At 39.5% G+C, this 576,716-nt stretch overlaps 12 protein-coding genes and 2 long non-coding RNA genes across 24 annotated transcripts; 7 read left to right on the top strand and 7 right to left on the bottom strand.

Moving 5' to 3' along the window:
- Nucleotides 1-102,870: 102,870 nt before the first annotated feature.
- On the bottom strand, nucleotides 102,871-198,447 carry tafa3a (TAFA chemokine like family member 3a). Its single transcript, XM_030729721.1, has 5 exons — nucleotides 198,010-198,447; nucleotides 141,376-141,488; nucleotides 112,857-113,006; nucleotides 111,858-111,982; nucleotides 102,871-103,579 (listed from the first exon to the last, which is right to left on the bottom strand). The coding sequence occupies exons 2-5, from the start codon at nucleotides 141,485-141,487 to the stop codon at nucleotides 103,568-103,570; spliced, it is 399 nt and encodes a 132-aa protein (XP_030585581.1). The 5' UTR covers nucleotide 141,488; nucleotides 198,010-198,447; the 3' UTR covers nucleotides 102,871-103,567.
- A 14,291-nt stretch (nucleotides 198,448-212,738) lies between these two features.
- On the top strand, nucleotides 212,739-230,412 carry ppm1j (protein phosphatase, Mg2+/Mn2+ dependent, 1J). Of its 2 annotated transcripts, none has more exons than XM_030730237.1 (10): nucleotides 212,739-213,322; nucleotides 220,897-220,931; nucleotides 223,027-223,268; nucleotides 224,597-224,709; nucleotides 224,853-224,937; nucleotides 225,419-225,537; nucleotides 226,450-226,513; nucleotides 226,825-226,932; nucleotides 227,916-228,067; nucleotides 228,997-230,412. In XM_030730237.1, the coding sequence occupies exons 1-10, from the start codon at nucleotides 213,063-213,065 to the stop codon at nucleotides 229,142-229,144; spliced, it is 1,326 nt and encodes a 441-aa protein (XP_030586097.1). In that variant the 5' UTR covers nucleotides 212,739-213,062; the 3' UTR covers nucleotides 229,145-230,412. The 2 variants fall into 2 exon arrangements, with proteins under 2 accessions (XP_030586097.1, XP_030586096.1); XM_030730236.1 differs by having other exon boundaries at nucleotides 212,749-213,322; nucleotides 220,897-221,011; nucleotides 222,939-223,268.
- A 3,080-nt stretch (nucleotides 230,413-233,492) lies between these two features.
- Nucleotides 233,493-251,333, top strand: LOC115780505 (rho-related GTP-binding protein RhoA-D-like). Its single transcript, XM_030729726.1, has 5 exons — nucleotides 233,493-233,681; nucleotides 243,891-244,048; nucleotides 248,814-248,934; nucleotides 249,281-249,411; nucleotides 250,508-251,333. Exons 2-5 carry the CDS (start codon nucleotides 243,893-243,895, stop codon nucleotides 250,679-250,681), a joined length of 582 nt encoding a protein of 193 aa, XP_030585586.1. The 5' UTR covers nucleotides 233,493-233,681; nucleotides 243,891-243,892; the 3' UTR covers nucleotides 250,682-251,333.
- A 2,204-nt stretch (nucleotides 251,334-253,537) lies between these two features.
- On the bottom strand, nucleotides 253,538-267,514 carry mov10a (Mov10 RNA helicase a). The gene is made up of 22 exons (XM_030729725.1): nucleotides 267,220-267,514; nucleotides 267,036-267,141; nucleotides 266,768-266,943; nucleotides 263,256-263,497; nucleotides 262,901-263,147; nucleotides 262,666-262,803; nucleotides 262,392-262,554; nucleotides 261,881-262,032; nucleotides 261,645-261,815; nucleotides 260,520-260,667; nucleotides 259,602-259,763; nucleotides 259,095-259,198; nucleotides 258,866-258,963; nucleotides 257,148-257,246; nucleotides 256,855-256,960; nucleotides 256,602-256,719; nucleotides 255,200-255,391; nucleotides 255,038-255,109; nucleotides 254,809-254,934; nucleotides 254,590-254,678; nucleotides 254,187-254,305; nucleotides 253,538-253,904 (listed from the first exon to the last, which is right to left on the bottom strand). The coding sequence occupies exons 1-22, from the start codon at nucleotides 267,339-267,341 to the stop codon at nucleotides 253,840-253,842; spliced, it is 3,015 nt and encodes a 1,004-aa protein (XP_030585585.1). The 5' UTR covers nucleotides 267,342-267,514; the 3' UTR covers nucleotides 253,538-253,839.
- Nucleotides 267,515-270,408: 2,894 nt separating this feature from the next.
- On the bottom strand, nucleotides 270,409-276,752 carry capza1a (capping actin protein of muscle Z-line subunit alpha 1a). Of its 2 annotated transcripts, none has more exons than XM_030728723.1 (10): nucleotides 276,657-276,752; nucleotides 273,534-273,597; nucleotides 273,391-273,442; nucleotides 272,891-272,954; nucleotides 272,572-272,778; nucleotides 272,407-272,486; nucleotides 272,190-272,268; nucleotides 272,017-272,088; nucleotides 271,821-271,883; nucleotides 270,409-271,022 (listed from the first exon to the last, which is right to left on the bottom strand). In XM_030728723.1, the coding sequence occupies exons 2-10, from the start codon at nucleotides 273,571-273,573 to the stop codon at nucleotides 270,882-270,884; spliced, it is 798 nt and encodes a 265-aa protein (XP_030584583.1). In that variant the 5' UTR covers nucleotides 273,574-273,597; nucleotides 276,657-276,752; the 3' UTR covers nucleotides 270,409-270,881. The 2 variants fall into 2 exon arrangements, with proteins under 2 accessions (XP_030584583.1, XP_030584582.1); XM_030728722.1 differs by lacking the exon at nucleotides 276,657-276,752 and adding an exon at nucleotides 275,192-275,338.
- ncoa5 (nuclear receptor coactivator 5) lies at nucleotides 276,127-288,137 on the top strand. 7 transcript variants are annotated; one of them, XM_030728716.1, is made up of 12 exons: nucleotides 276,127-276,394; nucleotides 277,969-278,028; nucleotides 280,094-280,349; nucleotides 281,648-281,755; nucleotides 282,532-282,595; nucleotides 284,925-285,143; nucleotides 285,227-285,348; nucleotides 285,845-285,974; nucleotides 286,149-286,348; nucleotides 286,450-286,654; nucleotides 286,791-286,882; nucleotides 287,005-288,137. In XM_030728716.1, the coding sequence occupies exons 3-12, from the start codon at nucleotides 280,181-280,183 to the stop codon at nucleotides 287,565-287,567; spliced, it is 1,872 nt and encodes a 623-aa protein (XP_030584576.1). In that variant the 5' UTR covers nucleotides 276,127-276,394; nucleotides 277,969-278,028; nucleotides 280,094-280,180; the 3' UTR covers nucleotides 287,568-288,137. The 7 variants fall into 7 exon arrangements, with proteins under 7 accessions (XP_030584576.1, XP_030584574.1, XP_030584579.1 ...); XM_030728714.1 differs by having other exon boundaries at nucleotides 276,131-276,394; nucleotides 286,146-286,348; nucleotides 287,005-288,135; XM_030728715.1 differs by having other exon boundaries at nucleotides 276,138-276,394; nucleotides 285,230-285,348; nucleotides 286,146-286,348; nucleotides 287,005-288,132.
- Nucleotides 288,138-293,213: 5,076 nt separating this feature from the next.
- On the bottom strand, nucleotides 293,214-496,474 carry slc12a5a (solute carrier family 12 member 5a). Of its 2 annotated transcripts, none has more exons than XM_030728712.1 (26): nucleotides 496,288-496,474; nucleotides 343,516-343,616; nucleotides 342,851-342,988; nucleotides 326,361-326,507; nucleotides 315,412-315,466; nucleotides 314,383-314,513; nucleotides 310,375-310,622; nucleotides 309,754-309,965; nucleotides 308,038-308,205; nucleotides 307,702-307,800; nucleotides 306,758-306,815; nucleotides 306,499-306,673; nucleotides 305,888-306,006; nucleotides 305,463-305,561; nucleotides 305,243-305,362; nucleotides 304,099-304,203; nucleotides 303,590-303,758; nucleotides 302,963-303,158; nucleotides 302,370-302,539; nucleotides 301,901-302,032; nucleotides 300,625-300,732; nucleotides 298,821-298,946; nucleotides 297,704-297,936; nucleotides 297,458-297,472; nucleotides 297,091-297,224; nucleotides 293,214-294,250 (listed from the first exon to the last, which is right to left on the bottom strand). In XM_030728712.1, the coding sequence occupies exons 1-26, from the start codon at nucleotides 496,454-496,456 to the stop codon at nucleotides 294,159-294,161; spliced, it is 3,519 nt and encodes a 1,172-aa protein (XP_030584572.1). In that variant the 5' UTR covers nucleotides 496,457-496,474; the 3' UTR covers nucleotides 293,214-294,158. The 2 variants fall into 2 exon arrangements, with proteins under 2 accessions (XP_030584572.1, XP_030584573.1); XM_030728713.1 differs by having other exon boundaries at nucleotides 293,215-294,250; nucleotides 297,704-297,897; nucleotides 496,288-496,471.
- LOC115779852 (uncharacterized) lies at nucleotides 451,829-453,995 on the bottom strand. Its single transcript, XR_004019952.1, has 4 exons — nucleotides 453,858-453,995; nucleotides 453,240-453,361; nucleotides 452,558-452,701; nucleotides 451,829-451,894 (listed from the first exon to the last, which is right to left on the bottom strand). It is a non-coding gene; the product is annotated as an uncharacterized LOC115779852 (long non-coding RNA).
- On the top strand, nucleotides 454,280-455,927 carry LOC115779851 (uncharacterized). Its single transcript, XR_004019951.1, has 4 exons — nucleotides 454,280-454,555; nucleotides 454,810-454,914; nucleotides 455,324-455,531; nucleotides 455,674-455,927. It is a non-coding gene; the product is annotated as an uncharacterized LOC115779851 (long non-coding RNA).
- Nucleotides 496,475-510,302: 13,828 nt separating the features above from the next.
- On the top strand, nucleotides 510,303-511,813 carry LOC115780831 (adenosine receptor A3-like). The gene is made up of 2 exons (XM_030730248.1): nucleotides 510,303-510,723; nucleotides 510,982-511,813. Exons 1-2 carry the CDS (start codon nucleotides 510,395-510,397, stop codon nucleotides 511,628-511,630), a joined length of 978 nt encoding a protein of 325 aa, XP_030586108.1. The 5' UTR covers nucleotides 510,303-510,394; the 3' UTR covers nucleotides 511,631-511,813.
- Nucleotides 511,814-512,788: 975 nt separating this feature from the next.
- On the bottom strand, nucleotides 512,789-514,591 carry LOC115780895 (uncharacterized). The gene is made up of 6 exons (XM_030730316.1): nucleotides 514,433-514,591; nucleotides 514,144-514,292; nucleotides 513,952-514,025; nucleotides 513,757-513,849; nucleotides 513,328-513,426; nucleotides 512,789-513,083 (listed from the first exon to the last, which is right to left on the bottom strand). The coding sequence occupies exons 1-6, from the start codon at nucleotides 514,538-514,540 to the stop codon at nucleotides 512,932-512,934; spliced, it is 675 nt and encodes a 224-aa protein (XP_030586176.1). The 5' UTR covers nucleotides 514,541-514,591; the 3' UTR covers nucleotides 512,789-512,931.
- Nucleotides 514,592-518,821: 4,230 nt separating this feature from the next.
- On the bottom strand, nucleotides 518,822-525,495 carry LOC115780953 (N-acetyltransferase 8-like). 2 transcript variants are annotated; one of them, XM_030730413.1, is made up of 2 exons: nucleotides 525,443-525,495; nucleotides 518,822-521,044 (listed from the first exon to the last, which is right to left on the bottom strand). In XM_030730413.1, the coding sequence occupies exons 1-2, from the start codon at nucleotides 525,444-525,446 to the stop codon at nucleotides 520,362-520,364; spliced, it is 687 nt and encodes a 228-aa protein (XP_030586273.1). In that variant the 5' UTR covers nucleotides 525,447-525,495; the 3' UTR covers nucleotides 518,822-520,361. The 2 variants fall into 2 exon arrangements, with proteins under 2 accessions (XP_030586273.1, XP_030586274.1); XM_030730414.1 differs by lacking the exon at nucleotides 525,443-525,495 and adding an exon at nucleotides 523,481-523,600.
- Nucleotides 524,240-533,954, top strand: LOC115780952 (uncharacterized). The gene is made up of 7 exons (XM_030730412.1): nucleotides 524,240-524,347; nucleotides 526,193-526,226; nucleotides 527,586-527,662; nucleotides 529,030-530,003; nucleotides 530,685-530,837; nucleotides 531,601-531,693; nucleotides 532,955-533,954. The coding sequence occupies exons 4-7, from the start codon at nucleotides 529,860-529,862 to the stop codon at nucleotides 533,273-533,275; spliced, it is 711 nt and encodes a 236-aa protein (XP_030586272.1). The 5' UTR covers nucleotides 524,240-524,347; nucleotides 526,193-526,226; nucleotides 527,586-527,662; nucleotides 529,030-529,859; the 3' UTR covers nucleotides 533,276-533,954.
- A 6,194-nt stretch (nucleotides 533,955-540,148) lies between these two features.
- nat8l2 (N-acetyltransferase 8-like 2) lies at nucleotides 540,149-540,823 on the top strand. The gene has a single exon (XM_030730302.1). The coding sequence runs from the start codon at nucleotides 540,152-540,154 to the stop codon at nucleotides 540,821-540,823; it is 672 nt and encodes a 223-aa protein (XP_030586162.1). The 5' UTR covers nucleotides 540,149-540,151.
- The last annotated feature ends 35,893 nt before the right edge of the window (nucleotides 540,824-576,716 follow it).

The raw sequence follows: 576,716 nt of genomic DNA, 5'->3' as shown, positions 1-576,716 counted from the left end.
AAACCACCAACCTTCTGATTAGTAGGTGACCTGCTTTACCTCCTGAGCTACAGCCACATTACACACTAACATGACCGACATGACATGAAGCCACACGCAGGAGTGTGTGTAAACGCTTATATAGGTTATTTTAGAAAAAACGACTGATATTGTCATACAGATTTGTGGACATGTTAGTCTGTTTTATGGCTTGGTTTAAGTATCTACAATACCACATACTATATATTTGAAAAGGTATCAAAGACCCATGTTCAAAAATACCCCAGCCACAGCAAGTACCAAAACATAAGACTGTAGCCAAAGGGCTTTTGCTGGCTAACCAAACATGGGACTCTCATATCCCAATGTCTCATCCACAAGCCCACCTCCCAGCAATTTCTAGAAATCAGTCATACACATTATAGCCAAGGCAGAAGTTTCAAGACAGAGTTTTGAGGAGACTGAGTTATAAAATCTTGTACACTGCAAAAGAATCTACAATACTACACCTTTATGTGGCTTAAACTACAAACTGATGTCAGGGCTTTTTCTATGATTCCCTTTGGATTTAAAATTCATTTGATTGTTGGGTTATGGACATGAGAGGGCATGTTTCTTGTTCTCTGGTCTCTCCTGAGAAATAGATCTTGAGGAAATGCTAAAATAAGGACTCTTCTGTGTTTTCACAAATGAAATGTGAAGACACAGAAGAGGAAAAAATAAAAAGCAAAAGTCAAAAAGAAAACATTACGTCCTTTTCCATCCTGAGCCTAAAAGAACATCTTTTTTCTGTGACAACCCAACAAGACAATCTTAAAAATGAATGCCCCCCCTCACCATTAATCCTGTGCAAATTTCTTTAAAATCTAACCCCGAGTGGTCTCTAGAATCTAGGATTACATCGGGTAGAAAAGGAAAAAAGAGGCAATCAATCTTCTTTAAAGGTTTTAATCCTTTATGAAATAGACTGGATTATTTCCTTGGGTTAGGCTTTATGGCCAGGATTTAATTCCCTTGAGTTTCAGTGCCAGCTCTATGCATTTCCCCTCTCTCCACAGCTCCCTCCAGCTCTCCACCAGGGGATCCTTGATTTATAGATATCATTTGACCTGTTAAGGCAACAGTCTGCCAAAAGTCCAAGATTAAGTGCCAATGTCTGGGCTGACAGGGGTTCCTGCTGCTAATTTTACATGATCTATGGGGCTAATACCTGTTCTCCATCCGCCCCTCTATGTTCTGTAGGGGGTCAGTAAAAAACTGCCTTCACTTCGAAACATCAAGCAATTATTAGAGCCAGTTTTGGCACTCAAGAACCTAGAAAGAGTATTTCAGTAAATGTTACAAATGCCCTCCAAGAACGACTTTGCTGAGGAATAGAGCAGGTGTACCTCCTCCACAGTTTCAAAGTGTCTCCTAGCTGCAGATTCTTCAAACTGTCCTCATACATTTCTGTGCACTGCCAAAGTGTATCCACTGAAATACAGTGCGAGTGTTTGGGGGTACAGAGAAGAATAACTGTGTCCCACTTAAATAGGTTTCTCCTTCTAAATCTAAAAATTAATACAGAATGCACTGTAATGAGTCAACAGAATTATTTCATTTTTAAGTGCTTCCTAAATGCAGATGAGAAATGCAGCCAAACTCAGTGAACATTATCATCTGTGACCCTCACTATTGCAAAAAACTCACAATTTGAAGTTTTAAGAAGCTTCTAATCAACAACTGACATTGCAATTGAAGCATTACAAGGTAGCTGGTGGTAATTAGTTCACTTGGTGTGAAAGCTAAATAAACAAATGAATGTGCAGAATCTCTAGGTAAGTGAAACGATTTTTGGTAATGAAGTCTCCTGATTTTCATTTGCAGTCTGCGTGTAGTCAAAGCACTATTGACGTATCCCATATGAGCAGGGTTATGTGGCGTGCAGGTAAAATGTTCTACAGTATGTCTGCAGGCTAAGTGTACAGTTTCCTTGAATGGCTTTAATAGCAGTAATCTTACTAGGAATGCTCAAACACCAGACTTGTTCTGATCTCTTGAAAAATAAAAACACAAACAATCAGTGAATTCTCTGAATGCTAACTGAAGTTTTTATTATTCAAAAAAATGTGACTGATGAGTTTATACACGCTCTTTTTAGTCAGCCTAGTATTATACAAGCATAAGCTGCATTGATAATGACCGTGAAGTTTGGATGTGCAGTGTTCAAGTGGAAGCTCGGATGAGGTTGCTCTAAGAACTCACCAGGAACTCCAGTTTCTTCTGTTATTCCTCTGTTCTCTCTTCTCCTCTCTGCAGATTAATTAAGCACGTCATGCAGCCTCAGGATAAGAGTACTTTTTTATCTCAAGTTTTTTTTTTAACTTGGGTGCAGTTACATCTTTGCCACAATTTTCCAACCCTGGGCAAATTTGCAATGATTTGCATGCATTTGTTTTTGCACTGACATTTTTGCCTGTAAAATTGGTTCTATGTTCAGTTTGAACACACATTTAGTCCTCCGGGCTACGCCTTCCTATCTTGCATCCTTCGAAGAAAAAGACAACCGCATAAAGGATGAGAAATGAGGATGTATATGATTGACAAATTATAAGCCGGTACGCAGCATGCATTGAATTGCATGCGTAAATGACTGGTCTACTGTCCCCTCCATATTATCCACTGTTCTCTGATCTCCTTATAATAATTCAACAAGCAGCATCACAACAAAGTCTCCTTGCTCTAAATAACATTGTTTTGTCATAAATGAAAAGAATGGAATAACAGAGAGAAACTCTGAGCCAGAACAAAGTTGAGCAAAACACTGTTGAGACCTTGTGGCAAAATTTGATAATTTGCACAGCTGACAAATTAACAGAAATAAATTGCTTCCAGCTGGTTTAAATGAGACTATATTTAAATTCCCTCTGTGGGAAGTCTAAGAGTATTTTCACACCTGGTTCATTTCACACCATTTAGGTCGACGAACTTTAACAGCACAGATCTTCAAAGAAATGAATGAAATAATAAAATGATAATGTGGATGTTTTTTAAAGGCTGTTATCATAATTAACAAAAATAACCACCTGTATCACTCATTAACAATGGAGACTATATTAAAAAAAATATACAAACTGAAAAAAAAAAAAATAGGCTCACAGAGACCCTGAAGTCCTGTGGACATTCATGGTTCCAATAAGATGACAGAAAACCATGGAACATGACAGCAGCAAGCAGTGCAGATGTTAAGATGATAGTAAAGAGAAATATCAGAAATATTATTAGTAATAGATTAGTAATAATCACTAAGACACAAAAAGATCACTGATTTTTTTCAGCAGTTGAAAATAATGTATTAAAATCATAATTTTACCCCCATTTGGGGGGTCATGGGGGCCCTATAGAGAATCAAACTCAGTGAATCTATTTTTACAGAATATATTAACACTCATGAGAAAGTTCATACAAGGTCACAGAAAAAGATGTCATACAGTTTACTTGTAATAAATGTATTTGTACAAAAAAAAAAAATCAACACAGTTGTTGTTTGCATTAAAAATGCATCAGTGGTGACAAAAATTTCTCTAAGGGTTGATGCTGAATCTCTCGACATTTCACAATCACTACCAGAACAAAATTACTGAAATAATATTAATAATATTAATAAACAATTTTCACATTGATCTAATGCACGCTGATCAGTGATTCAAGCTGCATCAAGTTACATTCATATTCAAGATATTAATATTATTATCAATAATCACGGGAACTAGACAGTTTTTTTGCAATTAAGAAAAATGCGTGAAAATTCACTATTTTTAGCACATTCCCAGAGTAGGGGATACCCTCAGAGTGATTCAAGCAGAATCAAACACAGATAACCATCGACTACCATCTGACGATGAACTAGCCTTTAAAAAAAGAAGAAAACGACTTACGTGTATTTGTAAACAATGACCAGAGAATGAAACTAAAATCTTTGTCCTGATATTGGCTGGCTAAAGTGGAAATCCTGAAATATCTGCAGTTGCCTCCAGAGGCTAAGTCACCTGATGGCTTCACAGACTCACTTTACCGAGCCAGAACTACTGATTATCCATGAAGTGCAGACCATACGAGAGTTTTAGATTGTAACAAACTTTTGCAGCTACTTTTACAAAGTGAGAGATAGTGAGAACCACCTACACTCAATGCAGAACCAGAATAGCTGTACTAGTTCCACGAGTACCAACACATTTACACCTCACCAAAATAAAATTTGTCTCCAAAAAGGGTTTTAAAGAAGAAGCATTGAGGGGATTTTGTACACTGATAGACTTCTTAAATGTATTACACGGAGAGGTGATTCACATTTCCACTCATTATACATACATTTAGGGATCACTGGAAACCTCTGCATTAAACATACTGCAGTATTGAGGAAAAAAAATAAAATGTAATCTTTCCCCTTTGTCTCATCTTCAGAGATATTACTCACACCTAAAACTAAAATTGTGCTATAAAAATGACCAAACAAATTGCCCTGGTTACACATTAATAGAAACTTGGATGAATCATTTACATAATATTTTTGCTTGATAACAACTTCCTCTGTTCCTGTGGGCTGCTATGTAGGCTTTCTGAAATATGTGGTCAGGCCAGTGTGAGGAAATATAATCAAAACTGCTATTTTATAAACAGTGAAAATACTTTATTCGACTCATCTCTGATTTCCACAAGTCTTAGAGGCATATCCACATGTCTACAAAAGGCTTTGTAAAATCTAATTCTGAGTGATGTTTGTAATTATTTTTTAAAATTCTGACAACAAAGTATTAATTTGGAACTCAGGCCAAGAAGCTTTCTATCAAAACATCAGGGACAGCAACAGTTATACATCTTGAATCACCACTTAACTGTCAAATCCCATCACAAAAGCATGTTTTTTTTAATATATCAGAAGGCTTTGAATAAATGAAATATTTTATTTAAAGATTACAGGAGGTAATATTCTACATTTATTTTTACTGTAACCAGACCAAAACTAACACTGAATAAACAGTATTTCCTGTTTAGCCAAAGTTTAACATATAGTTGTTTAATCCTCTGCCAAAAAATGTTTTAGGCCTCAGTCACAAAGGCCTAGAGACTGATTGGTGACCCTCACTGGTTTCTAACAAAAAATGCGTATTCTCCAACCTGTTGGCAAGTGCTTGCTGGAAGCTGTTGGCAGTAGCAAGGTGAAATAAGTTGTAAAGAGATGTACGGTGCTGCACTGAAAATCTCCATGTTGTTGCTTCAGTCACTATCAGATTGCTGCAGTCACCTGTAGTTTCCATGTAAGAAGCCGACTTGTCTGCAAAAACCTATTTTAACTACCACTCAACTTCACTGATGGCTTCCAAGTGCAGTAAGGCGTAACTTTTACTTTGAAAGTAAATCATCTCCGTCTCTGGTTTGCATCACACTTTTCAAGTTTTAGTACTACTTGGCAAGTAGTTTTCAAGTGTTTGCAGACAAATCAGCATCATCTGTGCAAGTGGGTGACCGCAGCAATCTGCTGTCCTTCGGTGCAGCACCCTTTGTGACCTAGCGACAGGCAGCAACCTCCAGCAACCACTTGCCAATCAGTTGGGTCACTTCTCTAGACCTGTGTGACTGAGGCCTTATGTGCCTGAAGAAATGTTTCTATGAGGTTATGTTTTTCAGCTTCAAGAGCACCTTATGGTTTCTGTCATTCAGTAAGTGTAACAAAATGAATTTGCTCTTTAATCAAAAAATAGTCTTTGACAAAAAGTATTCTCCAATAAATTAATAGTTTATTGATGTTTGGATAACATTATCAAAAACACAGAACCTCTTCATATTTAGAGTGATTTAGCAGATTATTGCATTTTTACTTTGTTCAAACGACCCTTTTCTTGTTGTTTAAGGCCAAAGGAAAGGGTTAAATGGAAGGGGCTTTTGTGTTACTGTAAGTTGGTTTTTTTGTTTGTTTTTTTTAACATTCTTTTTATTGAATATTTTTGAAATTATAACAGTCCAGTACAATACATTTACAAATTATTTAAAATATGTAGCAAGTCCAAAATACAACCACAGCAGTGTCCTTATTACATATAATGTTTCAGGCATTTGCCTTCTGATTTCTCAGGTACTCCAACACTCTTGGTGTTACTCTAAGTTTAAGTGAACTACAAACTTACCACCCAAATAAATTCATCTCTACAATATATAGCACACATTTTAGTTAAATGCTCATTTCATTGCTGCCTGAGGATTACAGAAATATAGCCTACAGCAAATTAATGAAGAATTCAGTCTGATTGAGCACCAGTCTTACGCAAATAATCTGTCACTGTGGTACATTCATGAGCAATCACAATTTACTTAAACTGTCACAAAAGAGCCAATGCATATGAAGCATAAAATAGTAATACACATTTTAGTGTGTTTTACAGCATTTCACAAGGCACCAAGCGGAAAGATAGATAAGAAAGACATTATTTATTCTGTGGCCATCCCATGATAATAGGACGTTAGACAAACACTGAGGCCTTATGTTAATGACTTGCTGTAAATCCATTAAAATCTTTTCATAACAACTAGGCTCGCTTTTCTGAAAATCCAGTAGGACTATCTCTAAAGAGCATATTGGAGAAAAGCTGTCACACAGTGGGACCACAGGGAGTGCCTGCGAACTGTTTAAGTAGGTCCGTATTATGCTGCCGTATCCAATTTATAAAGATGGCTATAGAGCAGCTGATCCATCTCTGCCACAACAATTCCCATCAGTCTTCACACACAGAAACACATATACTTTCCTTTAGAACAGCCCACACCCACACACAGAGGACCTCAAACGCACTGTCAAATGTGTGCTGGGAGGTTAAAGTTCTGTCTTTCAGCCTTAATTTAAATGAAGTTTAGATCAGTATTGGCAACATTGATCTAAACACTGTTGGAACTGTAACCCTATTTATTCCAAACTAATTGGATGATTGGCTGCTCAAATGCTTCCATGTCATCATTACTTTGTGTATAAAGGAGCTAAGCAATAGGTTTAGAGTTGATTTTAGGTGTGACATTTGTATTTGTGAGTAATTTGCCACTGTCTGTCACCATGACGACTGCGAAGAAAGAGGGTTTAAAATCCGAAAACACATTAGAGCCAGTTTCTAGCTACTTCTACAGCAAATGATCTGAAATCAAGTGTTTTAAGGATATACTTGTTAGCTAGACCAGGGTCAGATAACCAGGGTAGTGGATGGTAGAAAATTGTGAAGAAAAAACTACTCTCCAACTATTCTGCCATTAAGAGCAATTTACTGCAGCGTGAACAGAGGGCTAGCCACAAGGTGTTTAATCCCGGCAACTTCAAGAATGGAAACAAAAAGTTTTTTAAAGTACTAAAAGAAACTTTTGGAACAAAATGATTGAGTACATGTTCAAGTGCAATGAAAAAGATGGCAGAGTGATACACAAAAGGTAAAGCTCCCGTTTCGAGCTCTTTCTTCTGTCAAACTTTGGGGCTTTTCTGGTCTTGGCTGTTCCATTACTTTACTTATGCAAGCAACAACAGAATGAATAAAGAAGAATCTTTATAGAAGAGCAAACTTGTACACACAAATATGAACTACTGTTTACCAAAAAAAAATCTAATTTTATTATTTATTCTGCCTATAAAGTCAAACAAGCTTCTGAAGAGTGTTTTTAGTGTGGTATGGTACTCCAAATATGCCTCCAGGACAGAAAAAAACTGCATTATATTGCTAATACATCTTGAGCTCTTTGCAAGCATCTGCACTGACAGCATGCTAACAGAAAAACCCAGAGTGATGTTAAAACTGAGTCTATGCCAACTTCAGCCCAGCAGGGAGCCTGATCTTCAACAAGTAACAACGGCAGTGATGAGCAGCCAGGCTTGCAGCATTGTACCTTCCATTTCTACCTGTACATGTTTTAACAGTAGTACCACTGTGGCATTTGCTTTGAAGTCTCTTTGGGCTGGTTTTCAACTTTGCTTTGTGTTGTCAGATTTGTGTTCAAGTGTAAACACTATAGGAAAGACTGTCCTCATTAGTATTCTTTGTTTGATTTGGTTCATGTTATATTTCATCCTAATATATATATATATATATATATATATATATATATATATATATATATATATATATATATATATATATATATATATATATATATATATATATATATGTTTAATATTTAAATCTTTAGTTATCAGTCCAGTCCTTGTTTGTATTAAGAGTTATTTTGTTCACTTATTGTTTTCTGTTTCCATCTCCAGTGTCACTTCCCATATATTAAATGTATTGTGTCTGTTTTCCCCTGTTTATTGATTTTACTTCCTGCTTTATTTATTTTATTTACAGTTGTCTTCTATAGCTGTGTCCAAAGTATGTGTGTCCATTTACTAATCGGAAGGTTGGTGGTTCGATTCCTGGCTGCTCGAGTCTGCATGCCAAAGTATCCTTGGGCAAGATACCAAACCCCAAGATGCAACTGTCGGAGTATCAATGTGTGTGAATGATGTTAGATAGAAAGCACTTAGCTATAGAAGGAAGTGCTTGTATGAATGGGTGTGTATGGGTAAAGCTTTGAGTGCTCAGCTAGAGTAGAAAATATAAGAAGTAGTCCATTTACCATCCTTCGAAGGACCTGGTCTGCGAAGCAGCTGGTCTGTGAGCGGCTGTGAAGTTGGATGGTCTAGCCTTCAAATCTGCATCACCTGCCCTTACCTCAGCATTGCTACTGCCACCTAGCAACCAATATAGCTGTGGAAAAGCTGTTAAAATGGAGCCGGAGCTTTTGGTTAATTTAATGCCAGCTTTAATTTTTAAAAAAGCTGATGTAACAAGTATAACATATTTCTACATCAAGGAATAAAGATGAGCAAATGACTTATTTCCAAATATACTGACAACTCTCTAATAAGACATTAAAGTTAGATAAAACTATCCAGTCGTGAAACTTAACTTCAATCTCTTGTTTCAGAAACAAGTGAAACACTGAATTATATCTGTGTTTAACTTACACTCAGCGGCAAAAGTCAGTGGGACTTTGAAAATGATGTGCCGGGAGTCAGGCGTTCTCTCCAGGTATAGTGAGCCTCGACCACCGGGTCAGCTGACAGCTGGTGAGGTGAGCTGCTGTTAGAGCAGCAGGAGCGGAAATGTCTGAAAACATTGGAGCATTTTTGCAATTAAGCAAAATCTTGATAAATTGAGGAGATATTTGAGGTTTACACATCTACATTCTTTTTTTTTTTTTTTTTTTTTTTTTTTTTAGCCTGTCATGTCTGGTAGATCTTGCAAGCAGAACTGTGATCTGAATGCGTTGTTGTGCCAAACATATTTGCTATTTCAAGATGAGCTCTATAGGTTCTCAATAGGCTCTTCTTGTTGATGTTTTAACCCTTTATTTTATTTATCTGAGTTATTTTTCCACATACTATGTAACAGCCAGAGCTGACAGGCTGAAGAAGAGGAAAATAAAGAGAAGAAAAAGGGAGAGAGAAAGGGAGCAAAAAAAAAAAGGGGGAAAGAGCACAAGTCTATTAATCAGATACTTCATCACTTTAACATATAAAAAAATAATATCAATACTTGCAAAAATAAATTTGTGTGTGAAAAACAAAACTAACAAAGCATGTTACGCACACCAACAATTTTGTTGAGTTGTGATTGAGTGGGCGTTTGTGTCTGTGTCATGTTTGTGTCTGTGTCATGGAACGTACTTACCAATGAGGGCAAAACGCTGCAGCTCCACCCATCAGAAGCCAGAGGCAGGTACGGAAAGCCCCCGGAACCCCAGGCCACCAGCAGCCCACCAAGGGCCAGGAAGACCCCCGGCCACTCAGTCCAAAGACAACCGCACACCTACCCCAGCAGACGGGAGAGGGTGGTCTCAGACGGAGCCCCCCCAGTCGAGGAGCGAGGGCTCCAGGGAACCCAAGGCATTCTTGCCTTACCTTGATTGTATGCACCTGTGTGTTTTCCCCAATGGTGTTGACTTCCCCTAATTAGCCATCTTAGTGGAATATAGTTTACATTCTTTTATCTTTTAATTAGTCTCTGCACTGTATATTTTGTAATTTTGTAATATTGTGTTATAGTTATAGCTCTAATATCTCTGTATATTTGCAATTTGTATACTTGTATATTGTCTTATAGTTTTTATACTTATTTGTTTCTTTCTGTAAGCACGAAGTACCGCAGCAATTTCCTAATGCTGTGAACCTGTTCACCCATATGGCAATAAAAACCTTCTGATTCTGATTCTGATTCTGATTCTGATCTGTGTATTTATAGTGCCGTCTTCCTTTTGTTCCTTGTCCGAGTGCCTGTGATCCTCCCCTGTGTATTTTTGCCTTGCTTTTTGGACAGTAAATAGTCTCAATAAACAGGTTCACTTTTTGTTAAATCCAATCTGCCTCCTGAGTCTGGATTTGGGTCCTCAATCCCTGGCACATACCATGTGTGGTGTTTTCTAGGTAAAGGCATTCCAGTTTTGGGGAATTTGCACTTTTTGTTGCTCCGATGGACTGCACAGCCCACTTGTATCATCCCCTGATTTGAAAGCTTCACACCTTTGCCTGATTTTTATGCATACATCAGCATTAAACCGGGACTTTTGATTTGGGAAGACACAAACAGTTCTGGTGGGGACACAAATAGAAGTATTCACAATTATCATATAGTCTCTGTATAATAATGAATACTGTCTGGTGCCTCTCTAAAGATGTGCATGTCTGTTATATGCAAGCAGCTCTGCAGATTTGCCAGTTCACTTTCAGTGCAGGTGTTATTGGTTCTCACTGTGACTTGGATGGCCTTCAGCTGTTTGGTGCAAGTGGGTTTTAGCAGGATTTCCATGTGGTCAGATTTACCATAATGGGATTTGGGTTCACCGGTGTATGCCTTCCTGATATTACTGTATTAGTGATACCATGTATTGTTTCCCCTGGTGGTAAAATTCACAAACTGATACAGCTGCGGCATGCTTTTTCAGAGATTTCAGTGCTTAAAATCTCCAGGGATGATGAGAGCACAACCCGGATATGTGTTTACTGATCATGTGGTGCATTTCGTTCAGTGTGGCCTCCTCCTTAGCAGAGGGGGGAATGTAAACAACACTAACAATGATGCACTGCAGTTCTCTGGGTAAATAAAACGACCTGCACTTTAACATCAAGTATTCCACATCCAGGGATCCCGAATGTGAAACAACCTTACAGTCAGTGCACCAGGACTGCTTCACATGGATGGCTGTCCCTGCTCCTTCACTCTTGCCGCTCTCCTCCGCGCTGTGGTCAGCTCTGTGTACAGTACACTAAAAGTAGTGTATTGCTTTTGCTGCACTGAAATTGGATCTTGTGAAAAAAATACAGCAAGTATTATGATATGCAGAAATGTGTATTAAAAACAGTTAAAATATTGTGGGTTTTTTTTTCTAGTTTAGAGAGATATTTCTGAAGCTGCTAAAGCTGCTGTTGTGTAACTGAAGGGTTTGTACTGCATTACATGTTTGTACACCAGAACTCATAACTGGAGAAATCACTATTTAGAGTCAAAGTTTGTCTGCAGCCTGTTGGCTTATAGTGTTAACAGTGATGGCTTAAGTATGAATGAGAGTGGAGGGTGTGAGAGAAAATGAGGAGCCCAGCTAGTTACTCTTGGACCTGATATCTCAGCGATGGAGACAGATTTCCACACAAAATCCACATTGAGCCTTGCTGGCTTGGGATCCCTTTGATATGAGAATAGGGCTAATCCCTCTAGTTCTAGCTGCTGCCATGTCTTCATCTTCCAAACCAGGTGCCCTTTCATTAACCTTTGACTCGTACTGGCACTGCGTTTGAAGAGGCTGGTATTAAATGAGCTTATCCTAGATTGCTGCTTCTGCAGCAGTAAGAGGACTTGCTTTGTTTCTCACAGGTCTGTTAAGGTGCTGAATAGTACAACAGTACCATTATGTAACACTCAGTTGCCAGCTGGTCCAGGCTGCACTCCATTGCAACCTCTGCAGCAGGGCAACATGCTGTGAAACTCCAATAACATGTAAGAAAAATCAGAGGAATACAACTCTTTTAACAACTGTCATGACCCTAGCTAAATTCCTGATGTTTTATTTCCTGCTAACTATGACAAAAGCACCAGCCCCTTGTAGAAGAATTTCTGCTTTAAATTATGTTTCTGTTCTTTTCTTTTACTGTTTTCAGTTTCAAAAACATTTATAGAATTCATTTTCTTTACAGCTTAATTAAGGCATTGTTAATACGTGTTGAAAAGATTCAACAGGACTGTATGTTACTGTCTCCACAAAAGAGCCACATAATGAAATTTATGCAGTATTAAATTGAACAAGACAGAAAATATTTTTGCCAGCTGTCTGTTTAGGCACTAAAAACAAACTAAAAAATGTCGGGACTGAAAGGTATTATAAATATTGGTTCTGGTGACACCCCTAAGCTGCATCCATAAACTGACACTGACACAGATACTTGCTAATTAAAGCCAGGTAACAGAAATAAAAACAAAAGAATACTTTCCAAAACTAGGGCACAGAACTGTGGCTGTTAGTCGAGTTAACTGCACAGAAAGCCTTGTTATCAGTGTCAGATAAATCCATTAAAAATGTATTACACCTTACAGCAACAGGCGTGTCCGTATCCACCTGCCAGTCAAAGCCCCTCCTAACTTTAAAATGTAAGAGTTGTCATGAATAGACAAATAACCTATCTGGACCAAAACTATTCTTGGTATGAATTTGTGCTGTAAAGTTGGGCGTTTTAGGAGCATGTGGGGACTGATTCACTTTTGGAGTAAGCTTCAAGCGGCCTCTTGTGGAACTGCATGTTTGGCACTTTCACTTTGGCTTCATTGGCATTTGAATATTATATATGGTGAAAGGAATAAACCCTCTTATGGTCAGAAACTGTATCATATTCAATACATAGAGCTTAATTATCGCTTAAATTATTAGACCAATGTTTTACACCAGTGATTCTCAAAGTATGGGGCACACCCCCTAATTGAACCTAATGGGACGATTTACCATATGACCCCATGCTGTACAGGATGGATAACTGAATACAGTGCATTTAAAGTTCAGACTGAAATATTTCACGATGTCATCTGTAGCATTTGCAGCAGCATTGCCCGCTGTGTAACCCCAGACACTCAAAATGCATGCAGGCTTTTTTTCTTCTCTTCATCTTAGGTCAATGTTATCCCAACAATGTATTTATTGTTATGACAGGCAGTAGATTTAGTACTTTTACTATATGGTTAAAACACAGAGTCTGTCTGTTTGAATCTTTCTTGCCTTCTGATGGACACAAATTTGTGATGACATTTATTACAATCACTGCAGTCATGCAGGAGATAATAAAAAAATTTCAACAATTTTTTTTTTTTTTTTGCTTGAATAATCTAAAAAAACAAACAAAAAAAAAACACTGAATAACATTTTTTCACATGATTTTTATGGAATGCTTTTTGAATTATTTCAAAAATGCCCAAAAACTGTAATTTATTTTACATGATACACATGACCATTAGGCTTGCATTAAGTACAAAACAGATTTCCTTCATGTCACTTTTGCTGTAAGACAAAGTAGCAGAGGATGTATTTGCAATAAAATAATCATGCATTACAGGAAAATTATTACCTCAAGTCTTTTATTTTGTCCAGTCATTTGTTTTTATTCCTGTTTTTAAACTCAACAATAAGTCAGCAAACTGAAACTACAGCAGATGTGTATAATCAGCTATTTGCTTTGAAAAGGCAACAGGGTGGACATTGAGCACTGGTCCCTGAAATTACAATTTTGTTGTTCAATTATCCATGATACCACAGAGAGATATATCTTGGCCACAGTGGTCAGCAGCCTCCTGTGAGTGCTGCCTCTCTTTTGTATTTCTGCCGTTGGGAAGCATCTAATTGAGTGTAAGTGCTTTGTGAACGACACACATCAGAGAATATTTATACAGATACAGAGTGATGACTGGTTTTGCATGAACTTCCTGCATGGTCAAGTGATTTATAACAGAGGGAATCGCCAGCTCAGCAATACAACAAACATCAGAATTAGTAACCAGCTGTGCGTGAAATTATGCTATTAAGATAATAAGATCATTCATTTCATTCCACTGTGGCAAACAGGACAAGGCCTGACTGCTGGATGGCATTTCTGATACAAGCCCGAGGACTTCAAGAGCATTTTTTTTTCAGCAATTTTCCAGCTACAGAAAAAAAAAAAAAAAATCCATCCAGATGTCTTTGATCTGCACAAGAGGATAAACCATTATTGTCACGAAAAGAACCAATTACATGACTGTATCCATAATGTTTCAAAGCTAAGAGAGGTAGAGTGTTGCTATTGATATTACACCTTTGTAAAAGAGGAAATGCTGTATGTGTGACAGTTATACCTCAGATGAGTCCAGGAGGTACCAGTCAGACTCAAGCTTGTACATTTGATGTGAGTGTACCATTTAAGGTTTCCATTGGGTTTTAGGACACCTATTTTCAGGTGAGGATTTTTTTAAAAGAGAAAAAAAAAAAGATACATATCAAAATGAAAAAGAGTCTCTTGTGATATCACATATTTGCGGTAGGGTCAACTTGTGAAATGTTAAATTAAAGTAAATACAATAAGTCCTGTTTCATGCACTAATCTGATTTCAAAATGATTGCCACCACCAGAAAAGTATAGACTCGTGTTGTGCCTCACTTTCAAACTAAATGCTAACCGAGCATACTTGTATCAGCAAATTAGTACTGTAAAGTCTGCAACACTTGTAACACGATCACAATCGCTTCAGCTACAAGTAATAGCACTCAGTCTTTCTCAGAGACAGATGAGCTCCTTTTTTCACAGCAGAATTCAATAAGAGAAGCCTGATCTACCCAGAGGCAATGCTGTACTCAACTTAACACAGTCTCAGTGTCACTGTGTCAGTCTCTGAAAAACATGTTTATGAAAGTGTTTTACCAAGATTGGTGATGCATTATATTTTTGTAATCACACGGATTACGGATGAGGAAAATAATGTCCCAAGTAAACTGATCAATGACCAAAGTGCTCAAATATGTTTTTATACTTACAAAGCACTTGTCATAGATTCCACAGCATTTTAAAAAATTTGCTGTGAGGTTCCTCTACATGCTGGCATGACAATATTACATTAATTTGTGCATAATTTGTTTGCTGTAAGTCTGTGCTAACAATCCTACACTAAAGGTGTTCACGCCGGACACAGATGTGAGGTTCCATTTATTAAAATGTGATTATGTACATTAGCTTCTACTCTCATGGTTATTACTTTGCAGCTTTTTAAATCATAATAATAAGCTGAACCTAAGAAACCCTGATCAAGCAAGAATTCCACTTGTAACCTGTAATCTCAAATCAACTTAATATGATGATGCCTGCTTTCTGATTTCCCCCTTTTATGATGCCAGCATAGGTGAAGGTTTAGCCAAGAACAGCCATGAATCAAAGAAAGAAAGTAAACCTTTTGGAAGACAAGGTCAAAGTAAACATAGAGGTGATCATCACAAATTATTTAGTAGACTAAACTGTGGGTTAACAAAGAAAACCTCGATTGATTGGTTTTCAAAGGTCTAAGTGTGACAGAAAATATTCCCCACATCATTCTTCCAAAACCACAAACCTTGATTGCTTGCACAAGTCATGCTGGATCTATGGATTCACACTGATGCCAAATTTTGAGCCCATCTGCATCCTCAGCAGAAATCAATATTCCTCAGTCCAGGCTACATTTTTCCAGTTCTCAACTATCTAGTTTTGGTGAGCCTGTGCTCACTGCAGCCTCATATTTCTGTGCTCTTTATCCACTGTAACACATCCACCTTAAGCAAGATGCATACATCTGGAAAAGAGACAAATGGTGCTCTCTCTTTTTTTCTTTTTACCATTTCACTGTCTCTGTCGCTCCTCTCATGTCTCTTGTGGCACCAACAGATACAGCACTGTAGCAGCTTGTAACTGACACCTGCACCCGTCCATCACTACTCCATTGCTTGGACTCAGCTTCAAGCTTCTGCCCAAAGGCTGGATCCACCCATCATCTTCTGGCAAGAGGGAACTAAAGGTTTTTTCTTTATTTGTTTATTATGCTGTTTGTTTTTAAATATATATATTTAACTTGAAAAATATGTGTTTTTTAATGTATTATGATGTCCGTGTTGAACATCTCACAGCTACAGTGGAAAATCAGCTGTTTGGCTAATTGATGATTTATTCACGTCACTCTCAACGTGAAAGGAGCCAGTAAAATAGCACATACTAAACTCACTGTGTGGCAAAATAAAGCAAATAGCAAATGAAAACACAGAAGTCACTTTAGTCTTAGATAATAACATGTAACCAAGACGTGGAGTAGATGTATTTCATTGTCCATGAAAGATATTCCTGGAATAACAGCATCTTCACTGTGTCTTCCATCTGCTCGTTCATCCCTGCCAAAAACCTTCTTGAATACTTGGGCTAGATGTTGTTTCAACACAGCGTCATCATCAAGATGAGTGACAATTTGGGGGCATACATTTGTCCAAGTGGATGAAGGTGGGACTGCTTCTCTGACTCAAGTCAAAATATTGCATTATAACTTCAAGTTAATGACTAATGCATCAACAGTAATGTCCTTTGGGTATACATTATAAAGTACGATGGTGTGCTTTCAGTGCAGTTCATTTTGCTTTTGGCATTTCTTTTTCTTTTTTCATACCTGTTTTCTTTTATAGCATCTCTTCAAGTTTCTCGGGGGGGAAAGCAATATTATGATTTGTGATATGTATGTGTGTGTCTGTGTGTGTGTGCTGCAGTCAAAAGAAAATCTCATAACATCCAAACACAATACAGATATTATGATACAGCAACGTGCCTGAAAATATGTTGAAAGTATAAAATAATATAAAATATTTTACACAATTAAATTTCTAGGTGCAAAAGGATAGCTTTAAGCTGTTAATATAAAAGCTGAACATTTAGCTAAAAACTCCAACAACTATATTTATTTTTCTTTCTTTTTTTTTTTGAACAGCTTACTTCCCTCCTCAGATTTACAGCTGCACTGACACTTGGTAGTATAGCTGTTTTAAGGAGAACTGATAACCTTGGAAGTTTCTTCCTGAGCAAATAAAATGAAAAACGCCCCCTCCTGCAAGCTCCGCCCACCCACAAATGGAATAAAATATCACATAGCTTTTCAAGACTTCACAAATGGCTCAATCGATCAATCATTCATTGTCATTCTTGGCGAGGGGTCCAAAAGCCTGCTGTGCAGTTTGGTTTTGATAGGTCAAAGCACTGCCGAGATATAAGCTCACTTCCTTTTTGACAGCTTTGCCATCAAATTCAATTAATTGTTGTGGGCAAATGCTTCAGCAAACCAAAATGATATGTGATAACTTTTGTGACGCTTCCTCTGATGATCATATATACCAAGTTTTGTAAAAATTTGCTACCTGTGAAAAATCTATTTCACTTTGTATAAAATCCAATATGGTGGCTCAATCAATTTAGTCAACATCAAAACTTGCCACTTATCAGGCTCAAGACCTCTTACAGTATTAGCAAGAACTCAAATTTCATTGCAAATCTGACCACATGAGCAGTTAATGGTCAAAACACATTTTTACTAATTATAGTGCACAAAATTAGTGTGCTTCCTTCTGAAGGGGTCCCAAGTTTGGTTTCAGTAGGTTAAAATGGTGCTGACATACGAGCTCAGTTTCTGTTTGGTGACTTTGCCACTGATTTTGAATCCATCAGATAACTTCTGTGAGGCTTGGCCTGAAGATGATCTGAGTCAATTTCGGTGAACACTAGACAAACTTTGTGACCTGTGAAAACTTTTGAAGCATTTCCATAAAATTCATTATGGAAGAAAATCCAATATGCCAGAAAATGACATGATCGGGTACACTGAACTTGGATAGATCCAAGGACTCCAGCTGTACCTTGATTTCCAAAATCAGTCACACGGGTCACAAGTCGCAAACGCAAGTCCAACTTTGCCCCAATGGTGGTGCTAGAGTGCTAGCATGAGACTGTCCTAAGGAAGTGTCCAGAATTTCACAACTTTTGGCCAAACTGTTATAGGGGCTGCCATAGACTCCCATTGGAGAGAAAAAAAGTTGATGATGATATAATAATAAATAAGAAAAAAATTAAATTACTGTGCAACCAATATCTGTAGTATAACTGTAATATGCTCTGCCCCCAGTTATACCACAAATTAATCCAGGAGGTACCAGTCAGAGTCAAGCTTTGTGATGTTCAGAATATATTTATGTTTTCCACTCCTCCTCTAGTTGCTATGTACACACAAGGATAAAGGATACTGTGTGTCACAGTATGATACCACAAGCTGAAATAGTAAGTGCAGCAGCTATGTTGTCTTAAGCCACTCATGTCGGTTTGGTTCAAATGACTCTGAAACAGCATCATGGTAATGAAATACAGCAACCTAGATAAAAAAATAACTGCACATCTCAAATATAAACCTGTTGCAAATTATGACAGGAGCTTGTTCAAGTTGAAATCAGGTGTTACTTTTACGTACCCACTGTTAATGTTACTCTATAATAGCATCAGATTGTGCAAAACAACAAGAGCAAACTATAAGTCTGGCTCTTCAGGCTCTTAAAAAGTCAGTGAGCTGTATAGGAGGTGATCAATGTATTTTTTTGATGAAGTATGCCCGGTACCTTGACATTTGATGGGAAAAAGAAAAAAAAACCTTAATGTCTCAGGGGATTGGGAAACAGTATTCATGCTCCATGGGAACGACATTTCTCCATTGCATCTACAGTAACAGTACTGTGCCTGAACGTGCTAGAAGGAGTATGTTCATCTTGTCAATAAACAGTGAAATCAAAGTATGTGTTTGCAATTAAAGTTTTTTAAAAAATCTACATCATCAGTTTAATGTTTTTCCCCCCAAAATTGCACAATACATTTTTAAGCAAAAAAAAAAAAAGTTGCATGCAGCAAATCTGATCCAAATTAAAACTTGTACATGCAAATTAATATTTACATTTTTTTGTTTGTTTCTTTTGTCAGAAGGTTAAAAAATTGGCATCTTCTGGCAATTTTTTTCATGGTTTAGGATTTACAGGGTTAAGCTAAAGATAAAAAGGTAATTATTAGGCTGAAAACCAAAATAAAATTATCTGAGGGATAGCAAAAAATTCCCAAATCAAGAAAACACAGACCACAGAAGATAACTGAAATGGATGATTGTTTCTTTGGATTAAGAAAAACACAATCATTGTTAAAGTCTACAATCAAGAAACACCTTATCCATTTATGAGGTACTGATTGAAATTCTTTGAAATTCAAAATTTAAACTTGAAGGACATAAGATTTGATTACTTTCGTGACATTTTTCAAAATGTTTCATTTTCATATAGAAAATCAAGATCAGTGAAGTTACCATATTTGTTTCTTTGTCCATACATGGTTAAAAAAAAAAAAAAAAAAAAAAAAACTTCAATAAGTAAATACATAAAAAATACCAGAAAAACACACATACAGTATGGTGAAAGGAACATGTACTGTACTTTAGAACACTGTAACAGATTCATTACAACATTACTTTTTCAGAACATTACAACATACACATTATAAATTTGTATAACATTAGGCCATTTCTTCATGACCACATGCTTCTTCACTTCACTGAGATGTGGGATGGGCATCATATAAAGGATTAATGAATGGAAATATAGAGGGTTTACAACAGGGTGCAAAACAGTGGTTATTTTTTAAAAACGAGACCAAATTAGACAGAAAACATCTCATAGAACCCGAACAAAGATTTCTGGGAAAAAAGAAATCTTTGGACAAATGAAGCCAAGTTTAACTTTATGGAGCAGGAGAGAAACGGCTCACTATCTGACGCATACTACATTATTTGTCAAACACAGGTTTGTATGGCTGGATCATTAATGTTAATTGATGATGTGCCTGCTGATAGAAATAGTAGGGTGATTTCTGAAGTGTGCACTCTGCTCAGAATTGGCCAAATGCTGTAAAAGTGACTGGACAGCACTTCACAGTGCAAATGAAGAATGACCAAAGCAAACTGCAAATGCCAGCCAAGAGTTTCACAAGAACCAGGATATTCTTCAATGGCTAAGTAAGTCTGATCTCAACCTAACAGAGCATGCTTTTTAATTATTAAATAGAAAACTGAAGTCAGAAAGATCTGGCAGAGCATTTCAAGGGAGGAAGCACAGTATTTGGTGAAGTGCATGGCTTACAGAATTCAGACAGTCAATGACTGCAAAGGATTTTTTTATAAAATAATATTTGAAATTACGTTATCTTTCCAATTACTTTTGAGCTTCTGGAAACAGAGGAATATCTGTAAACATGGATGTAATTCCTAAAGAGTGGATGTAATTTTTTTTTTTTTTTTTAATTAAAACCCTTGAATTAAAGCCAGAAGTCTGCACTTCAATCACATCTGAATTGTTGTATTTAAAACACTGTGTACAGAGGCACAAATCACTAAAAGCATCTCATTGTCCAAATAGTTTTGCACCTGACTGTAGCTGAGAGCAACTCATTAAAAAGTAAATGTACTAGTCTAAATTTAGTTAAAACTTCTAAATTTTGAAGGATGATCATGAACTAGTTTATTTCAGTCTGTGTAACCAAAACCTGAAACTAGCTCTCCCGAAGCGCGAACAGTTCCATCTGACTTTAAGTGAGGCATAAACCCTAATCAAGACAAGCTTCAAGACAGTGGCTGAGAAGTAAGGGATGCAATTAAACATGAAACCAACATTTAAACCTTCCAGTGTTTGTGGCCATTGGCAATATGACGAGGATGATTTATCAGACTAATTCAGGAATGATGCAATAAAGCAGCATCCATGTCTTTCAGTGGAGACATTCACAGCTGTATCCAGTGGGGTGTATACTCGGAAGAAGAGGGAGTCTTTAAAAAGTGAATTGTATTTTAATCTCTTTTGAAAATCTTTCCCTCTGGCAAAGAAATCCTCTCTGTGCTCTTCCCGATCATCTCTGCTTCACTGGGGCATATGATGGGAGAGGTTTCAGCAATGTCCCAAGGTACCCGATCTCTGAGAGATGACAGGCCACAAGTTCCATTTTTATTATGATTTATTCGAGCCAGCCAGTTTTCTGTAATGGAAATTCATTTGAATCAACACCTCTTTGCAGAGCCAGTCGGGAACCATACTGGCCATCTGTGAGCCGGGAGATGCTGAGAAGGGCCCTATTTGGCAAAATGAAAGAAACCGTTCTTAATGCAAACATTCACCAAGCATGAAGAAGAGAAAAAGGTCTGCTTTCCCATTTCAGTTTTGTGTGCTACTGTGTTTCCTTACCACCATGTAGTAAGAAGTAGTACTGGAGTATATGTATGCATATATTTATGGTTTTCTTTTAGGTTTTTTATATTTCTGATCAATTTGAATAGTAATAGAAATCTAAGCATAACTATTTCTTTCACTTTCATATATATATATATATATATATATTATATATATATATATATATATATTAGGGGTGGGACTCGATTAAAAAAATTAATCGAATTAATTACAAGCTTTGTAATTAATTAATCGAAATTAATCGCATTTTAATCACATTTCAATATTTGACATGAGAAATATTAATTTAAGTTTAGTTGATGAATGAATCAATATACATAAGCTTAAACTTCAAAATTTAGTTTATTTTCCCACCAGTCTACTACACAGACCAATGAAGGGTGGAAGTGCTCCTGTGATAAACTCCTGAAATTAAAGTTAAGCATCACAACTGGATAGTTTTATTCAACATTAATGTCTCACTTGTTATAGTTGGAAATTAATCATTCGCTCAGCTGTATTCCTTGATGTTGAAATGTGTTATGCTTGTTTTAACAGCTTATTTTGAATTAAAGACTTAAAATTAAACCACAAAAAGGAGAAAAAGTTCGTTCTCCGTTTAACCAGCTGCTTTTACACAGCTGTGCTTCGCACTCACGGTTGCTAGGCGACATGAGCTAGGCAGAGGTGACGGCAGCTGATATGAAGGCTAGCTGCTCACTTCCGGCCTTTGTGGGCTGCGAAAGACGTGGGCGGGTCCTTCGCAGGATGCGGCCCCTAATTTGGACATTGTGCGTCGATATAATCTGTATGCCGGGAACTCGCGCACTGAGAAACGTTCCACGGTGCAAAGTGCGATTAAAATGCGTTAAAATTTTTAACGCGTTAATTTCCCCTAATTAATTAATCGAAATTAATGCGTTAAAGTCCCACCCCTAATATATATATATATATATATATATATATATATATATATATATATATATATATATAATATATATATATAATATATAATATATAATATATATATATGTATATATATATATAATATATATAATATATATATATAATATATATATATATATTATATATATATATATATATATATATTTTTTTTTTTTTTTTTTTTTTTTAAGTCTTTATTTCCTTTATTTTTCCCTTTTAACAGAATGACATATTAGTTACACTACATTTCAAGAGAAAAAGCCACTGACAGAGATTTGTGCAGTCAAATCATGGCTTTCTTGGTTTTAAGACTAGCAAAAGGCTTGAAAGATCCCACTGACATAGAAGAAAATTATACCATTGGCACAACAATTTGCAACTAAAATACATCCTAAAGTGAATTAAAATATCATTTTAGATATGTTTGAGTCTTAAAAAATTTTCCAATACTAATACTGAAAGTTAATGTCATGGCAGATTGCAGTGAACGTCACAAAGTTGCAAACCATTCAACCTATTATTTTCATCACCAGCAAGTTTATCCAAAATGTGGTTGTTTAAAAAAAATTGTTTATGAAAGGCATATAATTAAAAATAGTCGTGAAATTAAACTCAACTTAATTAAAGTAATTGATATAAATTCATATAAAGGGCATGCGAGTGGTTACACGGAGAGTTGGCTGGATCCAATTATTGGCATGTTTAAAAAAATGAGTTTACTTGCTTGCGCTGTAAATGGTAGCTACAGTAATCAATTCTTTACCCTCCCAAAATTTGGGGAGTTGTACATAGTGATTCCACTGCGGGAGGTCACCAAATTAAGCAGGACTGAAACTATTAAGGCTTATGACTTAAAATATACCATTATTCAATGTGAAATCACTTGGAAGTTTTAACTTTTTGAGTTGTAACAACAGTTTCAGTTTCTGAGGAAGCATTTTTAGGAAGAATTACATTGATTTTCTAGTCAGATCAAGGACATTCTTTATGCTCAACTAAAATGAAGCTGATGATGCCACAGATGTGTAGACATTTTGCAGCTGTGCCCTGCAAAGAACATGTGCAGCAAGTAAAATTTATGTGCCAGAAAAACCCACACAATGACTTATGCTCGATGCTGGTCTGAACTAAAAAGGATGGATGTTTGAAAATGTGATTACTTTAAATTTAACCACTCTGTCATGGCGACAGCTGCTTCATCCTCCTCTGCCTCCAGTTCTCCTACTCACCTACTGTAGTGTTTGCATCAGTCTGTGCTTTGCGTGTTTTAGTGAGGTGACTGTTACTGTGGGTCCCGTCACATCTCAACTGTCCACAAGTAACCCCCCCTTTTACATTCGCTCTTCTTCACATTTATATAAAATAATATAAAAGGTGCAAAATCTATAAGGTTGCTCTTGTTAAAAGACACAGACAGACAGACAGACAGACAGACACTACATACATTCATTACATACATTAGGCTAATTAGTGATTCTAAATTGCCCATAGGTGTGACTGTGAGTGTGAATGGTTGTCAGGGTGTACCCTGCCTCTCGCCCATTGTGCACATGAATAAACCTCTGGTCTTTGTTGGAAAACTGATGTGAGACTAGTACGCTAGTCAAGCTGCCACTGGCTCTACTTGCACTGGTCTGAGATCAGTAACTGTCTGCTCATTGTATGGAAACTGAGCTAGCGTTAGCTGTGATTTAGCACCACCTTGGCCAACATGTGTGATGCAACAAGAAATGTTTGATAACTCCTTTAGCATGTTGTCAAGGAAAACCTTAAAGATGGAGAGTGGATGTCAGCTCCCACCATATGTAGTTTAATAAAACAGGTTGTTCACATATATTAAATTGAACCAGGTGTTTTGTTAACACACCACCTTAATTTTTCATTAACTGTCAATATCTACCTCTGTAGAAGGTGACAGTTAAACCATGTCACACATTGCGCAATCTTTTAGTTCAACTGTGTTTCCTTTAAATATATGTAAATATATTTTGATAAAAATTTTTATATCAAGATGTGGGACTGTTTTTCTGAGCTGATTTAAAGCTGTTTTTTAGAGATGCATGGCCCTCCCAAGACAGCTGCTACAAACACATGAAGTATGTATAATGAGCTCAAACTTAAACATCTGCAGCAGTAATATTGATCTATATAACACTGATGGGGAACACTGATCTCCAGAATAATTACTTTTACTTTTGATACTTTATGTACAATTTGCCAGTGATGTGTAGTTTTATGTGTAGTGAGATGCTTACTACTTAAAGGAATAGTTGTTAACATTCTTCTATAACTCATCATGGTCATGGTAAAAAATTCTGACGATAACTGCTCTATAGAAGTAAAAATATTGTGATTCTTCAGCCAGGAAGGAGTGCAGAAAAGTGAAGGTATCCGGGAATCTGGAGTGCGGCATATTTAAAAGAATAAAAGACACGCAGTGCAAAAATCATGATAAGGTACATATCTGCTCCAATTTAGAGTCAATAACTACATTCTGTGCTAAATGCCACACCAAGGGGAAAAAAAAAAAAAAAAATTGTCTTGGTATTTTTTATTCATTTGGGGCAACAACAATAACCTTTGTATATTAAAAAAAAAAAAAAATCAAACAACTCCATTGTTTTTTTTTTCTTTTTTTAAATACAGGCCTCTACCAAATGGTTGAGATTTCACTTTATGGTAAAAGTCAGAATACATAACCAGATTAGTGAAAATTGAATAAAATTCTTGGACTCTCTTAAACTTCTCAGCAAAAGCCATAAACTTTACTCAAATGTGTGTTAGTGCAACAGAACCACCTGTAACAGCAAGTTTTGGGTCATTAGATCCTCTTTATTTCTGGCGGTATTTTGCAGAGCACTGTTGTTGTGCATTCAAGCCAAGGAACATATTGTATTTCTGGGAATTACGCATTTACAAACCCATTGGACAGAGGACAGGATGTACCGTTCCTTCTGAACTGCATATCATTGAGAGGAGGATGATAGTCAGCTTTAGATGCTGGCACGTTGACTTGCTTCAAAATTGTGGGAAACTGCAGTCAAAACCTTTTAAGAGATATTGGTTTCTTGTTCAAAAGGGCACAGTCTCTCCTACAGACAGGCCAGCAGTCTGAGATGCATAGGTCAAAGATGTTTCCAAACAAAGTAAAGTGCCATTGCCTTGACCTTGCTGGGGTCTTGTACATGTGTACCAGCATGCCAGAAAGAGACAGAAAGAAAAACCTAAAAATGACAAATGCACTGTTACAATGCTTGTAATATGTCAGTATACTAATATATGCCATTTAGTAGAATTACCTATAATAGTAATACTGCACAGCCTCATTATAGTATAGGATAACATACGATCAAATTCAATGTTAACAACACAGAATGTTCATAAGAATTTTTTTTAATCTTATCAAAATTGTAAATTGATAATCTTGTCAGCTTTTACCCCCTAAATGATCATTCAACCATTTGGTTGAGCACAGTTTTAGATGGCAAAAATATCATTCTTATAATCATACTTATGAAATTATTTGAGCATTAATTTCACATTATAGAATTTAATGTATTACATAAACACCAATAAATGATGAGCAGAGTTTTTATTTCTTTGTAAATAGATAGTTTCACTTCCACTATCTTCAGCTCACAACCTTTACCATGAAGAGACAAATCAACCTTTTGGTATGTTGCTAGAAAATGTTCTGATGAAATTAAAAAAAAATTCATTAAAAAAAAGAAATTTATAAAAAAATTATTTATTTATTTTTTTTACCCTTCTAAAACTTTTTTTTTAACTTATCATGTTACTTAATTCTGTTCACAGTATGCCATGTCAAAAAATATATAAGTAATCCTGAAATTTTCACTAAACAGTTCACATTTCTAGTGTTCCTTTCTTGTTGCTAGCTTCCTGTGAGGAAACTAATTGAAAATTTCTACTACAAAAAGACAAATTGATATCCAGTGGATTTTTTTTGAGAATAACAGATCAAAACCAAATGGTAGTGATGGATCAAACATTAAAGGGTTAATGTTAACACATTGACTTTCTATGTTACCTTGCTGCAGTAATCTTTTACTCAGGCCTATTTTTTTACTCATTGTAAATAAGATTATTGTTTTTTCTGCTCAAGTTCATACTAAATGCGCCTGTTTTAAAAAACTCTGTAAAAAAAAATTGCTCAGCTGGACCTAAAAACGCAGCCCAAATGTGGAGCCTACGTTGTGCAGTATTTCAGGCCCTCAGGTGCTGTCTCTGTCTGTGTCCATGGAGTCTAGATTCAGTGTCAGCAGCAGTGAGACATCAGTGCTTAGGGCCGTCATAAGCTTCTCTGTAAATGTCAAGTGACAAAATGTGAACTCTAGGCAGCATAAAGAGGGACAAGCCTTTAAAGGATGACTTTGTGTAGATGTGACAAATGTATCATCACAGTGTCACTGAGTTCATCCATAATTCAGTGCTTGTGCTCTTGTTTGTGTGTGTATGTGTAAAGATCAGGAGTGTATGATACGCCAAGGAGAGGAGACGTATGGAGGGAAACAAAGTGAGGCAGTGAGTAGAGTACAACCTGGACATCTTCCAGCCATTATGGAGGACATATTTTATACTTGGACTTTGGACACGTCACACACTGACATTCTTCAGCAGTTGATGTAAGACTACTCCAAGGTGTGCGTGCATGCATTTGTGCACTTTCTATCTGCTTGTCCAAAGAAAGATGAATATTAAGGACGATTTCTGCTCGCAAACTGATGATCTCCTGAGCGAGAGTCTGGCAGCATGGCACGCTATCATGTGCTCAACTGGGATGTCAATCACCCTGGCTGTGTAAGTTCACTGTGCTCGCCGGCTGTCAGTGCGATTCATTTTTGGGTTCTATTGCTGCCAAAGACGGTACAGTACATTACAACAGACAGCGGCATTAGATTATTACAGAATATTGTGTTATTAATTACAGCAATTTTAACCTGTGATTCTTCTAAGCAGAGACAAAGAAAACAGGGCTTCTGAAAAAGCACAGAGCAAAGTATTTTTCAATAACTTCTCTTCAAAGAATATCAATTATAATTGCTCTATTTGATTGAGAGTCTGTGTATTCAGGCGTATAAGCTTTCGCCCACATAAGCTCCAAACTAAATTATATGTTCAATACACCAATAATAGATATCACTCTTTTTGACAGTTTATGCGGTTTAAGTGGCAGAGGATATGAAAAGCAAATGATAGAGAAATTTATGAATAAAACATTGGCATTTGGAAAACATATAGATAGGGTAGATATGTCCTATGTAAATATGCAAAACAAATATCATTCCAGGGTATATACATAAATGGAATCTTCTTTAAGACTAGGGAGCGAGTGGATATGCTTTGAGAATGGAAATCTCATTAGTTTGATATCAAATAAAAGCAGTCATCTGGAGGGAATGGCACCGACACTGCAGTGAGGGAACACAACACACAGAGGGAGAGTGGAATTTGTCTTTGAAGTCAATGATATTTACAGAGGAAATTTTGGGCTATTTCAAGCCATGTTCATTCTGAAAAGCCAGTATGTGTACTCTTGCAAAATTTCCTTCTGAGGTGCTGGATAAGGTGGTAACATCATGCTTTTTATAAAATCTTGGAATATCCAGGCATCATATTTTATTGTTTCTCTCTCTCAAATTAGTTTGTTTGTTATGAACTGTTCACTCCACGTTTCAGTCGTCATACGCTCATTTTCTACATCAGCAACCGTGTAAAACACACTAGCGGGGAGGTGATTTACTCTACATCGTCCTACATGAAATATTATTGTAAAAGCATGATTCCAAATGAGTGGTTGACTAATGACAACTCATGTATCAGCTGTCAGATTTTTGTTTACCGCTGCAGGATCAGTCATCCCAACTCAGCAACGGTCCAGTCTGCTGGGGATACGATCAAATAACATGCTATTTTTTTTTTTCTTTTTGACACACAATCATAATTAGGAATTGCATTTGCATGATGTTGATTTATATTTAATTGTCTCACAAACTACTTTACAACACGTCCCCACTGATGACAAAGCCATCTGACACCACGGTTTAATGAGGTAAACCGTGGCGGTTAATCTCAACAAAAACATTTACGCATTCACGCACGTTCATGCAAATGAGCAGATCAATAATTACATCAAACAAAACAAGCAATCATGAAAGAAGTAACATTTTGAGTCATCTGCCTTTGACCCATTTTAGACCACTAAGCAGCAATTAGGAGGAAGTAAACACTTTTTTGTTTTTACATTAATATCTTACTTTCCTATATATAAACGTCTTTATTAGTTACAGACTAAAGACTGGATAGTTTTAGCCATTTTGTTTCTATCATAATTTTCATAGCTTATCATATGCCTAATCCATTTTGTTTCTATAAAATGTATCACATGGTTCTCAGCAGAACACAGGAAAAACTTGAGCCATCAGTTACATTGATTATTCCTCAGCACTGTAAATTTAACAGTTACAGCCTGCTGCTGTGGTTGCTTCAGAACATGTATAGATGTATAACATATTACTCACTTATCCAGCTACAAACCTGACATGGATCTAAATGATGAGAGTATCTATTTATTTATTAATCACAATGACTGTATACATTGAATTTCAATAAATGGTTCTCTATCCATTTTTGAGACCACCACTACATCATAATCACAGTCATCACCACAACCAGCAGCCACCAGCGGCAGCCACATCATCCACCATGATATAATAAGCCCAAAATGGGGCATGTTGTCACGGCCCATGATAGATTCAGGGGGCAACGCTGAATGTTGATCAAGGTGACGCATGAAGGAGGCCCTGCTTGTCAGGGACCCGCCAGCATCCCCAAGCAATCTCTGCAGTCAGGAGATGGAAAGAGCACCACTCTGAAATCCATCATGTGCCACCTACAAACGGAGCATTGATAGAGAGGAGCTGGTGTCCCCCAAGTAACAACACGTGACTGATTTGGGATTTTGGAGCTTGTGGCAGAATTTCAGGTGGAATAATTAATAGTGCATATTTGCAGATACACAATAGCTTCCTTTTTTTTTTTGCCCCACAAATAGAAAAAAAAGCAATGCACACAAATGTGTGAATCTACTTAAGGTTTGAGATATAGCATATAGCATATGCTATATAGTATTTGACATTTTAGGGAAATGAACTCTGAAGCTTTTATAAACCTGTAAAACACTTTTATAACCTGAAACAAATGTGTTTTTAGGGAAACAACATCTATCTCCTTTTCTATTTTAACTAACACACACACACACACACACACACACACACACACACACACACACACACACACACACACATTACATTACATTACATACATTACATTATATTATTTTATATATATATATATATATATATATATATATATATATATATATATATATATATATATATATATATATATATATATATATATAGTACTGCATGCTCAGGGTATTTGAAAAGTTGTATTTCCCTCATGTGTCCAGTAAATATGTGTAGGGAGAAGTTTAACTTACGGATTTTGCAACAGTCGGTTTGATTTTGTGCAAGTCTGTGGAGGGGTTTCTCTCATCCTGTTTCTAGCTCTGCTATCTAAACACTGTTTGGTGCACTGCTTTTCTTAGCATTCAGTATCTCCTGATGCAATTTAAATTCAAAACACTTAAATTAAATTCAGACAGACTGTATACCTAAATGGAAACACCCAGTGTGGGTCAGCGGTGCTAGGAGGAGACGGCAGATGACAGGCCTTGTGAATATTCAGCACAATTACAGTACATGAAATATCATGCAGATGGAACAAACCCAGATCAAAGCATGTAATTAACTATCAGAGGACAGTTTCCAGTGAGGGAGGAGAGGCAGCGATTAAGGGAATTGGTGAGGATTGTGTCGATCATGACTGCGAGAAAATCAAGAAACTCTGCTCCGGAGCAGCTGTTCCACTAGTCGGTTTGTGTGCAAGTTATGTGTATATCTAAAGGCATCCAATCTTTTACAAATAAAAACTTTGCCTGCTTTTCTGCAGGTAATCTTTTTTTTCCCCCCAAACTATCAAATGCCATGTGGCCAAATCCCCCAATTGGCCTAAGAAAAAACTTATTTCAATTCATTAGAAAGTACAAATGACACTGCTATGCTTGCTTGATTTGAAACTATAAGCCAAGAGAGGTAGAACGAGGGGGAGAAAAACATGTCACATTTGGGACCGGTGCTCAAGGTTGAGGTTGTCAATAGAGTCACAGTATTGTTAGGCAGAGGAGGGAGAGGAGCTGGCTAGAAATAGCATGGAGTCCAAACCATTGTCATGAAAGTCGTCTCCATTTCCCATGGGTCACAGAGGAAGATAGAGATCTGAGAGGCAGCGCCTTGATAAAGATCACAGATTGACTGGGAAGCCTCCCCCAGGATTTAATTGAAGTCAAACCAAGTCACAACATCTTAGATCTAAAAGATGACCCAAGCAACACTCAATTTTTCATTCTCTATTTTTATCAGTATGCCTCTCCACCTTCCTATACATCTATTTGTTTATTTACTGAAATACACAATGTCCATGAAATTACTTTGAATGTCAACCAGGACTCCCTGTTTGCTGCAATCCACTGATCATCCTCCTCACTAGAAACTAAAGACATTTCATGACAAATTTCCACTGTGTAATTTAAGTTGATTTTCATAATTGTGAAATGACATACATAATTTAGTGATGCAGAATTTAATATCCAAAGGTGTTACCTTTGGATAAAAATGATTTAGTGTTAAACTTGCTAGAGTAAAGACTGGGGATTAAAAAAAAGAATAGCCTAAGTCAATGCTGGTAAAAAAGACATCTTGACTTCTAGGCAATAAAACCTCCAAATGAATTGTAAAAATAGATATAATATGCAGCTAGAATAATAATTTTCTCATATAACAACCCCAGAAAATACAGAAAATAAAATCACTTTTATGAACTGAATAAACTGGTTAAGGATAGACAACTCTGTTAGGTTTATGGACAGACTGCTCCTTTGCCGTCGTCATAATTACTACAGGTCCTCAAGGGTTATGCAATTCATCGGTAACATATGTTCTTCTGGGGTACTTGTTAAAATGATTAATGATGTAGTTTGTCTTAGAAGGACAGATGAGGAAGACAAATCCTGGATCCTAAAATTTTCCAAATGCAGTACTCAAAAATGAACCAATCGATCAAATCACATCATCTTTCACGATCATTTAACCTGAATTCACAGCAAAATAACCACAAAAAAATAATGCAGAAAATGATAAATGACAGATAGTGTTGCAGAACAAGAAAACATGAGCCATAGTCTCCAAATTGCCCCAGTGATGCCTGATGCACTGCAATAACAACCTTTTCCCAAAGCTTTTCAAACCACAGCTCCCATATGTAGTGATTTTCTTTTCCTTATGTTGCTTAGCTTTGCCTTCAAGGAGCAAGCCAAGGGTTTTGTTTTGGTTGCATATCAACCAAACACCTTAATGTTTTGAGCTGAGCATGGATGCATTTATTGCTTATGAATAAAAAATTGATGTTAGTTGTTTTATAAAAGCAGAAAATATCATTACTTGTTTAAAAAAAAAAATACATAGCATTCAAACAGTATGGTGCTATTATATCAGTGTTATTTTTACCCCTCAACCAATCAATTCAGTAACATATAAATCTTTCAAGCTGTCAGTTGATGTGACTGTTGGCATGTTGTTGATATCCATCTTTGCCATCTCTCGCACATAATGTGGACAGGGCATTTTTTATCTTGTAAACAGACTTATTCATCCATTACTGCAATGTTTTTCTCTCCCATTGTGGGTTCCTAACACCTGTCTCTGCTCAGGCTTTACTCTGACAGTTATTCCTACTTCATCTGTCGACATTGTCAGACAAAGTAAAGCCTAAAAGCCATTCAGGCATGTATTACTGATGCCACGTGTTCAGTCCCTAATCTTAATTACCTACTCCAACACCGCCTGAGCCTGCATGGCCTGATCCAGCACAGGTTTGAGTGGGTGCTTATGGTGGGACACAGCTCCTGTTGTCTCCAAGCTGAGCTGTCAGGGTTGGACAAGGAGTCAGTGATTGATGCATTTCCCAGAGTGGCGGATTGTTCCACTGAGTTGCCTCATGCACCAATAATGACACATGATGGAAACCCCTGTCAGTGAGCCATGATAGGAAATGAAGATGGATGGCATCTTGGATGGGAAGTGATTTTGTTGAGCAGGAAGTTAAGAACATTTTTGTTGTGATTATCTTGCAAAATAACCACCTGCAGTGCAGCCCTCTCAGATACTAAGGACAAATTATAGTTAACTTTTTTTTTTGGTTTTAGATTTTTTTTTTCTTTTAAATAAACTCAATGACCATTTCTGTTTTTGTCCTTGCTCAAAAACTTTGATTTATGCTCAGATTGCAGTTCCTAGTGAGAGGAGAGCGTTATATTTAATAATATTTACAGTCAAATAAATCAGAAAAAATAAGTACATAATAAAACTATGATGAGAAAACAGTGGTCTGAAATTTGATAAACCTTCTGTAATATGCCTGTCACAAAGAAACATTTTTATTCTCTTGATTAATCATGTTCTTCATCTTTAACGGATTACTTTTACAGATGCGTAACATGCTTGTCACCGTCACACACATTTCTATCCATTATGAAAGCCCTGGAGCCTGAGGTGCTAATCATCATACATGAAACTATATAACAAGCCACAGCACACAGCAAAAGGATGATATTCATTAATACAATTCCATATTTTTAACACTGCTATGTTTACGTTCATAGATGACACATTTGAGTGGGCAGCTGTCTTAGCTTTAAACTGGAGAAATGAAACCCTGTGTATCCACAGCTCGCTGAGTAAAGCTGTGTGAGCACAGCCAGTGAGTACATGGTGTGTACTTGAGCTGGCCTTGTCATCGGAAAACAGACCTAGTGCTCTCCTTCTTCTCCTGGTTTACAGCTTTAGTCTCTTCACTTGAGCTGGTGATTTTAATTTGTCAAAACTGTTTACTAGCATGCCTCCAAGGCTATTACCGCTATGTCATGAGGGAGCAGATAGGTAATGAAAAGCATACAAATGGCAGATAAAAAAGCATTGCTTAGAAGCAAGAGGGGTTGGGCGGATAATGTAGGGGGATCTTTCATGTAAAAGGAGACCGTCAGTGATTTATTATTCCATCTTTTCTTGAGAATCAATTATGCTAAAATGCTAATAGGGGGACATTATGAATTTCTCCATTTGTTATGAATAATTCAAATATTTATTGGGTGTGGGGAGACATCGCAAATGACTTTGTCCTTAGTACAATGCATAACCTATGCAACCTAATGAGGTGCTGTCTGATTGGTTCTCGCTCGCTCACTCACACACACACACACACACACACACACACACACACACACACACACACACACACACACACACGCACACACGCACACACACACACACACACACACACACCTTTCTTCTCTGGGCTGTGATTCACCTTTACATAGTACAATACCAATAAAAAGGCTGAACAATCTGTGCTTAGACATTTCAAACTAAATCCAGCTCTGACACACGACTCTTCAAATAAACCCACATCCTGTGGAACAGCATGACATTGCTATGAGAGTGGCACTGTGAGCCAGGGAAGACGAAAAGGAGTGCAGCAGAGGAGGAGGAGAAGTGTCACTGGCCAGAGTAATGAGGCCACACAGACACAAGGATGACAAGGACGCGTCTGGCTGGCTGTCGTTGTTTAAGTCCCACAGAGCAAACCACCACACAGTCAACCCGCATTAATGTCACACTGGCCTATCATGGGGAATTAATTACACACCTGTTAATGACAGACCACTGGAACGTATCCCCCTAATTTCCATCTGGATGTGACATCTGATCACATGATGTTGTGGTAGTTGCTACTTCTCATAATCAAAACACACCAAAGTGTTTGTGATCACACTAACTACAGCATATGCCATTACTGCATTACATACAGCCATTTTTATCTGAAAGGCCTCAATAGCACAACTGCATATATTTTCAGCATGGATGCTCCGGCATGGTATTAGACCCCTTACTGAGCTATACGCACCAGCCACTTTATTAGGCGCACCTGTTCAACTGTTTGTTAATACAAATGTCTAATAAACCAATCACATGGCAGCAAGTTAATGCATTTAAATATGCAAGATGACCTGCCAAAGTTCAAACTGAATATCAGATTGGGGCAGAAAAGGTGGTTTAAGTAACTTTGAAGATGGCATGGCTGTGGGTGCCAGACAGGCTGATCTAAGTATTTCAGAAACTGTTGATCTACTGAGATTTTCCCACACAACCATCAGAAAAAGCTCAGGTCAGAAAAAAAAAATATCCAGTTAGCAGGAGTTTTCTGGGAGAAAATGCCTTGTTGATGTCAGAGGTCAGAAGAGAATGAAGAGATTGCTTCAAGCTGATAGGAAGGCAACAACTCAAATAACTACTCGTTACAATCAAGGTTTGCAGAAGAGCATCAATAAATGTACAGCATGTCAAACTTTGACGCAGATGGACTGCAGCAACCACATCAAGTGTCATTTCTGTCAGCTAAGAACACAAAACTGAGGCTATAATTCACATGACTCACCAAAACTGGACAACAAAAAATTGGATAAACAATGCCTAGTTTAATGAGCCTTGATTTATGCTGCAACATTCAAATGGCAGGGTCGCAATTTGGTGTGAACAACATAAAAGCACAGATCAATCATGCCTTGTATCAATGGTTCAGGTTACTTCTTCTGGTGTAATGGTGTGAGGGATATTTTCTTGGCACACTTTTGGGCCCCTTAGTACCAACTGAGCATTCTTTAAATGCTACAGCTTAAGTATTGTTGCAGACCCTGTCCATCCCTTTGGTGCACCCATTTTCTGATGCCTGCTTCCTGCAGGATAATAGACCATGTCAAAAAGTTCACTGTACTCAAATGGCCTCCACAATCACCAGATCTCAATTCAATAGAGCACCTTTGAGGCATGATGGAACAGGAGATTCACATCATGGATGCACAGCCAACAGATTTGCAGCAAATATGTGATACTATCGTGTAAATAAGGACCAAAACCTCTGATTGGCATGGCATATATTCAACCTTGTTGAATATATGCCATGAAGAATTAAGGCAGCTCTGAAGGCAAAAGAGGAGTCCAATAAAGTGAGTAAGTAGCTAACAATTACTTGACTTATGCCACAAACAATCACACAAATAAATGCACTTGCAACTGACAACTGTTTCTACTATTAACTGATAATAAATAATAGAAAATGATTCTGCAAGTTAGACACTCATACGTTTCAAGAAAAATAAAGCAAAATTAGTTTTCACTGAGTTAATAAGATATTTTCATGTAAATGAAAGTGAAATGAATGCAAGACTTGTTTTGCTGTGGTTAGAAGGACCACGCCATTGCTAAGTGAGAATAAGTATTCCTTTTAACTGCTAGACCTTAATATGTATACTATTCAAAAAAATTCTAAAATTTAATCAGACTATAGCATCAAGTCAATTACACTTCCGAGATATTGATCTAGTCAGTTAAGTAGCAGAGGAGGTTGTTAATTAGTTTCAGTTGCTTTGGTGTTAATGAAATTAACAACAGCTGCACTTGAGACTGACATCTTTTCTGGTTTGCTCTGTCTCCCAGCACAGTCTCAAGAGCATGGAAGAGATTCCAGGAGACAGGCTCTGTGAGAACCAAACAGGGCCGTAGAAGGTCCCATCAGCAGGACCGGTGAATGTCTGTGACCAAACAATCAGAAACAGACTTCATGAGGGTGGCTTGGGGGCCCAGCCTCCTCTAGGGGGCCCGGTGCTCACTGACCAGCACCATGGAGCCGGATTGGCATTTGCCATAAAATAACAGAAATGGCAAGGCCCTAACCCTAACCCTAACCCCTAACCCTAACCTGTTCTTTTCAGAGATCAAAGCAGGTTCACCCTGAGCAAGTGTGACAGATGTGAAAGGGTCTGGAGGAGCAGTGAAGAGCATTATGCTACCTGTAACATCATTTAGCATGGCCAGTTTGATGGTGGGTCAGTGATCTTCTGGGGAGGCATCTCCATGGAGGGGCGCACAGACCTCTACAGGCTAGGCAACCGCACCCTGATTGCCATTAGGTATCAGAATGAACTCTTTGGACCCAGTGTCAAACCCTATGCTGTCACGAAGGCTGATAACCCAGAGTCTGAATTCAGATCCAGCACACAGTTAAAGGTTTATTAGAAAACAACAGAAAATTCAATAGTGTGGAGGAAAGCTGTTTCTGGTTTGCAGCTGAGAGCTCTGTGAATGCAAAGATAAAAAGAGTTAAACACTTCTTGGATGAACTGCTGAATATTGATAAGGAGGGGTTTGAGTACAGAATAGTTTTACTTGGTGGGTAAGAAAGTCCGGGTCCTGGAGAGGGGTTTTCCAAGTGTGAGCAAGTCAGCGGACGGTAGCAGTGGAGAGTGGGCAGGCAGATGTGTTTCCTTCCAAGAGAGATTTCCGAGTGTTGAATGAAACAGGACAGCAGGCAGTTGAGTTTCTTCCACAATTGTTTCCACACATGTTCCCAATGCATCTCGTTACTTGTGACAACTGGAAGTACTGAGGTTTCCTCAGAAAGACAGGTGAGTACTGGAATGGATTCATTACAACAAACGAACATAAAAAGCCTAGTTAAGACAATCTGGCAACGATCTGCTGCCTATCCAGCCCTCAAATACTGCCATGGCATGAGGAGCTCAAGGACAGATATGGAAGATGCCCGAGCCCAAACTCTACCCCAAAGGCAGAACCTGCTGCTGGACTCAGAGGTGAGTAAAAGAAAACAAACAAGAATAACAGAAGATGGACCGGCTATGACATACACTGATGTGTGTGCTGGGTTCTTCCTGGGTTGCGACAATGTGGCAAGAGGATGCAGGGAGTTCCCAGAGGATGAAGGAATTGATGCCATTGACTGGCCACCATGCTTGCCTGACCTAAATCCAATAGAACACCTCTGGGACATTACGTTTCAGTCCATCCAAAGGCACCAGGTTGCACCTCAGACTGTCCAGGAGCTCAGTGACACACTGGTCCAGAACTGGGAGGAAAGCTCCCAGGACACCATCCGTCATCTCATTAGAAGCACGCCCCAATTTTGTCAGGTATGTATAAAAGCACGTGGAGGCCAAAGAAACTGATGAGTACCATTTTGAAGTTGCTGAAATTTCATTGCAGCAAAACGGCCCAGCCTGTCAAATCATTTTTTTTTTCACTTTGATTTTCAGGGTGTCTTTGAATTCTTTAAAAATTGCCTATAAAAATGGTAAAAATGTTCAATTAACAGAAAAAAATAACAATATACCCTAACCGTTTGTGCAAATCAAGAAAAACTGTCCAATTTTTATTTTAAAATTTTGTTTCAGAAGTTTCAAAAATAGGTCTTTGTGTCTTTTGAATTTATGTTTGCTGTTTTGTGTCCAAAAATAGTAAAAAAAAATAAATAAATGGTGAAATCTGGCTATTTTGGGGCAAAAAAATCATATAAGCAAAGTTTGACAGGAATAATGGACATTTTCTATTGTTTTACAATAAAAACACTTGCTTGGGAAAGACAAACATTGTGTTACATTGTGTTACAGATTTGACCAACTTTACCAGAGCAGGAAAGAGTTTAAAGAAATAGGATTAATAACACTCAACAAATATAACCATGTTTTTTTTACTACATCTTCAGCAGTTAAGGTGAGTAGAGGACAGTTATTGTAAAAGGTAGCCATATAAATGAAGGAGGAGCAGCAATCTTTATGTTAAGTTGTTGGCAGTGTTAGTGTAAACTGGCTTTTACCATTTTATATGAATGGGTAAGTGTGTCCAAACTTTTGACTGGTACTGTACATGTAAAGCCTTCCTTTTTTCATTCTGTTGATCCAGAGAGTATGAGGGTATTTCTGTATTTGTTACATGTAGGTTTTTTATGAAACATTATGGATCAATGTAGCTTATACTTTATGAGTGTTATGCAAATTAGTGTATTCTGTATCATCCCATTTACCTGCTCACAAATGCTGGTAACTCTGCTTTTAAAATTGGGGACTTTGAACCTATGTGTCTGCTTGCTACTCAGAACCTGATGGTCCTGATAGCGATTAAGTCTTGAATAAATCTGGCAAAGCAACATCTGAAGCATGTAGTTCACTCCATTTGAGTTCTTTTTTTTTTGTTTTTTTTATATAATATATGAATTTGTGTGTTTTGGCCTTCACCAGCAACCAGGAGAGAAGAATTGCTGTGCTTGGGGTATTTTTTTAAAAAGTTAATTTATTTGTTGTTACTGTAATTTTATGTAAATCAACAAATCATTTCAACTTTGTTATGTAGCCGCACATAGAGCATTGTTACTACGCTGTATTTTGAATCCTGTGATCACTGACTTTTCAGAACTACCCCAGATGAGTCGGGAATACCTGACAAACTATATTTTGAGAAGAATTTAGTGACAAAGTGAAGCAATGAAATCTAGTGTTAATTAGACAGCAGAAATGGAGGGATCGCTTGATCCAGTGCTCTGGCAGCCAACCGCAGCCTAGTAATCAGGTCACGCAGATTGATATGATAATCCCAGGGGCACAGCATGAAAGAAAAGGCTAACTCTGCATTGGCAGGGTGCGAGCCACGGATGTGAGGAGGAGATATCCTTCTGAAGTCAGAATGATTCTCAGGCCTTAGAAGGCAAGTTCAGTAGGCTGCTGAGGAGAGAGCAGCTGAGGGAGAACAGTAAAGAAAAACTATTCCTCCTATACAGATAATAATCTCAGCAGCTATGGAATTTCAATCAGCTGCAGGAAAAAAAAAAAGGCGAGGACTGAAATGCACAAAAACCTCAAAACATATTACATTACAACATCCTATATTGGGCAGAGTAAATGTGGAGGAGGTTAGGAACCAAGAGTAAAAGTCAGATGGTGACAAAATCTTCATTCAACCATAAACACGATGTTATCGAAACAGTTACACTAATAAGTCTACAAATAACTTCCCTCGTTAGATCGTATGAGGTAGTGGCTGAGCCATAGGAGGTAAGGATATAGGCACATATAAATGTGGGATAACTTTTTTTTTCATTAAATGTAATGTTTAAAAATAAATGCAAAATGAATGTTTCGCATATGTGCTTTTTTTCAAGTGTTTTGGAGGTTTTGCCAGCGATCTCAACTGAAAGAGCCCTGTAAGTAAAGCTATAAAACTCATTAGCCTTCATTTACTGAAATGTGCATGAAACATTTCCTAAAATAGTCAGATCAGAGGGACTTTAAAATTTTCCCATAAAGTACAAATAAATTCAAGCACGTGCGTGAAACATTCGTATGCATGATTTATGCAGATATTTGTATGCATTATTAGTAAATAAGGGCCACTGCCCTCTCAAATATCATTTTGGTTTCAATAGTTAATAAACATCTAAGGTAATTTATACTTGTAAATTTGTCTCTGCGTTTGGGAGACAACACTTTACTGAATGGTGTGACATTTATAAAAATTTACAGAAGTCTGATGAATGCAAGAAAAGCACATTAACTGTTCAATTTCATATGAAGATTTTTCTGAAAGCATAAGCATCTGTCCTTCAGTCTATCGTTAAACCATTTCAAAGAGAAAAATTGAAGCTGCATATGTGTGAAACACCTGCCTACAAATATGATGAAGAGCACATATCAGATCTTGTCCAGCTTTGATCTTGATATGCATCCAGTTCACATGAGGGAACCGCTATTTTTCCCATATCAAAGACACGATATGTGGCCGCTTCAGAGCATAGGTTGCCAGACAACAGTCACTCATCAGCCATGCACTTTTCTTGACATTTGCAACCACATGCCATTACCAAAAAGGCCTTGACTTCCCTGGAGTGACATTTAGATACTGAGTGAGATATACTGTATCAACATTACACGGCACAAATGGGGACCAATATCTACTCTGCCTTCATGAAAATGTTAAGAAAACAGAGCTGAGATCAGGTATGTGGAAATGTAAAATCGACAATTCATTTTAGATTTTTCCTCTATACTATGAAGAATTTATTAAAATTATAATAAATGTTTGGAAACTGTATGTGACACAAATGAGACGATTACATCCGTATTATGTGACTTTTTTTTGCTTCTTAGAAACAGAGTAATTCCTAAATAAGCTTAAAAACACATCACTGATATAATATCACCTGGTCAGGTATTCTTGCACTAAGCTATTCCACTGCAGAACACTTCACTCCGGTGTGGAGCAGGTCGGTCTATGCCAGCAAGATCAACCCAGAGTTGAATAGTGCATGCTGAGTCATCAGAGGCACACTTTGTGCAATGTCCCTTTCTGCTTTGCAGAAGCTTTGTGGTATTGCACCTCCCAACCTGCATCCACCAGCATCCATTGTTCAACTGCCATCAAGTGGTGCCTCGATTGCAAAACAATTTCCGGACAAATCTAAGACATACAGAGTGTAGAGGTTGACAGAAAGCAACAAGAGCCCACCCAATGATGTCCTTCTAGCCCACCAAGAACAACTACCAAGTGCAACATCACTGTCTACGTAGACAGTTTAATTGGGCTCCTCAATAGAGACCAATTAAAAGACCAATTAAAAGGCTCCACTTGTAATATGTACAAGTGGAGCCTAACAACAAGCACTAAATGCTCTTGTGGCAAACAAACTCAAACTATAGAACATATTCCTCATGGTTGTCCAACACAATGACACAAAACATACAAGTGTTCAATAAAATGAGAAGCAGAAGCAGGTTTGACGTATGACCCAGGGGTGGAACAATCCTTTCAAGAACCAAAGCCGCATGGGCAGCAGTTTCAGCTACTACTAAGATTACTATACATGTTTTTATACATGTTTAAATTAATATGTATTTTATTTATTTACTAAACTAAATACATTTTTTTGTACATGTTTAAATTGCTTCTTTTAGGTGCTTTCCTGCAACAGCACACTTAATTCAGATGATCATCGTATCATCAGCACCCTGCTGTGTACCCTGCTTCTTGCCATACAATACCTACAGGCTCCAGCCCCTCCGTAACCCTGAATTGGAAAAGCAGAAAAAAATGCATGGATGGATGGATGGATGGATCTTATCATCAGACAGCTGCAGCATGTAATGCCCAGTTGATCATTTGAATCAGGTGTGCTGGAGCAGGAACTGGGGTAAACCTGTCATGCCTCTGGGTCTAGGTCCCAGTGTTTTCTGTTTTTGGATTTTCAGGTTCTGTTTTGTCTCTGTGTTATTCTTAGATAGATATTGGAGTTCTGTCCTGGGTTATGGTTATTTGTATTTAATTCCTTTTTCAACTTGTATCATGTGCCTGATATTCAGTTTTGCTTCTCTGTCTACTTAGTGTGTGATTCTGTTCAGCTGTGTTCCCTGGTGTGTCCTATTACCCTGATTGCCCTGATGTGTGTGTTTATTTAAGTTCATATATAGTACCTAAACTTGTATCAAGATACCAACTCTACATACATGTAACTAAAAGATGAGATGAGATGAGATTTTAAAAAATCTGGTTGCTATCTTTACTGAATCAAAATTCGAAGCAAACACTCACAGGGCACAGCACATTCTCTGTTTCCTAAATATCATTTCCGAGGCTAATGAGCAGTCACTAGTGGTAAAGGATACAAAGCTGTAGCTAAAACACAACATTCAACAGACAAACAGAATGAATCTCACACACACACACACACACACACACACACACACACACACACACACACACACACACACACACACACACACACACACACACACACACACACACACAAGAAGAGCCATTATCAGATATATTTTAGACAGCATGTAACCCAGCAAAACAGCTTTGCTTTAGAGAGACTGCCTTGACCTTTTCAGTATTCATCACCAGACTGCATCTCCAGCTCCTAACCCAATCAGCACTGTGGAATTTCCAGGTCAGCGTAACGACCTTAAAGCAAAAGGTCACTATAAAGGATCTAGGTTCTGTGATTACTTGGAGACAGTGCATGGCAAAGAGGTTTATCTACCTGGCAAATGACATATTACTTCGCCTCACTTTTGTCAGCTGCAAGACTAGTTTGGCTTTCTACAGAAAATGGCTTTTCATCTTAAAAAAATTGCTGCTTCAAAAGATTTCAACCTCAATTTGTGCCGATACATAATACACAGACTGCAGGGAAAAGAACGCTGCTATTCACTGGATCAAGTCCATATGTCTACGTAAATAGTGTGACTCCAGAAAGATGTGGATTTAGAAAAAGATTGTAGGACAGTAAACTATCCAGTCTTCTTTTACAAGTTCCACTAAAACAGTTCATTGTTCCTATGTTGGCTGTTGACTGGTTGAAGAAAGACTCCTATCAAATGTGGTTAGCTTGTGGGATTCTAGAGCCAACTGACAGATACAGTCTTGGCAGTTGCAGAAGCACAAAATCAATTGTGGGAGCAGTTTGGTGAAGGTATGGAACATCCCTTTTGCTTAGCTTTGAAGAGAGTAAACTGTTAGACAACTCAGAATTAAGAAGCAGTGCCTTGCCAACATTGTATACAGTGAAGAAGATCTCATTTGGGGACATGGTCAGGTGGTAGGAGGAATGATTAGATGAAATCCCACTGACAGGGTTGCTAAAGTTGTTTCAGTGAATAAGACTCACTGTAAGTAGCTCAAAATGTTGGTGGGCTGTCTTGTTGACATATATTCACATGGAGGTAAGACAGGATGCCCCTGGTTTGAAAAGTTTACCTTGGTAAGTCTATTCCAGAGTGCTGGAGAGGACAGCACTGCCCATTAGCTTAACTTTATTTTCATGAAAAAACAATACATAGACCACTTCTTTATCCTCTCGAGAATACTGGAGAGCGTGTGGGAGCATACCCAACCAGTGTGCATATGCTTAGTGTACTTGAAGAAGGCATATGACAATATCCCTTGGGTCTGTTGGGTGTAATATCTCTTGGGTGAACAGGACTCCTCACAAGAGTTCTTTGGGAATACTGGCATAAAGCCTGCTGCTGGAGGCCATTCAGTCCCAGTACAGAGTGCAAGCTTGGTTCGCATTACCAGCAATCTGTTGGTCCCAGTTCAGGTGGGCAGTGGACTGCCATTTGCCCTAAATTCTGTTCACAACTTTCATACACAAAATTCCTAGATGCAGTCAAGTGGTGAAGCATGTCTAGTTTGGTGGTCTCAGGGACTACATATTCTGTCCTGTTTTCACCAAATTTGCTTGCAATGGAGAGTTTCCAGGGAACTGGAAATTAGATTCTCATAGGAAGGAAGGAAGGAAGGAAGGAAGGAAGGAAGGAAGGAAGGAAGGAAGGAAGGAAGGAAGGAAGGATGGATGGATGGATGGATGGATGGATGGATGGAGAGCTAGCAGATCTTGATCAGATTATTGTTGTTGTTGTTGTTATTGTTCTTCATCAATTGCTTGGTATGTGGAGTCTCTGAATCCATCTCAGTGACATAGAGAAATGAAAGCAATAATAACAAAGGGCAAACTTATGAGGAAACAAAGCAGACAGTTAGTCCAAATGTATTTTTTTTAACAGTGTATGAATGCGCATCGTGTTCTGCGTCCTGATTGGCTGTCAATCAATCTCCTCCGTCCCTCGTCTCTGTCCAGCACAGAATGTGTTCGGCTTGAAAACAGGTTTTGATCTTTGGTTTCCTTCTATAGTACTGTATAATAATTGTAAAAAAAAAAGCTGACTACTTCGCGGATTTCGCCTATCGCGGGTTATTTTTGGAACGTAACCCCCGCGATAAACGAGGGTTCACTGTAATCTAAACGAGAGGAAATAAAAGCGTGAATAATCATCTCTAGGTCAGACTTCAACTTAGAAATATTCCTCAAATGATAGAAGCAACTTTTTACCAGATGTCTTGAATGTCTGTCCAGAGATACTGACTGGTCAAACAGAACCCCAAGGTTTCTGAGGCTGGGCTGGGAGGAGGAGCCCAGAGAACTGAGGTGTTGTTTGATCCAAGAAACTTTCTGTTCTGGCGCAATGATCAGGGTTTCAGTCTTACTAGAATTTAACTGAAGGCAGTAGTTAGCTAGCCAGTCCTTAATACAAGAGACACAGTTACGTAATCACATATGCTTCTATAAACAGCAGGCTAGTCCATTTTGCTGAAATTTAATTGCAGCCACTCAAAATGGTCCTCAATAGTTTGTATGGCCCCCACGTGCTTGTATGTATCCCAGACAATGTCAAGGCATGCTCCTAATGAGACAATGGATGGTGTCCTGGGGAATCTCCACCCAGTTATGGACCAAGGCATCACTGAGTTCCTGGACAGTCTGAGGTGCAACCTGGCAGCGTTGGACTGAAACATAATGTTCCAGAGGTATTCTATTAGATTTAGGTCAGGAGAGTGTTGGGGCCAGTCAATGGTTCTTTCATCCTCCAGGAACTGCCTGCATACTCTCACCACGTTCGGAGATCATAGGACCCACTGTACCAGCATAGGGTCTTACAATGGGTGCAAGGATTTCCCAGTATCTAATGGCAAATCAGGGTGCCATTGCCTGTAGAGCATCCCTCCATGGAGATGCCTCCCCAGACTATCACTGACCCACTACCAAAACAGTCAGGCAGCATAACATTCTCCACAGCTTCTCCAGACCCTTTCACATCAGGGTGCTCAGGGTAAACCTGCTCTCATCTCTGAAAACCACAGGGTGCCATTGGTGGACCTACCAATTCTTCTATGGCAAATGCCAGTCTAGCTCCACGGTGCCAGGCAATGAGGACAGGGCCCACTAGAGGATGGTTGGGCCCTCAGGCTACCCTCATGAAGTCTGTTTCTGATTGGAGTCATTGAAGTCTGGTGGTCATTCTGTAGGGCTCTGGCAGTGCTCATCCTGTTCCTCCTTGCACAAAGGAGCAGATACCATCTCTGCTGATCTGATAAGGACCTTCTACAGCCCTGCTTAGCTCTCCTAGAGTAACTGCCTGTCTCCTGGAATCTTCTCCATGCTCTTGAGACTGTGCTGGGAAACAGAGCAAAACCTTCTGGCAATGGCATGTATTGATATGCCATCCTGGAGGAGTTGGACTACCTGTGCAACCTCTGTAGGGTCCAGTTATCGCCTCATACTACCAGTAGTGACACTGACCCTAGCCAAATGAAAAATAATGAAAAAAAGCCATCAGAAAAGATGAGGAGGGAAAAGATATCATTGGCCTCCACCTGTAAAGCCATTCCTGTTTTGGGGGTTGTCTCATTGTTGCCCCTCTAGTGCAACTGCTGTTAATTTCATTAACACCAAATCAACTGAAACTAATTAATAACCCCCTCTGCTACTTAACTAACCAGATCAATATCCCAGAAGTTTAACTGACTTGATGCTATACTCTGATTGAAAAGTGTTCCTTAAATGTTTTTGAGCAGCATAGCTCTAAATGAAAGTTATACCAGCTGCACATGGTGCTGACTGTAGAACACTATATAGGCATTATATATTGTGGTTTACAGTATTTTTGTTGCATGTGCTGGAGGTCAGTAGTTTTTTGCACAGATAGCCTTGGTGTATGGACCTTCCGTTTTTTTTTTTGTTTTTTTTTTATCTTGATGTATCGATTTTGCTGCTATGTTAAAGTAAACTCCTACATGATGCCATGAAAGATTTGATAACTTGGAGCAGAGGTTCTGCCTTTGCCACAGACAATTTCTTAATGCATCTCTTCTGCTGCCTGGCACTAATGGTCAAGAGTGGCTACTAATACTCTACTGCTGGATATTTAATCACCCTATCAATCTTACCTGTGACAAAGGATTCTTAGCTACACTTCGCAAGAACATCTCTGCCTGCAATCTCCACCACATTTCCCCTGTCAAAGAAACCGGAGAATAGGTGGAGAGGAGAAAAGAGGGGAGGTGAGGGGAGAGTGAGGAGAGGAGAAGAAATGGGAAAAAAGAGGAGGGGGAGGAGGGGGTGTTTAATCTACTGATTCAATTCCTGCCAATGCCCGTCACTCTCCCTCTCTGTCAGGGAGGGCAAATGGAGCATGCAGCCCAAAACACCCAGACCAAATCACATTTTCTCTCAACTTCTCAGTTTCTCTCTGTTGCTGTCTTTCTTGCATCTCTATGTCTATCTCTCACTCCATCTCTCGGCCTTTCTGTCTCGCCACCGCATTTTTCCTCCTTTTTTGTCACTCACTCATGGACTGTTTCCTACTCCACACATCCTTCAGCCCTGTGAAAACAAAGCCTTTGAATCCAGCACTTCTCTGAAAGAATTTGTAACCCACAGACTTTGTGTTTGTTGGTTGAGATCACTGTTTAACCACCCAGACCTCTAAAGCAAACCAGAAAATGCAACATCAAAACTCTGCAAACACACACCATTTTTACATTAATAATAAATTCTATACAGTAGGTGACTGAGCTCACCCAGTCAGACATATTCTTTAAAAGTCAAGTGGGGGCATTATTCCTCCATCATCACCAAGAGAAAATTGAACCAAATGATTGCCGTACTTATTTATCAAACAATGTGATATATGTGGTAAAGACTTCACATGTCCCATACCAAAATATTGAGCATTTAAAAAATGTGTATCTGTGTAAAACAATCATTAGAAAAAAGAACTGCATCTGCTCAACAAATTTGTGAGTTTATCATTCTCACCACATGATTATGTTGTAATTCAGTGGATCAAATATAGTTAAAAGACACTACACTCTTTCTGATGATGGGATGCAGTGGGAGTTTTATGATACATTGCCACTTATGTGATGTTTAAATAGGCCTACAAGGGTATGTCTGTGTTGGGAAATGATACTCTTATTATGCCGCCATGTAGTTTTTCCATTTGCCTTACTGAGCCCAATCGTTCACTGAAGCCACATTGCTTTTACTGCGGTTCTGCACCTTGCACAACAAGATAGGTAGATAGAGAAAGGTAGATACGCAGCAAGGCTGGATAACTCCCATAAGGCTCTTAGTGTCAGATGAACCATACGTTTTCTCATATGTCCCTTCATATTGTACTATATGTAAAATGACCAGTGTTCCATATCAGAGGCATCATATAAATCTAAAAGCATACATACAGTATGTAATTACTAAAATATGTTTCTCACTGTATCAGCTTTGCTTTGCAGTGCTAGAGATGAAGCAGCTTTATTCATCGTCTTGCCAGCTTACCGAGTTGACACATTAGCATACATGCCTTATGTTCTGTCTTTTTCTCTGTCCTCTTTTCATCTGTGCAGAGCCTTAGGCTGAGAGCGCCACTGTGCCTCTATAAGCTTTGTCACCCTCACATGGGGCCCTTGGCTAGCCACACCAGCTCTCTCTTCAGTCCTCTCATTTACACCCAGCATAATTAAGAGCTTCGACCCTAAAAGCTGGTGACTCTTGTAGAGACAACTCCCTGAGGATTTCACACCAAAGCTTGCAAAGCAGCTGAGGAAGGGAAGTCAGAAATAACCGTGCAAACTTTCAGTGAGTCAGAGTTCCTGTTCAGTGGAATTACAGTATATAAGAGATCTAATAAGCATTAAGGGTCAGCCAAGGACATTGAAATTAGACCTTCTTTTCCTCAAACTCATACTCAGCATTAGTGGAACCTTTCTGGCCACTTAGCTGATGGTCAATTTAAGCTACCTTCAAAACTTTACCACCATGAAACAGAAAAATAAAAAATAACACTCTTCAAGGAGAAATTATGTTGATGGAATTTAGATATCCACTGGGGCACAGACAAACCGGCAGCTTTTTTCTTCCACATTTAAGTAAAACAGCCAAACCACGCTAATTATGGACCCTGAAAGGTAAATGAACAAAGTGAGTTAGGTGTGGCAAGTGCACCTTTTCAGTCAAAGATTATGATTTCAAAGGTTAGGATTTATTTTTCTAGATCTTTCGTTTTAATACAACACTCAGATTCCATATATAATTTGCAACCAGACAAGAATGAGACCATTAGAAAAAAAATATTCAGTTCCATTCGGTTCAAGTCAGAGTTTTTATGAGCTGCTATCATGAACAGTTGTTATGAACTGCTGCTGTTTAAGGGCAGTCTCTACAAAACACCAGGTGGAATAAAATGATCAAAAGGCAGTTTTATAAAGTGCCTGTTCATTTGTGTCAGTTATTAGTTATTATTTTTTGTTAAATCACACTTGAGTTAATACTTTGGTACAACCCAAGCAAATGTCTCATTCATGTGTACAGATAAAGTCAGGAAAAATTCAATATCAGCAGGAGGTTGCCTGTTTCCTTCCTTAAGTGAACATGCCATGTTGTAGCCAGTAATCCAGAGGATAATTAACAAGTCTTGTGTTGCACACAACAATCTGTGGCCTCTTATCATTCCATCAACATGAGTACCATATTACCAGTATGATTAACAACACACATGCAATGTGTATAGTTAACAATTGGCAGGTGGGCTATACAATGTGCAGAATAATAACATACATCCTGTACACAGGCTGCAGAGATCCCCCACATCTGAGATTAAAGAGGTGACCCTTATTTCCCGTAGGAGCACTTACATCCCATCTCCCTCCACCCCCCAAATCCCCACTGAATACATGATCACTGCTGAGACGGCGACCTGGAGGATTGGATGTAAACATCCCAGAGAGAGAGGAAGAGAAGCTCACTCCTCTGAGCTCCTCTATCCACTTGATGGTAGGTGTTATTTCTTAAGCAGGCAGCCAATATCCATGTGATCTATCAAGGACAGGCAGAGGTAAGACAGGAAACAGTCTCAGACAGCATAACGTCCTTTGCCGCCACATGCAAACACATTTACATATATACCTACACCAGTTTTAAAGTTCTTGCATAATTCAACAATAGGAGCAAATTAAATACCTCTGCCCTGGAAGCTGCACGTCAATATATGAGTGGGATTTTTCTCTGGATTTTGAATGCAACATCAAATTGATATTACAGCATAAAGTAACAACAGAAAATCTACCAATTACTGATATGTAACTTTAGACTGCTTCTTTTCTGTGCAGGTATTCCAGAGAGCAGAAATAAGAAATGAGTCATTACACTCCCACACTTCCTGGTTTGTCTTATACAGCAAGCACATTTATTTGATGTCAATTTGAACTGCTAATAACAACAGCATATCACAGAGTAGGATTACAAAGGAAAAAAGGTGAGTTTTTTTTGTTATGATGACAATTATTAACAAGCTCTGAGCACATCATAAGAGTTCGTGGCCTGGAGCTGTGTTTCTAGCACAGTTACATTTACTGTAATGGCTGAAAGAACCTGTCCACCACCTGCCCCAATCAGTTCAAACTTTCTTTTATTTACTTGTCTGTTAAGTTCTTAAAATTACTGCAACAATTTTTACGTTAAAATCTTTTATTCTTCCTCCTTATTAAAACATGCCACAAATGACAGAAGCTGGACTAATTATCATATAGTGTCATGTTGATGTAGGTTCTCAGTTATACAAGGCATAGTAGTCTCTGGAGCTTGAAAAAGGCGACTGGATTTTAAACTGAAGAAAAGAACTGATAAAGCCTTTTGGGTGAGAGGTGAAACATCTTCAAGAAATTTAAAGAAGTCCAGTCACCTTTTTCAAGCTCCAGAGACATGCATGGTCATACTGAAAAGGCTTTCATGTTTAAAAGTTTCATGTGATCTTCAGGAATTCTGAAAATATTAGATTTGTATCAAATGTCAAGTTTTGCCCTGAATTGTGCATGTTGTAATTGAGTTAATATACACTCACCGGCCACTTTGCTAGTACCTGGGTGAACCCACTTTTGCCTTCAGAGATGCTTTGGTTCTTTGTGGCACAGATTCAACATTTCCAAGAGATTTTGATCCATATCAAAATGATACCATCATGCAGTGGCTGCAGATCCGTGATGTGACTCTCCTGTTCCACCACATCTCAAAGGTGCTCCTCTGGATTGAGATCATGTGACTGTGGAGGCCATTTGAGTAAACTCATTGCCATGTTCAAGAAACCAGTATGAAATGATTTGAGCTGTGTGGTCATAAGGAGAGTCAGCAACAGTACTCAGACAGGCTGTGGCATTTCAACAATGCTCAGTTGGTACTGTACTGCAGGGCCAAAGGTGCACCAAGAAAATATCTTCCACATCATTACACCACCAGCAGCAGCCTGAATGGTTGAGGCTCTTTTTCAGATCATTGTCTATAGAGATGGCTTGTGCAGGAAAATCCCAGTAGATCAGCAGTTTCTGAAATACCCTGACCAGGATGTATGGCACCAACAACTATGTTTAAAGTCACAAATCACCTTTCTTCCCCATTCTGACACTCAGTTTGAACTACAGCAGGTTGTCTTCGCCATGAGTCTCTGCAGTGTGATGCTGCAGGCTGATTAAATAATTGTGTTACCAAATGGTTTAACAGGTGTACCTAAGAAAGTGGCCAGTGAGCATATGTGTGCTTAGCTATTCGCCGTGTTGACCATTAACCTGATGAAGCCCCTGTGTGGTCAAAATGTAGTGCTGTTCAATGCAGTTTTGGAAATTGTATTTAAGTAAACTTTCTTTTTCACCCTAGTTGCACTTTTAAATCAATGTGCATTTCATTTAAGAAAAAAAAGGAAAAGGGGGAAAGTAAAATTTGGTTTTGCTCAGAGGAATAGCCTTCTTTCCAGTGACTGTATTTGGAAATGTGTACAACAATATTAAGAACTAATGCATTTTAATATACCTGTAAACATGATTTAAGATAAAGAGCAAACTCCAAGAGGAACACATTTCTTAAATATACACCCAGGTCATCTAAAGTCTTTATCAATCAGATCTACTGTGAAGGGTGTGTTCAGAATTAGTACGAGATCATGTTATTTATGTAAAATAACCAAACCAATCATTTGAGAAATTTTAATTTGTGGCTGGTTTGTTGGAGCCAGAGTTGTAGGACAGACAAGTGTCATTTTTCTTTATAAGTTGTCCCAGGTACCCCTTGGTCCAAGAGTAGCTGGTTTATAACCAGGGCCAGAGGGGGATGTCAGGGGCCAGGAGAACTGTTGAGCCAGTAGTCTCCCCTTCACAGCTTGTTGCTCCCACCTCTGCAACCCCCAACACGGGTCGCATGGCTTTCGGCAAGGACACCAGATAGAGCTACGCGTGTGTAGGCTTGGGGTCTGTGCTTGTGTTTCATTAATAGACAGTGTCTTTGTACAGGCTAGGCAACATATGCATGCAGTGCATATGTCCTCTCTAATTAATCTCTTTTTAGCATAATGAATTAAATACCCCAAAGGTGGATTGCATAACTAGTAACAAAAAAAGCATGCCATGTTTCTCAAAAACAGCCACTACATTATATTCTTTTGTGTTGGGTTCACTGACCAAACCTAAGGTAGTTTGTGACTGCAAACATAAGTAAGCACAAGACAATCTGAAATGCATTCATCTGAAGTATGGTGGCATTTCTCTAGATGTATAATTCATGGCACACACCTGTTTTCTCGACAGCTTCCCCATCCCACACTCCCTCTTTGTTTTGTATTCTGCCATGTTCCTTCCCCATGCTATAATTATTCATTACAAGGGCCTTCAATCCACTGTGACAGAGCTCCATTATGATGAAATGGGCTTTGTTTGAGTTTGCACAGCTGGACAATCTGAATGCAGAGCAAATCCACGCCTGCAGGTGTAATGCTGCCGCACTTTTGCACATTTTTTTTGTTAGAATAGATCTGCAAAAAAATACTGTTACTGTTAACACCATTCAAACAATAAGTAGCTGGAGTCAAACAGTGTTCTATAATGTTATGTCTTTGTAAATTTTGACACAACAACATCAATAGACCAGTCACTTATGACCTTAACACCATGACTTATGACACTTGTTAGTGAGCAACAAACACAAGCAGCGCCTGAGGCCATATCCTGGCAAAACTATGACTTCTTGGAGCATACTGAGTATAATGGGAAACAACAGAAAAAGGTAGTATCAAGCAAGGCTGGTTTGAGATACTGTTTTTGTTTCCTTGCAATGTCATCTTGTTAAGTTGCAACAAAGTGTATCTGGCATGAATTCAAAATGGCAATGGTGGTCAAAGAGTGGTTAAAGAAGAAAAGTGACAGCATTTTAATATTTTTCATACCTATAAAAGTGTGACTTTAGATTAGGAGGTAGAGCTATTGGTGATTCAACCCCAGACTCTTCCAGTCTGCATGTCATGTGCTAGAATACAGTGCCATGCAGGTGAATGTGGTTTGCAGTGTAAAAGCCCTTTGATTGGTCAACAAGACCAGGAAGGTGTTATATAAATGGTAGTCTGTTTACCATTTAAGTGCCAAGACTTAGGGTTTAACTTGCAATTTGTAAAGCTATAATTTTGTTGCACTTGTTCTTATGTTGTAACTGCTAAATACACATCTGTAGAACTTTCCATAACCTCACGATGAAACCAAATGACTAAAGCAATGAACCCTGAAGGTAAAATCAAATAAACAGCTTTCATTTTTATTTATTGTTACTCATTAATTGTTAACACTGGACTTCAGCAAGGTACCTGGAGCCAGTTTTTAACAGGTCCGTGCACTATATCTCTCAAATGATGAAAATAAACCATCAATTTGATTGACTATGGAATTAGGTCTCCTGTAGGTCATTACAGCACCTTGAACGTTGGAGAGTTGTTTATTAACTCTTACATTAAAAGGCTACAACAGATAAAACCTCCACCCTCAAGCAGCTGTATAATACAAAAATACACTTGTGTAAAATTACATTGCATCAAAGTGTTCTATTTTCCTCACTGTGCATCAGCAACCATGCACAGTCTCACTAAATATGTGGAATGGGAGGTTTAATAGGCATCACTACCACCTCCTGTTAAGTGAATGTGAGCGGTAATGAGTGGAGGGGACAGGGTTCAGGACATGTAGGAGGCTGATCTGTATTCTCCACAGGCAGCCAGGACCATAGACCCCTCTCTGGGGGTCACACAGATTAGAGGCAGCCTACTTCTGCAGCTGCTGCATTGCAAACCAGGGCTCTGGCACCTCCAGTGGGAAAACAGCAGCAATAGGGCTCAATATAAAGTTTTCTTCTTTTTTTTTTTTTTTTCTTTTTTAAACAGCCTGCCTGTTCATCAGTACCTTGGATTTCTCATCTGGGTAGTTTGCTTAGGAGGAAATAGCAGGGGAGGGCAAAGACGGCTGAAATCATACCAGCTGCGTGAGCATAATGTTACACTAAATGGGTCAAACGAGACAGCGCTGATTACTGGAAGGAACTGAAATGAGTGTGGGTGGTTTGCCCCTAAACCCACTGTGGGGCAACCTGAGAATGTATTTATGTTAGCACTGCCTCCGTCCCAGCAATAAGAACTCTAAATACTTCACCTAAAAGAACCACAGGGATTTTCTTTTGGCACTTTATATTAAATAAGATATTTAGATTAGTCCATTTGATACTCCGTATTTACTCTTCTTAGTGTCATTTATAGAGAGTCAATTTGCTGCCAGTATATGCTTCATCCTCAAGCCAGCCTGTCATCAAGACAGCTAGGTTAGATGTTGTTTGCGTCCGTCTGAGCACAGGCTCTGTCATTTCATCCCTACCTTGTCCTCTCACTGTTTTCTAGCTGTTTGCATTTTCATTGGTACCGCTCTGCCCCTCTCTTTTGCCTTTACTCTATAAGGGAAGACAGTTTCTTTTGACTTTGACCTTATGAGCCAATGAACCACACAGGCATTGCATTCACTTACTTTAAGAAAACATAATCTTCTCAGGGTGAGAGACTATTTAATCAGTGTGATCTTGTTCTGTGAATCCTTTTTCATCAAATAATTGATGCTTCACACACATGTACCCTTGATTAAAAAAATTAAATAGAATGTTTCTGCATTCAAACTACTGGGAGATAAAAGGAAATTGATTAAAAAGGGATAGCTGAAATTAAACAGAAAGGGAGGGACCCTCAGGAACATGGTTAGCATATAAATGGTATAGAGAGAGAGGGGGAAACTTCAGCAAAAGTTATTGGTCCAATTATTTAACTCCATTCCTTGGGCTTCAGAGGTTTCTATTTATTGAAGCAATCACACCTTTTATCACAGACACCAACAAGTCTGTCACATCTTAAACAAGACAACTCCAGTCATTAAAAGCTTGGCAACATATTCCTTTTATGTTCTTCAGTGAAATAATGATCTTGTGCTAGAGGACAGAGAAGAAACCCTTTAGGGTTACTAAAGAGCAGAATCAGTCCCTTGTCACACCCTGCGTAAATCCCAACAGCTAATACTGTGCGTTATGACACTCTTAAAGGTCCACTGCCAGCTTATGTTAACGACGATTTAGCCTCTAGTGCATGATGTACTACAGAATTTACTGTTTTTGTGACTTCCTGTGTTTGCTAATTTTTATTTTTATTTTTCTCTACAGGATGAAACACAGGCTGTTCAACCCACTCAGAATTCCTCTTTCACCACCTGTTTTATTCAGGACTTTTTTCTTTTTTTTAATACAGTGAAACACTTTCATATCTGCTGTCATTTTTCTCATCTCATGGCTCAAAGCAGCCCTCTGAGCTCACTCTTGATATAGTACATCACAGCACTTCCCAGTTTTCTCACCTTACCCACAGCACACTGTGAAAGCCTGCATATCACATCAGGGTGCGATGATGAACACTCAGTCACACAAGGGCATCTCAGACTCCAGTGGTTTAGCATGCATAAACTGGATGCACTTTACATCACTGCACAAAAAGGGGGGGGAAACTACATATCCTTCAGTTTTCTAGCTGTATAAGCCAAAATGTTGCTTAGAAAATACTGACAATAACCTGCAACAGAAACAGAAAAAGGGAAAAGTTTGATTTATTCCTGAGTCTTATCTTCTTTGATTCACAAATGAGCAGTGTAACTGTATAATGGGTTGGGGGGCAGTCTGGTTGAGGGAGACTCAGACCTAGGTCACAAATACTCAAGTACAGTAAAGTGTGAACTCTGCAGCTGACTAGATATTGCATGTCTGTCTGTCACTGATCAATCATTACTAGTCTAGAAGCACTTTCACTCTCATTTTTCTTTCTAAATAATTTTGCTCTAATAGTTCCCATTTTTCACTTTGAACAGCTTTTCTCCATGGTTTATTTTGCAGTAAAGACATCAGCGGATGTTGTAAACTTGTTTTCAGTCATTATGAATTTCTTTCTACTTTGGCAGCAAAAGACATTACAGCAGCCATTAGAAACTCCTGAATCTTCAAGCTTTTTAAGTCTGAGAGGCTCAGATGAAACGCACTTGAAAACACTTTCAAGCCTAGCAACACTGAGGCTTCAAACACCCCACAATGCAACACTCTGTAGAAGAAATTATTCTTATCTCTTCATTTAAAAATAAATTATAAATATGTAATTGTCTAGTCACCAAATATACTAGCCTTTACTAATATTTGACCTCAACATTGTGTGTGTGTGTGTGTGTGTGTGTGTGTGTGTGTGTGTGTGTGGGGGGGGGGGGGGGGGGGGGGGGGGGGTCTTTTGCTTGTTTGTGTTTGTTTCTCTATTAATTTGGTTTATGCATTGAGCAAAAAATGCTCAAGAGCCCAAGCCTATGTTTTAAAATACAGGAAAAAAAAAACCTTTGTATCACACGTATAATACAATCAGAATACAACTTGCCTGTGCCCATGCTACATTACTGTTTGGCCTGTTGGTGCTCTCTTCAAATGGATATACTTAATCACACAAAGCTGGCCATTTTAGTCTGTCATTTTAGTACAGTGATGTCAGTAACGCGTTACTCGAATCTGACTACTTTTTTCGGTAAAGAGTAATCTAACACGTTACTATTTACAGTCCAGTAATCAGAGTAAAGCAGTGCTTCTTAAATAGTGGGGCGCGCCCCCGGGGGGGGGCACGGTGCCCTACCGGGGGGGCACGTCTGACCCCAGGGAACATGCTTTTTTTGCCATACTACAATGAAGTGTAATTGCACATCCACAACAGTAGGTGGCAGTGGCGCTGTCATTGTCAGAATGTGCACTGTAAATAATAGCTCTATGGTGCACGTTTTTTTTGCCTACTCACAGCGTAGAGCAGGCTCAGCAGTGACTATAGTCGTGCCAGAGAGTAGGGGGGGACAAAAGGTTTTCTTCTTCCTGGGGGGGGGGCATAACAGAAAATAACTGAGAAGCACTGGATTAAAGTAACTTATCCAAGTCACTGTGCGTGAACTCCAGCTAATGCAGGAGACCCCCAGCACCCAAACAACAAAAGCTGGACTTCAGTGCAAAACCATTAAATGGGGGAGAGCTGAAGAAGTTGGTCGGACAGTATGTGGTAGAAGAAATGCTGCCCTTAAACATGGTTGACTCGTTCTCGTTTCCTGGTTGTCATTTTTAGGTTGAGGCAGCGGGGAGTGCTATTGGTGTTGTGCCAAAAAGCGATTTTCGGTATTTGCCAGAAAATTATTGCCAGTAACAATGACTTGTTGACCTATAATCTGTGAAACATGTGTCAAACATATCTCTCATGAATGATATTGGGTCATTTTGAGCGAGAAACAGAATTTCTATCACAAGGTAGAAGCTGCAATCAGTTTTTGGCAAAGTGACTTTCATATATTTGTGAAAAGAGGTAAAAACTGTCACTGACATTAAAAAATGTTTTCTTAAACAGAAATCTGGCTCAGAAGACTGCAGAAATCTCAACAAATTTAACCCTATATCGCCATTTGTATCATATTTGCTACGCAAGATTCTGTGACCTCTATTTTATCAATGTGATCAATATTTACCACAAAAACCTGTTGTATATCATTTGAGACATGTGATCTGCCCTCTAGTGGATTAACAATGCACTGCATGCAGTGGAACAGCTTTTTTTTGCCTTTTCAAAATGTCTGCTGACAGGAGGTCATCCACACATGTTTTTCTGAAAAACCTTTGCTAATTTTTGAGAAGTTATGGTAAGAATAACATCAATATTGTTAGTAATTTTTAAAAATAAATACTTCCTTTGTTGAAGCAATGCATAATTACTTAAAAAATATTTTACAATATTACAGTTAAACCGTGTTAAAAATGTGTGTATCAAATTTGATACTGCAGGTATTTAAGGTGTTCCAGTCCTGAACTGTCATGTGACATTTTAGTAATTTAATCTACAGAATTCCTGCCACAATACAACCACACACTATTTTTGATGATTGATATAAACTGGTTAATCACTGAAATGCCATTTGAAAATACATTTTGGGTATTTTCCAATGGGTTCCTTTGAAATTATCATCTCTATGCTGTGCTGACGAATTATTTACGTGTGTATTTTTAGATGTCAAAGAGACTTGAGGAAGAAGAGAGAAAAAGAAAGTACATTGAAAATGTCATCAATATGATAATAGATGGAAATTCAAGTGACATAGAACAGTTAGGAGAAGATGAGGAAGAGGAAGAGGAGGAGGAATGGACTCCTCAGGCCATGCATGATGAAGATGATGGAAGTTCAGCTAGCAGTGATGAGGAAGGCTATCAGGATGAAAGTATAGCCCAGACAAGTATGGAGGTTGAGGTCTCAAGAACAACTCTGGACACAATCAGTAATGAGTCAGTGAAGGGCAAGGCAAAACACAAAAAATACAGATGGAGAAAAATACAATATCAAGCTCCATCTGTCGATTTCATTCCAAGTGTTGAGGAAGACACAGAGCAAAGGTGTGACATGACACCATACATGTACTTCAAACAGTTTGTTACTGATGAAATGCTACAGGAAATTGCTGAACAAACAAACATGTACAGTGTACAGAAGCAGGGCAAGTCAATAAACACAAATGCCAAAGAGATTGAGCAGGTTCTAGGCATGTACATGCATATGGGGCTAGTACAAATGCCCAGTGTGAGAGCCTACTGGGAGATGGAAACAAAGCTCCCCGCAGTTTGTGATGTGATATCTCAAGATCGGTTTCTGAAATTGCTGACACTGATTCACTTTCAGGACAACCTCAGTGCATCTGATGATGCAAAGAAAGACAAATTGTGGAAGCTCAGGCCATGGTTACAAAAACTGCAAAAACAGTTTCTCTGCATTCCTCCTGAAGAATGCCATGCAGTTGATAAAATTATGGTACCATTTAAGGGAAAGTCTCATCTACGTGTCTACATGCCTGCAAACCCTCACAAATGGGGTTTCAAAATGTGGGGACGAGCTGGACAGAGTGGCTTTCTTTATGACTTTGATATTTGTCAAGGTGCAGAAAACCCAAACAGAGAGAAGTCTGAAGTTGGTGTTACTGGAGAAATTGTGCTGAAAATGACATCAACACTTCCTGCAGGAAGAAATCACAAAGTCTTTGCGGACTACTTTACATCAGTTCCTCTGGTCCAACATCTAAAAGACAGAGGAATCCACTACATCGGCACAATCCGCATGAACAGGATGAAAGACTGCGTCATGAAAGATGAAAAAGAAATGAAGAAAAGTGGAAGAGGGTCAATGGACTTCAGAGTGAATCAAGACAACAACATCATTGTGAGATGGTATGACAACAAAGCAGTGAACCTGATTTCCTCTTATGTCGGCATTGAACCTGTGGGAAACGTGAAACGCTGGGATCGCAAGTCCAAAACTCATGTGATGGTTCCCAGACCAGCCATTGTTGAAACATATAACAAGTTCATGGGAGGTGTTGATCTCCTTGACATGCTGTCTGCACTTTACAAGTTCAGCTTCAGATCCCGCAGATGGTACATGTACATCTGGTGGCACACTGTTACTGTAGCAGTCATCAACGCTTGGAACCTCTACAGAAGAGATCAAAAGAAGCTACAACCTAAAATGAAACCAATGGCTTTGCGAAGATTTCAGGCTTTGGTTGGCACTTCTCTCACAACCGCAGGAAAGGTCAAAATCAGGTGTGGCAGACCACTGTCCTTTTCAGAAGCAACTCCAACACCACCCCGTAAAAGGCCAAGCTGCAGTGTCCCTCTTGATGTGAGAAAGGATGGCACTGATCATTTTCCAACATGGGAAACCCGGCAGAGATCCAAGCACTGCACTGGAAATCACTTTTCACATGTGTACTGTGCAAAGTGTAAGGAACATCTGTGCCTGAACAAGGACAGAAACTGTTTTTGTGCCTACCACCAAGTGAAATAAATGGCTGTAAAAGGTTCAATGTAAAAAAAAAAACAAAAGAAGTAAACTGCCTAGAGTGTTCTAAACTTGTTAAATGTTATGGGCAAAACAGTCTTTTGTTCCTTAAATTAACATTGTTGTGAGCAAAATGTTACCAAAAAAACCTAGTGTATCAGATGTGATACATTAAAAATATCATAAACAAAGTGATGTGGCAACAAATTTTTTTTGGATTTTGTTTAAAGGCCTAATAAACATGTCAATTCTAAAAAATTAGAATTTTCTGACTATTTTTTGATGGGTCAGGCTTTAAAGGGATAACATCACAGTTCTATAAAGTTATTTTAAGTGGCCAAATATTATTGGAAAACAGGTTATTTCTTCATTTTATATATAAGCCCTTCATAAATCATGCTGACTGCACTCTATTTACCAATATAAACAAAGACATTACACATAAAAGCACACAGAAACATCGGAATCACTTTATGGAGGATGATCACTTTTTTGGCACAATACTGGCAGCTGTTGAATGTAACTAATAAAGTAACTTGTAATCTAACTTAGTTACTTCTTAAATTAAATAATCAGTAAAGTAACTAAGCTACTTTTTAAAGGAGTAATCGGATTACTTTTTCAAGGTAACTATACCATCACTGGTCGCCACATGGTCGCTAGGCAAGATGATGCTACCATCATATCTCATATAGATGAAGACCTTCAGGGGCTGAAGGTGTACCTGTATGCCAAGTTTGTTTGTTCAACTCCTGATGGTCCAGGAGGAGTTCATGGACAAAGAAATGAACAACCACACAGATTTCATGTATTACTGTGTGAGCATATAAGCTTCGTATAAGCCAGTATATAAGCTGCAGTTAATTCTCTGAATTCATTCCAGCAAACATTTTATTTTTTTTTTTGTATCTGACATCAACACTAACCCTACAAAAAAGGATGGCACACCATGCTACCACTTCAGATGAATTGCCTCTTATCCTATTCCAGATGGCAAATCTGGAATAGAAAAAAACCCCATCTAGCTTATGTAAAGGGAGCACTAAACCTTTTGAGGATAAATGGTAAATGCCCTGAGCACTGTAATCAGTATGGCAGGTATAGTAGCAGCAAGAAGCAAACAAGAAGCACATAAAAAACAATTAAAACACTGAATACTTTTAGATGCAAATTGAAGATACCACTTGCTTGTATGTCATTGTAATGCAGCAGCCAGAGTCATTACAGGTATGCTGAAAATTTACTATATAACTCCAGTACTGAAGACACTTCATTGGCTCCCAGTGCAATATAGAAAATCCTTTAAAATTCTTCTATTTACAAACTCTCAATGGTCCCCACCCCCAGTACATCTCTGACATGCTCACTGTCTACAACCCAGTCAGACATCTTAGGTCATCAGGCGCAGATCTGTTCCCAGAATTAGATCTAAGTGTGATGAGGGTACTTTCAGTTATTGTGGGCCTATTCTTTGGAACAAGCTGCCTGTTAACCTGAGATCAGTTACATCTGTACATGCATTCAAAAACAGACTCAAAATCTTTTTATTCACCCTTTCACCCTTCTACGACTACTTCTACTCTTCCTACTTCTTTGAGCTGTAGCTACACCTGTACACCTTTCAGGTTTCATTACATCCACAGCTTTAATATTTGCTCCTCCAAACACTGAGATAAAGGCCTTTAAATGCAGAGCTGAGGCCCTACATCAACCAAAATGCTGGAACAGAGTAACACTTTGGCAAATACACTTGTTTACCGTCATACCCCATAAGACCAGAAGCTCAATACCTACATGATCCATATTTAGCCTAGCTTGGAACAGAGATGCAAGGGAACACAGCTCGACCTCTGAGTCAAAAATAAAACAAAACAGAGACTCATCTTTAAGAGTAGCATTCATTGTTCTTTAAAAACTAGCGCAAAACACTCAAGAAAACGTCAGTGTTAACAATTCCAGTAAGGATGGCATTTCATTCATCTGTAGCCTCTTGTGAAAAAATATAAAATACCTAAGGACCTAACAACATAATACATTTGATATATTATATCAAAGAGCTGTGCCAAGCTCTGTCATTCGCCCTATTTAAACAAACAGCAACAATTCAAAAGTGAAGTAACCATTAAAAAAAAGTGTGGTGTTAAGTATTATAACCATCGCATATGATTTAGGCATTTTAATACATGTCAATATTAAAACTGGAGAGATTAAAACTGCACTAACTTCATTTTTCAACTTTCATTTTTATATACATACTAGATACACTGACCAATGGAGTCATCAGGGGCATAGAAATATGTTCTCTTTCATTAACTGATCTCTAAATAACTACAAAAATAGGCTTTTTTTGTTTATACTTTTTTAACAATAACAGCCATCCCTCCAACAAAGGCTTCCATGTTAAGTTCAAAGCCTTTTTTAGTTATACAGGATCATCCATAGTCCAGCTTTGGCTGTTGCTGTTTCTTCTTACTTTTTGAAGAGGTGCTGCAGGGTTAGGGCTTTTTCTGACCAATTGGTCCTTGGAATCACTAAGATCTTGCAGACTGTTTGTGTTGCAATGTGTGCAACAGGCAGTAGAACCAGCTCCCTAAAGGTTGAAACACAAGGCTTTTAATCAGATTTGATCTTGCATTCTTTTTCAGCCCTTTTTTCTCATTGGTTCTTCTCATCTTTGACCAGTATGTGTGTGTTTGAGTCACTCATCATCACAAGACGTGAGAAACATGCCCCTGCAAACAGCAAGGGACCACTGAAACATCTTGCAAATAAATCTGAGTAATCCAAAACATCTGCAAACTACAAAATATTATTCCCCCCATTCTATCAGATGCTTGAACTTTGTATGTTGTTGTTTTTATTAAATTATTTTTGTCTTGGTTCATCTTTTTGAGAGCTTCTCATTTGATGATTGGGTTGTATGCCTACAGTTAATGCTTTGTGATCGCAGTACTAATTTATTCCGAAAATCTAATACCTTACCTGACAGCTTGAGAGAGTGTACGGTGACAAATATGTCAAAAATGTGTTTTTGGTACTCAGAGGGTTCTTGCCAGCAGTTGTTTGCCTGGCACTGTGCCGGGCTGAGAATTTCACCGGATCGCCATCAGAACTATTCGCTATTACCACAATTAGCAAGTGGATACGGCTATTAGCACTAGCAAGCAGTCGTCCGATACCCAGGGGGACCCCTGTGGCTGTGAATTTTTTCTTGCTAGAACCTTTACTCATATTTTTTTAAAATTCTTTATGCATGATCTTTGCTGATGCATGTACAGTACAGTACAGTGGAAAAGGTCTTAACTCACCCCTCATTTCTTTAGATTTTGCTACCAAGGAACCAGACTTTGTTGTAAGTTTTTAAAGTGGTCTTGAGCAATAGTTCCCCAGGCTTTCTGAAGATCTTTCAAAGTTTTTCTTTGGACATTAGCTACTTTTTCACTTGTTTTCAGTCCAGTCCTCCTTATACGTGACCATTTTCAGAGGAATAACAGTCTGACAGGCATAAGATAAGATAAGATAAGATAAGATAAGATAAGATAAGATAAGATAAGATAAGATAAGATAAGATAAGATAAGATAAGATAAGATAAAACTTTAATGATCCCACGACGGGGAAATTTGCGCATTACAGCAGCTCAGTACAGAAAACTAAAAATAGAATAGAATAAAATAAAATAAAATAGAAAAACACTATACACATATACATAAGCACTATATACAGAAAATATATAGTCAATACACACATGTACATATACACACATATACACACACATCAAAGAAGAGAGGAGGTGAGTGTAATAAATAAAATGTATCTGGACTGTATGGATAAAGTGATGGCAGAGGAGGTAAAGTGTCCAAGTGACTCAAGACATTATGATGTGTTGTACAGTCTAACTGCTGTTGGGATGAATGACCTGCGAAAGCGCTCCTTCCTGCAGCAAGGATGTTTCAGTCTCTGACTGAAGGAGCTGCTCAGCTCACCCACGGTCTCATGCAGAGGATGATGGGGGTTGTTCATGATGGATGTCAGCTTTGCCAACATCCTCCTCTCACCCATCACCATCACAGACTCCAGAGGACATCCCAACACAGAGCTAGACCTCCGCACCAGTTTGTCGATCCTGCTCCTGTCCCTTTCGGTGCATCCACCCCCCCAGCAGGCCACTGCATAGAAAAGGGCAGATGCTACCACTGAGTCATAAAAAGTCTTTAACAGAGTCCTGCAGACACCAAAGGACCTCAGTCTCCTCAACAGGTGGAGTCGACTCTGGCCCTTCTTATACAGGACGTCTGTGTTTGTAGTCCAGTCCAACTTGTTATTGAGATGAACACCCAGGTATTTGTAGGAGACCACTGTCTCAATATCAACAATATACTTATATTGTTAAAATACTATTTTAACAATATAAAATAGTATTTTTACATCAACAAGGTGATTCCCAAAGAGCTATTAGCCAGAAACTTATCTTGGCATTGTGTGCAGTGTGTCCTTAAAAAAACCTGAGAAAACTGAACAAATGGAGGACAAAAATAATTCCATCCATCCATTCTCTTCCGCTTATCCGGGGCCAGGTCCCGGGGGCAGGAGCCTAAGCAGAGAAGCCCAGGCTTCCCTCTCCCCAGCCACCTCCTCCAGCTCATCCGGAGGGACCCCAAGGCATTCCCAGGCCAGCCAAGAGATATAATCTCCCCAGCGTGTCCTGGGTCTACCACGGGGCCTCCTCCCGGTGGGACATGCCCGGAACACCTCACCCAAGAGGTGGCCAGGAGGCATCCTAATCAGATGCCCGAGCCACCTCAACTGGCTCCTTTCGATGTGGAGGAGCAGCGGCTCTACTCTGAGCCCCTCCCGGCTGGCCGCACTCCTCACCTTATCTCTAAGGGAGAGGCCAGCCACCCTTCGAAGGAAACTCATTTCTGCCGCTTGTATTCGCGATCTTATTCTTTCGGTCACTACCTAAAGCTCGTGACCATAGGTGAGGGTAGGAACGTAGATCAACCGGTAAATCAAGAGCTTCGCTTTTACACTAAGCTCCCTCTTCACCACGACAGACCGGTGCACCGTCCGCATCACTGCAGAAGCAGCCCCGATCCGTCTGTCGATCTCCCGCTCCCTTCTCCCGTCACTCGTGAACAAGACCCCGAGATACTTGAACTCCTCCACTTGGGGCAAGAACTCGTTCCTGAGCCAGAGAGGGCACTCCACCCTTTTCCGGCTGAGGACCATGGCCTCAGACTTAGAGGTGCTGATTCTCATGCCGGCCGCTTCACACTCGGCTGCGAATCGTTCCACTGCAAGCTGGAGGCCACCCCCTGATGAAGCCAACAGGACTGCATCATCTGCAAAGAGCAGAGATGAGACTCTGAGGCCACCAAGGAAGAAGCCTTCCGCCACCTGGCTACGCCTAGAAATTCTGTCCATAAAAATTATGAACAGAATTGGTGACAAAGGGCAGCCCTGACGGAGTCCAACACCCACAGGAAACGAATCCGACTTATTACCGGCTATATGGACCAAGCTCTCACTGCGGTTGTACAAAGACTGAATGGCCCACAACAACGGGCCAGACACCCCATACTACCGCAGGACCTCCCAAAGGATACCCCGAGGGACACGGCCGAATGCCTTCTCCAAGTCCACAAAACACATGTAGACTGGTTGGGCAAACTCCCACGCACACTCAAATATCCTTGAGAGGATAAAGAGCTGGTCCAGCGTTCCGTGACCAGGACGAAAACTGCATTGTTCCTCCTGAAACCGATGTTCGACTAACGGATGGACCCTCCTTTCCAGCACCCTGGCATAGACCTTATGGGGGAGGCTGAGGAGTGTGATCCCCCGAAAGCTGGAGCGCACCCTCCGGTCTTCCTTCTTAAAGATGGGGACCACCACCCCGGTCTGCCAATCCAATGGCACTGCCCCAGATCTCCACGCAATGTTGCAGAGGCGTGTCAACCAAGACAGCCCTACAACATCCAGAGCCTTCAGGAACTCAGGGCAAATCTCGTCCACCCCAGGGGCCCTGCCACCAAAGAGTTGTTTAACTGCCTCAGTGACCTCACCCCCAGTGATGGTTAAGTCATCTCCCTCGTCCCCAGACTCTGCTTCCACTACAGAAGGCGTGCCAGTGGGATTCAGGAGGTCCTCGAAGTATTCCTTCCACTGTCTGACTATAGCCTCAGTTGAAGTCAGCAGCACCCCACCTGCACTATAAACCGTGCAAGTGGAGCACTGCTTTCCCCTCCTGAGTCGCCTGACGGTTTGCCAGAATCGCTTCGATGCCATCCGAAAGTCTTTTTCCATGGCCTCAACGAACTCCTCCCACACCCGAGTTTTTGCTTCGGCCACTGCCCGAGCTGCATTCCGCTTGGCCTGCCGATACCTGTCAGCTGCCTCCGGAGTCCTACAGGCTAACCAAGCCCGATAGGACTCTTTCTTCAGCTTGATGGGTCCCTTCATCTCCGGTGACCACCATCTGGTTCGGGGGTTACCACCACGACAGGCACCAACCACCTTGCAGCCACAGCTCTGAGCAGCAGCCTCAACAATGGAGGTGCGGAACATGGTCCATTCGAACTCAATGTCCTCAGCCTCCCTCGGAATGCTGTCGAAGTTCTGCCAGAGGTGGGAGTTGAAGATCTCCCGGACTGGGGCTTCTGCCAGGTGTTCCCAGCGCACCCTCACAATACGTTTAGATGCGCCAGGTCTGTCCAGCATCTTCCCCAGCCACCTGATCCAACTCACCACCAGGTGGTGATCAGTTGACAGCTCAGCTCCTCTCTTCACCCGAGTTTCCAGAACATACGGCCGCAGATCTGATGATACGATTACAAAATCGATCATCAACCTGTGACCTACAGTGTCCTGGTGCCATGTGCGCTTATGGATATCCTTATGTTCAAACATGGTGTTTGTTATGGACAAACTGTGGTTTGCACAGAAGTCCAATAACAAAACACCATTCGGGTTCAGATTGGGCAGGCCGTTCCTCCCAATCACGCCCCTCCAGGTCTCACTGTCATTGCCCACGTGAGCGTTAAAGTCTCCCACCTAGACTATGGAGTCACCAGATGGAGCACTCTCCAGCACCTCGCCCTGGGGTGGGTACTCTGAACGGTCATTCGGCGCATAAGCGCAAACAACAGTCAGGACCCGTTCCCCGGCCCGAAGGTGCAGGGAAATAACCCTCTTGTCCACCGGTGAAAACTCCGACGTACAGGCAGCAAGCCGGGGAGATACAAGAATACCCACCCCAGCTCGCCGCCTCTCACCAAGGGCAACTCCAGACTGGAACAGAGTCCAGCCCTTCTCCAGGAGACTGGTTCTACAGCCCAGGCCATGCGTTGAGGTGAGCCCAACTATATCTAGCTGGTATCTCTCAAACTCACGCACTAGCTCAGGCTCCTTCCCCACCAGAGAGGTGACATTCCATGTCCCAATAGCCAGTCTCGATAGCCGGGGATCGGTCCGCCAGGGCCTCCGCCAGGGCCTCCGCCCTTGGCCACCGCCCAACACACACTGCACCCGACCCCTACGACACCTCCTGCGGGTGGTGGGCCTACAGGAGGGCGGGCCCATGTAACCTCTTCGGGTTGCGCCTGGCCGAGCACAACGGGCTAATGCCCAGCCACCAGACGCTCTCCCTTGAGCTCCCTCCCCAGGCCTGGCAGGGTAAACTGTTCCCTTGCTGTTACAAACACAGGGGTCTTCTTATTTTTGTCTGTCAGAAGACAAAAATAAGTGTCAGGCCAAAAACTACCCGCAGCAGATGAACAGTATCTGACTCATCACCAATGGGGATATCCTTAAGTGATTAATGAAAATATAAATACATTTAGAAGTCAGGATAACATTACAGTCCCATTTCATAATAGAAAACCCTTCAGAGACATCTTATTACCTTGCCCTAATTTGGAGACCTTGACCTAAACTTTAATAAAAATACTTTTAGTCACCCCTGGGTGATATCAAATCAGATCAGATCAGAAGGTTTTTATTGCCATATGGGTGAACAGGTTCACAGCATTAGGAAATTGCTGCGGTACTTCGTGCTTACAGAAAAAAAACAAATAAGTATAAAAACTATAAGACAATATACAAGTATACAAATTGCAAATATACAGAGATATTAGAGCTATAACTATAGCACAATATTACAAAATTACAAAATATACAGTAATATATAATACATATTCCAGCAAAAATGTGTTTTCAGTATTAGCAAAACTCAATTAAATCAAAACAATTTTAAGCATGCTGTAAGAGACTGATATTCTGTGATTATCTTTAACATTTCTACAAATACTTTTTGGTAACCGCATTCTAGAACAGACAATAAATTTCCATGGCAGACAAATTAGAGAAAGTACACACTGCACTCCTGTACAAGGTTGTATACTACTGTCATAAAGTACTGTAAAGCAGGCACCCAAAATGAAGAATTCAGGAGTCAGGACGTAAACAGAAAATACAGTAATCCCTCACTTATCCGCGAAGTAGGGACGCTATATTTATTTTAATACTTATACATTACTTATACATTTGTAGTTATACACTATTTTAAGTTTTTATAAACCCTCCCCACACACTTTTACACCAAATATATACACTACTCTACAACACATACTACGCATGTGAAGAACGACCACAAAAACCCGCGAAACAGCAAAAATATCGCGATAAATATTTTACACTAATACTAATTGAAAACCCGTGAAACAGGTAGTCCGCGAAAAGCTAACCGCGAAGTAGCAAGGGATTACTGTACAGCTTTGTGGTAGGGGTCAGACGAGGAAGGGGAACAGAACACAGCACAGTGTATGAGGAATGATGTGAAAAAGAACAACTGGAAACACAAACACTTTATACACAAGCTAACAAGGAGCAAGTAAACAGGTGAGAAACACAGTGGGAACCAATCAGGAATAATGAGGCAGGGGAAGCAGAACTAAATACAAAGAGGGGAGACATGAGGCTAGCAAAATAAGACTGGAAGTGCTAATACTAAGGCCAAAACCAAGACATACAAATTTGACACAGACAGAAGATAAACAATACAGAGAAGAGATAGGAGGACAGAACGGAATACGAAAGGAGATAGACTAACCAACTGGAGCACGGAGAGGAAAGGCACAGAAAACAGGAAGAGAGGCATAACCAAGTGAGGAGACAAGATGAACCTGATAGGGAGCCATACAACTATGGGACAGGACACAGAGGGACAAGACACAGGGACACTAAGGATAGAGATGAGACTAGAATAGACTAGACATGAAAAGGAACTAACATTAACTAATGGGAACACAGGGGAAGCATGATAACTAAACGAGGGATAGAAAGCCACAACTATTATCCAAGAACAAAACCCACATTATTAAACTAAGACGACCCAAGATTCTATATACAAAATATACCAAATTTTATGGCTCAACTCCTTGTGGTCAATAGACCAGATTGGTAAAATCTCACAGACAGACGCCCAGATGGATGGATGGATGGATGGATGGATGGATGGACTGATGGACGGACAGACAGGCGGTATGACAACAATATCCTCCCACTTTATATTGAATGGGAGGAGAAAAAGGAAAAAAAATCCAACAAAGACCTGACAGACAACCTGAGATGCATCTGGCCCTTCAGTTGATACATTTACTTTTCGCTGAAGTCTCATCAGAAGTGGTCTCAATGGAAGGGAGATGTCAAGAAGCCATTGTTTGTATATATTAGGTTTAGCTTTAATTCTTGACTTTATAATTCCGCCTGCTCTGTGTCATATCACGTATGACAGACAGACTCTTTTTAATATCAGAATACAGCACTCTGGCTGTATTCTGACACCTTTTTCTCCCGACCCGGCTTGGCCCCAGGAGATCCTGCGCCAGTGGGCCAGCTCAAACAAAGGAGGGCGCGGAGCACCCAGGTCACGGACAAGGCCCCGAGGGAAAAGAGCCGGCGTAAGAGAGAGGCTGAGGCGTAGAGCGTACCAAACGCCACTGCCGAGCATCCTGTTGGCTAATGTCCAGTCACTGGATAACAAGCTGGACGAACTCAGGGCCAGGATACAGTTTCAGAGGGACATAAGGGACTGCAACATCATCTGTCTCACGGAGACATGGCTGACCCCCCTCACACCGGACCACGCCGTACAGCCGGCGGAGTTCTTCAGTGTTCATTGCACGGACAGAACGTGTGAGTCTGGAAAATCAAGAGGAGGAGGTGTGTGCCTAATGATTAATAACAACTGGTGTGACAGTACAAATGTCGTCCCTCTGAAACAATCATGTTCGCCTAACCTGGAGCTCCTAACCCTGAAATGCCGCCCCCACTACCTGCCCCGCGAGTTCACTTCGGTCATCTTCAGCGCCGTCTATATTCCACCTCAGGCGGACACAAACACTGCACTATCCGAGATACATGAGGCTCTTTCCACCTATCAGGCTAACCAGCGTGATGCGGCTCTCATCGTAGCCGGGGACTTTAACAGTGCAAACTTGAAAAAGGTGATACCGGAGTTTACTCAACACATAGACTGCCCCACCACTGCTACTCTCCATTCAAAGAGGGCTACAAAGCAAAGCCTCTTCCGCCTTTTGGGAAGTCCGATCACACCTCTGTCCTTCTCATGCCGAAATACAAACAAAGGCTCAGGCCGGAACCCCCTGCTGTGAGAGAAGTGACACGGTGGTCTGATCAAACAGAGACCGCTCTGCAGGGTGCGCTGGATTCAACCGACTGGGACATGTTTCGCAGCAGCGCGGGCAGAGACATCAAGGAGTTTACAGAAACGGTTGTGAGATTTATTGGGAAAGTTGTTGATGACACTTCACTTAGGAGAACCATCAGGACTTTTCCCAACCAGAAGCCGTGGGTGGATAAATCTGTCCGCGACGCTCTGAGGTCCTGCACCGCCGCCTACAACTCCGGCCTCGCCTCTGGGAACATGGAGGACTACAAGGTTGCATCATACAACGTCCGCAGAGCGGTGAAAGAGGCTAAACATCGCTACAACAGTCTGACTCCAGGGGACTGTGGCAGGGACTACGCACCATCACGGACTACAAAGCACCACACACACCCCCGGTGAGTGCCGATGCTTCTCTGGCTGATGAACTCAACAACTTCTTTGCGCGCTTTGAGTCAGGAAGCCGACAGCCCGCTGCGCTCCCGGCCGGAGGGGCGGAGACACTCACTGTGACGGAGCATAACGTGAGGAGGGTGTTTAGAAGTGTAAACACCAGGAATGCGGCTGGACCAGATGGTATTATTGGACGTATCCTTAAGACCTGCGCTGACCAGCTGGCACCTGTGTTTACAGTGATATTCAACCTCTCACTGAAACTGTGTCCTGGACTCATCACATAAACATCACTGTGAAGAAGGCCAGACAGCGTCTCTACCTCCTCAGGCGGCTGAGAGACTTCAAGCTCCCACTCAAGGTGCTCAGGAACTTTTACATCTGCACCATCGAGAGCATCATGCATGGGAGCATCACCACCTGGATGGGAAACTGCACCAAGCAGGACTTCATGGTCCTAAAAAGGGTGGTTCGTTCAGCTGAACACACCATCAGAACCACCCTCCCCAACCTGCAGGACATTTACACCAAGCAGTGCAGGCTGAGGGCCATGAAGATCCTAAAACAACCCAGCCACCCCGGACACTCTCTCTTTTCCCTGCTCCCATCAGGCCGGCGTTACCACTGCCTGAGGGCTAAGACTGAAAGGTTGAAGAAGAGTTTTTACCCACAAGCCATCTGTCTGCTCAACTCTGAGCCCTAACTGGACCATTATTGCACTATGTAAATATTTAATATTCTATAATTCCATGTAAAAGTGTGTATAGTGTATAGTATATAGTGTATAGTGTGAATTACTTATTTTTATTTTTATTCTTCTTATTTATATGTGTGTGTATATATGGTTGCAGGTGCAAAATACATTTCACTGTGCATTGTACTGTGTATAACTGCGCATGTGACAAATAAACACTATCCTATCCTATCCTTCTTAAAGAAGAGAAACATGGGGAAAAATACTGAGGTATGCCAAATTCCACAAGAACCAGACTAAAAATCAGTGGCAACAGGTCTTATGGAGTGATGAATTGGAACATTTTTGGTTCAAATCATTATCAATTTGTAAGGAGGCAGTCAGGAGAGAGGTACAACAGTGAGTGTCTACAGCTATCTGTAAAAGATGCTGGAGGTTCTGTCATAGTTTAGGGCAGCATTTCAGCCAGCGGTGTTGGAGATTTTATCAAAATTGATGGAATTATGAATCATCAGAGATTGATCCACCATGAAGTACTATCTGGATAGCATCTCATTGGCAGTGACTTCATTTTCTGCATCACAATGACCACAAGCACACTGCCAATGCAGGAAAAGCATACCTGGACAGAAAAACACACAATGGAAAACTATAAGTCATGAACTTGCCTGAAAATGTTGAGGTTTGGGCTTATGTAGGGCCATCTTCAAAGCAAGAAGAACTTTAAATGTCTTTCAAGAAGCCTGGAGAACTATTCCTGAAGACTACTTAAAGAATTACAACAAATTTTTGCCGAAAAGAGTTCAGTTAAAACTGTACACACGAAATCACCGCAATTGTTTTCCATTTTCCTAGCAAAATAGAAAGAAATGAGGGATGGCTCGAGACTTTTACACAATATTTTATATGTATTTACATTATATGCTTTCCCATTTTTATTGGACTTCTTTTTCCAATATTTATTTTTTTATTCTCACTTCCAACATGAAGTTAGGTTAGAGGAGAGCCAGTACCCCACCCTTCACCCTCACTTTAAAGCTGCAATGTGTTATTGAGGACACACAAAGGACAAACATGAACACTAAGGTCCCAACTTGTCAGCAGTAGCTGCGATGCATCTGGTACTGCATCATTAAAAGCAAGGGACATAGTGACAGAGACAGGAACATTAGGGTACATAGGTTACTGCAAACACATATAAAGGAAAACTTCCATCACCTCTAATTGAATAGGTGAGTGTTTCCTCCTTGAATGATTGAAGATCTGCTTAATAAAGACACAAAGCTAAATAGACATACTGAGAATGATTAATATTTTAAACAAAAGACATATTTTACCTGTAGAATCACACTGAATGACTCCATACAGTATTCACACTTCTGAAAAGATTATCAAATGCTGTTAGATACTATATATTCAAGTTTGCAGGTGTTGTATTTATAATTTTTTCTTCTCATTTCATCTTTATAAGAACTGGATGTGGTGTGTAATTGTTATCTAGAATAGTCAAATATACAAAACTTATCAGCAGTTTAAGTTTGGTCTAACATCCAAACTTCAATAAAATGTGGACAACCAAAATATTCCTGTAATTATATATTTAGATTTAAAAAGGTAAAAAAAAAAAAAGAAATGGCTAAATTACATTGAAAATGTATTTTCTGTTAATCAACCATTTATGAAATAGGCTTTTTTTTGCATTTTTTAATCTTTTTTTTTTTTTTGCATTTTTGGCCACAGTGGCTTTTATCAGCGGTGGAGGGAGACAGGAAATGGGGAAGGATAGAGGAAGACACGCGAGCAAGTTGGTGACGGGCTGGGACTCGAGCCCGCGCCGCCCACGCCGCAATGCGGCATATATACATGGTTGCTGGCTTCGCCACTAAGCCACCCGGATGCCCCATTTATGAAATAGTTTAACCAACTTTTGTTGGTTCTAAATCTCAGAGCAAAAAAAGTATGTATTAAGTTACCCTAATAATGTCACCCTTTGATATATCCCTCTGCTTTACCATAATTCAGCTGCTTGATTTTTACTGACTGGACATGGAGCAATGTCAAGCAAAACACCACCACCAACATCACCAACAACAACCACTGGCTGATGAATGACTGCTGAGATGGAGACGGGGATCGAAGGGATTGATCTGCACCCTGCTATCTCATCCCTGTTTTTACCCTCTGTCAAACAGGTGCCAAGGGGAGATGGATTCTGTCTGCCGAAGGAGTGGATTAATAGCAGTAGCAGAAGAGGGTCTGGCTGCACCCTGGACCCAGCTGAGTGGTGCTCTCCTCTGGGCAGAATAGAGGCAACAGCGGTGGTATTGACAAAGCTCCAGGAGAAGAGGTAGTGCCAATGCCCCAGGTAGAGTGGGGAGAGGGTTGGGAGAGGAGAAGCTCTCTCCAGCCTTATTTAGACACTAATGCACACACATAAACACTGTAAAATGCTCGTGTAGAAACACACCCCTGCAGCCACCCCATTAGAATACCTCTTTAGGGCATAATAATGGATGGTAAAAAGTTCATCCTCTTATTCACCTTTACTCAGTCTTCCCGCTCTGTGAATTTACTAGCCAAGGTAATGAATATGCATGTATGCGTAGATTATGTTCACAAGCTCAGCATAAAGAATATGAATTGCCAATTGAACAGAGCTAATGACACAAACATAACCCTTTGTTCAATTTCCATTGACTTATTGGGTGCTTAATTAATTGTCTGGCTTGAAATTACAATGGATATTTTTAGTGCATGGAGATGTATTCTGTAAACATAGATTACATTACTCTAATTGAGGGAATAGAAAATATGTGTAAATCACTCCTAATATCACATCAGCGCTAATGGCAAAACAAATGGAGCAAGCTCATTCATCTTTGCCAACAATAACTCAATTAACTGTAATATGATACATTTAATGTTCAAGTGGTCACACTTGATTATTAAACTTCGAAGGTCACAGTCCAGGAACTCGGCTTGTGTGAAAAAAGTGTTATGAATTCACTCGCCGGCTAGAAGGCCCCAAGTGTTGTGATGAGAGAGAACGGAGAAGTTCAGTATGCTACCGGCATCCACCCTCTCTCACTTTCAGCACATCTCTCCTGTGAAACATCACTGACAATTTCTCAATGCAGCAGAAGTGCTAATGCTCTTTTTTATATATATATATATATATAATATATATATATATATATATATATATTTATAAAAGATGCTCAGCAAGACAACAGGGTGTGCCCTGTCTCAGATTAATGAGTACTCAAATGCAAGCAGACAGCAGTTGAATTAACAACCTCATCTCCCTCCATCTCTACCTCCTGTCCTCTGTCTGGTTTTTTTTGTGTGTGTGTGTTTTCTCAAGACTCTACTGACTAATTAAAAGAATTGCATCATGAAATGTATGCTTCCTTTTTATCAACCCTTAGTCCTTCATCACTGAGAGTGATTGCCAATCCCTCTCACTGCTCATCTTATGACAAGACGTCCTTGTTGGTGTTTGCTGTGTTAAGACCTTTGCAGGGCTTTTCACACGTCAGACATATTAAAATTACGAATGTGTGAAAAACTTTTATCTCTCACTGCGATTCACAGATGGAAATGAGAGAAAACAGCTATAGGTAGACATCAGTGTCACAGCAAACTCTTATTACACGTTGAGCATAGTGTAAAAGGTGAGATAACACCTCTATAGTTCAATAAATCAAATGAAATCTTGTCTGCAGCATGTATGTAACTTTAAAAGCTCTCGATGAGGCAGCAGTAGACATCAACAAGAGGATGGGTGATGTGATTCTTGTTAAATGACAGTTAAGTGATATGTGACAGTTTCTGATTCACAGATACAGAAATAGGCCAGAAGCAGAGATTTTACAAGTACATGAGGTGCGAAGAGCACCTTATCTGTGACTTTAACCTTGGGCTTTTGTAACTGCACCATCTACAGTATGCAAATACAAAAAAATCTAATAGCAGTCTTGTGAAAGGATTAGGCTGGGTTTTTTTTAGTTTTAATGTAAAAAAACAAAAACACAAAAGGACAAAAGATAACAATGTACTCAGTCTACCTTACAATATATATTTGACAACCTACTAAACATGCGTGTAGCTCTCAACCACATTTTCATCCCTTCCACATAAACTAGATATACTGTATACTGTAGAAGTATTTTTTAGAAAGGCTTAACAACAAACCAAAACTGCTAAAAACTGCAGGCTCCAACTAAAATCACTCAAACAAGACTAAAAAATATATGTATAGAGAAATATTTCCTCAAAATGAAGGAGCATGTCACACATTGTAATAACATGGCATATAAGGGTGCATGACCATGTTTTTGAACTGTTCTTTTCATAAAATACTGCTCAAAAAAATTAAAGGAACACTTTGAAAACACATCAGATCTCAATGGGAAAAAGAAATCATGCTGGATATCTACACTGATTTGGACTTGGTAATGTGTTAGTAATGAAAGGACGACATACCATTTGATGGAAATGAAAATTATGAACTTACAGAGGGCTGAAGTCAAAGACACCCTGAAAAAAAAAAATGATGCAGCAGGCTAGTCCATTTTGCCAAAATTTCCTTGCAGCAACTCAAAATGGTACTTAGTAGTTTATACAGCCCCTGTGTGCTTGTATGCATCCCTGACAACATCGGGGCATGCGTCTAATGAGACAATGGATGGTGTCCTGGGGGATTTCCTCCCAGATCTGGACCAGGGCATCACTGAGCTGCAGTCTGAGGTGCAACCTTGCGACATCGAATGGACTATAACAATGTTCCAGAGGGGTGTCAGGGTGTCAATGGTATCAATTATGTCATCTTCCAGGAACTGACTGCATACTCTTGCCACATGAGGCTAGGCATTGTCGTGCACCAGGAGGAGCCCAGGACCCACAACAACAGCAGAGGGTCTGACATTGGTTTCAAGGATTTCATCTCAATACCTAATGGCAAGTCAGGGTGCCATTGCCTTACTCGTAGAGGTCTGTGGGTCGCTCCACGGATATGCCTCCCCAGATCATCTCTGACCCAACAGCAAACTGGTCACGCTGAATGATGTTACAGGGAGCTTCTCCATACCCTTTTACGTCTGTCACATGGGGTGAATCTGTTCTCACCTCTGAAAATTACAGGGTGCTTTTAGTAGACTTGCCAATTCTGGTATTCTATGGTAAATGCCATTAGGCTCCAGAGTGCCAGTACACACAGAGCCCACTAGAGGATGTTGGGCCTTCAAGCCACCCTCATGAAGTCTGTTTCTGATTGTTTGGTCTTTTACATTATGCTCATTCACACTAGTGACTGAAATTAACAAGGAGGTGATTATGTAGGGCTCTAGCAGTGCTCATCCTGTTCCTCCTTGCACAAAGGAGCAGATACCAGTCCTGCTGATGGGATAAGGACATTTTACAGCCCTGTCCAGCTCTCCTAGAATAGCTGCGTGTGTCCTGGAATCTCCTCCATGCTCTTGAGACTGTGCTGGGAGACACAGCAAACCTTCTGGCAATGGCATATTTATCCGCCATCCAGGAGGAGTTGAACTACCTGTGCAGCCTCTGTAGGGACCAGGTATCACCTCATACTGATTAAAAAGTGTTCCTTGATTATTATTTTTTTGAGCGGTGTATTTGTAAGAAACATTTAACTATTGTCCCCCTTTTACTTTAACCTAAAGCTAACATTTTTGACAGCTGGTTTACCCAGTGAGATACACTACATTTTCCAGTGCTACAAGAAATTAATTGCTCTCATTTGTGCCCAAACAGTAGGGAGAGTCAACATAAAGCACTGCAAAATGATACTGCTTTTGTTTTACTGCAAAGCCTTTAAACTCTTGACAACATATGGCAGACACATCTGTGCTAGCAGTCACAGAAAGTAACTAGTACACTTGGGTGGTATCCATTTTTCATACTTCATACAATCCTGACATTTCACTGGGGATATACGGTGTGACGATGGATGTTGTAAACCAACAAGGTAGAAAGCGGGACAGATGATATCTTGTAAAATCAATGCAGTCCGGCAGCATTTTCATCTAGAAAATGAACGGTTGCATGTAGGTTGTGTCAGGATAAATTGGGCCTATAACCTGGGACCAAAGAAATGTATTCAGTGTAGTGATAGAGTCTAACCTACAAAGAAAGTAGACTGCTAGTGTTAGCACTTCTAATGATAGCCACACTGAGAATTTTTTTTACTTTTAGAGTGGCTGGTTGACATTTAAATTTCACATCACTGCATATTTTCCAAATTAGTTACTACAGTTGCACATAGATAGGACTCAATGGCCATTTTAAGTGCTACCCTCTTTAGCTTCAGCCACAGCTATTTTTTTTGAAGGGGCTTAAGGAAAGTATTGACAAGTGTCCCAATACTGTACGTGAAAGAAGTAGCAAACTGAAATGTCATATGTGCCACCAGTTACAGGTTGAGACATCCATCACCTTGTACTGTATTCTTCTGATACATCACTACCCACCCCGTGAATATGTGTTTGTGGTCCTCCCAAACATTCCACCCCCAGTACCCGCAACAACCATCTACCTCCAAAGAGGACAATGAAATACAGACAATAAATACTCAAGGAAAGACAGAGAAACAAGCAGAAATAACAACAGGCCGTGTGGTGGTTCACGCTGTCAAGGTGCTGATTTCTATATACACTGGTATACAGTAACAGCAATATACCTCTAAAACCTAGTAATCAAAAATTATATCACCACCACAGAAAGTAGTTGGGGAGTTAAAAATAATGATTGACAGAATGCAACCTAATGCTGCTTCTTAAAATTTTAAGGGCCAGGGACCCCAAACAAACCAATTTTGTAGCTGTGTTTGAAATAAAAAATTATTATTACAATTAGTATTATTATTACAAGGCCACACACAAGTTATGAAAAAAAATGTCTTTGTATTTTTCATTCAATTGGAACAACAATAATAATCTTAATTTTTTTTTGTTAAAACATCCTCATAGTTTTTTAAATAAAGGCCTCTATGAAACAATCAAGATTGCCCTTTATAGTAAAAGTCATAAACACATAACCAGATTAATGAAAATCATTAGATCCCCCTAGATCCTCCCCGATATTTTGCAAAGCACTGTTGGTGCACATTCAAGTCAAGGGACATATTGTATTCATTGGATTTGCACCTTTACAAAGCCTTTGTACAGAGGTAGCACCATTTCAGCCTGTCACACTGAAGTGGCAGATGTTTCTGTGAACACACATCTGGTAGTGGTTGTGAAGGTCTTGGAATGTATCGCTGCTTCTGAAACAACATGTCATTGAGAGGAGGATGATGGTCAGTCAACTTTAGATGCTGGCATGTTGACTTGCTTCAAATTGTGGGCAACTGCAATCAGACCGATTTAAGAGATATTGGTTTCTTGTTCAACAGGGCAAAGTCTCTTACAAACAGCCCAGCAATCTGAGATGCATAGGTCAAAGATATAGCCAAACAGTGTAAAATGCCATCGCCTTGACCTTGCTGGGGTCTTGTACATGTGTACCAGCATGCCAGAAACCTCCTATATGTTGACTGTAGGCATGAATGAGTGATGGGCAAAGTGAATCTATCTTTGTGTGAGGCTCTTTTCTCCACCATTTGATAGTAAAAAGACACATGCTCCCACAGGCGTCAGATTGCATGGCCCGGCCCCACAACAAGTCCATCTACAGTGGTGTGAAAAAGTGTTTGCCCCCTGCCTCATTTCCTGTTTTTTTGCATGTTTGTCACACTTAAGTGTTTCGGAACATCAAACCAATTTAAACAACAGTCAAGGACAACACAAGTAAACACAAAATGCAAGTTGTAAATGAAGGTGTTTATTAGTAAAGGTGAAAAAAAATCCAAACCATCATGGCCCTGTGTGAAAAAGTGATTGCCCCCCTTGTTAAAACACACTATAACTGTGGTTTTTCACACCTGAGTTCAATTTCCCTAGCCACACCTAGGCCTGATTATTGCCACACCTGTTCCCAATCAAGACATCACTTAAATAGGAGCTGCCTGACACAGTAAGGTCCACCAGAAGATCCTTGAAAGCTACACATCATGCCGAGATACAAAGAAATTCAGGAGCAATTGAGAAAGAAAGTAATTGAGATCTATCAGTCTGGAAAGGGTTATAAAGCCATTTCCAAAGCTTTGGGAATCCAGCGAACCACAGTGAGAGCCATTATCCACAAATGGCGAAGACATGGAACAGTGGTGAACCTTCCCAGGAGTGGCCGGCCGCCCAAAATTACCCCAAGGATGCAGCAACGACTCATCCAAGACGTCACAAAAGACCCCACAACAACGTCCAAAGAACTGCAGGCCTCACTTGCCTCAGTTAAGGTCAGCGTTCATGCCTCCACCATCAGAAAAAGACTGAGCAAAAATGGCCTGCATGGCAGAGTTCCAAGAAGAAAACCACTGCTGAGCAAAAAGAACATTAAAGCTCGTCTCAATTTTTCCAAAACGCATCTTGATGATCCCCAAGACTTTTGGGACAACATTCTGTGGACCGATGAGACAAAAGTGGAACTCTTTGGAAGGTGTGTGTCCCATTACATCTGGCGTAAAAGGAACACTGCATTTCAGAAAAAGAACATTATACCAACAGTAAAATATGGTGGTGGTAGTGTCATGGTCTGGGGCTGTTTTGCTGCGCCAGGACCTGGAAGACTTGCTGTGATAAATGGAACTATGAATTCTGCTGTCTACCAAGAGATCCTGAAGGAGAATGTCAGACCATCTGTTCGTGTACTCAAGCTTAAACGTACTCGGGTTCTGCAGCAGGACAATGATCCTAAACACACCAGCAAGTCCACCACTGAATGGTTGAAGAAAAACAAAATGAAGACTTTGGAGTGGTCTAGCCAAAGTCCTGACCTGAATCCTATTTAGATGTTGTGGTATGACCTTAAAAAGGCCGTTCATGCTCGAAAACCCTCTAATGTAACTGAATTAGGACAATTCTGCAAAGATGAGTGGGCCAAAATTCCTCCAGAATGCTGTAAAAGCCTCATTGCAAGTTATCGCAGACGCTTGGTTGCAGTTGTTGCTGCTAAGGGTGGCCCAACCAATTATTAGGTTTAGGGGGCAATCACTTTTTCACACAGGACCATGATGGTTTGGATTTTTTTTCACCTTTACTAATAAACACCTTGATTTACAACTTGCATTTTGTGTTTACTTGTGTTGTCCTTGACTATTGTTTAAATTGGTTTGATGTTCCGAAACACTTAAGTGTGACAAACATGCAAAAAAACAGGAAATGAGGCAGGGGGCAAACACTTTTTCACACCACTGTATATGTTATACAGAAAAACAAAAAACAAAATGACAAACCATGCACTGTTACAATGCTCGTAATATGTCAGTATACTAACATATGCCAGTTAGTAGAATTACCCATAATGGTAATACATTACATATTTTTTTCTAGACATAGAAAATATATTTACAGCTTTTTGGTTCTTTGAAAGATCTCGTTTTTTCTCAAGTATAAGATCAGTCTTTCCTACAGTACTAGTCAAAGGTTTGGGCACGCCTTCTAATTCAGTGGTTTTTCATTGTTCAAAAATTGTCTGCATTGTAGATTAATACTAACGTCATCCAAACTATGAAGAAATACATATGGAATGATTTAGTAAACAGTGTGTTAAACAAATGAAAATATGTTTTAGATTTTAGATTCTTCTACTCCATATTATGGCAAGAACTACTAAGAAAAGGTGAGCGGATGGCTCCTACTAGGGTTTAATCCCGGGATCCGGGATTCCCGGGAAATGCGATCAGAACCATTTCCCGTTTCCCGGGAAACGTTAGACGGGAAACCGGGAAAAAAGTCGCGCGCGTCGATTTGACTTTCAGAAAGAAAAGAAAGCTTCAGAAAGTTAAATTTAAGGAAATATTGAGAGAAGGGTTCGTTTAATGCGAAAAGCATTACTCTTCATTTCAGGCACGTTCAGCCTCCGTTTAAGGCTTCAGCCTTCATCTCAAGCGTTTTAATAGAGGTATTACACAGTTGTACTTTTTTCCTCTTTAATTTGTTGAAATCGTAGGCAATGTGTTTACCCTAAGGTATTTTGTATTATATAATTTTATATTATTATATATTGTTATATTGCATTATATAGCCTATAAAATATGCCTGCCCTGAACAATAAAGAAATATCTGTTTAACTTCGAGTGTTTCTTTTCCTCGTTTGCAGCCGCTTACTAACAATCATGAATTAGGATACGGGCCTAATGTGTGAAGAAATTATCATGAAATAGATTGCTTTAACATATTTCGCTTTTAAAATGGAGTTGAGTAAAATGTATATTTTTTAGGCTATAAGGATTGGCCAGTTTTTCAAAAGACGATTCACAGCGAACCTACTTTAACCCTCAGACACGGTGTTATAAATTTGCTGTTGCCAGAATGGCAATGACCAAGTCGTAGTGCATTACTCAAGGCCCTGTGTTATGCCATATTATAGTGTAGTACGGTAGTTAACTTTTCAATGACTATTACAGCGTTCCACTGGTGGAGATATAGCGCAACAGATGTCGCCACGACAGCGTTGCTGAGCCTTTATCAATGCTGTGGAGATGAACCGTATTGTTTTGCAACAGCAGTTGTAAAATAGCTTGGTATAATTCCATGGAGGAATATTCGAATTATATTTGTTAAGGGAGTGTTGAGGAACGATACAACACCGCATAGCTCGAGCACTCGAATGTCGAGATGTAGGTTTTATTGCGTTAATCAAGCCGACGTTACCCCCTACTGGGCATAACAGGACATAGCTGGAACGCTACCTCTACAATATCACAATAGTTTAAGCCCGACACAGGCTACAGAAGGCCTAATTAAAATAAATAAATAAATAAACTTTTTCCCGGGATTTAATTCATGTCATTTTCGGGAAAAATATTAAACCCTAGCTCCTACATGTGTAGTTCCCACCGTAAAGTATGGAGGAGGAAGTGTGATGGTATGGGGGTGCTTTGCTGGTGACACTATTGGCAACTGTGACATGCCATCCCATCTGGTTTGTGCTTAGTGGGACCATCATTTGTTTTTCAACAGGACTATGACCCCAAATGCACCGCCAGCATATGTAAGGGCTATTTGACCAAGAAAGAGGGTGATGGAGTGTTGCGTCAGATGATCTGTCCTCCACAATCAGCTGATCTAAACCCAACTGAGATGGTTGGGATGAGTTGGACCGCAGGGTGAAGGCAAAGCAGCCAACAAGGGCTCAGCCCCTGTGGGAACTCCTTCAAGACTGCTGGAAAACCATCTCAGGTGATAACCTCATGAAGCTGATTGAGAGAATGCCAAGAGTGAGCAAAGCTGTAATCAAAGCAAAAGTTGCATAATTTGATGAATCTAAAATCTAAAACATATTTTGGTTTGTTTTTAAGTTTACTACATGATTCCTTATGTGTTCCTTCATAGCCTGGATGATTTCAGTATTAATTTACAAGGTAGGAGAAAAAAGAAAAACATTAAATGAGGTGTGTCCAAACTTTTGACTGGTACTGCAAATGTTGACTGTAGGCATTAATGAGTGATGGGCACAGTGCATCTATCTCTGTGTGGGGCTATTAGCTCCACCATTTGGTAGTCAAAAGAGACGTGATCCCACAGGAATCAGACTGCATGGTCATGCCCCATAAAAAGTAAATTGGTAATACACCTGAATATTTATTTCTAGACATTTATAATATGTACAGTGTTTTTAAAAGATCTTGCATTTTTTTTTCCTCAAAAACTAACACCAGATAAAATTTGATGTTAACAACATTGAATGTTCATGAGATTTTTTTTTTTTATTTCATCAAAATTGTAAATTGATTATCTTGGCATCACAACTTTCCCCCTAAACAACAATTCAACCATGTGGTTAAGCATGTTTTTAGATGCTCTGTCGAATGATTGACCAGAACATTAAAAGGTTAAACACCGTACGCTCACACCCACACACACACACACACACACACACACAATCTCAATTTCACTATATTTATCTGTTAGGTGTAGATTAACCTTTTGCCAATCAACTTGTACATTACCAGTTAGCCTTAACTTAGTATCTGCAAGCTCCTCCTGTAAAAGGATTATAGGGTTCTTGTGCCCAAGATACGCCATTCAGACATGAGAGAGAGCAGTAATAAAGGGAGGATGGATGTGTGGGTGGAACTGGGATTGGGATTTAAGCGATTTGCAGACAAGGCAGAGGCACGGGCAGAGGGGTCGGGGGTGCCTGATGGATCGCTTTCTGTGAAGAAGCAAGAGGACTTGGAGTACTTTTTCTACTGTCCCCAATTGTCCCATTTGTCTGTGTCAGAGCAAAATACAGATGTGTGAGTGTAAGACAGGAGTTCATTTTGAAGAGCATTTTGCTGAAAAGCACAAGTGATGATCACTTCAATCTCCTACTCCATCTAAACCTGAAATTCATGTACAAGTCCACAAGGAAAGCTCTGTTTATATGATAAACATTTTACCTTTGATTAAAGGTACTACATGTGGCATTTTACCATCAATAAATCATTACTACATTAATTTGGAGATACCAGTATAATGTCTAGAGGAAGCCCTAAGGAAAGATTTCCAACATGTTAGTCTCTTCAGGGAAGTAAAAGAGAAATGAAAAACATGGTGCAATGCCTGGAAGAGGAATGTGGGGGGGACTCAAACTTCTTCTACGTGACAGTTGTATTAAATTTAGAAGCAAACAAGCAACTATGTGAGACTGTGTGGCCTGGTAACTGAACAAAAACAGCAAGCTAACCAAGGCACACATATAGTCATTAATACTTGACTAATAAACAGACTTTCAGCATGAGAAACAAGAATTATCATGAATACAGAGTACCCAAATAGATACACCAATCAGGCAGAACATGAAACAAATTAATCACTTATCCTGGGTGTTTCTGCTATCACAACCTTACATCCTGCATACAAACAACCAGCTGGTATCCACAGAATGATACCAGAAAAGCGTAATAGAAATGATGAAACCAGATACCAGAGATGCCAAAATTCTTGTACTTGTACTGTTATTTTAAATTCTTATCAGGACCATTATTAAGCAGTTTTACACCAATAGTTAATTTTTCACCATTATTGAGTTTGGGGTCTTTTTTTGGCCTTTTTGCCTTTATTAGATAGTGCACAATGAAGAAGAACAGAAAAGTGGGGAGAGAGACACAGGGGAAGACACGAAGGAAAGGGCCACAGGTCAGGCACAAACTGGGCCACCTGCACCAGGCATGGTACATGGTCAGGCATGGTACACACAAGTACATCACCTACTCATCCACTGAGCCACTACTCCGTCATGTTTCTTGTCAAACAAAAAAATTCAAGTAAAGCAAAATCCATCACAGCAAACCTATGTTGACAGGGTTCTGCTCCATTTATATTATGTGTCAGTGTCTAGCACAGAAGCAGCAAGAAAGAAAGCACAGGACTAGTTAAGACTAGTTCATAGTTTAAGAGAAAGTATGAGAGAAACATTGCTATGCAATTCTTCGGCTAGCTGCTATTACTCCCATTCATGTTGTACCACTTTATGTCTACTGCTGCACCTGAGACTGAAAAGTACACCTGGCTACAAGGATGCATTTAGTTCAAACTTTCCGAGCACAGAGGTCCAACTGACATAATTTCACGCCCATGTCAAAAATGAACTACTCTGGAGTTTGAGTTCTTAATTTACATAAACTTACATAATTCAGATCAATTTAAAAGCTCAATTGTACAGACTCTGGTTTATACCGATTCACAATATATCCTGAAATTTATGAACAAAATAATTACTAATATCTTAATTAATGGCTTTAGGTAAAAATTATACTGAAATATGGCATTTTATTTTACTGTTAATTATAGTGGTTTAGCCCCAGTTTGTGCCATTCCAGCCTCTAGCATCCACTGAAGTAACTTTTAGATTCTCTAAAATATGATTAACCGTCATCTGTGAAAACCCAGAAGGCTGTTTTTTAAGCCTTGCTGTACATAATGACTGTATTGTTCCAACAATGATCAATCTACAACACAAGAGAAAGCCAATGTGAAACCAGAACCTCATACATTTTCTTTCAAACATAATACATATACAGTCATTTTCAATATTTATGTTTTATTTGCAGCAGCAGCATTTATTGAACCCGCATTTCCCTTGAGCTTTGTGGGCTAAACATACACCTTATTCTGTGATAGCAGGACACAGTACTGAATGTTTTGGAAGTTTTTAGGCAGCAGCATTTACACATGTATGAGAGCACTGCTTAGTCTTATGGATATACTGTGCTTAATAAATAAATTAATAAATTTATAAGACAACCTGTCATTAAAAAAAAGAAAACACAAATATTTTAAAAAGCTGTCAAAAAACTTGTTTAAAACTTGTTTAAAAATTATCTGGTTATTTATTAGGGAAATAAACTAAATTCACGTTTCTATACCCAAATTTGAGCTGGCATGCTGGACTTTTTTTGAGAAGTCATAAATCAATCTAGCATAACATTATGCCACTAGAATTAATTTCTCTGTTCAGGAATGCAAGTAAATAACTCCAATTTGGCATCTTAATCAAAACTAATAATTTATTAAAAAATTTGTTAAACAGTAAATTTAAAAAATCATGGATAACAACAATAATTTGATTTAGTATTAGAAATATCATTTCAGTTAAAAAAAAGCTTATGTACACTGGTGGATTCACCTTTACAGAAACAGGAGTTTTTGTAATTACAATACTGTTAATTTAGACCAGCTTTGGCATAAATCTTACATCAGGTGGTGGTTTAATAAATCTGTTAAACACTGTAAAGAAAGTAAAGTCACGGTAATTTTTGTAGAGGATGATGATTTGTCATAGTGTAATGTATGTATGTATATTTTAATGACCTGTGTAGAGAAAGTAACAGATTTTGTTCTTTTTTTTATTTGACAAAAATTTATGCTGTTATATAAGAAGTACAAACTGGGGCTACAGAAGACCATTAGTACACAAATGTTAGCTAAAGAGAGGCAGTGCGTCCGTGTCAGAGCAGCATAAAGAGTAGAAGAGCAGCAGTTTAGAAGCAACACTACAGGCGTGTTTCAAAATAAGATAAACTCCCCATCAAGGTCACCAGTGAAGAAAATATGCGAATTGACTATGAGCACACGTTTGCATGTCCAAAATGCTAACATTACAAAGTCTTAAGTGAGCCAATATTAAATTTCTAAAACAGAGGCAACAATAGCAGAAACAATGATGCAAAACTAATTCAGTACAAAACTATAATAAAGGCCCAAAAGCGAAATATTCAAAACTATGTTATTTCTCTTCTACACAAAAGAAAATCAGGGAATATATAAATTAGAAAGCAAAGCCACATCAGAAAATTAATTCTTACTTAATTCTGAAGAAAACACTGCAGGCAGATCAACATAAGCTTAAGAGCAGAAATTAGCAGCCAGCAGATGCAGAGACATTAACCACAAGCAGATCTGGGGGCAGTAATCTCCATAAACAGTTATCTGCTAAGTCAGGCAATAGCTGAAGGGTTCCCTGGTTGAGGGGGCAAAGGAGAGCAATATGATCAACACAAGCAGCTACAGCACAGATATTCCATCTCCCAAATCAACAATACATACAACGCAATATGTACTAATTTTGATAGTGTTTTAGCAATAGGCCCATCCATGCCTGAAGTCAGCATACAGTACATTCCCCCACCCCTCCTGAGCTGTTCATTTCCCTACCATTTGGGGCTTTTGTAACATAACATGCATGCTAATGCAACAAATTTAATAACAAAAGTTGCTGTTATATTGTGGGTCTGTAGTGTACAATACTGCCCTATAAACCCACGCGTTTACATTTTAGTGTAGTATTTCATATTGTCACTTTTCCAGAATAAACACTCTAATCAAGACCTGCTCACATGTAGCATAATATAAAGTATGGACGATACAATGATGGACACCTATAGTACAGCACATACCTGATGAAGAGCCTCAGCTTCTCTGAAGACCTCTGGAGATCCACCAAGGTCTTTGGCTGCCAGCAGGGACATGAAGACGCTTCTTCGGACTTGAAGTGTTTCGACGCGCTTGGCTGAGTAGCCAGGTGACTAGCTAAGGACAACTTAAATTATGATGCAACAACGCAGTGAATAAGCTTTGGAATTTCTTTTTTCTACTTTACACACAGAAGACACATAAATTCGTAGATTAAAGACATGAAATTACAGGTACGTGGCAGAAAAACGCAAAGCAATGCCAGATTATGGCCGGACATCCACCTTGAGCCGTACTGCCATGCTATGGACATACTTCCACCCATCCTTTTTGTTTGTTTGTTGTTGGGGTTTTTTTTTTTTTTGATTATCCAGTTCACGGTCGCGGGTTGTATGGAAGCTTGTTTTTGCCACTATAAAAACATTTTGGAAAACGTTTTTTTGCCAATCGGAAGTTAAAATTGTGGGTTATTATGTCAAAAAAAAAACCTGCTCAGTTTTGAGTTATTGTCTGAGGTTTAAGTGGGTAACTTGAAATTCTAAGAGTCTAACCTGAAATTCTGACTTAAGGATTGTAAATAAATAAATAAAAATAATAATTTAGTGGCAGAAACAAGCTTCCATACTTGTTTCTACCTTAAATACCAAAGTGACAGTAGCATTGAAAATATGACCATTTAAAATTTAATTTGTTTGTCAGAAAATCAAATTGATGATGTAATGTTTCAACAAAATTTCCACAGCAATAGTATCAGCCACACTGAATATAGGAGACAAAAGCCTGATCTGACCAAAATTAATTTCATTCAGATGTTTTGATGGATCTGTTTACTGTTACAATCCCATCATATTTAGATTACTTTATTTAGATTACACTAATGGGAAAGTGTTAAAGATACTGTCATACTCCTTAATGAACTCTCATCACTATTACTATATTTGATTAGCCTGCGTTTAAATACACTCAGTGTAGAGAAAATAGTTATAATACTCTCTCTACACTCAGGAGTCTTGTGAAAATGCAAACAGATGATTACAGTAATTTACATCAACTCTGCAGATGATCAAAAGAGAAGCTGAATACTTTGTAAAAGAGGCCAGTGTACAAAGTAATGACCTTCCTCGGATTCTCTTCTCTGTCTTTCCGGCTGAGAACTCTCCTCTGCCTGATCTCTGGCACACATCAGCTGAGTTGTCCCTTGCAAGCCTCCTGTCACACAAAATAAATTGCCTTCGCTGTGAATGGGTCAAAACAACACAGAGATGTCATTATTTCACTGCAATTGATCATACCTTGGGAAACACAAGTCAATAGTTTCTATAATTGCAATGTCTCCAGCCCCTCAGAGGTTCTTCCATGAGGGCTCCTTTGCTTCTTTTCATCTTCACACTGATTACGGCTTTCATGTTTGATGTGTTTACCACCTTTGAAAATTATGACAAACATAACACCACGATCTGCACCCTTGAAAATATGTGTTTTATGACTGGGACGGGGGTGGGGGTTGCATGTTAGACTGAAACCAAATGCTTCACTTTAGATAAGTTTCAGTTTTGGATCCCTATTAATATTTTAGGTAGGCTGCCATTTTCAAACTGCCACAACAGAACAGAACAGCTAAAGAATGTTAGCTGTACATTCAGGCTAACATATTAATTTGAATAAGCTTTGGAAACTGGCAAGCTATTGCTATTGTCAAATGTATTCATCTTGCAATGGACTTATGGATTTTTAAAATTTTTTTTTTTTTTTTTACCTGACCCTGTACAAAAGGCCCATGAACTGAGAGGACTTCATTGTGACATTTTGGTACTCTGATTAATTTTTATGGCAATTAAATAAATGAGGATAAAGTCTGTCAATAAACCACTCAGTCACTTATTTGATTCTTTGCTTTGTGTGCTGATCCATCTAGCTACATATGCATTCATTACGGTGACATTCTTGTTCAAAGACCCCTGTGTTGCGCCAATAATTTCTGTCTTTTGCAGTCTTATTTAAAAACTATTGACATCAGAGATCAATGCGCTGCGTCAATCAAACTCTAATCTAACTCTTGCTCCCACCGAAAACAACCCACATCCATGTAGATACTTTAATGATCATTAGCAGAAATTTAATTTGCCAAAATTGTGATATGTGAGAAATTGTTTCAGTTGCTGGTATCTATAGAAAATATGGTCTTAAGAGTAAAATTTGTCAACAACAAAAATAATCTTTAATTGCAACCCTAAATCCATGTGAAATAAACAGTTAAGATTTATTATTAGTGATTAGGCCTGTTTTATTTGCCCCTCGCTGTGAAACTATATCACATAATTAAATCCACAAACTTATGTTACAGCACATTCATAAGCCCAGAGTCATGCTGTGGTAAACCAACAATATATAGCAAAATGAAAAACGTTGGCCCTGTGCAGGCAACAAAGGAAAAGTGTGCTGAGACTCACGTGGAGTTTAATGAAAGTGAAGTCCTGCGGCGTGGAGTCAGCCAAGCCTTCTGTCAGGCCTCACTTGTTCAGACACCACAGGCAAAAATGTTATGTCTCCATGAGCAAGCATTCCCTATCTTTGCAGATCAAAACACTGATGGATTGTAATGCATTGCCCAGTGTTTGATTTTACTGTTCATTTTCAACACTTGTGCATTCTTAAACAGATGAGACGGTGGCAGGCTGCTAATAGTATCGTATACAAAGATACACATGAAATACAGGATCTATGCACATCATCACTTTCTAATATCCTAATAAAAACAAACACCGTAAATATGCCATTTTGTCACACCTGCACACACACAGACACATTCACACACTGCATTGTGTCAGTATCATCAGTCCCTAATGTAACCATCTGCTCCACTCTGTATTTCTTTTATGCATAAAATGCTAACCAACTCTTGGCAAAGAGCCCTTACTCACCATCTCACATGCATCACAGTAAATTAATGGGTTACCTTAGAGAAACATGAATAGAATTTTGTGGGTCTAATGGGAAATTAAAAAATGGCTAACACCCCTGAATCAGCCAAACTAATAGAGAGGGCTGCTGAGGTATTCTGGACCATGCCAAAACCACACCTAAACTGCCAAATTCGGCAGTTGGTTCCATAACAGCAGACGTAATAAGCACTAAAGTGGAGTATGAATCAGACAAAAGGCATTCCCTTAAGCAAAAAAATATTGGTCCAGTATCTGAAATATTCTTTCTTTTAACAAATCTGCATCCATCTATCCATTCTCTTCCACTTATCCTGTTCCAGGTCATGGTAGCAGCTATCCCAGCTGTCAGAGGGTGAGAGGCAGGGTGCACCCTGTATAGATGTGTTTTGAAATTTGATTCAAAAGTCTTTTTTCCCACAAAGCAGTGCACAAAGATCTTTAAGCTGAGTCTAGCCAAAAGACAACAACACTCATTCTTTCGATCTCCCCTATTAGGAGCTAGTTAAATGAAAAAAGTCAAATCAACAATAAACAGATCCAACTGAAAGTGTTTTATTCTGTGTAGCCAGTGTCTTATGTGGCTTATAGACATCCATAAATGACAAGCACACTACAGGCATGTTTTTTTAAAAATTATTATTATTATTATTATCAAGAGACTATTAATCTGTGGATGAAAATAGTGTTTTACAAATATTTATTATTTAATCCAGGTTCAGTCTCATTCTCATTGTACATCCTGTATAATGACAATAAAGGCATTCTATTCTATTCTATTCTAAAATGTATTTATACCTATGATACCCAGCTGTTTAGGTAAATTATTAAGCTATATATAAAAAAAAAATCTAGTCCAATCTAGTCCAGATATTAGAAGAAAATAAATAATCCTTGAACACTTATACTTCATAATTCTTATGAAAACTGATTTGAAGGGGAGCGCTGCTAATTCAAAGGTGGCAACATCAACACCTTCAATTCCCTCTTTTACACCTCCTTTGACTTCACCTCTTCTATCAGCCAACATGGTTTAATCTAAAACACAAGCCTCGGGTTGCAAAAGTCACTCTACATCTTGTCAGGACAATATTTTCACTGCCTTCTTTCCCCAGCGGCGATGACCTTCCTGTGTCTCTCTGATCTGTGTAGCAAAGACACCCAGCCCACATTGACAGGACTGCGAAAGGCAGCCAGGCATATCTTAATCCATTCTAGCTCTGTTCTGCTTCAGCCTGGGCTGTCTGAGGTGCTGCTGGAGTTCTCTCTGCATATCAGAAGGGTTTTCTCAACCAGCTGGTCCATTAGTCCGAATGGAAGATGCTAGTATAGACTGGGGAGTTTTAGACAGCTGACAGAAACAGAAGTATTCTGCCATTTCATGTTAGGCGGCTAAACCCAGTGATTTTCTTAGACCTTTCCCTCCTGAAATATTCAGGCTGTATTTGTGGAAGTATGTGCACTTTTTCATTTTCTCTCCATGTTAATGCTCTTTTGTTAAATTATTCATTGGATAAAAATGTGCCAACATGCTCATTGTAGGCAACGGTGTTAAGAGCAGAAAACTCAGACTCTCAGATGCTAAACACTTTTGAAAAGGGATTCACAACACATTAACTCTGCACACTGCTGTTAAGGTAACTTTGAGTCTATCGGCTTGCAGGGGGTAAAAGCGACAGAATTTTATAAATCTACCTGTTGAATTTAAGTGCATAAATTGAATCTGAATTGCTTTAAATCATTTTAAATGCCTAACTCCCAAAGGTGTGTTTCCATAAATAGCCACATGGCTTCATCACAGCCTACCACCACCACCACAGTGTTTTGCAAAGCGCACTTCAGCATAACAGCTCTAGTCTGTTGCGCTTTAAATAACTCCTCTTCCATTGAGCTTAAACAGGAGAATAGAGAGGTGTTTTCACTTGAAAGTGACAGTTAAATGTTTGTGAAATGCTGTATGCTGCTGGTGGGCTGGTCTGTGTGTCTCTCTGGTTGCCTTCACAGATGGAGAGGAGTGCCCCGGGTAAGTGGAGACCAAGCCAAGGATATGAAGCAGGGATGACCAGGCTCCCACCGGAAGACAGCGGAGGAACTGAGGGATTGTGGGATTTCTGCAACAATAGATAATTAGTCAGGAACATCTGCTGGAGGAAGTTCCCCTGTACCTCATGGGCAGCAGATCTTAAATCACTCATTGGCGTAGAGTCAAGAATGAGCAGTTCCAGCTATTTACTTTGATAAATCGTTTTTATTAATCATCAAGGTCACCTGTACACTTCCATATGGCTGTGAGGAGGTGGTACATGAACGTCCATTCCCAGTGTGGTAAATCACTAATCTGCTATAAAACTGAATTGTATACCTATTTTTTCCTATTTTTCTCAACTCTCATTGATTTCAATTTTTTTTTCCTCGCACATCTCAGCTCTAAGAATCTGACAACAACCTAATCATACAGTGTACTAGGTTATTTGGCAACAGGTCATTATGATTGGGTATAAAAAGAGCATCTCAGGTTTTCTCAGAAGTAAAGATGGACAGAAGTTCACCAATCTGCAAATTGCAGCTACAAATTGTGGAAAAAGTTCAGAGTGTCTCACCAGCTACAGTACCTAATATCATTAAGATCCCCATAATCTGAAAAAATCTCTGTGTCCAAAAAACAAAGCTGAAAATCAATATTTGATGCTCGTGATCTTTGGGCCCTCAAAAAGCACTGTTGATTCTGTCATGGAAATCACTGCACACGTCCAGAAATCACTGTCTGTGAACACAGTTCACTTTGCCATCCACAAATGCAGATTTAAGCTCTTTCATGTAAATAAGAAACCATATCTGAAGCCAAATATGATCCAGAAATACTGCCATGTTCTCTGGTCCAAAGCTCATTTAATATGGACTGAGGCAAAGTGGAAAACTGCTTTTTGGAAACTGCATCTTCCGGACTAAAGGGGAGATGGACCATCTAGATCAGGGGTCCTCACAAGGCCTCAAGGGCCGGTGTCCTGCAGGTTTTAGATGTGTCCCTGATCCAACACACCTGAATCAAATGGCTGAATTACCTTCTCAGTATGCAGTCAAGTTCTCCAGAGTCCTGCTAATGACTTCTATATTTGACTCAGGTGTGTTGAAGCAGAGACACATCTAAAAGTTGCAGGACACCGGCCCTCGAGGCCTGGACTTGAGGATCCCTGATCTAGATTGTTATCAGCGCTCAGTTCAAAAGTCTGCATCTCTGAGATATGAGGGTGCATTAGTGCCATGGAATTGGTAGTTTTGCACATCAGAGCTGAAAGGTATATACATATTTTAGAGCAACATATGCTCCCATCTAGATGTTATTTTCAGGAAAGCCCTTGCATATTTCAGCAATACAATGCTAAACTGCATACTGCATCTATGACAGCAGCATGGCTTTTTAGTAGAAGAGTCCAGGTGCTAAACTGGCTTGTGTGCAGTCCAGACCTTTCACCTACCGAAAAACATTTGGAGCATCAAAAAATTATTTAATGGTGTCCAACCAGATATTTACTCTGGATGGCATTACTTTGGCCTCCAGTAACACTGAGGAATCTTGGAGTTATTTTTGACCAAGATCCTTTCATGGACATATTAAACAAATATACATGACTGCTTTCTTACATTTGCACAATTTCTCTAAAATTAGAAATAGGGGTTCATGCATTTATTTCTTACGCCTTCAGTTGATCCAAAATGCTGCAGTGAGAGTACTGACAGGGACTAGAAAGAGAGAGCGTATTTCTCCCATATCGGCTTCTATTCTTTGGATCCCTGTTAAATACAAAATCAAATTTAAATTCCTTCTCCTCGCATACAAGATCTTAAATAATCAGGCCCCATCTTATCTTACTTTTGGTTCCTAGGGTATTTAAAAGTAGAACGGGAGGCAGAGCCTTCAGCTTTCAGGCCCCTCTTCTGTGGAACCAGCTCCCAGTTTGGATTCTAGATACAGACACCCTCTCTATTTTTAGGATTAGGCTTAAAACTTTCCTTTTTGATCAAGTTTATAGTCAAGGCTGGATCAGGCTTTGCTACAATAGGCCTAAGCTGCTGGGGTGTTTCTTCTTTATTCACCTCTTGACTCACTACATATTTATACCCCACTCTGCAGTTAGTCATTTGTTACTATTAATGTCTGACTCTCTTCCCCAGTATGTCTTTTGTCCTGTCTCTCTCTCCTCAACTCCAACTGGTCGGGGCAGATGGCTGCAGAACCCTGAGCCTGGTTCTGCTGGAGGTTTCTTCCTGTTAAAAGGGTTTTTTTCCTTCCCACTGTTGCCAAGTGCTTGCTCATAGGGGGTTGTTTGATTGTTAGGGCTTTCTCTGTATTATTGTAGGGTCTTTATCTTACAATATAATGCACCTTGAGGTGACTGTTGTTGTGATTTGGTGCTATATAAATAAAACTGAATTGAATTGAATCTTAGAGACAACACAGTGGTCCACTGACCCCACTAAGTTAAAGATACTTTAATATCATTAACATCATCTTCTGGTCCCCTCAATCAACAAATGCCACATTGGGGCTGCACCTGCTCCTGCAGTGTAACCTGACCATTAGCAAAGAAATGGATTCTATTTAGAGCATCAAGAAATGAGGTAAATAAATAAATAAATGAGCAGGTACATATCACAAAATGGGGCCAAGGAGAAAAAAGGCTGTTACAAATCCATCAGAATGTCATTTTGTGTGTCTCTGCTTCTCCCTCTCTGCCCGTCCAGACAGGTATCAGCTCATTGCAGGCCTCACTCCCATTAACCCTTTCACAGGCTACTGGCGAAGTTGAATGTTTCTCCTTTCTATCAACACCCCCCCCCCCCCCCCCCGCCCCCCTGCCTGTTTACAACCAACAACCCTCCCTCTTCTTCTCCCCCTACTTTTGGTCCGTCTGAGTAAGTTGCACAAAAGATAATTTCCTTTTCAAATTACAGCAGGCCTTCTCGCTGACCCGAGGGCATTGTGATAATGCAGTGTGGGAGCTGAGAGTGTCTCTGATGAGAGGCAAGAGCAAATGCACTGGCCAGCACTAATGTCTTGTCAACACCATACTTGGAAACAGCACCTATAGGACACAGTACAGCTTCAGACTTGCTGAGCATAGTGGTTCAGTCAGAATTCTCTACAGCATTTGGGGTAACAGAAAAACTACGTATGATTAGCTGACACTTGGCTTGCCCAGAAACCTGCTTGTGTTGCATGTGAAAGTACAGTATGTGCTGCTGTAAATAACCAGAAAAAGAAAAAAAAAATTGGATAGGAAGCCTCAGCAGAATGTGTGAATGACTTGCTGAAACAGCTCATGGGCTGTGTTGTGATTCATGCGCTAATCGCATCTCAGTCCACTCAGGCATGAGAAACACAGAGAGAAGGACGTGTCAGGTACAGCAAGGAATACTTTGATATTAGAATTCAAGGCATCTACGTCTTGCCTTGAGCAGGATAATCCCATTATGCCTCAGGTCACAGCAGTGCACACACAGAGAGAGGCGCAACTCACTTCAAAATAAACTGCTTACAGTTGACAAGAATAACACAAAACAGCCGTCAGAAATAACATCAAACTCCGACCCAAAGTGGATTAGAACATCCAATTTAGGGAAGAGAAATACCCCTGATATTGAAAACAAGGACTAGTACAATTAGATTTCCAAAAAAAAAAAAAAAACAGCAAAGTTTTTCCAGGCAGACTTTTACAGTTCATCTTGGCCGTTTTCAAGATCGAGCACTTTTTCATTACAGTCTGTCAGCTTTCATTATGAAATGAGAAAATCTAATTTTGCTGGGTGTATCTGACAGTTTTTCAAACTAATTCATCCTGTCAAGATAAAGCCTGGGCAAACCCAACAGATGGTGTTTGTGTAACTGAGAGCTTTGTTTTCAGAGTGCACATTTTGCATAGTGCAAGACCCTGCTTGATTTGGATCTAAATATGCACTTTCTTTTGTTTCTCTTTTCTTTTTTTGTGAGAAGGAAAATTAGATTGGTATATTTTGTTTGTTTATTTGATTTAGATAAGCCTAAAATACAAGCAAATTGGGTTTGTGCTCTTCAAACATTTAGATTTATTATTTTTATTAAAATTAAATCTTACCAAAAAAAAAAACAAATAGAAAGCTGCAACTCTGAGATAAGGTTTACCTGAAATTTAGGTCTAATAATGGTCTGCCAATAAAAATAGGATTGTTGAGTCAGTCTCATCCACTGCCAATAAGACGTGTGCATATCCCTGACCACAGCTAGAAATGCCATTTTAGTGACATTATTTTCTACTTCAGATGGCTGACCAGGGAATTTATTCCTGGTAGGAGTTATGGGAGGATTTTAATCAACAGTTTCAGAGGCATAAGTCTGTAAAAATTGCAATGAAACTAGCTATAAGCTAATAACCTGCACACTATAACACACCTCAAAGAATTCCATTAGAAGGAGATACACTGGAGAAGTTTAATGTGCAGGATGATTTAAATGCAATTTCTGGCCTATTTTTCTTCCTGATAAGAAAAAAAATAGGGGTGAGGCTTAATAATTTGACAGGAAAATTGCAGCATTTAAAGACAATGCAGCACAAAATTGAAACATTATTGGCTGTAGCAACATATTTACCCAACAGCCATGAGAGTGGCAACAGAGGTGTTCAGTCCATTTTCAAACAAATCTTCTAAATTAACTGGTTACCAGTGTCACTGAGTGATGTGAACTGGTTCTGAATATAATGCTGTGAATAATGCATCTCAGCTGTGATTCACAGTAACTATACACTCAATTAAAATATTTAAGTGCATAAACCAAAGCTAGGGACTTTAGCTAGTGACAAGTTAAAGCAGCTTAAGTTTTGTTCAGACCAATATCATCCCTATGCCCGAAAAAAGAGCTTGTCAATAAGATCTGTCTCAGTGCACAGCAGGGGCGTCAGGACACTTATGATCACTGGGCAAAAAAAAAAGCTTAATGTGATTTGTGGTTTCTCAAGTTCCAGTAAAATGCAATGTCACCTAGCAATTGTACTACGTTGACTACTCAACCACCCATGCAGTCATTCTAGATTACACCAGATTTCTACTATTAGCCAATTTGCAGTTGTCGTTAAAAATATCCAATGATTTGTAGTGTGATAATTTGCCAGAATCACAAAATCACTTTTACTGTTGTGATTCAGAAAAAAAGTGGATGCAAACACAGCAAACAGACTCACAGAAACTTTTAAAAGGTTTATTGCCAAAACTTGGGTTTAAAGGTGAGTGATGGCACAGGGAGCTGTAGAGCACTGACTGCTGGAGGCAGAGAGCACTTTTGGGAAGAGAGGGGTGAGTAAGTGAACCACTTTCTGGCCTGGCTTTGGAATGAAGCTTGGAATGGTGGTGGAATGAGGCGGTAGGCTAAAGGCTTGTGAGAAAGCAGCTGATAGGATGGTTTACTTAAGCTAATGGTTCAGACCAGCGGGCAAGGGTGAATCTGATTAGAATGAACTGTTTCATGAAGAACAGAGCATAAAACTTGAATCAAAGAACTTTAAACATCTGATCACCTCTGGTTGACGAAATGATGTGACGAAGACTTTGTGATAAGATGTGGAAGGAGACACCAAGACAAATGGGACTACAGGGGACAGAAGCAAAGGGGGGAAATAGAAACACTGGAGACAAAACACAGGAGACATTGCAGAGGCCATGCCATTCTTCAAAATTTCCTATAAACTGCTATACTGCTTTGGGTGTCTGTAAAGTTTTCAGTATATTACTTTGTCTGTATATATAACTTAGTGTTTATTTTGTCTATAGTGATTATGTGAAGCAATCATGTGCTGCAATTTTCCTTTATTTTATCCTGGTGTTTTTCCCATCTCTCTCTCTCTCTCTTTCTCTCACTCTCTCTCTCTCTCTCTCCCTGCTTCTGGCTGTGCATCCAGGGAAACTCCTAGATTATCATTTCATGTCTATTTCCACCATGAATAATTCTATAAAGTGGACTGTAAATTCCCCACTCGCCCTGTCAGCGGTCTTTGTCCTTCAAGCTCAGGTCCTCCAGCAGAGGCTAGTTCTTCTCTCAGCCCTTGGTATTTATCAAGCTTCTTGAGTTCCTTCTCCCTGATGCTGCTATCGCTTGGTATTGCTACATCTATCACTATGACCCTCTTCCTCTGCTTGTCCACTCTGATGTCTGGTTGGTTAGCCATCACCAGTTTGTCCGTCTGTATCTGGAAGTCCCACAGGATCTTAGCTCAGTCATTCTCAACCACCCTTGCGGGTGTATCCTATTTCAACCTCAGGACTTCTAGGTCATACTTGGCACAGATGTTCCTGTATACTATGCCAACTACTTGGTTACTCAGTTCTGTGTATGTCCTGCCTGCTAGCATCTTGCATCCTGCTGTTATGTGCTGGATTGTCTCAGGGGCATCTCTACACAGCCTGCACCTGGGGTCTTGCCTGGTGTAGTGGACCCCAGCCTCTATAGATCTTGTGCTCAGAGCTTGTTCCTGTGCTGCCATGATTAGTGCCTCTGCCTCCTTTTCATCCCAGCCTTGTCCAGCAATTAGTAGGAATTTTTGATATCAGCCACTTCTTCTATCTGCTGGTGGTACATGCCGTGCAGAGGCCTGTCCTTCCATGATGGTTCCAGTTCTTTCTCCTCTTCTTTCTCGGGTTTCACCGAGCACACGATCAATCATGGACATCTTTTTGATGTAGTAGAAAAAGACAGTCCGCACACCGGAACGCTCCTGGGAAAAAAAATTTTTTTAAATTGCCTTCAAAGTGTAGTAACGTTTCAGGCATCCATGCCCTTCTTCAGACTTGGATTTTTCCCAGGAGCGTTCTGGTGTGTGGTGTCTTTTTCTATTGCTACCATCCTTGTTCCTGCACCCCTTTAACTGCTGCATGTGCGTGTTTGGCTTGTAAAGTCCCACATCTTTTTGATGTACTCATGGACCTTTGTTGTTTCATCCTGGATAGTGGTTCTGACACTCACTAGTCCTTGGCTTCCTTCCTTCCAATTTGTGTACAGTGTCAGGGTGCTGGACGTGGGGTGAAACTCTCCATACAAGATAAGGCGCTTTCTTGTCTTGATGTCAGTGGCTTCTATCCCCTTCTCTGGCCAGCTCTTTATCTCAGCAGGGTATCTGATGACCAACAGGGTGTAGGTGTTGATTCCCCAGATCTTATTCTTCCCATTCAGCTGACTCCTCAGGCCTTGCCTTACTGTCTGCAGATATTTGGTGATTGCTGCTCTCCTAGTGGCCTCTTAATGGTTCCCAATTGCCTATGGGGGTTCCAAGGTACTTGTAGCATTCCTCAATGTCTGCAATGTTTCCTTCTGGTAGTGCAATCCCCTCGGTTCTGACAACCTTCCCTCGCTTTCTTACCATCTACGCTTCTCCAGTCTGAAAGACATTCCGTTGCTGTAGATCCTACCGGTGTGACTATGACTGTGCAAAACAGAGCAAAAGAAATCAAAGTCTAACTGCAAACAAAACTAAAAATGGTTGTTACACAAACTGATCTGAGTGTTTCAGAAACTGCTGAGCTACTGTGATTTTCCAGCACACCCATCTCCTGGGTTTACAGAGAATGGCATGAAAAAGAGAAGATATCCAGTGAGCAGCAGTTCTCTGAGCAAAAGAATGGTCAGATAAGAAGGCTGCAATTGCTCAAATAACCACTTGTTACCACCAATGTAGAGCATCCCTGAATACACATCAAACCTTGAAGTAGAGGGCTACAGCAACAGAATACCACACTGGGTGCCACTCCTGTCAGTTAAGTACAGGAAACTGAGGCTACAATTCACACAGACTCACAAAAATTGGATAACAGAAGACTGAAAAAATGCTGCCTGGTCTGATGAGTCTTGATTTCTGTTGCCACGTTCACATAAATGTGAATCAGGGTAAGAATTTGATGTAAACATCCTGCCTTGGTTTAGGCTGGTGGTGGTCTGATGATGTGAGGACTATTTTCTTGGCTCACTTTTGGTTCCTTAGTACCAACTGAGCATTGTTTAAACAGCACAGCCTACATGAGTATTGTTGCTGACCACGTCCATCCCTTTATGACCACAGTGTACACAGTGTCCCATCTTCTGATGGTTGCTTCCTGCAGGATAATGTGCCATGTCACAATGCTCACTTAATTTCATGCTGGTTTCTTGATACTGGCAGTGTGTTCACTGGCCTCAAATGGCTTCAACAGTGACCAGCTCTCAATCCAATAGAGCACCCTTGGGATGTGGTGGAATGAGTAGCTGCTAAACTGTGTGATGCTATTTTGTCAGCGTCTCAGTATCACACCAAAATGTCTTTCCAGCACCTTGTTGTGTCTATGCCACAAAGAATTAAGGTACTGTAGTTCTGAAGCAAAAGGGCTCCAATCTGGTGCTAGGAAGGTGTAACTAATTAAGTGGCCAGTGAGTGCAGTGCCTGTGTTTTCTAGTTTCTAGTGACTTTTGGGACTTTGGATTTCTTTGGATTTGGCAATAATTCTCACTTTGTGTTTGCACCTGGGTCCCTCAAATAGAAAAATAGTCTAGTCTAGTCTGTGATATAAGAACCATTCAAAATTGTAAAGCAATATAAATTTTGGATATGTATGAATTTTCTGATACAAAGCTCCTTCAGAAATTGTATGCTAAGGATCCCAAAGTGTCCAACCATTCCTCTAAACACATGTCAGCTACACCTGAGCCGATTAAGATGGCCAACATGACTGGAGCGAGAGACCACAGCAGGTTCAATCTCTGCCCATGATCTGTAACCTCTGCCAAACTCGTCCCATACATCCCGCCCAACTTATTTTACTGCTCAGAAAGAAACACGGAAGTCGATAACAAAATTGTCAAAGAGCCAGACCTCAGCTTTGCACTGTGGTTTCCAAACACGCAAACTGCATTGCCATTCAACTTCTTTTATGGCAGACCAGCAAAACCCAGAGGAGCTATGGTATGAAAAGATCTTTCATTATTAATAGAATATTAGCCCACATAAAGGTGAATGACTCAAGGATTGTGTTTCAGCACTGCAGGGGCTGTAAGTGCACAGAGGTTAATTCTCTGATCCAAGGGTAGATTTGTATCATTGTTTGTAGATAGAAAGGGTTTTTCCAGGGGAACGGATTCATGTCTTCTCTCTCTGTTCCTTGGAGCACTGTGGTAGATTGCCTGGTCTGATTAATCTTAATGAATTATGCAAATAGCCTTTATCTCAAATGATTTAGCAATGTTTCTGTATTGTTTTATTAATGCACTTATGAATTACTCTGTATAATCACGTAGCCTTTCCTCAGCCATTCACTGTTTGTAATTCATCGCCAGCTCTTTATTAAATCCATGGTGGTCTCTGGCGAATTGCATGCAGGAATGAGAAATTAGTCATTACTGTAATTTAATGATTTCTAACCAAACAAGAGGCAACCTGGATCGCTTAACCATAGCAAACCTTCTCATTGTCTCCCTTTAGCGTCAGTCCCTGGGGTCTGGTCTTTGGGAGTGAGCTTTTTACATTTTTGTTTAATTAATTGTGTTTAGTACAAGATACATTCTGTGGTGAATGTACCATTTCACTTACAGATGGAAACTGACTTATAAACTATGAAATTCCCCATAAAGTGAGGGTTTGTTTTGAGTCTAGACTGAAGCGTTCTCTTTTTTCTTGTTCTTCTTCTTCTTCTTCTTTCTTTTGCTATGTATTTATGGTAGTACAAACTGACTTTTCTTAACAGGAAGAATTCAGTAAAATATAATTTTAGCACAGATTCTACGATAATATTTTCTTAGAGTCATAAACATTACACCTATAGAGGAAATCTACATTTCAAAAATGTATTTTATTATCATATCAGTGGAGGGGACCCACTTTATATACTGAGATTTCCTATGCCTAAGGTATATGATACATGTTATAACTGTCTTCTGGCTCCTCACAGGAACCTGTCTCTAACTGACTTCTACAGATAAGATAACAGAAAGTCATGTCCATCAGTTATTATAATAACTGCATTATGTTTTAAAAAAGGATGGACATTTTATTTGCCCTTGGATCCCACTGATTCAAATGGCTAAGCCACTTGAGCTAATGCTGCACACTCCTCAGCCTAATTTCCTCAGAAGTTTTACTTTATGGCACGTAGTAACAAGGCTTTTTGGATTTATAACAGAAAAAGCCTTATGGGATCTCAGAAAGTAAGTAAGCAAGTAGTATAATTTGGCTGGTGATGGGTTGCATTAATTTAATGCAATAAACAAAGGATGACACTGGCATCTACTTTGGGAAATGAGTCAAATAGGATTAAGGTTGTTTTAGGGTAAGAGATAATTATCTCCCTGGACCAGATTTCAGATACTTTTTTTTGTGAAGAACAGTGTAGTGAGATTTCACCCTTTTATATTTTTGAACATGGCCTACTTTTGCATTTGCTGATTTTCGCATTTCAAATCCACCATGAACACAACCTTGATTAGCTGTGAGCTCCCCCCTCCTTCCTGCTTTTTTTTTTTTCTTAGATTATTTGCTTGACCTGCTAATTTTAAATCCCAGCAGCGCCTGCCTATACAGCACTATGGCCTGGTATGCAAATTGCCTTAACAAAGATTGTTTAAAAAAAAAAAAAAAAAATCAAACTTTTTTTTAACAGCAATATCCATTAAGTTAGATTTATTGAGATAATACTGACATTTGTAATGAATAGTAGTCACCAGGCTTTGAAAACAACAGATATCATTAAAACATTTTGGCAGAACTGAGCCATGTTGACCCTTGGTGAGCTGTAGCTAAACATCTTACATTTTTTCTTGGTTTCACTGTTGTGGCATTGTCTTTTGTCTTTGAAAAGAAGACTTGACATCCTAACAAACTTAAAAAAGCCAGACACTTGAAAATAACAAGAAGAAACAGAAGAGATATCTGCTCCATAAGGCTAAAAGGAACGCAAATGCTTATGATCTCACGAGATCTTCAACACAGATATGCATCAAGAGTCCTGGAGCTCTTTGTGGCAAGAAAATAACACAAAAGTTTCACATCACATGGTTTTGTTTCAAGGATGATCTTTTTTTTTCTGGTGCCATCCAGAGTCCTTTAGTCAATATATATCTTCATTGGTGAGTCTTCTAGTCCAAAGGAATAAAACTATAATACAAAGAAAGATTTGGTGGGCAGTAGAGTTCAGAGACAGCTACTGTTGATGCTAGATCAAAAGTCAGGAATCTGTTTGGATATGTAGTCTTATATGATGCTCCCTGGTCCTCCATTCATTCACTGGAATGTCTGTGATTATTGTCCTTGTTGGTCCCTGGTTTCCACCAATCCTCAAATCACATGATATCCAAATGTCCAATGGTGCTGATCAAAGAAACAGTGTCTGGTTTCAAATCTGGTTATCCTTGGAACAGACAACTATCGGGTGACCTAGAGACAGGGAAAGGATAAGAAGTTAGGAAACAGAAAGGAACTCTGTGACTATATTTTCTATATCTTGGTTAAGATATAGAAAAATAATCCTCTTCTCTTTAATTGTTTCAACTTTACTAAAGAGAAGTGTAGCCAGAACAAGAATGAAAAACTTAGTCAGAAAAATTAATAAAATGCTATTTTCTTTCAACTTTCATGCTGGATTCAGCGAATATGACTGGTTGTATCACAACCAAAAATATCACTAGACAGCCTACTTCAAATACAGCAAAACTCTGGAGTTTCCAGATGGTACTCTAATTATAACTCAGACATGTTCTAAAATGTTCTAAAAGAATAAAAATTGACTAATGCTGATTATTTTAGCAGCAGAGCTTTATCACAGTGCTGGTCTTTTGATCCACTACTTTAGTCTAGACAAAAATATTTAAATAATTATGAAAAAAAAAAAAATATTCCCTTCACATTTTGTACAGATGTTCACAGCACAGATGTTCACAACACCACCACCAGATCATGTTCCTCGCAGGATGAATTGTAGTAATTACGGTGATTTCTTACACTTCCAACCAGCACCACCATCAGCTTAAATTTTCAATCTGTTATATAACTTAGGTTATGACGAAATACCTTCAGAAGTAATGGCCCTCCTGTCAGCCTCAGCTGTGCATGTCTGGTGCTACTTAGTAACACCAAATATCAAACTAACTAACATTTTGTTATGATTCTTTTTTTGTTATAACTATACCTGAAAAAAATCACATTTTTTTTCTTGATAATAGTAGCCATTAACATTGCTGTAGAGTTTTAATCATGTGTTTGTCCTGCAACTCAGTGACTCTCCTTTAAATAATAGCTTTCCCATTAAAACAAATTCTTGTTTTGATGCTGCATCTCCGCTGCTATTGTGTATCTGTCGAAAGTGTGACAGGTTCAAGGTGCTCGTTTTCCCAGCGTGGCATGTTTATAATTCAAAAGCCTGTGCTGTTACATAGCAAAAGACGACAGCAGTTAGAAGTCAGATGTGATGCAGTGTACATCATGGTCAATGATTTCCATGCAGACAGAGGGAATATTATTATTCATGATGCCATACAGCTGGAATAAGTATCCTCAGATGTTTTCATGAATATTAATCTAATGGTTTGAAAGATGCAGTTTGTACTACTCTCACTTTAAGCAAATCTCTAAAAATACTCTGGGACAGGAATGTTGTTCTTTGTTGATTTGCCCTTTAAAAAGTAGAACACAAGTAACTCTGTGACTTGGTCTGTAATGTTAGAGACACTTTAATATAGATGTGCACGCACAGGCAAACACACACACACACACACACACACACACACACACACACACACACACACACACACACACACACACACACACACACACACACACGCACAGACGGTAAGAGAGACTGATATGAGAGCAGGTGTTCCTGTGTGAATATTTGCACATCACTGTTATTCAGTTAGAAGTTAGTGGGGTCTCACCAGTTGAATCAACAAGGACTTTACCACACGCAATCCGTGTTCTAAGCAAAACAATCCCAAAAAAAATGTGTTGAAGTGTGATTTTTTTTTTGTTTTTTCCTGCTGCTTAGAGCTGCAGCTGATAACACAGGGCTTGCTGTTTGGGGAGCCACAATTTAATTTTCACTTCCATGTGGCAATCCTCAGGAATCACGGGTGTGAGCGAGAATATGAAAATTAGCTGGTCTCGCACTACATTTACAGGAAGCTGTAGACGGAGAGCATTCGTGGTGCAGCTTAACATGAAATTAATCCTTGTGATTTTGTCCACATTAGAAAAGGCAAACTCTGGCATATTACTGCGTATTACATATTACTGCTACAGTGGCCCTACTGTGAGATACTGTGAGATGCACAAATATTTTTGTTTTGTATGAGATGAGATGCACTTCACCTCATTAAAGTGGTCGAAACATTCTCTAATGATATCCATCAACATTTTGGGGTAAAAAAAATGCTATTAGTCAAATTTATGTATAACTTTGCACATTGTGTGTTGCCTTTTTTTTTTGGCAATTTTTTAAATTACTTTTTAATAAGCGCATGGTGGTGGGGAGAGAATTTCTAACCATAACTTTGGAAAAGCATACAAAAAGAACAACTGCTGTCATGGTCCATCAGTTCTGAGTTTCTGAAAGATTGAGTCTTGTTTATTTTTTTGATATGTGTTATGGGTTCTTCAAGGTTTGTCTTCTAGCCTGGTTGTTCAAGTCTATATCCATTTCTTTAATTTATTTATACGTTTTCTGTCATTTTCATTTCTTATGAGTTTGAGGTTTGCTTTTAGTTAGTTCCCTTTGTGTTTCCATTCTGTTCTTCTGTCTCATTCTGTGTCAAGTTCATCTAATTTCCCAGTTTAGTTGTGCCTTATTCCTGTTTTATTTTGTCCTCTGTGTCTGGTATCGAGTTTAACTTTCCTTGTCTCATTATGTTGATCATATTCAGCTGTGCTAGTTCCCCACCTGTTACCTCTCCCCTCGTTATCTTGTGTATATATTGTTTCAGACTTCCTTCGTCGTTTGTTGTGTTGTCTGCATAGCTGTGTGTCCTTGTAGTACAGTATTCACTGTATTGGTATTCTGTGTTCATTGTGCTTCTTGTACATTTCAAGTGACTTTTGGATTCCCTGGTTTTGCCCTCTGTTTATCCCTGGACTTCAGACTTAGATCTAAGATTTATCAGCATTAAAAGCTCATTAATGTTTCCCTCCTGCATCCTGCATTTGGGTCTGCAAATAAATCTACCGTCCACCCAGCCTTTTTCTTTTATGACGAATTACATCCTTATTTATAATATTATCTCATACATTACTGACACAATATTTAAAATTGAATTATGGCAGTTAACTTCATTACACAGTAACTGTGAAAGCACTGCAACTTATTTTATATATTTAAGATGTCTATTGTAAAAGAAAAATAAAAGTATGAACACATTTGTGACTGCAGAAGCTGCTTTTGAGGGGCATTTCACCTCTTAAGGGACAAGTAAAAGAGAGAAAAATCATAGAAGGAAACCAAAGCAAAATGTCTGCAGCCACAAAAACTTGAAGCCTGGCATAAGCTTATCAAGGCAATTAGCATTCAGTGGTTTTCTGGGTGTCACTGTGATGGTTACTGGGGAATAAACACAAAGGGGAATCAGCAGAAGGCAGCTCCTCAGGGTTTAATGCTTAAGTTGCTTCAGAATGAAAGACCACACTTGACTGGTCAGCCACAGGTTCAAAGTCCCATTGACAAACTAAGACTCCACCTTTGATGGGGAGCTACTGAAGCACGTGTGTGTGTGTGTGTGCATGTGCACATTTGTGTGTCTGCCATTGTCATACTCGTAAGCATCTTAACAGACTTTTTACTCCCCTTGAAAAATATTGGACCATTCTTGAGTTTTCATTGTGCTCTAAGATCACAAATTACAGACTTGATGTCAGCCTCCAGCAATGCTTTTAAAAGTAAATCAATCGTAATTAGAATTATTTAGCTCATCTTTCTGAGCTATCTATTGATTAAACATTCTTAGAGCATTTTCCTGCCTTTTAACTCTAAATACCAGTTTTATTAACATGCTATTCTGACTGACAATATAGTTAACAAACAATTTGATTCCATTTAAATAAAAAAAAAAAGAAAGTTTAGCACTTCTTTGTGTGAAGGCTGCATTGCACATATGCACCTTCAATCAACTAAATACTACAAGCACTTTCATATGTCAGTTAGTTGTTTGAAGAAAAGGTTCAAAGTGCATTTTAAACATAAGGAGACAGTATGGAGCGCCTAGATAGCAGAGAGGTAAAAGATCAGAGTTAAGTTCAAGGCTGGTCTGTGGAAAGGAAGCCCGCTTGACTAGCATTACCTCAGTGTTTAGGTATAAACCATCTATTTAAAATATTTTTTTTCATGCTTGTTTGTTTTCTGTTGTTCTAAAAATACTTTTTTTTTTCTTTAGATTAGAATGTTTTGGCCAGAAACAAACTTATGCTCTCATGTGGATATCATCCGGGATCTCAGAAATCATTGAATTCAACCTAAGGTCATTAATCATTTTCTGCACCTATAATTTGCCTGAAACATTAAAGCTAGAGTGCATACACTCAACACAGTAGTAGCAGTAGAGCTTATAAGCCATATATTCATATTTTTGTTGTGAAAAGAAATCTCTCTTGGACAGCCATCCATCAACACGTTTCAGCACATTCTCTACAAGCGGCACCTGTCAAGTGGAAAGGATCTGTGTCTTTTCTTTCTTTCTTTTTTTTGCCTTCTGTCTTCTGATTGATGAGAAGTGAAAAGCGGGAGCAGCCGAGGTTATAATTCCTGACATTACGAGCAGGACTATAACACTAGCTGCTTCTGGACATGCAGAGAAAGAGGGAACGACTGGAGCTGTCCTGAGAGGTGTTAAGACATCTACTTTACTGATATGACTTCATCATAAGGTGAAATGACACCAATTTATTTTTTTCTAATCGAAATGCCTCTGCTGGGAACAAACTACTGTAGGAGGTATAAGATAAGATAAGATAAAACTTTAATGATCCCACGACGGGGAAATTTGTGCATTACAGCAGCTCAATAGAGAGAAAAAATGAAAAGGATGATATGTACTGCTAAGTCTGTTTTGGACCCTTAACACGCTAAATATAAAATATAACTCAGACTGCAGAGTTTACACTAAGCTCAGTCTTAAAGGAGTTTTGTAGACAACAGTTGGGTTACCTGCATTTTTTTGCTAAAAAATTCCTGCCTGCTGGTTTTGGAAAAACACTGATAAAAGCAGCAAAATTGCAAGTCTTAAAAAAAACAAACAATAAGCTAAAAGACACCAAAATACAGTGTACGTAAAACCAGGTAACTTCTAACCTTTCACTTTCTGTGCATGGAGTTAAATGCCAAAATACATAAATGGGTATCCGAATGTTTTTGGACTTAATTTTACACACACTAGCTTTTAGCCCAGTGTACTGAAAGGACATGAACTCATTTATGTAAAAATGTTCATACTGTATGCTGTCACTAGTTAGCTTACACAGACCTAAAACAGATTGCTTAAGAAATCACGTGACATGCTTGAACAATCTTCAATTCACATAGCTTCCATACTGTATATTGTATAAAAAGGGGATGTAGAATGTATTTTTCACTAAGGTTTATGTCTTTTAACCTAAGTTGGAACCAAGACATAAACGGTTTGATTTTTGTATCTTTGAAATACTACTTTAAGATTCATTTGCTGGAATTTCTATCAGAGAGTAATAGACGTCACAGATTTACTGCACCAACGCCACACTTAAGAACCTGAGCTCAGTCCTCAGGAAACCCTCCCCTCATTCCTCAGAATGATGTTAATTGTCAAGACACTCGGGTACAGAGCCCTCTAGCAAACACAAGCCATCGCTGGCTGTCTCTCTGTGGGAGGCAGCAAGGCCATGAGCGTGGCGTGACCCCCGCTGACTCCCTAATCAAAAAAGGAGTCGAGGTTCTGACGGGTTCTACTAGCCACCTGGACCCCTGCTCGTCTGTGCCTCTGTTTCTGCTTTCCCGTGGCTGTGTGAGAGGGCATGAATTATTAACCCGGCTAAAATAAAAAGCTCTGCTTCATCCAGGCCTCCTGTAGGCATGAATAATGGAAGAAGCAGCTCAACTACAGGCGTTTGGTGAGTCAAACAGTGGACCGTGATGGATGGCAAAGGGCCTACTCTGTGCCCCCCCTCCACCCTCACCTACCATCCACTTCAGGTCCACCACACCCTCAAACCCAAAACACACTTCCAGATAACCTCTATTAATCTCTAGAAGTGCTACAGCCTGAGCCCTCCTGGCTGCTTCAGCACATCCCACTCGACAATTTTGCTTCCTGGGGGGATATTTGTTTGTTTGTTTGTCTTTCTCCTGCCTTTGCTCGCCTTTGTTTTGCTTTTCTCTTGCACTTTTGAAGTCATATGCAAGGCTATTCAAAGGCAGCGTGTGACTCGAGCCTGCTTTCACTTAACCTTAATGCTAAAACCTTGAGGATGAGATGGATACACGGTAGATGGATGTGATCAGTCATCTGAAACATTTTGTAACTCATCAGAGGCTGCAATTTCCATCTTGTACCAAGGAACTCAGTAGTGTACAATCACACTGTCTATTACAGATGTGATAATTGTCATGTGCTGTATGTTTGCATATTTCATTTCTCACCTAAAATACTGTACCAACTGACAGTACAGAGTTTTATGATGACTGTATTTGTTTATTCTATTCATATAAAAGAATATCTGAATCACTCTTTCACCCTGTAATTACACAATTTACACAAATTACACAAAAAAGACAAATGTATTATTGCATATATTAATACAACACATCATTAATATTTAGGAAGAATTTTGTCACAAAATATTTCGCAGTCTGGCCGCCCTAAAATAAGCTCAGATGTCATTTTGCGATCAAAACCCTGAGTTAATTTCATGATTAACAGTGGATATGTGTCACGTGCACTAATTTTTAATTTAAAATTTAATTTAAAATAAGTCAAATGATCACTTAAATCCCTAAAAAATGACATTCTATTTAACAGAAAATTTGAAGGAACCAATTCTGAATGTCACAAAGGGGAAAAAAATGATACAATTACTTCTGATTAAATCCACATTACTTTTTAATGTTGCTTAACAGGACCTAAAATGACACCAAAATTTACTGTATTTATCTCAGGTCATTTAATAATACAATGAAGGCCTTTCAATGAATGCTTGATTTTTCTATATAAATTTGTTATGACTGATAAATGTAGATCAGGGTATATATTTCTATACATGTTGACATACCTATCATCAATATATGAATGTGATCTATTCTTCATTTCTTAATTTGATATCTGATGTAATGTTATTAGTTACACCTGTTCAACTTCCTCTTAATACAAATATCTAATCAGCCAATCACATGGCAGCTAGGCAGAAGATGAAGTTGGTTTACTTAAGTTCAAACCAAGAATAAAAAGGGTCATTTAAACACTTTGGATCCTTCAGTACCAACTGCATATTACTTAAATGCCACAGCCTACCTGAGTATTCTTGCTGACCATGGCCATCCTTTTATGACCACAGTGTACCCATCTTCTGATGGCTGCTTCCAACAGAATAACATGCCATGTCACAAAGCTCAAATCATTTCATGCTGGATTCTGGAAAGTAACAATGATTTAACTCTACTCAAAGGGTTTCCACAGTTATCATATCTCAGTCCAGTAGAGAAGATGTGGTGGAATGGAGTCATGTGCAGCCAACAAATCTGCAGCCACTGCATGATGTTATTATGTTACAGACCAAAATCTCTGAGGAATGTTTCCAGCAGCTTGTTGAATCTATGCCACAAAGAAGTAAGGCAGTTGTGAAGGCAAACGGGAGTCCAAACTGGCGCTGGCAAGGTGTATCTAATAAAATGTCCAGTGAGCGTACAATACCATGTTTTTTATTGCCCTCTTTATTTGGAAGCAGGCCTTTCCAGATGGCCTGATTGAGTGATTCAGTCCAAAACAGCATTAAACTGGCAGCTTTCACTCCAACGCTGACACAGTTGGATGAAACATTAAACACACCTGAACTTGACATCTCCCTACAATGTTTGAATGATATCTGATTGTGCCTAGGTGGGAAAAGAGCAGGTAATTTCTGGTGTATTCACACTGAGCGAGTGGTCCTCTGGTTTCCTGCTTCCTGCATACAATTGCATTGGAGTTCAGATATGCCCAAATAAACTGTACTGAGACCAACAAGTACCAGAATTCTTTGGCTTTAACTATACTGCATGGGAGAGTACATTCACTTCACTAGAACATCCTGCTCTCTGCTAAACACCTCAACCAAATTAGTAGCTTAAGTAAAATATAATAAACTGACTGTAGTTAGACAACAAAATGGGGCTGCAGGTAAATAGACAGCTGAACTTAACTCACCCCTTCTAGTGTGGAAGGTGATCGCTTCAAGATACACTTCACTGATTCTCCCCTGTGAGTCACATCTTCCTCTCCTGCTGCCTTCTACTCTGCCTACTCTGATCTCACTCATCTGAAGTTAATAAAAAAAAACTTTCAGTGTTTTCTCTACCTTTTTTTCTTATTCACTTAGCACTTCTCTGTTTTTCTAGGGTCAAATTATTTTAGGTTGTGACTTTCTTGTCATTGTGTGGGTTTAAGAAATTTTATGAAGGAGTGAACACATTTTTTTTTTTAACTCTCAAACACAGAATTTAACACACCTTAGTTGTCTTAACTTTGTTTCCTGTACTGCAGCTCCATCCTTTGAGATCTGGCAGCACTTTACACTCTTCTCCATCCATGCAGGGATGCATCTGGCACCACCACTTCTGTGCAACTATGGATGCTGTGAGGAAAATAAAAGCCAAAGTACAGTAAAAGAAAAGAAATAGCAATCCCCGGCCCCCCAAAAAACAAAAAAAAAACAAAAAAACAATTATCAACATGCTGTTTAAATATGTAGCTCAGTTCGGCCCTTACTGAAGTAACAGCAAGTGCCTTTGACTTCTATATACAGCACAGTGATTAACGGGAGCATTTTGATCTCTCTCTAGCTGGCAGTGGAGAACTGTCAGTCCTGCCCTGGAGTGTTTTCAGGCCTGAATTACAGGGCATGGGTCAATGTCAAGCCAGTGAGAGTTGTGAACAGGTGTGTTCAGGTGTGTGGAGGATGGATGTTTGTGTGTAGGAGGAGAACGAAAACCATGCAGAAGGCTGATGTGTCAAGATTTTTTTGTTGCTTCAAGGAAGCCTATAGGGTAGAACCAGCTTTCCCTGACATTTCTAAAGCGAGGGGAGAGCTGTCAAAATAAGGAAGCCTTGTCAGAGATATTACAGTGAAAAGAGGAGATAGCGATCGATTCACCTGTAACTGAGGCCACTTTTGACATGGTTTTAAATGACCTGGCCTTCTGTCTGCTCTACTGAACATCTCTGATATAACTTCAACAGCAGACAAAGAGCTGAGTGAATGAACAGGTAAGTGATTTGATTTGAAGATTATGAAGCCTTTGGGTCATACAACAGCAGGATCACGAAAATCTCAACATTGTATTTTTTGCTTCTTTGGCACAAGAAGCTCCCTGTGCCAAATGATCAGTGAAATGAGCACTGAGACACAGTGACAGGTGTGACAGGTTTACACTGTGCCACATTTCTTCCCCTAATCAGAATTGGGTCACAAATCATTACCAAAAAATGTAATGAGAACCTTGGCATACCATCTACACAAGATGGAGCTGCTCTTGTTGTTCCTGCCACTTGTCCGGGGAAGCAGGAGCATTTGACAGTCTGGGATCTCTCTTCGATCTTGTTCTTGTTGCAGCATCGATGTGCGGCAATTACCTCACAGGTTCCTGCTTTCACATGAACTGGAAGCACAAAGAAACACATTGGTTAGAATGTGTGTGACAGCCTGAACTATTTCTCACCACAACAATAATAGCTAGAAATAACAGGGCTCTAAATATGTGGTTTGTATACAGTGTATGTTTTTTGTAATAATGCTAAGTTTGACATATTTGGGGATTATTCAAAAATTACATTAAAATATTTAAAGCAGCATTGCATAAGAAGATCTATTCATCCTTTGCAATAAAACCTATAATCCATGTATAAGGAGCAATGGTAGCTGCCATGGAGCGCTTGGGGACCAATTCCAGGTGTAAGTCAGTACTTTGGTCAAGGGCACAATAACAGGAGAATTAACCTAGCATACTTTCTGATTGTGGGAGAAGCTGGATCTCCCAAGCAGAAGGGGACAAACCCAGGGCCTTCATGCAGGGAGTCAAAAATGTCAACCACTGAGCCTCTCTGAATGCCCTACCATGTTTTTGATACTCTGCCCTATTCCCATGTGACTCCACAAAAGATGTAATTCTTTCAAAAATGATCCTAAAGACAAAGGTTACTTTCTAAAACAGATGATCTCAACGTCCTACTGTACAACAGACTGACGTTTACCTTTTAAGAAATAAATCATACAGGATGCTACAGGATGCAAACCATTTTTAAATACCCTTTTGTGACTAATTATGGCAGCAGTGGGACTGACTAAAAACAAACTAAAGTGCCCTTTTTTTAATGGTGATGAATGAACATGGTGCGCAGTGCAACTGTGATGCTTACAAATGTGTTTTTAAAAACAATGTTCAACCTTTTGTGGAGGAGGTGGGTGAGCATGAGCACGGGCAATCATTGAAAATCACCTGATTGTGAGTGAAAATGCTCTTTCAATAGCCCATTCTCTACAAATCCCAAATTAATCTGGACTTTAAATCTAATGAGCGAGATTTTTTTTATTATTTGTTGTGTGTGTGTGTGTGGGGGGGTATAAGCAACCATAGTTGTTGTTTGTTTAGTTATACTACTTGCTCTTTTTTCAGCTTCTCCTTTCTAAGAGAAAATGCATGTACTTAGTATACTCAGTATACTTGTCATATGGATTACTTATTGTCAGTTGCAGCCTTTCTGGGAATTTGACATTCCAAGGGGAAATGATACTTAGCTGTTGCTCCTGTGTTTCCAGTGTTTTTTGCAGGCTAAACTAACCAGTTGCAGGTGGTAGCCCCATATTACTACATAGAGAGAGCAAATAAGGATATTTACCAAAAAGCTAAAAAAGTTGCACTAGCAGCTTTTTTTTAAAATTTGATACAATATGGTATAAACTATCCAAATAATAAATTGATTGGGGCTCCTTTACCAAAGCACTGCATCAGCGCGGCGTGGCATGGAGGCGATCAGCCTGTGGCACTGCTGATGTGTTATTGAATCTTTCATAGCGGCCTTCAGCTAGTCTGTATTCTTGGGTAGGGTGTTTCTAATCTTCTTGACAATACTCAGCATCTGTGGGGTTCAGGTCAGGCACTTTGGCCGGCCAATTAAACACATTAATAACATTGTCTGCAAATTATTTGGTAGTAGCATTGGCTCTGTGGGAAGGTGCTATGTCCCGCTGAAAAAAGAAATGAGAATTTTCATAAAACTTGTCAGCAGATGGAAGCCTGAGATGCATTAATCTCCCCTGGTAAAGGACTGTGTTGACTTTGGACTGTGAGACACAGTGGACCAACCATCACCAACAGCAGCAGATGACCTGGCACCCCAAATCATCACAGACTGTGGAAACTTCACCCTGGATGTCAAACACCTTGAATTTTTCCAGATTCTAGGACCTTGATTTCCAAATGAAATGCAAAATTTACTTTTATCTGAAAAGCAGGAGTCCAGTTTTTTTTTTCTCTTTAGCCCAGATTAGAGATGTTGTCTCTGGCTCCCTTTCTTGCAGACATCTGTGCATGGTGGCTCTTGATGATCTGACACCATCCTCTGTTGTTTGTGCACCTTTTCCTACCACACTTTTGACTTCCAGTCAACTTTCCATTAACATGCTTCAATACAGCACACTGTGGACAGCCAGCCTTTCCAGCCACAACCTTCTTGGGCTGACCCTCTTTGTGGAGGTTGTTGATGATGGTTATCTACATAACAGTGAAGTCAGCAGTCTTCCTCATGATTGCAGTTATGTGTAGTAGATTGAGAGATTAAATTGTTTGAATATTGATTCACTCAAATTTAGGAATAAATATTTGAACAATGAGAGCTATTGGCCATAATCATGAAAATTAAAACAAATAAAGGCTTGAAATATTTCACTTTATGTGTATATTAAGCACAGAATGGATTAAAGTTTACCTTTTAGAATTGAATTACAAAAAGGTACTCATACAATTTCAAACACAGTATAAAGCACAATGCTGAAGAAAAGGCTCAACAGAGAATATTGTTTTGTCAGTACATGAATTTGGCCCTACAGAAAATCGAACAATGTTTGCTCGGCGTGTGCTTCCATGTCTATTCAGCTATAAGGAGAGACCTACTAGTACTAATTTCCTGTTATGGTGAAGTCTTGTTTGAAACACCATGGCTACTTCATATCCAAATCACGCCTCAAGTGGAGGAGGCTGACTTTATGACCATGCAGCCCATGTAGCTTCACTCGTCCACATACCCTATCCTCGAATGACACGCACAATCCACTGACCCATAATCCCAATCAGAGGACAAAAAAAGAAGGCATTCCATTAGGGTAAGGCTAACAGACATACTTTAAGAAAATTACTTTATTAATACCTCTAAACTCCTTATTTACGTGGCAGAACATTGCAGTGTCAATTACAAGGGCATTTTTTTAAACTGTCATTAGCTTTGATCAAACATCAATACAGCTCTTTATTTTATATTCATTACTTTTTGGCATAGACTCATCACAATGCTGTGCATGTTTGTGTATTTATACCTAACAAACACTACTGTGCAGGTGAGATAAATAAATAAAAACAGCATCTGAAAAGTTTTGACAATCCTTTCAGATAAGCCTTAATTATGTCTATAAAGATTTTCCAATTTGGAGCTCTTCTCGAAAATAAATTGCAGCAAGCCTCCATCTTCCCATTAGCTAGCAATCCTGAAATCTCATCTACAACATTAAAAACATTTTGCTCCCAATCAATAAGGTGCTATTCACATTCTCACAAAAGCCAAGACAACAATTGACGATTAAGTGCTTTTCAGCGAGCAGAAACTTACTGATGCAAAAACAGGTCAGGCTCCATGCCCTTGATGTGATTATCTTTAAGCCACCAGCACGCCCCCCCCGGTCAAAGTTAATTTCAAAAGTTGGAATAGCTTTGGCAGAATATTCAAACTTTGTTAAGAGATAGATGCACACGGACAATAGGTGATCCCTAGAGGGGTAATGGGCAAAGACAGTCATTGTAAATTACCTTATTGTGAGGGAAAACAAATACAGCATTAACTGATTAGTCATTACACATGTTAAATAATGTATGTAATGGATTAATAACGCTCTACACTGAAACAATATAACTGCATTAACTCAAAGACAGTGCTAGATGTCACACTAAAAGCTTTTTAAATCCTCTCACACTTCTGTGGTGCTCTGAACGCTGATGTGCTTCATTTATATAGTTTTTCTGTATGCATCTCCACTCTGCCATATTCTCTAGGTAAGTCTCACTGAGGTTAAAAAAAAAACAGCTTTTTTCCAGAGAGCATCAGACACAACAACAACTGCAAATCTAAACAAATGCAAAAGTCACACAACTACCAATGACTTAATACGATATACAGATCACATATAATAAACATCAAGGTCAAAACAGGTTAAGTGCAACTTGAAGAGCAATCGCAAGAATCTAAATGATTTTCTCCACCTTTTACAACTGAATTAAATAGATTGTGCCAGTCAAGTTGGGCAGCACAACAAAGCAAAAGTGTGTTTTGTTTTGTTGTTTTTTTTTGCTTGAGTCAGTTGTAAACCTGAAAATGTGTTAAATATTATGAAAGCAAAGGCCACAGTGACACCATGATGCAAAAAGAAGGAAAGGAAGCTACAGCACAGACTGCGTGTAAGTCTGGTACTGTAGACTCATTAAGGTGCAGAAAGCAGCTAGTTTGGACTCCCCATGTGGAGACAAGCACTGATTAAAACTGGAGATGCTAGCCAAGGTCACTGACTGTGAGGCTCGACCTATAGATACCATGCTGTGGGGAAGGGGTGAGAGGTCAGAGAGCAGGCTATGGGGGTCAGCCAAGTAAGGAACAACAATGAACTGTGTGATTACTGTGGCCTCTGCATAGCGGGCATGGGCTCTGGGAAACAATGAAACCAGAGAAAGTGTATTAAAAAACTGGAAAACTAGAGATAAACTCTTTAAAGCTGTGGGTGAAAATTTAGATTGATTGACCTAAATGGACTAAGGTCTGTCTGCAATAACCATTCAGCAGTTATCTCCTTTATTTGTTTTTACTGATAGGCCTTAGTCCCTCAAGCCAGGGCTGAATTCAGACTGCTTACATGAAACACAAAGGTTTCACAAGAAAATGATGCATAGTTTGCTGTAGAACAGTAGCGTGAAAGCTATAAACTGCAACACATACATCCAAAAGAAAGGTTGCCTGTTGTCTTCTGTGTGAGATCCATGTAGCCAGATAAATGGTTCATGAGCCCTGTGATCAATACATTTCTATTAAAGCACTTAGAAATGCCATCAGTTTAAATCAGCAGGCACAAACATCAGCAGCAGGGAAAAATGAGAGACAAACAGAGGTGAAAGGACAGAGACCACTAATGAGAACTGGCACAAGGCCCGACCCTTCAGCCAATCAATAGCATTCCGAAGTGAACCACTCTGCTCTCCGATCACATTCATCGAACCTTGATTGATTAATGCCAAAATGCAACCAGAACCTACTCAGAACTCCATCCATCCATCTATCCACCCATCCATCCATCCATCCTCTTCTGCTTATCCTGTTCAGGGTCGCGGGGGTGGGGGGTGGCTACCCCAGCTGTCATAGGGCTGCAGGGTACACCAGCTTTTAGAGGGCTGAAGTTGTTAAGGTGTGTTCAAGCATTATGACCGGGATTAGCAGTGGGTCACAAAACACAAAACCTAAATCTATATGTGGTCACTCTTGAGCTGATAATAATTTAGACATTATCAACTGACTTTGTTTATTTTATTTATTTATACATTCAACTAATTAAAATCAAATATGACCAATTACGATGGCATCAGCTGCATTTTTTTGGTAAGTCTGGTAGCATGGACAAAACCTAATACTATACATACTCTTACTTTATTACAAAAGTTCTGTTGCCTCATTTATGAGCTAAAGCTCACTCAAACTCTTAAATGATTGTTTATAGTTATTGCAGATGAAAACAAGGCAAATCAATGGACCTAACCAGTTAATGTATTTAGTTGATAGAGCTTTAACTTTATTAACACCATCTTGGAAAACTAGTTATTGTTTGGATTGTAATTAAAAGAACTGAGAGTCAGAAAAACCACTTCTTTCAGTGTCTTCAGTGGAATCCTAAATTGGGGATATTAAGGAAATTTAGATAATTCACACATAGCAAAAAACAAACAAACAAAAAAAGTGCAGCTATAGATATATATCTTTTAAAAAGTCTAAACTGACACATAACATGAATGGGCTAGCAATGGGTTACAGACACCAAATGTCAGAAACAGGAAGTTTTACTGTTCTTCACATTATGAATTATGGCTTTCATGTTTGAACCCTGTTGTGTGTCTACAACTTGTGTTTGCATCAGGGTTATTATAGTTAACGAAAACGAACGAAATAACGAAAACTGAAATTGAAAAAACATTGTCGTTAACTGAAATAAATAAAAACTAAAATTAAAAGGAAAAAACTATAACTAACTAAAGCTGAATTGTGAGTTTACAAAACTAACTAAAACTAACTGAAATTACAGATATTGTCATTTTTTTTTAAAGTCTTGTGGATTGATATGAAATCATTTTTTCCGCTCTCCGAGTTTAAGCTCGGAACGCCATCGGGCAACTCCGTGCGTGCGCGCGCGCACCGCGCTGCTCCTCAAAGTACCGACAGCGGTCTGCAGAGAAAGCCGCAAAGTCCCATGTGGAGGTTTATTTTATTTTATTTTTTTTAAACTATGATAGCACAGATAGCAGCGAGTGTCTTGTTGTGGATGATGTTGTGGATGATGTACGGAACACTTCTTAGTCAGGAAAAAAAACACCAACATCAAAGTAGACCTGAGAAGCGCACACAAGGCAGCTACGGAAACCGCTCTCATCCTACAAGGCATCCTGGCCTGCACCTCCAGAGAAACGTGACGACTCGTCGGGTCCACGCAGCCACAACGTTGTGTTTACTCCTTGTGCGTTTCCGGCTACTTTATCAGTCAGATAATAACAATCAGGACTAATAATCAAAGCATCAATATAAGGACTCACAAATGTCAGCAAATTCTTGGAGGGAGCTGCTGAAACTATGGGAATGGACGTGAAGGAATGAAGAAAGTGAAAAAACAGGGACAAATATGTTTGCACCCTAAAAACTGAGCACAAAGAGCAAGGACCAAAAAAACCCCAGCACACAACCACAAGGTAATTAACACACGCAATCCAGCTATACATGCATAAATGCTGACATGAGGTCGGACACTTCCGTAGGCTACAAAGGCCGCAAAGACCCTACAAGTCTAATCAGCGAGCATCTAACCAAGCTAGCTCCAAAACAGAAGCAGCATCAGGTGGTGAGAACATCAGGATGCAGCTGGATTTGAGCTTTGACTCCTTCAAAGAGTTTGTTTTTGTCAAACACCACATGTAGCTGTTATTAATTTACTGCACTGAGGCTGAACTTTATTGTGGAGTTTATTGTAGAATTTATCAAGTTTTAGAGTTCATATTGTTCTTTGTTTCTCCCTGTTGATGTTCATGTGTGTCCTTAATATTACACACATTTAGCATGTAGTGCTGCTGTCTGTGAACAGTTGGTTGCTGAATTTATTTATTTAAAGGGTACCTGATTAAGTATGAAAATACTAAAACTAATACTGAAACTAACTAAAACTAAGCATAAAACCAAAAATAAAAACTAATAAAAACGAGCAAAACCACTCTGAAAACTAATAAAAACTAACTGAATTAGAGAGAAAAAAGTAAAAACTAACTAAAACTAAACTATCATGTAAAATCCAAAACGATTATAACCCTGGTTTGCATTAATTATAGTGGTTGTGTAACCTTAAGAAAGTGCAGAAAAAAAAGAAGAAGAAAGGGCTGGATCATTTAGGAGCTCTACTAAAATCAGACTGACCTACTGTAAACTTAGTGTGCTGTGAAGTTCAGCGCACTTTAAGTCAGTAAACTCGTCATTTATTTTATGTGCCAATTTTAATTTACAATGAAAGACTTTGCAAAGCGTGAATCCTCTGATGCAAAAAAGGAAGAGATGACAGATGCACTCTTCTTTTAATTTGCTTATTTTTCCTGTCACATTGCCCACTAGCTTCTAATTTATTTATTTATTTAGTGTTAACACAATGACAAAAGGCAGACAGGAAAAAAAGAGAACCACAGATGCTGAGTTTATTTATAAAATGTGCTCATGAGTAATGCTTCAATCTTGATTTTTATAAGTTTTTTTATGTTGTGAAACAGTTACATGAAACAGAAAAATCAGTAAGACATTTATGAGAATCCTACAGGGATAAAAACATTATCTGTTTAATTCAAAATGTCAGCCTCACTCACTTTGCATGGCTAACATGAAAAACTCTGATGATATGCATGTTGTATGGACACATTTGAGCATTAATTATTCCTTAAAAAGTCTATCTCTGACTAGTTTTATGGTCAATCTGACATTTTAAGTTACGTGTACAGTTTTGCTGATTTCTGCAAAACATGTTCTTATTTAGGCCACATATATATTAAAAGCAGGATGCAATTTGTCCTGCAACCCAAAATAAATCAGGTCATTTCTCAGAAAGCCCTTGAGAAATGCCACTGCAGACTGAACCTTATGGAACAGAACTGTACATTCATTTCTGTACCAAAAAAAAAAAAAAAAACTTGTTGGCAATCACTGGGTAAGTGCTCTCCTGTTGTTCTTATCACAGAACTGATCATATGGGTTAGAGGAAAGCCACAGGTTGCTTTCAGCCTCTACAGCAATCAAACAATTGATCTAACATGCAGGTGGGGAGGCATCCAGGACAACGCACTGTTCCTGCTGTCAGCTGCATGACTGGCTGTAGCAGGATCACCTGGTCAGTCAAGCACAACGTACAGTAATAGAAGCATGACAGAGAATACATGAAAAGGAGAAATGTAGCATTCATTCTAATGCTGACTGGAAGACCTGACTGCAAAAGAGAGAAATACTTCTTAAAGTGCCAAAGTTGATGCACATGATGCATCAATTCATTTCGATCTCAACCAGACAGCTGTTACGAGTCCAAAAGCATTCACTGAGGTAATACAAAGAATGAGGTCCTGGTACAAGGTGATTCTATTTGTTGCAAAATTTTTGTACACATCTTTCCAAGATTTCCAAGACTGTTCATTTCTTCTCAAACAACAAACTGAAAGCACATAACAACAACTCCTTAACACCACAAAGCACTAGAGGCAATAACATAAATTTTAGCACTACACCCTGCTTTGTCAAAGCACAGCAGTTACATCTAAAAGTATATCAGCTAGGATGTAAAGCTATTAATGTAACAGTGTGTATTATTTGTATTGTTAATAAAGGTTTAGACTCATACCACTAACATATTTCTGGTTTGATTTCAAGCATTTCAAAATGCATGATGCATGAATGCATAAACATAAAATGCATCATTAAGCAGCCAAAAGAAACAGTGAAGGTCAAAGAATATCTAGTATTGTTTGCAAAATGAAATCTACTGAGTCTTCCTCAAGGTGCATGAGGTCAATTCATCAAAGGATCTGATAAACAAGACAAGCCACAAAGTCTTGAATATCAATGGCATCACCTTAACTGGGGTAATATGGGTTATTTCATAGTTAGCTACTCCAAACTGATGTTGATGCTGATAACAATATAATATAAAGCATAAAATCATATATTTATTAATGACACAGTAATCACAGTAGTTTATACAGTTATAAGCAATGTGCATTCCTACATGTCTGCTGAGGAAGCTGATATCGTGTAGAAGAAAACGCATAATTACTGAAATTATTAACAGCTTTAATATAAGAATTACACAGCAAACTACAGTGAGTACCTGCTAATTTAAACCCCAAATGCGGAGTTCAAACAAATGCACTTCACAGACCTTAGTAACCATAAATGTTCAATTGAATTAGCATCAAATCAGATGTTACTCCCTGATCATCTTGTTGAACAGATGCACTCCGGTATCCAATAAGTCATGAAGTGCATCCAGCTTTAGTGGGCTTACACCACAGGACAGGGAACACAAAAAATGAAAAATAAAAAATCCAGTGTGTATTTTCAGACTGCCTCATGCAGCGTGCAGCTAGTCAGCCTTTTTTAGTTGGCAAACGTAGAGACAGATCAAAACACTGAAAACAGACTCAGGTTCTGGCCAGAGGGCCCAACCGCAGAAACAGCAGCAGCCATAAAAAAAAACAGAGGTTGTGGGGCACTCAATAGAGACACCATATGAATTAATAATGATTCAAATCATACTGTTTGCTCCAAAGGCCGGTAACCTGTTTTTGCCAACTCAAAAGCCTCTACATGCTGAACACAACTAACTGCAGCATATTTTCCAGGTATAACAGGGGCTACGTATGACTACAGCTGCCAGCTTCCCACAGCCAAAACACTCATTAAAAGGAGATGTGAGTGCACATTAAAAATATATCCAGGTAAAACCATTTAAATAGCCACATTAAAAAAAATAAAATAAATCTGTTATTGTGACAGCAAAAACACCAGCAGCATACTGAGGTATTGGCTTATGAAACATTCATTCCTGTTGCCTGGTGAGAAATACAAAGTGATCTCTCACAAGACCAGTGTTTAATTGGATTACCATATCAGAAAAGACTGACTCATTTCTGCCATGCTGTAAACCTGCTGAGCTGACAATCAGGCTCAGCATGATCCAGAAAAACACTCACTTCTGAGAGAGACAGAATCAGTTTAATTTAACTGGAAACTGTAGTATTTATCAGTGCGGATGTTCTCATATTTTTGTTCAAGGCGAACACTGGTCAAGATGGTGTGTAACACCACAGTCATCACGTTCTAGTGTCGGTTCATTTTGATTGCCCTAATCAGCATGGTTTCCAGATATTCCCTCATTTGTTTTTTGAGGAGGTGAAGAGCCCTCCTGTCAGTCCATATCATATAATTCACATCACTTTTGCACTCATTAAATCATTCAGTGACCCCCTCATGCAACATGGATGGAGGCATTGTCATCCTGAAAGAGCCCACTCCCATCAGAAGAGAAATGTTTCATTATACATTTGTACTGATGTGCAGTGACTCTTCCTCTTACAAGGACAAGTGAACCCAAAAAAAATGTTCCTATCAGAGCCACTACTGTAGTGGTGAAGCATTAATTTGCTCTGAATTTTGAATGATTTGTTGAACAATTTTTAGCCACATGGCTAACTTTCAACTGTTGTCCACCAGGCAAGTGTTAAATTTAAAAATAATAAAACATAAAAGAACAACAGAGAGATGGGCAGCTAACAAATGTTGCCTGGTGTTGCACAGATGTGTAAACAGGCTACAGTTTGATAGCATGTTCACTAAAATGAACAGTAAGAGAGACACAAACTCTACAGCGTAGCAGATCTAACAAAGGCCAGTGTGAGCTGATATTACAAACAAATTTTATAGTTTTAAATAAGCTGCAATAATTGCTGCTGGATTTTTGGGGTATGATTTTTTGGGGGGCTATGTCAGAGGCAAAGATGACTGCAGTGACTTGAATTTCTTTTTTGGAGGGCAATGACAAAAACAATCTATTTTATTGCTCAGAAAGACTTGTGTAAAGTTTCTATTAGTCTTTTATTGTTAGAACACAATGGGGAACCAAATCTTATTAAAAAAAAAAAAGGAATATGAGATGAACACCCAAAAAAATCTGACTTTCCTCTAAAGGAAAACACTTGCAGTTCAATATTCAGCAGTTGTGAGAATATCCAAATGGAAAATCAAGCTAATCATAATCCTCTGCAACTTTTGAAATTAGCTGACAAGAGAAAAGCATGGAGACTTCCAGTCCAAAAAGAGCAGAATTTTCCTTTATATTTAATCTTTTACTCAGTGTCTTTAGAGAGAGAATATAGAAACAGATGAGTGGGCTCTCACATTCCCAGAGTGTACGCTTTAGTGGTTTAGATGAAGTCGATGTCAGTACCATTCATCTGGCTGCCACAGTATAAGAGCCCACCACTGACTGATCAATTAAAGTCCCTCAAGGAATCATACAGCCTTATAAGTGAAAGGCTACTGAAGTTATTGAATCCAGGGACAGCAGTGGCAGCAGCACAGACAGAAACAGACTTATACACAGCCTCAAAGCCTTCTGCGAGGAAAACGTTGTCTTGACACAGTAACTCATTCGCTATATAGCCACTGCAAATGTAATAAGGGATATTCAGACAGACCACCAGAGACCCATTATATTCTTTTTCTCACTCTTGTGATTTTCTGGCACATTTAGAATATGATGCTAGATGTATGTTTAATTATTTGATCTTACCATTTCATAATCCAAGGCACTTTTTCTTTTGTGTGACCTATTGCAGGCATTTCAGTTAAAGCAGTCTGGCATTTACATGTATGCATAACACCATTGTATGCCATTATGTCTATTTTAATGTACATCCAGATCTAGAAACTCATAAAATAAAGTTAGATTATGGGCCTCCTTGGGCAGCTCTACTTGTTCCCTTAGCAATTATTTGGGGTTTTTTTTTGGTTTTGTTTCTTAAGCAAGCATTTTGACATAAACAATATGAAGATATGGCAGATTTTTTTGCAGCAGTGACTGCAAAATGTCAGTTTAATTACTGTAAAACTTTCTTGCTTTTATGCTCTTTGATTTGAAGTGATTGACAGATTGAGATTTGTAATATGAATAACAGATTTTGTAATGACTAATAAATGATTGGAGGTTTAGGAAATATTTGTTCATATCTGGTCTAACAAGCAGAAACAGCAGAACATCACTCTGCTGTGTTGGTCACCGAAAAGCTTTAAAAATAATCTGATGTAACCATTTTGATTCAACCAGAAAAAAAAAAAAAATAGACTTTTTGTGTTTTCATTCACAGCCAGGCTACCTGCTGTATGCTGACTTGTTTTCTGAGCTACTGGGAATTTAGTGAAACCAAAGATATCACGACATGGAAACAAAATTACATATTACACTGCGTGACCATAAATTGGAATTTCTGTGGGGTTTTTCTTGCAAGATGGGCAAGTGACAATATATTGTCTGTGCTATTAGATTGTAAAGAAAACATTCTTTTTCTTTAAATCTACAAATTGAATTTTTATTGTAGTGCTTTTCCAAATATGCTTTGGAGGAGCTAAATAAGTGAATGGTCAGTCCTTGGGGATATAAAGCATAAGATACATCAAAAAGGATATGTATCTGGTATTCTGACTTAGTGACTGAGATACCTGTGGAGTGTTTGGCTAAACATATCTCTCTGGGGCAATGCTTTGATGAGTCGGTTTCCAGTTATGTTTTTTATTTTGTTTGTATCACTTGGTGTGCGCACACACACAGATGTACAAAATCATCAGAGAAAAGCCAAACACATTTCAGGCCAATGTTTAGTTTACTTTACTTTCTGCATAAACACATACAATTAGGGAAAAATTGTGTTTTTTGTTAAATATTGACAAAATCCATGTCTTCCATCTCATGCTTCAGGCTCATTGTTCTTCTTGTGCTTCAATAATGAACCAAAAATCAAATCTTTACTTAACCTTGACCGAGTATGCTAGAGAACAGTTTGCACATGCTCAAAGCATTTCTTCATCCAACTAATATAAATGAAGTGGGGTGCATGCCTTTGTGACTATTTATGTCTAATTCTTCACCAAACGTTGCCGACTTTGCATAAGGTGCTTGCTACCAATTTGTTTATTACTTCCGTTTTTAAATAATTTTAATATCCCATGAATATTCAGTCGTTTTACTTTATCCTTGAGAATCCTTTATTTTGAAATCTGGAAATTTGTCTGAAAGCACAAAATCGTTCCTCCTACCAAAGGAGATAAATGTGCAGTTTAGATCTCTTTGAAGCTGTGAAGCCAAAAGCAAGAGATAAGTGTACATGTAAAACGAAAACATGATAATCTTGGCAGAATTTAATTTCTTATGCAACATTTCTTACATGCAAATAATTTCATAGCAAATGTTGTATCTTATGTCTTCATCTGAGCTGCCAACGTGAAAGAACAAAACTCCTAGATGTATTTGGATGGAGAATATTCATATCCCTCCATCCTTAAACCAAACTTGTGCTTCTGAAGAAGTAACTTTTAACAATACAACAATTATGTTATAATATTCCAGAAACTGGATTTTTCTAGAAACATCACCACTGGCATTATCAACATCTCTGTCTGTGTTGGACTCCGCAGAGGCAGACAAGACAGAAGCCAGAGATCCTTTACTCCTATATCTGGTCTCTCATCTGACATGCACACATGGTGGTTATCTGTCAAGTGGATGTCATGTCTTCTCTAAATGGCTGCCATCTCCGCTTTCCAACTGATTCCCACGTTTTTCATGTTGAGCAGATTCCACGGATGGCTTTCAGAGCTGAGTGACAGGTGCAGCATCATGAAACAGAGGATTGGTTCAGGAAAAAAAAAAAAAAAAAAGGAATGATGATCCCCAGATAAACTGTAAATTTCTATAACAATGATGGAATCACAATCATGTGTACTGCAGAAAGATCCATCTTCATTAGACAAAGGAGGCAACACGCTGTGGTAAAAGTAGAGCAACAAGCGCAGTCTGAAAATAAGAATAATGGTTTGTTTCCAATTATTCATAGCTGAGGATCAGAGATTATTCTGCTCTAAATCAAACTGTCATGTAATTACAGTAACAATGCTGCTAACTGAGAGGTATATTTAACCAGTTGCTCTAAATCAAACCTTGTCCTAGAAAACAATATTATCTTGTTAGTGGTGAGGCAGCCGGCGGCACTGATCCCCGGTTGAATTGCGGCCCGCCTGAGGACACTATTAAAGGAGCATCTGACCTGTCCACCCACTGACAGCTCAATATAAATGTTCCTCTTTTTAATAGACCATCTTGCTGAAAAATATGTCGACAAACCTTTTAAAAAAAGCCATTTCAGAAGAACTCCAATGGTCCCACCCATTACTTTTTATGCTCCAGTCCATTCACATAAACTTGATGCTCAGCCTCGGTTGCTGTTTTTTATGGTCCGATGTGGACACTCAGCACTGCACTTCATTCCTGAGGAAATGTGAGCCAGAAGGCGAAAAATCATGGAGCGCAGCCGGAAGATGGAGGCAAACAATTGATAGACTACATTCCAGAAGCTTATATTTCACTTTACTCAGTCAGTATCCAGCCTCTAGTGAATAACCACCAGACCTAGCATAGCGCTGCTTTAAAAGTAAAGGGGAAACTACCCCAGGCTGAATGGCTGATGAGTTTCATAAAGTGTTTGTTAGGATTTATAGTATCAAACTGCTTGGAAAAGAGGTTTCAAGGGACAGTCTTTAAGGGAAATGTGTTAAATTTGTGGGAGCTACAAATCTGTGACATTAAGTAAAGGGAATTAGCGTTCAGACAGGATAATAAATGTTCCCAACATCTTCTCAGACATCTTCAAATAATAGCTTATGCCAATTTAGAAACAGGCATGACTCATATTTTGAAGCAAGTTGCAGCAATAGGCACCGACTGGTGCTGCTGACTGTTGCTCTTTAATTTCACTGACCTGACTTGACTTGACTACAGGCAATTTGAGTTAAGCTGATATGAATTCTGAAGTTCATACCTAGGGCTTTTTATGTTTTCAGGACACATTCTTAATTAATCAGTCAATATTTCTCTTTATGGAGCTTCTAACTAGGACCATACAGGAAAGATCCATGTATTTGTTGTCTCGCAGATTTTATTTTTGATTCTTTGGCTTGGATTCGCTATAGACCCGACAGTGGGAAATTTACTTTGAAGTCTGTAATCCTCACATGCCACAGAAACTGTGCAGTTGTAAATATCTAACGTGTTTGATAAGATAGGGCTGCTCAGATTAGTCTGGGTTGCCAATTATTGTGGTTAAAACTGAATTTGCAAAACCCTTCAAACTACCAGACAATCTGCTCAGACTACAAAAATATTCTACGCGTTAGGTTTTGATACACTGCCTTTAGATAGGATACTCTGTCACAGTAGCCTGGATAGCACAGACAGAACACATCGTGCCGCTTTATACAAGTACATCATTTGAATTTAAAAATATTCTTTCAAAATGTCAGCAAACGAGAAGTCTGCACTGTGTTTTTCAGTTACCTTTCCCTCTTGCTTCCGTCTGATTGGTTCTGCACTAACAGATATCAGGCTGCTTTCAGTATGGCTGCACCTGTCTGCTTCAGTTTCCTTCATGACTAGGCACTCCTGTCTGCTCCTCTGAAGCTATTAAACTACTATGATACACCCTACAGACATATACTTTATGTGAGCCACTCTGAAAAACACTTTAGCTCAACATAACTCAAAGTAAGTATTAATATGTTCTAATCTCATAGCCTGGGGTTGTTCTTTTAAAACTTGGTGTGGCTATGAAATACTCATACTAATGCTGGTCAATAGTGTGTTGGTGCACGTCATGTCTAGCATTTGGACCTTTGCCACAGATCCTGTTGGGTACTGTCAGTCTTGCATTGGAGTGTCAGGTTTATAACAATGCTGTACAAGAACAGCTTCTGCAATGTGACAGAGTGAACCGACCAGTTCCAGAAGCTGCTACCACTGGTCTGCAACAGATTTAGATGGGGCTGACTGGTGTATATGAGCCCAGTCTTGTGTTTTAATGATAACATCTCATATGAGGGCCCTTTAAATGCCCTTTGAGAGTAGACTTCAGACAAACTAGTAAATAATCTGCGATTTACCCTGATATACATACTGCTATGACTTTACTGACAAAAACTGGGATGAAGAGATTTTTTTTCTTTTACAGGGGGAACATACTGCCTGAACATCACAAAGAATGTACGATGCAGGTGAGAGAAATCTGACCTCTGCACCAACTTACTGCTTAACCCTTACCTTTTTTTTTTTTTGCATTTTTGGCCACAGCGACTTTTCTCAGCAGTGGAGAGAGACAGGAAATGGGGGGAAGATACAGGGGAAGACACGTGGGCAAATTGGCGACTCGAACCTGCGCTGCCTGCATATATGTATGTGGTCGCTGGCTTTACCACTAAGCCACCCAGGCACCCCCAGAGCTATACCTCCTGAACACCCTGTGAGCTCATTAATTTTGATCCCCTATACTTGTTATACTAATTATGCCAGTTTTTACAATGTAAAAAAATTGAAAGATGCAATATGGGCTAAAACATTAAGTTGTATAATTGCAAATTAAAAAAACAGGCTCATAACTCAGTTATGAGCCTGCTGCTATCCTCTCCTTCATTTAATATTAGTAACACTACCCGCACATTAACTGCAATATGTTTAAAAGCTAAACAATGGGACTATTCTTCTTTATGAAACATAAACTGTAAGTAACTAATTTCAGAGTTAATGTTATGCAGCAGTATGCATCAAACAACCTCTCATAAAACGCAGTCTGTGGAGTGACGAATCACCATCACAAACAAATTAATCACTTCAAAAATTCTTCAACACATTAAAATTTCAACAAGGCACAGAAACCTTGTGATACAGGCCTGAGTTGTTGCCAATATGAAAGGGATCTGTACCTCCTTGTGATAAGCTTCAGCCAGGCATAGACCATTAGCAGCAATACAATTGACTAACTTTAAAGGGGGTTGCTTTAATTGCTGGGTAAGGGCAGGCTTTTAGTTTGTAAGACCCAATTACTACCATGCTGTTAGCACTTCTTCACTAATTGCATTCATCAGCTCAAATCGCTATCACCAGGCTCTCCTTCGATTTCTATCAAAATCCAAAAATCCTCATTTCTTTGAGTTTCAGAATAGCTAGAGGTAACTCATAATGTGGCGAGGGATAATGGGTTTACATTTGAGCTGTAATTAGAGAAGGAATGGAGATGGAAGACTTCTGGCGGATCTGATTCTGGCACAGTATGGGTCCTTTCTGCTGCAATAAAATATTGGGACAGATTTTACTCTAAGCTATTCTGCCAGTCAGTGTTGTCTTGAGAACACACTGTTTTCTACAGACCACTGATTAGATGTGAATCAAGCTTAATGTAGTGAGAGCATAGATGCTGAGTATAGATGATTCTGTTTTATTACTGTATAGCTTCCTCATTTTTGTGTTGTTTTTTTTTTTTGTTTGTTTGTTTTTGTTTAGTTTTTCATCAAATCACTTGTTTTGGCCAGGGAGTGTTGTAGCAGCTCAGTGAGACAATTACAGAGGATGTGAACAAGCCAACAGTTTATCCAGTTATCCCCAGCCATCTCTGGCAAATAATGCTGTATCAAGCATTTGTCTGTTGAATTAACAGACATAAAACAGCATTACAAATTAGTGTATTAAACTACAACATACATATTGTCACAATATACTGTAATATCATTCATAGTATCTACCAGACAGACAGTTAACAGTAAGTAATAAATGGTAAACTGTCAGCATGCCAAACCTCAATACATTTCCAGCATTGCTAGGTCTTTCCCACATTTATATGTGTGGCCACAGAACCACCACAGCTATTGTGTTTTCTCTGCAGAGACAATCTTTTCCCCATGGAATCATACTCATGAACCCATCTAACTGGTCTGTGGAGACTGCAAACAAATAAGATAGGGAACCAGCAAAACAAACCTTGTGCTGTGGTAAAACTGAAAGTGACTGCAGCTGAAAAACACTAATATATATACATTTTCTTCCGCTTATACATCTTCAATTACTTCAAAATTATACATACAGTCTCAAATATATTTATATCTAATATTTGGTTGAATGTTTTTTAGCAAGTTGCACCTCGACCAGACACTTTTGGTAACCATCAACAAGCTGGATATTTTGCCATCTCAGCAGAATTGGTAGACTTCATTTAAACTGGTTGGTTTCCAAGTGCAGACCTGGCTTTTCAGCACAGTCCACAAATTTTCCGTATGGTTGAGGTTCAGCCTTTCAGAAGCTGAATGTTAGCCTACATATTAAAACCAGTTTTAATATGTGTTTGGGATCATTGTCCTGTTAGATAACCAAGTGTGTCCAAATTTCAACCATCAAGCTGTTGATGTGAGGTAAAGGTGAAGGATTTGAGGGTCGTCCTCCTCCTTCATCATTCCATCCACTTTGTGTAATAAAACACTACCACTGACTGAAAAACAGCCCCAGAAGATGATGCTACCACCACCATGCTTGATAAGCTGGTACATTGTTCATAGGTTTGAAAGCCTCAACTTCATCATGACCAAATAGCTCAATCTTTGTCTTGACTGACCATAAAACCTTTGTCCAGGAGGTATGTGGCTCATCCACGTGGGCAGCTGTTGAGCTTGAAGGTGTCAATTTTTGAGCAGGGGCTCATTTAGTGGTCAGCACCCTCTCAGTCCAATGCAGTTTCCAGTTCATGGCAGGTTTGAGCCTTGGTGGTTCTTGAACATCCTGACCAATTTTCTCTCATCTGAGGGAGACAGTTTGAGTTTTCTTCCAGACCTTGGAAAAGTGGTGACACATCTGAATAACTTGCACTTACATACTGATGATCTTAGAATCTGAAGTGATTAGAAACGGCTCCAAGAGACCTTCGCAACTTGTGTAAATCTACAATTCTCCTCCTTAGATCATTAACAAGAAGTTAATAGGCTTTGGCCTTATCAAGTTAAATGGCACTATAAAACCTTCAGCACCACGTATTAAAATATTTAATTGAGTGTATGTCTAGATTTGAGCTGGTGTGTATTCACAAATATGTGATATATTCTAAAACTGAATGCCAACTGACACATTTGGCACTCTTTATACATTCTGTTATCTTGCATTTGCAGACCTTTTCACACATACAATTGATGCTTACAGTCCAAACAGTTATTTTATTGTCCTTCTGAGAGCCTTGGATGTGAGCAATATGTAGATTCAAAGTATAATTTAAGCAGTTGTATGGCAGGTCAAACCATAATGGTAAATTGTGACGTTGACAACAGACCTTTAGGGAAAATATTTACATCATTCTTTTACATTTTCAGAACAGATATAAGGAGATGGCCAAAATCACAAAAATACAGCAAAAATTCCACTTTCACACTGTGTGGTGTAGTACTACAAAAAATGCTACAATTCCCACAATATCACGCTTGAACTTTGATTCATCCAAGTATGTGAATAAAACTATTGATATTCTCTCAGCACATACAGTGTCCCCTTTCTCCCCCAGTAACACAACCACACACACAGAGGATACAACCAAGGCCACACACAACCACTCATGGCTCATCTATAGCTGCCATTCAGATGTGTATAGCAGAGGACGTTTGATGGTTTTCTAATCTCGGGAGCTGCCACTGGGAGATGGGGCGAGATGACCCCCCGTCATCCCCACAGTGCATCTCAAACAGCCCCACATCTCCATCTCAATCTCTCTCTGCTTACTACCTCCCCACTATTGTGTTGTCCACCTGCTCTCCAAATGTCAAGCCGAATGCTCCACTGCCGCATCCCCGTCCATCCCCAGGGTGGGGATGACCTGTTCCTCAGCCGCTTCGTATAATGTCATGCTATCTCTGGGCAATGGTTCCACACTGACCTGCTATGTGGAGTGTGCCAAAGGCTAATGAATAGCACCACACAACAACAGAGATCCAGATACAGTACATCTACTGCATTACAGGTCCATACAAGCCAGGAAACTGGTATATATATATATATATATATATATATATATATATATATATATATATATATATATATATATATATATATATATATATATATATATGATGAAGTCTCTGGTGACAAAATATGAAAGAAAATGCATAGAGTCCATTTGCTGGAATCAAAATGAATATCAAGTAGATCTCGGTTTGAAATCTTTTACCTTCATTTGTGGAGGTGGCAATAACTGACTTGTGGAACAGACAGTAAAACAATGGCTTGTTTTGCAGTTAGAACAGTTTATCTGGTTGTTCTACTACTTACTTTAGATTCCCACCTTTCTGTGGCAGTGAGCATGCTTTCTGATTACAACTCTTGCTTTGATCCATACCTATAAAATCCCTCCACACCACTCACTTAAGTTGACTAATTTGAATGGCACTGTGATGAGATAGAGCAGTCTCTTGCTTAAATAGCAATTAGTCCAATGCATTCTGCAGGAGGACTGAAGATTAGCCAGTCTGTGGGGAGGACTAATGCTGTTGTCTTGCAGTGCTGCTGGGTGATACAGGGTTATTTTAACCAGCCAGGGCTTGCTTATTTTCTGTGCTCCTGAGGCATGGATACCGAATGTCAGATAGTGGAACATGTTTAATTGTTTTTATTTTGTTTTGCTTCATTCTTCAAAACCCCATCCAAACCATGCTTATCCATCAATCTTGGCTAAATATCTCCCTTAACTCAACTGGATGTGTGTCATAATCCTGCACTGGTTTGTTCCTTTTGTCTGTGGTTTTGTCCGAGTTCCACACTGGGTTGGGCAGGTCCTGTCTCCACCCTCGAGTCAGACACTGCACCTGCTTCCCATCATCCTCATCTGGAGCAGTATATACTGTACGGACCAGCTCCAGGCTCCATTCCTCGCCAGGTTATTAACCTCCTCATTGTGTTAATCAGGCACCTACATAGCTTTTGTGCATTCTAGTGTTTTTCCCAGTGCTTAAGGTTGCATTCTCCTGTTTCCCAGAGTTTCCTGTGTGGCTGAAGGGCAACCTTGCAACCAGATTTGTTCTCCTGTCCCAGTCAATTTGATTCTTCCGGCTGGAAAATAACCCCTGGATCACTTATCTCTCATCCTCATCTGCTTGTCCACCTCCAGTGCCTCCCAATGGCTTCAAGGAAAAAAACCAGTGGCCCTTCCCAGTACAACCTGCTCTATCTCTCCAACTAAATTATTCTCTGCATCAATTCAGTGTCATTACTTCACAGTAACCTACCCACACTCAATGGTAAACGGACTGGTTCTTATATAGCGCTTTTCTACTCAAAGCACTCAAAGCGTACAAGCACTTTTTTCTATGCATAAGTGCTTTCTGTCTAACACTCACACTCCAATGGATGCAACAGTGAGCCTCTTGGGGTTCAGTATCTTGCCCAAAGACACTTTGGCATGCAGACTGGAGCAGCCAGGGATCAAAACAGCAACCTTCTGTTTAGTAGGAGGCCTGCTCCACCTCCTGACCTACAGCCACCAACTCACCTTGCCTCTCTCCCAGAGTTCCTGCCTCCCCTGGCTGGATAACAATCCCTGTTTAAACACACTTTTTGTCAATAAACCAGTTTCATCGTAACACAGTCGGTCTCGGATCCTGGCTTAAAGTCCACTTCAAACTACCACCACCACCAGTATTTACAGTGTGTCTTTACTGTCAGTGGTTTGGGAGAATCAAATCCCCTCCTCACAGTAATCACAGACAGTAAAAAATGAAGTATAACAGGTTGAGAATTCTGTATTATATTAGACTACTACAACTCCTGAAATACTTATTTTACATGGAGTAATATGGGAAGCTCAAAAACTACTATTCTCTGCTTTCTCTTTTTGTTTCCATTTTGTTGCATCACTGATGTATTAAAGGACTTTGACCTTACTGCAATTTACAATTCCAATTTACCACCACTGAAAAACTCTAACTGTAACTATTCTTATTTATAGTGATTTGTATCTTTAATCCTTGGCTGTTTGACATTTTTTAAAACATCCCCAGGGACTTGAAAAGCAATTACAATTTTTTTCATTACATCATCAAAATGTAAAGTATGTCAGCCGAACGGAAACACGTGTGCAAGTCACATAACACACAGTAATTGAAAACTTGCACTCAGTGAGCATTTTTCATTCAAGTGGCTGGATGGATCTGGTTTTCACTTCTTATTATACACTGTGTGTGTGTGTGTGTGTGTGTGTGTGTGTGTGTGTGTGTGTGTGTGTGTGTGTGTGTGTGTGTGTGTGTGTGTGTGTGTGTGTGTGTGTGTGTGTGTGTGTGTTTTAGTGGCTAGTTAGTTTATAAATTTTAATAAATCTCTACCAGCAACACATTGTTACTGCTGCACAAATTGTACAATAATACCATTTAGACCAGCAAAACTGAAGTTACTTGGAAGGTCATGAGCACTGTACTATGATTTGTCAAAAATGTATATAATTTATATCAAAAGGATCAAGTATAATAGTAAATATTATGAACAGTTAAGACTAATTTAGTGGGTCATGACTAAAACACCCATGCACTGACAAGGCACAACACAAAATTACATACACCCACATCATGTTACCACCATGTTGCCTTTAATTTTAACTTGCATGTATGTTTATGTAAGTTGAAAGCAAGAATATTTGAATCATATCCTCATAACACTGTGCTCTGTTTTTGTGCAGTCTTCATTAGTAACCACAATGGAAGATAACTTTATTTATTTTTACTTTCTGGGTTTTTTTGCTTGTTTGATGATCCGTGAAAATATGAATACAGAGTGAAACATAAATGAGTTAAGTATAAACCGAAGAGACAACCACGCAGGATTAAAAAGAAAGAAAACTTTTTTTCAATGATCTAGCAATTTCTTTTTAATATTTCTTTCACTGTGGAGAAAAAAAAATAAATCATTGTTCAAAACACAATGACTAAATCTACCCCAAGGCTATTCAAAGCTGGATGGTAACAAATTATATTATTTTGAGTTTCTAAAATAATCTGAGCCTTCAAACACTTAGAAGAAGCACTCTGCTGCCTCCTCATTCTCATCAAGATCCATCAAGCATGAAAAGCTCTTTTTCACAGTCTTCCTTCCCTCCAGGCTGGCAAAGGAAAACAAGTCTAATTTATCTAGTAAGCATATTATAATTCATAATTTTCATTAATGTGACACATCCTAATATATCTTTCTTCCAGAAATTATTCTGACAGGGACAGCGTGGAGAACAAAAACTTTTTTTTTTGTTGGATTCTGCCATTAATTTGGGAAAGAGTGAAAAAAGTTTAAACCAATTTGCATAGAATACAAAAAAGTCCCCCAAAGCATAAAAATCAGCTCAAGAATGAGCCATTAGAGTGCATCACACAGTTTTTAGAAAGTCTCCACCATAAGCAAATATGGAAATATTCTACTCTATTCAAATGAGAGCCAGTGCAGTTTCATCTTATTAATAAGGCGGCATGGCCCCTTGTGTGCATGTGAATATAGAACCGGAGTGCAAAGCTTATCCCCAAAGTCATTTTGCAATTTGTGTAGTTATCCATGAGCCATGTGGTTTAATGCTTGATATTTTAAAATCTAACAAAGTTTACGACCTGTAAACAGTGCTGCTTAGAGCATTTTTTTTCTCTCAATGAGTGGGAGCTGCTGCCGTGTTGCATCGCGCAGCCTCAGTGGGAAACGTGTTTTTCCTCTCCACTCCACTTCCCCTTGCAGACACTGACCAACAATCAACAAAGAGCTTCATTCCTGTTTTTTAAATGAGATAGAGTGAGTTACTGTTAAGGAAAAAAGTGTCCAAGTATCTAAATAGCTGAGTAATGAGGCTCCCGTTTGACCTGGCCGCAACATCAGGCTAAATCCGATCGATGGGACCAAAACAAATTGTAAAGCCGAAAGGTAGTCATTACTATGCTGGCTCTCTCCCTATCTCTCTCTCTCTCTAGATCACTCACTTCTTGCACCCTCTCTCGCCCTTCCTCTCCCGCTCCACTCTTTCATGATTGGCTAATGAATGTAGATGGTGCTTTGGGGGATGCAGTGGTCTTATTACAGGGGTTATGTGTGCATGCTGTAAGCTCAGCATGCTCCAGTCGGGCAATGGTGAAAAGTTCAATTGCTTTGGCAAAGCCCCCACCTCAGTAAACAAAAGGGCTAAAGAGGTTTGTTTATTGGGCCCACCTTGGCTTGACCTCCGTAGCTCAGGGACAGGCTACATGATTACAGAGGTGTCAGCGCAGCCTAGGCAGAACAATCCCAGACTACTTTCACTGGTCCTCCCTCTCTCCTAATAAATCACAGGAATAAGCACACAAACCGCATGAGTGGGACAAATGCAAAAACAATGAGAGTTCAATGTAAGCCTGAAAATTAAATGGTTTATCCAGCATGTTTGAAGTCAGGCTATATGGAATTGGTGTTCTGCTGTCAGTCTACAGAAATAAAATATATTCAGAAAATATTGATTGGAGTGATTAGATTAAGAGAAACAATAGAAAACACAGCGAAACTGTGGGAGGTTGTTTACTGTAAGTTTTGACAAATAAGTGTGTAAGGTTAAGTTTTAGTGGTTTTATCAGTTTTACAAAGGACTTAGATTATTATTACAGCTCATAAAATATAGTTCAGAATCCACTAATAAACAACAGGTGCAACACACGGGGCAGCTGTTGCTCAGGTGGTACAGCAGGTCATCCACCAATCAGAAGGTTGGTGGATCGATCCCCGACTCCTCCAGTCTGCATGACAAATTATCCTTGGGCAAGATACTGAACCCCAAGTTGCACACAATGCATTCGTCGGACTGTGACTGTGAGTGTGGGTGCAAATGTGCAAAAACACTGAAACACTGTATGAATGTGTAATTGGGTAAATGAGACTTGCAGTAGAAAGTGCTCTGAGTACTCAACTGAGTAGAAAAATACTATATAAGTACCAATCAATTTACCTAACAAATCTAAACAACGTGGAAGGTCATTATGGAAAAGTTAAAAATGTAAATGGAATTTTGGGACATGTGTGGTATTAGCTACACTAAAATAAAGATTTTGTGTTAAAAACAGTGCAATCACTGTGAAACAGATTGAAGTGGTCATTGCCTACATTTTAAAATTGACCACAGAATTGCCTACAACAAATAAATAAACACATTTTAGTAAATCAAGCATTGTAAAAGTAGAACAGTGAAAGTTTATGACACCCTCCCCCTCTCCCTCCTCTAGACCCACAACCTGTCTCATCCATTGTTCACACTGCTCTGCCCCAGCCTGCAGCTCTCCTCAGGTCTGCACCTAAGGCCTGAAATGCATCAGATTTGGCTGCTGTGATCCAGATTTCAGCCTTTACTTGCTCGGATATGGAGGACATATCCGAGCAAACTCTCTGCTCGGAGTTTGCTCTACAGAGCCAAACTCTCTGCTCAGTTTGTCTCTGTTTCCCCTGCTGGTCTGCACAGCCAGCAACCCGCCCAGTTCTCCATGCATACTTTGCCCCAGTCTGCCCCGGCTCAATATCCCACCTGCGACCTGTTCAGCCCTGCAATAATTATTCATCTTTTATTTAACAGTCCCCTGTATATTTATCTATCAGTCACAGCCTGCTACCCCTGGCTCAGGTTACATCAGCCTTCTTATCAAAACGTGTGTAAACAGCACCAGATTGGCTCATGGTGTGAGCAGGTGACCATACGCCTTAGAGTTAGATGTGAGCAGCTCGGGTTTGAGCCTGACCTGCAGCCCTTTGCTGCGTGTCTTCTCCCGGTATCTCACCATACTTTCCTGTCTGAGGTCATTCTTTTTATCACACACACACACACACACACCCCTCAAAATTCACTATATGATGAATAAACCAATTTTAGGAAAAGCCATGAAATATGAGATGATGGGGTTTTATTTCAACAAGGTTACATGATTTTTATAATACCAAGGGATAAAAATTACCCCCTTGGCAGTTCTAGTGTTAATAATAGCAACATACTTATTTTATAGTTTATAATTCAATTACAGACATTCATAAAAAAGGTGTTAATAGTTTATAGGGTGTTTAAAAATTTTGACATGTTAACTTAAAAAAGTTCATAAATATCTTTGTAATTGTGGCCAATTTGCCTATTACCCAATTATGTTAATATATATGGCTTGCCATTTCACTTTATCGGAAAGGTGTTGGATAAGGTTGGACTGTGTGGATCAATTCAGAACATCATTCCTTTATGGACCTGGCTTTAAATGGGAAAAGCCCTGTCCCGTACTGCTGGCACACAGTCAAAAATACATTATTATATATCAAGATGTGTACAGTTTTTTCTTTATGAGTACCAGGGGTCTTTGTTCAAACAATGACAAATGTCCCTATAGCGAAAGCACACAGAAGAGTATGGAAAGGTGAATCAACTAGATTTTGGCCATATATTGTATTTTATCTTTTATGTGCCATATTTTATTTTATATTTCTGAGGAAAAGCTTTGGAGAAACTGCTTTTCACTCCAGAGCATAATGCACACTTTTTTCTAACAGTGTTTTGACTGCTGTGTGTTCACAGTAGAACACTGGCAAGCATTTTCCTATGAAATATAATATTTTCATTAGTTCTACTTTATTATTTTTGAGTGTTCTGTTGATGGGTGCAGTTATATACAATGCACTTAAAATACAAGAAGAAAAATAAAAAAGATTTAAGTTTCATTAATGCGTATTTTGTTTACTGACAGCTTTCTTGAACTGTCTCATGAACATGGCAAATTTGTTGTAATAAAATAAGTAAATGGGAATAGTGTTGGTTTTGGGCACAGCAGCAGAAAGTTAAATGAGGTGGTGCTCTCCATACTAATTTAGTGATTACATTTTACTGAGATGTATACCTTAATTTAACTACTAAACATTCAACAGCTTCGCATGTCTCATAGTCTCTAGAGGTGTACCTGAAATCAAACTTGAATTCATTTAACAGATGGCAAAGTCAAAAAATAGACATACAGTTAATGTTGCTGCTGAAACTTTTTTTACCTCCTGTTTTTGATTTGATTTGAACAACACACAGACAAGGTACATAGTGCAATCCATTTGTGACATATAATATGTACCGTTTCCCTGTGTAGTTTACCCTGTTTTGGCCCTATCAAAGTCTTTTGCTGGTTATGTTTTCAGCTAACATGGAGCTGTTTCCCTCCAGCCACTGTGTGCTTTTTTGTCCTCCAGTGGAATAAGGCTCATTATCTCAATGTGTAGTCACAGTTTCCACCGTTACGCCCAGGGATCAGGCCATCTCTCCATTAAGGAAAATCACTTTGAAAGGTCTTGTCCCCTGCTTCAAACACACACACACACACACACGCTGAGATGCATGCACACACTGGTATACTGGTATTACTGTTTTCCATTTGATGCTTGACTTACAAGACTGCTAAACTGTTGAATTTTAATGTGCACAAAACACAACCTTAAAGTAGATCGTTTCCTTGCTGTTTAGAAGCCAAGAAAGTTGAACAAAATCATATCAATTTCTTTTTAAAAAGTCACTGAAGTGAAATGTGACCAGCACATGTGCCTGAACTGAGCTATAAGGAATCGGGTGTGACATGCTGTGACTGTTGGACCAATTTGGTCAGAATGGATCCAGTGAAAGCACTCAACTGTAATCCTTCCACATCACCCCACACATGAGGTGTTACAATTTATTTTTTCTTTGGGGGAGGGGGGGGGTTATTCTTTCACTTGTTATGATGCTCTATCACTGTCTTGATTTACAGGTTATGATAAACTTTAATGGCACAATATGCATGCATGATTCCTATCAGGTAATGGTTTCAATCCCTGGGAAGTTAATTACAAAGAAGTGTACGCAGGGGAATTCATTGGCTTCTCTCAATAATCATTACAATCTACTTAACTAGACATTTCAAGGACAATCCCAGCATAGTGATAGCATGTGTTTGTTTTTGTTCTAACTGAACATGAATTGCCTTTATCCTGTATCCTGTATCCTGCTGGTGTGTTTGTCACACTCTGCTGCTTCTAATTTTTGCCATTCTGTCCATCTGGAAGTCAAATATGCTCATTATTTTCAAAAAAGATCATTTTCAAAAGTTTTTTTTTTGGATTTTAATGGGATAAATACAGTTACTGTATACTTTTCCTGAGCTTCTTCACGACAGAGGTTGATCAGCCATAGTAACATACTTTATTTGTTCTGGGCAGGATGCCCAGAACATCCTGCTGTGAGTGTGTGTTCTTGTATTGTATGAATGAAAAAAATATTTATGAAAGAGTGTGCTATGTTCAGCCACTGGTCACTGGGAAACAAACAAATGGGAGGACATGCAGTGTACCTATGTGGCTTCTGTGTGAGGATGCACTGGTCAGTTGTCCCCAGAGAGACACCATACAGACGGTCAGCAGCAGTGCCCTTCCGTACATGTTCTGTAGGTCCCTCTCCTGCATTCTGGAAAAAAAAAAAGACAACAAAATGAGCAGTTAGCCATATTTGCATTACATGAACACTCAGATATGCAGGCTGGCTCATTTGGGCTCATGCCAACAAATTCCCAAAGCTTTGACTTGCCAGTCACAGGTGGTCAATTACAGCAACTCCTAAAATCACAAAGCTTTAACTGGACACCTTTGTTGTGCTGAAGATTAGCCCACACAAAACACGCACACATAAGCCTTCTATCAATATCTATTCGTGTCATTTAAAATGCAGAAAACTCAAAGAGAAACGATTTCTCTTTAATGGAGTTGTGCTGATCTGTGTTGGATCAGCTCGAAATCTGCACACCTTGTCAAAGTCCAGTGATTTATCATTTGTAAATGCATGCTGTTCAGTCACAAGTCTAATTGGCATTGGTTGCAGAAGAACACAGGATGCACAAGTGTTTTGTTTTTGCTTATCATTATTAAATTAATACATACAGCCACGTGAAAAGGAGTTTTCACAGAACTTCATGCAATTCTATCCACGTGATTAACTAATTGAGAGTTATAACAAAACATTTACATATCTACAAGGTGCAACTATTGTACACTATTTGTTACAACCTGACATTACAGAATATGTGTAACTAAAACCTCTATGAAATGCAGTGCCTGAACGTGGAATGTAATCTGTTAAAACTTTGTGGCAACACCGCAGAAACAATGGCAAACTAATGCCAGTTAGAAGCTTTGTTGAGGACACACAAAGTCCCTGGTGGTGAACTTCCTGCAGCCGTAAAAGACCAACAAAGTTTACAATATGTAGCAGTTACACAAGCCATTTTTATTTTTGCTCATAGTTTGGTTGGATTTAGAGAATCAAAAAAAAAAAAAGAACTGTTTGGGTATTTGTTTTTTTGTAAAGACTTTCATATTCAGAAAAATAATGTTCACCATCACCAATGGGAGCCATCCATTTACAAAACGGACGATGAGCCGCGGTGAGTGCAATTTTAAAAATAGGTCTCATAACATCCACATGCTGGGAATTTTAAACCTAAACAAAAGCAGCCTTTTGTAGCCCCAAAGTGTTATATCATTGTATTTTATTTCACCAAAACCTGAAGAGAGGATGAATCTGCTACAGACATGTTCAGTAATAATTTCAGAAAATGCAATTTGTAACACCAGTTCTGGAGAGATAAAAAAGTTTTGTTTTGTTTTTTTTCTCTTCTTTCCCCACCTGCCACCTAAAAGATGAGTTTTGCTGTTTGTGTGGTCTGTGTTAATAGGCTCAGCTCAGTAAAATTTGTGTACTTTCAGATATTGTTGTCCTGTAATACTCTCCATCTTCCTCTGAGAGGCCTATGGAGAGTGGAACAATCAGTGGCTCCTCTTACTGCCAACAGAGCTGGCCTCTTCTCTCACGAGAAAGCAGCCGCAAATCACAGCTCTGCTTTGAACTCTGTTCCAGTGCAGCAACTCAAATTAGTAAAATGCTTGGTTTCATGCAAAAAGATCAACCCTTGCTTATCTGGCAGAGGCTCACATGCGCGGGAGATGTTTTACTGTGACTGCCTTTGTACTGACAGCCAGAGCTGGTGAGATCTTAACACGGAACTCTAATTCTGTACAGGCTCAGACAGCTGATGCAATCGGGATGTTATGAGTACACAGACTGTAGAAAAACATAGACACAGTGTCTGTAACATCACCCACAAATTTATCAAGGGTCTATTAGAAGCCTGGGGGTTTATGCTGCTGCTGTCTGCTGGTATTGGGATTATGCGAAACCAAAAAAACAAGGAGACCGCGTGGACCTCAAGTGAGGCAAACAAGTGGCAACGAACGAACTGTGTGGGCTAAAATACCTGTCAGTGCCTTTAAATACTATATATTATGCACCAAGGGTACACAAATTCCATTTTGGTGAGAAAATGTTAATGTGAAAGACCAAAAAAAAAAAAAAAGAAAGAAAAATCACCACTAAATATAGAGTACTTCTAACTTTTAAAAACTGGCTAACTGCATTTAAACCAGCTCCCCACAGGGTTCGACACTCTGTCACATGTACCAGGTGAACTCATGTGACTTCTGCAGGACATTAAATAACAGAAACACGCCGTTGCATCCTTTGTAATTGAAGTGCTTGATTTGATCTTTTAGTTTGCTCGGCGGGGACTGACGAGTTAAATTAACTCCCACAGAGTCTGAAAACTAATTTTCACCTGTAGTCTCAGACGTTTGGTGCAACACTAACACACACCGCCTCCAACATCAGACCAGATGAAGGGGTAACATGATTAAAAAAATGTGTCTTTGCTTTGCTAGGGCAAAGTGGATCGCTAGTAGAAAAACATTACTTGTAATGGACTCATCTCACTGTTAGTTTACCAATTTATTCCATTTCTGTTTATCTAAAAAAAGAAAACACTAGACCCATACTAGACCCATATTAAACATTTCAGCCTCTCAGTCTTATTTTTACTTATTTGCGATTTGTTCCAACAAGAAAGCTGATCTGACAGCTGAACTCCAGAAATAATTGGAATTTGAGAGCACACCGCTGCGTTTTATGAAAATGAAATATCTGTGACGGCAGAATTTTGGTTTGGAGCTGCTAAGATGTCAGATTTTATTCCAAATCTAAATCTATTTTAGCATATTATACTCCAATTTCCATCTTGCGTCTGTAGTGTTCAGGTGGCTTATTGGAGCTGGTTAACAAGAAAATTATTCCACCTGACTGATGTGTTGCTGAGACCAGGTGGCTCATCACAAAATGCCCTGAGCAGGGTGAAACTATTTTGGGGACACATTAAGGCAGATTTTTACACGAGGAAAACACACAGACACAGGTTGTGTTGATCAGTTTGGATGCAGCGCACACGTCTCTTCCAACCTTTGGACCTTTAGTGCCCTCTCATAAGTTATGAGTTTTGTGTTTTTGTGATGTCTTTATTGAACTTATTCATATCACAACAGTGATACAATTTATTGGTCAACACTACTTGACGATTGGCCAGAAGGCAGAGTACATGCTGGACAGGTCACCAATCCCTAACAAGTCTAACACACAGAGAGACAAACAACCCGCACTCATACATCGACAAATATAGCCAATTCAAAAGCACCAATTAACCTAACAACCACATCTTTTTGACTGTGGGAGGAAGCAGAGAACAGAGAGAACATGCAAAATCCACACAGAAAGGTTGAAACCTTTGTACTGTGAGGCAACAGCACACCAGCACGCTGCCCCCATGCTGCCCATTTTTTTATTATTATTTTTTCTTCATTATGCTGAATTATGTTTAGCTTTTATTCATTTGTTTTGGGAAATGTTACTACGAGGATGCATGACTCAACTACTGCAGATCAAATCTACCTACAAGTACACATAAAATAACAGGAACATGAACCACTGTTTTTTGTTTGTTTGTTTGTGTTCTTTTTTTTTTATTAGTTATGCCAAAAAAAAAAAAAATGTCACATACCAGCTTGAACGTTGCAGGAAATTTCTGACATAGTTACACCTCATACAAATAAAAGATGCACATAGCCTCTGGGTCTGAAAAAGTGTATGCAATTATCAGTTGTCGCACAGGGGTCAGCAAATTTTACTATCAAAAGAGACATTTTTAAGCATTTCTGGACCCAAAAATCTGTTTGGAACAGCAAAATATATTTCACACTTATAATGCCTGCTTATTTAAGGACAGCAGCAAGAGTGAAAGGGAAGGTTTGCGACACAGTAGTGAGGTCTGCTATGATGTATGATTTGGAGACAGTGGCAATAACAAAAAAAAAACAGGAAGCCGAGCTGGAGGTGGTGGAACTGAAGATTTTCACCAAGGATTTTCATTGGGAATGACCGGGAGGGACAAGATTTGAAATGAGCATATCAGAGAGACAGATCAGGTTGAGCAGTTTGGAGAGTTGTTTGGGTATGTACAGCAGAGGGATGGTGGATATGCTGGACAACTGTTGAAGCTGCCAGGCAGGAGGAAAAGAGGAAGACCACTGAGAAGACCAGTGGAAGCAATGAAGGAGGACATGCAGAGGGCTGTGTGACAGAAGAGGATGCGAGGGACAGGGTGAGATGGAGGCAGATTATATTGGAACTGAGAAAAGATGAATCAGCACATCCCGATTTTTAAATCTTTTTAAAAACTTTTCCAAAAATGACCTTAGCGTGACCACACTGCAAGTGATGACTGAAAATACAAATAACAAGAAATGTTTCAGGCGCTTGCTGCCACAGCTCTCTGGAGCCCTGTAACCCTCCCCTCTCCTTTTTCTCTCCTCCTCTCTCGCTCCCTCGCTCTGGCTTTTTTGCCTGCTCTCCAGCTCTCAGGTGTTTGTGTAACTGGGGTTTCCAGCAGGTGTGGTCAGTGACTGCAGCAGCTCTTTCATCACACCTGAGTGTCATTATCTCATCATCTGCTTTACTTAAGGACAGGTTTTTCGCTCATCGCCAGATTGTTTAGCTAGCTATAAGTGGTAATGTCACACTCTTAAGTCTAAATGTCTAGAATTATCTCCTTGCATGTGATTCACCTTCTGGTCTTCTCTCCCAGGAATTCGTCTGTGTGCTGTCCTCCAGTTGGCTGTTTGTCTCGTGGAATCCTGCAATATGCTCCTCCATCTTCACTGATTCAGACAAGGCTCTAAGCTCCTTGCAAACTTACTACCCGCCTGACTACTGCTCAAAACACGGAGTAGCCATCGGATTGTCTTTGTTACTTAAACCTGAGTTTGTAAATAAAACTTTTAAACCATGCTGTGAGTCTGAGTCTGCCTTGGGGATCTTTCTGTTGCAATCATGACACTTATAAATATGTGCTGAACCAAAATCATGAGCTTGCCTAAAGCCAGCATTTCACAATGAAACAGGACAGTAGCTTTCATCTACAAGGGAAGTCCTGACCAACGTGCATGCACGCTGACCTCGTCTCTATAATTTCTGTCCAGAACGAGAAATGACAAAAAGAAAGAAAAAAAACATGTTTGCCTAATTAACTGATATGTGGATGAATATCATATTTATATCAAAGTGTCTTTTAGGTAACAAACTTTACCATGATTACCAAAAGAGCTCAGTATAAACAGTCAACCTATTCTCACTCCAAAGTCCTCACAAGCTGATGCTGCAGTCTTCATTTTCCATTGTGCAGGTTTGCCTGATAGAGTTCTATGGGAATTCCTCAACATCTGAAATAGACAAGATAAGTCTGCGGTCATAGGAGCTCTGCTGGTGCCGACACTGTTGAGGTAAGCATAACCATAGTAACCAAGGATTAGTAATGATGGTGAGTGAAGTAATGCCAGAGAAGCTGCTGCAGTTGTAAAAACGTTTGCCTTTTGCCTTTTTGTGTTTTGAAGCAGCGTATTTCAACCCAAGCCGTGTTTTGTTTTCTCTCCCCTGAGCTGAAACATGTGATTTAATGTGCTGCGTTGTGAGGAGTGAGAGCCGGTCATAAGAATGTGGTTGAATACCATTTCAATTATTTCACTGAGTCTTCAAGAAACAGGCACCAATTAGATGTAGTTTTAGTACAAGGATCCAAAATTTAACCACACAGAACAAGTAGCTCATTCTACAAGTCAGTCACTGCCTTTGTGAATTCATAACATGATCTTCCTTATTATATCAGGATAACAATTTGATAGTAAAAAACAAATCTTGCATGCAGATGGCAAATTTTGCGTTGCATAGCAACCGCAGCAAAATTGTTGCACCCTTTGATCCAGTGCTCCTTCTGCTATTAGCGATCCTCATTGGTGCTCATTGTGAAGTGAAGCTATGTCTCTGATTACAGCCTCACGAAGGACACATGTACGCACGCACACTGACACACTCTTTCACACAACAAACTTACCCTAAAGCACCTATCGCCTTGGTGCAGCAGTGAGTCAATGTGACCATTAAGACAGAGAAGTGTGTTTACAGCTGATACGTGACAGAGCAGACGAGCTCGAGGTGGCGGCTGCGGTTGGAGGGCAAAACAGAATCAGTGTTGTTGTTTATGTTAGGCGTTTCTGTTCACCTCTTATCTAATTATGACACACAGCTGGTTGCGTTCCAGTAGTCATGCCTCAGGCTAAGCCTTCCCTCAATTACATAAACAGCTTTTATACTGACACAGAAAACATGGCAAAATAACGGAGTCTGCTAAACCAGACACAACAAATCCAAGTGGATGTCGTACAGTAAAACGCTTTTCATCTGCAGTACATGTAAATTATCATAAGTCACATGGAAATGTACTTTTTGCAACAGTGAACTATTTGACAGCTTAGAATTATGGTTATTTTACAATAATGAAGCATTTTTAAATTATGAAGCTTGGTTATCAATAAAATTCCCCAACAGTATATTTAAGTGTTACCATGGAACTGCATTTAAATAACACATTACTTATGGCATATTTTGCATGTCATATCTTCTGATTTTACAGCGTTACACGGCGCATAAAATTTCCTTCTGTGAGGTTTGTTTTTCTTACTCGTGGACGTGCTGCATTATCGGGTTTTTAAATCAATACACTCAGAAAAAAATTTGTAAAAATACAGATAATATAGATGTTTACTTATCTCAGTTTTAAGCATCACTGATCACATATATAGTTATTATTTGAAATTTGCCTCTGTTAGACGACATTCATGAATAAAAGTAATATTTGTATGTTGTGATAGAATGTAATTTAAAAAGGTACGAGTGAAAAAAACACGTTTATCAATGACAATTATAAACAAAGCAATGTTTCTGATCACTACTGTTGTTTACTTCTTTTAATTTTATTAGAAAATAAACAGATTCAGGTGCAATCAGTCCCATTTAACAAATGGCCTATTTGCACCAGCCGATACAACACATGAGCGGCATTTTTGCTGTGTGTTGCATATGTATTTCTTGTACTTCATAGTTGAATACTGTGTATTTCTATCCATCCTGGGCCCACACACTTGTTTTATTTTTGTTGTTACTGGATCTAGAGCAAAATTTAGATCAGGAACATCTCCCGACGTGGATGACATGGATGACTAAATGGTATCTGGGATGGAAAGCTCAAAATCAGATTTGATGTCCTGCACACAAGAAACTGCCATTTGTGTCGGTCATGGTTGCACCACATCGGCAGCCCTGGTGTGGCTGGTTTCTCGGGCAAGAAAGCTCAAATTCAGTTTCACAATATTTTTTTAGATGAATATTTCACTACTTGCTGGCTGCTGACATGCTTGTTTTGGAGCTGGTTGTCAATTTCACCCTCATTTTCAAACTCGCTGCCAGACTCTGAACTGAATATGCTGCTATTGCTCACCTGGTTAAGCAGGTGACCCATGTACTGAAGGGTAGGGTCCCCGCTGCTGGGTCTGGCACCGACTGTTTTCAGAGTGTCGTTTCCCCCTCACTCTCTCCCCACCTTCCTCTCTACTGTTTGCACCAATGAAGACAAAATGACTCTTGTTCTAAAAACTCTTCCTCTTCATCATCTCCCAAATTTTCTCTCTCTTCTAAAATCACAGAGGTACTCTGAGCAAAGAATATCTTTACCATCTTGATCAATAAGGAGCCACGCAGGAAAAGCTAACTGATTTGCAGGGGGGACAGAGTATGAATGTGAGAGGTGTAGGTGTAGGTGCTTGAAATGTAACAATGCTGGAACATACCTAAGCAAACCATACCTGAAACAATAATGCTGATTTTTTTTTACTTCTTCTTCATCTGTGTCAACAATAAGCTCAGCAAACCTGAGAGATATACTGCAGTATGCACAGTATGTATCATTGTTAGCACGTGTGCAATTATTTCGTAATAACTGGTTCAGTGCAGCAAAACACCAAAAATCTTTCAATTTACCTTATGGCAGCCCATTTGAATTTAACACTCGGGTTGCTGGACTGCAGTTTATACATCAGATCTTCTGCAGTCATTTAAACAGTATAGAAACCAGGAGATGCAAATGTAAAACACACTCTGTCATTAATTTTCGAATGTTGTGACATTTAAGCGAAGCTACTGCAATTTTAATGTCTGAATTGCCTGTCTGTGATGAACTGCTATTCTGTAGCTACTGGCTCTGAGATACCTCATTTAAACATCTCTCTCGATAATAATGAGTTGAAACGCAGAAAAAACAGACGCTGATGATCCAAAAGACTGCTGGAACGACGGCTTAATAAAAGGACTGTAATGACAGGATGAAGGGGAAAGCATGCTACTTAAATCCCTAGATGAATGGATTGAGGGAATGGCCATTTCCATAAAGTGATGGAATTTGCTCCAAGCGTGTTTTTTTGCACCCACAAAATCCCAAGCAATCCAAGAGATAACTGGAAAGAAGAAAAAGATTTTCCATGTCGTACAACTGAATGCCACGGGGGGAAAAAATGACAGATGAGCATCAGACAGGCTGTCAGAGACAACTTTAACTCAGCAGGATTGATTACCTGACAAAATTATAACTTCTCAGGGAATAGTTCGGGCATGTAATCAAATGCACAATTAACACGGTAGCATATGGCTCAGTTGGCAGTCAAGTGCAAGATGATGTAAGTATGTAAATACAACAGCATCACACAGCATCAGAACGAGCTGTGAAATCTTAAAATAAGATCTGTTCAACTTACAGCTTTGGGTTCACTCAACAAGGCAGCAATATGTGCTTTAATTATTTTCTGCCAATGTCATTATTAATCTCATTATGTGCGACACTGCTGGGCATAAGCAATGAACATATGAGCTATAAATCAACGTATAGCAAACGTTTCTCCAAATTATATCATCATAGTTTATGGTTTACATCTTACCCATAATATCCTCCTTCAGTGTCAGTTTGATTTACTGACTAAAACCTCTCTAAATAGTTTCCTCTTGTCCCATTACAATAGTCCTGGGAAAAATTGTGAGCTGATCAATATGCTGATCTATGCTTATCAGAGGGCCCTTTAAAATATAAAAGTCTTCTACAGCAACTTCAACAAAGCAGTGGAAGTATTTCTGCCGTGGAGTTAACCTCTTAGACACCACAAGCTACACTGTCTTCACTTGTAGAGGTTTTTGAGGCCGCAGAGGCCTGAGAAGTAAAACTACAATAAACTTTTACATTTATATTGATTTTTTTAGAGTTTTTATAGTTCTCAAAAAAACAAAACAAATAGAAACTGAATGCTAAGATTTTTAACAGATAAGCAGTCAGACTAGAAAGGTTTAATGTACAGTTTAATATTGCACCCACTTAATGTAGTGCTATCCACCTGCTATAATGTCACTCACTAATTGCTGTGTACTCATATGCAGCTCAGACAGACAGACAAGGAAGACAGAAAGAGACACCGAGGAGTTTATTTTCCACTTCCAGAATGTAGAGAAAATAACATGTGGCTATAATAATCATGGAAGAGCACAACTCACATTTGTGAATTCTTTTTTCCCTCTTTAACTTTATAGTTTTTCAACATGTTTTTATGTAAAATTGTTAACAGGAAGAGTAGGCTGATCAGATACGTCAGATACAAGAACTGCAGCCACTGTCTTAAAAAAGAAATCCCTGGTGCATAGAGCCTGCAATACTGAGCCTCTATCAAGGTACGTTTAATAAAAAAGATTTGTTCTGGAAGTCCTTCTACAAGCAAGTCTACAAGAAAGTCTTGTCACCCAGCAGCTATATCCAGACACTTATTTAGGTAGTTATTTTGAAGATGTGGGAATAAAGAGAGAGCAGTGGGTTTTATTTCAATGATCACCAGGTCATAACAACAGCATGTACCAGTCAAATGTGATTTAAAAAGTTTAAGGTTCAAAAAGTCCCCAGTCCCTCCATCCCTCTGCACATGCACAGTACACCTTTATAGCTTCATTAATGGTTCACTTCAGAGTGCCAACTGAGCACCTATAGAAATTGTCAACAAGACCAATGTCTCTGGCTCCTACTATAGAAACTTAACAAATAGACACCCAGAGCCAAGAAAAATGAAGTATTCATTATCATTAGTAAGATAAAGAATACATATTTCCAACACCACACAGTTAAAATTGTGTCAGATCTCTACAGTGTCAATGAAACAACATGATTGGCTCACATGCTGTTAAAGTCACCTTATTTCCAACTTCAACATCAGTACTCTTGTCCTGCTCACCTTCTCCAAGCCTTTATCAATGTCCTTTAAATTCATCCTAATCCGCCATGTGCCTTTAAAGCCATCCATCACACATCCCTCCTTCCTCCCCTCACCACATCATCCCATTTATCCAAGGCATCTCAACTGAACTTTTCATCAACCCTCTGCTTACTGTGCTCCAACACCATGAGAATCTAGAATGAGTCTAGACTCCACCGTCACAGTTGGTGACTTTTATCTGGGGTTCAGGTCTATCATCCTTAACAGCAGCATAACTGCCAAAATATTTACTTTTTTTGTATGCTCACATTTCTGCAATACATTTTGCTCCTTACTTCCAAATTACTCCCCCCCCTTTTTAAGCACAGAATACAGCTATAAACATAGTTAAGGGGGGGGGGGGGGGGGGGGGGGGTAGCATTTTGAAGGATACAATACATCAGTTCAGATGATATGTGGCAAGACTGTGCTGCAAGTTGTGCTTTCATATTTGTCTATTAAAGCTTGCCCCATTCTGCATTCAGGAACAACTGCAACAGCATTCAAAGACCATAAGATCTGCACTATCTAAGAATGGCTCCTGGATATCTGGTGAGCAACCTGCCTTCCCGTCAGACTGTTTTTCTGAGCATGAATCTGTGGCCATGAATCTATGTTTTAGATGAAAAGTCAGAAAGACAGAAGAAGCTGGAGATCTTCAATTCTGCTGTGTATAAATTAGATTTTCATAGTTATTTCTGGTTCAGCAACTCACCACAATCAAACTCTGTGACTCGCAGGCTCCCATTGTGCCCAATGCTGACAGAGAAAATTGGAGTTATGAAAAACAGCGGTGAAGGGGTGGAGGACTGCAGCCTTGTTCCGGCATTTACTCCCCGCTGGGCTTAGTGTGGTGTTATTTTGGAAGCAGCAGTCCAGGGGAGGCCGTGTACTTAGTTCGAGAAGCCAACATTAGGCTCCGACCTGCTGGAAAATATCCCCTCGGGCAGAGGTCGTTTTAGTGTAGCTGGAGTCTCTGACACAGTTGGCTAGTCCCTCTCTATCTCTCCATCTCTTCCACTATTGTGGTTCAGCGAGGTCTACTTGCTTCTGAGTCATCTTGTGTCGTCACAGCATGTTCTGTGCCACCGGACACATGGTCCAACACAGCAGGGATCAGATAGCTGTCCTACTGCATCATCGCATTGCACAGGCACAGGGGAACAAAGGACGAGTAGGCCACTCCAGCTTTAAACTATGAAGGCTTTTCTGCTCACTCGCATTTGCAAATGAAGCAACAAACTGCAGACTGCAGCCAAGCATCACAATGAGGGCTAAAAAATTAAAAAACATATTCTTGACTTACTTTATAGTTACATTAATATTTATAAATCACCATTCAGTGCTTTTTAGTATGCAGCAGAGATGCGTGTCCTCCTTAAACTACTTAAAGATGAAAGATGCAAACAAACTGTTTCATCATCAGATCATTAACTGGTGGCACTTATTTACCCCCCGCTAACCATTTATAAACAGCTATAATGGTTTTGACAGAAGAGGATCCAAGGGATTGGGTGATATGGTAGCAAACGGTCCCCTGTGGTGACCCCTAAAGGGAGTAGCCAAAAGAAGAAGCAAATTTTTAAAACATTAGTGGTTTTCACATTCGCTTGGCAAGCCAAAGGTCCCTGGTTCAATTCCAGTCAGAGACTCAGTTGAAAGTAGCTTCTAGCTTCTGCAACAGCTAGTATGGAGTCAAACACGGTGGCTATGGTAGAGCAAATTGTCCCATACATCTAACACATGTCCAGTGTGTCCTTGAGTACAACACCACACAACATGTTGGTCCTAGTGAAAGGCCATCACCTTGTACACCAGTTTTCACCAGCACTGGTGTGTGAGTCTGTGTGATAAACACTGATTGGGCTGCCAGCGATTAACAACATGCAAAACCTAAAACTGAATCACAATTCAAAAAAACAACTTATGGGGAGAAATGCAATCCCCACTTTCGCTCACACAGAATTTATGATCTTGAAGATACATTTGAGTAATTTGCATTTTAAACACTAAGGCAGGTTTGTGAAATTTTTTTGGTTATTTTTCTAAATTATTTTTGCTGTAGCAGTGCTGTTGCTACATCTGATATTGAGTTAGTCACAAAATGGTGTGTGTGTGTGTGTGTGTGTGTGTGTGTGTGTGTGTGTGTGTGTGTGTGTGTGTGTGTGTGTGTGTGTGTGTGTGTGTGTGTGTGTGTGTACTACCAACTTCAATGAATATTCAAAACCGTGAAAAGTATTTTGACATAAACTGAATGTGTGAGCCAGCCATAAGCTGTAATAAGATCAAAGTAATGCTAAGTGGATCTTCAAGCTTTATTTTCACATTTCATCCAACAATGTGTCTGCTGAAGCAGAAAATTATTCTGCTGCTTTAAAGCAATATAAGTCACTCTACAATAAACAGTATTCACTCGGGTCCTCATACTCATACAATTAAGCTTCAACAACTGACTGAGCAGATAAGAACTATCAAGAAACTGAGCCAAAATAAAATGAGTAATGATGGCAATAAACCAGTAGACCAACAATCTCTGCGTGTGGAAATTGTTGCTCTCCAACAATTTTCAGAGAAGTGAAGTGGGACTCATTTCTAACACTTTTCTTCGTTCCATATAAAACTGAACTTTGCCACCACAAAGAGCAATCAGCACAATGTGGTTCTGATTGCTGCCTGCAGCCCTCTTTAACCTTCTAATGCACAACCTTGCATATTTTTTCAGATGCAACACCAAATGTTTTATTATTACATTTGAGTAACTGGAAAATGCTAGCTAAGGTGAGTTTTATTCAAACTTCAAACCAAAATACCTCCATACTGGCAAAAATTGACATGTTATTACTGAGGAAATGGACACGTTTGTTGTATTTAAAGTAACTGGTGTGCCACTATCAGCTTATTTTTCATTTTGGATCAACCACAACAGCACTGTTGTTTACAGGATAAATTCATATCGTTGAAATATTGATATCAAAGCTACAAGAATGCATAAATTATAATAGAGGAGTAAGTGACTTCCAGTGGAATCAAAATTAGCCCTTTTTTTTCTCCTTTGCATCTTTTTTGAGATGCTGGCCTGTAGGACATCCCATTTTCTAACTATTAGGTACATTTTTCTCGTATTGACTTGGACTTCCTCTTCCCTTCAGAACTGCCTTAATTCTTCACGAAAATGTGCTGGAACATTCTCCAGAGATTCTGGTCCATATTCACATGACAGCTTCACACAGTTGCTGCACACTTGCTGGCTGATGCGGATCTCCCACTCCATCACGTCCCAAAGGTGCTGTATTGGAGAGAGATCTGGTGACTTTGGAGACCATTTGAGGACAGTAAACGCACTTGTGACATCTGGTAGGCTGTGGCATTTATTATATGCCTAATTAATGCTAAGTGACTCAAAGTGCACCAGGAAAATATCCCCCACATCATTACACCACTACCACCACCACCATCACCAGCCTGAACCACTAATATAAATGGAACCAAGTGTTGTCTTCTGCTGCTGTAGCCCATCTGCTTCAAGGTTCAGCATATTGTGCATTCAGAGATGTTCTTCTGCATACCTTGGTTGTAACAAGTGGTTGTTTGAGTTACTTCTGCCCTCATATCAGCTCCAAGTAGTCTGGCCATTCTCCTCTGACGTCTGGCATCTGAACTGCCACTCACTGGATAATTTCTCTTTTTCCAGTCATTCTCTATAAACTCTAGAAATGGTTGTGTGTGAAAATACCAGCATATCATGAGTTTCTGAAATACAGTCCATCTGCACCAACAGCCATGCCAAAAAAAAAACATTTCTTCCCCATTTGAACCTTACCATATCTACATGCCTAAAAAACATTAAATTGTTGCCATGTGATTGGCTGATTAGGTATTTGTGCTAATGAGCAAATGAACAGGTGTACCTAACAAAGTGTCCTGTGAGTGTAAAGTCCATTTTTACAACAGACTGAAGAAAAATGTATCTTTACTCACAAAACTATGAATTAAAACTAACTGTACTTATATCAAGCAAGTTGTAAAAGACTGTAATCTACCATGTGTCTCTACTAAGTGCAAAAATGTGTGATTAAGAGACCATCTACAAACTGTGCATCATGGTTCTGATATTATTATTGTTGCAATTTATTTTAAGTGGGTATTTAATCATCAAGGAGGAGGTGGCTCATTGTAGCAAGTATGATTTTAATCCTTGCCTGATGTATCATTATTATGATGGGAGAAAACTACGGGTTTTGGTTGTATAATTTTAATGAAATTCACGATATGGAATTACCCATTCCATCTGATTTACCTGCCACTCCTCCCACCAGGCCTTCCCTTGTGTGGCTCCATTTTGTTCAGACATAGTGAAATCAAAGTTTTTCTGTCCCACATTCTCCGCCAGCACAAAAGTGACTGGTGTGAATCTCTCAGAAAAATGACAATTTCATGATGTCACCTTTTTATTCAGAGAGCTACACAGTGCACTTCAGAAGTTACAGTATTGTGCTGAGTCTTAAATAGGTCAGTTTTCAATTCCAGAGATGAGCGGTAAGAGGAAAGCTGTAAGAGGAAATAGCATTCTAATAAAGTGAGATACTGGCTCAGTGAATGGAAGTGCAGACAGTCCTCTGCATAAATGCTGACCAGATTTGATGGCTCTGGAATTCATTACAGAATAATCAGTTCTGGGTCATCTATAAGACACGTGATGGTTTTCTCTTGAGAATGTTTTGTTGTTCTCAGAGGGCAGATTTAGCTGAATTGCAATGTTCATGGAAAGACTGTGGGCAGAGCAGAGTGACTTGTTTTTTGAGGAAAACAAGTCACCCTTAACAGTCATAGTAGCACTTAAATAATGAGTCTTCTGCTGCTGGACTCTGCTCTGAATCATAATAAGTGTAGAGTCAAAAGAATGACTTGGAACTACTGTAGTGTACCTAATTAGCTGCTCTTTAGGATAGCAGAGTAGGTGCCAGAGACTCCACAGGGCAGTTTTTTGGGATATGGGCCAGCATACATTGGGAGCCAAGACAACACTGTGCTCCCCTACCTAGAAGTCCACCACTAACTTTAAAAGACTTCAAGTTTGTGCCAAATGCATTATTTACTCTAGAGTGATGCAGGGTTCCCGTTCTATTTGCTTCAGCAGAAGTAGCTTCGCATGCATTCATAAATAATGGACGTGCAGTGCAATGTGTGGGAATGGGGAAAAGCAAGCATACAGAGAAGCCCAGTCAGAAAGTATAAAAGAAAGCAAGGCTGCTTAATCTGAGCACGTTAAAACACTGTCCATGCAAGTATGTCACTTATGGAGAACTAAATACCAGACAACGGGGAAACAACAAAGAAGAGCAGGTAACAAAAGCAAAACAAAATTTGCATCTCTGGTGGCTCTCGAGCCCACCGTCACTGTGGACCACTGATCTAATCACTGTTTGGCTGGAAGAAGAAAGCAGAGAGGGGTGGAGCCAGTTCAGATGGATATTTTATGTACTACAATGTTCAGTGAGAGGTTTTTACTGACACTTATAGAATCTAAGCTGAAATGCACTGAGACATGCTCTATTGCATGTTTTCGTGCAGCTGCCACTTGTCTAATTCTTCTTTTAAGCTGCTAGTGAGGGTTCCACACAGGCTGTCGTGACTCCCATCATGAATATGAACAAACCTTTCGAATGGGATTAGACATCAACCCCGACCCCTTACCAATCTAGTGAGGATTTGCAGACTGTTTGGATTCATTTTTCATAAGAGAGTAGTTAATAAAAGTTGTTCCAGCCGATAGCCCTGGGAGAGCAGTGGCAGTAATTGGATGTCTAACTGAGTCCTCTGACATGTTTGGACAAGCTAATTCTCAGAGCAATTTAGAACTTTAGTTTCACTCTATACAAAGCTCTGCTGCTGTGTCTTCCTGACAGTCATACACACACGTTAGCTACGTGCTGCTTTGTGGGGGGGTTTTTTTGGTTTGGGTTTGGTGAGGACTGTCATCACTCATTACGGTTAAATCAAATAAATGTGCAGAGTATGGTTCAATAAGCTTAGACAAATAATGTCAGCTATGATTAGTGAATGAAGTAGACAATACAAATCACATTCACATTCAGAAATACACAGTTGGTATATCTGAATGTTGGTTTGGGGAGAATGAAAATGTTGGAAACAGTTGGAAGTATTTTTGGTCCATCTTTTGTAAATTAGTAAATAATGACAAATTAAAATGAACTAGCCTTCAGATTTTCAAATCAATAGAGGATGCTTATCTCAGGTTTAACCTCCCCTTAAATAGCCCTAAAGAGATAGATCCTTTTCTTTCATTTCAGCTTTCAGCTGGCATGTGAGCTCAATATAGATTAATTTCTCCATATACAGTGTACATAAATGTTTAATTAGGCCTTGTAATCACTTCACAAGGTGTCTGAGTTAGCTCAGTTTTTATTAATTCATGAAAGCACTTAATGTGTCATTTTTTTTATTTTTTTTATATAACATTTCCTTGTGTGAAAAAAAAGATAGATGAAATTGTAGGCAATGATAAAATCCTCTTTTAACAGAGGTGAATGAAGTGTATCTACTCAGTCTTGTCTTATGGCTTCTCCCATTTTGACTGGGTGCGATTCACTGAATATAACACAATCAGGTACAAGAAACTGGCTTCAGGAACAGTATTTACATTATTAAAATAAGGCCTCAATAAAAATTTTTTAAAATGTGACAATTTGTTCACACACAAGAGCAGTAAACAATAAACAATAGGTTGCAGACTTTTTGAAGGCTCAACAACAACCACAGACATGGGGGCTTCCTTTGCTCCTATATATTGATACTGTAAATCATATAAGTCAACTAAAAATTACAGAGCCACCACAACAAAGCAGCCAGCTGAGATAAAGTGATGAGATTATTTGCGACTGGTGAATGCTCCTGTACCTCTGCTCTTTATTTTTAAAAATGCACTGCATAAAAACAGAGATGCAAAGAGAGTGATGATAGATACAGGGAAAACAATATCATCAGAACTCGTCTGAATCTGATATCTGGTGATCATGGTTCTGACTAAATGATGAATAATTACAAAGCAATTTCAACTGCTGCCTATTCTAACAATTTATAATAACAAGCCTTAAACCTGTCTTTAAACTGTGGATTAAGAAAAACACGGTTTAAAGTTTGTTTTGTGAAACAGCACGTGGTATTAGCAGACTCTGTGTGAGGTTTTCCTCCATGGCAGAAAGATCTGCAGTGTGGACTGCAGTGTCTTGGCAGGGCCCCATGGATCCTGAGAGAAGAAACGGCGAGGCAGAAGAGAGGAGCTAAAAGAATCCCCTTTCAAACTAGAGCCAGTTTAATTTTTTGACAGGCCTGCTTAATTCCCTTTTAGAGTCCCTTCAAAAGATTGTGTTCTGTGCTGCTCCTTTGTGCCTTTCCTGCGGGGAGTCTCGTGTTTGTGTTTTCCGGGCGCACTCCAGCCTATTTATGCAGGCTAATTTAAAGTATAAATGAGGACGCATTTTTTGGTGATTGCACAGACAATTGCAAGTGGGAATAGAGTTTACTGTTTATTTTTTTCACCTATAGTCACTGGAGCAACTGTGCTGTGTCTCCACTGACTTCCGACTGAGAATGCTGCATATAATTACAGATTTCAGTGAGAGTGCTTTATATAAAGTGGAACTTGCTATAACTTTATTACAGTAAACAACCATATACTTGATTTTTTTTTTCCTCATTACCCTTCATAACAGGGTTATAGGAAGCAATCAAACTGCAGCAACTTTTATTTTGTGTAAAATTTATATAGCATCTTGAATGCAATTTGAAAGATTGCATATGCTGCCTGGAGTGGATTGTGTTTTTTTACACCAATGTTATAAGGAGGTGAAGTCAGAGTGGATGGTTGGTCAGATTATTGGCATCCTGCTTTCCTATATCACGGTAAATTAAGGGAAAAATGCCCACCCATTAAAGTCAATTTATTCTACATCAATATTTTGAACATTTAAAAACCACCGCCATCTTCTCCTAACCTGAACCAAGTTCTTTGACTGCTGTTCCCATAACCAAAAAATTTTTTTCAAGCATTAGTTGTTAAAGGCATGCATGACACCACAGACTACTTGAACCCTATTTGAAATGTTTTACTGATAGGGACCTTTAAAAAAAATGTTAATAAGTGGTCATCTTTAACATTTATCACAAGTGAAATAGAAATTCAACCGCAAATTCATAAGACTGATGACATGCAAGGCAGCAGTAAGAAAGAAGCAGTTAGTGGTAGTCTATTAACTTTAACATTAGCTGGGAACCACAGTGAAACAGTGACTTCAGTTGTTCCGTGTCAGTGTAGTAAATGAAACACAGACATTTTGTTTTGTTTTGTTTTGTCACATGAGGTCTCCTGGCAATTATAATAATCCTGTGGATTTCTGTACTGAACATCAGGCATAAATACTCTCTTTTAAAATGTATTTTGGACTGCAAATCTCCTAAATAATAACCAAATTTCACTGAGGCTGGGCTGTTATCAACTTTCTAGTTGTGTTTACTCCAACTAGCTTAATGCAGAATTGTCTGTTAGGATCATTTAAGACATATATTTCATATAAATGCCAGATCAAAATGATAAAACTTCGTATTTGCCAAACATGACTGATGATTTACTGCCATAAAACAGCATTTTTCAAAGTGGTATTACCTTTTAGAAGCGGCAGAGACTGTATAGATTGATGGGAGTTTGCATTTTAGTTGGAAACACTAGTGTGCAAGCTGCAACCATTTAGAGAAACTGAGTTCCTCTCTGAGCACATCGCGTGTTATCGAGTTAATGGTGCATGCAAGAACCTAGGAGTTGTCCATTTGGTGCACCTATTTGCTGTGTGAGGTACATGATGTGCAGTACTTCCTTGAAAGTCTCACTTGTTTGTTCCTTGTTACACTTTCTATGTTTTAATCTTGTGACATTTTTAGCTGCACTTTTCTTTCACATCGAGCTAAAAATGAATAAAAGATATTTTTGATTAGCTAGCCATTCAATGTACCACTCTCATCTCTCAGTTAAAAGCAATAATAATACACAGCTCCTTCAGTTATGCATGCATTTTAAACAATTACAGTACAAAGATCTATTAAATTAGGTGCAGGTTTTTAATCAAATCCAACCTTAGGTGTACAAGTGGGCATGTGTGCGGGATAAATGTTGGCATAAAAAATGCACTAGGTCCCCCCATCTTGCTGCAACTCACTTTTCATTCAGCTGCAGTACCAATTTAGTCACAGCTCTTGTCAATTTCCTCTCCAAAGTATCTAAATACTGCACATACCTTCTGTTTTCCTGAGAGAAAGAATGTGCTCTCAGCTTATCTTACAAACCCACTTGGGGGAATTGATTAATTTATCACTGCGAGCTGTTTTTAATTACAGTGTCAAATGATCTGTTAATGGACAACGTGAAATCTATTACATCATCCCATATGTAAGTGAACATTCAGTGACTGAGCCAACAATCCCTGGTCTCCAGTGGCCGAGGTCATACAGAATTATTGATATATGAAATTGTATTCTGAGGCATAAGCAAGACTTAATTAGCTCCTGCCTGCTCACTTATCACTGTGCAGTCTAATCCTACAGCTCGGACACTGTCTGACATCACTTTGCAAAAGACATTTTCTCCAGTGCCTCAAGTGCCAATCAGACCGAGACGAAACTTTTAAAATCCAACATTAAAGGGATGGAAATTAAATCCAGTGTTATTCAATTCTTGTAGCTTCATAGGCAAATATTAGCGAGGAGGGGCGCTCAAAATGTGAAAAGCATGCAACCTTGACATTGTGGTGAAATAATTGGCAGCGTGGTTGCCAGCCTGGAAGGCAAGCTCAAGGCCCCAAGGTTGAAAACTGCTTTCATTGCGATTGGCCTGAAACTCTAGCACAGCACATATTATAATGGCATTCTACCTCACGTCAGGTGAATGTTGATATGTGCTGTGTTATCAGTTTCACTGAGACTCTTTGTAGGCTTTTCCTTAGCTTTGTACTTCTGTAAATGAAAAATTAATCTCCAGATCAAGGACAGAGAGCCTATCTACAACATACATGTAGACAATTTTTTTTCTTCTTCTTTTTTTTCCTCCTAATTTCTTGACTTTTTTCTCTTGTGCACGGGGCCACAAGCTGGGAGGGGCAACATTACATTTTCAATAAGAAAGATTTATGGATGCTTTGTCTAAGAAATGTGTTGAATCCTAGCTTTGCGGCCATTACTGCCCGCATGGGACTGTTAGATAAAATATGTCTCTGTGATCACTAGTATGACAAGCAGCCTTAAAAATATTTAGGAATCCAGCTACACTTGTTGACATGAATTATGCTCTTAAACTATAACAGGCATGTACAGTACAAAGTAGTAAAACAGTCATGGGTTTGTAGTCCCCAAACATTTTTTTATTACAATGCTGATCTTCACTTAGTAGCAGTGAGGATCACCTAAAGCAATATTTCTTTTCTTCTTTTGTATGAGACACTGAATTCTACTGTAAACAGGTATACTACTGTACCAATCCCCAGAGCCAGGCTGCAACATTTATCATGCTACTATCATAGTAGATAAGAACAGTAAACAGGAGTTAGAGAAATTGAAACATCTGTTCATCTAAAGAACAGTACAGTCAGTTTTTTTGTCAAACAAGATCCTCTTGGAGCATCACAGGCATTTCTTTCTAACATCCTTTTCTAATATCCTTTGACATGAGGGCTCTGGTGATGATCTATCGAAAGCTGCTCATTAAAATATTACCTTAACCATGAACAACTCTGTCCACACTGCAGTAGCTGATTTCACCTTTTCTCCTGCTTCCTACCCCCTTTTTCCTTTTTAACCACACTTAACACTCTTTTCTACTTGGTGTAGCATATATTCCCCCTGGGGATGAACCCTGAACATACTGTATGTTAGCAGAGGATGGGAAGGATAGCACCAGCTATTAAACACAAAATCATGAGTCCACTCTGGCTCAGATCTGTGCATGACTCTCACTAATTCCTCAAACCGCTACTCTCCAAACACATCTGTCCAGCCAATGGTGGCAGAGAAGCACCACTCTATGTGTGCTCTTCACTATAAGCTCCCAGATTAAAACCCAGCTCTGGGACACCGACTGGTTCATTTGTTAGGAAAGGGCTGATTGGCCGACAGATGGGTTTTAGTAAAGAAGGTTTAATCAATCCAGTTTGCACAGTGTTTACAAAGAAAATGTTAAAGCTGAGAGTAGGAGAGAACAGAAGTCAAGGTTGGGTGACATTAAATAAAGTTTCACATTCTCTAATTGATTTATGTGTTGTTGTGTCTGGATCCTCTGGATCTGTAATGGCTGTTTAATCAAACATTGCCTTGTTTCAATTAATTCAGCACTAAAAAAATTGGTACTATTAATAAGGTACAGACACACACACACACACACACAGGTGCACACACACATACATACTGTATATACACACAAAGATTTTGATTTCTATGAATATTGAAGCAGTAAGGCACCATAAGATAGAAGGGCAGTTTCTTTTTCACAGTCTTCCTAAGATTAATACACAAATGTTTAAGGTATGAAATGACACATTATGGAGCAGTGAGGAGCCTGAGCAAAAAAGAGCATAAAAACATTGCTTGTTAAGCTTTTCAAAATTTATTAGACACAGTGGACAAAGATTTAGAAGAAGAAGAAGAAAATCTGTTTAAGTTTGTCAGACAGACAAATTTATTGAGCAAATCACAGCTGCTCTTTTTTTAGTGATTGTGAAAAAGGTTCAAAAACCCAGAAGCACATCATTGTGGAAGAAGTTACATTTTTCTTAAATGTACCTATAATAGTAAAATCAAACAGCTCTACACTGCAATACAAAAGCAATTTTTTTTGCCATTTCCATGGATTCTACAAGGATCATGAGTGTGCTCATGATGAGCAGCCATCAGATGCAACAGCACCCCCCCCCCTCCCCCGTTACCTAGCTACATTTTAGTTACCTAGCTACAGTGGATGATGTTAGTTGTTTCAGTCACAAAAATATAATTAATAATTATTTTGCTAGTATAAATGATTGTTTTTATCAGACTCTGATATCAATAACCTTCGATTTAAAAATAAAATTACTGAGAATTTTTTGTATTTTTGTATTGTATAACTCTTAGGAAATGACCAAAGTGACAGTGAAAGTCTTGTCAGATACAGTTTGTCAAAGAGCTTGATGCAGTCCTGTGAAAAACTAAGTACACCTATGATTCAGTAGCTTGCAGAAACATCTTGAAGAACTTGAAGTCATTCTTTTCTGTATGACTATCAGTCTCTCACATCGTTGTGGAGGAATTCTGGCCCACTCTTCTTCACAACATTGCTTCAGTCCACTGAGATTTGCTGGCATTCATTTAGCCACAGTTCTCTTAATATCCAACCAGAGCATTTTAATCTTTTTAACTGAGGTCTGGACTTTGACCATTGCAACACCTTGATTCTTTTCATTTTCAGCCATTCTGTTGTAGATTAGTTGGTGTGCTGGGGATCTTTGTCCTGTTGCATAACCCAATTTCGGCCAAGCTTTAAGTGTCAGACAGATGGCCTCACATTTGATTCGGGAATACTTTGGTACAGAAGGAATTCACGGACAACTCAATAACTACTAGGTGCCCAGCAACCCTTTGTTGTGTTTGACAGTCAGTGTGAGGTGTGCTGATACACTCCTGATCAAAATCTTAAGACCAGTTAAAAAATTGCAAGAATTTGCATTTTGCACTATTGGATCTTAAGAAGGTTCTAAGTAGAGCTTCACAAAAAGAAGAAATCGGCGCAAGAGACAAAAACTTTTGAACAGGGAATTTATTGAAAACTGCATTTATACTCAAACATGATTTTTTCATCTGATCAAAAGTTTAAGACCATAGCTCAAAAAAACCCGAAAACCCCCTCAAAACAGAAATCAAAGTGTCCAAAAAGTAATGAGTAGCTCCACCATTCTTGTTGATCACGTCAAACAATCGTTTAGGCATGCTTGATGCCAGTGTTTCCAGGAGGCTAGTAGGAACGTTGCTCCAAGTGTTGAAGATGGCTTCACGAAGGGTATCCACTGTCTGGAACAGATGTCCATTTTTGTAAACTTCCCTTGCCATCCATCCCCAAATGTTCTCAATCGGATTTAGATCAGGGGAACATGCAGGATGGTCCAAAAGAGTGATGTTATTCTCCTGGAAGAAGTCCTTTGTCAGGCAGGCATTGTGAACTGCAGCACTGTCCTGTTGAAAAACCCAGTCATTACCACACAGACGAGGGTCCAGTAACGTTGGAAGCCATCGGGACCATCAAGGTTAAATTTTTTCTCAACAGAGAAGACAACTTTCTTCCACCTTTCAATGTCCCATGTTTGGTGCACCCTTGCAAAGTCCAAACAGGCAATTTTGTGGCGTTGAAGAAAACGTGGCCTTTGAAGATGTTGTTTGTTTCTGATGCCCTTCCCTCGCAGATGCCGTCTGATGGTTATTGGGCTGCAGTCAGCACCAGCAATGGCCTTAATTTGGGTAGAGGATCGTCCCCAATCGGATCCTGCGGCTCAGCGCTGGTGAAATTTTTTGGGGTCTACTACTTGACTTTTTTGTTCCATAACCCTCAGGATTATTTAAAAAATGCAAAATGACTGTCTTACTGCATCCAGCCTCAGCAGAGGTGGCACGTTGTGAGAGGCCTTGCTTATGCAGCTCAACAATCCTACCATGTTCAAAGTCAGTGAGCTTTTTTTGCTTTTGCCATCAGGAGATCTTGACAGTGTAAAGACTTGACAGAAAATGACATGGAACCCAAATTTTTGCACAGCTTTTGGCTTTTAAAGGCTGTGGTCTTAAATTTTTGATCAGTGTGTACTGTGTTTGGTTTTCACCAAACAGTGCTGTGCTGTGCTTGTTGTACTTTAACATTAAACATGCTAACTGAGGCCTGTAGAGTACAATGTAACTCTTGGGTTTTTTCTGGGTGTGACCTTGGGGTGAATTTGCTGGGACATCCACTCCTGGGCACTCCATTGTTTTACACACCTGAATGCACCAGACCACACACTTGCTGATGATCAGTTAATCAAGTGCATTTGATTAGCAGCACCTAGCTGCTACCCTTTCAATTCCTATGAAAGCAGTAAGAGTGTTTTTCACAGTACCACAGAGACTCCAATGAGTCACATGAGTATATAACTGCAGTAACTAAAAGAAGGCCTTAGCAAACAATGAGTTTTGATTTAAATTCTAATGATGTATACAGCACATACAATATTATCATTAACCTTTCTTAGACACTGTAAACACATGAAGCCCCCCCCCCCCCCCCCCCCCCATTGCTGTGAATGAGTTCTCAGCAGTAATTATTAATGTGATAAATGGGATTAATTCAAAAATAATTTATGAACAGGAACAACAGAACTTGTGTGGAAAGCATAACATGACCCAAACGGCTTCACAGCAGAATAATGACAGCTGATGAGAGCTGATGGAAAGTTAATGGACGAGGGTTATATCTGCATACTAGTTTTTTTGTTTTATTTCTTTAATGACTGACATTTTCTAAAAGTATAACTTGATGCAAAGATGAAGATGACACACATCATAGTCCCTGTCAGGGCATTTTAATCAGATGCTTCATGCAGTGAAAATATATCCTTCTATTTATATCAAAGGACATGCACATTGTCTTGTATGATCATCCTCATGCTTCTTATTTTTTTTCATGGATACACAGCAGCTTAGATCAATGGGTAATGCAAGCTAAACTGGTTACCTTGCTCACACAGCTAAAAAAAACAGCTATTTTATATCTGCACTGTGATTCATTCCAGAAAACCAAAAGCCCCGTCTTTGTTTTTGATTCCTCTTTGATCAACCTTTCATTGTCTGACTAAAATAGTCGTCGCAATTTCATCACTTTTTTTAATCCAGGATTTATTTAGCCTGTGACTGTGCATGTTAATACTTTATTACAGCCTGTATGCTAAGTGGATTGTATAAGCTTGCTTAGCATAATCCCAGCAGTGTAAGCATATGCACCGCAGCATCCTAAAACCGCACACACACTCTAGCTGCTAACTGATGCTAAACCTTAAGTTGATCCATGAGCTTACTTACCAATTAGTTGGTGTATTACTTTATTTTTTTAATAGATGCATCATAAAGTATAGCTCTTCAGAGGAGCTGGCATTTCCTTACAGTGTGTGTTTGACAGAAATAACACATAGAAGGTGTGTTACTGTAGCTGGCTACCTGCTTGCCTTTTGTGTGTGTGTTCAGAGAATTCTGGAGAGCAGTTTGACATGTTGCTGACTGCTGACTCCAAGGCTTTTTTTTTCTCTCCTTCTCATTTTCTTGCTTCTCCTCAGCTCTCATCTCCTTTTGCCCTTGTTGTATCCTCTGTCCTTTTCTTCTCATCCTTTTCTCCTCCTTCTCGGCCTCCTTCCTCCCTGGCAGCTGTCTGTTCAGCTACCTGCAAGTACAGTATCACCTTCCAGACACCAACGAGTAGTGTGCAGCTTACAAAAATAAGCCTCTTTTCTGCACTACTGTTTTGAAGCAGAAGCGCAGATAAGGGAGCAGGGAAAAACTGCTGTGAAAATGACCCCTTTTTTATTCTGAGAAAAGCAAAAGCACAAAGAATTAGCATGGATCAAGAGAATAATCTGCCTGCATTATTATAAAATATGCATACAAGATTTCTTATGTAAAACCAAATAATGTACAGACTCCGAGCAGGTTTGCCTTCTTTGAAGAACAAAATATTCCAGCAATACCTGAAAATCAAAGCTTATTTCAAATGTGCATGTCTTTGCTCCAGTAATTCTTTCCTGCTGTCCTCGAATTCAGCTGTGCTCTAAAACAACACACAAATCACTTGCTCTCAAAAAGGGGGGAGCAAATAAACATTATGCACTTCTGCAAGAATATCAACAGAATAATAGCCACAATTCACATTTGTATGCAAATGCAAAAATCAATTCTCAACAAAAATAACAAAGATAATGAGTGACAAAATAGGACAGCAAGCAAATTTGAAACAAATAAAAACAATCAGTCTCTTTCCTAAAGGAGCATTTAGCTAGCTAACATTCCAGCTCAGCTGAAGGGAACACTATCAGTGCTCTGCCGTGCTGTCTAGCCCCTTGTCATGCACAAGATGCATGCTCGCTTCTGCAATGATATGATTGCAAGGTGCATTTTGACAAAATAGAAAATACATGAAACTGCTCACAACAAGGTTTATGGATTGTTTTAAGTAAGTCTTGTGATTTTTTTTGAAAGCGACATTGCTGCTAAGGTTTTCAAATGTATGTTTTTTTGTTTTTTTTAGTGCTGTAAACACTGAAAGGCCATTTACTTCCATTTTATTCTAGAAAACACAGCTCTCTCTAAAGCTGATGTCTCCAAAACTGGAAATCTCATACCAGAACAATCTGGATAAATTGGATTGAACTGTCCATTTAAGGTTACACTTAACAGCTTGATGCAAAATATCCAGAAGCCTGGCAATGTTACTGGAGTAAATTACTGTGGCACTCCACCTTTTTATAAGAAAAAAAAAAAAAAAAGCAACTGCTACAACACAACCTGCCTGTATTCATTTTGCCAAAGGAAATCCAGTAAGTCACAGATTCCTGGCACGTTTACTGGTCATCTCTGAGTCAAGAAGCTGAATAGCAATTCGCTGTTGACATCATCCTGTATCCTGAGAGGCTTGTCATATTGAGTCATGCTCAGCTCTGTTATGCTGCATTACAAAGGCCAACTGAAATGTGTCACCTAACAGACAAGCACAAACACGATACAAACAGGAATGCAGCCTTGCCGCTCAGATGCTCAGACCTAGGAGGAAAAATAACTGAGATTACGACAAATAAAATTGAATGAATAATCCATTTGGGAATGTGGCTTGTTTTTATTTTTCATATTTCTCCTGTGGACATGCATTTGACTGTTTCATCCACAATATGTTCACAGCTGTCTTGGCCAAAGGAAAACTGTTGTGTTTTTTGATATTTAATATAATCTGTCAGATATCTTTGTCCCCTGATATAAATGTTCACATTGTTGTCTTTGTAAAATTTATTTCCGTGGAGGTTCCATTTTAAAGGAGGTCAACAATACTCAGCGACTGACTGAGGATCTGATAATGAAGCAGACTGATGCCTACAAAGCAGGGGAAGGTCAATAAAAGATATCAAAGTGCTTCCAGCTTACTATTTCTACTCTCTGAAATGTCATAAGAAAATGGCAGTTAAGAGGAGCTGTGGAAGTTGAGGCAAGATCAGGACAAAGAAAGCTTTCAAATAAAACTGCACGTCAGCAGGAGAGAAAAACAACGTACAACACTGATGTGGCTGCAAAGCATGATCATCACCTCAAATCTAAGCAGTAGATTTAAATATACAATATGTATGCGAGAAAGCTTCTGCAGGTTGAGACAGCAAGTATTTGAAGTAAAGCCAAACCTTTTCATTTGACAAATTTACTGTTTTAGGTAACAAATGTTAAAATGAAAAAATAATGTGTCATTTGACCTGGGTGCCCATGTTGTATGGTTCTACTCTATACAAGTATTTACTGGATTTTATGCCACTAAAGATGTAAAAGGAAAAGCAAAGCACAGCTGCACGATACACGTAACATTACGTGATGTTTCTAAAAAGAGTACATTTTTCCTTTAATAACTTTGCTGCATGTTTGTGTGTTTGCACATGATCATCACCTGAAAATGCTCTCAGAGACATCAACTTGCACGTGGTTGAAAGACGCAGGATTAAAAAAAAATGGCAGCTTCCAACACATGGGCATCTGGTGTGTGATGATGACATTTTCTCACATATCTAATCTGCCTCCTTCAGGCTTATCATACAAACGCACACAGGAGAATACACATGAAAATTCTGAGGAAGAAGAGAAGCACAAGTATATATTTTTCGACACACTGGGACTCCAAAGACAGCAGGATTTGATTTGGGAACTCTGACACGCAGCTGTACAAATTCAAAACAGGACTGTGTGAAAGGTGACATTGTTATCGGACCAAGTCAGCCATCTTTTGAACAAAGAACTTGATAGGGCATTCAAAATAGGGAATATTGAATTCTTTCTAGGTGTCTGCATATTTCTTTTCCCATCCATGTCAGTCAGTGTTGACTACCTCTCCTCCCCTTGTCAGTTTGGATGAAGCTTATGTTGCATTTAAGTGAGGTGGGATCAATCTTCTCACAACATGACAGCTCAAAGCAGCAGGTTGGACACAATGATGTATTTAAACCGTCAGTGGAGTTTGTCAAATGACAATGTGGTTGTAATGTGACCATGTGAAAGGTGCTGCTCAGAGCAATGAATCTACATAAAATTATCACAGAAATCTGATAATCGGATCATGACAAAATCTCCCGTTCTTGTCAGCTTTACGGGGCTTTCAGCCGTAAAGCAGTCCAGATGCTAATTTACAGTTTATTTGACTCTCATAACATCATGTTTGGCTGCAGTAGTGGCTGTTATCTGTGGAAATAACTTCATAAATCAATTATACACTACAAGCACAGCAGCAAGCAGCAGACCTACACGAGATCCTTGAATTGCTTATATAAGTAACATGCTGCCTCTGGCCCATTTCACAGGGCTCTTTCATCAGTGGTGGTGTGAAATGATATGTCCAACTCTGGAGCTGATCACAGCTGTCATAGGGCAAAAGGTAGGGTATATCCTGGACAGGTCATATCCACACCTACGGCCAATTTATCCACACCTACGGCCAACTGACCTAGAGTACTCGAAGAGAATGCACCCTTTTGCTGCGTGGCAGCTGTGCTAACCACTGCATCACAGCATCACCCATATCATACATGGTATGTGAACAGAAAAAAATGCATTGAAATAATACACAAAATTATTTAAGGAAAATGGATGGAGCCAGACATTTCCCATGAAGACAAATATATCTACATTTTATACTGTACACCCTTGTGTAACTGCATGAGATAAACAAAACAGAAACACTTTCAGAAGCACCCTTATACAGGCTACTTGAGCTTCCGCAAGGAACCTACAAACCATACAGGGGATATAAGAAACTTACACACCTGTGTTGAAATGCCAGGTTTTTCTGAGGTAAAAAAAAATGACACCAAGACAAATCATCTCAAAACATTTTCCACTATTAATGTATTAATGAACAGTGTACAGTTCGATTGAAAAACAAACTTTTAGCTGAGACAACTAAAAGTAATAATGGGGCTGCATGGGTGTGCACACCTTCTTGTAACCGTGGATGTGGCTATGTGCAAAATTAGCCAGTCACATTCAAATTTGGGTTAAAACTAGTAGGATTTTCCTGACATTTACTTAGTAGCATCTTACACCATAAGCAATCTTGTTGTTGAAAGGAATCAGTCAGGAGAAGGGTACAAAGAATTTCCAAAGCATTAGCTATACCATGAAAAAGTCATCAACAAGTGGAGGAAGATATGGTGACATCACACAGTGACATTACCGAGAACTGGATGTCCCTCCAAAATGGATGAAAGGACAAGAAGAAAACCGGTCAAGGAGGCCGCTAAGAGATGTACTGAACAGCAACATTAAAGAAGCTGCAGCAGTTTCTGGCAAAAACTACATGAGATCCCAGTCTTTGCATTTTTAATATATCTGGGCTATGTGATAAGGTGGCAAGACAGAAGCCTTTTCTTACAAAGGAAAACATAAGCTTGGCTAAATTTTACAACGACATGCATGTTATAGTGCTGCACGAAATTGCTGCACGAAGTACCGCAGCAATTTCCTAATGCTGTGAACCTGTTCACCCATATGGCAATAAAAACCTTCTGATTCTGATTCTGATTCTGATTCTGATGAGACCAAGGTTGAACTTTTTGACCATAAGTCCAAATGATATATTTGGTGCAAAAACACCACTGCACATCACCAAAATAACACCATCCCCATGGTGAAGCACGGGGGTGGTGGCATCATGCTTTGATGTAACTTGAGCTTTTGATAAGATGGAGGTTTCCAAACACCAGTCAATTTAGGCACAAAACCTTCAGGTGTCTGCTAGAAGGTCAAAAAAAAATAGTGGAATTTCACCTTAAACACAACAGCAATCCAAAACATACATTCAAGTCAAACAAAAGGATGGCTTCATAAGAAGAACATCAAATGGCCCAGCCAGAGCTCAGACTCAAATCCGACTGTGGAGAGACATGAAGAGGAACTGTCCCAGCAACTTATAGTTATGGAGCACTTTTGCAAGGAAGAGTGAGAAAATATTACCAAGTTAAGATCTGCCATGCTAATAGGCTCCTATGCAAAAACACTGAAATCTGTTTTTTTTTTTTAAATGGTGGCTCAACACGTATTCCTTTAAGGTTGTGCATATTTATGCAACCAGGTTATTGTAAAATTTGTTTTTCAGTTGGATTGTACAGGTTACAGGTCCTGTTAAAGGTGAAATTATTTATCTTCTGATCTAATTGTTTTACACTACACGTACCTGTCATTATAACAGGACTGTGCAGACTTTTTTTTTTTTTTTTTACATCCATTGTACCATCTCCCCAAACTGTCCCCATTCATTTGTGTAGTCCAAGACCATCCCACTTCCTGCACTGAAGAGAGGATGATACAGGCAGCAATGACACAACTCCATCTAAATGTACTCTGTGAAGCAAATCAGTAGGATATAAATATTTTGTAGTGCTGAAAAACAGCATTGCTCATTACAGTTTTCAATTACAGTGAATAATTTTCTATCGTGTTTCTCAGTTTCTTTAACTGACTATGATTCAAAGTCTGTGCAAACACAGACATAATACACACACAAACATGCCAAAACACACAAACACCCTGTTATCACCCAAACATGCTCATGAGTGACAAGACAAGTAGGCAGTGTTTTGAGTGCTGCTGGAGACAGTGTGAAGCCTCCTTCATAGACTGCTTAATGAATTGACAGAAGCCCCCTGTGTCCTCTGCCAAACAGCAGAGAGTTATCAACAATACAGCCCTGGCATCTGTTTCTCAGCCAGGAGGGCCCATCCTTCTTTCATCCTTTTTTTTTATTCATCATAACTTTTTTCACAACCTTGTTTTTCTCCTGGAAGAGAAGCATGTTTCTAATTACCTCAGGGCTATTCATTACAAATGACACCCTCCACGTTGCACTGCGAAGATATTCCGAGTGTTGAAGAAAATGGGGTTTGCCTCCGCACTGTGTTCTTCTGTATTGATGAAAAGGGAGATAGAGGGAAGGAAAGCTTTTATCTTTTGACAAAATGCTATGCCGGGGCATGAATATCTGCTTTTATTGTCAGCCTATCGTCTGTGTGAAGGATCTGTTAAAGGGAGTTGGTCTTGCTTGAGAGAGCACTGAGAGAAAGTCTGATCTGGGGCGGTGAATCACCTGGAGGAGGCATTCACATTACAAGTGACGTGAGAAAGATTCATTATGCTGCAAAAAAGGATCAAAGCCAAAGGAAGCGTAACATCTATACCATCACAGTACAACTGCTCTGCATTTCTATTTCTGCTCCTGCCCTGTGTTTCTGAGGTCACACAGTTCTCCAAATCTCTCAACCTTAGAGTAATACTTTGTGCTAATGGTTGAGGTAATCAGACATCCGGCTGCCTATCTGGCTTCTGGACAGAAATTAAATAAACATATTCAATCAGCCCCCAAAGGAGCGCAATATTTACCTCCTGCTAGTTAAGGCATAGCGAGTACAGCTGTCGCCGAGGCTAATATTGCAATCACACAATCAATGGTGTGACGTGATTGCTTTGTCCCGGCTGTTCTGACTGAGTTTTAATGTTTGTACATTCTGTGTAGAGCGGCGCTGGATCAAAATGTATTTTCAAACAGATGTTTGTGTTTTTCCATGTGTTTGCAGCACAGTTTACTATATTAAAACTTGCATAAAAAAATGAAAGAAAAAAAAAACAGGCAAAAACAGCAGATGATTGAGTGCACCTCCTTAAAAAGACATTAAAAAGTGATGATTGCTTCACATATGCACAGAGAATGATATACACACACAACAGTCTACAGACCCAGTAAGCTAAATGTGAACAGGTTCAGTAATCCTGTTTGCTGGGTGATTCAGATCTATAATATAAAATTATAACAGTGAAATGCAACACACACAAATGCTGCTGAAAATTGTTAATCTTGTGATCGGATCATCACAAGTTCACAGAACAGTAAAATAAATATATCAACTCAAGTTATTATATTTAATTTCCTGCTTGGTGCGCTCTCAGTGCTGTTGTTTATTTCCAGCATCACAGCTGAACATTAGAGCTCTGAAATTTTAACTTGATACATTTAAACAAGTTTACTCAGTGTGTTCAGCTCTGATACTCGTCCATAGCCTAATAAAAGAGGGGGCTATCCCGGCTGCCATAGGCCGAGAGGCAGGGTAGACCCTGGACAAGTCGCCAGCCTGTCACAGGGCTAACACAGAGAGACAGACACCCATTCACACTCACATTCACACCTACGGTCAATTTAGAATTCACATCACAAACATTTTTATACTTTTTCTGAAAATTCCAGTGAAAACGCGGCACATACGCTTTGCTCTGCTCTAACTTTACAGCTGGTCTGTATTCAGTGGTGTTAGTAAAGTATTCGTCCAGTACCGAATCTATATCATACTTGAAGCATACTGCAAATTTAAAAAATATGTAAAAATGTGGCCCATTTTAAACCAAAGCTCTGAACATAACCTGCTCTTGACCAAGTTATGTGTTCAGCGTAAGTTATCGTGGTGATTTAGCCAGGTAAAAAGAGAGCCACCTTTCTGAGAAAACTCTGGCTTAAGGCTCAGCATGCTTCTCTAATCCACTAATCTCACTTACGGTAGCGGTACACTCGTCAGGTGAGGATGATAAAAGTGTCAATATTTAGTAGATTTTTATGCTTTTAAGAATAAATGTAGGGGAAACTGGCCAACAGATGGCAACAGAGGGTCACCTCAATGATCAAAAAAGATTCAGTAATATGAAAAAATTCAATAATGTGTAAAATCTGTCAGGGAGGAAATGCCGCAGCAGTTTCCTTTATGTGTCTACACAGCTCCTCTGAGACCCAGCCAGTGCAGCAGTGGAGCCGACTGCTGCCTGCACAATCTGCATCCTCCAACCAGTCTAGTACAAAAAGGTGACTATTATATCACTGCAAGTAGAACCCATCAAAAGAGTGTGGTGGTGTTTGGTGTTCATGACAATGACACATGCATTTGAGCCTCAATTGCAGAGTAATTTAACATATTCCAAAAGCATATTAGAGGAGAACACTGGTTAAGAATCAACATGGTAAAGAGCTTGCGCTAGATAAACATAGTCCAACAGGCAAGGTAATGCAAAATGCACAGCATTCAGTATACTGCATTAAAGGTTTCTAAATAGTGCTGGGAAAAAGTGCAGTCATGCAAATGCCTTATTTTGCTTTCCAGGCTTACTTTTTAAAACAGCTAAGACACAACATGAACCATAGTTGACTAATTTATACGTGAATTAAATTTCTCGGAAACACTGAATTGTTTATCTATTAACATATATTTGTATCGTATCAAAAAAATAGTGTTTGCAACAAGATAATTCCAGTAATCATCAAAACTATTAAAGCAATTGCCAGGAGAGCGCCATAGTTACTGAAAGAGGTTCAATATTGAATCCAGCACCTGTGAGTGGTGGTAAAAAGCTCCTTGGAACGCACCATTTATGCAACATTTCTGGGCTCATTATTTGGTGGTTTATTTTTCTTGTTTCCAAGCAAAATGGAAGCGATGTGACATTTAGATATTTGGAGCTACAAACAAGTTTGGAAGCAGAAGAGTCAAACTTATGTAACAATAACAGTAAATATCAGATATGCTGTAGGTGTAAATCACTCAGAATGAAAGAAACAAAGGTTCTCTTTAGATTTGTCAACACAAAACCACTGCAAGTGGCTCTACAGGCAGCGTCCACCGGCTTATTAGCCTGCATGGAGTGGATCCACAAGATAAGTGTTAGCTTGACCAGACAGTGCAACTGTCACTTTCTCTAAAATAAAAAAAAAAAGAGAGAGACACTAGCTTTTGTGCCCTTATTATGCGATCACTGTGCTTGAGCTCCCTCCACCTACACATACAACCCTAAGCTGAAAAGACACATTCAGTTAAGCAGTAAAAGTGTGATCTTTGCTATACTCTGCAGATTCCTTTCCCCCAACAAGCTGGAGAAATGCTCTACAAAAGTAGACTATTGGAATATTTGTGAATTTTGCAAATTTACCATCAAACTAAGGCTGTGGGTCAATGTAGGTCAAAAAAGATATATAGTTTTTACCCTTTCACTTTATTAATTGTAGCAAATGGTAACTTTTTTGTCTTATTTCAAAGTAAATGTGTCTTCCTTGTGTTGAGTGAGTAAATATTCATGAAATAATGATAGCTCATTAGGGTCAACTCAAAAGGCATACCACATTTTTCTCCACTCAAATTATTGTCTGTACAGCCCAATCTCATTCCTAGGGCATCTAATACTGCTGCTAACATCTTACAGTTACTCACAAGGTATCCTTTGGCATCAGTGCTGCAATGGCAACAGTGAGACAAGTCTCACTCCCAGCTCATTGAATACGGACGCCTGTAAAGGTCCCTTTGGCACCACATTTACTGCACTGGATAAATGTGTTATGAAGTGTCATATTTTAACATGAACCACAACTTTTTCCTTAGCCTAACCTGTTTCTAAATTAAAGCAAGGAGTTAAAGAGCAAATTTAATCAAAACCAGTCCAAATATTGCTATTGCCAGTGCATCGAGGCAAACAACACCTTGTGTGTATCTCTGCAACACCAGCAGCATTTGATAGAACAGCAGTATTCTATACCCTGGAGTGGGACTGTATTAATCTTTATCAGCTGAACTGATCTTTATAAAGAGAACATTACATGTAGCTTAGAGGAAAACATCTGAACATTCACCTTTGAGGAAGTAAAGCCTCTAAGGTGTAGTCGTACCTATTCAAAACTTTTACTTAAACACAAAAGCACAGCAGTAAGCTGATAAGAAAGCCAAGAGGTCTATGTAGGCATTTTATTTCTCAATATTTTACTTTTTTTTTTTTTTTATGTGGAGAGTTAGGTGTTGTACTTGCGAGCACAAAATTAGCTTCACTCCAGGTAACCAGACCCCAGGTCAAAGTGTGTTAGCCACCTGTGAACAGAAAGCACACTCAAGCAAAGACGAGAGGGCCGTGTGTGGTTCCTTTCAGCAAAGGCAGGTGGGAGAGGCTGGAGGACTGATACTCAACAGGGCGCAGAGGGGGGCTGACTAAGCAAAGAGGGAGTCAAGACGCATGGGAAGTGAGGCAGAAAATGAAGAAAAGAGGTTAGAGGAAGAAGGCTGAAATGTGGGGTTGTAAGGAATGAGAGGTTATAGGGATCAGGAGATGGGGGCAAGCGTCTTGGTGAAAATGGTGAGTTAATATGTTTTAGAAACAAATGAAAAGAAAAGAAGGAGGGAAAAGACAGACGCTTAGGAAATGAAGTGGAGAGAGACCGAAGAGAAAAAAAAGATGTTGTGGAATGAGTCTAAAAGAAAAAAGAAATCAATGTATGGCACAGAGATCTATAGCGACAGATAGAATGAACAGTGGGAGCTCAATTATCCACACATCCTGCTGCTTCTCTCGCTGCCTGTGATTGGACAGCATGAATACATCACCTCATACAGCAAACTAATTAATGTTTGTTTGGGGCAATCATTTCAAATAAGTCTTATTTCGCATCATTATTACAAACAAAATTCCAAGCTGTTAGTGAATTGTAAACATTTGATTAAAATTAATTGAGCAGTGGGGAGTGCTGTCAGAACACGCAGAAGCAGCACAAGAAATCACTTGTTTTTGGAAAGACTGCTCACAAACTCTGCTCACGATCCCTCGGAGAGATGATGTCATTACAGGCTAATAATAACAATAATTTAGCACACTTTCCCACCGCTTGCACCCAGCTCTCTGTTTGATTTTTCTTCAGTGTTTCCAAAGCTGGGGAAAACAAGACACTCAGAGACGCACAAGTTTTATTTTGAAAATGGCATTGGAAGGATGTCATACATCTAAGACTGACGGGGGCCAGATCAATAAAGCTTTTGGATATTTTAAGAAAATAAGGAGGCATGCAGACAGCCCAGAGCTGCACCATGGCTTCAGCGCTGTGTGTATTTAGAGAGCAACTCCTGAGGGGAAGGCAAAGAGCAGCAAAGCTCAAACAGAGCCACAGAGTCATTATTTTTAGTCCTGTTTGCTGTGGGCTCGTTCGAAACGCCCTCTCTCCTCCCCGGGAATAAAGAGCAGCAGCATGAGAAGAGAAACGAAACAGAGCCCGAGGAGAGCGCGCGCAGATGTACACATCATTACAGAATCAGATCCAACCGTAATTATAATCACTCAGTTTCATTTGTTACAGTTGGATTAAGTCATTATGGTGCTATAGGTGCATTCTGGAAGGCAAATGATAGCTGATGAAAATCATGCGTCTCAGTGCAAATGTTAGCACTGTGTTCATCTGGATAGGACATTTTTAACATGAAACTATACTACACTTTGGCTCTTGGTGCTGGTAGACTTTTACAGGTCATTAGAGAGGAGGAAAGGTCTAACACGATGATGCTGTGGGATTTCAGCACTGAAAACCATTCCTTTATCAAAGTCTCTTACCCATAACTATGCACGTGCATGCATGAATTTAGAAGTTTGATCGTGAGGATAACGCACACAAGTCTGTGTGCACAGCTCCATGTCTGGGTACTTGCATGTGTGCGTCTCTGAAGCACCAAAGGCGGGAACTCATTCTAGTGGTGCTAATAAAGAACAAAAGCAGAGCCAGAGATGACATCTATGATCTATCACACTCAGCCACCTGCTTCCCAAAAAGAAGGCCATTTAAATGCCACATCTGCTCCGTCCGCCAACCATAAAACACCAGAATACGGCACTCACAAAACGCATAGAGTTTTTCCTATATATAAATGCACAAGCAGTATGTCGGTGCACACAAGGGAAGTGCTCGCACCGAAACCTGACAGCCATTTGGAAAGAGAAAAAGTATATATAACCTAATTTTTGCTTCACAGTAACCCACATGGAGCCAAATGATGCATGTGCAGCTGTCATGTGTTTTAGAAATGGCCGAGGATAACTTCAGAGGCTGAACTCACTGAGAGCCACAGGCCCATTGGTCACAGAGCACATGAAGTCCAACAAAATCTGACCAACTGTCTGCACTTGGGTTGCTCAATATGGGACCCAAGCTGCAGTGGAGTGGACAAGAAATTCATGTGCTATGCTTCTTTGTATGGGCAAACATTATGGCCAAGCTGGGACCAAAAATGTTTATTTGTATGCTTCTTAATTCAGAAACACTGATGAAAATGATGCTTAAAGCACAGACAGATTTTTATTAATATCAAAATGGTTTCTTTGATAGTTTTCTTATGAATTATTTAAAAATGCCATATATGTTCATTAGCTTAGCATAAAGAAAAGAAACAGGCTCACATTTCCCTGTTTTCTACTGCAACAAAAATCATGTAGCAGCAACTCTAAAGAGGTATAAAGGAGTCAGGAGATTATGGTTATCTCTTTCCTGCCTTTTTGAAAAGTTATATTAACAAGCTGACGCTTCAAAATCACCACTCAGACATGAGAGCTGATTCTGCCTGAACTCTCACTTACACAGTCATGTCCGGGCAGGATTTGAGAAGGTCAAGCGGCAACCCTCTGAGCTGAAAAATGAAGCTAAGCGAAGTGCTAAAAACTGCAAGTCTATCTGAGGCTGGCTCCAGAAGCAAATCAATCTCCAAAGACTCTCATGTTAAAATGTCCAACTTTTCTGCATTTAAAAGCATTGCAGCATTGCATTTAATAAAACCTTTTTTGTTTCCTTCTATGGATAGTTTATGATTTTGTCTTTATAATAACTTTGGAGTTGGGGGCATATTGGTATGTGTGCCAACACAGACAGCTGAGGCCAATTGGTATCTGCTAGACCTCACCTCTGCTAACTGGAGTTAATGGACTGGTATATATAGGGCTTTTCTACTCTGAACACTCAATGCACTTTCTACTAAAAGCCTCATTCGCCCATTCACACACATTCATACCCCTGAACACACTGGCAACCTGGCGTTGCCCCAGTGTGCTGCCTAAGGATACTTCCCAGATACTACTGTACTGGAACTCTTCCCCAAGTTTGTGCTTTTGGTGCCTTTTGGAGCATTTTCATGGCATTACTCGCTTGTTAACCAAGTTTTCTAGTGTTGGCTGATAACTTAGTTCTCTGCCCTCATTCAAATATGGTGACTTCCTTACCTTTTTTGTCCTTCAGTTAGTAATACATTACAATCAAAAGTGGCTTCCATGTGCTGCACATTTTTAAGTGGAACAGTTAGAGCAAAATCTGTCAAATGTTTCCAGATAAAGAAAACAATGCCCTGATGTGCCACACTGGAAAAAAAAAGAGGCTGCTATTATTTTTTACATTTTTTTTACAGTGCAAATGCTATACTGCATTGATACAACCAGCAAACAAACAAATAAAATAAATAAATAAATTCATGAGAAAGCTCACCAAGAAGAAATCTGACTTTGAAAATATTGTGTACCTTCAATCTCCCTCTAACAGTGCCACAAAAATATATATATACACATTACATATATTAAATCTATTATAGATAAGTGACTCTATATAAGGAACAATTTTTTAAAAAGAAAAGAAGTATTCACACAGCAGCTGTAACTTTAAAAAAAATAGCTGTCTGCTATGAGAGAAACTTTTACAGCAAACTTTACATCAGCAGTGATCTCCAAATGTTTAATGGATATTGGGTTTGAGAGCTAAATAAATAAATACGAACAACAGTTTGTTTCTAGTTTTCTTTCCATCTGACGTCTTTATCATCTGACGTTTTTATTCCTTTGTTTTAAAGATGTACGAGGCTATCTGAGATTATGTGGTGATTCATACACTTCCAGAGACAATTCATTAATTATTAACAACATTTTGTTTTTGTTTGGCTATGACAGAGGACTTTTATATACCTACTGTAACATTAATTACTACAGCTTGTGGAGCTCTGTTCTGTTTGTCCTTCTTCCATCTTTAAGCATTTTTTATTCCTTTTTTATTCCTCCTTTTTGCCATCTAAAAAAAATGAGAAAAAAGTTATAACAGAATTAGTTACTACTTTGTGTTTTTTGCTACTTCTTTATTTCTGTACTCTTTAAAAAAAAATGGTACAAAGTAGGGAATCTAATAAGGCCAAATTTAAATGTACAGTCTCATACCAAAATTTAAAACTGATCTTTTAAAAATTGATTATTTAAAGGGTAACACTTCATAACACAGCCTGTGACTAAGGTCCTAAGTACACTTATTTTACAGGGATGTACCCTGTAAGTAAATTTAAGTTCTGTATAATTTCCTGGACTGAGGTCTTAGTAAAATATGTTTACTTACGGCCTTAGTCACAGCCGTATTATGAAGTGTTACCTTTAAAGGCATTGTTCAGCACCATACACAACAACAAAAATTATATTAACTACTGCTGGGACTCTAATTCTTTGTGGAAAAAATACTTTGAAAAATATGAGACATGATGTAAGTTTCTGAACAAGGATTGTAGGATGTGATATTTCTGGTAAAATATCTGCATAAAGAAGCAGCTTTGGGATTGTGAGGATTTTTTTCTTTCAGAAATTGCTTTTGCTGATCTCTCTGTGTGTGGTGAGATCACTTCTTGACCCTGTTTGTTTAGCAAGCAAGGCTGGTTCAGGAGCCAGAGTGAAGGCTATTTTAATGAACTCTCTGCTTCAGAGTGATGAATAGGAGTGTCAGAGCTCTGTGTCTGCTCCACCCCTTCAATGCACTCAACTTACACAGTGCCCAAAAACAGAGACTTGTGATTTCCACATAAGGACCTACAAACAGATATTCATATATGCTACGGTCAATAGAATATCAAGATGAACATTTTATTTTCTTTTTCTGGGTATTGGTTTGAATGGTTTTGATGACATTATACTCACCGCAGTACAAAAACCGATCTCAAAATGCACAACAGTTAAAAAAAAAAATCTATGGAACAAGAAGCATGAGCAGTGAGACACAGGCAGTGAGCATGCCAGTCCAAACTACTTTTCAACAGATATAAACCTTCTGTAATATTAAAAACTGAAAAATACATTTACATCTTTACACCAATTAAGTTTCATTATAACTGGAGTTTCATCATCACTTTGGTATCTTAACAATTATACCTATTAACCATATAATTATAAGGTCCTTAGGGCCTTATAACAGTGATTGATGCTGGTATAAGCTGTAACATGGGAAATAAACTCTCTCTCTCTCCCTCTCTCTCTCCAATGTCCCCATTCAGTCTCCACACCAGACAAGGCTTCAAACTTCTCTGAGGGAAACACTGAGAACCAGTGGTCAGAATTACTGTACACATTTAAACTCATGTTGTAAAAAAAAAAAAAAAGTACCATAACAACAAAATTGTTTCTAAAAATACCTCCTCTGTCTGTATTTTAACAGGAAATAGTTTAAATTTTAAATTGTTCATCTATGACACACTGACACACTTGAGGAGCATGTTGCCTTCTGTTAACTGGACTGCATATATCAAAAATGAGGACAAGCAAGAGCCATACTCCCCGCAGTAAGCCTTATTCTTTCCTTTTTTCTTAATAGATGAAAGAGACAGTAAGCCAGGCCTGCTCTTTTTTTTTTTTTTTCTCTTCTCAGTGAGGATTTATTCCTGTCCTGACATGATGATGTCCTGTCAGATGCTTACAGCTGTGTCATAGAACAAGCCTGATCTTCAGTCATGTCTTCTCTGGCTTCACTCCAGAGCTACGAGGGGAGATGCCTTCACAACCCTCAGTCCAATGCAAATGTCTAAGTCCATATCCAACTCTGTAGTCCCAGTGGTGCCCTAGGGGGTTTCTGGCCGAGATATGCCATATGTTAATAAAGAATCACTGTCAATTCTAACACCATTAATTCTGTGGAAGCTGCACAAACTGTTAACCGTCAAGCTACCAGCTACTCCTCTCCACCCCCAGTCTGTCTCTCACTTCTTATAGACCTCATTTGCACATAATGCGCAATACAGAGGAAAAGTGCTCTTTTTAATTATCCTGAGGATTATGAGGTTTGAGTTGTTCCCAAATGCTAATACATAGATGGCAGCTGTGCATCTTTGCATAAGGAGGAGTATATTACCCTTCCATTTGGCCTCTGTTCCTGATGGCTTACAGCTGATCTTTGCACACCTCATTTGACGAGAAAATAAGAGGCTGGAAAGCTTTGCGCGAGAGACCTCGGAGCATAATGAAGTTCGAGATCCGATTAAGGAGCAAATGCCAGAACTCACAAAGTTAATGACAGAAATGAAATATGGGATCAATAAGGAATTCATTTTGAACGATAAAAGAGACAGATGAAGAAGATTTTATGGCACTGAGTCGAACTCATAAATTAAAACTCACAATATTGATCGGATTTAATTGTAGCTGCAGACGGGTGGTGTTTACAAGATGAGAATAATTCAGGAGTATAACTTTCTAATATGTCTGTTAAGCATCCAAATGTGCGGTATTGTGTTGCTGTCTTCTGACATGAATACAACCCATTATCAACAAATTCTACAAGTTTGTCAGGCCTAAACATTGGTTATGGTAATTATTCACATAATTCTAAGATGCTTTTTACATAACTTTTTAATTAGCTAATTAATATACTGCTACCATTAACCACTTTTACACATAAATACAACTCAAAAGGCTCAGTATAAGTAGCAATGCAGATTAAATTTGGAGGGAAAAAAAAAAAACAGGCAAATGTTATGATTTATGATGCTTGACCTTCAGCTGTTCAGCTAAAATCGATGCACATGTAATTATAACAGATCATTCCTCATATGTGATCAACATTAACAGTGAGTCAGTGCTGTTTGGGTGGTACAGCCTGCATAACTTTCTGTTCATTCCAGTAGTGGAAAATAAACTCCCCATTGTGTCTCACTCACAAACTTCATGTATACAGCTCAGGTGTTTCAACGTACTCTTGTACAGGTGTGTCACAGTGGGTGGATAGTGATAGGTTAAATATCCCTGTTGGGTCACAGCGTTGGCCTGACTACCTTTTTGAATGGAAACCTTGTATAAGAAGCAGAAAAAGTATGCTACCAACACTGACTTAACACTTAAGCCAAAAGAAGTGATAACATAGAAGTGTTCTATTTTCTACATTTTAGCCTTGTCTGACACTAAATGATGTTTATTGGAATGAACACATACTGTGCATGATTCATATACCCAAAAGAGCTCAATGCAGAGCATTGGCTTTATAAGCATCCCAATGATAGACAAAAAAAAAAAAAAAACCTACAAAACTCTGACCTCAAAAATCATGAGCTTGAATTTGATGCTGTTCTGAATCTACCACATGCACGATAAAATATCCGGAAAGTTTCAGCAAAATATTCACAGTCCTCATTAATTACTGCATACAGGACTTTAAATCACCCACATGCTCTTCATACAGCCACAAACCCCCACAGCAGACATATTTATTTTCTTCTCTTTAATTCTGTATTTTCTTCTTGGCTCCCTTAGCTGCTACTTTGTCAGCGAATGTGGGAGACAAAATAATTGCCTCTATATTTCCTGCATTGATTTCTTGCACAGTTCTAATACAGTGGTCAGGCTGACCACTCAGGCATCCATGACAGGCCCCTGTATTGCAGGCTTTGTGTTTCAAGAAAAAAAAAAAAAAAAAAGAAGCACTTAAGAGTCAAGACTCTTGGTTTTCTACAGCTTGCTTTCAAGGTCAAACATTAGCAATCAAAACAAAAATTCCTCAAAGAAAATGCATTTCTGAAAACTCTGAGCTGCAGATGAAGCACATATGGCAAATGGTGCACATATGGATACTAAAGTGAACTGACAATGTCAAGGTTGAATGTGAAGAATGTGAAATGCAGGACTCTGTGGGCAGAATATACAATTAAAGATGATTTATTTAGGCAACAGCAAAAACAACGAACAGGTAAAATAAACACAAATTCATGCAGGGAAGTATAACACAACATAACAGACACTGCAGAACAGACTAACCAGGAAGACAGGACTAATGATTAAGAAATGACAAACAGGAGGGGACGTGGACACAGGTGAAGACAATCAGGGCAATCAGGGGAGACGGGGAAATGAAAGGACACTGAGAGAGACATGAGCACTAACATTTAACAAGTACAATATGAGACAGAGAGTAGACAGGCGGTTAGAACTGTCACCTCACAGCAAGAAGCTCCTGGGTTCTAACCCACCACCTGGCTGAACTCAAACCTGATGTATTGAGTTTGCATGTTCTCCCCTTGCCTGTATTGGTTCTCTCTGGGTACCCCAGAAGCTGACAGCCAATGATTGGTTGTCTGTCTCTATGTGTTACCCCTGTAACACACTGGCAACCTGTCTAGAGCGTACCCTGCCTCTTGCCCTATGACAGCTGGGATAGTACTACTACTACTACTACTACTACCCTGAATTGGATAAGTTGAAGAAAATGGATAAGACAGTGAAACAAACAATCCAAAGAAAACATGCTGGACATGGAAGTAGGAAGACCCATAATAAAGATGACGACAGAGACAAGAGAACACTGGAGGACAAAATCATAAACACAGAAAAACAGAGAAGAGACAGAGTGGCTTTAAAATAGTACTAATAGAAACTATGACATAAGCCAAAACACAGGATGCAAAACTGAAATTCATCACTAGAATAACCATAAGGTAAAAACAGAAGTCAAAGACTCAAAGATGTCAAGGAAAATAAATCAAGACAGGAACCCAGAAATACAACAAAGACAGAAATCAAAACCTGGAGTAACAATGAAACCTCAACAGAGGCCCAAATTGAAAAATATTCACATAGGATTAAAAACCCCAAAACAACAACAACAAAAACCCTTGCACTGTGATAGAAAATGAGACACTAATATATAAATATACCAAATTCCCAAAGTGAGCATCAGGAAGAATTAAGGGATTGTAAGATGATTAACAAGACAGAAAGCACAAAGAAACAGAAGCAGCTTGTCTAAGCTCGGTGTTTTTTACATAGCATCTTTTTTACATTAAGTTGTATCTCTTGAGGCCTCTAAAACAATATTTAAAAACCAATATATTAGCAGAAAACATCACCAAAGGCATATCAACCTATAAATGTAACCAAGTGACAAAGAACTTGGTTACATTAGAGGTTTGGACAACATTTAGAGGGTGTCTTTTCCAAACGTCTAAATGTAGGATATCAAGTTTGGAGTCATATTTTTTTTTACAAGAGTACAAAAAAACCAGCAGGAAGTACTGATACTTTCATGATTTGGGGTTTCTGTTGAGTTATTTTCTGTTTTATTTTGTAAATCTTAGTCTCTTTACACTGTTGCCAGTTTTACTTCCTGTCTTTGTTTATTTTCCATCCTTTGTGATTGCTTGCCCCACCCTCAATAGTGTCACCTGTGTTTTGTCTGTCATACCTGTTTTCTATTAGTCATTAGTTCCTTTAGTATAAATGCTTCCAGCTTTTCACTTCTTGCTTGTCAGATTGGCTGTGCTCAGTACAGTCGTTAAGCTTCCTGAGTGTGCGTTTGCATTTTCCTGTTTCTCCTAGTTTCCCTAATCATTAATTCTCCCTTGTGTGTTTTTGGTTTATGCTGTCCTTTGCCTGTTTTTGAACCTTGCCTTTTTGCCTGCTTTCTCTGACCACCTCTCTGTGTATGACCTCTGCCTGGATTAAAAGCTGTATTTTGGATTTTACTTTGCCTCTCTGTGTCCTGCCTTTGGATCCTCTTCCTCTGTTACTGTTACAGGAACTGAGTGGAATAAAGCTATTATGCTTCATTGTCCTTTGAAATATTGGTTTGCAGACTATATCCAAGTTGAAACTTGTCTTTTACTTTATATGGGAGCCCTTTTTCATTAAAAGTAATACCTGCACATTTTACTAGCTGCCATTCAAAGGCTTTTATGTACAACAAAGAGTCACTACATTTTCCTTATAGTAGTAGAAAGAAATGAATTCCCTCATATATTGAAATGTGCAGTATATCATTTGAGTAGCACATTTAACAAGTCTGGATCAATACACAAAACAATTAGAATTAGAGACACTAACACTGGAAGTGTTTAGCATCGATGCACTAAAAACAGCTCCTTCACTGAAGATACTCCTGTTTTCAGTGAATCGTGTACTGAGTGAATGGCTAAAATACATGATGTGAGCATCATGAATGGGTGGCTTGAAGAGTATGTGTTGCACATGACAGACTGCAGTAACAATGCACCTTGTTGGCATGGCTGTTACTAATGAAAGCTTAGGCAGCAGCTACCGGTAGTACTGCTAAAGACAATCCATATGAGCATTTGAAGGAGTTTTGTGAATGAAATCAGAACTAATTCTCAGGTTTGAGTCAGAATATTAGCTACACTGGCAATAAATTTGAAATAATGAGTTGAAGCGTGCAGCCATGTGAGAAATATCTGAGTGATTAAAGAGCAAACAGCCACAAAAGTTCCACAGAGTTGTCTTACATTTGTAACTCGAGCTCTTTTGAACTTTTCATGACAAATTTAGAGGTTAATATGTTTTTGGAGCCAGAAGTTGCAATGATTGGGGGCTGCGTGGATGGCAGGAGGCTGTCCTCCTACTTTGAAAATGTGTAAGAACTGAACATAAACTACTCTGATCTTCGAAATTCTAGATTATGAATTATGAGTATGAGCTAGTTCAGTTAATACTGCAAATGCGTTTTTCACGTCACATTCACCTGACAAAGTTACCACTAAATATGGAATAACGAATTGAAAAGGCGCCGCAGGCAAAACCGCCCACAGGGTGGGTTTTGCTAGTTTATTTAAAAGATCATTACTGAACAGTAAACAAAATCCACAGTTCAGTAATGACCATAGTTTTACTGCAACTGTTGGGAACTAAAACACAGAATATTAAATGCTGTTTTAAGACCTGATTCTGACTCTCAAGCAAGCAACAGAAAAATAAATATAACTGACTTAAACTTACAATTAATGCCAGCCATACATTTTCAGTTTTAAAGGATTAAAAGCGCCACACTGTTTTTCGCTCTTTTTGTAAACACTAACGACACGGCAGTCTTGTTTTAAACAAAGTCTTTTGTGCATTGTGAGCAGATCGGGTGTGGGAAAGTTTGATTAAAAGTAAAAATGAACACAAAGTGTGTGTTAAAACATTGTGCATGTTTAATAAAATTGTGTTTGCCGCACTTTCAAGTCTGGACAATGCTTCAGGTAGAGCTCGAGCTTGAGCATTGTTGTGCCTGACACTGCAATTTGTAGATAACAGCAATATCTGACAGTAACCAATGGGCTCACAGGGCACAAATTTCTTGGTTCAGGACAAATATGGATTGTTACACATTTAATAATATAAAGGATAACAAACTCTTGCTTTGCCCAAAGCCAATTCCGTCATCTTTCTATTTAATGAGTAGAAAAACACAAAATCTCCTATGATTTTTGCAGTTCTTAATTGCCCAACTTTTCATCTTGTTTTAGTCTACACTTTTTGTGTTCCCTGGGGCAAATGTTTAGTATAATGACCCTTTGAACCTTCCCTTCTGCTGCAGACTGCTCTTTAAATTAGGCAAAGGAGGTAACCGTCACCCACGCACTCAGCTGAATGAGAATACAGGGCACAGCGTCAGAGAAACAAAACAAGGGCAAGAGTTAGAAGATGGAAGGATGCGGGAAGGACAGACAAAAAAGTGGGGGGGGACATTGTCCACTTACACCGGTCTTGATTCCTGCAGTGTGAACTGTATTTTCCTTCAGATCTAAAGCCTTGTCTAACAGTCTTTCCTCTTAACAGTCCGGTAGGGTGAAATCACCCTTTGAACCTTTTTACAATGACTTTGTGACATCACACTGTCTGAGAACACCTCTCCCACCCTCCGTGTCAGAGAGGTAAGAGACGACTCACTGGATCGGCAGAGACAGCAAGAGAGCTCGGAGCAAGAGAGCATTAGCCCTGTGGTCTCAACTGAGGCATCAATTAATGAGCAGCCTGGGAATGTGTCCATCCAGACACACTTTTCACCAAGGTGCCACAGGAGGCCATGCCAGAGCCACAGACGGCTGGGGGACATGAATAATTGAGGTCCCTGTTTTAAATGTTTAAATAAATTAAGACCAGTGGAAGAGGTGTTAAGAGATGTACAAGTGGGAGGATGGGAATTGCGGCAAAAATATCTCCATTATGTCTCTAATCATGAAGCAGCAATGTGTTCTTTGTCAGAAGTAAAGCTTGCCACCAGCGGAGGGAAATAAGTTCACGCTGCATATAACACACTCCCTAACGTTGCAAAAAGATCTTCCTAGTCTTATTTTGCCCAATTCAAATATGTGTGCATTTCTTGGGGTGGGTACTGGTTAGATCAAAATTTTACCTAACTCTGAGAGCTGACTGGCAATGAGGTGACAAATAGTGAGTGGAGAGTTCTTTGAAGACCTAGAGGGTAACCACAGAGGACTAAATAATAGCATCCTACCCCACGAAGCTCTGAGCCTGAACAGCCTGGTAGATAAAGTCCTGAAAAATAAGATGAGAGCCATGCGTTCTTTCTTTCTACTGTGCATCATCACACTTCATCAGGTAACTGATATAGGGACACACCATTTGTAGAACTCTGGACCAATACTGGTATGATGATTAAAATAACAACCGAGCTGCCTGAGAGTCAATAACAAATGGATATTGGTTGAGATGGGGCCTTTTTAGGCAAGTGGTCAAAAGTAGAATTTCTAAATGAACTAATAAACAACTAAAGTTTATGTTGTTGTGTTTATTAAATCTGTATTATAGATGATATGATTTACAAAGGGAACACACAGCTTATCTGTATAATAAGGTTTTATTTTTAGTCTTTTTTTATTTTCTTGTCCCATACATGTCACATAGAGTATTTAAAATGAGTAGTATCATATTAATCATCAGTGAACACTTAATATGTATTCAATATGAATGCAAAAAAAAAAGTTAAAAGTATCCAGGGTTAGAGAGGGGCACTAAACCTCGGTAATATTTACATATCTGAGGAAAGTCTTTCTGGTAATGTTCCTATTGAACTGCTGCCCAAATTTTCTACAATCGCGATGCAGATCTGGAAAAACACTCTGACTTTTGAACTAGTAGCTGCAACTCCTTTAAACACTTCATTTTCTTTGAACTACTTTAGTTTCTTTGAACAGAAAAGGATTTTCAGCAGATCTTCTCTCACAAACTTTCTCTGATGATAAATCAAAAATCAGTTCCCTAAATGACTATTAGATCTGTAACACTCTCAAATAACTGACTTATGTACACAACTTCCATCATGTATTTTTAGTTCCATATGGCCTATTTCAGTTTGGTGTTTATCAGACTGTACAAAGTCACAGTGTGTGACATTACAGCAGCTGATATTTTGGTCCAGCCAGTTTTCAGCAGGACACAGAGAGTAAACAAAGCCCCAGTGATTGGCAGCTGTTCCACTCTGCAGAATCCAGCAAAGATAGCTCAAATTGGATGCAAAACCAGCACACTTAGATTTCAATTTGTCTTGTGCATTGATTGTGATTTGTCTCAAGTATGTGAAGCTGGGGAGTAAACAGTGATCAAATTGGTATGGTCCCAAAGAGGCCATACACATTTAGGGTGCTCTGGGCTCGTACTGGTTTATGATGCAGAACAGACAGTCAGTCAGCCAAAGGGATGACACAAGAGGTGGTATCAGGCTTCTTGGGTGTGGGCGGTTTCTTCTGAGCTGCCAGTGGACCACTGCTTCTCCTCTCTTTCATTTTCTCCTTCTCACCCTCTCTCACGCCTAAGTCCAATGCCCAAGAGAAATTAGTCACCCCACACATTGCGGTGAAAGAGTTATTGACTGTGCATGTGAATATTTGAAGGAAAGACAGAGTGCAAGGAAGACTAAAGAGAGCATGCAGGGAGAGAAAATAAAATAGTTTTTCAATCCAACCCTTACAATTCTGTCTTGTATTTGAAAATTGATGCTGGTATGGAAAAAGAACATCCATCTACGCATGAGAACTGTGTTGCAGTACCAGGAAAGCCTCCACATGCAGTACAGATACAAGAGCAGCCACAAGAGGAAAATGATAAGAAAACCTACAAGAGATAGAGCTAGCCCTGTGATAGACTGGTGTACCCCGCCTCTCATCCAAAGTCAGCTGGGATAGGCTCCAGCCCTCCTATAACACAGAATTGGATAAGCACTTAAGAAAATGGGGGGGATGAAATGGATCGATCGACAAGAGCCCCTAAGCTTGAATGTTCACACAGACACAAAGGATTTGGGCAACATTATGCCACTCTAAAAATGACTCATTTAAAATGGTGCAAGGCCAATCATTATAATTTCCTGTATCCAGTTATACTGCATTCAAAATAGGAATAAGATCAGTAGTATTTTTACTCTTTTGTGAGTCATCTCAGCATTTAATGTAATTTTTGACTGAAAATGGAATCTATATTCAGGCATGCTTACTTCTGGAATCCCAAATGTAGTGTGGACTCATTGATTAAACAGCCTTTCTGAAAGTTTAGTCTACTCTTTTATGGCTGAATGTGGGTGTACACTTCAGAACAGTGCTGCCATGAGAGATTTCCTAGCAGAACAATGAGCGTAATATTGTTTATGGATGCTCATAAATTTCCTCTTTTTTTTAATGCATATTGTGGTTTGTTTACACTGTCACCGGGGTAAGTTTGATTTCTATTTGATTTCTATTTTACAAAGAGCTTTGCTAAATGTGTCACTGCTTCATAGAGGACACATATTATATCCCTAGTATTAATATGGCTGCCACCTTAGATTCAAAGCTTCAAAGCATCAGTTGCAGATTCCCAGTTCGACTCAAGAGCTGGCAAGTGTTTGCAGGCAAACTGGTGTTTTCCATGCAAACTATAGGGAACTGCAGCAGTCCGCTGGCAACCAATGAAATCGCAGAGATTTTCAGTGCTTTGCTTTAAGTGAAAAGCTTGTGACATATTTGTTAAACTAAGTTGTATCATATAGTAGTGGGTGTACTTTCTCCCAGTTATCCATACTCTCACATTTTCAGTTCTAATTTCTTTAGTTAATTCAACATAAAATTCATTGTTGTGTCATTTAAATACATTTTGAAACTCTGGGTTTTACAAAACAGTTTTCACAGGTAATTGCTTATTCTCCCACCACCACCTGGAGAAGCACTAATAAGCCCATCTGACCCCCTGCCTGGCAATCCTGGCTCATACTTCAAAACATTCCCCACTTCCTTTCACACACACGTCTGCTTCATTTATTAGTCATCAGTTACCCAAATGCAACTGAAAAAATCAAACGGCAAAAGAATAATTAAAAATGAAATGTGATATAACTATTTATTGTGCATGTACATAACTGCCTGAAAGAGGAGGCGTGCTTGAATGGATGAAAGAGAAGCATGAACTGGAGTTACCTCTGAGCTAATTCTGTCATAGTGGAAAGAAAACACAAGTACCCAGATTTCATTTTGTTCATTAGATCAAGGTTCGGTTGCTGGCTTCTGCACACAATGCATTTAAGAGCATTCTGAAAATAGAAGCCGGCTTTGAAGAAGTCCTCAGCTCTTCCACTGTTGGGCTTTCATGATGGAGAAACCTGACCGGACTTCATGTCAGGTCACAAAATCCCAACCAGGTCCAATTTTTCACACAAGGGTCCGGAAGGGGGGGGGGGGGGGGGGGTCATGTCAGAAAATCAGAACAGGAAGTGGTGAGCCTTTCAAGTTAAGAAAAGAAAACCTAAACCAGCCCTTCATGATGCACATACAGAGACCTCTGCCATTAATTGTCACTTTCATTGAGTCTGATTTCTTTAATCTTACTAACAACAGGGTTGCCATGTTCATGCTTTCTCACCAAAGAAATAACAAGCCTAGAAATAACAGTGCCATTTTTACACCCTGTAATTGCAACTTTTTTACCCAGATTGCAGTCTAATGATTACAGGCACGAAGCTGGAGCTCGACAGTAACACCATAAAAAAGTATGGGAGGAAAAAAACATACTGCTATGGACCCTGGGGCACCACAAGAGTTGTGAGAGAATTATCTGCCAACAAAAAAATGAGAGCACCATTTCTCCCCTGGGAAGCAAGGTTTGGGAATTGAGGTTCTCAAATTTGAAATTCCCCAACCTTTTCACTAGGTGGCTGGTTGATGGCTTGGAGAATTTTTTTTCTTTTTTTGCTGCTGTACTTGAGATGAAGTTGATGAGATACTGGCACAATGGCAGAATACTGTAAGTCAAAGCTGCCAAATACTGACTTCCAACAGACGAGGCATAGAGAGGGGGACTGAAGGATGAGAGCAAAAGAAAGGAATGCTGGTAGAAAAGTCTGATGTCTGGCAAAGCTGAAAAACACCTCTATGGAAGAGTGAATTTCTCTTCTGAGGCTCTGCTCCACTCAAACCTAATTGTCCTCAGTGTCCTCAAGACTTTGAGAGTCAGCTGGAGAATTACCCAGGCAGAGACATGTAATACCTCCACTCTATACCAAGTATCTTCAGGATGGACAGGAACATTAGGTCTTAGAAAATCCCTGTACAACAGGCTGGCAGGAGACCAAGCTGGCTCCATTCTGAAAGAATCCTTTTAAAAGTGTCATACAACAATGGTCAACATCAGTGATTCTCAACTTAGTACAATAGGAGTAACCAGATGAATCTGTGGGGGTTACAAAATGATCAACAAAGTATGAAAACATTGTTTCCTCAATTCTTTAATGCTTATATAAAACACCGCACCAAAATCTAAATTAATTTGCATTATTAGTTTTCTCAAAAGCATCATCTTGAGCTTCAACAAAAAAAAACAGTGCATGGGTTTTACTGGAACACATCTTGAGAGTTGTAATTAAATTCTCTTAAATCTCTAGCTCTACTGGCCTCCAGTAGCTTAATGTTTCAGCTTGCCACAATGATGTACCTCAGGAGGTAGAGCAGGTCATCTGCCAATCGGAAGGCTGGTGGTTCAATCCCTGGCTGCTCTACTCTGTGTGCCAAAGTATCCTTGGGCAAGATACTGAACCCTAAGTTGCACTCAATGTATTTATTGGAGTGTGAATGTGTGTGAATGGTAGGTAGAAAGGACTTAGATCTAGAAGAAAGTGCTTGCATGTATGGGTGTGAATGGGTGAATGAAGGCATGTTGTTCGAGTGCTCAGGTTGAGTAGTAAAGCACTACATCAGAACCAGTCCATTTACCATTTACCATGTAAAGTTGGGACATCACTGCTGGATGTAGTTAAAGGTGCAACAAAGCTCTCCCAACAGTGTCAGACTGTCCTAGTACTAGGCCATCCTGACTTCAGTTGTAGTCAACAGCATATACTGTACATGAACCACTGGCTAGCATGAGCGAGCTGCAGTATCGTCTGACAAAATCACATGCCTATAAGCTAAAGATTATGGCTGTGCTGTGATTTCAGCATTATGAGTAATCCTTATGTGACATAGCTGCAGGAGCAACTGAAGAAGTGAAAAATTAGTCAGCATTAGTTAGTTAGCATTCACTATATGGACAAAAGTACATATAGAATATGGACAAAAGTACAGGACCACCTACACAGTACACCTACAGGAGTTGCTCAGCCATGGAAACCCATGCCATGAAGCTCCTGGCACACAGTTTTTGTGCTTATGTTAATGCCAGTGGAGCTCAGCAGAGCCATGGAGACTTTTACACACCTCAGCACTCAGCAACCCTGCTCTGTAACTTTACGTGGTCTCAATAAGCTCAGTAATAATGAATTGCTGTTACAAGCTTCATGAATGGCAGGTCCCTGATGGATTATTTCCCGGTTTCATTTTGAGGAAAAGCTCACTCAGGGATCTCTGAATGGCCTTTCTGTATAACTTTGTGGACTTCATGTGGACGCAATGCAGTTTTGTGTCACTACATCTAGCCGCAAAGCAATAAGGATGTGAACTGAAGCATGATGGTTAATGCTGTGAATAAGAGGCATGAAAGGCACCCATGGTACAGGTTTCCATGTTTAAAATATTAACAAAAATGAATATCCAAATCCCGAAATTGAATGCCTACATGACAAACTAGTATCCAGACAGAAACAGCTCAGTATCCAAGCATCAAAAAATTCCTTTAAACACATGATAAGCCAATCTATCTTTTCCAAGACTATCAGATGAACTTCGTATGAATGTCTCCACTCCAGTCATGTACACTGAACAGACAACAGAGGGAGCTGATATAATACAATGACCTCACAACACACACATACGCAATTTTAATCAAGCAGTAGGCGATACTGAAGCCTGTGCACACAAACATGATGTGCCCCCACACACCATTCACATAAATGCTCCGGAAAACACCCACTTTTTTACAAACACTGCTACACTTCAGCTGCACACACACACACACACACACACACACACACACACACACACACACACACGCACTATCTTGTGCCGCGTCTCTCTTTCTCACACACACCCACAGCCAAACATGCACACAGCAAATCAGCATGAATAAATAAGAGATGGAGTTGTGCTTCACAGCCTAATCTCTTAGGGGGAAAAACAACGTGCCACACATCAGCCCAGGCGAGTGAGTGGGACACTGCTGGCTTCCAGAAAACCAATTTGTTAGTTTATTGTATTGGTGTTTAGTCTATGGTTACAGTTGATTTCAGCCAGCCCATCCCGGGCATGATCCTTTAAATGGCATCTATAAAACATGGGATGTGCTGTCCTCATGTCCTCCTCCTCCGCTGTACATGTCAGAGCTGCATGCAAGCGTCACAATGCTGCATTTCGTTCGCTATGGTGGGGCTTTGAATTTCTCTTTAAGCACCCGATGGATTCACCCGAGCAGCTCGAGATGGTGCTTTGAGAGGTGGAACAAACTGTGCTTTCTAAACACATTAGCCTATGAACACCGCTGAGCAGCGAATCTTGAGGTGCTGAAATCGGGTGTAATCATGTAGATAGATGGCTGACTTTTTATTGTTCCGCTAAACCAAATCTGCAGGGCTGGTGGTGAATACAGAATGTCTGAAATGATGCAATAACCCAGATTTTATGGTTAACTCATGGTGCTGCCCTGCAATGTTCTCTGTGTCAAAGCACTGGGCTGTCAAATGTATATGTATCTTGCACATGCAGACATGCCTGCTGGTAGGAAATGCAAAAACTGGAATAGCTGCAATACAAACAGGCATCCTTAATTGTACAACTGCACAACATATGTACAAGGTGAAAAAAAAACAATACAGTGCCTGTATTATTTTGCCTCATGCCTGCAAACACAATCCACACTCTTCTATTATGCCCTATTGATCTGACAGAGTGAGCAGGAAGCTGGCAGAGAACACAAATACTGCCTGGGGTGGCTCCTTAAAACTAGACACAAGCCTCTTATCCATGGTGTTCTCTTCCTCTGGAAATCACCTGGTGGCTCATGCATATCAAGTACTCTCTCCAAGCCTCAGTCTACAGCTCTGCCTTTTTTCAGGCACTGCTGTTTGTTGCAACATCTATGTAATTGTAGCTTTACAAAAATTGGAGGCTAATCTGTTTTACCTGTATATGCTGGTTATTTGGCACTACTAAATCGTGTTTTGTTGCATCCAAACATCGCAAGCAATGATTTTTGTTTCACCACTTGTTAGAGTACCCTGTGCCAATGTGCAGTAAGGCAATGCTATGCTGAGCATAACTCCATAACAAATCCTCACTTTTTTCTTCTATTTTGTCTTTTTACAACTACCACTGCAGAGCGAGCAAATCTTTTTTTTTTTTTTTTCATGTTTCCAGTTTACTGTCAAATACAGTGGAACTGTCACAGGGATCCCATCTTCAGTAATCCCACAGTGGCCTTTGCTCTGCCTGTCAGCATTACCAGCCAATAACGCTGCACAATAAAACCCTCCAGAACAACAGTGGGCCGCAGGCAGCTTCAAGGGCTACTGACGGCGATCTATAAAACAATATAATGGGTTGCCTGTCAGCAAGTGTGAAAGGGAAGATCTACACCTCCTCTGACTCTCTGAGGGGACTTCAATTAATCACAGCAGAATTGTATCACCCGGCAGTAGGAGTGTAAGGTTATTACCATCCCCATATTCTGCAGGATGAAATGCGATGATAGCACTAATTGAGGGGAAGAAGGGAAAAAAAAAACAGCTGACCAGACAACTCTTGTCAAGAGGATGAAGGGCAAATGAAAGAATGAGGCGAACAAGAAGATAGACTAAGGTGGATTTAAAAAAAAAGAGAGAGAGCATGGATGAGACAAATTAGGAGAGGGAGAGTGGAAAGTCGATGCTGCAGAAAGGGAAATATTCACAGTGGTGTGTAGGCATAATAATAAATATCTGTGCAACAGCTGACACCAAATACATGAGCCAGTTCTCATTAGGGACTCCTTCTGTGTATCTGCGGTATAATACAACAAGATAACACCACTGTACTTTTGCTGAAATCACAAGCAAGCTGTTTATAGCTGGAGCTGCTTTTCTCTTATGTTGGAGTTAAAGGGAAGCGCACCTGCTGTGAATTCAGCTCCACATTTAACTTTGCTCTGATGCTTAACTGCAGGGAGCTACGTTTATGTTTTGGGGTTACATTTGTCAAGGTACAAGTGATGTGAAAAAAGGAGATTTTGAGGGCAGAAGCCCCCCCCCCCCCAAAAAAAAGCTATATAGATTATGATCAGCTAATTATTTCTCCGCAGGTAGATGAGAACACAGGCGTCGTTTGTTCAAAACAAAAGCATGTTCCCTTCATGCATTTTACACATAGAAGGGAGTTCCTTTCGTGCCTTTGTGCACATGAGCAGATCTCTCAGAGGGAAACTTTTTTTATCCAATCGGAGCTGTCACTGATGGATTCATGTTGATGCGCACATCTAATATTCTCTGAATCTTGACCATATGAAGTTGAACATTTACCAGCCTGCCGCTACACCTGCACGCCACCTAAAGTCGTGAGTTTCCAGTAGCCTATTGCTGACCAACGATTTTTTTTAAAAATCTATTTAGCATAAAAAATCAACAGTGTTATCAATAAGCCTCAATCGTAGGTTCGCCTGCTATTTCAGTCACACATGAGCTGTTAAGCATTAAATATTCAGAATATGAATAGTAATAATATTATATTGTTGTCTAATAAAAGTGTCCAAAAGTGAACAAAATATCAACTATAACGCCAACTTACCTGTCGTTGTTCTCTCGGTTAATCCCGAGAAATGTCCCTTTCACTTATTCTCCATTGCCAATCACAAAAAAAACAGAAACCTCTTCTTCAGGCAAATGGCATTTCCTTGTCGCTTCAAGACGCCCTGGACAACACATAACCTAAAACACTGGTCTAATGTTAAGCTCTCCAGACGCACAATCCCTGAGTGAAATGAGCCTAAACTGGGGCTGCCGGCTACTTGGAGGCGGTGGACTTGAAAGTCTATAAAAGTTACTGGTCCTCCGCCTCTGACTCAGAACTTCCCATCCGCCAGAGCTCCACGGCAGCTGGACAACACGCCGGACCGTCACTCATACTTTCTGAATTCAAGCATGCTGTGGTTTTCTACAATCCCCCTTCCACATACTGGGTGCAGATGGGTTTTTGGCAACGTCTTCTCGCAGTTAGAGAAATGAATCTGAGGTGTCCGCGGGATGAGAGAGCAGCCCGATTCACCACTGCGCGTGTGGACCCTGCTGATGCAGCGCCGGTGCTTTAGCGCCATCCAGCGGTGATGTGAGAACGCAGTCTCCGGTGGCGACGGGGAGGACCTTTATCAGAAAGCTTCAGACATTGATAACTGGATGACTGTCCCCTTCTGAATGCAGCAGCGAGCAAACTACAGCAACGATATAAAAACTGAATCAGATAAGTCACTAATTACCCCAGTGCCACTTGCAGTCATTTGTTTGTGAGGGGTTTTTAGGCTGATTGGTTTGTTTAAGATGTTTTATCAGTTTTTATTATACAGTAGCTTTCATATTCAGACACAAACAAGCTAAAAAAAAAAAAAAAAAGGCCAGTTTATCATGTCGCATGATTTTAGAAGAAGTGCTTTGAGCTTTCTTAGAAATGGAGCTAAGAAAAGATTTGGGGACTCAATATCAATATTTTAAAATGAGATCCAACCCAATTCACTTAGGGAAAAAAATGGCAAACTCCCTAATATCTCATTAATGTTGAAAAATAAATGGGAAATTAGCGTTCTCCTCCTCTTAGGTCTGATATTGTCACCTGACTTCCTGTTTTTATGCGCCTGCTTTCATTTAATTTTTTAATAATAAATAAAAAGCTACTAAAATGTTTATTAGGGCCACCGAATGTGAGTGAACACAGAAGAGACAACAGCTCTGTGCTGAAGGGTTTTTCACACCTCTGTGGTGCACACGAACACCATCTTTTGTTGTAACCTAGTAGATGTCTTCTTTCTATAAAAGACAAAAATAGAATCACAGGATAAGAACAAGATGAAGAGCCTCCTCAGTTCTCACAAAAAAAGACTCCCCTCTTACCAAAACCCCTTCCCTTACCCTACCCAAACACACCACCCACACGCACAATTTGTGTGAACTCAGCCACTCTGAAGAACTTCAGTATTATGACATGAATTAGGCTCGTGTATACTCACCAAGTTTATGATAACACATTTTTGTGTCTTTGACATTACGCTTTCACGCTCCCCATGCATTGCTGTCCAAGCTACAAAAGCCTTCCCTCCTTTAATTTCATTATCATCTCTCCATTTCCCAAGCACGCTCTTTCATCTGCCCCCCTGAATGGCAAGAATGGGTGGAATAATCAATACCAACCTTTAAAATAGCCTGTAGGAGATGGGATGCAAGCATTTGGACTTGTATTTGATTGATTTTGGACCGCCCTCTGAGAGTGTTATCATCATGAAGCCAAAGCCATTTACCTCATAGAAAACTCCATAAACACACACGCAAAAACACACTCATGCAAACAGAATCAAAGGTCAGAACGCACAAATCCCCATGGATAGTGTACAAGAAAAATGTCACACCATTATCACTGCTGGGCTATAAAATTCAACGCAGATACTGTATGTAGACCAGAGACAGGCTTCGCATCACTTTGTATTTGACTATGAATAGAGAAGCTGTTATTTTGACTCTGTGCATCATTTATATCATATAATTCCTAAAGTCATCAAGTTTCTTTCCTCCTCAAGCTGCGCCTCACACGCATTGAGAGAGGAGATGGCCTCATTAATCTTCTATGCATTGTATAGACCTATGCTGTCATACCTCTGCCACTGTGGTTTGTGACACCGCTTCGCTCATTAAATCATATGACAGGATGAGGTCATCCGGGAGGTAAGGTGTCTCAAGCTGTTTGAGAGCAGATAAAGAAAGTAGTGTGAGCCTTTGTTAGAGAGCTGAACAACAAACGTTCTCTAGATGGGAGCTAAGGTGACTCATAAGGTAAATGCCAGTTAGTGAGAACTTGGCATCAAAATCAAATAAAAGTCTCTGCATTTGTCTAAACACAGGGAGAAACAGACATCTGAGACACTTGAGCTATCATGTGATTTGCAACCTCTCTAAGGAAGTTTTTTTCACCGCCTTTTTAGGTCTTGTTACTGTAGGTGGCACCTTGCATAACCCTAATCATCCCATGCTTGTTATTCTGATATTATTTTCAGTTGTGGGGGCTTTGTGGTTCGACACTGATTGTGGTAGTTCAGCTTAAAATAAAAGCAACCTGCAGGGAACAGTGCGAGCACTCTGCCTGAACCCTCACTCGCTTTCAGCACGAAAGTGTGTTTGAAGACAGTGAGATGTCTACCAGAAAATTGCAAGGGAAAAAATAGGAGGCATTACGGCCTCAGGAATGGAGCTCTCCATCAATAATGCAGCGGAAGCAGCAGTTAATGCCCCCTTTAATTCAACAGGTCTGCAGACAACGACACAGTTATTCTTCCTCAAGTGCAGATGCTCGACGAGAGGCAGCTACCTCAGGCTTTATGGCTTTGTGCGGTTTCACTGCCAGGTCTTTCCCCTGACCTCAATCCCAGTTGCAGAGTCTTTGATGGGTTTTCATCAGGGGCTCTCACTAATGGAGTTTCCAACTTCACTAACTCTCTCAGATCCCAATAGTGCACTGCTGCAACAACAAAGAAATAATGTCCACCTAAAGTCAGAATATATGAGCTCAATTTAGAGTGAACAGTGAGCGTACACCTTTTGTAAACAAAAACAGGGCAGTGTGGAATCACAATGTTACGCAGCTATTTGGTCTAGGTCTGTTTTTAAAAAAACTAACACTATCTTCTAGATGGCAAGTACATCAGAAGTGTTTTGCTTTGAAGTTTTGGCTTTTTTAGAGATTACTGAAACTTTACCAAACAAAAATTAATTGCAGACTGGTTTTTAACCACTTCAAAGAGAAAGAGGTGAAAGCCACATTTATAAATCTGACTCAAAACTTTTTTTTTCCCCAGTGGCAGGAGATTCTGACTCTTTGCTTAAAGGGGTGCCACTATGTTCATTTCTTGCGCAGTATTTATTTTTTATTTTTTTATTGGACTCTGGACTCACAGTTCCTTACTCATTTCTTATTGTCTCATCCACTATCTGAAACAAGGCATTCTAGCTTCTCTCTTTAAAGCCACCCTCCACCCTCTCTTTAAACCAACTTATTCTGATTGGCTGTCTCTTAAAACCAGAAAGTTTGATGGCAGATAGGTGATGATGCAACGTCCATGACCATATAAACAATATGAACTCTGACTGAGTAGAGTAGAATAGAGCCAAGAGTAGAAAACCTGTTACCAAGCACTGAGCAGTGTGAAGCCTGAGATTCTGGCTCATGGGGATTACTTGCACATAATCTGGCCTCAGTATGTGAAAATGTTTACAGTAATGTGAGCCTATCACCAATACTGTAACAGTGTCTGTATGGTTACCTTTAAAGGTTCTCTATATTTAAAAGTAACCATGCACCAATGTAAAATTTGAAGTATTGAATATTACCAGTAAATATTTATTAAGCAAAAGTACCTGTTTTTTCTGAAAAATATTGTATGCAAAGATTAGATTAAGTTTATATTCATCCTTCATTGTGTAAGTGGCATATTTTATTTATTTATTGTTTGTTTGTTTTGGGAGTTTTATTGTTTATATAGTGGCAACACTCATCAACTGAAACTGCATCTGAAACAGGAATTGTACACATCACAATACACATCATAGTACAGCAGTTAAACTTCTGGTCAGTTAAGTACAGTAGCAGAGGGGGTTGTTATTCAGGTTCAGCTGCTTTGGTGAACATATGCACTAGAGAGGGAGCAATGAGACGACCCCCAAAACAGGAACAATTTTACAGATGGAGGCCACAGATATTTGTTCCTTCCTCATTTTTTCTGTTTTGCATTTGGATTCCAGATTCCAGTAGACAGGCAGTTGCTAGGAGAGCTGGACAAGACCATAGAGGGTCCTTAAACCATCGACATGATCGGTATCTGCTCCTTGGAGTGACACACAGACCTCTGCCAGCTGGGCAATGGCACCTTGACTGCCATTAGGTATCAGGATGAAATCCTTGGACTCACTGTCAGACCCTACGCTGGTGCACAACAATACCCAGCCTCATGTGGCGAGAGCAGTTCCTGGAGGATGAAGGAATTGATACCACTGACTGGCCCCCACGCTCACCTGACCTAAATCTAATAGAACACCACTGGGACGTCATGTTTCAGTCCATGCGACGCCATACCTCAGACTATCCAGGAGCTCAGTAATGCCCTGGTCCTGATCTGGGAGGAGATCCCCCAGGACACCATCCACCGTCTCATTAGGAGCATGCCCTGATGTTGTCAGGCAAGCATGTAGGGACCACACAAAATACTGAGTACCATTTGGAGTTGCTGCAATGAAATTTCAGCAAAATAGACTAGCCTACCACGTCATTTTTTCACTTTGATTTTCAGGTGTCTTTGAATTCAATTTTTTAATAATTTTCAAACGATGTGGAATCCTTTCATTCCTAAAACATTACCCAGTCTGTATCAGTATTGGTATCCTGCATGATGTGGTTTCACATTTTTGTGCCTTTTTGTAAAGCATCACAAGCAAAAAAAACAAAGCCCAGTAACCCAATTTATTTAATGATTAAGGGCATATCTGTCATGTTCCTGGGCCGGTGGCCCAGTGTTTTTTGTTATCTTTTGTATGTGTCCTTAGTTTGTTATTTCTAGTTCCTTGTGTTCCATGTGTCAGGTCTGCATCCTTGTTCCCCCGTTCAACTTCCTGTTTTATTTTGATAGTCATTTGGTCTCTGTCTGTCATGTTCAGATTTTTCCTTGGTCTTGTCAGTATGATTACGGTTTCCTGTGTCTCCCAGCTGTTCCCACTCCCCTCGTTATCCTTGTGTATTTAGGTCCGGTGTTTTCTCAGCCTGTTGTCGTGTTGTTGTCTTATCCTCGCCATTAGCGCCCCTGCTGTGTTTCTCTGTAGTTCTTGGATTTCAATTCTGGTTGTCTTCCTGTTTTGCTGCATTTGCCCCGTTTCCATTCTGCACTCACTCAAATAAAGACTTAATATTCATTTTACCTCGTTTGCGTTGGGGTCCACTTCCTGCCTGCCACACAGCCCTTCCATGACAATTTCAAATGCATCATACACTGTTTAACATGAAAGCATAGTCTCTAAGGTAGTTAGTAACTGCAGCTGTGAAATAGATGCAAAGAAGTAGACGTACAATAATGTGAAGTAGGAGGTTAAAGTATAGCAAAAATGGAAAATCTCAAGCAAATTTAGCTGTCAAATAAGTGCACTTAAATAAAATGTAAAAGAACATTTATATATTATTACACTTTAAAATTTGCAGAGGAATAATGCATTGTAGTCATGATTTGAGTCGTTTCCTCTTCTTTTTTTTCTGTGATACAGAGCAGAAAGCAAGTACATGACTAAAATCCAGTAGGTGTGTTTTCTTTCAGTTCCACCTTTATTCAAAGCAAAGTATGAGATGGGACAAGATAAAAGCCTTGTTTAAATTTTTTTTTGCTGTGTGGATCTGATTGAAATATATTCATTTTGCATTGTCATACAGTGAAATATGGACCTTAGATGTCTAATATTTCTTGTTTTCTGTCCTGACAATCTGCATATCAAATATCTGCTCTCACCAGAGATTTTTAAAAAGGGGCCAGTGTCTGCGCTATTACTGCATACACACTCGCGCGCACACCCAGAAAGCTAGAGTAATCATGGAGAGAAATTCTCCCGTCATTTCACTGCTTCCCTTGGATTCTGAGCAGTCTGCCTCAGTGGCCTCTGTCAGAGAAATAGTGGGTCATTCATCAGGAGAGAGATTAAATCTTCATCCACTGCTACTGCATGTTGGGAGTACTTTATCTCTGGAAGAGAAAATAAAAGTAAAGAAAAAAATCCATCCTTTGAGGCAAACAAAATCGTTTAATTTCCTTTTATCACTTGCCAGCATCTGCTGGTGTGGACAGTTTGCGCCTGAACAGCTGCTATTGAAAAAGCAAATCAAAAAAAGGTGATAAACAGATGATAGGTTAACATACAGACACAGGTTTAAGGCTGAGTCAGTTATAACATGCAAGATAAACATTCTCATCTGTTTAAGAGGCTAATAAACACAACAAATGAAACATTTCTGTTCTCCTCTTCTACGTCACCATATTCGGAGTCTGACAAAGCTGCTTTCATCTGGTAGTTCTTTGGCTCCATCTGTTGGAGGACTTATCACAGTGTAAGCATCTCATTAAAATGCAGAACACAGCTTCATCACTTTATGTAATATTGCAAAGCGTATGCATCACTGCATCTACCGAATATTGTTTTTAAAGCACTTATAGCATAATTTATATAAATATAACAGTATTATTGTAATGTTAAACTACTCTGGTCCAGTGATTTGGAGACAAAGTAGGAGAGGCAAGGTTGAGATGGTTTGGACATGTGCAGAAGAGAAATATTGGATGTACTGGACAATTAATGTTGAATATGGAGCTGCCAGGCCGGAGGAAATGAAATGGACCACAGAGAGGATTCATGGATGTAGTGACGGAGGACATGCAGAGGGTTGGTGTGACAGAAGGATGCAAAGAACAGGGTGAGATGGAGGCAGATGAAGAGAGCAGCACAAAGTTTTATTCATATTGTAACTTGTAGCAAAATAAACTCAAGTCTGAGAAGTATGTTTTCATGTTTCATTTGCATGTTGTGATTGTTAGTTTTCATTATTAGTTTCTTATTCCTGGATTTTAATCAAATAATTAGCCTATTTGGAGAGAAAGCTTTGTATATAGCCTACTATTGCTTACACTTTGCTTACACAATATTACTTCATTTTAAATTTAATGACAGTGACACACCTCTAAAAAGTCGGGACAGGCTCATGCTTACCACTGTGTAGCAGCCGCTCTTTTTTAACAGGCCATAATGTCTGGGAACAGCTGCTGGACTTTTTGAAGAGGAATGTTGTCCCATTCTTGCCTGATATAGGATTCTAGCTGCTCAGCAGTCTTGGGTCTTTTCTCACCTATTTTTCATTTCATGTTGCACTAAATGTTTTCAGTCTGGACTGCAGGCAGGCCAATTCAGCATCCACTCTTTTCTACTATGAAGCCATTCTGTTTCAATAGCTGCACTATGCAGTTAAACATTGTCTTGCTGAAATACGCAAGGCCTTTCTTGAAAAAGATATCATCTAGATGGGAGTATATGTTGCTCTAAAACCTGTATATCCCCTTCAGCACTGATGGTGCTTGATGCACACCCATACCATCAGAGATGGAGGCTCTTTAACTGAGCATTAATAACAAGCCGTGGGGTCCTTCTGCTCTTCAGTCCAGAGAATGCGGTCAGTGGCGGTTTCTGATATGGGCATGACCACCCCCCTCCCCCTAACGCATTGCGATAGCTGCAAAAGCGCCTACTGCACTACTCCACTTGTGGGGTAATGGGCGCCCTCTGCCTGCTGTGTGGTGCATGTAGCTTTCTGCCATGGTTTGACAGGCAGGTTGTAACAGAAGGAAAGGGGCAGGCGGGGGATTCTCTCGTCTCGGTTGCTTAGCCTAGAATGAATCTGTGCATCTAATAAAATTAGGTGCACTAATAAAATTAGATGCGCACAATTGATAGAACACAAAGCACATTTCATTTATAATACTGTAAATATGGTCATTAATTCACAGTATTTGTGTGAACCTGAATCCTGATGAAAAAAATAACACAAATACGAATCTAGATGGTTCGGACAAATGTTGGTGGATGGTGCAGTGTTGCCAGATTGGGTAGCTTGTGTACACATTGGGCTGGAAAATTATATAGATATATCTATATATTATAAAATTATATAGATATATAATTTTCCAATTAAAAACTTCCTAAAAACCTACCAAATATGGCGAAAAGCAGCGAAAATTTTAACAACTCACCCAAAGCTGTGTATATTTAAATATATATCACACCTGGTGTTAGTAACATGAGTTTCAATGGAGGGTTTGTTGTGTTGGGCTGGCAACTGTCAGTCAGATCTGGCAACCCTGGCTTCAGTGCGAATTACGGAAGATGGAAAGGAAAAGGTCAAAGCCATCAGGTGCGCAGTTTAGGAAAAAGAGAAAAGAAGAGGAGGAGAAACAAGCAAAAGGTAAAGGTAAGCAGAAGCTGTGTAATATTTCAGTTTCTTCCATGTTTTTCAAATAAAAATTTAAAAGAAATTCTGAGTGTGCCTGTGATGGCGGGGGGACCTTCTGTTAAAACCTGCCTGTCAGAGTATGGCAGAAAGTTACACGCACCACACAGCAGGCAGAGGGCGCTCATTACCCCCCCAAGTGGAGTAGTGCGATAGGCGCTGCTGCGGCAATTGCTATGGGGGGTGCTTGCCCAGGGCACCAAACAGGCTAGGACCACCACTGAAACTGAATGCAGTGTCCATGTTTACAAAAATAATTTCACATTTCAATTCATCTGACCACAGAACAGTTTTCCATTTTGCCTCAGTCTATTTTAAATGAGCTTTGGCTGAGAGAAGACAGTGGTGTTTCTGGATCATGTTCACTTCTTCTTTGCATGGTAAAGCAGAAGATCACAGGTATCCATTATTGATTTTCATCCTTGTCCATTACGCACAGAGAATCTCCAGTGCACAAGGGATGAGGATCTCCAGATTCTCAAAAACATTTGATGACATTATGTACAGTAGCTGATGAGATATTCAAAGTCTTCAGAATGTTATGCTGAGGAACATTATTCTGAAAATGTTCCACAGTTTGTAGACTGGTGAACCTCTGCCTATCTTTACTTCTGAGAAACACTGCCTCTCTTTTTTTACATAATCATGTTGCCGACCTGTTGCCAGTTAACCTAATTAGATGCAAATGTTCCTCCAGCTGTTTCTTTGTAGTACCGCTTACTTTCCCAGCCTTCTGTTGACTCTGCAACAGTTTGGCAGTTGCAGAGGCAATTTTGCAACCCCGTGTTTTGGGTTATGTCTTCACTTTTTATTAATAGTCACTTTAGTTCCCTCAGTGTTTCAGCTTTCACGTGCTGCAAATAACATGCAGCACCAGTATACAGAAAAAGGCAGATATGGGAACACAGAACTGTGTGTGGCTTGTTTGCGTGGTCAGTAAAACAGGATTAAAGCTGACAGTAGAAAATGGTCAATGGATGTTTTGCTTACCTGGAGAGAATGAAAACAATCAGTACTGCAGCATTTAAATTAGCCTCTGTTCTAAAGCACTGTGAACTGAAAGATGGACCATGGCCTTAACGATTGTGTAACTCAATTATAAACTGCTCTACAATTAGTGCTGCACTTCTTTGAAAACTGGGCCACAATAAGGATTCTAAGGTTGAACTCCAGCTCCTTTGTGTTCTGATTTCCTATTAGGAGTTAGTTTTAGTGGCACTATTATGAAAAAATATGGTCACTGCGCTTTTCTTAACAAACTGCAGTTCATAATACAGCAACCCTTACAAAGTTATAGTTAATAAATTACTTATTAGTGCCTTCTTGATCTATTTTAAGCATTTCTTTAGGAAAAACATTTGGATTGCCAAACTGAGGAAAATCTGGTGTTTGGTATCCTCTCTGGCACATCTTTTTTTAAACTTTTTAAATAATCACTCTCCTCCAGCCCTTTGCGAGGAATCTTAACTGTATGAAAAACAGAGCATTATTTGTAATTAATTATTTGTTGTGATATTTATCCTTAGCTGTGTAAATATAATTCCTCAGTTGTGCAAATATAACTTAAACAGGTGTGTACAGTGTTTTTATTTGTTTTATTTATTTTATTCTATTCTATTTCTATATACATTTATACTTATATTGCTGCACAATGGGAGAAGCACCTGTAATTTCATTATAAGTGATGTATAATGACAATAAAGCTATTTCAGTCTATTCTATTCTAAACGCTCCCTGAAATGTTCTAAACAGGTTTAATAGTAAAAGCCAAACAGCTTTAACTTTAATTACAAAGGATTCAAAAACTTTTGCTGTTGACATAGAAAATCTGAAACATACAGAATAAATAGTTATGTTTATCTATTTCAGTTCAACTAATGTTGCATGTCTCCCCTAGACTCTGTTTCCACATGGTGGGCAGCAATACCCTATCACCTTTCCCTCAGATTGTTTTTAATATTGAGAGGTCCGTTAACTCTTAGCTGGAATTGCATAGTTGAATTTGCTTAAAGTAACAGTTCCTTGTTTCATTATATTGCTGTCTCAACCCTTTGTCATTTTCATTTTGGATGCCATTAATTTTTATCATTTTTAAATTCATTTATTCATTCATTTAATTTTTACTAATTTGTGGTTACTGATCCTTTACTTAGTCAATATCCATCCCTGCTTTTAATCTCTAACAGTAGAGCTATTATGCCAATACAACCTTTTAGAGCCACTAAACATCCACTTAACTTGCTTTGCATTGCATTATAATTTATTTTACATTGATTTGGAAAGCAGTGTTATGAGACAGGCCAGAGTGCACCTAAGAAGGGACAGTTAGGTTCAGCGCCTGCTGACATAAAAGTCTCTATTATGGGCGCTACTCTTAGGTTTGGAGGGCTTTTAATGGAGAGTTCCTGGAGTGGGGGTGGATTTAAGGTGCTTATACAAATTTGAGTGCTTGCTTTTGAATTTCAATTATCAGTGGGTATGTGCTGGTGTTTTTCTGTTCATGTATAAAATGTATCTGTAGAAATTTGGTGTTTGTCCAAACAAACACAAAAATGATTACCTTTCTTGTTTTGTTTTGGTTTTTTTATAGTTATACCAAAGCATAACACCTACAGTTTAAATCCTAACATCAGTTTTCTTCATATAAAATCCAACACAGTGGGTTTTAAATCAAACAATCAAGATGTGTTGGGCGCCCGGGTGGCTCAGTGGCAAAGCAGGCAACCACATGCATATGTTGCGGTGCAGACAGTGTGGGTTTGAGTCCCGGCCTGTCGCAAGTTTGCCCATGTGTTTTCCCCCATTTCCTGTCTCCCTCCACTGCCAATAATGTCACTGTGGTCAAAAAATTAATAACCAATCAAGATGTGATTCAAGTCTTTTAATTCAAGGGGTTTAACAAAAATATTGTATTAACTGTTTAGGAATTACAACCATTTTTAAATTCTTATGGCATACTTCTAATACAATAATTATTTTCCTATACTTGGATGAAATTCTTTCGACTGACTGACTGAAGTCTCGAACCCATTGACATCACCAAGTGCTGCATTTCCTCCCTTTAGATCCTCTGACAAGCCTGTACTGCAGCTGCCTTCAGTTCCTACTCATGACTTGAATATCCCATTTCTTTGCCCTTAGATCGCTTGGGTTGTGTTACGCATACCCTCAGTGTGCTGCCATATCCATCATCTCGTCATTGTCTTCTTGTCATTCTCATTAACCTGCTCTCCTTTCTGATTTATTCTTAGTGCTGATTGGTTGCAGAAGGCTCATTCACAAATATAAAGCCAGAGAAGGTGGAAGTTGGTGTCTTGGTCCCTCTATCTTCCTCCCTCATCTCCATCAGCAGCAGCGTTATCTTTCTGTTGCTTTTGCAGTTCTGTTTATTAATTATGAGTTTAGTTGGGAGTTTCCAGCAGTCCTGTTTTCAGTTTAGTTTCTATCAGTTTAGCTCACTAGAAGCCAGAATCAGTGCCTCATTGTGTGGTTGGTTCATGGCCTTGTTCCTCTCATTTGTTTTAGTCAGGGCTCCTATCTCCCTTATTTCCATTTGTCCTTTGTAAATAACCATATTTTCATTATTAAAAGCTTGTTGATCTGCAGCAGCATCATTGTCCATTTGCACTGTGAAGTGCTGTCTGATCAGTTTAGTTATATTTGGATGAATCTAAAAAGAGAATATAGCCTTGTACATTTCAGAATTCGTCCTGCTACTTCTACCAGCAGTTAAATGATTAATAAATGATTATATTTTAAGCCATAAATGGCATAAGACTGCCTTCACCATGTCTGACAGATGATGTGGCATGCGTCTGATCATGAGCAGTTCCTTTCCTTCTCTATACTTTTTTCTTCCCATCATTCTGGCACAAGTGCTTAATCTTGATTTCATATTTTTCTTGCAGAATTGTGCAGGCTCTTTTAGATCTTTTCCAGCAAAGTCATGCCTGGCAGTTCCATATTCAACATCCTTTGTCCAATATAACTACTATCCCTCCTCTGCACATGTCCAGACCATCTCATCCTGGCCTCTCTTTTGTCTCTGAACAACTCAACCCGATCTGTCCTTCTGATATACTCTTTTCTAATCCTCTCTATTCTGGTCACTCCCAGTGAAAATCTTCAGCTTGGCCTTCTGTCACACATCACCCCTGACATTCGTCTCCAGCAACTCCAACCTGCCTGCACTCTATCCTTCCTCTCTCTTGTGCGCTGTCCTTTGCTTTGGATGGTTGGCCCAGGTATTGAAACTCACTTTCACTACCTCTACTTCTTGTATTGTCACTGTCACACCTGTCTCCTTCTCATTCACACACATGTATTCTGTCTTGCTTCCACTCTTCTCTCCAGACCATACCTCCACCTCTTCAAGCTCTCTTCCACCTCACCTCTCCTCTCCCTACAAATGACAATGTCATCTGCAAACATCATGGTCCACACTCCTTCCCGACTTCATTTGCCAACATGTTCATCACCACTGCAAACAAAAAGGGGCTCAGAGCCAGTCCCTGATGTAATCCCACTCCCATCTTGAATCCATCTGTCACTCCTACTGCACACTTCAGGTACCACTGTACCTCTCTGCCACTCCTAATAGAAGACTCTCTCTCTTCTCATCTTATCATATGCTTTCTCTAGGTCCACAAAGACACAGTGAAACTCCTGACCTTTTCTACTTCTCCATCAACACTCTCAAAGCAACACCCTTTCTGGGCATGAAGCCATACTCCTGCTCACTGACTGTCACCTCTCTTCTCAACCTAGCTTCAATAACTCTTTCTCATAGCTTCATGGTATGGCTCATCAAGAGTACTATAGCTCTACACATTACCTTTATTCTTGAAAACTGATACCAGTACACTTCTTCTCCATTCCTCAGGCATCCTCTCACTCTCCAGGATTGTGTGAAACAACCTTTTCCTTTTCCTTTGCTACCTCTCTTTGCTGTATACCTAGCCTCCTAGTACTCTTATCTACTTCCTTTATCTCCCTAACTCTATCACTTTTTCTTTACTAACTTCTCCTTTTGAATACTTTCCTGTACTTCCTCATTCCACCACCAAGTCTCCTTGTCTTCTATCTTCTGTCCAGAGGATACAACCACCGCCTTCTTGGCGGTTTACGTCAGCACTACAGCTTCACTTCCTCAGTCATCCGGTAATTCTTCCCAACCACCCAGAGTCTGTCTCAAATCCTTTCTGAACGCTGTATAACATTCATCCATCAACTTCCACATGTCCACTGTCTGATGCTCTCAAAAACCCCAGTAGTCTGGGAGCACGCACTGTCTCTATGGGGATGGGGTTTTGGGAGGATGTCAGGAGGAGAGAAGCTACAGAGAGGCATGTAAGACTGCAACTGTGCTTCCTGGTCTTGCTTTGGATAGAGCACGTGAAGATTACACTATGAAATAAGTCATTATCTAGATTAATCCAGCTACACAGGTTAAACAGATCCAGCAAAACACCAATGTTCTCCAGAACAGGAATTGATATGATTCCACTTTCTGCCTCTACCTTCCTTCTCTCCATCATATCAGCCAGCTCACTTCCTTTGACAGTTATGGTCCCTACATTTCAAGTCCCTACTCTCACCTCCTCATTCCTGCTTTTCCTTTTCACATTAAGAATCACATTTTTAATGATCCACATATTGATTTGGTTTTCTGATGCAACCCTGTCCATTTCTCCCAGGTGGGTACCAGTACCAGCACTAGGAGTACACTGAGTCTACCTTTAATCATTAATTATTATTAATCTCTGTCTCTCTTCCACAGCTTTTGTCCAATCTCTCTCCCCTCAGCCCCAACCATTTGTGGCAGATGACTGCCGCTCCCTGACCCTGGTTCTTCTTGTTAAAAGGGATATTTTCCTTCCCTCTCTCACCAATTGCTTGCTTATAGGGGGTTGCTTTGATCGTTGGGATTTCTGTTTAATTATTGTATGATCTTTACCTTAAAATACCTCCTCGAGGCAACTGTTTTGATTTGACACTCCATAAATAAAACTGAATTGGTGCAGTGTTTTGGAGATAGATAGTGTATTACAAATTACATTAACCGTTAATGTCATAACTTATGAAAGCCTGCCTTTCCAAAAACGGATACTGATTTTTTTCATTTATTCTGTAAAGGCTTGTGGGTGTACTGATTACATTTAGTCCTCCACATTTGTTACTGGCTGAGTTTCATGTTACGTCGCCGACCCTTGTGATTTCTATCTGTTGAGAAGTTGGGGGGGGTTTTTTTGGATGTGTAAGACATTTTCACGGGTGGCTGATTGCACATCCCTGTGAAGCCCTGCCTTCTGAGACGAGATAGCCTCCTGCCGGATTACAGCCTGTACGCAGCTAGTGAAGGCTTTATTTTGTGCGAATGAGGAAAACATCGCCTCTACCTTTCTGAAAACTGTCACATGGGGCCAAGGAGGAAAAACAATCGCTTCCTGAAACGATTCTCGCCCCTCGCTATGTTTTGCCGTTTTCTCCCCTCTCTAACAACATAATACCGCATCGCGTTTAATTTTCCGTCCGGATCTTTTACCCGAGCATCGGTGCCGATGATGATGAGCAAAGTTAAAAACGCGATGTCCAGTCTGGTCGGAGGGATGATGCCGCATGGACACCACCACCATAACCATCACTCAGGTGGTGGACAGACCTGCGGACCGGACAGCCTGCCGCATCGTTTCCCCTACGGCCGGCCGGATTTCTTAGACCTCACCCCGGAGCTCCTGCAGTACTCCACCGAGCACGCATCACGGCCGGTGCTCACGTTAAAGAGAGGCAGCAGGCTTCCCTGGCAGACGGGATACGCAGAGTGAGTGGATCAAGGATTTCAGTGCCATGTTAATTGATTTGAAAATCATTAAATGGTTTCAATAAGAATTTTCGAAGGAGCACGATGAGTGTCAGGCCTGATAAGTGTTTTTTATTGCTGCAGCAGTTTCGAGTACACTGCAGCAGCCAAATGATGGCCAAAATGGCCTTTTGCTATTGAACTGTTTCCACTCCGTGTTCCTCTCCTGAGCTGCTGATAAATTATGTAAATATGGAGCAGCATGTCAGTGCTGTAATTAGACATATTCTGTCATAAAAGAGTGACATTTAACGTTTGAATACAGGCTCCACCTCAGTTAAATTTTGACTTACTGAGGCCATGCAGAAGTGAAAGCAGGAAATGTGTACCTACTCATGTTAGGAACAAAACCAGGCTGGGTGTTTTTGCATTTGTGATGATTCGGATTAACAGATAACTAGGTAGCAACATGTCATGTGGGTTTATTTATCTTTGTGGCTAAAAAAAGCACTGACTCATCACATTTGTCAGTCCTACTGCAGAACTCCTGTCCTTGGTTTTACTTTGGTGCTTTCATACTCTAATACACCTGCAGTCCTCTCACAGGTACAGACAATACAGCATCATTTCATTCATACTATAGGGCAAAATGGGCTGTGGGTGATTCTTGCTGAGGAAAAACACTTTTAGATGTTCCACTCTTCCAGAAGTGGGTGTTTATAAAGGAGTGAATAAATGCAGTCTAACAGTATGTGGGCTATATCATCCCTGCATGTTTTCCTTGAGCAGTGTGAAAAGAGACAAAAAAAATGACTGACTCATGCGGACAGTCTCTGCGCTGGAGACAGGCATAAAATTCCTGACAACAAACGTCTCAAAAGACTGAATAAGTTACGTCAAAGGATGATGGTGTAATGCAGATACTGAGCATGTTCTGTGGAAAGTTGCATCATCTCTGACATACATCAGAATTCTTCTTTAGTGTGAGTCACTTATATTGTAATCACAGCATTAGCGGTGCTGTTTACAACACGGCATAATCGGCTGATCTGATCACACATCCGATGTCAATGCTCATTTTGTACAGAGATTAAAACCCCAAACAATCTGAACCCATCTGTGTTACATCAGTACACTAAGAGCAGGCAAAACTCGGTATCAGACCCCAACAAACGACTCTAAAATACCAGAGCTACAAACTTTGTACGCTCTAAGCCATGATGCACTGATGCCAAATTATAACTGTTGTCAGCTTATAAATGTATATGACTGCATGGCTATTTTTATTTGGGATCACTTTTATTGATTAAGCAGTTATTATTTAGTCACACTGATAAGAGCCCATCAAAGAGCTCTGGTAAGTGTTATATTGTCTGATTAAAGTAAGTGTGATGTGGGTGGATCAATGTAACTGAAATTATAATCGTAACAAAGCACAAATTATCATTTGTACAGAGCATCTATCAGCTCAGTCCATTTTGTCCAGTGATGTTTACACGTACGGACAGTGGTGGCCCAGACAGTACAGATGGTGCATCTTCTCCACTTTGTTAATACTTAATTAGTGTGTCTTGGGCATTCTGGTGGTAATCAGGATTCATGGTCATTCTTCTTTGCAGGGTTTCATGTGGTTTGTTCGTAGTATAGCACTGCAGGCAGAAGATATAGAAGATTACTTTCTCACAAATTGGACAGACTGATGTGGTATAATTAGACATTCTGAACTTCACATCTGTGTGATTGAGATTATGAGTTTAATTGGTGCCATAATATTGGTGTACAACATTGTGTCAGCATAAATAAGTGAGTGCACTTACGGTAAGCCACCCAAAGTGCTTTGGCTATTTAATACTATTTAATTTAATATGGAGGCACTCTTCCAGGCGCTGCCATGGCATCATGTAAGAGAGTTTGAGGAAGCAGGACTCATGAGTGAAAACAGAAAATTTCAGGTACTCAGAATCATTTTTATGTTGTAGATAATGAATGAAAACAGGTTTAACTAACTCATACTGTATATTTAAAACCTCATATATATTTAATGATTGTATATGATGTATTAATTCCAGGTGATGTGATTAATAATTCATAAAAAGCAGATGTAGAAGAGCACAACAGTAAAGAAAGATGAAACTCCTTTCATGCTACTGAGGTGAATTTAAGTAGTGAGAATACATGGATGATGTTTTAACTGAATAATTTTCTGCCAAAAAAAAAATATATCAACAAATGATCATTTTGTTTAGCTGATGTAGAGAACCAAAGCACCGAAACAGGTTTTGTCATGCTTTAACTTCAGTTTATTGTCAGTGTGTGTACTTAAGTATTAGTAACTATGTTGAGCATAGTACATGCAATTAGTTACAAGCAAAAAAAATGCTGTTTCTAGCTTCTTAAATGTGATGATTTTAACTTTAATTTTCTATTTTTTTTTCCTATTTCATTTTGTCAAAACTTTTATAGACAAAAAGAATATACCTTAATGGAATAATTAACTTTCAGATTAATAGAGTTACACCCACACTGTTGTGTTGAACAATATTGTAAAAAAACAAAACAAAAGAAACAATTGTAACCTGTTTGAATTATAATATCTGCTCAGCAGCTCACATAAAGTTGTTTGTTTTTTTTCTACAGGGGAACTGTGTTTGTCAAGTATTGCCTGTCAGCTTTCATTTCTTCATAGCACCGTGCACCTTACAAACGTGATGGGCAGCTTCCCGTCCCTGAAAAGGAAATCGGAATATGACTAGTCTGATTAATTTTTTTTATAATATAAGTTTCTCATGTAGACTTTACTTTGATACTGCGGAAGAGTTTACGTAACCGGGCCTGCAGTGTTTGTCAATCTGCCAACTTCCACTTGGGGTAGTTTCGTTCAGGCACAAGCAAGGATTTATCTTTTTCACATTTCTTTTGTAAAAATCCTGTCAGCCAACCCCACTGTTGTACTCTGAAACGTGCCTGTCACAAGCACAGAGAGTAGATATACACCCAAAACAGGTTGGACTGTTTAAACAGGAACGTACGGTTTCCCGTTTTACTTGAAGCTGAATTGGCACCAGCTATGCAAAAAGAATCTTGAACGGCCGGGAAACATGCAAACATCCTTTTAAAGGATCAAAGGATTGTTTCAGAAGTGTTTCCATTCACTAGATTATATGCACCACTGATCTCTCTCTGATTGAACCACAAAACTGTGTCTGAATCTCTAAAGCTGCCTCTCCTCAGCAAGAGATTATAATGAAGTGAGAATCCCTAGAATTTTGCATGGAGTTTTTTGTTTTACTTGCAGAATTTGTCCTTTGTCTAACAGATGATGTCTGCAGAGACATGTTTGTCAAATAACCCAAACTACAGAATTCACTGGAACTTGCAACTTCCTCTTTTTAAACTTTCCTTGCATAAAAGAGTAACAGAGAAGCACTGTTTTACGAAACACGACTAATAAGGTTTTCAGTCACAAGTTGTGGAAGCATATGACCGAAAGACAGATATGTGAAAGCGTTAAGTCACATTACAGGAAGGCTTGAGCGCCTTGTTTAAGAATGGCATCCTCCCACACCAGCAGCCAGCACATTCACTAATAGCTCATGGGGCTCATGTGACTGCTTTCAAAACAGAATTATTGCTGATTCTGTATTGTGGGTGTAGGAGTTTATCACATGGGAAAAGTAAACACTAACACGTTTTAGCCAAATATAATTGCAGGCCTCCAAAATCTTACAGAACCAGCACTGTGGAAAACACAGACTGTGCATCCTTCAAGTTTAAAAAAAAAAAAAATGATACGTGGAGAATTATCTTCCACACAGGAAGTTTATTTTTGGACTTTTCAGCCTTTCATTTCAATTGAGACAGCTACAGAGTGAAAAATAAATAATATGATATAAACAGTGTCGACTTTAACTCCAGGCTTTGATTCCTCATACAGAGTACCAGTGTCCTAACGATGATAACAGATCCTGCAGAGACCTTGACCCTGGAGTGATTCAAACACACAACCTTCTCACAACTGCAGTCAGATGTGCTACCAGTTGTGCCACAGGGTCCAGTGTGGTGAAGGAACCTTTTACCTTAGCTTTACTGTTCAGTACTGTAACTAGGTCTCGATAGGTGGAATAATGTAGAACTGACTCCATACTGTGAGGTACTTTCACCCTTTGTGCTTATGTGCTACACAAACAAAATGGGTCCCAATCACACATGCATGGCTCCTTTCTGATAATATGTGTTCTTTTTAAACATTCCTTCCTCATAAGCAGCTGATTTTTTTTTTTTTTTTTTTTTAGCCTTTGTTCAGTTGATACATCTGAAGAGTCAGACAGACAGCAAAGGGCGTCAGAACAGAAACAGATTGACCCTGATGTGATTTGGATACACAAGCTTCTAATCTGAAGCCAGACACACTATCTGTTGCACTACAAGGTCTTCACCCATGAGTCTCCTCCTTCCTTTCCTTTTCAGATTGCATGCATCCTTGAAGTGAAGCTAAATTAAATGATAAATTTCCTTTATCATAATACTCTTGTTTTTGACTTTTTCAAGCCCTTATTAAATTAAATGACTTAAACAGTGAGGTACAGTAAGGACTCAGTAGACAACACAGGTCCTTTAGCAGCTTATTGTAAAGGCCCAACACAACATTTTGGTCAAAGTTTCTTTTTTTGTATCCTATAATTCATCTGTCACATAATGATAAGAGCAGCACAAGCACAGACACCGAACCTGGTGTGATCTGAACACGCAACCTTCTGATCAGCGCCCACACACACCACCTGTTGTGGTCCCAAGGCAGCAGTTTACTTTTTTTTTGTGCACTGCTTGCTCTGAAGTATGTGGACTAGCTAAAGCTGACTCAGTACAGTTTTCCTAACTGATGATCTGATCCGCAGTTCACAGGAATCACTACTCCTTTTATAGTATCGGTAAGATTTTAGTGAAACTTGCACGCAGTGATCGCCTAATGGCTCTTCGCCCAAATGGTGCAAAAAGTCACATTTGTCATTTGTACAAGCAATGATTTGTGAAATGTAAACTCATGATTGCAGGTTTGATTTAGGTTCAGCCTCTCTTTGTTTAAGCAAGTTGTGGGTTAGAACTGATCCCAGGCAGCTAACTGGACCCAGTACATGACAAATGTCCTTTCCCAGCTTAGCTGGCCTAATGTAATAGTAATATCTGATGTGATTTGAACATGCAACCTCCTGATTTGGAGTCAGTTGCACGACCTGTTGTGCCACAGGGTCTTTGCCCCTACGTTATGGTCTCCTGCTTACTTTGCTCTTTTATGCACTACCACCACAAGCTCTCTGGACTAGAATACAGCTGACTGCCTGGTTTGGGGTGCGTTACTCGTTGTGCCTATGTACTACACAAAGTGGGGTCCACTTATCTATACATTGCCCCATACTGATAATATGGTATTTGTTCCCAGCTTTTATATAGCTTCAGGTCAATTTTCTGCCATCAGTCTTTATCAATTGTACATGTTAAGTTACAGCAAAGGTAGTTAACCACATGGCTGGGCCAAAAAAAAAGAGTGCTGGCAGAACCTTGCAGGCTTGCTGGGGTCAAATTCCAGTACTGATGAAGAATAGTTTCTCCCCAGCCCTGCATCGAGATCTTTGAACACTGTTCTGGCTTTGGCTGAAAGTTTAGACTGCAATCAGGCGATTTAAAATTTTTCTCCGACATTAGTACTAATGCAGGGAGCAGAGTGCAGGACACTGTGGAGCCTGACCGCCGCTTTCAACTGATTAGAAAGTGAAAGGGCTTTTTATAATCCAGATTTGGGCAGCCATTGCATTTTGAGCCTCATTTTTGTAACTCTCTGAAATCAAAGCTCCTGACTAAGCAGCATCCATCTTCTGAAATGATTGTTATCAGTTGAATTATATGGAATGTGAAAGGTCAGAAGTCGTATTCTGATGTGATTTTTACTAATCTCTCTCAGGTTTGTTGTTTGACTGTTTAGTTTGTCCTCGTTCCTTTTCCTTTCCTCTTTTTTATTTAGGCTCTTTGTTTATTTTACTTTTGCTTCTTACGGTCCCAGCAGTAACTCATACATTGCTCATTTCTTCTCTGTAAAGGTTTCTGAGGGAATCTTAATGCCAATACTTGAATTACTGGAATTGCGCAATGGGTATTAATGCCACGTTATCCAGCTAATGTGGCATTTATCTATAATTGAAAGTGAAAATGTTACATAATACGCCAGTATGAGGTCTAAATAGACTGCAGCCTACCCCAGCTAGGCTCATGTTCCAGCTTAAAGGACCATGCCAGTGGGTGTTTGCATGTTGTTGCCACTATGTTCCAAATCACTCACACTTAAGTGTGTGTTTAGTTTGGATGTAGTTTCCTTTCCAGGTAGCCTTTGGCTACATTTTTAAGTTCTAATATTTAAGACGGCATCTCTAGTCATTATTTTTATAGGTTGATATAGCGGTGGATATAATTGTAGTGAATAATATCATTGTCAAACTGGTCATTTAATTTGAGTGGGTCTGCCGTGACAGGTAAAGCAGGGTTCTCCACTAGATTTGTTGTCCACTAACTGCATCGATTGGTGGTTTTATCTGTGACTCCTACAGTCAGCTTACTAAAGTGTCCTTGGGTATGTTGCTGAGTACCAAAACAGCCCCTGATGTGTCATCAATGCATAAGGGTGTGAGACTACAAGACCAGAAAGGCACTATACCTGTAAGGCTAAAAAGGTGATATATCTTAACCATTTACCACTAACTTAATACTCATCTGCCAACTTCCCACAGTTTTGTCCTGCATTTTAGTGTCTTTCAGTGCACTGTTTTCATTATAGGGCATTACTCTTTTAGTTTGGTGGCTGGAAATCAGATAAGAGCCAGAGTTAACTACATGCTAGAGGAGTAATTAACAGTTGCAGAGTCATATATTTCCCTCAGGATTTGTAGGAAATAAAGATATGAAGGGAGTGCATATTGGATTGACATTCTTCGAAAGGCTAGAAGCACGACTTCAAGTGTACACATTTGTTGTGTCTGCTGTAGTTAGGGGACTCTTTTCTTACATATTTGCCGTAGCAGTTTTGTAAGATACAATGATACTGTGTCAGTGTTGTGTTTCCAGCTTGTTCCTCTGGCCAAAAACACCAACTGTATAACAGTATGTTGCTATGATGCGTAACTGATTAAAGAATGAATCTGAGTTTCTGAGTGAATGGGGAATTTGAATGCATTGCTGTCTGGAAATGAAACTGTACACCACGCACCAAATAATGTTAAAAAATATTTTAAAACGTGATCTTAATGCTGTTGTGCATCTGTAGTTTTAGCTGACACTACTGCAGCACACACCATGCTAGATAATGCTGCTACAGTATGAATCAGTGCATTACTCTAAAGCCATTATCCTCCACAGGCATCAGCTCATCATAAAAACACTTAATCCCTTCTGCAAGTTCCCTCTGGGACATGACTGCATCCTGCCCCACTTTTCACCCCACTGTTGCACTGTCTCTATTATGTATTTTATGTGGTTAGAGAAATGAGACCAAACACTATAAATCATCGGACTCCAGGCTCACCTTTCCTCGTTGTGTCTTTCTCAATCAGGGTGATCAATGCGGGGAAGAGCATGCTGAACGAAGACCAGGCCTCGTGTGAGAAAGTGTTTGTGAAGAAGCCAAGTGGCAAACACCGCAACTCTACTTTGCTGGAGCACAGTGGGGTGAGTGAAGGGCAGATTTCTAACATAACAGGGAGTCAAGGAATGAGGAAAGGAATGTATGAACAAGAGGCAGAAATAAATAATTAGTAATAATGTTTTTCAATCTGACATGAGTATATGTAAAGCCCTAAACATGTCTGAGGGGAATGTCACTAAACGGTATTTGCTTGCCTTCGTATGTGGCCTGAAACATAAAGTTCCCTTACCAGAACATAAACTGCTCCACACTATCTGAGCATGCACTATAGTTACTTCATACCCAGTAGTGGTATTTTCACATCTTGCGTCAGTGTAGTTGGCCTCTACGCCTAGTTGAAGTTTTCATTCTGTATACATATAAATGTGTATGCAAGTACTGTGAAGAAAAAAATTATTGTGACCCAGAAATATCCAACAAGATTTAGTAGGATTTAACATTAACACCCCAGAGAAAACTTTTAACCAGATTTCATGACTTTAATTTGACCTGAATAAACACTTTTTTTTTTTTTTTTTGATTGACTGGCTCAGTCTTTTGATAATCACTATAGTCACATGCTTTAATTTAAGAAAGGACTGCGCGACTATTTCTGTGTGAAACAGTGCAAAGTCATCTGTAATTCTCATCCTCAGCTCTACTGAGCATTTTAACGCCTCACAGCTTTTTTTTTTCTAAAAATGTGACTATTTTTGCTGACTCACTTTGCACTTATCAGCATCAATTTCAGCCACACCACACTGTAATCTGTACACCAGCACAAATCTTCAAGCTGACAGAGCAACAGAGCTCAAATAAGACTAAAACAGGAAACAACTTTACCAACTTAAAAATTGCCTATAATGTTGTGTGTACAGCTTGTTTCCACTGACGCCAGGTGGCCCAATTTCAGAATATTTTTTTTGTTTTGTTTTTGTTTTTTTTTTGCATTTTTGGCCACAGCAGCTTTTTGTTAGCAGTGGAGAGAGACAGGAAATTGGGGAAAGATACAGGGGAAGACACGCAGGCAAATTGGCGACAGGCCGGGACACAAACCCGCGCCAGAACGCGGCATATGTATGTGGTCGCCGGCTTCACCACTAAGCCACCCAGGCGCCCCAGAATATTTTTTAAATAAAAACAGAAATTTATCTACCACAGACTTTACCTTCCTTCTTAATGAACAGACTTGCAGTCTATCATTATCTCCATTTGGGCCTCCTAACTCCTGTAAGACCCGCAGAAACACACACATACACACACACGCACACATACTCATGTCCTCCATTTGGTGTAAATGAATTACATCATCCGTTGTTGCACCCTTCCCCCACTCGAGTCGAGCATCAGCGGGGTAAGCAGATGTCTTGGGCCTGTTTATATGTTGGTTAGTCAGGCAGGCCAACTGGGTCTATTAACATTCCTGCTAAAACATAGGTGGCAATGCCTTTCCATCACTCACTGTGTTATAAACAATAAAAGACCTGAACGGAATACATTTTACCTACAGTCTTTTCATCAGACATAAAGATTACACTTAGACAGCTACATAAAAGTACTTTAGATTAATATTATTTCAATTATATATATATATATATATATATATATATATATATATATATATATATAAAAAACCACACACACATACACTATTGCATTGTGTTGTTTTGAACTTTTGAGTGGTTCCACAACTAAAATCAGGTGTGATGATGTGACTGTTGTTCAGAAAGATGGATTTTGGGATGTAATAACAGAGCTTGAAGGAATATATTGCTTATCATTTTGAAAAATATCTTTACTTGCATTGCCAGAGCCTGTAAACCCTCAAAAAGCTGCACTTTCTGTTCAGAGCTGTCATCGTATAAGAGTTTGTTTTTTTTTACCTAGGAAGCACAAGAATTGTTCTGTTATTTGATACACTACTTTTACTATATTTAATTTATATATTTCTATGTCTGGCTCCTCTTTTAGGATGGCACAGGAATCCCGCTCCACTTCTGGGGGGTGTTTGATGGCCATGCAGGTTCTGGCGCGGCCATCATGGCCTCCAAGCTTCTTCACCACCTAATCAGAGACCGTTTGGGAGAGATCTGCCACCTCCTGGAGAACCCCAGCAGTGCACCTCCTATCTGCCTGGCCAAGAATGGCAGCCCGTACCAGGCAGAGGCAAAGAAAGGAGGCGCACAAGAACCAGAGGACCCAGATGCCGTCAGCGACGCTTCAGTGCGCTTTTACATGGAGAAGGTTGTCAGTTTGGAGAGCCTTGTGATGGGAGTCATAGAGACTGCCTTCAAACAGATGGTGAGCAGACAAATGGGGAAAAGCAAAGCACTTTTTTTATTCCTCAGCCTAAAAAAGGCTGATGGGGTATTGTTGGCCACACCCAAGGTCAAGGTGGCCCCAAAAATCTTGGACAAGTTAGTTCCTACCATAATAATCATAGAAAGTGACAGCATTTTCAGTGGTTTATATTTATGATTTTAGAATTTCTTATTCCTGGTTCTTACATTGCCATTTTCTTTTGAATTGATATGGTGAATGGTGAATAAAGTCACTGAGGCTCATGTGCATCTTCCCATTCCTGGTAATTATGTGTTCTGGAACTTGTACTTCCAGGGGATGTGTGCCACCTAAAGACTCTACTCCCAGGCTCAGGGGTAGCACTGGCGGCCAGCAGCATTTTTTTTTTTTTTTCTGAAATGCTCTGACAAATATTGGCTGCACTGTCATTTAACATTTGAACATGAATCCTAATGACTTTGGCATACTGACCAACACTCCTGGCCAATACCCCCACCCCCCTGCAAGACCCTCAGACTTTATTGTGAATACTCAGCGATACACAAACCCCTAAGTTTTGCATGTTTGCCTCACAAGTACCCAAGTTGCCAGATCACAATCAACACATTCAGACCATAAACTACATGAAATTTTGACCCATCTGTCACAGCAACCTGGCCACCCACAGTCTGATTCAAGGGACAGCTGCTCTCTGTGCAGGCAGCCAGACCAGTTAATGCTGAATGAATAAGATGGATAACATAGACTGTTTTTGTTGTGTATTGCTTTGAACATTGCCAGCACTGTCATGACTACAGCACTTCACAACAACTGCAAACATCTTTCAGTAATTATTTCATCAGCCACAAATAGGAGAGCTACAAAACACACACACACACACATCTGAAAGTTTGAGGTCACTGGAAATTTAAAAGAAATAGATGGATCAAACATGTTGCAAATAACAATCAGCGATTAATAAATTGTTAGTCGTAAATCAGTAATGATTCTTAATGGAATATATTTGTAGGTGTTAAGAGGCCAATCTTCAGAAACCATCATTCTTGCATATTTGTATGCACTTTGGTTCATGACCAGATATGATAAGATAATCTTCTCTGATGCAACATCACTGTCTGATTTAGATCATACTTATAATAAGGAACACTCAGCTTAGGTAATGTGTTCTTGAAAGTGTCCTTGTTTCTCATCATTAGCGCTTCAGTTTTGTTTTGAAAATGAATATGCATGAAGAAAATAATGAGCTATGCAGGATAATGGGGGAGCTTTAAGTGAGAGAGACTTTGCAGCCTTTTGTCTTGACTTTTATTTTTCTCTTTTTATTACAGGATGACCTAATTGAAAAGGAAAAATCATCATATGCCATTTCTGGTGGCTGTTGTGCCTTAGCTGCCATACATTTAATGGGAAAACTCTACGTAGCCAATGCTGGAGATAGTAGGTGAGAGAAACATGATGTGTTTTTATAGCTCCAGGATCCACCTGCTGTTCACTCTGCAGGACATTGCATCATCAAGTATCCTGTCTCGCTGACTAGCCAGTTGTTCCATCTTTTCACTCCAGTCCTTCTCCCTTTCTCTGCAGAGCCATCATCATACGAAATAATGAAGTTATTCCCATGACAAATGAATTTACACCTGAGTCAGAGAGACAGCGGCTACAATATCTGGTAATCTGTTTTGTTTTGTTTATTTGTGGATAAACAGTTGTCAGAATTTTGCATACACTCATCATGGTTTTTTTTTTTTTCCAGAACACAAGGATTGTACAACATATATATTTCATGACTTTAAAAAGACAAGAATTGGGTGGAAAAGTTTTAATATTTTTTGGGATTCAGCTCCTAGATAAATGATCTTTTCCTGACAGGAAGGCACATTATCACTGAATTAACATTAACTGGTTGCCTGTTTTAGTATCTGTTTGTAATTCTGAGTCATAGAGTGGGTGGATGGTGTTTGCTGCAAAAATGGAAAGCCTGTTTCTTTTTCCTTTTCATTTTAGCGTACAGCACAGTGTGCCGAAGGCCTTCTGTCACATGCAGTCCTGTAGCCTTTCAAGTTTTAGAAAAATGACAAGAGTCATGACTGAGGTTAAGCTTTTTATTCTCTAGTTCAATGCAACCTTTCTAATTTTGTGTGCCCCTCCAGGGCTTCCTGAGGCCTGAGCTCCTGGGAAATGAGTTCACTCACATTGAGTTCCCTCGTAGGATCCAGCACAGTGAGCTTGGCAAAAAGATGCTGTACAGAGACCACACCATGACTGGCTGGTAAACCTTGAGATCCTTCTTAATCACATTTTAGATAGTTAATCAGTTTTTACCCCTCAGCCTGAAAAAGGCTGATGGGATATTGTCACCTCTCTGGGTGGGCGGCAGGCGGTGTGGACACCCAACCATTTGAACATGATAACTTGAAAATGAGGTGACGTAGATAAGGGTTTTTTAGGACAGAATTCATTTCCTTATTGGGTTGAGACGACATATGTTTATGTTCCTGCATGCACTAATAAACATATCAGTTACAATCAACAGTATAGTTAAAATCTTGAACACCTGGCTAAAGATATGAAAGAAACAGAAACACAAAAATCACTGCTTGGTTATTTAAGGTAATATAAGGATACAGGTAAGAACATAATTGTACTTAAGGAATATTTTTATTTTTTATTTGATTTTTCCATTTGATTTCTATTCAAGTTTTTTAAATTTTTCTGCCAGGAGGCTGAGGGGTAGCACTGTATTTTTCATCTCTTTAATCTGCTTTGTGCGCCCTGTAAGTGTTAAGAACATCTTGCTGTGGGGTATTTGGAAGAATCGGGAAAAAAAAAATTGTTGCAAACCAGAGGAGTAATTAAAATCATTAAATTTATGGATTCATAAGCCAGTTATTTCAATTTAATTTTATTTTATTTATATAAAACCAAATCACAAGAGTCACTTCATGGTGCTTTATACTGTAAAGACCCAACAATAATACAGAGAAAACCCCAACAGTTAGATGAGCCCCTGTGAGTAAGCACTTGGCAACAGTGGAAAGTAAAAACTCCCTTTTAACAAGAAGAAACCTCTGGCATAACGAGGCTTGGGGGGGGGGGGTCATCTGCCATGATTTTGCTCATCTTGTGTTGAGGATCTAATCACTTAATTGTTTCAGCTCTAATTGTATGTGTTTGTTTGTAGGGCTTATAAGACAATTGTTGAAGATGATCTGAAATTCCCCCTGATATATGGAGAAGGGAAAAAGGTAGGAGGCAACAAAAAGTCAGTGTATTTCATGGATGCATTTTAGCAGCAATTCAATCACAACACTTACAATTCTAATTCAGTTTTAAAGCATTCTCATAGTCTTAATGTTATTAGCTAAATGGGATCTCTGCCAGGCTTAAAAAACAGAGACCTGCTCAGTATTTTCATTATTGTCTGAAAGAACATTGTCTTCACTTAATAATCCCTCATAAATGGATTGTCTGAGAACGGAAGCGCATCCCAGAGCAATAGCCTACATTACTGTGTGTATGCCTGTTTTTTCCTGCTAATGTGTGTCACTGTGTACAGGCTCGTGTCATGGCAACGATTGGAGTGACCCGTGGGCTGGGTGATCATGACCTCAAAGTTTACAACTCCAACATTTACATCAAGCCCTTCCTCTCATGCGTTCCTGAGGTGAGTGCGAGGAGACAGCTCACCTCAGTGTTGCTGCTTTGGCCACTTTGGAGGGTTTAGGATTCATTCAAATAGCTGTCATAGAAAGGCTCAAATTCCCAGACACGGATAAGGTCTAGTGCCAGACTAAAAGCCTTTTTTTCAGTGGAGATCTTTGTTGGTTTTTCTTTTATTCATGGATTTGGCTTCCTTTATGTCTGAGCAGTGATCTAAAAGTGCATTTGGTGCCTTTTCATAAGCTCAGGTATGGGGAAATAAATGGGTTTAGTTATTCCAATTTACCATTTCTTTCCTTCTTTTTTTTTTTTACCATTTCTTTCTTTTTACCATTACCATTTCTGATGATATTTTTAATGATATTGTGCAATAATATCAATGTAGCATTTGCCTACATTGTCTATGGATTTATCCAGGCAGTACTATCAAGGGCTCTATCTACTGCCCATGATAGTGCCCTTATTGTTGAAATAAAGTGATCAGTTTTTTTCTACTTTTTAAAAAAGTTTCCCCCAAATTCCTTCATTAAAATTGCTTCTTAAAGGAGAGCTCCACCAGCAGTGATGCCACTCAAATCAGCAAAAATACTGTTGCATGAGACAGAAGAGGGCTTAACCAATCTCTGCAACCACTTCCTCATTTCCGTTTTAGTCTCGCCACTCAAAGTTACATTGACAGCATCTAGCATAACATACTAGAATCTATTTTTTGAGCTTAGCTCATCTAAAAATGCCATGCTTCCTTTAAGTCACTCTAACCGTGTGACTCAGCTTAACATCAAAAATGTGACAGAAAATGAGAAGCTTTACTGCAGCAAATGGAGGTTATGACCCTTGCATGCCAGCATACAGTGCATTCAATAATATTTTAGCAGTTAACACACACAGAGAAGTGGCTGCCTGTTTTCTTTATGCAATTTTGAAGAAATACTGACAGTATGATACCTAGGCATATAAATTGATTAATGTGGTTTATCTCAATCACAGGTGAAGGTTTATAACCTGGATGAATATAAACATGGCCGTGATGATGTCTTGGTCATGGGCACAGATGGACTTTGGGATGTAACCACAGACAAGGAAGTGGCAGATGCTGTTACCGCCTACTTATCCTGCTGTGACCCCTCTGATCCCATGAGGTATGCAGTCTCCCAAATAATCCTTTTTATTAGGTTTTTTATTCTGGGTGCATGCTCTGGGTCATGCACCATGTTCAGACGGGATTATGTTCAGATGATGTCTTGTATGGAGTTTGTCCACTAGGTGGCGACAAACAAATAGTTGTCCTGTAAAATTATACTTGAAGATCATGTATCATGTAACCTGCATGCAAGCTTATAGTAAAATATTTATAGTAAATTCTAATGTAGTTATGTGTTAAAAGTATAAAGTATCAGAAAGTTTTGAATGTTTATCAATCAGTTTTTAACTATTCTAATTTAGCCCATTACTTCTATTCTCCTTTAAGGTGATAAACAAGTTGGCAGATACATTATTAAAAAAAATAAATAAAAGATATTACAGTATACAGATGGATAACAAATTCAAGGGAAAATGAATAGTGTCTTAGTAAGGTGCTGGGCTTGAGGGTCAACAAAAACAGCTTGAGTAGACCTTTCTGTTCAAAAAATAATTCCTTATTTGGTGCTTTAAAATATGTTGTTGGAGAGCAATGTCCAAAAAAATCTCAGTCAAAAATCTTTCACTGATGTTTGATGACTGTGAGGGCCATAACATATGATTCGTTTTACCAGGAGACAGAGTAAAATCCAGTAAAATCCAAATCTTTAATCCAAAACAATTGTCTCACAAAATGAAGAGTTCAGATAGGCACGCAAACCTACCAAGAGGCAAGCACAAGGGAAGAAAATCCAGCAGCCAAAGCTTATTTACCGGAGAGTGAGCATAAGTAGTTGGGGCGCTTTGTAAAGACGGAGAGCCTTTTAGCTGATATTCACCACTTCAAGAGCGCCTCTTTCACTGTGTTTTGTCTGCTCTCCTTATTGAATATAAGTGTGTAGCTGTTCTAATGGTGGTTTGTGTTTTCTCCTCGGTGTGTGTTATACAGATATACACTGGCAGCCCAGGACCTGCTTATGAGGTCAAGGGGGGTGCTGAAGGAGCGTGGCTGGCGGCTACCCAATGATAAACTGGGCTCTGGCGATGACATCACGGTGTTTGTCGTCCCACTGGCAGGGCAGGAGTCAGAGACATGAGGTTATAGCCACCACTATGACAGCTGACTCTTTAGGGCCCTTCCCATGGTCCCCTCTCCCCTCCTAAACCCTGAACCAGTGGGGCAGTGGGAGAAGAAAACATCTTTGTCATAGAAGACTCGGGTCTGACCAGCACCTTCATTGATCTACAAAATGAGACCCACTCCCTTCACTTCATCTTAACCCAGGAACTGTTTCCCATCTGCTTTGGTTGGTCTTCAGTCATGCAACAAAACATGTTCAGTGACATTAAACTCTTTCTCCCAAACCTGCTGTTTGTGACAGTTGCCAGTGAGAATTAAATCCTTGTTGTACTTTTGTTTCTTGTTTATGTTGAAGGCTGAGCGGCTACTCAAACCTTAAATGGATTGTTCATTTTAATGTTGTGCCCTAATAGTGACTACCTTTTTTTTTTTTTTTTTTCATACATTTCACAGTCATACATTGTAAAGGGGATTGCAATAGAGAATGTGAGGAAACCAAAGAGATGCTCCTGGAGCATGAGGATGAAAATCAGTCAGATACAGAATAAAGAGCAAACACAATCATCAGATTCTTGTTGTTTTGAGAAGTAAAAAGACAGGAAAGGATCTTTTACAGGATAGGTTGCAAACAGAATCAGCTGAGTTTCGGTTGCAGTATTAATTTTCTCGATAACAAATGAATGACAACACCTGAGGCACTTGACGATTGTTGCACATGCTCTGTGGTAGCTTGTTAATTTTGTGATATCTTTTAAATGAATGTGCTTCTAGATGACTTGTTTTATTTTTGTCATTTCAGTGAAGAAAACAAGAAGGTTTTGTTCAGTAAAAAAAAAAAAAAAAATCATTTGTATAATTTAACTGCATTTTTTTTTCTTTAATATTCAGATGGGAAGGTAAATTATTCTCCATAATCGTCTCGGTATAGTAAGATGTGATAAACTTCACACATATGCCTTATTGAAAGATGAAAGGGACTCAAGAGTTTTTTTCTTCAGATGCACTAAATTTGACCCTTGCAGAAGAGGCAAAAAAAAAAAAAACATTGCACGCCCTTAAATGTACTGCATACCTCTTTTATACCATTTTGTTATGTCATGTTGTTATTTAGATTTTGCATATATTTTTGAAGATGACTTTGGTTGTAAGCAGTATCAGATGTTTTATTTTTATGTTTCTATCCATAACTCTTTGTTCAGATAGTGTGCCCTAGACTTTGAGCTACCTAAATGTGTGGTAGAGGGATAGTGTGTTCCAGTTTAGAAATAAATCAGATTTTTCCCATGTGTTTCAAGTGTACTTGTGTCACTGACTCACAGTCTCCTTATTTGTCAAAAGGAAATGAACCTATGGCAGTAATTTAGTTCCTCAATAAATCTTTTATTCAATTTCCTATGAGCTGAACTTCTGGACAAAACAAACTTCAGAAATATGCTTAAACTATTTCAAAAGCAGCAAAGAATTTATCTTCATGAGATTCTCCAGTCTCATTGTACATTCTGTATAATGACAAATAAAGGCATTCTATTCTATTCTATGTACAACCCCAATTCAAAAACGTGGGGATGCTGAGTAAAATGTAACTAAAAACAATGCAGTGATTTTGCAAAGCTTGCAAACCCAATTTTATTCACAAAAAAAAAAAAAACAGAAAACATATCAAATGTTTAAACTGAGAAAATGTACCATTTTAAGGAAAAAAAAAAAGATCATTTTGAATTTAATGGCAGCAACACGTATTAAAAAATTTGGGACATGGATATGTTTACCACTGTTTAGCATCCCCTCTTTTTTAAACAACAGTCTATAAACATCTGGGAACCAGTTACTGGCCTTTTGGGGGAGGAATGTTGTCCCATTTTTGTGCAAATAGGATTCTAGCTGCTCAAAAGTCCTGGAATATTTCTTGCTTTATGACGTGCCAAATGTTTTCAGATAGTGAAAAGTTTGGACTGCATGCAGGCCATTTCAGCACCTTAACTCTTGTACTGTGAAGCCATGTTGTAACAGATGCAGCATTTGTAGTGCAGGCCTTACCCGAAAAAGACATCTAGATGGGAGCGTATGTTGCACTAAACCCTGTATATACCTTTCGGCACTGATGGTGCCTTTCCAGATGTGCAAGCTGTCAATGCCATAGGCACTAATGCCCCCCCATCACACCATCAGAGATACAGGCTTTTGAACTGACAAACTGCCTTCACAAACAAGGATTTCTGGACGTGTCCCTGAGCCCATGCAGTGAATCATGCCTGGTTTTAAATGCAGAGCCGCCTGACGGCCCAAAATCACAGTGTCCAAAAGAGATTTTCGGCCTTGTTCCTTGCGCACAGAAATGTCTCCAAATTTTCACCATCTTTGATGCGATCCTGTACTAGATGATTCAAAGATGTTGCAATTTAATGTTGAGGAACATTATTCTGAAAGTGTTCCACAATTTGTAAATGTATTTTTTTTGCAGATTGATGAACCTCTTCCAAGAGGCTCTACCTCTCTATGTTGCTCTTTTCATCCCCATCATGCCACCGACCTGTTGCCAATTAATCTAATTAGTTGCAAAATGTTCCTCCAACTGTTTATTTTTAACATCACTTACTTTTCCTGCCTTTTGTTGCCCTATCCACTTTTTTAAATGTGTCGCTGCCATCAAATTCAAAATAAACTATTTTTCATGAAATAATAAAACATCTCAGTTTAAACATTTGATATGTTTTCTATGTTCTATTGTAAATAAAATATGGGTTTGTGGGATTAGCAAATCAATGTATTCTGTTTTCATTTCCAATTTACACAGCATCCCAACTTTTTTGGAACTGAAGTTGTGGGTTCATTATTGACATGTGTGCTAAGCATCTGAGTGCAGTAATTTATTTATGCAACCTTATGAAAGAAGGCCAGAGAATTAAAAATATATGGATAGGCATAAGCAGTGACCCTTCACTTTGCCACAAACTGGAGTGGCGATAAATAATTGCTGTCATCACAGGAAGCTATTACTTGTGTTATAAGTTGTACTGTTTGCCAAAATCAAAAGGACTCCTATAGACAGTCAGGTCTAACAATCTGTTACAAACCCAAAACAGAAGCAATGTACCATGTTTGTGTCTGAAACACTTCAATAGTTCAAAATCACATTTAGAAATATTTCTCATATTTCAAACTGAAATAGTCAAAATGGCAAACCAATAGGAGCTGCAGTCCCCAGGAGCAAAAGGAATGGTAGATGTTTTATAAAGAAACAATGGACTGTAAGTGAACGCCTGCTCACTTGGATATGTAAAAAGATGCACCTAGTATTAACTGGCACTTCAGTGACTAGAGGAGCCCTTTATGAATTATGTAATTCTAAGCAATAAACATTTAGCTATTGATTGATGTACTTGTCATAGGAAACTCCTCAGAGGAAGCAGCAGCATCATAACACAGTAGTAATTTTCAGTAATACCGTATGACTTCATGTGGGAAATATTAAAAGTACAATAATAAACGCAAACATTTTTGGGCTGATGTGTGTTTCCGGAAGTGATTGTTCACATGTCACTAGTTGAGGTTATTTCAGAGGGCTACACTGGCGAGATCCACACCCATCCCTCCTGTTGCACGAGTCTTCTTGTACTACGGATGATGTCATCTTTGACCGGGGAGGGGAGGAGGGACTCCGGCGACTCCGATGCCTGCAGAATCTGCATCAAGTTAGAGTGAGGTAACCAGGAAGAAATCGGAAATACAACCATCTGCCTTCAAAATCAACGTTTAGCCGTTAGTATTTTTTTAATATTGTGAATTCAATTCAATTCAATTCAGTTCAATTCAATTTTATTTATATTGTGCAAAATCACAACAAGCAGTCGCTGCAAGCTTATGAGTGACTTTATGAGTGTACAAGATGCAAAATAATTAATATAAATTATTTGATATGAATGCTTGATGATATTGACGGCTAATGGTTGTCAGTGCAACATGACTTGAATGCAAGCGTGAGAACAGCCACAAGTTTGTTTAATTTGGCTGGGTGATCATTCCGCATTTCGTCTTTTTTGAGCTTTTCACTTCAGATAATGGATATTAGTTAGGTTTGACTGTCGGGCACTGGGAAACATGCCCCAAGGCCTACAGGCGTGACAATTTGTAAAATTGGTTGGCCTATGCAAAACAGAAAAGCTAGAAAAACTTTGGTGACAAGGGGGGAAAATTCTCAGGTAAAACAGATGAAAGACTCTGTTGAAAAGTCTTATGAATTTACGAACGAGTGTTAATTTTGATTCACAGTTTGCGTTATAGCTTTTATTTATTTCTAAAGTACAAAAACGCAAGCCACAGGCTGACGCTTTTAGTTTGAAACCCCTAACCGGAAGCGATTGACAATTAGCCCAGGCTAGCTTGTAGCTTTTGTCAGTGGGAGGATCTCTGCTCGCCTGCCCCGTTTCTCAGCACCCACTCTGTAAATTTAGCGAACACTGCAGCAAGAAGTGTATGTGTGTGTGTCACGATCAAGAGGAAAGAGCAAGCAGGGATTAAGATTAATTAAAACCTTCTCATCCGGCTGGTGACAGGTAAATATGAACCGGAGGCTGTGGTTTGACTCAATATTCTTATTTGACACAAGCCGACTGACTAATTATAGCCCACTTACTTGGGTGAAAAGGACAAGGTGGTGGCTTTTTCTCGTACTAACATTCGCCTGTTTTCCCTTGGATGAGAGTTTAACTCCTGCCAGCGCAGTCATTTGTAGTGAGGTCTGTTTAGCGAGGTTGTAGTTGGCAGGGCGTGTTTTTGTACAACTGTTGATAGCTTCATTGTTGCTAGTTTAAAAGTCACGGCAGCAGATCAGATCCTGTCGGTATATTCAGGCTGTTCCAAGTGCTGCGACCTCAACAAGGCTAAGCAGCTCCTAGTGGCAATTTTCCAACTGTACCATTCCTGGGAACACTTGAATTTCTCATTATTGTGATTCAGATTTCCTGTTTAAACTACAAACAGTGGTTTTAAAAATATGCTGAAAGCCATGAAGTGGAGAATCAACTTTGAGAACATGGGTTGGAGTAATAATGTTAACATTGGTGAAAATTCAGGCGTGTTAATAGGGATTTAAATAACCTACAGTCCAAGCATATTTTGGATAACCTCTTACATAATTCTCCATAGTTTGTTAAAAAGTATTTGGAAAATAACCAAAATTCCTGATGCACCCTGGGTAAGTTGACTGATTGGTTTGTGGACTGAAAGCCAATAACAGTATTTAACACTTTTCACTATCCCGATTAGTTTTTCTGTCATCAAGCAAAATTATTTGTGAAGAAAAAGGCTTTTCTTTTCGTTTTATACCACCAGTATTGAAATGTCTTTGAATTTTGGACAGAACAAGAAATGTAGATATCACATGTGTACTAAGGTGATTATTCCTTTGGCTGGGTGCAGTGATTTATCACGAGGTGGCCTGGAAGTCATTAGAGACCTCTTTTCAATCACTAAACTAACTTCATATTTGCATCTGCTGATTTACAGCAAGAAAACAACTTAGATTATTTCTCCAAATTTCAAAAGCAGATTTGTTTATTTTTGATGTGTTCAGAATATGATTATAAAATAAATATCTTTTAGGTTTTGCACTCCCCATGTAGGAATCCCTCAGATAGCCTTATGGTGAAGCCTCTGTGGGATGACGGCCAGTTTCTCAGTTTCCATGTAGCCAACATGGCTACATGGAAAGGCTAAAATTTCAGTTTCTGTCCACCAGCCAGTGTTTACAAGCACTGATACATTTTATACAGGTTAACTAGAAGCCTTACTACCATGTGATGATAACACTGGGCAACAATTTTTTACTTTTTGAATGTTGTCTAGATTTCTACAACTGATTTAGGGTATTTTTGCCCTGCTGAATCAGGAAATGGCATCCGTTTTTCTCCATCAGGTTAGGTTTTTGTGCTAAGTTGATTTGAAAAAAAAATCAGATCTTGTGACAAAATCAATTACATTTTTGTGGCATTATCAGCTGATTTTTGTCAACACATATCCTAAATATGTTTTTAAGAGAAAAAAATGTTTTTCCAACAACATATATTGATTACCTGATAGAAACATCGATTACTGTAAACTGAATGGTGGGCAATGATAAAGGTAAGTACACGTAAATTGCATGTTGCTTCACCATTGTTCAAACTTCAGGGCTTGAACTTCCATTTCTTCGAACTCCTGGAATGCCCAGCGGCAGGGACTCCATCTCTTTCATGTCCTGATGGAATCTCTCCCCCTGCTCGTCACTCATTGAACCCAGGTTCTCAGGAAACCGGTCCATATGTGAAAATAGGTAGTGCATCTTGACGCTCATGTTGCAGTCCAGGTTTCTGAAAGCAGTCAGCATGTTGTTGACAAGTTCTGCATAGTTTCTGGCCTTATTGTTGCCAAGAAAGTTCTTCACTACCAGATCAAATGCCTTCCACGCTTCCAGTTCCACTTTGTTCACTGAGTTTTCGAACTCTGGATCTCTGATGAGCTGACGGATCTTAGGACCGTCAAAGATGCCAGCTTTCAACTTCTCCATGGTCAATCCTGGAAAAGCCTGGCACAAGTAAGTGAAACAGTCACCATCCTTGTCCAGAGCCTTGGTGAACTACTTCATTAAGCCGAGCTTGATGTGCAGCGGTGGGAAGAGTATTCTGTCTCTGTCCACCAGAGGGTCGTTGATGATGTTCCTTTCTTTGCAAGGCACCAATTCCTCCCACACAGCTGAGCACAGTCCCTACTATCCCACATGCACAGAAAACATGGGTACTTGGTGAAGCCAGACTGTTGTCCCAACAAAAAGTTCACCATCTTCAGGTCAACACAAATAAACCGCTTATGCTGATCATAACCAATTTTCTCCAGCACATACTTCACCGCTTCATACTTCTCCTTCAGTGTAGTCGAGTGAGCGATGGGTACAGAGGCAAACTTTCCTATACACTTCGTGGGGCGGCTGCCCCATTAACTTTAGTTTTGATCCACCAACTTTATGCTTTGCCGCACCAATTTTTGGAAGACTTCGAGGTTTTATGACTTCAAACTGATCCCTTTTCGACATAATCACCCAGAACTACCGGACCTGAATACTTCTTGTCATTAAAATAATTATTTCCAATCAAAACAATTATTCAACATCGCATTTTACCCCACCAACTTCTTCTAAAATGCTCCACACATGCGTACATGTGAACAAAAACGTAAAAAACGACATGTGGCCATAGCTCAAAAACTTGACCTGATTGAGCAAAACCAATGTGATTTTTGGATTCAGCGCATCAGATTCGTCCTAAATCAGCTGAAAAAACACAGACAACAAATTTGTTGTTGACCAGTGTAATCGATGAATCTCAAATGCATTTTGGCAAATGCCATTGATCTCCTCACAGACCTGTATGCAAACAAAGCCTGTTCAAATATGTTTTGTGAACTTGCACTTGGACTGCACACACAAGCCAGAAAGCTTCTGGTACCAAAAATCTTGTCTTTCTTGCTTACAAATTGTAAATATTAATATGCCTATAGAGTTATAAAAGTTATTCAGTAATGACTATTATAATGACTTGAAACCTTAGAATAGGTGACCTCTGAGGGAACAGAAAGAAAAACTGACTCAGGAAACACAGTGAAGTCATCTCAGCCAGCAAGTTATCCCCGTTTGGCTGCTCATGACCTGAGTTTTTGAACAGAAGTGAGTCCTGTGGTATCTGTTCTCTCTCAGTGTATCCGCTGCTTCTGCCTTAGAGTTGGGTCATCCTGTTCCAGCTGACTGAACTCTCTTGTCTTGCCCTACTTCCCCTCAGCAGACCCCAAGAGCTGGAGTGTCTTCCTTTGATGTACTTTTAAAGTCATGGCTGCTTGACAGAAGCCATCTATCCGGCTCATTAATCTGGAAATGCCCAGCTGATTATGGTGATCAAACAAGTTTAAGCTGTGTGAGACTCCTCCTATGTAATTGTATCGAAACTGCGGACACCTGAAAGAGCACTGAGATGTTTTTTGGAAATGTACTTATTTACTTTCCTAATCACATGTTTATACTGTTATTGTGAAGTGACAGACAGCAGGCAGTTGGTTTAGCTTATAACAATCCACCTACCAGACTCTGCCAGGCCATTTCTTTGCCTTCGTGCAATGATTTCCTCGATTTCTTTATCATGAGGTGATCTTGAAGTCAGTACCACTTCTTAATATTTTCCACTAAAACGAATTATTTGGCTGTTGCTTCATATTTACCTGCATAATTGCACAAAGAAAACAGCGAAATATATTTCCCAAAATGTCCAAAACAATCCTTTTAATGCAAAAATTCTCTCTGTGTTTAGTTTACAGTCATCTGGTCCTTTTCACATGGATAAATAGTCCTTTGCTGTTAAGAGGCCTTAAGAAAGATATTGTCTGTTTTTTATGTCTTAGGCTGGCTGATGTTGGCACATTTGACCATTTCCTTGGGTGTAGCATACGGTCATGAGTCAGTGAGACTCGGGAGCTGGTGTGTTTGCGCCCAAAGAATGTGAAAGGCAGACCTGATCTGCTCTTGTGTAAAGCAGAGCAGGACTAACATTTCAGCTTTGTGCATTTAAGTAAGGGGACTAAATTTGATCAATAAATACTTGATCTGAAACAGCTCGAAGCCTGAAGTTTCCCTGTGTAATGTGTTGCTAGATGAGATGTGCTTAGGTAGTGCTGACAGCCGGCACTGTGGGCTGTCTGCTGTATGTCATACGCAGCCTTTGCCAGTTTGTGAACTTTGGCCCATTTCTTAGATTGCCTCTTGCAGAGGTGAAGCCAATTCCTGGGAATCCTTAGATCTAAAGGTTTCTGGACTGTTTCAGGGCTGCACCTCCTTGAGGATAAGACACAAGCTGTGTGTTATTGTGAGCTGCAGTTCAGCTGCAATAGTTCCTTGAGGGCGTTTTTGTAAAAATCATGTCCTTGAAGTATATTAAAAGTAATTTTTATTCTGTAGTTTTGGAGTTGTTCTGAAGACAGTCAGGCCAGACTGGAATGATGTTTGTCTGTCAAACTGAGTCAAAAGCCAGCCTGACTTCTATTATTCTTTTGGCTATAAAGCCTTTATTTACAACCAGAGTTGGACAGAGCTCCTTGACAACTCCTGTCTATTGTAGATTTTTTATTTTTTTACTTTAATTCTAGTGCAATATATCACGGAAGCTGCAGTCCTTGGAAGCATGTTACATGTGCAAAATAATCCTGATGGGACTGTTATGTTTGCAGGATATGGGGACAAAAAAGTCATCATCATCACGGTCTCAGGAACAGCACGTTCGTTAATAGCAGGATGTTCGTGTATGTTCAGCATTGTTGTTGATATGAAACTCACATGAGCACTGAGAGGCAGCTCTACCTCAGTGGTCAGGGTCACGCTCTGCTCTGCAGTAACTCTGCTCAGCTTGTTGCATAACTCCTGTTGGCCCTTAAGCCTCAGGAAACCTCCTTAGAGAAGGATTGAGGTGGTGTGTTCATTAACCCGGGGCATTGCTCAAATAGTACAAAGTAATAGTGCTTTGCTTTCCTTTTTAATGGTTGTCTTTGGACCTAGTCTATGTTTGCTTTTCTGCATCTGAGAGCATTTGCTTTGTAAGAACACTGTACTAAAAGCAATATTTATGTCTGTTGAATTTGGGTTTATATTTAACACCTATTTCACGATGTCTTCTAAAACAAAGTTAAAATTTAGAAGCATAAGTCATCAATTTTGCTTAATAAATGATGTAATATGTTACTGGAATCATTATCTGTTCATTGGCCACATAAGTCTAGTTGGATTCACAGAGCTATTCATTTTTACCACTTGATAGTCTGTGAACAGCTCAGCAGGTGAAATATGTAAGGTATACGGTACCAGTCAAAAGTTTGGACACTCTCTCCCATTCAGATGAATGGGAGAGTGTGTACTGGTACTGTACATCATTTACACGTTGATTTTTGTGTGGATTGAACAAACAAGATATTACATGTTAGAGGGTTTAGAAAGTAAGTGGATTATGTTACCTTTGGACAGAGTGGGATAAGCTGTTTTCCCCTAATTCCAGCCTTGAGGTAATTGTGTCCTTACTATTCCTTCATAATAACAGACAAATATAATGTCAGTAATTTCCTCATATTACACTCAACAGTATTATTGTTAAATACATATAATTTATACCCTGATCTAATTTGCAATACCTGCTACTAGATTGACCTTTCAAAATACCTGAAACTCAGCAGAAAATACACAAGAGACCATACAAATAAAAGCTACACAATGGAAAGGATATCGTAGTAAGGCACTGCTTCACAACAATGGTTTTCAAACTTTTTATACCAGTTTAGGAAGCCAGCATGTGGTTTGCTGGCCTCACAGGAAAAGTCATTGGAATGTTTATTCAGTAAATTGTGGGCTATATTGGTAATTGTCATTTTTGTACTGTTAATTTTTTAATAACTAGTGAAATGGCTACTACATTTCTTGACACCAGGTGTAGTTATAAATGTTAGGTAGGTTTAGTCAGCTATGTTGGTGCAAACAGAAGAGTGGAAATTGAAGAGAAATGCTTCACTGGTATGCTGTTGGGCTGCTTTATCATAACATGGCATGAAATGTGAATTAATGAAATGTAGGCTGCATCAGTACAGTGCATTCTTTCCTCACCTCCTTTAGGGACCACATAACATATTAACAAGGATGTCTTCACAACGGGGCTCACAGTGTAGGGAAGAAATATTATACAGTCTTGATAGACAGGATATTGTTCATTCTTTTCTTAGATTTTCTTAGATTTTCTTCAGGCCCGCATTTCAGTGAAATAATGTGAAAAAGGACTGCTTGGTTGAATTGCTGTTAATGCAGTCTGTGACCAGGAGTTGTATTGTTCCAGGAGAACTCAGCCCTTTTATGAAAACAACACAAGATTCAATGGCAACTTGTTGCCCCTCAGGCATAAAATAAAATCCAGGAAGTCTAGATTTGGTAACAGATCTGTGAACATGAAGGTATTTCAGAGCCTAAAACAATAGCACTAAGACTATGAGAATATGCCATGCATTTCTGCAAAGTTACTACGGTGGTAATTATTTTTAACTTATTCCACCTGAAATGATCTCTTGGATTTATGGGACTGGCTACCAGAGCGCCTCAGTAGGAGACATTATGTTACACTGTGACTGAATTACAGTCAAAAAGAATTTTTGTTGGCACCTTAGCGTCATCACTGGGCAGGTCTCATTCAAATGAATAAACAGGCTGCTTTTGAGATTAGTCCGAATGCAGCCTTGCTTTTTTTTTTTCTTCTTGTTTTCAAAGGGTTATGCCCTTGCTTTGACATTTGGCAGGAAAGATTCAAATTTCAGCATCATCCCATTAGATTAAAGGTGAATATTGGCTTTTCTTACAATAAACAACCTTGACAAAAAGGTCAGTTAATAAAAGTCACTTTGGTGTTTTTAAAGCCAGTATGTTTCTTGGATGTAAATTTAAAAAAAAATGTTTCTGCTCTCTAACAGTTACAGTTGTTCCTCAGCCAGCTCTACAACGATAGAAGTCTTTATGAATTTGTTCCGGTGATATCTCTGTGCACCACCAGGTACCTCAAGTTGTGTTGTGTACAGTCACAGCAACATATAAATAAAAATGCGTTTATTTTGGCTTTTATCACAGCTTTCACGAAGACAGTTAATCTCTTAGTAATGAGTGCACCTAGATTCAGTAGGGTTTATAGTCAACACTAGGTGCGGTAAGTGATTCAGGTTTTAATTGAATCAGGGTGAGAATGAATTGAAGTATTTTGTTTGCGTTTTTTCTGCTGAATCATGATGAACAGGTGTCATCTGGATGACAGACTAAAATTGATTTGTGCTAGCAACCACCAGCCTCTTTAGTAGTTGCTGTCATTAGTATCCATTAGTCCCTAAATTGAGGGCATCAGTCATAGGCAGCCTGAGGATTTGGCACCATTTGTGACTATATGGGACATTTTCACGCATAATTTCCTTTTGTCAATGTGTCAAGATGTTCCATCATAGGCTCCTAATATCAATGGGAAGAACTCAATGTACAGCTCAGAAGAGCAACTGTGTACGTGTGGATGTATGTGAAAGTAAGAAGGCGTGTATGTGCTTGCTTGCATGCACAGCGTTGCCTCTGGCTGCTCTCTCCATGTCCCAGCTCTGCTAAGGCCTGTCCAAACAGAACTGCAGCCAAAAAAGCTCCTCCCAGGCTCCACAGAACAGGAAGTGGGTTGTTTTGTTTCACAGAGGGCTCGGTGTTGCTGTCTCCCACTTGTTTGGCTCTGGACCCATCATCTAGTTCACAGTATCTCTGGTCCATTTGGCAGGCTCTGAAAAGCAGAAGATGCTGTGCCGTGTCTGTGGAGAAGTATCAAGTACCCTTAAACACAATGGAAGTGGATCTTTTTTGTTGTTGTTCTTCTTCTTTTATAGTGTAGCAGGGCATGTGTTTTTTTGCTCTATATGAACATATTAAATACATAGAATAACTGTAGTAAGTAAACAGAATAAGCAGCCTAAACTGAAACTCGAGGTACAGTGTAACAAAACCTTTGCAGCTGTAACACAGTTTGTAGGAACTGTAGGAGTGGGTCCTTAGGTTAAAGACAGAAAATGTGATCATACCCATGACCACAATTTCCGTAACAGGAAACAAGTAACCCAGTTGTTAATAAAACTGTGAAACAGCAAACGCCCAAAGTTTCCTGCTGGTTATGCCAAATTTTCATATGCATGGAAATGGAGCTGGGAAGTAACTCCTTCACTTACCTTCTTCATTTTTCTCTTTCCTATTTAAAATTCACTTCAAAATTCAGTCCATTTATTCCTAAACATTTACATTTTTTTTTTTTTTTTTTTAATAATCGTACGCACTTCTGCAGCCTGTATTTAAATGAGTGTACTCTGTATAGAGGTCAGCTGATTACATGGTGCTGATGGTGGTCAATGGCTGCTTCCATGAATCACATGGGAGTGTACATCACCATTTTGCACGGAGGGTCTATAAAGAGAGTCGAGGTAACATCAGGTTTAGTAGGTACCCTTTGCGTCAACACGGGCCCACTCTGAAACTTGGAAGAAAGCTGAAACCAATTAGAGAAAGTAGCTCCACAACAGCAGTTACCATCCATAATTATCATCAGCAACTACAAGCAAAAGTCTAACATACAATTTAATTTTCACATAGCAAAGCTTTTTCCTTAACCTAGGTGTTTACCACAACACAAAATGTGGCGTTGCAAAAAATATTGTCCAGTTAACCAGCTATCAGCTTTTTTCCTTCATCAAAATTACCTTAATTCTACTGGTTTTTAATTTTTTTTTCCCTTGAGTGTGTGTCACCTTTATTCTCTAGCTTCTAACAGTTTCTACAGTCACAACCCGTTGTGATAATTGCTTGGTGTCCTGATGTCCTTTTCATTTTTGTTGTATTTATAACCAAACAGGGCACTAAACAAGCTTATTATTTTTATGACTTTAATATCTTTTTAACAACTGCTATTTCAAAAGATTGTGAGATTCAGTTTGCATATATACCCCCCCACCCCTAAGCTGTGCATGAAATAAATTATATCTAACAAGCCATCCTGGTGATATGAAACTAGCAACAATTTCTCTAATGACCTCAGCCTGTGTTTCGTTGTGACTTCTGATGAATGGCTTGATGGTGCTTATTGAAAGCAGTGGTATTGCCGTGCATCTGAGCAGCGATTTAAAAGTGGGCGTTGGGGCAGGCTCAAATTCAAAGTTTTGCCTGTAGTGCAGAAAGATGAATTTCCCCTGATAAGTGGGTGCCCCTCATGAAGAGTATTAGTGTCAAGACTGCCTGGCAGAAAGTGGATGAGGTGAGGAGCCAAATGACTATATGCACAGCTGCTCCCAGGCAGCAGGGCTCCAGCTCATCCATCAGCTGCACAGCTAACTCATCCCCATGCGTCCGGCACACACACCAGCTAAACCAGTCCTCTGATCTGGGGATACTGCATTATATTTCTTGATGGGTTTTGCACAAAAACTAGTAAAGCTTCTTGAAGCACAGCATAAAATTTAAGCCTTGATAAGTGATTTTTGTTTTTGGTGGGGAATGCCTGTGTAGTACACACACACACACACACACACACACACAAAGAAATCAAAAAAAGTGTAATGTTTTGGCTGTTTTAGGACACTTCATCAAGCACCAAGCACTTCATCAGCTACCCTAATTTCCTTATACTTTTCTCCTGCTTACAAAACAGCAGAGGATGCGGAGGCTGATAACACATTCCTTCATGTCCTAGCTTGTCTCAACATGCCTTTTATTCCTCTCCTTCACTCCAGTCTCATCCTCCATCTCTTCTGTTTGTATAGCTTTGTAGTCTAGATCTGGCATTGGGGATTCAAGGTCTGTGACTGCACTTTGTTGTGACAGCGTGCAGATCAGAGCCTTCCCGAAGGTGTAATGCGGTACCGTCTGTCAGAAATGCCAGAGTGGTTGCTTTGGAGCTATACCGCTTGAGCAGGGGAGGAAGAAAAAAGTGTTTTTATGACATTGTGTTCTTGATTTATCCTGCGATCGCTACAAATAATTTAAATATCTGCCATGTAAAATCCACAAGCAGATGACAGTTTAAGAGTGTTGTTTTGGCTTCAGTCTGAAATGTGAAAACTCCCTTAACAGCAAAAAAAAAAAAGTTTCCATGAATCACAAAAAAGTTTCTTGGGCTTTAAGTTCTATTTGTAAGAGCTTATTGTTCTTCCCCCAACAGAAATGGCAGCCATTCGGAAGAAGCTGGTGATTGTTGGAGATGGAGCTTGCGGGAAAACGTGTCTTCTCATTGTCTTCAGTAAAGACCAGTTTCCTGAAGTCTACGTCCCTACAGTGTTTGAGAACTACATTGCTGACATTGAGGTTGACGGAAAGCAGGTTTGTACTATTTAAACTAAAATTTGCTCTCTTGAACTGATGGTGTCTCTCATCATGAACATAGAAATGCTTTCAGTTTCTGTTCTTATATCTGTAATTGAACTATAAGAGTTTTTTTTTTAAAGCCCAGTCCTCCTCACTGCTGCTGCATCTGTTAACCTTTCCAGTCTCACACAGTTTGGACTGATGTTGCCAGACTTACCATAAACACAAGTTTGTTTTTTAATAGCTTGACCAAAGCAGGCTTCTGATTATTAGGCTGCGAGTACAGGTGTTAAGTGGATTTTATAACCTTTAAAGAGCTAGCTTTCTGAAAGACTACATGAAACCAAAATAAAACAGGTCCCAGGTAGAGAGAGTAAAGCACCGGTTAAAAATACTCATATAAGACAGACTTTATTAGTGTAAACGTTATCTTAGTATCCACAAATTACAAAGAAAAATTAAAACCGCAAGCGGTGATATCGGGCCCTCGCACTCCCTGCGCGTCGACCCGTGGCGCTCGTCGACCCGTGCCGCACTCGGAGGTCTTTTGATCGTGATGGTGTACAGAAGGTCTGAAGAAAGTTGAATTCTTTTATAGGAAAAGATATCTTTTGCTCTCGGCATAGACGCAATGGAATATTTGGGGGTGGGGTCACGGCTCCAGCATGCAAAATAGGGCATGGGTCTGATAGACTGTTTTGATCAGGATGATGTCAAGAATGTTGAAACACATTTTCATACATTTCCGAGAAACTAAGTTTGTGGATGCTATACAAAATTTCATTTGCTTCTGTAGGGGGCGCTCTTGCAGCTACGTATAGCCTTGAATCCATAGTTATGGGTTCAGAGTGGCTGTGTACATGAGTGATTACATTTTCAGGCAGATCGGGCAAAGCATGTACGAACACGTGCCCAAACAATTTTGGTCGCCATTGAGAAAAATGAAAGCCAACTTCAATGGCCTGGTGTGACAACACCGTTTAATATTTTGTCAAGATTTCCACAATATTTGATGGGCTGTTTGTCTAGATGATCTGGAGCCAATTTGGTCTCACTGGCTGAAATGCCCTAGGAGGAGTTCATTCAAATAGCAGGCCTGAAAATGGCAAAAATTGACAAAAATTGACACTTTCAATTGAAGATGCTGGACTTCCTGTAGGGTTTGGAGTATGGCTCCAAGAGACTTTTTTGTATGTCTTAGGATGTTACATGAGTGTGCAAAATTTCAGAGCTGTAGATAAAATGTAACTCAGGGGCTAGCTAAAAAACATGGTATATTATGATATTTAAAGCTGCCAGTAGGGGGCGCTCTAACGTTTATGGACTTTATGCATATCAATGTGTTCAGGGCAGGAGGCTTATCAAATAGATGAGGATTTTGTAAGGAATGGTGAAAGATATTTCATGTATTTCAGAGCAAAACTAATTCTGTGGACGGTCATACAAATTTTCATTTGCTTCTGTAGGGGGCGCTATTGCGCCTACAGTCTTGAATCTGTAGTTATGGATTCAGCCTGGGTGTGTACATGAGTGATTAAATTTTCAGCCTGATCAGACAAAGCATGTGCGAACAAGTGCACAAACAATTTTGGTGGTGAGGGAGAAAAACAAAGGCAAAATATAATGGCCTGGTGTGACAAGGCCGTTTAATATTTTGTAAAGATTTCCACAATATTTGATGGGCTACTTGTGTAGATGATCTGGAGCCAATTTGGTGTCAGTGGGTGAAATGCCCTAGGACGAGTTCGTTCAAATAGCAGGCGTGGAAATCGCAAAAATTGACACCTTCAATTGAAGATGGCCGACTTCCTGTAGGGTTTGGGGTATGGGTCCAAGAGACTTTTTTGTACGTCTTAGTATGTTACATGAGCCTGTACATTTTCATACATGTAGATAAAACGTAGCTCCGGGGCTACTCAAAAAACATGCTATTTTAAGATATTCCGAGCTGCCACTAGGCGGCGCTCTAACGTTTATGGACTTTATGCATATGAATGTGTTCAGGGCAGCATGCTTATCACACCACTGAAGTTTGAGCCAGATTGGGCAAGTTGGCTTTGAGTTACAGCCATTTTTGTGTTCATGGCGAATCATCGAACTTTGCCGTCCCATAAGGGTCACGCCCTTTTGTCAAAAACTCACAGTTTTGAAAACACAGTAAGTCCAACTTCTTAAGGCTTTCCAGGTGAAATTTGAGATGGTTCTGCTAAACCACCTTGGAGCTGGACCTCCAAGTGTAAAATATGACATTTCCTGTTCCCACTAGGTGGCGCTGCGACTGATATTAAAAATTGTCATATGTATGTGTTCAGGGGGGCACCCTCATCCTACTGGAGAAGTTTGATGCACATTGGATCATGTAGGTATGAATGAGAGGCAATCAAAATTTCATGGCGAATGATCAAAGTTCAAAGGGGCATAAGGACCCCTCCCCCTTGGCAAAAACTCACCATTTTCGAGATTTAGATTCCCCTGGGGGTGTAGGTTAGACAAACCAAATATGAAGATGATAACGTCTAAAACCTCTGAGTTATTAGAAAAAGTGTGAGGGCTGCAAATCGCCAAATTTGCATAATTAATTCAAAATAGCGGACTTCCTGTTGGGTTTAGGGCATGGCTCCAAGAGGATTTTTTGTGCGCCTGGACATGATATACATGTGTATGAAGTTTCATTCATGTACGTGAAACACAGCGGTGGGGCTCCAGTTTAGGGGGCGCTAGCGAGCCATTTGGGCGCGCCCTTGCCCGAGCCCATTAAAATACTTAAATTTTCACCAGGTGTGACGCATGTGCAAAGTTTCATGAGTTTTTGAATATGATAAAGCCCCCAAAAAGCCAATTCATTTGCCTGAATAATAATAATAATAATAATAATAATAAAAAAAAAAAAAAAAAAAAAAAAAAAAAAAAAAAAAAAAAAATAAACGAAGCAATTACAATAGGGCCTTCGCACAGTTCGTGCTCGGGCCCTAAATATTAACTACTTACTTTTAATTACCTGTGAGTCAGAAATATAGTGGTAGTCTCAAGTGCTTCATGGCCTCGTGTATCATAATATTGCTGTAGGTAGTGACCTCGTGTGACCAATCTGACCTTGCCAGACAATAGATGATGCACCATTTACATTGCTGCTTACACGTGTGCATTTTTGCTTTTGGACAAGATGCACAAAGGAAAACAAACCTCTGTAGTTACAGTTAAGTTGTGATTGGACAGTTGGTGTTTGGGAAGAGGGTTTAGCTAATGGTAATTTTTTTTTTTTTTTTAATTTGTGTGTGTGTGTGGGGGGGTCTTGACTCTGACTCATGGGGAGTTGGTCAGAGAGAGGACGAGTCCAAGCTGCAGATGGCTCGTTAATTCTCTTGATCTGACCATCGCTACGCCACTTGGCAAAACAGGAAATGACTCTACTTCCCAGCTTCCTGTTCAGACAGGGAACAGGGATGTCTCTTGGCAATCCCATTCCTTCCCTCAGGACCCCCCCCCCCCCCCTCCCTCCTGCTACTGCCTGATAAACGTCCCTCACTTCCTGTCCTTGTCCCAGCTGTACTTCGTGGAGGTAGGCAGGGAGTTAAATCTCATGTTCTAGACAGGAAATATAAAGTCAGCGATCCATGATGGACATCAGCTTGAGGTAATTTTGGAAAAGATGCGAGTGTCAAGTCCTTAAGTGTCTCTCTAGAGGATGGCCACCTCATGAGATTTAGCCTCTTATATAACCAGATGGATTAGATTTGTGCTCAGCCCCTAATTTTGAACCCCCCCCCCCCCACCCTCGAAGCTAAGACACTCTCATCATCAATAGACTAAACCGATTCCATAAATAGCTGTTTGTTTGTTTTTTTGTTTTGTTGTTGTTGTTGTTTTCTTTTCTTTTCTTTTCCTCCCTCAAGTCTGCAGCTTACAACTAGTCCAGTGGGAACATAACGCTCTGGTTGCTCATGCAGTCTAAACAGTGTTTGGCCACCTCCCACCTCCTGCCTCTGCAAACCTCTATTTTGGGACTGTTAACTGATTTTTGTACTTTCTGTGGGCATGCTAGAATCTGTCATTCAGCAAAGTTTGGGTATTTAAACTTTGCAAAAGTTTCCATTGAATTCAGTGAGTCAGCTGAAGAGCAAACTCAAGTGAAGATTGGCTGCTGATGCCTGTACAGGGAGAGACACTACCCGGTTTGATGCTTGCTAATCTCACACTTTCCCTAATTGAATTAATCAGTGGTGTGATGGGATGAGCTCAGTCCCCAAGTTCATTTCCGCAACACTGATAACATAACAGACTTACAGTATGAAGCTGTGATTAGGTCAGAGCTGCTGTGGTGATAAGTGACTGTCTGTACACTGAATTCCTACAAACAAGGAAATGAACAAGGCTAAAACTCACAGATCACAAATTATGATAAAGATGAAAAGTAGATGTTGTGAGAGGGAAAAGCAGTGCTATGTTAAGTACTGCTAACTTTATTTGGTTTCTCATATTTAAAGCTCCAGCCTTTGGGAAGATTACTCACATCCTCCACATGCCTCAGGATTTCTGCGTCATTGTCCAAAAGTGATGTCATGACTGGTTAAATGTTGGTGTTCATTTCCTTTAGTGGGCAACATTATGCGAACTGTGGGTAAGACTAGTGGTAGTAAGGAGTAAAACCAGACTTAATTCTATTTTCAGGATGAATCCGTGTTTATGTGCAGATTTGTATGTATTTTGTTGATGTGGTGCTCCTTCTCATAAATGTTTCTTGTTTTTTTTTGTTTGTTTGTTTGTTTGTTTTTTCCCCCAGGTGGAGCTAGCATTGTGGGATACTGCAGGCCAAGAGGACTACGACAGGTTGAGACCTCTCTCTTACCCCGATACAGATGTCATCCTCATGTGCTTCTCCATTGACAGCCCAGACAGTTTAGGTGAGGAAAGAATGGTATATAGTAGTCTACTTTAAAATGCCTGAATATGACAAATTATAAATAGCGTGACTTATATTACATTAAAATGTTTTGTTAACATTGATCTTTATTATCACATAATCAAACCTAGTTGAAATAAGCAAGGCAGGGTCCTTGTAAAATGCCCTAATAGAATTGATGGGAAGTGGGATTAATGCAGCTAAAAACATCTTTGCCTCAAGGAGTCTGCAGAGCAATCCATCATGAGAAAGTGTTCTGCACTGTGACTCTGCGCTGCTTGTCCCTTTTTATAGTTCTCTCCTCTATACTGAGCATTTCAGCTCACTTCTTGTCTCTCCTGGGACAGAAAATATCCCTGAGAAGTGGACGCCTGAGGTGAAGCACTTCTGTCCCAATGTTCCCATCATCCTGGTGGGGAACAAAAAGGACCTGAGGAATGATGAGCACACACGGAGAGAGCTAGCCAAGATGAAGCAGGTACAAAGGCGCCTGAAGGTCAATGAATAGTGGAATGAGCTAATCTGATACAGGTAGAGAGCTCCTGAATTCTCAGGCAGCAAAAGCCAGAGGATGGGGTTGAAACATTTTAAGAGGTTTTATTAGGATTTTGTCTGACATATTTAGGTGCATATTATTAATCCTTGAGGAACCGGTTAAAAATGGTCACATAGCACTACCATCCTGCAAATATTTGCAGTCTCCCATTTACTTCTAAAGAAGCTGCATGACAGATGAAGTTAATCTTGCGTTTCCTGCTTCCGCGTCATATCCAGCGGACTCAGTTTAAGAACTGTCAGCTTATAGAAACACTGATGCCCTGTGTGTAGAAATGGAAAATTCATTATTGTACTGGGTTTCAACCCCATGTTTATGACATTACACCACAACTCTATTAACTGCAGCATCAGTCTCACAGCTTATTGACAGTAATAGGACTTTGCTCAATGTATTTTTGACCACATCAGAACTATGACAGGCTAGAGATGTTCTAACCCAGGATAGCATGTGAAAAGCAGAACGCTCATATGGCTGTACAGTCAGACCATGAAATGTGATTCAGGGAAGCTGGTTTAATTTGTCACTGAGTATGAAGGCTTATCACACTCCAAAACTCAACACAGCATTTGTACTGCACACAAGATATTATATAATTGGACACCTTCTGTCAGATGGAGGAAAAAAACTTTAATGGAAAAAGACAGCAGGAGGAGGAATCCCTCATCCAGGATGGGCAACGTGCAGTAATTTAGAGTAGAAAGCAGTAACAATAGAGGAAGTTAAAGCATGTCTGCAAGAAACTGATTTCATACAATTTTAAATAATTTACTAAATATTAAAAAAAGATATACTGACAAGTCTTCTCATTTAAAAAGCCTTTTTGCATTAAAAATAATTGGTACTTTTAATAAGTATCAAAACAGGTGATGAAGAATTCTGTGTTGATTCTGTTTAATGCATAATTGATTGATAGTACTCTAATTTCACTTTAAAAGAAAAGAAAAGAAAAAGCAGGGATCTTCCTTCTCTCAGCACTTCAGTTCAGTCCTTAATGGTGTCTGATTTAACCCTGCAGGAACCAGTGAAGACAGAAGAAGGCAGAGACATGGCTGGTAGGATCAGCGCTTTCGGCTACTTGGAGTGCTCTGCTAAGACGAAGGATGGTGTGCGGGAAGTGTTCGAGATGGCCACAAGAGCAGCACTGCAGGTCCGCAAGCGCAAGAAGAGAAGTGGCTGCACGGTGCTGTGAGCTGTCCAAACATCATCAAATCAGCTGACCAATTGGAGAAAAATAACACATGAAAAAGGACTGACCAATTACCAAATGGATCTTTGTACTGTAGCTCATATTTCATGGCAAAGGTGGGCAGATGAATTGAACGTAAACAAAGCTAATACAGGAAATGGACTATATTACATCTGTGGCTAGAAATTGATGTTTCCTTATTGATTTACTTTTGTCCCCCAAAATCTGTCTTTTCTTTTCTTTTTTTTTCTTTTTTTTGGTAACTTGGCTTTGGTAGGTGCACATACAGTATTTGTATGCAATATTGTTCTTCACAAGCTTGTCAGGCAAGCAGCATCATTCTTAGCTTGTATAAAGTCTCCATGAGTAAAGTCTTGTCCAGGCAGTCCAGTTCTGTTTCACTGTAGCAGTAGTGATAGAGAATTAAAGATTATATCTTTTGACCATAAGCGCTAGTGCCTTTTTTAAGTTTATATACCACCATCTGTTTGTCAGCGAGCTAACATTTCAGCTGAGGACCCCTTCATTGTACTGTAGCTCATTTTACACAGTGCTGTCATTGTGAAACCTGAGCAAAGCCATAACTAAAGGCTTTCAGTGCTCCTCAAGTCAAGCACAATAAATGGTTGCTTGTGTCATTTTTGTTGGCATGAAACATTAGTTTCCCTCTACATTCTCCATTCTGAGCCCACTCGCATCGCGGATAAAGACAGGCAGCTGCTTCTGTAATGTAATAAATGTGTCAACAAAGGAGTGAGCTTCCCATTCTGCATAAAATTATTCACATGTACCCCTCATAACTGTTGCTAATCTGTGCGGTGGGTGAAGCTAGATGGGAGGGAAGGGAGAGGTGGCCAACCGAGACACAAGCCAATATGATTCAACTATGCACAATAGCTGTTAGGACCAACAGGGAGATGACACAACTGAAATCACATGTAGGCCACGGCCTGGTGAACCCTCCCTTGTTTGTTTATGAGTGACTGAGTTCAGCTCTATTTTGTGGCGTTAACTGGTCACGCCCATTATCGGAATCTATTTGTTATACTGGTTAGCCCAGTCATGGAAATCATGTCCTGTTAGTGTGGATGTTTCCAGTTGGACGACATTCTTTACATGTTTGAGAAGAGCCACAGTGTGTGTGAGCAGTTTGTTTTCTTTTCCCGGTGCCTTCTCTGTTCTGGTGTGCCTTTTGGTGGTTCTCTCCCAGAGCAGATGGACTAGCTGCTGAAAGTCAAGCTGATGCTGACGAGGTCAAGAGTGACCGCTCTGACATGACAAGACTCGGTTCTTTGAATGGATTCATAAATGGTGAAAGATGTTGTTCATTCTATGCCATCATTACTTCATTTTTAAGACTTTCTATGTCAATACATCTTTGTTATCTTGGCAGATAAGCAGGAGAACTTCAATTTAAGTCATGGAAAATTATAAAATGGTTCCTTAGCATCATTGAAAAAAAAAACAGCTATGCAGCTAGAAAGATTTCCATTGATGTTTATGGCTTTGTTTTCCTCTGGAATTTTTTTTCCAGTTACAACCTATAAGATGAAAATTAGGCTTACTCACTGCAAACAAACAAACAAAAAAAAAATTGGTCTTTAAGGGTCTACATTAAATTTAAGTCAACTAAAGACATGTCAGACCATCCTCTAGTACCCATATGTGCTCGTGTCCACCCAGAATACTCAATAGTGAACTTCACCTGATAATAGCTTGATATGCTTGAAAGACCCCACTGACCGCCCTGAGGCACACTCTTCGCAGCATTCCTTCCTCCACCTCTGTTTCTCATTCATCTACTGTACAAGTCCGCTGGTTGCACGGAGGGTGGATTTTGAGTATGTGGCAAAACAGTATCTTCGGTGTTGCATGCAACCTTCTTACAATGCCAGTAAAAGCATCAAACCTACCAGTTGGCAAGGTCTGTATCTATCATACCGTAAAGCTGTATGTAATGCAAATTTAAACCCTCTGCTGGTCAAGCACATAAATTATGCTTTAAACAAGTGGGCCGGCAGAAAGGCTACAGCTCAGATTAGGTGTTGTGATTTGTTTGTTTAGTGGAGGGGGGAATTAATCACAATCACACACAAGCAACAAACTAAGGTCGTTACCTCAGATCTTTAAAGGGTGGATGCTACTTTTTAACTCTGGACCTGCATTATTGTGGATAACAAGCACACTATCTGGGCAAGTAAAACAGATATTCCTACAACTTATCAAATGAAAGGGTTTCATGGTGGTGGCATGGTGTTGGTGTGTTTTAAACTCTCGCCAAGGAATATTTGGGAATGGTATACAAATAACTGTAGCTGGGAATAGGGCATGAGGATTGAAGCATTCCCGTAGAACAGCAGAGGATCTAGTGTTGAACATATCAGAGAGCATGTACTATACTGCTGTTAATGTGTATGCCGATGATGTCCCGCTATAAGTTGTCCTCGCAATATTGATGCATGCATGAGAAATCCGTGGGTCTTTGCAGTTTTCGCACACATACAGAAGCGCTAACATCGCACACCTCTTTGGGAACAGCTTCAGCTCAATGTTGTGCAACTTTTTGTTTCTCTCGCTCTCTCTGGAAGGATTTGAAATAAATAAAGACTCCAGATTTCTATTAAAGCTCATTGTAATAATGCTTTGTAAACAGAAAGTGTTGTAGTGAATGTTTGATCTGAAGTGAACATGAACGTTGTTAATAAACTATTTTTGCGAATAGACAGACTGGTCTCCTCAGTCCATTCTTGAACACCATAATGCTATTAAAGGAAATGATCAGGTGCGATGACATGGTGCAGTATTAAATACAGTAGAGTAAAAGAGTTTATTTTATTTGGTTCTTTTAGTCTTGAATTGTTAGTTGACAGTAAGACATATGGTGATAAATTCTTGTGTAAGAAAACGTTTCTCTTCATTTCCCATCTGGGAAATTTTAGCATGTGTACAGCCATAGTTGTGCTAATTGGACTAAATTAAAAAAAAAAAAAAAAAAAAAGACCAAATATTCAGCATTTAATTTATATGCAAACTACTCTTGAAAAGGTTCATAAAAAGGATACATTCTTAAATCACATATGCTGAAGTGCTAAGAGTGAGAATAAAATAAAATACTTTAATTCATATGGACTTAATCTATCACGGCTACATCTAAAGAAATGTTAATGCTCATTTTTCCACCCAGGGTCCACATACTGCTGAAGGGCACTCTCCTCTGCTACAGGGCCTACAACAAAATGCAGAAAGACACAAGTTTAGTTTTTTTCACAACCAGAATATTTTATGTGTGAAAGGAATATTAGCTGGGCAAATGCTTTGTTCCAAATGCTTTCATATTTTTTTTAGCTGTAGCTGGTAAGAGGTTTAAGCCTGCGACCGCTGAATGTAGCCCATCCCTGTTTCTTAAAGCCTAAAGCGATATCTTTAAAAGTCTGAAAAACAGCTTAGTCTAATACAAAACTGATGAGTCTGACAGTTTCAGCTCTACTGAGGCTAAACGTGTACTAACATTCAGAATCCACATTGATTTTCAGGGTTGCCAGTTTGGACACAATATCATCTTCTCCTTCTGCGTCGCTGAAGTCAAATCCAGTGTAGCCCTTCTCCTTCACACAGTAGCTGATGAACCTGTGAATGATAAACGCAAAAAATAAAATAAATCAAAACATGAATGAGAAGTCTTTAAAAGTGCTCAGAGAGTATGCACTCCATGATAACTGAGCAAACTTTATTATCTGTAGAGGAAAACAATGTAAAACAGTCCAAAAGCTCCAGAATGACAACAAAGCGGACCTTTCGAGGTTGTTTCGTCAGCTGCTAACAGTGAGCTTTCACTCTAAGTAATCACTTTGTGTTTCCTCATTACTCAGTGTCTGCCAACTATGCTAACCCATCTCCTGTGGTTCTCTTACTTCTCCCACGTGGGGTCCTTGTTGAGGATCACAGGGTTTCCCACCACTATAAGCAGCGACCTGGCTCTCGTCAAGGCCACATTGAACCTCTACAAGTGAATACATATATATACACAAGAAAAAAAAAGAAAAAAAAAAAAAAAGAATATATTAGTAACTTACTGAATAATATATTAAAGAGGCAGCAGGTTCTTATAAGATTTAAATGATGTGACAAACCTTTTCATTTGACAAGAATCCAATATTGAAGTCTTTGTCCATTTTGACGTAGTTGATGCTGCTGCGGACGGTAGAGACCATAATGATCTTCCTCTCTTGTCCCTGAAACTCCTCCACAGAACCAACCTGATATTATAAAGAGAGAACAATAGAAATGAGCATCTTAGGACTGCATGGGGGCACCTAACCATATTAAGGGACACAGGCCGTTTACACCTGCACTGCTAACCTTGAGCTCTTTGAGATCACTCCATCGACTCAGTGCTGGGATGGACCTCAAAGCCTTCTGGATTTTCTCAACCTGTTAGCAAAGCAAGCAGTCATGGGAAGTTACAAATGACTCAACACCCCCCAATCATTTAACACAAAAATGTACACCATGCATATTCACTTGTTTTCTGTAGGGGGCGATAATTCCGACATCTTTTGCAGACAGCTTGGGGAGACCCTTCTTTCCTTGAGTTTCTATCAGTTTGTTGAGGTAGTCGATCAGAACTTCAATCTCAGACACGTTGAAAAAAGACGGACTGTTGGCCTCTCTCTCATCTTTGCCCATCACGCCATGGAAAATCACTGGAAAACCCTGTAGTGGGGTAGCTGTGTCAGTTACTCTTCTTAAATATAGTTTTAATGCAATCTGGGGATTGAATCCTTGGTGAAATTGAAAATATGAATCAAAACTACATATGAATAGTACACGTTAGCATTCCAGTTATGTCTGTTAAGTCTTAGGAAATCTTGAGCCATTACAAAATGACCTGATGCTCATGTTTTGACATGTATTGTCCAGCCATAAGAACAAACCCCATCCTCTTTCAGCTGCTCCCTTGAGAGGTCACCATAGCAGATCATCTGCTTCCATCTCACCCCATCCCCAACATCCTCTTTTGTCATAGCAACCTGCTACATGTTCTCCTTCACTATATTCATGAATCTTCTCTGTGGTGGTATTCTTTTCTTCCATCTTCAGCTCCATCTTCTGCACATATCCAAATCACCCCTAACTTTGTCTCCAAACCACTTAACCTGAGCTGACCCTCTGATATACTTTCTAATCCTGTCCCAGCAACTCTACCACCTCCAGCTCAGCCTCCTGTCTCCACCCATCCCACCCTGCCTGCACTCACTTCTTAACCTTTCTTGTGCACCATCTGTTACTTTGGATGGTTGACCCAGGTATTTAAACTCATCCAGCTTCACCACTTCTGCTTTTTGCCATTCCACCTGCCTGCCTCTCATTCACATACATCTATTCTGTCTTGCGTCTACTGACTTTCACCGATAATACCTCCACCTCACCTCTCACTTCAAATTACAACGTGTGTGAACATCATAATCCAGGAAGACTCTTGCCTAATCTCAAGTGTCAACCTGTCCATCACTACTGCAAACAAGGGGCTCAGAGAAATCATCTGTCACTCCTACCATACACTTCACAACTGTCCCGCTGTCTTCATTCATGTCCTGCACCAGTCTCACATATTTCACTGCTACTTCTGACTTCCTCATCCAGCACCACAGTTCCTCTCTTGGCACCCTATCATATGCTTTCTCTAGCTCCACAAAGACACAGTGAAACTCCTCCTGACCTTTTCTATACTTCTCCATCAACACTTTCAAAGCAGACATTATATCTGTTGGCTGTTTTAAATTAAGTATAACTAAATCTGGCTTGACTAACAAACCTTTGCAGCTCATCATATGCATTAAGATGATTTAGGTGTTGAGAAAACAAAATATTTTTGGAAATAAACAAAAATTATAAAGTAAATATAATGTTCCTGAGGCCACACCTTCTTCGGAAGATATTCCCACTTGCAGTAGGCCTCGCGCTCCCATTGGTCAGCAAACACCTGCAATTCATTCTCGTAGAACAACTCATTGGGGATTTTCAGAATGGCACTGTGAGACCTGGGTGAACGGGGGGAGGAAAAAAGAAGAAAAGCGAAACAAAGCAAAAAAAAAAAAGAACTGGTGATCAACACAGCAGCACTGAACAAGTAGCTCTGACAAGCAAAATGAAGCACTACAGGCTGAGAGACACACCTGTAATTTCGCAGCAGTTTGGTGACAAAGCGGGTGTCAAAATGTCCATCTGTATTTTTCTGATATAACGGATTATATCTCATCAGCCTCTCCAGTAGAGAAAGTCCTGAAGAACATTCACGTTGTAGACTTTAATTCATGTTAATCTGAGAAAAGCTCTAATAAGTGAAGCAACACTCAACATTCATTTGATCCTAAATGTTTATCAGTTAAAGCTGCCAGGGTTATGCGGTGAAATAACTAATGCCGTTTTAATCAGAAAGAGAAAAATGAAATGAGACCACTTATCTTACCGAGTTCGTGCTCTAGCGATAAAGGAGATCGAAGGATTGGTCCCAGCTGCTTAGGATCTCCTGCCAACACCAGCTGACCCTTCTCTGCACTGAGCAGACCTGCGGAACGACATAAAAACACCCCATGAGTACGTAACAAGGTGCATCAATTTCAACACTTGCAAGTTATGACCTTTAGTCACAAGGAACCCATTTTCTGAGGGAGTGTAATATGCAAGACTAGATTAATTTACTGCTACTCTGACTTAAGGTCACTATAGATTTTGAAATTTGTAGTGCAGAATTTGTAAGCTGTGAAAGTCTTCAGTTCACTCATCACTCATTTTTACAGGCTTTAGCTACAAAAAACAAAGACAAAAAAGGGAAAGTTCCACAAATGCCAATTATATTCTGTCTGTACTGATGAATGGCACTAATTGCATGAAGTTGTGTGCTTTCAGAGAAGAGATAAGCAGCTGAAATGTGGATAAAGTTCTGTAAACAGACAGATACTCTATTGTACTTATTCTGAGAAGGTATATTACATCCTGCAGCAGAAATTCTGACATTTTTAATGTTGTCTTCAGAATAATCCCTATAAAAATAGTGAGACACATAAATAAGACACGGTTAATACTGAAATGACCCACAACATTCTAAAGATTGAAATAGTTGAATGTAAGATCCATGTACTTCAACAGATTTAATGAAAAGAATTGATTTGAAAAGAAAGTTGGATGTAAGAGTCTCAAATTTTTCAGGCTTCACAAAAGGACTTTATTTATAGAGCATCAATTCACAGCAACACAATCACACGCCCCCCTATGAGCAAACACTTGGCAACAGTGAAAAATTCCCTTTAAACCCATTTAACCTCTGGCTCAGAGAGGGGCAGCCATCCACCGCCACGGGTTGGGGATGCAGGGAAAAAGAAGAGGGCATAGACAGACAAGACAAATGGTGCACTATGGAAGAGAGAGCCAGAGTTTAATAATTACAAATGATTAAATATAGTAGTGGTGTGTAAACATACAGACGGGTGAAGAAACACTCAGTACATAATGGGTCACCCCTTACAGTATGACTAAGGGATGGGTCGGGTTCACCAGATCCAGCCCTAAATATTAACTATCAAAAAGGAAATTTTTAAGTCTAATCTTAAAAGTAGAGGGGGTGTCTGTCTCCCAAATCCAAAGTGAGAGCTGATTCCATAGTAAAGGGGCCCGATAGCCAACGGTTCTGCCTCCCATTCTACTTTTAGAAACCACAAATAAATCTGCAGTGTGAGAGTGACGTGCTGTGTTAGCATAATAAGGTACAATGAGGTCTTTAAGATATGACAGGGCCTGATTATTCAAGATTTTGTATGTCAGGAGAAGGATTTTAAATTACATTCTGAATTTAACAGGAAGCCAATGAAGAGAAGCTAATATGGGGGAAATATGGTTTCTATTTCTAGTCCCATGTAGTACTCTCGCTGCAGCATTCTGGATTGACTGAAGACTTTTCAGGGAGCTTTTTGAGCAACCTTATAATGATGAATTTCAATAGTCCAGCCCAGAAGTCATAAATGTGTGAGCTAGCTTTTCAGCGTCACTCTAATTTTAAGTTTCTAATTTTAGCAATACTGTGCAAATGAATGAAGGCAGTCCAACATATTTGATAAATGTGCATGTTGAAGGAGATGTACTGATTTAAAAAAAAAAAAAAAAAATGTAGTTCAAATATTAATAACTTACCTGCAATAGCAATGACACACTCTGGCTCCACAGCCTGGCCTCCCTCATCCACAAACACATGTGAAAAATGGCCAACTGGGATTCCTACAGACACAAGCCTCAAAAAGACAGAAACACACAGCAGTATGTGCAAGTGTAACATGGCTCATGACACAAAAATGTGCCAAATGTCAAAGTGCTTAAAAACAGACCATGATGGATACTTTATGTGCCAGCAACCGGCTCTTACCTGCCAGCTGTGACCATAGTTGCAACTATGACTTTGTATTTCATCATAACTTCTTTCTCTGGAAACACAAAGCTGTCTTGTTTCTCGTCCCAGTTACAGCATTTCTGAAAGAACCAAAATATATGAGAAGAAAAAACAAACAAACAAAAAAAAAAACCTTTCCATCCATCCATCAACAGTCTGTCTGCTGCAGCTTCTGTTGGCCCGCATATTTATGCACTTCACAGGAAGAATTCTGTTTTTGGTTGTTCGGGGGATCAACAAGCAACTACTACGAGTTGTGCAGATTACCAAAACGATTACAATCACTGATGTTTATCAGTGGAATCACGAGGAATCTGGTGAAAATACGGGCCTGCTTGTTGGGCTTGCTGAGACAAGAGAATATGTTTGCATACCATTTCACATTATGGCCCACGGACATCATGGACACACAGTTACTGAATTGGATCATCTTAGTCCACAGTGAAGTGTTGGAATAGAAGAAGAATAATGCTCAACACTCACCAGTAGACCCTTGGGGACACTGTTTGGGTCTCGGCTGCTGGCGTATACTCGGTAAACCTGATGAGAATCTATGTTCACTTGCAGTCTCTCACAGAGCAGGTCACACGCACTGTTTGAAGGTGCACAGGCGAGAATGCGCGCTGACGGATCTGCCCTGCTGACCTGACAGAGCAAGCAAAATAAGAGTTATTACTTAATAATGACAGGCTTGTATGTGAACACATAATGTGATGTGTAGGGAGCCACAGGCCCCCGCTTTACACCCAGCAGGGATCCAGGCCACAACTGTCATTTTGAAGGGCACCTAACCCAGCAGATCTGCACAGAATTCAAAGTATACTGCACCAAGGACATACTATAGGACTAACGTAACCATGCTTACAACATGGATAACATAATAAATTAGAGCTTGTTGAATTTTACAAGCCCATCACGGTCAAGTTCTCTCTCTCTTTTTTTTTTTTTTTTTTTAAATTGAAATTTAATTTGAAAATATGTGAGTAATGTGCATCCATCCACTTTTCCAGTTCAGAGTCACCGGCTGGCTGAAGCCTAATAATCTGCCAGCCCTATGATGGACTGGCAACCTGTCTGGGACGTATCCACGACAAGTGGGATGGCTCTAGTCCTCCAGTGGCCCTGAATTGGACAAGTGTAATAAAGAAAACATCAAATATGGTAAGTAGAATCATCACAAGATCCTACTCAAAGTGAAAAGATCAAATGTCTTGTTTTAAAATTAAAAAAAAAAAAAAAAAAATTTAAATGCAAGAGCGAAAAAAAAGAATACATAAGTTTTCTGTCAACTGGCAAATCATAACTGATTCATACAAATCTTCAATGCATCTGTGCAGGAGGCTGGATAAAGGAACTGGTTTTCAGGGTACAGACCAATAATGCATTTTTAACACTTTCTACCTGACTGATAGCTTCAACCACAGTGATCGTCTTTCCAGTTCCAGGAGGTCCAAACACAAGGTGAGGAGCAGGTTTTGATGAGCCCGCTACGATGCGCTGGACCGCAGCGTGTTGCTCCGGGTTGTTTTCCAGCTGTCGATTGAACATTCTGGAGAGCCACGTAGAAATAAATTTTATATTTTTTTTTTCCCCCCAACATGCAGCAAAAAGACATGCAAACTGTGTGTGTAAAAACCTATTACGTGTGTTGTGCCCATTTGGTTTATGGCATTAAACCAAAGAACAGTATTCCCTCCTGTTAATGCAATATAGTGGCTAAATGCCCAGGAACAAAACAGACAAATGCTGAGCCCACGCTCTCACTTTTAGACGCTCACCATTCTCATACCACCAATGGCTGATGTAGAGAAAAGTGAGTTACAATAATGTAGAGAAAATTAAAGTGCATACTAGAAGTTCTGCAGATAGTGTGTCAATAAAGTTTTGATTTTTGCAATGTTTCTTAAGTGAAAGAAGACTGAGCTTTGAAATGTGAGATTACTACCTTTTGCTGCTGAACCTTATATGCTGTCTGACACTGACAAGCAGTCTTCCTTAGTCCATCTTCAACTGAACGCAGCAGCTAGGCCACTAACAAGAACTGAATGGTGTGCACACATCACCCTGATTCTTGATTCCCTTCACTGGCTTCCAGTGACATTCAGAATCCATTTTATTAATAACACATAAAGCCCTACATGGCCAGGCTCCTGCATATACAGCCGAGCTTCTAAAACCTCTCCAATCGTCTGATCAGGATCTCCTCAATACTCCACACTCTTATTTAAAACCAGAGGAAATCACACTATTGAAGTTTTACCTTCTAAAATTTGGAACAGCCTTCCTCAGCCCATCAGGTCAGCTGAATCTGTGGTTTGTTTTAAATGACTGCTGAAGACTAAACATGCGTGGCTGCATGTTTGAATATGTACACTTATCTTTAATGAGTTTTTAATGTGAAGCACTTTGTAACTGTGCATTAAAAAAAGTGCTATACAAATACAATAGTCACTATTACTATTATTATTAAAGATAGTTAAGTTTTGTGTTTATAGGTGATTCCATACATAAAAATAAGCACCAGACCTGAGTTTAGGCATGGGCACACTAGCCACTGCTGCACCTGATGGGAACAACACCTCTCCAAGTTGATGTTTTACTGCCAGGTCCACCGCCCGATGCTGCAGCTTCAAAGGGTATCGGTTGATAGTAAACTCCACGTTAAACTTCATATTGCTGATAAAAATCTGCAACAACCTGAAATGAGTAAAAAGTGAGTCACAGTTTCTTATTCTGGATTCTATCGTTATTCTAGCTCATACCTTTTTGAAAAGCCCAGCTTCACACTGTCCAGCTCTACTTTGTGAACATATCCGGTATACACAGTGATGGGCTCGACGGTGTCCTCAGATTTGGACACTCTCAGACAATCTCCTCGAAGTACAGATGGCCGATTCTCAGCGACACCAGGAACCTGTTGACGGGCATCAATGTTGGGCCATTCATGTGTTTTATAAAAGATAACTACAAGCCTGCAGGTGGCTCAAGATTCAACAAGATAAGCTAAATAAACAAATCTGGGTGTGAGAACTAGAGCATAAATTCATGTGCTTTAAACACTGTACAGGTAAAACAGAAGGAAGATCACCTCCCTCCTTCCCTTCCTTTGGAATACAAAGACCCAAACAAAAAATATGCATTCTGAAGTTAACTGCCAAGAAGCACAATTTACAAATTAATTCAATGCTTCAAAGATGCCAGCTGCCCCAGAAAAAACAGAGCCACTGCATAAACAAAGCATAGCAGACTGTATTCTAATTAAAATCTCTTTACTCTGAGCTTGAGGAGTTTTCTGTTGCCTTGGTCTTGAGTCATGGTTTGATTGTGGAGATCATACTTTCGGATGTCAAACTCCATCTGTATCTCTTCCAGGTGTAGTAAGAGGTGAAATCGATGCGAGTAGTTCTTCATCTTTAAGGTACAATTGAGGAGACTCCTGGATATCAGTGCAGAGGTAAACAGTGTGTTTAACAGGGGGTTAATACCATAAAAACACTGAATGTACAAAAGACACAGCCGATTGTAATGAACTGGGCGGCTTCCTCACTTCACTGATGGAAGTTTCTGTTTGGCAGTTGGAGAGAGGTACTCAGAGTCTTCCATTCTTTGCCTTGCCAGACCCTTCAGGTAATTTTGGTACCTGTACTCTCCTAATTTCACTGCTGTCTTCAGCTGGTGGACAGAACTGCAGAGAATAAAACAGTGTTGGTAACCATTTGTTGATCTAAAGTCCAAATGAGGAAAAAATACTTCAAAGTATTTTCAATCAGTTTTTAAATTACCTCTCAGGTGGTACTCCATCTACTATAATGCTGTCAACAGGCTTATAAGTGTCCACCCGAAATGGTTTATAAGGAGCCACAGGCCCCAGCTCCACAGCCAGTGGAGTATGGGCTGCGGCTTCTATCTCCCTGACAATGCAGAAGGGCGCCGACGCAGGTAAATCTGGGCAGAACTCAAAGTACATGGTGGCAGGGAAATGGCCATAGTGGTTCAGCATGTACCGAACTACAACGTCATAGCTCTCTCCTGGAGGGAAAAGGGGAACAAGGAAGGAAGTAGGGAAGAATTTATGAACATTAGCTTCAGTCTGTTTTGTCATATAAAAAGGAAGAGGAAAGGTCCTCAATGTCTCACCAGGACAGAGGAACAGCGGAGACGCTCTGGTCACTCTCCTTTCGTCCTCTAGAGTGAAACAGCGTATCCTGTGCAGGGCAGTGTAGTAGGTAAAGTGGATGCAGTTGGTGCCCTTATTGACAATGTGGAACTTGACAAGGAACGGCTCCCGCAGGCGAGTCACAGTGAACTGGACCTTCCCACCGCTCGCCACGGGGTCTGAAGTGATCTCAATGCCACCCTTATCAGCTGTGAGCCCTTTCCTGTAGGAGAGGCATGATCAGGCTGCAATATTATCAATGGTAAGACAAGCTGGTGTGAATACACTGCAAAGCCAGTGCACCCTGGTAGTTAAAATATAATGCAGCTGCAGCTTTCCCTAATTCAGCCTGATTAGAGACACATGCAGGTCACCGACCCCACCTTTCTCACCATTTTTCTCCCTTGACTGTCTACTGGTAAACAGATACAAGGTAATTTGTCAGAAATCTTATTATTTATATCTTTATTGTCTAATGTGTTTCTGCTCATTTAACTGAGCTTTTTTTTTTGTTTCAGACTAATGTGCTTTATTCTGTCAAGCCTAAAGACAACACTCTCAATTACCGATAATTAATGAGACCATCGTGCAAAGGGCACAATTAGGAGAAGTAAGTTTCTCAGATAATTTTAAACCTGCACATCTCTAATGTGGAGACAGTCCAGAGATTGTTTCCAGCAGAGACGAGGCTAACCCTCCCAGACATTTATTAGAGAACTGTAGAATTGATGAACCTTAGCTGTTTAACTATACAGCTGATCCTGAAAAGAAGCATTATCAGAGTTTTTTCCCCCTCCATAGTGGATTCATCTCATACAATGTACTGGGATACTAAATGAATGTAATGACACTGAATGATATCAGTATTTGTGTGTTTAAAAATAATAATTCCCAAACTGGCAGCAATTTTTAGTCAAATATAGTAATACTTGATTAAGACTGATGCACAGTTAAAACACTGCACTGGGCTGCATTCGAAAGTCAAAAAAAGGCTCATCAACACCAAAAAAAAAGACAGCTTTAAAAGCTCTGGAAAGTCACCAGAGTGGGAACCATTTTATCCTTTCTCATCTCATCATCCATTATCATCATCTTTTATCTTTTTCCTTTAACATGTAGGTCGAAAAACAAAAGTGCTCATTATCAGTTCTAAAAAGGGAAAAAAAAAAATAACACCTCCTGATAAAGCTGATTCTCAAGAATATCATGGGTTTTTTTTGTTTTTTTTAGCAGCTCTTTCCTTGTTTACTCTAACTCCCTTTTTCTGGGAGTCGGTCTCCTCTGTCTCGTCTGCAGTTGGTTCAAAGTGAAGCAGAAAGACTCCTCACTGATACCAAGAAGAGAAAACAGCTCTCCCCTGAACTGGCCTCCCTACACAGGGTTACCAATCAAAAATAAAATATGCAAGCTTTGATTCTTCTTTGTGAAGTTGTAAAGTTTCCTAAACGTTTACTTTTTTTTTTTTAATGAGTTACCTGTATGTGAAGTGCTTATGAGCTAAAACACTATGGTCACAATTCTTCATATTTTAAAATATGAAGAATTGAGAGATTAGCAAGAGCGCGTTACACCCTTATCAATAATGTGTGCTTGCATATCACTGACAGGCAAATGCACCCTGAGTCTGCCATTTAATCTGCTTTTGATTTTCAAAAGAATTGTGACCAAGATACCTCCTTAAACAGATAGAAACAGAAAAAAATTAACTTGTCAGTGCCCTCTGGTGGACCAACTATGTAACAATGTCTCTTTTAAGGCCCCCTTCCACTACTTGTGGTCTCCCCGCTCCCTCCCCCCTTTTCCTGTGTATGAGTCAGAGCGGCTGATCAGTGTTAGCAGGCATCTTACTTTAATTCATGATTATTTGTCTGAACTTTAAGATGATACATAACTCTAAATTATCCCAAAGTTAGTCTGCTTTTTCTTAGCAGCATTTATGCAATAAGATATACGCTCTCCAGTCACTTCATTAGGTACCTCAAATGCCTGTTAATGCAAATCTTGAATCAGCCAATCACATAGTAGCGACTCAATACATTTTGGCAAGTAGACATAGTCAAGGTGACCTGCTGCATCATGGTTGTTGGTGCCGCTGCTGATCTGCTGGGATCTTCCCACACTGCTGTCTCTAGGGTTTACAGAGAGAAACCATCCAGAGGGCGGTGGTTCTCTGTGCAAAAATGCCAGAGGGAAAAGGAAAAGGGCCAGACTTCTTTGAGCTGATAGGAAGCCAACAAGTAACTGAAATAACCACTTGCTACAAACAAGGTATGCAGAAGAGCGTGTTTGAACATACGGCACATCCAACCTTGACACGGATGAGCAAGCGCAGAAAGGAGAACAGCAGGTGTCATTCCTGTCAGCTCAGAGCAGGAAGGTGAGGCTACAATTCACACAGGGTCACCAAAATTAAACGATATAAAATTGGAACACGTTGCCTGATCTGATGAGCCTCAATTTCTGCTGTGACATTCAGATGGTAGGATCAGAAACGCAAACAACATGAAAGACCACCTTGCATCAACAGCTCAGGCTGGTGGTTTTGTAAAGATGTGGCAGATATTTTCTTGGCACAGCCTACCTGAGTATTGTTGCTGTCCAAGTCCATTCCTTTATGACCACAATGTACCCATCATATGATGGCTGCCTCCAGCAGGATAACACACCACATCACAAAGCTCAAATCATGTCAAACCTATTTCTTGAACATGACAGTGAGTTCACTGAACTCAAATGGCCTCCACAGTCACCAGATCTCAATCCAGCAGAGCACCTCTGGGATGCGGTGGAATGGGAGATTAATATCACGGATGTCCAGCAACTGTGTGATGCCATCATGTCAATATGGAGCAGAATGTTTACAGCACCTTGCTGAATCTATGCCAGGAAGAATTAAGGCAAAAGGGATTAAGCCCAGTTCTAGCAAGGTGTGACTAATAAAGTGGTTGCTGAGTGAAAATGTATTATTAGCCAACACTGGCTGATATGTAACTAATAATCAATCTCATCCGTCATGGAATTTCTTTTACCTCTCCGAGCTAGTCCCAGGGTAGAGTACACTCCGCACAGGTCACATCCCAGATGAGATTCTTTAATATACAGACACAAACACTACCAGAAATTTGTGCTACATTGACACCTATGAGTCTTTTGTCTGTGAGAGGAAACTGACAGTCATGGAAAGAACATGCAGACTTTAATCACACACACACACACACACACACACACACACACACACACACACACACACACAAATATAAATAAATGTTTGTGACTCAGTGCCACGTTTCTTCAGCCAACCAGACCAACAGGCCCTGCTCCTGTATTCTTAACCTAATGTGACCTTTGCTTTATTGTTACATCGTGCTCCTACTTCAGTAAGCAAATTCAGACTGTATAAGGGCAGGTCTGAGAATTGCATAAGAAGCAATAAAATTTTACAGCATCGCGGGAGTTAGAGAAACATGCAGCACTAACTCAAAGTTTATTTTACCTGTTCACCTTCAACTTGCGAAGGATTTCTGAAGCAAGTTTTTTCTTTGGGGTCAGCACAGGTGTCACAGGGGTGGAGGAGGCAGCAGGTGACTCAGCCGGCGTCTGAGGGCCAGAGCTGAGACTGTGTGGCTGGGGGGCCCGGGGCCTCCTCCACTGGTCACAGTATACTCTAACCTACAAAAATACCACACATGTCATCACTATTATGCCATCCATTGACTAACATATGGCACCGGGGAAACTTATACTCACTGATTATGTGTTACCTGAGGTTTGGCATTTATGTAGACTTTCCCCTGCCTTATCTGGGCTTTGTTGAATTTCACAAGAGCAAAGATAACATTGGAAAAGTTGGGATCTTTAATTCCTTCTCTGTGAACACAAGAAAAAGAGGCTGTTGGACACAAGCCAGACCGGGTGCGTGGGACACACGGTGTTTATGCAGCCTACCTGCCCCGAAATTCAGAGTTGTAGATGTCTTTAAGTTCCTTTTTGCTAAAGTTGGATATCCTGTCTCCCAGAAATTCAATGAAGTCCAGTCCAGATTCAAGCGAGTCTTTAAGCGACGGCATGTCGACGAGCTTTTACAGGCCGCGATCACCGACCGTCAACTGACCGAAAGTGAGGAAGTTCATCTGCTGGAAAATAACCTCTGTTTCCTCATGTATTAATATGCCTGCTCGGTGTAAATGTGCTCCAACAGCTAGGAAATTTCCACGTGCTGCGTATTTCCACGCAATTTATGCACGCAGTCAGCGTTTGGAAACTTAGCGATGATTTCTTGTTAATTTTCTTGTTTAAAATATTCATTAAGTCATATATAAATCTACTATTGTGCGCATGTAGCGCAAAACCCGGGCTGATGAACGCTCGCCAATGGTCCCAGTCAGGGAACACCTGTAACTGCGCTTCACAAGAAGAGCGAAAAAACTTCCGCACAGAGCAAAATCCTTTATGTAGCTGCTCGAAAACCGACTTTTTTACGGCGAAGTGTTCGGTCTCTAAATGCTTTAATAAAGTGCATAAATTAAAACTTTCACTTATGGTCTTAATGACAAAGGGGTTGCGAAAGCTGCCTCAGACCTGTTATTTGTGCGCACTCCCTGGACGGGATTATATAACCACTGGCAGAGCAGCTACAGGAGTCCTGCGTGTGGTGCTGGCCTGTAAAACTGTGTTTCCGTCGATTTCATTGAGCTGAAAAAGAGAAAAATTTATAGCTTTTCTGATAACTAATGCTCATAATAAGGGCTACAGCTGAGACGAGAATTTTTTTGTTTTTCGATCAAATGGCAAAGACTGAGTTCCGCACGTTGTTAAATTGGTCCATAGCGAACAATGATATTTAATTTGCATTGATAGAAAATCACGAAAAAATCTACAGTTTGTATGTTGTCTTGAAAAATTACTTAAATTATTAACTGACAGTCAAAATTAGGGCTCCAGCCAACCAATGTTCTCATTATTTTTGCATCTACAAACAGTCAGCACTGCTTGCTCATTCTTGAGACAATCTTTTTATTGTATAATAACAAGTGTCCGTATATTATTATTTTTTGGTAATTAAAAGGAGAAAATATTTTTAAAAATGCACGGTACATGTGTAGCAAAGGATAAACTGTAATTGTTGTGGTTTATGCCACAATTAAAAGCAAACACAATCTGACTAAACGAAGAAAACATAAACTTATTTTATTCTCATTGACCCCATTTAATGATGAATATCAGTGCACAAACCCAGGTAATTCTAATAGGTGCACTAACTTCTTCTTACTACTGTTAACTAGACCACTTTACTTCTGCCTTTTTTAAATAGATATATATCTTCATAAATTGCTCACAATAGGTTCTGTCTGCATTCCAAAGGTCATTGTGCATAAAAAAAAAAAAAAAAACACTGCAGAATAATGATATACACTATATTGCCAAAAGTATTTGCTCACCTGCCTTCACATGTATATGAATTTGAATGACAGCCCATTATTAATCTGAAGGATTTAATATGACGTCGGCCCACCCTCTGCAGCTATAACAGCTTCAGCTCTTCTGGGAAGGCTTCCCACAAGGTTTAGGAGTGTGCTTTGGGGAATTTTTGACTGTTGTTCCAGAAGTGCATTTGTTAGGTCAGATACTGATGTTGGATGAGAACACCTGGCTCGCAATCTCTGCTCTAATTCATTCCAAAGGTGTTCTGTCCAGCTGAGGTCAGGACTCTGTGCAGGCCAGTCACGTTCTTCAACTCGCTCATCCATGTCTTTATGGTCCTTGCTTTGAGCAGTGGTGCACAGTCATGCTGAAACAGGAAGGGGCCATCCCCAAACTGTTCCCACAAAGTTGGGAGCATGAAATTGTCCAAAATGTTTTGGTATGCTAAAGAATTAAGAGTTCCTTTCACTGGAGGGGCCGAGCCCAGCTCCTGAAAAACAACCCCACACCATAACCCCCCCATCCGCCAAACTTTACACTTGGCACAATGCAATCAGACAAGTACCATTCTCCTGGCCACCACCAAACCCAGATTTGTGCCGTGCACCACATTGCCAGATGGAGAAGCACGTCGACGTGGAGTCTCCACTGGAGCAGTGGAGTCCAGTGGCAGCGTGCTTTACACACCACTGCATCTGATGCTTTGCATTGTGCTTGGTGATGTAAGGCTCGGATGCAGCTGTTCAGCCATGGAAACCCATTCCATGAAGGTCTCTACTTACTGTTCTTGAGCTAATCTGAATGTAAAAGTCTGTAGCGAATGACTCTACAGAAAGGTGGCGCACTATGCACCTCAGCATCCTCTGACCCCACTGGGGTCAACTGGACTTGTTGGGTGAGTGAACACCTTTGGCAACAAATAGTGTAGATTACATCACTAGTGTTCACTTTAGCCTGTACAACACAGTTGGATTTCTATATTTTGAGGGACAGACAAACTTTATCTATTTAGTCAACTGGTCTGTAGCCAGCATTTTAGAAATCCCTGCAGTATACCCACTGAGAATAAGAGAATGTTTATTAAGTCTAACATTTTAATTAGAATTATCATAAATGATATATGATAGAGGGTGGCACAGTGGTGTGGTCTCCAGATACTCCAGTTTCCTCTCACTTTTGTCTTTCTTTCTGTTAGCCCTGTGACAGACAGGCGACCTGTCCAGGGTGTACCCTGCCTCTCACCCTGTGACATCTGGGACAGCCATCCCATGATGCTGAATTGGATAATGGAACAAAATGGGTGGATATGTAATGGCAAAAAGTAAATAAATTTAATCTATTTAGCTTTTTTTTTTTTTTTTAAATACAAAACCAGTGACATTTAGTCTAATAGCAGATTCAGCAGTAATGATCACAAGTGACTAAAAGATCATATTTTGTGCAAGGTTTTTATTTCATGAATAATAAATGTACTTACAGTTTGTATAAAAAAATATAGCACAAGCTAAAGGCAAACAGCTGGCAAGAGGACACCGATGCTTTATTATGCCAGAGGAAAGTAATGTCATTTAAGTCATCTCTCAGTACCTGAGAGAAATAGAAGAGCTAAACTTTAACAGGAAAAAAAACACCTGGTCTAGGAATGGGACAAGAAAAGATGTACTCTGGCATTCCTGCTGGTTACAACCAAAGGAATGCTGTATTCTCCAGTTGGGTAACATTTCAAATTGCATATAATATTTTCCCTCTGTTAAAAAAAAAAAAAAAAAGAACAAAACCAGAAAAAAAAACTATAGAGGTAAGGAAGCGCTTAAAGGATTTTAGTTATACAGAAAGTGTAACTTAGTCGCTACATAAAAATCAAGGAGCTTTCAGGAGGTCATGTGTCCATTTGAAACACTGAGGGATCAGAGACTTTGTGTGTATATTGTGTATGTGAGAATTTGAATGGCAGGGACCAGCCAAACGTTCACAGTGTCACAAGAGGCATTATTTGTTAAAAAATATATATATACGTTTACAAATGAGCAACAGTTAGACCACTCAATGTCATTTTAAAATAAAGGCATCCCCTCTTGGTGCTGAACAAAAACTGCAATTCTCTGGAAGGACATACAGTATATTAGGCTGCATCACCAGCTTCTTATTCCCAATAAGTTGGCCATAACCCCAGTGGACCCTGTCCTCTATGCATTCTGCATCTCCTTGCCAATCTTGTAGCTCAGGATCTTGTTCCAGTCAATCTTGGTCCGGGTGACTGGGAGCTGTCGACGTAAGGCTTTGAATGTGGTGTCTGACATGTTCTGATAGTTCTCACTGATGGCCACCTGAGAAAAAAAAAAAAAAAAAAAAAGTTCATTCACTCCCATGTTAAAACGTGTGGTAAAATTCACAGCATTAAAAAGTATGTGTATGTTCAATACTTGCAGTATAAAGGACCCTTTTTTTTTTTTTTTTTTTGTTTAAATGGAAAACAGTAGTGGTCTAAATGGTAATATTGTGGTTTCAAAATCCAAAGTCCAAAAACCAGAGGGTGATGTCACTGTGGCTATGTGCATCTTTAACAGTCTATGGATTTCAGTTCCAGTTAATAGCAGTCTTTAGGTGGAAAACACACCAGTGAGCTTTTATATCATTCACTCAAATCCTGACCCCACAGTTGGAAGTCAATTTATCTGCTTTTTATTTCATTGTTACTCAAGAACAACAAAGTGTTTCTTCTGTTGTTATAGTTCTTTGCAGTTCTAATGTTGAAATGAGGTTTGCTTATCCCCACTCAAATCCTGAAAAATGACAATTATTTAATTAATAATTCTGATTTGCCACTGCTTAACATGGCATTTTATCAGTAATACAACACCACTGTACATATGTAGAAGAATCTTGCAAAGGTCACTTGTCAGCTAAGAGCGCTTACAAAAATAATGCCATTAATACCATCACTTATCAACTAGGGGGAAAAAAAAAAAAAACCTGGTGTGTTAAAATCAGTCTTCCCCTTTTAAAGATCACCTATTGTTCTATGTACACTTGTGCTCAGTTTGTCAAGGAACGTAGCCAGTAGGAAATGCCACAGCTCTTCTCTGACTGTTTTTCCCCCTTGTATTGAGGCAATTCTCACATACCTGGTATTCATTTTCTGCATCCTCAATAATTTTTACCAACACCTTTGCAGTCTGGCTCTCGTTCTGCCAAAATAAACATACATGAGTTAAACAGACCAACTAAACAAGACTATAAATCAAATTCAACATGCTCTAATCCAAAAACATATTTTAAAAATACCAACACAAACTACAGACCACATAGAGCAATACTTACAGACACAGTCAGTGATTTCTGTACATCTTTATGGCTGACCAGCTGCACATTTCCATCCTCATAATAATGTACCTGTGGTAAAGAGAGAAAATAAAGATTAAAACAATATAACAATGAAACAAAACTAATGTCACAGTTATTCTTAAACTCTACCAAATAAAAACTTAATATACCTGTATTTTCAAGACTCCAACAACCTGTGCTGTAGACTGTGAGATACTGAACTTCCACTCAGACCGGCAGCGACCGTTCCTGGGGAAGGAAAATGTAGATGCGTACGCTTGAAAGATGATCTCAAATGCATCATTATGTATACACTACATCAACATAATTGTTTGAGATAATGTGATTAGGAATTTAAAAAGAGATCATTATCCTCTCTCAACTTACCAGAAGTTTTTAGGTTCAAATTGATGGCCCTCGATACAAGCGATAATGGTCTTCTGGCCATCAATTGTTTTCCCATAAACCTGAAGCAAAAAACCAGGAGTGGGTGATTTATTGGGCTTAAGCTGAACATGACAGCCATAGTGCAGTCAGAGGGAGTGATCTTACAGTGCAGACTCCTGTGGGGTAGTGCTCCTTGACGTATGCTCTAATAGCAGAATCGCAGGCATCTCTCCATGAGTTGAGTGCTGCCTCGCCCTCATGTGGCTGAGGATCGCTGGCCTCTTTCCTCAGGTGGTCAAACCTGAAGGAGATCTTGTTGTGGGGGTCAAAGAAGCGGCCATTACCCAGGTCTCCATGCTCTGTTATCAGAACCTGCAGGGAGCACAGACAGAGAAACCTGCTGTTACCGTGAGAGTTCATTCAAACATCCTATCCTAAATGACACTTTTAGTAGGGTCAGTAACAAAAACAAAAAAATACTTGCCGGATCTTCATATCCATCAATTTTAGCACGGGTGAACTGATCCATGTTGTACTGGGCAAAAGCACTGTATAAAATTAAAAAAAAAAGACAATATGACCATAAGCTTCATCCACATCTATAACATTACTGTTTTGCTAGTTTAAAAGAACCTATTACGCTCATTTCTAGCTGCATATTTTTACTCTTGGGCTCTAGAGTAGTGCTACATGTTTTCTGATTTTGTGATTCAAAATAATCTTTAACACTTGGACTTTTGGTAGCTTTCTTTGACCATATAAGGAATAGCCATTCTCAATGACATCATGCTGAACCAAGAGTAGAAAAGCCTGTCTGAAAAGGAGCATTATAATCAGACTGAAGCCTCAGATTCAGCTTCAGACTGCATAAGCGTGATCTCTTTATTTGGAATTTGGGGCATGTTTATTATATGCATCCATACAACATAAATACAGGTATAATAGGTTGCCTTAAAAGATAGGAAAGGAAAGAAGGAAACTTACTGAGCTGCACCCTCTCTGAGAAGATTATCATTGTTGAGCAGAAGTCGCACATCTGAGAACAACAAGTAACGCAAATTAATCATGACCAGATTTTTCTTTGCACAATAACTGCAAGTAATACTAAAGGTGTAATGGGGGCTTACCATTGAAAACTTCATTGAACTCTCCTGGAGGAGCATGCATCACAAAATTAGCTGCAATACGGACCTGGAAACAAATAAGACATGTTGTCATAACACTTAAAATAATAAGTGCCACAACATCAACGGAAATCTGCATTTCATCTCTTCTAAGAACCGTTGGTGGAAAACAAGTCTACTTTATCAAATCTTGTTGGGTTTTTTTTGTTTTTTTTAAGCTTGCCATTTTATTTCATTTTATAAAGATACAGATATTGTAGGTGATGTATATGAACAGATTAAAACCTGCAAATTCCCACTAGAGTTAAGCAGAGAATAGTGGGCTAACTTGCTGCAGGCTGGTTAGCTCCATTTCAGTCACTCCTCAGATGGCAGTACATGTCACCCAAGGGCTTTTCTTAGCAGCCACCCAATATGCAAGCGTAAGCATGTTTTGTCAAAGCCCCGAAGAGAAGAGGTTGAGGCAGGTACCACTGCTCTCACAAAGTAGTACTCAGTAAGGACAGCAAATTATACATTTATATCAGGCAGGCAGCGCATTGTAAAATTCGAAGTGAATTTATTCATCCGTAGAGGTTACAACTTCACCTACATTTCAAACTACAAATTCACCATCTTAACAACATAATCCTGTACAAAAACCCTGACGTCAGTGCTGCATTATAGTATGATTTTGCCAGCGATGCTATCTGTCAGGCAGACAGGATTATTAAAGCCTTCAGGGCTGCAGCTGGCGCTGACCTACAATTGGGCTGTCCTGCTGAAAGGGCAGAAGGACATTACAATGACTAACCTAGTTTAAGAGTGGCCCAGGCACTGTGTCTCCATTCAGAGCCCACAGGACACTCCCAGGCTCAGACTCAGCTTCTCCGTTATGTAATTCAAACTCAAATGAACGCACTATTAATGCAGAGTCTTCAGAAAAGTTAAAATGTGTTATTGTACTCTCGCTATCACACCAACCTATGTATTTTATTTTAAGAATTCAGTGAAGTGATACTTAGATCTGTAAGCTCCTGGCCAGACCATCAGCTTCAGGAATGCAATGCGCTATTTTACAACATGTTGCAGCACGATACAGACAGCAGCACCAGTTATTGCGAGGCCCAACAACACTGCAGGGAGACAGGAGCGCTATCTTCCTCATGCGTTTCTAGTGCCAAAAAAAAAAAAAAAATATCGCAGGCCTGCAGTGCATTTATAACATATCAGCGCAAATTCAGATATGTTAGCAAAACCGGCTGAGGAAGCTAAACGTAAAAGTTTGCAGGGTGTGGGTGGTGTTCTGCGATCGGTGCACTGTCATTATCCTTGCTGTAAATGCAGGAAGTACCTGGACTTCCTTCGATTTAGCATTTGCCAACCATTATAAAGTTACGAGCAACATCAAGCATCGACTTCAGCCGTACGCTGATTGCAGGTCCTAATTAAAACGAGTGTTTTAGTTAAGTTACTTTACGTTTAAGAGGGACACACAAGCTTCAGCTCTGAGCTGTCAAAATACAGCCCTACCTTGGTTTAGCTAGCACCAAACAGACACTTAACACGGCCCTCTTGGCCATTCATGCTCGACTGTAAAGATCTCTCACAGCTGCACTATTGTTCACGACAAAGACTTCAGCTAAAACGATAGTTATTGCATGGTTTATTGAGAGAAATACCTTCTCTTCATCGCCGAGCACTTCGAAATCTGCCATCTTGGCTCAATGAAGCGTTAACAAAGCGACGGTGAATGTTGCCATGTATGTGGGACTGACTCCTCCCAACACAACGACCGCCCAGTTCCGGAAACCACCTCTGTGAGCCGGTTGAACAACAATGTTCACGGTTCCGGGAATATGAAAGTGTTAAATAATAATTATAATACTAACAGATCCTCATGGGAATTAAAATGAAGTGCAATACATGTTTTTATACGAAACTCAGGGATGGTCATTTTTTGTTAATTTTTACGTACAAACTGAATAAACCATATCGCAACCTGGCAACCACGCTGCCTTCAAGTCATTTGAAGCGGTTGAAGATATGCAGTTAAATAACGTCAAATGATTAATTTTTGCATATTTGTGTTGAATGGTCTGAAAAATCTTTAGAAAATAAAAGGTACTGAAATAATAATGATAATAAAAAAAAAAACTCCGCAGCGCATGCTGTTTGGAGCCTATCTCAGCTGCAATTGGGCGAAATGTGGGGTGCAACATGGACAGGTTTGCCGCAGGGCTAACGCAGAGAAACTGACACCTATGGGTAACACTACTAACTGCATGTGAACATGCAAACTCCACAGAGAAAGACAGTGGAACATGTTATTTTAATTTAAGGTTATTTAAAAATATCCCTTTAGAATAACGTAAGACTTTATTTAACTTTTTTTTTTGTGCCAGAAAACCTGGACTTTACAACAGCTTAATTTGAAACCACAGTAGATCTAGTTCAGTTTTATATTTCAGTCCAATATTTCTTTAGTTACTCTGAAGCCAACCCATTCTCTAAGATTAAGCCTCTAAAACATGCCATGTAAAACCAATATCGGTGGGGAACATGTTTAACGATAGCTATATGGAGCTGGAGCTGTAACAGGGATCCTGGGAACACTCCGACACAGCACACACTTTTTTATTTCATTGAATTACATTTATGATTTATTTTTTAGGAGGGCATATGTACTGCACATAAGTTACAATTAACCAATAGGTGGCGATATATAGGCTAAATAAAATGTCAGTTACACCTGCAAAGTAGCAGAAGAAGACATCGAGGCCAGTTGCCGTAAATAAAGTGAAAAAGAGGCGCAGCTTCGTGAGAGGACAGGGGTTGTTTGTGGCCTCGGGAGGCTGAAAACTGACATAAAATAGACATTGAAGGTAAGGCTAGAGTCGTGCTTTCATCCTTTACATAGTATTGCGTGAAGCGAACCGTGTATCTTAAAGCAGTTGGAGATGTAACTGTGAGGCTTTTTGTTCGATTTTAAGGTACTGGTTATGGTAGCGCTAAATGGCTAACGGCCGACATTACCCTAGCTCCGTGTAGCTGCTCTGTAACCACGTAATTAATAACGCGTCTCGGAATGGCGGTGTGTGAGTGCGGTGCTGTTAACGTTACGCTGCATAATTATAATCAGAATACCTAGTCTGTTGTTTTGGGTCGCATAGCTGGTGCCGCAGCGTGTAGCTCGATATTTTCGAGGCGAGCGGAGATTTTTTGCGAGGACTCAGTTTTGAAACTACCATTACGAGCTGCGGTCACGCTTGTTCTGCTTTAAAAGCTAGCACAAACGGGTTGCCTTTTACAGTAGCACGTTTGTACCAGTGCTAGTTCAGATAGGGTGTATTAGGAGATGCAATACATTTTGCTGATATATAAAGTTTTCTGCTTGCGTTGATGTTTAACCCCCCCCCCCCCCCCCCCCCCCCCAAAAAAAAAGAAAATTAAATTAAAATTCTCTCCAGTAGGCAGTAGGCATTCATTTGTTCAGGTATCATTTTATGAGTTATGTATTTACAATTAAATTATATATGTGAAATACTTAAAGCCAACTAATTTTTTTTTTTTTTTTTTTATAGCTTTCTTACGAAAAAAATCGTGTCCCAAAATTTGTCTGTGTGTATTCCAGGAAGCATCTTTAACTCAATATTAACTCAAATAGCTGTTAAAACCAAGGTGTCCAGAAGAGCATGTTTGAATGCACAACACATTGAACTTTAACATAGATGGGTGACAGCAGCAGAAGACCACACCGAATACTATTGGCTAAGAACAGGAAACTGAGACTGCACTATATACCGGCTTACCAAACTGGTACAATAGACAGTTGATAAAGCATTGAATGATCCAAGTCTTAATTTATGAATTTGTTGTAAACAACAAGAACGTGTGGATCCATCCTGTTATGTATCAGTGGTTCAGGCTCATGGCAGTGGTGTAATTGTGTGTGTGTGTGTGTGTGTGTGGGGGGGGGGGTATTTTCTAAGCACACTTTAGTCCTCTTAGTAGTACAGGGATCTCAAACTCGCGGGCCGCAACCGGCCCCGCCCCCTACTTCCGGTCCGCTATTTGATGTCAAAAATAACATACAGTTTGGCCCTGTACTTTTTTGACATTTCGCTAATTCCTCTTAATTGGGGGGAAAGTGAAATGTCAAAAAAGTAACTTAAAGTTCCAAATTGTATAGTTACCAGATCTCAATTCAATAGAGCACCTTTGGAATGTGGCAGAACAGGAGAACTGAGAATGTTTCTGGCAGAGAATTAAGGCAAAATAAAGTTGAACCCAATTCTAGCAAGGCATGACAAATAAAATGGCTGGTGTGTGTGTGTACATATGAATCTTATTGTGGGTTGATTTTCAATCACTTTCTGACGGGCAGTGTGAGACTATATTTCAGAGCATTTTAATTGATTAATTTCATAAGTGTTTGTTGTGTTCTTTCTTTTTTCAGATACTCTAGTTTTCCAAATTCATTGGACGCTGAATTCAGGGCATCCAGGTTCAAGTTAAGGTATGTAAGGAGCTGCTTCCTGAAAAGTATATGTAAATTAATTCAAGCATAAATCCAGTGCAACTCTGATAGTTTGTGCTGTATGTATCCTGAGACCAAAAAATGTCTTGAGATTCTATTGCGCTGAAAGAATTTTATATTGCGTCATCTAAGGCACGTAAAAACGCGCGTTTCTCCTGAGGATTTACAACAAAATTGTTCTGTTTGATCAAAACGATGCATTTGAGGTTTGGCATTTTCAACAACGACAAGTATGTGATTTCATTTCAATTAATGTGATTTTCTTCAAGACGACGTTCTTTCAAAAGAAGAGGACTGCATTTAATTTACATAAAGGACTGTCTGAGACCTAATGAGGTGTATTTTTCTTGGGTGGTGTCATTTTAAATTTGCACCATGAACCTTCGAAAGTATTTAACTCATCAACTGTAACTACAGTACATTGTAAAGTTGGCAGAGCCACTTGCCCTGAATCCTGAATGTCTGACACTGGTGTCTGTGCTATTTTCGCCACATCTGTACAACAACCAAGTACAATTGTGGGATTCAGCTGTGGTATGATATTTATGGCTTTGTGTTTTGTACCAAGGGAAGTGTTTTAACGTGACTTTTCAAAAAAAGTTTTAAAATTTTAAAGAAGAAAATAATCAGTAGTTGGGTCATTGATATTTTCTTTACCTTTCCTTTTACACCACCATGGGTGTTGCAGGATTACGTTCTCCTACGTTATTTATGGCATTTTCCTCGCTGATTGGTCCTGCTTCTGTAGTGTGGTTTCATTTTCTTCAGTTGTCATTTCTTTGCGGAAAACTCGCATTTACTTTGGAGTGATGCAAAAGGGTACACTCAGAACTTCGTGATTTATCGGCAAACGGTCATTGCACATTTAATGAGAAGACATCTTAATTTGTTCTGCGGTCATATTCTGGCATAACCTGTGCCATTTAAAGAGGGATAATTTGTTTTCACTATGAGATGGAAGTGTCTGAGATGTCAGCTGAACACTTGGCAGTTTTCTGCTTGCATCTGGATCAATGAACAATTATTTCAACAAAATTTTACCCAATATTTTGCATGGAGTTGAGAAAATTGTCACTTCAGCAGAAGCTGCCATGGTGGAATTATTTATTTATTTTTGTTTGCAACAGTGAGTACGTGTGCACAGTGTGTAGAAAAACTACCTAAGGAAATTCATACTGGAGTCCGTTGCATTACAGAATCGTGGCTAAATGGTAGATTTGCTTTTTTTTTTTTTTTTTTTTTTTTTTGTTGTTGATATACTCAACAAACATAAACTTACACTTGACTTTCATGTAATTTATGGCAAACTCTCAAATGTGGAAAGGTACAGTTTAATTTAACTTTAACCTATTGCCCAAGTGACATTTGGGCCACTCCACACTAAACTGTAAAAAAAAGTGTTACATAGGTGTCAAAAGTGGACTAATATTTTATTTTTTTCCCAGTTTTTCATTATAGCTGGGAAGGTTTATCCCCAAATGACACACTGTACACTACAACAGTTAGACGATAATTCAGGTGACCTTGATATATATCGTGTGTGAACTGCCTAATTTAGTTGCTTGACATCATAAAATGTGCTGAGAATAATTCTGGGAATTTCTACCATTTCGGATCTACGATGAGTATTTTTGGGAGAGGGGCACAAGGGATGCGTGGACATAACAAAGTTGGATGCCAATGGTTACGCCCACAACAGATGACTTGAATACATTTTCTTAGCGGATCACTGACGATCCTTGTTTATGCCTTTCTTAATAAAATTCCAGCATTCATTTCTTCCCTGTTGTAAAAATTGACAGAGATTTAAAGAGAGGTCCTTACTCATGGAAAAATTTTACTGCTTTTCATTAAATATATTTCACACAGGTTCCAATTGTACAGTTTAGTGTGGAGGATATAAATAAATTAAAATGTGTGAATATTCTTGGAGGATTTTGATTTATCGGCACATTTCCACTTCGTTTGGATTTGAAAATTAATTTTGAGATTGCTTTGTGATTTTATGAACTTTTGCTCTACTAAAACTTTTTATCCTTCAAAGGAATTTGATCTCTTAAGAGAACAAACCAAACCTGTTCAAGCATTTGAGACGCACGAAGAAACAAACCAGCGAACTTGGGATCTAATCATGTCTCGCCGAAGGAGCCGCAGCCCATCACCAGGGCGCTATTCGCGCTCTTGCAGCAGTAATGATCCTAGAGATTTGGAGAGGAGGATTTTTGTTGGGAATTTGCCAACCTCCGACATGGAGAAGAAGGATTTGGAAGACCTGTTCAGCCCATACGGGAAGATAGTCGGTCAGTAAACACAATACAAGCGACAAGTTGCCTGTTTTAATGACATGCCAATATTCATCAGAGAGGTTTTCCCTAAAAGTCATATGTAGGGCTGCAGCTATATTTTAATAATTGAGTATTCTGTCGATTATTCCATCAATTACTCGAGTAATCAGATAATAATTTTTTCGTATTAATAGTTCAACTGCATATTTTAAATTACGTACTACAGTTTCTTGCTGTGTGAAACAAACAGCGGTGGATGGAGCAGCTACAAAGTTCTCTTTTCTTCACTTGCTGATCAGGTGGTTGATGAAGGACCTGCAGCTGTTTCCCTGTGAATGTTTAATGGTGGTGGTGGGAGGGGATTCCTTTTGGACGCTAGAAAAACATTTACTTTCTCTCCACCTGAGCTCACCGTCTCTATGGCTCCACCCCTTTGCGCAGACAGACTGCACGTAAAACAGCTGACAGCAGCTGTTGTGTTATCAGTGTTATTGTTGAAAAACTGGGGCTTTAACAGCGTAATGTTGAAATGCTTTGTATTCACAAGCATTCTCCTAAATACTTTTATACTACAGGTCTATTTTTAGTCACTAACCAGGGATTAAAGTATTTTGACGGGGAAGGGGACCTTCCGGTACCGGACGATCGCTAGTGCTAATAGCTGTGCTTGTTAGCAATATGTCTGGTTATAGCGGTCCCTTCTAGGAGCTGAAGTAGAGAGAGGGAAAAAAAAAAAAATAACAGCTGAAATTTTCAGCACAGCAAGCACAACACCCAAACACAGCAGAGCGTTCGAGGTGTGGAAAAACATGTCAGTGACTCAGTGTTAAAGGGAATGCGTCGCAGCGACATTGACATTTTTAGAATCTGAGTTTTTTTTTTTTTCTTTTTTTTAAAACGCCTGATACACACTCCAGTCCAGTAGGTGGGGTAATGCAGCTATAAGCTGGTTTGTCTACCGCCATTAAATCCACAAGAAGAAGACAACTACAGAGACCTGTGTAACAGTCGGCGAAACACGCTCTACTTGCGTGGAGACACATGATCGCTGCAGAGTTTAAACGAAGCATCGAAGCAGCAGATTTGCTTCGAGGATTTTTTTTTTTTTTTATAATCGAGTTACTCGGGGAATCGCTGCAGCCCTAGTCATATGAAATGTTTTAGATGTCTAGTTACAATAAATTATTAGGCATAAGTCTTCGCATGGAATACAAGTGTTCTTTTTGATATAATTAAAGGAGGTTAATTGGGTAGTTTATCAAAAATGCTCAAAATTGTCCTAAGGTTATGCACTTGAAATATTCCTCTTCCAGGCGTATCCATGTTTCGTGGGTTTGGATTTGTACAATTTGAACGCATTGAGGAAGCCGAAGCTGCAAAGGCGGCCCAAAAGGGTCGAATATATAAAGGTTATAAAATAGGTAAGCCTTAACTGCAAATGATATGATTATATGGTTGAAGGAGTTTTTATTGGAGTTGGCTGAGAAGCAAAAACCACGCTAATGAAAGATTAAGGTCAGGTTGTGTGGGTGGGAAAATTAATAAATAAAAATTTGAAGGGTATAATTGTCTTTGTCTGAATTTGGGAATGAAAAAAATTAAAACAAAAGCCGCAAATGCTTTATTTGTTCTTGTTGTTCAGTTAACCTTCAGCACATGAGATGCCGTTTACAATATGATAAAATTGGAGATTTATTGTAGCCTCAAATGAACTAGCAGTTTGTTAGAATTTTTTTTTTTTTATTATTAATTTTTAAGTTGCAAATCAACAAAGTAAATAAACATGCGCATTTAAATTTTGGCAAGGCCTCAATCTCAGTTTGTTTTATTTGCAACACTGCTGTGTAAGATACTTCGACGTGGATTCGTGTGTCATTTTTGGTTTGGGCCAAAAATGCCAAATTTAAACTTGAAAATCTAATACGTTCAAGCTTTGCTGTTTTCTAGCAAATTTTGACCCGAAGAAAAGACTTCCTTCATTTTGGGTGCATCTCGAAATCAATTTGACAGATTGGGCAACAGAATTTTCTGCATTTTGAACTTTCGTCTTTTTTGGATTTTCAAATTTTGGATCCTGGCATTCGGTTTCATTTGGACGGTGAAAGTCGTGACGCAACCACTCCCATTTTTGCGTGAACATCATTAGCAGATCTCCATGTCACTGTTGTGTTCAACGTTTGGATTGATTTATTTTCAGATGTAAATATGGCAGTGGAGCGACGGCAAGCTAAACCTCAATCCCAGCAGAGCCCTCCACGAAGGTAAAGTAATGCGAAATGAGTGTGAAGAACTACCATCGCCTCTCAGTTGCTGTTATTTTTTATTTATTTTTTTTTTTAACAAAACAAAAAAAACAAAAAAGGTACTTTACAATCACCTGTAATTTCCACCAGTGAAGAAGTGCACTTTATGGATGCTACTGCACCATTAGACGGGTTTGTTTTTGGTGTATTCAGTATTTCACGCCAAGTTAAAAATTTACTGATGTGTTGAAATAAAGAAAAGAGACACATGGATGTAATTTAAGTGTCTTTGTCTCAAATATTGTTGACCTTCTGGCTTTTTTTTAGCGCTGCCTTTCTTTGCGCGACACTTCCTCTTACAGCTAGTAACAATTGTCTTATCATCTCTCGTGGTTCATGTCCAGTTCACAGGTTTATGCCTCACAACAAAATGCCTTTAGCTGTATATATCTAATGTAAAACCAAAAAAAAACTCCGAAACCCAGTGGCTTTTTCTTTTTTTTTTTTTTTTTTTTTTTCTGGTTACCAGAGTAGAGACTTCTGGCAAGGTGGGAGGATGGGGGCAAGCCAGCCAAAAAAAAGAGAAACTTTATTTCCTTTCATCAAGATCCCAATAAAATCTGGCTGAAATGGGCTTAATGCAGATATTGAGTCAATGTCAGTACTCTCCAATATGTGCTGAGGTTTAAAAAAAAAAATAAAACAAAAAAACACAATGCAGGAAAAAGATGCTTAGGATAATTTAGAAATGGCATCACATTGTACAGCAGAGTGGCTAATGGTAAGTTGCTAACTAGATTGTGGTCTATTTCGCCATTTCTGTTTTTTATATATGTTGCTTCTGCGTGGGTGTGTACACGTGCATATAAAAATCGTCAGCGCTTCTACAAAGTCCATTGGTTTATTAACTTTGTTGGAAGCTGTCGTCTTCTCTGCCTTTGTTTGTGAGTAGCCACACTTCTTGAATGCAGCTATCAGTGGAAGAACACAAAGCCATTGCATCACCTGATATCTGCACAAAATACAAACCATGTTGACCCATCCTTAAAACCATGGTCAAAACTCCACAGGGTGCCTCTAAAAAAAAAAAAAAAAGTACCCTAATTACCAGTGTGAATTTTTTTACTCTATGCCTTTAACCAGCTCAGTGACCACCCTGGAGCTTATGACTCTGCGCATGCTACAGAGCATCCTACACATCAGAGAATTGTATTTCAGAGACATCAGGCTGTGGACCATCTCCACTGGGCATTAGGTTTATGTTTGTTTAAATATGATACAGTTGCCTATCGTGAGTTTTAATTGTCACAATATGTAGTATTCTACTGAGCCCACTAACGGTCAGTGTGGAAGCTTATTTTTTAGGCTGCCGCTGTGTTGACCTGCATTTGATCTCATCCAATTAAGGGAAACCTGCTTTTCATCTTTCTTACTGTAAATAAAGTGTTGGATTGTCACTTTATGGACAGGATAGGCAATGGCTTCTTTTTTTACAATAGTTAGCTGGTATATCCATTTCACTTCAGTTTAAACACAATAAGCATAATACTGCTTAGCCTCTGTTTGTGGATCAGAGAAATTACAAATGGGAAAAGTAGGCAACATAACGGTGTGGCAATACAAAGGAACGCTAAACGTGCTGCTTTCTTTCCAGTTTAGCATGTATTTTTGTGAACCACTTCTCAGTTGAGCTTTATAAAATTTGTTTTACACTGTAATATATTTGGTCAAACCTTTTTTTCTAACACTTTCTTTGACCACAATTAAAGACATTACCAAAAATCAGTGGTTTAGGGAAAAAAACATATAATCTGACTTAAATAAAACTGGTATCATGCAATGTCTGAATATTAGAATATTGTTTGTGAAACGCGTTTGCTCGGTCTCTGGCATTTTTTTGCGACCTCATTTAGAGTATGGAAATGCAACTTTCTGAGAAATAAAAAGCCTGTAAGCTTATTGAGCTGCATGTGCAAAATAAACCACCTTCAAAAAGTACCTGTGTATTCAGAGCGGGATTTATGGTCATTGGACATTAAATGGTTGGTTGATAATGGTGCATTTGTAGATCACTGAACCTTTTTGAAAGCTTGTCGCTGAGACTTATCGGAATCTCTTCCTGGATTGAATGTGTGCAAGCTGTGTGACCGGGGGGGGGGTGTTTCGGTTTCTCAGTTTTATTTGTGCAAACACTTTTTCACATTTGAATAAATAGATGTTACAAATTTACACTACCAGCTGTAGGCCTGTCTTCATCAGCTGAGGACAGACATTCCTGTTGCTCTCTACAGTAATTTATAGGCAGCCATAACTCTTACCTTACACTAATGGATACCATTTCTCTCAGGGCCCCGTACAGCAGTTACGGGGAAAGCAAAGAGCCACGACCTCGGTCTCGCTCCCCCGTTTATGGGCGTGACGGACGTGAGCCTCGGGACAGCCGTGATGGGAGGGACTCCCGGGAGCCTCGACCAGTTGGCCACTCTCGTGACCCCGATTACCGGTACCGTAGCTCAGAGAGCAGAGACAAGGACATCAGAGGTGACCCACGGGATACTGCTTACAGGTGACCGACGCACCACCCATTAACTAAGAGTCTTGAGTTTGAATGGTTAAGCTTTTGTCTGAACCTGAAATGTTCCCACAAAGCAGAAGCGAATATGACCGATACTATCGCGGTGGCAGTGCTGCTGAAGACTATTACAGGAGGAAGGATGAGCCCTACAGGGATCCTTATGCAGATCCCTGGAATGGACGGCGTGAGCCAGAAGGTATGTCTACTTCAGTGTACATGCTGCAGGTGCAAATATGGCTAGTTTGAATACTCGGAGAAATATTGTGTTAAATTCTTTTTTTTTTTTTTTTTTAAATTGGGTTTCATTTTCATTATTCATATTTTTCTTTCTAACATCACACTTGTAAGTTTTATTTAATTTTTAATTTTTTTTTTTTTTTGGTACTATGTTTGCAATTGTAAGATTTAGGACTATGAACTACCAGGATTTCTGCATTGCTTTCTTAAATGTGGTCTGAAATTAAGGGTACAACTTTTTGTGTGTTGAATCAAATTGTAATTAAGACAAACATGGGTTAATAACAGTTTAAATCATGTAATTTCAAATTTTTTGGAAGTGAAGTTTGCCAAATGTTTTGCAAGGCTTGAAGTGTGTTTATAGTATGTCCAGTGTGTGTGTGTGTGTGTGTGTGTGTGTGTGTGTGTTTTTTAAAGCCTAATTACTTTGAAATGACCTCCACCCCTACCTGTAGATGAGCGTGTACGACCTGAAGAGCGCCGGCGTAATGAGCTGTATCGACAGTACTATGAAGAACTTCAGCGACGCCATGACGTTGACCGTCCTGTCGACTGCTCTGTAATTGTTGTCAACAAGGCCCAAAAGTATGTCCACAGTCTCTGTTCTTTATAGGTGAAAAAATGATCTTGGACCAGAGAAACATGTCTTTAAATATTCAACAAGTGCATGGCATGTTTTCATTTCATACTGCTCCTGTGTGTGCACGTGTGTCTGTGTGTGCGTGTCTGTCTGTACTTGTGCTTCAAAACCAACTGTAGGGAGTATGCGGAGACGGTTGGGCGGAAGGTTCGTGATTTGGGAATGGTGGTGGATCTGATCTTCCTCAACACAGAAGTATCTCTAACTCAGGCACTGGAGGACGTAGGCCGAGCCCGTACTCCTTTTGCCATCATCATAACCCAGCAGCACCAGGTCCATCGATCCTGCACTGTCAACATCTTGTTTGGCACACCTCAAGGTAATTGAAGACAGCAATATTCACATGTGGTTTGGAACAGTTCGGGTCATTCAAAAGTTTATTATGTTTTGCTTGCTAACACATTGTATTTATTCCCACAGAGCATCGAAATATGCCCATGCAGGATGCCATGATGCTGGTGGCCCACAACTACGACACCTACAAAGTGGAAAACCGTGAAAAAGAACGTGAGGAAATAGCCAGAAAGGCTGCCAAGATGGCAGATGATGTGCTACTCAGGGAGCCTGACCGAGAGAGCCACCCCATTTCTTTACTCACCAACATCACACTGCTGGCGGAAAATAGGTAACGGGTTTAAAATCTTTAAGCTTTATACAAGTATTGTGAAACATCAAGAATTTACAATTAAACAGCTACTGTGTGTTGTGGCACTTTACATAGTCAACATTTGATTTGTCTTTGCCTTTGTTTTGTTGGGTAGATTTGTGACCCCAGAGGAGTTGGACAGTCTGATTGCATACCTGAAGGACAAAAGAACTCGGCTGGTACGAAGTGCAGCCGATCCTCTTGCAGGTAGCACCTCTTTATTGCTTTAAATTTTTGACTTGCATGCACTTAAGCACACTAAATGAGTAACTGGTTAAATGGTTATTGCTGAATAAAGAAGTAAATAACTATAATTTGTCTTCCTACAGCTCCAGTCCACGTTGGTCCTCCTGCAGCAGTACATCATGATGTTCCCCCCTCAGCTGCAGGACACCCTCCATCTACTCTCACACCCCCACAGTCAGGTCACCTCAGTCTGTCAGCGGGTTCAAGCACATCGGCTAACCCAAGTCACCAGCAGGAGCTGCAGGCTAAAATCCTCAGTCTGTTTAACAGTGGCAGTGGGCAGTTAACAGGCACTAGTGGCCTCTCCTCTGCACCCTCACAGTCACACTCATATGGGTCTCTTGGCCAGCCTCCTTCCCAAAACCCAGCCCGCCCACCAATGCCAGGTCCTGCACCTGGATCTCAGGGGTATTCCAACCCTCCAGGCCGTATGCCAGTTGCCCCAGGTGGTCAGAGACCCCCTGCCTCTGCTTCAGGTATCAATTTTGACAACCCAAGTGTCCAGAAAGCTCTTGACACACTCATTCAGAGTGGACCTTCTCTCAACCATCTGGTGGGTAGTGGGGCCTCTCAGCAGCCACCCCCCAGACCATCACCCAACATGGGTCAGGCCCCACCTGTGTCTTTGTACCCCCGGCACTACTGAAAAGCTGTAGTAAACTTATTTTTCTCCCTCTGCCATATCCTTTCCTGTGCAGTGAGTTATCAGCGTAGTATTGATAGACTGTAGGGACGTTATGTAAAAAGTTTTTAATCTTCCTTCATATTGTGTTGATAAAATGTGAGGACTGTTTCAGTTATTTGTCAGAAAATAATTCAGTTTCAGTACGCGTTATGAAATACATTTTGCTTACTGATGGACTCCTGAGTTCTTTTCCAACTGTTTTATTGTTTTACATTCTTTTAATTTGTAACATTGTTCTCATGCACAAAACGAGACATAATTAAAAACTCAGACACAACTCCTGTAATAAAATGGTATTGGTTTATTGCATTTTGTGCTGACAAATCTATAAAATGGAACGGGTATCGCCAGAAGCCATAGAGATAAGCATTTGAAATGTAAGATAAAACTACTTTTTTCTTTTTCTTTTTAAATGTACCATGAACCACAATAGAGAATAATACAGGTCTTTTTTTATTTTAGAATATTTTACTTGCACTGACACAAAAAAATAAACACCTCCACACTAACTGTATTTGATTTATTTACACGTAGCCCCCTCCCACCCTCACCCTTGACCACCCCTGTCCGCAGCAGGTACAAGTGGACATGTACACACAAACACACTCCCACAGAACTGAAAGGACACACTACGGCTTTACCTTAAGACTAGGTATGGTGTCAAGGAAAGGTAATGAACAGTTCAGAATGAAAGAACGTTTCCATATTGGTGAAATTTGGTACAGGTGTGTCTTTGTGTGTATGCTGTATAGAGCGTCTGCATCCATTTGTCAAGCATCCGTACAAAATGTTTCCCACAAGTCCAGTGAATTAAAAACAAGTCTGGACAGTGACAAGGTTCTGGTACTGGTTATGTTTTGTTAAAGGCCATCAAGTACTAAAGAATAATGCATTTTGGGAAATACGCATGAAATAAAAGTTGAATGAGGAGAAGCTGCAGCAGACTAAATAGCAGAGAGACTGGAATCTTCAATAACTGTATCTGTTCAAAGGAAACTGGGCATTTATTAAAACTCAGTACTTATGTGTACATCTTATTTCAATTGTACAAAAACCAAAGTTTATAATGGTGACAGTACATACTTGACTATTTCTTAGGACCGGCAACTTACTGGAACCCGGGCACAGTCCTTCCACAAGCCATCTGTTTTTGAGTCTCGGTTTAAGTATCCGTCACACAAACCAGATGCAGTGTTTTGGGCTTCAGAGATGCTGGTAGGTGGACTTTGTTACCTTTTGATAAAAGCAAAATCCCTTTCCAGTCTGTGCCCTTCCCAAAATGCACAACTTGCCCTTTAAAGGTAATCTGAATGCCTACAAAGCAAAGCAGTTTTGGTAGTTGGAAATACTTATTTTAATACACTGAATGAAACCAAAGCTGGTGACTGGAAAGAGGTAAATCACCGGCTTTGGACAGGCAGCAGACTTTCTGCTTTTTCAAGCAACTTAAAATAAAAATGAACAGGCATCTCCTTGACCTTGGCACGTCCAGGGTTCTGTGTTTTACCTTGTTGAAACAGTATTTTTATTTAAGTGATATTTGCTACAAATTTTGATAAGATAAACCATATGCACTTGTCTTCATCTAATTCACTGGAGCACACAGTTTCACACATTTTTGTAGTTAACGGAAATATACTTTGGTAATCACTTCATCTGCAGGTATTAGACACAATGAGAGGACCTTGTCAATAGATCTACCATAAAAAATAGAATCTCATACTAGAATAATATTCATCTGGGATACAATGGGCCAGTGCTAAGGAAAAATATCCTACTACTAGAAAGAAAAGTGTCTGATATAAACAAAATACTTTTATACCACAAACACCCAATATATTTTCAATACACCTTGTTCAGGGTAGTTGCATGCATGCACTGAGTTACACAACATAACCGGAATGGGGCTCTGCTTGCACTGCATGGATAGCCACTTGAGTTTTTCCTCATCTGACTCCCAGAGAGATCGACTGTGTGAAATCTAAGTGCAGCTGCTGCATTACCTTCCATATCAGGCACATCTGATGCTTCTGTGAAGATATACTGAGGGGGTATGATCTTATTTCAGCTACAGACTGTGTGCCCCCTCTGCAATAATCTGGGATTTGTTTTGTATTTCTCTGTTGGTGTCTTAACACGACAGCCTCCTCAACCCGGTAACAGATGTGTTTCAGAGCCCTTATTATCCATTTAAGGATGGAGACTGGGTAATGATCAACCGGCAGGTTTGCCTCATGCTACAGTTGTGCAGGTGAAAGATCTGATCTAAATCACGGATCAGTTCAGGGGGGGCGAGGGACGTGCTGGTTACTAAGTCAACTATCTCGCTTTGTCCAAGCAGAGCCTGTACCAGATTTGGAAGCGCAAGTTTTATATTCTTTGATCATTTTTCAGAATTATACTGCATTCACATTTAAAATACAGAGCTGGGGTGGATTTTTGTAGCTGGGACGGGGAGACCAGGGATCTGGGACAGAGGGGCTGAGGAGCGAGGCTGAGGGGTGGAGGGGGGATTCTGGGAAGGCTCACCTCACAGATTGAGTGACAAGCACTATAAATTTAACAGTTACTATTATTCTTTTAAAGAAGTTTGACAATAGAAAGGGGAAAAAAAAAGTGACGCATGCTAAAAATGTTCAGGAAAAGGCTGAAATGATAAGATGCAAACAAAACTAGCAGATAGGTGTCTGAATTGCTGCAGCTGGAAACTGCACCATGATGATTTCATGGGATTTCATGATTTTTTTTTTATTTTTTTTTTTAGTCTGAGCTGTCAGACCGCCACAGCTGGCTGTAAATACACTCTTGTGCCACCAGGGATCACTGTGGGACAGAGTCTGTACAGAGCAGGCTGGTTGTTTTTCCATCCCACCGCCCCCATCACAGAGTGCCCCCCTCAGTGTAAAGTGCTGTGCTGTCTCTGCCACATTTTGGTTGAACACTTTAGGTTTTTCTGGTCCAAAAGACCTGGTGACAAACACTCAAAAAATTTAAGAGACTGCTGACATCTCCAGTTATTTATATAAACTGAAACTGTGACAAAATGAAAGAAAAACAAAACAATGAGAACAATATTGCACATAATCTTACAAAACTCTAAGACTTTGCCCACAGTGATAGAACAGTGTACAACAAAAGACAACACTAGCAGATTACAGTGTCCTTGATTTGTGATATATTTACAAAAATGTGAAATGACTATTCCCAAGGCTCGTCTATTTGCAAACTCAAAATCTCCTATTACATTACATAAGACTACTTGAGCGAGATTGAAATATAACGATTAACAATATAGTGAACTCATACTTTTTATTTTATTTTGCTTTTTTGTTGTGTTTTTTTTGCAAAAGACTTGTTTTCAAGGTTGAACCATGCTGCCGACTCTGCGGCAGCACTCCTGAGTTCCCAAAATCTGAAGGTCATTGAGAACGTTTGACACCTGTCTCCACCACTGACTCTGCACCTTAAAACATGTAAGTCATCACAATATAAAACCACTAAAACAAATATTGCCACATGGTACCATGCAAACAGCAATTATAAAACATTTATAATTCAATAAATAAATTTATTTCCAATAAACTTCTCCAATAAACACCAGATATCTTTTCATTTGAATAAATTTAAAAGGCTCAGTTGATGCAGGCAATGTTGTAGAGACAATTCCAAAATAACCATGTTCTTCAAAAACAGGTGTGAGTGTCTAACAACCCCCCCTTTTTTTTTGTTTTGTGACTAGCATAATAAATTCTTAATTACTTGGCACTGAGAAATCTTTGAAAACTAGGAGTGGGCTACTTGTCTTCAGGTGTCACAGGTAAGTGTGTTTAAAAATCTGAAATATTCACGTTTTAACATTTTTGGCAATTCCCCCTCAAGTTTCTTTAAACGCACTAAACTAAAAATGTGTTTCCCCCAAAAATATTTGTTCACTTTACTCAGGGAATTAAAGATAGTAATTAAGAGAGGATTTTTTTTTTTTTTTTTTAGAAAAGACAATAAAGGGTGAAGGTTTTGCCCTCGGTTGTAATATTGCATCAAGGTATTCAGTATAGTTCTCAAATAAAACAGAAAGCTAACCCTGTCAAGAGAGCACAGGCCAAATGTATACAGGTACAGCCGTGTCTTGTTAGATAACCACCACTACCACCACTGATATGTATGTCTATACCCTTTTTACTATATCTCTAATGTTGATTTATCTCATCTCTATTTACAGTACAAATAAATCTATAGATACTAGCAGCATTCACAACACATGGTCTGACATTCAAGCAACACTAAAAACATTTAATATTGTTTGTAAATAGTTCTAGAAACTAATTTGTTTTGCTTCCCTATATTGTATACAATGTATGTATATATATATATTTATATATATATGTTTATTTATATTTACTGTATATTTCTACTAGAAGTGCAAATGACCAAAAAACAGTTTCTTCAAGAAAAGAAACAGGATTAATCAACGTAAAGTGACAGCTGTCCTTGGTCAGAGTGAGATGATTTTGGATTTTATAAGACTTACGAAATCTACATATACAAAATATATGTGTAAAAAAATAAATAACGTGGTCACGTGAGTCCAGATTTCAACCATTGCACATTCCTTCAAAGATGCACTCTTCAGACATGTATATGATTTGTTCACAACTCATTCAGTCACAGGGACGTATGTGGCTCAAATCTTAACCAATCAAATAGGATAGAAAATCTCACTGGAGAGTCTACTGCATAGAGTTCATTCTCGCGGACAAAGTGTTTAGCTACAAAAGCCACTGTCCTCTCTTTATTTAGGCTAGACCCTATAAACAAATAATCAATAGATGTTCAAAAACTCAACTTGGTGAGAGCAGAAGTCGACAACAGCTGGGTGCTTCATGGAGGGCTGAACATGTATTCTTTAATTGTCTATAGGGTGACGTTCCAACTAGAGTGTCATCACTATGCTAGTTTCACGCAGACACCTCTTTTTACCCTTTTAGGACACTTTGCTCTCATCCAACGTGAATCAACAGAATTTTGTTTTCTCTGAAAAACTCGATATGGCACATTTAATGTATTGAAATTTGGCAAAACAATGATAGAGCTTTGAATGATAAGATGATATTCAGCTATTTCATTAATATGTGTAACTTCAGTCTATAAACGTAAATACACATTTGTTCTCTAGATGAAAAAATAACATTTAGTATTTTTTTTTTTAAATTAACTTGATAAAATCATCAAAAGTTCACTCATTGCACAGTGGTGGACAGTGCAGGTGCAGTGCTTTGTTGAGGTTACAATGACGCTTATCATAGTGACAGGAGCCTATGCCATCCAATAAATAAATCCAATAAATAAATAAATAAATTACTTCTTTTTTAAAAACAGCTATTTTGAGCTGTCCCTTTGAGCGAAGGAACTTTTTCTCTCCATTAGAAGCTTTTTAGTATGTCACAAAAATACTACACTCATACTGAACAACGCGTCAGAGCTTGTACATTATTTACAGTAATCCACACGAGAGGTCGACGGGAGGGGGGAGGGGGGGGGGGGGGCTTTGTCACGTCTCCCCACTCGACTGTCACACCATCCTTCTGCAAGGAAATGTACTATTCACAGTTTAATTGTGTGTCAATCTCAACAAACTAAGCTAGCCTTGTACTTTTTTGGCACTAACAGTGGCCACAGGGATAAAACAGCCACTAAGAAATGAGCTGAAAGGAGTGCAGGTGATGGAATCAACCGAACAAGTGGAGCAAAAACACAAAAACAGTTGAAAGGATGATATGCTGAAGAGCGATCAGGTTAAAGAAAAGATCCTGCAAGTCTGAGCCACATGCCATTTGAGTCTTCAAATGCCACTGTGAATTACACGTACATACTTCCTCCGGCAGGTGATACTGCCTGTGGGTAGAAGTGTCTTTTGCCTTGAATGGTTATTCACATCGAAGACAGCAGGCCGGAACGCTGTGGGAGGTGTCCGATCACCACGAGCGAACTGAACAGACAATCCTACATTGATCTCATTTCAGCTGGCTCTCGTTCTCTCCGAGGAGAAGCTGCATCTCTGCCACATTTGTGTTTGAACAGAAAAAAGGAGAAAAAAAAAATCTACACAAATAAAGACACATACATGCATGTGCGCTCACACCTCAGCTAACAACCCATGCACGCCCCATCACCCCCTCCTCCTTGACCGAGTGACTACGACTCACTGCGAGTTAATGTGGTAAATTGCAATCTCGCAAAGCAAAAAAAAAAAAGTATCCAAGAACAAATCTAGATGGCATCTAATTCAGTTGAGAGCCCACACTATTTATAGTAGTGTTTTGGCTGGAGTTAAAGTAGCTTAGCATGTGATACTGCTCGCCAGTTCACTGGGGATGGAGCTGAGGGAGAGGTGCTGAAGCTGAGCTGGGTTATTCGGTTGGGCGTGAGAGAACTATGTCACAGAAATAAACAGTAAGAACAACATGATAAGCACTGATGGAAGGATTTGGATACAGGTGACACAGGAGCAGGGCTGAAAGAGGGGTGGTAATAAGGGGGAAGAGATTTGCTCTTTCAGGAGTAGATGGTGATGACCTCGCGGCCGCCTCCGCGGACTAGGAGGACTCGGTTTAGGCCCTCAGTGAGGACCTCAAGAAACTCCATATCTGAGAGAGACAAATTAAGGAAACTAGAGGAAGGATTTACTGAACATACAGTTGCTTTGTAAAGTTCTCCTTTTGCATGCTCCGTGCATCACTTTACACTCAATAACCTATAGTTAAAAAGTGAAACCTTGAAAACCTGAAACCATGTTTCCTAATGTAATCTAATTTCCAAATATAATACATTTGGAAAATAGTTCACAAGCTTTTTATAATTTATATCTATATATCTGTAGGTCAATCAGATTTATATGAAATGCTGATGACTGAATAATAATTTGAAACTGAAATTTTGCAGAGGTGAAAAAACAAACAACAAAACCTATCTCAAACATCCACAATTTGGCAATCTTATACACTCACCAGTCACTTTATTAGGTACACCTTGCTAGTACTGGGCTGGACCCCGTTTTGCCTTCAGAACTGCCTTAATTCTTTGTGGGATATTTTTCAACAAGGTGCTGGAAGCATTCCTCAGAGACTTTGGTTTATATTGACAGCATCACACAGTCGCCGCAGACGCATCATCTGTGCATCCATAATGCAAGTCTCCCATTCCAGCACATCCCAGTGGTGCTCTATTAGACTAAAATCTGGTGAGTGTGGAGGCCATTTGACTACAGTAAACTTGCTGTCATGTTCAAGAAACCAGTTTAAGATGATTTGAATGATGATTTGTTACATGGTGATTTATCTTGCTGGAAGATGGGCACTGCGGTCATAAAAGGATGGACATGGTCAGCAACAATACTCAGGTAGACTGTGGCATTTAAGTGATGCTCAGTTGGTAGTAAGGGGCCCAAGGTCCACCATGAAAATATCCCCCACACCATTACATCACCACCACCAGCCTGCAGTGTTGATAAATGGCAGGATGGATCCATGCTTTCATGTTCTTTGTGCCACATTCTGACCCTACCATCTCACTGTCACAGTAGAAACAGGCTCATCAGATCAGGCAACGTTTTCCAATGTTCTGTTGTCCAGTTTTGGTGAGCCTGTGCAAACGTTAGCCTCAGTGTAGCCCTGCCCTGCTCTTCTGCATATCTTGTTTGTCATGATTCTGGGTCCATGAACCAGCATTTTCAGTTTTGGGTTTCCTAGTTCTGTTTATTCATTGATAAAATGTTTAATTTCTTACATGTGGGCTTTAGTATACCTTGTTCTTAGTTTTGAGTTGCTGTAGTTAGATTTTTCTTAATGTACTTGCCTCCCTGTCTCATGTCAGGTTCATGTCTCTGTTTCCGTACCTACCTGTTTCCTGTTTTGCTTTGCTCGTTCCTCATCTCACATGCTTCGCGTCCAGCTTTACTTCCTCTTGTCTTGTCTTATTTAATTATTCCCAGCTGTGTTTCCACCTATTCCCGATCCTCTTGTTGTTGTGTTGGTATTTAAGTCTCCTCTATTTGTTGTCACGTTCTCGCCATTGGATTCCTTCCTGCTGTGCGCTCTCCTGTCCATGTATGTTCCTGTTCCAGTGAGTTTTGTAATTTGTCTGTTGGCTCCCATCCAGCCCTGTTTAGTCCTCTGTTTCCAGCTAATAAAAGCTGAAGTTTAAGTTAAGCCTTTGTCTCGTGAGTCTGCCGTTGGGGTACTCTACCTGCCTGCCACAGCTGTTGCATGACAGAAGGATGCGACCACTATGGACAGTTCAATATAGTTTACCCTGTCCAGGGGAGGGATTCTGCCTTTTTCCTCCAAGCAGTAACCACATCATTAACGCCGCAGCAGACCAGCTAGTTCACATCAGCGCCACTGCAGCAAATCGACCCATCCACGTCACCATCACTAGAGTCTTCATCCTTGCCCAAGTCTTCGTTCTCGCCCGAGTCTTCATCCTTGGTTCCTGCTCCACCTGAGAGTCCAGAGGGTCCGGAGCCGAGTGAGTAGAATCTGTGTGATTTGAATCTGGTGCTGACATAATTGTTGTTTCTGAGACTTGGCTTTCGAAATCTGTACTGGAGAAAGATGTGGTGGATTTAACATTTACTGCTCAGACCCTCTCAGAACACAGGGTGGTGTGGTAGTTAATGTGAAGGTTTGTCTAAAGAGGGTGCCAGCAGTACTTCCCTCTCTCGTATCATTTCAAGGTACTATTATTGAAACCATGGCCTCATACAAACACTTTGGTATTGTGATCAATAACAGTCATTCCTTTAAGTCACACATTGAGGCTGAAACTGGGGTTCTTTTTCAGAAACAGCCACCCTTTTACCCCACGTGGACTATGGTAATTAATTTACATGAATGCCCCTGCTCATTCTCTCCATCTGTTGGACTCTGTTTATCATGGGGTATTAAGATTTAGAACTAGCTGTAAACCCCTAAAACACCACTGTACCTTATATTCACTGGTCAACTGGTTCTCGCTGACCTCACGCAGGAGTTTTGGTTTCATTTTATCTATAAATCTGTTTTTGGTTTACTCGCTTCTGATTTATCAGACTACATGTTACATAAACAGATGATTTTGCTTGTAGACTTTAAAAGATATATAAACAATTTTGTGACATCATCGCTGGGAACTTTAATATGACTGTAATTTAATATGACTGGCATTTTATTCCCTATTTATTTCTATTTTATTGTTGAAAATTTATTATGTTTCTCTAAACAGGTCTTTCTTGCAAATGAGACACTGAGTCTCAATGGGGCTGCTGGTATAAATAAAGGTTAAATAAAAAAATTGTTGAATTAACAAGCAGCTGAACAGGTGTACCTAACAAAGGAGCCAGTGAGTGTATATAAACTCATATAGTAGTTAAATTGTCAAAGCTGATTAGTTGTGTTTAGAAACAAATGCAGACTCCTCTCAGAAAACTTTCTGTCCGGGTAAAGGATACAGTTTTCGTCACCTGTTCGGTTCCTGGGTGGCCCTGGCATGTTGAGGAGGACTAGTTTGGCCTCTGAAGACTTTTTAACAATGACCTCATTCAGCCGGAGTGCTGTGTGCATACGTCGCACATTTGACTGGTTCCTGCGTACAGACAAAGCCACAGAGAGCAGGTCAAATGTATGCACACTGATTAACATCCAGATATTATATTTTAAAGCATATGACAAAATGTTTTGTGATGCCAAGTGCTGATATAGGTGATAAATGCTCATTCACACATTTTCTTAATGATGCTTATCTGCTCATGTGTTTGAGTTGATCGGCATAAAGATGTGAATGGACTGAATGAGGTTTATAGAGACTTTGGTACTTACAGGTTCTCCCACTCACTGCAGCATGGCAAGAAAAGAAACGTACATCATTGTAACTGCTAAGCTGTTAATGTTTTTAGTAAAGTTAATTTCTCCCCCTGCAATCAACCTAAGTCTTGTGCTCCATCAGCCACCAGAGATGGCTGATGGAGCACTGGATGGAGCACTTTTTGAAACTTGAAGGAAAAAAGTCAGGGTAGTTCACCTTTACAACAGCTAAAGGTTCACTGAGCATCGCAAAATACTCACGGCTTCATGTTGAAGATGTCTTTGATGCCCTCTGGTGTGGCTGCTCCAGGCGGCTTGGCTGGCTCACCATCACACTTCTCAGTCCAGGTCATCTGGACCTGCGCCCCAGGGCTCTGAGCCCCCTCTCCAGGGGTCAGGGGGGTAGCTGGGGTTGCAGGACTGGCTGGGGTGGTATTGTCATGGATGAGCTGGACCTGGGCAGGGGGGGACACAGGGGAAGAGGCCGACTTTGACTATGAGACGAGAGGAAAAGTGGACGGATGTGGATTTACATGTATATTACATGGACGGTTGAAAGAATCACAGTTGAGGTGGAAATGTAGGAATGCAGGTAAGTCACAGAGCCACAGTGTTTGGGAGAGGGAGAGGAAGACAAGTGTGATTAAGGAGCCTTATGCTGCTTTCTGTATACTTCCTGATTTGTTTGTCAGTAATGTGAGAAAACCCAACTATTTAATAATGCACATTACTTTAAAAGGAAAATACTATGAGATGCTATTCAATGGAAAACTGAAAATAACAGAAAGGGAAAAAACATCTTTGTTGCACTCAAATGATTGTAGCTTTCAATGAAAGTTTCTAAAAGCAAACATTCAGGATTTGGGAAAATACTTACTTGCTCTCTTGCCAGCAGTTAGAGGAAATGCTTGATACCATTATCACGCTCATGATAAACATGAGACCACCTCCAGCAGCTGATAAGCTTCACATACATCTCTGTAGCTTCTTATTGTTATATGTTGGTTTTTGTGGGGTTAAAAAAAATCTGTCAAGGTGTTGCTTGGTGGATTGAACTGGACATGGTTTCAAGTATTTATGCTAAGCTAAAGGCTGTTCCAGTTTTATAGACAGGCACGATTGTGATATTAATCAAAATCCCAAACTGCCCTTTTAAGTACTGGACAGTTGTGATTTAATGCTGCTATTCTTGGTTTTTTTAGTCTGTATTGTTCTCATTTGATGTTAACCTATTTCAGATCATTGTTAAATATTTTAATTTAAATAATAAAAATCATGACAGCAGGGTGCTTTTTTGATTTTGAAATTTCCTGTGACCAATCAAACTTCATATTCCAAACTGAAATCAGATTTGCTCTGCTGGAGAAATTAATCCTACCTCTTCCTCGGGCTTCTCGTCCTTGCTGGCAGCAGGTGGGTCCTCAGTCACACTCAGTTGGGTGGTTACAGCAGCTGGGTTCTTACGCCGGATAGACCCACGGGATGAATCAGTGATGCTCTGGATCTGTGATGACACAGATGAAGGAGCAAGAGGAAAAAAAAGTGATGTGAGCAGAAAACCTTTCTTTTAAGATAAAAAAAAAGCATGTCAGGAATCTGCATTTACACTTATTTGTGTTAAATCCTGGCAATGTTTTATTAAAAAAAAAAAAGTTAAAGTTTACATACACTCATCATTTGCATGAATGTCATAGTAAGGGACTTTTAATGAGTTCTTTGAACAGTTCTTTTTCCAGGGTGGAATGCTTGTACAGCATACATCTATAAAAAACAAGAATTGTGTGCATTTATTTTGGATTTTCTTTAATCCACATAGGCTCAAAATACATAAATACACTCACTTAAATCACAGGCTCAAATATACACATACATTTATTTTGGATTTTTTTTTTAGGCTCAAATATATACATACACTCACTTAAATCTTTTAAGTGGTGCTGAAGGTTTAATTTGACAAGGCCAAGGCCTATTAACTTCTCAATTGGGATCATGACTGACTACAACTGGTAGTTTCTCTTTGTCAGCATAAAAAGGATTTTTTTGACAGCCCTCACTGAATTACCCAATACTCAGAACAATGGGAAAGTCCAAGGAACTCAGCGAAGATCTAAGAAGCCACAACTATTTGGCCACAATGACCAGAAGTATGTTTGGAGGTAGGCTTTTGAACCTACGATGACTTTGCCAAGTGTCAAGCATGGTAATATCATGCTCTGGGGCTGTTTTGCTGCCAGTGGCACTGGTACATTGCACAAAGTGGATGGATAACTACCTCCAAATTCTCCAACTTCACCTCAAATTAACAGCTAGATTGAAGCTTAAACACAGTTGGGTGTTCCAACAAGATAATGATCTCAAACACCAATAAAACTGGTTTTGGAATGGATAGAGCAGGTTGACATTAAGCTTCTGGAAGGGCCTTCCCAAAGCCCTGACCTCAACCCTGTTGAAAATTTGTAGACTATTTGTAGTGGTCAAATATCAGGCCAGAAGAATACCAGACGCGTGTTTATGGCTACCAAATGTTTCTGGTCAAGGTACAACTTGCTAAGAGACATTTAACCAAATATTATTGGGGTTGTACATATATATTTGAGCCTGTATGTGTATTTTTTATCCTGTTTGGATAAGAGAAAATCCAAAATAAATTCAAAATTGCGCACCCAATTCTTGTTTTTAAAAGTCATTAAAGATGTATGCTGTACAATCATTCAACCCTGGAAAAATAACAGCTCAAATAAATCACCAAAAGCCCAAAATTACCAAGATATTCATGCCCATCACGAGTGTATGTAAACTTGTGACCACAACAGTAACTGTACTGCACATATTCCATTTATGAATCAGACACAATTCAAGTTCAACAAAGAATTTGGTGGAGGTATTAATGAAACACAGAGATTAGCATCTTTTATTTACTTTATGAATCAAAACATAATCATGCTGTCAAACAGAAAAGTTTCTGCTGGGGCTGTAGCCTGATAGAAAGGATAAATATGGTGTCCTACTGCTCAAATTTAACCACAGATATGCTTTTGTCCAGAGGGGCTGGTATGTCATGTTAAATCAAGTCAAGTTCAATCAAGCCGAGCCATGCCAAGTCGGCCTGTCACGTTGTGTCAAGTTTATGAGTGCATCTTTGAGTGGGTTTCAAAACAAAACTTGGACATAAACTTTCTTACCTCTCGCTCACGCTCATTCTTTGTCAGATTGATCTGTTTAAGCATCTGCGAGCGTTGTTCCATCACCAGGGTCTTCTCGTAAGTGTAGGCTGAGATGTCACTGTCATGCTGAGAAGAAATAATTTGTGTAAGCTTTCTGTATGTTATGCATACTTTTCCTACTACACTAATCCAAAATTTATCCTGTGTACCCTGTCCCCATCTCTTCTGATTCATCTTTTGACATTGTGACATGATGGACTCACAAGTTACTACTTTTCTCCTAAATAGGAGAAATTTCACCTGGGGAGGGTAAAGGATGAGGTACGCTAAAACAGAGCTACTTTACACAAGATGCTGACAATTTTAGACAGCTTTTTCTTTAAAGACATTGGCGGCATGGATGATTGTTGTACACACAAAAAGTGACAAATATAAATCAGTGAAAAATGAAATAAAATAGCTTTTGGCAGAAAATTACACTCCCTAGTTTCGTAACACTGGTTACATGGTTAGTCACTTCATACAGTGCACATAAATGTCTAATTGTGGGTATGGGTAAAAAAAAATGCTGAAGAAAACCACAGGCTCTTTCTTTAGTATTATATACTAAATTGCAAGTGCTGAAAATCTTATTCACTAATTAGGGGTTTTGGAAAGTCAGACAGAGCCCCAGATTTACATCATGCTGCTTCTCTAGTATACAGAACCTAGGGAAGGAGGCTTTTGACAATATCTGCTCACCTGATATGCATATTTCATGCTGTTCTTTCTACCATTTACTGGGCTTCTGCACTGCAACAATCTCAGCAGTCATGCGCCCTTTGTGCAGTCTGGAGCAACCAAGCTTGAGGCACTTCTGAATATTGTAATTATGTAGCCACCTGAAAGTTACTGAGATTAAAGTACACAATATGGACAAAAGTAATCTTTGCATTATTTTTCAGTCTCATTGCCACAAGTGTAAAAGTGTATAACTGTGCAGCCTGCCTTTACAAACATTTATGAAAGAATGGATCATTATAAAGAGCTCACTGAATTCAAGTGTGGCACTGTAAGAGGATGCCAATGTTGCAACAAGACAAGCTGTGAAATTTTTTCCCTCCTAGAGCCCAGCACAAAAACTGTGTGCTGGGCACTTCATGACATGGGTTTCCATGGCTGAGTAGGTCCTGCAAGCATAATTTTGTAGGTGGCTCAGTACTTTTGTCCATATTGTGTATATATATAGCGAGTATATATTTATAATTGTGGCTACACCTTTTAAAAAAGTCAGTCTAGCCTTGAGTAAACTCACCATTTCTACAACTTCCACCATAGCATCAATACGGAGATGATAGAGGAATGTGGTCAGGTCCTTTTTCATCTGGATGCTGTTGTCGTCCATCTGGGCCACAGTGAAGATGCGCATCTTGCACTTCCTCCAGACCTGAGAAGCAACAACAAAATTTCAAGCACATCTTCACTGTTTTCTTACCTCTGTATGTTGGTTTGTATAATTAGTGAGCCTGACTTTCTGCAATGTAATTAGCATTGATAAAGCTGCCTGTTAATAAGTACATAAACTCACCACAAAATTCTACTAATGTCAGCATTTCTGAGCTGGGTCTCAGAGGACAATAAAAAAAACTTTTCATTAAGTGTTCATATGATCTGTAAAAAAATTTTTTCTGACAGTGTGAATCCAGACTCTACTTTGCCTTTACTTGTTTGTAAATCCACATTTGTTTTGTGCACTTCTTTTAGCAGCAACTACTGCACAGTACCTTGTGCTGGCGGAGGAGGAAGGGCAGTAGCATCAGCATGCCTCCATCATGGACGATCCACCACACATCAATGTGACCCTCGGTGAAACGCTCGCCGTTGGACGGGAAGGCTGAGATGTTCTTCGGGACGAGCAGAGCCAAGTGAGCGACGGTGGTTTCTCTGACCAATTCTGCAGAACAGAAACACAGATAGGCAAAGAATAAGATGTGTTGGCTATAAGCTGTCTCCGTACAGAAACACAATGAAGGTTTATTATCATTTTAAAACTGTTCAGCATTTTGTTTTGAAATGGCTATGGATGACACTGATTAGCGCTGATTTTATTTTATATGTGTCTCTGTTTTTTTTTGAGTTTTTTGTTACTAGTGAAGCAAATCCCTTTCTTCTTGAATATGTTCCTTCTTGTCTTTGAAGGTGTACTCTGTATTTCTAGGAGAAGTTTTCAAGTTCTTTCCTCTCAACACAAGCAGGACGAGTTGGAGACAGTAAACATTTTTTATGCTGAGAGTTTTTGGTTGAAGTAGAATATCTTTGTTGGGTTTTAATATCTTTGGATGCAATTATTATTCTTTTTTCCTTCCTAGTAACCAACCAATAAAGTTCCTCCAGTGCTGATGCTCATCTCCTTGCTTCCAGTTGCGTGGCCATGAAACCAGGACAGCATTATGCTTCAGTCCTCCCAGCCCGCTGGCCTGGAGCAGATGCGATGTAGCATCACGCAGGTTAGAGGACACAGTCACCTGACAGAAGCCCTTCACCTTCTCAGTCTCCATCAGCTTACGCAGTGCCTACAGAGGCAAGAGGCAAAACAGTGAAAAGAACTATAATCACAACAAACACAACTTATTATGAAAGCAGCAGTTACTAAAATCCACATGGTCACACTTGGAGTTTGATTTGATATTTAAAAAAAACAAAAAACAAAAACAATGACATTTTGCAGCCTACTGAATGATTTTTCAGTCATTCAGTAGGCTGCAATTTGTCTCTGCAAAAAAACAAGTATGAAAGACTGAAATCAAGAGACCACTGTCAACTTGTGGTGATACAATGGTTCTGAAGCTGTGTTACTGGATATAGTATTTTAGTGACAGTGGTGCAGACTTTGGTGATTTTGGGCCATTGTTGTTGAAACGCATTGTGCTGCAAAGTATTAACATGTTGCTGTGATTGAAGTGTCACAGTACAGGCTGTCATTAACAAGTGAAATCTTCCCTACCTGCTCTGCACGCTGGGCCTGTTCGTGGTTGTGCAAGAACATGCCCTCTAGAGCTGTCCCAACAATGGTTAGACCTTTGCCTGCCTTCAGCTGGTTGGTCAGAGACAGAAGACGAGGCTGCTCCACATTTTGCTCAGCATCTGTACTGACCAGCACCAGCAGCTGAGGCCTGAAGAGAAGGGAGATCAGAGAGGGGAGGAAGTGAAAAGATGGAGTAGAAAAAAGTAGAAGACAAATGAAAAGAAAAACAGGAAGAGCTGTGAAAAGACAAATAAAGCCATGAGGAAAGAAATGGCTGAGATCGCCAAGTAAAAGTCCTTGTTTGGAAGGAGAGAGAGAAAAAATAGCAAGAAAGGTTGATGTTAATATGAATTTACAAATACTTGTTGTCTGACAGCTGTGACAAGGAGGATCACATTAAGTGAAAAAATGAGAACATCACAGATGTGCTGTTAATTTCTACGTTAATTAGAGTCATGGTAACACAACACGACGTGCATGTGTCATACCTCCAGTTCTTGGTGTGTGGGGGACCCTCCTCCAACCGCATGAGAGCGTAACGTGCAGCGCTCAGAGACAGACCTCGTATCCCATCACCCCATTCTTTCTCCGCACTGTGACACAGGCAAGTGTCAATCAATATTTGTCAGTCAAAACATGAACAACAGTTTTTGCAGCTTCTCTGTGAATTTAAGAAGTGACAGTGATAAAGTCAGCCCAGCGAAACAAATCCCCTTTTAGATGACACTCTGACATAATGCAACATGATTACAGATCATTCATCGCTGGTGAATGTCACTTATCACTGCATTTAAGTGTCTATAAGTCTCTACTAATACATTAGAAACATGGATTGATTAGTTAAAGGGTCTTCCAGCCTGAGACACAAGGGCCGAAGATTTGGAGAAGTAACAGAGCTGATCACAATCCTTATCAGAGTCTTACAATTGAACATCTCCCAACCAAACACAGTCTTAGATTTTTTTGTTTTTTTTCCTTTCATGCTAGAACTAAAACACACAGATCTGAGGCTAAAGTAACAACAGAGCATCACACCAGAGCTGCTTTGAGAAATGCACTGTATGCTAAGAGATCTGCCAAGAAAGAAACACTCTGACAGGAAAGCACAAAAGCCCACAACACCCATTTCCATTTAAATTACCAACAAAAAAAGACCAGCGGTGACAACTTGGATATGAGGCTGCTTTAGTTAACTAAAACAAAATTAAAAACTAAATATGAAAAAAACATGTTTACTGAAATAAAGGAGAGGTTTTTGGCACAACTTCACCTACTTCCAAGGTGCATGGAGAAGAGTATAAAGTCTGAAGAGGATAAAGCTCTAGCAACATTTGCAGTATAAAGAACACTGAAACCATAAAGTCAAAGTATATATGTATATTGTAATACCAAAAACTAACAGTGAATCTAATAAAAACAAAATTTAAATGAAGTGCATTAAAAAAAACAAAACAAACCAATGAAATCAACGAACTCACTCAGGAAACCAACTGAAACTAAAGTAAACTGAAGAAAAAAAAAAAAAAAAGAAACAAAGAATTATAATAACTCTGCCTGGAAACATGACACACCAATACATGCCAGCCAAAGGAAGCCAACAAATCTAATCTCCTGGGGTTGTGCTGCACTCACCCTGCAAACTCGATATACTTGTAGATGGAACTGGCAATTACCATGGCGACGATGGCATAGTACCAGGAGCAGAGGAACATAAGAGTGAGACACAAGCTCATCCCCAGGAAGGACAGAGTCCTATGGAGAGGGACATGGAGACACACAGAAACATGCAATATAAACTGTTAGTGAATAGAAAAATTCAGCTGCTCCCTTTCTTTGTTGTGAGCGAACTGACCAGTGGTAGAACTTGAAGCGTGGTCTCCAGTTTGGTGTCCTCAGCAGCGTCTGAAGGGCACATGCCAGATTCACAAACATGTAGCACATCAGGAAGAACCTGTAGGAAACACACATGCACACTATAACAAACCTCTTCTTGTTCACTATAACATTACAAGGAAGAGTTCACCAATTACAGTCCCAGGGGAATGTCATGTTAACATCTATGACATTCACTTGTATTTATGTTTGCATTACTAAAGCAGGAACATGGTCTGTTCTTTTGTGTGATGATTCAGAGCCCATAAAATTTGGCATTTAGGTTGTTTAAGAAATAGCAGCGTACCAACTGCTCTGAAGTCTCCCATGGCTTTATTTTCTTTAATTTATTATTTTTTTTTTTTTTCAAATGGCAAGAAATTACAGTGTTTTTTCAGGTCTCACATGGAGAGAATGGGAGCCACTGAATCCAGGGAGGCAATGAGGATGCCACTCTCGCAGATACAGGCAGTCAGCAGGAGGGACCACGTGGGTTCTCCGTTGGCCTTCCCATGGCCAAAGATCTGCAGGGCCAGCACAGAAAACATGTTAACATCATTGCTTTTTGAGGAGCAGTCTGCAGAAAGTGCTTTCTCCCTCTTAATTCCAGTATGATAAGTCATTACATTGTGATTCCATGCAATAAATAAACAGACTCTATAATAGAAATGGTTGTAATAGTGGTGATGTCACCCATGCATTTATGTCTTGAAGCTTCACATCTGACATCTTCAGTATCCTGCTATTTTTGGTTTGAGGATGCAGATGGGTGGATCTGAACCTGAGAAGATTTTGTTGGCACTAATGCCACTATTGATTCTGCTTAATCTGATTAATTTCTTTATTGATTCCTCATCAATTTTCTCTGTGAAAAATAAAGGTCTGCAACGCAACTGTTTTACTACATGTGTCTAAATATAGTATAGAAACAGAAGAAAAAAAATGTTCCCTATTGACGTCACTTCACTATGTCCACTTCTTTTATAAAGTCTGATATGAAAAGAAAACAGACTGACCCGAAGAGCAGGAACAATGCCATCCTTGGCAATGGCCTGCATGAGACGAGGGGCTCCTGTCAGACTCTGAAGGCCTGCTCCGCAGGTGGAGAAGAAAGAGCCAATCACAATTACCCATGGTGATGGCCAAGCCAATGTGCCAATCACCAAGTTCCCATGGACGCCCTCTCCAAACCTGAACATGATAAACAGAGTGACTCAGTCTCAGACTTACTTTTGTATTCAGAGATGCTTCTCAGCCAATGAAGGATGGACTTACTTGTCTCTGAGGACCACACCCTCAATGCAGGCACCAAACAGAACCACACTGGACATGTCTGAGCAGTTACAGTTCAAGAAAGTAAAGTCATTTCATGGAGACTAGTTTAATGTTTTAAATGGTGAATATTTAACACTGAGTCTTGGTTTAGTGATTAAAACAATTATTAATATTTCCCTCTGAAGAAACACTTAATTTTCTAATAAACCAAATAACTGCACTTGCTGAGGAATGACATCAATGGATTTTGTGTAGTATATCTCTGAGATAAGTGACATTGCAACATGCTGCCGTTTCATTAATTGGTAACTGCATAGGCAGCTCAATGATGTGATTAGAAGTACTAATTAAATCTGTATGGCTCCCAAGCTGATTACATGGAAGATATTCAATATTGGGTGCTTCAGACTACACAGTATAGTCTGTCTAATATGTTAAAGCACATAAATGGCAGACATGGTCAAAAATTTTAGAGAAAGAGATAAAGCATTTATTAAAACATTAACAAGGTTTTAAATGAAAACAAATGCCTCTATAATAGGCACTGTGATGATTCAGAAGCCAGTCGCCATGATTTAAACAAAGGAAAGAAATGTGTTCTCATGAATGGTACATTCTTACTTTGGACTACTTGATGGTATTAGGCTGGTATCACAAAAGTTATGGCCCTTTTGAATTTAAAATGCTGACCTTTAATTAGGAGGCTTCCTGTAGGCCAGTCAGTGTGTTTGTGCCATACAAGTGCAAGCACCCTGAGAAGTCTAGCTTAAAAATTTGTAAACTTGACCTTTACTTACAGCATCCTTCATGAACTGATCCTTTTTAAATATCACTACAAATTTATTATGCCAAGTTGTATAACAACAAGCCTAAACACATAAAAGATATGAAGGTATATGCAGTGGCCTGTATGAGGGCCTGTGAGTGCAGCTGTTAAAGGATACAGACAGTGGCGGTGGTGGTGATGGCTGCAATTGTTCCAATGGGGATTGACTTCTGTGCATCCCGCAGGTCTCCAGAGCGGTTGGATCCAGCCATGATCCCTGGAGAAACAGTAAAGTAATTATTACCAAGATCAGAGATTTATGTACATAGAAACACTGGATGTGTCACAAGCAGTAGAATATAGTCAATTCAAATAAACTCACTCACCTTTAATAAATATCTGACATTGAGAACAACACCAATGCCATTTCTTAAATGGCTAACAAAACAATCACTCAGCACCACTCTCATAAGTAAACAACTACATAATAATGTCAGTGGTTTATGGTTTCCACCTGTCACAGATGGGAAGTAGATGCCAACCAGCAATGTGAAAAAGCTGGTGATGTCAGCTAACACATAGCGGTTAGCATTGGTTAGAACGTCATCCTGGTCTTCCACTGACTCCATCTTAGGCCTGGAAATGAGGTCCCCCTTCTCATAGTAATTCCCAAACAGGTTATCTGGATTGGAAATAAAGAAACATAGAAAGGACCAGATTACAACGAGTTAAAAGACAGAAACATTTTTTCCCCCTGCATGTCAGCCTAACCAAATTTTTCATTTGTGGGTAATTAGCAAATCTCCTTTGTTCTTCAGCTATCCAATAATGAGTCAGTCACTATTCATAAATTTCTAATTAGTTTTGAGTTCTTATATTTGTATTTATTCAAATAAGCAAAAAAGGTTACTGCTTTCAAAATTCAATTCAATTTTATTTGTATAGCACCAAATCGCAACAAACAGTCGCCTCAAGGCGCTTTGTATTGTAAGGTAAAGACCCTACAAACCCCCCCCCAAAAACGTGGTACTGAAAGGACTACGAGGATGAATTACTTTGCTTTAGTAGTATTGTAAATGTGTTATATCTCTAACAAATAAAGTGAAAACATTTCCACATCCTAATCAAAATTAATTACAATTATAAAATAAAAAAAATCATATGTACATACATATTCATCCCCTTTAACAGGGCACAGATAACACTGGTGCTTTTATAAGTCTCTCATGCACTCAGAAAATAAAGGATCCTTTTATTAATCAGTTTAAAGTAGTACACCAGCCAAACAATAAGCAAATCTAATGATTAAAAAAAACAAAAAAAACATTCACAGGCCCCAATTTAACCATGTGCTCTGGCTTGTTTAACCCAGTTTACTGTAGAATAAAACTAGCTATGGGCTTTCCTAGGGTTTCAGTAAACCCAAGGCAAAGAAATTACTTTGCCCTACTTTTTTGAAATGAAATCAGCATTTTTAACATTTATTATAAAGATATGAAAGTAAATATCCAACATTTAAAAAAATAATTTTGTTTTTCCTACAAGCTCTTGTGTGTTTTATTTCATCGAAAACTACAAATTCAGTTCACATGTATGATTTCTATACAGCTGAAAATTTATACATATAAGTTCAGATTTACTTAAATTCTCACATTACATCTTCAGGCTCTCACAGTTTTCCAACATATTAACCTTCACAGAAAGACTTGAACAGTAGTCTTTACAGTATGTGGAGTGCATGACAATAATGTCAGTGACATCAAGAGAGCAGATGTTTTATTGCATTTGAAAAAAAAGGTGAAAATTGCACATCTTTGAATGTAATGGACCATTAAAGCAACTGCTGTGAAATGACTTCTGACTTACAGTAAAAATAGAGCTTCTTTGTGTGGCATAACACGAACCGCAATTCTATTCAGTGTAATAATATACTGCCCAAAATGTCTGAATAGTAGGAATAAGAATAAGTACAATAACAACCACCACCTGCAGCCACCCATACTGGAATGTTACCTTTAACAACAGATTAAAGGGAAAACAAGACACTTAAACAATCAGTATTTTGTATTCTTTTACATTGCCAACAATTCATTAAAAAAACATCCTGCTTTCCAGGAAAGAACACCAGTGAATCGTCAGTGACTCAGCAACATAAAAAGACAAAGGACAGCATTTGTTGGCTCATTGCATGAAAATGAAACATTATTGGATCCAAAACGAATGAACCAACCTGCCAAGATTCCACTAGTGACTCCAGGGATGCCCTGGATCACAGTCACATTGTTGGCCGTAAAGTATTTGTCACAGCTAGCGTTGAGGAAAGGTGAATCGCAGAACATCAGCCACAGCTGGGTGGTGACTGTCTCATTGGCTGTCTCAATGGTCTTGGCACAAATATCAAAGGTCTTCCACACCAAAGTGCGATTGCCCAAAACACAAACCCTGGAGGAAATAAAAGCACAGAATGTTATAGCTAATTTAGTAATTTTTGGTGCAACAACTTTACAAATATAAATAATAAAAGAGTAACTAAACAAATGTGGTAAGCAAAAATTTTTGTCAGAGCCATTAGAACTGCAATGCTGATATAAAGACCACTGATAGGCTGTATATTTTTCAGGGAAATTTCATCTTTAAACTTTAAAATTTGAAATATTATAAGTTAATGCAGGTGCCTTTGCAGTACTGCTGCAGTGACATGTTCTGCAAACCTAGCATGTGATTGTGTGCTGGTTTTCCTTCATCAGCTTAGGTCACGTGTGGTAAGATCTGCTCAGATGTGTGTTAGTCTTGGTTTTTGTTACCAGTTCAGAATATATTATGTTGGATTATCTTGGCTGTAACTGCTTACGGGAAAACAGGTGGGTCAACGGCGGTCTTGATGACCCCTGCGTAGACGGCCAGGATGGAGAGAATGACACAAGCCAGAAACACCAGTGCCAGCTTGTTAACATACTTCACGCCAACGAACACCACCGTGGCCATGGAGGCCAACAGGATGGTCCCATACACACGCATGTTATTAAGCAGGGCGGCCTCAGCCTCGGGACCCTCCAGGCCCTCCAGGGGAAAGATGGCTGCTTTGGGCACTATGTAGATCTGCAGCAAAGGAATTTAAGTAATTAATTTATTATTATTATTATTTTGACCTTTATGTATCCAAGGAAAGCAGCAACACTGTCATCAAAAATCCATAAAATATCATTTTTGCTCAAGGACATCTTAGTGGTAGTTGTTTTGAGAGTGCCACTTTCACTCCTCACTTTCCATGGCCTGTCTAGGGATTTAAACTGGCGGCTTTCAGGTTACAGAGCTGCTGCTCTACCTCTCTGTTTACTGCTGAATGTAATACATTTCACTCTGGGTAAAAACCAAAACCAAACAAACAAACAGGAATATAATAAAAGGTGAGAAAGGCAACGAAGGATGAGGTGAGTAAAAGAGGACAGCTCTGTGAAGTGTGAAAATATGTGACGCTCACATTAAAAATCCTCTACTGGAGCTTGAAGCACCAACTCGTACTGCTGGCTGCTATTTTAATTATTCTTAATTAAACAATTTAAGCATGGTATTAATATTAAGAATTAACTGCCATTATTACACTTTTTACTACGGGTGAGTCTAAGAATAGTCTAAAGATAGATGGTAAACCTCTAATTAGCCTGTCACTATCTGTCATCACGTTTAGATGAATCATTGCAAAGCTGTTACATAAGCATAGAAAAAAAAAATTTTTCCCCAGCTTTTTATCATTATAAGGAGCAACAAGAGAACAAGCAGTTGGAAGTTGCGGCTTTGGTCATTTGGCTTTAGGAGCTGAACTGATACTAAGAACAGCACATCACTAGGCAAACAAATCTCCTGCTTCACTGTGAACCCTTCATGCTTCCTAAAATAGCAGCATCGGTTTGTGTTCCTGATTTGGGTGGAAGGATGAAACATATTCAAATCATCCTTCAGCAGATCCGCTCCTTACAATTCTGCAGGGATTGTTATTTTACAATGGAAACTAAGCCAGCTTTGATCCAGAAGACGGAATTAACCTCCAGGCATGATCAAACTCTCTATATCCATTAGAGGCATCCAGAATAATGATAATAACAATAAAAACCCACAGTTGATAACAGTGGACCAAAGTGATGAGAGCTGTTTCAAGGAATGATTCCGTTACCCCGGCACTGTCTTCATCTCCTACTAATGCAGTATTTGCATAATTACCCAATATTCCATGCAACATGGAGGCACTGCAGTGGAAGAAGTACGGAATGAAAGGCAGAGGAGGAGAAAGAGAAACATGAGGAGAGGAGCGAAAGATTGAGATGAAAGATCCCGCCATTTCAAAAACTAATCAGAATTCACATTGAAGAACACACACTGTGAGAAAAAAATAGCTTCAAAGCAAAGTGAGGATGAAAATCAACCGAAGGAGAAGAGCACGGTGCAAATGCTCTGTTTCATATTTGTTAGAGGCATAGCATTTTTTTTTTGTCTTGCTTTGCAATGATTGTATGAATTATAGGGATATCAGAAGTTTCATTGATGTAGGTAGAAAAAAACACACTAATTTCAATTTACATACTTAAATTAGGTATTTACAGTATGTTTTCTTTTTTGTATGATTTACAGTAATTCAAGACATCTTGTGCTCTTTAATAGCTGTTTCCCTATTTAGAAAAATTGAGTCAATCAGAGCTTTGCAGGCAGGATTAAAAATGAGGGGATCATCTTCCTTCTGCTGAACAACAAAAATAGTAACAAGCGTGGATGAGATTAACAAGCAATACAGGTCATAAAGTAGCTACAGGAACAAATTATTTACCAACATATATATGTTTTGTTTTTTTCTTATTTAAAGACATATTGTGCTTATCCTTATTTTTCTGTCATATATCTACTATTGCAATGGTAGATGCTAATACTAAACATGGCCAAAGTTTCAAACTATGACATCAGTATATGGACAAATAATCCCTGTGAATCAAAAGCTCAGGCTTCAGACAGCTCTAAATGCTCCATTTCAGACAGTTTTTTCTAGTCTTGGCTCTGTGTGAAGATAGGAAAAACGCCAACTAAGTTCACTCCCAAAGAGAAAACTGCTCACATAATCACAGCACACTGAACAATCAGGTGAAAACAAAAAATGTAATTCGGTACAGTACAATATTAATGACACATTTACATATTCAAAACAAAGAAAAGAAACAAAGGAAAGATTAGCCACAATCTCAGTAGACATTAGTGATTGATTTTTAAATATCTCTGTGCTAGCTGTTTTGTTTGGCTCCTTGCCTTTAATCATTGAAACATTTCCAATATTGGCTCCAGATTTCCTTGGACCAGAACAACACGGTGCAAAAATCTTTCATGTATTACCACCATAATTTAATCTAGAGGGTAATATTCTGAACTTGAAGCACAAAAGCATTCCCCTTAGAGTTGTGGGTCTGACAGCATTATCACCTTGGCAAAATTGTCAAAATGTGATGTTGGAGGGTTCACTGCAGGGAGGAATCAGCTGTGATTTGAGTGGTCATCCTCCACTAACCTGGCAACTCACATCATTTTTCTTTTAGGTCACTGTGGTCTTGCAACATCACGGATGAATAACCTTGAAATGGATGTGGTTTCAAACAGGTACGAAATCTTTCTCTCACATGAACACGAGCTCCAAAAAACAAACATGGTAGCTGTTCTGTATGTACAAATTATTTAACCAAATTTAGTTTCAGAATAAATACAGTAAGTGGGTTAAAATAGGCAATCCACCTGAGGAGAAGCACATCACTTAATGTGATTCAGGTGATCATCTAAGACGCTGCTGATTGGTTGAGACATGTTGGGGTGAATCAACTTTTAAATGGTCCTTCCACAGTCATAAGCCGGTTTCACTCATGTACTGCAACTCTTTTCTAAACATTAACCTGCATGTGAGAAAGCAAAAGATGCGCTTGGCCCATGTGAGAATAGTGAAGGTAATAGGATTCACAGCAAGCAAGTAGGTGTCATGTCTCCTGCCTCCTGCAGCCTTGCCTAAACCAGAGTTTGTATTTGTAGCAGTGAGAAAGCGTTTGAAGCGGACCTCCCTAATCTCTCTGAAGGTGAAGAAAGAGGTGAAACTATTCTAAGAGAGAAAGCTGGACAATAAAACAAAAAAACAGGAAAATGTCACAGCTGGAGAAAGAGGAAACATAAAAAATTCAGCAACAAAGCTGACTATTTTACTGTCCAAATTATTAGATAAACATGCACAAAAATGCAAACCTTTATTTAATTAACGTATGTTTAATAAGCTAAGCATTTAAAAATCATTGTGTATGAAACATGTGAAGCTTTTTAAATTTTCCTTGTGTTTCAGTGGGTCTTTGCATCGGTGAAACCGAGTCATAAAAGTTTAGCTGTTATGCTAAACCTTCACCTAAACCTCTTCAGTCAGTGTTTGGATTTCTTTATGTTAAATTCATTTCTTTTATGTCATTTATTCAATTTTTATTGTTGTTGATGTGTTGAAAAACAAATATCAAGAGAAGCAAAATCAACCATTCTTACTATTATGGTTTAGTTTAAACAGTACATTTTATAAGACAGCCAGGCCTTTATTATTTATGCATTTGGATGGTCTTAGTTCTAAATTCAATTACAGTGCATAAACAAATTCTGGGATAAAATTCAATGTTCAGTCAAAATGTTTAGACAGTCAAATCTTTTCTTAACCTGACTCTTGAAACAACTTGTGAGTCCACAGCTTTACATACCTGTGTCTGTTAATATTATTAATGGCATAAAATTAAATACTTAAAAGGTAAAGATGTCCTCTCCTATTCTTTTACTGTCTGATGAAGGCAGAGGGGATATTTCTCACCAAGAGGAGCTCGATGGCTCCCAGGATGTACATGGCTCCAGCATAGGTGGTTCCCAGGTAGAAACAGATCCCCACCGCTCCCCCAAACTCAGGGCCCAGTGAACGGGAGATCATGTAGTAGGAACCTCCAGCTACACAAACAACAAAATCACACAGAAATATTCATGTATGAGAAAAGACATACATTAGTATGTTGCCCTTTTGAGTGCAGAAAAAAAATTTTGCTGTCTTTTTATCTTTTTATTTTTAATGATTAACATTTTACACAGTGAAAGAAACTTGAGAACAAAGAACAAGACAAATGATTAAAAACTGTTCAGTTTGTGCACTATTAAATGTGTGGCAGATTTACTTGAAATGAGAAAAGACTGTGATATTCACACATCATTTATGATGATGAGTTCTGTAATTCTACTATTTTTATTTTGTCAGATTGCTTTCTGACAGTTGTAATTTTGGTTATGCTGAATTTGCTAGAAAATGCTTTATTATTATTGCATCTGATCACACTGCTTTTGTATTTGTGTATAACAGTGTGCGAATAAATTAACTGAACATAAATAAATAGACCTTAATCAGCACTTTGGAACAGCATTAAGGCTGGGACTGGTTATAACAGAGACAGTTATAATTGGCATACAGTTCCACACTTTTATACAAGCCTGTAATTTGCTCTGACCCCTGCTGCATGCACACCAACTGGTAAGACGCAGGCCATCATTACTATGTAAACTCATTTATAAAGTGTAGCTACTACACATATGCACATTCATGTGTCTGTGTACAGATACAAACATGCCAATGCAGATCTTCATGACAAGCATTTGGCTGATGCTTTATTTTGTGTAAATAATGTTGCGTGACAAGAAGTTAAAGTGCACAAGATCCCAGACTAAAGCTTTTAATGTTTCTGGAGATATCAAGCTGCGCTGGGTGTACTGTGCCAAAAGCAATCAGCGAAAAGAGAAATTTAGAAGCGGACAGACTCAAACAGCGATGACTGTGTGGTGCCAGCGTCTGCTCACCCACCTGGCACTACTCCATTGGTAGCGATGGCACTCATCGAGATGGCAGTAAGCATGGTCTACACAGAGAAGGACAGAGGAGCAGGAAAACAATGAATTAGATCAAAAATGCAAATCACGCACAAGTGTTGGATCATTTCAGCCTTTAAAAAGTATCTAAAGGTTGTATTTAAAGGCAGTTGCTATTTATTGTTATTTTCTTAACCTGTTAGCAAAACCACAATGAATATGGTAGCATGGTTATGTAAATAATTAATTTCCACAAAAAAAAAAAAAAAAATGAAATTAAACTAGTAACCCAAATCTAACTAATAAAATAAAAACAAAACTAGGAGTCTGAAGAAGCTCTGTGAGGTTTGTAGTCACAACAGTACTTGTTAGCTAAATGCTAACTATCGCAGTGCTGACATTGTGGGAAAGTGGGCTACATATGTTATGTGCATAAGTAAATCAAGTTAGCGTGAAAAGTGGAAACAGGTAGCCTGGCTCAATACCATTTTATATAAATAGGCAATAATAAGCACTAAATTAAAAGTACAGCTCAAGACTAATGGGAATGTAATTTATTTTACAGGAATTTGGTCATAAACCAAAATAAAAAAAGATTAAATATTTGACTTGATGATAACGCTTGAGTACTTGTTATGGTCAGTCAAAGTCATCAAAACATTACACTTCAACACAGGTTATGAATGTGCGAAGCACATTTTATGGCAATACATCTAACTACCTTTCAAGACATTTTACTACAAGGTTCCCTCCTGCACCAAGTTCACTGAGATTCAAACTCATCTGAGATTTTTAGTAGACGCATCTACGGTGTGAATTTGAACATTCAAGGTCACATCGTTCTCGAGTTATGGTCAACGTTAAAATTTTGCGGAGCAGACGCTGCCTCCGCCGAGGCTATGACAAGAATTCGACTTTTTCCTTGAAAAGCCGAGCTAATAATAAAATTCTAAAATATTTTTAAACAGTAGTTTATTTTATTTATTCACACACTGCAAACATTTTGTTGATCAAATAACCAGAAATTAACTGGAAGAATGCACATATTTCTGTCACATAAGGTTCCAGATACTTACTACAGTTAACTGTAGTTGTAAAACAGCTAACTGATCATCTGCAGAGGAACGGTTTATTTGAAGAGTTTCAGTCAGGTTTCAGAATTGATCACAGTACAGAAACAGCATTAGTGAAAATTACTAATGATCTTACAGCCTCTGATAGTGGACTCATCTCTGTCCTCGTCCTGTTAGCCCTCAGCGCAGCTTTTGATACTGTTAACCATAACAGTTTATTACAGAGATTAGAGTATGCTATAGGTATTAAAGGTACTGCGCTGCAGTGGTTCGAATCATATTTATCTAATAGACTCCAATTTGTTCATGTAAATGGGGAGTCTTCTTTACGCACAAAGCTAAATTATGGAGTTCCACAGGGTTCTGTGCTAGGACCAATTTTATTTACATTATACATGCTTCCCTTAGGCAGTATTATTAGAAAGCATACATTTTCATTGTTATGCAGATGATACTCCAGCTTTACCTATCAATGAAGCCAGATGACACACATCAATTAGTTAAACTGCAGGAATGTCTTAAAGACATTAAGGCCTGGATGACCTCTAATTTCCTGCTTCTAAATTCAGATAAAACTGAAATTCTTGTTCTCGGCCCCACAAATCTTAGACACATGGTGTCAAACCAGATACTTACTCTGGATGGCATTACTTTGGCCTCCAGTAACACTGTGAGAAATCTTGGAGTCATTTTGGACCAGGATTTGTCCTTCAACGCACATATTAAACAAATATGTAGGACTGCTTTTTTGCATTTGCACAATATTTCTGAAATGAGAAACAGCCTGTCTAAGAGTGATGCTGAAAAGCTAATTCAAGCATTTATTACTTCTCAGCTGGATTATTGTAATTCGCTATTATCAGGCTGTCCTAAAAGCTCCTGAAAAGCCTTCAAAATGCTGCAGCTAGAGTACTGACAGGGACTAGAAAGAGAGAGCATATTTCTCCCATATTGGCTTCTCTTCATTGGCTCCCTGTTAAATCTAGAATAGAATTTAAAATTCTTCTTCTCACATACAAGGTCTTGAATAATCAGGCACCATCTTATCTCAAAGACCTCATAGCACCGTATCACCCCAATAGAGCACTTCACTTTCAGACTGCTGGCTTACTTGTGGTTCCTAGGATACTTAAGAGTAGAATGGGAGGCAGAGCCTTCAGCTTTCAGGCGCCTCTTCTGTGGAACCAGCTCCCAGCTTGGATTCGGGAGACAGACACCCTCTCTATTTTTAAGATTAGACTTAAAACTTTCCTTTATGATAAAGCTTATAGTTAGGGCTGGATCAGGTGACCCTGAACCATCCCTTAGTTATGCTGCTATAGGCCTAGGCTGCTGGGGGGTTCCTATGATAGTGTGTTTCTTTTCATTCACCTCTTTTTACTCTGTTTATACCCCCACTCTGCATTTAATCATTAGTTATTATTAATCTCTGTCTCTCTTCCACAGCATGTCTTTTGTCCTGTCACTCTCCCCTCAGTCCCAACTGGTTGCGGCGCATGACTGCCCCTCCCTGAGCCTGGTTCTGCTGGAGGTTTCTTCCTCTTAAAAGGGAGTTTTTCCTTCCCACTGTTGCCAAATGCTTGCTCATAATCTTCCCAGCACTGAATTAAAGAAGGGACAGCCAAGCTAAATGCTAAAGCTGCCTGCTCGTTGATTAGATAAATAATAATGCCATGGGGCCTGTCAACAGCTGTCAGAGCACATTCAGACTACCAATGACAACTCTAATGTAACTCTGTTGAGTGGGAGAAAAACACCATGAGATATGTAAGGGCATGGTAGAGTGAAGCTCACAGCTGCCTGCAACACAAAGCAAGAGCACCGACTGCCCTGCAGAGGACAAGAGGGAGAGATGAATGCAGTGAGTGGAAGAATGGGCCAGAAAAAAAAAAAAAAAAATACAAAGTCAAAAGCACCAACAGTGACTGGGAAAGAGAGAGAGAGAGAGAGAGAGAGAGAGAAAGTGTTTGACAGTACAAAGACAGCATTAAGATTTCATTATTATTTTAGTTGCTATTGTTGAATTTCTGAGTCTCTTTTCATGTTGTCTGCACATGAAAGAAACGCAGAGACAGAAAGAAGAGTATGAGGAGGAAATGTCAGAACTGGCTGCCTAAAACATCTCTTGCTTTTCTCCTTTTTTGCTATTTTAAAAGTTTTTTTAATGCCATTAGCTGAGTTTTTAATGTGTGCTGTTTTTCATATATATATATATATGTGTGTGTGTCCTGGTTCATGATGAGGACGACTGTTTAAACACCAGCTCTAATTGAACCAGGACATTTATTGGTCGATTCAAGGATCAAACACCTGTTGTGAATTTTGTCGTTAAGCTCCTCATTAGAGAACAGCAACTTGTGCAAAAAGTTCTGAAATATTTAACAGCTGGACATGTGCATTCAAAAGCTTAGAGAAGGTCACATTAAGTTCACCTGTAAAGGTTTGAATGCATTTTAGGCTAGTCCTGAAATTTCACCCAAAAGCCAAATATCCCTAACTTTTTGTGAGTAGTATATATATATATATATATATATATATAATATTATTACTGATTCAGCCTCAATAGAAGCTTACATATTTGAAAAATATAAAATGTGTGCATGTATGCAGCATTCAGTGTGATAGCAGTCTTTCCTAGATAATATTTAAAAATGTAATAACCAGATTCTTACTAAAAAACAAGGTAGAAAGTGAATACAGTTATTTCTATTATTAACAAAAACAATGGATAATAAATACAACTTTTACCAGGCTATTCCTTATTATTATTCATTGATCCATAACAACAATTAGTGGTCATATCCATGGTGTTTTTGCACTGCATTTTCAAAAGTTTGTTGATGTTTCAGCTACACTGGAGTGTTGCTTTCCAGCCACAGGAGACCATGCTGGTTATGTTTAACTGTTATTGTATCTGTCTCTGCAAAGACTTTAATGTGGTTAGTGTCACCTGAGGGCCCAGTGGACTGATGATCAGGAGTGAACAGTGAGTTGGGCTCTGTTTCTCACTCTAATCTGGTCATAATGAGGCCAGAAACCCTTCTCCCACCACAGCAGATAAGACAGTAATTGTTTAAGTGTTTTATCTGATGTGGGCAGCAGCCACTCAGGGGTAGTCAGTCGCATACCCAATCACTGAATCTCCATGCAACTGTGCAGAAAAGCCAGCAATGCACTCATCTGATTTGCACTGATGGCACAGTCAAAGAAGATTAATGCACTGTGCATCAGTAAAACTAAAGTGCATATATTTCAATAATGGTACAGTTAAAGGTAAGTCATATACTATATTCTCCCTAAACCATAAAAACATGCTTTGTGTAGTATTATTACTTAACTACATCCTAAAGAGTGGTGTTAGGTTAATATGAGTTTCAAAAGGGGTCTATATTTTTCTACTCCAAGCCCAAAAAACACAAGAGCCAAAGAGCAAGGAAGGATGTACTCATTTAAATAAAATGCTAGAATAAGCTAACAGCAGAATATTAATTTTGACATCTCATACTTTACAAATATATCATTAATTCTAATCTGCAGCACAAAAAAAAAGAAAAACAAAAAAGGCAACGCTACTCCTTTAGGTCATTCTAAAGAGTTTTCCTAGTACATGGAGGTTCAGCTCCAGCTGTTTAGCACAATATAATTTATCCAAGTGCCTATTTAAGACTTTATCACACCTCTTCATGTGAACCAGCGCTCATGGAGCTAACTATAATTAGAAAACTAAAGTTGACAAACTAAGCATGTTAGTGGCAACTGTGATTGCAGCTGGCAAAATCAGTAGGTAGCTGGCTCGAAACGAGAAGCCTGCTTTTGTCTGTGTGAAATCAGAACCCACTGTTTTGAAAATAAGAATTTTGAGCAGTATTTTGTCAGTATCAATATTATCTACTGTATCATGTGTATGAGAACAGAAGGCTTGATGGAGTGGGAAATAAATGAGGGCAATTTTGTCCACAACCAACTGCAGACAGGGTAAAGTAACAACTGTGACCTCTCAAAACTCACCATTCGGTATGCAGTTGGATTAAAAATTTCACTTTCAGTCTCTGCTTAATTGCTCATGGTCCATCTGCCATTTTGTTTGACTGGAGCGCCACAAGTGACACCAGGCTAGCAGATTATTTTGCTGTTGTTGTTGTGAAATCCCATTTTGTCACTTTTATTTAAATGACCTTTTGGGCATCACTGCAGACAGGGACACTAACAAACATCATGAATCAGAAACTGTCACAAATACAGAGATCATCCTGTCTGAGCTACTGTCTATGTCTGGGATCATACTGGGTCTGAGCTCCAATGGTCTCGCTTGCAAACCTAAATGAACCACAACACACAATCAAAAACAGATCCTGGCGATCCAAAAATTAAATTGGACACTGATTTTTCTCTGGTTCAAGCATTTGATGGTCAAATCATGTCTGAATTCATAGAAGATCTGAAGACTTGCACTAAAAAAAAAAAAAAAAAAAAGCAGTGTTCTGTTGTAGCAGGCAGGATGTGCAACATCTTTCTTCCCAGTGACCCAGACCCTGTGGCCTGTTTTATCGTCCCACTTTTAGGCTGGTAACCTAAAATTGTGATGGTTTGAAAGTTTGTGTTGGTGAGCATCCTCTGGTTTATAACTTTCTCTTTCTCCATGCATCCTGGAGTCACTGCCTCCAAACTCACATGTACCCACAGGCCCATCTAGGCTCTAAGCATTCCAGTAGAAAGGCCAGATTAGGCCGCCCCACTATCTGTCTCATCCACATGAGACTACAGCACACAGCTTACATATCGCACAAAGGGGACGTTTTCCTTCAAAATGTAATCGAAATGGTAACAAAGCCTGAATAATTGCTAAGCCATCGTGATTCCAGATGAGCCGAGGAATGTATCTGGTGAAAAAAACTCATTTTTAAGAAAAGTCTGCCAGCTGACACACTCCGCAACGTTGACTCCAAAGGACACTTTCGGTCTGTTTCTTCCCAAAGCTGCAGACAAATTCTGAATCGGCCTTTATTTGACCTTACAGTTGAGCGGAAATTGGTTTTGACAGGAATGGAGCTTTTGTGTTGCCCTGAGAGCGTGCTTCATTAGCATGCTTCATTACACAAATGCAGAATGGTTTTCTGAAGTACAACTTCATCAACTGACAGCATACAAAAGTACAGTAGATGTACTTTTGTATGCTGCTTATCACTCCAAATCCCTGTGGATGGTATACTATGGAAGACAGAAATGTCAAATGAAGGTGATTTTTAACTTTCAGACTGATGGCAGGGATGGAAACTTAAACCAAGAGGACGGGATGTTGCTGTGTTACGAGAGGAGAAGAGAGGTGGCAAAAAAGGACAAAAATTGAACAGTAGGTGGAGAGAGAGAGAGAGAGAGAGAGAGTAGAGAACCAAAGGGAGGAGGAGGAGAAAAGAGGATATAATGAGACAGCAAAATGGAAAAAAGGCTTGAAGAAAATGAAGAAGCAAGAGAGATGAGAGTAAAATATGAGGAGATGAAGGGAGAAAGGCATCCTAAGCATTTAAATGAGTCACGACAGAGGGCATCCATCCCTTCCCATCACAGCATTTGGATTCAAGACCTGGAAGTAACGAGGAAGGCCAAACAACAGATGACTTTCCATCTAGAATATTAAAGCTCATTTTATCATGGTGACAAGCCTGCATTCATTATCTGAGATAAAAAAAAAAAATACTCATGTTTGAATATGCTGGTTTGGAGAATGCCGTCTGCAATAACGCTGATTTTTAAAATGGTGGGCTGTGTGTATTATTTCATGGTTAATGGTTTTATGTGTCAGATGTTCTACATGGAGGCACATTCTTTATATAACGATTCCCTGAATGTTTGGACACTGTGCCTTGCTAATGCTCCGTCAAGATGTTACAGAAAAATAATGGTGCGAGTGTTCGACAGCTGCAGATATGTGCAGCTGTGATTAAGCATCTAATGAAAAGTGTATCGTCAGTGATATCCCAACAAGTGAATAAACCATGAGGTCATGCTGTATATTGTTAAGCTCTACAACAAAAAATTCCTTTGCACTTTAAGTCCCGTGGATTTCACTCAGGTGGGCATCACTGCGCACACGTATGTACACGCACACACGCTCGCTCAGTGCTGCGAGCCCCCGAAGGTCTTGGTGGTTATGTAAGGAGCTCAGGAGGAGAGAGGAGGGGGTTTCTCACACACCGTTCACGCTCGAGCTTATCGCCTCAGGACTCTGCAATGAGCTCAGTGTGAGTGATAAGAAATGTGTGTGTCTGCGTGTCTGCGTGTGCGCGTGCACGTGTGTGTGTGTGTGTGTGTGTGTGTGTGTGTGAGATATTAAACAGTGAGACAAAATTATAGAAAGATGTTTTTGAGGGTTTAAGCATTCACTCTGGTAAATGTATGTAAGGAACTTTTTAGCACTGTGTGTGTATTAAAGTATAAGAAATGAAGCACAGGAAATGCAAGTGTGTTTGCGTGTGTTTGCACGACTTCCTGCCAACTGAGTCTGAACCAGCTTTGATCTTAAAGGCTTTTTCCTCTCCTTCTATTTTTGCCACCATAAAACTGAGTGCTGTATTTTTTTTTTTTTTTTATTTCCACTACACAAAATCTCTCATTTTATTATTATTATTATTTTGATATTTTTTGATATACTTTAGGGGTAATTTTTCAGATATTAGTATCAAACATGGATTTACATATTATGTTCTCTCAGTATGCCATTTCATTCAGTATGCCCTCTATACTGTCACATAGAAAGATGACTGGGATGCAGGCAATGGCTGGGATTTGAGGGGGTCGTTCTATAAATATACTCAGCTGGAGGAGAATCTAGGTTGCACAAACATGCAGATGTACCAACATACAGTCCTGCCATAACCCAAAATGCAAATCAGAGGAATGACACACAGCTCTCACAGCTGATGCACCACACAATTTTAATCAAACTGTCATGTGCAATAAAATTAGCGAGGCAGTCCACTGAAGAGCCATACTCAAACTGGATGTGTCTATTTTGCCGGACAGTAAGCTCTCACACAGGATATTGTCATGTTTTCAACAGAAAGAGACAATAAATTAAGTTAACATCCTTGCTACAGAATAGAGATGTTAGGCTTTCAGTGAAGAGGCCCAGTATATGCTCTCTGACAATCAGATGCATCAAACAAGTCAAACACAATCATCTTGTAACAGCCAGTCAGACCACTGACAGCAGCGACTTTGATCCTGTGGGACAGAGTCTTATGCAATTGGAGTCTCAGGGCCACGGCAGGGTGTCAGTCCAAAGTCACTCTGACACATGACTCTGTGGCACTGACATTAAAGGGAACCAGAGAGCATCACAGTGTGTCATGTTGTGCTTTTTACAGACTGAATGTGTGGGGTCTATGAAATGCAAACAGACGATTGAAAGAGAAGTCTCTTCTTTCTTTGCACACTACAAAAGGAACCTGGTTTGATGCAAATTCTGTAAAGATTGCCGTCTTAGTAATTTTATGTGACTGCAACAATACACTCCACTCAGCTCCAAAATTGTCAAAACAGGCTAAAATAAGATGATTAATACTTCCTCTCTTGAAATTCCACATTAACATTGTTTTATTGTGTCTGGTGCATGGTCAATGCTAACATTGTGGCAAATAAAAATAGATACTATGTCTCACAAACAGTGGTTTTCATTAATCTAGAAACAAAAGTTAAAGATCTCTAGTTCAATCCTGGGAGGAGACACAAATCCCTTGGGGGTTACGTCAGGAAGGGCATCTGGTGTAAAAATCTGCCAAATTAAACATGTGGAGCTATCTGCTGTGGCGAGCCCTTGTGAATAAGGGAACAGCCAAAAGTAGCTTCTTCTGTGTCTCACAAACAAACTACAAAACTCTCAATTATGAATATTTTAATCGAGTTAATTGAGCTAAGAAGAAATTTGTTTTCCTACACCGCAAAACTTCCTGAAATTTTTTTACTAAGATAAACACACACAATATTACAAATGTATGTATGTAATTTTCAGGAATTTTTGAGCTTGGCAAGATGTAAAAAAAAATTTGAGGATCTTTCATCAACATTTTGCTAACTCCTTAAACATAAAACTGCCAAAATCAACTGACAAGCTGCTGCTAAAAATGTGAAAAGAATTTGACATCTTTAACACTCCAGCTTCCTTTAATGTTCTCTTAAATAAGATCAGAGTTTAAAAGCTAAAACATGTAATTTATAAATACCTGCCAATTTGTCACTATTATTAGTCTGGAAGGGAGATGTCTGATCTATGCTCCTCTATAGACCATTACAGTTAAGATCTGGGACACGGTCATTTTTTGCCAGATCATCTTTACTTGATTGTCTTGTAATAAAATAATTGAACAGAATTATAAATGTATAGGATAAATGGCAAATGATCTGGTACTTGCATAGAACTTAGACAGAACAGCTGAACACCAAAAGCTTTTTATTACAAACCACATTCACTCATTCACACACCCATTCATAGAGCGCTTTATTCTACGCTTCAGGCAGTTTCAAACTATCACACTCACACGCCGATGGAATCATCGGGGGTATGTTGGGCTTCACCATCTTGCCCAAGGACATAGACGCACACACTGGAGGAGCTGGGGAGTGACCCACTGAACTTCTGAATGGTGGACAATCTGCTCTATCTCTTGAGCTGCCAGGAATACCCTGCTCCATTTAAGATGTACCCTTAGATGTGCCATTTAAAACATGGACTGAGTAAATTATCCATATTTTCTGGGGATACAAACCATTAAACCTTTTGGAAGTGGTACCTCACCAGACTGGACAAAAAAAACAATATAGTACACCTTTGGTATAGGACTGAACAACAAAGAGAGTTGGCATTGAATTATATATTTAGCACAGAAATGCACTGTGCTCAACTATAAATGTCAAACACATTACAGTGAAGCTCTTTAAGTTAAAATAAAGGGAATATCTTTGAGAAAAACAAAGAAATTATATGTACTGTGATTACTGAAAAATCATAGAGAAATAATGTAAAGGTGATATTAATATGCCTTCTACGGCTTTCTCATAGTATTGATAAATACATGTACACTATATACAGTCACGTGTGACTAGCTGAACATAACTGAGGCTTTAGTAGTTGGAGTAATGTTTTCTAAAATCTAAAATGCCTGGCCCTTTGAGGAAATGGCTAAGCCTTTTTTTTAAGTAAAAGTACATAAATGTGCTCAATTTTAATAGATTTATGACTCTAGTAAGTGGACACATCAGAAATTAAGTTTATCGGCAAGACTGAATTCATAAAACAAGGTTACACTGAAGGCAAGGGCCAATATAAAGTTAAAAAATGCTAAAGCCTTCAGTGTTGCTTGTTTAGTAACATAAATGGTCAGTATAAGAAAGGCCAGGGCTGGCTCTGCCTACTAAGGAGACTAATGCTGTTTAGAGACTAAACAGCAGCAGCATGGCCACTTTTACTGTGAAACCACTAGGGAACCATGATTGGCTGAAATAAAAAAGATGGAAATGCCTACTTTGGCTTATCCAGTGAATTAAATACTTGCAATTCAATGTATGGCATCACACTTGTGCAAAACTACTGCTTACAGAGAAATCACTGCTACATTATAAACACATTTATACCCTCTGTTCCTCCAACCATATTCTGTGAAAGGTCCTTAATCTTTGCTGTTCTCACCAGAGCCAATAATGGTGATAACAATATCTGATGTCTTACACTGCAGCAAAACGAATTACCAGCGCACATCTGCTACCTTCTACTCTACAATATGCTCCTCTCCACAAAGGCTGCTCTTTATAAAATGTGTGAAATTCTGTTTTTCAGTATGAACCTGGGCTAAACTTTACAAGAAGGTAAAACACTCACTGTGGCACAGCACATGAAAACGATGATGAAAGTCCCGATGACACCTCCGATTCCCACCAACCATGTCATCCTAAGGAAGAGGATGACTCCGAAGATGTTTTGGATGCACGGCATATAGACGCCCATCAGAGTGCCGAGCTGGGGAGCCTGGAAGAGGAAAGGGGTGAGAAGAAAAACATCCCTGAGCACTCAAATAATTCAAAATTATTCATGCATGATGACGGAATAATTTTATGATTTTACTGTTTAAGTTACAGTTTAACTTTCTGTGATACTTTTAAATTCAGACAGCTGTCAGACTACAGACGGTAAATGTTTTGCTTGTCTCTTGCTATAAGCATTAAATACCAGATGCGCAGCACCCACTGAATGACTCCCGCTGCATTTTGGCAGATATATTAATCAATAAAAGCCACATCATCCATGCATGCTGGGAAGCACAGTGTGTAGAAAGTGTTATGTGCCTTTTTTTTTGTTCAACACGTGCAAGGACCCAAAACAATAAAGCAAAACAACACAGATGGCCACACTGCCATTAAGGCAAAACAGACACTTACTCATAGGGCTTCACAGATTATTATTTTCAAAGGCCCAATTTGTGATTTTAAAAAGGCCACTTTGGTTTGAACACACCATTGTTGCCACATTAGCGGGTTCGTTTACTTTGATTTATTGCAAACACATGCTTTTCATTATAGGCATTTCTTCTTTGTTGTCTTATTGTTAAAGTAGTAATCTTTGTTATTATTTTTTTTTTTGGATATCTGTAAGAAGGCATAAAGTAAACTGGAGTTAAACAGCGTGAAAAGCTTACAAATTCTATGCCAAAATGTGCTTTTTGGTTGTCTTGTGTAAATTTATGGCTTTCCTAAATTCCTGTTTGCAAATCCTCTGTTGACTTCAAAAACAGTTTAAGCCCAGGAAATAAAGAAAACTTTGAGATCAGAAGGCAGCCGTGGGACCAATCTGTTCAATGAATGGATGGAATATTACTGCATTTCTTTACAGGATGAGTGTTTTTGTGAACAATTTGCCTAGTTGGTTTTGCTGCAGCGCTGTCCCTGGTGTGGATCAGTTTACAAAGCCAGCTGCTCTGTACATTGTCACTGGAGCCACTTTCAAGGCTGATCTATTGAAGACAATTATTGACGCTTTGAGAATGATGACGTATTTTTTCTTTTCCACTTCTTATTTATTAATAAAAGGATTCTCTTGCTGAAGGTTTTTGGATGCACTTGATGTGAATGTGTTTGCACCTATTTGTTAATGAATAGTATATAAGTGTTTCCTGTGTGGGTCTGTACCTTCGTGATGGCATTTATTAAATCTGAAGGACAAAGCAGCTGACCGTATACATAATAGAGAAATATTAATTTCCTGCTTGAGGACAGCCTGCCCAATGACAGGTAATTATTCTAGTATCCAGCCATGACCCATTTTACCAAGTGACCTTCACTGTCGCATCATTGTATCACAAACGAGATATGAACAAACCTTCTCTGCTGCATGTTTGTACTTAAATGCAGACCAAATGGATGAATAAAGGGCTGATTAGCTATAGACTGTGTTAGTAAAGTTTGGACAGATTATAAACAAAACTGTAGCTGGGTGATGAAAGTTCATGTCACATGAGAAATTTCAGCAAAATATGGATCACCAGCTTTATAAAATTATACACGCAGTTTACTGAACTTCACAAGTACAACCAAAGAGTTTCTTTAGGATGGGAAGTACGGAATCCCAACATTAGACCAAATTCAAGCTATGTCTATCTTCAACAGTTTTTGTCCTTGAAGTGACAAGGCAAGAGTCTTTCGGCTGCTAATTGTTCACACCTGAGAAGGTGTGGATAAAGGCATGCCTGAGTTGCCACTTCTTGCTGCTCATTATCCTCTCCCTGCTGTTTTACCTTACCTTATTTATTTATTAAAAGAAGCCATCACGTCAGTCTCAAATTCATGTTGTGGCTCACAAGCTGTGTTGTAAAATCAAATAAATGAAATAAAACTCTAGCAGCCAACATGCTTACAGGCTTATGGCTTCCACATACAACACAAGAGCTCTAGATCAAATCAGGCAAATACCCAACAGCTTGGCCAGTCAATACCTTGATATTTATTAAACAGAATTACATTTAACGTTAATAATACTAGTGTGATAGTACTGTAAATAATAGCTTGGTTTTTGTATGCTTTGGTACAGCCGTACAGAGTGTCCCACCATTCAAATATGAATTTGACTGAATTGAATTATAATATTTCTTTCTATAGATTCTGTAATAATGGTGAAGTGAAAGTCTGATATTGTGACAATTGTGGCCCTTATACCTACTGACAACAAGAAAGCTGGAGTTTGTTGTTGTTGTTTTTTTTAATGTATGAGATTCTCTAAGTTAAATAAATAAGGTCAATAATGACCATTATGACAAGAAACGGTGCCACTGATTTAACATTCATGTTCACTACTCTTTCTCAGTACCGTGGTAACCAGTAATCACTGAGGAAAAACAGCTCAAACTACAGACTGCTGTTAAAGCAGATATCCTTAATACCATAATTACGTGCACACTAGCTACGAGCACAGAGCTCCACCCACCTGCTGTTTAAACCTTCTGTTTTATAGTGGCAGGCAATCACAACAAAGTCAGCTTAAAGGGAAGGGGAACACATCTAAAACAGCTTGTTTCAGACGGTTGATAAACTGAAGGGCTGCACCAAGGCACAGTAAAAGAGGAATATAACTTAAAACTGTGACACTGTGCAGAACAACTGTAGTAAAGTTCAAGATTGAAAATATGGAGTCAAAAATGAGCATAACTCCTGTTTCAACACTCTAAAGAAAATCTGGCTTTGCTTATTTATTGACCTTTATCTATTAGCTTGCTGCAGGTGAATCAGTAAAAGGCATGTGCAAAAAGGTTACAGTGAGTCAGGGCTAATTTACAAACCCTGTCACACAATTACATGAGCAGGGAGCTCTTTTGCTTTCCCACCTAAAAACGTTTGGTTCTGCGATCACATTTTTAAAACTCTCAAGTTCAGCATTGGTTTCAAAATGTATGATGAAATAATGATGTGCTTTAGGAAGAACCTTAAGTGGTTCGTGGTTATCAGTCATGGCCTCTAATAAATTTCTTCAACAGGGGTTATTAAATTTGCTGTAGCAAATGGACACGACACAAGATGGAGAACTTAAAACCAGAAGGCCTGCACTGGAAAGTGCCAGCAAATGCAGAATTCATAAACCAGACTTTTAATCAAATCATCCTGACAAGTGGCTGACATCGAATGAATAATATTTTGTCCGATGCTACAGTATGTGATTTGTTTGTAGAGGCACACTTTCCAGCATTAATAATGTACTGTTTGCTGAGATGAGCAGAGAGAGGTAGAGCTGGAGAGACAAACAGAGGCAGAGCAAGTCCAAGCAGGTCTTACAAATATAATTATCTTCTAATTTCCTTTAGATAAACAACAGATCAAGTGCTCACGCTCGGAAATGCAATTAGCAAGCTTATCACTTTGGAAGCCCCTGATTACCTCGTGAGAAGCACTTAGTTTCTATCATATCATATCATATCATATCATATCATATCATATCATATCATATCAACCTTACCTGTCAGTGGTTAACACTGATCATATGCTACACCAAAGGTATTTATGCATTCTGCAAACTACCCAGAGCCCATGTTCCTGAACAAGCCAGATGCCCCACTCTGTCACCCACACAGCCCAGAGGATTTGCTGCTTTCCCACAGTGTGACTCCACAGACAGGTCAGGGCATGAGAGGAACCTACACAGTATTAGGAACAGGGTTTAATTGTGTGGCCGACTGGTGCTTCCTGCATCATGTTATTTTAACTTTATTAAGTTGTTATCTGACATAACTTGACATATACACCATCCATGATGACAAGTGTGATACAAAACAATGGACCAGCTATACTACCAATGAGTGTTTAAAGTGACTTCTACCATTTGAAAGAGCTGTTAAAGAATCTCTTTATATTTGTGATAACATGGTAGGAGCCTTTATCTTCACTGCCAATATCAAAACTTCAGTTGGCATTTAGAGAACAAAAAAAACCCCCAAAACAAAACATGCAACTGATTACAGTATAAAAAGAACTGTCACTGGTTTACCACATAGCTTAGCTCTTCATCTAATCCCTATTCAAATTGTATCAGTTCCAGTTTCTCCAATGTGCAACTATCTATTTGGGCATTTACTCACACAAGCCACTTCAAGATGTGACCGTGGGTCTTGGGAATTTCTGATCAATGTTTGTAATTATTTGGAGCTGCAGGATTAGATGTTACACTGATTATTAATCAATAAAAAGGCAAGTACATGAAGAAATGATAAAAATAGTCATTGGTTCCCCTCCTCTTTTCCTGTTCTATTATTTGCTGCAGAAAAAACAAAACAAAGATCTGTACTGTGCTGTTGTTAATCTACTAACTGTACTGTTCCGTGTGACCACTACCATTTCAATTTTTCCATAATCCATTTGTTATATTTTCCCTGTGTGTGTATACTCTGACTTAATTATGGTTGACATGTAATCTACAACTTCACCTCTCATACACAACTTAATCCTCGCAGCAGGGAACCTCTCAACTTTCAGGCTCACTGTGCTTTAATCAAAGATCCACATATTGGCCTCCGCAGGCAGCTCGAGGGAGCAGCTGAGAACAAACCTCATTCATCTCTGTCATATCTCCCACTATATGATAATTATCTGCACACTTTGCCTGTTGTCTAAGGTATGTAAATAAGCTTGTGACTCACTGTGCCCTTCAGTGTGTGGCAGAGAGCATTTCATCTACATGTCAGGGGTCTTAATAATAACTTTGACGTATCCGCGAACCCTGAAAGGACTCGTATGTATAAAACTACATATGTATTATCTAAGCAGTTATTTTACTTCTAGTGAAATATTTTCTGGTCTGTGTGCACCCATGCCATAGCATGGTTACTAGTCAGGCTGGCAGTACAGTATCACTGTACTGTAATTTAAGGTTCAAATTTTATTTACTGAAAAAATTAAATATTAAAATATTAAATCCAAACAAGGAAACAAATTTTAATTCATAGAATTATTTACTTAAGACAAAAACAAACAATTAGGATAATTAAGACATAATTTCTTTAAACATTTCAGTTCTCTTCTTTCTTACCCCAGCAGCAATCCTGTAATTAAAAGCACTGACTTTTCACTGGCAGGTTCTTCAGGGACTTGGTGTGTAATATACATTAACACTCAGGTGCTGCAGGCAGAAAGGCACCCCTGCCATCAGCACTTTGTTGTTTGACTCAAAACTGCTGCCACTGCACAAAGTGGGCTGAGGTTAGTTTGTAACAACAGGTAAGTTATTAAAGGGAAACCTGTGTGCACTTGCATATCACAGACAAAACACCTTCAAGAAGATGGAGCTGTGTAATTCCATTCAAGGTGGGTGATTCTCATAAAAAAAAAAAAAAAAAAAGAATTTCCAGTAACTTTAATGACTTTGTTTTATGTTGAATACACACACCATAGGCTCTTTGTCACTTGGACAAATCCTCTGCAGTATTCACTTACTGCAAACCATTAAAGAGCCGTCTTGCTGCCATAATACCAACTTCCTAGAGGGGTTGATTTTTATCAAAAATAGATAAGGAAAAAAGCATGTCTTTGTGAATTGAAATAGCAGAGGTTAGATTGTGGGATCTAAAAAAAAGATAACATCTTGGCAGAATAGTTTGTCAGAAAGGCTTAAGGAGAGGTGAAAAATTCAGTATAATTTTTTTCCTTTAATGGTTTTCATACGCAACTGTAGACTTAGAGGAAGGCAGGTTGAAAGCATAGTGACGGAAAATAATGCAGATTATACTAATCTGTGCTAAAAGGTGTGTAAATACCATTCAGTATTACAACAGCAACAAGGTGTTTATGCCCCACAACACTCCACGGGAGCATAACAAAACCAAAGTAGGCAATAACTCTCTCCAGACTGCAAAATGTCATTTTCCCCGCCTGTTCTCCCACACAATGGAGAACCACAATCATGCAGACCTTCTATGTTGGACCACTGCACGAATGTCTGTGGTAGCTCACGGCTGAGTGATAAATTATAATCTAGCTTTGACAATAGGTAGGCTTTGAAAAAAAATCTGTCTGCTAGAAATCCTGGTTGTTACATAAGATGTACAGACACAGATAATAGATACTGGATGGGGTGGGGGGGGTGGGGGGGGGGGGGGGGGGGTAAAGTCCTTACCATGATAAAACACTTCTGTGGGTTTGGTGAACAGCCAACAAAAAAAAATCCAGTAAACTAATGGATGCTTGTAATGACTTTACACTGAGAAACAGTCTAAAACAGATGGAATGCTTGTACATGCACTGAATCAATGACCCTATTGGGAGAAAAGCCTGGACATTTACTGAAAGTATCGCTTTTCTATTTTCATTCAATTGGTGTTTCATTACTTCATTTTGTGGATGGGGAATGCAGGCCCGACTAGCATCTGCCCTGATAGATGCACACACACACACACACACACACACACACACACACTCACACACACACAAGGAGTGTCTGCTTAATAGGCCAGGAGCCAGCAGTGTGATTTCCCTGGAGAATGAGCCACCGTGCGCAAAGGGAACACGGACTGCTGCAGTGCCACAGGTAGGGCCAGCGAGGCACCACTGAATGAGGAAGAAACAGCTGCCCACTGATCCCCTGGGAAGTGCAGTCAACGCACTGCATGGATGGCTCAGGTGTGCTAGATGCACAACAGGACCTTTCAATACATCTGCTGTGGCACCTACTTCAGATTCACTGCCTCCTGCTGCCCTACCACTTAGCACTAGTCTCTCACCAGACTGGACCTCACTCTCTATCTTTTCAGCTCCATATCTATCAGGAGCATTTTACTCACATAACCAAACACCATATGGAACCTTTAGAAAAAAAAATCTAGACTGCTTACAGTTCTTAATTTCAAGACCGTTGTAAACTCAAATAATTTTTAATATTTGACATGACATTGTGGCAGTGGTGCAGAATGTATTTGGAAGGATGTTCAAGGTAAATGGTGAGGGTGTGACTGTAATGCTGGAGGCCTAAATCCTTCATAGAAATAGTGATTCTGCAAAAACTTTCACTTCATTTTTAGATGAAGATTTCTCATATATCCTGAGCCTATATGAAATTCATGCTTTCAATATTTGTGCAGGGCACAAGGTAAATAAAATATGCTTTTAAATGTTTACAAATTGGAAGGCTTGTCCGAGGTTAGGCAAAGACTGCAGATTTGCTTAAAAAAAAAAATCATTAACTGAAAGTTTTGTCTTGGAATGTGAATTTCAGTTCCCTACATGCTTATCCAACACTTAACTACTACATAAACTGGACCACTGGTACCTCTTCTTTGTCTCAGTTGTTTTTTGGTGGAAGGTCAGGTCAATCAATTGTGTGAATGAAATGCAGAGTCTGGCAAGTTTCCTTAACCTCAAGGTAGTTTAGCTGCCTTAACTTAAATTGGACGTGATTTTTTCCAGATTTTCTTTCATCAATACCATCATAACTGGTACAAATATTAAACAAAAACAAAACTGCAAATATTGAGGGTGGAATATGTGCAAGTAATCCTTGTAAGCCAAATGCTCGGGCTTCAGACTGCTCTGAAAACTGTTTCACAAGTTTTTTTCTACTTCTATGGTCATCTTGGGTACCAGAACACCTCCTGGGTAAGGTGTCCCAGGCATGTGTTCCAGGCATGTCCTACCGGGAGGAGGTCCCAGGGTCTCAGCTGGCCTGGGAACATGTAGGTGTTCCCCCAGATAAACTGGAGAAGGTGTCTGGGTTTCTCTGTTTAGACTGCTGCCCCCATGACCTAGCCCCGGCTAAGCAGAAGAAAATAGATGGATGTACTGCATTTATCCATATTTCCCCGCTTCCCTTTTCCAGTGTTACTTATTTCAACCTTCCTTTGTACATCTCCTAAGCTGCTGAGGCTAGCAGGTCTGTGTTGAATTTGGGGAAGTGCAGATTTAAAAAAGAAAGGTGAAAACAATTTCATATCCTTGGCTAGCTAGAGGGGAAAGAAAATGAAAGCGAGAGAGGGAAGAGAAGTATCGGGAGACATAGCATGCTTCATCTGACTGAGCTGAGAGGAATCGAAACATCCAGGCCTTCACAGTCTGGGACAACGTGCCAAGCTGCTTAGGCTGACAAAACCAGCAACATCTTTTAAATCACTTCTTACAGGAATTTGTTATGCTTACAAGCAGGACCAATATGTACAGCATGCACAAATCTCTGGATTTTCTTTTAAATTTTTAGTTAGTGCTGCACAAACATCAGCCTGTTTGTGGAGACCTGCTGATAGAAATTTAACAATGTCACTGAATGCAAGATTGTGAAATTGTTTCCATTTTCTGCAGCAAATCAGTGGTATCAATGCAGATGATTAATTCATGGCTAAGTGATTAATTAATCACTTTGATAATACATCAAAGTAGCACATTATATGGAACATATGGTTGGTTTCTCTACCTGACTTGGTAGAAACTCAGGAGAGGGAAGAGGAGAGGAACGAAAGAGTCAGGACAGAAAAAAGGGGGTGGAGGAGAGGAGGGGGATCCACACAACTGTTTCATTATTTTCATTACTGGCAGAGACAGAGGCATGAAGTGAAGCGAGTGAGGTTGGGGGTGGGAGGTGGGGGGGTAACAACAGAGATGGAGGCAGACTGGGAGCTTGTAACGCAATCTGCACGCTCTGCTGGCCAAACCAGAGCTGATAGGGCAAATGTGTTTCTGCTCAGGTGTGCTGAATTATTAAACAGACAGCAAGAGGAGAGACCAGTGAACATCAGCTTTCCTGACCAGCAGTGGGTGACCCAGTCACTCTGCGGTCAGCTGGGTTTCTGTGTACGTGTGCGTGCGTGCGTGTGTGCGCATGTATATGTGAAAGCATTAGCCAATGTTTTCCTTTGTAAAAGCACTGAGCACTGTAGCAAAATATCCTCTGCGGAAACGAAGGCTCACCACCTTTAAACAGCATCTACATGTGTTACTAGAATATTCTAGGTTCCACCACAAAGCCTCATGTGTTGCTGCCAGCTGTGAAACCGCTGTTTATGTGCTCTCTCTGATTCGAGGCTGATCGACTCTTTTTCCACTAATGCCCATGTTCTGCTGCGCTCTTGTGTTTACAAATTAGGACCGCGAGTGACAGGGCAGAAACAAACACGTGTGCTGAAAATGTACTCAAGGCTACTAAAATGTGCATACAAATAGGAAAGTGATCAAGACAACTTAAACAATGATTCTTCAGACGTAGAGATGGATAATTTCTCTCATAATTAATTCAGTCTGAGTAATTTTATAAGTCATTTAGTGTAAATGACATTTATCTTGGAAAAGATTTAACAACTTGAAATTATATCTTTAATTCCTCTTTTAACAGTGTTGCAGAGCTGGAACAATTAGGCATTAATCCATGAGCTCACTGGCAGATAAATAACTGGGAAAATACAATGAAATTGATTTAATTTTTCAGTCATTTGATGATGACAGCTTCACAGATGCTAAATTTTGCTGCATTTCTTTTTCATACACAATTATAAACCGAATATATTTAGTTTCGGGATTTTAGGTTGTGCAAAACATGTCATTTAAAATGACACTTTTAACATGTTTTTGATATTTCATGTAAAAATAAGTAATTTGGAATTTCACAGATACCAAGCTAATAGGCTCAGGAGAACAAAAACCTCTACTGAGGCTTATTAGCCTGGTATCTGTGAAATTTCTATTTCTCCCCACTGTGAACACGTGCATGCTGCTCTAACATGAATTCACATTAATCAGGATACATCCTTCAGAAAGCTGCTGATAGGAATGCTGATCTGATGCCAGTTTAATGAGAAAGGGAGGATGTTGTGGAGTGGGGGGAGGATGAGGTCAGAGCTCAGAGCAAGGATCATAAAACACCCAGAAGGGAAACCACATTTATGTTGGGGGACATTGCACTGTAAAAAGCAGAGTGCATATGGACAAATGTTCCTTCTTTGGCAAGTTTGGAAAATTACATGAATAGTTTCTATTGTGTTTACTTTTATGCATAAACAAAGTATTATTAAAAAAATCCCACTGCATGTTAAATATATAAATTTTTGCATATGACAACAAGGAACGCTCCAAGCTACACAGGAAATTGTGGTATCGTAACAGACAGAGATTTTAAACTAAGGAAGCTTATTAAGGCCTCAGACTTACAGACCCACAGCAACCTCCAGCAACCCCTCACTCACTCACCAATCTTTATTACATTCTGGAAAATGCATTATTGCAGTGTGTGGTAGCTGCCCCGACACTGCACTTCTTATGTATTACTATTAAACCTATTTTTAGATATTACACACAATATTTTTCACCTTATGTTGCAGTGAGAGAATGTATGAAGTCTTTATATAGTTTATTTATTTATTTATATAGTGCTGGATGGTTTGGAAACAGACACCAGACTGAAGTTCACACCCGGGCACGGCTGTAACATTTTCACATTTACAGGGGAAATGTGGTATCTGTTTGCTATGTATTAAACCAGAATGCAGTCTTTACCAAACCTTTATCAAATGTTGTGTGTGTGTGAATGTCTAAATATTACAGTTTTAAAGTATAAATATGCTTAAAGTACACATGATGAATTGCCTATATACAAATAAACAAGCCTTGCCTTGTTATTGCAGTTTTCTCAGTTGCTTTGGAAGATTTTTAGAATCACTCTTTAACAAAACATAAAAACAGCTTTTCAAATAGTGTTTTTTTTTCTAAACAATTAGAACAAACAGCATGACACAATGGATTGTCTGCAAAAGCCTGTAACAAGACAAGTTGTGACAAATTTTTGTGCCACTGTTTACAAATACAAAAGTCAAACTGCTTACTGATGTTAATATAATTGTGCACTCTACTCTGAAATCCTTTCTGATGTAAACAATTTCTTTTATGACAATTATTCAAAATGCACTAGGCTGCACTTTTTGTCTGTGTGGCATTCAACAATTTCAACAGTACAAACTTACACATTACTGTATGTGGGGCATTGATTACAACAGTTCTGCTAGAGAAACAGGAAGCAGCTTTGCACTTTTACTGGTTTTGCTGCAACTGGTTGGCATACACATCACTGTGACAGATGAAAAAAGGCACTGTGTTTTTTAAAGCAAAGATCAGCACAAAGGAAAAGCAAAATACATCACAGCAAATGCCTAGAGAGGCTTGATGGGATATTGCAAGATTCTCCCTGTGCTGCATTGTAAGGGAAGGCTGTTGGCTGTGGGGTGGGAATCTAGAACAGGAAAATCAGGTGGCAACACTTTACAAACACTATCATTAATGAATGGTAAATTAATTAAAGCTAATCAACTTTTATTAATAGTTACATACTGCTAAGCCATTGTAAAATTGCATTATAATTAATTATATTTGCAAATTTTTAAATACTTGGTTTGTAAACCATTTGCAACTTTACAGTAAACATCCAGATAATCTTGTATGATGCTCATATAGGAAGACAGAATGAGTGATTATCTTTGTTCTTGTTTACATTTAGTTTAGGCACCAAACGTACTTGGTTAGGTTTGAGTTAAAATACAGTCCTCCCTTAATCTATGATCTCAATAAACACTTTTCTGATGAGTTTATAATTGATAGTTCCACATATTTTTATATACAACATGGTGGTCAAATAAAAAATGATGGTCCTCTAGGGTTAGAGTCACAAGAGGACAAAGCGAGGTTTGCCCTAGGGCAGGCATACTATACATTGTGACTCACATGTCAGTACTGCATGCATCATTTTGGTTTCCCGGTCAGATCCACACTTGTATTCGGTATCAAAGCACCAACATGGCAAGGGTGAACATCCTCAGCTTGAGGCTTCAGAACACCAACCAATAAGTGACATCCTGGTGGCTACATCCATGAAGACTGCATTATAATTTGCCATGCATCTGTAGCTCTGAATAAAAGGTGTCTCTGATGTTTAAATTTCATTTTTTTTCTATTTTTTTCCCCTTTGTGCTTTCAGAGCTATTCAGAGCTAATCATGAATTTATCAAAGCATTTGCAAGTTGTCAAAAAACAAACAAAGAAAAAAAAAACAAAAGCTAAAAACAGCTTTTATGATGTGACTGGATGATGACGGGATGATGTGGAATTTCAATTCTGAACTGAGAAATGCAACAAAGTGACTGAGAAACTGTAAATAGGTAAACTCAGAGAAGATTAGCTTTGACTGGTTTCCATTTTAACCTGAGTGACCTCCAGCCTGCTCCCTCATGTCACATGCCAACCAAATCTTTAATCTTGGCTTTCACAGAGTGAGAAAAAAAAAAAAAGCCTATTGCTTCTGTCTCCCTCTCCCACAACTACTTCTTTTGCTAACTCAAGGGACTGATGATGAAGAAGACAGAGGGTGAGGTAGGTGGAGTGGAGCAAAAAAATGGAAGGGGGGGTGGGGTGTAGTTGTGTGAGCGATAAAACGCCACAGGCTGCCTTAATGAAAAGCCTCTCACAGCGATGGAGAGATTGCCTGTGGAATGGGTTGCTGATTGGAGGACCAGCGGCTTGGTGTAGCATGGAGACTAATTAAAGCAGTTGGGGTGACGGGCGAGATTAGTCCTATCGCCAGCGATACATGTAGCTGAGCTGAAGAAAGCTGGACAAACACACCTTATATTTGGAACAACTGGGAGAGTTGGGATGATGGGGTAATATATCACTAACAACCAGTTTTGAGCAAAGGGATGTTGAGCTCATGCTAAATTTCTGTGTGTACACTGTCCATAACCTCCCCCTACATTATTTGTACAAATCAGAAGATAAGTGAAACCAGTTTGAAGGGTAGTTTGGCCCCATTACATCTACTTTCTGAAACATTGTCCCCATTCAGCCTGATAGTAAACAGAACTGCTGGCTGTTTTCATGAGAAGAAAGCAATCCAGTGAAAACTGTCCACAGTGAGATCTGTGGCTTATCTCAATAAACTCAGAAATTGTGTTTGGAAGGAAAGGCTACTGTTGATGTTTTTAAATATGATTTAAACTGTAAAAAGCTGGAGTTGGAAGTCTCAGATAGCCATCTCATAACCCGTGCAAATAAAACTAAATTACCTGCATGGTGAGATAACACTAGAAGAAAAGTATTGTATTATAATATTTTTGCTCATTTGGGTGAAATAATAATATAGGCATGTAATACAAGCATGTTTGTAATGTCATTGTGTAACCTTATACCTGAAAAAAATATGTTGTTTAGTTGATGTAATTCTGACTGTGTTTACCACATTAGTTTAATTAGCATGGTTACTACATGTAGCACTAAATAAAAAGTACAGGTGAGGCTGCTGGGAATGTTTAGAAGGTTCTTTCTGTATGGAAAAAAATTAAATACTGTACTAATTTAAATGTAATGGAGCTGGATAAAAAGTTAAAGGATCACATTTTTAAGTATCACCACAGCTTGCTGAGTATAGTTGGAAAGTGTCTGCAGACAAGCCAGCGTCTTCCATGCAAATGATGGGTGACTGCATTAATGTTCTAGTGACCAAACCAATTGTAAGGATGTTGTCAGTGTAGCACTGCAACGTATTTCACCTAGCAACTGCCAATAATCACTCACCAACTAGTCAGGGAATACATATTTTTCCTAGGTGACCAGTGGTTGTCCGGGGTTGTCGCCGACGGCTCTCTAGGTCTGTGTAACTGAGGCCTAAGGGAGTAACTAATTCAGCCTGCTGTCATGTAAAGCAAATGGTTTCATGTCCTGACAACTTCTTACAACTGCAGTGTATTAAGAACATTGGTGTGAGATTTCTGATCACAACCATGAATAAAGAAATAAAGAAATTACTCTTCTTAAAGATATTACTCTCATCTGCTGTCAGTTTAAAATCTTTTTCACAGATCTACAGTTTGCCTGTACGCTGGATTCATCTGGAGCCACACTGCACTGAATATAGTAGGCGAACTGGCATTCTACATTATCATCACTGAGTATTCTCAAGGTTAAAAAGAAGAAAGAATATCTAAGTGACAGATAAACAGAACAGGAAAAAGACAAGAAGTGGATAAAAGCAAATATATAGGAGTAGGGAGGATTATTTGGCTAATTGGACACATAAAAAGACAGACAGGGTCAAAGGTCATTGCAAAACTGTCAACCAGCCACTGCTGTAGCTTCTTAGTTTTTAAATGTGTGTTTTACATCATATGGGGTAACTCTGAAGTCACAGACTTTCAAAAGTTAGTGTGAAATATCTTCACACGTGTCACTTTCCATCAGTCTGTGGCCCTTAATTTGGCATGTTCCTTCACAAATTATCATGTCATTGCAGTTCATCTTTGCTGTATCACATGTCGCTGCATATCTAAAACCACAATTTCCCACAGGATTCAGCAGCAGTCTGTCCATCAAGTGCCAACAAAAAGCCTGAAAAGTAAAACCCTTCCTGCTGGCATCTCAACACCCAACAGCAGAAAATATCATGGGATGATGTGGAAGGAACTCATTAGTGAGTGGCATTTAATCTGCAAACCAGTAACATGAACAGGGGATTTATAATATCAACAGAGAATGATTGGCAAGTTCTAAACTTGTGGTGTTTTTCAGCCTCTCCAGTGACTGCGTTAACATAACAATTTAAAACTGTGCAGTTAGGGAATCATTATTTGATCTTGTGTAAAATACAAATCTATATTTGGTAACATTTAATGACCATCCACTGGCAACAGGAACATGGCTCTTTCTGGATGAACAAGCTATTCAACCAGGAAGGGTCATAAACGGCTGCAAATGTAAATCTTCAGGCAAGTAATTTATCTATGCATATTGCATCATACTAAGCAGGGAAGTTGGATCCATGGAAGATAATTTTGGTAATTTGCTTTAGAAGACACAATTTTTCATAACTGAAAACCTGGCCTTTTTTTGTGCACAAAGCTTAAACTATCATTTCAACATTATGTTTTATACTGCAGCCAGTAAGATCATTGTTCTATGTTGAATTACACTGTTACTGCAGCAACACTTTACTGATAAGATGCAGCACATATATCTGATCAGTTATCTGCTTTTGACCACTTTAAATATATTCAAGAGAAATATATTCAGGAGATGTAAACATTACTCTTGATCTTATATAGCAGTTTAACTTTTTACACTCACTGCAACACATTAAAACAACATCTAGCTTTTACAGATTTTCAAAAATACTTTTAAAGGAGCAGCTCAGTTACGATACAACAGATTTAAACCCATATTGTATCATTTAGTTTTTCTATTTGCTTCTATAGGAGTCACACCTTGGCACAATAATCACCTCTTGTGCCAAGTTAGACTCAAAACATGGCTTATGCAACAATACATAAAAGTAAAAAGTACATAAAAATATAATGTGAAAACAATGTTGTGCTTGTGACTACATTTCTATGACCTTTTGCATCACAGAGATAACCTTGTTCCCTCCCCCATGCATTTACTCTTATTGCCAAACCATGCTGTATATGTTAGTGTATTGTATAGACTAATCACTGTCTACACTGTCTACCGCTGCCTGCTGACAGTGACTTTAATACTGACTTTGTGAAAGTGAGGCTGCCCTTGGTACAAGCTCATGTTTCACAATAATGCCACAATAATTTCATTGAGTTAATTTATTCCGTGACCATCACACCCCTGGAGTGTGTGCACGCTCATTAACATTAGCTTAGCATTGTTAACCTGGCTGATGTAACTATGTTGCCCTCACAATGCCTTCAGACAGAGCAACTTATTGAGGTAGGCAGCTACTCTTAAAAGAAAAAGGTTTTAATATTCTTAGCGTGGTGGTTAGTACTGCTGCCTCACAGTTACAATGACATCTAAAAGGTCTGGGTTCGATTCCACCTTGGCCTGGGCCTCTCAGTGTAGAGTTTGCAGGTCTCCCCATGTCTGCGCGGGTTTCCACCGGGTACTCTGGTTTCCTCCCACAGTCCAAAGACATGCAGTTACTGGGGTTAGGTTAATTGGTCCCTCTAAATTGCCCGTGAGTGTGAGTGTGGATGGTTGTCTGTCTGTCTCTCTCTGTGTTGGCCGTGCAACAGGCTGGCGACCTGTACAGGGTGTACCCTGTCTCTCGCCCTGTGTCAGCTGGGATAGGCTCCAGCCCCCCCCGCGACCCTGAACAGGATAATTTATGGATTCTTAGTTCATTTTCGACAAACACTGGTCCTCTGCATGCCTGGAAAATCTTTGTAAAATGTATTACATTTGATGGGGTGCTTTTCACATTCATTTTTTCTAGACATTCATGTCAGCACCAGCTTTACATTAAAAATTAATTAAAAGCATAAAATGGTACACTTTTCAGAGTTGTTGACTTTCAGCACTTCCCTGGATTTGACCACAAGCAGTATGTCTTAATGCATTTTCATTTTACATAAATACCTTAACAGGTTTCTTGCGTGATGACTCAGCCTCGTTGTTTTCAGCCTCCTCATGCTCCTTGCTACCTTGGGGCAGGTTGGAGTAGTTGGCCAGGCTGCTGAGAAGAGATGACACCATGGGGCTGGTGTCCATCTCCTCCTGCAGAAAACCAAGCAGATAGGAAGGTAGCAATCAGCCTTTTAATCAATATTATTAACAATCTCAGCTATATAAGTGAACTCTATAACATTATCAATCACTTAGTGACTGCTAGTAGCCATTTAATGTATTATGCTACTCCCTTCTTGTGCATTTCAGCTCATTTGAAACCAAAAAAAGTGCACACACAATAAAACCCTGTTTCCTGCTCAATCTAGAAATCCCACTGAGAAGACATTGTAAATACATCTGTGCAGAGTGGAGGCAAATTGCCTCATTGAGGTTCATTGAGGTTCATTCCTGCACCACTGTGAGATTTTCTTGCTTTAACCTGAGGTTTCCCCATGCCCTTCACACAGTAATTACCCTCATTAATCGATGTCAGAGCCCCTATTCAATCACTGAATTGTGAAAACGAGTCTATCCTGCTTCTTAGTATCGCACCTGATTGTGTGTGTTAACAAAAATCACTGTGTGCATGTGAGTATGTGCGTGTGTGTGTGTGTATGCAGAATATTGCTTTATACCTCAAACAAGGCCATGTTCTTGCCATCATATTGCTGAGTCTTCTCTGCGGCAGCATCACTGCTGTTGATGAAGGGACTGCTTTCCTTGGGGTTACTGTCTCCTGGAAGAAACAGACACACAAACACCTCTACTTTTAGACTGGTCTGAAATAAAGCAGACCACAAAGAGCATATCAGGAGAGAGAATAATGTACAAGTTAGACAAAACATTCCACATGTCAAAGTAACCCTTTCAGAAATAACTAAAAATAACTTTTGAGAACAGGCAGAGTTTTGGAATAATTACTTTTTTTATTGCTAAAATAAAGAAAAAAACACTGACAGAAGGTTTAAAGCAGAGGACATCTGCCAAGGAAGAGCTTGCTGTCTCCTTGAAGCAGTCTGAAATGCTGAGAAAGAGAACCATAACTAATGGACTGTGTATTGACAATATGTGAAGTGCTACGTATTCCATATGGCCATAGGAAGAACACAACCAGGAACGTCTCAATCAGTTTTTCACCTCACTGAAAAACAACATCAGAGCTCTGAAAACTAACACAAAGACACGCTCTAAAACCCGGCAGCTTTTCTTACCCTGAAAAAAACTGACTTGTAGAATCAGCCTGATAGTGACAGCACGCTGAAGGCAACATGACTATCGAAAAGCATCTGTGTACAAGTTCACAGAACCAGAAATAGGGCCAGTCTCTACAACAAACAAATCCTCACAACAAAGTGTAGTGAAAGGGTAGCATCCAGCTCTTTGCACAGACATTGATTCTCATTATCTAAGATCAAAAAGCTCATTGATTTCTAATTGGCATTTGAAAATTCAATACACCTCAGCCAGTGGTCAATCAATTTTTCCCTTTATACCATAACGTGAGCAACTGCTTCCTGCAAAACAATACATTAATATCTCTCTCACATGTACAGTAATATGTTTTGTTGACCGAAATCCTATTGTTCTAATTCTGTTGTTGAGGATAGACATTTTTGACATTTAAACTTTAAATTTTTTGAAAAATAATTTCTGTGTGTAAATTGACTGCTACATGACATGTAACTGAGGAAAGAAATACTGTTCTCTGTGCATACAATTTCAACACTTTGATAGATATAGTACCTGTAGTAGCTCTCTGGGTACATTTACACTCACTGGACACCTTTATTAGGTACACCTCCCTATTACTGGCTTAGACCCACTTTTGCCTTCAGAACTGACTGACAGATTCAACAAGGTGCTGGAATCATTTAGAGATTTTGGTCCATATATTGACATGATAGCATCACACAATTGCTGCAGATTTGTCAGCTGCACATCCATCTGTGAATCTCCCGTTCTACCACGTCCTAAAGGTGCTGTACTGGACTGAGATCTTAAAGGGCTGGACATACTCAGCAACAATACTCAGGTAGGCTGTGGTATTTAAGCGATGCTCAATTGGTATTAAATGGCCCAACGTATGCTAAGAAAGTGCACCTGACACCATTACTCCACCAAATACAACCTGAACTGTTGACACAAAGCAGGATGGATCCATGCTTTCATGCTGTTCACACCAAATTCTGACTCTACCACCCGAATGTTGCAGCAGAAATCAAGATTAGGTAATGTTTTTCCAGTCGTCTAATGTCCAAATTTTGGTGAGCCCGTGTGAACTGTAGCTAGAGTTTCTTGTTCTTAGCTGACAGGCATGACACCTGGTGTGGTCTTTTGCTGCTGTAGCTCATCTGCGTCAAGGTTTGACGTGTTGCACATTCAGACAGGTTCTTCCACATACCTTGGTTGCAGTCTTGGTTATCTGAGATACTATTGCCTTCCTATCAACGGAAAGCACAAAGTAAAGATGCTGCAAGCACATGTGCAAGAGAGCTACAGTTGGGGTAGACATGAGTGACAAGAGTGCTTCACATAGTCACTGGTCAGCCTGGGCTGCATGCACTGAGCACTATCCCTTCTAAATAAACTATTAAAAGGAATAAATACAGATATGTTGGTTTGTAGGAAAGAAAGTTCTTTATAAAAATGTGGATGACTTTTTGTACACTTTGCACCCTAAAACTAAGCTATTTCCATATAGCGAATGCTACTTTTTACTACACAGAAAATATGAGAATGTAAACATGATAATATGTATCTATCCCAGTGGTAATCATCATAAAAAAAATGCCAAAAAACAAAGCTGCCAGTCCAACTCTAACTAAGCCAGTGGATTACGACAGAAAAGGAAAAGGACTCAGTCTTTTGACAAGTGACCTTCGCTGCTGCAAAATGGATCAGATATAGGAATTCACTGCAGTTATTAGACCAATTGATTGTCCAGGCATATATATAAATACACGTATATGAAAATACACATATACACACTTTCATTACTAAAGATAATTCTACAGAGAAAATTGATCAGGAATCAGTAAGTGGCTCTTATCAATCTTATCAGTACCCCTCCCTAATACTGTACCACTCTTCTTCTGTGGTTAAAATCAAATGAACAGATCTGAAGTTTTAAACTTACTTAAATCCTGTGTTGACTTGTAAATCAACCCAAACATAGCTACTTGACACAGATGTATGAAAGGATGATATATTACGGTCATCAATCAAATCTTTGATTGTGACACTGCAGACAGTAATGCTGATGTTTTCTTTCAGAATAAAACACAAAAACACAACACGAAAAATGTGACAAACCTTCCACATGGTTGCTTGTAATGGCTTTAATACAGTTACCGCCACCCTGCACTGTCATGAAAGTTCAAGGCGTCACACACCAATATTTAGAGCCTTAACCTTTACCTTTAATTTAACCTTTTAATGTTTGCTCACCAGACATTTGCGCTCAATTACTCTGAATATATAAAAATAATTATATTCAGAGTAATTGAATCACAAATTACAATGAAGATCTTGGTGGAGATAGTGCAGAGTGAGCCGTCTCATTTGTGCCTTCCCCTCTGAGCATCTCTTGAGGGAGACAGCAGATTGCTCTCCCTCTGGCTCTCGGTCCTGTCTTGGACTGCGAGACCAAGTTATTTATAGCCAAGATGCCGCAGCCATGTGCCATGACGTCGGGGCACCAATAACAGCCAGCACGCTGTTCTAACAGAGATGGAGCACTAGAGCCACTCAGACAGGGACACTGAGAAAAGGGGCCATGCATGAAGATTCGGAGCATGAAAAGAGCACGGGGAGGTTAACACAAAGAGATAGAAAGCAAGAGAATAAGGGTACTGATGAGAAGATGGACAGCAACGCAGACAGATGAGGCGAGAATAAATAGTGACAAGGAGAGAGTGATACAGGCTCAGACAGACAAAGAAAAGGCAGCCAGATCTGAAATGGGAACCCGCGGAGAGAGGAAGGGAGAGGCAGAAAGAGAGATGCACACGTCTGCTGCTGCAAAATGCAAAAGCTCACTTTGACCTCCAGGTTAAAACATGCTCAGCGGTTAAAAGGAGGCCAGAGCATCTAACAGAGGGTTTTCAGAACATGTGGATTATTTAGTTGGTTTATTTTCACTTCGTCAGAGCGAGTCAGGATGATAAGATGCTGCGCCTCGCTTGAGACAAAACAAAATGAGTCTTGTTGTGCTCAGCAGAGATTAGACAAACATCTACAAACACAGATATTAATCAGTGTATATTGTATATAACTGGATGAATCTGTGTCTGTCTGTTCATCGCCTATCTCAACATCAAACTTGTTCGGTATGTTGCTGGGTAAGTGCAGTGTTGAATTTGACGTTGGGGGACTTCTCTCTGTTGCTAGGCAACATCATCAGGCAACCTCATAATGATGTCACAATTCAGATAACATATTTTATAAACCTCTTCTGCCTGCGACATCCACCTTTGCTCATGCTAACATGCCTGTGACAGCAGGAGCTGCATGTAACTATACATCAGACACACACGCCACTCTCTGCTTCGAGTTTCCAATTTTTAATGTCCTTATTCAAAACACTAAACGAAATTTTACTCGGTGCCGAAATAATCAATAATCTATTACTTTTGCCTTTTATAGTGCATTTATTAGTTACTTTTTTCATCAGTTAAAAAATGTTTTAAAAATTATGCAGAAATCATGCAGTTTGAAATGTCCTCACAATCCAGTGCATAATGCAATACAATAAGAAACATAAGATACACTCAAATGTCAATTTTCTCCCTCCAAGGGACAATTAACCACTAACACAGAATTTCCCCATTTCATTTTCCCTTAATCAGCTTTAAGTTTGTTAAAATCACTTTGCTCTTTGCTGACAGATGTGGGTTTTTTTTTTTTTTTGTTTTTTGTGATTCAGAATGGGCATTTGCATTTGATTTTGTACATAAGCCTAAACTGTCTGTATGCAGCAATTACAGGTCTTGTTACCTTTTTTGGCAGAAATTTACACAGTTTCATTTATATCTGAAACTAGTTAAAAAATAATTTTACGATGATTTTCTCTGACTTTGAGTAAAACCCATTTGGAAGTGCCAAAGATTTCTCTCTGCAGGAAAACCCCCCAATTTGAATGATTATGTTTGGATGCACAGCACGAGTTTGTAGATGGGACAGTGTGTGCTATGTTAAATTGTAATTTTTCTAATCTTACATATATGCAATTTGTGTTTATGTTGCTTGCAAAGAGAGATTTTGATCTCAAAGAGTTTTTTGGAATAAATAATACCCATGTAAGCACTGCTTCTGTGAGAAGCATTTAAGTCGAGGAACTGACGTAGGAAACATATTTCAAAAGTACTGTAAGATCCTGTACTGTTACAGTTTGATTGAATAGCAGTTTGATTGAATAGCTTTGAAAGAGCTCTCAAACAATTTGAGGTATGATAGGAGCTTCGCTGGTAGAGCTAATTCATAATAACATACATAATCACTGGGTCTTTGCTCACTGGCATTCTGAAATCAACAATACCAAAAATAAGACGCAACAGAAAGAGAATGTGGTGGGAAAAGAAGCCGTAGCTATTACCAGAGTTTGGTTCATAATGCTGCTCTGTAAACCTGAGTCAATGTGATCAAATGTCACTTGTCAGCTGAGGAATCAAAGAGTGATGGTGAGTCATGAATCAAATAGCTGGCTGAAGAGATGGAAGCATGAGTTAACTTCTTAGCCTGAACACCATATTCCATTTTCTGATGTAAACCACACAACACTGTCAGTCCTTCAGGTTTCTCAGAACTATGATTTATCACATCATTTATCATACACCTGTGGATGATGGAAACATGACGACGATAAGTCTCACAAATCTTATTTTAAGGACTCTTTATTATCAAAGATAATAGTGAGCGAATTACTTTGAAGGCTCAAAGCACACACACACTAACAAACAAAAAAAGGAACAAAAAAAGAAACACGCACAAGGAGTGGTATATCTGTGGACTAATGTGCCTATAACAACTCTTCTAACTGATGATTTATCTCTACATGGCTCATTTCTCCTCATCATCTAATAATTAAAATTTCATCACCAAAAAGAATGATGGATACCCTCTTTTTGGAAGAATGACAGTTACCAAAAGAGTTTTGCTCTGACCGCATCCCCGAGCAGCTTATCCTTCCTCAATCTGATGGGATCTGTCCAACAATGGCTTTCACTATCAGTCTTTCTCTATTTGCAGTCAAAATCCAGAGCGTTTTGCTCACTGAGCATGTGATCATCTTCTTAGAAAATACTGAACCTCCATTTATGTAATTTTCGTACAGATTTTTTTCTTATTCTGTTATTATAAAATAGCAGTTTCCTGTAAATGGATTGAAACTCGTCCTTGGTGCACACTAGTTACTGCTTTCTTACTGCTACAACTGCTAATTGCTTTACTTTTTAACACGTGATTTTTTGTGTTTGCAGCAATTTCTAAGATAAAATTAAGTAGCTATCTTCAAATTGTTGTTAGCATCATCATTAAGTAATTTTAGTGACGCGCCAAATTCTGACCCTTCCACAGTCTACTTCCAACAGCAATCTGACCATGACAGGCTGTTGACGAATTAGTCACTTTATAGAAAATATTTATTGATTGTTTATATAATTTAAGTACATTATCAGGTTTTAAGGTGTTGAAACAGCAAGCAATTTTTTAAGTAATCTTTTTGATCTTTAATTGACAATTGATGATTATCATTATATCTAGATATAGATTATGACTACAACCACATCCTGATATTAAGTAGACATCTACAAATACCTTGTTTTGCCTGACCAATAATCAGGGAGATCAGCAGATAAAATGCTGGAATTAATACAATATCACAATTATATCAATTAAAGTTTTGTTTACAGAATACATCACTGTATTCAACAAATATTTTCTGGTTTCTACCGTCTGTCAGGATGAGCTACTGCCAGAGAAGTCAGGACAATTCCACTGTTTGAGTGTAAATATAACTTTTGGTGCAAACGACTGGAGGTCTGGTCCGCTGCTCTGATTCGGACAATACAATTCTCCAACAGATTTTTGAACAGAGCCACAGAGGACTGCTCAGTGAGAACTATTTGACTTTGTTTTATTGATCCTCCTTGTATGGTGTTGAGGTGGCGACAGTCACAGTTACTGCTCTCTCTCGCTTACAGTCTGTGTTGTTCTCTCTCTCTCTGGCTGCACTGTGTTAAACTGCCATACTGTTCTTTCTCTCTGAGGACCAACTTCAGGGGGAAAAGCCAAAGAGCTAGATGTTGATTCTAGAGGAGCTGACTCAACAGAAACTCTGGGACCACTTGTTGATTTGGTGTGTGCATCTGAATGGGCAAGTACATATACATATATATATACATACATATATATACATACATATATACATATATATATATATATATATATATATATATATATATATATATATATATATATGAGTGATAGTGGGGTCTAAGCCAAACATATGCACTAACTACTGTTGTACAGCAGCAGAAGAGCAGCTTTGGCCAATTAATCTTAGTCTGGGCTGGACTGCAGCCATTATATGTGAAAATAAGGACACACACTACTCTGGTGCCGTTGAAAAATTAAGCTTTTTACACATATCCAAAAATGTATTCACAGCTACTGCATGTATGAAAGTAAACATAGACCATCCCTTTGGCAGTCAGTCTGACTCACAGAAAAATAAACAGTGAGTACATGAGCTTGCACAGACATTTAATTTGCATCCAGAGTGAAATGCTTCATCCAGTGGAAGAGTTAGGGATTCAAATGGAATTAGTGGGATGGAAACAACCAATTAAAAAAAAAAAAAAGATGAGTTGGATTTTCTGGCTGTGTTCCCTGCTATTGTTCCTTGGTGGTTCGCCAAATCCAAGCAGGTCATCAGTTTACTTACTGATTCTCCTCTGAATGTCACTACAGTAAGGCATTAATTCATGTCTGGCAGTCAGCGATATGTCTCTCTCTCTTTGCTTGCTGACAGAGCTGGGGGATACTGGGTGGAGTCAGGTGAAGGATTAAGGTCACTTTAATCTAAATTCCAGTCAAATCGGGATTGACAGTGATTTAACATGTACCCAAACATATCCATGTGCAATTCTGTATGAAAGGGTGGGGTGGGGGGTGGATGATAAGTTTGTCTAAAACTGACCTACATGTAGATAAAAGTTTTTTTTTTAAAAAACCTAAAGCAGGGGTATGATGACCCTTAAAAAAAATGAACGAGCCCAAATGAATCTATTTATGCTTCAGTCAGCGTTCCCATTTTATTAATGCAGGTTTTTTTCCCCAGATATTAATATATCAAAATATTTACAATTCAAGCAATACATGTGAGTGCAAATTTTGTATTGGGTTAAACTATTCAATATTTTGCACCTTTTAATAGTTTTATCTCTTCAGGAACTTCTGCTGCTGCGGAAGCTTCTTCACCAGGAATCAGTAAAACAAAACTTCTATTTTAATTACACCCATCTATAATTGGAACTGTTTTCCTTATTGATTAAGATGCTGCTGCCTTTTTATTTGTATTTTTTACATTGATTGTTTAATTTATAATGTATCAGAAAAATCTCATCCTCATCCTGGTCATCATTTCTCACAGCTAAAGAGGATGACTTCAAATCCCATGTGACCAACTGTTAAAAACCTCAAAATATTCCACAGTCATTAAATAAGAAATTAGTTTAGATGTAAATTAGAAAACTTATAAAACTTAGCAGCAAATTTGTTACATTTGACCATTTTAATTTGGACTAGAGAAATTTGTAATATGATAACTAGTTTAAATTTTATATGGATGAAATATGACAAACTATTATTATTTTTAACCAACTGCAAACCTTTACATTTACTGATTGATTCAATTTATTTAAATCCCAACAGACATTTATTTAGAAACACCACGCTTGCCAGGTTGCAGCGTAATTATTGATCATCTTTTTCCACTGCAGATCTTTTTAACAATGCTGATGGCAGGGAGAAGCCCAAAGATACCCTTTTTTAAATATTGCATTTAGGAGTGATTTGTATGTACATAAGAAAAAAATAGCAGCAGCATATGGTTACATGACCACATTTGCCCACACACACTGTCATAAATAGATATTAGCTCACTCTCCTCCCTCCGATCATGACTCCAGCACCACATCAGAGACACAACAGCCTTGTATAACTGGATCTCATGCTCTGTATTTTCTCTGTGTCTCCCACTCTCCCCTCGTTGTCTTTCTTCTTCTTCTCTCTTCCTGCTGCTTCTCTCCCCTCTGATGCATTTTATGGTCATATGCATGTAGGGAGCATAAGTGTGGATACCTACATAAAATTGCTCTGTTTCCTCACTGTGCTGCAGGACAGAACTTGTGCCCTGATCAGTATTCAGTTTGGTGCCTCAGCTCTGTATAAATTTTAATGCAGCATTGCCTCATATGGTACGACTTTGACACAGTCACTTCTTTTCAGCCCCTCAACATCTCCAGCACAGATCCTCGCTCATGATTGGCTCCTAAGCTGATGGTAGCTGATTGGCTATGAGCGTAGAGGCAGGAGGATGCCTGTGCATGTACATGAGAGTGTATAGCAGCTTTTAGTGTGTTGACCGGGCTCTTGCACATGTCACTGTCAATGTCTGATGATGAATGGGTGAATCTGGTCCAATTTCTTCCCGCTGCTGCTGCCTCCCCTGTAGCTGTGCATGTCAGGATTAATTTTTGTTAAATGGCAGGCCCCTGCAATGCCTTCCCAAAAGAACCCTCTTTATCTGGCATCATGCAAAGAGGTGATTGTACACAGGAGGAGACTGACAGTCAAATGCAACTAAGCCTTCCCTGCCTTCTTTACTTGTTAATCTCTGCAGTGACTGGTTGACGAAAAGGATATCTTGACAGAGGAAGATACGCAGATGTTGCTGGAAGGTGATAATTGCCAGACTCAACTGTGAAATGATGCAGAGAAAATGCCAAATGAAACTATTTTTTACACTGTAAATCTCACTTAATACTACTTTCATAAAATCTTATCGTTCAGTGACAGAATTCAATTTATTCTTCTGCTTCTGTCTTCTCATTATCATAGCGTAGCGCTCAATAATCTCTAGCCTTAATATTAAACAGATAAGAATGTCCTCCCATTTGACACCAAAACACAGATTACAAAACATTTCAGGACCCTCGCTGAAGTGTTTTGAATTTCTATACATCAGATAGCAGGAAATGGAAAGCTGGTAGGCACAAAGACAGTCACTTCTACAGTGTGAAATCAATTTAGATAATAGATTTGTGGGTTTAAACTCTACCACGATAGCTCTGTTAGCCATCGCATTTTGTTGGGACAAAAGACATTTTGGTTTCTAGAAGAAATTTTCCATTGTTACCTTTGCATTAGCATGTAGTAGGAACTACTTTTTTTTTTTTTTCTGGCATTTTCTCTACACACACTCACTCCTCAAGATTTCATTACTCACCCAAATTTACTCCTGTGTGAGTATTTAAAATTCTTAACCAAAACCATCTGTAGCTGTACTTCAGCTGGTTTACTTGTCTGAGAGTCTTGCAGTATGTTTACCGGAAAAGAAAAACTCAGCCAGGGAGCGGTCCACCTGGTATGAGGTGCAGTAAATGACTAGCCATGTAAAGCCAGCCACATCAAGCCTGGCTATTAGACTTCCTCAGGTGGTAGAATGGGTATGGGAGAACACCTTGTGTCATGTTAGTCAGCTGCCTGCCTCCCGCATGCATTAGACTGCCTGTGGGAGTAACTTTAGCTAGCTGCCTATTGCTGCTGTAATTGGTGAGCCACAGAGCCTCACAGGGCTGCAGGGATGAAGTAAAGAGATGAAAAAAAGAATTGCGTGGGTGGAGGTGAGGGAGTAAGAGCAGCAGGGAGGGAAAAGGATCGAGTGGGAGGAGAGTTGAGGTTGGGTAGGATTACACACTGGCAAGGTAATTGGTTGAGGGGCAAAGGTGTCCCACACTTGCTATCTTTTACTTTTTTAAGCATAGCGTAGCCAAGAAGAAAGACACAGGGGCAAAAGCAGATGGGAGCAGAAAGGGAAAAGGAGGTGGAAGGATGGGAGGAATGATAGAAGCTGGGAGACTGACATATTTTCATGAGGTCATGGATTAAAAATTCACCCCAACTTATCACATGCCAGGAAACCAATTTAACTTGGAAACATAATTTCCTTCTGGGTGCTCTGGTGCCAGGTCTGGATTTGGAGCCAAGCGCTATCACACTTTTATTACAGTTTGGCACATTTTTGGACAAGGGGCTGCTGTAAGAGGGTTCAGCAACCTGTGACAGGATGAGAGAGGTATCTTTCTTGGCTGAGTCATAGCATGAGAGAGAGAGCGAGCGAGCCTGCAGCAAAGCCTTGTACAGTAGACGGCAGGGACAGTTTATGTGATCGGTAGGCCTGATAGACGGTGACAGGGCTATCATCTTGCCAAATCTGCAGCTCTAAAGCTCTCTGATGAAATGCTGGAAGTGTGAATCGAAGTGCAAATTAACACCTGAATGTCCAACCCGTCCCCTGATGGTGGCCACATTCTCCATCCCTCCCCACCTTGACTTCCAAGTCAGAGAGAAAGCAATCTATCCAAAGCCCAGAGGACAACAGAGAGAGGGCATGTCCTCCTCTCCTCTCTCAGCACCTTTCCTCATTAATTTCATTCTCTGGTCTGCTTCTCTCCTCTCAGGTGTGAGAGTGCATCCCTGTGGCCTCTTCTCAATTGTCTCCTTCCCACTTCTATCTTTTGTGCCCTCATTCTCACCTCTCAAGTCTTCTCTGCAAAACTCTCTCTCTCCTCCACAGAAATAACAAAGTCAACAAGCCAGGCTGTAGACAGAAAAAAAAAAACACTAAGACAAGCCAACATAATAGAGAGAGTGGTCAGAAATAAAAGAGATGAAATTAAAAAGAAAATGAAGAAGGATGAAAAAAATTATCATAATGTTTATGATTATCTTCAAGCATTGTGCTAAAGTGCCAAACTGATCTGAATGTACTTCCTGTTATCTGTGCTGTCTACTTGATGAGCAGAAATCAGAATCAGATTAGTAAAAGCATAAAAAGAAGAATATTTATAACTTTTAGAGTCTTAAGACTGTTTTGGGCTTTGCAGCTATGCAGATGATTAAATCACTGTTTCAATTATATTCACTAAAGTAGGATTTCTACATTTTCCCCCAGTTTTCACTTTAAAAAAAAAATATTTATTCTAAATAATGTCAGGTCAAGTTGTAATTTTGAGGACACCTAAATGAAGCATAATGTTAATTTGTTAGGTCTACACGTCCTTGCAGTGTGTAATCATCATGCTGGCTGGTTAATAATGCAAATCAACCAAGCAGCATGAAACTTTGGCTCACACTACTGGGAAAACTTCCACAACCCCAGATGGTTTGTCTGCCTCTGCTGGCCTCTAAGCTCTCCTTCTCCAACTGAGCAAAACTGAAGCCAGTGCAGTGGTGCTGCTCAGGGATGCTGTCGCCATATTTACTCCAGACAAAATTTTGTAAGATTCTTATGACTACCTGACATTAGCAGGTTGGAGCTACAACACCGTTAAATATCTCAGAAATACCACAATTAGTACTGTGGTCCTGATTTGCCTGCCAACAGCACACCGCAGTACCACTACATCAGAGGAAACAGAAAGAGAGAGACTTATTATGTAACATGGCCAAAAATAACTTCAACGAAGCACTCCACCATGCTCTGAAAGTCAGATAAAGCTAGAATCATGGGGTGTATGGCTAAGGGGGATAAATCTACATCAAACTCATTTGCAAGGAGCTAACAGCACACATTCAGCTGATTTGCAAGGCAACATCATCAAGGGTCATAAAACTTATGGAGACAACTCTATCACAGCCCTGTTGAGGCATATAGCACCTTCAGTTTGCTACAGTCAACAACCATTACACTATCTATCATAGTCCCGGGTGGCTTAGGCACATTTTTCAACCACTTATTAAGATTTTAATCTTTCTGTTCTACGTTTATGCTTGTACTTTCAACCCAATATTTTAGAATGAATGCCTAACTTGAATAGTATGATCTGCTTGTTAGCCCTGGGCAGAGCTGGCCTGAGTTTCACCTAACAAAACTCTCACTCAACCAACCATATTTTACATTCTGTCAATGAAATGATGAACAGTGACAAGGTCTTTGGCCACTGGGGGGGGGGTGGGGGCTAACAAACAGTGAACACGCGCAGGAAGGAAAAAACATACCCTGCTTTACTCTAAATGTGAGCATAGAAAAATGATCATAACATAACACTTTAAACTAGCAACTGAGAATGCATGATCATTAGGAAACATTTTCTGAAGTCCCGAAACCAGACTCACCCCTGCAGGCCATTACAAAAGAATGCAGGTTTAAGGGACTTCCACACTGGCTCCACTTTTTAGACCCGCAAGCTACACTATATGGACAAAATTACTAAACCACCTTCACATTACACCTACAGGAGTTGCTTGGTCATGAAAACCCATGTCATGCAGCTATTGAGTCAGCAGAGCGTTGTCGACTTTTATGCACTATGTGCCTCAGCACTTGGCAACCCCGCTCTGTAACTTTACATGGTTTGTCACTTGATGGCTGAGTTACTTTTGGTTCCTAAAATTTCTTCCATTTTGCATTAATACCACTTATAGTAGTTTGTGGAATATCTAGGAGGGAAGAAATTGCAACAGTGTTATCCTGTTACAGCACCATGCTCAAATTCAGTGAGCCCTTTAGAGCAACCCATTCTTTCACAAATATTATTAAAAGGCAGACTGCATGGCTAGGTGGCAATGGGACCGAAAACTCCTGAAAAGACTTTTGTCCACAGAGCGCATGTCCATCTTTTATGTACAGTCTTTGACAACAATGAAATAACATTAGCATTAATTTGTGGTCATTTTTTTGTCCAGTTGACAAATGCAAGCTCTTCACCTTCTAAGTGCTTCATTATGTCCACTAGCTTGTTGTTAACTTTGTCTTACAGTTTAAAAGTGTTCAGACTAAACAAACTTTAAAAGTGAGTAACAGCAGTAAAGCAAATCAAAACAATGAGCTAAAAGACCATAAAACACCCTTTAACTCTTAGAAGAGTAATGATTCTGTACACATTTGTCACATCATTGTTTGAGCCATTAATTTTATGAATATGCATGTTACTGCAGCTTTTACTCCAACTACACTTTGTGAGACTCAAAGTCCTGCCCCTGCATCAGGTACCTGACATTTTAGAGGAAATATAAGGTGAGGGAAAGTAAAGGAGTGAGGTGGGAGGAAGAGATAATCCATAATGAGCTAATGAGTTTATTTCCTATCAACTTCAACAGCTGAAGTAATGGGGGGGGGGGGGGGGGGGGGGGAGTCAGACTGCAGACTGAAGCACTGCAGTAGGCAGACAGAGAGACGGACACAAATACAGGCAGATGGACTGAGCCATACACAAAAAGACAAGAGCCTTTTTCTCGAGCCTGGTCCAGGCAGATAAGGCTACAGCATTCAGGGATTTATCAGGTGCCTCGGTACAGTTGCATTACCTAGACGGCTGAGTGCAGTCACAGTTATTTACTGATAGAATGTGAAACACAACACTTCTGTGCTCATTTGCCCGTTTATTTGTGTGTGTGTGTGTGTGTGTGTGTGTGTGTGTGTGTGTGTGTGTGTGTGTGTGTGTGTGTGTGTGTGTGTGTGTGTGTGTGTGTTTCTGCACAGAGATTCACTGTAAGGCTCAGGCTCATCTTGCCAAAGATGGGTGGATCTTAGTATATAGTTCTAGTCTCAGGAAGACAAATAAATGGAACGCTGGTTTGGATTTAGACAGTGATAAAAGCTTTAAGAGCTGAGCTTTTTATATCTCTGCTCTAGGCGAGGGGTCAGAGAGAGAAGACAATGTATCGCCATGCAAACTCACACCCCACCCGATAAGTAAGTCCAGGTCTTCAAAGTGCGCTGATTGTTGCTAAATATGTCTTATTCAATTCTTATGAGTGCTAGTCATCTGTATTTCATAAAATATTAATGTTTATGCAGCCTAAAAACAGGCCTAAACTTTGGCTCCCTAGTGCAAGCTACCACAAAAAAAAACAGTTTTCTCGGTAGATATACTCTTGAGAAAACATACAGAGGACCAAAAGGAGTGAATGAAACAGAAAGTATAGCCAGGAAGTTCAGGGAGTTTATCTCTACTGTACTGTCTCTTTTGGTCTAGACAGAACAAATTTTTTAAATTAAAAAAAAGGGAAGAGGAAGTTGTAAGAGAGGGCCTCTAGGCAGAGAAGGAAAGTAAAGAGGTTGTGTGAAAAATTATCCACTTTCTCTCTCACTTTCCTCCTCATCTTTTCCTCTTGTTCACCTTCTATTTTCTCTCTGCTACCTTCTGTAGACTGTTGCCTGGCTGGTATTAACTACTGTTCACTTGAATAGAGTGAGAATGTGCTTGTGTGTGTACCTGTGTCCTGGTGGGCCCACAGACTCAAAGACTGAGGCTTTTGTCTGCCTTTGATTACTCCTATAAATTATGCATCCTGCGCCTCTTTGTTTATGTGTCCATGTGTGTCTGAGTGTGTGCGTGTGGAACTGAGCCAGAGACTGCAGTGGGTAGTGACAGTGACTGATACCGCTTTGCCCTTCTCCATGCACACGCTTTCTTACACTCTTATACTCGCACATTACCACTGCGGTCCTTTTTTTGCTCTTTAGTCTCTGATCTCTCATCAACCCTCAGAGATCTGACCCTGAACTTCTGTGAAGGTCAGAAAACATGTGGAACATTAATAATGCTGTATTATCTTAATTAACAGCAGGGACTGGCTTTGTGTGGAGCCACCAGTGTGCTTTCCTAAGGGGATTTTACGAAATTGTCTTGAAACAAAAGTAACCTGTGTTTTTTGTTTGTTTTTTTGTAAATACATTTTATTATGTAGACTCCAAGATCTCATGACAGGTGCTCAAAGCCGGAAGTAACACCTGTATATTGCTTCATTTTCTGATTAACCTTCCAAAACCGAGAGAAACACATTTTCTGAAAAAGATTAATGGATTAAAATGCACCAGCAGTGTTTTTTAAAATTGCCATATTTTTGAGTCTGTACATCAATTTCCCTACTAGACACCAAGAGTTCATTTTAAAGTTTCTGTGGTTGGAAAAAATTCCAGTGAGCTATCAGACTGTCAGACAGCAAATGGAAACATGTACCGGTAATACAAACACTTTAACTGACAACACATCGTTAAAGAAATGCTATATATTTCATATACAGTACTTTGTAAAAGTCATGAGGCACATCTCATTTCTTTATATTTTGCAAGAAAAACGGGAACAGGCACAGGGATTAACTGGAATGTGCAAACATACATGGAAATACAGTATATAAGGCAAAAATAATCCCACACTGCTTCAATAATGTTGAGGTCCAGGCTTTTGAGGAGGCCTGTCCATGACTGATAGAAAAACACACAGTGGAGCACTATATAACTATGCATTTAGTGCATTGGCAGCGTGTTTGGGATCATTGCCATACTGAAGAATGAAGGTGTTGTCAATCAGATGCTTTCCAGATGGTATTGCATGGTGGATCAAATTCACACTTCCATCAATTTTGACAAGATCCCCAACGCCACTGGCTGCAGTCCCAAACCACGACAGAATCTCCACCATGTTTCACAGATGGCTGTAGACACTCACTGTTGTACCTCCCTCCTGACCTCCTCCGTACATATTGACATTTTTAATCCAAAATTTCCAATTTGGATTCATTATTCCATAAGACCTGCTGCCACTGATTTCCAGTCCAGTTTTTGTGCAATTTGGCATACCTCAGCTTTTCCTCCCTGTTTCCCTTCTTTAAGAACAGCTTCTTGACAGCCACCCTTCCACTGAGACCATTTCTGATGAGGCTTCAGTGGACAGTAGAGGGACAGATGCATCTCTCAGATCCTACGTCAAGACTTTGCTGGATTTATTCCTATTTTTTTAAGGACATGACTTTCAGATACTGTTCATCTGGTGTCGTTTTTTTCGCCTGCCGCTTCTTCTTCTGACCTCCACTTCTCCAGTTTCCTCAAAGTTTTTAAGGACATACAGTATCTCAGCATGGTGTGTAAATTTTCTGTTAAAAGCTCTTTGGAAATCAACTTGTTGATGCAGAAATAGTATTTTACAATTTTATTCCTGTCAAATTGTGTTATCTTTGGCATTTTTCACAGATTCAACTAAAGAACAGTTTGCTAGTAATAAAGTGCCTAAACATACAATTTAAAAGTGGTTCTTTTTAGTTATCTCTTATGTGTAGACACAACACTGGTTCATCCCGTAAGTTAGGTGCCTTTTTATACTTGAGTGATGCATAAGTCAGTGTTTAGTGGTTTACCAAACAAATTAACAAAAAAATTAATTCCTTTAAAAAAAGCTGCTGATGTCCAAAATAAAACATCCAAAACCTTCAGAAAGCCTGGAGAAATACTGCTGAAGACATCTTTTTAAAAACAAACAAACCCCAATAAGTCTGGCTCCTCTGATGTAAAATTTAAACAAATGAGGGGTAACGAGACTTTTGAACATTACTGCATCTATGATGCTACTTTTTGTGTAACCTATTTGTGTGTATTGAATACAGGCTTGCTTTTATTGCTAATGTAATCAACTTTACAATTTAAAGAGAACAGTATTAGAATTCTTATTCAGGATAGTTCAGATAGTTTTAATATAAGTTTTAATAGTTTTAATATGATGCTGACATGCAAACCATCAATACACTTAAGGAAAGCTGTAAGGAAAGCTGTTCTGTGGGGAAACAAACAAAAAGCAGATGGATGACTTTCCCTCCTAGACCACAGATTTACAACAGCCCAGGTATAAACTCCTGACTTCAGACTGAAGGCAGTATTTTGGCGCAGCACTCTTCTGGTCATCATTTTTTATCAAGTGACCTTCTACTGCCACAGTTATGACCACAATCATCCATCTTATCTGTCTGTTGTCTCCTATCTCAGACCCAGGGGAGGCGTGCACTGTTGAACAGGACATTAGGGAGATTCTGGAACAACCCCTCATTCATGGCAGAGGAAATCCCTCAAGACAATGGTTTCTGTGCACACAGACAAATGTGCAAGTCAGGATGTTTTGAAATATGCAGTGGTTTATGCTTTAGCTGCATGAAAGACGCAAAGTCATATCTCTTACTGTCAAACTAGCAGGTGATGCCCAGCTGTCTTTCTTCTCCCTCTTTTCCTCTGTGGCTACCTGATTGTGCCTCTGCACCCACACCACCACATTCAGGTGGGAAAGATATAAAAAAAAAAAAAGGGGGAGAGTATTGGGGAGAAAGATAAAAGGGGAGAAAGCTTGGAAGGGTTACTGCAGTGCTGTTACAGTTGTGGAAGAAAAATGGCTGCAGTAGAGGGAGAGATGGAGTACAGGATATGAGCTCAGGGGAAAAGACAGAACAGAGATAGAAACTGAGGAAGAGATCAACAAAGGGAATCCATTCAGTCCAGACATGTGCTGCTATCGAGATCCATCCATCTCCAACACAATGCACCAGTCTCTTCAGCCCACACCACATTTACAGTGAATAAAAGATACAGCTTTTGAGATATAGAGCTGTGAGGTATCCCAGCAGCTCTGCGGGGTATGGCACACAATGTCAGGTCTGTTACTCTTATGGGTTTGAACAGCCTCCCCACAACTGTGCTCCCTCTCAGCCAACTCCCATGGTTCCATTTTTCCAGTCTCAACAGAAGGGGGAACAAGGTAAGATAAGCAGCTATAAACTTTTTAAATTTAAAAAAAATTTTTCACTACTTCTTCCCATCATCCATCCTCTTCTGTTCTTCTCATATGCCAAAAATAAGCAGAATTTATGTTTGCAATTTTCCTAACACTGTAAAAATATCCTCCATACTGTTTCCAGAGATAAAATTGGTCTTTTAGTTTAACTTACCATATGGCAGGAGAAATAAAATAAATCAAAAAAAAAAAAAAAAAAACGATTTTTGCGGTATTTACAAACACACAAGCTGAAGCACAGGCAGGGCCACATATGTGGTTATCATCAGCAGTGAGGCAGAATAGATTCGGAGAGCTCAGTGAACAGTGTGTTTTCCATTAAAATGCTCCTCTTTTGCAGAGCCAACACTCTTTTCTGGAACACCGCAAACTTTGCACAGTTGCAGAAACCTTAAATCTGGCTCGGGCTAAGTACAGGAACAAGATGAGTTTAATCCTTTGAGGGTTACATAACTTTAAAAATAAAAAAAAAAAAACAATTTGTCCTTAATTTGAACCTTAAGGGAGCAGATAGTCTACGGTATTTTGTTTTTCTTAAAAAAATGCTAATTTTTGCCATTAAAATTTGAGAAATGCTGAAATACTACTGTGGTTATAAAACATCACAGTGGCACAATGCAACAGACAGTTAATATTTGTGCAGCACTGCATACTGAGAATAGGCACAAATCTTCAGGCAGCACTTCATTCAGGTGCTAGTATGTACAGTAAATGTGAGCACCTTCAAACTCTAACTTAATACAAATCGAAACTTCAAATACACATACTAGTTATATATAAAATTATTTAATAATGTCACCTGCCATTGTAAAAGACGTTTTTTATTACTTTGTCCCTTTAATATATTCTCCATCCGTCTACCCTGTGGTTCATCAAAATCAGAGATCTCACCTGCACTTACTGCCGTCTTCTCAGGCCAGTCCACAAAAAGCCAACAACGCTGTCTGCAGAAGTTTATACTATTGAATAAAAAAAAAAAAATTTGTCTTAAGACAAAAATATACTTAGCAAACTTTGGTTAGTTGGAGAGTTAAATATAACAGGGGAAAAAAGGCCACAATGAGAGAAGAAGAAATGGTGATCAAAGCCCTTTTCTCTTGGCTGCCAGTGTGACTGATGTTCCTTCATCTGCAGCGGCACTCTTCAACATGACCCAGACAGCGGGCTGCTAATCTCTCTCTGTCCTCTATGGTTGTGTGCATTGTCAAGCATTTGACAAGCCACCTCTGCCAGCTTCCAGCCTACAGCCACACAGGACTGGCACAGCAGCCTGTGAGCCTCCCTCAGTGCGATATAATGGACTCCCATCAAGAGGAAGGTAACCAGGCCGCCATTTTGGGTAGTCCTGTCTGTGTGAATTGCTCACAGGTCAGTGGCTCCATCAACAATCAATGCAGGTTTTTTTGTTTTTTTAAATGAACAACAATGGCACAGCTTGACTGTAGTCAACTGCATACAGAAGAAAAAAGATTTTAAAAGACTGTCTTTGCAGCTTTTTTTTTTTTTAAATGAATAGACAGCTGGTTTGTTTTCACTGGTTAAAAAAAAAAAAAAAAAAATGACTGGACTGTTGTACTTTCAATGCCTGTTCTGAAATTTCTGGAGAAACAGGCAGTGACACTAACTTCTTAAATATTTTATTAGGACTGTTTTGTCCTCTGAACTCACAAGTAGGAGTTACTGAAGTGTCCCAGCACACTCAGTAGAAATGCCGGAAAATACCAACCAGCTGGGGCTAAGTTTAGTTAGCCAGACAAAATGTGTTGAAATATGTTGATTCTGCTCCTAACAATGTTAACGTTTAAAGAGATATCCTTGGGTGTGAAAATCATCTTCTGGAAGCCAGCGATCTCCCCATTTTGCCACATTCTTCCTCGTGTGTAAAGCAGAAGGGCTGTGTGATGAATTTAGCCTGTCAGTGACTTGTCGTAATTTTTTTTCCACATCCCTCTGCTGCCTGCATTATGAATGAGTGCATGTGTGTGTGTGCGAGTGTATGTGTGTGCGTTCGTGCATGTGGTTATATTCTGACTATTTAAGTGTTAAATTGTGTCTCACTGCATTGTTAAAGTGTGCGTGTTTCTGCCTGTGTATGTCCTTGAGTCTGACTCTACGTGCGGATTAAGTGAGTTGGTGACTGATGGCGTGTCAATGCTTGGCAATCCACTGCACATCTTCTTCACCTGTTTCAGTGATGGGAGGGAGGTACACTTGAGCTGAATAAAACATGAGCTCAAACACACTGTCAGCAGACAAATGTCTGCTAAACAACATGACGTATGTGTATGTGTGTGTGAGAGAATCATGATTCCTTCATGAGTTGGGGTTACCCTTAGAGATATGATGATCAGGGTGACCTGGAGCAGAGATGTTGCTCTTCTGCATCAAAAGGAACCATTTGAGTTGGTTTGAGCCTTTTGGACACCAGAGAGGAGTGAGGACAGTAAGGTGGTTCATGCATGTCCAAGTGGGAGGAGAAGCACTGAAAAAATTATGTCTTTGCTGTCTTGCTTTGGTATCTCCTGACAAGGCAGTGGTCAGTGTAGACAGTGTGGCTCATGCGATGGCAATGTTGACCTGTCTGCAGATCCATCAACTACTTCAGGTCCAGACCCAAAACTCTTGCCATGGTTAAACACGGTTCAGACTTTCATGATGATCCTTAACTTTTTCAACTGGTGGATTTTTCCCCCAAAATATTTCAAAGCAACTCTGAACACAGTTCCATCAGCCTCTGTTTTACATTGTGTTTATTAAAATGTTAGCATACTGAAAATGTAAACTGTAAAAGAAAATAAAATTTAAAAAAATTAATGGAAGACTTGACACATGTAAGTGAAAACGATAACAGGAGCACCGGAGAGACAACAAGACATCCCCCAAGAGGAATGGTTTTACAGGTGGTTACGACAGACCATTGCTCTATCCTTATCCTTCCTGACTGAATTTTCTCTAGTTTTGCTTTTTTTTGCTTTGACAATAGCAGCAGCAAATTCAGGTTGCACAGCTAGGCCAGCTGACAGACGGTTACACAAGGAAAGCTGGAGAGGGCATAACATACATATATGTCTTTACACTTTTATGTAGCCATCATTTGATGTAAAGTTATGCTCTCCGGACTGTTTACCTTTGTAAATAAATACATTTCACGTACAAAACAAGTCACTAAATTTTTCTGAAAATTTAATTTACAGTTGCACTGAAAGCATATAGAAAGAATATAGATCTCAAAGTAAACCTAAAGATGAGGCACACAGCATGGAATCGTAAACAGGAACATCACACGCAGAACCTCAAGGCTCACTTAATTCAAAACCTTCCGCAACTACGCTGCCTCGGGACAGAGAAATGCATACACAGCCAACATAAAAATCGGCCCACTTTAATAGATACAGACAGTCTCCTCCATGTGGCACAGTGGTAAACTTCATTCACAGCTGAGTCATTTATGACTAATCCATGGTACGCAGCGTTCTGTCTCTCAGCTCGACCTTGCCACATCCATGAAAAAAAACATCATGTCACCAATATGTTTTTGAGTTTAGCCTTCTCTGTTCTCCCTGACCTCATCCTCTCCTTTAATTCCCCTGCTGCCTCCTTGTGTCCTCACCTCTGACCTTCTTCTATTATGCTATAGTTGGTCTTTCTATCATCCCCCTTTCCTTCCCATCTTTCATAGGCTGCTGGTGGTCTTCTGTTAGTGGATTCCCATTAATGAGACTTGGCTCAGCCTAGGCAGATGTGCTGCTGCTGCTAAGTACACTCCTCCTAAGCACACTTCAGTTTTGACTACGTACACATATAAGTGAAGCCTTCGGAGTGCAGGTTGACCGTGCTGACTGATTACTGCAGGGGCACTGACATCAGATCAGGTTGGCTCATTCACAAACACAATCTGTACTGTGAAAATCTTAAGCAATCAAGCCCTTGAATCAAAAAGTCAATCAGCAGAATTAAATGACTTGTTATCAGATTGTTTAAAAGACTGGAGGGTGGGAGATCATTTTATTTTATTTTAGCTTAATTAGGAAGCAGTTAAAGCATAAAATGGTATTCTTCTGCATCTGTGTTACAGTCAATGAACCCTTTAAGTCCTCCAAAGTAAATGACAAAATGACAAAACTGTCTCAGAATTACATATGTGAGATGACCGTGGTTAATTAAGGGACAGAAACAACTTGATGAGGTTTGTAAGAGAATATGGTTTATGATGGACAACACAGGGTGCTGAAATAATCCTTAGACAACATTTTTATCCATCTGATATCATTTTTTAAAGTATGGTCCTTGTTTAAATATTGTGGGTATTGACTGTTATCTCTTCCTGGATTTCAGGGTATGGCGTGATGCGGTCAGTCTCTGTGGAATTTCCTAAAGAAGTTAGGCATTAAAAAAATAATTCGCCCGTCTTATTCCTAAAACAGGTTAAAAGGAGTGCAGAAGCTGCGTTTTATGAAGCGTACTAATGATGTGACCAAATGCTATGACCACAGGCTCATTTGAACCCATGCTAAGTCATTTCTTTATTGAGAGTGCACTCTTGTCTCATTAATCATTAAACTGAGCAAAAATGATATACTGACCCCTGAAGATTGGGGTTGCAACTAAAGATTACTGTCATTATGACTAAATTTGCTGACAATTTCCTTGATTAACAGATTCAGTGTTAAGTCTACAAAATGTCAGAAATGATAGAATAACTGGATTTTTAAACCTAATGACTAAATGATTAACTCTTTCTCCAATCAATCATTAAACAATATTAATATATGTTCAAACACTGCCATCACCCTGGGTCATGTTGTCTTTGAGGCACGCGTTTGTTTTCAGGGCCTCGTGACGTGACCTGACCACAGTGTACATTTAACTGCAGCAGCTTTTAAACTATGACATTAGACCTGACCACAGAGAACAGGGGCCCTTTTGATATGAACGCGCGTGTGTGTGTGTGTGTGTGTGTGTGTGTGTGTGTGTGTGTGTGTGTGTGTGTGTGTGTGTGTGTGTGTGTGTGTGTGTGTGTGTGTGTGTGTGTGTGTGTGAGAGACACGCTCATTGCTTTCATTGCTGCCTTTGAAGATAGATGCCGGTGAAATGCTAATTACCCCTGGCCATGAAGCTGGACGCGTGCACAGTTCAAAGGCTGGGCGCGGCCGAAACCTCAAAGTGGCAGGCTGAGTCTGTTCTGCTCTGAGGATCTTCAGCTACCGAAGGCTACCGAATGCCTCAGTGGAGACACCCTCTCTACCCCTTTCATTGCATGCGTTACACATCTAGAGTGTGTGGGTATGACTGTGCGTGAATGTGGACGTGTAAGGGGCTTGAGTGCATATGCTTTTGTAAGCATAGTAAAATGAGAGGCTCTTGTCCTCAGTGGCTATTTATTGGAAGATACTTTAGTCCCCATGATGTTGCAGATTTGAAAGCTGCACTGTCCCCTTCTCGCTGCCTGATCCTTCTAAAAGCAATGCCACAGATCATCTTTCAGATGTTCTCTCTCATGTTTTAAAATTATATTATTTTTGTTTCCTAATGAATCTCGTACTGGAATACTGTCTTAGTTGTAGTACAGGAACCAGTCTCGCTAGTTCTGAGTTGGCAGTGTGTGCACAGCTGGAATAGAATAGCAATGACTTAATGCTGCACTGCACTGCAGTAAATGTGTGTGTGTGTGTGTGTGTGTGTGTGTGTGTGTGTGTGTGTGTGTGTGTGTGTGTGTGTGTGTGTGTGTGTGTGTGTGTGTGTGTGTTGGGGGAGGCAACGATGTATGACAGGTAAATAGAGGTCACTTCCTGAGTAGAGGAGGATTCAGGGGCACACAAGCAACACTTGTGCATGTGCGTGTACACACACAGGCACACACATGGGCCAAGTCAGCCTCCTCAGGTGATTTATGAAACGTGTCGGCTCTGCAAGTGTTTGCATTTGAGGGGGATTTTGATGTATCATCCTCGAATGCCTGCTTCCAACAAGTTACTGCTGGATGCGTTTTCATTGCTCTTGACAAAATGTGTAATGGTGTGTGTTTGCGTGGGAGTGCAGTACAGCGGACTCTCAACATTAGGCAGAGCTCGCTGTGTCATCAATCAGTGGCTAAGAATAATTGCAGCAGTTTGCTTCTACTGACAGTTTACTGTCTGTAAACACTTAGGAAACTCATACTTCTACAGGAACACAGACACACACAGAAACACACACTCAAAGTTGCAAAACAGATAGCATGCTGGATTTGTTAAAAAGAAGAAATGTTATGCTTAGAAGACACCGTTCTCCCATGTCATCAAGAAAGAGCAAGACCAAGCACACATTAGCGTGATCACATACACACAGCTTATTTGCAGAAATGACAAGTCTGTGACCAAAAGACAAGACTTAAATGTGGTAAAAAGACTTGACTGTACTATTTTTAGGGTGTCCTGGTTTGGTGTGACTGAAGCAATAAGTGACTCTGGGATGATGAGACATCACTTCTAGTTTCGTCTTGGAGCCTTGTTCCATCCAGCACACAAGCTCTGTCTTCAGTGGAGGTCTGAATAAATTTTTAATCGCGTTACATTTTAGGTACCTGTGTCAACACGCTAATTAAAAGAAATGCAGCAACATGCTGTCCCTGCTTACATTAACAAATGGAGAGGTACGCAGTGACACTAAAGGTTTCTTGTTTAGGAACACACTGCAGGAGTTTTGCAACAACAGGATCACTGCATTGTTAAGGAACCATGAGTATTGTAATTTATTTTCATTATGTTGTACACATCTGACTACAAACCTCTTCACACTCTTATCAGACCAGAATCAAACCAGTTCAAGCAGAGCGCATTACTCTTACCTCTCCTTCAATTTGACTCCACACAAAACAACTCAACACTGAACTCAATGTACTGCACAGGGAAAGATAGCTAGGTTAGATGGTAAAACCCAGATTAAGTCCTCTAAAACCAAGTGTGACCAAGGCTGAGAACATTAGTGGCTCAGAGTGCATTAGGAGCACTGAGTGGAGTCGCCAAGGTACTGTAGAAATTTGCTGGTATAAATTGGCAAAACTTTCCAAAGTGAAAGAGGATGAAGCCCAAAAATATGAGATAATGGGACGTAAACCTTACAGCAAGGCTGGCTGTTCATTACTGAACAGTGTACTGAAAGGACTGCCAAAGCTGTCCCTTTCATTTTGGCTCATTTTGGTGGCTGTCAATCTGATCTCCCTTCGTGTTCCCCCGTAGTTATACAATGAAACTACTCTTATATAATATGTACAATGTCAAGTGACAAGGTAGGCACACAGGCAGGCCAGAGGGTGTGCACCTAAGCAAGGAGTTATTTTACTAACATTAGAAATATAAGGAGCTGTTTCTCGCAGGCTTAAATCCTGCTAACGCCAACTAGCCCACATGGTGGCTGTAGCTCAGTAGGTAGAGCAGGTCACCTACTGATCGGAAGGTCAGCGGTTCGAATCCTGGCTACTCCAGGCTACATGCCAATGTATCCTTGGGCAAGATACTTAACCCCAAGTTGCTCTCCGACCGTTCTGTCGGAGTATGAATGTGTGTGAATGTTAGGTAATTAAAAGCACTTAGCTTCATAAAAATGGAAGTGCTTGTATGAATGGGAGTGCATGGGTGAATGCAAACAGGTTGTATAAGCGCTTTGAGTGCTCTGACTGAGTAGAAAAGCGCTATATAAGAACTAGTCCATTTACCATTTACCATAAAATATCAAGTAAGATGTGCTTTATGTAGTCAGAGTTTGATGTTTCAACTGAATGTCTGGATCACTGCTATGATTACAGTATATTTCTTTTGTGTGGGAGGACACATTCTGCACTGACTAACATACTCCTTTATTACTATGAACATGTAGTCTAATAAGCCCGACACAAACATACACTTTTCTTCTACCATAAAATCTATAAAATATAATATAATTTGTATTAATCTGAACTAAAACTACTACCTATCTGTAGTTGATAACTTTTTAAGAAAGTATTCGTTTGGCACTGAGCACAAAAGAATGGGAAAGGAAATCCGAAGGTATTAAGAGAAAGGCCCATTGATAGTTTTACATGTTTTTATAGAATATTTTGACACTACCGAAAAACACAGAATAAGCGCAGCCTTATCCTGCTAATGGTGTCACAGCAATCGTGGCAATAAATATGCTGAAGAGAAAAGGTGCTTCACTGATGTATCAACAGTCCTTCACTCATCACGATCTTTGGCACAGATTCAACAGGCTCAAGGCCAGAGATTAATCAGACAAACTGAAGACAAAAGACGAGGGAAGTGAAGAGGATGGTTGAGGCAAAACTGTTGCCATGACATTTTCTACCCAATGATAAAGCCCACTTTAGGACTACTGTATGCATGGCACTCAATCAAATAGTTGATACTGTATTAGATACAGTGAACATGTAGAATGCCAGTTTTTTTTTTTCTGATAATAGAATCTTTTTGTATTAACAGATCATTCTACAATTAAATTGAAGTCTGATCCATACCTCACCTGCAAAATGTGGCAGATCTCTTTCTCTTACTTTGTTCATCTCTTCCTACTCTCATCTTTCCTGATCCTCCCCCTGCTGTTAGCTGAGTGGGAGGGCTGGAGGACTGCACACCATCAGTATGGCAAACAGTTTGAGGAGAGGGAGGAGGTGAGACGCGGCACTGATGTAACAGATTCCATTAAAGGGCGTTGACACTGACATTAGAGGCTATTGACATGGCCACAGGTATTAATAACATAGTGAGGGTGTTAAACTGTCACAGTGTGCATGGTTAACATGGCACGTGTTTGTAATGTGTGAATTTATGAGCGTGTATATGTGTGTGTTCTTGAAGTGCCTGTTCTACGCAAGAGTGATCATATGTACCAAGTGAAGACACAGTGAAAGACTGACGCAAAGAGAGAAATGATGCTGCATTATCTTCAAGGATCACTTTTAGGTTTATCCTCCAGAAAAGAAAAAAACATCTTGCTTCTTATCAGCGCTCACAGCTGTGCCGCTGAGTTACAGTAAGGTCACAGTTACAGATATGTGTCTGCTCTGTTCTGGTCCGAGAACCAGCAGTCTGACAATCAATCTTTACAACATTTTCTCTTCCTTGATGCCCTTGAAAGGGCGAGCTTACCATCAGTGAGAAAGGTACATCAGCTCTGTACCTCAGCTGACATATCTATACCTGCAATATCTTTTTAGTCATTATGCTCTGATAAAGAATGGACTGTTTCATTGAACCCAAACAATAAAAAAAGAAAGCTGCACAGCTTTACAATGGAGGACAAACTTTGTTTTTAATCTGTTTTTATGTAATACACCTTCATATGACCAATCATTTAGACACCCAACATAGTGTATATATATCAAATTGAAGAATAATATTTTAAACCTGATTTCACTGAATGTTTCATGTATTTATGACTGACAAATCCACTTGTATATGGAATTGTAGACATATCTAATCAACTGACAATGCCAGTGCAGGTTAACACAAGTTAATTATGTTTCAGTCAGAACCACTATAGCCAAAAAAACCCTTTTTATTTGGTGGTGTTGCTCTTTTATGTAACCTTCTAGGTATACAGATGAAAAGCTGGAGGCAGGGAGAGGAGCAGCAAGCCCCCCAGCATAGAACAAGGCAGGCATCAATGACAACCGACTTGATGCCGATTATGACACAGCATGAGGACCTGGGGTGGAAGTGCAGCAGCTATGGGTAGGCATAGCAAAGCAGCATACATACAGTAGCTCATGAGCACACACACATGTGATTTGCTAACTGAATGCATAGAGGTCTAAATGAACTACCAGTATGCTCAAGTGAAATTTGTAGTGCATACCATGAAAAGAATATGAATCTTAATCTTCTTAATAAGGGGAAAGATGAATGACTGTGATTGGATTTAGAACCATCAAGTTGAATGTTCACTGAATCCTGACAAACAATGCACTGTGTGAAAGTACAAAGCTGCACTAAATAAACTTATTATTTTTGGCAATAACTTGAAGTGCATTAAAACAGAAAGGACAAGTGAAACAACACTTAAAAATACATTCTTAACTATATCTGTGCTTTTGTAAATTTGTTTCATTACCAGAGTAATTCTGATTGATTCTTTGAGGAAACGAGTATCCATCAAACCTGTAAGTACTAACCATGTCTTGTGGCAGGGTTAGGACTTGCAAAAATAAGTATTATATAATATATATATATATATATATATATATATATATATATATATATATATATATATATATATATATATATATATATAATGGAAATATGTAAAGAAAACCTGGTTTTATTTTCTTAGACCACAAAGTTATTGACAGTATCTATACAAAGAGCGAGCAGCATGTTTACTGCTGTGTGCCAATCCAAGAGGCAAAGAGCTTGAGTGCTGAAAGTAGATAACCTGCGTTTTAGACTGAACACCCAATAATATTTTACACACATAAAATTGAGAAAAAAAAAAGAGACTTGAAGTCTAAAATACATTTCAGATGACATAAATAACACAAAGTTGCTATACTGCAACTGTGCTAATTAACACAGGGAAAGTGTTCTATTAGATGCAGGTGAGACAAACATACAAAATGTTGCTAAAACATTTATTAGTAAAGAATGACAAACATGGCCAAAAAACAAACAAACATGCTCTTCTGTTGATAGGAAATGACAAATAAAATCTTAAAGCTCTTTATTTCTACTTAAGGTTATTGGGCCTGTTGCATTAAATGAGCTGCATTCATGCTGTAATAATTCATAAATTGTTTTAGGGTTGTAAAAGTTGGACATGTATGTTGAGGCAAAATGATTGTGTATCTCTGCGTGAAAAAAAAACAATAAGCACAGATGACCGCATCTGCTGCTTCTGACACAGTCTGAGTCGGGAAATCAAGTTAATCTTTGAACAGTGCCCAATATTGCATTGTATAGTTTATTAGAAGAGACACTAAACTCAGTGCAGACAGAAAAAAATGGTATTTGGCTCCTGAGCACAAGAAATGTGGTACACAATATTAAGCCACAAAAATGAAATTTTTTACCATGACTGCATATATAGTTATGGTAAAATGAAAGTACACCCTCTGTTAATTCTAAAGGTTTACATATCATGATGTCATAAAAATAAATAACTATCTAGTTCTTAGCAGCTTCTAAAATTATTTAACCTTATACCTCTGAACACAGCGTACTTCAAAAGTTTTGCACAGGACTTTGGTGGTCTTGCAGTCACTGAATTGACCATGAACCCCTTTGTATACCAAAGTATTATAGAGTCAGAACTGTCTATTTAACACCTAAAGCTTGGCCCAAACTGGGTAATGCAACAGGACAATGATCCCAAGCACACCAGCAAATCGGTAAGAGAATGCTCCAGTCAAAATCCGAACCTCAACTTGACTGAAATGCTGTGGTGGGATGTTAAAAGAGCTGTGCATAAACCAGCACCCACAAACCTCAATGAACCAAAGCACCATTGTAAAGAAGTATTGGCTAAAATTCCTCCATAATGATATGCGAAATTGAAAAGGTCATAGAGAAAATAATTATTTCAAGTTAATCCTGCTGAAGGTGGTTCTACAACATACTGAATCATGGGCTGTACTTTTTTTTTTCCCAACAACTTTCACCAATTTTGTTAAATAAATAATAAAATATGTAATCTGTTGTGTGTTGTTTTACACCTGAGCTTAGGTTTAAGCCTTTAACGCCAGGCGATAGCTGCTGAAGCTGGTTAAGACGTAGCGTATCAACGCCGGCTTTTTACCTTAACAGCTGGCTTTTTACCGTAACTCCGTGACTGTTTGCCCTATCGGAAACATTCAAATGGTTCCTGAAAGCTCAGAAATTGCACTTCACAGCCATATAGGGGTATTATGGTATTTGTTACCAGAAGTCCGCGAACAGTGGCACTTTTGAAGTACATTGTGCCACGGTCAATGTATTTGGAGTTAAAGGGTTAAACTGTTTGGAAATGACCTTATAACCCTTCACAGACTGATGAGCAGCAACAATTGGTTCTCTGCGATCATTGCTGATGGCTGATGGTAATTAATCAAGTGTATTTGATTATCAGCACCTTGCTGCTACTTACCCTCTTAATTCATATGGAACCAAAAAGGGTGCTCTTAGTTTTTCACACACTGCTTTTCCTTTTTCGCTTAATTTTTATTTGATAATGTTATCAATAGATATGTTATGTGTTGCTCTTCATCTGAGGTTATATTTACCTAATTTTAAGACCCTTTAAGGACCAAATGATTTGTATTGCTTTGATGGTCCATAAAACCTTAGAACTGAAAGAAGGCATACTTTCTTTTTACCGTGATTGTATGTTTACCACAATCACCTTCAAAATATAAACTATATTACTCTCAAATGACTTTGGTTTAAATGGTAATATGTTTAACATGCATCAGCATGTATTATGCTTTTCTGTGGTAAAAAGCAATCACAGAATCTTCACCCAGAATGATTGCTTTTGGAAAAAGAAAAAGAAAAAAAAACTGCAGCAGCACAGCATTTTGTTGTGGGTACTTCTCTCTCATTCAATGGCTCAATTGCACAGAATAAATATTTTCTAAGATTGAACATTGCTTGCTGGATAAAAGGACTGGAATAACAATACTGCATTTTTAGATGAGAGAATCAGCTCAATGTGTCTGTGTAGATTGGGTTTGCATATGCAAGATTTCCTTTTAATAGACACCATTGCCTGAATTGCTGTCCCCTCTGGATGTCATTGCATGCTGCAGTCTTAAATTATCATTGCTTTTCTAAAAGCCCATCTCTCAGCTCCTCTCTTTGCGTGACTCCGCTGCCTCATTTTCCCACTGTCTGACATGGCTCCTCAGTCAGTCTCATCACTGCTCACTTCAGATCATGTGTCTTCTCCTCTATTTTCTTATCTCATTCTTTTAACTTCTGTATTATCCTGTGTTCAAACTTTCACTGTTCTACAGTAATGTTACATGTTCCTTCTTCTTCTGTGCTAGGGAAACATATGAATCTTAAAATAAATATTCTGAAGACTTTAAGCCTTACATCACACCATCGTTAAAGGAATACAAATTCACACGTACAAATTTATGAAACTCGATCTTATATATAAGGACTGCACAACTGATGGAACAGAACAGATGAACATCAGCCACCGCCGTCAGTGAACATCATTTTAACTGCCAGCAGGCCAATGGCATCAACAACAAGACCAATCTCTGGATGTCACTGGTCTGCGAAATATCGGTACACCCCTACTCTTTGGTACCTCCCTTCCTTCTCTCCCTGTCTATGTCTCTTCTCTTTCTCTAGCTGTGAAGCTAGTCTGACTGCAGTGTGACCTACTTAGAGGTGCTGCTGCTGCTGACTGGCATGGTAGAGAGTTGGCATAGTGATGAAGGCACCAGAGAGGCTCCCATAATGGTCCAAAAAAAAAAAAAAAAGACTCATACAGAAACATCAGCTTGGAAAACTGAGAATCACTCACCTTCCGTGTGGACGTGGGAAAAGGATTGGAAAGAAATGGTGATGTGCCCAAAATTACATATCCTCCATTTTAAGAAATACTTCAAATATATTATCTGACGCTGCTAATGTTACAGAAATTACATTTTCTGTGACAGTTTCTCACAGGCGCATTGCTTGTTCATTTCAGATATGGTAATTCAAATCCCATTGCACATCTCTGGTTTCCTACTAAGGTAAGTCATTTTCTGAAATGAGACTGTTTTGTTTAGATTTGCATATTGTTAGATGCTTTGGCCTGAAAGTGGCAATCTGTTAAACCCATTTGTATGTCCATCTGTAGACCGCAATCTTCATTGTCTGTTCAATCACTGCGAATGCTAGCTACATGTGTACTTTGTTTATCACCATGAACCATGGTCCCTGGCATACAGTGGCTTCTGATAATAGAGAAGTCTCTCTCAGGTCACTGAGGATTTTCTCATAAAGTTTACAAGAAACAGAAAATCCCCTCAGAAAAAAGAAACCAAAACCTCAATTTATATATATATATATATATATATATATATATATATATATATATATACACACACACACACATACATACACACACTAGCAATTCATACACTATATTGCCAAAAGTATTCACTCACCCATCCAAATCATGGAATTCAGGTGTTCCAATCACTTCCATTGCAACAGTTGTATAAAAGCAAGCACACTGCAGACTGCTTCTACAAATATTTGTGAAATAAAGGGTTGTTCTCAGGACCTCACTGAATTCCAGCATGGTACCATGATAGGATGCCAGCTGTACAACAAGCCCAGCCATCCATTTTCCTCCGCTTATCCGGGGCTGGGTCGTGGGGGCAGCAGCCTAAGCAGAGAAGTCCAGACCTCTCTCTCCCCAGCTACCTCCTCCAGCTCATCTGAGGGGACCCCAAGGCATTCCCAGGCCAGCTGAGTGATAATATCTTCAGCGTGTCTTGGGTCTGCCCTGGGGCCTCCTTCTGGTGGGACATGCCTGGAACACCTCACCCAAGAAGTGCCCAGGAGGCATCCTAGTCAGATGTCCGAACCACCTCAATTGGCTCCTTTCGATGTGGAGGAGCAGTGGGTCTACATTAAGCCAACTACCCAAAGTTCATGTACAAGTCCAGTCGTGAAATTTCCTTACCACCAAATATTCCACAGTCAACTGCTTGTGGTATTATAACAATGTGGAAGGACTGGGAACGACAGCAACTCAATCACAAAGTGGTAGAGACAGAGCGGGGTCAGCAGATGCTGAGGTGCATAGTGCACAGAGGTCACCAACTTTCTGCAAAGTCAGTCACTACAGAGTTCCAAACTTCATGTGGCCTTCTAATTAGCTACATAAAGAACAGTGTGTAGAGAGATTTATAGAATGGAGCAGCTGCTTCCAAGCCTTTTATCACCAAGCACAGTGCTGGATGCAGTGGTGTAAAGTATGCCACCACTAGACTCTACGGTAGTGGAGATCTGTTCCCTGGAGTGACAAATCCCACTTTTCCGTCTGCCAATCCGGTGGTCAAGTCTAAGTTTGGTGGTATTTGTAAGTATCAGCACTTGTCTGACTGCATTATGCCAAGTGTAAAATTTATCAGAGGGAAAGTGTAATTTCTTTAGGACATTCAAGCCTAACATTAACATAACATTAGCTTATAACTAGCTGCTGTTGTTGTGGTTTAGCAGCTCTGGTCAGCTGTGCTGAGATGGGAGAGTCGTGGTTAATCTGCTGAGAATCAGTAATTGTGACAATATCGGGAACAAATAAGAATCTTTATGTTATCTTTGTGTTAGAGCCCTGACTTCCGTTCTGGAGATGAGGCTTGAGGTGATGAGGAAGTGGATGAGGTGAAGATTAAGAGAGAGAGAGAGAGAGAGAGAGAGAGAGAGAGAGAGAGAGCAGTGGTGGAGGAGACAAATGAAGAAGAGGAGGAGAAGAAAGAGATAATGAGAAATAAGTAAAATGTACAAATCTTAAACATATATAGCTCAAAAGAGCTATTTGTGATCTTTAAATTACAACTAACATATAATTAACATTAGCTAATTAACAGTTTTTAGGTGAGGTGAGGTGTTTAGAATTTTATTGGGGATACGCCAATAACCCAAGAGGGTTAGTCAAGTGCATTTGATTAGCAGCACCTGACTACTACTTACCCTGTTGATTTGTGAAGCAGTAAGGATGTGCTTAGTTATTTACAGGACTGCAGAGAGTCCAGTGAAAATGTTTCTTTTCACATGAATGTATTAAAAATCAACCCAAAAAAGGACTTAAGTTCTTTTGCATTTGCATTGGATGGATGGAGAATTCAGAAAAGCAAAAAAATAATTATATTTTATATCATTTGGTTAGCCTGGTATTGTTTTAATACTAGCTGATCAGACATTAGACAGATGTACAAAGCTTGCACAAATTCCACTTGGCTAACACAGGGATGGTATCCCCACTTAATGTGTCAATGCTCAACTAATGTTCCAAAAATTTTGTAAAACACAACATGAGCAAATGAACTGTAAACAGAAATAGAAATAGAAAAAAACGTATACAGCAAACTTGCAACTTCCCAGACACTTAACATCTCAGAATTTTATTTGACTGATTCAGAAAAGAAGCCTGTTTCAGTGGGCATCGCAGACATATGTAACAATGGGATAGTTTTCCTCCCTGGTCTGTATTTGGAACCCGACTTTCTTTGTGTTAATCATGCCACCAGACACTGTGAGATAAATTTTAGCTGACTACAAATGCTTTAAATGACAAATAGGTGATGCTGTAGTAAGGAGCAGTTAACTACGTTTTCATCAAGAGTTGTTATGTCTATAAGTTGTCTATCTTATACACCATTTTTCCTGTTGCCACTTATATAAAAGTAGCTATCCTACCAACACAGTATTCAACACTACACTTACCTAATGAGAAGAACAAATCATGGATGTATGCAGGGTAATCCGCTGTGAAAAGATTTATGGTTTAGAACCAAAAGCCTTCATACTGTATTTGCTATTGTGTTCTGACCCGCATGAATAACCCAATCAATGAGGACAGTTCAGTCAGAGCTGAGAGAGTTGTTAATCACAGAATTGAATTTTAAAAACTTTCCAGTAACTTCCTTGCACTCACCATTTTGTCCTTTGAGGCATTAAATTGTTTAAATTAAAATCTCAAAGAAACTTTATGACCCAGGTCTGTTTGTTTGCTGTTTTCACTACCCACAGTGGGACCACACCAGGATGTGAGGGTTCATAAGGAAGAGAAAAAAAAGTAACTGCTCTACTCTTTTGCTGTTTTGTGTGTAAAATGCATCTCATTTATCTTTCCAGGCACATACATTGTATTCTTGATAACTGGAAAATTTTTTTAAATAATAATAACAGAACTCAGGGGGGGATTAATGAAAAACCCTCCTCTGTCTGACACGTACGCATATCATTCAGGGGAAACCCAGATGTTGTTTAAATGACACAGGAGCTGTGTTTTCCTCAGTGTTGCTTTGTACCTGCACTTGTCACTGTCCACAGCTGCACATGCATCAACAACCAAGGTTTATTTATTTTCATGAGAAATGCATTTTTACAGAATGATGATGTATCTGCTTGTGTGTCACTCTTCATGCATATATGGTTATGTAAGACTGTATGCATACATATGTATGTGGTGACAGATTAAACCCCCTTGTGATAGCCTACAGTGCATTTTTCTGTCACTGCCTCTATTTTCTTTCTGGCAGGAATGTGTGACCTACTCCAGATGTTGCGCTAATGAGCTGGGACATTTGTGCCGGCTTGTCGTACCATGTACGTTAATTTAGAGCAACACAGCTTTTTTGTTGCTTGCTCTTCCTCCTCACAGCCACTGAATTTTCAGCTACAATTTCCGAGTGAAATTACTTCTGCGCACAATCCGGTGTAGCAGTCCAATTTAGTCTAACAGCACAAAATGTACGAGGATCCAATTTTCCATCCACACAGCCAAGTCATCACACGTTTTATAAAAACAAACAGACATCATTCCCCCTTAATGCGTCACTGTAATGATCAGCGGTTCTGCAGAAATATATATGTGTATAATGTGCATTACTTAAGTACAGGCACTTGTGTGCAGTGCCATCACACAAGGAGCAGGGTGGAGGAAGATGAGAATGAGTACATTTCATTTCACATATTAGCCCCAATGTGTCTGTGAAAATGAAAGAAAAAGGAATAAATATAATGAATCCTACACATACCGTCCATAAAAATCAGTCTGGACCGACTATGCCTATAGGAGTGATAAATAATAAACATTAATCAATGATATTTACTTTATATAAGAACGGTTACCATCTGATATTGCTGAACAGAAACCCTGCTTTACATGAGAACCAACTTATCAAGCCTCAGTGCCTCCAGTTCAGGCTCTACTCTCTGCTTGCCTGGTTTCCTCACGCAGCACTGACTGTCACTATCCATCTATATGCCCATTACACACAACACTGCACAGAGCTCTCTCTTTTCGCTTGCCTGATAAAAAGAGACTAATTAGTGCAGAAACATTACAGGAAAACAGTCTTCAAATGATGGAACCTGTAACAGATATATACAGTTCAAATATGCAATAAAGGGTGTGTGGCATATAATTGGTTACATCTAACCTGGCAACACAAATGTCCCATTCTTTCTCAACTGCGCTAGGGAGGTAGCGATGTCCTACAGCTCAAAGTAAGGTCTTGGTAGGCTCTCCAATTTGTCTAAAAGAATGTAAGGATAATGAAGGAATAATAAGGAAAGCTGACTGATGATCATATAGTGTGAAGTAGCTGAGCTGGTCCATGGAGACTCCAGTGACTCCTGGCTGGGGTGTGATTGATTATGTAGGTGGTGTTGCAACACTCAGAAAGCTCTGAATTAAAGAAGAGGTTCTAGGCAGCCGTAGTGAGGAGATAATGATGGTATCTTTAATATAAAGATTTTGAGTTGTGACACTGTGTTGTACATTACAAGTACAGTAATGCACGTGGATGAGGGTGGAGTACACCTCGATAACAGTCTGACTGTATTGAATGCCAGTGAGAGAAGCCGATATTGCAGGTATGAGCGACCTGGAAGCATCTTTAGAAGAGTCAGCCGCAGCGGTGAGGCATTTCAGGACAAAGGAAGGTTGGTGAGGGAGAGGCAAGAGTGAGAATTGATCAAAAACGGCAGGTGAAAAGGAATGCAAAGTCATGTTGCTATAGCAACTAGCCATGCAGCCAAGGATAAAGGCTGGAGTTGCAAGCGGTCCCTTTCTCTATCTCTTCCTCTGCCTCTTATCAGAAACATGAGCAGAGCCATTGCTCCCTTATGCTTTTGGTGAATAGATAACATGGCAAGGATATGTCCATCTAACTGTGCCATTTTGCATTTTCGCATGAGGGTGGAGGGGAACTTTAATCCTGCTGCCATGATGTTTCTTGTTGCCACAGCCAGAGAGAGTGATCCATTCGAGGATGGATCACATGCTAACCTTCACATTTGTATGCATGAGACAATGTTTCTGCCTATATCATGTCTTGAGGCAACTGCCTGCGTTGTTGAATAATGGAGGCAGGATGGATTCTGGTTGCTACAGCAGCAGTGAAGCTCAGAGAAATATTTTCACTGCGGCAGCATGTACCCATTGATAAACGTACACAAATTCTAATACTGACACTTGTACTAACGTATGTATGGATCAACCTGGCTAGAGAGGTTGCTTTCAGTAAATGAGCCTCGAGTGATTTTGGAGTGTACAAACACATTTAGATTTAGTAACCCTGGAGGCTGCAGAGTTGTTTGCGTAACATTTTGTTTGATGCCATCTGTGTCCATATTTATGAGTTGAAAGAGGAGCAGCGGCATATAAGCAGTGAGCGTGCAGTAATGACAGTGGCAGTGGGCATCTTAAAGAACAAGTATATGTTCATATAGCCACCTGGCTGTCCCATGAGCATAAAACATTGCTGTAAAGCCTGTTGTGCTAAAATCCCAAATATGAATCTGATGGCCTCATTCAGTCAGACATGATTTGGCCACCCATGTACCATTAGGCCTGTTGGGCCTTCAGCCCCGAAAACATACATAACACAGATTAGTATTCTCTGTTGCTTTCTTCTCAAAAACAAAGGATGACATCTGCCAAGATGTAAAATAACAAGCCACAGGCACAAGTGTTTGAACTCGCTTCCTCTATTTGAGGAGCTAAAGCCAGGGGAGTTATTAATGCACTGGCTTCTTACAACAAATACTCAACCGTTCAGCCACAAACAAATGGCAAAATTGGGTTTACCTGTGTAACACAATGATATTTACCTGTAAATAATGTAATTTTATATGAGTCAGTGTTGATGATACAAGTTGGGCCTAGTGATGAAGTTTGCACAGGTGTTGGTTTTAATCAAATCTAAATTATTTGATAAATGAATGCAAATACCTTCCAAATTATGATGTGGCATATTAGCATTTCTACTAATACCAATTTTTAAATGAGCATGTTTAATGCTTTTTCAGTTTTTATATACAAAAAGATAATGAAACATGCATACTGCATCAACAACAACCCATTTTCATTACAAAGGTAACTGATTTAGGTGACCTAGAAGCCATCTTGTTTAGAGACATCTGCTAAGGAATCATTTGATGTGCTCAAGCGATGATATCCCATCTACCATGACACATTCTACCAACCTACTCCATGAACCCTGTACATCTTTCTCACCAGACATTGTGCACCCAACTATCAAAAGCTCCTTCAGTGTTTCCGTCTGCATCACCAACTTTAATGAAATTAAAATTAAAATTAATGATGCAGCCACATACTAACATGTAGTCATTTACTAAGGTATGTGGCTACAAAAGGCAGCAAAAAACTGTAATTGCAGCACAAACCACTCTCACAAGGATGAACATATTTCTGTTAAACATTGCAAAAATTAGAAGAACCAAAACAACATTTATTCTTGGTTTAATGGGCAGTACTTAAAGCTAGGCCAAGCTGTGACAGAGCTACTGAGCTGAGGTCCTGGGCTGCACTAAGCTAAAACCGTAGCTGACTGATGACCAATCTGGCTGGTAGCTGCTGAATAGGAGGTTGAGGGGATTAGGATGTGTTGGGTTTAATAAGACATCCTGGACAAAGATGACAGGGTAGGAAGGAAGAAGCAGATAGATAGCAAATGAGGAGGGATCAGCAGTGTGTAAGTCGAGGTCCAGGGATTACTGAAGAGAGGTCACTGAAAGCTCTTACTCTCACAGACGGGAGCATACATGCAGAAATCTCTTTCTTAGAGACGGACACAGAGCAAATGTACTGAGATCTGAGGGCAAAGGCTTCACTTGACAGCTATTGAAAAATGAAAGAAAAAAAACCCCAAAAAACTGAGGCATAGCTGGAAGAGGGCTTTCTGTTTTATGTTTTGAGAATATGGTGGTAGATGAAAATCGTCTGCTGATTGGATCATGAATTACCATGGCAAAATAAAAGAACTTAAGGGCTTCTAATTTAAGAAGCAGGGGGCTTTCATGTCCTTCAGTAGGTGAGCCATGAGGCACTGTTGAACAAAAAAAAACATGAAGACTAAATTTATTTTTTAGAGACGTTTAAATGAAGGAAAGTGTCACTACCATCATTTGAACAGTTCAGCATGTAAGATAAGACAGCTTCTTCTCAAATCTGTCTTGGAGAACAACAAAAATAACACTGAAATGCTGTCAACAAAGAGATGTTTAAAACCATTCTCACTGCATTTGCTGTTCTTTTCATTTCTAACATATACCAGCTTCCATCAGGAGCTGCTGAATGTGCAGCAACATTGACAAATTCTGCAACATAATAGTCCCTTCATATTAAATTTTTAATAAAAGTAACAAAATAAACAAAAAACCCCGAAAAACTAAAAACTAAAAACCAGTTATTAACTGAGGTGTCAGCTGATGCTGTACATTTGAAATACAGAAGGGAAAAAAGTCAAGAACACAGAAATTAAATTAAAATTCTGTAAATTGAGTATCCATGGAGACAGGACACCCTCAAATGCTGCTTGCTAAACATTAAATATCAAACACTGACATCGCCTTGAGAAATCCTCTGCATTCACACTGCAGCACATACAACACCAATCTCACAGCTCTCCAGTTAAGTTGCTCCATTTCCTATGTGACAATAGCTAAATGGGTTTCTATTGAGGGCCAAGATGGAATGGGGGGCAAGTGGCAAGACTCTTCGCCGCCTGTGGAGTGGCCAAAGTGGCAGACGGTTTATTTCCATTTGTTGAGGATGCTGATAGACGCTGCGGGGCATGGCAAAACGGGAAATACTATTCATACAGGCATATCAGCCCCAGATACTCAACTGACTGACAGTCACGAAGGCATGCCAACTAGTGAAAGAGACGGATAGACAAAAGGAGAGAGAGAGAGAGAGAGAGAGAGAAATAACACTGTGAGTTTACGTGGTCTTCTCAGCTGAAGGCGACACTATACCTAAGGGAACAATGTATGAAATTCATACAGACAAATATTTAATTGTGCGATTATACATTTATGTGTCATGTCCGCTTTGCTGGCCAGTGTTTATGTTTTGGCCTGAGAGGCAATGACTGAATAAACTGGTATATTATGGAGTGGCTGTTGAGGGGTATGTCAGCAGCCACTGATTGCTTTCTGTGAAGTTACAACTTTCAAAATTTATGTATGCGTAAAGATGCACATTGATAAATGTGAGTAATAAGCCAAAATTAAATGAACTTAATGACTTGTAGCATGCTGAACCTCTTGTGTCAATGCAATTGCTGTACTATTTCTCAGGACTAAACACAGACAAGTGTGTGCGCACGGGGTTAAGTTCAGGCAATAATCACACAGCCAAAGACGTCGGCACCAGGAATATCTGTCTACATCTCCACGTCTCTTTGTATCTCTTCTCCTCCATCACCCATTTGATCCCCAACATAGACACTATCATCAAATGACACTGTGACATGAAATAGTCTGTTAAAACATCACACAAAATCTATTGCGACTATAGACACACTGTTAAACACACTGGAGCATTTAGTTGACAGTAGGTAATCAGCTTGTTTTGTGTATGCATTTTATAGAATTAGCCATGGACAGCTTTTTTTTTCCCCTGGTGGGGGTGGGGTTGTTGGCTGTCCTCTTTTTACAATGAATGACTATTTTCCCAAACAACTCCAGTGATAGCCCTACTATTGAAAATGCTCAAATTATAGTCTTGCTCTTGTGTCCCAGTCATAATGGCCCTAATCCAGCCACATCCTTGTACATTTATATGTCACTTCAACAATGGAAGAAGAGGAAAAAGGATAAAAAGGAATGCTTACTGTTAAAAATATTAGACATGTTCATCACATTTCTGGCAGTTGTAAAAATATGAATTTCAACTTCTTAAATTGGAATAAAGAAAATATTGTTTTATCTTGAAAACACAGGCCTCAAATCACCTCGTCAAGGTTTAAAAGTATGTAAAAAATAAATAAAAATAAATGAAACAAAAAAAATAAAAACACAGGCAAGGCTGATGATAAAAATGCTTCTGAGGCTCCCCGCTGTTTTCTGCATTTCATTATACTTCCACCCACATCCTCCTCCACCCTCCCCAAAACCCTGCCAAACCATTTCCACTAAAAAACTTTAATATCCTCTAATGATGCTCTGGGCACCCTAATAGCCAGGAACTAACAAGAAACCTGGAAAGATAGTATTGCTAAAACTTCATCACCACTTGCAGCCATTTCATCATTAAAGTCAAAATTGCAAATGGACTACTAGGCAAATGGAGAGATTTATAATCAATGTCAGGCTTTATGAAAAAGAGGCATCTGGACAACATGTGTGACAATGAGAGACACATCAGTGGAAACATCAACCTATCAATTTTGATTAGTGATTAACATGCAGTAGCTTAAAGATAAACTGCATTCCTAGTACAGCTGACAAGCATAGTAATATATTGTATATTATGACCAACAATTTTTTTTACTACAGTGTGTATTTACTTTCTAAACTTAGCAATTTAATATGTATTGATTTTGCTCTTGGTCGGGTGCAGTGTGTGTCGGGCGGTGGCCGAGGGCGGAGGCCCTGGCGGACCGATCCCCGGCTATCGAAACTGGCTATTGGGACATGGAATGTCACCTCTCTGGGTGGGAAGGAGCCTGAGCTAGTGCGTGAGGTTGAGAGATACCAGCTAGATATAGTTGGGCTCACCTCAACGCATGGCCTGGGCTCTGGAACCAGTCTCCTGGAGAATGGCTGGACTTTGTTCCAGTCTGGAGTTGCCCTCGGTGAGAGCGGCGAGCTGGGGTGGGTATTCTTGTATCCCCCCGGCTTGCTGCCTGTACGTCGGAGTTTACACCAGTGGACAAGAGGGTAGTTTCCCTGCGCCTTTGAGCTGGGGAACGGGTCCTGACTGTTGTTTGCACTTATGCGCCGAATGACAGTTCAGAGTACCCACCCTTTTTGGAGTCGCTGGGTGGGGTGCTGGAGGGTGCTCCATCTGGGGACTCCATAGTCTTGCTGGGAGACTTCATCGCTCACGTGGGCAATGACAGTGAGACCTGGAGGGGCGTGATTGGGAGGAACGGCCTGCCCGATCTGAACCCGAATGGTGTTTTGTTATTGGACTTCTGTGCAAACCACAGTTGTCCATAACAACACCATGTTCGAACATAAGGATGTCCATAAGTGCACATGGCACCAGGACACCCTAGGTCGCAGGTCGATGATCGATTTTGTAATCGTATCATCAGATCTGCAGCCGTATGTTCTGGACACTTGGGTGAAGAGAGGAGCTGAGCTGTCAACTGATCACCACCTGGTGGTGAGTTGGATCAGGTGGCGGGGGAAGATGCTGGACAGACCTGGCACACCTAAACGTATTGTGAGGGTGTGCTGGGAACGCCTGGCAGAAGCCCCAGTCCGGGAGATCTTCAACTCCACCTCTGGCAGAACTTCGACAGCATTCCGAGGGAGGCTGAGGACATTGAGTCCGAATGGACCATGTTCCGCACCTTCATTGTTGAGACTGCTGCTCAGAGCTGTGGCTGCAAGGTGGTTGGTGCCTGTCGTGGTGGTAACCCCCGAACCAGATGGTGGTCACCGGAGGTGAAGGGAGCCATCAAGCTGAAGAAAGAGTCCTATCGGGCTTGGTTAGCCTGTGGGACTCCGGAGGCAGCTGACAGGTATCGGCAGGCCAAGCGGAATGCAGCTCGGGCAGTGGCCGAAGCAAAAACTCGGGTGTGGGAGGATTCCGGTGAGGCTATGGAAAAAGACTTTTGGACAGCATCGAAGCGATTCTGGCAAACCGTCAGGCGACTCAGGAGGGGAAAGCAGTGCTTCACTCACACTGTTTATAGTGCGGGTGGGGTGCTGCTGACTTCAACTGAGGCTATAGTCGGACGGTGGAAGGAATACTTCGAGGATTTCCTGAATCCCACTGACATGCCTTCTGTACTGCAAGCAGAGTCTGGGACGAGGGAGATGACTTGAACATCACTACGGGTGAGGTCACTGAGGCGGTTAAACAACTCCTGGTGGCAAGGCCCCTGGGGTGGACGAGATTCGCCCTGATTCCTGAAGGCTCTGGATGTTGTAGGGCTGTCTTGGTTGACACGCCTCTGCAACATCGCGTGGAGATCTGGGGCAGTGCCAATGGATTGGCAGACCGGGGTGGTGGTCCCCATCTTTAAGAAGGGAGACCGGAGGGTGTGCTCCAACTTTCGGGGGATCACACTCCTCAGCCTCCCGGTAAGGTCTATGCCAGGGTGCTGGAAAGGAGGGTCCGTCCGTTAGTCGAACCTCGGATCCAGGAGGAACAATGCGGTTTTCGACCTGGTCGCGAACGCTGGACCAGTTCTTTATCCTCTCAAGGATATTCGAGTGTGCGTGGGAGTTTGCCCAACCAGTCTACATGTGCTTTGTGGACTTGGAGAAGGCATTCGACCGCGTCCCTCGGGGTGTCCTTTGGGAGGTCCTGCGGGAGTATGGGGTGTCTGGCCCGTTGTTGCGGGCCATTCAGTCTTTGTACAACCGCAGTGAGAGCTTGGTCCGTATAGCCGGTAATAAGTCGGATTCGTTTCTTGTGGGTGTTGGACTCCAGGGCTGCCCTTTGTCACCGATTCTGTTCATAATTTTTATGGACAGAATTTCTAGGCGTAGCCAGGTGGCGGAAGGCTTCTTCCTCGGTGGCCTCAGAGTCTCATCTCTGCTTTTTGCGGATGATGCGGTTCTGTTGGCTTCATCAGGGGGTGGCCTCCAGCTCGCAGTGGAACGGTTCGCAGCCGAGTGTGAAGCGGCCGGTATGAGAATCAGCACCTCTAAATCTGAGGCCATGGTCCTCAGCCGGAAAAGGTGGAGTGCTCTCTCCGGCTCAGGAACGAGTTCTTACCCATGTGGAGGAGTTCAAGTATCTCGGGGTCTTGTTCACGAGTGATGGGAGAAGGGAGCGGGAGATCAACAGACGGATCGGGGCTGCCTCTGCAGTGATGCGGACGCTGCACCGGTCTGTCGTGGTGAAGAGAGAGCTTAGTGTAAAAGCGAAGCTCTCGATTTACTGGTCGATCTACGTTCCTACCCTCACCTATGGCCACGAACTTTGGGTAGTGACCGAAAGAATAAGATTGCGAATACAAGCGGCAGAAATGAGTTTCCTTCGAAGGGTGGCTGGCCTCTCCCTTAGAGATAAGGTGAGGAGTGCGGCCATCTGGGAGGGGCTCAGAGTAGAGCCGCTGCTCCTCTACATTGAAAGGAGCCAGTTGAGGTGGCTCGGGCATCTGATTAGGATGCCTCCTGGCCGCCTATTAGGTGAGGTGTTCCAGGCATGTCCCACCGGGAAGAGGCCCCGTGGTAGACCCATGACACGCTGGAGGGATTATATCTCTCGGCTGGCCTGGGAACGCCTTGGGGTCCCTCCGGATGAGCTGGAGGAGGTGGCTGGGGAGAGGGAAGCCTGGGCTTCTTTGCTTAGGCTCCTGCCCCCGTGACCCCGCCCCGGATAAGCGGAAGAGAATGGATGGATGGATGGATGGATGATTTTTCTCTTACAACTTACTACTTGAAACTAGTGACTGAGACCATAAAAGCAGTCAGAGGTAGTAGAAGGGTCATTTCCCCATATACTGACAGTTTTTGAAAACCAGAGTAGAGTCTTTCCTTTTTACGTGCTCCATCTGCCTTTAGGAGTTGCTTCATTACTTTGACTTGTCCACTACACTGGTTCAGTAATTAATCAGTGAAAAGTTAACTTATCATTTGCATGATCAGAACCAGAATCTGCGCACTGAAGTTCTTATGCAAAGTATAATGCTGTCCATCTGCCTCATTAGTAGTTCCCATCCACCCCAAACATTATGTGCTCTGTGTACGTGTGTGTGTGTGTACATAGAGAGTCCACTGACTGCCCAGAATGACCAAGCTGGGCATGAAGCAGACTGAGAGCGATTGATCCCCCTCTCAGCCCCTCCCCAACATCCGTCCCCTGCCCAATTACAAGTCTGTGTGCTTGATTTTCATCCAAGGAGTTTCTTGTGTCTGCAGAAACCTCCAATACTGGCCTTGCAGTTGCATTGCAGTTCCTCTGCCCACTCATACCCACTAATTAAGCCGCTTACTAGTTTGAAGATGCAGCAAAATGCCATGACATGCAATAGTGGATCCTCACACAAACACACACACATGGGTTTACACAGATGAAACTGTATGTCCATCCTTCCATGCCTCACTTCATCTAACACAGTCATGATAATGAGCTTCTCCCTGCTCTTGGCTGACTTCAAAACCAGCCAATAAGAAACACTATTTGTTTCACCAGTATTAATATGGAAAAGACACACATGTTTGAAAGTCACAATATACACACATAAACGAAGGGCCAAGTACACACATGACAGCAATCACATATTGTATAACAACTACTCAGATTTTTTTCTGTGTGTAACTTTTAAGTTGGCTGGTGGCTACCTAGGCAATTAAAAAGGAAGATGAAAGGATGTTATAGAGATGAAGATTGTGCCTCGAAACAGGTAATATGTAAGCTTGAAAAGAGCGAAACATGACTTTTATAAAACAAATTTATACACCAGGGAAACTTTCTACGTGAAATAATAAATCCTGTACGAAAGTGACTGTATCCCTGAAATTATTTTTAAGCATAGACTAATGAATGGCTGTATATGATGCATTTTGTATGTCATGTTTAACCTTGGTGTAAAGGGTTCATATTTAACAAATATATGAAACATTTCCAGCAGGCCAGACTGTAACCATGGCAATCCACATTACCTACTTGGTTATTTTCTCTCGAGCCAAAAGAAAACAGCTTGATAAAATGGGATAAAGCCAGGCTCCGACACACACACACACACACACACAACACACACACACACACACACACACACACACACACACACACACATAGACAGGTGCAGTAACAAGGGTTCTTTAGCTTTTATTTGTTTCAAATGATAAAACAGAAGAATCTGTGCAGTGAGTCAATGCAGCTGTGATTGCTGTGCTACTGGGATGAGAGGCTATTGTGGTTCTAAGGCAGTCTCAACCACACACTATCTCACACCCAGCAAATAGTTATATGAGTAAGAGTAAATCAATACATGGCTTTTCATTACGGTTCCATCTCCTGGCACAGGTTGGTTCACACTAATGTCACATAAGGTGGAAATTGAGACTCATCAAGGACTTAGGTATCTCAAATAACAAGCTGGAGGAAAACCAGGACATGTCACTCCCCCAAGGGGCGTGGAGCGTACACTGTCGGCTTTTTGTTTACTGTTGTGTGCAGATTCCCACACTGGTGCACCTGAGCCAACCAGAACCCATTTGATGAGTAAACTACATGTTTTTAGGTAAGGTTTATATTTCTGTGACTATGAATAGAAAATTCCTGCTGCAGACAAAGTGTTAAATCATCATTATAATGGTGAAGTGTATGCAACATGATCAAAAGACATTTTATTTTATTCTGTTGTATACACTTTTCTTCCATTAGTCTTCTCTAGTCCTCCTTTTGATTTCCTACATTTATAGCAGGTCCTTTGAAAATCTCAGAGTAAGCTTTGCTTTGCACCTTAAAGGATTTTTTGCCTCTTTTTTGGGTGGAATCAGTGACCTTAAATGAAAGCCTTTAACTAAACAGGATGCTAAAAGCATTTGCATGTTGCTTCATTGGTTGGACCAACCGAAAGGGGAGGAAACAAACAAAACAAAATAAACAAACAAAAAAAAAAACAAAAGAAAAGAATATAATAACTTGTCAGGCAAAAAGATTTTCATCAGTTAATTGCTGCTGATGGTCAGTTTTAGTTAGAGCAGTTAAACTGTGATCATAGAAGCTATTTTTCCTGTAGAACTGCAGTTCTTATACTTAAGTATAAGGAACATTTTAACATAGATCTGCTCTATAAAAACAGAATTTGTGTTATAAAACTGTGAGCATTTTAGCATGAAGTGATGTCTTCACAGCCAGTATAGTCCTACAATAGCTGTAAAGATCACTTCTGTCTAAACATTTAGCGTAAAGAGCAGCACGGTGGTTGCGCTGGTTACCACTGTTGCCTCACAACAAGAAAGCCCTGGGTTTGAATCCACCATCTGTCTGGGGTCTTTTTGTGTGGAGTTTGCATGTTCGCCCCACATCTCCGGGTACTCCGAGAGCATTTGCCTTCAGATTAAAAGTTTTGCTAAAACATTACTTTGAAGGCAAATAGTCTCTTTTTCCAGTGTTGCACATTTCACAGTTTTACTACCGCTTGGAGAGTAGTTTTCAAGCATTCGCAACGTCTGGGTCAAAGTACAGATGACTGCTGTGACCTGCTGGTGACCAAAGCAAGTGCAAGGTTTCTGGTGTAGAACCCATATCCCTCTTGCTAGTAACTCTCAGCAACCACTTACCAACTGACCACTGGTGCCAGTGGCTCACTGACTGATCTCTAGGCCTGTGTGAATGGAGCTTTAACACTCGATTCATAGTGACCACTAGCAACCTCGAGCAACCACATTTCCTGCCTGTGACCCCTGGTTTTCAGGGGAACACTGACCGGTCTCCAGGCATATGTAACTGGGGCCTAACCCTTTTAAAAAGCTGTGGATGCATTTTAAAAGTCCCATTTAAAATATCATTAATTTTTTCTAAGCCTAGGACTTTCCAATCCTTAAATGGTTAATGCACAGATAGTTTTTATTGATAAGCCACTTTTTTTGGTGTTGCCCTCGACTGTTTTAAAATGTTGTTTTAATGTTTTAGGACAGTATGTTCTACCGCTAAAAAGTTGTATTTGCAATTATTTATTGTTGTTTCACTTTAATCTTAAATATTGGAATAATCCAGTAACATCTTTAGTTCATTAGTTCAGTTCAGACAGAAAATAACGGTTCCCTGTGTTCAGCTTGGATGAGCTTCTTTTGGCATGATTTATCCCTTTCCTTCATATGCAGTGACCTCCTATTCCCCTCCATAAAAATCAGCCATCTATTTCTCTACAAGCCCATTCATCCATTTGAAACCTCAGAGTCCGCTGGAGCCTGCCATTTCCCATCGCTGTTTTTGTTGCTGAACAGGAATTGTGGTGATGAAATGTAATATTACAATTCCGTTCATTCAGTGGAATAACTGTACCTAATGAATGCATTTATGCTATCAGCTGCATTTATACAAGGGAAGAACACATTTAACCAATAGTGGAGTCTTAAATATGTGCATGTGTTGTGTTCCTGAGCCAGCTGCGTTTACACACCTTTTGTCTGGAGCTTTTCAACCTTGAAAATAGTATGAGTCACAACCAGCCTTTGGGGAAGCAGAACCCTTAACCACTCAATTGTACTCGGACCTGTGTTTAACTGACTACCATTTGATATCTGCACACCTACTACTAGATGGTACCATAGTCTATGAGCTAGAAAGCCTATTCATTGTGACATAGCTATGGTATCCCTGTATCATTTTTTCGGACACACCTTATTCAAACATATGTAGGCAATAGACTACATGATTATTATCCATCTTTGGGACTTGTGCCATGTAGGTGTAGTCACCAGGGGAAAAAAGATGAATTATGAGAGCATGGGTATATAGAAAGGGCAAAACTATATGAAATGTATAAAATGGTCACACTAATACTAGTTATGTAATATTAAGTTTCTCCTTCTTAAAGACAGTAGAGTGTCAAATCGTTGTTCTCCACGTTATTAACTTGATTGACATGGCAATTAAATACTAAACCTGACCTATAGAGTACTATACTGCAAGCTAGCAGGACTGGGTGTCTGTCTACTCATTTGTAGATGATACATTTTCAGTAGCTTAGTACTTAAGTGTGTTTTTGTTTGCAGCCAGAAAGCCACCTTTAAAGTAACAAGTGCCTGTGGTTCTGTATTAGCCAGCAGTCTCTCACTTACAGTGCATTTCTGCTTCCTCTTGCTCTCCATTCACAGTGGACAAGTCGCAGAGTGGGTAGACAGAGAATAATGACATTGAGCATGCACAACAACTGCTTCCCTAGGAGAGGGCCCCGGGGAGCATTTTGCAGTATTATGCAGTCAGCCATAACTAAAACATCATTACAACCCCATTCACAGCCTGGACTAAGAGTGCAGACTGGTTGCAGAGAGGAGATGGATGGAGCTAATGACTATTTTTCATTATCAAATAATCTGCTGGTTATTCTGTTAATCACTCTGGATGACATTATATAATATGTCAAAATACTGTAAATTTAAAAAGTCAGTTAAACATTCCCACAGCCAACAACAGTCCAAACAAACAAGATATTCAGTTGACCATCAGATCCACTGAAGGAATTCCTTCTGAGAAAACTGAACTGACAACACCTGGCATTTATGCTTAGAAACTACTTGAAATAATGAATTGATTAACTAATTAGAATAGAATAGAATGCCTTTACTGTCATTATACAGGATGTACAATGAGATTAGAGGGCCACTCCTGTTCAGTGCCATGCAATAGAAAGTCAAAGAAAAACTGATCAACTAGTTCACTAAATGCATAAAGTTGTTTTAGCTCAGTGATAAATGGTACATACATGGTACATAAATGGTACTTAAATGACATAGCTCCAGGATCGGAATAATGGAGCCAATGAGGAAGTGCCTTAAACTGAAGGTCCGAAGGTCACCAGATGGCGATAGCTGTGGCTGCAAAAGTTGATGGGAAAACTGTTTTTTGTTTAGATCTTAAGCTCCTGCTAAGTTTATGATCTCAGTCACTCATTTTGGGTCATATATATATATATATATATATATATATATATATATATATATATATATATATATATATATATATATATATATATGGATCATCTCACGGTAGCTACATCTATCTTTTATAATATGTGTTTAGCATTTTGTTCACTAAAAAAAACACTCTAAAAGTCTAAAATACACTAACAGTCTGTCTGTCCAGCTTCTACAGTGATTAGTTTGTTTTTTCTATACCCAAAATTAGCATCAGGCTGAATATGAACACATGAATGGAGCAAACCAAGCTAGCTAGTCAGTGCTAGCATTAGCTGCTAACCACAGTTCTACCCTCTCATCCTATACAGTCAGCTGTGAACAGATCAATATACAAATAATTTAAGACAAAATTAAATAAGATAAAATAAGAGGACACCAACCAAAATGCCAAAGTCTACTTACAAAAGTAGAACATAAAACTAGGGGGTGATATCACAATAGCTGCATCTCTTCTCAGTCAACATTAGTTGATCAGCATTAGTTACTGAATGCATTTATATTCTGTAATTCTAAATATTAATATTTGATTGTGGAAACTACAGCATGAGGCTGATAATGGTATCTCGTTAATATTCAACTCAATTCAATTTTCAGTTCAATTTTATTTATATAGTGCCAAATCACAACAAACAGTTGCCTTTGTATTGCGGGTCCTTATTAGGAAGAGCTGTTAGGTTACTGTTAATGCAAGCCCAGTATTTCCACATGTAAGTTGGTATTCCAACCTCTACTGCTGAGTGGAAATTTACTCAAACCGATGAACAGCACGAACTCAGTTGTGTTTATGTTTTTAACAATGTACGTTTGTTCTCTTGCAGCACAGACACACCATTGCTGTGTTACATAAGATTTTTTGTTTTAAAAATATTATGTAACAGAACCACAAGTTTTAATTGCAATGTTTGTGTATCCTCCTTCTTTTGTGACTATTATTATCTCAATAAATTAGGTTTATCAATTAGTACTGTGTTTTTAAAAAAAATCTATTCTAATTTACAGTAACCGCCGATGCTATTCAGGAGTATTTTAGCACTGAAGCTATCTATTTAATGTAACTTTTGAAGCCTTTTTATGTCTGAATAAGTTTGTTTTCTAAATAAGTCTGGAAAAGAGATTACCAACTCTCACTGGTGAGCCAGCTACTGTATTAGCTGCCTGCTGTGCCACTGACTGTCCAGGAAGAACTCATGAGCAATGCCCTATTATGCACACATAACAAAAACTAGTCACACATTAAACCACAGCAAATAAAATGAAATGACATGTAAATAAGCAACTTGAATATATGAATAAAACAAAATGCAGACAATAATAAGCATTTTGTGAAGGAGAATGAAATCACTTTGCTTGTTAACAAGAAATTAGGCATGCGAACACTAACAGCTTTCTTAATAATGTACCTAAAAATGAGTGCTCTGACATTCTGAGCAAACTTTTACACCATAGCTTATCACTGTATTGATGACAGTCATAGCTTTACAACAATTTGGTACATGTAGGGCATTTGTCGCTCTGTTTTAAATATGTAAAAGCACTCACTCAACTCAATGTGAGCTAAAAAAGAAAAACACACACACACACACACACACACACACACACACACACCACACACACACACACACACACACACACACACACACACACACACACACACACACACACACCATCATTTCCACACCTGCCAGAAGGGAAATGAACATCTTTTCAGCCCCCTCCTTTTGCCTTCCATCTCTTGTTTCACTCCATCTTCCAGACAGTAACAGTTTCCCCTCTTCTGCTTCAAAAGCAAGGCATGCTCTGCCATTAACCATTTCTGTGCTGCAAATGGATCACTAAAACTTCACCTCCCCTTCAACTCCTGATTGCATTCCACCCCCTTCCCACCTCTCCACTGCTCCAAGAGAGAAATCTGCAGATAATTAACAATGCGGTGGAGAGAAACATGACAGCTTATGAATAAGTAAATGTGTTTGTGATTCAAAATGTATCCATTTCTTTGAGTTACTTTTAGTTTAAGTTACCCTTTTGTAAATTTCTTGAGCTATTTCTTTCATTATGCATGTCTATAAAAGGCATGTGGTGCAATAATACACCCCTACAAACACAAACAATTCTGCCATGGTGCTGTATGTAACTCTGCTAGGCTGTAACCAGCCATGTAATAAAGGCTGTAAATCAGCACCTTGGACAGTGCTACGTAGCCCTGAGAAAGAGGGGGAGAGGAGCATTCAGCACTGAGGGACAGTGAATGGCAACAGCCTCTGACATTCCTACTGTAATGGGGCAAAAGCCTCGCATATCAGGAGCTGCCCTGTGTAGTACTGATGACTAAACAGTTATTCAGGATGTTGCACAGCTAGATTAGCAGGACTATGATTAGATGAAAAGGATAAAGACGTGTGTGTGTGGTGTGTGTGTATGTGGTGTGTGTCTGACTGAATGAATGAAATCCTATCCTGTGAGATGCTGCTACTGTAGAGTGACAAAAGGTAGTGTGACAGGGGTGAGTGACAGGCAGAGACAGAGATGTGATGAGATGTGAGGACACTTATCTAACTCTGCATGGGTCTCCAAAATCTCTTGCTCAAAGTTTTTGCACAATTCCATGCAGTCCTATGAAAAAACTAAGTACATCCCATGATTCAATAGCTATAGAACCACTTGCAATAATCATTTTCTGTATGACTTTATGAGTCTTCAAATCAATGTGAAGGAATTTTGGCCCCCTCTTCTTTACAATGTTGATTCAGTTCATTGAGATTTGCAAACATTCGGTTATGCACAGCTCTTCTTCTTTCTGCCACAGCATTTTATTTGGGTTGAGGTGTGGGCCATTGCAACACCTTGATAATGCTCCTTTTCACTCATTCTGATTTGCTATGCTCTTTGGATTCTGTTGTATGATCCACTTTTTGTCAGACAGATGGCCTCATATTTGAATGAGGAACATTTTGGTATACAGAGGATTTCATGCTTGACTCAATGCCTGCAAGGTGTTCAGGTTTTGTGGCAGCAAAACAAGCCCAAATCATCACCCCTCCACCACTGTGCTTGACAGCTGGTATGAGGGGATTGATCTGATATGCTGTTTTTGGCTTTTGCAAAATTTGGTGCTGTGCGCGTTATGGTCAGACATCTCCAATATGGTCTTGTCTGTCCAAATAACAATATTCCTTGTGCTTTGCACAGATGCAACTTTGCAAACCTAAGTCAGGCTGCCATGCTCTTTTTATAGAGAAAGGGCTTTCTCCTGGCAACACATATTGTTCAGTCTTTTTATAATTGTACTGTCATGAATTTTTGCATTTAACATGCTGACTGAGGCCCATAGAGTCTGAGATGAAGCCTCTGGGTTTTTTGCAGTTTGTCTGAGCATTGTACAGTCTGACCTTGGGGGGAATTTGCTGGGACATCCACTCCTGGGAAAATGTGCTATTGTGTTAACACACACCTTAATACTCCAGAGCAGCAAACTTCCAAAACATCTGCTCTTTTAGAGGTGGTTACACTTGGTCATGATCTTTTGATTAGCAGCACCAGTCTGCTACTTACCTTCTTGGAAGCAGTGAAGGTGCACTTATCTTTTTGAAGGACTGCATAGAGTCCTGTGAAAAGTCTTTTTCACGTGACTGTAATGAGCAATGACACACTCAATCAGCACATTAGCATGCGCTCAACTTTAACATTAACTGAACATTAACACATGCATGCACAGACAAGTAAACCTGCCAGTAAATTCAACATACTAAAAGTTTGACACGCACAGCAGCAGAATTCTCAAGCAGTTTGTGTAGCTTAAACACTTACGCGTGTGCTGTTATTGGTTTCATGTCATGCTTGGTATCCTGCCCTTGATTGTTTCAATTGTCACACATAAAAATGGGGTCATGCTTCAAACTGGCCGCTAACTGCTTACAACTGCTGTCCATGTTTCCTAGTGCAACACTGTACACCCCCCCCCCCCCCCCCCCCCACAAGAAAGAGATGCCCGCATTAAGTTAAATATTCATGTTCCCAGCACTGGTCTATTTTTATCATTAAGCCCTCACAGGTAGAAGAAGCATAGTGACTGTTCTTTCATCCGCAACCTGTCTCTCCAGCGCATCCCTTGGAGCCCAGGACTGACAACAACAGGGAGATTTGTGCATAATGCAGAATGAGAGAGATGAAAGAGCAAGGACACAGCTGAGACAAATATAGAGAGCAAAAGGGGAAAAAGAGGGCAGTAGGGAAAGAGCTGAGTCTTGAGAGAGATGTGTGCAGAGCTACAATAATCTGTAACATTCTGCAGACAGAAAAGAGTTGCTGTTGGTTTGCAGCTTTACACAGGCAACAACAGAATTACTCTCACTTTGAGTAATGAAAAATAAACTCAGGATACCAGGGACTTAATGCATGATTTAATACTGTTCTGTAAGGTGCAACACTTGTCACTGGCACTTAGAAGAACAGGTTTATTTTCGCTAGGGCCTGAGAGCTCCGCACTCTCTGGTGAATAGTGCACTCACAACACAGCTCAACGCACAAACCAGCAACCTACAGGTTCTCTCTTGAAAACCTGCAGAGTCTGAAGACTGGGCTGAGCTGTGGGGATTTGATGGAAGGTTGATTTTGACAGCTGGGGGTGATGGGATTAGCAGCAATGGTGGCTTGGTATTGGTAATTGTGTGTGTGTGTGTGTGTGTGTGTGCGTGCATGCCCGCACCGCCTGTCTAAAGAGGTGCCATATGTGATGGGAATATTTATGTTGCTATGAAGAATGGATGAACCATTGGATGGCTGCAACACAAAATGCTGGATACTGTTCGTGCATGTGCGTATGCTCATTTGTGTGGGGGTTGTGTGAGTATTAGTAAAAAAAAAAAAAAAAATGTGTGCATGTGCTGGACAAAGCTGTAATACACACCATCATCGTATGGAGTGAGCCCATTACTATTCCTGTCACAACAGCCTTGCAGTAAGAGCAGCAGCAGAAGAGGCATGCAGGCCATCCACCGTACGATGCTGTTACACATCACTCATGTGCAAGTTGTGTGATCTGTGAAGTAATTCTTATGCATGTATTTATTCTCCATCTGTGGGGTTGCGTGGGCGGATGTACATTATATGCATGCCTTGCATTGCCATGTGAATGCCCCCATTTACACATATCTGGTCATGTGTTTGTGTGACAGCATGACACATCCCATCACTCACCCTGACTTTGCGCTCCCCCGTCCCCCTCCTCTGTGTCGGTCAGATTGTTAAGCATCCTGGCTCCTCTACGGTGCTCTTCTTCTACTGCGGAGCGATGTCCACCGATCAAGCTATCGGCAGCTTTCCCCCGTGCTCCACGCACTGTGATACAGCCACGGAAATTGCAGGGAAGCAGCGCAGAAAATATGCAAGCCAGGTCCTCTTCACTCCTCTTCGCTCCTTGCTGCCCGTAGGATGCACGAAGAGAGGAAGGAGAAGAGAGAGAAGGATTTCTTTTCCTTTTGTAGATCCTCCTCTTGACGTCTCTTCTCTGCTGCCTTGTAAGCGTGACTCTCGCTCTCTCTCTGTTTGCTCCCTCTCTCTCTCGCTCTCTCTCTCTTTTCAGGAGGAGGAGGGGGAAGAGGAAAGCTGCAGGAGTTTGGTGGATGATGGAACGCCTCAGAGCTGCAAGCTTACTCTCCCTCCTTCCTTTCCTTCTCTGTGTCTCCTCTTTTTTTTTTGCCCTTTGTCATTTGTGATCTCATTCTCTAAAATACTGACTATTCCCTGCTCAGATGATGTTGCTCAGTCATTTTAAGCTACCAAACTGCTTGCATACTAAAGCAAGTAGTGTGATTCCTTCTACTGTATATCCATTTCTCCCCTCGCCTCTCTTTCTCATTGCAACCCCTGAGACAGAGAGATAGTAGCCTCGTCTTCTGTCCACACAAGAGTATTATGCATTAGATTCTCCTACTTTCAGTTTTGTAATAAGCTGCCGCACTTCTTCCTGCTTCAATGTTACAGGCAAGTAGATGCTTTCTTTCCTTCAAGGGATGAACAAGCTCCACCAACATCATCTGTATGCAGTTATGCTTTACACAGAGGGCAATTACTTAGAAATACACAAAGTCTTAACAGCTCATTGGATTTTATATGTGCACAAAAGCATAGACATGCCTTCCTAACTACTCAGCAGCTTGAAAAAAAGACATTTTATCTTTTTTTTTCCCCCCCTTTTAATGCTCTCAGTGGAGTGATGCTTGGTTCCAGCTAAGAGGACCTACATGCTGTATGGTGGCAGCAGAGCATTGAAGCCTCACTGTCAATTAGACCAGTCTCATTTTGATCCATGCAGATTTATTTTGATCTGGTACACTCTGTACTGTGAGCAGAAGTGTGTGTAGTATGAAGACACACTACATGTGTGTGTGTGTGTTTGCTTCTGTGTGTGTGTTCCAGTGGTTGTGATTCTGCACTAGAGATATGAAAGCAATTAATCTTGGTTTGATGCACAGAATAGATTTCCAACAAAAAGAGAAGGAGGAAAATATAACCTGCATCTCCCGCTTCAATGAATAAATTTATTACCAATGTCTCAAACAAAAACCGTTATTGTCAAGGTACAATTACCTTGACAAAGAACCAATACCTTAAAGCTTAGAAATAAATTTCTTCACTGAGTTTGGTGGACAGATACATTTCTCTGTCTTTGTTCATTGCTACATCATAGCCAGCACTTTGTAACAACAGAAGACCTTCACAAAATTAAATTTACAATACCAATGGAAGAAAAAGCCTTTGCAATTACAGAAACATTCAGGTGTTTCAGTTGTGTCCTCAATGACCTGCTCATCTTGTACGTCATTTAGACTGAAAAATCTATGTAGCAGTTGGTAATGTATACGGTGTATGACATCGTATTATTCTTTGATTTTTAAGGCAGAGATATTTCTTGCTTTTTTTTTTTAAAGACATTCATTATTAATGATCCAGCCATTCTTTGATGTAACAATGGGTACTTTGCTAAAATGGGTACATGACATGGATGTGCTAGACAGCGAAGTCTGATGGCACTTTACCCAATATCCTGGTAAAGCATCCCAGTTCGTGCATGTCTGCTCAAAAACACCAGCAGCTATAAGGAGATGTAGGTTGGATCAATTCTATAGACATCCAAATTTTCTGCCCTGCAACACTTAACTGCTGGTGCATCATTTATTCAGCAGCAACTGGCCATTCCAGCTGTCACATGGACGGATAGTTAACTTAATTTTGTGTTGTAGTTAACAAGCATCTGTTAAGTTACAGCAAGGTCACCGATTGAGTTTAATGTCTACTTGGGTATTGGATTTCCTGTTATAAAGGCCCATCTAGATACAGATATGGCAAATTACCATAAGCTATATACACTGTGGTATTTGGTAGTTATGATGCCCCCCACGTGCTTGTATACATGTCTGACGACATTGGGGCAATGCTCCTAAAGAGATGACGATGGTGTCCTGGAGGATATCCTCCCAGATCTGGACCAGGGCATCAATTTCTCCTGGACAGTCTGAGGTACAACTTGGTGGCATGGAATGGACCGAAACATAATGTCCCAGAGGTGTTCTTTGGATTTAGGTCAGGCAAGTGTGACGGACATGATGGTATCAATTACTTCATCCTCCAGGAACTGCCTGCATACTCTTGCCACATGAGACCGGGCATTGTTGTGCACAGGAGGACCCCAGGACCCACCGCACAATCACAGGGTCTGACAATGCTTCCCAATACCTAATGGCAGTTAGGGTGGCTGTTGCCTATCCGTAGGGCAGAGGTCACTAATAGGCGGACCTCGGTCCAGATCCGGACCTGAGCCTAATCCCAAAACAGAAATGACTACTTAAAATCTTGTTGAGCACTTTCTGGTTTACTGGTGCAGCTTTGACAGTCCTTACGGTAGTGGTGAAGCATCCAAGAAAACCCACTGACCAACTGCATGCAACTTTGGCCATACCACGTGATACCACCAAGCTGTTCCTGCTGGCTGGTAAACTTTGTAACAAACAGGGTTAGTTAAAGAAAACGAATGAAATAACAAAAACTGAAATTGAAACATTTTCGTTAAATGAATTAAATAAAAAACTATAATTAAAAGTAAAAATGATAACTAACTGAAACTGTATTGTGAGTTTACAAAACTATTAAACTAACTGAAATTATAGATAAATGACCTTTGTTTTTGTGTTTGTCATTTTATTTAAAGCATTGTGGATTGATATGCAATCATGTTTTTCTGCTCTAGCAGTTTAAGCTGGGAGCGCCATCGGGCAATTGTGCATGCGTGTGTACACTCACTGCACTGGTCCGCAAAGTAATGACATGCACTCTGGAGAAATGTGACTACTCATCGGGTCACGCAGCCTGCAATGCCGTGATTAACCTGTTCGTCCTTGTGCATTTCCGGTTACTTTTCGCCACAGTGTTTGAATTCACCAGTCAGAGAATAACAAATAATCAAAGCATCAATATAAAGACTCAAATGTCAGCAAATTCCTGGAGGAGAACTGCTGAACCTATTGGAATGGACGTGAGGGAATGAAGAAAGTGAAAAAACAGGGTAAATATGTTTGCAGCCAAAAAACTGAGCACAAAGAGCGAGGACCAAAAAAAGTTCCTTCCAGCACTGCTTATAAAACATCAGCCACGCGACCACAAGGTAATTAACACACATAATCCAACTACACAAGCATAAATGTGGACACGAGGTCGGCCACTTCCGTAGGTTGTGTACAGAGGCCACAGGACCCTGCAAGTCTAATCAGCGAGCATCTCACCAAGCTAGCTCCAAAACAGAAACAGCTCAGGTGGTGATAATATCAGAATGCAGCTGGATTCAGCTTCGACTCCGTCAAAGAGTTCAGTTGGTTTTTGTCAACATTCGCTGTGTTCTGATGTCATACACCATCTGTACTGCACTGACGCTGAAGTTCGTTGTAGACTTTACTGACTTTTGGAGTTCATGTTTTTCTTTGTTGCTCCCTGTTGATATCACATGTGTCCTTAATATTATACACATTAAGCAGCAATGCTGCTATTTGTGAACACTTGGTTGTTGAATGGCAATTTTTTAACGGTATCTTTTGTTGAGTTTTATAACACAACATAACACAACTTCTGTGCCTTGAATCTTGCACCTGACCAAGTATATATATAGTTCCATTTCTCTATCAAGACAACATTAAATAGTTGGACTTCAGGACCTTGGCCTCATGACATTTTGTCTGACTGGACCTCTTTAAATTTTATTTGAACACCCCTGCTGTAGAGGTCTGTGCGTCTCTATGGACATGCCACCTTCCTTCCTCTTCAGACTATCACTGACCACCACCAAAATGGTCATGCTGAATGATTGATTACTCTGTCAGAGGCATTCACATCAGTGGCCTGCTGGAGGTCATTTTGCAGGGCTCTGGCAGTGTTCATCCGTTTCCTCCTGCAAAAAGGAGCAGATACCGTCCTGCTGATGGATTGAGGACATTCTATGGCTTGTCCAGGTCTCCTAGAGTATACTGCCTATCTCCTGGAATCTCCTCCATGCTCTTGAGACTGTGCTGGGAGACACAGCAACCTTCTGGCAATGACACTATTAATGTGCCATCCTGGCGGAGTTTGAACTACCTGCGCAATCTCTGTAGGTCAGGTATCACCTCATGCAACCAGACACTGACCCTTGCCAAATGCAAAACTAGTGAAAAACAGAAAAGATTGAGGACGGAAAACATTTCAGTGGGCCTCCACCTGTAAAACATTCCTGTTTTGGCGGTTGTCTCATGTTGCCCATCTAGTGCACCTGTTAATTTCATCAATACCAAAGTGTTAGAAGAAAGTGTTCCTTTATCTTTTTGAACAGTGTACATTAGAGTGCTATCTATGGAAATGGAGCCTGGAAATTACACAAGCGACCCAGACGTCAACTTCAAAGCCCTGTAAGTGATTTAGTCATCACGCAGTGTGGATGCAACTTAGTACCCCATTAAAATGGTTACGAATGGACATCGGATGACCTGTTGAGAAAAGCAGCCTGTTAAAATAAGCAGCTATTAGAGTGGTAATAGCAGACAATATAAAAAACAAATGATCCTGAAGTCTTTCAAATCCAGAAAAGTTTTTTTTTTTTGCCCGATACGGTTCTTCTTGTGAAATCCTTGGTTACTTTGTGTTAAATAGACACAAAACTTCAAACCCGATTGTAGCCATTTTATTTTTTTTTTTTGTGATGATTATCTATTGTGTTAACAGAGGAGGTCTACTTTGACAACTGAGTTAAGGCAGGCCACACAAGTGCTGCTGCGACATTATCACAGACATACTTGACTCTATAACACCTAGTCAGGCACCCTTTTGAAGTCATGTCGTCTGTTTAAGCTCTCAGTGCTCAAAGTGCATCACTGCTGCCGCTGTTATGTGTAACATTTAATCAGCCCAAACTAGCACGATCAAGTAGACTCAGGTTTCCTGCCACAAAAGACAATGAAGTTGAAAAGAAAATAAAAATTTAAAAATATGTCTCTATGAGGTCCACTAGACACCATTCACTGCACAAATTCACACAATGGCATTACTGTTGGCCGACTGAAGCAAAGACATATTTTGCATCAAATCAACTGATGTTAGCAAACAGTCTGCTAAATCTCTGCAATATTTTTGATTAAAGAACAAAGCAGACATTCAGCCAACTGTAAATTTGAGTCATTCCTTGTTTTACAATTTTGAAATTTAATTTCTTGCTTGCAAACACTCACCTTGAAATAGCGCTCCTCTAAATAATTTAATTATTATTATTAATTTGTATTGCAGGTCAAAAATGGACTAAATTGTAGATCAGTTACAACCAATATAAGTATATACTGCTTCCTTATTCATCATTTACATAAAAACAAGAGCACAGCATTAACCACTCAAATTAATAAAATATTCCCTGGACTCTTCAAACTGTCATGTTTTAATTACAGTCAGGGGGACGCCATACATCATAAAAACAGAGAAGAGGACATGAGAAAACATGTACAGGACACACAGCCGATAGCAATAGTATATGTTCATCTTAGGATGTCTGATAACCATTTTGAGGAAGTGGTGGTCTTCATGTGTCAGTAACCAACATGCACACACTAATCTACTGGATGTCATTGCTCTCTATATGCTGACCACGTAATGAAGATAAAAAGACTAAGACAATAACTGCAAACTCACAGATTTTATAGCAATTTTGCTCAAATATATGTTGTATGAAAATAACATACACTTACATGAAAAAAGTTTTCACAGGACTCCTGTATATCCCATGATTCAATACTGTGAAGAAACCCCTTCAGCAGGAATAGTAATTATTTTCTGTATGATTATCAGTTTCACTGTGGAAGAATTTGGCTCACTCTTACAAAGCTCCTTCAGCTCTTGCGGTTTGTGGGCATTTGTTTATGCACAGCTTTCTTAAGGTTCTGCCACAGCATTTCAATCAGGTAAGAACTGGACTTTGACTAGAAGACTGCAACACCTTATGTATTCTTTTTCCCAAGCAAATCTGTTGTAGATTTGCTGGTGAGATCATTGTCCTGTTGCATGGCCTAATTTGGGGCAAGCTTGAGGCTGTCAGACAGATTCCATCACATTTGACTCTAGAATACTTTGGTATACAGAGGATTTCATGGTTGAAATCAGTAGTTGCAAGATGCCCAGGTCCCACGGCTTGCAAAACAGGCTCAGATCATCACCCTTCCACTACTGTGCTTGACAGCTGGCACGAGGTGTTTGTGCTGATGTGCTGTGTTTTGTTTTTGCAAGTGTGGTGTTGTGGATTATGGCCAAGCATCTCCACTATGGTCTCATCTGTCCAACGGACATTGTTCCAGTAGTCTTATGGTTAGTTCAGATGCAACTTTGCAAACCTACTCCATACTGTCATGTTCTTTGTGTCCTGGCATCCTTCCATAGCTAAGCTAACTGAGCCTTGTAGAGTCTAAGATGTAGGATTGTTTTTTTTGCGATTTCTCTAAGAATTGTATCGTCTGTCCTTGTGGTGGGGGTGGGGGCCGTGGGGGGGTGGTGGGGGGGGGGGGGGTTGCCAGCACATCCTCTCCTGGGAAGATTGTGTCCTTGTGTTAGCACACGTGTATGCTCCTGACAAGCAAACTCCCAAATGTCTGCTTTCATACTGGTCACACTTGCAGAGGATCCATTAAACAAGTGCATTTGATTAGCAAAACCTGGCTGCTGCTTACCCTCTTAATTCCTATGGGAGCAGTAAGAGTGTACTTATCTTTCCCTGGGACTACAGAGAATCTGTGAAAATGTTCCTTTCACATGAATGTCCTTCAGGACTGTATAAATGTAACAGAAAAACAGGATACAAGCTCTGAGTAGAGGGAGCAGAGGGACCTGATGGCACAGCAGCTGTTTTTTTCAGTAGACAGTATAAAAAAGCAGAAGGTTCAATTAAACTACTTTTTATAATCAAAGGAAATTCTTTGACAACAGCCAAGTTAGAACAGAGGCAAATTACAAACGCTAATTTTAACATATAGCCTGAAAAAACACGTAATAATGCTAATGAAGTAAAAAAAAAAAATGCTAAAAAGATATTTAAAGCTACATCAATTTTCATTATCTGAGGTGCACTTTAAAATGTTAATTTCCACTCTGGGATTTATCAGCAGGACAGATTTAATCAAGTGAATCTGAGGTGAACATGGTTATAGTTTGAAGAGTGCTTCAAACAAAATCAAACTTCAGTTTCTTGTCCAGTGTAGGTAAATTAACGAGGGTGCTGTGGTATTGTACGGGAATGCGAGAGTTACAGCTCAGTTCAAAGTTTCTGGAGAAATATCAAATTTTGCAACTAGTTTTTTTTCTTCCTATTTTGCCAATTTGACTCATTAGAAAGTCTCATTAATGCAATTCACAATTTCTGTGGGCACTATTCTGTGCATGTACTGCTGACTCACTCAGCCATCTAAAGGGCTTCTCTTAAAGACCGTGGCTTGCTGACAGCTTAACAGTATCTTGTCTACAAACAGGGCCTTTTATTGGATTAGCACAAACCCTTACAACAATCAGGCACTGCCAAAAGAAACTCTTCAGATATTGTATGGGAAATGCGCTCAGTGAAGACTAAAACAGTAGTGAATGTATTAAAAACTATATGACACCTAAATTTGGAAGCCTGTCACTGGGAACTTGTGAATGTGAGAGAGTAAAATGCACAAGTGCCATAGGCCAAGTTTAAAAAAAAAAAAAACATAAATAAGACAGTAGCATCTATGAGGTTGTGGGCATTTCAGTAGTGTTTAATAGAGTAAAAGGGAGAGAAGCTGAGAGAAAATTGACAAATAAGAGGCTTTTATGCCTCAGTGCAGATGTATGAGTCATACATTTTCTGAAGTTGTATTTGTTATCTGTGCCTGATAACATGTGTGTGAGCTAGTAATGGTGTGTAAATGCACTTGTGTGCATGTCAATTTTGTTTCCTCCTAACTAAACACCTATGAGATAACTAATTTTAAAATGATTTTTGAAACAGAATGGCTAAATTTAAATTTTTTAAAAAGCTTTTTATTTAGGTATTCACATTAGAGAAATAAACATCCCACCACAAACAACAAAAATAAAACAGGACGTTGCTGGATTAAAATTGACAGTAAAATAAAATTACTCATAGGAGAAAAAAAAAAAGACTCCTCTCACCTCGCATGATTAACATAAGTTTGTTTCAAGGGCTAAATAAACAGCGCCACTTCTCCCACTTCTTTGTGGAGTCTTATTGAGTATGTCATCTGTTCCAGGGTATGCAAATTTTTAAAACTTTGTTAATGACTTTGTTAGAAGTTTTATTTTATATTTTAGAAAGTGACTTTCTACTGCATGGCACCGAGCAGGAGTACAATCTCATTGTACATTCTGTATAATGACAATTCTTTGACCAAAGTAATAAACAAAAAAATAAATACATTTCCCAACAAAAATCCCTCCAAGTCCATGAATTGGTAGATTATGATGCATCTTCCAAGCTGTTTGCCACACATCCTCGGATACCACAAAGCCCAATTCTTTCTTCCTTTGTTGTTTTACATACTCGCTTTTGTCCTTGTTCAGTAAATACAATAATACAGTATAATACAGTTTGCTTATTAATGCTTTCGTTTTGCCAGAATTGTATGCATCAAGAAATATCTATATGATATGTGTCAATTCTTTTTTGATCATATCCTTAACCCTCTTACAGAAATAATCATGGATTTGTAAGTGCAAAAATCCTGTTTTCCAAGCCCAAATATCGGACACAAGGCATTAAAATCACATATCTCCCAACCTTTAACAAACTTGCATATGGAGATAAGAAGAAAAAATTATCCATTGCCAAAACCTAGTGTCTTGAATTGCTGGTGCAAAGTCAGGGTCGTATGCTGGCAGTTTTATTTGGAGCTGAAAGCATTTAACAGGTCTCCCCATGTTTTAAAAGAAAGATTAACCCACTGGCTAGAACGAAGGCAGAGCCCTGCCACCTTTTCCCTCAGGTAGCTGTGGTTTGGAAAATTTCACTCTTGGTTTTTAGTATTCCAAATATATCATAAAATATATTTATTCCAATCCCTAAATAGTTTTCTTGATATTTAATAATTTGGGAAAAATACTGAAATATTTAAAATCACTTAAAGCTTAAATATTTCTTATATCATGTTTGACTTACTGATAAAACTTTACATTCATTAAAGACTTGGAAACCTGCCCTGCATTTTTTTCGGTTAAGCTGAGATTAGATTGGATTAAAAGTGGTTAAACTGGGAACACTAAAGCAGAGTTTTTCATATAAAGATTATTAAGCATTTTTATCCAGTAATGGCAGAATAAACAAAAATATCTAAAAAGCAAACAAAAACTAAAAAATGATTGGATGATTATTGAATAAATTATTCAAACAAAATGGTGTCACGGTGTATGGACACAGGCCATATGGCATGTGAAGGAGGAGAGGACCCAAAAGCAGGATGCAGGAGTCGGCAGTTGTAAATGAATGAGCCTTTATTTTGGCAGCAAAACATAGAGGAAAAAAATAAACCAAGGCAAAAATGACACCAAAGGAAACCTATTCTGGAGCTCTGGAGAGCACAGAAACAACACAGCCACTATGACAACAAGACTCTGACATCTGACAAAGGGAAAACTGAGACAATAAATACACAGAGGGAATGAGGGGTGAGTGGAAACAGCTGTGGCAAAACAGGTGAACAGAATGATACTAAAGAGACTCAGGGAAGTAAATCAAAACACAAAGCACAAGAGACAGGGGATGTCAAAATAAAAACAGGAAATGAGAAGACTAATACACAAATACAAACTTGACACCACATAAAGAGGACTCAGACTAGATACAACACAGGGAGACAGACATTGTGAAAAATAAACAAAGGAAACTCCACATAGAGGGGAAACACTACGGGACGGACCACAGGGAGAACTAAGGTTCTAAAGCAACGGGAACTAACTAGGAATACATGAGGGGAACACAAGAAACAATATAACAAAACAAAACAGTAACAATAAAGGTAACATAACTACAAAAGACCATAAACTGAGAAACAAGGGGTCGCAGACCAGTGACATGCAGTCAGGGGAGGCAGGTGAGGCAGTGCCTCCCCCGTCATCATGACAAGTAAAATACTAACAGTGATAAGAGAAAATACATTTGACCACTTGACTGTTTTTAAAAAATGACTTGAGGACAGATCCGCCCTGGAGTCGCTTTCTATCTGGGTAGCTATTGTCACAGATCCATCAGTAAACTGTCTGATTTGTTTCTCCAGATTTTTTCTTCTCTGCCTATGCCAAGTAGCATTTTCCTTACAATTGTGGCTCCATTTAAGGGGAAATAAACAGGATTTCCAATGGTACAAGATTTATTGCCAAGATGCATCGTTGGAACAAAAAAATATTCATAGGTTTATTGGTAGGTCAGTGGTAAGTGGCTAAACAAACAAACAAACAAAAAACATTCCTCTGAAAATGGTCAAGTACAAGGACTGGACTGAAAATGAGTGAAAAAGCAGCCAATGTCCAAAGAAAAACTTTGCAAGACCTTCAGAAAGCCTGGAGAACTACTGCCTGAAATCCTCCATGCTGTTTACTCTCAACTTCAGATAAATATGGCAAAAGTCTACAAAGTGTACTAAACATCCAGAAACATGAATATTGTGTTGCACATCTTTGAATATGTAAAGGATACATATGCCAAATTTCATGGCTCAACTCCTTGTGTTTTTGGAGTCTACAGACTGGAAAGATAAAACCTCATGGAAAGCTGCCCGGATGGGCAGATGGAAGAGCATATGAATATCACGTTTTACGTCTTTTAAGAGTCAAGACCAGGTCTCCAGGGGCAATAGGGTCTCCAGGGGCAATAGCTTTCCAGATCCGATAGCTTTCCACGAGGGGCACGGAGACGGAGACTATGCTGTAGTCACGCGAGACTTTGTGAATCTCGGCAGTATCGTTAATGGCGGCGTGACTCTATCAGCAAACATTTGCGTGATTAGCCTTTTTTTTTTTTCTCGCCAATTTATAACTAGACAGGCTTAAAACTAAAAAAATAGGTAGTTTCTTAGCCTAACTTAAATTATTTTCAACAATCTGGAGGACGGTGGAGAGGACCTGGATAGTTTGCTGCGGTACATCGACGGGTGTTTTGAGCGAGTCGTCATGGGGAAAACAGACAAGACGCCGACTCCCTCCACCAGCAAAGCAACGCCGTCCACAAAAAGAAGCCGCCCAGAAGATTCCCCAGAGGCAACTTCGCCACCCACCACCAATATTGTGGACATTCTGGAGTCCATTAATAACAAATTGTCCAGCTTTGACGCCCGCTTGGCCCTGGTTGAAATCCTTCACAAGGAGTTTCAGGCCCTGCGGGAGTCAGTCGAGTTCAGCCAGCATCAGGTGGAAACACTGGCTGCTGAAAACGCTGTCCTCAGAGAGTCGGTGAATTCCCTCACCGAGGAAACGACCCGGCTCTCAGAAGAAAATAAGAAAATTAAAGAATCGATTATCGAGCTTCAGGCCCGCAGCATGAGAGAAAATCTTGTGTTTTCAGGTATCCCGGAGAAGGCAGAGGAGGACCCGGAGGCTACAGTGAAGGAATTTATCCAAACTCACCTGAAGCTCCCGGAGGACGCCGTGAAGACCATCGCCTTCCATAGAGTCCACCGCCTGGGAGGGAAGCGACCCGGAGCACGCAGACCCAGACCGATCGTGGCCAAATTCGAACACTTCAAAGAAAAAGAGCTGGTGAAGAGCCGCGGCCGGGAGCTGAGAGGGACGGACTTCAGCGTCAACGACCAGTTTCCAAAGGAGATTCTGGAGCGACGCAAGGCCCTATTCCCCACCGGAAGCTTATGCAGGAAGGCTCCCGGGCTGTCATCGCCGTGGACAAACTGTATGTAAACGGACAGCTTTACCGAGACAAAAAACCACGCCATGGCTCAGCTGATCGATCAGGTGATCTGTGTCCATATTAACGTTCTTTTCTGAGTTTTTTTTTTTCAACTATCTAAACAGTACCATTAAATAGTCTAAATCTGTCTAAGTAGTACCATTAACGCCGACGAGTCAGCATAGTACCGTGATCGTTTGTTTGTTTGTTTGTTCTGTTTTGTTTTCCCCTCATCTAATTTCATTCTTATGTCACTTAGTTCACTTTTTACACGTCTTTTTTCTTTCTGCACTCAGCAATATGTTTACGTCACTTACAATGCTACAGTTTACTACACTAACATACAGCGCAGATGCACACACACCAACATACAGCGCACATACACACGCACACATCAATATAAAGGGCACACGCCAACATACAGAACATATGTACACACACACACATCCTTAGTGAGCACACAACAGTCCATCAGTTAGTTTAAATATGAGCACACTCAGATTTGTCTCATGGAATGTGCACGGGGCTGGTTCGAGGGAAAGAGACTAAAAATTTTTAATCGGTTAAAAGACTTAAAAGCAGATGTTGTTTTTCTACAGGAGACACATGTGTCCAAAACATCTGTGCTCACTCTTTCCTCTCCACAGTTCCCTCACACGTACTCAGCCTGCTATAACTCCAAACAAAGAGGTGTAGCTATATTGATTAACAAGAAGATAAACTTTAACATTAGCAACAGTACAATAGACCCTGAAGGTAGATTTATAATACTTAATTTATCTATACAGAATACAGATTTATGTATTGCTAGTATATATGGACCAAATGTTGATGACCCCTCCTTCTTTCATGCTTTGTTCACTTCACTCTCAGATCACTCTGACACCACACTTGTAATAGGAGGAGACTTCAACCTGGTACTTAATGCAGATATTGACAGGCTCAGTACAGCAGCGAGTCAGAGGAACTGGCAGTCTGCAGACATTCTTAAACAGTACATGAAGGATTTTGGACTTTGCGATGCTTGGCGTTCACATCACCCTACTTTGAGAGATTATAGTTATTTCTCACAAGTACACAAATCTCATTCCCGCTTAGATTACTTTTTAGTTAGCAGCTCCATAATGATGGATATCACAGACACTCAGATTCACCCTATCACTATTAGCGATCATGCACCGGTGTCTATGTCTCTGACACAGAAAAGAGTCACACCACCAATCAGGAACTGGAGATTTAATACATCATTACTTAAAGAAGATTTTATTAATTATTTCAAAAAGGAATGGTCAGCATACTTAGAATATAATGATATTCCAGGAATATCACCATGTGTTCTTTGGGAAGCAGGAAAGGCAGTAATGCGGGGCAAAATAATATCTTACTGCTCGCATAGGAAAAATAAAGAAAAAGCACTTGTGTTAGAATTAGAACAAAAAATTAAATCTTTAGAAACTGCTTATGCCGCTTCACCACAAGAACATACAATTATCAGCCTGAGGAAACTGAAACTGGAGCTAAATGAAATAATTGATAAAAGGACACAATTTATGTTGCAGAGGCTGCGTTTGGAAAACTTTGAGCATGGAAATAAATCTGGAAAATTCCTGGCCAAGCAATTAAAACTGAATAAAGAAAAAACAGCTATTTTTTCTATTAAAGACTCGACTGGTATTATTACTCATGACCCACAACAAATAAATAACTCTTTCAGAGACTTCTATGAAGCCTTATATTCACCACAGATTAACCCATCTGATACTGAAATTGAAGAATTTCTTAATAATATAAATCTACCAAAACTAAATGACAGCCAGGCTGCAGCTCTGGATTTACCTCTTTCATTGTCTGAACTTAGTGAAGCCCTACAGCATCTCCCAAATAATAAAGCCCCAGGCCCAGATGGTTTTCCAGCCGAGTTTTATAAAGAATTTTGGTCTGAGCTAGCTCCCATTTTTTTCAGAATGGTAACTCAGATTCAGAATGACCACATCTTATCTCCAACCTTAAACTCTGCTAACATTAGCCTGCTTCTTAAACCAGGCAAAGACCCCACACTCCCATCCAGCTACAGGCCAATCTCTCTCATTAATGTAGATCTTAAAATAATTTCCAAAGCCCTTGCCAAAAGATTAGAAAGTATTACTCCATTTATTGTACATCCAGATCAAACAGGCTTTATCAAGGGTCGGCACTCAGCCAATAATACACGTCGACTGATAATATAATAGACTATTGTTCTATTAACAAATTAGAGACGACAATCGTGTCTTTAGATGCAGAGAAAGCATTTGATCGGGTAAATTGGAAATTCTTACTAGCAGTTCTGCAAAAATTTGGATTCGGTTCATCCTTTATAAACTGGATCAGAACACTACACAGCTCTCCGAATGCGCGTGTTAGGACAAATGATCTCATTTCACAAAGTTTCAGTCTGCAGAGGGGCACTAGGCAGGGCTGCCCACTCTCTCCCTCTCTTTTTGTAATTTTCATTGAGCCGCTAGCAGCAGCATCCGTCAAAATGCAAATATTAAAGGGATTCAAACTGAAAATATGGACCATAAACTTAGCCTTTATGCTGATGATGTATTACTTTTCCTTGGGAATTCACAAGGCTCTCTTTTGAAGACTATCACACTGATAGATAAGTTCTCATCTATATCTGATTACTCTATCAATTGGAGTAAATCAACAGTTTTGCCTCTGAATTGTAATTTCCAGAGAACCTCTAGGACCCCACTAAAGTCAGGAAATATTAGATATTTAGGCATAAATTTTTCCGCCAGGCTCTCAGACTTGGTACGATTAAATCATATCCCCTTATTAAAAACAATAGAGGATGATCTCACACGTTGGAACAGTTTACCTATATCACTTATGGGGAGAGTTGCTGCCATTAAAATGATGGTTTTACCAAAAATTAATTATCTATTTTCATTGATCCCTAATAAACCTTCTATTCCTTGGTTCAAGTCACTAGATTCAAACATCTCAAAATTTTTATGGAAAAACAAACCGTCAAGAATAAGCTTAAAAACTTTACAAAAGCCAAAACACAGTGGAGGTCTAGAATTACCAAACTTTTATTACTATTTCTTAAGCAGTAGATTGCAGTATATTTCAAAGTGGATCAAATCCAATTCATTAGACAACCCATGGCTGGATCTAGAACAGGCGTTTTGTGGAAAAATAAAAATCTCAGATTTACCTTTCATTAGTTCCAGTATTAAACATCATAACTGCTATAAAGTCCTTAGTATAAATACCTCTCTGACAGCCTGGTGGGAATTTTTAAAAAAAACTAAGTCTTCACTCATCCCCTGTAAACTAACACCCATTTGGAACAATCCAGATATTTGTCAGAAAAAGAAAATGCTGAATTTTCCGTTATGGCGTGATAAGGGTATAAATAACTTAGAACATATTATCCAAGATGGAAATTTTATCACGTTCCAAGAACTTATATCAAAATATAGAATTGGCAACGGTAGATTTCTGGAATATCAACAAGTTAAGTCCGTCCTACAGGGAAGATTTAACCTTAATCAATTGAATCTAGAAATGCCTACTTGGGTAACAGAATTTCTTAACCTCTGTACCCCAAAATTGCTATCAAAATTATATAAATTATTAATAAAAACTGATGATTCAGTTTCCCTCCCAATTACAAAATGGGAGCGTGATCTTTCTGTCAACCTGGATCAAAATTTATGGACAGAAATATGTTTAAATATCTTCAAAATGACTAAAAGACCCCAAATACAACTTGTACAATATAAGATTCTCCATAGAACATACTACACTGGACAAAGGATGTTCCAAATGGGCCTTACACACTCAAACATATGCACCCACTGTACAGCAATTCAGAGGATAATCATCTACACGCTCTGTGGTCTTGTGTACCAGTTCAGAGATTTTGGCAGAGGATTTGTGAAGATCTATCCACATGGTTTAGCTGTCATATCCCAACTTCCCCCAGACTATGCATCTTAGGTGATGTCAGTGAATTAATTATGGAGTTAAATATATCACACATAGTTCTTACTGCCTTGCATCGCTAAGAAGATGATCCTCATGAACTGGAAGACAAAAAATAAACTATGTATTACTCAGTACAGAAATTTATTAGTAGATCATGTTAGTTTAGAGAGAATGTCTGCTTCTTCTAAAAACAAATTGGAGGAATTTGACTCTCTTTGGTTCCCACTGCTCAGCTCCATTACTTAGTGGGGGTGGTGGGCTGCGGGCTCTGCTCCTGATGTGCTTTGTGGGGGGGTGGGGGGGGACTCCGGGGGCCTGGGTAGCTGGTAGCCTCCTGGGGCTGGGGTCCTGGGGCGACCTTCTGGTGATGTCTGTATGCCTGTCCTGGTTGATGGTGGTGGGGCTTGGATGGTGCTGCCTTCGGTCCTGGGGTGTGGGCGGGTGCTTGGGGGGTGGTGCCGGCCCTCGGTCGGTTGGCTGGTCTTCCCTGTATGGCTTGGGGGCTGGGGTCTGGGGCCCCGGCACTGGGGCCGCGCCGGCTCCCGGTGGGCCCCCCTGGCGCGGGGGGGGCCTCTGCTGTCCCGGCCGCGCCGCCGGGTGGGGTGGGTTGGCCTGACGTCGGGATGTCCGGTCTACGCTTTTGGGGCCCTGGGTGCCTGCATTGCGGGGGGGTGGGGTGGGGGATGGGGCCGCGGTGGGGTGGTTGGGGGGGACTGGGCACTGCATTTCCATGCCCAGGCCAGTATGTCCTGTCGCCTGTTTGTGTCTATTGTTGAGTGAATGGGCATCTAGGAGGAGCGGGCCGCCCTCTGCGGTGGGGGCGAGGGCGCCAACCTCGGTGCTGCAGTGCTCCGGGATGCTGTCACCCGCGGCCCCGGGCTCACCTCCCCCTGCCCTGTGCTGGGGTGGGGGGGGGGCGGGGTGCCTATTGAGCCAGCGGCTAGCTGGCTCTCTTCTTCCAGGTTTTTTCCTGGTCATATGCCCCCCCCCCCTCCCCCTCCCCATACACAAACACACACACACACACACACAGAATACACATCACTCACAGATGTAGGATGGAGAGGCCACGTGGAGAGCTGCACCACCACTTGCCTCTCCGTTTTAATTGCACTTTAGTCATTATAACTCACAACACATACACACTTACACCCTGATACACATAGGACCTTTGGGGCAGGCATGTTACTCAGAGGTTGATGAGATGGGCCGCTGAGGTGGCCCCACTCGGATCCTCGTCACTGTCTGTCTCCAAATTTTATTTGCACTTTAGACATGGAGGGTTTTGGGGGGCAGTGTGGGCAAGCGCTGACGACCAACAGTTGGCGCTTGTGGCATAACTGTCCCCTCAATTTTAACTGCACCCTATACACCTCATTCACTCACAAACATTAACACATAGACCTACAAGTTGGGGAGGAGGAGGGGTGGATGGGTCATCTTACACCCCGATTTCTTGCGTCTCGCCCGGGGGAGGGGTCGGGTGGTTCCTTGGGGACCGGCTGGTGGCGTCCTGGGGTCGCTGTTGGCCCTGGGGTGGTTTCCACTTGCCCCGCCTTCAGAGGGTGGGTAGCTATGGATGAATGTGTGTCTTTGTGTATTTGTCACCGTCTCCGTGAGTATGGGTGGGTGAGTGAATGTGTATGTATGGCATATCTGTGTGTGGGTAAGTATGTATGGGCATGTATGAGTATCTGTGTATAAATGTGTACACGGGTGTCTGGGTGTGTTTGTATGTATGGCTGGACCTGGGTCTGGGCCTTGTGCCTTGCCTCCTGGCCGCTCCTTGCTGGTTGCCTCCCCCCCCTACCCCCCTGGGATGGGGGTGCCTCGGGGTTCCTGGGTGGGGCTGGGTGTTCTGGCGTGGGTACTGGCCTGCCCCCCTTGGTGGTGCGGTGCGGGGCTGCGTTGGCTTCTTCGGCGTGGGGGGGGGCTCTGTGGAGGGTCGGGCGGTCCTTGGGTGCCGTGGGCCCGGGAGCCCTGCCGCCGGCCAGTGCAGGGGGCTGGCCGCTGGGGGGGGGCTGGCTTCTCATCGCCTTGGGTTCCCTGGAGCCCTCGCTCCTCGACTGGGGGGGCTCCGTCTGAGACCACCCTCTCCCGTCTGCTGGGGTAGGTGTGCGGTTGTCTTTGGACTGAGTGGCCGGGGGTCTTCCTGGCCCTTGGTGGGCTGCTGGTGGCCTGGGGTTCTGGGGGCTTTCCGTACCTGCCTCTGGCTTCTGATGGGTGGAGCTGCAGCGCTTTGCCCTCATTGGTAAGTACGTTCCATGACACAGACACAAACATGACACAGACACAAACGCCCACTCAATCACAACTCAACAAAATTGTTGGTGTGCGTAACATGCTTTGTTAGTTTTGTTTTTCACACACAAATTTATTTTTGCAAGTATTGATAGTATTTTTTTTATGTTAAAGTGATGAAGTATCTGATTAATAGACTTGTGCTCTTTCCCCTTTTTTTTTTTTTTGCTCCCTTTCTCTCTCCCTTTTCTTCTCTTTATTTTCCTCTTCTTCAGCCTGTCAGCTCTGGCTGTTACATAGTATGTGGAAAAATAACTCAGATAAATAAAATAAAGGGTTAAAACAAAAAAAAGAAGCCTATTGAGAACCTATAGAGCTCATCTTGAAATAGCAAATATGTTTGGCACAACAACGCATTCAGATCACAGTTCTGCTTGCAAGATCTACCAGACATGACAGGCTAAAAAAAAAAAAAAAAAAAAAAAAAAAAAAGAGTCAAGACCACATACGCCAAATTTCACAGCTCAACTCCTTGTAGTTTTGGGGTCTATACACTAGAAAGGTAAAACCTCATGGATGCACGGTATGACGACAATATCCTCCCTCTTTATTTGGCACAGGAGGATAAAAACTTTACCAAATACAAAAGAGCAAACAGGTCCCACAAGCTTGTCACTTCCACCTTCTGAGAGCACTAAGCAAAAACGGCACTAATCCACCAACCCCACACACATCTCAAAGCCCAGTGGCCAAATGGCAAGAAACACTTGCTGCTGGAGGTATATATGCAGTTACGCAAACAAGTGGAATACTGTTCAGCTTTGGCAATCAGGTGTGGGAGACCTGGAACAGAGGGAGGGAGAAAACAGCTCTCTTTCAGGAAGAGGCCAAAATGTCAGTGAATGTAACACATGCCTACTCAGAGTTTGTGTGTCCCAAATGTTCCCTGGCTTAGGATTGGATAAATACAATTATATATGAGAAAAACAATTTAGGATGTTGTATGCCACACAATGAAGGCAGAAGCTTCAGTACTTTGAGTGGCCACTACACTTCAACAGCTCAGCTCAGCTCATGGGCACCAGCAAAGTGCCACACACTTTCTCACTGCACAGTAGTACACTACCCAAGCTGCTCTGGTTGTTACACGATGAGATAAAGTGAGAAGATGGCCAGTTCCAACCTGCAATATCATTAGCTGTGCCTTGTCTCCTTGTGTGTTGTGGCTGTCTTGGACTACTGCCAGATCATTATGGTCTGTCTGAGCACTTCCAGAGATTGACAAGGACATTCAGCATTTTACAGCATCTGGCACCCACAAAAACAAAAGCTCTGGACATGGTCCACTAGTTCAATTGGGAACATAACAAAAGACACTCACAAAACTGAGGAAATTCTCAGGAAAGCTGAAACAAGGCTCTTTTCTTTCCAAATGTAAAATGGATGTACAAAAGCTTTGACATGAAACAACAGCCATAATATTCTCTTTGAATTCTCTTAGTGTGTGAAATTAAATAATATTTTGAGTGAGAAAAGGCACTTATGCTTAAATAATGCAATACAGAGGCTTCTTTATCTGTCAAAAATCTCGGCTAGAAAAGGCTCAGTCAGCATCAGTATTGGATACATCAAAGTCACCATTTTGATCCCAGAATTATGATGTCTGTAACATGTAGATGCTTGCTTCAGACAAACACTGCACTGAGTTGACATTTTTACAGTAATATTATATGTGTAGAACACAGTTATTTAGCCAAAAACTGCCCATATGCCAAAGTCAAATCTTTCCTGGATGATGACTGCCATCAGTCTAATTGAAGCCACATTGTGATAAATAATGCATTTTGGTTTTCTGTCTGCGGCACTTTGGGAATGAAATATGCAAGCATTAAAATATGTCCTATGAACATAATGTGGGACTGATGTACACAGAGTGTTATTGTAGAACCTTGGTGAAACAATTTGAGAATGCAGTTTGTTATCACAACACTCTAGCACATTAGATTTCCCATGTGTCTTATTCCCTCACTCAACTGTAAATCTGATCAGACTCTGCTCAAAGCTGTCTAATATCCTCCTACAGCACACCAGAGGACAAACACAAAAAACCCTGCATGCAACACTTACATGGTACATAGCAATCTGTTTAGAAAACTGTTTGAATGGGCTCAAGAAAATTACACTAACTGCTTGAGTTTAGCCAGAGAGGTAATTTACAGTGGGCTATAAATGATAATGGATAGGGTTGGTAGATTCTATCTACTACTGTCCATCACTTTACCTGGCACTGCAGAATTGAATAAGCAAGTTTACACCCACCTCTTTATTGTTACCCCCCGCCCTTCCCTAAAATGTGTCCTTCACAAACAAATCTAATCATAGCTTTGTACTTTGTGAAGGACTGATTCTCCAGTATGAAACTACACCTACTGTCATTATCAAATTTGAGCTGCAAGCAAAGAGGGCAGAAATCAATTAAGCTCAACTACCTTCCACCCCACCCCCACCCCTGCATACCTTTTAGCAGACTTTGATTAAATATTGTCCTATAACATGGCCATATGATGTGTTGTCCAAGGCTGAGAGTCTGCATGCACGTGTTGTCAGAGATTTGTTAAGTGTCGAAAGCTCCAGGGCAAACAGAACCTCTTGGCCCTCAGAGAGGTTGTAAAGTAATTAATCTAAGAATAGCTGGGGCAGTCCTGAGAAACTAGCCCCCACATCTGACAAGGCTTTGATACTGAGACAGACATCTGAAGATGTAAGCGAAATTCTTGTAGCCTTGGCAGGAAGAATGAGCAGATCAAAGTGGTCCGGCAATGTTACGACACAGCAGAGCCGAGCTTTTGTTTGCTCTAAACATGTTTATCTGATGAAGCCTGCCAGCCAATCTCAGAGTGTTGTCTTTCTAATCGCCTAATCCTTTCACAGCAGCCTCTGGCTCTCAGGGAAAAAGAAAAATACTGAAAATACTGAGGTCATCAACACTCTGTATGCACAGGATGTTAGAGCTAGTGTAGTTTATGTGCATAAATGTACACTGATGTTTACTTGTAGTTGGGCAAAGATAAATGAAAGGTATGTTTAAATTTTTGCATATCTTGTGAATACTTAAGTTGCTGATGAGAAATTGATGATGAAATTGTTTGCTTTAAGCTGTTCCTTCAAATAGGCACTTGCATTTAAGCAAATAAATCAGTAAAAGTGATATAGCAGCAGACTACAACCAATGGTCAATTTAAACAGACCCACAACTTAATGTAGAAAATGGTCAAATAAAAGCAAACTAGTGGGCACTCAGAGGTGCAAACCTCTGCTAAAGCCACTAGCCCACCGTTCTATGATACGTGATTCTGCGACCAAACACATCTGACAAGCTTACTAAATAAATATTTAATGGTTTCTTCCTTTGGCCATGCTCCACCTATCGAATTTCGCTGACATGTAGTTTTAGAATTATACTGCTAATTAAGACACACACACACACACACACACACAAAACAAAATAAAACAACTTGAATGCTATTTAGAGAGCCTCTGCCAAGGCCAATCTCTTAAGAAAGTCATACAGCTCCAATAATATTTGATGGGTTCTCCTTTCTCTAATGCTCAATCTCTCCACCACGTTTCGTAAAATTTGGCCTGGTAGTTTTTGCATAACCTTGATAAGCAAACAAACACTGAGACTGGTCAGTGACCATCTGGCAACCACTGGTCGCAATGGAAAAATGACCGGTTGTGAGTGGTTGCTGGCAGTCACTCTGAAATAAATTCATATGCCGTGCTGATATATTATCCAAGCTAAAAGTAAAACTGATATATAATGATCAAGTGGTTTGACTCATTCATATTTTAGCATCAGTCACTCTATACTGTATTAAGACATCACTGCTACGCCCTACCAATATCATGACAGTATTGTTATGCTGATTCCAACAGTGTTGATATTGTAGCGTGTGTGAGTAGCTTATTCTTGTATATGTGAGAGAGGGAAGAAAGACTCTGACATCTTCCCACATTAAAAAGGTGAGCCTGACAGAACTATTGAGCTGTGGCAGTAGGCAGTCCACGCTGGAACCTCTGAAGTGTTAGATAAAGACGTAGCAGGAAGAAAAGCAGTGGTGAGATGCACCTTGTACAGGAAAGAAAAAGCAGACAATACTGGATAAGATGCTCTGAGAGAGCAGAGATATATTTTAAGTGTCTCTAGTATGTGCTTGGAGCACCATGGCTTCACTGCCGTCCATACATCCACCGGCACTGCATTAACTCACTGTCTTTTTTCTATTTATTCCATTAAAGCCACTGAGGAGGAGGATGAGCAGGAGGAAGGAAGACATGACCCAGTTTTATTTTCTCTAAAGAAAAGAGGTAGCGCAACAGAGAGAGGAAAAATGAAGTGAGAGAAGACGACAAAGAGGAGGAGTGGGGAGTAGTGGCCTGAATGAGAACAGAATGTAATGAGGGCTTCATTTACAAACATGGCTCTCCACCTTTTGGTCTCCTCACAATCAGTGTCAGTGTGGTCAGACCAAAATATAAAGGCAATCTTTCCAATGAAAACTATTTTGCACACAATGCAAGCAAAATGGAGATTGGAAATTTGGCCAAACAATATGAATTTTGTGATGGAGGTTTTTTTTGCACTTGACCTGCATTGGTGACCATCTTGTGTACAGAGACCTAATGAAATGGTCAAAGGGTTGTTTCATGATGAGAGCCACTAAACAGCCCTCAATCAGAGTATTAATAAGCTGGTGCTTCACGTCAGGAACGCCAATGGACTGTAGACAGTTTCCTCCACAGAACAACATGCTAAAGGTTTTTGTAGGCTGCTTGTGTAAGCTGCTTTAGAGCAAAGAACATCTGTTTATGTCACAGAGGAGATGACTAAGAAGGGAAGGGGGCGATTTATCTAGTGTAACATAAATCGATGTTTAGTTCGGTCTCCGCAGAATCATGATCAGAGGGATTATCTTTAGTAAGGAGCCGCCAGCTACATTTGCTAAATTTCTCAAAATTAAATGCAGTGAATGTGTGATTAAAAGAAAACACGTAAAGAAAGTTAAACTACTATGACAATTCCCCTTTAAATCCCCGATGTGTTTTGCTCCACAATCAATAGGGACCCCCCCCGAAAAAAAAAAAAATGAAATTAGAAATGTTATGAAAATGTTGAATGAAAATGCCTTGTGGCAATTGTTGCTGTGATTTGGCGCTATATAAATAAAATTGAATAGAATTGAATTATGGATTTATGTTATGTGAGACTTTGATTCTGTTGTGTAACACTAAACAATGCTCTGCTTGCAGTGCTCAAGTATAAAGGTTTTACAGACTTCAGCTATGGTCAATACTAATTTTATAAAGTGAAATAAACAGAACGTGTTGAAAACATCTCGGTCGCTTTGCTGTTACATAGTATTGGGCACTGTTTCAATATTTAACGTGCAGCTTTTAACTCAATACTAACTTTGGACCTGACACTTCCATTTTGATAGTCTGAAAACTGATATCTAAATTATAAAAATACATACATTGGCCACTTTATTAGGTGCAACTGTTAAACTGCTTATTATCACAAATATCTAGTCAGCCAGTCACATGGCAACAACTAAACACTGTAGACATGGTCAAGACAACCTGCTGAAGTTCAGCAGGTGATCTAAACGGTGATCTAAATGAGTTCGAACATGGAATGATCATTGATGTCAAATGGACTAGTCTGAGTATTTCAGCAACTGCTGATCTACTGTGATTTTCCCCACACAGCCATCTCTAGAGTTTAAAGAAATTAGCCTGAAAACAGAAAGAAACAAAAAAAACCCAGAGAGTGGCAGTTCTCTGGGTGAAAATACCTTGTTGATGCCAGATATCAGAAGAGAAGGGTCAGACTGCTTTGAGCTAATACAAAGGAAACAGTGACTCAAATAACCATTTGTTACAACCAAGGTATGCAGAACAGCATCTCTGAACACACAACACATTGGAACCATGAAGCAGATGGGCTACAGCGGCAGAAGACCACACAAGCTGCAACTACTGTCAGAAAAGAACAGGAAACTAAGGCTACAGTTTGCATAGGCTCATGAGAATTGAATTGCACAGGACTGGAAAAACCTTGCCTCCTCTGATGACTCTGCTACAACATTCCGATAGTATTGTCAGAATTTTCCATTTATTAACACTTCAGGTTGTTGTGGTTGGTGGTGTAATGGTGTAGGGGCATTTTCTTGGCATAGTTTGGGCTGAGAACTACAGACTACCTGAGCACTGTCGCTGACCATGTCCATTCTTTTATTACCACAGTGTATGGTTCCAGCAGGATAATGTCCCACGTCACAAAGCTCAAATCATCTCAAACTAATTTCTTGAACATGACAGTGAGTTCACTGTCCTCCAGTGGTCTCCACAGTCGACAGATCTCAGTCTGATAGAGCACATTTGGGAAGCAGTGGAACAGGAGATTTGTATCATGTACTGTATGTGCACCTGACAAATCTGCAGCAAATGTGTGATGTTGTCACACCAACATGGACCAAAATCTCTGAGGAATGTTTCCAGCCCCTCGTTGAATCTGTGCCACAAGCAAATAAGGCAGACCAACCAGGTACTACCAAGGTGTACTTAATATAAGTGGCCAACGAGTGCATGACTTGTTTGCTGTTACTATTTCCAGTTGTATACAAAGGGTTTATATGATTTGCAAATCTTTCCATTTTCTTTCTTTTAACTTGGAAACACAGTTGCACAGTGTACATTTATAAAATATATCAACTAACATATGTTGAGATAGATTTGTCAAACAAGGCTGCTTCCTTAAAAAAATTTAATTTTCCCAAAGTATGCAGTAATGTCAAAAACTAAAAAACCTTTATAACATAGAATTTTCAGCAATGTAGGGCAACGAAAGGTGGGAAAAGAACTGCACTCGTTTTTCCAGAAGACTGGTTAATCAGAGAGCGACATGTGGTCAGAGCACATCTTTTTAAAGAGAGTTTCCAACTTTACAACCCAGCTGCCTACATACAGATCAAAGAAATCTTTTCCTCACAACATGTACACTCACTGTATAATAATTCTGAATGCTCTAATAACCCCCATAGTAATGCAATTTAAGCTAAATAAGCACTAAAACATGCTGAAGGAGAGCGTGAGCCTTTTGTCTGCCAAAAATGTGCAAAGCAAATCCTAATGTTGCTCTGTGCCTGCTGGATCTGAAAGTATATCTGCCCCCAAAAACTTCATGAGCTGCTTGACTAATTACTACTACTAGGGCTCACCACATAGGTACTGTATTGTTTGCACTCAACGGCAGATGCGGTAAAGTATATGTCAATTAAACATAATGGTGGATTCTCTGCAAGCAAAAGATGTGTTTTGTGTGTGTGAGAGGTTTTTTGTGTTTGTTTTGTGTCATCTGTTGTCAAAAAATAATTATATAAAGACATAAGAGTATCCAGCTGTACATGTTCAACCACCAGGTGTGATTGCAGTCTGGTTTATGATGCACTGTTTCTCATAAAGGGCCATGGGATATGAGGCCCCGATTAGGGCAGTTCACAAAGGCCATCTTTATTCAACCAGCTGTACAAACTTATGGGGCACACACAAGCAGGTCAGTGATTAAGAGAGAATATATTTTGTGACCAGAACAAAGGAAATGTGAGAAAATGACTCATTCTGCAAAATTAATTATTTTGTGGAATGCAAAAATGAGCTTGTATGCTTTTATAGAATTTATTAAGAGAGGGGTTATGCCTGCGGTGTTCTGTTAAAGATGTGTCCTTCCTTTTCTTCACTAGTCTGCGTAAAATTCACAGCGTTCCTTGAGAAGATCACCTCATTACATTTCCCACATTATGCAATTGATGTCAATTTTATGCCACATTGACCTTTGTTGCTATTTCGGTCCGTTCTGCTACAGTACACCGATAGGCTAGTTGGTACTAAATGACATTTCCACCAGAAACACTCAAATGCACCCATGGTGGCAGGGGTGTGTGTGTGTGTGTGTGTGTGTGTGTGTGGGGGGGGGGGGGGGGGGGGTTTAGGGAGTCAGGCGCGAAAAAGTAGTTAGCACATTATGTTCTGTACTTAAGCCAGTTCCAGTCACACAAGCAATCCTAACCACCAATCTGCAGACACTTTGCATCACATGTTGACACATGATGTTTATTAGTTGGCAGGTACTCAGCAGCTGTTTAAGATCAGCATCTGAATGGTCAGGAAATGACATCTAAATAAAGCATAACCACCCAACAATTCTTAGTCATGGTAGATGATTACAGTGATGTTAAACTGTCACCAACACTAATAAGATAACCACTGTCTTATGTCTCTGTTGAAAATCTGAGACAGAAATAGCCCTTTGAAGAGTGTTACTTTTATCCCATAAATTCCTCACTGTGGATTCAAAAGAGTAAAAGAAACAGCAAGGTTGACAAGTACGCCCAAAAATGACCACTGCGAGCAGCAGGCCTTGGTTACTATTCTAATCACATTATCATATTTTCAAGCAATTTGTGGCCTTCTGATTTATTTTTTTTCTACACATGAAAATGAAATTATCAGAGAAAAACTTTACAAAGACAAATGCTGTTATTTCCACTTGGTTCTCTTGTTTGACAGTTCTGTGCCTCCTGCTTGGACAATACCTGAAAGTCTTTCTCGTAGGTTGACTGCTTTTATATCGGTGGGCCAATGGTCCCCCTGTGCTACTGCAATCCATGCTGTGCTCCTAACTGCATCTTGTGTGTCATTTCCCACTTTGGCTTCTCTTGGGGGTAGGCCATCTATGGCAGTGGTAAGAGACTATAAAGGATAAAAGATGGGCATGGATATTTATATATTATATATATTTTTAATCTCTGAAATGAAACTTGTTTTCTGCACAGATCTTGTGTCAGTTAAATGGACTGTTTAGGACATAAGTCATACTGCAATACACAGTTTTCCCAAAACAGAAAAAGCTGGGCTTTTACTTTGGAGGATTTGAATTCCTCCTCAACAACAGCTCTTACTTGGATGATTTTGTCCATTAGTGAATTAAATGAGTCTTGTGGAAGACCACCTTTTTAATTCATTCTATTCCTTACAACATGTAGGAGAGTTGCAGAAGAGGGATGAGCAGTGAAGCAGCTTTTCACAGTAACATCAGTGCCTTGGAACATAGCCACCATCTGTTGGAGGAAGCATACATTTCGATGTATGTAAACCCATGAGCTTATGATCATATAATATGGCAACTATGCACCCTATATTATTATTGATTAAAGGAGATAGTGGAAATTTCCAACATTAAAGCAAAAGGTTAACCCCAATTTTATTGGCTTTTTTTTTATGAATTTCAGAATGCATCAAGTCAAAAATAGCCAACTCTGCTTGTCAAAACCACAGGAAACCAAACTGGACAGTCAACTCCTCTCAAAAGGCACTATGAGACCAACTCACCTGCACAGTGCACAATATCTTCTGATTGTCACAGCTTTACTGGAAAGGTGGCGTCCTGTTTGGTCAAGCCTTTGCTTAGCCAACCATACATAGAGACCCTTAAAGCTGTTGCAGTAAGAATCCTTTTTATTACATCTATGGTTAAAATGACAATGTAAAAACAATATGACCATGCTAAGAAAATTTCCTTGAAGCAGCAGCACCAAGTCCATAGCTTGTGAGACACATTGCTCCACCTTGAAACTACATGGAGCACTGAGGAAAAGTGTCCATAATTAACTCGCAATCTTATTGGATCAATTGACACCTCTGGCTTTTGATAGGTGATAATGCCCAATTCTGAGTGGATAATGCAGAGGTAATCTGCCCTGAGGTAGATCCCCATCACTACTGACGCCCCTCCAACCCCAACTCTGTTAACAACAGATAATAAGATTACAGCATGGTCCATGGCTGATAGAATTAAGGCTGCATCAAGGATGTAGATCATTTTAGGTTATAGCGTGCCATTAGATTCTGCTGATGAAAGACTGACATCGACAAGACAATGACAATGTGTCAGATTTGTTGAGTCTTAAGTTATATTTCTGAAATGCTTTTACTGTATAGTAGAAAATTGGTGCGTAGTAACAGTTAGGGCTAGAGTAAGAGTATTAAAAAAAAAGGGGGGGGGGGGGGGTTGCAGACCAAAAAGATTTGGACAGAAAATCTAACTGATTTCCCAAAACAAAATGAAAGCAGCAATAGATTGTGGAGGAAAATATTAAAATGGTTATAAATGAGGCAGCACGGTGGCGTAGTGGTTAGCACTGCTGCCTCACAGTTAGAATACCATCTGGAAGGCCTGGGTTCAATTCCACCTTGGCCCAGGCCTCTCCCTCTCTGTGTGGAGTTTGCATGTTCTCCCCGTGCTTGCGTGGGTTTCCTACGGGTACTCCGGTTTCCTCCCACATTCCAAAGACATGCACTTACTGGGGTTAGGTTAATTGGCTAATCTAAATTGCCCATAGGTGTGAATGAGAGCATGATTGTGAGTGTGAAAGGTTGTCTGTTCACTCTGTGTTGGCCCTGCAACAGGCTGGCGACCTGTTCAGGGTGTACCCTGCCTCTCGCCCTATGACAGCTGGGATAGGCTCCAGCCCCCCCCGCGACCCTTAACAGGATGTGCGGAAGCGAATGGATGGATGGATGGTTATAAATGATTTCTAAAATGTTTAAATACTTATCTTTCAGTTAGGCAAAAAAGCCACCAACACTTGTACTGCCATAGAAAAAGAGGATGAAAGACACCAAGATCTTCTGTGTGACAAAGAGGTTCACAGATAAACAAGTTAAACAATCCCAAAACAAATGAAAATTTTTAAACCGACTAAAATTTCAGAGGTCTAGACTAAACAATCAGAAGAAAAAATGTAAAAGATTGAACCTGATCACCTTCTGGGTGATCAGGTTCAATGTCCTTGAAACTGTCCTTGAAACAGCATGAATATGCTTCTGTTCTTTCTGAAAATGGCAGCTTCTGAGCAGAACTGGTACAGTTTTTTTAATACAAACTCTTAAGGCATTAAGACTACTGCATTGGTCAGATGACAGACATTCTCATTTTTGACACCCATTTTCCGTGAATGTTGAAGCAAGCATGACATATTCATCACTTTTGAGTATGCCATGTTCTGATTAACTGTGTTTGCACATGTAAACACATTAAATAAAGTGTATTAAATCATAATGCATATAAACAATTGACCCCACTGTAATGAAAAATGTCAGTTCAGCTCAGTTTAGAATGAGTGGACACAAAATGTATTTTATTTTTGTATGGTAAGTTGCAGAGAGATGTGTTCTGTGAAACCCTGTTCTAAACTTTAATGTAATTGTCAGCTGCAGGGGACAAAACCTACACAAAACTTTGCTCCATCATCATTCATCACTATTATATTTCCAGCCTAAAGCTATACAGTCACAGTGCAGCACTGTTAAACCTACAAACCTACGATTTCACAGAAAGATGACAACAAAAACTGAACTGGAGCTAGAGACACTGTGAGAATGTGTGTTGCACAGCAAGTCTGGTTTAAGTACATACAAATTAAAGCCTGATGTTGCTATAATGATGCCAAGGTTTTCACAGGCCTGGTGTAGATCTAGCCAGAGTTAACTGAGAATCTCTGCTTCTGAGTCTAAATGCTATAATTTTAACTGCTCACTGGAGCAGGAAGCAGAAAGGCATTAAATTCCCTTCTGTTGATTAGCTCTGGCATCTTTAGAAGAGCTACGCACACACAGACACACACGCATGCACATGCACACACAGAGAGGGAGAGCAAGTCCATCTACAGCATGTCTTACCCACTTGGCTCAAAGTTATTGGACATCTAGAACCGAGGGGAAATAATTTCTCTTGCTCTACTCCTGTGACTTTGTAATTTAGTGCAAAGATTTCAAGATAAGAAAACAGAAAGGAAAAGAGTGCAGTATCTTTGGCAGCCGTCATCTATCTCAAAAGGTTGATTTGCTGACTGGCTGACTGAATACTTGCTGCTTACCTTGCATTTAACTTAATCTGTCTCATTCACACCTTGCTGCTTGTATTGTAATAACTTCTAAGTTTTAACTTCCATAAATATCTTCAGGGCTGCAAAAACATTCACGATCCTTTCTACTTAGTTATGGTTTGATGAAGAGAAGACCCAAACGCAGAACTAAGAGGAAGGCAAAGTGAACGAAAGATGAGCCTATACAGGCAATTACAAAAAGGAGCAACCTAAAGATATACAAGTCCAACAAGGTAAAACAAAATAAGAATCCACAAAGGAGCTCAAGGACTGAGAAGTAGACAAACAGAGGTCAAACAGACAGACAACTGACAATATACACACACGGCTGATTAGACATAGGTGAAGACAAGGGGCACAGGTGAATCTAATAAATCAGGCACATATGGAGGCAGGACACAAGTGGAAACAAACCAGAGCATAAAGAGAGGAAAATCTGGCACAGGAAAAACAGACGACACCAGGAAAAGATGAATACTAGAAATAAATAAAATGAAAACCAAAATCCAAATATTTTACAAGAACCAGCTCTAAGAATTTTACACATGCAAGTATTTTAAGGTAAAATTTAGGAAGACTTTTAACATAATCTGTTAAACTTTGATTCATATGTATTATAGCTAATCTTACTCAGAGCTATGAGGCTGATAATTAGGAATTTAAAATGAATACATAAAAATAAATATCTTCTTACCTTTGTCATCATTACTCACTGATCTATATACAGTGCCAAATTTTACAATATTTTGGAATCTGAGGACATGGACAAAAAAAACCCCAAAACACATCTTCTGATTAAAAAAATTAACAAATGTACCAATTATTCACAATGTCTACAAGCAAAGTAAAGGCTTTACAGCAAGCAATGTTTCAAAAAAAGTTTGGTATGGCCGCCTGCCTCAGAGAACTTTCTGACAGCAGTGACATGACGCATGGAATGAAGAAGATTCTTGAGGAGAAATTCAGAGTACTCTCAGGGTCAAATCTTCCTTGTGGTGTGCACCCTAATGAGGTCTCTACTACAAGCATGCAAGCTTCAGCATATTAGGAGGTATTAACAGCTTCACTTTAGTGCTTATTATTAAGCACTGCCCCTCTAACCAAAATGTCCAAGATATCACTACCAAAGAGGTTATATTTTCACCACAACTCATTTGCCTTCACATAGTTGGCCAGAGATCATAAAATGTGTCTGTATATTTGTATGAATTGTTATATATGGAGAGATTAGTTTTTGTTACAAATTAGATAAAGGTGCAAGCATGCTACAACATTAAAAGGTGGTTGCTAAAACATGTAAACTAATACCAGAGTGAAATGTAACACAGCGACATGCATCCTGTTATTGTTTAAAATCTTGAATACTGACCAGTTTAATGATTCTCAGCGCCATTTGAGTTTTGATGATCAGTTTTCAACGATGCAGAAGTCATCATTCGGGACACCATTTACTTTATAGACATAAACACACACTTGTTAACTTGTTGGATTGAATGTATTTTAATCTATGTCTACCATTATGTCCTCAAAACCAGTTGAATTGTAACTTGCAAGCCAAGAAAGCATTGCACAGTAAGGTATACTGAAAAGCAGCTATACAATACATTGTATAAAAGTTTAAACTTCACTCTAGGTCTTGCCTCTAGGTAGCTTTTCCATTTTCCCATACAAACTTTAAAGGAGCCTCAAGGAGAGAGGCTGAATCTCAGACAAACTTGATGTGAGCTGGAGTGAAAGTGACACAGTGAGGTCAGTGTGTGCCCTGCAGTGTCACCTGTTCCCACCTGACAGACAAACTGGTACAAGCTCGGAAACCAGCTGCTGAGTCAGCTGGGAAGGGGGAGTAGTGAGATTTGAGGCAGCAGACTGAGGTGACAGATCAAGTGATGGAAGCCAGATGAAGAGAAGGTAAAGTAATGCTAAGTGTTTAGGGCAGGTGGAAAGGACATCAGAGAGGGAGAGAGCAGAGGAAACAAGATAAGACAGAAGTAGGGAGAGCAGCGTAGTGAAGGTTAGTAGAAATTATTATCTGGTATATTGGACAGGAAAGGGTGACAGAAATGGAAAAGAAAAAGAAGATGATGTAATAGAGTAAGTGTTAAAAAAAACAAAACAAAAACCAACACATCAGCCCCAAGACACCTTACCCTGTTATGTCGGTGTCTGTCACATGTTGGAGGGTGTTTTTATACCATGAAAGAGTGTAATGTAATTAAAAACCAAGTTCACACCTTAGATAGTTTGTTTCTGATTTCTGATATCAAATTAAGCTCAGGAGCATCTTCATCCTGGGTTTAGCCTTCAAGGCAGCCTTTCTTCTCTTTTACCATACTTTGCAGGTCAGAACTGTAATCTTGATCATTATACAATAATTTTTATACCAACAGTCAGAGTCAGAAATTAGACCATTCAGCCCAGTGATGGTGTTTTGGCCATAGTCATGACTTCGACAGTGAAACAAGTAGCAAGTCAGTAGCAAATACTTTTTTTTTTTCTTGCTGCCAGAATCCTATTTTCACATTGAGGGGAGATTTTTTTGACGCTACTGAAATAAAAACACAATTTTTATCAGTGTGGGAAAAAAACAATAGGAAGGCATCATTGGTGGTGTTGAAAGTGCGCGTATTTCAATTCCTTGCCACTTCACACAGATTTATTTAGATGCTAAAACTATTATAGGAGTTGTAGGAAGCATCTGTAGCTTTATCTTTAAAAAAAAAAAAGGGGGATGATAACATAGTGGTCAGTTCATACAATTCTTCCTCATAAAATTATATAATTTAAATCCCCCAGTCATTATATAGAGAGCCTTTTAAAAACTTTTTTAATTAATTTATTTATTTTAATAAAGGATCAATTAAGTGTTGTCTACACTGCAGGCATAAAGTGAGCAGAATGTTAGCAGGTGCACTGGCAGCTACACAGTATGTGTTTAGGCGCAACATTGAGCAGTATGTCACATGCTCCTTTGAAACACTCAGAGTTCAATACACAATCACTGTAGCAACGCACATAAAATATGCCATAAAAATGTGCTTTGGGTTGTGTTTACAGCCAAATAGCATGAGTAAAACACGAGCTGTTGCACAGCCTGTAAAGACAGCTGGATTTATTAAAATGCAAGCTTATCTGCATCTGTCAGACGTGTATGATGTGACTGGAAAAAAAAAAAAAAAAAGGGAGACCCAGTATGAGATTTGGCCTAAATATGATTGATATGCATCCATGGAAAAGACAGAGGAAAGCTGGAGCAATAACAGTGGGCATGTGGGCAACAACCTACAGTCAGGTCCACGAGTGTTTGAACAATGGCACGATTCTTGTGTAATTGTGGCTCAGCGTGCCACCATGGTGGATTTTAAAATTACACAATCAAGATGTGATTAAAGTGGAAAAATTCATCTTAAATTCAAAAGGGTTTCACAGAAACACTGCATTAACTATTTATGTATTACAGCCATATTATATTGGAAGGGTTTGTCTTGTGTTAGTACACCTCCTGGTAAGAACCTTCACAATCCAAGCCTCATCTCAGTGCAGTCTTTTCTCACTGCTTAATAATACATAGATATGTTCTGTCACAGACCCATATTCAAACCAATCTGAGAAGTAGTGCAAACCGGATGGTGGGGGTCACTGATATATAACTGGAAGCACAACAGATTAAAGACACTGTCAGGTTCTTATCATGGCAGCAGTTCACTTGTACTCCAGAGAATATATATTGAGATTCAGGATCAATGCGAATTCAGTTGATAGCTGTGGATGTTCTCCTTACAAGCCTTTGAATCTGTAAACACTTTCTCAATTAAGAAAAAAAAAAATCACTTGTTTCAGCGGACCGTTTAGTAACTAAAGCAATTTATTCATCAGCTCAGCGTGCACAATATACTTCTATTATTCTTGACTGCTGTGGTGCACAAGCCATTCATCTGAATACAATCAGAAAAAGAAGAAAAACAAGTTTGCAGCAGGTCATGTTCTGCAGACGCTCAGAAATAGCACAAATATCTCTAGCAGAGATCGTTTTAAGCTTATATGGATGCAGCGAAGAAGTCACTTCTTTGGTCTTATAAATTATTGACTGTGCTGCCTTGAGGGGAAATGGGTTTGAATGGGAAATAAACAAAACTGTTGCAATATCTGGCGACTGTGCTAAAGGGACACCTCATTGTCTCTTTAAGTGTTTGGTGAGATTGAAACACAACCACCAGTAATGAGCAGGACCTGTTTTTCACAGGTGGCCCCATTTATTTGATGAGGAATAGGAAACTCACTGGAAATTAAATGAAATTGTGCCTCAGGGTTGCTTTTATGTAAACAGGTCCTGTAACCTGATGCAGATTAACACGTTGAACCGTGAAGCAGATGAACTACAGCAGCAGAAGACCACACCAAGTGCCATTGTGCCACCTAATAATAGGAAACTGAGGCTGTAACTCACAGGGGCACAGCAACATTGGACAATAGAAGACTGGAAAAATGTTGCCTGGTCTGATAAGCCTCAATTTCTGCTGTGATATTTGGATGGTAGGATCAGAATTTGGCATAAACAACATAAAAGTATGGCTCTTATCCTGCCTTGGTTCAGGCTAATGGTGGTAGTGTAATGGTGTGAACAAAATGTTTCATCAATGTGACATCACAATATGAATAATCAGTATCTTTTGTGATTTATTTGAGCAAACACATTCATACTTATAAAAGAGGAACATAAGGATTTGACTGAGCTGAGGACGAATCAATCATATCCACAGATTTCTCTGTTTGTCACGACTTGCTAGACATGGACCCAAATGCAGACTCACCAGCCTGCCTGAATAAACTGAAAATACAACTTTCTTTAGAATTTGGACACCGGGGAGGCAGGGTAAACAGAAACTCAAGGAATTAAATATAAACATTACTTTAACTTTAACCATGAACAGAACTAGACTACGAAATTAAAACCACTAAGAGACCAATCAGGAATAACGGTTACAAGAAAAAACTCCAACACCAGAAACATCAAAATCAAAAAATAAATGCCAAAATTCCAACACAACAAGCCCAGAGTCCATGATAACGGATTGATTATAAAATTAATTAGTTAACGACTTAAATAATGAAATATCATCTAAATGGGATTCCAGTCCCTGTAACGATGTAAAGTTCTGCAAATTCATAAGCTCTTTTAAATGAACTGTGTAAAATGTCATAGCATGGCAGCTGCTTCTGGCTCAACAGGACAGGAGGAGTTTTGAACAAACTTGGGATTTAGACAAGAATGTCTGCCAGCAAGTAGATTATGGTCAGTACCCCAGTAACTGACCCAGAGTTTCTCTTTTCAGAAACGCAAAACCCAGAGATTTTCCTCATCTTACGGTTAACACACCTATTTCCAAAACTGCTTTCTTGTACAGACCCGTGGTCTGGATGCATTCTACACTGTTCAAACTGATGTCAATCTTCTGACTGATGAGAGCGAGAGAGAGAGACAGCAAGCATATTTCCAAATGTAGGGTTGAGTTTTCATTATCTAGTTCGGCCTCAGTAGCCAGCGGGGAAGATGAGCTCTGTTTGTTTTTGTTTGTGGGAAAGTTTTTAGCCCTCCATTTCCCCACTGGAACCTAGTTGTTGTTCTTAGAAACACATTAAAAGAAAAAAATGAGTCATTAAAGCCACAAGCTGTGCTTTCAGTCTTCAGGGAGGGACAACTTTTATAGAAAGGGAATAACAACAGAGGCTCGATTAAAAACAAAAACTATCTTATCTCTGCTTCTATGAAATTAACATTTTGGCTGTCTTTACTATATTTTCATTTGTGGGAGAGTTTGTGGGTATATTGCATATTAATATAGCAACTTCCCTGTTATATCCAAGCCTACACACTGCATCTTATAGAACTCTCCTCTATGATGCAGGATGGCCATCTGATCTGCATTCTGGGTAAGTGACAACCAAGAAATGGATATTCTAAAATATTAGTAAAAACAAGACTTTCATGGAAACAAATGCACTACAAGCTGCAACTGGTCCATGCTTCAGATTTTTAACTGCATGACTGTCAGATTTTACCTGATCTTCACGCTATAATCACATTTTTTGTGAATTTAATCAGTTAAATTGCACCATTTGCAGAAAGATAATTTATCAATCCTTGGAGACAATTTTATCCAATTGACTAACGTCATGACGTGCCGTTCTGCAAGGGGGCTCAATCAATGCTGGATCAATGTCCATGTAAAAAGCAGAACTTGGAAGAGGCCTTAGGAGCTCATTCCTTCTCATTTGTGGCTACCAATACTGGATTTCTGAACTGAAAATACCAATATGCCCACATTGATGTGTTTCACAAACTCATGTGATGTATGCTGTTACATGTACTGCAGACAGTCCTGAGAGTACTGGAAACAGAGTCAAAGCCACTCTGCAGGTCAGCGTGACGACACTTTGTGATGGAAATATTTCTGAATAATAATCCAAGTATAATTATCTACATTATATTCTGTTAAAAAACAAAACTGATGAATGAATGACAAATAATAGACTAACATTTGCCAATCCAGCTGCAGTTCTTAAATTAGCCTTTTTTTGTCTGCATTGTATTTTCTAATCCTTTCTTCCCTTGAAATCTCTCTTTTGTGGATCTTTTTGGTGTCCATAGTATAAACTGCCCAATTAAGAAGAGCAGTGCACGCTTCTGGAGAATACATTTTTTCCGACTGGAAGGCAAAACTATGTTGTAATAGTTCTTGAATAAAAGAAAAGCAATGAGTGAAGTGGTGTGAAAAATCTACACACTTCCAAACTGTAAGGCAAATATGACATTAATCCTACAGACACAAGAACATATTGTATGATTTCATCGCCTGACAGTAAATAGAAAGTGCCCCGGACGATGAGTGATACTGAAGCATTTTACTGTTAAAAAAAAAAAAAAAACATGTCAGAGTTTTCTGTTGATAAACTTTGCAATGGTAATACTGTTTCTAGATTGCTTCAAATATCTCTTTGGTATGTGTATTCTGGAAATTGTCAGCATCAACACAGATACACATCTGGAGTAGCTAACAGTAGTATTGGCTATTGTCTCGATCCACCTGGTTAATTGGTACAGATCTTTATAATCATAAATAATATTAACACTGTATGTAATGTATGTAAATGATTACATTGATTACAATGAAAAACAAACAAACAGTACGTTGTGATCTGTAGTAACTAATCTTGGGATCAGCATCTGCCTCAGGCTCCCGGGTCTGTATTGTGCATTTAACAAATCCACACTGGTTGGAGGTAATTTAAAACCTCGTGTTAAATGAATTTCTCTGTAAACACTGAAACTCCGTGACTGAGACAGACACTGATATGTGCAGTTGAGTATGTCGACCATGCTGTTACACTAGCTCAGCAGGCAATGACTGTGCTCTGAAGAGATGTGTAGTGAGTACTCCCGGGGGACAGGGGAACACTAATCTGAATGATTGAAAGACATAAGAAAGAGGACAAAAGCGGAGAGATGGAAGGTTGGTGAAATGGTGAAGAAACAGAAATAGGGATAAAAAACAGAAACAGAAGAACAGAAGAGACAGGTTGAGGAGGTAGAGGAGAAAGTGTAGAAAAAGTGGGATGTAATCCATGATCCGAATGGAGGGAGGCTTGCTCTTGGGAGTAGAAGAGTTTGAGGCTTTCAGACGGCCATGCTGGGTAAAAATAGCCCGGAGAAGCAGGGCAGGACTCCTCTATGATGAATAATACACAGATGAGGGGGGAGGAGGAGTGGAGTGTGGAGAGGAGGGGGCCCTGGTTGGCTTAGATAATATTATAATTAATTACAGGAATTGTGCTTTCCTCACTACCCCATCTAGTCTTTACAAAGACAAATGATGCCAAGTCTTTTATATTAATTGTTTATATTACTTGTTTATATTATAGAATGTAAATATTTGAAGGTTGCCGATAAGTCAAAACATGCCATAACTCATGTGAGACCACAGATCAGAGAGCATTACAAAACCATTTGGGTTTTAGAGAAGTGAGAGGAGAAATGTGAGGCTTTTATCCCCACTATATCCATAGAGACACAGGGATATGCAGTAAGCTCTTTCTCTGAATCAAATATTCACACAGGGGAGAAATGCACTGTATAACACAGATCCCCCATGGATCTGCCTAAGACACTTTGTACCACGTATCGATACAGGTACATTTCATTCTATAAATTCAACAGGCAGCAACCTTCGAATTTCATTTTCTTCCAGTGAAAAGCTTGAAGTAACCTCAGACCTCTATACGCATTACCTAATATTATCACACAGTCATAATCTAGACAAGGATGATCCAGACAAAGAAATATATAATAGAGTCTGCGTCACAATCCTGAATGAGTTACAGACTTAGATGCAATAAGAGAGTAAATAAAGATTTTTTGTGTTTGAAGCTCTTCTTCTACCATCAAACTCACATTTAAAATCTTTGCAACCTGAGCGTGCATAGGCAGATTCTGCTAAAGCACAGCAAAAAAAAAAAAAAAAAAAGTCACTCCACAAATTGGGGAACCTAATCAATCTGTCATATTCTACAATGACACAGTTCCTTATTGAATACTAGCAGCAACAGCAGCGGTGCATTGTTTGAGCCTTACTTGTGGAAAATTGATTGCCACAAGCATTATGTTGCTGAATGAGTTTGTTTACCCTGTTCAGTTTACAAAAATGATGGGGGAGATGTTGCAGCCACTCAGTTCTAAACTAATCACCCTGTCTCTTGATAACACAACAAAACAATGATGAATTTCTCTCAGTCAAAAGGTAGACAAATCATGCTGTTCGCTGTTAGACAATCTCACAAGATTGGCCATAATGCCCTGCTAATTGCCAATTCAGCTCTTTGGGGTGGAGAACTTTTACAACTATTATATGTCTGTACATATCCACGAATGTGGCGCACAGTTATCGTAATCTCTTTAATAAAATCAGAGACTATTAAATAGAAACTGTATGTGTGCTGGTCTCTTATGACGCTCTTGAGGAGCATCATGACATAGATAATGAAGCAGGTCAAAATGGACAAAATCCATTTATGACCAGCTGGTTTGTTGCAAAATCATCAGTTTTTCTTCTTTTCTTATTCTTTGGAACATTTTTATGGCTTACATAAACTTCAAAGGCTTGGCCAGAACCTCTTCTATGCGTGTGCATGAATGTGCATGTAACCCTTGTGAATATGCGTGTAAGAGGGGAGGCAAAAGATGTTGAAGTGGTGCAGATCTAAAACCAGGGGCTAAAAATACACTCAAAGTGCTTGCAAAATGAAACCAGCATTCAAATATTTAAATGACAATGCTGGTGTGACACTGAACCCTTTTAGCAGATTTATCAGCTCAAGGAGAAAGAATATATGGAGCTAAAGTTAAAGTTTAAACCAGTGAATAAATCAGCAGAGAGATATTCAAGTGCTTTGAATTCTAAAAAGCTATTTATTTGAAGTTCTGTTTAGTGGACCATGCCCTGTACAGAAAAACATCATTACACAAATATATGAAGCTTGTTTATCAAATCAGTTACAAGATGATGCTACCAGCTCCACAGTTGCTTTTGCGGGCACAACAGGAAGGGAATGCTGTCAAAAGAACTCAAGTTTTCAAAATGGATGCGGCTGTTTATTTCTGACTCAAGTAAGGCTACATTCTGCACCCTACCATGAAGTAACTGCTTAAACTCTCAAAAGCATGCTGTTAAAGGGGGACAGATGTATGAAGCAAGGATGCACCACTTCAGTATTTGGATTGGATAATGCTCTGATCTTGACTTGAAATGCTATATTGAGGACAACAAGCCATCTATGACCAGTCTGTTCAATTCAGCTGTAATGCACTGGTTAGCACCATCACCTCACAGCAAGAAGGTTCTTGGTTCAAAACCCAAGATCTCTCTGTATGGAGTTTACATATGCTCCCTGTACCTGTAGAGTTTTCTCTAGTTACTCTGGCTTCCTCTGACACTCCAAAGGCATGCGTGTTATGTTAATTGGTTATTAGCTGCCCATGACCACTCTCACCCTGGGCACAGACTTTTTGACCCTCTCCCCTCAGGCAGGAGGCTACGGTCCATACGGACCAGAACCTCCCGCCATAAGAACAGTTTCTTCCCCTCTGCTGTTGGACTCATGAACAATTACCCTAAGACTGTTACCACCACCCTCCACAAACGCTGATGACCCTATGTCTATGCACCTGTCTGATTGCACTGATGTACATATTAGTGGAATATAGTCTACATTCTTTTATCTTTTAATTAGTCTCTGCACTGTATATTTTGTAATTTTGTAATATTGTGCTATAGTTATAGCTCTAATATCTCTGTATATTTGCAATTTGTATACTTGTATATTGTCTTATAGTTTTTATACTTATTTGTTTTTTTCTGTAAGCACGAAGTACCGCAGCAATTTCCTAATGCTGTGAACCTGTTCACCCATATGGCAATAAAACCTTCTGATTCTGATTCTGATTCTGATGAATATGAGGTAGATTGGTAGCTAGCATGAGAGCTAATGACCACACTTTCTCGCTTTCCCTCTCTCTTTTGCTCACTCACTCTTAATGTCATGTTTGGTGTAACACTTATTTGAAGGTTTTACAGCATAAGGTGCTGTTGAGAACTCCATTTCATTTCATCTGTCTTTTATCAGCCACTCAACATGCAACGCGTGTGTGAGGAGCAATAAAAGGAGAGACGAGGCAAGGAGAAACTAGTGTGAATGTAAATAGCAGTATGCAGAAGCCTAATGACTCTCACACTGAGTTCAAATGAGCATAATGCAAATAAATTAGTTGACTAACAGTACTTTTTTTCCTACAATTTATTTGATAAAGTGAAGTAAGCAATGTTTAGGTAGAGTCTGATATTTCCTTAAACATAAAAAATGATTCCCAGTCTCTTCCTCGGTTCATTATTTAATACTGGTATCAGTTTGGTAGATCCCTAAAGCCAAGGTATGGAAAAAGTCAGATTGGTGAGTCACTATTCTAAAAGGTGTCTGTAAGACATGCACACCTCCATGTAAATTGGTGTAACAATATACAAGAAATGAATGTGCCTTACTGTTCATATTGAGTTGCATTAAAATATAGGACATCATAACAGAGTTTTACAATCTGTACATCCTGTCCATCAGAGAGTTTACATTATAAGCTAAATGGATAGAGCAAAGATTTGGAAAATTATATCTCAAAAGACAAATAGAAGCCCTAATCTGTGCCTGAGACCCCTGCCCCTGTCCCTGTTCCCAGGGTGGGGTGGTAAGAGCACAGCCTGTCCCTGCACCTGTACATGTTCCATGCGTGAGGACAGCCAGGGCCCAGCCTCAGTGTCAGCCTCTGGAATCAGCCCTACTGGGTCAAAGGTCAAAGTTTAGAACGGCACTCACTACTGGGCACTGCTGAGGTGCTCCAGTCAACAGAGGAGATGGCTGTGAGCTCTGTTCATCATGAGTATCCTGTGTCTGAGCTAGAGATGCCACAGCTGTGAGCCCTGCACAGCCCCAGTGGTTAAAGGAGACAACTGGGATCCTTGTGCAGCCCGAACCAGTGCTGCCAGAACTAGCTGAGCAGCCTCTGCAACCTGTGTATCCTGAGGAGTCTGTGCATCCTACTCGGCTGCCACAGCATTCTGAGGGTTGTGACAGTCCCAAGGGTCCTGACTGCATGCCCTATCAAGCTACCAAGCAGCCCCAGTCGCTGGGTCCTGAGAACCCTGTTTGTCCTCAGAATGTGTTGCCAAAGTCCCAATCATCGAAGAAGACTGCATGTCCTACTGACCAGTCCCAGTCAAAGAATCCTGAGCTTTCTTCGCAGCCCTCAGAGTCTCCAGCACCACTCCAGCTGCCTGAAGCTGAAGCCAGCTGCCTGTGGCTCCACGGGCCCAAGTCCTTGAGTCTCAGCCAATGATGCTGACCTCCAGCCCAGCCACCGGAGTAGTCCTGTCACTTCCACTGACTCTGACTTCTAGAGGGTCTCTATTGCTGATCACCCGGCCAGCCCCTTGAGCAGTGCTTTGATGTGTACTCCCTAATGCCATCTGGTCTCCAGTGCAGTGAACTTTTGTTTCTTAGTTTGTATTCCTGGCTTCTGTCCAGCCCCATTTACTTATCCATTTATTGCTATTTTGAATGACTCCAGCAATAAAACTGTTTGACGTCAAAGTCCTGTTTCCCCAAGTCCTGCCTCTGGGGTCCTATTCCTGCCTGCCACCCAGCGGTGTGTGACAGTCAGACCCTACACTGGTGTAGCGGGTCCTGGGTTGCTCCTGGTGCGCAACAGTGCCCAGCCTCATGTGGCGAGAGTATGCAGGCAGTTCCCGGAGGATGAAGGAATTGATACCATTGACTGGCCTCCACGCTCGCCAGAACTAAATCCAATAGAACACCTCTGGGACATTAGGTTTCAGCCCATCTGATGCAGCCAGATTGCACCTCAGACTGTCCAGGAGTTCACTGATGCCCTGGTCCAGATCTGGGAGGAGAGCCATCAGGACACCATCCGTCATCTCATTAGGAGTATGTCCCAACATTGTCAGGCATGCTTACAAGCATATGGGGGCCATACAAATTAATGAGTACTATTCTGAGTTGCTGCAGTGAAATTTCAGCAAAATGGATTAGCCCGCTACATCAATTTTTCACTTTGATTTTCAGGGTGTTTTTGAATTCAGCCCTCTGTAGGTTGATAAATTTAATTTCCTCTAACATTTTTCCTTTAAGTTTTTGAGCTTTATATATATATAAAATCATAATCCTAATCAGTACAACTTCTAAAATATAACCATCTTACATGAATTGCTGAGTTTGACATGAGATTCTGAGGTTTTATAGGAAATTTTTGTCTAAGTGTGCCAAAGAATAAATCTTTGATTATGCTTGTTCCAATAACATATTAATTGTGTAATTGTGTAGTGAAATTATATGTGGTGATAATTGCTCCAGTGTGTGAAAATGCTCCAGTTCATTGCAAGATAAACTTTCTAAATTGCCACTAACTACATATCTGTAAGTTTTGGATTGCTTGATGTATGAAATGTGGCATTTCCAGATGAAACCCTACTTTAAATTACATTTTCATTCAATCTTTTTTAAAATTAATAAAATAAATGTCATTTTTACTGTCATAGTACTTTAACCCTTCAGGCCTAACTGTAACAAAGCATTCTATTCTGAGTATTTTAATTCTGCCTTGAAGTCCTTTTTCTGTGCCTAATCAATAGACATGTTTTCCTGCACTATTTCTAAGAAGGACCCTGATGATCACATTTAATCAAACTACACACTGAATAGGACACAAGCACACATTTAAAAGCCCACTGCACAATGGCACAGTGAAAAATAAAAATATGGATTTTCTTTTTAGGCTTTTATAGTGAAAACAGTATATTGATATTTTGTGACAACATCTGTTCTTTTGTCATTTATCTACCTTGAACTCCTCGGCATTAATAAGGCTGTGCAATATAATGTAAAATGTAAATTAAACTAGAGCAACACATGCTTATTTTAAACGTTTGCCAGACTGACAATGTCTGCTGCACCAGAAACATCTGTCAGAATGAACAAAACTGCTGGTTAATCTGGCACTCTGCGAGAGATTTTGACGCTGGTGGCTCAGATGCCAGCCCTGTGTCCCAAACAAGGGATTGTGAGTTCAGTATCCAGCGAGCAAAGGAGTAGCTGATTGTAGTGCCATATTAGCTGACCCCAGATGTGTACTGAACATCAAATCCTCTGCAGTAATTCCAAACGCTGCTCCAAATACCAATCGAGGGCTGCTGGTTGCCATGGAAACGGCACTCCTGTCCAATATAGCAAGTAGTGGGTCTGCCAGTCTCTCTCTCTCTCTCTCTCTCTCTCTCCTAGTCTTACTTGCCGTTTTATCTTTGTGTTGTGTGCGTAAATGGCACAGCATACCGTTTGTTGCCATATTTGCTTTATTTTGGCTGTAGTTTGACTGGGCCCATGCTGGTATCCAATATTTATGGATCCTGCCTTTAATGTGCTGTAAGTAGGAGCTGAGGGATTTTTGTTTTGTTCTTTTTCACTGGGAGTGACCAGGATGGGCAGGATTGGAGATGAAGAGGAAATTTATCCACTGTGGCGACCCCTAAAGGGAGCAGCCGAAGAAGTCTTGTTTTTCTTCCCCTGATGGCTCTGATCGTGGTTGGTGTGAGCACACATGATGAAACATTAGCATTTGACTTTCAACCCAATTTTTCAAGCTGGTTTTTAGAGTAATCTGACATCTTTGGACAGTCTTTACATGGACCATGATCAGATTTTCAGAGGAGAAATGTGAGTTCAGCTGCAGTTGCTCTCTTGTTACTAATGCATCAGAAAATGCACGTCAGTCACTGACTAAATAAGTTTTAGCTTTATTTATTTATTTTTTTTATATAGAATGAAACATACTTTTATGTATTTCTCCTATGTATTTGCTCCAGTCTTGCATTCACATGGTTTAAGGCCTAACTTTTCTGTCTGTTGAAAAACATCCTTCTATATGTAATTTACCAACTGGTCCTTGACTATTTATGCTGGTGTCTCATCCATTCACCAGACTGCCCTTTTCCACTTGGCTGCCTGACCGCTCATGTGCCAGGCTGTGGTGCTCACTGCCAGAGCTTTGCCCTCTTCCAATCCAGTGCTCCTCCTCTGCCTTATGCCGCCTTCACCATGCATTCTCCTCTCATCTCACCTGCCTGACAGTCAAGGCGTCAAGCAATCCACACCGCTATGGCAAACGTACTCAAAGGAAACTCAACGTTCAATAGAGAATTTGAAGTGATGACAGAGGCAGCTGTTTCCATTTTGTTTTGTTCTTTTGTTCTGAAGTGTATCCGTTTGGTGTATTATGCTTCACGGTTTTAGTTTTTAGTTCACTTATGAGTGGCGCTTGCATTTTTCCCCATACTTTATAGTATGACTAACCTGACATGCCAGATGGTTTGAAACACAGAGCCATCTGGAAAGCTGTCCTATGAAACTCTTTGGAAAAAAGGAAGCCACATTCAAAAATACTTGACAGATGACTGGATAACATCTCTCTATGATCACTCCCAAAACAGGCCAGAATCTTTGACCTTATTGGCCATGAGCAAATCTCGTGAGACTTTGCAGATTAGTACTATAACTGCACAGGATTTGTAATTAGCTACATAGTACTTTATGATTATGGATGCACACATTTACAGAGGAACATAACCTTTTGTCTCAAATGATGATTTAATTCTGAAAGTGCACAACTTAAGGTGAACAATAATTAAATGTGCAACACCAGAAAAATTTCAATCTGCACTGAACAAAAAAACCAAAAACAAAAATCCTGACATGAAAAAAGTTTCTGAAGAATAACCTCAGTTTTATTTGATTAACTCGATATTACATTTTGCAAATGTGCACCAGAAAAATGAAACACTGCAGGTGCTCATAGTTTCATTTGTAAATAACTCTCAAAATTACTAACACTGAGATATTAAAAATAATCTGGATTTTTTTTTTCAGGAGCAAAAAAATATTTATGTGCCACACCAGATTCACATGGAGGCAAGCCCATAACAATGTATACCAGCACTCAAGGTTTAGCCACCAGGTTTTTTAAGGTTAAGTAAAGACTGCCAATTTTTTTGCTCTTGCAAACTAGTTGTATGACTTAAAGAGGACAGAGTTTCTAAACAAATTATTTCTATTTATTTACATTTGTAAATAAAACTGATGTGATTCTGAAGCATAATAAGCATAATAATAACAAAATACATGTAAATCTATTGTAGTTTTACTTTACTGTGTTGTTTACCAAGCTACATGAGAGTTTTGGTTTTGCCTGAAGAAATACCAGGGTAATATTGGTAATGTTCATTGCATGTTGTAGAAGATGTGTTGATTAAACACCAGCCCTAGGTCATGCTTAAAAAACAACAACACTGGATGAATGTTTCAAAGCTCTGACTTAGATCACCCAGACCACTGGGAATATCTGGCCAAGAAAACACAACCATGTCTTAATCTGCTTTCACAGCTAAGCATATTTAGCCAACAGGATTACAAGCATGACCATCACAGCATGCACGTGTCAGCAGAGAATATCAAATCAATGTTTGGCAAATGCATAAGCTTCTTATAGCTCCACAAGGGAGAAGTACATACCAAATTATTTTGAGGTATGACGACTGGTGACCGAGTTAGAAGAATATACTTTCAGAGATATTAACAGCTCAGTAATTACCGGGTCTATTTATTTTTCCATCACTTAAATTGTGTTTGTTGAGGAGTGATAGATATAGCCTGAGAAGTAGAGGATGAAAAGTCTGAGGTTTTGAATTTACTGTACAAAAAATCTGAATGTTAAAGAAGCAAGTATTAATTACACAATGCAATATTCTGAGTAGCAGCCAACAGTTAAAAAAAATGTGCAGAGTAGGCACTTGGAAAAACATACTGAACAGATAAGGAATAATAATAATAATAAAAAACACTATTCTAGCAAACTGTTAAAAGCAATTTGGATATAAAATGGGGGGTATTTAAATGTTGCAAACCACAAACAAATATGCGACCTTTATATCTAGTTATGTAGTACTTTGACCTCTGATGGATTTACACAAACAGAACTAAATATCTCTGATTTGCTGTGAAGGTGCAGTTCTCAGTGTGAAGTTGGAGCTGGGATCCTACACACAGGGTGAGAGTAGGCTAGTTTGTATGCTGCTGCTCTACAATGGAGCCAGATACCACAGTAGTGAGATGAACCGCTCAGAAATCCTCCCACATCTTATTTTCTGCCAAGGAGAAGTCAGAAATCACACTGACAAAAAATCTTAAGAAACTTAACTGAACTCAGTTAAATCATCAGGCGCTAATGAAACACTGAGCTTATGTGACGGTAACAATATCAGATTTACCTTTTACATGTACATGCGTCACTCAAATCAGTCTCGCATTGAGCACAGAAACCATGCACTGTAAAAAATACACATCTATTTTAGATGGTTTCCTTGACTACCCGGCATCCTAGGCATATCCATTAATAGCACATTGTGACGCTGATGCTGGTTTCCTGCCCTGAATAATGGGAAAGAAACGCGTTGAGGAGGAAAATGTGATCCTTTCTATACAGGATTTTCTCATTCCTTCTGCTCAATACCTCTTTAAAAAATAATAATAATGAAACAAAAATGTGTGACCACAATATTGGGATTCAACAGTCTAATCTATAGCACAGAGCCACAAAGGAGATTAGCACTGACAAGATCGTTAGCCATGTAGAGAGCTGTTTTGTCACAGCACCCTTGGTATTGATATTTGTGGTGCCAACCTATCTCTGGTAGCATAAGATGACGTCTAAGGAAGAGGATGTTGTTTTCTCTGTAGGAAAGATAAAAAACATAAAAAATATTTTCACCTCCACATTTGACTCAACAGAAAGCAGTTTGGGTGTTCAATTGGTCTGGTTCAATTCAATTAAGGCATTCAAAAAGAACCTGGACAATTGCACTCGGCCAATCTGAGCCTAATGCTGAAGGACAAGCCTCCACGCACTTCAACGCCTCGTCACTATTTTGCCACTTAAGGGAAAAAAGGAGCCAATTTTCCAGTGGTACACACCTACACAGACAGTAAACAATCACTCTATGAAGAGAGAGTGAGGATATAGAGAACAAGGTAATAAAATGAGATAGAAATGAAGGAACAGCAAATGATACAAATGAGTGGAAATTGACATAAAATGCTTAATATAAAATGCACTAATAACTTTTTTCTCCTTCACCGTAGATTTCTGTTAGAGGAGCAGGTTAACAAGAGAGGTATTGTTTTACGCAACTGTATGAGACGTCAGAATCCATTAGGACGCAATGGGAGATTCTAAGCAAGCTATGCAACAGCACCTATCTATAGAAGCTTCCTTCAGTGGAGACAAAATCAATTTCAATTAAAACCAATTCTGGCCAAGACAGGCATCCACTTCTAACTTAAGAGATGGCCGGAGACAGCAAATGACAGCTTCAACATAAGTGGCAGAGGAGCACACGGGGCATGCAATGATTTGACACGAGTTAGGAGCAGATGAGCTCTGCTCCAAACCTCCTCGATATGGTTACAGCTTCAGCAACCCCTTTATCAAAGCTCTCAAATCTATTTCCTCTTGGGTAACCTTTTGAGTTATATCTCAAATTATTTTTTAATTACTTTTTTCCCCCCATTGCTTTGACTCAAACCACAAAACAGGCAACAAGCAGGAAAAGAAAAGGAAGCATAATTTTTCCTAACTTGATCTGATGTTTTGTGGAAATGTAGTTAGTGTTGCCGACATCGGTTAAATGCAGAATGCACTAAAATCATTTTGAGCCAGTCAGCTGAATGCTAGATTTTCTCACTGTGAAAACAATCCTCTATTTACTGGATACAGCAGTCACAATCATTTTGGAATACCACAACACTGTGGAAAAATATGAATAGTAATTATGAAATGAACTTTACACACATTCACTTTTAAAGGATAGTTACAGGTTTTTCAGCTGGTGTTATTTTCCATAATTGAAGCTACTGTGGTTCTATTAAATTAGACCACCTTTTAGGGATTCACCAACTGTGAAATTTTGGACTGATACTAATATTAAAAAAAGCAATTTGGGCCAATACCTAAATACCCAGTACTAATTTTTCTTTGCAAAAGCACAAGATCCCTACAGTTTTCAAAAAGAAAAAAAAAAAATTGCTAATTTTACATGAGGCACTTTTAAAGCATGTCTAACTTAAAGTTAACACAGAGGCTAAGTGGCTGTCACAGTACACAGAAATTGGTCTATCACAACTTGGGTGTCTCTCTCACACACACACACACACACACACACACACACACACACACACACCCACACACACACACAAGTGTGTTTTGCTATCTTTGTGGGGAATTTCCATTGACTTCCATTCATTTCTACAGCCTAAACCTTACCTTTACCCTTTTCCTAACCCTAACCATCACATACCTAACCCTAACCCTAACCTAAACTCAATTCATACCTTAGCCCTAACTCTGACCCCTGACCCAAAAACAGGGTTTCCCCTTGTGGGGACAAGGTTCCAGTCCCCACAAGGAGCAATTGGTCCCCACAACGTAGTATATGTCAGGAAAATTGTCCCCACAAGGTATTATAAACATACGCACGCACACACACACACACACACACACACACACACACACACACACACACACACACACACACACACACACACACACTCATGGCCACATTCCTAAAAAACGAAAGCTCCTCTGCAATACATTATGCTTACAAAAGTAAAACCAACATTAGGTAACAAGCTAGTTTTGCTAACAACTAAAATAATCACAAACACCATCCAGAAAATCTTAGTCTAGTTTCAATCCACAAATAAAGACAGGTGGATAACATGCTTATTCATCCTATATCTACAAGCTAAGGTAAGCACATATGCTGGATATATTAGTGTCATGTTTCCAAAAAAAAAAAAAAAACAGGTCCGTGGTACAATCACTCTGAGAGAAGTATCAAAATGTCTCTCACATGGTGCACAGGTGCTGTTACTTGCTAAACTAATTTCTGAGCTCCTATAGTTTGTTTTTTTTTTCTCTAAATGCTTATTTGAAAAAAGTCACAAAAGAGATGTAAAAAGTCACTAAATCTTGGGAAAAAGTCTTTAACCTTGCAGCTATGAGATAAACTCAAGCACAATTATTATTGCTGTGAGAGTGAAAGATGTCAGGAGGAGGCGTTAAGAAGGTAAGCACTTTAGAAACACATCAGATCTCAGTTGGAAAAAAAAAAGAATCAGGCTGGATATCTATACTGATATGGACTGAGTAATGTGTTAGGAGTCCACATCGTTGGATGGAAATGAAAATTATAAACCTACACAAGACTGAATTCAAAGACACCCTGAAAAAGTGAAAAAATGATGCAGCAGGCTAGTCCAGTTTGAAAATTTAATTGCGGCACGGCCTTCCTGTCTGTCACATGTGCCCAGGCTGAATCTGCGCTCATCTGTGAAAAGCACAGGGTGCCAGTGGTGGACCTGCCAATTCTGGTATTCTATGGCAAATGCCAACTAAGCTCCACAGTACCGGGCAATGAGCACAGTGCCCTCTAGAGGATATTGGGCCCTCAGGCCACCCACATGAAGTCTGTTTCTGATTGTTTGGTCAAACACATTCACACCACTGGCCTGATGGAGATCATTTTGTAGGGCTCTGGCAGTGCTCATCCTGTTCCTATTGCACAAAGAAGCAGATACTGGTCCTGATGATCGTTTAAGGAGCTTCTACAGCTCTCCTAGAGTAACTGCCTGTCTCCTAGAATCTCCTCCATGCTCCTGACACTGTGCTGGGAGACACAGCAAACCTTCTGGCAGTGGCATGTATTGATGTGCCATCCTGGAGGAGTTGGACTACCTGCGAAACCTCTGTAGGGTCCTTACTCAACGTTAGTAACTTCAGAAAAGGCATCAGACATCAGTGGAGAGGCTTGTGCCTGATTTTAAAGATCCCACATCCTCTGACAAAAACATCAGCCACATAAATAAGACAATGGGTAGCACTTTCTATTACAGCTCGGTAATAATGTGGTAATAAGGGGGTAATAATGGGGTAACAAGCTGGAAACAAAAGGTAATAATGGGGTAATATACAGGACATTATCATCCAATTACCAAGGTAATTACCAGCTAATATCCAAGTAATACCACTAGTAACAACAGCGAAAAAGCTGGAAACAGAAGGTAATAATGAGGAAATTTAACGGTTATTGCCATCCAATTATCAAGGTAATTACCAGCTAATATCAAGTAATACTGCTGGTAACAACAGCGGTTACAATTGAGTAATATTCCACTGAAATTTATGTAAATGGATCGTATGGCCCCCAAAACTGATGGTAATGCTGTGGAAACAGAGATATGCCCATGAGGCTAAACCCTTTAGTAATAGTAGCTTAAAAATGTGGTAAAAATATTGTATGGAGATAGCAATAAGGAAGTAATGTTTATGCATTTAACTTTTCATAATTTTTAATAAATTGTAATAAACGCAAAATTATGAAGTAATATTGGCTAATGTTTTAACATAATAGGATGGTATTACCATGTTATAAGGCTTGAATTAATTATACCTTAGGTTCTCAGCATTCTGCTTTGCTTAATAGCCTAAATATTATGCTTAATGCTTTGGCTTATTAAATGGAAATATTTATGGTAATTTCTTTGTAATAAGCAGGAATCAGGGCTGCAAAATGCAAAACCGACTGTTTCTATGCAATAACCTATTTAAGTAAACTGCAACAAGTGTGAGCATTATCTGGAAATAATGGTGGTAGTTTCTGTGTAATAAGCAGGAATCAGGGCTGCAAAATGCAAAACCGACTGTTTCTATGTAATAACCTATTAAAGCAAACTACAAGAAGTGTGAGCATTATCTGGAAATAATGGTGGTAGGTTCTATAGCAATAACTGCAAAAACCATCAGATTACAAGAAGAAATTTCTGCTTGTTTACATATACTAAACTAAAAATGCTGACCAAATTCCTTCATGAACTTGCAGTTTTATTGTCATTTTCCTTAAAGAACAAAGCAATGTCTGTATAACACAACATGGATAAACTTGAAGCAACCTTATAAAAATGATAACTTGATCAATGCCTGAACATAAGTAAATAAAGAAATATTCTATTCTAAGATATGAGATCAGGATTTACAAAATGAAAATAACAAACAACCAACATCAACAACACAAAGACATGCGAAAAAATAAAACAAAGTAAATCAATAAAACAACCCTATGGTTTCACTTCTTATGGGTAATATTCAAAGAAAAACTTATCACACATGAATAGTTATCACAAAGAAATTAATAAAACATCATCCAATCCTGGAAATAGCTGGAAAAAACAGACTTCTCATTAACTAAACTATTCATGTTAAAACTGCAAACATTTTCTCAAAAGGTTGTGACAAAAAAATAGAAAAAAGCAAGAAGAACTTCCTAATTCCCTTTGATTTTGTAAGAGATGGGCAACAACTCTCTCTCTTTTTTCTTTTTGTCTATTCTTGCTCTTAACTCTGGCTCATCATCAAGGAAAACCTTTACCTCTTTTGCATACTTAAGGAGTGAGCCGCCAGTAAAGGGTGGAACCCTACATTTCTCCTCGCTGTCCGCTACCAAAAGGACTTCAGCAATGACGGCTGTGTAGGCAATAGTGTTTCGATCCACGTTGAGTTTTTCACAACTTCGGTTCAGGCTGTGTGTTTTCTTGAATGTTTTAAGAACAAACATATACCTGTGTTTGACATCTTCTGGGTGTTTCACTGTAAAAGCCAAGAACAAAACAATCACAACACATCCAGAGGCATGAACAAGTAAGTATATATGTGTTGAATTGTTTCCAATATTTACACTCTTAATACCTAAAATGTTAAATCACACAACTGAGCAGTCATACAAGACATAACTCACTGTGACACATAGCTATATGACTGTGTCAGCAAATCTGACATTTTCTAAAAAAAAATGTAAAAAAAGAATGTTAACTGCTACATAACATACTTCTTTTGCCAAACTGTGACACTTTCTTCTTCTTCTTCTTCTTGGCCTTCTTGCTCTTTTTCCTGTCACTCGGTCAACAAGACGACTCAGAGTCTGAGGCTGATGAATCTGAGGAACTGGAACTTGAGGGGGAATGATGTCGTTTTGCTGAGAATTGTAAAAAAAAAAATAAATAAAAAAATAAAATAAAGTGTACTGTGAAAAAGAGACAAGTGGAGTATACAGTTGTGATCAAAAGTTGTGACAATGGCACAAAGTTTTGTATCCATCTACTTTTACATGTTTATATTAAATTATTTATAAATGTGTCTATGACACAGTGAAAATCTATCACAAACAATTCGTCCGTCCATCCATCCATCCATTCTCTTCCGCTTATCCTTTTCAGGGTCACGGGGGGGCTGGAGCCTCTCCCAGCTGACATAGGGCAAGAGGCAGGGTACACCCTGTACAGGTCGCTAGCCTGTCGCAGGGTCAACACAGAGTGCTAACTCGCAAGCAATTCATATTTTTCAAAAACTGTTACTGGCAAATAAATTTTGCTTTCTTAGTGTTGCAACTGCTGAAGCCTTTGGCCACGACTCTAAAAACAAACCATTTTTTTCATTGACCGGACTGATGGAAGATGACTGACAGTTGAAGTTCTTCAACAGGTTAGATTATAAACTCTAAAAAAATGGATGAGGTTATAGATTGTAGGTGTCCTCTGTTTATATATATATATATATATATATATATATATATATATAAGCCATATTGCATTTTTAAATTATCAATCAATCAAAGCAGATCACAATTTCTGTGTTTCACCTGAAGTAGTAGGGATGTTATCCAGTGCTTTTTTCAGCTGTTCTCTGAGGAAATTTCTTTCATCTTCAAGGACAGTAATTTTGTCTCTTAGCTGCTGAATTATTGCTGTAGCAGTTGGAGCCAACGTAGATGGAGTTCCTGGTGCTATAATGGTAAAAAAAATATATATCATCACAAAACAAAAGAAAAAGGACATGTTTAGATACAATGAAAACCAAGGAATCAATTTTGATGTTTTAATTGTATTATACAATGTATGGCAACATTGTTGGGTTTTTTGTTTGAGTTTCTCTTTTCCATAATGTTCTTCTTCTACAACAATTAAATTATTTCGGTGTCTTCACTGTTGTGTTATTAGCAGATTCTAAAATATATGTTACGTTTCAGTCTATGGCTGCCAATAAATACTAACTTTTGCTTCAAACTTTACTTGTGAATACAGTCAAATTCTACAACAGAATGCTTTTTAACATATATGACAGTTTGCGCTTACAAAAATGAGTAATGATAGGTATTTTCCCCCTGTATTTTTGAAGACTTAATAGTGAAGTGTAGGAAGTTTGAGAGGAGTATAGAATTAGGGGGTAGTGATTTATAAATACTGGTGCATTAAATGTGTCATACTGAAAAAGCCTACATGAGTGTAGTCAATTAATGCTTGTGGATAAGATTGTATACTTACTTTCTCCTTTACCCTCTACATTGTCAAGTTGTTCCACCTGTGCAGATCCAGCACTGCCATCAGCACTCACAGATGGATGTACCTGGTTGGCTGTGTTGTACCTTCTTCTTAAAGGCATAGCTCTGAAATGTTAGAATATTGTATTGGAAACATTCAATGGTTTACTGGTAACTTTGGAATATTTAATGGCTATCGTTAATAATGAGCCAGTAATATAGTTAAGCAAATACAAAGTGCAGAATTTAACTTTTTTTTTTTTTTTTTTAAATAAGGATACAGGAAATACACCTGACTATAAACCAATAACCCTCTGGGTCTACACATATACACAATGGTCCAATATCAAGTATTTTTTGACAAACCTCAAAACATCAAATATCAGGATCAAAATAAACCACACAGTGATTCAGACTGACACAAACTAGTTCCTTTGTTGTATATATATATATATATATATATATATATATATATATATATATATATATATATATATATATATATATATATATATATATATATATAATAAAAATGTGCCAACCCCGAAACATCACAGCATGTTATCAAAAAAAGACAAAAATGCGCATAATTTTCTGTAATATTAAGAATTCATGTTCTTACCTTGCAACCTTACAACAGTAGAAAGTATGGCGATTTTATTCCAAAGACACTCTTGTAATCCAGTGGTTTTTGCCAGCTTGGAACTGTGAGGTACGCCAAAAAAGGAGGCAAAGTGTGGCTGTTGGCGCCAACTTCTTCTTTCTCTCTCCTCCAGAGATAAAAGAAAATGCGCATATTCCCACCAGACCGCAGTCTGCCACCTACTGGCAGCCGGTTCTTTCCAGCAGAGCTTAGTTTGGAGGGGGAAGATTTAAAGTGATGCACAGGCACTCCTACGGCTGTAACGAAAACAGGGTACATTGTCCCACTTAACTGAATCTAAATTGACAATAAATCCAAATAATGTGAACTTTTTTTTTTTTTGCTTTTTGCACTTAAAGAATGAAGTTATTTATTATTTTTTATTTACTTTTCTTACTGCCGTGGAAGCAGAGTGAATGGGGGACCATTAACTGACGGACCAGACAGCTGCTTTACTATCTGGCGCCAGTATGTGATTCATACTCGACTTGCAGTCCATTCAACATGAACACCGCTGAAAAATTATTAAACATAACACAAAGGGGAAATAAGAAGAAGCTTGTACTTATAAAATGGCTTCAAAAACTGAAATTACTCTCAAAAAAGAAGAGATGCTCTCTGTGTGAAAGAAAAATGAAAATGAGAAAAGGTGGCAACACAAGAGATGGATATCGCTGGTAAGTTCTTGATTTCCTATAAATTTCTTAAATTTGACCTATGTCTTCCATATGCCTGAATTACACATTTCTAGGTTAGTTATTTGCATTTGGAGAGTACTTTGAAAGTACTTTAGTAAGACATTTTGTAAAATACCATCAGCTAATCAGCACAGTCACAAAAATTTAAAATATTATTATTGTTGTTTATTGATATTTAATGTATTAATTCATGTATTCATTATGTTTTACCAAATGGCATATTTTGTTCAAAGGGTGTGTCGAAGACATAATAGATTCATGTCCAAATCCATAAGAGATGGGTCTATTTTCTCAGGCTCTCGCTCCTCCTTGACTTCTTGGATGATGTTCATGCATAGGTTTGTTACACAGACATACATATAGTCATGATAAACAGTAAGTACATATGTACTGCATGTAGTAAACTATTTTGACTCATAGCATAATATTAAACACAAACTGTTGTAAAATTAGGTAAATGCAACCTTGAATGAGCAGCAACAACATTTCATTATTTGTTTAATAAAAGCTACGCAAAAATGAAGAAGCAGTATATGAAAATTAAGTACTAACTAAGTACACCCCATGATTAAGTAGTGTGTAGAACCACCTTTAGTAATATCCCTTCTATTCTACCACATTATTATTTTATAATAATTTCATACATGTGACATAACAGTAACACCTTTTACATGATTAAGAAGTCAGTAATAAACTGTGTTAATATCACATTAACATTATTCATATAGGTTTACTACATTGCTGCAGGTTTGCACAAGGGCTAAGACTGAGGCAAGTGGACTTAATTGAAGAGGGAGTCTGTGGAAGCAGCCGCACTTTGTCCAAGATGTCCAAGACACTAAGGAGGGTGTGTGTGCAAGCAGTTAAGCACCTGAAGAGGAGGGGGAAAATGAGAATAGGTGGAAGACATGGTTTTGTTGTCATTGATGAGAGCAAGTTTTGTCACAAGAGAAAGGTAAAGATATGAATTTATTTAAGATATTAATTGGTGAATAATGGTGATAGGTACATCTGTATCTATGAAATTGTTGTTCAGACAACTGCAAATAAATCATGCCTTAACACTGTCCTCTTTCCAAAAACTTCTAATTTTTCAGTATGCACGCGGGCGATTTGGTGCTACTTGGCGCAGGAGAGGCTGGGTTTTTGGATTGTTGGAAGTCAATCAACGGAGAAGGAGGCCTGTGTTGAAATTTGTTCGCAGACGAAATTCTGAAAGACTACTTCCTATTATACAGCGATATGTTAGACCTGCAAGTACAATTTTGAGTGACTCTTGGCGTTCCTACTGCAGACTGAGGCAACATGGGTATATACACTACCAAGTCAATCACCAGAGGTTTTTTGTTCACCCTGCCACAGGAGCACATACCCAGCATATAGAAAGGTCCTGGAGAACCTTTAAGCAAGAGGTGTACCGTTTCAGAGGCAACATGACTGAGAAGTCACTGAGAGAGATCCTACATTTTATTGAGTGGAACTACTGGTTGGGTAGACAACACAGAAATGGACCCCTTGGTCGCCTTTTCAAGGATATAAGAGCCATACATCCAGTACAATAACATCACCCCTGTGGCTGGAGCCTTTTTGCATGGAGTTTGTATGTTATCTCCAGATCTGTGTGGGCTCTCTCTGGCTACTCTGGCTTCCTCCCACAGTCATGCATGGGGTTAGATAAATTGGTGATTCTAAATTAGCTCTAGGTCTGACTGTGTAAATTGACCCTAGTTGTAAATGTGAATAGTTCGTCTCGGCATTAGCCCGATGACAGACTGGTGACCTGTCCAATGTGTAGCCCATCTCCCGCAAATGACAGCTGAGACAGGGTCCAGCTCCCCTGGAAAAAATGCATAGATGGATGGCATTTTGTTTTTGTGTATTGGACATTTAAAATATGTATTCCATTGTCATCCAGATATAAAATGTGCTGTGACAGAGGATCTTCTACACTCCTATGCAATTTCAAAAACTATTTTAAATAGACCTCTTAGCTATGCTTAATATTGTGATCCTCAAACAAATACAATGCAGTTATTTTCCAGCGAGCTTTTAATGAGTGTTTTATGCATGTTTATTTTTTTAAATCTAATACTTAATGTTTTTCAAACAGGTAGTTTAGCATTTTCCATGTGTTTCCAGTTCATCATCAGAACTCTTGACTTTTGTTTTATTCAGTGATTAACTTGGCAATAAATACAGTCAGTTTACAAGCCTGATTCTTGCTTATTACACAGAACCTACCACCATTATTTCCAGATAATGCTCACACTTGTTGCAGTTTACTTAAATAGGTTATTGCATAGAAACAGTCGGTTTTGCATTTTGCAGCCCTGATTCCTGCTTATTACACAGAAACTACCATGAGCATTTCCAGTTAATGCTCACACTTCTTGTAGTTTACTTAAATAGGTTATTGCATAGAAACAGTCGGTTTTGCATTTTGCAGCCCTGATTCCTGCTTATTACACAGAAACTACCATGAGCATTTCCAGATAATGCTCACACTTCTTGTAGTTTACTTAAATAGGTTATTGCATAGAAACAGTCGGTTTTGCATTTTGCAGCCCTGATTCCTGCTTATTACACAGAAACTACCACCATTATTTCCAGATAATGCTCACACTTGTTGCAGTTTACTTAAATAGGTTATTGCATAGAAACAGTCGGTTTTGCATTTTGCAGCCCTGATTCCTGCTTATTACAAAGAAATTACCATAAATATTTCCATTTAATAAGCCAAAGCATTAAGCATAATATTTAGGCTATTAAGCAAAGCAGAATGCTGAGAACCTAAGGTATAATTAATTCAAGCCTTATAACATGGTAATACCATCCTATTATGTTAAAACATTAGCCAATATTACTTCATAATTTTGCGTTTATTACAATTTATTAAAAATTATAAAAAAGTTAAATGCATAAACATTACTTCCTTTTTGCTATCTCCATACAATATTTTTACCACATTTTTAAGCTACTATTACTAAAGGGTTTAGCCTCATGGGCATATCTCTGTTTCCACAGCATTACCATCAGTTTTGGGGGCCTTACGATCCATTTACATAAATTTCAGTGGAATATTACTCAATTGTAACCGCTGTTGTTACCAGCAGTATTACTTGATATTAGCTGGTAATTACCTTGATAATTGGATGGCAATAACCGTTAAATTTCCCCATTATTACCTTTTGTTTCCAGCTTGTTACCCCATTATTACCCCCTTATTACCACATTATTACCGAGCTGTAATAGAAAGTGCTACCAGACAATGTATGTGTTGAGATTTTTTTGTACATTTATATGTAAAATGATCAAAGAGAGAGACAGTTAGAATTTTGTTTTCTCTCACAGTGCACAGCCTCAGTGTGGGTGCTGCTGCACAGAAAGAGAGCAACAGGAGAGCAATGGGAGCACAAGTTCCATAGCTGAGCAATACTCTCCATGGATTTTTTTTGCTAGCTTTGTTCAAAAATAGAGGTTTGAAAAGCTGCTAATCCTAGATGACAAAGTCATCACCAAATAGAAAATAGTGAGAGAGAGAGCGAGAGTGTTTTGTGACCAAGCTGCGAGATACTTTTCACATTAAAAAATTCGTTAAAAAAAAAAGATCATCTGAATCCCTAAACTGAGAACAAATTACCTACGCAACAAATAAATATCTGAATAGGTGAATATAGCCCAAGGGTATCTGGCATTCAAAAAATAAAAAAATTAAAAACTGCCAAATCAAACAGCTATCTGCGGAGCTACCTGCTGCAACTACCTCTCGTGAATAAGAGAGCAAGAAAAATAAAAAGTAGCTTCTTATTGACCTTTGTATTTATATCACCTGAGAGGGGGAGATATGCACACCTTAGAATTTAATGACCCTGCATAATGTACAGGCAATGTACATTATTTAATCCAAGAAAAAACTTTAGATGACAAAATGGTGCACGCAGTTATACCCTGGACCTTACATCACTGTGAGACCAGAAAGAATGTGATGTCATATTTAACTCTCAAATTCCAGCCTCTGAATACTCACCTTTCAACAAAGACAGGACATTTGAGTAATTCGCAATTCACAAGAAGACACAAGACAACACTTAGTGTACAACAGTTCAACTCTATATTGTCATCTTCAATAGTGAATAACTCTTTGTTATTAGTCTCTAGCACATTACAGTCTGCACATGTCACGTGTCATCCAGCCTAAGCACATAATCTGGGAGACAAGCCATTGTGGTCTTCAGGGAAAACAAGCTCTGACCTTTCAAGTATTTGTGTAGCCATGTCATCACGCTTCTTATGTGAAGTGCACAGGAATCCCCACAATCTCCTCCCACTCATACACATGGTGAGTTAATACAGCCATACACAGATTGAGTGTGAGAGAGCGAGACACAACCAACCCCCAATCATGCAATTCCTTTCATTAATAAACTATGCCTGTGCCTGGAGAAGAGTTCAAGCATGAAAGACAAAGCATTGCATAACACATGCATGGAATTCTAAAATCACATGCTTGGCTGTGGGTTTTCACAAGTGGGAGTGTCAGCCTTAAATAGCTTGGATTATAACGAGACGTGGTTCACAGTGAGTTTGCCTCGTCCAGTCCTTCATGCCTCTGTGGCAGGGGTGGGCTAAATGGGATGCTAAATGGACTAAAAAGTGAGAAACAAACAGGCAAATCACAAGAATACATGTTATGCCATTTTTTTTGTCTCTGTTAAAAAGAAGAATTCTGTTCTTTGTGTGTATATATGTGTGTGTATATTATATATATATATATATATATATATATATATATATATATATATATATATATATATATATATACCTATTGTACATGAAAGAACAAATCCAGTAGCCACATATATATATTTCTTTTCAGCCCCACTTATACTGTTCAATTTTGCATCAGTGCCATATAATTGGCAACTTAATCAAACTCCCTTTACAAATTTATATTAATCTATTCAAATATTCTACTTTGGTATTTTGTTATCCTAATCAACATCAAAAATCAGTGTAGCAGCACATGTAATGACAGTGTCTAAAATTACTAGAACCTACAGATACAAAGAACGAATCCAGCAGCCACATGTATATTTTTAATGACTGATTATATATTAATTTATTGTTAATTAAAATAAAACTACTAGTCTTGATCTCAAAATTCTACTGAACATATTAAGTATTCAATATTTCACAGAATACAGGTCAGGGCATATACTTGTGTCAAACTGACACAGAGAGCAGAAGATGAAAACATCAGGACTAAAAATGAAACCACTCATGTTTTGTTTGTTTTTTTTAAACAGTTTGTTACAAACATAGCTTACTTTGAACTCCTTGAATGCTTTTTAAAAATATAAATTGTAAGCTCACTTTGTAAATAAATAGTTTATTTAATTTTCCATGACTATGATGGAAACTTCTATACTGTAATCATTAATCGGCACAGTCACCATCATATTTAGGGCCCGAGCACAAAATGTGCGAAGGCCCTATTATAATTGCTCCGTTTATTTTTTTTTATTCAGGTAAATGAATTGGCTTTTTGGGGGCTTAAAAACTCATGAAACTTTGCACATGCATCATACCTGGTGAAAATCTAAGTATTTTAATGGCATCAGGAAAGGGCCAGCCAAAATGCCTCAGTAGCGCCCCTAAAGTCGAGCCCCACCACTGTGTTTCACGTACATTTATGAAACTTACTACACATATGTATCATATCCAGACGCATAAGAAAGCCTCATGGAGTCATGCTCTAATCCCAACAGGAAGTCCGCCATTTTTAATTGTTATTGATATTTGATTTTTAGGTTTAAATTTGGACCAGTTCACATACTACTGTTGAGCCCAGCTGTTCTTAAAACTATAGAAAACGTTGCATTCTTTTTCTAGAAATTTTATGTTATATTGGTTCAGTTGTCTTATCAGTGAACATTGTATGACACATCCACATTGAGAAAATACCTGACCTGTTGTTCTGTGTATATGCACTGTTTTGTAGTTGGAACATCGATCTAAGAATACATGATACTAGAGATTAATTCCTTTTCAAATATATTTATGGAGCGCCAAAATAAATTGGTTGACACTTAGATGCGATGCCAGTCACTCGCTGCTGTGTCATGCCCAGTATTATTTATGCAGGTGTGATAGATGACACAAACAGTGAATCTTACAAATAAATTGCTGTCCCAAGATCTATGAAGTGTCTTTATCCCCCAGAAATCAGAGTGCAATCCATCATGAAAATAGGAAAAGGTGGTTGCCTTGCAACCATGTGAGAAGTACACAGCTTCTGAAGGCTGCAGTGTGTGCATATGGAAATGTGCAAGTCTTCTGAGCTAGAATGAGGGCAAAGGATTGTGTTTTTGCCATTTTATAAATCTTGTGCAGCTTTTTGATATGGAAATAGTTGAGGCTGCTGTTCAGCTCATTCTCAAGGCTTTGTTTCTCGCTCTCTGGATTAGCCTTGAGAGAGTAAAAAAGTGAAAAAGATGGAAAATTGGGGCTGAAATAGAAGAACAAATTAGAAAGTATGTGTCTTTGCCCCCTCTCTCTATGTGTGTGTGTTTGTGTGCATGTGTGAGGAAGAGCGAGAGAGACAGAGAGAGGGAGTAAGAGGGAGCGAAAGAGAGACCTCGTTTGCCAAGGCTGTTGTGTTTCCAAAGTGGTGGTGGAGCCACTGCAATGCACCAAAACCAAGGGGAGAGAGAGTGTGGGGGTGGAAAAGAAAGATGGAGAGAGGAGAGGGAGTCAGAAATACAGAGCTGGGGTAACGGCAGTGGCAAAAAAAGAAAAAGAAGAAAACAAAGACATTACCAAGAGGGAGAATGAGAACAAGTAGTATCACATGTGAATGGAGAAAGCATAAGCAGACTTGGAGTGTGACTAAGTGTGCCTGAGTGTCCGTGCGTGCGTGCGAGTGAGAGAGAGAGAGAGATCCATCCATCTAGCTTTAGATCACACTCGTGACGATTGGAGTGGGAGGTAAGGATAGGGGGGAATGGCTAAAATCCACGATGTCAGAATTTTACTCTTCCTTTCACCTTCACAAAGACAGTCCTGATCCCTGCTGTTACAACCAACACACATCTGTACACACTTTGACTGAACACATAAAATGCAAACAGCACAGCCTATCACTTGACACACACCATTAACAAAGCAAGCCAACCAAACATCTATTCACACACTAGCGATTTTTGCCATGAATTTAGCAGGCCAGACAAGCAAAGTGTCCTCAAGCTGAATGAACATAATGCACGGAGAGAGAAAGAGAAAAGTGTTGGGTAGAAAAAAAAGAGGATTTAAACACAGGTGAAAAATAGGCATGTAAGAAAATCCTCCTTAAAAATGACTGAAAGCAGGCTTTAACTACCCATCAGGTGGACTTGTGATAAAGATAGATCATGCACACAGCAGAGCTGTAATGTCTACAGTTTACCTGGCTGACAACACATGGAGAAGAAACAAATGACTGTGGAAGGAGAGGATCATAGTGTGCTTTTCTGAAATACTCATCACAACAGCAGCTCTAGAAGCTCTCTGCTTTTGGTAGGCAGACAGAACGAAGGTCACACAGAGACATGAAAACAGAAGGGGAGAAAGAGAGCAAATGCCAGAAAGGGGAAGAAAAAGAGGATTGAGTTGTCATGACTGATTCTTTGAGCAACTGTGGGACTAATACCCAAAATGGCTAGAGGCCAGTTATCTAAATAAACCTATTGCACTCAAAGAAAAACACATGTGGAAGGCAGGGCATAATAAGGATCTTGACACAAGTGGCCTTCCCACAAATATAACAAACACTGTAACATTATCGATGGTACATTCATTATCATTTTGGAAATGATTACAGATACACTATATTGTCAAAAGTATTTGCTCATCTGCATTCATATACATATCAACTTGAGTGACATCCCATTCTTAATCCATAGGGTTTAATATGATATTGGCCCAGCCTTTGCAGCTATAAACAGCTTCAACTCTTCAGGGAAGGCTTTTCACAGGGTTTAGGAGTGTGTTTATGGGAATCTTTGACCATTCTTCCAGAAGTGCATTTGTGAGGTCAGACACTGATGTTTGAGGAGAAGGCCTGGCTCACAGTCTCCATTCATGCCTTTATGGAGCTTCCTTTGTGCACTGGTGTGCAGTCATGTTGGAACAGGAAGGGGCCATCTCCAAACTGTTGGGAGCATGAAATAGTCCAAAATGTCTTGGTTCCTTTCACTGGAACTAAGGGACTGAGCCCAACTCTTGAAAAACAACCCCACACCATGATCCCCGCCCTCCACCAAACTTTACACTTGGCACAACGTGGTCACACAAGTACTGTTCTCCTGGCAACCACCAGACCCACCCTTGTCCAGCGAACTGTCATACAGAGAAGCATGAGTTGTCACTCCAGAGAACACCTTCAATTCTCTACACATCTTCTTAAGCTAATCTAACATATGAAGTTTGGAACTCTGTAGTGATTGACTCTACAGGAAGTTGGTGACCTCTGTGCACTATGCACCTCAGCATCCACTGACCACGCTCTATGATTTTACGTGGCTTACCACTTCGTGGCTGAGTTGCTGTTGTTCCCAATCATTTTCACATTGTTACAATACCACTAACAGTTCACGGTGGAATATTTAGCTGCAAGGAAATTTCACGACTGGACTTGTTGCACAGGTGGCATCCTATAACCTGAATTCAATGATTTGGATGGGTGAGTGAATGCTTTTGGCAATATAGTGTATGACCGCTATTCAGCAAAATGTGAAACAATTTGAAACAATGTTGCTAGGTATCATATGCACTAGAAATAATAGTCAGTTCAATTGATATTTTAAGTTACAATACCAGTTACCTGTTATTTCTAAGATGATATGATACCTCTTGCCAGTAGCCAGGACTACAGCACTGACAGCCATCTGTGCCCCCCTATGATGGGATGTTGTAAGCAAGCAAGGCAACCAATGATGTTCCACAGTACTTTGTAGAAATTAAGCACTTGTTTTCTGGTTGTGCTAACTGCCAGATAACCATTTTACCAAAGTAGTGCATAACTACATTGCGTGATCACTATACAAGGAAAGAAGGCTGCTGCTTTTAAACACTGCTAACATTATCTAAACTCGGCAAAGTAATCTAAAAATGTGTGCGCAATGTTATACACAGCACAGAATCCCACACATTCCAGTGATATCCAATGCAATTCTTAAATAAATACACAGTATTTTGATAGCCAGTGTTTTACCACATCCATTAGATTCTGAATGATTTCAGTTTATCTTCTTACTTTTAGACAAGTGAACTAATTTGATTTTATTTCTCTCATTTAAACCACAGGTAAATTAGTTGCCAGGAACATTCCCATTACTGGCCTCTCCATTTCACTCAAAATGTTCATTAGAATTTTTGCTTAAAATGGCTGAATTGTTTATTCACAGATTTACACATGAACTAACTTACTGCATCTTTTCAGCTTCAACAGTAAAAGATTTGAGGTGTTTGCTAGGAGCCTGACACTGATCGTGGCCTACACCTGTTGTCCAGGTGCTCAGTATATGCTAAAAATCTGTGTGTTTGCGGAAACAGCAGTTTGGTGTAGTTTTCTAAAGGTTTTCACCATTACAGCTTTAATCCAGTCACTTAAACTTTGCTCACCTTCAAACTTGAAATTGTATGATCATGTCAATGGATTTATGTTTTTTAGCTATATCAGTGGTATTCTGAATTCTGATGTTTCATTTAATTGTCATTCAGAATCAGAATCAGAATCAGAAGGTTTTTATTGCCATATGGGTGAACAGGTTCACAGCATTAGGAAATTGCTGCGGTACTTCGTGCTTACAGAAAGAAACAAATAAGTATAAAAACTATAAGACAATATACAAGTATACAAATTGCAAATATACAGAGATATTAGAGCTATAACTATAGCACAATATTACAAAATTACAAAATATACAGTGCAGAGACTAATTAAAAGATAGAAGAATGTAGACTATATTCCACTAATATGTACATCAGTGCAGTCAGACAGGTGCATAAACATAGGGTCATCAGCGTTTGTGGAGGGTGGTAGTAACAGTCTTAGGGTAATTGTTCATGAGTCCAACAGCAGAGGGGAAGAAACTGTTCTTATGGCGGGAGGTTCTGGTCCCTATGGACCGTAGCCTCCTGCCTGAGGGGAGAGGGTCAAAAAGTCTGTGCCCAGGGTGAGAGTGGTCGGCTGTGATCCGACCTGCACGCCCCAGTGTCCTGGAGGTGTACAGGTCCTGGAGAGATGGGAGGTTACAGCCAATCACCTTCTCAGCAGAGTGCACAACGCGCTGTAGTCTCTGTTTGTCCCTAGTGGTGGCTCCAGCGTACCACACAGTGATGGAGGAGGTGAGGATGGACTCAATGATGGCAGTATAGAACTGCACCATGGTCCTTGCTGGCAAGTTGAATTTCTTCAACTGCCGCAGGAAGTACATCCTCTGCTGGGCCTTTTTGATGACAGAGGTGATGGTGGGCTCCCACTTGAGGTCCTGGGTGATGGTAGTTCCCAGGAAGCGAGAAGAATCCACTGTGGTGATGGGGGTGTCAGTCAGGATGATGGAGGGTAGAGGGGCTGTGTGCTTCCTAAAGTCCACTATAATCTCCACTGTCTTCTGGGCGTTCAGTACCAGGTTATTGTGGCTGCACCAGGACGCCAGACGTTTGACCTCCATCCTGTAGGCCGACTCGTCCCCGTCTGAGATAAGTCCGATGAGAGTCATGTCGTCTGCAAACTTAATAAGCTTGACAGACTGGTGGTCAGAGGTGCAGCAGTTGGTATACAGGGAGAAGAGCAGAGGAGAGAGGACACAGCCCTGAGGAGTGCCAGTGCTGATGGTCCGGGAGTCCGAGACATTCTTCCCCAGCCTCACGTGCTGCTTCCTGTTCGTCAGGAAGTCAGTGATCCACCTGCAGATGGGATCAGGCACGTTCATCTGGGACAGCTTTTCTTGGAGGAGATCAGGGATGATGGTGTTGAAGGCAGAGCTGAAGTCCTTGAAGTGGACTTCAGCTTGAAGTGAATTCAACATCGTAACATCACTTGAAGTGAATTCAAGTGATGTTACGCATTTAATTAAGGAATTCTGGTTCGATTGTTAGTTTAGTCTCTCCTGTGTTTCCCTGTCTGTATCTCCTTCTGTCTCGTCTAACTGGATTCCTGCCTTGTGTTCCTTTTCCTTGGAGTTGTGCATTATTTGGATTTGGATCTTTTGCCTTTATTTTCTCTTCTTATGTATGATCTAGTCTTTTGGACTTCTTTGCTTTGGGTTAAATAAAAAGGGATCACTATGAGTTTTGTCTTCTCCACACTATTTTATGACACATTTGTCATCCAGTGAAGTTAGAAATATTATAATCATAGTACAAGATAAACACACATGAACAACCCACCAAAGTGGTAAAGACAGAAAATGAATCAAAACCTCTGAGATGTGAGGTGGAGAGACTGAAAGCTTGGGTAAATGTAATGAGCTGTTAGGTAGGGTGAGGAGTGCAGCCATTCGGGAGGGGCTCAAAGTAGAGCCGCTGCTCCTCCACATCGAAAGGAGCCAGTTGAGGTGGTTCAGGCAACTGAACAGGATGCTTCCTGGGTGCTTCTTAGAAGAGGTGTTCAGGGCATGCCCTACCATCTCTCAGCTAGCCTGGGAACACCTTGGGATGCCCGGACAAGGTGGAGGAGGTGGCTGGGAAGAGAGAGGTCTGGGCTTCTCTGTTTAGGCTGCTGCCCGGACCGGATAAGAGGTAAAAGAGAATGGATGGATGGATAATTGATGCTTCATAAATTACAAAAGTTGCTGCCTTACCATGCCTGCATAAGAATATTAAACTAGCCTGTCAGTAGGCTAGGATAGTAGTTTTAACAGACCAAGTGTCTAACAAATTACCAATGGAAAGTTATATTCCAAACACTTTTTACAAACAACCTTTAATTTGATTCAGAAAACTCAAATGCACTGTAGAAGGACTTGTAATGGTATTTGGCTCAGGCGTGCTCTGCAGTCACCCTCTTGACATTGCACCACAACAGTGGCAGGCATGGTAATGGTGATGGAGAATGTGTACCCCCAACCAGGTGCAACGAGCTGACAGAACCTTTGGACTGTGGAAAGAACTGGGCTGTGGAACAGTTCCAGAGAGGAACACACATCCTCCTTCCTCCTGCCTGCTGCTGCTCTATGACAACTATCCTTGTAGCCAGACCGCCAAAAAAACAGCAACAAAAAAAACCTCCATTAAAATTCACAACAGAAAATGTAAAATTTAGAGCACACAATTAAAATTCATTTAGCCAGTGGCACAACTCTTATGTCATATCTTCCTTTACAGTTCACCTTTTCAAAATCAAAACTGTGCCTCAGCACCACTCCCAGTCCCGAATAATTTACCAGCTGGAGAGAAACAGAAACACAGCAAGCAAACTGTGTGCAGTGGCCCTGAGGGACCGGAAGGCCTAGTATAATTCCTGAATACCAGCCTAGCCCCATGGGGATCCATGACCTGTATCTCTGGCCCTCTGCTCTCTGCCTCCACTGCCTCAGTAGTCTGAGAGAATACAGTTCTCCAAATCAGACCAAAATAACATGTAAGCCCTGCAACTACAGTACGTTTACCTCTCACATTCTGGCAGCAATCATTTAGTTTAGCAAACCACATCAGATAAATTATCATACTGACCTAATAAAAAATTGTCCCCATTCACTGCTCCATTTACTATCTCAAAGAAAAAAAAAACAAAATCACATATTTTTAGTGGGAAAAAATAATGGCAAAGTTTGCAACCTAAAAAAGTGTCATATGAATGGTCCTCCCTGGGTTCAGCTGTTAGATTTGAGCAGAGGAGTCCTGAGAGACTTGGCAGCTCACAGATCCTCATGGTGCTCAGCTGAAGACTCATCCCACAGGACTAATAAATAAATTCAGAATGATGAAACTAAGGGCAACACTGTGAGATGCTGACAGTGACATGTGCGATGCAAAAAAAAAATCAAATGCACAACACAGGCATGTCACTTGGAGGCAAAAGAGGAGCAGGAAAGACAGAGGCAGAGACAGACCGCCTTCACAATAGAACAGAAACTTTATTATACCATCCTATTCAACGGCCCGGTGATTGTAGATGTTGCTCTTTTCCCTCACAAAATGTGACATATACAGTAGGAATATCCCTACTACCTAAACCTTAATAGTGACATAAAATTGTTAGAATATATACTAAAAGGTAAAAATAGAATGAACAAAATTGAAAACAAAATCTAACAATTTTAAAGCTCACCTTATTTAATTTTTTGGTCAATAAAGGTAAGAAAAAAATTGTGGAAAATGCTTACTATAATGCTATGTTTACGAATAAAAATAGCTCACTTTGCTTCAAACAATACGACTAATATATTAAGAGGAATAAAAACAAAAATACTAATTAATTTTTATTAACCATTCTCTAAAAGATCAAAAATACATAGAGAGCTCTTCATAAAGTGAGCCAATCTTGCTAAATCTGTTATGATATTAATAGTGGTCACTGACAACACACACACACTACAAAATCTCATGTGCAAAGACTGCAGAAAAGCCTTTGTGCCACAGAATGAAGCCAAGTGACTGAATGTGTGGACCTGTGATGATGTGCCATTGTTTGTGTGTGGAGGAGGAGGATGCTCTACCTCTCCCTGCAGTTGTTTCCTCTCCTCCCCCTGTTCTTTCTGTGCTAGTGTCACTGAGGTCTGCCCTGAAGCTTGCCTGCATGTGAGGAGGATTTTGTCACTTTCAATCAATAGGTTCTAACTCCCCACCTCCCCTATGTGCAGACAGTTACATAACAGCATAAGGATTTCTGGGCTAAGGGACGTTTACACATCATGTCTTGCTGCTCTTTTCTCCTTGCATCTTTCTTCTTCTTCACATACACACCAAAGCATACACGTGTGCACACACACACACACACACCCACACACACCTTCTCCTCACTTGCCATTATGCTTAACAAGCACCTTTCATCATACACATAACACAGACCATTGTGTAATTCCCTGGCAACCTGATATCGCTCTCTCATATGAGGCTTTTCTACACTGAGTCAAACTAAAGGGAACACACATAGATGCTGGCAGTATTGAGTCAAAGAAAACACACAACTGCCCCCTGCCGTTTTACCAGAGAAAAGCATGTCTTGGTTACTGCAGAGCAATTCATTTCTCAAGCTCAACCTTCTCCATCAGATTTACAGTAATTAAAGCAACAAGAAGAATCTAGATCACTAAATGTCAGCTGAATATCAATGACATAGTTATATTTCATCTTTTGCCAAGAGGTTTGACTAAGATATTCAACTACTCAGTGCCCACACATTTAGCAGCACATAGTATGCACTTATCTTTAAAACAGTTAATAGGCTGCCCTCTCCTGTTTGGTCCATTACACCACATTTCTCTGTGCAACCATATAGTGTGGCACCCCTGAGGAAGGTCTTTGTGATCATTTGATTCAATTTAAAGAGCACTACTGAAAATTAGATAGGGACTCGGCATACATAGGTAATGCCGCATGAGGGGTATTGATCTACAGTGTATTGATGGTTCCTGCTCTGACAGAAAAAGAAATAACAGAATGAGTGATGTTGGGGAAGCTATGGCATTTAATGGCAAGCTAGATTAAAAATCAATGGCTCCTCTGAGGGAGAAGATTTCTACCATTTAATAGCATTAGAGCATGAGGATAGATGAGCAAAGAGACAGAAAAACTTAGTGAAAGGTTAAAGACTTTTCACAAGTCCACAAAAACATATGGTACAGCTTGTAAATACTACATGCTTCTTATATATTTGTATAGGAAACCAGGAGACAAGAATCACACATGGTTTAGCACTAAAACCCCCTTACAAATAATTAATTTTTAAAATTATTTTCCTCTCAAAATTTAGATAAACATGACTCAGGAACTTTTTTTTTTTTAAATTTAAACTGTAGACAGTATATTAAGATGGCTATAGCCTGGTTTGACGTCACCCTGTGGTTTGGATTGAGCCCAGTTTGAAGCCCAAAGCTGCAGCTCACTGTTGGCAGCATCTTTTTTGTTTGGAGCAAGAAGTTTCCAAAGAAGGAGAAAAGCATGTTGCCTTTCAAGCAAACTCCCAACTTGCTGCAAACACCAACAAGGAAAATAGGGATAACACACAGAGAGAAACTAGTGATGATAAGGCTGCAACTATCAATTATTTTTAGTAATCAAGTATTCTATCGATTATTCCATTGATTAATCGAGTAATCTGATAAATACTTTTGTCTTATTAACAGTTCATCTGCATATTTTAACTTTCGTAGCTTTACTGCAGATTTTTCGCTGTGTGAAACAAACTGCAGTGGACGGAGCAGCTACAAAGTTCTCTTTTCTTCACGTTGACACTTGCTGATCTGGTGGTTGATGAAGGGCTCCTCCAGCTGTTCCCAGTAAAGGTTATAATGGTGGTTACAGGAACAAGCGCTCCATAATTAACCTTCAGAGTTGTGCACTGCACATTTCTCCCTCAGCGTGAATCGGTGCACTTCTACTGTTCTGTCCTGAGGTGTATGAGGAAGAGCATTTAGCAGAAATAACCTGAGCATGTATATAGCACGGGTTTTGGGACACAACAGCACACTGTTTGTTCACCATACTTGACTTTTCAACACAATCTGGAGGAGATGCAACACACAGATTAGCAAAATTTAAATTGGTTAAGACTTTTTTACAGGCCCATTCCTGCAATGTTTTCATCACATCTCTGATTATATTATTACATTAATATTCATATAAATGCAACAAGTTTATGATGAACACATAAATTAAGAAAGAAATATCAGCTTTACAATAGTAAACTGAAACCATCTTATTTGAATAAACTAATACCAAACCAGGGAAGTTTTGTCCAGATTTGCTATCTCACTAAAACTTTCCCAACTTGACTCACAGAGATATTATAACTAACTTTCCTCAGTTTTGTTTTGTTATGGTTAGTCACTATTCCATCTATCCATCCATCGTCTCCCGTTTGCTAGATCTTGCATATTCAGCAGGGTTCTAACTAGCGTCTGATCGCCTGGTGCTTCGCCTTGCTGAGGTGCTGTAGAACCTGGCTGAGAATTTCCACTGTTAGGTACCAGAATGGATCACTATCATCACAGTTAGCTAGCAGTGTGACATTAGCACAAGAAAGTGGTTGTTTGATTCAGTAACAACACCGATACCATTAGCCTGTGCAATTTTTCTTGCTAGAACCCTGATTCAGGCAGAATCCCATGCTCAATATACCAAGAGCAGCTCTGCAGCCATGGTTAGAAAAACCCTGAAAAACCTTACAGTTGGCCTATTGTTAAATATACTACAACAGCAACAATTACTACTACTACTACTACTAATAATAATAATAATAATAATACAAAACTGCTACAAATCCTATGAATGTTATGCATCACACCAGCCTGTAATTATAGACATCTTTGAGTTTATTATTTTTGATTTATGTCTCATTCTCTATGTCCACATAAAAACAGGGTAAGATCAAACATATCACTATTGGGCATTTTTCATGATCCACTGTTGTTGTTTTGCAGTGCAATGCATATTAAAAATCTGTTGCTTAGGCTTTTTTTTCTGACATTTCACAGATCAAAAAATTGATCAATTTAGAAAGGTGCAGACAAATTGACACTGAAAATAATAAGATTAATAATAATGAACACCATTATTTTATGTACTGTACACAGTGGTCAGAGGTGGGATGTAACAAAGTACAAATACTTCATTACTGTACTTAAGTAGAATTTTCAGGTATCTGTACTTGAGTATTTATTTTCTGACTACTTTTTACTTTTACTCAATATATCTGTACTTTATACTCCTTATAAAGTATAAAGCCTTTATTTCAAAACAGGCTTGTTATAATAATATAAAGTTATAATTTCACATCACAGCGAGCCTTCAAACATCAAACCAATCTGAGCCTAAATGGAGGGAACAACAACACATAAAAAACAATCCTATTGGTGTATCCAACGTCAGGGCTTACAAAGAGATTAAAGAGGCAAAAACAATTTATCTATCATTTATAGCTCCATATTCAGGGGTTAAAGTAGACTGGTCTAATCTGGAACTGCATTTTTGGTGCAGATGTCCATAAGTTGTGGTCATGGAACTAATGGAGGAGTGAGCACAAAGGGAGAAAGGTGTTTTAAGTATATGATGTGAAGTTGTGTTTTATCATATTGTAAAACATACTGTAAAACAGAGATTAATTTGAATTTAAGCTGATGATGCTTAGATTCATTCACTGAATTCAACCTTTAGAACAACTTTGTAGTATACAACTGTGTAGTATAAAGACAATATAAACAGTATACTGTTAGTGTAGGGAATGGAAATTAGCCAAGATAGCTTGTGAAGCATCTGCTTAAATCTTGTTGAATTCACTTGTGTAAATCCACAAAGAGCAGTAAACCTCAGAGCAATATTAGCACAGGTCAGCAGATTACAGCCTGTAGGGGCCTCTTAATAGAAATTGCAGTGAGTTTTGATTTTCCCCCATGCTGGGGCACTACAACTGCTCCTAGGGTTCCCCCACCTGCCAAATCCCACTTTAACCCCTAACTGTATTCCTTTTTCTGTTTAGATGTGGAGGCAATTGGATTTCCATGTCTATGTCTGATCCTAAAACAAAAGTTACCCTTTTCTGAAACAAAATCTCACATCTTATACCTAATCTCTTTTTGTGGAAACAGAAGGCCAGTAACAAATGTGTTGGTAGAAATACACAAGCATCACATTTTTCCTTTCAACTTTCTTTCCTTTCAAGATAAGCTATGATTGCACAAGGATTTCTGAGCCTTAATAAATAGTCCATAAAATCCTCATCAGGTGGCCACAATGTCCTTTTCCCAGAAGTGACTGAAACAGGCACCCCACTACATTAATCCTAGAATAGCAGTCATCTACAAAAGGCCTTTGTGTCTCAATATCTGTGTTCATCAGCCTGTTCCTCAATATCAAAAGAGGGTGCCTATTACTATTTACACAAGAGCCATTACAGCACAGGGACAGACATGCCTGAATAAACATACAAACAATCCTAAGTCTGGTCAGCCAACAGTCCATTATAATGCAGGAACAATTGCTGGCAGCCACTGCAAGGTAGAGAGTCAAGTCAAATTTGAGTGAATATTTACAGCATATTTGCTGGGAAACTGGGAAATCAGATGCAATGCAGGAATTTACTGAAACGTGTGCAAACACACATGGAAATACAGTATATAAGACAAAAACAGAGTTTGTACAATTCTAAGAAGCTTTGAAAGTCGATATTTGGTTTGACCAATTTTATTCTTCATCACAGCTTGAACTCTCACAGGCCTCTGGTAATTACCTCACTCACCCACAGGTGGAGGGAGGTTATGCTTTCATCCCTGTTTGTCTGTCTGTCTGTTAGCAAAATAATTTTAAAATATTGAACCAAAATTGATTAAACTTTGTGGATCTATTCCTTAGGGGCCCAAGAACATATTTCATTTTCAAGCCCAAAGGTCTGCATGGTACTGAATTGTCAATCATAATGTTGCAATGCCCAAGAACATACCATATTTTATTGTCCAATTTAATGTAAATGGAACTGTAATTCACACATTATTAAATAAGACTGAAATTTCTTTACAATCTTCCTTGGCACTGTTAACAACAACAAAAATAGAAAATTTGCTGGCCTTGTGTTTTATCATTAAAGTCTAGGTCTGGTCTGGGTTTCACTGAAAAAGTCCAGCATAACAAGATGAAACAGCAACGAGCTGAAGACAGAGTGATACCATATAAATTAAATTCATACAAACAGTGCTACTCTGAAGTTCTCCAGACATTGCACGATGGAGACGTGTGAAAAAGTTCAGTAGTGGGATCAGACAATAAATAGCCTCTAACCTGCCTGTTCCCTAGCGTCTTGTGCAGCGATCGGCTATCAAATTAGAGAGAGGAAAAATACCAATCTCTGTTTGTACCATGGGGTTATTAGGTTGTGTTGTTCTGTGAATATGGCTGCTGTGTTCACCATGTTCTAATACTGTCATTGCTTCTGGACAGCATTTGCCTAGAGGGAAACAGAACACCCTGATACAGATTAAACCAAATCAGCCTCATGGACCAAAACACAGAGGACAAATTGAGTTACGGTAATTAACATCATATGTCTGCTTTTCCTGCTACAATAGTTTGTAAATTAATAAAACTCAATGACGAGCACATTAACATACACACGCACGTTCTAACCATTTTGGTGGAAAAAACTTAGGAGTAAAGGCATATATATATATATATATATATATATATATATATATATATATATATATATATATATATATATATATATATATATATATATATATATATATATCACTGATTGTGTTGATGTAATGGGAAAGGTATGACCACGCCACAAATAATGGCCACTCATCTCTGCTTTACACACTCAGTGTGCTTACTTCCTTTCAGCCAGTTGTTTTGTATTTATGGTCCACAGTTTCATAAATCTCATCAACCCCATACCCATTTAATTACCCTTCTGTGCACTACCTGATGTCAAACCAAGTAACCAAGGAACAGAGCCTTTCAAAAAGTGCAAGCTAAGCTGTAGTCAAAACAAGACGTTTTCAGCACCTTCTGACAAAGATCAGTTTGAAGCATTGTAGGGATTAACTGAGCAACAAGGAGTAGCAACAGTGAGCCAGAGGATGTATATGTCAGATCTTTTAGAGAGCTATCCAACTTCCACTGCCACTACACAGTGCTGTTGGCAGACAAAAAATCAGATCACACCTGATAAGCCTCATGAGGTCAGTTAATAAAAAAAACAGTTATTTTTGCTGTATTAAACATAATTTCTTACTAATCCAAACCAGTATTTCCAAATCCTCCCAGTGACTGTTTACTAGTGGTAATCAACTTTATAGAAAGATGATGTGTGTGATATTTACAGTTATTTTATTATTTACCTTTTATTTAATGTTCAGCACTGTAACAGCCAATTTTATTATAAATGCAGGTTTAAATAATATGAAATAATGTACACTTAAATTAGAGATGCCCCAATCGAGTCAGGGACCAGAATCTGACAATTTCCAGCGTTATCAGCCCTGACCGGTGACCAGCTGGTATGACAGATCTGTTTCATGCATGTGCATGACACACACAGCAACGCAGGCAAACAGTTGTGCAAACACTCACAGGCTAACATGCTGTTAGTGTGGAAGCTCTTCACTAAGGAAAGACAGAAAATTCACCAAACTACAGGGGGTCCACCAAGTAAATGTTCACAACAACAGACCAAAGGGGTGTACTACAAAGTGAAATTAATGGCTTAGCAAGCTGTGTCAAGCTTAAAGTCTGACTTTACTGTGTCATGAAAGTGGCTCTCTTTTTACCTGGCTAAATCACTGGTAACATATGCTGAACACATGACCTGGTCAGGAGCAGGTTATATTCACAATTTTGGTTTAAAATTAGCTGAAAGTGCCACATTTTCATCTATTCTTTTATTTACAGCATGGTTTAAGGGCAATACGCATTCTCTGCTGTGAGAGTGCATTTTATATTTGCAAGTTGTTAATTTACAGCAGTGCAAACAGTGTGCTGCATTGTCACAAAAATGTGAACGTATCAATTTAGTGATGCAGAAAATGTATAAATGTTTTTATACTTGATTCAAATCTGCTGCCAAGTCTCTTCTACACTTCACTGACAAGCTAAAGCCATTTCCATGTCTCCTTTATAAGGCTTTGGGAGAGTAAGATTTAGTGTTTAAATGTATCCAGCTTAAAGTTTCAGAGCTCTAACCTGCAGCCATTATGTTAGAAATAAACAGCAGCACAGAGAGCACAATCAGTGTTAAAATATATTCTGATTGGAAGAGGGGTACCTATAGGGATAATTTTGTGTGGACGAGTCATATGATGTGTGAAACACCCCTCTTTTTGTAAGTGCGCACAGAGCCTGATGCAGAAAGCCAAGGTTAACAGAGAAAGCTGATAACCACAATCATGATTTTTTATCTCCAACTGGGGTTTTACGTTTTCTCAAGCCAGCTAATACAAAGAAAGTCTGGCTGTCTTGAACTACGTTCATTGTAAACCCCGCTGATCAGACACTTAAATCACCTTCACACAGCTGATCATGGACATTTTAAAGAAGCTAACAAAGGCAAAGTGGCTTAAGCTCAAGCTTTTGCAGTGCTAAGAGCCAGCAACAAGCCAGTGGACTGTCTCTCTGCTGCACTGACCATGCTCTCATGCTGTGTCATTGCTTCTGGACTGCATTTGCCTAGGGGAAAACAGAACACCCTGACACACATTAAATCTCAGCCAAGTCAGCCTCATGGGCCAAAACACTGTTTTGACCCATGAAGCTGACTTGTTGTGTTTTTGGTGCTCTGATGGTAAGAGCCAAAGGATCAAAGCAGTTCTGATTAACAACTGAGAAAAGAAAATGTGTGATGTCCTGTTATCAGGTGAATTTATATAATCGTGCTGAAAAATTATGTATGTACCTGACAGTCTCTGGAGCTTGAAAAAGGCGACTGGACTTCTTTTTGTTTCTTGAAGACGTTTCACCTCTCATCCGAAAGGCTTCTTCAGTTCTCAACCAAAAGGTGGAGAGACCCACCTCCAGGGGACTACGCCCACAGGGGTTTAAATACCTGGGTCTCTCCACCTTTTGGTTGAGAACTGAAGAAGCCTTTCGGATGAGAGGTGAAACGTCTTCAAGAAACAAAAAGAAGTCCAGTCGCCTTTTTCAAGCTCCAGAGACTACTATGACCTGGATGACTGAGAATCTACACAGACGTATGTACCTGACATTTGTTTTATTATATAAATCTGTTGGACCTGCATTTAGATAAGAGATAAGATAAGATAAAACTTTAATGATCCCACAACGGGGAAATTTGCGCATTACAGCAGCTCAGTACAGAGAAAAATGTAAAAGATGAGTAAAAACAAATGAACTAAAAATAGAATAGAATAAAATAAAATAAAATAAAATAGAAAAACACTATACACATATACATAAGCACTATATGCATAAAATATATATATCAATGTCAATACACACATGTATATATACACACATATACACACATCAAAACACTATATACAGATATCAAAACATTATATACATTTGTAGCCAGTAAGGTACACAGCATACACAGTATGCATTATATGGGTGAGTGTAATAGGTCTGCAACGATTAGTCGACATAGTCGACAATAATCGACAATAAAAATAGTCGCCGACGAATTTAATTGTCGACAATAGTCGTTTATTATTACTGGTGATATTTTTTTTAACGTAGTGAGACATCTTCCTGTCAGTCTTTCTCTGGCGAGCTTCACACATGGGCAATTCGGTTGTTAAGTGATGACGTAGAATTCCATTTCCTGGTCCAAACTGTCACGTGATCAAGTTGCCGCAATGCTGTGTCCCTGGTTGTTTTAACTCGAAAAAACCACACTCAGCTGTGATTTTACCGATGAGAAAGAGAAGCGGAAATAGCTGCAGTTGATAAGGTATGTTACAATCATCTTTAATAGTGACCAGTCATTGGTTAAAGTCCAGGGGTCGGCAACCCGTAATCCGGAAAGAGCCATTTGAACCCGGTTTACACGGAAAAGCCGCAAATACTAGCGGAAGCCGGTAGCCGCTACCCAAAGCCGGTAGAGGTTACCGCGAGTGACGCATATATTGTGAAACTAAAATAAATAAATAAAATGATTTTATTTTAATATTTCAAGATCACACTAATGTTCCAATTTAAAACTACAACAAAAACCGAACTGAGAAAAACAAAATGCACTTCAACTGGATACTTATTTGTACTACACATTAAGCCTGGATGAGCCGCAGGTTGCCGACCCCTGAGTTATACCGTTGCTGTTTATTTAGAATCATTTGGACCCAGATACGACGTCAGAGTTAAAGACCGGATAGCATTCAGCCGCACGTTTAGTGATGGGGGATACTGGTAAAACTGTGCAAACTTTGTTTTACAGGGACAAAAAAGTACTATATATATTTTTTTTTATGGTTGGAAAAATGGACCGTTAGTTATATCAGCAGCAAACCTGATTAAAGGTTTTGAATGAAGTATGTGTTACTACCACATTTTAAATAACCTTATGCTAAATGTAAAAGCTGATAGCTAAATAAGTGCAATTTCATAATTATGTGATTCATAATCCGATTAGTCGACTAATCATTTTAATAGTCGATGACTAATCGACTATCAAAATAGTCGTTAGTTGCAGCCCTAGAGTGTAATAAATAAAATGTATCTGGACTGTATGGATTAAGTGATGGCAGAGGAGGTAAAGTGTCCAAGTGACTCAAGACATTATGATGCATTATACAGTCTAACTACTGTTGGGATGAATGACCTGCGAAAGCGCTCCTTCCTGCAGCGAGGATGTTTCAGTCTCTAACTGAAGGAGCTGCTCAGCTCACCCACGGTCTCATGCAGAGGGTGATGGGGGTTGTCCATGATGGATGTCAGCTTTGCTAACATCCTCCTCTCACCCATCACCATCACAGGCTCCAGAGGACAACCCAGCACAGAGCTAGACCTCCACACCAGTTTGTCAATCCTGTTCCTGTCCCTTTCGGTGCATCCACCCTCCCAGCAGGCCACTGCATAGAAAAGGGCAGATGCTGTGTCATAAAAGGTCTTTAACAGAGTCCTGCAGACACCGAAGGACCTCAGTCTCCTCAGCAGGTGGAGTCGACTCTGGCCCTTCTTATACAGGACGTCTGTGTTTGTAGTCCAGTCCAACTTGTTATTGAGATGAACACCCAGGTACTTGTAAGAGACCACTGTCTCAATGTCCTTTCCCTGGATGTTCACCGGTCCTGTAGGGGGGTGGCTTCCTCCTGAAGTCTATGACCATCTCCTTCATCTTGCTGGCGTTGATTTGGAGTGCGTTGTTCTCACACCAGCCGACAAAGTCACTGATGACCCCCCTGTATTCCTCGTCGTTCCCATCTGTTACACTTCCAATGATGGCCGTATCATCTGAGAACTTCTGTAGGTGGCAGTGGTCCGAGTTGTACCTGAAGTCTGAGGTGTACAGACTGAACAGAAAGGGTGAGAGGACTGTGCCCTGTGGTGCCCCCGTGCTGCAGACATTTATTTAGTGAGGTAAAATAAATCAGGTGAAGGAGGGTGTACAGCAGGGATACTCAACTTGATCTAGCCGAGGGCCACATTTGGAAAATGAGAAGTGGCCGAGGGCCAGCCATTAAACTACATTCATATAAAATGAGCAAACTTTAAAAAAGACTGATAGCTTGTGCTCATATTTTGATGCATTTTATTAGCTCCACTGCAATTCAGCAAGATATATTTTGAACCATCTTGAACAGCATAGCTGGAACGTTTCCTATTATGCAGGCAAATATTGGACAAATTCAAAAATGAAAATGATTATTAACAGTTCTTAGGCATAGAATGAACATATTTCAGCTCTTTTGGTGTGAAAGCTGTTTATAAAATATATTAAACACATAACTGCACAGTGCAAGCCACCAAATGTTGGAATAGTTCAGAAATACAATTTAAAAAAAAAAAAACTGCTTTACTATATTTCAGTTATTTTAAAGTTTGGAACAGACAGCACAGGTATGTAATCAGATGTTTATGTTTTAACCTCTTCATGCATCACATACTATTAGTTACTGACTACATGCTTAATGTGAGGTAACACATCTCATTTCCTTTGAGAGCTTACTGAAGTTTGGTTTCTGAGAGGTCAAGGCAATATGCAAGCACTGGTTGAGATGTGAGTCGGTGAGTCTATTGCGCTTTTTGTCCTTAATTAGATTCATCACTGAAAACCCCGACTCGCATATGTAAGTGTAAGTAGCAAGTCTTTTAGAGTTCGGATACTGATGAACAGAGTGTGCCCAAAATTCACACAGTCTCTCCTCTCTGAACTTGGCTTTTAGGACATTATTAGCCTGCATCTGGACCAGTTCCAGCTGGAAAGCGCCCTCACTGATAGCAGGCACAGCGTTTTTTGCCTCTGCTGGGCAGCTCCCGGTGACAGCAACGGCGAACGGGTTGCGCACAAACAGTAGCAGTTGCTGTGGGATTTTGAAGTTGTGAAACCGCGATCTGAAGTTCTCTGACAGATTTTTTAACAGTGCTACCATTCGTGACAGCACAATCCCATTTGTAGGAACATCACGCAGGGTAGGGAAGTGAAGTTTTTTCCCCTCTATGTCCGTCACGAATACGCCCAAGGTTGTCTGAAAAGCGCTCACTTTTTCAAAGAGCTCTCCCACATTCGAATCCCCACCTTGGAGCTGCAGGTTAAGATGGTTCAAGTGATTAGTGATATCACACAGAAATGCAACCAGAGCCACAGATTCCTGATCTTGCATAAACTGAGAGAACTCATCTGCTTTCTTTGTTTTTTGACCGGAAAGAAATTCTGTGATTTCTTTGCGCAGTGCAAAGAAGGACTCGCCCCCTGCTCAGCCATCTGACATCATTGTGCTGTAGTAGGTCTGAATATTGAGCTTCTTGCTCCTGTAGTAGCATTTTGAAAAGCCGGTGCTGTAAACTTGAAGTTGAGCGAATGTGATTTACAATTTTGATCACTGTGTCCATCACTCCTTTCATTTCACCAGACAGTTTGGCACACAACACCGTCTGGTGAATGATGCAGTGTAGTGAACTAACTGTGGGGTGGTCCGCTATGAGACGTGATGCTAAGCCCCTCTCTCGTCCTATCATAGATGGCCCACCGTCAGTTACAAGGAGGTTGATTTTATCCAGCTCCAGAGAATTCTTATCAAAGAAACTTTTCATAGAATTGTACATGGCCTCACCTGTTGCATTGCTCTTGATGGGCAAAAGGCACAGCAGCTCCTCTTTGAAAAGCTCCCCGTTAAAATATCTCACAAACACGGACAGCTGTGCAGTGTCTGTTGCATCTGTAGACTCGTCCATAGCTATTGACATGTAATCCACACACTTCAGTTCAGCAAGTAAAGTAGAAAAACTGTCCTCATACAAAGTTTCTAGTCTCCGTGCCGCCGTTGAATCCGAAAGCTGAACCTGCTTCACGCGGTTAACGATGTCATCTTTGTGTTTGTCACCGGCAAACAACTCCTCCACGATTCCCAAAGTGCACACTTTCACAAGCTCAGCGTCCACAAATGGCTTGCCCTTTTTAGCCAGCTCCCAGGTTACACGCAGTGAAGCAGCGGTGGCTTTTTCAGCAGCAGTAGTGGAAGTCGTCAAGATTGTTGATGTGGTAGCATAAGACAACTTTAAGGCCTCAGTCTTGTCTTTTCGTGCAATGCTACCAACCGGGAAAGCTGCACTGAAGCTAGCATGTTTTGACTCGTAATGCCGCTTAATGTTAGCAACTTTGCATACAGCAACTGTCTTTTGGCAAATTAAACACAACGGTTTTGCGTTGGCATGAGGTGGCAAAATGAATGCAAAATCATCTGTCCATTTCTTATTAAACTGTCTGTTTTCGACGTCAACTTTTCTCCGCTTACTAACCTCACTCATTTTTTGCCAAGATATTCATTTAAGAACACGTCTTTTCCTCGCAGATCAGCAGTGATTCTTGACCTGCGCAAACTGTTCACTACCTTAAAGGCCCAAATCATTAGGACCTAAAGGGCCGTGTAGTGACAGTTCACTTTGTGAACACAAGGGGGAATTATTCAGCATTTGTTACACAATAAAAGGGAAAATTATTTTAATTTTGAGCAATTACAAGAAATGGCCGCGGGCCGGTCACCAGCCAATCACAGGCCGGATTTGGCCCGCGGGCCGTGAGATGAGTATGACTGGTGTACAGCAACTCATTTTCAGTTAATTACACTATGTAACACGAGGTTTGTCTTTGACCAGCAAGTGTTATTTTCTAACTATTTATTTTAAAACAATATAAAATGGCCATTATTCCTGTCAAACTTTTCTTTTGTAGATTTTAGAATGATTTTTGGCCCAAAATTCATAAATACATCAAAACACAAATACATCAATTTATAGTTTTTTTCCTTTAAATGAACAGTTTTACCATTTATATAGACAATTTCTGAAGAGAAAACAGCTTGAAAAAAGTTAATACTTAAAGGAAAACCACTACTAATTGCATTATATGGGAAAATACAAAGTAAAGTCTTGGGATCTCATATATAAAAAAAAAAAAAAAAAAATCCCAGCTCGCCCCTACGGGCAGTCTATTTTTGCCCTCCAAGCTCGGGTCCTCTACCAGGGGCCTGGGAGCTTGAGGGGCCTGGGAGCTTGAGGGTCCTGCGCAGTATCTTAGCTGTTCCCAGTATTGCGCTCTTCTGGACAGAGATCTCGGATGTTGTTCCAGGAATCTGCTGGAGCCACTCTCCCAGTTTGGGGGTCACTGCCCCGAGTGTTCCGATTACCACGGGGACCACTGTTACCTTCATCTTCCACATCCTTTCCAGCTCCTCTCTGAGCCCTTGGTATTTGTCGAGCTTCTCGTGTTCCTTCTTCTTGATGTTCCCATCACTTGGTATTGCAACGTCTATCACCACGACTTTCTTCCTTTGTTTGTCCACCACTACGATGTCCGGTTGGTTAGCCACCACAAGTTTGTCTGTCTGTATCTGGAAGTCCCACAGGATCTTAGGTCTGTTGTTCTCAACCACCCTTGGGGGCGTGTCACATTTTGATCTCGAGACTTCCAGGTCATACTCGGCACAGATGTTCCTATATACTATGCTGGCCACTTGGTTATGGCGTTCCATGCATGCCCTGCCTGCTAGCATCTTGTACCCTGCTGTTATGTGCTGGATTGTCTCAGGAGCATCTCTGCACAGCCTGCACCTGGGGTCCTGCCTGGTGTGGTACACCCCAGCCTCTATTGATCTTGTACTTAGAGTTTGCTCTTGTGCTGCCATGATTAATGCCTCTGTGCTGTCTGTTAGTCCAGCCTTGTCCAGCCATTGGTAGGATTTCTCTACGTCAGCCACTTCTTCTTTCTGCCTGTGGTACATGCCGTGCAGAGGCCTGTCCTTCCATGATGGTTCCTGTTCTTCGTCCTCTTCTTTCTCAGGTTTCTGCTGCCTGAGGTACTCACTAAGCACATGATCCTTTGTGGCCATCTTCCTGATGTATTCATTGTTTCATCTAGGACAGTGGTTCTGACACTCACTAGTCCTCGGCCACCTTCCTTCCGCTTAGCGTACAGTCTCAGGATGCTGGATGTGGGGTGAAACCCTCCATACATGGTAAGGAGCTTTCTTGTCTTAACATCAGTGGCTTCCATCTCCTCCTTTGGCCAGCTTATTATCCCAGCAGGGTATCTGACAACTGGCAGGGCATAGGTGTTGATAGCCCAGATCTTGTTCTTCCCATTCAGCTGACTCTTCAGGACTTGCCTTACTCTCTGCAGGTACTTGGAGGTTGCAGCTTTCCTAGCGGCCTCTTCATGGTTCCCATTTGCCTGTGGGATTCCAAGGTACTTGTAGCTGTCCTCAATGTCTACAATGTTGCCTTCTGGTAGTGTAATCCCCTCAGTTCTGACTACTTTTCCCTCTCTTAGTTACCATCCGACTACACTTCTCCAGTCCGAACGACATTCCGATATCATTGCTGTAGATCCTGGTGGTGTGGATCAATGAATCGATATCTCATTCACTCTTAGCATACAGCTTGATGTCATCCATGTGCAGGAGGTGGCTGATGTTTGCTCCATTCCGTAGCCAGTCTTCTTGATGATCTGGCTGAGGGGATTCAGGCCTATGCAGAACAGCAGTGGGGACAGGGCATCTCCTTGGTAAATTCCACACTTGATGTTGACTTGTGCAATGGGCTTGGAGTTGGCCTCTAGTGTTGTTCTCCACATACCCATTGAGTTCTTGATGAAGGCTCTTAGGGTCCTGTTGATCTTATACAGTTCTAGGCATTCCAGGATCTATGTGTGTGGCATCGAGTCACCGCCTGGATTTCTTGTAGTCAATCCAGGCGGTGCACATGTTGGTCAGTCGGGTCTTACAGTCTCGAGTGACTGCTCTATCTACTAGTAGCTGGTGTTTTGCTCCCTTGGTCTCTCTGCCTATCCCCTTCTGGGCCTCGCTCATGTATTGTGCCACATGCCTACTCATCTTAGCTGTTATGATGCCTGACAGGAGTTTCCATGTTGTACTGAGGCAGGTTATGGGTCGGTAGTTGGATGGGACTGGTCCCTTCTGGGGGTCCTTGGGGATCAGGACCATCCGGCCCTCAGTCAGCCATTCTGGGTGTGTCTTAGCCTCTAGCAGCTGGTTCATTTGTGCTGCCAGGCACTCATGGAGTGCAGTTAGCTTCTTTAGCCAGAAGGTGTGAATCATATCAGGGCCTGGTGCTGTCCAGCTCTGTGTGAGACTCTTTCCTGGATGTCTGCCACTTTGGTGGTTACTGGGGCCTGTTCTGGGAGGTTGCTGTGCTCTGCTCTTAGATCCACTAGCCACTGAGGATTGGTATTGTGTGGTGTAATGGAAAATTTATTTTTCAACTCAAATAACCTCTGCTTCTTTGGTATGTAATTGTAATTTTCTAGCACAAAGACCAAGTGTGTGAAGATGAGAAAAACAACTTGACTGTAGGCTGTGTCCAAGGCCATGGCGCACTTGTTATCATGCAGGTGCTACTTGGTGGTGGGAATCTGAACTCCCCATGGATAGTGGAACAAGATTGTATCAACACAATAGTATAAAGGAATGTGTGTTACTTCTGTGCTTTGGTCAGTGCTGGTGCGAAGGCTGTTCGTGCTGTATTGATCACTTTGCAAAGGTTAATTCTTTACTTTCAATAAATCATCAAAAAATCAGTTTGGTTTCAGAGCTCAACTTATTTTTTTCCATCACATGTGGCACATCCTTCTCCCATATGCTCTTCCAGTACTGCTCCGTCTCCAGCCTTGGTGAGGGTGCTGTTCTCAAATTGTTCCCCAGTCACTGAGAGTATACCTTGGATGGTTCAGTAGAGAACATTGGGTTTATTTTCCTGGCTTCTATATCTCTGGTATACCTCTTCAGGTGGTTAGCCAAGGCTGTGAGTCTTTGCTTGGTAGTCTCTAAGGCCTCAAATATGGACAGCCTGTTGTACTTCTTAGGCACCACTTTCTTCATTAAACCTTTCTGCACCTCTGAGAGCTGGCTAACTTGTTTCCATGGAGGGTACTGCTCATATATATATATATATATATATATTAGGGGTGGGACTTTAACGCGTTAATTTCGATTAATTAATTATGGGGAAATTAACGCGTTAAAAATTTTAACGCATTTTAATCGCACTTTGCACCGTGGAACGTTTCTCAGTGCGCGAGTTCCCGGCATACAGATTATATCGACGCACAATGTCCAAATTAGGGGCCGGCCCACGTCTTTCGCAGCCCACGAACACCACACAGGCCGGAAGTGAGCAGCTAGCCTTCATATCAGCTGCCGTCACCTCTGCGTAGCTCATGTCGCCTAGCAACCGTGAGTGTGAAGCACAGCTGTGTAAAAGCAGCTGTTAAACGGAGAACGAACTTTTTCTCCTTTTTGTGGTTAATTTTAAGTCTTTAATTCAAAATAAGCTGTTAAAACAAGCATAACACATTTCAACATCAAGGAATACAGCTGAGCGAATGATTAATTTCCAACTATAACAAGTGAGACATTAATGTTGAATAAAACTATCCAGTTATGATGCTTAACTTTAATTTCAGGAGTTTGCTTATCACAGGAGCACTTCCACCCTTCATTGGTCTGTGTAGTAGACTAGTGGGAAAATAAACAACATTTTGAAGTTTAAGCTTATGTATATTGATTCATTCATCAACTAAACTTAAAATAATATTTCTCATGTCAAATATTGAAATGCGATTAAAATGCGATTAATTTCGATTAATTAATTACAAAGCTTGTAATTAATTCGATTAATTTTTTTAATCGAGTCCCACCCCTAATATATATATATATTTGGGCTGGGACTTTAACACATTAATTTCGATTAATTAATTACGGGGAAATTAACGAATTAAAAATGTTAACGCATTTTAACGCACTTTGCACCGTGGAACGTTTCTCAGTGCACGAGTTCACGGCATACAGATTATATCGACGCACAATGTCCAAATTCAGGGGCCGCATCCTGCGAAGGACCCGGCCCACGTCCTTCAGAGCCCACGAAGACCGCAAAGGGAGGACATGAGCGGCTAGCCTTCATATCAGCGTCACCTGTCCTCACCTGTAGCTCATGTCGCCTAGCAACCGTGAGTGTGAAGCCCAGCTGTGTAAAAGCAGCTGGTTAAACGGAGAATGAACTTTTTCTCCTTTTTGTGGTTTAATTTTAATTATTTTATTCAAAATAAGCTGTTAAAACAAGCATGACACATTTCAACATCAAGGAATACAGCTGAGAGAATGATTAATTTTCAACTATATTAACACTTATTCTGCTGAAGGCATCATAGCTGCAACATTTAGCTCATTCATCAATAAGCTAATTGCACCCCCCCCCCAAAAAAGAGCATGAAATACTGACAAAATGAATCAAGAGAACAGATGAATGGATCTATCCATCCATCCATCCATCCATCCATTCTCTTCCACTTATCCTGTTCAAGGTACAAATAAACAGCTGATGTTTGTTTGTTTGTTTTTTTTTCACTTTGTCAGATATTGTGAAACTCATGCAAAAGCTGTACTGCATATCTCCCACCACAATGATTAAACTCTTCTCCCAACTGGGTTTCTTTGAAGCCAGTTTATTTTGGTACTTATCCATAGTGACTGCAGAGTACCAACCAAATATAAGTCAAGCAATATTGCGAATGGGATCAAAAGCAAAAAAAATATTTTAGTAGGGGTGTAACAGTTTTGAACTATGGCCTGGGTCCATGATACAAAAATCACTGATCTTATGTTGTGGATCCATCAGTAACTGCTGCTACCTCGATTGGTTAGTCAATGTGTATATGTATGAATTTGATGCTCCAGTGGGTTAGTTTCAGCTCAAACAAGCAGCACTTCAAGAGCTCAAACCTCCACCAAGGCAGCTCACTCTCTGGGTTATATTTACCTTTAAGGGAATAGTATTCTTATTCTTTAAGTTACAATCATTAACTTGACCTTGAAAACCTTGGTGGATGTAAGTTAAATTTTAATGGTTTGTTAACATGACCCTACTCTACACACCTACAAAAATTTATCAGAATTTATTCAAAACATTTCGAGCTGTTGTGTTTATGGACAGAATGACACACATGCAAATGCTACCAAAAACATAACCTCCTTGGTGGACGTAACTAGCATCTTAAAGAGCCAAAGTCAGACGGCCAAATAATATTCCATGAGGTAAAATTACTGTTTTGTCAAGAAAGCCCACTAGCTTTGATAATAGCAAATTCCTTCCTGTTGTGATTTTACCAAATGAATGAACTCTGTCAACTGTAAAGCTGACTGTGTGCCTTCAAATTTTGAGATAGTGTTGGACTGGCAATGTGTCAGGACCGGAGGTGTAGACAGAGGGACAGTGAAGGCAGGGTTCCACATGTATGAGAGTGTAGTGAGAGAAAATGGGTGAAAATGCTGACACAGCTTCATACTTTATGTAATGCAACATCAAACTTTATTGATAAAAGGCACATCATCTCATCCTCTATCTTCTACTGAGACTATGATAAAAAGGTTGATGGTCTCTAGTGACAATAAAATCTTCTCATTTTACTTCCCTTTTGAATTGCTGTAAAGATCATGTTCTGTTAGTCAAGAACTGAAATGTGTGAATATAATATCTTAATTAACCCTATGCAGCTGAGGAAGTTAGTACCTGGTTAAAGCATACTAGTCTGATAAAGACTAGTACATTTAAAGACCATTCAGGTAAAAGTGAACTGGAAATATGTTGAAATAGTAGAATCAAAATCACATTTATTGCCAAGAATTTACACAAATTAAGAATTTGTCTTTGTGTCATGGTGCAAGTATAAGCATTATTGCCAAGAAGCATTGTTACAACAAAGAAATAATCAAACAAGCACAAATTTCCTTACTTTTTGTTTATTAAAGAACACAGATTACTTCGAAATATGTAAGTGTTATAAACTGAAAAGGGGGATGTGCAAAATGTAAGTGTGAAGATCATGTGCAATATACTCAGCTCAGTGCAATGAATCCAATGTGCAATTTTTTTGTAACCTGAGTAAGTATGCGTGTGTTAATGTAACACATTAATTGTAACGTGGCAAGCAGGGTGTGCTAGGCTTTGTCAAACAGTGAAACTGCAGGCAGAAAGAAACTGTTCTTGTACTGTGAGGTATTGGTCCTGATGGACTGCAGCCTGCTACCAGAGGGGAGAGACTGAAAATGTTTGTATCTGGGGTGGGAGGTGTCAGCAGAAATCTTTCTTGCAATTATGACTCTTGAATTAATAGAAAGAAAATTTTCAGAAACAAAGAACACAATCTGAGCCAAACTGTGCACTGAAAATAAATACATGAATTGAACTATAGAGAACCATTACAACCCCAGTTGGAAAAGAATACACCTTGAAAAGTTGATATACTGTAGAGCCAAGCCCTACTCGCAGGGTCAGTAAAATTATATTCAGTATGTCCAAATCTAACATAGATTTATGTGACAACAGTTGCTTTCCCAAGAGAACAAACATGAACAGACTGATTTCATAATGGTACCTGGTAAGACAAAAGATTTTCACCTTACCGTGAGACCATTTGTATGCCAACTCTAGTGAAATGGTACTGCATCACCATGGCAACCAGCAAAATGGATGCAGAGATACCAGTCTCATTGCAGTGTAACATTAGGGAAAGTCCTTCAATAAAGTGATCCTTGCGTCTAAAGGAAGCAGATTGTGTATTACATACTACTGACCAGACATCTTTCTGTCAAAAGAAATGATTAAAACATACTGGGGGACAATTCTGAGGAGTCAGTGAAGCCACTTGTAGCAATAATGTGAAAAACGGGACTGGTAATCCAAATGATTCATTCCCCATTCTGGAGGCAGCTGGTTTAATGTATATGCACTACTCCAAAAAATTAAAGGAATGCTTTTTAATCAAAGTATAGAATGAAGTAGATGAAACTTTTTAATCGGGTAAGTTAAGAAGCAGAGGGGGTTATTAATCAGTTTTAGCTGTTTTGGTGTTAACAAAATTAACAACAGGTGCACTAGAGGGGCAACAATGAGATGACTGCACTGGTTTTACAGGTGGAGGCCACTAACATTTTTTCCCTCCTCATCTTTTCTGACTGTTCCTTCATTAGTGTTGCATTTGGCCAGGGTTAGTGTCACTACTGGTAGCATGAGGTGATACCTGGACCCTACAGAAGTTACACAGGTAGTCGAACTCCAGGATGGCACATCAATACGTGCCATTGCCAGAAGGTTTGCTCTTGTCTCCCAGCACAGTCTCAAGAGCATGGAGAAGATTCCAGGAGACAGGCAGTTACTCTAGGAGAGCTTGACAGGACCGTAGAATGCCCTCAACCAATCAGGAGGATGGGTATCTGCTCTTTTGTGCAACGAAGAACAGGATGAGCACTGCCAGAGCCCTACAAAGAGATCTCCAGCAGGCCACTGGTGTGAATGTCTCTGACCAAACAATCAGACACAGACTTCATTAGGGTGGCCCGAGGGCCTGATGTCCTCTAGGGGGCACTGTACTCACTGCCCAGCACCACAGAGTCCAATTGGCTTTTACCACAGAATACCAGAATTGGCAGGTCCACCACTGGCAGCCTGTGCCTTTCAGATGAGAGCAGGCTCACCCTGAGCACATGTGACAGACATTAAAGGGTTTGGATAAGCCGTGGAGAACATTACAGGTGCTGGTCATAAAATTAGAATATCATGAAAAAGTTTATTTATTTCAGTAATTCCATTCAAAAAGTTAAACTTGTATATTATATTTATTCATTCATTACACGCAGACTGATATATTTCAAATCTTTATTTCTTTTAATTTTAATGATTATAACTGACAACTAATGAAAACCCCAAATTCAGTATCTCAGAAAATTATGATATTACTTAAGACCAATACAAAAAAAGGATTTTTAGAAATGGCCAACTGAAAAGTATGAACATGAAAAGTATGAGCATGTACAGCACTCGATACTTAGTTGGGGCTCCTTTTGCCTGGATTACTGCAACAATGCGGCGTGGCATGGAGTCGATCAGTCTGTGGTACTGCTCAGGTGTTCTGAGAGCCCAGGTTGCTCTGATAGTGGCCTTCAGCTCTTCTGAATTGTTGGGTCTGGCGTATTGCATCTTCCTCTTCACAATACCCCATAGATTTTCTATGGGGTTAAGGTCAGGCGAGTTTGCTGGCCAATTAAGAACAGGGATACCACGGTCCTTAAAGCAGGTACTGGTAGCTTTGGCACTGTGTCAGGTGCTAAGTCATGTTGGAAAATGAAATCTGCATCTCCATAAAGTTGGTCAGCAGCAGGAAGCATGAAGTGCTCTAAAACTTCCTGGTAGACGGCTGCGTTGACCTTGGACCTCAGAAAACACAGTGGACCAACACCAGCAGATGACATGGCACCCCAAACCACCACTTCCTGTAGAAACCTTACACTGGACCTCAAGCAACATGGATTCTGTGCCTCTCTTCTCTTCCTCCAGACTCTGGGACCTTGATTTCCAAAGTAAATGCAAAATTGACTTTGATCAGAGAACATAACTTTGGAGCACTCAGCAGCAGTCCAGTCCTTTTTGTCTTTAGCCCAGGCGAGACGCTTCTGACGCTGTCTCTTTTTCAAGAGTGGCTTGACACAAGGACTGCGACAGCTGAAACCCATGTCTGCATACGTCTGTGCGTGGTGGTTCTTGAAGCTGCAGTCCACTCTTTGTGAATCTCCCCCACATTTTTGAATGGGTTTTGTTTCACAATCCTTTCCAGGGTGTGGTTATCTCTGTTGCTTGTACAATTTTTTTCTAGCACATCTTTTCCTTCCCTTCGCCTCTCTATTAATGTGCTTGGACACAGAGCTCTGTGAACAGCCAGCCTCTTTAGCAGTGACCTTTTGTGTCTTGCCCTCCTTGTGCAAGGTGTCAATGGTCGTCTTTTGGACAACTGTCAAGTCAGCAGTCTTCCCCATGATTGTGTAGCCTACAGAACTAGACTGAGAGACCATTTAAAGGCCTTAGCTAATTGGAGCGTGGCACCATGTGTCTTCAATATTGAACCTTTTCACAATATTCAAATTTTCTGAGATACTGAATTTGGAGTTTTCATTAGTTGTCAGTTATAATCATCAAAATTAAAAGAAATAAACTTTTGAAATATATCAGTCTGTGTGTAATGAATGAATATAATATACAAATTTCACTTTTTGAATGGAATTACTGAAATAAATCAACTTTTTCATGATATTCTAATTTTATGACCAGCAAAACTGTATGCTTCCTGTACCATTATGCTGGGAAGGGTCTGGGAAGGGATGCTCACACCTCTACAGGCTAGGCAGCAGCACCCTGACTGCCATTAGGTATCATGATGAAATACTTGGACTCACTGTCAGACCCTATTGCTGGTGTAGTGGGTTCTGGGTGCCTCCAGGTGCACGGCAATTTCCAGCATCATCTGGCGAGATTGTGTAGGCAGTTCCCGGAGGAAGAAGGAACTGATACCACTGAATTCAAAATAAGCTGTTAAACATAAAATTTATGATGCTTAACCAGCTGCTTTTCCACACCTGTGCTTCGCACTCATGGTTGCTAGGCGACATGAGCCACACAGAGGTGAGGGCAGGTGACGCTGATGTCAAGGCTAGACCATCCAATTTCACAGCTGCTCACTTCCGGCCTTTGCAGTCTTCATAGGCTGCAAAGGACCCAGTCTACGTAGGACGGGTCCTTCGAAGGATGCGGCCCTTGAATTTGGACACAGCTCATCATCCGGTTGTTAAGTGATAACGTAGAATTTAATTTCCGGGTCCAAACTGTCACGTGATCAATATGCCCCAATGCTGTGTCCCTGGTTGTTTTAACCGATCCGACTAGAGAAAAACCACACTCAGCTGTCATTTTACCGATGAGAAAGAGAAGCGGAAATGGCTGCAGTTGATAAGGTATGTTACAATCATCTTTAATAGTGAACAGTCATTGGTTATGCCATTGCTGTTTATTTAGGAACATTTGGACCAGGAAATGACATCGAACTTAAAGACCGGATTCTTATCACACTCTGCATCGATATAATCTGTTTGCCTGGAACTCGTGGTCTGAGAAACATTCCACAGTATGTATGTATGTATGTATGTATATATATATATATATATATATATATATATATATATATATATATATATATATATATATATATATATATATATTAGGGGTGGGACTTTAATGCGTTAATTTCGATTAATTAATTATGGGGAAGTTAACGAATTAAAAATTTTAACGCATTTTAATCGCACTTTGCACCGAGGAACGTTTTTCAGTGCACGAGTTCCCGGCATACAGATTATATCAACGCACAATGTCCAAATTCAGGGGCCGCATCCTTCGAAGGACCCGGTCCTTCGCAGCCCAGGAAGACCGCAAAGACTGGAAGTGAGCAGCTAGCCTTCATATCAGCATCACCTGCCCTCACCTCTGCGTAGCTCATGTCGTCTAGCAACCGTGAGTGTGAAGCACAGCTGTGTAAAAGCAGCTGGTTAAACGGAGAACGAACTTTTTCTCCTATTTGTGGTTTAATTTTAATTCTTTTATTCAAAATAAGCTGTTAAAACAAGCATAACAACATCAAGGAATACAGCTGAGAGAATGATTAATTTCCAACTATATTAAGTGAGACATTAATGTTGAATAAAACTATCCAGTTATGATGCTTAACTTTAATTTCAGGAGTTTGCTTATCTCAGGAGCACTTCCACCCTTCGTTGGTCTGTGTAGTAGACTGGTGGGAAAATAAACTAATTTTTGAAGTTTAAGCTTATGTATATTGATTCATTCATCAACCAAACTTAAATTAATAATTATCATGTTAAATATTTAAATGCGATTAAAATGTGATTAATTAATTAATTACAAAGCTCCTAATTAATTCGATTAATTTTTTTAATCGAGTCCCACCCCTAATATATATATATATATATATATATATATATATATATATATATATATATATATATATACACACACGGTTTTTGTCATAGTACCGGCAAGAATTTAAAACTACTTTCACCCCTGCCTAAATCCAACAGAACACTCAATACCACCAGGTTGCACCTCAGACTGTCCAAGAGTTCCCTCCCAGGACACCATCCATTGTCTCATTAAGAGCATGCCCCAGTGTTGTCAGGCATGCATATAAGCATGTAGGGGGCACACAAACTACTGAGTACAATTTTATGTTGCTGCAATGAAATTTAGGAAAATATTTTGCACTTTGATTTTCAGATTGTCTTTGAATACAGCCCTCTCTAGGTAAATAATTTTCATTTCCATTGATGATGTGGCATCCTTTCACTCCTAACATACACATATCTATACTGATATGTATAGATATCCAGCATGATTTTTTTCTCATTGAGATATGATGTGTTTTCCAAGAGTTTCTTAATTTTTTTGAGTGGTGTATAAATATTCCAGTGCCGCTGAACCCTAGCCCACCAGGAGTGATGTAAAGACAAAAATGTCAAGGATCACAGCTAACATATGAAATACAAAGGTCAGGTACTTAGATAATTGTGTAGTTAAGTGCCAGAATGGAGAACAGTTATGTAAATTTTGAAAATAACCTAAATTATATTGTACTATGACAAAAATATTTAATATTTAACACTTTAGTCTAAATAGTTTTTCCTGCTGCTTGCAGCTTTTGATAACGAATCAGACTGAATGCCAAACTAACGCTACAACTCTTGAAATTAAGTAGAAGCTAATCTAGAGCTCCAATAAAGCCATTTAAAGGGAGTCTGGGGAGCCTGGCCAATTAATATGAAATTTCATTAATGCAGAGTATGAAAAGTATTGATTCATTTGCAGATGAATCTGCATTTGCACTTGACTGGGCATGAATGATTGTACTTTTTGTAATTCTAATCACTGGTAATGGTAAAGGCTTCTGGTCCTGGACAAATGGGAATTTCCATTTGTTCCACACTGCTGTGTTTGATTCACCCAAGGACTGAGGGGACCTTGATTATTCTTTCACATGGGCAAACTTGTGACAGGATTGAACTACAATGGCACTGGTTCCAAGGACAGAGCTGGGAGCACGAATGCTCGAGGGTGGGGGGCACTGATGGAAATGAAAAAAAAACAAAAACAAAAAAACTCTACTATAGAACTGAAATCAGTAAAACAGAAAGTGTTCTTCTCCTTATAATGAAAAAAGGGGTTGTCCACAGCTTTTCCAACTAAATGATCCCTAACCTTTGGAACAACTCAGAGGAGGAAAAAACAAGAATTATTAGTTTTGCATTTAAGGCAAAGAATTATTGTCCAAGCTTCCCAAGATTAAAACAGTTCAAGGGGCTGAAACTGAATTGGTCAAATCTTAGTATTTAGGTATCATTATAGATGATAATTTATAATTTAAACCTCACATCAGAAAGGTAGTATCCAAACTGAAACTTAAACTAAGCTTCTTATATAGGAATAAATTTTGTTTCTGTCTTAAAGTGAAGAAATACTTCATTTCCACAACTTTTTTTTACCTTTATTGGATTATGGTGACTTGCTTTTTATGAATGCGCCTAGTCAGTACCTAAAGAATTTGGATACTGTTCATTATTGCTTTAAGTTTTATTATGGGCTGTGGAAATCGTGTTCATCACTATTCTTGCATGTTGCTGCTGAATGGCCATCTCTGTATATCTGCAGACTTTCGCACTGGTAAGTTTTAGTCTATAAATGTCTTGGGCTGGTTCCTTCTTGTCTGTGTGTGTGTATAAGAGTCTTAACCAACACAGACTTGGCTCTCAAAAATAATACAAATGCATGTCCACAAAGTCAGAATGGAATTAGGGAAAAAAGGCTTTTAAATATGCTGCTCCTGTTTCATGGAACAATCTACAAAAGGAGCTGAAATTGTCAGAACTGGTTACAATGGGAGAGTTTAAGTCCATTTTTAGGGAATGTGAAAATAGGTCTTGTAATAAATGTGACTGCTTTTAACTGCTTTAATTTTCATATGTGTTAGATTGTTGATTGATAATATCTTGTTAAATTGTGATATGTTTTATCTGTTGTAACTTTTCTCTTGGAAAATAGATTTTTAATCTCAATGAGACTGTTTACCTGGTTAAATGAAGGATAAATTAAAAAAAATGTAAATAGCGAAGCCATAAGACAGAAACAGTATATTTTATATAACTGCAATATATATATATATATTACATACATATATATATATATATATATATATATAATATATATATATATCTATATATTATATATATATATATATATACATATATATATATATATATATACATACATATATATTACATATATATATATACATATATACATATATATATATACCTTAATATATATATCATTTCTATATACATAATATCTATATATATATTATATATATACTATATATACTATCTCTATATATATATATCATATATATAGATACTATACCTATATATATATATATATCCTATATATCCTTATATATATATCTATCATATCTATTTATATATATATCTCTATCTCTCTATCTCTTTCTCTATATATATCTCTCTCTTATATCTTCTACCTCTCCTATTCTCTCTCTACTCTATTATCATCATCTCTATCTCTCTCTCTATCTCTCTCATTCTCTCTCTCTCTTCTCTCTATCCTCTTATCTCTATCTATCTCTCTCTATCTCTTCTCTCTCTTCTCTCTCTATCTCTCCTTATCTATCTATCATACATATATTATACTCATATATATATCCCTCTATCTATATATTCTACCATTTATAATATGTATACATACTCTTATATATCTATCTATACTACTATATTATACCATATCTACATATATATATTATATCCATATATACATACATATATATATGTATTATCATATATACATATCTAATACATATATACATATTACATATTACATATATACATACATATATACATATATCATAATATATATATATATTATATGTATATATACATATATACATACATATATATACATATATACATATATATATATATTATATATTATACATATACATACATATATATATATATATTCTATAATAATCAGGGTCCATACACTATCTCAGTACTGAGGAGGTACAAGATTGCAGGGACTGTGGGAGTGTAAGGAACATGTCTGAGACATACAAATTTAGCCATATGATAAAAAAAAGTCAAAAATGTCTAGTTTAGTGTGTCAACACGATGCATGCGTCTTCCAATATTTTGCATGCACCTGTAACATCACAATTCTTGTATAAAAAGAATAACTGCAGGATGTGTTGTACGTGCCTCTGTTACTGACCAGACTGTGCCCTGAGGGTTATTAAAAATTCAAGTCACATTCAGACAATGTGGTGCCACCGCACAGCAGTCAAGCATCAGGACTGCTAGCTTAAAGCGTACAGCTAACAAATACAGTGAATGAAGCCGGCTGGAGGACCTCCCTACCTTTCAGCACCACCACCGTTTCGGTACCACCGGCAGCTGCATCCTGCCCCTCCGCGCTGCTACCGCTGGTCGGAGGTTCGTCTCCCTCAAACAGCTGGTTCACCTCCCCTTGCATGTCGGAGGGGCGCCGGTCGCCGTCGCTCTTGGAGACGGTGAACCTCTGGCTCATGGTTGTCGCCGGTGAGACAACAGACGGGTCTTCTTGTCACGGTGCGGGGTGACGCGGACAGACAAAGACGGTAAAAATACTATAACCTCTGTGGTTATAGTAGTCCACAGTCACAGTCTACGAAGTTTACCTCCTACTACTCCGTCCTGGACGAGCAGCCGCTCTTTGTTGCTTAATTAGATGAGGAAACCGAGTGGACCATCTCATCAACCGGTGTCTGCTGCTGCTGCGCACCTGGGTCCTAGAGCCGAATATTTCTTTAAGCAAACCGAAATGCACTTCGTAATTATCAAGACATGATGGCTGAAATTAAAAAACGATGACTTACTTAGCGTCATTTCTATTATAATTATTACTAAATGTAAAAACGAAGAAAGCTCTTCGTGGCTCTAATTTGGCGTTGCTGGGCAACCACAGATCAGTCTCTGAACCAGCTGTGGTAACGTGTTGTAAAGTTACTGCGATTTCTCCTCAGTAATCATCATTCTGCGTTAATAAAAACGAAAATAGGAAAAACAGGAAACGTATATATATATATATATATATATATATATATATATAGAGAGAGAGAGAGAGAGAGCAAACTGCTTTTAGCTCGCTTGATTTGGCTGTATGTGTGTGCAATCTTAGTTACTTTGTTACTTTGCGATTCTTTTTCTGCATTCTAAACGCAAATGACCATTCTGCTCACTTTATAATTTTTCCAGGTTTTTATTCTTCACTAGCTATAAGTTCTATTTAACTTGATTTTTATTTATTTATTTTGGAAAATGGGCCCCTTTTGTGTAAAATGGATTATCAAACAGGGCAGTTTTTGGGCTGCCTTATCCTTACTGTAACCGATCATGTTTCTTCATGATAGTCAGCTTGTCTTGGAAGACTATTCATTTCATAAGGAAGTTAATTTAATGCATGCTGTGTAGATTCTTCAAGGGGAATATGCCACCCTACAAACCAAGAGAGTACCATTTTAAAATAAGTAGCGAATTTTAAAACCAATTATAATCTTTTTCTTAAATTAATAAGTAGTTTTATTGTCTGATCATAGCCTAAAAAGTTATTACTAAGATAATAAAAATAACAACCAATACATTTCTTAACTTCTTATTCAATTCATGGTAGCTTTGTGGGGGCAAGGTATACATGCACTATAATAGCCAAGCTATTAATTATTGTAGGGTCTCTACCTTACAATATATAGTGCCTTGAGGTGACTGTTTGTTGTGATTTTGCACTACATAAATAAAACTGAATTGAATTGAAGCTCCACAACTTGCGCAGGGGCTGTGCAGTTACACTACGGAATATAGTTTAAGTACACTGAATCACAGGCTTTTAAGGTGGCAGTAATTAAACCACTACTTAAAAAGCTATCACAGCTGTCTCAGCTAATTATAGGCCAATCGCCAACCTTCTTTTAATCACAAAAAATCTTGAAAGTGTAATTGCAAAACGCTAAAGCTAACTGATCATCTGCAGAGAAATGGTTTCAGAATTGGTCTCAGTACAGAAACAGCATTAGTGCAGGTTACAAACAATGTTCTTATGGACTTCAATGTCCATAAGAACATTATTTGTAACCTGCACTAATGCTGTTTCTGTGGACTCATCTCCGTGCTTGTCCTACTAGACCTCACTGCAGTGTTCGATACTGTTGACCATAATATTTTATTACAGAGATTAGAGCATGCTGTAGGTGCTGTGCTGCAGTGGTTTGAATCATATCTATCTAATGGATTACAATTTGTTCATGTAAATGGGGAGTCAGGGTTCTGTGCTTGGACCAGTTCTACTTACACTATACATGCTTCCCTTAGGCAGCATTATTAGAAGGCATAGCATACATTTTCATTGTTTTGCAGATGATATTCAGCTTTATCTATTCATGAAGCCAAGTGACATACACCAATTAGTTAAACTGCAGGAATGTCTAAAGACCTGGATTAAATCTCATTTCCTGCTTCTAAATTCAGATAAAATTCAGGTTATTATACCCACAAATCTTAGAAAAATGGTGTCTATCCATCCTGATTCAGAGTGATGCTGAAAAACTAGTTCATGCATTTATTATGTCTAGGCTGGAATATTGTAATTTATTGCTATAAAGTTGTCCTAAAAGCTCCCTGAAAATATTTCATTTGATCCAAAATGCTGCATTTATTGACAGGGACTAGAAAGAGAGAGAGCATATTACTCCCATATTGGCTTCTTTTCATTGGATTTAAAATCCTCCTCCTCATATACAAGGTCTTGGATAATCAGGTCCCATCTTATCTTAAATACCTCATAGTACCATAATCATCCAAATAGAGCACTATGCTCTCAGACTGCAGGATTACTTGTGGTTCCAAGAGTATTTAAAAGTAGAATGGGAGTCAGAGACATTAACTTTAGGCCTGCTTCTGTGGAACCATATAACTTTGTATCTGTCCGGTTGGGATCACTAGAAAATTCAGCCCAAAAGCAGATTGCTTGAGGAAAGAAGTCATTAGTAGATCACAGAAGATGCCACAGTGAATAGCAACAGAAATATGACAGCAAAACGTAGACTACAGCTCTTTAGAAATAAACACTGCACTTGTTCTGGACCCCAACAATTCACCCACGATGTCTGAAGCATGTTGGATAAACAGTTGGTGAGAGGTAAAGAACAGACACAACCATACATTATGATGATATGAATTAACAGTAAAATATTGGTCATCAGTCAACTGTAACATTTATTAGTGATTCTACAGACTTGTTTAAATGCAGTAAAATTGTATTGTATTTTGTAAAAATTCACTGTAACATACTGTCATCATATGCAAGTTTAAAAAATAAATCAATAATCAGCTCCCCTCAGAACTTTAAATCTCAATACTGCACCATTTCAAGTGCATGTGATTGAAGTAAGCAAGCATTTATTATATTGTATCTGTCTGTATTCACCACCAATTAGCCCATGTTTGCCGCATCCACTGGTAGGCAGCACGGGGGTAATACAAATTTGAGAAACAATCTGCTTGTTTCTCAAATGTTTCCATCTCCTCAGCAGTGATGGATGGTCTCCTACCTGTTTAAAACATGACACATTTAAGATGAAAACCTTGGGATGGACTAACTAACACTATATTTAAATTTAAGCACATGCTATTAAACAAATGCTAGATAAAGGCAGGTAAGAAAGTACTGTAATAAATGCGTGCTAGCAGTATTTTAAGTCATTATTTGCACTGGTGACAGAACTCTGGGTAGGTAACCATCAGTCTGGTTTCTCTGGTCAAAATTTAGAATTACCTGCACACCTTGGATTTAGAATGAAATTTTAAACAGTTTTCTTCAGGACAAATTATGGTGATGATTATCCCTTAATTTTTCTTCTTGTGCCATCAGATGTTCAATTTGGTTCATGTAAGCCTGCCAAACTAAATTTGCATTCAATTTTGCTTCTATTTAGTAAATGCTGCTTGTATGTTTGTACCCTAAATAATTATTATGGTTATCATTGTGCCTCTGTAACATCAGTCTACGCCAGGGCTCTTCAACTCCAGGCCTCGAGAGCCCCTGTCCTGCAGGTTTTAGATATACGCCATCATTCCCGTGAGTGGAACCTATTTGCAGACTTTGCATATACATAAATTCTGACTTCATGGGTATTTTTTTTCCCCCAGATTTTTGGCAGTGCATAAAGCACGCATGGTAAAAAGGTAAGAACATTTCAATGTAGACTTTAGTGACTGACACCCAATATTATCTTGCCATGTTGGTGTTATGGCTTCATGCAGTACTGAAAGCTTTATATCTTTACTTCACTTCATTATGCAGTGTACTCTAGAAAGAGTTTTATCCTTTCCTCCACAGGAAAAATATGAATTATGAATGGACAAGGACGTTACTTCCTCTAAAACCTCTTAAGTATTCTTCCTGAGTGCATCACCAACATATCAAGCTGTCTGTTTTACTGAATTTTGCCATTATTGGAAGTATCTGACATATTTTCCTATCACATCTGTGTGTTTCCTTACTGAGAAGCCCAAGATTGTCAGAAGAGCCATCAGTCCTGAAAGTGAAACAATCATGGCACCTCCTTTAAAGAAGCACACCTAGTTCAAAATCTTTGACATCTGTTGGAAAAATAAGAGTTGGGGTTAATATTGGATGATAAATTTATAATATCAGAATTACAGTATGAAAGTATCAGCATCTTAAATCCCCAACTTTGGAATTCCTTGCGTGAATTAATTTGTTACGGAAATAATTCTCCCTGATTTGTTTGCTTCCTCTGCTAAGACTGTTGGACAGGTTATTAATCTGGAATCTGTGGTTTTTAAGTCTGAAAATGAACCGATTCATGATGAAACTGAGATTTTTGAAATTCTGGACATTGTTAAGACTGAGAGCAATGCTCCTGTGAAGCACCCGGCACCCGTTTCAGTTCCATTGGTGGGGGCAGCCGAGGACCGCTCTCTTCAGCACCTGTTCTAGTTTCAGGATTGGGGGTGGCCGAGGGCCCACCTCTGCACCCGTCCCTGCTCCTTGGGTGAGGGGCACCCAGTTCTAGCCTTCACCTTCACAGTCATCTTCAGCCACTTCAGCTTCAGCTACAGCCACTTCAGCTTTAGTATCTGAGCCTGCAGCGTCAGCTTCAGAGCCTTCAGTGTCAGAGTCTTCAGCCTCAACTATTTTGGTTTCTGTGTCTTCAGCTTCAGTCTCCTCAGCTTCAGAGTCTTCAGCTTTGGGGTCTTCACCCTCAGCCACTCATCAGGATCTTCCCCTTCAGCCACAGCCATTTCAGCTTCAGTGTCTTCATTTTCAGAGCTCTCCGCATCAAGAGCCACCCAAAGGTGGGTACAGTACTTAGTGTACTTAAGTAGATTTTTCGGGTATCTGTACTTCCATCCATCCATTCTCTTCCGCTTATCCTTTCCACGGGGGGGGGGGGGGGGGGGGGGGTACACCCTGGACAGGTCGATATCTGTACTTCAGTATTTATTTTTCTGACTACTTTTTACTTTTACGCCCTTCATTTTTACACACATATCTGTACTTTCTACTTTTGCCATTTTCAAAACAGACTCGTTACTTTAGGTTTAACACGTCTCAGAGAAGTTTGCATTTCCAGTCACTGCGCACCCTCAAGCATCAAATGATCTGAGCCTAAATGGAAGAACAAAAATCAGACAATCGGACTGGCATATCCTCCATCTCCAGGGCTTATCACATACCAAGGGATGAAATATGCAAACCTCTCATGGTCCTGGGCCGTTTTGTCAGCGTTTTGTGTTTTTGCTTTATTTTCACTGAGTTATGTTCCCAGTTTGTATTTCTTCTCAGTTCCTGTCTTGTTCTTTATTGATACATTTTGATTTCCTAGTTCCCTTTGTCCCTGTCTCCCCTGCATCTGTGGTTTTGTGTCTGTTTTTTGTCCTTTTGTCATGTCCCTGACCTCCTGTGTTTTCATATTGAGTTTTATTCCCAGTGGTGTGTCTAGTCTGCGTCTCTGTCCCGTGTCTATTTCCCCGTCCTCTGTGATCCCTCTGCTGTGTGTCACCTTGCCTGTTGGTTTTTTTTTGTGTTTAGTTCTGGCTCCATCATAGCACTGTTCACTTGTCCTTTCTCAATTAGCAGGCCTTTAGTTAAGTTTGCTTATGAGTCCTGCATTTTTGGAGTCTGCCCTCTCCTGCCACACAGCCCACCATGACACAAACCCATATGATTTATGTATCATTTATAGCGCTATAATTAGGGGTTACAGTGGACCACAAGTTGTGCTTGCGGGGCATAAACATCTTAGCTAGCGCTACTGAAGAGGAGTGAGCATAAGGGGATTAACATGTGGCAGATAATTTTAAATGCAACGTTTCTAAATGCTCAACAAATATCAGCAAACAAAAGAAGTGCCTGCAGTTTGTCACAGTGTGTCAGCTAGCTTAAAGAACAGCTGCTGCATTTCCAGGGAGAGAAAAGTGAGCGAGAATTTCACTCAGAGATAATTTACTGTGATTCTTCTCCCCATGCAGAGCCACTACAACCGATCTTAGGGTTCCTCCACCTTCTAAATCCCACTTTAACCCATGAGTATCCTCATGTTTGTGTTTAGGTGTGGAGGCACAGTGACCCTCTACTATGGAGGACACAGAGAATAGAGCTGTGTTTAAATTTCCTTTCACAGTTTGTGTCCTATGTAACAGATTTAAGCTGAGTACATTCATTAGAATTACAATATAGACTGGAATAACATTTGTATTCCCACGTATTATTTTATATTATTACAATAATATATAATGAGGTTCAGTTAGCTGTACACTAAAATAGTTAGAAACATCCTCCAAAGAGTTACTTTTACTTTCTTACTTTGAGTACATTTCAGAGCCTGTACTTTTTTACTTTTACTTAAGCAAAGAAGTTGAACCAGTGCTTCAACTGTTACCAAAGTATTTTTTTAACACAAGTACTAGCACTTCTACTTAAGTACAGAATGTCAGTACTTTTGCCACCTCTGGAGCCGTCAGCTTCACCATCTACAACTTGTTTGCCACCTGAATCACCCGCACAGCAGCCCCAGTCATCGGAGGAGATGGCTGCGTGCCCTGTAGAGTATCTTGAGTCTTTCGAGTATCCTGAGGAGTACCCCCAGTTGCTGGAGGAGATGCCTGCTGAATATCCTGAGTCTCTGGCCCTGCACATGGCCTTTCATGTTTCTTCGTCATTGCGGCTGGGATCGGGGCAGAACTCCTGTTCTGCTTCGTTACCACCAGAAGCTCCTGCGGCTGACCCCCCAAGTATCTTTGTCACCGTCGCTGGTCCCACGGCTGTCCCCCTGAGTGTTTTCATTGCCAATGATGGGAGGGTGGCCAGCCTCCTGAACTGTTTTATTTCCTTGGAGGTCCCTGGCCTCTGGGCCTGGTCTCTTGACCGGGAGACCCCTGAACTGTGTTACCACCGTTATGATTTTTCTTTCAAACCCTTGGACTGGTTTGGACCCTTGTATGGCCTCGCATTCTGGGTTATGATTTGAACTGTTTTTCCAGCCTTGTGCTGCCACTTTTTGTTTCCTTCCTTGGTTGGGCTGATTTGTTTTTTGGACTATGTTGCTCTTTTTTTTTGTTTTTGTCTCTTGATTATTATCCATTTTGAGAATGGCCATTACAGTGAGAGAGAATGAACTTGGAGAGGGTCATTAACTTACATTGTAAAAGTTTGACAGTGACTGAACGAAGCAGACACAAAGAGATCCAAAATTAAACTCCAGTGACTTCAGTGCATCCACAAAAACTCTTACCTTTGCTGTCAACAGCAAATATGGTGCTGTTCTCATAGAGAAATGCAGTAGTATGATTTTGACACTGTCCATACCTGATTTAGTAAAAAAAAGAAAAAAAAAAAAGAAGGATTCAGTCAATGAAAAGAACAACTATAAATGACATGGTGATATAAGAAGCACAAATGATTTAAATAAACACCCAGGTAAACATGTAATCAGCAATTATGAGTAAAAAGATTATTTACATTTGGTAGAAAAATTTGGCTTTGTAGAGGTTTGGTTGTTCCATTGCTGTAATGTCCACGTGGATACTTAGAGGTAGGACACCCACTGCTGTAGCCCAACAGTTATTTGAGGACACGGCAATAACGTACCATCTCCCAGTTAACTGAAATTACAAATGTTTTTGTTTGTTTATTTGCTGCTTTAGTACTTTTTAGCTTTGCAAATGTTTGGCAATAATCAGAAACATTTAACACTATTCCTGAAATAAAAATGTTGCACAAATAGATCCTTTAGGTTCAGTTTAGTTCTATACTAATGAAGTTTTAAAACTCTATAAAGGTGAAAAGATACTCACATCTTGATCACTGACCGCTGTCTTTAGAAACTTCTCACAGGCCACTGTTGCAGGCTGACACACTGAGATGAAACTCAACAGAAAAACAACAACACACAAACATTTCATCTTGGCTCTGCATGAAATTATTTCTGCTGCCCTTTTGGTCTCTTTCAGGTTTATAATGGATTTACTGACCAGTTAGATTCTGCCACATTCACCCACCCCCTTTGAAGTGGATGCAAATAAAGTGAATGACCTCAAACGCCATCATTTCCAGTAAGCTTCAGGTTTCATGTGAGTCAAAACTGGAACGGCGTGAGAAGGCTGTTATGCTTTTTCTATGTTTTGCTGTTATACAAGGGTCAGTGTGTCTACAAATAAGTTCAGGGTTAAAATTTCAAGATCTTATTGATTGAACCCAATACATGTTTATGTACACACTGATGAGATTGTATAGAATAGAATAGAATAGAATAGAATAGAATAGAATAGAATAGAATAGAATGCCTTTATTGTCTGGGAAACTGGGGTGCCTCTCTGCCTCCACTGGGCACCGTGGCACTAGGTTGACAGCAGAGTCCAACTCGCACTGCACTGCTTGATGACTGAAGCTCACTGGATGAGGGGAGGGATTAGGCAGCTTGCATGGACAATACTGAGGGCAGGGTCTCCTGGAGAGGCTGTCTGCGTTGCCGTGCAGCCGACCTGGGCGGTGGATAATCTCCAAGTTATATTCACTGAGTCTCTCAAGCCACCTGGCAAGGTGCCCCTCAGGCTCCTTCATCTTGGTCAACCACCGAAGACTGCTGTGGTCCGTACGAACAACAAAAGGCCGCCCCAGGAGGTACTGCCGGAAGTGTGACGTGAACACCACCATGGCTAGCAGCTCTCACCTTGTGGTACAGTAGTTCTGTTCAGTCTTAGACAGCTTGTGGCTACCATATGTTAGGACGTGTTATCTCCCCTACTGGATTTGGGAGAGCACAGCGCCGATGCCCACGTTACTTGCATCAGTGTCCAGTATCAGGTTGCCCTGGTCGAGTGGGTAGCCCAAGACCGGTGCAGTGGTCAGCAGATACTTGAGTTTTTCAAACGCCGCCTGGCATTGTTTAGTCCATTGAAACCATGCATAGTTCTTGGCCAAGGCATGGAGGGGTTCAGCTATGGTGGCAAAATCTTTCACAAACCGCTGATAGTAGGATGCGAGGCCAATGAAGTGGCAGAGCTCCTGAACTGATGTGGGTGTTGGCCACTCCAGCACTTTATGAATTTTACTGGGGTCAGTGGCCACACCATCCTCTGATACAATGTGACCCAGGTAGGCAACCTGGTGGTGGAAAAGGCAGCATTTTGCAGGCTTCAGTTTCAGGTTAGCTTGGCGGAGCCTGGCGAAAACTTGGTCCAGCCGCTCCAGCATCTCTGGTACGTCTCTGCTCAGCACAATGATATGGTCCAGATAGACCAGGCATGTTTCCCATTGCACGCCAGCCAGAACACGGTCCATGAGTCGCTGGAACGTTGCTGGAACATTACACAGTCCAAAGGACATAACATTCCATACGAAAAGTTCATTTCAGGTACAGAAGGCTCCTGCTTTACGAGCTCTTGGGGTTAGTTCAACTTGCCAGTAGCCAGATGCAAAGTCTAGTGTGCTGAACCACCTGGCAGTGGAGACGGTGTCCAACGTGTCTTGGATGCGGGGCAGTGGGTACGCATCTTTGATAGTGCAGTCATTCAGGGCCCTATAGTCTATGCAGAGGCAATATGTTCCATCCTTTTTACGTACCATCACTATGCGTGATGCCCAGCTACTGTGGCTGCTGCGGGCTAGGCCTACCTCCAAGCTCTGTTGAATCTGTTGGTCAGCAGTCTGTTGTTTATCCCCTGCCATCCTGCGTGGTGGCTGCTTGACTGGGACACCAGGTCGTGTTATAATGTCATGCTGCACCAAGGTTGCTGGGGTCCGTGGAGAACACGCTGCCATAAGTTGACAGCAGCTGTGCTAGCTGGAGCTGCTCCCCTGCATTAAGCTCAGCAGAACTCTGGACATAGAGTTCCTGTAGATGCTGGGGAACAACGGGGATGCTGCCTGCAGTCAGTTCAGGCTGGGCCATGGTTGTTTGAGGCAGAACTTGGGCCGGCTGAAGGATCCAGGTAATGGCCCCCCTCTTAATTGTTATGGCAGAGTTAACAGGATTAAAGATGCGGATGGGCACGACTTTACAGGACTGGGCCTTAAGGGGGGAACTTTCTCTCTATGATCATAGTCATCTTCGCTCTCGGATGAAGGTTGATGGCACAAACTGGAGGGTGGCCGTATCCATAACTTGGGCTGAATACATTTGGTGGCAGAGTCCTTTAATTGTAGAGTCTTGTCTGGTGGGTCACAACTGGGTGCCTGCGGTCCAGTGCAGGTTGGACAAGGGGATCTTGGTGTACTGGAGAAAACGGGTTGGAGTGGGGGGTTATAAAAGTAACAGTAGGTGACAATGCTGCATACTGTTGACTCTGTACCAGACTCGGATAGCTTTATGGACATTTTTGTTGGAGGAGACGCAGACGGGGAAAGCGCGCCGGTGCGCTAGCGCGCTAGTGAAACAACGAGGATCTCGAACTGCGCTTCCATCAATACACTTGGCGAACCTCTGCTCTCTAAACAACAAAATGGATGAGCTGCTTGTCTTTAACAAAATTAAAAGAGACTTTGGACATTCCGCTGCACTTTACTTTACTGAAACTTGGCTCAGCGAATCCGTCCCTGACAGTGGATTACTTCTGCTGAGCTTTTGTTTACACAGAGCGGATCACGTAACAGGACTCTCAGGCAAAATTAAAGGTGGTGGAATATGTTTTTACATCAATGAAAACTACGCTGTAATTAAAGATGCCTACCGCTCTGTGCCCCGTGCAGCTCTGGGACATTCCGATCACTGCTTGGTTCATCTTGTTCCAACAGACAGAAACTAAAATCAGCTAAGCCTATGGTTAAAACCGTGAAGAAATGGACCAGCGAGGCAAAGCAGGAACTACCGGACTGTTTTGACTGTACTGATTGGAGTATTTTTGAGACCGCAACCAATTGTCTGGATGAACTCGCTGACACTGTGACATCGTACATTAGCTTTTGTGAGGACGTTTGTGTGCCCACCAAAACCTTCCTCAAATACAACAATGATAAACCATGGTTTACAGCCAGATTAAGGAAACTTCATTAAGCAAAGGAGGATGCCTACAGAAGTGGGGACAAATCCATGTTTTCAGCCAACGACTCTACATCAGTATGGAGAAGCCTGCAAGAGATAACCAACTACAGGAGATCACCCAACTCTACCGAGGCTAACAAAGAACTGGCTGACGACCTTAATGTTTTCTATTGTAGGTTTGAGAAGGACACATTCACACACACCCTTCAACCCTGCACATCAACAGCCCATATCACACCTTCAGCTATCACCACATATTCCCCCACAAAAAACCAGGAAGGCCCCAGGCCCAGATGGAGTCTCACTGTCATGTCTGGTGATCAGGGGGCCCTATGCAGCCGCATATGCCTCGGGCCGGCTCTGTGCCAACTTAGCGGCTTTTCAGACCCCCGTGGCTACTTTTTTTTTTTTTTCCAAAAAGCGACTAGCGACAGTGAAATCTTCCGCTGTCTCCATGTTTTGAGTACATAAAGCCTTCTTACTGTGTCCCTTCGTACACTTTGGCATCGCCCAGACCTCACTTCGACTCCACTCTCGAACCTTCAACCCCCAAACCTCACTTACACACCGAGCCTGCCTACCCACTCCCTCTGCCCTCATCCCCGGCCCTCGCTTTGGCCTTTATCAACCTTTGAGACAGGCGACAGCGAGTTTTCTTACACAAGTTGACAACAGTGGCCCAGATAAAGGAGGAGGGTTGAACGTAGCTAGCAGTCGCACCCCACAGTGTTTTCTTTAAATTTGATATTCTAACATTAAACAATATGAGACAAAATTGATCTATGTAATGTGGGTCTAGGCAAAGCATTAAAGTTATTAAGTCATTTCATAAAGTTTATTTGTAGTTATAAACATATTTATGGTGGGTTTTTCTACACTATTTGTCTCTCCAAGTATGTTTTTCCTCTCTCCTACAGCCTCGATTGCAACTACATGCAAATGACCAATTATGCAAATTAGGCGATGACATCACATAGCAACTTGCATTTTCAGCTGTGGAAAATTTCTCTATTTTTAAATACAAAACTTGACAGGTATGGCCCACACACACATTACTACAAACCACAGCAAGATTGTGTGTGTATATGTATATGCAGGGGTGCAGCTATATACTTTCTGAGGTGTATGCGGACACATTTTTATTTCTTATATTCTATCTATCTTATTTTTCTCTCTTTTTTTTCTTTCCTCTCTTCTTATACTCCTTCCTTCCTGCCTGTCAGACCTGGCATGAATAAATAAAATAAAAATAAAACTACAATCATTAACAAAAATAGGCTATAGAAAACCAGTAGAGCTGTTCTTATAAAAGCAAATATGTTTGGTATAACAGTGCATTCGGATCATCATTCTGATGGCAAAAACTGCCAGACAGGTTTAAAAAAATGATGAATGAATGAATACTTTTTTTTTTGGTGTGTGTGTGTGTGTAAAAGTGCATTAAGCATGTTAATACATTTATTAACCATCCTCCTATTTCATAATGTACAGCAGCTGTATGTGCTCTACTGTAGTTTTTTTTTTTTTACCTCTGTATATTCTCACTCTATAACAGAGATTAAAAAATAGGAAGAGCTTTAACTCCTTTCAGAAACACTGTGACTGTGCGTCATACTCCAGATTTAGTAAAACTTGCTCTATGCAGCACTCTGTGAAGTCTTGTGAAAACCTCAGTTCACCCCATGATTCAGTGGTATGTAGAACCACTTTTAGCAGTAGTTTGTTGAGGTTTGTGGGCATTCATTTAGGCACAGCTCTCTTGAATCATGAATCTGCCACCACTGAACTTGACATTTGTTATGTGCTTATTTACTGTGAATGTTTTTCACTAAATGTAGAACTGCATCATGGCCAAACAGCTCTACTTTGCTCTCATCTGTACAGAGGACATTGTTCTAGAATTCTTTTGTGGTCATTTGTTCAGATGCAACATTGCAAACCTAAGCTTGCTCCTGTCAACCCTTCCAAACAAGCCATACTTGTTCCATCTTCTTCTGTTTTATTGTGTTTAGTTTATTTCACAGGACTGCATAGAATACTATGCATATTTTCTTTTTCACATGACTTTATGTATCATTGCGATTTTTTTTTTTTTTTTGCCCTCACAGGCCCTCACACCTACATCAGAGTTCCATTTGAAGATGAGATCTGCAAATTTCAACTCATTAAGCTGCATACATTGGGGCTGCTAACCAGGATTTCCTGCTTTAAAAAGCCCTTATATGTAGGATATCTGCATATGCAGTCCACACAATACAAACACAATATTGTGCAAAGTATACTGTAATTTTGAAAAACAAATAAAAATATTCTTGTAAATGCAGTGATTGCATGTTTAAGTTCCAAACAATCCAACTATATAGGAATCATATATCATACTCAGTCAGTACTGGTGTAGATGAATTCTTATAGCAGATGAAATAGCATCCCATTTCATCTGCTATAAGAATTCATCTACACCTGTACTGACAGAGTCTTTAGCAACAAATAGTAACCTAAGTCAGAGGAAATAGATTTCACAATAACACTCTGCTTACTAGAATTGGCAGTATAATATATGATCTGCAAAAACACATAACTGGGTGCAAACTTCTACCTCATTTGGTGCACATGTGCTTGTTTGGGGGGAAATAGCTGAGGTATATGTTTATTCAGGATGTGTTTTTTGTGGTTTCTGTGTTACCTTGATAGCTTGTTGTTTCATGGAAACGCACTGCAACCACCAGTGGTTTCCGGGTTTTTTTTGTTTTTTTTTTTTATTTTTGTCAGACTTGTAGATACAGTACATGCATACTTATTTGTATGTGTTATTACAAAAAAAATGCAAAGAGCTTAAGGACTTCCTTGAATGATAGGCACATACATAGCACATTCAGACTCACACTCACTCTCAAATGTACCTCGCCTAACTTACAAACATCAGCACAATGAATTTGGGAGAGGTTATTTACACCTTGGTGGAAGTGCTCATTGCACTTAGTTGCTGTCTGGGTAACATGTTGGTCATTTTGGCACTTTGGACCACTAAAATCATTCAACAGCCGACTTTCTGTCTTATTGGATCTCTGGCTTTGGCTGATTTTCTGGTTGGCTGTGTCGCCATACCGTTGGCTGTGGTGGTGGACGGACGAGTGAAGACTTCATTCAACACCTGTCTCTTCATCAGCTGTGTGGTCATCTTGTTCACGCTTGTGTCAGTTCTGTCTCTGTTGGCCATTGCTCTTGACCGTTTCCTCCGGGTGTATATCCCTCTCAGGTAAGAGTTTTTATACACAGTATGAATTTATAAGACGAGGGTAAAATAACCAAAATTACCCATAACTGAACAGTAGAAGTAGTAATTAATGGGATTTATGCTTTAGATGGTTTATCGACCATTTTTATTGCTTGCACTTCACTAACAGGTTTTTAAAATTCATGTTATGCTGTTTTGAATTCATTTTTGTGGCACTTGAAAAAACAAGCTGATGACTCCAATTACTGTTTTTTTTTTTATTGTTTTCTTTTTTAATAGGTACAAAAGGATCGTGACACAGGGACACTCCTGTTTTGTCGTAGCAGCATGTTGGCTTATTGCAATCCCTCTCAGCTTTACTCCCATGCTTGGGTGGTACAACCATGAAACCTTGTCTAATTCAGTAAACTCTACAATTATCTGCCGGTTCATAGCTGTAATTCCCATGTCATACCTGGTTTATTTCAGTTTTTTTCTTCTGAACCTGACACCTCTGTTGGTAATGACTGCTTTGTACAGCTATGTTTTCGGCACTATCAGAGGAAACCTTCGAGAGAAACCAGGCAGCGGTGCCCAAAAGCAGTCTCAGAAATACCTAAGGAAAGAGCAAAAGCTGGCAGGATCTCTAGCTCTGGTCTTGGCCCTGTTTGCCCTGTCCTGGCTGCCTCTGCACATAATGAACTGTATTGTTTATTTTGATGAAAAGACTGATATACCTGTAATAGTTTTGTATGCTGGGATCCTACTCTCTCATGCTAACTCAGCTGTCAATCCAGTTGTGTATGCATTCAAAATACAAAAAATCAAGAGGGCATTTCTGAAGATTCGGAGACAGTGTGTTTCATGTGCTGCAGAAAATCAAGACTCTCAGACAAGCCAGACGACAGACAACAAATCCAGCAGCCACATAATGGCAAATAATGACTGAAGGCAGATTTCTTGGTGTTCTTGCTTTTTTGTTCTGATTACACTTTTGACTCATGCCTATACAGGCTCAATGCATAAAATTGTGCATTGAGCCTGTAGAGATTAACACATTGTCATTGACTGGTCGTGTATTTTATGCAGCTATTTTGTTCAGTTTAACCTTTGTTGATGACTGTTATTTGGACAGTGTGTAGCAAATTTATAAGTTCTTTGTGTGAAAGCTGAATGTTTTGTTTTATTCTCTTTTAAAATATCTATACCGTATGCTTCATTTAGGTTTTCTTTTCTTCAAGCTTAGTTCAGTTATATTCTCTGTATAATATTTATCTGTGTATTGAAGACGCAAGATCATTATTCACATCTGAATCTAATTAAAAAGTAAAACAAGTGTATGTTCTAAAAATTTGTGTTCTATTAACAGCATAGTTTCAAATCTTTCAAGAGAAAATGAGATCATCTGTCAGACAAGTGCAACTCTGGTACTCTGTCTCAGAGCTGAACTGTGTAATGGTATTATGACAAAAAAAAAAATGCTTGTTTGTCCAGCTAAATCCCCAATGCAACTATGCAGGTTATTATATTGTGCATGTGATACAGAGATGTATATTTATGTATGTCCTCCAAAAGGGCTTTAAGTTACTGCGTGTAGACCATTTATGTGATTTATCCCATTTAGTGTTGCTTATTCTTCCATTTAAGTCCATATCACCCTTACATTTAAGTCTTCATGTTAATCTTAAAACACTTAAAACAACATTTGCTAACAGTCTTCTGAGAGTTTGATGCAGCAGTTTCCAGCAAAGTGAAACTTAAAATGAGAATTTTTGGTAAATACTTTATATGACATTTTAGTTCAAAAAAAAAAAAAAAAAGGGGGAAATGTACCAAGCTCTGACCCAAAATGGGGTACATATGAATCTGTGATTGATTTTTACCATTGCACCTCAAATGATTATGGTAAGCATAATACCTGCTTTGCACTAGTGTCATATAATACTACATAACACTCTCATCTGCATACACAGCCTCATAGAACCACTACCATGGCTGTAGCCTCACAAACTTGTAGGATAAATTGAAAAGAAATTGTAGACACACATGGCTGCACACATTTTTTTTTTTTTTTTATAATTTTTTATTTATGTAATTCATACATACACTTCAGAAAGAAGAGAATTGGTACCTGTGGCTTTATTCACAATTGAGTTAATTCATATAAACGTTTAAAGTCTTATATTGTAGATCATAAAAAAGAAGCTCAGAATCACATTGGTCATTTACTTCTTAAAAGAAAGGGGAGAATTAAAAGGAAACCATTTGCCACACATTCACACATTTGGATATGATATGATAAGTGTTTGTCACCCTTTCAAGCATCTTCTGAAAGAAACTCTGAAGCACTTGGATGATTTCATCCTCATCTATATCTTCAAGTGACGCACAGCTTCTATAGTCTGTACATGGAATTTAGAAAAGGACATGATGCTGACAATAAATATTAAAAACTTAACAGCTTTTTCTTACGTATGGAGCACTTTATAAAAGGCCTGTGAGAAATTTGATAATGCCACGGTATACCATGGTAAAATCATGGTGCTGGAGTTAGCACAAAGCACAAAAGCACATTTTAATATGGGATCACAGCATTGTTGTTTTTATCTGTGCTATCTGATTTTCTGATCGCAGTAAAAGGCTTACCGTGATCGGTGTTGAGGATCTCTGGTTTGGACCAGCCCAGACACTCTGCCTGCATCTCAAACTCCTTCAGCTCAGTAGCAGTAACAGCTGGGCGTTTACCTGGTGATGCAGTGAAGCACCTGTGATTAAAGGCTTGTGATAATATGCTGAATTCTTGCATTTCTTGCAACATGCTTCAAAGTTAATTTGAAATCATTAAAAGATCCAATTTTCACTGTATTATATTGTTAACCATGCACACACATAGAGATCTTTATTTCTGATATTCATTTTACTTTTTGGTTAACTCCAAAAGGAAATGACAAAAAAAAAAAAAACTTTACCCTCTCAAAGACCCTGTGTGTAATTGTCCTGCAGTGAGGTCAGAGGTCACAATTCATTTTTAATGTAATTACATATTTCCTTATTCTGACTCCCTGTTCTGCTTACTCAAGAGTAAAAGAGTGTTCATTTCCTCTTTGACAACGACGCAGTCAGGACAACTAGTTTGCAGCATTGCATCTGGGTCCTCAGCTGGGGTATCTGTTGAAAACATGGAAGTGGTTTAGATGGAAGTAATATATTAAATGCTTATTGAGCTAGAGCCTGTAATCACAGTTTAAAAAAAAAAAAAAGAACTCTTACTATCACTATTGACCTCAACGAGGCTGCTGTTTGCATAGACAAATGATGTGTTTGCATTGAAGCAAACTCCATGCCTGCAACGTTAATCATTGGAGATTTAGCACCTGAAAGAACAGCTGAGGAAATGTTCATTTCATTGTTAATGGTTAATGTTCTCAATTACACTTAATTACAAGTAAAAGCATTACTTACATTTTACCATATGTAACTTCACTGTAGTGGTTTGGCGTGTCCTTAGAAATTACATCCATTGAGACGCTTGGCCAAAGTAAAGCATTAACAAACGCTGAAACCAAACAGACCTCTGAGGACATAGCTATAAAGTACCACCTCCCAGTCATCTGAAATAAAATATTATTTTATTTTATTTGTTAATTTATTATGAATTTATTACATTGGCATTTCAGATTTTTTTTCTTTTTTTTTTTTGAGTTTTAAATATTTTCTGACAAATTTGATCAAAACAAATGTGGAGACTTACATCTGGATCTCGGTCTAATGGCTTCACCAACTTCTCACAGGCCAGCGATGCAGGCTGGCACACTGAGACGAGACTCAGCAAAACAAGGGCAGCACATAAAGTCTTCATCCTTGCAGATATGATCTGTTTCTAATGCCTCTTTGTTGGTATCAGGTCTTTTTTTATATTGACATCACTGACCAATTACTTTTCTGCTTCATCTACCCACCCCTGTCTGAGTGGCTACAGAACAGATAACCATATGTTAACCTCATGTTATCTGACCAAGCTGTGATGTTTTCTCATCGCAAATGATGTTACTCAGGCTTGCAGCAGAACTTAATAGTACACTGACATGTTGTGTTCATGTTCAAAATGTGTTAAATGAATAAAGTGCTATATCAACAGCTGCAGAACACAGTTGGCATGGGTGCAGATTGAAGCCTGATCTCTGGCTCTGTCAGGAGGAGGTTTTTTGTATTTATGTATCTTATGCCTGTATTTCAAGGTTATTTATTTTTGCTCACTAGTGAAGTTTTGCAGCCTCTTGCTTCAGGAAATTGGAGCAATATAGTATGATCGCAATCCAGGTCAAAAGTGGAAATTTTTTTTTTTTTAATTATTAACCTTGGCCATGCAATTATCCTTAACTACAGATGTAAGCACTTTTTTGCACTTTGTACTTTGTTGTTTGTATTTTCAGTGTAATCTCTTTAACCCGGTGAGTTTGAAGTATACACACAAGCTGAAATATCTTTACTTCAGCCAAAATACATACAATTATTCTAACACAAAACAATTTTAAAGGGGACTATTTTTCTTTTTTTTGTTGTTATTTTTAGCATGACTGAACTCCAGCCCTTCATTTTTTTCTTTAGGCCACAGATCAGAAAGTGTCTCTCAAAATGAAGCATGAAGAATTGCAGTTGCAAAATTGGATAAGCACAACCCCTGACTGGTGAGCAGAATCAGTCTGTGATCCCTTCTCACAGTTCTCAATGATTAACCACAGACTGCCGTTGCTGCTTTGGCTGAGTCTAACTCTAAAATGTCTGTTATGAACTAAGCACACCAGCTGTACTGCTGCTGACTGAAGAGCAAACACAGACTCTAAAGAAAAGGCAGATGTGGCATCCCGACAAGGGCATGACAGGGGCATGACTGAAGGAAACTGAGGGTTTGTGGTTAGCTGGTGTTAACACAACCTACATTCTTCAAGTACCAGTTAAGGCTCTCGGTAGTCACCTTTGATGTATTTACCCACCTGAAAGCCACTTTATCCAGTTGGCTCAGCTCTCCTATATGCATACCCTGTTATTCAGTCACAGCTAGCTATTCAACAAATCATATATATATATATATATATACATGCAAAAATATTGTAATCCTGTGCCTTAGGGAGTGAACCCTGTGAAACCCCATGCCTTAAGCGTTGATCTCTGTGCTACCTCGGAAAACTGTGCCTTTATGTTGTTTATGTGTCAGTGTTGGGCCCAAAACAGTAGACTGGCCTAGAAGGGAGGTTGTCACAAAGCTGGAAGGCAGAATGCACTGGGAAGCACAATGAACATACTGGGAGTATGATGGAAGGTGTTGTGTAGTTAGCCTGCTGAATGGATTGAAAAGGTTGGACTATGCTGGAAATTATTGTCACATAGCAAAGAAAAAGAGGCCGGCGGCTCCTTGCTCTATACGAGTGAGGGCACAGTCCTCTCTCTCGCTCTCACTTTCTCTCACTGCATTTTTTTCTCTCTCTGTTCCTGTCTCTCTGTCTGTCTCTTTCCTTTTCTCTGTCCTTGTTGTCTAACCTGTCTAATCTGCTGTTGGTGCATGTGCTTAAGGCTTGACACCCTGGGTTGCTTCGCTGTTGTTTTGCTGTTGCTTGTGCTTCATTGTTTGCTGACTCTGTTCTTTTTGTAGAAGCTCAGTAAACCACTTAGCAGTGATCTCAGCTTTTCTGCAGAGGATCTGTTTTGAGTGTTTTTCATGTTTTAATAAGATCTAAGGAGCCGAATAAACAAGTGACCAGCCAGATGAAGTTTAACATTTAGGCTCCAGATTTTGAACCCAACTGCCACCGTGCCAAAAATGCAAACTGTTGTATTATAACCAAAATCAGTATCTAATTTTAAACAACACGGGATAATAACATTTTAAAAGATAACATGTAAGACTCAAACTTGGAGCTCTGATATTAGTATGGGCTGTCTAGTGTGGCCCCAAATATAATATCATATACTCTAGTGAATATGTCCTCACATACATTCATATTTTCATTTCATTCATTATTTTATATGAGTGTACATGCACTGTCATAAAATTAGAATATCATGAAAAAGTTGATTTATTTCAGTAATTCCATTCAAAAAGTTAAACTTGTATATTATATTTATTCATTACACACACAATGATAAATTTCGAATGTTTATTTCTTTTAATTTTGATGATTATAACTGACAACTAATGAAAACCCCAAATTCAGTATCTCAGAAAATTAGAATATTACTTAAGACCAATACAAAAAAAGGATTTTTTAGAAATGTTGGACAAATGAAAAGTATGAACATGAAAAGCATGAGCATGTACAGCACTCAATACTTAGTTGGGGCTCCTCTTGCCTGGATTACTGCAGCAATGCGGCGTGGGATGGAGTCGATCAGTCTGTGGTACTGCTCAGGTGTTCTGAGAGCCCAGGTTGCTCTGATAGTGGCCTTCAGCTCTTCTGAATTGTTGGGTCTGGCGTATTGCATCTTCCTCTTCACAATACCCCATAGATTTTCTATGGGGTTAAGGTCAGGCGAGTTTGCTGGCCAATTAAGAACAGGGATACCACGGTCCTTAAAGCAGGTACTGGTAGCTTTGGCACTGTGTCAGGTGCCAAGTCCTGTTGGAAAATGAAATCTGCATCTCCATAAAGTTGGTCAGCAGCAGGAAGCATGAAGTGCTCTAAAACTTCCTGGTAGACGGCTGCCTTGACCTTGGACCTCAGAAAACACAGTGGATCAACACCAGCAGATGACATGGCACCCCAAACCATCACTGACTGTGGAAACGTTACAGTGGACCTCAAGCAACGTGGATTCTGTGCCTCTCCTCTTTTCCTCCAGACTCTGGGACCTTGATTTCCAAAGGAAATGCAAAACTGACTGATCAGAGAACAAAACTTTGGAGCACTCAGCAGCAGTCCAGTCCTTTTTGTCTTTAGCCCAGGCGAGCTGCTTGTTCAAGAGTGGCTTGACACAAGGAATGCGACAGCTGAAACCCATGTCTGCATGCGTCTGTGCGTGGTGGTTCCTGAAGCACTGACTCCAGCTGCATTCCACTCTTTGTGAATCTCCCCCACATTTTTGAATGGGTTTTGTTTCACATTCCTCTCCAGGGTGTGGTTATCTCTGTTGCTTATACAGTTTTTTCTACCACATCTTTTCCTTCCCTTCGCCTCCCTATTAATGTGCTTGGACACAGAGCTCTGTGAACAGCCAGCCTCTTTAGCAATGACCTTTTGTGTCTTGCCCTCCTTGTGCAAGGTGTCAATGGTCGTCTTTTGGACAACTGTCACGTCAGCAGTCTTCCCCATGATTGTGTAGCCTACAGAACTAGACTGAGAGACCATTTAAAGGCCTTAGCTAATTGAAGCGTGGCACCATGTGTCTTCAATATTGAACCTTTTCACAATATTCTAATTTTCTGAGATACTGAATTCAGGGTTTTCATTAGTTGTCAGTTATAATCATCAAAATCGGAAGAAATAAACATTTGAAATATATCAATTTGTGCGTAATGAAGCACCTGTACTGTGACCAGACCACTGTGTTTACGGTTTCTAACATTTGGCGCCCCCTATTAGTAAACGAGAAAAATAAACACATGGTTCAACAGCGCATCCATATGAACATCTGTATATATCCTGAGCACAGAAAAATGCTTGTTTTGCTTTACTTAAAGGAGAATTAGTTTTCAGTGCAGCATAGGAAAACACAAAGCCACCACAGGAGGACTTCTGCTAACTGTACGATATGCTATTATTTTAATTCATATTCTGATAAATGAAAAATCAAATCAAAAAAAAAATCTGACAAATCAAATCACATGGCATTTGTATATGCTGCAAGTTTTAATGCAGAGCAACTACAGCGGCCAGTGGGCTTAAAATACTGGCATTTTCTACTGGACTGCTGTGCACTAAAACCTCCACCTGTTACTTTTTTAATATTCAAACAAGAAAAAACATGAAATAATAAAAATTTTAAAAATCAAAGAAAATCTGTCTAATGTGTTCTACATAAGATGTTTGTGAGTTGTGAAACACCAAAACATAACTTTATATTCAATATCATGCATCATCTATCACAGGTCAGTTGCAGAAGAAATTTTTTTTTATTTGAATATTAATACCTCCCTGTAAAATATCACAAAACCAAGTGAAATCATTTTATTTTCATATCAAATTCTACAAAAATAAAGTCAAAGTATGTGAATGCAATAATTATTGCTGTGTGTCCAGAATGAGCTCATTTTATTGAAGAGAATTATATCTTCTGTATGTAAAACCTGAATACACAAAGCCATGGTAGCCTTAGCAAAATCTAGCAAAATACTGGTGAAGCACATGTACTGGATACAAAAATGTTCTCAGACAGTATATTAAAAAAAAAAGTACTGTGTTTATTTTGCAGCACTGTTGCTGGTACAGATATATTTTTAAATGTTTAATCATTGCAGTAAAGTAAGTAAATATATGAGAAAAATTACTGATTTTCACCAGAAGAGACTGTGCTACTTAGAGCTGTAGCGCCCTCTGCTGTTCAAGTCAGTTAATAGCAGCAATATTTTACATTTGTAATTTCATTGTCAGCCTTAAAAATAACATCTTAATTAAGATAATTTAATTATAACAAGAGAGAAGTGTTAAACAATGGAATAGTTATATCAAGTTCAGTGCGAGGTATATAAATTATTTCTAAATTTACCTTTTCACAAGTAAGGCTATTTATAAGAACTTTACATAATTTGCATTATATACTCAAAATACATTGCATGTATGAAATGTCATTTTTGGGTTTTGAAAATTCTTCTCCAAATCCTGGTAATTATTAGAAAAACATTTAGATACATCCAAAACTATTTTAATTTTTGCCAAAAAAAAAAAAAAGAAAAAAAGTTCTTTTGTTTTCTTCCAAAACAGTTATGGCTACTTTGCAGGGTTAAAGAAGTGTCTCTTTTTGTATTGTTAGTTTTCAGAAAATTAACCAATTGTCTTGTGCTGTGCGATAACACAAATCTGTAGTTTATCTGCAGCAAAATCGCAATAATCTTACTTACTGCCAATACCGTCTGTTTCCCCATAAAGAGAATACAGCATTTTCAAACCTAGTAACACCTGTGTGGGCAAATGAGACTTTTTAAAATTATATTTACTCTTTTGTATTGAAATAGTTAAAAGTGATCAGCAGAATTTATTACATTAAATTATTCTAGTCAGTGTAGTGTTAGCAGTGGACAGGTTTTGGAGGGCTTCAGATCACAGAAGCCAGAGAACAGATACCCAGTTTAAGACCTCCTGTTCCATTTTCTACTTGTTTGCAAATTGAGATATATATATTTTTAAAAGCTAATAAAAGACACCATCATCTAAGGGTCATTGCATTTCAGTATATGCAGTCCCGTGAACCTGCATGCAACCAAAGTTTCTTGTTCTCATGTATATGCTGCTGAATTTCATTGCGTGGAAATGTGCAATGACAATAAAGAATTTCTGATTTCTAAAAAAAACAGAAACCAGGAAGCTTTCTTGTTTATAGTGCTTAATGCTTGCTGTACTTCAGATTTTGGCACTTTTTCTTTGTTTCCACCAAACCCAGAAGGTTTTGGTTCCAGTCCGGTTTATCCAATGCTCAAAATGTAAACAATTGTTAAAGATGAACAAAGCAGGAACAATGTTATTTTAAATTTACAGGTATTTTTCCATCTTTATAATCGTGACCCTGGCTAGTGAACTGATCCACAGAAAAGCCAGTTTGTTGGTACGAGAGAAGACACGGGTAAACCCCAGTTTGCTGTACAGCGCCACAGCTGCCATCTGGGTGGAGGTAGTCTCCAGCACCACTTTAGAGAAGCCTCGTTCCTTACAGAAATCAACTGCAGTCTGAGCCAGCCTGAAGCCGAGGCCCATTCGTCTGCACTGCGGTGCAACGATCATTCGAAACATTTCCCCATACTTTTCTGTCCCACTGTGTTTGGCTGCCACAGCCACCATACCAATGACCTGTGGTCTCCCTTCAACCTCAGCCTCTGCCACCCAGAAACAGTCATCAGATCTGCTCAGAAAGTTCCCAGGGATGTCCTGCATGTCAGTCCGAAGTCTCTCTCTGACGTACCCGCAATACATTTCATGACAGCAGCAGTAGATGACACCCACCCAGGCTGCTGGGAACAGCACAGCCCCAAACACAGAGCCAAGGAGGTATCCAACAACACCCAGAGCCAGCGTGATGGTGAGGTATAGGGGACTGGTCATGGCATTGTGAAAACACGGACAGATGTGCGCCCAGGTGCCAGTAGTGAACAGGGTCAGCACTGTGTCCTTGTCTGCAGGGCGGTACCGGCGGATCACCAGCGGCATGATGAATGTAACTACAAGAAAAATACAAAAAAGTGAGAAATGGTGTAGTTGTTTTGGGCTAAATCACCAAGTATGACTCTTAAGTTTAAAACATAAATTAAATTTTCCTTATCTTACAGTTATTGTCATTTATTTTGATTTTATTAAGTTTTGCCTATTTTTTTAGGTTGTGTTTCATTTTTAATTGCAAAGGAATTTCCCAGTCTTTGGGATAAATTATATTTGATCATAAAAACCTTTTGTGGTTTAAACAGTTCTTAAGTTTTTTTTGCTTGGGATAATTTTTAGGATTTTTCCTTTTCCACTCAGTTATACATGTTACAAACTAAACATTTGGTCGTTATATGGTAAAAAATATCACTCAACAGCCACTTTACTGGGTATTGTTCAACTGCTTGTCAACATATACACATATATATATATATATATATATATATATATATATATATATATATATATATATATATATATATATATATATATATATATATATATATATATATTGTTTGATCCCACAGGTATTTTACCTCTGTGACAGCTCCTCCGTTTCATAGGGTCATGGCCACACCTGCAGCGGGGTCTTACCCTCTTCTGATAGTTGTGACACTACTTAAGCTGTGGCGGGGCTGCTCGTCTGGCTCTAACTGCTAACACTCCTACCATCTGCCCCTCTACCTCTCTGTTCTGATGCTATCGTTCAGGAAGGCTCACACAGACGACCCAAAACAAAGCCCAGGTAGTTATAGCAGCCAGCCCCCTTGATCAGTGCACTTGTAACCGACCAGAATCTTTTATCGGCTCGGAGTGAGCCCAAGGGACATAAGTAAAGTTGAAGACAACATATATAAGGAGTTGCACGAAAACATCGTACGAGATTCTGCGGAGCCCTTCTCAGCACCTAGACAGGTCTGCTCTTTGGACTAAGCCAACCCAAATGTGGACATTTAATTGATTTCAAACTGTCTTGACAATATATATATATATATATATATATATATATATATATATATATATATATATATATATATATATATATATATATATATATATATATATATATATATATATATATATATAATGTGTCTTGACCATGTAGACATGGTCAAGACAACCAAATGCCATTCAAAGTGATCATCAGAATGGGGAAGAAACGTGACTACATTGAAGTGACTTCGACCATGATTGTTGGTAATACTGCTAATTAGAAACTGCTGCTCTACTGGGGTATTCCCATACAATCATCTCTAGGGTTTACAGAGAATGAGCTGAAAAGGAGAAAATATCCACCAAGTGGCAGTTCTCTGGGCAGAGGAGACTGGAAGATTGCTTCGAGCAGGTAGGAAGGAAACTAACTCAAACAATCACTCATTACAACCAAGATATGCAGAAAAACATCTCTGAACAGGCAACAGAACCAAACGTTGAAGGAGATGGGCTACAGCAGCAGAAGACCACACAGGTTACCACTCCTGTCAGCTAGGGACAGGAAACTGAGGCCTCACCAAAATTGGACAACACAAGAATGGAAAAAAGTTACCCAGTCTCCATTTCTGCTGGAACATTTGAACAGCAGGGTCAGAATTTGCTGTAAGCAATGTGAAAACATGAATCCATCCTGCCTTGTATCAGTGAAGGCTGGTGCTGTTATAGTGTGGAAGATATTTTCTTGGCACCCTTTGGGCCCCTAACTACCAACTGAGCATTTTTTTTTTAATGCCACAGCCTGCCTGAGTACTGTTGCTGACCATCTCCATCCTTTTATGACCACAGTGTAACAATATATCCTTTGATGGCTGTTTGATCTAGTACTAGTGAGGTGTCCCTAATAAGTTTGATCAGTAGATTGGTTCATGATGAAGATAATCAGTAGGTGCAGTCTTAAACTAAACAGTTGAAAGTCAGGTGTATTCAATTCAACAATAAAATGTTGCTCTTAACAAGATAATAATAATAATAATAATAATAATAATAATAATAATAATAATAATAATGATGATGATGATGATGATCGAATATATTTTACAATATTTAAGCTTTGCCTTGATTTATAATACTTCCTTACCATAGAACGTATTCATTATTTTAGTCTTTTACGCCTTTAACGTCACAGTACGCTATAAACTAACCATAAACTAACATTGTGGTTTGGGAGACAACAGTATCAAATCTGAATGTCTCTAAATGCCAGAAACACCGCATCCTGTGGGGCGCAGGTTCATGCCAGGTGAGGCGCGAACGACCCAGAAAAAAAGTCATGCGGAACAAATGTTGAACATCGGATTAATTCTCAAGGCGGAATAAAGAAATAATGTTAGCAGGTACGTTAGTAATGCGACTAGCGAAATTCTCCACCGTCACCGCAACTAAAGAACGACTAAATAAGTTAATGCTTAACAAATTTGTCTGCTAGCCTCATGCAATCGCACATTTTACCGAGTCTGCCTTACATTAGTGAGACAACTTGTGCAGGTTGATCCTTCACGGGGAAGAGCACCCAACGCGAACCTGAGGACAAATACAGCCAACCACACAAGATGGCAAAGGACCCCGGGGCGGATCAGCCTTCAAGTCAGCCGATCCGCTCCACCCTCATTTCTGGTCCTCAAGAGAGGATCCGTCCCGCCTACAGACAGCTGACCATCAAACAGCGGAGCCGCTCAGCAAATGCGCCTCCCCCTTCCTTTTCCTTTTCAAAGGTGATAGGTGGACAGGTGTGTGCCTCTCCCGAGGACCAGAAATGAGATCCACATCCGTCCCACCCACTCCACAGAAAGAGTGTAAATGTGTGAGAACCACTGAGAACTGTGTTTTACTCACCGAGCAAGAAACTGCTTCACCTTCTGTTTGCATCTCTGTACATAAATCACTGCTTCATCTGTTAGTCCAGTTTTTAGGAAATGTCAGAGTTTTCGCAGTTACCTTCATTATCTCCTACACTCTTAACCCAGATATTAATTGTAATTAAACGTTTTAGTAATCATTACTTATTCTTTCGTCTTTGGTAAAAATGTTGTCCCATTACTAAATCAAATTAGTTAACTGTACCTTTCTACACAAATATAGAGTGTAATGAACTTGTTAAGCAGAGATTACTAAAGATATTATGTTTTTGAAGTGAAGGGGCGGGGCATATTCAAACTGCTGCAACATGCACCGTGGCAAGTTCAACGGCTCCTGACTGCTAAGTGTGAAGAATAACTATTTTAAATAATACTAGCTATTTCTTTGCTTAAAAGATAGCTGAGTTCCATGTGCAGCTATAACTGAAAATTATAGTTACAGCCTACTGCCACCATTATCAACACTTTGTAAAGGTAAAGTGAGGGGTTTTGGAATCGAAGTTAAATATCGCGAGTGGAGTGGCGAGCGCGAATGTTAGCATTGGCTTAGTGTTAGCGTACTGACGAGTCTCAGTTTATAACGGACAGTTACTTTAGGAGAGATGTAGTTTGCTGAAATAAACCTTTACTACACCAAGTTTAAGCCGAGTGTATCCTGTCTCTGAGAGTAATTTTTTTTAATTGAAAAAGCCGCTCCAGTAGTGTCAAGACAGCTAAATGCTATCGTTAGCTTAGTGTTTCACATCGTTCGTAACAGCATGTGCTTGTGTTAACATAGTACACGTTTTTTTCTATACGGTTTCGTATGTACTGAAATGTAATGGTCGGACACAAATAGGGCTGCAACGATTCATCGATTAACTCGATTAAATCGATTCTAAAAATTTATCGACACAAATTTACTGTGTCGATGCTTCGTTTAAACTCTGCAGCGCTCAGCTGTCTCGGTGTAAGCGGCGCTCCTCACTAGCATTAGCAGCATTAGTGCTGACGTTTTTTTGTGGGTTTATTGGGGGCTGGCAAACCAACATAGAACTGCATTACCGCCACCTACTGGACTGGAGTGTGAATCACTCACGTATACACAAGCACACATTCTAAAAAGCTCTCCGTCGCTGCGATGGATTTCATTTAACACAGAGTGGATCATCACTAGAGTTGCCACCTGTCTCGTAAAATACAGAACCCCGTATGTTACGGGACTCCGTGGAATACGGCTCCGTAACATGCCGTGTTCCGTACTTTACGGGACGGGTGGCAACTGTCGCTGACATGCATTTCCACGCCTCCACTGCTCTCTGTGTGTCTGTGTGTGTTCTGCTCGCTGAGAATTTCAGCTGCTATTTTTGTCTTTACTTCAGCTGTAGCTACCAGAACTGGTTTGCTAGCGAGCGCGGGCTATTAGCACTAGCGATGGTTCGGTACCGGAAGGCCCGCCCCCCAGGACCGAGGGGCTCCTTCAAAATATTTTTTATACTTTAATCCCTTATTAGTGACTAAATATAGACCTGCAGTAGAAACGTATTTTCGAGAATGCTTGTGAATACAAAGCATTACACCATTACTCACACATGCGCCATGGCTCCCGCAGCCACTAGTTTTTCAAAACACTCATAGCAGGCAGCGGTTTTAACTGCGCAAGCGCAAAGAGGCGAAGCTGTGACGGTGAGCTCAAGTAGTGAAAAAGGAAACGTTTTTCCAGCGTCCAAAACAGCAGCTTTTTCTTTTAGTAACCACCATTAAATCTGTGAAACAGCTGGAGGTCCTTCATCAAGCACCTGATCAGCAAGTGTTAAGGTGAAGAAAAGAGAACTTTGTAGCTGCTCCATCCACCGCTGTTTGTTCACAGGCGAAAAACTGCAGTACGGAAGTTAAAATATGCAGATAAACTGTTAATAAAAAAAAGTATTTCTTATCCGATTACTCGATTAATCGCTGGAATAATCGATAGAATACTCGATTACTAAAATAATCGTTTTATGCAGCCCTAGACACAAAGGTTGAAATCTTGTATGACTAAAGAGCTGAGGCTAAGGTTATCGCCAGTTGTTCTTCTTCACCTCTGCAGACTCTTAAAATACAGAACTGACAACAAGTTAGAAACGTTATTAAACCTGTCAGTTGTCTGCAGACAGAAGGGTAAGCCTAACTCATTCGGCAATATTTTAACTCTAATGTGAAACGGGAAAACAAAATTTTCAGGCTGAGAACAGAAATTTCAAAGGGAGACAGTATTTAAAAGTACCATATTTCCTTGATCGCTGATGACATGGTTGTGGACAAGTGTGCTAAAATCTTTATTATTTTTTGTTCTTACAGGTCCGTGTGAAGATGCAGTGGAAGTGCAAATACTGTGAGTTTACATCAGAGAAAAGGGGTTACCTCTTAAAACATTACAGGCTAAAACATGGAAGCTACACCAGAACTGTACCATTCATTTCCTTGCTTACACCAAGAGTGTTTATGCACATTTAAGTCCATCAGTGCACTTAGGGTCCACTTATCCAAAATTCACCAGAAAGACCAAGATGCACAACTGTGTGAAACACTGACCTTTCACTGTCAGTCCTGTGATTTTTCTGCTGCTTGCACAGAGGTAGTTTTTATCACTCACTTGCGGAGTACACATTTAAAAGTTAATCACAGAGTCCACTGTCCATATAATGGGTGTAACTTTAATACTACTGTGTACTCCACATTCAATGCACACAGAAGTAAACAGCACAGAACAGGCAATTGGAAGATGTTCAAACCAGAAATAGTGTCTGGTAGTGAAACCAATGAAGTGGCAGAAGAGGAACCTGGGCCCCCAAACAACACTGTTGATTTAGAAGGCAGCGAAGAGTCCAGCGATGAAGAGCATCATGATCTTGGGAAACAGTTGGAGCACAACCTAGCTGCTCTTTTTTTAAAGATGCAAACCATCCTCCACATTCCACAAAGTTCTATCGATGAAGTTATACAACAGCTCCTACATTTACGTGAACTGTCCCAACCACTGCTGCACAATTCAGTCAAGGACATTTTGAAGCTACACACAGATGTAGATGATTCAACTGTGAAACAAGTAGTCAGGGCTGCCTCAGAGAGCAATATCATACTAAAGTATTGTGGCAAGGGTGGCTCCTTATCAACCTCTAAAAGGAGAGCAGCATATGTAAACAAAAACTTTGATGTGGTTATGCCAGTTGAGTACTTTATTGCCAGGGAAAATAAATCCAGTGCTGTATATGTTCCTATAAATGCCATGTTACAGAAAATGTTGAACAGGGCAGACATTTTAGATAAAGCTCTTCCAGTACAAAAACATGTGCCACATGAGTACAGTACATACAGAGATGGTTTGTACTGTAAAGAAAATGGCCCCTTAACAGCGAGGAATTCAGAATCGCTGTTGGACTTTACACAGATGATTTTGAAGTGTCTAATCCATTCGGGACATCTAAGAAAAAACATAAAATGAGTGCAGTGTATTGGGTGCTTGCCAATGTGCCATCAAAATATAGGTCCACACTCCAGTCCATTCAACTTGGCTCTTTTATGTAAAGCCTCTGATGTAAAAGAATATGGCTATGCTAAAACTCTTCATCCTCTGATCAGGATCTGGTTTCTTTGGAGCAAGATGGCCTAAATGTTGAGAAGTTGGGAGCATGTGTCAAAGGCACAGTGTTGTATGTGGCTGCTGATAACTTGGCTGCTCATTCTTTTGCAGGATTCTTTGAGAGCTTTGGAGTGGACAAGTTCTGCAGGTTCTGCATGGCAACGATGAGTGAGATCCAAGACAAGGAGGTAAGCTCAGGCTCTTTTGAACCCCGAACTGCAGACATTCACAACAAACAGGTACAGGAGGTACAGCAGGATCCCACTTTGGCAAAACAGTATGGTGTAAAGGGACGATGTGTACTAACTGACAGTCTGGAGCACTTTCATGTTGTTCATGGCTATCCCCCTGACATCCTACACGACTTTTTTGAAGGGGTTGTTCCTGTTGAGTTATCACTCTGCATTTCAGAACTGATTTCTAAGAAATATTTCACATTAGAAACACTGAACCATGCTATCACATCTTTTGCATATGCTTTTCATGACAAAACTGACCAGCCTCAGCCTATTGCCCAAGGCTTCTCTACCAAAGGGACCATAGGTGGAAATGGCCATGAGAACTGGGCTCTAATCAGGTTGCTCCCACTTCTCATTGGCCATAAAGTGCCTGAAGGGGGACGATGCCTGGAACGTTCTGATGCTCCTTAAAGATATTGTTGAATTGGCTGTAGCAACAAGGCACACTGAAGAGTCTATACATTTCTTTGAATGCAAAGTGTCAGAACACAGAGAACTGTTGCAAACTACATTCCCAAATTTCAAATTGCGTCCAAAACACCACTTCATTATGCATTATCCTGAGATGATTAAGGCATTTGGCCCACTGTCAGATGTCTGGACAATGCGTTTCGAGGGAAAACATAAATTCTTCAAGCGGGTCATTCGTAATGCACACAACTTCAGACATGTGGCACTTACACTGGCTGTAAAGCATCAGAAAATGATGGCTTACTGTTTGGACACAAGTTCGTTTTTCAAGCCCTCAGTTGAGCTGGACAAGGTTACCACAGCACTGATCACATCTTTCCCCGAGAATGTCCAACAAGTTTTCTGCAATAGAGTACCCCAACTTACAAAGGTTATGGTTGCATCATCAGTCTCTGTAGATGGAATTAGATATTATGCTGATATGATACTCTGTTGGTTCATGTTCAGGCCTCCCCAAATTTCAAACAGATCAAGCAGATTGTGGCAATAAACACAGAGATCTTGTTTGTCTGCAATACAATGATGGCATGGTACCATGAACATGTCAGATCATTTGAACTCTGTGGCAGCACAAATCCCTCTTTATGTGTGGTGGAACTAAAAGAGCTGAATGATGTTTTCCCTCTGTCAGCATACAGATTTGGAGAAAATTCAGTAGTGACACTCACTCGTTATATTCTGTGTTGAGAAACCACAAGTGTTGTCAGTCCTAGCATTGCTCTAGATAGAGTCTAAATGTAAGCCTAATTGGTAATTTTGTATCTTTTTTGATAAGCCTTATGTTAAACTGAATATCTATGTCTTTGTGTATATATTTCTAATAAGCTATTTTTTTTATTTCCAAGATGGCAGCACACCAGAAGATGACCTTGAGAGTAATTTTCACAGAGACGGATATAAGAAAGGTTGTTCTGAATACGAGACCCACTACAGTGGAGGATTTGATAGGCAAGCTTAAAGATCACTGGGACTTAATTTTAACTTCAGTCTCCAGTACCAAGATCCTGAATTCAATTATGAAGTGTGCAATCTGACAGATATCGAAGATCTTCCTGAAAAACCAACAGTCAAGGTCATCCCTCTACTTGAGTTGGTATCTGTCTCAACATCTGAAGAAATCTTGAGTGGCACACCCAGTGTAGCAGATACAGAGATCCTCTCTACATCCTCGCAGGAGCGACAGAAACAGTGGCCAGATTGTTTTGATATCCCAGATTTTTCTGTTGATGTAGCATATAGACTTAGGCAAGCAGATCATCAGTTTCTTCGTGATGGTACGCACCTGAAAGTAACAAAAGAGCTGAAACATGAGATTCTTGAAAGATTGGCAGAGAGCATGTATAGTTGCACAGCATACCCAAATAATGCTCAGTTTGAAAGTGTTGCACAAGCCCTCATAAGCAAGCACCCCTCTCTCCAGGAGCGAGGCTCAACCAGTCGCTGTAGTGGCTGGAAAAATAGTCTAAAATTTAAAATGGCTAATTACAGAACAAAGCGCAGAAGATCAGGGTGCCTTGATGTAGCAGTAAATGCAGGGAAATGAGGAGGGCATTCAACTGAAGGAGAACCAGCCAACAAGAACATCAAGAAAGGCGAGATCAACTTCTTACCCAACTTTCCAGAGGGATTTAATCAGGTAGCCCTTGAGGGTGCCCACAAAGACTTGGTTAATGAAATGCAGAAGAGAACACCAAATGGACAGCTTGTGAAAGAGAAGATGGATCTGACATTTGCATTGAGAAGAAAAGAGGTGGTGGAGTCAGAACCTGCTGTATGTGAGATGGTGGAACGTTGGCCTGCTCTTTTCACAGAAGATCAGGTTAGTTCATTCATGATTAAGATAATGAGAACTTTTTTTTAAATATGTGTCTGTGTTTCTCTTAGGAAACTGCCTTTATAAAACCTAAAAATATTTATCTGTTAGCCATTCCCACTGTCAGCAAAAAAAGTAATTTTACCATGCAGGACATGGGAGTTGCTATCTACAGCTGCCTTTATCTTTTTTGGTAAGGAATATTGTATATTGAGTTAGTCATTATTGTGAAATCAATCCCAACACCCTGATGCAGAACTCTGATTTCAGATTATTCTGAAGAGGTTTATCATCTATTAATTCCCTGTTCACAGTACGCTATCCTGCTTATTAAAAGGTTACTTGCCAACAAAAATATATAATTTGACGCAAAATATTAATAGTCTGTTTATATGTAGCAATGGTCTGCTACACAAAAGTAACACAATACCACAAACAATCAGGGCAGTAGAAAAGCAACTCCTGTGTTGTGCGCGGTACAAAGTTTTTGTCAAAGACGTTTGACTAGAATAACTGAAATATCCCCAAATTTAAAGTGTAAAGTGAGTGAGTTGAAGGGGGCTTTGTGTTTTACAGCTGACCATGTCCACACCTGTGCAATTTTTATTGCTGGCCTCACTCTGGTGCTTCCACCTTCAGTTATTAGCTGTAAAGATGTAATATTGGAGCATTTTCTGTATTTTGCAGGTATGCATGGAGTTCAACAGGATTGTTGGCAAGAATCTCAAACAGGAATTCTATGAGAGCATTGATCGGCACAGTCCTCGTCTTATCGAGATTTTTCGATCCAAGAGAGGGAACATTGGCCAAATGTTGACACAGCTTTCCCAACAAACAAAGGTTGGTCCTATTATGCACTTGCATTGTGTGCAACAGCTCATGTAATGACTTGGCTTTAAGTCCAACTGTGTTCATTTTCATGCTTCCCATAGATTGTTGAAATGATTAAAAGATTTTGAATTTAGGGATGGAAAAACAAGGCTGAGTTTCTGAACTTCACTAAAACCTTCAGAGAACTTCAGTAAAACCTGCTAGTTCTTCTCAGTGTTGTAACAGTGGGTTAATTAACCATGAGCCATGTATTTCTTAAATTTTAGGGAATGTGCCTTCAAAAGTCCTTGATTACCATTAGGGATGCACTGATATTAAAATGTGGGATGATATCGATACCCGATATTAATATTGCTGTTATGGCAGATAACTGATAATGTATACAATATATATATTTCACTACCCTTTCGACACCTTGGAAAAAACAAAACAATCCCACCGCTGACATTGATTCTCTGCTTCAGATGAACTCCTCACAATCTTGCGCTGCATCGCTGTCACATGACCAAACAAATACCACATGACCAACCTCCTCCCCTGCCCGTCAAGAAGATGGAAATAGATATGGGTTGTTAATATTGACCCAGTTTTATTTATCGGACCAATACTCACATGTTAACAAATGACTAATATTGGCTGATACCGATGTTAATGCCGATATATTGTACATTCGTAATAACGATGCTTAAGAAGGTGTGGGGACTTTATATTGTTTAATACAATCAATTGTGCTTAGTTACTTGCTTATTTTTGTCATTTTACTGCCCAAAAGACTGCAGAGCCAACTGATATTCGAACACTGGTGCTCAGAGGACTTCCTGTTATCCTTGGTGACAACCCCACAGACTTCTACAAACCAGCCTTTGTAAGTAATTTTACTTAAAGACTACCTAAAGGAACAATAACAACTCAATCTTGAATTTTCACTCTTATACATGGTTCTCATGGGTCTTTGAAATACTTTAAATTCTTTAATATTTACTTTGCAATAATGTTTTGCAGCTGTGTTGTATGACCTATTTATCCAAAGTCAGTGTATTACTTGCATTAAGTGCCATTTGACATGGCCCCTGTTTGGAAAAGCAGCAGAGGTACTGGTGTAGGAAACTAAGCAATATACTGCTGTGATCAGTGTTTCTAACAACATTATTTTAGCCACCTAAAAAATCTAGATCAGTGAAATGTACACTATACATAGAATATTTTCACTGCATTACTGTCAGTCAGACCTCTGACATAAAATTACTTTTATATAAGTTGTATAAAGATTTCTCCTGCCAAACTTCATAGACAAAATCTGTTTACTTTGCTGAACAGAGGAACGGCTCTTCTACTGCTGCCTCAGTCTGTTCGATTGTGTTATTATTTGGTTGGTTTGAGTTCACTAAACTCACACAGTAGTACACATTTAAGGATCAAGGACATGCTAGACTAACAACTCTTGTGTTCTATGAGGTAAAATTACTAATTTTTCCTATGGCATTTGGTTGGCATGAAGAGAGTGCTGTAACTTAATTTTCTAGTCAGATAGGTCCGTTGGACAGCAGTTTGAGATGCTGAAAATAGTATGCGTCCACTAAAACTGATATAAATTTTTTGACTTATCTAAAAATACAAGCTGCAGCAGTAATTGCTTATCTACCTACATTGATCCACCTGCTGCTTCTCCAAAGTGGGGAAAGGCTGACCACCATCTACTGTAGGTAAATATGCTGATGCATCTGTAAGCACCTCATGCAACCCACTTTAAAGGGATAGTTTTTTTTTATCTTAATTTATATCTTATGCTATGCTGTGTTGGGTTCATGTCAGGATTTGGGCATAGACAGACAGACGTGGGAAAACAGATGGCAGTTCCAGTGATTAAAGAAAACTTGTGAGCATAGTTTTAAATAATTCAAAGGATAAGGTATTGTTCCACTTAGCACTAGCACATGAAGATGCTAGATAGATGTTCTTTTGTGGAGCTCCAACTCATTCAACATTTACACTAGGAAACTAGGGCTGCATAGTATGATAAAACAGATGATATGACAGAAATTTCAATTTGATTGTGGAAGTTATTTCTTTTTATCAATTATTGATGTCACTGAAATATCATTGTTGTGCTCTTGTCATTTATAAAGGACTCAGATGACGATGACTCTTTCTGCAACATTGACATTGGGATCCTCCTCGTTCAACCTGAAGGTGCTGTGCCCTCATCCTCCCTGCATCTCAGTCCAGCCTCACTAAAAATTGTCATTGAGGGAGAAGTGGTGATGGACAACATTCAAGACCTGCCAAAAGCTATGTGTCTTCTCTTTGGACTTGCATATGCAATGCATCTCAGTTACCCCATTTCTATGAAGTTCACGTTCCAGTTCATCCAACAGATATTTCTTGAGCTGGGCCACGTTGAACTAAAACCAAAGTTACAAACATTGAAAAACCAGCTTGCGATGTAAAGAAATGTCTTGTGTGTTGTTGTCAGTGAACAGTCAGGGGGTTGAAAATATACTTGAGCAACTTTATCAACTCCATCTGCATTATCTAATGCAGTTCAGTGCAGCAGTACTGCCTCAACTTTTATTTCTTAAGAAAGTTTGTAATGTTCAGTTTACAGTGTTATAAGACACATCAATGTCAGGCCACTTGTACTCTACAAAACAGGATTTAGACGTGTATGCTCAGGGCTCCATAGTAATATTTAGTTGATACAGTTAAAGGAAAATTCAGCACTTTTCATATAAATGTCCAGTTTGTGTTGATGGTAAATGTAGTCATTTGAAGCAGTAAATTCAAAATAATGTAATTCCTCCTCAACAGCAACATTACCGCTTATTTTACAGGTTTTTTCAGTCAATAGCAGCACAGGAATTTATTGCTTCAGTTGATTACATTTACTAACAACACAGACTGTACATTTACATAAAACATGCAAAATTTTCCCTTAAACATAGTTGATCTGTGCATTTTCCAAGTTGGAGATTGTGTCCTATTTTAAGGTGTCCAGTTTTTCCAAAAGGATGCAAATATTTTTGTTGAATGCTGCTGCATTTGTATTCCTCCTCTAAACATGTTAGAATTGAGTTCAAGCACATATGCCTATTTTTACTTGCCTTTTGGATGGCAAACTTTTTTTTGAATGGCTACTGTTTTGATACTTTTTATACTTGTGAAAAGCATGATGACAAACTATAGTTAAAATTGTCTTTTTGCGTAAGTATTCTGCAAAAAATAAAATATTGGAATATTGAAATGTATTTGATTTATTCTCTTTACAATTTAGTGTTACATTCAATACAACTTGAACATAAAAAGGGTAATAGGAAGAGGGTAAGAGGAAATGTTATTAATCATATTAACAAAATATAAATAGCTTTAAATGTTAAATTGCTTATTTGCTTACAGTTTAGCTTAAAAGTAATTTTCACTCTTAATCCAAATTAGTTGAGTTTACTAGAAAATCGCGTGGAAACTCGTTGCCTTAAACCATTCTAGTTTTTACACAAAGATGAAACTAAACATGTTTAGTTGTGTTAACTTAGAACCTTAGTACAATGTATCAAACATGTTTAGTAGTATTTACTAAAATGGATTAGCTCTCATAAATAGGAAGAAATTTATATGAGCTAATCAATTTTAGTAAAGACTACTAAACATGTTTAGTTTCATCTTTGTGTAAAAACTAGAATGGTTTAAGGCAACGAGTTTCCACGCGATTTTCTAGTAAACTCAACTAATTTGGGTTAAGAGTGTACCAAGGTAATTTTACCTGAACAGGTAAGGTCATGAATGAAGAATATTTGACAGAATAATTTACAGTTCTTACCTTAGAGAAGCACTATCTAGAATTAGACAGATTTTCTATTTAAGATATCTTAAATTAACATTCTGACTAGTCAGAATGACGTTTGAGATATCTTGAATAGAAAAGCTGTTTTTTTCTCCCAAACTACAATGTTAGCTTAAGTTTAGTTTATGACATGCTGTGTGCAGTTAAAGGCGTAAAAGACTAAAATAACGAATACGTTCTATGGTGAAGTAGTATTTTAAGCCAAGGCAAAGCGCAAATGTTGTAAAATATATTCGATCATTATTATTATCTTGTTAAGAGCAACATTTAATTGTTGAATTGAATACACCTGACTTTCAACTGTTAAGTTTAAGACTGCACCTACTGATTATCTGCACCATGAACCAACCTACTGATCAAACTCAGAGGCCCCTAGACATACCTCACTAATACTAGATCAAACAGCCATCAAAGGATATACTAGGACACTGTGTGGTCAGCAACAATACTCAGGCTATGGCATTAAACAAATGCTCAGTAGGTACTAAGGGGCCCAGAGTTTCCCAAGAAAATATCAACCACCAGTGATATTTTTGACAGCAATTTTTGATTTAGTTTTAGTCATAGTCCTGTGATGAAAATGTAATTTAGTTTAAGTCATAATTTAGTCATCTGAATAGTTTTAGTCTAGTTTTAGTAGATGAATTATCGTAAGAATAATAGTCGACTAAATCTACAGTTGATTTAGTTGACTAAAACAAAGGGTGTAAAATGTAAATGCTTTTTCTTCAGTTCCTTTGAATTAGTCATTATACACACTTACACAAAATTAAATATTTATTAAAAGTTATGGAATATTATTAATAATATTAACATTAGCGTTTCACCTGCTTCCCACACACCTGATCATTAACACCACCTTAGTGAGATTATACGAGCGTTTTACAGCAGGACACGCTCTGAAAGGTACAGGGCAGTGTTCAGGACTAAGATTAGGAAAGGCTAATCCACCGCGGTGTGGAGAGTTTCTCTAAACACAAACGCTAAACTTATGGCAGGCCATTTTAACATAAAATCCGATTCACCTCACTTACATTCCACATATCTGAAATTGCATTTTGACTGGACAAAACTACATTTTGACTATCCAGAATGGTAATTTAAGATATCCGCAATTACATTCTGACTAGTAAGTATTAGTAAATTGAAATATCTCTAATTATGTTTTGACTAGTCGAAATGACGTCAGATTTACCATTCATTTGTTTGGCGGCTTCAATTCAAGATATCTTCAATGAATTACTGACTATCTGAAACTCACATTTCAGATATCTACAATTAAATTATGACTAGTCATAAAGTTAATTCAAGATATCTTGTTTTTTATGTTTGGATTTTTTATGCTTGGATTTTATGTTAAAACGGCCTGCCATAAACGGTCTGCCATACGTATATCGGCTCTTTTCTTTCTCCCTGCTGACACCTTTTACATAACTTAGTTCTATCAGAAGTAAAGACAAATCACAGACTTGTTTGGTCTTCCGGGTTTAGAGCAAATTTGTACAACTGTGCATTTGATTGGATGTTTTCCTAACTTGTCCCGCCCTGTCACAAAATTAAATTGTTCCCCATATTATTAATAATATTAACATTGTTCCCCAGACCTCGAGTACATGTCTGTAAGATGTCGGCCTTTTTTTCTACCCAGAGAGCTAACAGTAGTGATCGTCACAGCTGTGTATATAGCTCCCGATGCTAACGTCAGCATGGCGCTCTCTCTCCTGCTGAACGCCATTAACGAACAGCAGCGGGTCCACCCCAACGGTGTTCTTATTATCGCGGGAGACTTTAACAAGGCCAACTTAAAGACTGTACTCCCGAAATTCCACCAACATGTCAAATGTTCTACAAGAGGGGAGAACACTCTTGACCATGTTTACTCCAACATTAAGCACGCTTACAGAGCCAAACCCCTCCCCCACCTCGGCCAGTCCGACCATCTTTCCCTGCTGCTCACCCCAGCATACACCCCCCTCAGACGGAGAGCCAGGCCTACTGTAAAAACCATTACAACCTGGCCTGAAAACGCACTTTCCGACCTACAGGACTGCTTTGCATACACAGACTGGGACTTATTCGAACACGAGGACCTAGAAACATTCACAGGGACGTACTGGACTACATTAAGTTCTGTATCGGAAATGTGACTGTTAGCAAAAACATCCGGGTTTTCCCTAACCAGAAACCCTGGATGAACAGCCAGGTCCGTTCACTCCTCAAAACCCGTGATGCTGCCTTCAGGTCAGGCAACAGAGCTCTGTACAGTGCTGCTCGAGCTGACCTGAAAAGAGGAATTAAAAAAGCCAAGACGGACTACAGGAGGAGAAGAGAGTCCCATCTGTCCAGCAATAACACACGGGAGGTTGTGGCAGGGCATTCAGAACATCACAAACTTCAGAGGCTGTGATGTGACTGCAGGAGACCTGAGTGTGTCACTAGCAGAGGAACTAAACTGTTTCTTTGCTCGCTTTGAGATGCCTCAGGACCACCCATCTGCTCCAGTCCTGCCCCCCCCCCCCCCCCCCCCCCCACCTCCCCCACCAGGCTGCACCCCACTCACTGTCCAGGAGCATGAGGTACGGCGCGTGCTCCTGACAGTGAACCCCAGGAAGGCTGCTGGACCAGACGGAGTACCTGGCAAGGTGATCAGAGCGTGTGCCCACCAGCTCACCCTGATTCTCACCAGGATTTTCAACCTCTCCCTGGCCCAAGCAGTCATCCCCCCCTGCCTAAAAACAGCCACAATCATCCCCGTGCCCAAAAGGTCATCTGTAACCAGCCTAAATGATTACCGCCCTGTGGCCCTCACACCGGTAATCATGAAGTGCTTTGAGAGGCTGGTTCTCCAGCACATCAAAGACCATCTGCCCCCCACTTTCGACACCCATCAGTTTGCATATCGTGCAAACAGATCCACAGAGGACGCCATCGCTGTAGCTCTCCACTCTGTGTTGAGCCACTTGGAGCAGCAGCAGAGCTATGCCCGCATGCTCTTTGTGGATTACAGCTAAGCGTTCAACACAATCATCCCGGACATTCTCACCACCAAACTGCACACCCTGGGCCTCCCCCCTCTCACATGTTCCTGGATCAAGGACTTCTTAACCAACCGGCCCCAGACTGTGAGACTTGGCCCCCATCTCTCCTCCACCCGCACACTGAGCACTGGCTCCCCACAGGGCTGTGTGCTGAGCCCCCTCCTGTACTGCCTCTACACCCATGACTGCAGTCCGGCCCACAATAACAACCTCATCGTCAAATTTGCTGACGACACCACAGTGGTCGGACTCATCTCAAAGGGAGATGAGGCAGCTTACAGAGAGGAGGTCCTGAAGTTGACAGCCTGGTGTTCAGAGAACAACCTGGTACTGAACACCATGAAAACCAAAAGAGATCATCATCGACTTCAGGAAGCACAGGACTGACCCAGCTCCCCTCTACATCAACGGCGAGCGTGTGGAGAGGGTCCACACCTTCAGGTTTCTCGGTGTCCTCATCTCTGCTGATCTCTCTTGGTCAGATAACATCAGAGCTGTTATCAAGAAGGCTCAGCAGCGACTTCACTTCCTGAGGGTCCTCAGGAAGAACAACTTGGACTCAAACCTGCTGCTGACCTTCTACCGCTCATCCATTGAGAGCCTGCTGACGTACTGTATCACAGTATGGTACGGCAGCTGCACTGAGGCAGACAGGGTCAGGCTTCAGAGGGTAGTCAAGACAGCACAAAGAATCGTTGGCTGCCCTCTCCCCTCCCTGATGGACATCTACACCTCCCGCTGCATCAGCAGAGCCAGGAACATCATCAAGGACAGCTCACACCCTGGCTTTGACCTGTTTGACCTGCTGCCCTCTGGCAGGCGCTACAGGTGCATCAAAGCCAGAACAAACAGACTCAAGAACAGTTTCTTCGCCAGAGCAATCACCACCCTGAACTCACACACTCATCCTGTAACTGTGCAACACCCACATCTCTGTGCAATATTATATTATTCATACTGAACAATATCTATCACTCCTATATTGTGTCATATCCAGTATTCATTCACTAGTGCAATATTCATTCACCAAGTGCAATATTCATCATCTTCATTATTATATGTATACACACATTTACTTTCTTACAATGTACAGATGCACCAATGTATGTATGTATGTATATTTTTATACATTCTATTTTTTGTATATTTTACACATTGTTTATTTTCTGTGTATCTCTTGATCATATTGATTATACTAGATTATAATATTTTTATTATATTTTTATTTTCATTTTAGAGAGTTTGATTTTCTGTTACATGGCACTGAACAGGAGTGGCCCTCCAATCTCATTGTACATCCTGTATAATGACAATAAAGGCATTCTATTCTAAATCAGTTCTGATTGGATATCGTCCCCGGCAAGCATTTTCGTCTCGTTTTCATTCGTTGATGAAAGTGTCAGTTTCGTCATTGTTTTTATTGTTTTAGGTAGTTTTAATTTAGTTATCGTCTCGTTTTTGTCATGAAAAAAAGGGTCATTGACGAAAACTATGACGAAAATATTTCGTCAACGAAATTAACACTATCTCAAACACCGTATCAGCACCACCACCACCGATACAAGGCAGGATGGATCCATGTTTTCATGTTGCTTACAGCAAATTCTGAACCTGCCGTTCAAATGTTCCAGCAGAAATGGAGACTAGGCAACGCTTTTCAATCTTCTGTTGTCCAATTTTCGTAAGGCCTCAGTTTTCACTTGGTGGAAAGATATTTACTCCTTTTCAGATCACTCTATGTAAACCCTAGAGATGATTGTATAGGAATACCCCAATAGAGCAGCAGTTTCTAAAATACTCAGCTTGTCTGTCAGCCATATGATACACTGAATAGTATGTATGTTGACAGGCAGTTGACCTGTGCCCAATAATGTGGCTATTGAGTGTTTTTTTTTTTTAACCATATAGCGATTGAATGTTTAGTTTGTAACAATATATAACTGAGCCCTTTGTAACTGTGCTTATGTGATTAGGGACATTTTATTAATTTTTATTTAAAAATAACAGCTTATCCACAGTGCTGGTCATCAAGTTTGTTTGTTTTTTTTTCCATTGCGTTTCGCTGCCCCTTATATTTCAAATTACGCCAAATCTGCGAACTTTTTCCTGAATCAGTCACGTGGAAAGGCCGGCTCGCGAGGCTTCGAGCGTCACCACATACGTCATCAACACAAGTCTCGAAACGCGGTTCACAATAATCTCACTCGATCAGACACGCTTCGAATCGTCGACACAAAAGAACATATCGCTAGTTTTTAGGATAAGATATACTTTATCTCAAAAGCTGGGGAATTCTTTTGTAGCTAAAAATTAAACGCAACTGTGGAGTAATTTTAAAAATGTAATAAAACACAATTAATTTTCCTTAAGAGTCATACTTAATAATTTAGCCCAAAACAACGTCATTTCTCACTTTTAAAATTTTTTTTCTTGTAGGTACGTTCATCATGCCGCTGGTGATCCGCCGGTACCGCCCTGCAGACAAGGCCACAGTGCTGACCCTGTTCACTACTGGCCCCTGGGCGCACATCTGTCCGTGTTTTCGCAATGCCATGACCAGTCCCCTATACCTCACCATCACGCTGGCTCTGGGTGTTGTTGGATACCTCCTTGGCTCTGTGTTTGGGGCTGTGCTGTTCCCAGCAGCCTGGGTGGGTGTCATCTACTGCTGCTGTCATGAAATGTATTGCGGGTACGTCAGAGAGAGACTTCGGACTGACATGCAGGACATCCCTGGGAACTTTCTGAGCAGATCTGATGACTGTTTCTGGGTGGCAGAGGCTGAGGTTGAAGGGAGACCACAGGTCATTGGTATGGTGGCTGTGGCAGCCAAACACAGTGGGACAGAAAAGTATGGGGAAATGTTTCGAATGATCGTTGCACCGCAGTGCAGACGAATGGGCCTCGGCTTCAGGCTGGCTCAGACTGCAGTTGATTTCTGTAAGGAACGAGGCTTCTCTAAAGTGGTGCTGGAGACTACCTCCACCCAGATGGCAGCTGTGGCGCTGTACAGCAAACTGGGGTTTACCCGTGTCTTCTCTCATACCAACAAACTGGCTTTTCTGTGGATCAGTTCACTAGCCAGGGTCACGATTATAAAGATGGAAAAATATTTGTAAATTTAAAATAACATTGTTCCTGCTTTGTTCATCTTTAACAATTGTTTACATTTTGAGCATTGGATAAACCGGACTGGAACCAAAACCTTCTGGGTTTGGTGGAAACAAAGAAACAGTGCCAAAATCTGAAGTACAGCAAGCATTAAGCACTATAAACAAGAAAGCTTCCTGGTTTCTGTTTTTTTTAGAAATTCTTTATTGTCGTTGCACATTTCCATGCAACGAAATTCAGCAGCATATACATGAGAAGAAGACATAAATTCCACAAGCATATAAATAAGAACAAAGTTTGTAGACTGGGTTCTGTTATCCAGCAAAGTCTGAGCAATCTTTGGTTGCATGCAGGTTCACGGGACTACATATACTGAAATGCAATCTTGAAAATGTCATCTTTTATTAGCTTTTATTAACTTTTTAAAAATATATTTTCATTTGCAAACAACAATTAGAACATGGAACAGGAGGTCTTAAACTGGATATCTGTTCTCCACTATCCATATAATCTGGCTACATCTGAAGCCCTCCAAAACCTGTCCACTTCTAACAGAGGTTAAATCAGACTACTCCTGGCACTGTTGGTCCTGTGAACATATTAAACCAAGATTCACTAACAGCTAATCATTATACTGTGTACTTTTCAGTGATCACTCGAATGATTGAATGTAATAAATTGTGCTGATCGCATTTAACTATTTTAATACAAAACAATAAATACCATTTTAAAAAATTTCAAAATTTCTGTATGCCCACACAGGTGTTAGTAGGTGCTACAAACTGGCTTTGAAAATGCTGTATTCTCTTTATGGGAAACAGACGGTATTGGCAGTAATTAAGATTTGTTTTGCTGCAGGTAAACTTCAGATTTGTGTTATCACACAACACAAGACAGTTACTGAAAACAAACAATACAAAGGGAGACACTTGGTGCCTACACTTCTTTAACCCTGCAAGTTTAAAAGTTGTCTTCAGTGATGCAAAGTAGCCCTAACCATGTTTTGGAGGAAAAACATAGTTGGCAAAAATGAAAATAGTTTTTGATATATCTATATGTTTTTCTGATAATTACCACGATTTGGAGAAACATTTTCAAAAATCAAAAATTACATATTATACATGCAATGTATTGTGAGTATATAATGCAAATTATGTGAAAATCTTATAAATAGCCTTTTACTTGTGAAAAGGTAAATTTAGAAATAATTTATATTCCTCACACTGAATTTGATGTAACGATTCTGTTGTTTAACACTTCTCTCGTTGTAATTAAAAATAACTTCATAAGAAGATATTTTAATTAAGGTGTTATTTCTAAGATTGATGATCTTTAAAATGAAATTGCAAATGTAAAATATTGCTGGTTGTTAACCGACTTGAACAGCAGAGGGTGCTACAGCTTTAAGTAGCAACCTGGTGAAAATCAAGTTTTACATACAAAATATATAATTCTGTTCAATAAAATGAGCTCATTCTGGACACACAACATTAATTACTGCATTTACATACTTTCACTTTTCATCTGTAGAATTTGCTATGAAATGTAAAACACTGTAGCAAAGATTTCACTTGTCTTTGTGATATTTTACAAGGAGGTATTAATATTCAAGTAAAAAATATTTCTTCTGCCACTGACCTGCGATAGATGATGCATGATATTGAATATAACTGGATGAAAGTTATCTTTTGGTGTGTCACAACTCACAAACATCATATGCAGAACAAGCAACAACTACATACAGATTTTTGTTGAATCATTATTTTTATGATTATTAGTTTAGATTTTTTTTTCCTCATTTAAATATATGTATTAAAAAAAAATAAAAGAGGCGCTTTCTAGTGCACAACAGTCCGGTAGGAAATGCCAATACAGTATTTTAAACTCACTGGCCACTTGCTATACATGAAAACCTACAGCATATACAAATGTCACGTGATTTGATTAGTCAGATTTTGATTATTCATTTGATTTTTCCATTTATCAGAATATGAATAAAATAATAGCACCTCCTACAGTTAGCAGAATTTTTCGCATGGTGGCTTTTTTGTGTTTTCCTATGCTGCAGTGAAAACTAATTCTCCTTTAAATAATCCAAAACAAGCATTTTTCTGTGCTCGGTATATATACAGGTGATCATATGGATGCGCCGTTGAACCATGTGTTTATTTTTCTAGTCTACCAATAGGGGGCGCCAAATGTTAGAAACCCTAAACACAGTGGCCTGGTCACAGTACTGTACAATCCGGTTTTAGGTGGAAAACTGGAGAAACTGTTCTGGAAAGACTATTCTTTGTGTGTATGGGAATCTTCGAGTTGTTTTGTGTTTCATTTCTGAGGCATACTGTACATCTTAGGTGACTGAATACCTGATTGATGACCATGTGGAGGATAAATGAGGGGTTAAGATACCACCTGTTGCATTATCATCTGCAATCAGTGGCCAAAAACAGGCTCCAGAACAGACTAGAACAACAGCAACCTGGACATAAGTGGCACAGGAAGGATGATGACTGTTATTCTACATTATGTGTATGAAGAATCTTTAAACTGCCAAGGGGTTCACTTTTTTATCTATTTTAAAAACAGGTCATCTTATACTTGTGTAGAAGTTAAAAGTCTTATCTAGTTTGCTTAAAGGATAATTCAGGTTTATTTCAATCACGTTTTTCATTGCAGCTATTGCGGCTTTATGGTAACTTTGCTCTCAGTCACTTCTGCCACAAATTAGCAAATACATGGATGTCTCTGCAGTCAGTCAGTTTAACATATCAAATGTTGACTAAAAGGCAGCACATTAACTGCATGTTAACCAGTTACCTTATACTTAATTAATTCTCAGTCTGCTTTTACTCACCTGTGTACCTGCCTTTGTTCCTTCCAGAGGGGTGCACCTTGAGGCCTGAGTAACAGGTTACTAAGTTGTGCAGGTAAGTCCCATAAAGCTGACAGTGGTAAGGCAAATTATGCTGCAATAAATGTATGACCAGTTTATATAATATGATATGCAACAAAATTTATATACTAAACTAAAATGACACTAAAAAAAAGCAATAAAATGATTACCTTTAAAACAATTCTACATAACTTTTATTTAAATAAGTCAAACATTTTTAAATAAACGTCACTAATTTTGCATGTTCAGTGAGAAACGAGTTGAATGAGCGGTAAAAACCAAGCACATGATGTTCTCTAGATTATATACATACTATATGTATGACTATATTCCACATCACTGAATACTCCAAACACCAAAGAGAGTGGAAAGTTTTCAGTATGCGAGGTATGTTGCATGTGTGCAGTAGTATGCATGTGACTTCTCTTTGATCATACTTGACAGCAGCCATCTTGGGTCAGTATTTTACCGCTCCTAAGAGGATTTGTTTGTCTAGTATTTGGTCTCTGTCAGAAGATAAATGTACAAAAATGTCACGTAAACTTGTTGACACCACTAAATATCTGAAGCAGTGCTTTGATTGACTCTGGAGCCACTTTGTCTGAAAAAATATTTTTCTCCCTCTGTTGTGACATTGTTGGCTACAAAATGTCATTTCAACATGAGATGAAACCAAATCAGTAGTAGTGTGTGTGTGTGTGTGTGTGTGTGTATATATATATATATATATATATATATATATATATATATATATATATATATAGTGCAGGTAACCACACCAAAAATAAATAACCAGTAACTCATAATTTTGTGATCTTCCAGTAACTGTCAATGGTTTACAAAGATTAACTTGTTTGTTTGAGATAGTCTAACATTATGTTACTTTGGAGACTGTTTGTTCTCTTTATGAAGATAATGGGTTATCTTGTGTTTGTTATACTACTACTACTAATTTTAATACTTGCAGGTTCCAAATAGTTGGTGCTTAACATGAGCCAACCTGGCAATACATGGGCTACAGGAACAGAGCACCTGACACTGACCTTGTTAATGCAGGCGTTGTCAATCATATATCTCTTGCTCATGTTATGAGGCAGGCTTGGGTAGCCTAGCATGGGGACACTTACTGGATGCACACCCTGTTCAGGATTTGAATCGCAGACCTATTGTTCCTAAGACAGCAATGTTGCCACTACACTATTAGAAGTGTGTAGGCTATGTTATCAGTGGACTCTGAGTACAGACTGATTAAAATGCATGCATCACTTTAATGTTACAGCAAGCAAATCGACTCATTTAACTACTTTATACACAGCTGGGAAACTTAACCTATAGGGAAGTCTGTATAGTTGGTTACATTTTATACAAATAGTTTGACTCTACAAAGTAATTAATCTCATGTATCAGATACATTTAATGATGTTAAAGGACAAAATTTCCCTCAATTTAAAAGTGAAAAAGAAAGCACCTCAAAACTTTACCTAAGAGGAATAAATGAGTAAATGTTGCTAAAAACTTTCCGCTGCTGGCCACAGAAGTTGTTTTCAGTGATTGATCTTGAACTAACCAGATCAATATCAGTGTAGTTTCCCTTGCACTGTTTTTTAATCCAGTCACACATAATATACCTAAGATTGTAAATGGAAATATGAGATATATTTTTCTTTTCGAAATAATGCTATTTATGCTTGTACACAGCTGTACTCAACTATTTTAATTTGTTGCTACTTTATAGAGACAGCAGTCCATTAATGTTTCTGGGGTATGTACTGGTCTTTTATTAAATTAATCGAGCAATTATAGCTTCTTTTCACATTTTTTTTGTTAATATTTGCTAATTCATGAAGCTTTACTGAGTTTTACTGGCAAATAAGGTTTTTTGTTCTTTAAATTAAAAAACAAACTAAAACATCAAATTTGTTTTTTTCTCTTTGCCTAGCATTTGGAGAATGGTTCCAGCCCCCCCCCCCCCCCCCCCCCCTTTTTTTTTTTTTTTAGGGAGAAAAAGACATGACCTACCTTTCAAAGTGCCCATGGATTTCTAGAAAGGGAAAAACACACACACACACACACACACACATACATGCATGCAGGCATGTCCACGTGCGTTTCTGTGCTGGTACATTGAAACAGCAGAAGACAGTCAACAACTCACTGAGCAGAACAGACCCCTGCTGGCTCTGCTGAACTGTGCTACTTTATATAGCCTTATTTATGTGGAAAAAACTCCAGTCAGGTTGTAATAAATGTTTTAATCTGTAGTTCCAGACGAGGACTTAATATTGTTTTATTTCTCTTTATAGGCCCTATAAATCTTGTTTCTTTTTCTTTTTCATGAGCCTACATGAACACACAGTTTAGAGGGATTTTTTTTTTCTGTTTTGTTGTTTTCATATGAGAGTTTGGGATATCCCCCCCCCCCGATTTCTTAAAATAAGAATCAGGAAATTACAACCTCAAATGAACAAGAACACATGACATATTGCACCACATTATTATTATTATTTATCTAACAAAAACTAAGCCAAAATGCAGAATCAGTGTGGGAAAATTAGATACACCTTTACTGCTTTCATAGGAATTAAGAGGGTAAGAAGCAACCAGGTGCTGATAATCAAATACACTTGATTAACTGATCAGCAGCAGCTGTGAAAACCTCTATAAAAGCAGAATTTTTTGGCAGCTTCCTGGTCTGCAGCATTCAGGTCGGTGTTAACACAATGCCAAGGAGGAGAGACTTTGGCGATGAGCTTAGCGGAGCAACTGTTGCTGCCTATCCATCTGTGAAGGGTTACAAGACCATTCCCAAACAATTTGAAGTAGATCATTCTACAATGAGAAAGATTTTTCACAAGTGCAAAACATTCATGACAGCATGTTACATGTTAAAGTTCATGTCAGTACAATCAGAAACAGACTGAAAAGTATGGCTGTTTGGAATGGTTACCAGGAAAAAGCCTAATCTTTCCAAAAAGAACATGGCAGCATTCATCACAAACACCTCATACCAACTGTCAGGCACGGTGGTGTAAAGGTGATGATTTGGACTTGTTTTGCAGAGTCAAATGCAAGACCATCTGGCACCTCAAGCTTGGCCCAAACTGGCTTATGCAACAGGACAATGATCCCAAGCATACCTGCAAATCTACAACAGAATAGCTGTAAAAGAATCAAGGCGCTGCAACGATCAGTCAAAATCCAGCCCTCAACCTGGGTGTTGGACCTTACCAGAGCTGTGTATAAAGAAATACCTGCAAACATCAATGAACTGAAGCAAGAGTGTAAAGAAGAGTGGGCCAAAATTCCCTCCCAACAGGGGAAAAAAGTTCTGTGCACCAATATTGATCTTGTTTGATGGCACATTATTTTAATTAATTTTTATTAAATAATAAATAACTAAATAATAGCTAAATAAATCATTGTGGCTTAGATTATCATGGATATTAAAGGTTATAGTTACTGTGTCAAATGAATTATATCTAATTCACAGACCTCAAAGCTAGAGCTTTAAAAAGATCAATATTTCAAGAACTGCACTTACTTAATTTTTTTTTGCCATGAGTAGAAAAATGCCTCTCTCCTGTCTGCACACTAAATGGCTGTAGACCCAGTTAAACAAAGATTATAAAACAGATGGAAACAACTAGTTTATGCAGCTCCAAATTTACCACTGGTCAGAGTAGGGTTATTTATTTATTTTTTTTGTTTTCAGTTTCCAAATAGACAGACACAATTCTGCTACAGCATTAACAGGTGACATGAGTAAAACCGATCATTAGAAGTCATTCTGCCACCCCCTAAACACTGTTGCAGACCAAGAACCCTCCTCCCATGGCAAGTGCTCTCTCACACAGCTTCAGTCTCCTCAGAGAAGAACAAAGCGCCCTCTGTTCATGAACAACTCAAGGAACATGACAAAGATCCAAAGGTGTTGCTCATGCTTCCAGACTGCCTAGATTCCAATTCAATAGACCATCTGAGGGATGTGTGAAAACAAGCCAACAGAGGCCACATCTGCAACACTCAAAGGATCAGTGCCAGTGTAACAGACGACACCTCAGAGGTCCGATGTCCTAACAAGGGGACCTAATTAGTCTGACTGTCAGCAAGTGAAAAGTTGTATGGATCCCAAATTATCAAACTTTTTTAAACTAGATTTAATGAATGTTTGAATATGTAGGATATACGTAATTAGGCTTTGAAAAACATGAAAACTCTCATCATCTAACTACTTAATGCAATCAGTTATATGTCCAGTGAAAACATGGGGAAAAAAAATCATTAGTTGATTTGAATGATTTGTGAGTTTCACACAAATTTAAATGTCACTTTCTTTGAGTGACTCTCAAGTCAAAAACCACCCAAACCCCTTCTTCTCATCCTTCTACCCACAAAACCAACACATGCCACTTGTTTTGAGTTCATCTCTACACCCATTTCAGGTGAATGACATTTGGCAGCTCTCCAAAGCAAAGAAGGTGATTGAGAAACCAGAGTTAAGGTTACTCCTGCCTGTGTTATAACACTTGGCAGTGTTTAGTATGTTCTATTTGTCCTCCAAAGGCTTTGAGTTCAGCACTTGTGAAAATGCCAAACAAGATGACAATACTGAATCTGTGTCAGTTGATGAATATATCAAGGCTTGTACTGTTAAAGGCTTTGCACGAGAGTCAGCATACAGCATATATAACTGCATGGTATGAAGAGACAGTTTAGGAAGTTTTCAAGGGTTACAACTTCCTGACACTGACTGATAAATGTATATGTACAGAAAAATTTGACTCAAGTAAAGACCTGACAGTTTGTCACTTGAAGTAACCAGGTGGCAAAGTGTTGTGGAAAGATGACACTCAGATGACACAAACACTGTCTATTAAGATTTGCCCGTTTTTTAAATTTTTGTATTTAAAGAGTGAAAACTAAACTTGAAATGTGATATAGTTAGGTGCATGATTTATTGGACAAATATACAGGTTTGTAATTTTGCTGCAGTGGATTTGAAATCAAATAATCAAGCTTTCAGCTTCAGTAATCACTATTTTTATACAATAGTCCTCCATTTTCAGAGGCTCAATGTTAATTGGACAAGTAACTGACAAGCAGTTTCATGGTCAGATGAGGCTTGGTCCCTTCTTGTTTCATGACAAATGTGGCAACAGTGTGTGACATTTTTAAAAAGAATAAAAACACTGGCCAGCTCAGCAGCACTAAGCTCTGAAAGAGCAGACATCTCAAAGAAGGAAACACAAAGAATCCTTCTATATGAAATTATGTCAGGGTGTCCTATTTCTTTTGAAAATGAGGGATTTTATTTAAAAATGGCTATAATTCCTAAAACTTTAATCCAGAATATTTGTTGAACCCAATACTCCAAGAAGGCAGTGAGTTTGGGTATCACTGTGACATTCTCCTCACTTTGCCTTAGTGGTATTTGTAAAGGGTTGTATAAATGTCATAGTTTACTTATTTATTAACCAACAAAGAATTTTAGTTTGACAGTAAGGGCTTAATACATATTATTATTCTATTATCTTACTAATGCATGAACTCTCTGTCTGTGTGTTTATTTGTCTGCAAACTCCTCCTAGACCATCAGGGTTTGGGCAACCAAGCTTGGCACATTGGTACATCTCGGGCCTCTGAAGGTTTTTATTGATATCAGTTAATATAATGTCATCATGTTGCCTAGCAACCACCTAGCAATATGCTAATTGACCTTTTATTTATTTATTTTTTTAGCATTTATGCACTTACAACACTGTATGACAGCATTGTATCATTTTAATTTCACAACAATAACATCTCATTTATATTCACAAAAGTTGAATTAAAATGGGTCATTTTATATGTGATTAAGTATGAAGTTGCCAAGAGCACAATCAGGCCAAACAATACTTTAGCATGGGCAGCATCAGTTGTTATAGTGAGATTACAACTTAAGTTTATAATTACATGACAAACCCATTGACATTGAATGTTATCAACTCATTAAATGGGTTTTGTTGGTTGTCAGCAATTCAGTAATTATGAATGAGATTGTGCAAACTCTACTTACTAGTAGGAAGGAAGGCTTGCTTCAATCATTCTGATAACTGCTAAACAAAGTACCCAGATTACATAGATGACCTTTTGTGGTTGTGTGAATAGATGTGTGTAAAGGTGTGTAATGGGTTTTGAAACTGCACAATAGACCTGGTTTCATAAATTCAATTCAGACCATCATGTTTTCCTAACCCACAGTTTTTACTGAACATATATCCAAACAGTGACTGAAGAAGAGTGCACTAAAACAAAAATGTAAATTAAAATGTAAATTAACAGTCATATCTGTTACGCAAACCATGGCTGCAAGCGTGAAAGTCCACAATGTGACTTATGCCACTACCAAACCCACCACTGGTAAATGTGGACTTTTGTCAGCATTTCAGGAAAGAATTATATACTATAAATGTGATCCATGCCACTACCACCATTTAATGGAGAGATAATGTACCACTGAGCCAACTGGGAGATGAATAAGGGCCCCTGTTTGCATATCAGTGGAAGTGATAACAACTGATAACAGGCATTCAGTGGGCCGATAACATTCAAAACAAGTGACCAACCCCTCGAGACGTGCTTTGTTTCTCCTCAGCTACTTAGCAAAACAGAAAAGAATTCAGTGCAGGGACGAGGCTAGGGTGGATGGCTGGGTCAACAAGGCTTCAATGACTTAGATTATTATTGTTTTCATATATGATTACAGTTGTTTTTCAAGCAAGTGATTTTTATTGTAAGATCATTTTTGGAGTAGTTAGCAGTTGATACAATATCTAATAAGCAAACACATGCACAATTAATGTTATCAGTATTACCGCGTGGCAAAGTTAGCATGCTAACACACCGCACGAAAGCTTGGGGCACTCAGGAAGACTAGCTGAGACCTACAAAGACTTGCCAAAGTCCTGTTTGTGTCCTTTGGCCTGTTCCCACCCCATTGAAGATGGAAGTCTATAAACAAAGACCTTCTCTGATTAAATGTTATCTGCTGCAAATACCACAGTTATGTCATCATAGACAGCCGTTGGCCCTGCATTTCGTGTTTAGTTCTTTTAGGTTCTGTTTTCATTTGAGATTCTTCTGTTTCCTAGTTTTCATATGCTTTTGATTCTTAGTTTGCTATAGGTTAAGTCCTGTTATTATTTATATTGATTCCCTGTTTCCCTGTGTCCTTGTCTTCTCTGTGTCTTTGTGCTCCAGTGTCTGGTCTGTCCTTTTGTGTCTAAAGCCACATTTCCATTAGTACCTACTCAGCACGGGTTGACACGACTCCACACAAGTTCCCACAGTCTTGTTTTGTTTCCACTGCAAGTGAGTACCACCTCGATGTGGGTGGAGTCGATGTAGCAACGCGGGCAGTAGTCTCTTGATGCAATTTGTATGGGGCTCAAAACACAACACAACAATGGATGAGATAGAGCCAAGCTAGCATACCTAATGCCAGATTAATATCATCATCATCATCATCATCATCATGTACAATGTTTTAATGGATGAAGGTTATCATTTTTAAATATTAACCCTATACTGCCAGACATGTCATAATTGACTCCGTGTATTTCAAAAGTGCCGCCGTTTGCGTACATCCATAATAACCTTATGTTGGTTGTGAAGTGCAGTTTCTCAGCTTCCAGAAATCGTTTGAAATTTTCTGACAAACGGTCACGTAATTACGGTAATTCAAACTTCCTTTGATTAGCCGCCTCAGCGCTTGGTGTTAACCAGCTGTTCAGGTAAAGGGTGCTTCAGCAGTGATCGCCCGCCAGTATAGGGTTAAAATCTATATGCTGTGTGTGTGTTTCAGGCTCTCTTTTAACAAACTACTGCTGCAAACTGTTAGTCTAGGCATTCAACCGGTGCTTTGCACCTCCATTTTCTTGCTGTCGGGATTTAAAAATGGCATGGTTGATTCTGGTGAAGGAGTCACTCTCATGACTCAACTTCTGTGTCACATTTTTGGATTTCCTCGGATCACTTGGAACCCCGGGTGAGTGAGTACTAAGTACCAGGTATGCCTACAAACCATGCCAAGTGGACTCGAGCCGTGGTGAGTAGATAATAATGGAAACCTTGCCTCGTGTGTTTTTGTATTCAGTTTTATTCCCAGTGTTGTGTCACGTCTGTGTCTGTCTTAGTACTTAGTTGTTTCCTGTTTTACATTAAGGCTTAAGCTGTCTGCAAATTCAGGGATGCATCTTTTGAAGAACCTGGCCTATGTAGACAAGGTACTGTGAAGCCCACAAAGACTGAATAGTAAGTGGCTGTGAAACTGGATGGTCTAGCCTGCATATCTGCGTTACCTGGCCTTACTTGAGGTAGCACCTGTTGCCTAGCAACTGTTACAGTGCAAAGTGTAGCTGTGGAAAAGAAGCTGTTAAAGAAATGTTAATTTTTGTTTTATGTCAGTTCTTAATTCAAAATAACCTGATAAAACATGTAAGACATTTCAGCATCAAGGAATAAAGATGAGAAACAACAAATGAAACACCAAAATAAACCAAACCTCAACATTAGATATCATCTGAGCAAATTATATCTGTGTTGAACCTTCACTCAGCCATCAGGAGTTTGAAAAGGATGTGCTGGGAGTCAGGCATTCTCTCCGGGTATTGTGAGCCTTGACCGCCTGGTCAGCTGACAGCTGGTGAGTCGCGCTGCTGTTAGACCAGCGGGAACAGACTTTGTTGCCTTGCTGTGATGTAATCGGCCTGCAAAAGTGGCCTTTGAAGGATGCAGCCCCTGAATTTGGACGCAGCTTTTGGTTTTGTCCTATTTAATCATTCCCTGCTTATTCTCCACCTGTTCCTAATCTTGTTACCTTGTGTCTGTATTTAAATCCTTGGTTCTGTAAGTTCTTTGTCATGCCATTGTGAATGTTACCCTGCTGTGTCTCCCTGCTCCTTAGTTCATGTTTAGTTCTGGCACCCATCCATCCCCAGTTTTATTGTTATGATTTCCTTGCCATTCCCTCAATAAATCACATTAAGTTCAGCCCTGCCTCAAGAGTCCTGCATTTGGGTCCAACCTCGCCTGCCACACAGCTCACCATGACAATACCATGATACCACCCATCGATCACTGAAGCCCTGGTTGTAAAGTCTTGGTATGAGTGTTTCTGCTGTCACCATCTTGGTTGCAAAAAAGGCGGATGTGACAAGGAGGGGCAGCCAGTGAGTTTAAGGTTTCACAACTCTGATAATCCTTCATTTGACACACTGTATGACCAAGATTTATGAACTAGACTTAATTTTTGTATTTAATGTGACCTGAAATGAGTGACAGGAGCCATAAACTTATCAGGAAAGTGTTTACAGAGGTCAAGATAGAAAGCCCTTTTCCCGTAGCCTTCTACTGCCTGCTGGCGAACCAAAAAACCATAAATAAACTAATTTTAATTCCAATCTGCCTAATTCATGAGCACTTGGGAGATCATAAAATTGAATCTAAAGTCTAAAAACAAGTGGTTCTCAGTAAACAAACGCTCGCATGCATTGTTGCATTGTCTTACACAACAGAGAAGCACTTCCAGTGGGTGGTTTCACATCAAGCTACTAGTAGTCCTGGCAAAGGCACTCTAATTTCACAAGAGGGTAGGATGAATCCACAGGTACAAACAGCAGCATAAAGACACACACACACACACACACACTAGTACACCCATAATCACACAGCTGCCAAAATGTGTAATAGTTATTTGATCAGGTCATGTTGACAGATTGACCCTTTAATGATAAACAGATGGATGTCTCCTCTGTGCTCACCGGGAGGCCACAGACCGCAGGGCCCTGACTTCCTCTGCAGGCCGTTAATAGAGAAAACAGCTCAGGTCAAACAAATAAACATGCTGCCTGCTGGCGAAGCACACAAGCTTCCCGTCTCCAGGTTTACGTTTTTTTTGTGTTCATCAACAAACTGTTTTTCCAACCTTGCGACCCCTGAGGTAAAATCTCTATAAGACATTAAAAGATACCGAACTTCAAAAATTGTCAGTTTAACAAATTTTATCCAGCTAACAAGATGATGATTAATTTATGATGAAAGCCAAAAGAAGCAAGCCAACAGATATTAATGGTAATTGTAATTAATGCTTGTAGATTTATGTTAACACGACCTAGCAAATAATCTGAATGCTAAAAGAAAAATTTTCATTGTGGGGTAATAACTTTACAAAAACATTTATAAAAAAGGTTAACTAAGGTACTTGAGGAGAAGGTGCAGGGATGTGGATATTTTCTGTAGGGCATGTAACCTGTAAGTCATTATACTTGTTTTATCGCAATGTCTCAGCAAGAAGAGACATTCGGAGACATTTAAAAGAACATAAAAATTAGACTATTGTTATGAACCAACATGTTCCATTTATTAAACATTTGATTTTTTTTTTTTTTTGCTGTTGTTTTCTGTTGTTTGTTTCTTTGAGCTTGTTTTGTTTTTTTAAACAGTTTATGACAAAACAATTTTGACTTCAACAGGGAACAAGTATTTTTTAAATTTATTTCTTCTTTAAATGTTGATTTAATTTTAATTTTTCTAATTAATGGGCAGCATGATGGTGTAGTGGTTAGCACTGTGACCTCACAGCAAAAGGATTCCTGGTTTGAACCTGACAGCTGACTGGGTCCCCCTGGATGGGGTTTCTATGCTCTCCCTGTACCTGACTGGACTATCTCCAGGTAATCTGGCTTCCCCCCACAGTCCAAAACATATAATTGTTAGTTAATTTGGTGATTCTTGGGAGTGTGAATGGTAGGGTCAGAATTTGGCATAAACAAGATGAACGCATGGATCCAACATGCCTTTTATCACTGCTTAACAGGATGGGGGTGATGTAATGGTGAGGGGTATATTTTCTTGGCACACTTTGGACCTCTTAGTACCAAATGAGCATCATTTTGCCACAGCCTGAGTATTGTTGTAGACCTGTATTTGACCATAGTGTACTCATCTTCAAATGGCTGCTTCTAGCAAAGTAACACACCATGTCACAAAGCTCAAGTTCGCTGTACTCAGATGACATTCATAATCACCAGATCTCAATCCAACAGAGCACCTTTGGGATGTCACAGTGTAGGAGATTTGCATCATGGATATGCAGCTGACATATTTGCAGCAACTGTGTGATGCTATCATGTCAACATGGACCAAAATCTCTGAAGAATGTTGTTAAATTTATATACAACAACATGCATTTGCCATAAAGATTTCAGGTAGTCCTGAAGACAAAAGGGGGTCCAATCTGGTACTAGCAATGTGTACCTAATAAAAGGGCCAAATTTTGATGGCTAGATGACTGGGCCAGAGACTCTCCAAAACTACAGCTCTTGTGGGGTATTCACAGTCCTCAGTGGTCAGTATCTATCAAAAGTGGTCCAAGGAAGGAAGAGTGGTGAACCAGCAACAGGGTCATGGACAGCCAAATCTCACTGTGCGAAGGCTGGCCCGTGTAGTCCAATCTAACAGACAAGCAATTGTAGCTCGAATTGCCAAAAATTTAATGCTGGTTGTGATAGAAAGGTGTCTGAAAACAAAGTGCATCACAGTTTGTTGTGTATGCATGGACAGGGACTAGAAAGAGAGAGCATATTTGGCTGCATATGTTGGCTTCTCTTTGTTGGCTCCCTGTTAAATACAGAAATGAATATAAAAATTCTTCTTCTCACATACAAGGTCTTGAATAATCAGACCTCATCTTATCTTAAAGACCCCATAGTACCAAATTACTCCAATAGAGTACTTCGCTCTCAGCCTGCTGGCTTACTTGTGGTTCCTAGGATAGTTAAGAGTAGAATGGGAGGCAGAGCCTTCAGCTTTCAGGCCCCTCTTCTGTGGAACCAGCTCCCAATTTGCATTTCGGAGACAGACACCCTCTTTAGTTTTAAGATTAGGCTTAAAATTTTCCTTTTGGACCAAGCTTATAGTTGGCGCTGGATCAAGTGACCCTGAACCATCCGAATCAGAATCTTTATTGTCATTGTACACAGAAGTTGCACAACGAAATTTAAAATGCATTCCTTTCTAGGTGCCTCAGACAATAAATAATAAAATAATAAAAATATGAGTGATAAAAATGATTACTAAAATACAGTGCACAATAGTAAATTAACAGACGAATCTAGCCCCAATACACACCAACGCACGCACACAGTCAGCACTACCACCCCACATCACTGTCCAAACCACACAGAGTTCAGTTCAATGATAGCCCTGGCATAAAAGCTGTTCCTCAGTCTGTTTGTTCTGGCCTTCATTGTCCTGAAATGTCTGCCTGATGGCAGTAGCTGAAACAAGGAGTGTCCAGGGTGTGAGGGGTCCTGGAGGATGTTCTGTGCCCTCCTCTGGCAGCGGGCATTGAACAGTTCCTGGAGGGAGGGCAGGGGACAGCCTATGATCTTTTGAGCCGTGTTGATGATTCGCTGGAGTGTTTTCCTGTCTGCTGCTGTGCAGCTGTTGAACCACACGCACAGACAGTAGGTCAGGATGCTCTCTACAGAGCAACGGTAGAAGGACACCAGCAGATTCTGGGTCAGATGGTTGCTCCTAAGAACCCTCAGGAAATGCAGTCTCTGTTGGGCCTTCCTGACAATGCTGGTCGTATTGATACTCCAGGTCAAATCATCCTGCAGATGTACTCCCAGGAACCTAAAATCTGAAACCAGCTCCACTTCATCCCCCTCGATGAACAGAGGTTGAATGACATGTGTTGTCCTCCTAAAGTCTACTACCATCTCCTTTGTCTTAGTGGTGTTCAGGATCCTTTAGTTATGCTACAATAGGCCTAGGCTGCTGGGGGGATCCCATGATGCACTGCGTGTTTCTTTTTCACTCACCTCTTTTCACTCGCTCAGTGTTTATACACCACTCTGCATTTAATCATTAGTTATTATTAATTTCTCTCTCTCTTCCACAGCTTGTCTTTTGTACTGTCTCCCCCACCCACAGCCTGTTGTGGCAAATGAGCCCCCTCCCTGAACCTGGTTCTGCTGGAGTTTTTTCTTCCCACTGTCACCAAGTGCTTGCTCATAAAGGGTCATTTTGATCATTGGAGTTTTCTTTGTAATTATTGCATGGTCTTTAGTTTACATTATAAAGCGATTTGAGGCAACTGTTTGTTGTGATTTTGCAATTTATAATCAAAATTGGGCTGAATAGGGCTGCATAGCTGCAGACCAGTCAGAGTGCCCATGCTAACCCCTGGAACCTGCCAACAGCGCCAATAACGGGCACAAGAGAATCAGAACTGGACTACAGGGAAATGGAAGAAGGTTGCCTGGTCTGATGAAGCACATTTCTTTTACATCATGTGGATGGCTGAGTGCATGTGCACTGCTTAGCTGGAAAACACCTGGCATCAGAATGCACTATGAGAAGAAGGCAAGCCAGCAGAGGCACTGTGAAACTTTGGGCAATGTTCTTCCGGGAAATCTTGGGTCCTGCCATCCATGTGGATGTTATTTTGACACATACCGCCTACCTCAGCATTGTTGTAGATCATGTACACCCTTTCATGGAAATGAGATTCCCTAATGGTATTCCCTGTTCCAAGTAACTAAAAATATGGAACAAGTTCCATCGAGTCCTGTTGTCAGGGAAGACAAAAAAGGCATAAAGAGAAGTTACAAATACTAAACGTAAAACAAAAGTGAGCACCATGGGACAGTCACCTATTGATGAGAACTAAGTCTTAAAAGGGTTCAAGAATGACATTCATCTGGCATTAGCACAAATCAAAACCTGCCTTCTTATTAACCTAATAAAAGTGGGTGTTTTTAAACAGAAAAGGATCTAATCTATCGCTGTGACGTTATGATGAATCTGTAGGTGTTAAACCGTTGGTTTCCCTCTCTCTTCTTTCCACAGACTTGGTGACTAGCTTGATATAGGAACTATTTTCTCTCAACAAAACATCCACTGTGCATGTACCTGTCATGATCCTCAGTCTGTGACCTGTATTTTCAGTTTTGTGGACTTTCTAATGTTGTTATTTAATATCTCTTTGATTCTTAGTTTATGATGGGGTTTTGTAGTTTGAGCCTTGTACCTTTTTTAGTTCCTGGCTGGGTTTTTATTTGTAGCCTCAGATCTTCTTAGGTTTAGTTACTTGAATTATGTTCTTGGTTACAGCCTACTGTGTTCCCTGAGTCCCTGTGTCGTCTGGATTTCAAGTCTGCCTTTGTGTCATGCCTGGTCACTTCCTGTTTTGTTTTGTCAGCTCTTGTTCTCGTGTGGATTGTGTTTGGTTTTGCTTCCCCCCCTGTCTCATTAGTCAGATTCTGTTCACCAGTGTCCTGTTTCCCCTAATCACCCTGTATGTATTTAAGCCTTCAGTTTTCCTCAGTTCATCGTCAAGTCCCCGTGTGTTCCAGTTAGTTTGATTATTTGCTCTTGTAAAAGTGTTTCTGTGCATTTTGTGATTATCAGCAATAAAGCTGTGTGCTTAAAGTTTGCACTTTGCCTCTGGAGTCTTGCATTTGGGGCCACATCCTGCTTGCCGCACTGCCAAACATGACAATGCCAGTCACAATAGGCTCACGGTATCATGACACCATGATGCTTCTTTTGAGTAGCAGATGTAGATTGCTCACAACAAGGTTTATGGACATTTTTGAGTAACCAAGTTGTGATTTTGGCAGAGATACATGGCTGCTAAGTTTTCAGAAAGGCAAGTGCTATTTGGTCAAAAATATTGGACAAGGAAAGAGGACATTTCCATACCTGGGCAACTCACACCAAAATAATCTGAATAACAGGCCCTACAGGTCAGAGAAAAAAAAATTTGATCTCTGGGTGAACTGTCCCATTAAAGCAACCTACAGTTCATGTGATATTATGAAAAGACAGGGATCCTTCTTTCATTTTGGACTCCTGGTTTCTAGTTCTGCTAATCCTTCATGAAAAAGCAAAATTAACTTTGAATTCTTACTAACTTTGTTTGGTGCTGCTGATACTTACTAGATGACATCAGTTAAATCTGACCCCACAAAGGTTTAACTTATAGCTGAGCAGAGGCAATTAAAGTTTTACAGTGTTCTTTTGGAGAAAATGACTTCCGCTATGGTGAATAATAAACTGTCACTGATGCATTATTAAGACCAACTATGTCTCACAAGTTTTACAAGAGACTTTTACCAGCACTTAAACTGATCTAAATGATTCTTTTTTTTTTTTTCTGATTTTAAAAAGCTAAAAGGCAGAGAAGGTAGATCAGAGGGCCTATTTTGAAATGCCACAGTCTCCACAGATTTGAAAGTCCACAGTTACGAAAAAGAGCACAACAAGTTTACTGCTACAGAGTGCAGATCAGAGTCCTGCCATAGGAGACCTTGAGGAGGTGGTTCATGAAAAAATCGATAGTGTTAAATGAAATACTGCAGCAAAAACAAAGTTAGGAAAGAGCTGGAAAGTGGGTACAAATGCACGCACGCACACACACACATACACCCACACACACACACACACAAGTTGGTGTGATTATGCAGCGAGGGGTTAATGATCAAATGGGCGGCCTCATCAATGCGTAATAACATCTGCAGGGAGGTCAGTCACTCTCTGGCCCCACTGGCTCCTCACAATCATCCGAGCCTCTTCAAATGCAAACAGCACACACACTGCACATATGTCATCCATACGTCACCATCTCAGAAAAACAAGAAAAAGAGAAAACTTTACATTTCCATGTTTATCATATTAACAAGCCAACATTTGCTAATAAGAAATATCCATTTGTCCTACAACATAACTGAGGCACTCCATGACAAGAATGTTTTTATTAACGTCTTTGACTTTGAAGAACTTAAAATTTTTAAGATACAGATACTTGAACAATCAAAGGAAAAATAAAGTGTCTTATCAGTCTAGTTAAATAAAGGTATAATCATCTTGTAGCTGTGTATACAGGACACATAATTGAACTTCTTTACTTAAGCTGTGATTCCATTACATTTAGCACTTAATTTCATACATTTGGTATTGTATGTGTTGTGTATAAAACTATAGATAAATGGTCACTTACAAGTTTTCCAACACCTTGTTCATACAGGAAGGATTTGTCTTTCAAATCAATCAAATGGCTGAATTACCTCCTCAGTATGCAGTCAAGTTCTCCAGAGTCCTGCTAATGACTTCTATATTTGACTCAGGTGTGTTGAAGCAGAGACACATCTAAAACCTGCAGGACAGGGGCTCTCAAGGCCTGGAGTTGAAGAGCCCCGTTCTAGAGAATGTACTAAATTGTCAACAATTTGACATTAGCAAACTAAAACGCTTTGCTGTTCTGTTGTGAGACCAGTCTGAGAACCTCCCAATCAGCAGTATTTTCTACTTTAGCTAATAACACAAAAAATGAAGAAAAAAAAAGACTGCGTAAATTCTTAGGGAGCAATTGACTAAATGTACCTTGAGTTGACGATGCTTTGATAACTTTTGCAATGTTTCCAAGTTTGCTAACGATAGATAAATGAACTGAAATGCAAAACTCACCCAGGGGCTCAAGCTGAGAAAAAAAAAACTTCTTCTTCTTCTTTAGTGTTTTCTGTTCTGAATGCAGGTGTGATGTGATTACAGTGACACATGAAGCCATTATTCTGTGTGATTTATACAACACTAAAACAAATCCCTGTTTATAGGCCTTTTTAGAGGGACTTTAATCCACCAGTCTTTCTGTGAACTTCCGCTGATCCCAAATCTGGCAATGAATCACTAAAATCTGAGGGAACCGGTTCCCAGCTTTTTTGACTTGGGAGGCCCCGTCACATTAAAAAATAAATAAATAAAAATTCACTGTGAAATTTAGATAGTGAGATTTGACTGTCTGAAAATCTGTATCCTTTCAAACACAACAGCACTTATCGAGGTTTCTTCATCCATTTATAACATTTATTCCAGTTATGAGGAGCACTTGTTTTTTCCTCTGTGTGCCTTACTCTAGCTAAAGTTTAATATGTTGCATTTTGTATTCTATGCATCGTTTGTCTGGTACTTGCAGTCTGACTGTATTTTCTTTTCACCTAAGATGATTTCTAATATAGCTGCTGCATCTTGACTTTTAGGGGAAAATTTCTACAGTTAACAATTATAAGATAAAATTCTGGATCACTGGAGCTAATGCTAAGAGTCTGTGATGACAGATGTTCATCTATCTACATTCTTCCAGTGCCACATCAGCAGCATAGTTGAAATGGGTTTTTATTATTTAAGAAATATTGCAAAGGTTAGGAGCTTTATATCCCCAGAGGATGCTGAAAAACTTGCCCAAGCTTTTATTTCTTGTCAGCTTCACAATCATAATGCAACTAATTTAACTTCAGATTATCCAGAATGCAGCTGCTAAAATTTTAACGTAAAAAAAATTAATGTAAAATTTTAATGCTTGTTTTTCAGGCTTTGCATGGTTTGGCACTTCAGTATCTCTCTAATGAGCTCAGAATTAAGTTGACCCCTCAGGTAAACTACAGCAGGGATAATTATCATCTTATTCCCAATGGGCTCTATCGGTGCCTTTTATTCTCCAAGGCACTGGAGCAATGAACCAAATCATATTATGTGTGCTCCAACATTATCAGTGCTCAAAGCCAAACTAAAAATATTTTTGTTTAGCTGAGCCTAGTTCCTGGTCTTAAAAAGGCCCAGCAGAGTCTCCACTTCCTGTGTGTCCTGCGGAGGAACCACCTGGAGGAAAAGCTGCAGGTGTCCTTCTACCAAGCCACCACAGAGCCAGGTATGTACTGTATGTGTCTGTCTGGTTTGCTGCCTGCTCTGCTGTAAACAGGAGGGCTCTGCAGAGGGTCACCAAGTCTGCTGAAAAAAATCATCGGCTGCCCCGCCTAGAGAATATTGTCAGCTCTCGCTGCATTAGCAGAGCAAAGAAAATCTTGGCAGACCCCTCTCACCCTGGTCAACAGCTGTTCAACCTGCTGCCATCAGGGAAGAGAATCAGGTCCCACAAAGGCAGGACGAACAGGATGATGAACAGTTTTTACCCCTGGGCCATCAGACTCTTGAACACTACACAATAATACACAACAATAGCTTCACGGACTCATTGCTCATTTCTGCATCTACTATCTCACCATAAACCTCGGTGCAATAACTGCAATTTGTGCAATATTGGTATATTTTGTATATTTGTCACATATTTATTCACCTGTAGGTGCTTGTGTATTTTGATATACATTTTGATATATATATTTGATATATACATTTTCATATACATTTTATAGGGAAAGGCACTGAACTGTGGGAGCTGCTACATTTTCATCATGCTCTGTGTTTGATGACAATAAAAGCTTTCTATTCTATGCTAAGTATAACTCTATCTACTTTCTTGTTAATTGACTTAACATTTTACATTTTGGACTCATTTTGACCTTAATTATCATTTAATTTTATTCATACAACGTTAATTGGTTCAAACTTATGGTTCTTATTTTTACTGGTGTGTTGTTGGCTTCCTTTATTATCTATTTCTTTTATGGATTTATCTTGTGAGTTTTGTCATTTTTTAACAATCCTTTTGTTGCCTCTTGTTTTGTTTTATTAATTCACTTGTTGACATCTGTCTATGGACTTAGTTTTACATTATCTTTATGGTGTTATAGCTGCAATCTCTGTGGTATCTTTGCACGGCACATTGTGCTTCCGCGAGAAACAAAATGTGCTAAATATGTACATTTTTGCTTGCATACAACATGCTTTCACACGGAACATATTCACTTCTATATTAACATCTAAAAGAAAATGCGATAAATCAGACATATATATATATATATATATATATATATATACTAGCCTGGTGTGTTTATTGGGGGTAAAGGTGTTTCAAAGCGAACGTACTGCATGTTATCACCATGACACACACTTTGTCCATGGCGGCCGCAGTCAAAGTATATGAGTGTGTGGGTGGGAGTGAGGGTGAGGAGGGGGGGCATCACTTTCCACCCTGCTGGCACAAACGAGGTCGGCCAGTGCATGTTTTCTAGCTCATTCACTCATTTACCTACTACTACCACCCCTTTCACCTCTCTCACACACTCTCACTCACACACACACACACACACATATACACACACACACACACACACACACACTGAGGTTGCAAAAGTTCAGAGCAGGGTACACAAGGACCCCTCTGAACTCAACACGTTGGCTTCATTCCAATGAGTATCTCACCTCAGCTGAACAGCTCATAACAGAGCAGAGTCTCCATGCCCTCCTTACCTTACACACACACACACACACACACACACACACACACACACACACACACACACACACACAAACAGTAAAGTAAAAAACAGAGCTTAATATACCGCCGTGCGTTCCAAAACAACCAGGCTAGCCCTGCCAGCGTGTACTAAACAGCATTTTAAAACCCTCTTTTGATCAGGCTGCATGACCTCGGGGCTTCGTTTTCTCCACGACATGAACACACATCGTTGGCATGGCCTGTACCCTGGCACCAAAGCCAGACAGATGTTGTAACAGCCAGCATGAGTGATGAGCTGGTTGAAACCACATCAGACTTTGTAAACGTGAGTGAAGATGATAGAAAAACAGGCACATGGAAAATAACAAGAGGAGGAAAATGCCTGGGAATGGTGCTGAATCCTATTCGCAGTCACGCACACAAAGCCAGCACACATGTCAAAGCATGTATGTGTGAACTTGTATAGTATGAGTAGTTCAATAAAAGGAAGGGTGACATTGTCAGCTGCTGATAGATAGAATGTGATCCCAATGTCTGAGACCACATCAAAAATCTGTCATAAATAATAATCCAAAGATTCAAGGATTTAGGAAAAACACAAGAAGTTCCAGCACACAAAATAAACAGGCAACATTTAAGTTTCTGCACACTTTCTAACTCCACAATCAGATTTAATCAAATTTGAGGCATTGTTTGTACATAAGCTCAGATTTCATTGAGTTAAATCCTTTGATTGAAACATGCATGCTTATGGTGCTCAGGTGGATTCAGTTTATTCATCAGAAGCCTGTTAAAGTAAATCAACTTGCAGCTATTGTTCACCTGCTTACTAAGCTGTGACAGTAGGAAACATCACATCAGAAATAAATGAAAGTGTCACAACCTGAACTGTTATCCTAAACAAAGGGGGATTTTCTCAGTGTTAAATTGTGGATAGACTAAATTGTTATGAACTGAATCAGCTGCATACAAAAGTGAGCACACATTTAGAAGACCAGTACATCAAGCTTTGTTACTGAGAAAGGAAAAAAAAAATTCAATCAGCAGAAATTCTGTCAGTTGCGTAGTTGTGGGGAACTCTGAATGTCAGAAGTAATTGCTAAACATTCCCATAGCAAATGAAAATAATGCTTGAGACAGGCTTAGACATACCAGCATTAAACAGTGGAGGATGGGAGAAAAGAGTACTATGGAATGATATATCCATGTTTGAAAGTAATGGCAGTAAATGAAAGGTCAAATCAAAATACTCCTCATTTGTCTTACATTGAGCCTTGAAGCAGCCCTCGGTTTATTTACTATCTAAAACAAAGGTAATCATCAAAATTAGCCCTATGACAGACTTTAGTCCTGTGACACTGAAGAATCCTTTATTTATTTTGTCATGTCCACAGTGCCAACAAGCTTCTGTTTGTTGAATTATTGGATGTTGGACCAATTTCTTTGCTGGAAAGGTATAGGGAGAGGAATTTCCAGATGCTGTCAGACTGTCACTGACCACCAGTGCAGGCTCTCGTCTTATTTATAGCACATTTGACATAAAAATTCAGAGGAAAACTTTAGGGCTGCAACGATTCATCGATTAACTCGATTAAATCGATTCTAAAAATTTATCGACACAAATTTACTGTGTCGATGCTTCGTTTAAACTCTGCAGCGCTCAGCTGTCTCGGTGTAAGCGGCGCTCCTCACTAGCATTAGCAGCATTAGTGCTGACGTTTTTTTGTGGGTTTATTGGGGGCTGGCAAACCAACATAGAACTGCATTACCGCCACCTACTGGACTGGAGTGTGAATCACTCACGTATACACAAGCACACATTCTAAAAAGCTCTCCGTCGCTGCGATGGATTTCATTTAACACAGAGTGGATCATCGCTAGAGTTGCCACCTGTCTCGTAAAATACAGAACCCCGTATGGTACGGGACTCCGTGGAATACGGCTCCGTAACATGCGGGGTTCCGTACTTTACGGGACGGGTGGCAACTGTCGCTGACATGCATTTCCACGCCTCCACTGCTCTCTGTGTGTCTGTGTGTGTTGTGCTCGCTGAGAATTTCAGCTGCTATTTTTGTCTTTACTTCAGCTGTAGCTACCAGAACTGGTTTGCTAGCGAGCGCAGGCCATTAGCGCTAGCGATGGTTCGGTACCGGAAGGCCCGCCCCCCAGGACCGAGGGGCTCCTTCAAAATATTTTTTATACTTTAATCCCTAATTAGTGACTAAATATAGACCTGCAGTAGAAACGTATTTTCGAGAATGCTTGTGAATACAAAGCATTACACCGTTACTCACACATGCGCCATGGCTCCCGCAGCCACTAGTTTTTGAAAACACTCATAGCAGGCAGCGGTTTTAACTGCGCAAGCGCAAAGAGGCGAAGCTGTGACGGTGAGCTCAAGTAGTGAAAAAGGAAACGTTTTTCCAGCGTCCAAAACAGCAGCTTTTTCTTTTAGTAACCACCATTAAATCTGTGAAACAGCTGGAGGTCCTTCATCAAGCACCTGATCAGCAAGTGTTAAGGTGAAGAAAAGAGAACTTTGTAGCTGCTCCATTCACCGCTTTTTGTTCACATGGCGAGAAACTGCATTAAGGAAGTTAAAATATGCAGATAAACTGTTAATAAAAAAAGTATTTCTTATCCGATTACTCGATTAATCGCTGGAATAATCAATAGAATACTCGATTATTAAAATAATCGTTTTATGCAGCCCTAGAAAACTTAAAGATCTACTGAACACAGCCCACATAAGAGGGCTGCAGTTGTATCACAAAAAGTTGTACAAGCAGTTGTTTGTGACACTGGTATGAGCCTCAGCCAAAAACATTAAAACTTGCTTACTTGGTGGTCTGAGCAGAGACAACAAAGGAAAAAAAAATACATCAACTGAAATGTTGCACATGCCTAAACAAGTATTACTTTATCGTTGTTTTTGTTATTTTCTCCATCTCTGCCCACTCCAGTTTTTGCCCTAATACCTAAACTTCACAAAGACCGATCAAAACATTGTCTTGCACAACCCCTTTCTGTGGGAGTAAAAGTGGTTGTAATAACTTGTTTTCCCACATCTGAAAGCCTTCCAAGAACAAAAAGCACAAACACATTTTCCAGAAAGTGGGATTTTAGTTTAAGCTACTGCGGTGCCCCAACACGCTTGTTTTGATAGTTTTAAATCCCCATTTCCGAGTTCCACTCATGTGTTTACTACATCATTGAACCATGTAGTTCTCCCAGTGAAACCTGATATTGTTACTGTACGTCGAGGAATGTTTGTGAGAGGTGTGGTGTGTTCATATACAGCCTGTACTCTGTTTGCTCCATCTATCTTTATGAATGAGAAATAACACATGCCACATGTCATAAAAGAGTTTCCTGGAAGTGTGCGTAATTGCTCTTCTCTGCAACCAAGTGGTCTGGTTATTGATGTAACAGATGTTAAATGAGAGTCATTAAATCAGGAGGTGTAATGTTGTAATGTGCTTTTCATTGACATTGTTTTAACATATGTACCTATACTTGAAGAGTGATAATAAAACTGGTTATTCTACGTATTTTATGGGAAGTTTCTGTGCTGACTGTGTTGGCATCTTAATTTATGTCTGTTTCCCCTCATTTTTACTTGATCCCTTTCACTTAACGCTGCAGTACTTTATCAGATATATTACTATATCTTATCAGAATTTCTGCATCCTGAGGATCAGATTCAGAACGTCTGGTGATTCTCCAGGACTTTGCATTTATCACACTGGAGGAAGAAATAAGAACATGCTAAACTGTGGTCTTTCATGACATGTTGAAAAAGAAAATCCAGACAGCAGACTGTCATAGTCATACCTCAAAAGATTTATATGAAGGGGACCAAAGTGTGTCATAACATTCCCCTTAACACCATCATATTACCAGCACCAGCCTGGACCCATGACACAAGGTGAACTTACATATTATATATATGTGATTGAACATATGAATTAATTCTGCTTATATTGTATTATATCTGCTATTATAGACAACCATCTGCTTGAAATGAAGCTTCATTAGACAAAGAAACTTTTTTCCCCCCAGTTTTTGCCATTTTAGTTTTAGTGAGGTCTCTCTGCTGCACTTTCAGTTGCAATTTTTGTTCTGGGCAGGAGTTTAACCCAACATAGTCTTCTACGTTTGTAGGCCATCTAGCTTGAGACTGGACAGCAGCATCACTATCGGCCACAACTGGGCTTGCCATTCCCTTCTGACCTCTTTTGACAACAGGGCTTTCTGTCCATACACCTGCTTCTTATTGGATGGTTTTTTGCCCTATCGTGAGTGAGTAAACTCTATAGACTGCAGTGGGTAAAAATCCCTGCACACAAACAGTTTTAAAAATGATCAGGAATCTTTGAAATTAAAACAATTCCTAATTCTGATATTGGATGCATTAAGTTAATGTTCCTGACTTGCATCAGCTGATTTAATAAATTTGCGCAACTCCTACAGGATAGGAGTTGTGCATACTGACCAAGTATGGCTGTTTAGAAGGGTTGCCATGAGAGAGCATCTTCTCTCTAAAAAAATAAATAAATAAATAAAACAGGGCAACACTGCTTAGGGTTGCAAATTGCACCACAAGACCAAAGTGAAGATGTTTGGCCATAATGCAAAACACCACATTTGGTGCAAACAAAATGCAGCATGTCAGCACAAACACCTCATATCAATTGAAATGTGACAATTTGTGCTTGTTTTGCAGCCACAGGACCTAAGCACCTTGCAGTCATTAAGTTGAGCATGAACTCAAATGTGACACCTTGTCATGAAACGCTGCGGGAGGCAAGAAAGAGGACCCCAATGCAGGATACACCAGGCGGAAATCTAAGATTAAAGTAAAGCTTTATTTTCTCAAGTGTAGGGCAGAAGGCAAAACCATAAGCCAAGGCAGGAACAGCCATGGACAAGGACCCAATAACAAGCAGAGAAAACACAGGACTTAAATACACAAGAGGGCTGATGAGGGGAGCAGAAACAGCTGGGAACACAGGTGAACCAAATAACACTAAAGACAAGGGGGAAGCAAAACAGAACACAACACACAGGGACCAGAAGACTATCAAAATAAAACAGGAAGTCAGACGAGGGAACAAAGACACAGACTAGACAAAGAACACCAGGGAACACAAGGAACTAGAAATCAAAACATAACCAAACCCCACAACAAAAGAAACCCAGAAAAGATAAATGCAATACAAAACAAAGGATAAACCAAAAACAGTGGGTCATAAGGACCCAGGACCATGACACACCTTACATGCAAAAACTAATGCTTGGCCAAAATTGGGTTATGCAACAAGACAATAATCCCAAACACACCAGCAAAATAACAAAATGGCTGAAAAGAAAAGAATCAAGATGCAATGGCCCAGCCAAAGTCCAGACCTCAACCTGACTGAAATACTGTGGTAGGACCTTAAGAGAGCTGTGGATAAATGAATGCCTGCAATGAATTGAAGCAATGTTGTAAACAAGAGTGGGCCAAAATTCTTCCACAACAACGTAAGAGACTGATAAACTAATACAGAAAAGAATTACTTCAAGATTTTGCAGCTAAAAGTTGTTCTACGAGTTGCTGAATCATGGGGTTTACTGCGTTTGGCTTGTTTTTCATTAATAAATAATGACATGGTACAGCATGCAATGTATTGTTGTTCATCTCAGGTTGTATTTGCCTGATTTTAGGACCTGATAGGACAGGATCTTTTTTTAATGTTCTAACATGTAAAACCTTAGAATTTTAATTTACTCATGACTGTACATGGCCAACTGAGAATTGCGAATTAAACTAACATGCATCTCTTTGGACTTTGGGGTGGCTGTGGCTCAGGAGGTAGACCAGGTCTTCTACTAATCGGAAGGCTGGTGATTTGATTCCTGCTACAGTCTGCATGCCAAAGTATCCCTGGGCAAGATACCAAACCCCAAGTTGCTCTCCAATGCAACTATTGGATTATGAATATGTTTGAATGTTCGATAGAAAGCACTTTGAAATAGAAAACAGCCCTTATATGAATGGGTAAATGCAAATATAGGGCAATATAGTGCCCTTCATAGCCATACTTTTTAGAGTGATTGCACCTGTGCTCTCAAAATGGCAAATGCGCATGACTTGAGATAGAGCACAAGATCCTGAGCATGGTAAACCACATACTTGCTAAACAACTGTATGTTAGCACAATCTTTGGCATTGTGAATTCTTTGGTAGTTTTTTGTTCAGCGAATAAAACAAAAAAACCCAAAATGAAATACTTTTACTCATTAAGCTTTCCTTACTCAAAGAAACATTTTCACTATAAGAAATGCCTAAAATTAAGAAAATTAGTGATGATGTATTTGTATAGTAATAACAAGCCCCAGACTGAGTTTTACAGTCAGCTGCATAAATAGATTGAAAATTATATGTTAATTTTCTTGCTCAGCAGCAACATGGGCCAGCTGAAGAATGGTTTCTTCAGCCACTAACCACCATGAAGCTCAAATGAGACACGTTGAGAAGTATTTGCCAACTGAACACTAAATCTTGCATAAATTTTGTTGTGCAAATAACTCTGTTTTCTACCATGCATGGCCTCCTTTAAATGCCCACCAGCAAGCAGGCTGACAGGACATCAGCGCATGATGACATTTACACAGAGCTTCTGTTTATAATGATAAGATAACTGAGGCAGAGCACTGAGTTAATGAGGGCATTGAGGGTACAATATATTGGGGGGTGGGGGGTGCAAAACTTTCACAAATTTACCTCTGATACTCAGGTCAGCAAAAAGGTCAAAGTGTTCAAAACTTGTGACATAACTGCTTAATTATAAATTGTTGAACGTCATTCGGTTCAGTTTAAGCACTAATCTCAGGAAAGTTCACACAGTACAATCAAGATCTTCTGATTTATGGAGAAAATGGGCAAATCACAGTGTAATGCTCATTTTGAATCACTGAGATTTCTTTTCATTGCATGTGGAGCACACTTTTAAAGTAAATGTATCATGTGAAAACAATTTATCAGATAATCATTTGTTGCAACTCAAAATGAAATATATCAGTGTGGGAATTTGCTGGGGTCATGTGTCATGATGTTGACAATCCCTGCAGAAAACATCACCAATAAAAAAAATGTAAAAAAAAAAAAGAAAAATCATACAACATATGTCATAGTAACCACTGACCCAGTCAAATACTACTGCACTTCATGCACTCTTTTGCCAAATGGCCTTTAAATGCTACAATAATACTTATTTTATTCTTGTTTATTTATTTATTTATTTTTTGTAAAGGGGTAGGGGAAAAAAAATTAAAAAATCTTGTGATGAATTGGGGGAAAAAATACTTATTATCTTAATGTTAATCTGTGTTTGCAAAATGTAAGTAAGCGCATAAATTTGCACAGTAAGTTGTTGTCTCTGAACTGCTTCGTTTTTTCAAGGCGTTTCTGCACAATAACGAGCATAACAGAATGACATGTAGCGCTCCGGTCAGCGAGTTCATGACCCGTTTATGCTCTGACATTCACTCAACCATCATTAAGTGATAAGCTGAAGAAGAAAAAATCACATTACAGCATGACTGGCAATATTACCACCAATCATGACAACAGATAAGCAGCTTTTAAAGAGCAAATTAAGAACATTTTAATGGGACGTGTTGTTTGTGTTGTGCTGAGTTGACTGATTATTAGTTTGTGTGCGTGGGTGGGGGGTGTGCATATTTAAACAGATTATCATAACTTAGTGTGTTGAGCTCTCTGTAGGCCATCGTTCAGATCATCAGACATACAGAACATGTTCTTTCCTGGAATTTACCTGCCTCAGTTCATAGCTAATGCTACCTTTATTTAGCAGTGTTAGCACACATTTTTCTTTGAGAATTAAAATATGCTCTATTTATGTAGCTTATATATATATATTGCATGCTGTCCTTGTGTCTGTGTTGGTTCCTCCAACAGTCCAAAGACATACATGGGGTTAGATTAACTGGTGATCCTAAATTGGGTGTGGGAGCAAAGTATAGCATGTATCATGTATAGCATTCCTGATTTCACTGTTTTGCAATAGTGGATGAAAAATCGTAATTTGTAACTGTTGGGAAAGGAGCAATACTTAGCTTTGAATGTAAGTACTGCACTTAAGGGTAGTACATGTTTACTCTTTAATTACTCTTAAATGCTGTAATTATTCAATGTACTTGATTGTGTCACAGTACTTTTACCCTGTAAAACATCATTACTGTAGTATTGTTCTATAGAGTAATTATGACATTTATCAATGAACCCTAATGTTTATTGCATATACAGAATAATTTAAGTTGCAGATGCAGTCGTATTTCACTGTTCACATGAGTTTTAAAGGACATTTTGTTCACGTACTTCAACTTTGTCAACCGTATGCTCTCAGTGACCTCTGCATCGCTCATGGCAGTTCACCCCAGTCAACCCTGTGGGGTTGCCAGGTCTGCAGTTTTCCTGCAAAACTGTGCTACTTTTCGAAGTTGGGACAGTAGATGCTGCATGGAAATTACATTTTATATTATCTATAAAAAATAACTTTTCAAAAATTTAATCATTTATATTCACAAAAGTTTTACCAACTCCAGACATATACATACACACACCAGCGTGCCCCCTCTGAACACACACACACACACATATACACACACACACACACACACACACACACACACAACATGCTGTAGTGCCCTCCGCAGCCTGGCGCCAGCTTGATAATAACAGGTATTGAACTGGTTTTTGGGCAAGTTTGGATTAGCCATTAAGCAGGCTGTTGTTTTTTGGTTTTCTTTTTTTTTTTTTTTTTTTTTTTTTTTTTTTCACACAGTCCTGAAACTCCACACTCTTGCCTCAATTGCTTCTCTCCGTTTTACTGTAGTAAAAATCACTTCAGATTTTCTGTGAGTTTTTCTTTAGGAGTAAAAATTTTCATTTGACATTTCAAAAACAACCTTACTTGTTGCCTTGCTTCTATTCCAATTCTTACTATTCCTTCAGCTTGCTACTGTGTTGGAGGTGGATCTGCCAACATCCAGGGAATCCTGACCCAGATTTGAGAAAGCCCTCCCCTCCTGAATGCAGGCCTGAATGCATCCAGGAGCCAACAGCAGCCTCGGTGTATAGGAGGAGGTCAGCAGGTTCATGGAGATCTCCTTCCTTACAGCAAGAGTGCTTTTCCCATAATCTCTATCAATAGGAATGACCTACTTTCCTGCAAATGCGAGTAATCTATAGTCCACTGTGATAAATTAAAACAAAACAAAACAAAAGTTTGTCAGCGTCACAAATCTGTTGGTTTCATAATAGTCAGGAATTTTAATCCTAAAACATGGACATATAACGTGGAATGAACGAGGAAAAACTGTAAAGAAATGGCACAATAACAAATATAGCATCCAAATCTATTGTTGGATGTGGTGGTGGAGTATTTTCTGCATTATTTAAAGTGTAAGGATGGGTTCTAGGTGAAGGCAGCACCTCACATTCTAGGTGAGGCTGATGTGACTGTGTGAGGTATTTCCATCTCCACTGTGGATCCCCACCAACTTCTTGCTCTGTGGCCTTCACATTTTTAAAGAACATGGTGGTTGTTTGGAGAACCTAAATGCATTTCTGTGGTTTCACATATGAATCTATGTCTTTGTGTGCACACATGACTTGCTTTTGCATGTGTCTGTGTATAGAGCAGCCTCCACTTCAAACATAATCAGTGAACTCACTGACCTGCCAGTCAATTTGGACACGAGCGTCTTTGAGTCATTAGGTTTGCCTGACCTGTGCTCCGATGAGTCCAGGGCTGCTTGAGAGGGTCAGCCAGTCTCTATCTTAGTTCATGACTTATCTCTTTGCCTGCTTTCGTCACTACTACAAACGCTCCACTGATCTGTCTGTAAAAAACAGACAGTATTGACCCACACTTTAATCAAAGGGATGCCTAAAAGATGAGGAATGACTGGTCAGCAGGAAGTACTCACTCAACTTGTGAGGCTTCAATTTTAGGGATCTTAGGAGCACTAAAGACAACAGTTCATTTGACTGAAACAACTACTGAAATCTGAATTTAGCATATTTATTCAGATTTTTAAATTATTTGCTTATTTGTTTTATTTCTCCAGCAAATGGATATTTAGCAAATAACTAACACAGAAATGCTAATGATGATTTGTGTGTGTGTGTGTGTGTGTGTGTGTGTGTGTGTGTGTGTGTGTGTGTGTGTGTGTGTGTGTGTGTGTGTGTGTGTTAGGCTCCTATACCAGACATAAAAATGAAAACATGTTTGTGCAAAGCAGTTAAAATTACTCCAGTTTCTTCCATCTTTACTTCAAACCCATAAACACCATAATAATTACAGTTCTTCCTTGTGTTTCAGTTAATATACTACTATAGAATTACAGTTCAGTTATGAGAGTCACTGATAAATGACTGGCACAAACATGCATCCTCCAGTACACATTTATTGCAATATAACCTTTAGCCACGTATTCTGCTTAAGGTCATTGAGGAAGGTGTTGTGTAATTCTGTTTGCCCACACAGGACATCACGAGAAAACATGTTTTCTTTATGACTTGCACTATGTACAGTGCCAACTATCTGTGACACTGCCAGCATTTAGTGTGCCAGTACAGATCAGCACACGGCAAGGTTGAAGTCCTGAAGTGACACCTTGCTCAACAGCTAACTGCTTTTTGAAATAATAAAAATTAAATTAAGATTTTTTTTTCAAATTATGCCAAAATCTGAGGTTCACTAACGCACTTTTAATATATATATATATATATACAATAATATATACATTTCATTCTGAAATTGGCTCTAAATTAAATAAACATTTTAGTATTGTACATATAACAATTATGTTAATTATATGTGGTGTCTTTGGACCAAATAGCCATTACAGCGCCATAATGATGCAGCTTTGGTTTTTCAAAGTAAAAGCATCATTTTAAATCAGAGATGCCTAACATACAGCAGTGGGGCCAGAACAGGCCAGCCACAAGCTCCAATGCAGTCCACTGGATAACTTTGTAATGTGTGAGTCATTAATTAGGTTTTTTCTTCTTCTTCTTCTTTTTTTTTTTTTTTTTTTGTATTGCAATCCATTATTAATCTCGTTGTTGTGTCTGCCTTTACTAAACAGGAGTGAGCCTTACATCACCAAGTGCAATGCAAAGCGCTGGATGCAGTGGTGTCAAGTACATCACCACTGGACTCTAGTGCAGTGGAGATGTGTTCTCTAGAGTGGCAAATCAAGTTTCTCTGTTTGGCAATATGATGGACAAGTCTGGGTTTGGTGGTTGACAGGAGAACAGTACTTGTCTGACTTCACTGTTTCAAGTGGAAAGTTTGGTGGAAGGGGGATCGTGGTGTGGGGTTTTCAGGAGTTGGGCTTGGCCCCTTATTTACAGTGAAAGGAACTCTTAATGCTTCAGCATACCAAGACATTTTGGACAATTCTATGTTCCCAACTTTGTGGGAAAGAGTTTGGCGATGGCCCATTCCTGTTCAAACATGACTGCACACCAGTGCACAAAGCAAACTTGATAAAGACATGAATGAGGGAGTTTGGTGTGAAAGAACTTGACTGGCCTCCATAGAGTCTGGACCTCAAATACCTTTTGGAGGAATTATAGCAGAAAAATTCCCATAAACACACTCCTAAACCTTGTGAAAAGCCTTCCCAGAAGCTGTTTTAGCTGCAAAGGGTGGGCTGACCTCATATCAAACCCAATGAAGTAAGAATGGGATGTCACTCAACCAGCAAATACTTTTGAGAATATAATATTTGAGTATATATTTATACTCTAAAATGGATTTGACACACCTGGCTTAGACTGTTCAATAATGAAAAATAATAATGCATAATTTTGGATGTTTTCATACAGTTTAACATACATCTTCTGCTGCTCTACCTTGGACAAATCATCAGTGTTGTATCCTGGCTTCATCTGGTGTTTCGGGTCTTACAACAACTTCTTTTAAGTTGTTGTTTTTAAGGCTGGAACTAAAAAATATAAATCCATACTTGATTTTACTCATTACAAATGTGCTTATTTGTCATGAGAGGCTCTACTACTCAATGGTAGCAACAACAATTCTTTCATAATTCATTAAGAAATTTTGGGAAGAACTTTCTAAAGTCTGAGAAAAACAGCGATTTTCTAAATAGTCCCATCATTTCACAGTATGCTGCAAACTGAACACGTAGAGTAGATGTTTACCAAGAAAAGAAGGTTTAAAAACAGATGTTATTAATCTGCATAGTTAACAAAATCACTAGAGTCCTCTTTTGCAAGAATAATTTGACAGTTTGCAGAACACACACATTTGTTTTATTGCTGGTGAGGTGATTGGTGCCATTTACATGTCAGTAAGTTAAAAATAAAAATACAGCCAGCAGGCGGTTGGCTTAGCTTTATATAAAGACTTGAAACACTGAGAAACAGTTGGGCAGAATGTGGGTCGATTTTCTTTGTTTTTCAGATTGACTGTTTTTTTTTTAAGAGAAGTAATTCTCTTCTCAATAAACTTATTTTATGAGGTTTCTTTACTGATGAAGGAAACTTTTTGTGTATACTTTTTTGTATTATTTCATCACTAAATTAACAACAAATAAAAATTACCAAAGCTGTCTGATCTCATGTGATACCGCATATCAAACATGCTCTGAATCGGAGCTGGAGAAAGCAAGTGGACACCGTGTGCATTTGTAGGTGCGTGGGTGGTGTTTTTCTCGGGGGTTTTTTTTTGTTTTTTTTGTGTTTTTTTGGGGGTGGGGGTGGGGGCTATTATGTCTCTGCTACACCTGGAAAGACTTTTGCTCGCTCGCCCAATATGCGGCAAACATCAGTTGAGAGTTCAAGGTTGCTCTCATTCCACCTGAGAGTCTGTGAATGAGCACTTTTACAGGGCAGCAACACGGACCCCAGTACATGTTATTTAAGTCATGCCACCTCTGAGTGGGCGGCGTGTGTGGTTGTATATGAGTGTGTGTGTGTGTGTGTGTGCGTGTGTATGTGTGTGCGCGCGCGTGTGTGTGTTACATGCATGTCTATCGTTGTGAGGACCAAGAAGAGAACTTAGAAGTGAGGATAATTGGGACGGTCCTCACCTACGTAGGAACAGACCTGCAAAATGCTGTTTGAGGGTTAAGACTTGGTTTGGGGAGCCAGGCTGGAAACAGGTTTTCATCAGGTTTACGGTCAGGTATTTAGTTGGGACGGTTAAGATGAGGGTCCTCATAGCGATGGAAGTATAAAGGATCTATGTGTGAGAGAGCGTGAGGGAGCAGTGTAAGAGATGATTTCGCCATCAACTCATTATTTTTCAAAGTAAAATAGATTAAACAGTAAATATCACGGTTTTTTTTTCTTCATCTTTGTGTCTGGTGGGTTTCTGAAAAGTCTGACTTTGAACTGAAACATCAGAGGCTACAGAATGATCTGGAAATCTCTGAATTAAAGGATATTTTTCAGTGGATGACCATGCATTTCCTGCAATAACGACTCCAATTCAACGCTTCTCTTAATTGGAATATATAAGCTACCCCATATAATCAGTACAATAAACATTCCAAAAGAAAAATTACACTTCAAATGCCCACTTACCCCCCTTTACTTGTCCACAAAGAACACACACTCCAAAACACCAACAAAGCAAACACACAAGCTGCAATCGGTCAAATATTTGCCCGGTGCAGAAGTGTGGCAGTAGTATTTGCTTTGCCAGAGTTTCGGTTCTTC

This window comes from Archocentrus centrarchus, chromosome 5, assembly GCF_007364275.1.
Source record: "Archocentrus centrarchus isolate MPI-CPG fArcCen1 chromosome 5, fArcCen1, whole genome shotgun sequence".
Taxonomy (NCBI): Eukaryota; Metazoa; Chordata; class Actinopteri; order Cichliformes; family Cichlidae; genus Archocentrus; species Archocentrus centrarchus.
This window is presented reverse-complemented; position numbering and strand designations above follow the sequence as displayed.

What these genes read in the sequence shown, in the direction of transcription:
- tafa3a (XM_030729721.1), bottom strand. Translation starts at nt 141,487, where the DNA reads ATGCAGGAGAGGGACCTACAGAACATGTACGGAAGGGCACTGCTGCTG. An exon ending in CTCACACAGAAGCCACATAG is followed by an intron (nt 113,007 to 141,375) that starts GTACACTGCATG and finishes TTGTGCTTCCAG; the next exon opens with TTCATGTGAAAGCAGGAACC. An exon ending in AGCTCCATCTTGTGTAGATG is followed by an intron (nt 111,983 to 112,856) that starts GTATGCCAAGGT and finishes TTTTCCTCACAG; the next exon opens with CATCCATAGTTGCACAGAAG.
- ppm1j (XM_030730236.1), top strand. Translation starts at nt 213,063, where the DNA reads ATGATGATGAGCAAAGTTAAAAACGCGATGTCCAGTCTGGTCGGAGGG. An exon ending in TGGCAGACGGGATACGCAGA is followed by an intron (nt 213,323 to 220,896) that starts GTGAGTGGATCA and finishes TTTCTCAATCAG; the next exon opens with GGTGATCAATGCGGGGAAGA. An exon ending in GACCACACCATGACTGGCTG is followed by an intron (nt 225,538 to 226,449) that starts GTAAACCTTGAG and finishes GTTTGTTTGTAG; the next exon opens with GGCTTATAAGACAATTGTTG.
- LOC115780505 (XM_030729726.1), top strand. Translation starts at nt 243,893, where the DNA reads ATGGCAGCCATTCGGAAGAAGCTGGTGATTGTTGGAGATGGAGCTTGC. An exon ending in TTGAGGTTGACGGAAAGCAG is followed by an intron (nt 244,049 to 248,813) that starts GTTTGTACTATT and finishes TTTTTCCCCCAG; the next exon opens with GTGGAGCTAGCATTGTGGGA. An exon ending in AGCTAGCCAAGATGAAGCAG is followed by an intron (nt 249,412 to 250,507) that starts GTACAAAGGCGC and finishes TTAACCCTGCAG; the next exon opens with GAACCAGTGAAGACAGAAGA.
- mov10a (XM_030729725.1), bottom strand. Translation starts at nt 267,341, where the DNA reads ATGCCGTCGCTTAAAGACTCGCTTGAATCTGGACTGGACTTCATTGAA. An exon ending in GAAAACTCCTCAAGCTCAGA is followed by an intron (nt 262,033 to 262,391) that starts GTAAAGAGATTT and finishes GCCCGTCAACAG; the next exon opens with GTTCCTGGTGTCGCTGAGAA. An exon ending in ATCGCTAGAGCACGAACTCG is followed by an intron (nt 256,961 to 257,147) that starts GTAAGATAAGTG and finishes AATGTTCTTCAG; the next exon opens with GACTTTCTCTACTGGAGAGG.
- capza1a (XM_030728722.1), bottom strand. Translation starts at nt 275,227, where the DNA reads ATGGCAGATTTCGAAGTGCTCGGCGATGAAGAGAAG. An exon ending in CTCAGAGAGGGTGCAGCTCA is followed by an intron (nt 272,955 to 273,390) that starts GTAAGTTTCCTT and finishes AATTTTATACAG; the next exon opens with TGCTTTTGCCCAGTACAACA. An exon ending in TTGATGGATATGAAGATCCG is followed by an intron (nt 272,779 to 272,890) that starts GCAAGTATTTTT and finishes TGCTCCCTGCAG; the next exon opens with GTTCTGATAACAGAGCATGG.
- ncoa5 (XM_030728714.1), top strand. Translation starts at nt 280,181, where the DNA reads ATGTCTCGCCGAAGGAGCCGCAGCCCATCACCAGGGCGCTATTCGCGC. An exon ending in CTTGTTTGGCACACCTCAAG is followed by an intron (nt 286,349 to 286,449) that starts GTAATTGAAGAC and finishes TTATTCCCACAG; the next exon opens with AGCATCGAAATATGCCCATG. An exon ending in TGCAGCCGATCCTCTTGCAG is followed by an intron (nt 286,883 to 287,004) that starts GTAGCACCTCTT and finishes GTCTTCCTACAG; the next exon opens with CTCCAGTCCACGTTGGTCCT.
- slc12a5a (XM_030728712.1), bottom strand. Translation starts at nt 496,456, where the DNA reads ATGAGCCAGAGGTTCACCGTCTCCAAGAGCGACGGCGACCGGCGCCCC. An exon ending in TACCAATGGAGTAGTGCCAG is followed by an intron (nt 314,514 to 315,411) that starts GTGGGTGAGCAG and finishes TTGTTTGTGTAG; the next exon opens with CTGGAGGTTCCTACTACATG. An exon ending in GTTGACCCACCTGTTTTCCC is followed by an intron (nt 309,966 to 310,374) that starts GTAAGCAGTTAC and finishes TATTTCCTCCAG; the next exon opens with GGTTTGTGTTTTGGGCAATC.
- LOC115780831 (XM_030730248.1), top strand. Translation starts at nt 510,395, where the DNA reads ATGAATTTGGGAGAGGTTATTTACACCTTGGTGGAAGTGCTCATTGCA. An exon ending in CGGGTGTATATCCCTCTCAG is followed by an intron (nt 510,724 to 510,981) that starts GTAAGAGTTTTT and finishes CTTTTTTAATAG; the next exon opens with GTACAAAAGGATCGTGACAC.
- LOC115780895 (XM_030730316.1), bottom strand. Translation starts at nt 514,540, where the DNA reads ATGAAGACTTTATGTGCTGCCCTTGTTTTGCTGAGTCTCGTCTCAGTG. An exon ending in CATTAGACCGAGATCCAGAT is followed by an intron (nt 514,293 to 514,432) that starts GTAAGTCTCCAC and finishes ATTTTATTTCAG; the next exon opens with ATGACTGGGAGGTGGTACTT. An exon ending in GATCCTCAACACCGATCACG is followed by an intron (nt 513,084 to 513,327) that starts GTAAGCCTTTTA and finishes TTCCATGTACAG; the next exon opens with ACTATAGAAGCTGTGCGTCA.
- LOC115780952 (XM_030730412.1), top strand. Translation starts at nt 529,860, where the DNA reads ATGCAGAAGAGAACACCAAATGGACAGCTTGTGAAAGAGAAGATGGAT. An exon ending in CTCTTTTCACAGAAGATCAG is followed by an intron (nt 530,004 to 530,684) that starts GTTAGTTCATTC and finishes TGTATTTTGCAG; the next exon opens with GTATGCATGGAGTTCAACAG. An exon ending in AGCTTTCCCAACAAACAAAG is followed by an intron (nt 530,838 to 531,600) that starts GTTGGTCCTATT and finishes ACTGCCCAAAAG; the next exon opens with ACTGCAGAGCCAACTGATAT.
- nat8l2 (XM_030730302.1), top strand. Translation starts at nt 540,152, where the DNA reads ATGCCGCTGGTGATCCGCCGGTACCGCCCTGCAGACAAGGCCACAGTG.